Source organism: Erithacus rubecula (genome assembly GCF_903797595.1).
Source record: "Erithacus rubecula genome assembly, chromosome: 9".
Classification (NCBI taxonomy): Eukaryota; Metazoa; Chordata; class Aves; order Passeriformes; family Muscicapidae; genus Erithacus; species Erithacus rubecula.
This window is the reverse complement of record NC_136660.1, coordinates 6,768,878-7,334,631: the sequence shown is the minus strand read 5'-3', so window position 1 is coordinate 7,334,631 and position 565,754 is coordinate 6,768,878. Positions and strand designations below refer to the sequence as shown.

The 565,754-nt window shown below is 40.5% G+C and overlaps 6 protein-coding genes and 1 long non-coding RNA gene across 21 annotated transcripts; 3 read left to right on the top strand and 4 right to left on the bottom strand.

The window, feature by feature from the left end:
• Positions 1-8,742: 8,742 nt before the first annotated feature.
• Positions 8,743-19,204, bottom strand: LOC306805207. Its single transcript, XR_013775147.1, has 3 exons — positions 19,096-19,204; positions 18,592-18,643; positions 8,743-8,818 (listed from the first exon to the last, which is right to left on the bottom strand). It is a non-coding gene; the product is annotated as an uncharacterized lncRNA (long non-coding RNA).
• A 27,208-nt stretch (positions 19,205-46,412) lies between these two features.
• On the bottom strand, positions 46,413-107,292 carry CCSER2 (coiled-coil serine rich protein 2). 6 transcript variants are annotated; one of them, XM_079312018.1, is made up of 12 exons: positions 107,220-107,280; positions 106,539-106,723; positions 94,282-95,758; positions 93,165-93,367; positions 80,210-80,300; positions 77,114-77,276; positions 76,402-76,579; positions 70,957-71,040; positions 69,417-69,503; positions 67,869-67,967; positions 59,875-59,959; positions 46,413-51,661 (listed from the first exon to the last, which is right to left on the bottom strand). In XM_079312018.1, the coding sequence occupies exons 3-12, from the start codon at positions 95,717-95,719 to the stop codon at positions 51,567-51,569; spliced, it is 2,523 nt and encodes an 840-aa protein (XP_079168144.1). In that variant the 5' UTR covers positions 95,720-95,758; positions 106,539-106,723; positions 107,220-107,280; the 3' UTR covers positions 46,413-51,566. The 6 variants fall into 6 exon arrangements, with proteins under 6 accessions (XP_079168144.1, XP_079168140.1, XP_079168142.1 ...); XM_079312014.1 differs by lacking the exon at positions 59,875-59,959 and having other exon boundaries at positions 107,220-107,292; XM_079312016.1 differs by lacking the exon at positions 59,875-59,959 and having other exon boundaries at positions 93,165-93,364; positions 107,220-107,292.
• Positions 107,293-165,909: 58,617 nt separating this feature from the next.
• Positions 165,910-173,976, top strand: LOC306805414 (protein NDNF-like). 2 transcript variants are annotated; one of them, XM_079313152.1, is made up of 5 exons: positions 166,168-166,604; positions 167,892-167,960; positions 168,650-168,845; positions 170,528-170,652; positions 171,619-173,949. In XM_079313152.1, the coding sequence occupies exons 2-5, from the start codon at positions 167,933-167,935 to the stop codon at positions 172,968-172,970; spliced, it is 1,701 nt and encodes a 566-aa protein (XP_079169278.1). In that variant the 5' UTR covers positions 166,168-166,604; positions 167,892-167,932; the 3' UTR covers positions 172,971-173,949. The 2 variants fall into 2 exon arrangements, with proteins under 2 accessions (XP_079169279.1, XP_079169278.1); XM_079313153.1 differs by lacking the exon at positions 167,892-167,960 and having other exon boundaries at positions 165,910-166,604; positions 171,619-173,976.
• A 21,224-nt stretch (positions 173,977-195,200) lies between these two features.
• Positions 195,201-283,993, top strand: BICC1 (BicC family RNA binding protein 1). 2 transcript variants are annotated; one of them, XM_079313274.1, is made up of 21 exons: positions 195,201-195,655; positions 227,927-227,973; positions 239,675-239,744; positions 261,983-262,062; positions 263,213-263,371; positions 264,322-264,375; positions 265,182-265,376; positions 266,288-266,539; positions 267,727-267,858; positions 268,750-268,936; positions 270,298-270,456; positions 270,828-271,024; positions 271,315-271,456; positions 272,531-272,687; positions 273,819-273,981; positions 274,989-275,028; positions 275,687-275,841; positions 277,535-277,685; positions 279,292-279,452; positions 279,884-279,983; positions 281,114-283,993. In XM_079313274.1, exons 1-21 carry the CDS (start codon positions 195,220-195,222, stop codon positions 281,242-281,244), a joined length of 3,168 nt encoding a protein of 1,055 aa, XP_079169400.1. In that variant the 5' UTR covers positions 195,201-195,219; the 3' UTR covers positions 281,245-283,993. The 2 variants fall into 2 exon arrangements, with proteins under 2 accessions (XP_079169400.1, XP_079169399.1); XM_079313273.1 differs by having other exon boundaries at positions 273,816-273,981.
• A 7,331-nt stretch (positions 283,994-291,324) lies between these two features.
• Positions 291,325-419,070, top strand: PHYHIPL (phytanoyl-CoA 2-hydroxylase interacting protein like). Of its 5 annotated transcripts, XM_079312566.1 has the most exons (6): positions 291,325-291,383; positions 291,505-291,664; positions 408,169-408,365; positions 413,116-413,290; positions 414,217-414,334; positions 417,724-419,070. In XM_079312566.1, exons 2-6 carry the CDS (start codon positions 291,571-291,573, stop codon positions 418,256-418,258), a joined length of 1,119 nt encoding a protein of 372 aa, XP_079168692.1. In that variant the 5' UTR covers positions 291,325-291,383; positions 291,505-291,570; the 3' UTR covers positions 418,259-419,070. The 5 variants fall into 5 exon arrangements, with proteins under 5 accessions (XP_079168692.1, XP_079168693.1, XP_079168694.1 ...); XM_079312567.1 differs by lacking the exons at positions 291,325-291,383; positions 291,505-291,664 and adding an exon at positions 313,133-313,530; XM_079312568.1 differs by lacking the exons at positions 291,325-291,383; positions 291,505-291,664 and adding an exon at positions 380,250-380,291.
• On the bottom strand, positions 418,772-533,247 carry FAM13C (family with sequence similarity 13 member C). Its single transcript, XM_079312563.1, has 23 exons — positions 533,202-533,247; positions 532,631-532,753; positions 532,316-532,510; positions 530,629-530,803; positions 530,244-530,453; positions 528,387-528,570; positions 523,262-523,397; positions 501,157-501,203; positions 464,297-464,335; positions 459,479-459,535; positions 457,609-457,807; positions 452,990-453,111; positions 447,072-447,135; positions 441,430-441,580; positions 440,988-441,053; positions 436,102-436,312; positions 435,009-435,147; positions 433,602-433,683; positions 431,582-431,793; positions 424,405-424,500; positions 423,037-423,233; positions 421,494-421,595; positions 418,772-420,722 (listed from the first exon to the last, which is right to left on the bottom strand). The coding sequence occupies exons 3-23, from the start codon at positions 532,343-532,345 to the stop codon at positions 420,599-420,601; spliced, it is 2,643 nt and encodes an 880-aa protein (XP_079168689.1). The 5' UTR covers positions 532,346-532,510; positions 532,631-532,753; positions 533,202-533,247; the 3' UTR covers positions 418,772-420,598.
• A 9,268-nt stretch (positions 533,248-542,515) lies between these two features.
• SLC16A9 (solute carrier family 16 member 9) lies at positions 542,516-561,217 on the bottom strand. Of its 4 annotated transcripts, none has more exons than XM_079313118.1 (7): positions 561,055-561,217; positions 556,686-556,745; positions 555,035-555,257; positions 547,142-547,285; positions 546,265-546,360; positions 543,749-544,657; positions 542,516-543,426 (listed from the first exon to the last, which is right to left on the bottom strand). In XM_079313118.1, the coding sequence occupies exons 3-7, from the start codon at positions 555,228-555,230 to the stop codon at positions 543,248-543,250; spliced, it is 1,524 nt and encodes a 507-aa protein (XP_079169244.1). In that variant the 5' UTR covers positions 555,231-555,257; positions 556,686-556,745; positions 561,055-561,217; the 3' UTR covers positions 542,516-543,247. The 4 variants fall into 4 exon arrangements, with proteins under 4 accessions (XP_079169244.1, XP_079169243.1, XP_079169241.1 ...); XM_079313117.1 differs by lacking the exon at positions 561,055-561,217 and adding an exon at positions 560,816-560,959; XM_079313115.1 differs by lacking the exon at positions 561,055-561,217 and adding an exon at positions 559,961-560,218.
• Positions 561,218-565,754: the final 4,537 nt, after the last annotated feature.

Sequence of the window (565,754 nt, the reverse complement as noted above, 5' to 3'; positions counted from 1 at the left end):
CTCTGATCTCCTTGGGACTCAAAGAGCCAAAGTCACCACTAAAATCTTGGCAGAGACCAAGCTTTAATTCACCAGTAATGCAATCTGTTAGAATTACAGATAAACTGCTTAAGTGCTGGATACATTTATGCAAGTTGTATAGGAGAACTTGTCATTGATTTATCCTTTGCCAAACAGTTTAGCATTCTGGAACTAAACACAGACTTTCTGAAAGCTGCTGTCATTCCATTCAGCAACACAGCACCTGTGAGTGAGAGCAAATGCTACTTCTACAGGCATTCTTCCTTTCCCTGAAAGGGAAAGAAATGCAGATTATTGCTATGGTATGGAGAACTTTTACTATTTAGTTTTCCTTTATTTCTTGACTTCACAAAAGCATTCATTCATTGATTTTTTTTTTTTTAAAGTCAAAGCCATTGATGACGGGATAGCCCTTTACTGTGATATAAAGTGCTGTCTGCCATCCTCCAAAGGCACTGCTCCAAATTAAAACTTGATTAGACTCTCTAGGGTGACCTTGTGAAAAAGCAGGGATGTATTTACTTTCTCTGCCTTCCAAATCAACCTTGCTCAATTTAGAAGTAAAAATGTTTTTCCTAATTCCCAGCCTTGAAAATCTTTGAGTTTTCTGAGACTGAGTCTGTGAAGTCTTAGTAACAGTAAAGAAAAGGAAATGGTTAATGATTCTCAATGAAGACCATTAATAGCTAACAATCCTGGCAGCTGCCTTCAAGCAGACTCCAGCTGACTCATCCACAGCTGGGCTGAATCTGCAAGGCTGACAAATAAAAAAGCAACAAATGTTTATTTTCTTCACCAAAGAGTTAAGTCATAATTTACAACAGAGCCACTCTTCGGACCTGCTCTGCAAGAAAGTGCCCTATCTGCCCCTCAATGTCACACAGCAGCTGGCCAAAGGTTTTCTCTGCATTTTTGCTGAAATGACACCCATTATGGCAGATATATGTTAGCATGGACAGCAACTCAAGAACTCCCTGAGATGGGATTGGTTTTATTTTAATGCATTATCCCAAGCAGTTGGCTTCTGTCATGGCCAATGGATTTAACCCCCTGCACTTGAGGAAAATGTGAAATGCCCCTTGAGAGCAAAGGACTAACCTGCAGTCCCAGGAGCTCACCAGGGATTAGCAGGACTCAGGGTTCACCCACCTGGGAAGCCAGAGACAGAACAGGGCACTGGGTCACCAGTTAATCCCCTGCTGAGACAGGAGCAGAGGAAGTTGTCAAACCTGCTTTCCTGCCACTGAGGCTCAGTGCTTTGGCCATCACAAAGCTGACCCTAGAGAACCTGGCTGAGCCTGCTGAGCTGGAAGCACAGCACTGCCTGGACTGCACTCCCAGCCCTGCCAGCAATCACGAGCAGCACTTGCTGGACAGCTTGCAGCACCTGACTCAGCACTCACTGGACAAGGGCAGCAGCCACTGCCCAGAATAAAACATGCCCACATCACAGCCATTTTCTATCTGTACAGCAAGGGTCACAGGACTATCTTTTCCATGACACCACTTACCTCCTTTAGGCCCAACTTGCTCCTTGCATCAGGATACAAACTTCCCTTTGCAGTTCAGAGAGACATTAGAAAAGTCTGCTGCTGAGTGGAAATTAAAACTGCAGTAGATATTAAGCTGCAAAAAAGATGTTAATTCCAGGAGATAAATATGGCAATGCTTATTTTGCCACCTTCTACACAAGACTTGTTTAGGTATCCCTGACAAGATGCAGGTTTCCTGCTCACACTCAGACTCTTCTACCTTCAAATACAATCCCTGCCTGATCCCAACCTGGTGCTTGCATCAGGGGCCTAAGGTGGATTTGGAGACTGGCCTGCTCAAGAGGGAACACACTCTACATTTCCCTGTGTTGCGTAGGTGGAAAAATTTCCAACAAATCCACTCTTGTATTTTGTGAATGTCTGAAATGAATGGTCACATGGAATGCACCATATGGAGCAAAATAAGATATGCCAGCTCTATTTTCTCATTTTGGTATCTAGAGCAAGGTTCACACTAATCTTCTTGTGTGTTTGTATTAATGTAACTCAAAATCTGAACGACTGTAGAGAAGACAACCAATATAAACTAAACATAACATCACTGATTACTTTCATGGCATCCCTTTGAGCCCAGGTGCAAGTCAGAAGCAGATGTAGACATTAATTTTCTATTTATTTTCTACCCTATCTGCCCAACTTTATTCACCACCCTTGGGAAGCGTTCCTGCTGCCCTGGATTTACAATGCCAAAGGTAGCTCCTGTGAATAGGCTAACATCCCTGCAGATAAGGAAAGAAAGGAGTTCTCCTGGAGGGTAGTTCAGAGCAGGACCTCTAATCAGGCACTCAGAGCATCACTTCTGATAAAGATTTCCCACTGAGGAACCAGAGAGTGGAGAGAGGCTGGCTTGTTGGATCATGTCCCTTAAATCAAGCTATTTCAGTATCTTCTTATGGAACATTTCAGGATTTGAAGCTTTTCCCGATTTTTTATACTTGAATTCAATCAAACCCAGGGTATTTGCATTAAAAGCCCCTTTGAAAATAACTAGCTAGAAGTGCCAAATTGCCAGCCCAGTTTGAAGGTGGAGCATTTTTTAATGAGCAGGATGGAGCTGTCATGAGCAGAAGCAATGTGCAGAAGGGTACACCTTCAGTACCCTTCACAATGCCTGGCACATAAAGACCCCCCAAGGGGGAAAGGATTCATTTCAACACCCTTTGATATGGTACAATCTTTACTAAAAATGCTAAATAGCTTTAAACATGTATCAACTTGTACTGTCCTTTATTAGGAACTCGTAAGAAATATTTTGATTCCTTTTCCATCAATTTTCAACTGGTAATTAGCTTTACAGAGACTACAAGATACCTAATGTGTAATGCAACTTCTATTTCCACCCTGGAATGTATCAGAAAAAATGGGGAACTTAATGGCAGAAACTTCTTGTGACTCATGGTAGGTTTATGAGTTGTCAGAGTGAAGAATAAGTGCAGTAACCTAATGGGAAAATGTAACAGGCATTGTGTACGTGTCATAGTTCAGGTGCAGTTTCAGAGCTGAGAATATCCTTATCCAGCACAAGCAATTAAACACATGCTAAGCTTTAAGTACTCCCACAGGAACCCACAACATCTAAAAAGTAAGCAGCAATGATGAACAAAATTGTTACTCCTCACTCTGAAGGAATATTTATATAACAATGTCCTAACTGAGGCAAAAGAAGAATTTCATTGTGACTTTCTCACTGTTAAAATTATTTGCCTCAACTCTGAACTATTATTTTTAGTGTGTATCTCCATGAAAGAGAACAAAAGATGCCTTGTCTTCATTCTGAAGCCCATTTGCTCACATGTTGAAAACAACAGAGTTTCTGGAAAGGCAAGAAAGGATTACAAGAACCTCTAAATGGCCACAAAATGAGTGGTAAAAATATTTTGCACTTTCCCAACCATTTGAAAAATTCTGATTCTAAGTCACCTTAAGGTCCACTCACTGACACCCTTGGCTTTTTCTCATCTATCAGATATGCTGGGAAGCATCTGGGGTTTTTTTGTCAGCACAAGATCCTGTTCAGCTGTGGTTTGAAACAGCCACTGCCTTTTCCCACAGCCAAGTAAAGGACCAGGCATCTCTTTTGCTCTGTTGGGAGAGAGAGAGTTACTGGATGAAGTGCTGGTGAGATGGTGTGTGGATATCTCATTTAAATAGTGGCTGAGGGAAGAGCCCCATGATGGATGAGGTGATCAGTGGACTAGCTTCCCTAATAACTCACTAAACCCAAACAGCTCATGAATTTATTTTTCCTCAAGGGCTCAGAAAACCATGCAGAATTCTGTCTTTCAGTTGCTTAGAGAATGAACCACTGCAAGGGTGGATAGAGGGTGGAAAGTTTACCTTTCTCTCAGGTGTTTTCTGATCATAGGAAGTGTAGAGAACACCTGGGATCACAGAAAGGTTTCCAGTCTCCTTATGGGAGGTGATTGCAGGCAGCATTTGCATGCCCTGAGCAGGGCACTCACAGGTGGAGGCTGGGTGAGAACATCAGTCCCAGAGCATTCTCCAGTCTGCTGCCTGGGCCAGGCTGTGGCACAGTGTGCCCCTGGACAGCAGGGTCAGAATCTGCCACACAGCTCAGTCACAGCAGGTCTGAACCCTTCTGCTGTCCCCACCTGTCCAGGCAACCCCAAACTCCCTTTGAACTAAAAGGGACACCTGGCTGGTAACTTGCTTAAGATTTTGGCTTGCTAAGAATCACCCATACTGCTAACAAAAAAAAAAAAAAAGACACAGGACAACCATCTTAAAGATCCTCACATGTGCCAGACCTGTTGTTCAACTCCCACTACAGCAACATACATCTTGGGGTCATTCCCCCCTCCCTTTTATCATATTTTAATATGTATCAAATCTGTTAATTGGTGTCAAAGAAACAATGCAAACTAGCTGAAAGCAGCTTTTCTACCACTGATCACTGACAAGCTAATAGGCCTGACATTTCCTTCAGCACACTACTCCTTTGATTAATGCAGCTGCACAATTACTCTTTTTTTTTGAAAATTTGTGTAATACTCTCCCATGACAGGAATTGATTTACAAATATGAGACAAAGATGAAGAAGAGGTGGACTTTCAATATGGGAAAAAAGTTATAATGAGGTTCACAGTCACAGTTCAGTTATACTGAATCTTGGGCAGTTTATTACTGACTTAGGTAACAGCAAGGATCTCTTAAAAGGCAGAGAGGGGTCAGCAGCACTTCCCTGTGATGGGAACCTGTTGCTAAAAATTCTTGGAGAAGAATTCTCTTACGTGAGACTGCCAACACATTTTCAAAAGACTTGCACAAAACTAAAAGCCTTCTTTGGTATTTCAATCTAAATTACTGAAAATAAGTACCTCTTTGTTGTTTATCTTACTGTTCTTTGCTGAATCAAGCTGCCTCCAGCTGTCTATCTAAGCTCAGTGGCTGCTGCAGAATTTTGAGCTGAACAGATTCTCTTGTCTTCAGGCTTACATGCATGAAATGCAACAGTGACTTTACATTCAATGTGAACTTTGTATTTTCTAGCCTGACTGAATTTGCCATGTGAAACACCCAACCTGAGAGGTTCAGTCTGGATTTTTATATTCAGGTTTTCCTTGGCAGAAAGCCACCACCCTCTCTGCTTGTCAATATATCCCTTGTCCAAGATCATCAGTGGACAGAAAAGGGGAACATTTGGCTGGTTGTTGTTTCCAAAGTTTTCTAGAAGAGTCATGGTAAAATCAGTACCCTCTGATGACTCTGCTTGGGGTTCTTGAGGAAAATACCACACATGACCTTACAGAATGCTTGTGTCCATCTATCCTTCTGTTCTCACACCTTCCTTTCCTCTAAAATTTTCCTTACCAAATTACAAATATAAACACATTCAAAAAAAGGCAGCCACATACAAGAGAGTTTTCTTGACTATAAATTTTTAGCTGAATTCTTTTTGTCTTCCCCACATACTAAGAATGTGAAAGATGTAAAATCCACTCACTCCTTAACACACAGAAAGTCTGACCCCCACCAAGGATCAAGCATTGAAGCAGATTTGAGAAGACTGAAACCTTCAGCAAACCCATTGTTGGCTGAGCTGTGTCTGACAGGGGGATGGCCAAGCAACATTCCACATCTACAGACAGGGATATTCCCTTGAGAGAGGCAGATTCAAATCTCCTTTCACTGCAGTTCTAGAGGTTAAACCTCACAGGTGTCCACTGCCCACACCAGGTCCCTGTCACCAGGCTTCTCACTGCTCTACAGCATCTGACATTTCCCTTGGCTTCTGGAGATGCAGAGTTTCCTGGACACTAATGAATTTCCATGGAAGGTTTCAGTTTCAGTGAATCAGCTTTTCCTAATGAAAAATGACACTGGCAGAAATGTCTCTGCCAGCTCCCTCACACTGGATAACCTTCAGAAACTCAATTCTCCTCTGTGTTTTTCCATCTTGAAACAGGGCAATAATACCTTAATAATAACCTTTTTTTTATAACTTTCTCTTAATAATAACCTCATTTTTATAACTTTCTCTGAGATGTATGGACAAAAGCACTGCGTAAGAGCAAAGTATCATTATTTTTTATTATTCTAAGCATCACTGAGACAGTAAGGGAAAAGCAAAACACTGTGGTACTCACTGAGGTAACAAAATAAAGCCATTCCTCTGGCAACACTTTTTAAGTGTTACAGATCAGGCTGCTTTGGTTTTTTTTCTTTCCCTTTTGGTAGCTGTCTAAAGGGTTGATATGATTCTCCAATATCAAAACTGAAAAGAAAAAAAAGTTTCCCATATCTTAAAGTAAGGAGGCAAAGCAAACAGAAAAAGAAACAAACTATAAGCATAAAAACAGCCTCTGATGGTTTTGTCTCAAAGCAAGAATTTTTTTGTTGCCAGCATTTTCTTGAACACACAAAGAACCAGTCCTGAAAAACATCTCCATATTGCAAGAGCTATATCAAGAATTTTACACTTCAGGGATAAAACTCTTTGATATCTCAGAACACAACTTAAATTATTTTTTTTATATACTTTTATTGCTATAAAAGCAAATTAAGCACTTAGTATTCTTTCACTCATATAATCAGCAAAAAAATCATACAGAACAATGTTTTATGGAATAAATATCTGTATCAACAAAGTATCTACTTATTTAAATGCCATTCAGCAGAGATTACCACCCAAAATTATTTCTCACCACATTTCAGTGAGAATTTAAAATATTCATACAAGACACAGAAACATTCAAGACACGCAAAAATCCACTCTCTTCTGCAGAGAGCTTTGGAAAAATGTAACCCAGGTTGGTAGAGGACACTTCCTCTACACCAGTTCAAGCTCAACTCCCATCCTAAACAAGCAGAACAAACTGGGAGCTCTGAAGAAAAGCAGCAGGAAAAGTCATGGGAGTGTGGTGGTATCAAAACAGATCAACCAGCTGAGACTGATGTTGAGTGCAGACAAGCCCATTGGCTTGAGATACCCAAGCAAGCACAAAAACACCATCAAATCTCCAGAGAAAAGGCCTCCTTTGGATATTGCAACCTGGACTTCCTCTGGATCACCTTATATCAGTGCTTGAAATCTCCATTTCCTTGCTCTTCCACAGTCATCAGGCCTTTAGCATATGAACTCTCTCTCATTCTAAAACCTCTGCACACAGGTGCCAGAAAGGCCCCAAAGTCCTTTCAAAAGAGAATGGGTAGCTAAATATATCACAATACATTTTGTGAGGGCAAAGTTCCAGCCCACTGGCAATATAAACATAAAAAAGGAGGAAAGAACAGTTTATATTCACTGACATTCACAGGCTGCTGCAGCAGGTTTGATCCTGATCTTCCTCCTCCCCACAGTTCCACTATCTTTCAATTATCCAGGTACCAAAGTATAAAAACCCTTCTGTAATCAAGGAAACTACAAAAAAAAAAAACAAAAACAAAAAGCCTCCTTGATACTTTCATCTTCTTTCCCTATCTCTTCCATTTCCAGAGTATTTTTCAATCAAGAGGCAATATAGCATGATCATGAAAGTTATTACAGGCTCTTGAAAGACCCTCTTGGCTTTGGGAAGAGACTTTAAAATGTTAAATAATTTCTGTCAGCCTTCAAGTCATTAAAAACCTCAGGAAAATATTCAAACTGTGTGCCTGGGAGAGAGAATTATTTCTGTAATTGAAAGAACAGCAAAACACAAGTTCTTTAATAGGCATGGACTCTTGGGAGATTAAACAATCAGCTATCTTGTCAACTCAAAACGTACACTTGGGCTGCATTTTTTTGCACTTGTTGGTTTCAAGATGAAAACTTACTTCATAAAATACAATTAGAGCATTTTGCATAGGAAGTTCCAGATCCCTAAAAAAGAAAAAGTGCAGGAGTGGCGAGTCTTCACACAGAGATCAATCCATGGAGAGGAGAAATGGAAGGTAACCTTCCTGCCAGCCCATCATGAGCTTCCTACTACCCACAAACTGAATGCATCCAGCTGTGAGACCCTGTGAGCTGTTTTCACACCTCAGGCACAAAGCAGTTCATTTAAAGTGACTTTTCTGGTCTACCTGGCATGGCTCAGTGGCTGCTGTGCAAAAAGCCATGCATGGAAAGAGAGGTGTGCAAATGCAATGACCCTCCCAGCAGAAGGTATGATTGATCTGGGGTTTTGTTGGGTTTTTTGGGGTTGTGGTTTTTTTGTTGTGTGGTTTAAAATCTTGTTAAAGTTGGTTTATAGAGCCCTAAACAAATCACAAACCTTAACTAGTCTTTTCTAGATGTTTTTCTAGTAAATGTTCTCACTTTATTTGGTAAATTAGTGTAGCCTCAGTCTCTGATCAGGTATGCAGTCTGGGGTTTGCATTTATAAACAGTTTCCATTGGCATTAACTGGAGCCACAATTGCAGAATCAAACATTAAATACAACCTGTTTTTGCTGGTTTTGCTCATTCAGTGTTCATTGTCTGCAAGACTGTTCTTGCTTGATAGTGCTGATTCAGAGGATCAAAGCACTGCATCTTTATATATTATATATATATTTTATATTTATATTTATTATATATATTTTTTATATATTTATATATTATATATTTATATATATAATTTATTTATATATATATAATTAAATTTGAGGTTTGTCTAGTGCTACTGTTCCACAGAGCTGTTTATCCTGCAGTAAATCCCTGCAAGACAGACACACAAATATTAGAAAAGTTTGTAGGGTACAACTGTTGCTGAATAACCAAATGCACTGGGCTGGGAGGTTTGGTGCCTGTCTTCATTAACCTGCAAACACAGGGAGAGATTAGTTAGTGCAAAGAGACAAGCACAGCAGAAGTAATTAAAGCAAAGTGGCTCATGATGGACACTGCACAATGCTTTAGCAGAACTGCAGAAGAGCTCAGAACTCCTGTTTTACCCTACCTTTTGATATGAATACCATCACAAGGCCCAAATCTCTGCCCAAACACCCTGTAACACACTAAACTCCTACTGAAGTGAACCAAACAAGAGCTTTAGACACAGCTGGCACAGCCACTGCCACTCTGCCCATTTGGTTGATAAAGGACACTCACTCTGTGCTGCTTCTCCTTTATATCTTTAGACTACCAAGGCTACAGCAACCATCAACTGCATTTTGCAAAGACTAATGACAGAGATTATTCAGATTCTCACAGTGGCAAGTGTCAGCTCCAGACAGAATGAATCAGTAGCTTAATCCTTCATCTTGTCCTAGGGCTTTATAGCATCTATGACTCACAACATGGTGCTTGCAGAGCTCTTTCAGAATATTCAGGTCTCATGAGTGTATTTTAGATGTTGTGATACTGCTGGATGACTAATTCTCAGGATATTGACTTTCCTGCAAAGGGCCATGCTCAGCTGCACTGCTATAGTTGTCTTTCTCCCATCTAACAGTGAGATTCAAACCTCAGATGAGGATTGTAAGAAGGAAAAAAAGGAATCCTTGCCAACATCTCTTAGCACCAGTGCTGCTGAGAGCAGCCTTTTTTCTTTGAGAAGAGCAGCCATAACTTTGAGAGCACTGAGGGAATAGTGGTGCATTTTAAGATGCTCCCAATTCCATAGAATTGGTTTTAAGGCTGCTTTGAAAAGAAGGGAAAAGGTCTAAAAGAGAAGAGGTTATTTGAAAAGAGGGAAGGTAATAATAGAAAACCAGATAGAATCTAATGAGATCTAAAAATAGAAATTAGAAGATGAAGTAGCAATATAATACCTAAACTATTAGAAAATAATCTAAAGAGGATGGAAAAGAGGAATGTAACAAAGGAAAATTGGCAGAGATGGGCAATTCAGGGTTAGTAAAATATTCAGAAAAGCTCAATTTTTATTATCAGTTTGTGATAATAAAATGGAAGTGATCTAAAATGTAGAAATTAAGGTAAATACACATGCAAAACACTGACTGTCTGTCAAAACCCGTGCCAGGTGACAAACACATGCCAGGAGCAATCTACCTCTTGCTCACCAAGCACATGAGCCACCCTATCTCTGTGCTGCAGCAGCACATCACACTGTGATTCTGCCCCAGGCAGAAGCCTGACACAGACTAAGGCTCTATCAGGACCATTTCTGGAAATTCTTGCTGTGGAAAGTTACCAGGTGAGATCCTGGTGGGTTTTATCCTCTCCACAAGGCATCCATGGCACAGTCACAGACTGCACCTGTCCCTCAGCACTGCCTGTTCCCTGCCTGCCCTGTGCTTTCTCTGCTGCTCCAGGGCCAGGCTCTGATCCCAGAGCAGGAACTCTCACACTGACATGCAGAACCTGCTGTTTCTGGCTTGCCTCTCTTTTTCACATGGCTCCTGCCTCCATCTTTCCAGGCACAAGTGGCCTGACTCCATTTTTTGATATCCTGCCTGCACACCTCTGTGAGGTTCTCCTGAGCCATCTCTTCCCAGGATTTGCCTGCAGTTATTATTGCCTACATTCAAACCAAATTTCTGAATGCTGAGTGCTAGATCTGATGAGAAAAGTTTAATATTTTCAATGCTTTTCTGCACAAACTGAATTTTCCTTGTAAGCCCAAGCCCATTTCCCGAGTTTCACAATTGGAGGCTGCACACACTCTAGCAGAGCTGATAAGAACAGGTAGAATTATTTAGGATCCAGTGGCAAGTCTCTCCAGTTTTGGATCCTATTGCCCAGGTGAAAGTCCTAATCACAGGAGCTCTGACTGCTCTGCCTGTTCTCTTCTCCCAACACAAGCACACACTGCTGCAAACTGAATCAAACACCACAAATCCCCTCAAAGGAGCATGAAACCCAACCCACTCGGACCAGCACCACCAAAGATCCTGTCTGACAGCTAATCAACATTAGTTACCATAACTACACTATGAATTACCTAGTGAAGGGAAAAGATTCCCCAACTGCAAGTTACATTAAAACACCATAAATCCCCTATCAAAGTCATTATCTGAATCACTGATGCAGTCAAGTGCAAGAGGCATCTGATCTGTAAAAGGGATTTGTTAATCAAGCAGAATTTTAAATCTTTAGTGAAACAGCATCAGCAGGGGCAGCCTCTCAATTTAAATCCCAACACAGAGCAATCTCAGATATCAAATAAACATTTTACCAATAATTAGTTAAATTTGAAGAGGCAGGGATACTGAATGCAGAGAACCTTAACTGTTTTCCTGCCCTTCTATAGCACAGAGGGTTTTCAAATTTTATCTTTTTTTTCATTGCACTACAGTCAATCAAGTCATATAATAGTTTAATTTTGACAGAGCCCATGAATGTACAGTTCCCCTTCTCTCCCTCACTGGTCAAAGCAGTGCCAAATTTCACTGTAGAGCTTTCTGAGGCACTGAGATTCAGAGAGGAAAATATGCTCAGCTTAAAAAGATAAATGCTTGTCCAAAGCATTTCCTGCATTTCCTGCCCATAGTTTCCTCACCTATTCATTAAACTTATTACTCTTCTTTTATCAAAATAGAAATCCTGTCACAGCAAACACAATCCTACAGTCTACAGTTACCAGATGTGCAAGTATCAATATATTAAACATGGGTGTACAGAATGCAGAAACTCCAGCCAAGACACCAGGCTTTGTGTTTCTTTACACAGTCTTTCTCTGTAAAAACTGTGCTCTAGAAAAAAAGTGTGAATAAGAATGTGAACTGCCAACACCATGATTGATTTACAATTAATAGGGAAAATGAGAGGTTCTGTCTTTGCTTTTGATGGATTAAGCAAATAGGAAGAAATCTGTTGCAATCCTAGAGAAGGTGCAATCACAGGTAGCTTTCTTTACAGGTTCTTGCATCATAAAATATTTAAAAAACAAACAAATCAGAAAATTTTGCAGGTTTAGGAGTTTGATTAAAATGTAATGGAAAGCATCTTTTTAAAATACTTTCTTATTTTTCAGTTAGGATCCCTTCAATCAGGATGCTCCTACACTGAAGATAGATGAATTTTCCAGGAAGCTCTGCTGCCTTTCAGGTATTTGCTGATTTACCAGCACCAGAAGCAGGGAAATATTGCATCCATCCCCATGAACCCAATCATGGAAGTCTCTCCATTATCTCAAGTTAACCTGGGCTTAAAACTTAACCAAAGTCAGATATAATTCTGTGTAGAGCACAGAATTCTGTACCTGCCTCAAAACCCTGAAGAGAAGCATTTCAGCATCAGTTTTCATGCTTTCCAATTCAGGACTGCTGAAGTTACATAATATATTCACTTGGAAATTTTCAAAACTATTTTCAGCTTTGGATTGAAACATGTCAAACTTGTTTTTGTCCAATGGAAAAAAAATAAATTGAAAAGTATTTGTTCAAGTGGCTCCCCTTTCTCAGGGAACAGAAATTACCTGTGTGGCAAATGAAGGGGGTTCCAAGTTCCAAGTTCCAAGTTATAACTTCACCTTCACATCTTTCAAAGTGAGTTTAAAAAAAAGTATTTTATTGATGTAATCCATGAGATAACCCTCTGAGAAATCCAATATGCTATTGAAAGATTACTATTATTGAAGCTCCCAGCAGTTCAACTAGACACTTTTCAAAGTGGATCTTGAAATTTCTCGTCCTGCCCCTTTATTCTGTTAAGTGCCCATTGATTGAGACTTTGATGTGCATCAAGCACAAAGGGTTAATTGCTGTGCATCATTTTTGCTTAAAATAATTCCAGTGGAAAAGGCAGCTGTAGCAGCCTATTGTATACTTATTTTCAGGGAGTCTGAGCACATTTTCTGTGGAAACCATGGCAATTTGAATGTTCCTGGCAAACAAAGAAATAATTACCCTTGCAGTCATTGAAATCAACTATGTGCACATGATATAAAAAAGAAAAAAAACAACTAGGAATAAAGTGTCCATTTCAGCCTTGTTAGACTGCAGCAAATTACCCAAACTTAAGGTATAATCAATTTCAGCAACAAAACTTGACAACCTTTTCTCTCTCTCTCTCTTTTTTTTTCTTTTTTTTTTTTTTTTTTTTTTTTTTTTTTATTTTTGTTCTATTAATTCATTGCTGAAATACAGCTACAAATTCTGTGTAAAAGGTAAGGTCTGTTAAGTATCTACAGGCATTTTAAAAGCTGCTTCTCTTTTGTGTGTTCTGGGAGTCAAAGACAGGTTAAAAAAAAACACAAAAGGAAGCTAGAAAAATGGAGAAAAATTGAGGAAAACTGAAAGAGTAAAATCTTCAGGAAAAAGTTCTCTTCACACATAAAACTGGGTAGCTTGGAATGCATTCCTGCTTGTTCACAGAAACAAGAAACCCCCTGAAAGTGGGATCAATTCTAATGAAATTCCTAAATCCCACAGAGCAGCCCAGAGAAGGCAGGGACAGGCTGTCCCTGTGGTAGAACAAACGTTTGCAGAGTCTGGAAAGCAAAGATAATAACAATAGCAATAAATTATAGCCATTCTCAGCATTTCTTGAGCTTATTCCTTTGCTCTGCAAACTTAGAAATGCCAAAGACAAACGTTTAGCTCCTCATTATTTCATTTGCAGTGATTCCTCCAGCCAAACCACAAAATATAAACTGAGGAACTAGAGAACAGCTGTCTCACAGAAATGCCAACAAGCACAAGGAATTTGGGAAGCACCACTGAAAACTGATGGAAAACCAGGCTTCCCCACCACTGCAAAACCTCTGTTCAGCCACTACCTCTCTCTGAAGAGAATTTTCCCCAGCTGGCCCAGAAGACCTTTTTGGCTGAGGATAAAGAGCAACCATCCTGCCATGTTAGCAAAAACTCCCTGCTTAATTCTGACACACCCCAGAAACTGCTGCTGGTGCCCAGAGGATCAGGTGGCAGCGAGGGGCAAACACACCTTGCTCATACCCAAGGTCACTGCCACCTCTGGAGTTCAAACCCATGCACACAGGGCTTGGTGCACCAAGGAGAAAGGCTTGAAGAAATGATCAGGAAGGACAGAAATTATTTATTTTCTCAGGAGAAGTAATTGTGTGCAAATGATCTCCTTTGTACAATTAAACTCTTTTTTCTTAGCCTGCTAAGAAATGTAAAAGGATGGGCAGCCTAACAAAGTGGTTAGCAGGGGGAATGGGAAATAATACAGTTTATTGTATTTCAGATTAGCTGTGCTTTCACAAAGAGACTGTTCCAGCAGGCTGAACAAAACACCATTCTCTTGAGGGTTAGAAAGGAGAAATTACCTTTTCAGGTTTTAATTTTAAGTTTAAATTTATGAAACACTAATCCACGATCCATTAAAGATAGCATTTTGCCAGTATGGCCAGCAAAGCAGGAATGCTTACAAGCTTTCAGAAGTGTATATTTGAAAGGAGAAAAATCGTTTGGCTCAGCCTTTTCCATTGTTCCCACAGTCCTCTGTTTGGCAACACTTCAAAAAGGAATTGGCATAAGAAGCTGTACAATCTGTTCTCCTTAAACAAGCCAAAGATTTTGCTTTTTTCCTTCATCTTTGATATATAGGGACTTTTTGCAAAGGGAAGGGACAAAGCAGAAGACAGGGATCTTTGGGTTTTTTTCCTTTTTATTTTTTTTCATGGACATCCAGATATAACCATTGAACAGATCAAACACCCCTCACATCCAGCAGCCAGCCCAGCCTGTCTGATAGTGGAATATGGCACACTACATGTTCAGGGAAAATGTAGTGTTATTTCCCCCAAGCACCCCTTCACTCTCCAGAAAACTGCAGTTTAGAGATTTCTGGAGCCAGAAACAATGTCTTGATATTTCTAGATCCTCAGAGGAATTGTCCCATTGCTTTTCTGAACTCATGCAAACTTTCAGCATGCAGAACATTTTGCACACTGTGTAATCTAGGATTGCTTCTTATCAGTGCTGATTTCATCTGATATCCCTTAATTGTTCTGTTGGAGGAGGGAAAAAATGAACAAACTCCTCCCTCTTTCTGCCTCTCCATTATATTCCCTTTCAGCAACCTCTTTTCTACCCTAAGGCTCTTTCTCTCTGCCACTGATTGCTGAGGTTTCAGGACCTCCTTTACCTTCCTATATAACTTTTCCAGGTACCCCCAAAAGCCTGTTGAGCAGAGGGAACCAGGAGTATGCATAGGATTCTGGATGGGTTTGATTTGTTCTGTTCTTTCCACAATATATCTAACACATTATATATATTTTAGGAAAGGAATGAGAATTGAGCTAATATTTTCAGCACACCATCCATCAGGGTGCTAAAAATCTGATTCCTAATTGAAAGAAACAGCTCAGAATCCATCATTTTATATGTACATATGGGATTATTTTTCACTTATGTTTATCACTTTGCATTTATCTACACAAAGTTACATCTGCCATTTCTTTCACTCAATAACTTCAGCTCATATAAATTTCTGCATTTTTCACTTTGCCCTTTGTCATTAATATACTGACATTCTTAGGACTGTCAACAAACCTACCTTCTGTCTATTAATTTCACTCTCATAATTATTTTGACCATGATTATTTTGAAGATCATATGTTAATCAGCACTGACTCAAATACAAGCTTCTCCCTAAAACAACATTCTCCACTTGAAAACTGATCATCCATTTCTGTGTTCTTTCCAATTTTTTATTCATGCAATGGCAAGGACATGCAACTTATAGCAAATCAGTGGGCATCTTCATTCTTGAAGCTGCTTTAGTGAAGATAAATCTTTGATATTAAGGTAACCTGCATTACTAGGAATGCCCATATCCATTGGTTTTCCAGCTACTAAAAAAATAAAATTGGCAAGTCTGTGAGGCTTAACTGCCCTTTCCAGAAGGTGTGCTGTTTCTGCCTCCCATGGAGCTCATTTCTGCACAGTGGTCTCCTGCAGAGCCTGGTCAGTGGTTGTGGTCCCAGGGTCAGTGATTGATGTGCACTGACAGAGGTTCAGTAAATCATTAATATTTTCTTTTACTCTATAGCTTTGACCCAGCTCCAGTTTTGTGTACTAGACATTTATTAGCCATGACAAATCTTTGATCTTTAGTAACAGACCAAGGCAGAATAGCAGAATTTTAAAGGATCCAGTTGCCTTCCCTGTAGTAGTGGTGATGACATTTGTTCCTCTGTTTCCACAGAAACTGAGACAACAACAATAGTACATGCAAGCAACATCAAATACACTGTGGGTTCTATTTGGAAAATATCTGACAATGAGCACAATTCTGGACAATTTCACAGGAATAAGAGATTGAAAAAATATACTCCTTCTAGATTGGTATTTAATGTTAAAATTATGTATTTATCTAGAAATGTATATTTATAGTACACATCTAGAAAGTCTCTGTAATTTTATGACATGATTAAGCAGCCTCAGTTTCCTGGTACTTGTTTATCAGTCTTTGATGAAATACCTTTTAATGAATGTTGAAAGATGCTATTTTTCTCCTAACTACTGTAGTAGAATGGAAGTGGAATTGTGTAATTAGTTAATCCTATTTATTCTGCCATTAGTTTAAGAACAATGTACATTACCTCTCCCAAGCAGTACAACTCCAGTTAAAGATTAAATAAAATGAGAATTGTCCACTTCAAGGTGCAACAGAAAAAGCACAGAACAGATTGTCTGTGTCCCCATTTAATTATTGCTAAGATATTAAAATCAATACCTAACTCAGAATATTCATGTCAAGATATCAAAATTCAGAGAATTAGACAGAGATTTGTTTTTTTCTGGGGTGGAGTAGCAGTCAGAGGAGGAAGGCTTTGAAAAACTGATTATTGTTCTTTTCCTGAAATTCAACAGAGAACATCTGAAGTACAGTAAATTTCTCCAATTACCTTTAAATGCTATCTCCCTTTTATTTCCAATTCTGAATGCAATGTTTAAAATGAATGAGTCATCATTTTAATAGCACCAATTGAAAGATCCATATAAACTATTGCAGAAGAGCATTTGTGAAACAGATGCTGGAGGCCAATGGGCCACTGACCATGGTCTTATCTTGATGGCTTTTAGCTGAGGCTGAGGTTTCAGCAGATCTTATCAGGCTGAGCAAATCTCTAAACTGGACTTGAAAGAATATGTGATTTAGAAACACAATAATTCCATCAATTCCAACAACCCCACCTCTGTGCTTAAAGGTGTTCACCTCTAACTGAACTATATTAAGCCTTTTGCTTATTTTGCATACTTTTCTCTCCCCCTTTGCACAGGAATTTCTGCATTAGTATTCAGAGAAACCAGAGTTCTGTATTTGAGTGTTCCACTCTAGGAACACAATTTGTATCTTCCATTATTACCAGCACACTCAAACCCCTGTCTTTTTAAGAGAAATGCCCTAGTCAAAACAAAAATCTTGGTTTCCTGCAGAGATTATTAGGAGATATTCTTTGGTCTGTGCTGTGAGACAGGTCTGATCACACCCTTGCAGCCTTCCCTTCCACCCTCACATCTCCAGGAAATCACTGGAAAGCAGTTATTGTTTTAATCTCAAGTTTCCATAACCAGCTAAACTCACAGCAGCTGTTGTATTAGAATAAAGCCTTTCTTTAAATTCTTCCATTAATAAAATCTGCTAGAAACAAGAGGAAGAAAATCTGCATCTTGTGCAAGATTAAATTAGAAGTACCAAAACATCTTCAGCTCCTTTTGTTTTAGCAGAGCTGTAGAGAAAAATCTGTCAAATATCCATACCCTTAAAATGTATTTACTCAATGAGGAGCATGAACCCAGGAAAAAAATATTTTAAATGTCAAGATCAATTTTTTAATATAAGAGAAATAAATGTGTCCCAACCCTACCAGAAGCCACAGTTCTGGCAGGTGGTGGAACACTAATGGATCTTCTGGTGCCCATGTGTGCAATCAGCCTGAATTCCCAAGCTTTTAGCCATCCCTGCTCTCTGGCCAGGCTGGCTCATCCCACAGTGCCAGCCTCTGTTCCCCTGGAGCCCAGGGGTCTGCAGCAGCTGTAGCACTCGGATACTGTGCAGCCATCTGTGCAGCAACTGCTCATCTAAATCTCTTCAGAAGGCAGCACTGATGAGCCTTTTCACTTCTGCTCAGTAGGTGATAAGAGAGCATTTTACCCCAAGCTGTGGCCCAGATGTATTTGACACTAAATGCATTACTTCTGTTTTGTTTTCATTTTAGAAAGAAAATTAATAAACACTGCTATTTACAATGGACCAGCTCACTCATCTGCCATGGGATTTTCTCTGTGCCTCCTTCCAGTCACTTCTCAGCACTAAGCTACCACAGGGTCATTCATAAACCTTAAAAAAAATCTACTTTGCTCATTTTAAGAGTGAATTTTCTGTCTGCATAGGAAAGTGCCTGTACTGATCCCTGCCATCTCTTCTTCCCTATTCCCCTCTGTCCCTCCACACTTCCAAAGCTGACTTTAAGGTGCTGTCTGAAACATAGAGCTCTCACAGAAAGTCTCTACTTCACTAACAGGTATCTCTCTTCTCTCCTGATATTGCCTGAACAATTTTATTCTCATTTTCATGCTTATCTTCCTATTGCATGTAATTGTGTGTCTAAGTGGTTAATGTAAGTGTAGTAATAGCAATTGCCAGCCTCTCAAAGTTATTCCAGTGACACAGGTCAGTGACTCACCTCCACTGAGCCCATTGATAGGAACTTACCCTGTGAAGCTGGAGGAGAGCAAAGGTAAACCAGGCAGCACCAAAACAGGAGCTACAGAGAGCAGGAACAGCTGGGAAGGCTGACAAAGTGATTTTATATCAACACAAAGAGGAGATTGGTTACACTGTGAGACTTGGTGTCATAAAATATTTCATTCCTTCATGTTCACTTTACTCACTGCTCCTACTTAGAACCTCAGAGTTTGCTCTGCCTCTGGCTTTCCTTTCAATTGCAGAGTAGAAGGTGAGAAAGTAGAACACTGTCTGTGCAACTAGAGATAAACAGGGTGTCTACCTGAATACTTGGAATCTGCACTGTAAGCAACAGCAAAAGGATGCTATGCCTAATTTCAGATTTTCCTTATCTAGGAAGGCAACAGAGGCTCCAGAGGAATGGTTCAGAGGAGTTGGAAGTAAAACCAAGCAAACTGTGGTAGAGGAATATGAAGAATATCAAGTTTGTAGAGCTCAGTGGCATGTGAAAAACCTCCAGGGAGCATTTACCTGATTTACATGATGTTCACCAACAGCTCATGGCACTCGGGAACAGCTGCTGTGACAGCTCCAACAGCAGAGGTAATTCTCAGGGCAGAGAGGAGGAACCACAGGCCAGTGCACAGCCTGAAAGGGAGATGAGGTTAGAGCTCAGGCTGAGCACAGGTAGCCTCAGGAGCCTTTCTCTCCAAAATGCCAAGGAATTCCCTCTGTAGATGAATCCAAATGCCTTCTGACAAAACAACTGAGCAATTCCTTAACTTGTGCAGAAGATAGAGGACTCTCCTGCACACAAAAGCTCAAGAGGCAGGAGGTAAAATAGAACAGCATAACAAGTGTGTACACACTCAGAATGTGTCAGAGAAATTTCATTTCTTTTCCTCAGACTAAGGCTCAAGAGAAATAGTCAGAGCTGTTTGTAGACCCCAGGTAAAACTGATACCTGTGTGCAGGTTTATTGATCAGCACTTAGGTTCTCCTGCTTACCAGAGAATGTTTGAGTCTATTCCCTTTCCAGTAAATAATATCTAGAAAGGCATCATTATGTCATTCCACAATTCATAGAAATAAATACATTTTTCTCCTCTTGAAACCCTGTAAAGTCCCAACAACTAAGTAAACCTGATGTCAGAATTTACCCACAGATGTGGCAAAACCAGCTGGTCTCAAAGGCAGAACACCTTTAGGTGACAATCTGTTTCCAATTACTGTTCAGATTTAACAGACACACTTCTCCATTTCCTATGTAAGATGCCACAGGGGGGGAAAGAAAAAAGACATCTGTCTCCCACACTATTTAAATTTAGGAATTGGATGCCTGCCACATTTTCATTTGCACTAAGAGAGTAACAGCAAGATAAAATCTAGTGGGTTTGAGCAATTTTGGGAGATACAGTAGTAGGTAAGGAGATCTTTGGTCAGACAAGAGACTGGAAGCACAAGGAGGAATGTTTTTGAAGTGGAAGGTTTTGACATTCACTTCCCACTACTGAGAAGATACCGATTTAGGAAAGGCAGCTCTTAGATATCTGTTGGGACTACAGGGACACAGAGCAGCATAATAAGGTCAAGTGTGAGAATTTTTCTCCCTTCTGGCCTGATGAATGGGATCACAACCCTTATTTTGGGATAGGTTCAAGGTGCTAAAGCCCTAAGGTCCATACCTCAACACATAACCACAATTAAGCTCGAGAAAAAGTTCAGAGACATCACTCAGATGCTCCTATCCTGGCCCAAAGGACAAAGCTGAGCAAAATCTTCTGGGTAAGTAAAACTTAATGCTCTCTACATAACCCACACCTTTTGTCAAAACACACATTGCCATATTTTATCTGAGCTTGCACCCTCACCCAGAACACTGACTGTGAGAAAGCAGAAAAACACCCAAACAGCTTCCTTTGAAACCAAAAACCCTGAGCACAGCCACAATGGCCAAAGGACAGCCCAGATCAGAGCACAGCACCTTAATGTGCTTTCCTGGATAAACCCATGAAGGTGAGGGCAACATCACAGGCAAGACCAGAGTAAAGCCTGCCCCAGCCCACAGAGACACAAAGGTGAAACAGCTTCCCTCTCTCTGAGGCAGTGACACTGGGCTGTGCCTTGCTGCACTCAATGGAACGGCAGGAAACCTGCTGGAAGCTGCTCTGTCTGCCCTGACAAGTGATTTAAAGGCTCATCAGAAGGACTACTGCTGAGGTTTTGAATTGCCTCTTAGAAAGAAGTCAAGGAAGCTGTAATTTACAAAGATTCCAAAACTTGCCTGGTTGGGCTTTGTTTCATTGCTTTGGTGATTTGCTATTTTTTGTTTGTTTGGCTTCGGGTTGTTTGTTTCAAACCAGTAGGAATTTAGTTTAATTAGTTATTTCAGAATAATGCTTTGGGCATTTTTTAGAAATTTGATACTTGTGGCTGTGGTTTTTTTGTCTGTTTCTTTGATTTGGTTTATCTCTTGCCTCCAAAAAGAAAAGACAGCCATGCTTTATGCTTTACACAGCCTTATCTTGCAACCTAGCATTTATAGCATTTATATCCTAACCTTTTATACCAGCAACTGTTGAGTTATCTCTCTGCCCTTTTCTTGACTTCACTACATGCAGTGAGAACAGGGTGGATCCCAGAGGTATTATATGCTCAGTTAAAAAAATAAAAAAAATCACAATTTTAAATCTGCCACGGGTTCCATTTCACATCACATGCAATGATTTACACATTCATTATTTTTTGATTCAAAACTGCCTAAAGTGAATAATCCACTGATTTTCCTCCCCACCCACCACCAGGTAATTATGGTCTAATGGGTCTGATGCACAGAGGGTGGTGCTGAGCACACTGGCATTCTTCACAGCTTCCACGAGGTTAAATCCTGCCAGTTTAGCTCTTGGAGAACAGGATTACCACCTGAGGGCAGGGGGGAAGCTGTGCATTGGAGCAGCTGTGCCATCAACCAGCAGCTTTATTAAAGAACAGGGCTCAGGGAAGGCTCCAGTGCACCTCTGGCAGGACTCAGGCACTGCAGCTCCAGCTTGTCCCTGCTGGGGCTCAGAGCAGCATTTCATCTTCCATTTGATGTGCTCACAGCCCTCAGGTGCAAGACAGCAAAGTGACCAAACTCTGAGAAGTACAAATTCTTTGGTGGTATGACCTTGCTTGTCAGCTGAACTGCTCAGACAGATTGTCACTGCTTGATTCCAAATGCCACCTGAACGGGAAACAAATGGAAACAAACGGGATCCAGCAGTCCCAGTCCAGCAGTAAGATCTCATCTGTACATAAGGCTGGGTATGAAAGATAACTCAGGGGGGTTTTCCTTCCAGCCTGCACAGGAACTTTAATTAAGCATTGTTTTATTATTTTATGTTTTATTATTTCAGACATTACCTTGGGAAACTGCTAGATGGTGCTAGAATATATACATATGCAATACTATGATAATACAGGGTTTAAGCTGCAATTCTGTCCCTGGAATTAGCCTTGGATGCAACTGCCTACTGACTGCTTGTTGTGTGTAAACAGAGAGCTGTGTCCAGGATGGCAGAATCCTATTCTCATGCTTTGCAGGGGGTGAACATACAGAAACACTGAGCTGAACCCACATCAGGGCCCAGGTTGAGGAGATTGGCTCATCCCCTCTCTGCTCAGTGAGAAAGTTCAGGCACAATTCTGCACATTGAGCTCTATGGATTCTGTATTCCCAACAACAAGCCATCCTGCATAAAAAGAGCATCTTCCAGAGAACAGTGTGTTCTTTTTCAATGCAAATATTCTTGGAAAAGGAAAAAAAAAAAAAAAAAAAAAAAAAGGCAAAAGAAGGAAAAAAAGACAACTAAGCAAACAGAAAAAAAAATAAAAATATGTTCTTTGCATGTTTACAGCAAAGGAGAATTTGATCAAGACATCCAAATTGCAACTTGTGTTACCAGTCTAGCTAATATTATTGATTTTTGGGTGGTGTGCATGGGGAAGTTTAAGCACAATATGTTATAAATATATGGGATTACAAATGAGAGATGCAGTTAAAAAAAAGTATGATGACAGAGGAAGTGTCACTGGAGCAATTGGGTTTACACGGTACAGACTAGATCCATAATCTACTAGAATTTTCATAGGGAAAAAAAATACAGACATTTTGAAATGGCATTAATATACTTGATTCTTCACGTTAAGGGCTAAGCATGTGGACACTGAGGGAAAAGAGAGCCCCAAGCAGATCAAGACAAACTTTAATTACTGTTAATCTGCAGAGACATTCACATCAGAAATACCACCCTGGCATTTTCCTGTTTACCAGCTGCAGATCAAGCTCTGTAACATTTCATCTTTGTAAGCACTTGCCCTTTGAAAGCCTCTCCTTCCCTCAACAAACACCTCTCTCTGCTAGGAAGTTTCTCCTTCCTGGGAGGGGAATATCAGCTAACACCTAATTTTGTCAAGCTGCTGTATCCAATGGGTTCTAGTGTAAATTGATTTGTTTCCAGATTTTCATGTTTGTGTGATTCTCCTATATACAAGAGCTTTTCAGCAGAAAAGGCATTCTGCTGAAATCTTTCAGGATAAAAAGTGAAATAAGAACAGAAGTTATAAAGTGAATTCACTTCTCAGAAATCGTTGAGGAAGATTAATCAGCTTTCTCCTGGATAGTGAGCCTGTCATCACACATCTCATCTCTTAAACTCTTTCAGGTCCATTCCCACCTCCAGAGGAGTGCTAGAAATTCCAGTTATGCTTTTTGCTTTCCAAGAACAAAATTACATGGAACTGTTTTTGCTTGACTTTTCCTTTTCCAACATGTTATTTCTACATTTTTGAGGGAACCATGTATAATAATGATAAAAACACCTATTAAGACTTCTTTCCATAGGTCTTTCAACTCAAGATTTTTTTAGTAAGTCTGGGTGACATTTCCAAGAAAGTGAATTACTGGTATTCTGGCATGGAATTTATCAACTTCTTTTTGTACTTTCAGCATAAAGCATAAGAGAAAATTTTTACTTTCCTGGATGAAGAAAAAAGTCTTACTTGCCATTTTGCTATTTCATCTTGGCACCAAATTAAAAAAAAAAAAAAAAAAAAGGAGAGGGAGGAGAAAAAGCCTGTAGGATTAGCACAGCTAAAAATCATATTAACTTTATTGACTTTGTGACACTATTATTATCTACAAAACACCCATTAAGAAAGATTTTAATTATTTCTCCTCTGAAAAAAAAAAAAATTAAACCCCATTTGTTCAAACAAGCCAAATTGAGGATTCAAACAAAGCCTTCAAGCACATTTCCAGCTCCTGTACTTTGCCTGTAATTGTTTATGCTGCCATGCTGTACCCACCCACTCCAAGCAATCACTGTGTCCCACAGACACTTTTTAGAAAAAGGGCTGCACCTAGAGAGAGAGGGTTCTTTTAAACACAGAAGAGAGCACTGAAGTATAAATAAAACATCCAAACCTAGAGAACCACAGCCTTTAAATGGCCAACAGAACTTTCCAGACTATAAATGCCCAGGCCACATAGCTGATGAAATTAGCACTTGATTATCTGGTGTTCCAAATCAGCAGATGAGGTTCAGGTGGCAGGTGGAAGAAAATCAAGATCACTTGATGCTCATTAAATGAAGCAGCTGATTACCCAAACAGGTTTTATATGAGGTTAATTCAACATAAATGGCATTAATGACATTCACATGTCACTCATTTTGGTCAATTCTGCCCAAAGCTACCTCATTACCTCATCATTCCTTAAGCACTCCTCTTGCTCCCACACCTCTGCACACCCCATGGCTATGCTTTTATTCCAGGTAAACAAAAATAAAATTTAAAAATTCATTTTTCTACTGCAGAGTCTTTCTATTCCTCCTCACAGTTTCTCCTAGACAAAAACTTTAATATGGATTTAACAGCATTATTAGGCTGTAAACATTGTGCTCTGGCTCTGCTGGCTCAGAAGCCCCTGCCTTAGAGAGGACATTCCCAAAACAGCCCTCTCCAGCCCCATCAGGAGCTGGGAGATTCTGGCTTGCAGGCACAGAGAGCTGGCCATGTCCTGTGGGGCCAGGAGTCAGTGTTGAAATGGAGTGTCCTATCCAAAATTCTGCTCCAGCAGCTCTGGGCCTCACCAGAGGCTGGCCCAGCCCTGTGCAAAGCAGTCATTCCCTTGTTTCTACCAACACATCAGGAGTCCTGCTGATTCTGGATTCCTTCTCTTCCCCTATCCCACTCTCTTTTCCAGACCATGCACAGAAACTTGCTTTCTCAGGTCACCATCCTCTGAATGCCTCTCCACCTCCCCAGCACACACACTAGCAGAAATTCCTTTTCACTGGGCAATATGCACCTACAGCTCTTTCATCTGACAAAAGCTGAAACATCCAAATACCAAGTTTGGTGCTTTCTTGTTTTCTTGCAAGGAAACATCATGTATTTTTCCCCTCTGACAGCAGTAAAAGGATGAGGCAAGAAAGGATGTCATGTATTTTCACTAAAATTTTCTTACCCTAGTGCTTATGCCATAAATGTACTTACTGCCTTATCACTAAACTTTATCTTGCTGACAAAAGTTTCCATAACAGCTGTAGGATTCACAGTGGGAAGTGTATGGTCTGAATGCCAGCAGCTCCCAAAGAGCCACTGAAAGGCCAAATCATCTCCTTCATGTACTGACTCAGAAACAAAACCTGAGCTGCAGGAGGAATGCTCAAACAGTGGAGAAGCTCTGGGGTACCAGAGGATGGGAGAAGTGTGAGGGATACAGACTGAGAGACTGGAAAGCTGAAAGTGCTGCCAGTGACAAGGAACAATCTCCCTTGCAGAGGAGAGGGGCCACAGGGGCTCTGGGCTGCACCAAGGGGACAGGCCAGAGCCACCCCAGTTTCCCCCCAAAAAGCAGGAAAAGTGCCTGGAGGCACAGGAGCAGTGACCAGGGTAGCTGCAGAGAGCCCCAGGCCAGACATTCCCAATCCTTTGGGTGTCTGCAGCTCCAGCCCTTTATTTCTCTGGAAGGAGAAATAAAACAGCCACCACAGAAAAGCACCAACTCCCCAGAAACTTCCCCTGCCACACACAACCCCCCTCACCTCTCACTTGGGAGAGGGAAAAGGAGTCATCAGCACAGAAATTAATTTGACAGTAACCTTGAGAGAGTTTGGGGAATTCTGTGGCTTGCCTAATGGCTACAGAGGGACCTCTTGCACTGGGATTTCATATAATCTAACTGTTTGCTATTTAAACAAAAAATAATCTTTCAGAGCCTGCAACTACCTCAGACTGAGTCCCCTTGCAATTACAAAAGTGATTGTGTTTGAATAGCTGGCTTTCTCCTTCATTCCACTCTGGTGACTTCTAGAGGGAAATCATCCTCTGGACATCATGGGTAGATGCTCCAGGCATTATTGGATTGCCCAACCTCAGTATCTCAGCCTCACTGCTAGTAGTAGTCAGGGCAGAAGGGAATTGAAGTGTTGCAAAGAAGAGTAGTTGTTTAAACACCTTTGCCAATCCTTGTGCACACTGGAAAAGTCTCTCCCTATTAGCACTCATAACTAGGAGTCACTTAACCTTTGACTGTATAACACATTCAAATTCCATGATACACTGGATTGCCACCGTAGAAATAATTAAGGAAGACAGTGCAGGAAATAATAATTTACACTGGCATGTCTGCAATCCCAAGTTCTCATCATGTTCTACAACTGTAAATGAAAAATAGACGAGAGAGAATGGGCTATGTGATTAATGTTACAGTCCTGCCCAGTGTAAAATGTCATAGAGGGAGGGCAACACTGTTCAAAACTGACAGGAGAAGGGAGAGTGCCTGGGGTAACAGAATGCACCTCTCTCCTTGCTCAGTTTCATTTTAAAAAGGGATGGGGCTGTTTTAATTTCATGCAAGCTTGCAAAGTTGATGTCCTTATAAAAAGAGCAATTATACACACACTTTAAGCACGAAGCAGCACAATAATTAAATGAGTAATTACCTTCCCACTTTTAAGGTGTCTTGCAATTAAGCTTAATTAAACATTCTGTATTCTTCACTAATCTTATACAAACAGAAGAAGGTAAGAAGGGTGTGGCAAAGAAAGGACATTTGGCAGAAGGTTGAGCCTATTATTTTGCCCATAATAAAAAATAACACTGTGCAGTCAGCTCTAGGTTCTCATGTCATTGCCTTGTTCCTGGCCAGAACATGACCTGGTCTGAGCTTCAATATGAGCAATACACTGAGGCAATTCACACTGTTTAATTTTGGGTGGCATTCTTCTATAAAATGTTGCAAAATGCTCTTCAAAAGAAACAAGTCCAAGGGAAGGGAAATGCTGGCATTTTAGAGCAGAGGGGGTAGAGAATTCTGCACAGGAAAGCTGGTCCAAATGTAAGACAAAATCTTTAATGCACACATAAGTCAAGGTTTCTCTTTTCCCCAGCAGAGGAACTGTCATAGAGACACAGTAGAGGAAGGGCCAAGAAAAGACATGGGAATTTTGTTGACAAGGAGACAAGAGAGCTGTGGTGCAAGAACAATTGTGAACTTACACCTGTCCTGGTCTGAAATACAAATAAGCTTTGTAGAACCACAGCCCACATATTTCTGCTAACTATTTATTAATTCCCAGAAAGCTGTATCACTTCTACTGTCTTTGGCTGCGTATTATTATATCAAATGACAAAATTTAGACACAGAAATTCATTCTCTCAAGTAGCAAGGATTCTGTCTTCATTGCTCTCTGAGACAAAGGCAAAAACAGGCAGCAAAACAGGAACATCCAAAAGCAAAACTTGTCCTACACGCTGTAACTATAATGTTGAACTCCAGGTGTTCTCAGATTTTGGCCCACCCTCATTACCCACGTGTGTGCACACACCTCTCTGCTCCTTTTCTTTGCTACTGAGTCCTGGTTCCAAGTGCCACAGAAGAAATTGGAGCACACCACAGCAAAACATAGCTGGGAAAGTCAGTTTTGCCCTTTTCCACCTTCATTTCTTCCAGCATGCAGAGCAGTTCCACAGAGCTGAAACCTGCCATTAATACTGGCAGAGGGTCCTCCCAGCACAATGATGGGACAAAGACAGGATGCTTGAAGATAAGGTGTTATTGTTAAAATGATGGGGAAAAACCCTAATAACAATACTGAGCAGCTTTACAAAATGCTGAATGTGCCTGAATGTTGAGAAACTAGAAAATGGGTGAAAATCACCACAATACAAAACCACCCCTGCTGCAACACACTATTTATTTACCATTGTCTAATGACAAACTGCAGCTGTGGTTAAAATGTGTCAAGCAAAGTTTTATGTTTGGTTCTCATTCCAGCTCCCACATCAAGTAAAACATCAGAGGTTGGTAAAGTCTAAACCACAAATTGTCCAAAACACAGCAGTGTATCAGCCACCAAGAAGAAATTAACTCTGTTCTGTTCTGGATGAAAACAGGACAGAAGCATTTTTTTTCTGGAAGAAGATACTGCTTTTTATGCTTTGTAGGCCAAACCAAGTAAATGAACATGTTGAAAACATTGGGAGTGCAGCATTTAGGAAAGGCTGTTTAAGGCAGTCTATGTTAGTTGCAGACAAGCCTGGCAGCCCAGGCAGCACTGGTTTGGCTGCTTGGCTCCTGCTGCCAGCCCTGTGTGTCACCAGGGACGAGGACAGGGCTCCAGCTCCCTGGCTCCATGATTGATTTAGAAGCTGAGGATGCTGAACCCAGTGCCAGCTACCTCACAGCTGCAGGAAGCCTCCAGAGGACCCAGCCTCAGCTGTTTTACCAGACCTGAAAAGTTCCAAAGGATGTTTTATTTCCTGTCTGGGACATTATGTCATTTTGCTAATGGCCCAGCAGTCAACAGTTCTCTATAGCTAGCAATGATTGAGTGCTCTGTGATTTGAATGCAGAATCAGCAACATAGAAACCATATTAAAGTTATGGTTTCTGCCTTATGATCCATTGTCCCACTGTACCAGTATGTACAAAAAAAAGAAATTCCAGACCAGAACTTTTCCACAACAAATATACCCCTTTCCCCCCACTTTTATTTAGGCTGTGGTTTGGAATTAGTGATTTTCCCCCACCCCCACTGCTTGTTTTGTTTCCATATCTGTAGATTAGATTTGGTGATATCAAGTCCTGCTGCTTTCTGACACAGAGGCAGCACACCTCTTTCCACCCCAGAGAGTGAGACTCTCACCTGCTACTTGATAAACTTTGTTCAGAGGGGCAACCTCCCTGTTACCTTCACTGTGGGAACAGAGACAACAGTCATAAGAAACTAATTTCCCAGGAGGAGTGCTCAAGGCAGTACTGTGGGACAGCATGCCAGCTCAGCCACACCATCCTCTCTGCCTGACATGGCCAGGCTACTTCACCAGATCCAGGAAGTATGGGATTGCTTCTGTGACACAATTTTCTTTTTGCATGGTGTCCACGATGCTCCTGACATATTTTACAGCATGTCTACAAATAACAGAAACCTCCTGTCTCCTGGATTTACAGGGAGTGAGGCACAGGCAGCACAGGGCTGTGTTTAATGCTGGGGAAGTTGCCTCAGGGATGTGTTTAACTATGGAGGGGTGATTGCCTCTTGCTAGTAGGGGCTAAAAATATGGTGGCATTTGTTATTTGCTGGATTTCAAGGAGCACTGTGATTTATATCAGCTGAATTTGTAATATCACAGAAATCCTTATGGAATGAACAGCTGGAGCCTGCTCACACCAGACTCAGTATCAGCTCACTCTCCTCACTGGCTGTTCCCTCAGGATTGCTCAGAAGACACAAGCAGGCTTCATTAAAGATAACGTGATTTCTTTCAACAGGGCTTCACATTACTTCTCCAAAAGGCACAAGAACTCAAATTTAAAAACAATAAATATAGGGGGAAAAAGTACATGAGGAGTCTTGAGCAATCTAAGTGCAATCTCTCCCTCAATGCAAGGTGCTCTGAGGTCAGGTTATTCAGATGAGCTTGCCCTCAGGATAACCTATTTCAATATTTCACCACCCTCATGATCAATTTTTCTTCCTAATTAACTAATGAGAATTTCCCTTGCTGTAATTTGTCTCTATGTATCCTTTTCCCAAACACCTCCAGGAAGATGTTGGCTCTGTCCTCTGAATGCTCTCCCTGCCATCACATTGAAAAAGGGTCTTTTAATAGTTGAGCCCACAGCAAGGCAGCCTGAAAGAACCCTCAGTGCCACTTCCATCTTCACTGCCACTCCACCACCATCATCTTGTCTCTAATTGTTTCTTTTCCACTGCACATGCATGGTCCTGTTGTCTGCTCAGACAGCCTCAGGTCTAAGCAGTAGAGCCACAGCAATACATGACCTACCTCACCCTGCAAAAACATTGCAACCTCACAATTAAAAACTGCACTAAGCATTAAGTGAGAAAATAGATATGGATATGCTCTGCTGGAAACAGCCTCCCTGCCACTTGAACAAGTAGAAAAACAGAGTAATAAAGACCCCTTCTGGCTTCACTCCAGTGCAGCAACAAGATTGTTAGCTGTTCTCACAATCTTTGTTACTGCAACAATAAATATGGAACTGAAAATAAGAAAGAAAAAGAAATCCACTTGGCTCAGAGATGACTTTTTGGCAATCAATACATTCTGAATAGCCTACAAAACTGTGGTCTGTAAGAGACAGTCAAGTCTCACTGTCCATCTTCCTTTAAGCACTGATGTTTATAATGGTCCCTCATTTAACAGTGTTTGTTTCCATCTCTGCTGGAGCTCACCTCCTTTCTTTTTCCCCAAAAGAGAAGAAAAAGAGAACAGACTAAGGCAGCCTTTGACTACACACTTTCACTTACCAGGCAGTTCTTAACCTTGCCTCTCCAAAGTCTCCTCTAAGCAGATTTGCAAAGATCTGGGAGTACAGAAAATGGGGCAAAACCTGTAGAATTACTCAGAGACTTGCTAATAGAGCTTAGTAAGGAGAAAAAAAGTTTCACAGATCTCTTTTTTGTGTGGGGTTTTTTTTTTTTTTTTTCTTACACCTTGCCAGTTGGTATAGGGAAGAGTTATTTCTTTGCAAGTCAATGCAACTGGATCATGAACTTTCATTCTTCAAACCAAGCTCAGGATATTAGGACAGAAAAGCACAACCCCAAAAATATTTCAGAATAAAACCAAGGGAGAATTACCTTTTATAAACATGCATCCAGAACTCTTTTATTAGAGAAAATGTTGTTTCAGTGGAAAAAAAAAAAAAAAAGGACCCCTTACTCCAGAAGTGCTCACTGCTGAAACAGGGAGATAGAGGTGTCTAAAACAGTCAGCACTCTCAGTCCTAGCACAGGTTAAGATGAGCACTAAACCTTCAAGCAAAGCATGAGACAAGGCTTGTGAAGGCTGTTTCATCCCACCCAGAACCAGAGTGCTCTCTTGTTTTATATACTGCATTTCTAACTTCTCCAGAGTGCTTTCCTGTATAACATATTAGGCTGTAGGACAGAGTTTCCAACAGGCTGAGCATCGCTCCCTTCCACCCTGTGCCACATTGCACCTGAACCTTCAGCTCCACAAGCCCAGGTCTTCTGGGGCACTCCTTCCAATCCTCCAGACATAGCTCTGGGTGCAGATTTCTCATCTCTTTTGGCAGCACCTCCCACAGAGTGCCATTACCAAAGCTATGAAAGCAGTTTTAGTTTCCTGCACAGATCTCTCCAGCAAATCCGGAGCTGCCCTGCAGAGCTCCTCAGCAGCATCATCAGAATACAGCAGAAATCAGAAAGCCAGCCTCAGGCACAGAGCAGCCCCAAAAAGCTCCTCACAAAGCACAGGGGCCATGGCTGGACGTGTGTTAGACACCTACATGCCCATGCCAGCTAAAAGTGCTTCAAGGAAGGCACAACAAAGAAATGCTGGAGTCAGCTGAAGGTAAGGGAAAAGAATATTTTGAGAAGCTTCCAGCAAAAAGCTGTAGACAAGCAGAACTCCCTTGTGCCTCCTGTGGCTGCTGGGATGTAAAGTGACTGTTCTCCACCCTCTGAAGGAGCGTGGGCTCTGTGGACAATGAGTGCTCATTAACATCGATTCATTAACTTGGAATTAAGGACTGTTCATCACAGCAGCATAAATGCTACAGACTGGGAGATTTTGTGCATTAGGCAGCACTTTCACTGATCAGAAAGATGGGTTTAAACTGCAAACAGCTGTCCATGAAAGGATTGGCACAGGTGATAGACCAGCACATGGACCCCAGCCTCATGGAGCAAAACACATTCATTAGTGACAGAGTTCAGTTCACAACCACTTAAGATAGGAATCTAAAGGTGGCAAGTTTGGTGTATCACAGTGCTAACCACAGTTAAGATTTAAATTCAGGGGAATGGCCCAAAATGCTGTTAAGGGTTTTATTCAGTTGGCAGATTTTCACAATCTAAAACTAATTAGCAAGCCTGGGTCCCTGAGTATAATTTAGACAATTTAGTTTGCAGAAACAAAACTCGGGGAAAATAGGGAGCACTGGCTGAGGGCTGGCAAAACACCTCTGGAAAAGGGAAAGCAGATCCATGCCATTTCAGACATGGGTCTGACAATGCTGTCAGCCCTGAGACACAGTTCAGCCATGCCAACAGTGGCAGCAGCTAAAAGAACAGGAACAGGCACTCCCCAGACTGGAGAACAATCAATTTCTGCCAGAGTCAGTGCCTTGAACCAAATCCAGGACTAAAAGCAGAGGCAAATGGGAAGCATATGGAGAGGCTCACACAGAGTAAGGTACACCCAGCTGTTGCTCAGGGTGACACAGTGAGAGTGGCAGAGCTGTAAACCCTGTCCTCTTGTTTGGTTGGATGCTCAGCTCTGAGTCCCTCAAGGTGAATAGTAATTTCTTCTTGTGAATGAAAGAGCATATCATCAGCTTGTTAGGGGTGATTAATTGAACACTGAAAATTAACATTTCTCCTTTTGACCCTTTAACCTTGTTCAGTCATATTACTTTGACACAGTATTAAATCTCTATCTTATTTGTACCCACCATCAAGCTTGTAAAAGCTAAAGCCAGCAGTAATACATTTTTTCTTTTAAGAAATGTGCATGATTGAAAGGCTAAAGAAAGCTCCTATCTCCTGTCTTATCATTCTTTATAAAAGTTCTCTTTATGATTTCAAAATGGCAAGAAATATGCAATGAAAACCAGTGATAAAATGTCTGAAAATATCTGAAATACTGGTAGTAACTGAAGTGCTTCAGCATCCTCCTCCTTTAAATATCCCTATATATGACGGGATCTATCATCTTACTTTCACTGAATTCTGTGAAGTCCATGAACAGAACAAACTGTATACACATAAAAACAACACCAAATAAGATGGAATAAGATTCTAGCACTTATTTTCATTCCAGAACTGAGAATAATAACAAAATCAAACAAAGACTTCACTGGAAGTACCCAAGTATTCCAAAAAGAAAATCCAAAAGAAAATAGAGTAGCTTTTGGGGATAGGAATGTCACAGTGTCAAATCACCAGATTTGACCTGCCAATACAGATCTGACCACTGATGCTTCCTACACAAACTGAAAAGATCAGGAATATCAATCAGAGGGAGGATCCTTTAAACATTTACTAGCACTTTCCAGGCTGCTTTTATTGCCTTCCATTGATAAGTATACCTCACACAGGCTTGAATTAGTTATACTGCAATTAGGACGTCGAAAGCAGCATCTGAAATGAGCATCTATTAACTCTTTCAATAGTCTAATTAGGACTGCAAAACAAGGAATTCATCACAAGGCAATACACATTGCAGCTAGTTAACAGCAGTAACTGGCTAAAATTGAGATAACTTTACTACTTGTAAAAACCTTGGAGAGAAATTCCATAGGAAGAGTAGAATTAAAAGGCAATTCTTTAAAAAAAACACTTAGGAAATTAAAAAAACTTAAAGACATAAATTCTTCACTAAAGCCATCTGTCTTACTTGACCCTTTCACATAAATTCCTAGGGGATTTATTAAAGTGCTTCTGCAATCAAGTCAGTCCATGCTAACAAGGTGCAGATTTAGCCTGTAAATATTCTTTCCCTCGAAAAGTTGTTTTCCAGCTTATACCACAAAACAGCCTCTCTGCCGTTCATCCAGCAGCTGAGATCTCTCCAGTTCACCTCCTATTTGGTTAGAACACTTCCCAAATAGAAAACTCACTGAAAGCAAGTCCGTATTCAGTTGTTTTGGGCAGGTTGTACTTGCCAGGACAAGGCTGGTACTTTGAGCAGCACAAGGACTGGTAGCCCTGCACTGTATCAGTGTCACAGAGCTTGAGGAGGGGCTCACAGACAGGCATGTTGTGTAATAAACACTCACCACTGCTCCTGCTGCAGCAGGGACCAGCTCGGAGCACCACACGCCTGGCATTTAACTGCTCTGACCTCTCTGGTTTTCAAGCTCAGGATTTAACTGCTTGGCTCCATTAGGAACAGCAGGAAGTGAGCAGTTAAAACCCCTAAAAAGGCTTTGAAAGCTCCCTGCTGGATGTTGAGGTGTCTCTCTGCGGTTCAGCAGCTGGCAGGAGGGAGGGGCAGGCTGAGCAATGAGTTACTGCAGGAAAGGGGACAGGAGGAATACATGAGCTGAATTTGGCTGTTGTAAAGCCAGCAGCTCTAAAAAGACATTGAGGAAGAGTCTGGCAGCTCCCCCTTCACGCCTCATTACACAGAGCACTACTCTTCTGCAGGGCTTCCCAGATGTGGGAGCAGCTACTGAGGCTTCTGAGGCAGCAGTTTATTCTGCTCTTCCAGGGCTCTTTGCCCACTGCACCCTGCAGGTTGACACTGAGCCTGTGACACTGCCTAAGCACTGCCAGGGCAGGGTGGATCAGCATCTCTGGCAGGCAGTCAGCAGCTGGAAGGCTTGCAGTGCATGTCATGGCTAAGGGCATCCTAACAGCTGGGTCCCAGGGCCACTTAGAGCAGGAGGATGCCTTCCCATGTAACACTTCTGAAACCCCAGGGAGCTGACATGTCACTGCAGTGGGGCAGTTGTCTCAGTTACAGACAAGTCTGTCCACTCCCATGCAGTATCTACATTCCTCCTCCTACTGCCTTGGAGCCTGATTTGTGTCTGGCCAATACAGTTCAATTATTTTCTTAACCTATTTGTAAATCAATTCCCCTGATTGATGCAGACTTCTGGACGCTGGGCACAACGTTGTAAAATTTGTGTTGAAGTACAAATCCAGGTTGTTGTTGCAGCAGCAGGTTCCTGGAAAGATCATGGCAGACACCCCACCGTGGCTGCTCCTGCTGAGAGGGTTGGTTACTCACTTTTTCAAGGACTACTGAGGAGCCAGGAATGATTCCAAACACAGGAGCCATTTGAGCCTGCAAGCTATGGCTCCTACAAATGTGGAGAAGTTTTGGTTGTTTTTTTTTTTTTTTTTTTTTTTTGTACCTATTGCAAAAAGGGAAGAAAAACACCAAAATATGAAAATTTTCATGGTTATTTTGCAGCAGAAAAATTATTTGGAGTGGTTTTTTGCTGTGATTTCTAAAGACCCTTGGCTCTATTCAGGGTCACATGTACATACCCCTTTGAGAACACAAATGGATTTTATTTTAATTATTATTTTAGTAGCTTTTCTCATTGCTAAAGGAAATAGAAATGTGTTTAAATCAAGGATTCCCTCCCACAAACAAATATATTTTTGCATCACTAGAGTGGCAGTCCCAGAGGCTAGCAGGTAAAATGAAATGTCTGGGATAGTTAAAGTCCTTAATGAGTTCAGGTTTTTCCCCTGGCCAGACAGGGGGAGTATGCCAAGCCTCACTGGCTGTTCACAGGGCCAGGTACAGCTAGCTGTGACCCATGAAAGCTGTAAAAGAAAACCAGCTACTTGGCTGAGTAAATCTTCACCATGAGCACAGAGCTCAAATTGACAGGTTCCAGTTGATTTCCCGCCCCAGTCTCCATTAATTACAAGCTCTTTTAATTACTACATGCATGCAAGGGGTGGAAACAACAAGACTTAATTACCAAGCTCCCACCAAGAGTGACCCAGCTTGGCCACTGCAGCAGGAGCTCTCACAAATGCTGTTCAATGACAAGGCAGGTCTCCAGCTCAGCAGCATCATCTTCTGGCACTCAACCCAGGAATGCAGCTGCTGGTGGCAGCAGAGAGATCTTTCTGCCTTTTCCTCTTCCTGTTCAAGCAAGGGGTTGGCACAGCTGGTCACCCACACATCCCTGCTGATGGCAGGGAAAATCCCTGGGTAATGGGTAATGTCTATGTTGATTCTCTCTCCCCCACTTCTCAGACTTTCCTCTCCTAATTCCCCAAAAGGTAGGGCAGGGAGTTCAAATGTTCCAGGAGTGTGCTTTCCCCCCCTGAAACACACCCTGGCTGGTGTCTAGAGTGGACTTGGGCAAGACCTGAGCACTCTGGAAGCAGTTATACTGGCAAGGGGGCAGTCAGGAACCCACACATCCCCAGGCTCCAGCAATTTCACTATAGGAAACCATGCCCAGAGCACTGGCCCTGCTGGGTCCAGCTGTCCTGGCTCAAAACAACCTGTAAGTGTTAAATAGTGGAGGAGAGAGACCATCTAAGTCCACATCAAAAATAGCAAGGCATGCAGAAAACAGAAACAATGCAAATAATTTTATTGTCACCTTTACAGCATACACATGGACACCCTGCACTCTAACAGCCCCCAAATTAAGGGCAGGGAATAGTATGGATTGAAACAGGGCCCCAGCACTGCTCAGCCCCTCTGAACAGTCCAGCTACAGTTGTGTTGAGAAAACTCTGCTCTGCAAGGGTTCAAAGTGAGCTTTATGGGTCCCAAACTGCAGCATGATAAACAGCATGCACAGAAGCCACCACAGTCTATCAGGAAGGATATTAAGACCTTCTGGTAAAGAACTTCAGCAAACACTTAGTCAGCCTGAATTTATGACCTGATCCTTCAATTCTTGGCTCCAGAAGTGACTTGCCCTTGGCTACTTCATACAAGCTGTGCTCATTCCTGGAAAAGACAGGAACTCAGCTGAGCACCAGCTCAAAACTTTCAGTTGCTGCTTTACTTTACTGTTTTCTATTAATTCTTTCTTTAAAAAATGAAAAAAAACCAACAAACCAGTGTTAGCTTCCTGCATGAGCAAGGAGAAGAACCAGCAATAAAGGCTGATAAAAGAATAATTTGGAGCTGTGAACTCAAATCAATAAATAAATTTGAAATCTGTTCAGTCACCACCTCCCAGAGCTGACAAGAATTAAAAACCAATTAAAAAGTACACATCTGCCTCCAAATCAGTTAAATGGAAAGTGAAGGACAACTATAGGGCAATGATTGTCAAGAGAAAGGGATCTTCCTGGACCACCTTTTATGGCTGATCTTATAGCAACTAACTTATAAATAAAGTAACCCAACATCACTCTATTATAAACCAGCGGTTCCAGTTTTAGAAAGCAACAGACTCTCATTGATCAGCTCACAACAGTTTGCATTTGATTCATGAAACTGTGCCTCAGGCTGCCAAGAACAGAGCTGCTCCTTAATTAATAGTAATGAGCACCAGCTCAGAAGCCTCACACTTACTGGACCCCAAAGGGGCACCAGCTGAAGCAGGAATCTCAGTGGGCAGCTTTTATCCAGCCAGAAGCAGACCACAGAGATTAGTAAGAAACAGTGTTTACAAAAGATGCATTAATGATCTTTGATGTTCTTTCATAATGTCTCTAGCATTGCCAAAAATAACATCTTTTTGGGGTTTAGCAAAGCACCACAGCTCATGAACCTGCCTGAAAGTGGCTGCATCCTTAATTTGCACAGCCACAACTCGTTAATAAGCTATCAGAGAGCCTTGAGCAAGCTCATTGTACCTGAGAAATAAAATGCATTTGTTTTTCTGTGGCAGAACCTTCTGGAAAAAAGGAATAAACTGTGGCTATTCACGACCCATTAACACGATGCAAAAGCATCTACACACAAATACAGACAGCAAGTCCACTGAATGCTCACATTAGGCAGGAATCATTCCACTTTGGATGAGGATACCCAGCACCAGCTATTTGCACAGAGCAGATAACTTGCTTGCAGAATTAAATCCACCAAAGCACGAGTGGTGATGCCAGGGCAGAATTTTGTCCCCAGCTTCATCCTCAGGAATATAACAGCTAAACTGCAAGTCTACCACCGAGTCTGACATTCAGCAGCCTGTTTGGCTCAAAGTTCTGGCACTCAAAGAGGGGAAAGGAGCATCCTGTAGTCAGGGCACTCAGTCAGCTCCTTGAGAGCCCATAAGGTGCTGTTCAGCTGGCAGTGAAACAAATGGAAATGTCACCTGAATGACCGATGCTGTGCAAAGTGAACAGAAACTGAGCTGCCTTCCATGGAGCACCTGAGGCACCAAGACTAAAAAAGGTAAACAGTTTCCTTTTTTCAAACTGAGCAGCTATTATCTTCAATGCCCCTATTTAGAGGGGAAAAGTAACAGCCATTTCAAAGTGCCAAGAAACCCTCTATACCTTTCAAACCCCTCATGAATCACACCCACATACAGCAACACACATTGCTAATCCTTCCCATGGATCTGCTCCAGCACCAGGTGCTCCAGATACAACCTTTTAGCTAAAAACCTGTGCACAGAGCACTGTGCACCTCAAGACCACAGGGCTACAGCACCTCTTCCAGAAACTTCCCTAGCAGCTGGTTATTCACAGCCTTGTCTTCAGTGCAGTGCAGGGATTTTCCCCACTCTCCCATGCACATTGAGAATCCTGGCTCCTGCCCTGGGAGTGCCCTGTGTCACACATGTGAAATAGCCAAAGAGGGAGCTGGGGCCTGTCACCCACCAGTAGGATGCCTACCAATGGCAATTCCCCTTCCAGAAACCTCCAGAGATGTGGATCTTTGCACCAGAACAATTCCCCTTTGACCTTGCTGCAATGTGCAGCCCTCTTGGTCTAAACACTCCCAGATTCACAGAAATCCCAGGGCTACCTTCAGTAAAGCCACAGCCTCTGCAAAGCATCAGCCTCCAGTCCACAAAAAATGCCAGAGAAGCACAAAATTAAGAGAGGTCCTGGGCTGAAGGAGTGAGTTTCCTTAATCTCTGACACTGGTACTGCTGGCCATGCATCAAGATTCATCAGGTCAGTCATGACAATGGTCACTGTGGTCACCAGACCACATGGCAGGAAGGCACCCTAGTGTTGTGCAGCTAAAAAGCCAAACAAAACAAAAAAATAATCTAAGGAACCCCCAAAAAATCAACCACAGAGACCATGCCAGAATAAATGGTCAGTTCTGGGAATTGGCCTTGTTTGAGCCATGGCCATTAACTTCTAAAACAAAAGAAAAAGACAAGGCAGGGTGTGGTGCAGAGCTGTCAGCAGCTGGACCAGCTGCTCTGGGAGTAAGGGCTGTGCATTTCCATCAGATCTCACTCAGGTGCCCTGCCCTGGCAGCAGGCTCAGCTGCAGCCACTCAGAGCACAGGCAAGTGCCAAAGGTGTGCTGAGAAGTCAGCCATGCTTTAATGGAGCAAATTGAAGGAAGGAAATAGAGGTGGAATCCTTATCGAAGCTGCAGCTTCAGAGACTTATAAATTGCTTACTTAAAATGAATTCAGTGTGTGCTTCATTTTTGACAAAACCACCCAAACCCCAAAGCTGAGAACCCAAACCTCAAGGCTGAGAATTAATTATACCCACACCTTTGATAGCACAGAGGCTGACAATAGGACTTTGGACAGCAAGGAAACATCTCTGAGGAACAGACTAAGGACATTTCCTTGGCTCCACAAGTAAGAGGTTAATTCCCTGTCAGTCTGCACTCTGCTGTTGAAAGGTTTGTGTCCTCTGTAGTTAGGCAATGAAAAGACAAACTCAGTAATGCCCATGGCTCACTATGGAAGACAGGAACAAAGAAGTAGCTAACAATAATCAAATCACAAAGTACAAAGACCAAATGTAATCTACGACTGACAGGAACAGCAGGCAAGGTGACATGGAGATCAAAAGCTGGCCTGAGTAAATTAGCTGCAAATGGCTTTAAAACAGAGAGGAAGGGGAAAGATTCAGGATTATTTAAGTTACTGGGCTGATACACTTATAATTACAAATAAAAGGAATCCACATTTGTAAACAGCTAGAACACTGTGCAGAAGCATGACAGGTGAGAGTGTGGACATGTATGAAAACATCCCAGGGAAATAAAAAGAAAAAGGTGTGATTTGGTTTAGCTACTGTGCATTGTCATTGAGCTGGGACAGGGATAGTTATTAACTCAGCTGGTCTGCTATGGTCTGAAAATAAGTGCAGTCTCAGGTAAGTCTGCACTGGATCCTGCTGCCCTGTCCTTCCTCCAAGAGATTTCACAAGATTTGATGCTACAGCTTTCTCCCACACCTCCACTAATGCAGCATCCTCCTGCCCCTCAACAGCCACTGCCAGACTCTCTGCCCTGACATAAGGCAGCACCACCCTGCTGCCCTTCAGTGACACCAACAATAACTCACACTACAGTATCTCTAGAACAAAGGAGGAAAAGCCATCACTACTTAAAGGAATCCAACCAAACCCCCAAAAACTCCCTCTGCTGGATTCAGACTGAAAAAATGAATTATATTACAGAATGGTACAATGCACAACTGTCCTGAAAGGTGACACAGATCCAGCAGCAGCATTTTTGCTGAGTACCATGTTGTATTTCTACAGAGCTAACATAAATACAGCTTCGGTTGCTTACTGCTATAATTAACTTAAGTCATCACTGAAGTGTGATTTGCTTGCTATTGGTTAAAATAAAGATTCCATCTGAGAAGAGCAATGAGGAAAAATTTTGTGAATAAACACTATAAAGGAAAAATTGTATGTGAACATGGGGACAGGCTAATGTGGACTCAGTTTACCTGAAAGGTGAGAGGGATATTTTCATGCAGTTGCACTTCAGGGGCATTAAGAATCTTTTCCTTGTGTTCTGGAACAGAACTGCTAAAAAATAAAAAAGGCTGAGTCCAGGGTTCACAGGTCAAACAAACAGAAGACTCTCAATGAAAAGATCCAGATCTAATAAATAACTAATTTAATTCCCTGGGAAAATTGCTTGCTTATATCTATCTCAATTCAGATCAGTAATGCATAATCAGTAAGTTCCTCTAACCTTAGTTAATACTTGCTCTTAAAGAAATCTCTTCTTTAAATTAAATCTGATCACAACAGGCTTCATCTTTCATATTAATAAAATCCGAATAAAGTTTTGACTCCAAGCACAAGTGATGACTTCCATTGCTGAAGGTCTGAGGAGAAAGTGTTACCTACTGGATATGAAATTCAAGGAACCATATGAGCAAGTAATTATTTCTTTGTAAAGATGTAACAGAAATATGCTCAAGGAATCAGGCTCATTTAAAAAACAATGAAAACAGGACCCAATGGTGAGACTGATTTCTGCTTATGTGTTATGTGCAGAAAATCTTACACACAATTAAACAGGAAAGTAAATACACAGATGTTCTCCTTGAGTAATTTTTTAACAGTGACCACCAGCACAACAAATTGTGTTGGTGTAGTGAAACGATCATTTCTTCCCAGCAGGATTTGCTCTGCGGGCTTTGTACACTGAAAGAGCAGTCAAATATTTCCATCCAGGCTTGGAGCTGCCAACATGTTTGAGCATTTAGTCTTTATCTCCCCTCTCTCTCGTGGACTTCCCACCTGAGCACTCAGTGAGCTGAACGATAAATACAGCTGGCTGGAACAAGGCGAGTCTGTCACAGAGGCCAGGCAGGGAAAACAACTAATTTATCCCAGTTCAAATTGCACAGATTCTTCAGCGGAGTTTCCATGTCTGTTTACCTCCTCCACCCCTGCCGCTCGCTGAACAGCAGATGGGCAGCGCTCAGTTTGGGGCTGGCAAGCGGAGGGTGAGAGCCCTGCCCTGCCCTGCCCTGCCCTGCCCTGCCCTGCCCTGCCCTGTCCTGCCCTGCCCTGCCTTGCCCTGCCCTGCCCTGCCCTGCCTTGCCCTGCCCTGCCCTGCCCTGCCCTGCCCTGCCCTGCCCTGCCTTGCCCTGCCCTGCCCTGCCCTGTCCTGCCCTGCCCTGCCCTGCCCTGCCCTGTCCTGCCCTGCCTTGCCCTGTCCTGCCCTGCCCTGCCTTGCCCTGCCCTGCCCTGCCCTGCCTTGCCCTGCCCTGCCTTGCCCTGCCCTGCCCTGCCCGGGCACACCGGCACAGCCTGCCAAGGCTGCAAGGGGTGACAGCGGGGACAGGCTGCCACTCTCTGGGGGGCTCTTCAGGCGTGAGACCCCCTCAGAAAAGACATGCAGGTGCTTTGGGATTCAGCATTTCCTTCAAGTCGCCGGTGAGAAACTGCTCGAGACGACCTTCTGCTGTTTCAAGGCTGTTTATTTTATCTAATCCATAAAGTGTCCCAGCCAGGCTGACACAGGTCCGCTCTACAAGGCGCCCATGACAGAAGTGCCGTCTGGGAGGCAGAGCCATATCTTCTAGACTATGTCTTTAATATTTACAATTACTTCCCAATACCATACAGTCTCATTACAATGTCCAGTTCTTTCCCCATCCAATCTGTGGTTCCCAGGATGCAACCCCAACATGGATGACATGAAGGAGAAGGAGGAAAAAGCCCACCACACCCAAATTCCTCCATCTTGGCAAACAATCCAAAAACCTACTTATTCTACACCCTAACACTCTAATTTACATTTTACTTATCTTCAGGGCTTGCATCTCTTCCCTCGGTGTTGGTAGGAGCTAAATCCAGCCCCTGCGGCTCTTGGGCATCACTCGGGGGTCTCAGAGGGGTGTGCCAGCATCCCCGGAGGAGGCAGGGGGTACCCTGGACTCGCAGACAGGGCTCGCCTTGCTGCTCTTGTGTTCTTGCTGCTTGCCTTGCACTGCCCTCTGCTGTCACAGGAGCCCGCAGGAGCGAGCGCTGGAGCTGAGCAGAAAGGGAATGCACGGCAGTGTTTCCACGCGGGATTCTTCCCACACAAAGCATTTCCTCTTGCCCACTGTTATCCATCTGCCTGCTATGGAATTCTAATTAAAGTACTAATCCTAATTCTTGTAGTTTTCTTTTAGTACAGATCTGAGCGCTTTACCTAGAAAACGTCTACTATCAGATTTTGGGGCTTACCCTTCAGACACTGCCTAAAAAAATGTTTGCTAAGGTCTGGGAAACTGGTACTGAGCTTAGACCACTTAGCACAAGACAGAGACCCATGCTCCTACTTACCATAACAGCTGAAAATCCTTTCTATGACATTTATCATGTAGCTGAAAGTGCATTTCTAACACCCCTCCTCAAATTTGCTAGTTTATTCCTGCACTAGCACATGGCAGGATGGGACACAAGAAAACACCTTTAAAAAAGGATGCAGTGTTCTTCTGTGTCAGCAACATAAGAAGTGTAATACAGGCCTGTGAAGTAACCCCCATGACTTTTTTTTTTCCTTTAAAATAAATAAATTTCTATGAAATCAGACAATATTACTTGGCAGAATAATAAAGATAATCCCTCGTGAAAATGAACACCCTCAAAGCAGCTCAAAACAGTGTCATTAGAAGCACATTTTAAAGGAAATATGTATTTTTTATGCCTAAATACAAACTCCAGACATACAGCATTTTTTCAGTGCAATGTATGTCCCAGAAATGCCACACACAGAACTTCTAACAGCCATTAATATAATACACACAGATCTAACTAATTCCTTTGAGGCTGGGAATTGAATACTGGGATGAAAAGCACAGGAGCATGATTGGCAGAGAGCTTGGGCATCATTAGGCTTCCTGCATGGGAATACCAAATCTGCAACAGCTTATAAGCATATGGTTTAAACATCAGACTTTCTAGAAACATAAGCTCAGATGCTGGCAGATCAGCTCAGCCTGACAACCTTCTGCTGTGTCTTGCGGCAGCAACTGCTTCCCCACTCCTGCCTGATCCAGCAGCTCACACGAGGGGCTGTCCCCTGGGACTGGGGGCTGCTGCCTCACCCCTGGGGGACAGGAAAACACAGCAGCAACCCACAGAAACTACACAGCAGAGCTGCAAACCAGGGCTGCGCTCAGAGCTGCCTCCAGCAGTCTCAGTGACACAGAATCCCTTGGCCAAAGGTGAGTGGAATTAAAAAGGAAGGATCCCACAAACTCACAGTTCTATAAATGTGATGAACACCTAAGGGATCCTCCTGGAAGATGGGGTCACAAGTTCCTACCAGCCCATGAGACTGCTAGTGTGCTGTGTGGGATACAGATTTCCATGAGGACTTTCTTACAGAGCTCCAGAGAATTTGTTCGCTGTGCCGCATGTAACTCACGAAGAGAAACCATTCCCTCCCATTTACACCTCATGAATTCCTGCAAATAACTGCCATGGAACTCTTAAAATATGGAAATTCACTGCATCTAATAAGAGTCTCAACAAGGTCCACAAAACCTGAATGCAAGAAATTACTTAAGAATTTTTTAAAAGACTCCTGAGCAGACAAATGCAGGAAGAATAATAAAATGTTTGAGAAAATAAGGGTGGATCCATTTCCTAAGGGAATTTTTTCCTGCTGCCAGCATAGAATCTTGGAAGTGATGACTTTGCTAACACTGGTACAATTCTGATTTTATTTATGAGGAAAGTAAGGCAGAGAGATTAAAGGAAGCATGGGATAATTATTACAGTTTGTCAAATTGAGTAGCAATTAAAATGGAATTGTGGGAATAGCTGGACTTTTGTATTACTAAGCATTGAAATCTATCACACCAAATGATCCAAGTCTTCAAAGGCTCATAGGTTTATATGCACATGGTTCTGATATAGCTAAATTAGTATATTTGCCACCCCTAAACTGGCTCTGATGATAATGAGTGAATGCACAGGCTGCTTTTCAAGGGTGCCCTAACCATAGCACCCAAGATAATGATGCTTTTGGGTCTCTTCAAAATAAAATCTAAATAATTGTTTTGATTGGAGAGGTGCTAAGAACCACGTCAGAAGGTGAAGCTCCACTGAAACCTAAATGCTTGTCCCAAATTGCTGCATTTCTATGGAATTTCTGGAAAAAAAAAAAAAACCCAACAAAAATACAAAAAAAAAAAAAATTTCCAAACCCAAGTGAAGTAACTGTTGGAATGTCCCATGTGTACAACTGGTTTTAAACCTCTCATCTTGGACTATTTCAGGGACTTGCAGAGTAATGGGCTTTAAAAGCCAACCTGTGTCATGAAATGCTTTTTATAACTGAAGTGATTCTCGGAGCCTATGATGGAGGCAAGCATTTTAAACAGCTCAGAAATTTTCAGATTGTACTCTGCTTTGGAACAATCAAATTCAAAATCCTTTTTAAAACAAAGTTTCTGGTCAATTACTTCTGCCTTCAGCATCTTACTAAGAACTCATACTGCATTTTCAGTGAGGACTTGGAGCAAGCCTGTGGTGTCCTGGTTTGAAAAGACAGGTGTGTTCACATTGTATGAGACCCAAGGGCTCTCACTGTCTGTGGCTTCAGAGAAAGCTATTAGAAATCCTAACAGAAACCCACCCTTTTAGCTTTCAGATTGACTGAGTAGCACTAAATACCTAAGTAACTAATTTTTGGAGCTGAAGCATTATGTTTAGTGCCTTCTACTGCAAGCCCATTCTTGTTCAAAACAGCAGCTAATATCCATAATCCAGGGCAAGCAGCAACTGCACAAATCTGGTTGATGTTGCAAATAGTTTGATATTAACTTGTCTTGAGGTTCAGCTGTATTCAATCGTGCTCAGAAAACCCACTGACATTTCTGTCAAAGGGAAAGTGCCAGGGGTGTTCCTTCTCAGTTGCAAAAGAAATGTCTGAAATGTCTCACCCCCTCTCACCTTCTCTCCATGTGTAACATTCTGCCCAACAGCAATAAAGCAGCTCTGCTCCAGTCAGGAGACCCCTGCTCAGTTTGGACAGCAGCAGATTGCTCACCTCCACCTCTGGATGAGGAAGACAGGGAAGCTGTCAATCACAGCTTTTAGGGACACTATTTCCATAGTCATTGCATCAGCTGTTGAACACCTGATGATCACATTGGTAAGGATTAGACATCATGGCAACACAGTCTGGCCCACCAAGGAACTAGGGGGACTACAGTGCAGGAGGACTCATTCACACTTCCTTCCTTCCTGGGAAGGAAGTTCAAACCTTCCTGGTTTGAACTGTGCAGTTCTTTCCACCTCCAAAACCCATGCTAATTTTCAAAGGCTATCCTGAAGCTAACTTTAGGTTAAAGATTACAAGTGCCTGCCTGCAGTATATTTAAAATGCTCTCAACTTCAAACTACAGAATTTTCCTCCCTTTTTGATAATAATTTCAAACTTGAACTTCCATTACTGAAATAGGTCAGAGTAATTAATGGAGCAGATTTCCTTTCATCTGAAGAATAGCAAACCATGGGGAAAATACGGACAGACAATTACAACTTGTGTATTTGCATATTTGTACACGTTGTATTCATTTGGACATCTCTGGGGAAATAACTCTCTCAAACTATCTTACAATGATTTTAACTCATTAAATACATAAGACAACTAATAACTACTCTTCCTAACTGCACTATAGGTGCCATAACATACATTTAAGAACTAGCCATGTCAATCCATGTTCATCTACAAGCAATGCATTAAAATGTTTAGCTTTTCTATGTCTTTTTTCCTCTCCTTTTCTTTTTTCCTTTGATAACAGTCTCATGCTAAAAGCCTGCCATTTTCTGTTGCAGAAAGACAAGTCCAAGTAAAAAAATCCACTGTAAGCCTAAACCTAATCATCTTCTACCCCCAGATTTTCTGTCTACAGCTCTGTCTACATTTTGCACGACTCGAAAAAACACACAAGTCAAGAGAAAGAGATACTTATTAGAATTATGACTTTTATTTTTATTTAGAGCAACATTGAGGAAAGAATTTTTACATACAGTTTTTTTAACCAACTTTACAAGCAAATTCCAATATACAGTATTTACTCTGGCCTGGGTTATAAAAACCAAAAACAACGAAGCAGATAGTAAGGGTACCTCTTGTTTTAGCTAGTATTGAATTGAAGATTTTGCTACACAGGAATTATGTTGGTTTTATGATGGTGCTTTTACAATTAAGTAGGCAGTGAGCAGCTTTACCATAACAGTGACTGAATTTCCTTGATAGCACAGTTGTAAGATGACTATACTGAGCCCTACCACCAGGGTCACATTAAATCCACTCTGCTCAGAAAAAGCCTCTGTAACGAGATAAGGAACAGCTACAGAAACCCAATTCAAGAACTGATTTCCACTTGTAAGAAATGGAAAACTTCCATATTAAGAGGATTATGTGCTGTGCAAAACCAGAAACATTCTCCCCCACAACATGCAACCTAACCCAGTATGATACTTTAAAATGTGCACATGGCTGTGACATGCAAACAAAGGTAATCACGCAAATGGTATTCAGTTTTCAGGCATCCCTACAAAAAATCAGCATTTAGATCAAGGACAAAATGAACTGTACTGACCCATGATGCAGTCTAGTTGCTATGCCTACTCTCACTGCTACAAGATGGAAAGTTGAGGAACCCCTTTTTTTTTTTTTTCCAGAACTGTAGCAAAATTGTGTCGTTTTGGATTTTCAGGGCCTTCGTAATTATTTTGAGAAAGTTGGAGAGATAATATTGCACTTCTCTCAAAATGTATTCTGGGACCATGATTCTTTAAGAGCTATGCTAGTCCTAGGGAAAATTTGCCACTGGCTTTGATTGGCAGTAGGAAGTGCTAGCTTCAGGGAAGGGGAAGGTAATAATGATCTGGCTGTATCATCAGTGTTAGAATTCCACGGTTAAATTAAAGTCATTGCACAACAAAAACTCAGTACACTATATGAAGACTTTTAAACATGCTAGAGTGCATATCGATCCTGTGAAAGTGATGTGAAAATACCTTGGAAACAGCAACACTACAAGGGAAATTTGTTTCAAACAAAAGCCACACACAGCAGGAGGCATCTAGATCATTTTAGGCACAACTCCAGCAATAAAGCTCATTTAAAGTGCAATTCTGTTCTTTTCTTTTGTGTTTATTCACTTGTTAAAACACGTAATTGCCTCTGTACACACATACTGAACAGTAGTTTAATACTTTTGTGAATATTGCACAAAAGAATGAGAAATCAAAACCAAAAAAATGGCAAAAATCAGTTTTATAAACCTAAAAAAAAAAAAAAAAAAAACCAAAAAACCTGAAGATATCAAATAATTAAATGTACAGATTTTGGATAATCTGCACCAGTACTGATGATCTGCACCTTCCACAAGGTAGATATGATACCTGAAAATACTCACTTAATCCCATTTGACATGCACTCTCAGTGCCCTCTCATCCATCACTCCCCAAACCCCATCTTTCAGCCAGGTGAAGCTTCAAACCTCACTTCACCACTTCTCTGCCAGCTGCCCATCTCCTGACAGGCTTTGCCATACTCTGGACTTACTATACGTGCAACAGAGCCTTCCCTGGTAAAGTCTGAAGAGCCCAAACATGCAGTTGTCTTAGAGGGATGCAAGGTTAGCAGCTGAACACAAACACAAGCCAGGCTAGCATCTGTCTCATCCATGATCAAATCCTGCTGGCTCCAGCTCAGTGTCTCACTAACCTGTCAGAACAAAATGGGGAAATGCTATAAAAAAGGACTATAATCTACTTATGTTCCTTTAATACATATATACACACTCATATAAATATAACCTTTTCTTTTAGAAAGAAAAATTAGGAACTGTCTTTTTAATGAAAACCTTGCTCATCTTCATATTTTTTGCTTAATTTGCTTTGATCATCTCTTTAATTTTCAGTAAAGGTGCAGATATGAATAAAGGTATAGATATCTATACTTTTAAATGTAAACATAAAAGCTGAAACATCACTAAATCAGGATGGCCATACCTCCAGAATAAGAAGCAGAAGATGATGAATTTTTGTCAATAACATTAGGTGAAAACTGTATTTTTACACAAAATATACAACTAACAATAAAATCAGCTTCTCCTCAAGGAAAGTAAACTTAAAAAACACACCTTCCATAGAAATCTATATGGACCGGAAAATGAACCAGGAATCTGATCATTCCCTCAGCAGTCTTTAAACTCCTGAGAAACACAGTTAGCTGCCAGGAGCTAGTTTTGGGGAACATAAAAAGTGAGTTTTATTTTCTTATTGAAAGTAAATGCATACACTAAATACCACTAATTCTATACTTTCCATGGAAATAAATTATTACCAGAGCACAATTGTTACTGCAATCTCAAGTTGTGGTTTCTGATCCTATACCAACTATAACAATTAATAATCTTTATCTTGTTATGTCTTGCTTACATTGTCATCACCTCAGTTCACAGAAAGTCCTGCAGGTCCCTTATTTCAGACTGATATAACTCATTCAGACAAAGAATCTCCCCCTACCCATCTCCCCCCAAGCTTCTCATTTTTCCATTTCATCCTCAGTTAAATAAAATTATAGTGTAAGAAATCCAAAATAATTCTTGAATATTCATGATGTAACTCAAGTGAGATGATTATTTTTTCCTTCACTCAACTGAGGTAACCCCCAGTTAAAGGGCTTATATTATAGAAGCTGAATATTGAATTCATTTATGAAATGTCTACACCTACTCACTTTAATTCCCTCAAAGAAAATACTGCAATATGTCAATGTCCTACAGCCAGAGACTGGAACTAACTAACACTGTTGCATTTTACTGACATTATGTGCTCTTCAGGAACAGATTTTGAGCCAAGTAGTTGCAGCAGCCTTCTGCTGCTGATTTTAAAACCAACTTGAGAACAGAAAAAAAAAATACCCAACCAGTAACATCCAAGAGAGTCATGGGAAAGATGGGAAGAAGTGGAGATGAGACACAGCATCAAATTTGTGGAAAGCTTCACTGGACATGGGCACATGTAACTTGTATCATTGGTGTCATGGTCCCAGAGTGCACCAAGACTACTTTCAGAAAAAAGTACTTCTCCTAGAGAGCACAAAAACGTAGATTTTTTTTCTGCCTAATTTCCCCAAAAAGCTCCTTACCAGTTATCATGCACTTCTTCAGAAATTACAAAAAATCCCAAACAAAACAAAAACAAAAAAACCCAACAAAACAAAACAAAAAAAACAAACCCAAAATAACACATGTTCAAAAAACTCCTAAGAGTACCAGCTCTGGATTAGGACATAATAGGATTGCTCAAAGCAAATAAGTGGGGTTAATTTTTTTTCTTTCTAAAAAATAGTTGCATTTTTCATATAAGTTTTATTCTGTAAAATAGTTTCAAATTCTTACACATATGGCAAAGTTTGTGCAAAATTTCAAGTCAGGTACTTCAGAGCCTTCCAATATTAAACAGAAATCAATAAATACAAGCAGAACAATAAAAGTTTAAAATATTAATTAAAATGCATGTTGTGCAACCTCAACAAAGGTGCTCTGGACCCCTTATTCCCAGAGGCTCCCTACTTACCAATTCCTAAGAGCCTGCATTGGAAGATTTGGACAAACATCCTTAGCACTGCATTTTAAGAATCTACCCGGTAATGTGTCTATTCAACACAATAAAAACATACCACAATCATTTAACAAATCAGGATGTTTAAGCGAGAAGATTTGTTTCACCCTGTGAAATCTGCCTAATGTCTGTGAACAGTGAAAAAGGGATAAATAAAGAACAGAGCAACTTCAGGTTACAGCAAAACAAAACAACACAACCCACCCAACCCATCAGATTAAATAACATTAAATATGTCAGTCTTGAGAGAATGATAAATACAAGGATTTTTGCATAGGCCTCTGGAATACAGAGTCAGAATTATGGCCAATAAAACATCTGCTAGTCAGTCTAATTTTCTACCACTCTGACCTAACGAGTACTCAGAACCAAGAAGTTAAACAGAACAGCAATTTCATTGTCTAATAACTCAAACAGAGGTAAGAAATAATTTCTGCCATCCTGAAATAAACAGTGCAGCATTCTGGCATTTGTGGTCACCACAGACTTCAGTATTTGCTTAATTACTAGGATTGCAATACCATCTTTATTAAAGACCGACGTTAAAACAAAGCACTCTCAAGAGAAACTGCACAGCTCGTAACATCAGCCTCAGAACACAGCAGGATGGAGGATGCAAACCCTGAAGAAGATGCAATTTGGAGCAGTGACTCAGGCTTTGCAGGCTGCAGGTACAGCAGGCTCCAAGGCAGTCACAACACGGGAGGCGGGAGCTGGCGCGGCACAGTGCGGTGGGATGTGGGAACGGCCTCAGTGTGTCTTTGGTTTCGGGAGGCGGGAATGCCGACTGGAGGGCATGCTGTCCCCAGAATGCGAGCCAGCAGAGTGTGCCTGCACGTTTTCCTTTCTCTGGACTGGTGGCCTTGGGATGTTAGACTTTAGGGAGGTGTTCTGAGGCTCTGGAGGTACTGGTGTGGATTTCTGACTGCTCACTTGCTTAGATTTAACAAAGGACGCAGTTGGTGGGCGAAGCTTTGACACTTTCTGACTCTGTTTACCCTTTAGGTTATCCTGCCCAGATGGTGGCTGTGGCTGAGTCGAACTACTCAGTGGTAGAAGCTCTCGTTCCTTGGAAGCAGCAGAATGACCTGCAGATCGCATGGGAACGGCCATGGTAGGAGGCACTAAAGCAGTCGGGGGTTTCACGATTCTCGAAGTCTTTGGCTGAGAAGCCTGGTTTGTGAATGAGGGTTGACCTTTGACAGGTAATCCAGTCTGCACCTCTGGAGCATCAGCTCGTGTAGAGGCCTGAAAGTGGGAACGAGGTGGTAATGTACCTTTCTTATTACTCGGCACCTCTCCAGGATCTTCAGTGTTTTTGTTTTTCAAATTGTCCAAATATGGTGCATTTTCATCTTTCGTATTTAACTGTACGTTCATTAAAGAGTTTATGTCGTTCGGGCTATTTGGGTGAGAGACATTTGCAGCATTTGGATTCTGATGGTTTCCATTGTCATGCAGATCTGGTTTAGGATATTCACTGTGGGCCTCGATATGTGGAGTTTTTATTAGTTTTCCCTGGGCGAGGTCTGTGGAATTGGGAAGGCTGCTGGAAGGCTGTAGTACTTGAGGCTGTTAAAGAGAAAATAATACAAGAATATATTAGGCAGAGAAGACACCAGATACACTCAGAATCCAATGTGAGCTGACTGGATGCTTGATAAGGGCTGTATATCTGGGTTTTTAAATCAAAACTTTGACTTTGGCAAAACAGGATGGGTCATGGGACGCGCACAAATGGAACTTGTAACTGAAGTGGAAAAAAATATACCAGCACTGAAATAAACAACATAAAGACAAAAAAGAAACCGATGGGGTTAAAAAGGAAATGTGAAGAAGGCATGGTTGATGGTTTCACCCAAATCTGCAGGACAGCCCAAGAACTAACATCGGTGCAGATCAATTCCAATGAAGTGCTTAACTCAACGCTACAGCTGTGCCCAGCTTTAATTTCTGCTCACTGCATACTGACCTCAACCACCCCCCAACCCTTTTACTGCACAGGCAGGAAAGGAGTTGGATGGACCATGCAAACTTACAGGCCATCTCCTTGCCTTACTGAGGCCAGAAAAGCTGGTGCAAGTATGTGCTAATCAGGCCACTGACTAAGCTTAGGTAACTGTTTTATCTTGAACTGATTTTAAATGGGTTGACAAAGAAACAGAGTTCATGTGAAAGTAGAGACCACACTCTACCACACTGATAACCATGGAATAAAGAGAACTGTAGAAGATTTTACATTTTATCAGAAGATAGAATCTAATCAGACACGCATCAGACAAGAGAACTGCCAGTACTTCTTCTGGGTTATTTCTATTCTCTTTGCTCTGCCCTGTAAAGAGACTTAAAAGATTAATGGTGTACTAGCTTCACAATACATCCTAAACCAGCAACTTCAGTACAGATCTTGGAAGCAATACTAAAAATTCTGCAATTCCTAGCAAAACCCAAAATCAATCTTAACAGGTTTGGATTATTTTTCTCATTTTCTTTACAAAGGATAGGAACTGAACTCCTACCAACTAGTCATCACTCAGCCACTTAGATTCTAACCACCTGACAGGTTGTATACAGTATATATGTATACAGTGAACAGGCTTATTCTGTTTGCTAGTGAAACAGAGTAAATTTAAAAGAAGCAATGCTTGTGTTTTGGAGATTTGACTAGAAGTGTCATTTTAGTCACTCTCCTGAATTATTCACAAATTCTAAAGAGAAAACCCGTTATTATTCTGGTCTTTTTTAGCTCTTCTTTGAATCAGCAGGAAGAATGCAATGATAGCTGTGCATGCCAGATTCCTGTTATGCATTTAGGGCCACAGCCCATCTCAGGACTCTTTAGGCTTTTCATCTTTTCTTTGGCAGGATTACTACTGAAAATTGAATCCTCAAAACTTCTCATCAAGAAAAAAGATTTAATGGTTAATGAGAGGAAAATCAAGGTTTCTCAATCTATTTTTTATTTATGAGCAGTTTTCCCCTTTTGAATGTAACAGTTTCTCATAGGAAAGGCAAAATCCAGACCAATGAAATTATCTATCAGTGATAGACATGAAAGGCAAATATCCTGTGCAGTCAGAACATGATTATTTTGGAAAGAGGGACAAGATTAAGAAAAAGGCAAAGAAGCCTCCAAAATGATGACAAATGAATACCAAAACATTATTCCTTATGTGACCCAAAACTAGCTTAACTTTGTGAATCCTTCTTAATCATACAATCCTACAGGATGGAAATGCTAAACACAAATAATAATTCCATACACTGAGAGAGTTACAGTTTAAATAAAATTAGTCCTCTGGATATTTTTCCATTTCTCAGTGGTTATGTTTGGGTTACAGAAGTTATTAACCTTCCAGCCTAGGAGTTGACAGGCAGATGTTAGCCAAAATTATTTACTGATTTGAGATCTCACCTGCAAAAACAAAATTGCTAATAATGACTGCAAAAACTAAAGCAATATTTACCCGATTTCTATGCAAATACTACAACAAATAAATCTTATTTTCTAATCCCACTTGAAGTAAATAAAAACAACAAATAAACATTTATAGCCCACAGTATTGTGTCAAATGTGGAAAAATAATTATCAAAAATTTTTTCTCCCTCAGCTAGGAAGGGTTTCTAAGTGCTAGTCTTCAAAAACACAGATAAATATCTGATCAATAAAAATTAACTTAATATCAAATAATTCTAATAATACTAATCAATAAAATTTAAAAACTGGTAAATTACAGAAGAAACTAAATTTGTATGGAAAGTTGAGTTAAACACAAACACATCCAAGGTACAACAAAGTCATCAAGGTTTCAATAATGCTATTTTTAAGTCTTCTGACAAAGGTGAGGGAGTATTTGAGCTATTCTCCTTGGGCAATTTTGCACTTTACATATAAAAATAGCCAAATACACGTTTTCCTCATTATCCTTCATAATCTTAAAAGGTCTAAGCAGCTCATTACCCAGAAAGTTAGCAATACTAAGGTAGAAAATGGCTACATGCTCAGAATTATGAGGATACTAAAGCTCTGGTATCATCTTTGCCCAGTTGTTTTAAATAGTGTACTGCTTTCTAAGTGTGTATTTCTGCTCAAGATCTGTCCAATTATCACAATGACAGATGTTATTATCATCAAATTTCTATGTGCATTAACATTCAAAATAATACTAAAAGCAGCAAAATGCCACTTGGAAAATATGCACATAACAGTTCACAAGGTATCCAACACTGACAACTGCATTATTGTCACCCACAGCTCGTATCTTTGTACTAAATACAAGTTCTCCTTTTACAAAGAAAGTCTTTGAAATTCTGACCATGTTACTGGTAAAAACAATGAGCCAGCCAAAGGACTGAAGTACCTGGTGAATCCATCACATGAAGGAGAAAGAGATGAAGAAGCATTCTGCCTTTCAGGCATAGTATTTTATTTCATGTAAGTCCTAAATGAAGGGTTTCATCTGCATTGCTTTGAGTGCACTTCTGGCAATATTTCTGAGGTGGGACAGACCATGACTTGGAATAGACTGCCATGCTACCCAGACTTCTATTTATGTCCCACAATGAAAACACGCAGGCAGGCCAACACCTGCACTCCTTTGGGATGCTCCTAAAATGCAAAGTTGGATACAAACATTTCAAGTGCAATATAACTGAAGACAGTTCTCCTCAAACTCGAAGCACATAAAAAGTGATTTGTGCACATGCTTCTTTCTGCACAAAGAAACTGATTTTTCTGTACGGGCAATAGTTTCAAAGCCTTCCAAACACTGATGCACTAATCAAAATTACTCAATTCACTCCCTACTTCATTAACCTAGATTTTTCTATTATTTCTCTCAAGTAAAACTAGCTGCCATCTCATCCAGAGAAAGATGAAATCCACAGATGACAAGGATTACCACTATTGTACAGTTACCAAACTACTGAGGTTGTATTAGCTTTGGGTTGAAAAATTGAAACATCATTTGTATTGTTAAAGAAGTTAAATGGACTGTTAAAGAAGTTAAAAATGTGGTCATGATAGTGATACTCATTCATTAGCTGAAAATTCCCTCAGTCTTGCATTGGTTCTCTTGGTTCCCATCTCAATTCCTGTTATAATACCTCTGTAGATTGAAATAAAAGCATTTTCTCCCTGCAGGATCTTGAGGAAGGAGGGAAGCGATGCAATGGAAAATCTGGGAACTGCATGCACATCTCCCATAGACATGCATCATGCATAGGGCAAAGAAAAATCCCAACAGTGAGAATGCGTGAGGAGGAGATGGGAATAAATCTGAAGTTGTACTGTACCACGCTTTATCACAGAAGTAATGGACTAACTTCTCAACTCCTTGCCAATAGCATAATGGAAAGCAGAGACAAGAAAAAGACAAGGACAATGATGTCAGAGGACCAAGACAAAACAATGAGCAATTGCCATGACAGAACTGCAACTTCACCATTTTAATTGCAATTACCATGTCCCCCATTGGTTTTTAATCCTCCTTCAAGAAACAAAAGTAGCAACAGTATTTAATTAATGCAGTGCAAACACATTTATAGCACGACCTGCATGAATACCTTTGCTCTTACAACTTCAAGGTTTTTAGCAGTTATCTCTTACATTCCAAATACTGCAACTAAAATTTGTGTGCGTTATTACAACTGTATACAAGAAAAATTTTTGTATCCATTCATATTATGTTCAGTATCTAACCCTGAACAGCAAGGTCATTAAAAGCACAACATTCCACCCTTGGATCATATTGCCTTCATTTTTAATAACTCATCTTCCTAACAACTCACTCATGAGTTGGAAGAGATGACTGCCACAGGTTCTTTTTGGAAAGGGGTGGAAGGGAAGGGTCACAAACCCTGTTATGCAATTCTTTCATTTCCTCATCAATTCTGCCATCCTTCCTCTCACTGCCTTGGCACAGGGTAAGCTGTCATGTCATGTGCAGACACAGCCCTGCTGAAAGGCTGCATCAGAGACCTCTCATTTTCCACCTCTGGAAAGCTTCAATATTTCAGACCTTCAATCTGTGGCATTGGATAATACCTTCTTTTTGATCTTTTTTTTTTCTTTCCCTTTGATCTAGCTGTATTATATCCATATTTCAGCATTAAAACATAAGATTCTGCAGTATGGAGAATGACCTCAAATAATGACACAAAACAATTTTATTTTTTTTAAAGCATCATTCACCACAGCCATGAGGCTAATAAAATAATTAGTAATGTAGCAAAACATTTTTTTTTTCCTGCATAGTCTGTACAGAAACCCCAACTTGGAAAACTTTATTTTCTTCAAAGAAAAATTCATTCAAGTAACATATAACTACATTGAGGCAGATATTTAATCCACAAATGTAGATGTATATGTGCAGCAAGACTAAATCAAGGGGGTTTTTTGCAAACATAAATTTAGTTAGGTACAAGAGACACTTCTCTTGTAGTTGACTCTGCAAGTACTAAAGTTGGGAGGAAATGAGTTTTTCCTAAAAGACTATTCTTCATATAGCTGAACAATCTTGGAGCAAAAATAATTACATAAAAAAAGACAGTACTGTAATGATTCCAGGATGTTTTTAATAATTTGTCACAGAACTTTCCAGCTAATGCTCTGGAGCAATTTGGTTCTACTAACACAAACACTTTGTACACCCTACAAAGCTGTGTTGGTCCATAAAGCTTTGGAAACATTTCAGCACTGAGCAACATGTCTTTGTTTAAAAGAAAATGCATGAAAAAGAACAGCCTGGATCTGGTTTATAGTCACTGGGCATAGAGTAGCTTTCTTCCTGGTTAAAACAAGCTGTGTGTCACCTGCTAGAATTGCTTAGATTATCCCTATCTGTAATACTTGCACACAAAAAGTCTACATCTTCTGGAACTTACACAGTAAGTGGCAATGTAACAATGGCAATGCTTGAATAACAAATCAGTTTTGATCAGCATTTCAGTGTGGAGAAGAACTTCGGGTTAGGTAAGGAGTCCAGAGAAGGTGGTGCAATATTCTTGTACTACAACACAAACTCACAATTGCTTCCTTACCAATGTGTACTCTAAATGTTTGTTTCTAGAGCCGCATCATTAAAGCTCCAGAACACAAATTGAAAGGGTTTAACTGTATTAAACGAAGTTTGAGATGTCATCAAAATATGACCTATAACCAAATGAAAAATAAGATACCATTACACAGGAGTTTAGTTAAGACACGAGGGAATTACAGGAACAAAATTAAATAGTTTTGATTCCTAAAATGACAAAATTAATGTACTGTTATCAAAGCGTTCATGAAACACAAAGTGCTGAATTGTTTCCAAGGCTAGTGAAAAACCATGAAATTAATAAGTGTGGATATATTAAAAATTAATTGTCATTAAAAGTGTAAAACATATATCCAATGCTGAAGTGTATTGCAGTGCAGTGATATGCTAAAGCAAGTTCAGCAGCAGGTGTTCTGACATTGTTACTAGTGCTTACAGAGAATCATAAACCTACACTAGTGTAATATTACCTAGCAGGGATATATTTCGTGTCCTGTACAGCAGGAGGGAAATAATTTTTAGTTTTTTATACACTGTAATATGAATGGTTAACAGATTTACACCCTCATAATCTACAGTGCCTGTAAGTGATCTATGTATCCATCAGCTATCAACAGCACAGTGAAGAATCCTGCAGAATATGCAGAGATGATATTTTAGGTTCACGATCCAGAAGTTAAGAGAGAAGTGCTTGATTTCCAAGTCTATACAGAAAAACACAACCAGACAAAACCTGAGGCTATTTCATGTTACCATTGTACATCTTCTCTGTATTATTGCAAAAGAACACTGAAATTAATACTGCAGGCTGTCCTACACTCAGTGGTGATGCCCAAGTCACCATCTGCCTTAAAACCCCATATTTGTTATCATACCAGCTCAAAAACCTGAACACTGAAACCATTGAACCAAGTGGGAAAGAAGGATACTAGTGACCATTGCAGTAATATTCTACTTTATAGAACTGTGATAAATCACTGATTTTTTCAAGAATTTCATTTAAAGTGTCTACGAAACCTCATAAATTATACTTTATTCTCGGTATTGCTCTATAGAATAAACCCAAGGCTTAAAGAAAAAAGTTAGGAACACTCCACTAGTAGAAACTAACTTGCCTAAACAATACATTAGCTTTAGTTTCAGTTAACTAATTAGGGGCCCATTTTTATTTACTTCCTTTACTAGCAATTCATTGAATGCAATATATAAGATGCATACTAAAAACATCCAACCTACTTCAGTAATAAAAGTTTACTACAGGATCCCGAGTAAGAGGCCACCCTTGTTAGTGGAGAGATGAGGTGGAGGCTCAGAAAAATAGCAAGATCAGCAAGCAAAGTTTTCTTCTTCAGCTAAGCAGCCACTGTGAATAATGTGACACCAGAGGCTCACATGGCAGCTGGGACATCATCCTTCCATTCTGACTCTCTGGTCATGAAGCCTCAAAACCATAACATTTAAATGATCCTTGTCTGTTGCCAAGGATCTGATCTCCTTGTCTGTTGATAGGACAGTGAATCATCCAGGCTGGCCCATCCATTCACCAACAGAAGGCACAATCATCAGATTTTGGGGTTTTACATTCATTACACACACTGAGTCCCACATCAAACACCACAGAGAAATGAAGCACATCCCTTACTGCACAAAGAAAAGCCCATGAAACAGGCTGTGTGTTCCTGATGAGTTGTTTACATGAACACTGTCACAGAAACATCAAGAGAGTATCTGAAGCACAGTTTACAAAATATTAGATTTTGGTTTTTTTCTGGTGATTGATATAAGTAAGGATCATTGCAGTGAAATATATAAGTTTAGTTTTCCAAGGTACAGCTTACTCTTCAGATTTCCATTGGCCCTGGAAATCTTACTTTGTTTCCATAAGTTTACTTTTCCATTATTTCTTGTCCAAATACACTCTTGAGCTTTGCTATGCAAGCACTGTAATTTGCAAATTACAGTACATTTTAAAAATATAACTTTAGCATTATGAAGTAGTTATATTTCTTCAAACACTTATCTGTTCAAAATGAAATACCGAAGCACAAAATAAGACTTACCATTTTTCTATGTCTATGTAAGCATACAGTTTTAAAATCAGCAATTGTCTTTTGTTTTGCAGATCCAAGCCAAGTGAACAAATGCATTTTACATCAGCCCACATTGTAGCTAGCACATAAGGAACGTTAATAAATCATGCAAGTTGTGCAACAGCCACTTCAGTATAAGAGAAGCCTTTTTACAACAAATACCAGGAGAAGGGGGAAACAAATTAGTTTGAGGGAAGCCATTCTGCAAAGTTAAAACTTTTTGTGAGAGACAATGCAAGTGACACTTTCCCAGCAACACTTTTCTGCACGACCACGACGCGTTGACGTGAACAGACCCACAGGTGCGCGTGCGGACGCGTGAGCAAACAGAACACACACGGACAGGAGAGTGCATCACAGCCATGGAAAACAGGGAAATGCAGCAAGCAAGACTGATGTTAAGACAAGACTGGAAACAAGGGCCTACTCAGGTTTGCCTGAAGAACTGCTGAGGTCTATTGGCATTTAATAACTGTTATAAAGCTCAGAGTTGTAGCTGCTCGTAGGCTGGCCGAAGGAAGCGGTTTGTTAGGCACAGACTATCGTGTATGCCTGGAGATGTGCCTGAGAGGAGGAGACTACGAGATGAACAGTGCGTGCAAAGGGGAAGCTTCTACTGGAACACGGTGAGGGAGATGAGTGAGAGGTACAGACTCACTCTGTCTGCGGTGCGGTGGAACACTCCGAGGGATGCCCTGGAATGAGCCCTGCCAGGGAGAGAAGGAGGGAGCAGAATACCCACCCTGTGCAGAAAGAGAGAGGGGGAGAAGTATAATAAAAAAAGAGAACGGAAAAACAAGACACCAAAAAGCCACACCATTCTTTTTTGCCCCAGAAAGGTATCATTATATTTCCAGTTGCTCTACTTTGTAAATGTTCCATGCTACCAAAGCCCAGATGTCCTAAACTAGTCAGAAATCTTATAAACTACCTCCATTTTTGTTCAATATATAACACACTTCTGTCCAAGATAGTTTTGGGGGAAGTGTACAGAAACTGAGCTTTTCATGATTATAAACACATGAAAAAATTGTATTTATACAGCTTTCAAAAGTATTTTAGAAAATGCCTCACCAAGTAGTAGCTTGCTTAGTTCTAATCTACTGGAAAACCATTAAACTTTAGATTACAACATAAATTTCTAATGCATAGAAACAAATTTTCCAGCAAGTCCTGGTGCTTTAGAGGTCACTTTACTCCAATTTCATCACAATTATTTATTGTGGAAGAGGTGACACAGAACTGTTTTCCTTGCACTTTGCTCTTGGAGCATGAGTCTTCTGTGAAAGGATGAGGGAACTGTGCAGATCCATGCAGTGCAGGCTTTGCCTGTCAGAACTCTCAAAACACCACAAATGTGACAAAGTAATTTTCTTATTACTTTTCCTTTTTCCCCACATCCTTACCTTTGCAAATCCAAGCTGCAACTTCCCTCTTAAACAACACAATCTTGATTTCCTATTTCAGCAGAATAAGTTTACATATTTCCAATCCTTTTGCCAAGCTGAAAACTGCTTTTCTAAGTCCTGCAACACAGGTACTACAATAATGACTGTCCCACTGCCTCCTAACCACCTAACTGTGGCTACTCTGAGAGCCAGCAGGCTGAAGGAATCTGAACAGCATCCACATGACATAAAACAGGAACTCAGTTTGCCCCTTCTCTCCAGATTCTCTGCTGCAGACCATACTGCCACAGCTGGACAAATAAAGCATTTGACTTCCATGCTTCTTCTAAAACAATGTTAAACATCACATTACTTCCAGAAATAAATATTTCTGCTTTTATTTGTTTAGGAGAGTTTTAAACACCTTTCTGGTCCAGTTATCCTTACCTAATCAGATTTTAGCCAGGTTTCAGTACTGCTAGGATGAAACTTAACACATGCATTTAACCAAGCCTTAGAACCTGCTAGTCAGAAAACTTTTCATCTAGAACAGGAAATAAAGAAAAAAGCCTGACAAGACTCCTTCATTGTTCTTCAGAAGTTGAGACAAAATGAGTATTGCAGCAAAATCTGAGGGGAAAAATGAAACAAGTTCTTCAGTTTGATTATCTCTAGATGGAAGTATTGATTACCTAATGTGTTCTTACAGTCCTCCATCAATGGTCATTAAGGTCACAATTTTTAGACTGCTGCATGAATGTACTGGAACAGTACTAGCTTCATTCAAGCAATGTGACAAAATAATATAATGTGCTGAAGAGGTACATACATTAAATTGTACTGAGAACACAATGTATCAATCAGTGAGTGATGAGGAAGTTACCAAATGCTTTGGATTTTCATAGCAGGGTACAAAAGAACACATTTTACAGGTTTGTTGACATTTCATCCAAAATTATTTCAGGGTACTGGAACACTAAGACAAACTTTCCATTCTCTAAACATAACTGAATCTCCACACAGTAGAAAGCACATTATCACCAGGCACAAGTCTGATTTTGCAGAGACTCATCTGAGTTGGCAATGGACTTTTTCCAGACTTCCTTGAAATTTTTAACACATTAAGAGGGGAGGTAAAAATTTTATATCCTCTCCCTTGTACTCTTTGAAAAGAGAGATTAAGAGAAGCACAAGCCATCTGAGCTACATAATAGTTAAGATGCTATTGTAAAGGCAATGAAATATTTACATGGCTTGATACATTGCAGAAATTTTTTAAGCATCCATATTAGCACTTCAAAGCACAGCACTAAGTACAGCCTTCTCACTAATTCTTCATGCTACTTTAAAATTTCTCTGACTGGAGAGGTAAATGAAGAAAGTGCAAGTAACTTCCTTGCCTGCTGAACTGAACTGGTCTCCAGGCATATTTTGATCCCCTTCTCCCAAATGCTGCAGTTGACATTACTCCACATAGATCAGTTTCAAATAAATGCCAGGTTTCTTTTTTTGTAATTAATTAATAACTAAATAAAAATTTCCTAAAAATACCCAAAACAAGGGCTGTACATCAAGTAAGGTAATTAAAATCAACATCAATTGAAAAAATAAGGATCAGCAGATACAGCACTGGGAATGTATTAAGATGAGTGCTATGACTTAAACTGATTATAAAAATTACAAAGGATGTACCAATCCCATTGATATAGCATATAAGATTTAAGTATCTGCAAATATGCCTGGCTTACAAAAAGATTAATTTTCTTTTAATAGTAGTTATTGGACAAAACACCAGCAAATTTACCAAGCTTTCTCCTTTAAACATCAACTCATATTCATTTCCTATTACTTATATGTGCACTGAGTTTCCCAAGAAAACCTAAAGAGGAGGAAAAAAAAAACCCCACTAATAAACACATCTCCCCAGATGATGATGGTACATATTCAAAATACACAGAAAATGTGCATTTTCCTACTAAAAGTAAGAAAGAAAAACCTGAATCGCCACTTATTTATTAAATAAGCAAGGAATTCTAGAAGAGAAAGATGAGAACACAACTTACCTCAACTTCTATTAAAAAAAATCAAACCCAAACAAAAAATATCTGATGGGATTCTTCTGGGTTCTGAAGCAACTTTTTCCACTAAGACTTTAATGTTAGAGAGCAGTTTGAACAGTCCCTCCCCATAGCTATTATGTGCATCCAGCCATTACTCCTAAATCCCATTCCTCTTTTATTTTCCAGATACTGGATTTGTGAAATAGCAAAGGCATCCCCAAAGAGCACTGAATCAGAATTTTTTAACATGAGATTCAGGAGTGGAAAAACAGGAGGAGTTGAGATACAGCAGTCTACAAACCAGAAGGAAAAATGTTCTTCTGAGATCCTGATGAATTGTACTATTTATGTTGTACTAAATGCTTTATGAAGTTCTGACTGTAACTGCATTGGGAAAACCTGGTGGCTGTTTCTTCTTTTAAATGCTACTATGAAGACTAAAGCCAGAGTTTTTCATTGTTAGTTATGAGCAGACTTCAACCTTGGAATAAGAAATCACATGAACAAAAGCAATTGCTTCTGCCAGAAAAGGAGAAGCAAAATATTTTTAAGCTATTGCCACACAGTAATTTTAACCTAACAGCCATATATTCCAGTTCTTTTCCCAAGGATACTCCAACATGCAAAACTGCTACTGCTTTAAAGGTCTTTTCTGCTGCAGAAACAAGTATAGCAAAGACCCTTTTTTTTAAATTCATGCAACTGGAGCCTCTGAGCACTTCAATGAGGAGGTGATTTTTGCCACCTCTCACCAAGCACTGCCAGGTGTCTCATACACACTCAGAGCTCCACATCATGAACAAACCTAGAATGAGAAACTTCAACACAGAGGCAAACAAAATGTTTCTGCTGCACTCTTCTCTTACTGGCCTAGTATCCAGAAAGAGATTGTGAATTAGCAGTTCTGACATATAACAGTCTTTCTGAAAGTATTCACATGAAAAATATCACCAACCCAGTTTTATGTGCTAGTTTACACTAAACCAACAAGAAATGCTTGTGAAGGGTTCAAGGACCTCCCTTCCATGTCATGCACAGTCACAGCACAAGAGACAGGTGTACAATATGACCACCTGGTCCAGCTGTGGTTTTGTTTCACCAAGTACATGTATAAGAACATGAAGCAAACAGCAGAGCATTGGACAGGGAGAAAAACCAAGGCTGGATATGAAGATGAACACATACTGTGACTGGACCTCAAGAGCTGCAAGATTATATCAATGGTTGTGAAGCTGACACATACAGGATGTTTAAGGCAGAAGAAGACAGTAAAACCAGAAGGATAACAGTACACAAAGAAAGACAAAGGATTGCAAAGGTTCATTGCAACAACTGACATGAGAGGCTTTGGAATGACAAACTGGAACAAAATTCAAAAGTGGGGTGAAGAATATCTCAGTGCAAACGTAGAGAAAAGATAGAGCAAAGCGCAAAACCATGCATGCTCCCATGCAAACTGACAGGTTCAGTTGTCATACTGGCAGACAAGAATGGACTTGTACACACATTTAGGCAGCAAAGTTCATTCTCATCACTGTGAACTGTTACCAAGGGGAAATACCCAGCTTTTACTGTACACACTATCTTGCATAAGTGGAAGAGAAACCAGCAACTAAGAGGAACTGGTCCTCACAGGCCAGAATCTCCTGCAGGTATCATGGACCAAATTCAAGGCTTTGCAGTTTGTTTGCTTGTCATTTACTTTTTGGCATCAGCCAACATCCTTTCCAGCCCAAGAAATCAAATGATTTATCAACAGAAACTTGACTTCTAACCTCTTTATCCTCAAAGTCTTAAAAATGCCAGTATTTGTTATTAGAGAAACAATCCTGCAAAGGCTTCAAGTCAAGTGTGGCAATAGATGTTCACATTTTTCTTTCTTGTAAGTTGTCCGTTAACATTAATTTCTTCTAGTAATTTTATCTTCTTCCAGGGTTTGATTATTTTCTTCCATGATAGTAGAATCATAAGATATGGTAACTGGAATGATTTCTGTATCAGACACCTGTGACAGATCCTTTTAGAAATATCATGGTCTACCCTGCCAGCAAGTATTTGTACAAGCCTTTATCCCAAGGATGGCTAACCAAGAATAAAACACAAACAATAAGAAGTTACCTAAATTTTGAGCATCCTGACAGGACACTTACAAGAAATACCATGTCACAGACACAGCTGACAGGCAATAGGTAGCTACCTATCAATTTTTAAGAAGTCAAATTTCCCAAACATTTCTTTCCAGCCCCTAGTTTTATTATGTTAGCACTAAATTTCAAGGATTAAGTTAAAGTTACACGATTTCCACTAATGTACATATTTACCTTTAAATATGAAATAAACTAAAAGTACTTTGAAAAACTGTGTCCCTGGAGAGAACAACACCAGACAAGTTTATAGCCACATCAGAATGGGCCATTTTCTAGAAATATTTAATGACAAAGAAACTGTATGAACATGACTTTTAAAACTAGTATGTTTAATGATATCCTATTATTCTAGCATCTACTCTTTATGACACACTACATTAACAATGTTTGTTAGGCACATTTCAGTAAACATTTAAAGTATTCCTTGGAACACTAAATCACTGTGTTCCCAGACTGGTATTAATTCCTGAGGAATAAACACATTGTATCAGTTCTGATTTGTATAGAATATATAGAATTTATAAATAGTCACATTGATTTTTAAAATGTTGATACGTGAGGCACCTAATATCCACCATATTTTAAAATGATGGGCAGGTCAACACTAATAGGAAAAACCTTAAATAGTTAAAATTGAAAACTGTTAACAAACCTAAAGAAGCAAAATGCTAACATGCCTCAAAGAAGCCATTTTGTCATTGCCAAGACTTCAATTACACTTTGGCTTTAAAAAAAACCCAAAAAAACAATCTGTATTAAAAAAGCTAATTTACATAAAAACCCTGATAATTTCATACACAAATATTCGCAATATTTCATTATTTATACCAACATATAGGATCAATAAACATGATTTTTCTTAGTCTTTATACTTAGGTCAAGACCATTAAATTAAATTGAAGAGGATAAAGCAAAACAATTTGTTTAAGAGGTTTTTGGGATTTGAGTAGTGAGAATACTTTTCCTTGGGTGTCTCCTATTTATTGTACTCTTTCTCTCAAGAAAAAAAGATCTGACTGTGTCTCCTTTATATTGCATAAGACATTTTTTGTTACTAGGTTCCAGATCAAAACTTATTTTATACATTAACATGTCTATTAAGCCATGCAAGGAAGCATCCAAATGCATGTTAGCAGAGGAAGCATTAAACCAGAAAGCTGAGTTCTGACCATTAGAACTGAAATTTGACTGCACCAGTCAGACCATTGTTCTTGAAGAAATCCTGCTTTATGGAGTTCCTGTTTCTGTTGGCTGGCAGACAGCCTGTAACTTACAAATATCATGAAGACACTGAACCACCCCCCCCCCCCGCCAAAAAAGCCCAAAACATTCTGCCCAAAACTTCCCAGCTATCAAAAGATCCTGAAAAGCAGCATAGTTTCAAAATTTGCTAATACTCCATGAATTTTCCTAAGGCCTTCATCAATTTCATGAGAAACTTTGCCCATGGATAAAAATACCAAGATGTTTGGACTGGTGTGTGTAAAGATCATATGCCTAGAAATACATATCTGTATCATACACATACATCCACAGACCCAACCATGGACACAGCAAAGGTTCATTTAGCTCTTCTTAAAGATACTGTCCCTTAACCCAAACTTCCTCCTGACAAAAAAAATGTCTTTTTGATCAAAACTACAATATAACTTAAAAAAATATATTGGCCAACCTGACCCAAACCAGACAATTGTGCTGAGTGACTCCTTGTGCTTGAGACAGAAACTCACATTCCCCATCTTCTCCAAAATCTTTGTCTTATCAATAGACAGAAGTTGCACAAGCCAAAACTTAGCAACTAACTTTCCATGACTATTTATCTTGTCTCTGAAGCCATGTGATAAATGAGCTAGAGAAAAGGGAAGTTGGAAAAATAGCCACTAACCTTGCAACAGTTATCAGTGCACAAAAACATCCAATGAACAGCACACACACGAAATTAAATTGGGAAAAAGAAACAATGCAAGAGCTCAGAAGCTCCAAAGTAAAAGGAGAAGAAACAAATGGGATGAAACAAGATGTTCTATGTACATGTGGGAGCAGAAGCATCAAAGCAAACCAAAAGCTACTTAAAGTAATCTTTTGACAGCAGGTTCAGACAGAAAGGTGGTTGGAAAACACGGGTACAGTTGTTTGCCAGTAACTGGTGAACACACTAGTGCTATATATTTAAAAGAGAAATTTTAAAAGGATAGAAGGGGTGACTCATCTTTATTACAAGCTTACATAAAGTAACTTAAGGTAGGATAAAAGCAAAGAAACAAAAAAAAAAAAATCAAACCCATTTTTAGCCTTTTATTAAAATGTCCTAGGTTTTCTAGCTAGAGCAGTAGCTTCAGGATCCAAATGCTATTTGCTGATAACTAACAAAAGCTTTGTTTAGCAAAGGCAATTTCTGCTCATTATATAATATCAAATATGATGTTCCTCCCCCATCTCAAATATTCTATTGGTGTTCCATGAAGAATGTAAATTTTACATAGTGGAAACAAATGTGATCCATGCAACAATATATGGGAATGAAGATGGCTTTTGTCAAAGTGATTTTCACACAATTTTTTTTAAATATTCAAGTTATTAAAATGAATTATAATAAAAAATATTAAACAATATTTACTTCTGCTTTTACACTTATGCACTGAAACTCAGAATACCCTGCTTCTTTTCCTCAACAAATATGAAAGCATCAACAATGAAAATCTGACCAGGAAAAAACCTGAAGAGGTACCTTTCACTTTGAAGTCAGGATATAAGAAAATCTCTTAAGTATGACTAGACATACAGCTTGGATTTACTGTAACTTAAACACTGCAAATGGTGATTATTTAAAGAGAAGATTTCTAAAGTTTAATCATTTATTTTAAAATAAATGTTTGTAGTATTTGTTTACAGAACAGGCCTGCAAAAGAATGCAAGAGTTGCAGAGCAGGAAGCACGCTACTCACAGACAGCACAGAATCTCTTAAACAAGGCTGACTTGTGTGAGAGCCAGGGCTGTACAAGTGGGGAATTAAGGCAGAAAGAGGCACCCCAGCATGAAGGGCCCACTTTACTCACAGAACTCCTCCTCCAGGAGGTCTGCGTGAATTTATCGGCACACGTGCGCACTGCCCCTGCAGGTTTTTGACTCTCCTTCTGGCAGTTACATCTGGTGGCCTTGATCACCCCCAAGAAGAGAAAAAGAAACAAGAATTAGTTAGCCATTAACCAACTAAGCCTCTTGAAAAGTACAGTCAAGGCCCAGTGTTCAAACATGAAGCATGAGTTGACTGTAGAACACAATACGATTAAACTGTAGGAACCACTATTTGCAGTGCTGCACAACTGCTGCTTTTCTCACAGGATATTGAGAAGTAATCCAGAATAAATACTGACTTCTGGAGAGCTTTTCCACTTAAATTTCAGAAGCATCTGAAAGTTCTTCAAGTCATCTTTGTGTCATTACAAATGTAAGTTTTACCCATCTCTACAGCAGAATTCCTCTGCTGCACCAGTTACAGCTTACTCCAGCATTCGGGTACATGACTGAGCAGGCAATAAGAAACTTCCTTCAAGGAATTTTGGCTGATTGTTAAGAGTGAGATTAAGTGTACCCAAAACCCAACACTTATTGCAAAATGCTAGCAAACAAGGTAATTTGGTTTGGTATGCTGTGATCTGGGACTCTGCTGTAGAACAAACACCAAATCTTCATCTTTCAGTTTGGTTTTAGAAGGAATGTTCCTAAGCCAGAGAGGGAGAGGATGAAGATCACAGCTCAGTTTTACTGCACACACCTACAAAAGCACATGTTTAGCATTTTATTAGTGCACAATTACTGTCTCCACAATGATAAATACATATGGTGTGCACCTCTTGGCATCTCATCTACCCTGCCTGTAGGGTCTTGCTGTGGCTATTTCACAAGAATGGTCACAGCAGGTGAAATTACCAGAACCAAATGCAAAGACATACGTAGCAAATCCAAACTCACAATTAAGAGCAGAACGGTAAAAGGCATATGTGACTTTTGCCTGAGGCCTTGTGTCTCCCTGGACCTAATTTAGGATGAAGTGCCCTCTCAACTTGTTCTTAGCTGACAGATTTAATCTATTTAACTTGTTTTGTATGGTTTTCGAAAATAGCAATCAATCTCAGCTTTAAATTCCATGATGTAGCTCTTTATTAAGATAATGGACAGTATTGGAAAGGAGAGGGAGGAAAAAAAACCAGTAACAAAACCTTTAAGCAGAATGATAGGCCCAATCCTTCCCCATTTTTAAAATACTTTAAGTGTAGCCTCATCATTTCCTGTTATTTTTGAGCAGCTTCCAGAATTTTATCTAGGAGTTATTTTATTTTTCAAAATTATTTTGAAAATTGAATACTTTAAATTAAATACTTTAAACATCCTTGCTTAGTGCCACACATAATCATGACCACGTTAATGGAATTAAAGATCCCAAGAGCACAACTTTGAATCCAAACCTACATTTGTTACAGTGGGAGTGTAGGAAAAAAATAACTGTTTAAGCTCTCTTAAAGCCTTCATCAGAACTGCCTACTGAAGTTGGCACTCTGCATTGCACACCTGGGATTTTGCTAAACATTTTGGATTATACTTACAAGCTGCTGCTCTAATTGGTTGATTGTTTCATCCTTTTTCCTCAGTTCATCTTTAAGCTGCCTGATCTCATTCAGCAGATCATCCATCTGCAACAGAACAATGGTTTTCTATAAGGACTGCATGATCTAAAGCAACACCTGTTGGAGAGGATGAAATGGTGAAACCTTACAAATATGAATACATAAATTCTGAGAGCTAGGTTGAAATGAAAGCCACTTTTGAGACACCAAGCCTCAGTTACTAAATAACTAGAAGACAATAGGATAGCTGGCTGGAAGCAATCCCCTCTTGATGAAACAATGATTCCTGCTGGAAGCGGGTCCAAAGGTCAAGAGAAGTTCTTGTTAGAGTTGAAAGTATAACACACTATGGTAATACAAGGATTCTTGTAAGCTGTATGCATATGTTATAGATTTTGTATCTTCTATTAGATTGGCTAGTAAGAATTAGAATATTTAGCAGAGAAAAAGATTTATTGTATTGTAAATGGGAAATCGCTCTCTCTCCCTCTTCTCCTCTTACTCTCTAACTCTCTTCTCTTTTCTCGCTCTCTCTCTCCCTTTTCCCTTCTTTCTTATTACCTCTCACCCTCCTTTCTCCCCTCATTCCCTCCTGCCTCTCTCACCTCTCACCTTCCTCCTCCCTTACTCTCCTCTCCCTCCTCTCTTGCCCCCACTCTCTCTCTTTCTCCCCCCGTCTTGCTCTGAGCTGCTGGCCGCGGCTCTTAGCAAGATTTTCTATGCCCACGCCCTCACAATAAACTGCAACTGGAACAGAACAGCCTTTGTGGAGCCCCTGAGTTTGTCCTGGAAAAACCATCCACCGGGACACAGAGACCCCCAGACACACCTCTACAGGACATATGAGATCAGACATGCCTGGAGGGATGGCAGTGACACAGCACATGCTTTCCTCCTGCTCACAGAGAGGGGGGCTCAGGGCACACAGGCTAAAGAGTGAAGAAACCAGACTAAAAGTCCCTTTAAGTGGCCAAATTCACCTGACCCACTAAATTTCCAGGGAAAGTAAATCAGCTGCGTTTTTTGAAGCAGTAATTCACCTGTTGTGCAAACAAATAACATAATGTAGATGAACATGCCTAGTCAGCAAACACTACTACAGTCCTCTTTATCAGCAAAAGAAATTACTGAACTCAGAACAAGCATTAGATTTTAAGTGTTCTATAACTTCATGAAGTATTTATAGCCTTATTATATTTCCAGTAAGCACTGTTTCCTCCCCATAAATACAGAATTAGTGATCTTTATATAGTGATTTTACAGTAAGAGCCAAGCAATGCTACAGAAACCTTACCACCACAGAAAACACAATATTACAAGTCTGCAACTACAAAAGATGATCCCATCTGCAATACCTATTGTGATTTCTTCTGTCTTTAATACCCACTGTAAAACAATACACTTGCCACTGACTTTGTGAGTTCACCTTGCAGTACTTCAGTAAAACACAAGCTTTGGGTGTGTTTTCTAAACATAAAGAAGTTTGCATCTTTTATTCCTTAGAGTCAATGTCATTTACCTTAAAAGTTGATGCAGCTTCTTGTGGTTCTGGACTCGATGGAACTGAGAATGTGATGTCCTGGAGTGACACATTTTCATCATTCTACCAGGGAACAAAAACAAGAATACAAGTTTGAATTACTTGTTGGAACAGCAAATTTCCTTTTTCCCCCAATAGAAAATCCTCCCTTGCTGCAGCCTGTGTACAATACCCAAGTAAGTGCCATGCTACAGACATTTAAAATTAATTTCCATAACTTGACAGAACTTTACATCTCACAGGTTTTTGGCACTTTTTTCATTTGGTTGGGGTTTTTTGGGGGTGGTGGTTTTTTGGGTTTTTTTGATGTTTTTTTTGTTTTGTTTTGTTTCTTGGGCTTTTACATAGACTGGTAATTTTGAGAACAGTTTACACTGTCAAGCACTCAGCTGTATTCAGTTCTAAAGTAGCTGTTTGTCCCTTCCAGGCTCATGGCCAACAAGTTAAAGACTGATGAAGCAGCAATTTACACTCCACGTTAGGGACAAATTCTAACAGAGTGCTATGAAATAATTTGCACAATAATACCATAAAATCACAAACATTTCTAAATGCTACAGGAAAAGTGCAGCAATTAAAATCCTAGAATTACTTACAGTTTAACAAATTATTTTTTGCACATTTATATTGCATTTTATATTTATCTTGTATTTCCCAACTAACAAATTTCAGCAACATTTTATTTTAAGCAATGATTCAAACAAATACACTCAGAAGTGAAGCTACGGATGGTCACAGTTACAACTGTGAAAAAGTCATCATGGCAATGGGAAAAAATACAAAACAAGACAAATCATTTCATGCAAAAGTATCTTGCATAGCTTTGCAAAGCTCTGTAAGTCTAATATACCTTTTATAGCTATTAAAATGCAGGGAAGTGGAGCAATAAGATATTCCACAACAGCAGATTGAGACCTAATTGCAAAGAAGGTTAGTATGCCACACACTCCCTGGTGATTTAAATCAGTACTCCAGGCCTGTGCTACACCTGACTCATTCACCAGCAAAGCAGGGACAAAGGTCATTTGCAGCAATTCCCTCACCACTGTCATAATCATCTCAGTACACATGTAGAGAACAAAGCATAACTGGAAAAGAAACAGTTCTAACACTATCAGTGGGAACTCAAGCCCCCATTTGAACACGTGCTAGGATTAATCTACGAAATCTGTCTTGTGCTTTTTGTTTATTGCTCATTATATTGCTAAAATCAAACAGGGGAAATCAGCAAAATATCAGTCTTGTACAAAAAGAAGATATTAGAATTACTAAAAAGATGATAGAATTAGCAAAGAAAATGCACCTGCTTATATGCATATGCTATTTTTGGTAGGCTAGAAATAATACTAAGTAGTACACCAAAATATCATCAAATCTGGAAACTTGGAGAAAACAAATGCTTTAACTCTTTTGGTAAAGATACAATTAACTTTATAAAGGTATCACCAGATTACAATACGATCACATCACAATACGACAGGCAATATAAAAACTGCTCCCTCTAGGCTTTTTACAGTAGCAGAATACATTATTTATTTTGGTATAATCACTTATATAGAGCAGTGGCACGTTTATCTACCAAATTTTTACCAAGGTCTAGGTTTTGATTCCCGATTTCAAGCTTTATTAAGTACAAATCACCCATCTGAATAGGCTCCTTTGCTAATGGCATTTCTGTAATGATGCAAGCAGAAGTTAAGTGGCCATCAAGCAGAGGGTGCTATTCACCTGCTGCCTGCTTGGCATTCTGAGTGCAGTTTCATCCAGGCCACATCAATCTCAGTGCCCACTGTCAAACACTGTCAACAGCAACAGTCCAACAGTTAAATAATGGCTTAACCCTTTTTTTTTTTTTTTTTTTTATTTGCCAATTTGATTTGCTATTTTTTGTTCATCTCTTTTGCTTCTGTTTCTTTCAAGTACAATTAAGTCACTGAGGTGAACTATTTTGTGGCTAGTAAAAAATAATAACTGTAGGGGTAATTCATACAACTTAATGCATGACACAAAAACATCCTTTTATTTTGTAAGTCTGTTTCTTTCTCAACTTCAGGCTTCTCATAAAAAAAGATGAATCTCTCTTGTGGATCTCACCAGATGCAAAAAGAAAAGAACACAATGAATATGTATTTCAAAGGTACCCAAGTGAGTTACTGGTCCAGAACATCAGCAAAATGTACTGATGCATTTAACAACTTTGTACTACATGGTTCACATTTTCATTCACACCTCTTCATACAAATAGGCCATTATCTGATAAGTTACAGTGAAGATCTGTGCCTGAAAAATAGAATTTCATCTCCATTCAGGAAAGATGAGTTGAAATGAAACATTTTTTATAAAACCTGCCTCCCAGAGAAAAAAAAGAGCTTCACAGATCTCACAGTTCTATGAACTATTCATGTTTCAGTCCCCCCTACAAGAGCAGCAAGTGCTGATCTGAGGTAAGACAGAGTGGTTGCAGCCACTGCTGGGTTACCACAGAGGATGGTCAACCCTTGCCAAGATCAAAGGGCAACAGAAACAGAACAATCTTATTTAAAAATGTATTAACACATTAGCCTCCACCCAGAGCAGCAAGTTTATTAAATTAATTGAGGAGGAGGAAGAAATTGTTAAGATCAGAAGAAAACTTATTTCTTAATAAGCATGCAAATGAAGTACCTTAGTCAATGTTTAAGAGGCATCAACATTTACATGTCAATTATTACTAGAATTAGACATCCAAAGCATTTTCTTCTTACAATACAAAGTTAACACTCCAGTTAAGCATTAAAGAGAGAATGCTCTCCAGCAGTACACTCTCTGTAAACATGGCTGCATTTAGTACAAGAACAATCTACATTTTTCATTCCATATAGGTTAGTATAACATTACTGAGAAGTCAGAGAAGCTCATACACACACAGTGTCTCTCATTATGAGACTCCTATTGCTGATTTCACTGCTGAAGGCACAGGAAGATGGCAGTGAGTGAGGAGCAAGCAGTCAGCACATGTACTCCTGCCATTGTTATCCTGGCCACAGAGAGCTCAGCCAAGGCTCTGGGACTCAAGTAACTGTTTATTTTTCCAAGCTGAACTGGGAATGCAGCACCAACCCCACACTGCTGCAGCTATGTTGCCAGCAATACTCCAGCTAATTTATATCCAGTTATGTGAGCTCCAGTCACAGCAATGAATCTAGTACAGCACATTAAGTCTCCCCAGGAATCTGCTGGGTATACATTCATTACGTCCTGTCCTCCACACCAAGTCACACTACAGCTGATTAGATAATTGCATAAAACTGAATTTAATTACTAACTCTTCCTATTTTACTGTAACTGTTCCTCCGAGACCTCATGCCTAAGTCCTGACTACAGCTCTATTTCTACCTATCCAAATTAAATATTATTTCTGAATGTCACAACTGGAGAAAGGCAACACATACATTTAAATATGTAATACTGGTGGAGCTAACAGAACTTCTGCTTCCATAATACAACTGAAGTTTGAAAGCAATTGACTTTGTACCTTAATTTTTTAATATTTTGCAAGAAACTGCCTGTGTTCCAGTCCTAGTTTACAGTTCAGAATGGTGAATTTCAACTGTTTTCAAAACTATATTTTGCATCAAGAAGTAAAAAAGAATTGTGGTATTTTTACTCATTCCCATTAGTATGAAGCTCAATGTTTACTGTAAAGGCTTAACACTTGAATGCAATGAAAAAATATTTCATACAAGTTTTGCCCTAATTTTTTAGCAAATTAAGGTAATAAAGGTCTGAAGTTTCCCCATCTGTAGCATGCTAATTTATTTTTACATTAATATTCATGATCTTTGATTAAAAGGCTGGATTATACATGGGAGAGTAGAATAAATATTCAGAAGTCCAGTGACTAGTTGTGGAAGCGGTGAGTCAAAACAGGGTTGGTTTAGGCCAGGAAAATACAGCCAAGTATGCCTGACAAAGTTTGAAGGGAAGAATAACACCTGTTATTACTAAACTCACTGTTACAGGGAGGAAGGATCAGGCATTTGTCAAGACGAGCAAATTTCCAAACATTAACATATTAAGAGTACTTGCTTCATTCTGTGCATTTAAGTTCTTTTTAAAACGTTCATCTGAGCTACTTAAGCCAAGGTTTTTATTCTGCAACCTGGCTATTTATAAATTAGATCAGGATTTTACACATGATACTCTGCAGGGCCACACAGTACTCAGCTATAATGTGCAAGCCTTTACACCATGAACCACACACACAGATCATCCATCAAGTTGCCAAATTGTCTTTGTGTTAAAGGTATTAAAAGCCCTAGATAAAGGTTCCCTGCTACCTCTGTATTAATGCCTGGGGCTGTTGGGGGGCACAGTTTATGCAGCCCACCATTCAGATATTAGGTTCTAAATACACACTTTTCCCTTCTGACACTACATTAACCTTATTACAATTGTTTTTCCCCCTGACAAAATCAGGAATACATCTCAGCACAGGAAGCAAAAGCTCACATTTCTAAAAGGCACAATCACACTCTTGAATTAGCCCCAAGGCTAATTTGTGCTTCTTTTTTTTTTTTTTTTTTTGCTGTATTTTTAGTGCCTTACTTCTAAGGCACAAAGTTATTTTCATTACATTATCCTATTAGTAAAGAACAGCAATGAATCTGGTATCAAAAGACAACATCATACAAACACTTTTCAATGCTAATCTGTATATGCCTCCAAAGAAAGCCTCATGGACTGTTTTTTATTATGGTAACAAAGGAATTTTTGTAGCCATATTTTGAATGCCATACTTCTGCTGAGTCACTTAGCAGTTTATCAAGTCCCACAACTTGCCAAGTTTTGAGGTGCATTGAAAAAGCTCCTCAAAAGTTTATGATTATTTCATAATACATAAATTATTATGAAATTAGTTAAATTTGAACACTTCCAATAGAGATGACCCAGTAGGATTTGCTAAACTTCTTGTCAAATCACGCAGAAAAGAATGAGGAAAACAAAGTTTTAAGAAAAAGCTGTTAGCATTGACTTGCTGAATGCAAGTTTGACCAACGGGATCAATTCCAATACTTTTTAATTCTTTTAAACTCCCAGCTTTTTTGAATTTTATTGAAATTTAAAAAAAAGCTGGTTTTCACATCCACTTATTTTCTTTTTTAATTTGATATTTCCTCAGGGAAGCAATATTTAATATTGAATAAATATTAAAATTTTTAGCATTTAGCATGTTTTGTAGTCAGTAAAGTGCTGACAAGACAGAAAAGGTACTATTGGAAATGGCAATAAAAGGTACAGCCTCTGCAATTCAATGTATCCATGAACGCCAATATCCTCTGTAACCGTGTAATTCAATGTATCCCTGAATGCCAATATCCTAACCAGGCCAAGCAGGCACAGTCCCCAGCTGATTTCAGTGTTGTAGCCCCTGGCACAGCCCACCTGGTGCAGCAGCCTCTTGAGCCTGAGCAGCTGGGTTTTGACGGCGGTGCAGTCCTGCACCATGTGCCGCAGCGTCATCTCGTCCAGCATCACCGTGTTCTCCGCCAGCGCCCGCGAGCTGCTGCCTGCTCTGCAGCTCTCCAGGGCACCCACAGCTGCCTCCAGGTAGCCTGAACCCCTGAGCACAAATCCAAAGCAGAAAAACACAGAGATGCCGAGGTGCAGATGGACAGCATTTGGTAAAAAGGAAAGCGTTATGCAGTGTGGGCTATACTTACTGTGGCACACAGCAGAAAATAAATTAGTAAATCAGAAAATGTCAATGCTATTTCACTTAAATACAAAGTTTTCCTTGCCACTCCCAGGGACCTCGCTCAGACTATAAACTATAGTACCCTAAAACCAGTTAGTTCAGCAGAATTTCTATAAACTGTCATTCAACCCTTTAAGGATTAAAAGGTTGCACTTACTTTACCAACAAATTAAACTACAGAAAGCTGCATGTATCAACATGAGCAACAAGTACTTGGAATGAACACAGAAGCTAAGTTTTGAAAAGAAATTATGACCCTCAGTGGTACTTCCGCTCAGACATACAACCATTCTGAAAATGTTGTACTGGTACTTATTGTCACTTGAGACCTCTTAGTGCCAAAAAGGAATTGCTCACTGGTGCTTTAAATGTTTGTGAGGATATACAAAAGTGCTTTACCTGTTCAAATCATTTTTACCATGGATATAATGGTCAGCATGGCCAAGATGATAGTGCTCCTGTGTATTCCATCGCTGTTGTGGTGCTCTTTTCCAGAATCCCTCTTGATGTTGTCTCGCATTTCTGTCTTGTCTGTCATAGCGGCTCATATTTTCACATTCCTCTACACAGAGCATAATGTTAAAAAAAATTGTAAGACTTGCTCCTAGGACCTTGCAAATAAAATATTAACTATGTGCTGGTAACAGATGCAGTGTAAAGTCTGCAGGGTTTGTTTTGTTTTGTTTAACTGATTCAAAACAGAATGCATTTCAGAAGTGTTGAGCAGACTTCTGTAACAATGTCATATTTTTATTAAAATATAAACTTGATACAAGAGTAAGAGCAACCTGTAGCATAGCAGAAACTAAAGAATCCAGCTTTAACAGTATTTCCAGTTTAAACAGAAAATCATTTGGAGGAGGTTGAGATTATGGAAGAAAATAAATTTAAAAGTAACAATTTCCTGTCTTTTTTACTGATGGTACCTCCAGGCCTTTAGCAAGTTCTAAAAACACACAAACACAGAAAGACAACATCGCAAAAAAAGGTCAGCATTGCATTGCAAAAGAAAACAGTTTAGTTACTTAAAATACAGATATGCCTCCTCTCCTATTCACCTTGTTTGGTTTTCAGATTCAGAGAAACTCAATCTGTATTTACCTGGAAAACCAGCATGATTTAAAACAGGCAAAACAAATAATCTTTTTAAAGTACCAACTTCTGCAAAGCCACAGGAATTCCACAAACGTCTTAAGGGAACAAATGCTAAATTTGGCAACAGCCCGGAAACGACTGAGAGAAAGCCAAAACAACTCCTACCCAGGCAGTCAGAGCTGGCAAAACCAGCCCTAAAGTGCTCGTCTGCCACCCCACTGTGTGCCCCACTTACCCAGGGAGTCTCCCCGACATGGTGAGCCCTGGGCAGGAGCAGCTGCCCCGGCACACAGGGCTCCACGCAGGCCCTCCTTGCTGCTGGCTTCCCAGCCAGCGTCACCCTGTGATTTGCACTGCCCTCCCCACTCCCTGCGTGCCTGTGCAGCTACAACTGCTGCTATAAATAGTGGCCAAGCGGCATCCCAGGCTCCAAAGTGAAACCAGGAGAGTTTCTGAGGAGCTGGAAAGTCTTAAGAGCCTGACGTCAGTGAAGTCACACATAATTATGGAAAAAGGGCTGGGAAAAAGTGCTGTTAAACATCACTAGAACAAGTACTCATACCTGCAATTCAGTTTTTATCACCTAGCAAATAACCAAAAAATTGCATAATAAAATAAACTTATTCACCTTAGCTAACAGAAGATTTATTTTCCTTTAACAGCATCTTTCTATGGCTCATAACGCATGAAAATTAACAACAAAATAAGCCCTCAGTAAGTTTGCAAGCAATTAGGATTTTCAGCTGTGGAAAAGTAAATATTGAGACACTGAGAAAAGACAGGTGGAGATTAACAGAGAAGTTTTGCTCTTTCAAGTGGTCATATTTACATAAGTGAAAACCTGGAGGTAGCTTTTGAATTCTTCTTTCAGATCCTTTTTGCTGAAAATACAGAATTTTCAAGATAAGAAGCAGAGATACCCAGTTTATGCCAGATTAATTTTATAGGGAAATCCAACCTCTAAAAAAATGTCAAAAGTATGAGTAATTAGCTTTTAATGATTTTGTGGCAAACATTTACCTTTAAAACAGGCCCATCTAGCAGTTTTTAAATTAATAATTTGCAGTGGAATTACTGATGCAAATGCAGTGCATGTTTCATATAATCAAGGAAACTTAAGAGAAATTGATCTACCCTTTAAAATAATTTCTTAGTTTTTCCCCAACAGAATTAAATTAACCCTACTGAGAATATGCCTTAGGCTTGCATTGCTACCCATTCTGGAAAATTAATGGAGTGAAAAAAGTAAAAAACTCATACCTGCCAGGGTTGAAAAGCAGCACACTTGTAATGTTCTCAATCATTTCACACAAGCACTTTGAAAAACTCATTCTGAGTTTTACCAGTTTAAGCACTGCACTTCACACGTGCACAATGTTAAAATACAATGTGCCACCATCATGGTAGATGTTAAACTCTGCTTTATTTACTGTAAATTTGGCTTTGTATCTAACATATGTAAGAGTCTTCACTCAGATAACTCAGAGGTACTTGAAATTTCCCCAACTTCAGAAGCAGCTGAACAAAATAAGTAAAGCCCTCTTCCTTTCAGCACGTGTTTGCACTGGGTAGGGCCTGACAGTGCTCCACAGCTCTGTTCATTTGATAACAGACTGGCCTCCACTGAGCTTGGAGTTAAAACTAATACCCATATTCACATAACATTAATGTAACAGCTCATAATAATAACAATACTCATCAGTGCTATGAGAAGCTCAGGAATAAACAAAGCAAATGCCTCAAAGTTTTCCAGTCTGAGATTTGAGAAAGTGCAGCCCTAATTTCCTTTACCAAGCTCATTCTATTCTGAATTTGTTCTATTTCAGGGGTGTCTAGGTACCACTACTTTCTCTGTGAAAATTCTGTCAGCACCCTCACTAAAAGCAAGAGCACATAAAATACAACTTGAAATCACTTATCGTAAATTTTACACCTGCAATCCTGATATGTATGTGTATCTATTAGAAGATATTGTCATTTTGTAGAAGAAAACAATTAACTATCTCAAAGAATTACACTGTCATCCACCAAAACTAAAAAAAAAAAATACTATTCCAGCATTTTCAAATATAGCTGAAACATGAGACTGAAAGACTAACTTAAAACTTTGAAATGGATTCTATAGAAACAATTTTAACAAAAAAACAGTGTGAAACAAGATTGCACTTTTCAAGGCAGTACATTTCAATATGCAGAATTTTACAAATGTAAGAGTTATACTTGGGAAAAGAGAAATATCTCCCTTCCTGTATTTCACAAAATAAAGTTGTTACTTTAAAAAAACACCCCAATTTTGGAGTGCATTGACTTATTAAGTGAAGAGTTAGAAGAAAGCAACTCAAAAGTCTCCTAAGCCCATGAAGCAGTTTCACAGTGAGATTGCTTGGCTGCCTGGCTTACCTTTGTCACGAGGTGGGTCCTCTGGCAGGTCCACATCAAGCATGAGGTCATCATCTTCAAGATCACATGAATCAAGATTATTCAAGATATCCTGCAAGAAAGGAGAAGTGAGATACAGCTGGTTCCACGATACTTCACGTACCCTACAGTCACAAAAAGTTTTGTTACATTTTTATTGTGCATGCATCCAGTGTTGCCAGCAGCCTCCTCTCCTCAGTGGTGATGATCAGCCTTGAGACCACCTATACAACAACAATTTTCACACCTGCTGATATGACACAGTAACAGTGCTAGATGAAACAAAGATGGATTAAAACATTTTTCTGCCTGATGCCTATGGAATATTCTGAAGATTTTTTTGTTCATTAATATCCTTCTCCACAGTTGGAAGCATTTTGAAACTCAACTACTTTGTTTACTTTGAATTCAAAAACAGTTTTGTGGAGAGGTGATGTCAAATTCCTTTATTTCAACTCTCATATTATCATGAAATCATTGAACGGAAGTGAGGGAAACTTATGTTATCTTGACTTTTTGGGACAACAAAGCTTCAAACACGTTATTATGGGCACCAAACTGCTTTTGGCTTTCAGATTGTGGTTCATATAAATCTGCTCCTAAAGGGACTAACAAACCATCACATTGCATGGGTATGCTAATGGCAGAAGAAAAATGCTATGAAATGTTAGTGCTAAATGAATTATACATATTAAATATAGTCAGGTATATTAAAGAACCGCAATACTTTAATTTTTAAGCAAGCCCAGTCAGTTTTAAAAAGACAGAGAGTGATCTCTCTCTCTCAGGCACTTCACACTGGCCTCTTTCCTAATAGCAGAAAAACAGATTTTTCTTAGATTTATCAGCTACCCCTAAAGGTAGTGCCTGGCATCAATATTGAATAATTTACCAAATATTAAGTCAAGTAAGGGTTCCTTCTCATAGTAACATGATCATTAAATACTTAAATGAATACTGGCATTCAGGCTACAAACACAATGCACAATAATATTCCCTTGCAAAGCCACCCCTTTGCTGGCTATCCTTTGTCAGATTTGCTTTGTTGCAGATGCACAGGTGAAAAGGAAGAACATTAACAGGCATTTGTCTGAAATGTTGATCCAGCTGTTCTCCAGCAGCTTTCCTACAGCACTCACAAAGCACTACTGTATTTTATTATAAATGGTGACAAGAGCTATGTATATTTTAAGATTTTGGGGGAGATTTGGGCTGTGGCACAGAACATCAAACATTTTGCAAGAGGGAGAGTGTGAGATTAAAATAGTTAATATGCACTTTGGAAAATATGAGCAATATAAAGAAAGACAGAATAACTTGAGACAAAATCGCCTGTTTTTTTCATATTTCAAAGTCCTATCTGAATTGCTTTGTCCACAAATAGCATTCTAGCATTTACAGGGGATAAAAACAGGAAAAGCTACATAGCAAGGCATTGGGAATAATAAATCCAACTATGGAAAAGCTTCACAAAAAAATGGAAGTCATTTAAAGGAGACATGGATTTGATATTTAGGACAACAAAATACCTGCATAATTTTGCTACTATTGCTTCCATTTATTTATATTTTTCCAGGAACCAGGAGTTTTTAAACTAATGCATATTTTTTCAGACAATTCTGCAAAATACAGGCAATGCTTGAGAGGCAGTTTTGGTTTGCTAGTTGATAAATTATTTCTATGCCATGCTTTCATCTTCCAAATTAGTGTGAACATGCATTTTTTGAAAGAGCTTTAAGGAGCATGACTAATAAAAAGGAAAAAGTGGCCACAAACAAACAAAAGGAAAAGCTTTACCATTGTTGTGTAAATGCATTTAAAAATGCACAATATAAAAACATAATATGCTAAAATGCTTACTAATAAAGCTAGATAAGCCACCTTACTCTCTTTGAACCAGAACTTTGGAATCTAATGGTGTCACAGAAGGTCACTATTTGAGATTCCAAACATACTTTCCTGTCAACAACACATTTCATTATGCTTCCCTAATTACACATTCTTCACCACACTGAGGAAAGGAAACTCCATGCTACAAAAAACCCCCACAACTGCAAATACCAAGACTTTGTAATCACTGGGCCATGTGTGAATGCTCTTTGAGCATTTCCCCCTCTGAGCTACTTGGGAAACATAATATACAGATAGATGTCAGCAATGCCATCCTGAAATAGCTGTAAGATAAAGTACAAGTTTCATCAGCACATTAGTGTATTAAAAAATAAAGTTTAGATGCTTCCATTGTTGTTCTATCCACTGAATAATACTGAATAACTGCAGGTAATTACATGGGAATAACATAGTTTATAATGTGTGCCTAACAGCAATTAGCATCATTAAGTGATTCAGGGCAATGAACTCAAACAGAGCAGGATATAAAAAATTCTTTCAAAGTGCATCAGCTCCAACCCTACAGAGTATTACACGTTGCAGCAATTACAACAAGTTAAGAGAAAAAGAAGAATCCCATTCTATTTGTATAGGTGAAAAGAAGGGGTATGATTTTTACAAGGCTGATTCAGCACTAGATTTTCAAGCTGGTACAACCTAGGAAGAGATTGAGTTTGGGACTGTGAAATCCCAGGTTCAATCCCAGTGCTGTCCCCAAACTCTCTCTCCACAAAGCTTTTCCACTGGACACAGGCAGTGGTGCTTTGCTGGCTTCCTGCAACAGAACAGAGAAAGCATACAGGAGATGGATGATCTGTGAGTCCTGGTGTAAGAATTAACTCAAGCACCTCAATAGCAGGGAACCCCATATTGCATAAGGAGAAGGGAAAAGGCTAAAAGGGCAAGGCACACCACATGTGTGTCATACCACTTTCAGCAAGCTCACTTTAATGTTCTGCAAATCTCTTCTGGAGTGATTGTCCTCAGATGCTGTGTTTTACCATGCACACACCAACAGCTCACCCACAACAGCTTGGGATTTAACCCACTTTGTTGGAGGCATGAGCCCAGCACCTCTTTCTGGAGAGACATAACAACATCAAGACCACTTCTCTGAAGACTGGTGAAGTCTGTGCAGAAGAGCTGCTTTTGCTGAAGCAAAACTTCAAATTTCATTGTAAATAATATTCACTATAATGAGATGGAGTGCAAAATATTCTTTTCAAAATGTTCAGTTTCCAAAACTTCCTCATGCAACATGCATCATAAGCTCTTTCTTAAACTGAAGAGTACTATTTTTCAACCAATCTGAGTTCAATTTAGCTTAAGTTGGATTTAAGCAAGAGGCCTGATTCTCAGCTTTCCCACTTCTTGCACTAAGCATTGTAAGGTTATAATGCAACCAAAGTAAAGCATAAAGTGCCCAAAATAGAAGAACAGATAGATACTTGCATTTCCTCCCTACTGAACAAAAAAATGTTGACCAGTGAAAGTTTATAACACAATGTATTTCCAGTGCAATAAAAAAAAAAAAAATTAAATCAGGCATTGAGCTTAGCACCAAAAAGGCAAAGCCCTCAAACAATTAATTTTAGAGAGTGTTACCAAAATTGAGAAGAGTCTGAGCTCAAAGTACCAATGCCAGGTTAGGATATTTTGCAGGGAAAGCCATTGCTCTGAGGGAGTCAGGAACTGGTGGTGAGTATTAGCAACAACATTTTATCTGTCTCCATAACTCACAATCTCAGACCTCATTTGTTTGTTCCACATTTAGGAAGCAGACAGCTAAAAGAAAATAACTGTCTTTATTACTGATTTAGTGACTTAGGTCTTGCTTTTGATGAGGATGAAACAGTAGAAGGTAAGAGTGAGCAAAGGGAGAGAAAATCTGGCAAAAAAACCGAAGTGTAGCATATACAGAGTATCAGAGAAACTAACAAACCATCATTTCAGGTGCTTGAGGAATGAAGAAAAGGAAGTGGCTTTTAAAAACAAACACAAAACAGACTGGGTAAATCAGTCATCTGAAGGGCAGCTAAAGGATAACTGCCAAAGTCAAACACAAGTCAAAGCTGACAGGAGAAAAGAGGGAAACCTCCAGGGTCTTTTTCAATGCTATTTTCAGACTTTGACAACATCCAAGATAGAGATAAACAAAGAAATAGGAAATCTCCAAAAAGGCAACTTTATTTAGGAACTGAACAGAACTCTTAAGTGAAGGCAGAAAACACAGACAGGGGAAAAGCACATACTGTACTATAGGCCTGAAGAGAAAAAGCCACTGCAAATGAAGCCCTTAAAACAGAAAACCACCAGATAGAACTCTGCAGGTTATCAAAAACAGGAAGGGAAAGAAGTAACACTGTACAAGTCACATTAAAAATAATTAGGTCAAACAGACAAAGAAATATTTTGTAATTTTGCCCATGCTCTGTAGCTGAAGGTTGCTGGGACAACACATGTAACAAGAACTTGGTTTGGAAAATCCAAAACATTTGTGGTTTAACTGTTAAGTGAAACGGTCCCAAAAAAAATTTGCTCTTGAAAACACTTTTGTAGAGACACTTTATGTTCAACCTAGTTTTACTGAAGCTATAGAGGAATTCATTATTAGCTCAAGCTTTATAAAGCTTCTATACTTGCTGGTTTCTATTTTTTTTTTTAATACAAAATCAGGTGTCAGACTGAGTAAAAAATCCAAAATTCAATAACTCAACAAAATAAGAGAAAGAGGAAGACCAGAAATATCAGCCATTCTGTTAAGACTTCACCAATTCATAAACAACAGCACTTTCAAACATACGGCCCAAGCTACACCCACTGCCACAAACAGCATTCCTTGACTGCCATCTAGCCTCCAGCTATGAGGAAAGCTGAAAGGGAGAAGCACTGTAACCATCCTTCTATAAAATTCCAGCAAAATGTAAGAAGATTTTCTATTTTGGGTTGGGTTTTTTTAATAGGCTGGTGCTTTTAAATATAGAGTTTCCTGTTTACTTTTAAGCACAATCACAGAAAGCCGTGAGCATAAATAGCGACAGAGGAAGAGCAGGGGAGGAGGAAAAGCAGTTCTTCCTACTCACTGCTTCAGTTTGCACAAAAAGGCCACCAATACCAGATGTTCAGCATTGCTTTTACAGTTTATCTAACCAACAATGGAGCATTTTACCCTATTAAGCAATGTGTAATTCCTGCAGCTACTCTTAACAGGTAGAAATGATCATGAATGATTCTCACTCCACTGACTTGCACTTGTATTAAATGTACCATGTTCAGTCCAACGAAAATATAGATGCTTCAAATAATTCCCAGCTGAGAAAGGAACCAAACAATAACCTCAGAGGAGCAGCATGGGCAGTTGTTTCCTCTGTGCAAGAGTTTAATTCTACCCTAGCAAGACTTTGGAGTAACCTGAATATGACATGTTACGCAGCAGTAATGTGTTCTATTCTTACACAGCCAGCTTAATATACTTGTTTCTAAATAAAACCAAAACAATCCTCAAATACCTCTGAACTACTTTGGGGTGATTCTATTTTGACCAACCTCTACATAAGCTGCTAATAACACGGGAAGCATTCCCTCACACACTGCACTATTGGAAAAGTGTACTTATGCTACATTATTATCCTGATACATTTCCACTGCATGAGCCAAGAGCACAAAAGCTCAGAACCAGCTCACACATGGCTATGTAGTTACCAACTCACACAGAAAATGTCCTTTACAAGCCTAGGAAATAGACCAAGTGCTAACTTCTACCAGTGTTTGCCCTCATATTTCACCCAGCATCACAGCAGCCGCCACGCTCTCTCCCTCTCTCCACAACATAAATCCAAAGGTGTAATTAATGGATGCCATAAACAGAAGACACAAGTACAAGTGATGTTGCCTTCCTTGTTTTTTCCAGTCAAAACAACATGGGAAGATTTACTGTGTCAGTTCTGAAGGAAGCATCTCTCAAAGGCGTATAAGCTTTCCCATCCCAAAGGAAAAAAGGTAATTTGCCATAAAAGGTTGTTCACAAAATGTCATGCTTCAGACCAGTATCACAAGTTTGTGAACTTTAATACAGTCATATAATTTCCTAATAATGTTTGACAGCAGGGACATCTACATGGCACAGAACAGACAGCAGTGCCATCTCATCAAGTAATTCAGTTTCTCACCACCTCCCTTTGCTGTCATAGTTAAACTCTGAAGTTGAGGACTGGAGGAGAGGTGAGACAGTAGATGCTGGCTATTTTCACTTTAAAATCAGTCTCTCATCTACTAACATTTCCTTTCTCTGCCATGAGCAGAAAACTGCCCACCAGCAAACTCCACCCAAGGAATGGCTGAGGAGCTGACAGAACACACTGACATGAGTTTGTGCTCTTAGTTCTGTACTGACAAGCAACAATACAGACTGAATTTTTCATAGCAGTTGCAGTTTTCTACTAAAAGCTTAATGGTGTACACATTACCTGTGTAATACATATTACTAAAGTAATACTGTTACTTCAGTATGTTCACAAATATTATCTGTTCATAATGAAGATTTAAGGCACAAAGATGACATGACTTTTGAAACTCTGAAATCAGAACCAAGTAGTCTAGTGGTTTTCCAAGTATAAATTTTTAGGCATAGGCTTCTTAGAAATTAAGAAGATGAAAAACAAATGTCACAGATTTCTACACTTGTATTATTGGAAAAATGAAAACTGTGAAGTTAGAACAGTACAATTTAAGTAAATAAGAATAATTTTCAACCAATTCTGGAACATGTCATGAAGATATTGAGACAAAAGAGCCTGGAACTTGGACATGAATTGATGAGTTTAAATAGAAGTTACCAACTACAGCAACTTCCAAAAAGCAGCTTCCAATGAAAACAGCTTTCAAGGCTGACACGTGTATTAGATTCCAATCCCAGAATCATTATATATATATATATATCTGAGCAGGAAGTTTGACAACAGAAATGGCAGCTTCCCAGATAATGGATTTCCAATAAATCTTTCTACATCCCAAGTAAAAATTCACACACTGTTTGCCATTTTCTAGAATGCATCAGTAAAAACTCAAACCTCACAGAAGACTTCCTGTGCTACTGTGATATTTCTTGCCAAGAGATATCTTGCCCTAACCCAAAAGTCAGGTTTTCAGATAAAGGAGTGTGAAGGACCAACGAGTTATTTAATTTGTTACAGGACAGAATTTCTTTGGTGATGAAGGTAAATAATGAAAATTCTCTGAGCAGAAGCAGAAAACAGAACTCCATGCTACCATTCCACATTAGTGCTGCTATGTGCTCTCTATCCATAAAAGATGTTCCTCACTATGGGCATGGAGGAAACGTTGAAGGAGGGACAACACAAACTGAAGAGTGTCTGACTCTCTCTGGGTCTGCTCTCAGTCACTCCCAGGAGGTTCACAGACTTTGTACTGCAGATTATCCCACCCAGTGAGGAGTATCTGGCACTGAGGATTTCTATCACTGCCCATACACACCTCCAGGCCTGCATGAGGTGACTTCTCAAGTGCATTTACCTTGGTTTGTTTAATAGCCCCTGGGCAGATAAAATCACCTCCCCCTCCACTGGCACTACAGACACACACAGTGCCAGTCTCATTCCTCTGACACACTGAACAATCCTGGTATCCCCTCACACACCTACAGGGAGAGGTTGCCCTGTTTCCTCCTCCATGTTCCTGTTCTGTCACATGGCCAGATAAAACTTGGCAGCTGCAAGAAAGACTAAAATCTGAGATTTTACAGGCTTGGTAGGAAGCAAAAAGGCAACAGATACTTCAAAATTAAAATCACTCCAACACAAGTATATAGTAAGATTCCCTAAGAGTAGAATAATTATTTTCATTAAATAATTATACCACAAGAATAAAGTCTTCTCTCTCCAACCTCACACCCTCACAAGAGTATTGGGCATCAAATAGTTCATTGGTTCTCACTGTATCACATTCACTAGCAAAAAAACAAAAAAACCCCAACAAACCTCTACCACATACAAAATTGGAAGTGTGCATTTATTAATGCCATAATGAATTTCAGTCAAAAAGGCACTGACTGAGGTGAAATCATCCTTTGCTTTCAGTCACAGAACAAACTCAGATGCTTCTTAAAGTGCTCAACTAAAGTTCACAAAATACTTTTAGAAAGCATCATGGGAGCACAAAATGCAATTAATTCTCTTTATTAACCTCACCTTTTATATTCTAAGAAAGGAGGAAATGCAGTAAGTCAACACTGTTCATTTGAGTACAGCCTGTCAAGAAATACGTGCCTTTTAATGCTCTTCTCTGATTTGAGTAAGATCTTGATTGTTCTTTGCAAGATGAAAAAAAGAACTGAATTTCAACTGGCTCATTAGATGAAAGGCTTTTAATGAGAGCTTTTTGTAACTAGCTTGCACCTGAAAGACTAATTTCATTACCACTCTTTTAGAAAGTTACAGCAAAAAAAGAACAGTTTGTGTTGAGAAAGGATCACATACTTTTTACATTATCTTAAGCTCACTTACACTTTTATTCTGCGTTACTGCTGTAACCAAACATCACAAAGTTTAAAAAGCCCAGTTTCTCATAGAACAAGAATTAGTGTTTTGGCATTAACTTTCTGAGAAGAAAGTTGAACCAAAGACAGGAAGATGGGTAGAAGACAATACTGAGAACACTTCATTCTAAGGAAATAAATGTATTAGAACTACACACATTGTAAGTCTGAATTCACATTACTCATATGAGAAACCAAATTGTATCTAAACTTTACTATAGAGCCATTTTGAGAAGTGAATTATTTTAAAAATTAAGGTAATCAACACTAAATTACTTGTAAATAACTACTGAAAGAAGTTAATAACTGAACTAAGTAATTCTATTCTAGAAGGTTCATTTTCTCTAAGAAGTAGAGGATATTTCACTAAGTACCAATGCTTCAGGAACCAGAAAGCATTTTCCCATGTCTCAAAAACTAATTCAGAACTGCCCTTGCCCAAGTTACAGTCACAAAGGGGAAAAAATACAACAAGGAACAACAACAGAAATCTTACAAGATTTCAAAAATTGCCTGGAAGAAGAGAAAAAGTAACTTTCATACTCTGGCTAAAATTCGGCCATGTGTCAAACTGATTCATTCCAGTGAGATCCAGATTTCATCCCAAGAGCAATTAAATTCTCAGCAAAGCAGTTAAAACCCATCTGTCTATTCAAGCCAGATTTCAATTATTATCCATAATCCTATGCCCTTATAATTACATTGATGTTCACTCTGCACACACCCAAAAATACTGGCTTTATTTACTTCAGGAAAAATGAACACAGGGCAAAGATTCACATTGCCACTGGAGCCCACAGGAAAAAGAGGGCAGAGGACTCAATCTGACAGTACAGGGAACATTTTGAAAGTTTCCTGTCCAAACCTACTGGCCCAAATGCAATTGCTTTAAAAGAAACAAAAAAACCCCAAATTACATCACAAGAACTTTGTCTCTTGAGAATATTACAGAAAGGAACCAAATTTACTGGAATGTTTTCAGTTTAAGCTTTTATTTCTTGCAGACTTGGAGCACTAGAATATTGTAGCATCTTTAAAAACAAGCAGATACTGCAGAACAATCACAGCTGTACTACCTTATCCTTCTCAAAGTAATTAAGGACTTGCACCTGCCAAAAACATTCAAAGCTTCCCTCTGAACTAACACATATTAAAGCTTCTGATTCTCATGTGTTTACTTAATGTGCTGGAGCTGAGAAAACACCTCAAACCTTGCTACAACAAGAGAGGGCAAGCAAAGGAGCCATGAGACTCATGCCTGCTTACCTGTATGGCAAACAGTATTTTCAGGCAAAAATTAAGGAAAACAAAAATCTAGCAAGACTAAACTACAACCAGGAGTTGTACTGCTGAAAAGCTTTCTGCCATGAAGCAGTAAAGGCATAGTAACCAGTGACTAAAACTCAGGACAGGAGCAAATAGCACAGCTAAAATCAAGTAAGAGTGCCTATAGATAAATACTGCCCTTCCTGTTAATTTACAGAGCCATCAACTGCTCTGCCAAGCATCATTCTGCTCACACAGAACTGAACTTGGTGTGCAGCAGCAAAGACCAGCTGTTGAAAATACTATAGAGAGCACCAAAAAAATCAGTGCTTAGAAATCTGAAAGGAGTTCAGCACTTACAAAGTTATCCAAATGATCTGTTGACTCCAAAAGTGTAAATAGAGCAACAGGGATAGTGGAATTACTTATTTTGTTATGCAATTAGACAATAAAAATATTTTCATCCTTACAAAAACCACACATATTTCCTACCAAGCTCTAAGTCCCCCCATGAGATTATTTAGATTTGTATGACTCTTAAACCTCCAACACCAGATTACATATTCTCTTTGTAGCTGTTCCTTAGTAAAGTACAGTTAGACTGCACTAAAAGAGGCCAGATTTATTTTATTCTTCATCCCCATGTTTTTAAACCAAGATGCACTGAGAATAGCAAAGATATTGGCTTTTCTGCTCCCCAAAAAGGTACAATGAGGTTCAGAGGCCAACATGCTCCTGCTGTTGCCTTCCTATGCTGGTTCTCATTTCAGAAGCCCAGTTAAAATCTGCTTTGCAAAAGCTGTCCTTCCAAAGATGGTCCAAACACTCCTAAGATCACCCAATGGGGGCTGCACTGCCATCTATGGAAAAGCTTAGGAAAAGCATTTAGTATTTGTTGATACTAAGAAGGATACAGCTTAAAAGACTAACAAAACAACACCAAGATGGAAATGAGGAAGGAAAGGGCGAATTGAGCACTAAACATGACCAATAACTCAGCACATAGTTCCCTGAATTGTTACTCAGCCACATTGCTGCTACTCACCCCAGCCTGGTGCCACAGGAACTCCAGAACTACTGCTTTGGTGAGTGCCCTGGAAATACTAAATCCAAGGGGCAGGCAGGCTGGCATTAGCCCAAGCACTCTGAATTCTTAAATCTGACTCTCATCAATTGGATTTTGACACACAGTTATGAATTGCTTTTAACTCACCACATTAGAGGATAGAAACTGCATAATTTGATCACGTATCTGCCAGCAATCAAAACATCTGACGTGTTGACTAATCACAATAATTATTACAAATGCCTTCACTTTTTTGTCTTTATACTCCCTGCTTGCAGAGAAAAGGAAAAACATGGAACAAAAGCTTACAGGAACCTACTCAAGAGCATAATTTTTCAGTAAGAATGAAAAACTGCATCTGAAATTCTTCTTCATCTTCAGATTAGAAAAGATAATTTTTTAACATTTAGGCTAAAGAAGTCAAATATATCATAATTTCTACCAAAACCAACAAATACAGAAAAAAAAAATCCCATTACTAAAGGGCAATTCTACTTCAGAGCTACATTTTCCCCCTCAAAACCCAAGCTACTGAAAATGCATTTCTCTCTTGCAAAAATAAAATGTGCTATTGATGCTTTTCTCATTCAGCTAAAAGTCACAGTACAATAACCACTAAAATTCTGGAGAAGCACCAACAGCATAAAAAAATCAAAATGGCAGAAACAACACATGATCTTCTAGACCATGTCAAGAAGGCAAGCTTAAAAATCTTTCTCCACTTCCTCAAAAACTAGTAAATACATCCTTTCATTTTTAAGCCCTCCCTAAAAACTTTTTACTTTCAATAAACAAATAAATAATCCAAAAGAGTGAACAAGAATATCAAAGGCTTCTAATGTACCTCTGCTCCCCATGGCTTAAAACAGCTTCTGTCAATCAGCACATTGATTCAATAGCTACTCATACCCATTCACAAATTAATTCACAAGGGCTACATGTATCAAAACCTAGATATATACTCCAAAAGCACAGTAAAAGAAGTGTCTTCCTTTCATTTGCTACATTTCAGAATATGTATCAAAAGGTCTATATTTAAAACTTACCAAGGACAAAGTTTAAAAGCTTCCTTCTTTTCTTGGCCTGAGCATGCATGTGTCTGGGGACAAGGGTGTTTGTTTTTGCAGTGGCCTCCATGAAACCTGGGCTTTCCCTATAAACACCAATAAAGCTACAAAACTCATAATACAAAAATCTCCAACAGTTTTTCCAAGCTGGTCACAATTGCCACAAAAAGCTAATAAACACTGCTAAACTCTTTCAAGCACTAAATCCCAACATTACAATTAAAATGGACAGCAAACAAAACCACAAGAAACTAAAAATATTATCATGAATTCATATTTAGTTACCCACAAAGAATATAATTACATATTGGCCCAAGTCTGAAAGTGGTACCTACATTACTAAACTGGCAGTGATGACACAGTACCTAACATGCCTTAAATACATGAGGCACGACACATCAATTAAACCAAATTGTTTTTGTCAAATGAATTTTATTCAGGCCCACTAAAATTCTAAGGTTGGCTACCTGATCTCAGAGGAACAGCAACAACTCTCCATCCAATCTCCTCATATTTAATGATGCTTTTTGCAGACCAGTTTGAGTTTGGCAATAAGAAAAAGGTTGTGCTGCATATTTGTATTCCACTGGAGAGGTATGAAGAGCCCTGCTACAGTGAGCTACAGCCAGGTCTCTACCTCAAAGATGCTATGAGTGAATGAAGAGAAATCAAGTATCTGCTTCAGCTCACAAGGGCCCTATGAGCACACAGCACAGAAACAACAAATGCAAGAAACCACAGAGGCAATAGCTATTTTCTGCCTTTTTCACACTTATGTTTAAAGATTAATAGGAGGTATTAAACCTATCCTTTGCAGAAATCAAATTCTTTTACTCTTTGTGAGCACTGCTGTGAGACCATAAGGAAGGACCTGTTTTGTCCTGACTCTAGAATAAGGAAAGAAAAAAAAAAAGTGTGTGAACAGCCTGATTAAAGTCACCTGTCCTTAGGTGTTCCTAAACAAGAAGCTTCTCAAAGCAATCAACTACAAAGAGGAAACAACTATAATTTTTTTAAAAAGCACTAATATTTAAAAAACATAAGCAATAAACTCAACACACTATAACAATGCAAGTTATGAATATGGATACATACTATGCTGTTCATTTCTGAAGAGTCGTAGCTTCCACACGGATGGACACTTCCTATAGGTTCCAGCCCTTCTTCATCCCACATATATGTGCCATCAGAGCTGTCAGATGGAGAAAGCTCAAAGGAGGAGCCAGCTCTGTAATTCATCTCTGAAGAGATGACATTCTCAGTAGTGTGTTTTGTGCTTTCACTGTTGTCATCCACTGCTTAAAGAAAACAACATCAGTTAAGACTCCAAAAACAACCCACTACTCAAAAAATAAACATTAAAATGCCTGTTACTAGTGTGCTTTTAGAGGTGTACTACCATTGCTGGAGATGTACTGCAACAGAAATACCTGAAAGCTTTCTACAGTATTGTTCCCTCATCCCAGAAGAGGGAAATGCTCGGGCTGGTTTGGCAGCTACAGCCAAGGATTCTTCCAACCTACACCTTTGCTAACCTTTTATACTGCCCTAATTCACCCACCATGGAAGCTACTTTGTAGAAATCTGCATCTCTTTAACATATTAGAAGGTGGGTCCAAAAATACATCCTTTGGATCTAGTCTTTCAACTGCAACATCTCACAAACAATGCTTTTATCATGAGAAGCCCAAAGATCTGAAAATGTGGCTTTCAAAAGCATCTTCTCATGTCATCAACTAATTTTTTAAAAATTTCATATGCATCAGAAAAAACAAAAAAGATCCAGTAACAATCCTGTTTATAACTAAACTAATTCAATTACACATCCCACACTTATTTCCACTACTTAGAAGCAGCTACAGCTGTTCTCTGCCTACAGAGGTAGAGAAAGCACGAGGTGAAATTTTCTTAAAATATCATCAACCCAGAAAATGAATGGCAAAGCAAAGATATGAGGAATCCCACAACCACATCGCAAATGTGTTTAAAGGAGGTCACCTCCATTTTTATCACAAAGAGCTCTTCAAAATAATGCTTGGGGAAAAAACTGTAATGCAGAAAAGGCACAAGCAGACAAATATGCCAGCACAGAGCAGTTCCATTCTGAAACAATTTATAACCAATGGACAATTACATTAAATAACTTAATTACCATTACAGAATTTTGATATAGCACCTAAAATTTCAAACAGAACACAAAAAAGGTATTTACCAGACACATTTATATCAAGCCAGTCATCAGCATTACAGCAAGATCCTCCACCTTCCTTGAGAGACGTGAATGGCTCGATGGACGTTCTGCTCCCATGCTCTAATTCCTGAAGGCAGCTCTCCTTCTGCTGAACTTGGACAGGTCTGTTTGCCTCTTCTATATCTATGAAATCATCACTGAAGTCTTCACTCAAATCATTTTTCTCAGAGGATGACAAAGAAGATATAGATATTTCATCTCCATCATCGCTCATACACATCACTTTTGAGCCATGTTTTCCCAGGTTTTCCTGCAGGCCCTCACCAGGCTCTGTTCTCTGAGCCCTGCTCTCTAGAATACTGTTTTTATCGACGGCTCTGTTGATATTTGCTGAAATCTCCACGCTCTCCGCGATGCCCGTGTCCGCAGCCACACTTTTGCTGCCACCCACGAGGGAATTATTCCCAGCAAACCGCTGCCTGGTAGGCTTCAGCAGAGGAGGCCGGCTTAATCTGTATCCATAGGAAGGTGCTGACCCAGATCCATTTGACAGTGGGGGTTTCTTGGAACAAGGAGCTGACACAGCCGAGTACGGTCTGGTAAATCCATACTTCACCGGTTCATTTCCATTGGGTACATCCAACTGACACGCGTTTCTTGACAGCAGAGTAGACCTCTGAGACGTCCTGGCAGCGAGATTTTGACTGTGATAAGGCCTTGTAAGATCCACAGCTTTATTAAAGGAATGTGACCTGGTTAGGGATGCAGTGGGAAGGAAAGAATTCTGAATGGAATGTGAAAAACTTTGTGATCTTACCATTTTGTCACAGGAAAAAGCCTTGCTATTGTCTGTAGATTGTGCCAGGCTTTCTCCTGAACTTGTCCTTGCAGAACCAGAATTAGCTCTAGGTCTCTGCAAACCTACCACTGGCCGATTTCCATAAAATCCATTTAAATTTGATCTTGGAGCATTGAGTCCAGAGTATGTCCTTCCTGACAGGGTACCTTTGGTGAATTTAGCTGAACTAGAAAGTCCAGGTATAGACTTTGGGTTTAATTCCTCAGTAGGAGATACAAACATATTGGTTGGCTTTGCTGCTTTAGACACAACAGAAGCAGTACTGTTCAAACCCACCCTGAGCTCATCACTGCCCAATGCTCCTTGAGATTGAGGATACTTCTCAGAATCAATTAATTTTTCATTAGAGTTGCATTTGGCATTGGCCCCTCTCCCATTCTGATCGTTGAGCTGATATTTATTTGATTTTTTCCAGTTGAAAGCAAAGGAAGACATTCCAACAGTGCCATTGTGCTTGGTGAAATTTTTGCCCCCGTTACTCCCGGCTAAGGTCACGGCCGTCCCGTTGGGCGTAGGCTGCAGAACACTTCCTAAAGTTTTCGTTCCATATTTCGGTAGCCTGGAAACCAACGATGTCCTGGTTTGATTTTTTTCTTCCATGAGCTATTGGGTACATTGGTCCTTAAAAGGTGCTTGGATCTAAGAAAAAAAAAAAAAAAAAAATCAACATTAAATTTGAACTCGCCACATATTAAACACAGTTTTCTATACATTTGCAGCTATATGCATTCTAGATTTCTGTGCCTAAATCCACCATGCTGATAAAAAGTAACCCAGACACATTTTGGGAACTCCAGAGTTCCAGCAGTTATTTGGCAGTAATATGTTCTTCAGATCACAGCTCCCTCCCCCAACTTTCACTCCCTACATAAACCACCTTTCTTTGTTTTTATTTTGTAATCTACAAAATAAACTTGAGGAGATGTTGGATGATCTTGGTTGGCTTTTTTTCTTCATTTACCCATTTTCAGCAACAAACTGAACTTTTCAACTGTTCAATTGTGCTATAATTATTAAGTTATAAACTTAAGACTTAGTATTTTTTAAAAAGCCACAAATATGAAATAGCAAAAACCTGTGGTCAGCAACATAAACCTGCAAAAACTATAATGTAAAATCTAACTAAAAACTAACTTTTTAAAGATAGTTTTCAGTTTCCCCAACGCCTAAAATATAGGAAAAACCATTCATTGTGCATCTCACCACAACATTTTTTGTTCCCAGACTTTATAAATATCCCCAAATCAAGATTCACATTCCTAGTCATTGTTTCCTTTGTATGGAGGCTGTAGCCACATTTGGAAAATATTATTCATGAGCAAGACCTGAAGTACAGTGCAACAGTTGCGTAAGGTCAGTGTTAGTAAGTGAATTCAAAAGTTCTACCTATTCAAAGTACAGAAAATATCTTGTGCAACCACAGCAAGCATTACCCTAAAGTGAGTCACTCCCCAAGTTGCAAGACCTCACTAAGAAGCACCTAGTTTCTTGGTGATACAATCGAAGATAAAATCAAAGACAAAACTGAAGTGGCATTAAACTCATACAAACTGAAATACCCTTAGGATTTGTCAGAGAATAGGATGCCTCAGAGCAGTACTTCAGGAAGCAGATCTACATTATAAAGACAGAAAGAAAAGGTACTGCAGACAGTATTTAGGGGCTCCTAACTTGTGAAAACATCAGAATCCACATTCTGGAACTCCATTTCCATTTTGAAATACACAAATCCTGACTTTTCAAAGACTCAGTGAATTCTTGCACACCAGAGACACTGCCCTCACCCAGCTGTGCAAAGAAGGACACAGGGAATCCCCCTGGGACCAGCAGAACACTTCATTCACCACCTATGATACCTGCCTGCAGGTGAAGTGTCCAATGTCAGACTCCTTGCCTACAGTGCACCTGCACACCTTGCACAGGAAAATATCATCAGGCTTTAATAGCAACATCAAAGATCTTTATTTTGTGTCAACTACCTACAATAAAGTACACCATTTTATTAGTAACTCCATGAATAAAAAATGGCCTTTAACACGCTGATGAATTCATTCCCAGCAAGCATCACACTGCAGATCCCTCAGAAGATAACCTAACTCCAAAGAAAAGGCAAGTCTTGTGAAGAAATCTTCCAAATTGAAAAAGTTAAATTAGAAAGCTGCTAATTTAACTTGCATGCTTTATGGATAATTCCCTTTTCACATCTGTCTACCATCTCTTAGGTGACTGCAAAATTTAAATGAGGCTATTTAATTAGATTACTTTAATCTTCTACCAAGTGCTGCAAGTTAAACTTGAAAAGGAGACCTTTCAGTTCTCTAGGAAGGGTTCTTGCTCATTTATCCTTGATTAGGCAAAGACAACACATTATCTTCAAGAAAACCATACTAATAGCCTAGAACACTTAAGATAATTAAATTAAATTACAAACAAGACTTCCATGTATTTGATTAGCTACCTAACTGTAACTACTGTGCCACCTTCTCGAGTCCAGGTTTCATTTGTTTTACTGAAACACATCATCACCAAAAACACCAGTAAAACTTAGCATCATGTCTGGCAGCTGCTTCCCAGAAAATGGGGAATTTTCTTATTAAGTTCTCTAAAACTTCCTTAATTTTTACATATGTTTACTAGGGGAGATTGCACTAGCCTAACAATCAAACTCCCCTAACAAGCAGCATTGTACCTACCAGTTAAGAGTATGATTCCTGTATCCCAGTATCTGTATTAAGTTCAATACAATTTAAACTTTAGTTTGGTGTACTATAAAGAAATTCAAAGTATTTTTAGATTTAAGCAATCTATGGATTTTATAAAAACTGACATTTGGGCTAACAAGTTTTATATTCTTTGCCTTGGGAAATACATTATCTAGTGCACACAAGCCTAATCAGGAATTAAGCTAATTATAAAGAGCCTAGCTTTACATAATGATCCAGGGAAAAGGAGTCAAAATCCACAGACCCCCTCTGAAGTATAATCTGAATTAACTGAAAAGCTGTTACATCCTTACCTTCAAGGATATTCAAGATCCTGGTGATAAGCAAAAGGATATTCATTCTAGCCCTCCTTGGTACTTCCTCTCATTTGTACCTCAATAAAATCCTGCATTGTTAGTTTCAACCAGCAAGCACAACACTCACTCTAATTTCATTCAGTTTGCTTCAGCACCATCAGGAAGGCAGTCTCCTATACATCAGCTTCTCAGCAAAGTCCAGCTTTCCATCTGAGACTCTGCCCTACAGAAGAAGACAGCTTAAAGATTCATACATTTGAAAGCTTAAGCACCTTAAAATACTGCAATCCCTCTGATCCCTGCCACCAGGAAGACAACAGCATTTTCCAGTTCCAGATTCCTGAGTGGGACCGAATTCCCCTCCTATTGTCACAGCAGTGTGGAATACCCAGCTGAGGGATGAGACACATCTGACAGACTGGTGACAGGCCAGAGCAATTCCCCTCTGCAGATCTGCCATGCCTGCAGTTTCACATCTGTGCCTCATTCACAGAAATTTAAGTGCACGTGTCTTTCAATTCTGCACAGCTTATAAAATCATCTCTTACACCTCTGGGTTATTAAAAATGTATTAGATCAGTTATGTGAAAATATCTTATTTCCAGCAATGTAGGAAAGTATTGAGTGTCATCAGGGAAAAATGTGGGAGGTCCCTGCAACAGAAGCAGCAAAAGGTTTTCTTAGCACTCACTTAAGGGCATAGTGAGATGGGGAGCATGAATGCAAGTCAGTTTTCATCTTTAAGAGGACCACAGAAGCTTAACAGAATGGAAGAAACTGGCAAGAGAGCAGCTGGCAAACACCTGCTGTGAGCATGGCAAGCTCTGGGGAATTCAAGATCATGAATCCTGAGCAAATTGTGCATGCTGTATGAATTAAAATTAATCAGAATGCAATCAGAAATTCTGATGGCTTCAAGATTGAACTTTGAGTTTACAACTTTTTGTGTTGTTTATTCTGTAAAGAGTGGTTTCAGTTCAGTCAAAAGTGCCACCTTCATGCCAAGATCCAGTAAGATTTACAAGCTCAGCAGTAAAATCCTCCAAGCCTGCCTTCCTTCTCCTATCTTCTGTTTTTCCAAACACCTGTTCTTGAATCAATTCCCAAAGTTTTACAAAGGCAGCCATGAATTTTAGCCACTCTCCCTTTCTATGCCCAAACTGCAGTGGTTAACATCAGCTTCCCTGACATTCTGTCTTCTGAAGGTACCATAGTCATGAAGTATAGCAAGAAATTAAATTCCAAGATGGTGAGGGTTTATTGCTCTATTTCTCTGAAATCACCTTGTTTTTCTGTGTCCCAAGCTGTGAGATTCTCTTTTCAGATCTCAAGATATCTTAGATATACATCCTTTTCTGTTTTTCCTCCCTCATAATAACGAGGTTCTATCTACATTGATGGGTTGATCTATCAAACACTGATAAAACAGTTATCCAAGCTGCTCTTGTGTTCAATTTACTGTCAAAATACACTAGGTCAAAGAACACGAGCAGAACAGGATAATACATAAAGGGAGAAGGAAGCAAGAAATACATAATAAAGAGACTGGAGTTTCAGTATTTCTAACACTGAGCAATATCTTGAGTCAATACAGCAGAAAATGTGACATCCCTTGCCATCTCTAAAAGCATTCTTGCTATTCATCAGAATTCTTAATGTTTGATAAGGCAAGAGGACATGAGCATTTACTGGAGAAAAAGAAAAAGGGAAATGCAGTTCTATTTTGTAGAAGAAAGCTGCCACAATGCTTTCAGAATCAAAAACTCCCTCTGCATCCTTCAGGGCCACACTGACAATTCACTCTGACATTAATGCTGCTTACACAAAGCATCAGGCACCTACCTCAAGGAAGCAAAAAAGGGCTAAGTGTTATCTGCCCAGACAAGGATAGTTTGTAATTGTTGCCCACTTGTGCTTTTTGTATTAGTAAAACAGAAACTATACATTTTAAACTCAAAATTTCTACATCAAACCTAACCAAAACATTGAAACAAAACAGAGTATGAGTTATCATAAATTCCTTTAGATTTTATTGAAAAAAAAAAGTCATGCACATTTTAACTACAAGAGAAAATGTTGATAAAAACCTGTTTCCCAAACAAGTCAAGTTTCACTGATTTTTTTGTATTCTTACACAACTAACAAAATGGAAGGCAGTCAAGGTCCAGATGTTTACCCAGCTGCAGCAAGGAAAAGCTTCAGCACAAAGAAAAGAAGATGAAAGAGGATAACTGAGGGTACAGATAAATTACTCCCAGTAAAAGAGAATATCAGGGCATGTGAAAAAGAAGAAAGACTTGACATTTCAAATTCCTCTTTAGTGTTAATGCAGGTTATTATGGTTTGTTCATAAATGAGACATGAAGTGCAACACCAGTTACTCTTTCCTGCATTAGTGCTGACAGCCCAACTGCTGCCAGGGACAGAGGTCAGCTAGAAATTGGAATAAAGCATTGGAGATGCATGACTCTTCTCTAAACCTGCTATTCATCTGATGCATCCTCTTGGAGGAAGTCATCAATTCCTTTCTTCAGCAGCTCTTGCTAAACCTGGACAAGCAATGTCAAGCCTGTACCTGCAGACACAAACACCAGACAGCCCTTGCATGACCAACTCCAAAACACAAGACCCAGAGAACAGTGGCTTTCACTTGGATCCAAAGAACACCAGGCCCAGATGATAAAAGCACTGCATGAGGTGTGCTGACCCCAGGAACACTGCAAGAGGAGGGAGGGATATACTGCCAGGTATGAGAAACAATTAACATAATCATGACCAATACATCAGCCTCCAGAGCAGAAACAGCCCTGCTAGAAGGAATTAAATTATGTGGATTACTTCACTCGTTATGTTATGCAAGGAACAGCTTCCTGTGAACTGAACCAATCCAAGAGATTCAACCCCAGTAAGCAAGTCAATCTTCTTCACTGGGGTAGCTTAACAGCTCTTAAATAGCAAAAGATGGAGATACTTTCAACATATTTACTGGAGAAACAAAGAGCCTTCACTTGTTTCTCTCTTTGATAATACTTCAAATTGTTACCAAATTTGAAGAGATAACAAACAGAAAGGGGAATAACTTAAGTAAGAAAAGACAGTCACTGCCTGCCTGCCTCACAGATGCAATGCTCTGCAACCTAAAGACAAAGTCACACAGCTACAAAGAAGCCAAAACCTGTTAAACATTCACCAGTACCACCTCATGAGCCCGTCCAAAAACAAACCCAAACAAACACACTATGACTATAAAGCACATTTATATCTAGGTTGCTATTCTGTCTTAATACTTCCTTGCATTTAGCAAGATTTCAGTCCTGGAAGATAAGCCATAATTGTGTATATGCTTGTGCACAAGTACTTATATTTTGGAAAGACTCTCTTCTTTCCCATCAGAGTCTTTTCTCCAAAGTTTCTCAAACAGGTAAATTTTTGGCATTTTTACATGATGAATAAGTTAGCAGGTAATCAGAAATCTGCCTTTCAGAAGGGTTTTAAAGGTGGCATCACTGTTTACAAGGCAATCTGAATTTTATGCTGTGGCTAAGATTGACTAAAAAATCCCAAACATCAGCTGCAGTCTAGAATTAAAGCTTTCTACCAGAGAAATGTCAGATCCTGATCTCTCCTTAAAACATTTTGTGATTATGTCAGCATCAAAGCAGCTGACAGCAGAAACAGGCCCCTGCTTCTGCTGATGGTATTAGTCCTTCAGCAACAGCATTTCACATGGGTAATTTAATCTGTCTTGTAAGAACAAATCCAGAAAGATTGCATCTGTCTCAAAAGCAATGTCCTGATGCAAACCAATAGAAAGTACCTGCTGTTCTCCAGCAAACATTTCACTTAAAAACAGAGGAATAACCCCTTTTTCCTCAGCCATGTGGATCCACTTGTCTGAGGAAAATCCACTGTCACCAAATGATTCAAACACACTATTCCCATCTCTTAATTCTTCTAGGAAAGATTTACTTCACCATTGACTCAGTAACCAACAAAAAGAGATGATTACCAGTTAATGTTCTCTATTTCTTATATAGTAATACATGTTAGCTGGAGCAGGATTTTCTTGCTGATAAGAACAGGCAGGCTGAAAGCCAAGTGAAACTTGGTATAGAACTAATTATAACTAGAAATATCCCTTTTTAGAGTGTTATGTTGTCTATCCTACTCCTCTGGTCTGTTTACTCAACTGATGCATGTAAAAACACTGAGCTGTCTTGAGCTAGAAGCCTCTCACACTGGTACTAACATATTTTTCAATATATATTTTTAGATTACTAAATAATGACTAAGAACAGAAACAATACTTCCTGTCTGAACTGCTGCTGAACAGTTTATCTATGTGGGTATCTTAAGATTAAGAATTTCCATGGGTTTAAATCTTCAACGAGGCTGCCCTTTCAACCAAGTAAGTTGCTTTTCCCCCCCCCCTCCAGCCACATATATTCATTATTTTTCCTGCTGCCCAAGTAAGAATTACAGCTATAGGTTAAGCTGAATGGCAAGCAGAGATAATTGGAAGAGACTGTATGTAATTCATAGACTCACTGGTACTGGGATATCTTCAATAAGCCTGAAGAGGTTCACACATGATAATTAAGCAAGATTAGACAAGAAGCAGCAAAAGAAGATAGCAAAAATTAGTTCTGAGATTTTCTTTTCTACATATTGCCAATGCTACTTCAGCATAGTTGAGTTTTTCATAGAAGATTGTGATCTTGAGACAAGAACATGTCAGCACATTGCTGCATATCAAAAAAACATCATATTGTTAAGTCAGCTACTGCTGGATTAAAATATTAAAAATACTAGAAAAAGGACTGAAAAAGAAAATCCTTAATACTGCTATCATGAAAGACAGTGAATCCTGGATAAGCTGGAAATATTATATAAATAATGGTATTTCACTGTGTGTGGATCATGCCACTTCAATGCCCAGTTCAGTATAGCTCCACCAATCAATTTTATTTTAGAAGTGAGCAATACAAAACTCCCATTAACTGCTGTGGTTGCCTTAAAAATATACTAGGGAAGAGATGATCAGGGCAAACACAGAATGTGATTTCCTCAACTTTCAACTGTTCTCAATTCATAGAATTGCTTAAATCTGATGCAGTTTTTTTAGGAACTCTCCACAGATCTCTTGTCTGCTATTTTGTGTAACCTGTCCATGAGCCCCCAAACTTTTTGCATTCTTAACTGCCTTAAGCAAGGAGTTCCAGAACCCCAGTAACAAATCTTTCAAGGTTCTTTCATTGTCTTGCACAGATTCCCAAGGAAAACCACTAAAACTTCTTCTAAACTCCCTACGTTGTCAGAAGAAGCTACTGATACCTGCTCTCCTTGCTACCAAACACACCAGTTTGTTCCACATCTATGTACTTTCATGAAGCTACTGTATTATTTGAAGTTTGACTTCTCTTTAACATCCACTCTTGATCAAAAATACTGCAGCCACACACGGGTGTATTACAGCTTTCAGTTGAAACTTGCTTATTTGTAAACCACATCTTCAAAGTATCACTTTCTTGCTATTGAGTTTCATTTCTGGACTCAATACAGCTTCTGTCTACAATTCCACTGATTTAAATCAGTTCCCAGTCTCAAAACCAGACTCCCTGAAAATGTCTGAGTACCAAACAACTATGCAAGTTTGCCACAGCATAACAAACACCAACATGTTTTTGACAACAGACTGGCAGTCTCCAGTATTTTAATGTGTGTTTTGTGTTCTCCTACCAGCTTTCTGATACACCAACAGCTATACTGGAATGTACTTCTCAAGGTCAGTTTCTCACAATGTGGAAGACAGAGATATTTGTTATGTCCTCAGAAGTTTGAAACTGAAGGCAAGGAAAAGAATAAAAAAGAAAAAAAGAGAAACTGAGATGTAACTTCAGTTATAAGTCACAGTTTGTCACAGGATCAGTTTTAGTCATCTATGTAGTATTTTATTCACATTTACAGAAGGATGATATATATTGTTTGCACTGCTTAATCAGAATTTCAATGTAGTCATAGTAAAGCTAGACTTAACCCAAATGACCATTTCAGAAAGCTTTCATGACTAAAAGATTTACACAGAGAAGATTTCTGTTTTTAACTCTGTTTACTGATGGAGAAGGCTATGCAGGTTGACATATTGTGCTCCTCCCCTCAAGTCTTCTGCTACTGACAGCAGCAGCCAAGTTTCTTGCCAAGCCTTGCCAAGTTTCTACCTATGCAAGTTTGCCTTACTGAGATGAAGGTTACTCAAAAGCCACAGCATTTCTCAACTCATCAAAAATATATATAAGCATGGCTAAGGAATAATTTTAACATATAAGATCAGAAAAAAATGGCATTTAAGTAAAGCCAATCTTTAAAACAACTTACAAAATGAGAATGAATCGAACCCAAATCCACACTGTAGTGATAAACTCTGCCTCCATTTAAAAGACATTTTTGAATCTCCAGCTTAAAGTACTTGAGTCAAGAGAAGCTGGGACATTCAGTTCTCCCAGGATGCTTCCCTTGTGCTGTGTGTATCACAAGCCATCTGGGCTGATTAGCCTAAAAGCACAGAATTTCTTAGGCTTCAGGGAATAATTGCAGAAATTATTTGCAATTTAAAGATTATTCCTGATCCATAAATTGTTCCCTCATCAAAGTAAATCCCTATCAGCCATTTCCTCTGGCTAAGAAGCCAAGCCTTCTTGTAGTGAGGACACTGCCAGCATTTCTTCAATAAAGGCCATTAAGATGCACTCTGCAGAGCAGGACTTCAACTCAGCACAGACTAAGTGCTCATGAAAAACCCAACAATCTGCAGTGAAACAGGCATTTTAGCAAGAACTTGTGACACCAGTTCCCCATGTGACTAGGGATAAGCAAAAACCCCACCCTAAGGAGACTTTCTTCAATTCCTATAGGATATTGTCAGCAGAACTGCTGCAGTTGAATCCTCCATTTAGAACTGAGAATGACTACTGAGCAAAGTCCAGATCTCTGCAAATCCAGCTACTTTTGATTGAGGAGGAAACAACATTCTCAAAATATCTTCCAAAATGCACCTACTTGGTAGCAGTTTCAGAGTGAGCTGGGGTATGTGTCCAAGAGCTACAAAGAAATGCAAAGACCTTTCCTGACTAGCCAAACTCCAACTTTGGGAAAACTACTTAATGCTGTTGGGATTTTACTGTAACATACACATTGCAGGTATCCAGAGATTTACATAATCTGTTTTTATTGCTCCAATTGAAATACAATACAGGATTTTCAACCTAATTATCAAAAGCACCATTAGTATTTTGATCTCCTTAGCATCCCTGTTGGCATGGGACTTAACTATGCCTGAAAGCCTCTAATTAAGAAGATGGTGCTGCTGTTTACAGTGAATAGTGGCTAAAAGTGAACACCACAACCACTGTTAATTTATTTTATCATATTACTTTCTGTAATCTTGTATTCCTTCATCTCTTCTCCATTTTGAGAAATCCACACTTTCTAAAGATTCCAGGCAAACAATGTTCATCTCAAGATTGATGGCATCATGGCATTTTTTCCTAAAGAGCCTGTGCCAACATTTCCTACTAACTGGTTTATTCCAAATAACCAATCCCTCTTAAAGGATGATCAGGTCCAAAAGTAATGGATTTTACTCCAATGAGCTTTTACACGAGCAGTTCCATTAAACAGGATTACTCATTAGTATAACAATACATTAAATGAGATCATTATGTTAATTAAGGCTATTTCTACAGTTTCAACAGCTTTACAGTTAAAAGACAATACTGGGAAGTTCTTGGAACCCAAACATTGATATTTTTATAATGAAAAATACTATCCATGAGCAGAAGTTAAACCTCAACTTCAAAAACAACTCTTCTGCTCTAAGTTGTACATTGACATAGATCCTTAGTTGACATTTAGGTAGTTGGTTGCTGCTCATGTCCCATTTGTTAGGCCATCACCTCTTCAGCTTGGAGGCATTTAATTCAAAACGGGCCCATAGAATTTAGACATATGTGATTATTACATACATGAGAAAAAAAATCTTGCCAATTTCATTCATTATCAGCAAACAATGTAAATATTTACTGCCTAAGGCTAACCCAAAAGTTTTGTATATTTCTCCTGAAGACAGAAATGCAGTAAAATCTCGGTAAATATGTTTAGTGGCTCTCAATTACAAAAATGTAGCAAAATGAGAACTTAGACTCAACTTCATTTCACTTTTAACACCTTTGTAACAAAAAAATCTATTCTGCACCAAATCAAGGCTCAAAGCCCCATAGACACCGAGGACAAACCTGCTATAGACATGAAGTTCTAACCCTGCAAGATGCACTGACTCCCCTGAAAAGTGCTTTACATCTTTACACAACATACCAGACGGAGCACCAGATTGACAATCCTTACCTTAATTTGACGTCTGGCCTGGACACTAAGGCTCTGCTACAGGATAAAGTTCCCATGCAGTTTTGCTTTCTTAAACAGGAGATAAACAGCTCGACCTCCTCCAGCTCAAAGTTAAAGGCTGAGGGTGCCTACGTTTCATTGTGTGCCAAAGTACATTTGACAGAACGCGAAGGGAACAGCAGGCTCTGGGTGACGAAAGCAAAGTCTCAGTGTCATTAAAGTGAAATCACCGCAACGCACAGAACATCCCCTTGGGGAAAATGTCAGCAGATCGCTGCTAAAGTAGAAATGCCACCATTATAGTTCTTTTCCAACACTATTTGTTTTTTCTAAACAGCGGTCTTTGAGCACACACTGGGTGCTTTCGCTTCCTCCCTTTTCGGAGATTAAACCCTCGAGATCCCTCTGTGACCGGGGCTGGCAGCCGCAGGTGCGTCTCCCCGGCACCAATGACAGGCACCACGGCCGAGCCGGGCCCGCCGCGCCAGGCTGCCGAGCCCGTGACATTCACCGGCCCAGGGGACGCGCCGAGGGCCCCCGGCCCGCCCCGCCCGGCCTCCCGCCGCAGCATCCCCGGCCGAGCGCCGACCCCCGCCCGGCGCAGGAGGGCAGCGGCCGCTCCCCGCCGGCACAGAGCCCCCGACGAGGGGAGGGGGCGCGGCGCGGCCGCCCCGCACTCACCGCCGGACGGCGCGGCCGCTGTCGCCTCCCGGGGCAGGGCCGCTCCGCGCCCTCGGGTCCCGCCGGCCCGCCCGGCCCGCGCAGCGAGGGGCGGAGGGCGGGAACACGCAGCCGCGCCGCGCCCCGCGCCCGCCCTGACGTCAGCGCGCCCGCCCTGCCCATGGCGGCGGCGGCCGGGACGCCTCGCCGTGGGTCCCCGTGGCGCCCGTCACACCCACTGCCCCCTCCGCCGTGCCCGCCACCCGCCGGGCGGGCGAGGCCGCGGGTCGGCTGTGCCAGCCTGCGACACCAATCGTGGGGCAGAGCCAAGGGCAAATGCGAGTTGCTAAAAGCATTGCGGGAACGGCCCTGCGGGTGTGAGGCCCTGCGGGTGTCCGGCCCTGCGGCATGGAAGGGTGGAATCATAGCATCGTCAGGGGTGGAAGAAACCTTTAACATGCCCCAGTGCAGCCACCCACCCACTACTGCCACTGTAGCCCCTGAGCCAGCTCCCCATGACAAACACCTCCCGACGGTGGCCATACAACCTCTCTGTGCAAACTACTCCAATGCCCACCCACACAAACAGTGAAAAAATTGTCTTCTAGTATCTCATCTGAATCTCTCTTGTTTAAGGCCGTTTCCTCTCATCCTCTTTCTGCAGACACGGCAGAAGAGCCCGGCCCTACCTTAGTACACCCTGCTTTCAGCGAGTTAGTGATGATGTCCCACACCCTAGCCTCCTCAATATTAAACAACCCCAGCTCCCTCAGCTGCTGTTCACAAGACATGTTTTCTAAACCTTTCCCCTTTTCACCTTCTCACCCCTCTGTGGACACACTGCAGCCCGTCAGTGTCCTTTGCAAAGTGGGAGCCCAGAACTGAGGTCAGCCCGGAGGTGTGGCCCCAGCTGTGCCCCGCACAGGGATTGGGATGGGCCCTGCCTTGGTCCTGCTGCCCCCTTAAACAGAGCGCACCCGAAGGAGAAAGGTGCTGACCCAGCTATACAAAAATCCTGAAGGACGCTTGCAGCCAACCACGGAATTCTCCACGCAGGTGCTCACAGAATTAATGGAGATTATTTTCTGCCTGCGCTAGGAATTAGAAGGTACTGACAGAAGGTTTGGGAAGTTCCTTGCCAGTGAGGTGGATCACTGAGTCATTATTTACACCTCAATGCTCTGCCTTGGGGCTTGTGTTTCTGCATCTCTCCTGGTTTGGGGCCTTTGTGTTTGTGTTGTCACAGCATTTCACCATCTTATGTTGTTGCCCTTCAACATCAGGTATTCCAAGTTTCTTTTATCTCAAAAATTTCAATAGCCAATTTTTCTAAGCTTTTGCCTGCCTTCTTCGCCAGGCCTGTCAGAGGAAGGAAGCTGTGCAGTCGCCTCGGGCTATGTTTGTGTAGGAATAAAACCAACACCCTGGAACTGATAAGCCTTGTTCACCTCTTGACTGGAAGCTGGGTGTGCCCAGATGTCAGCCCAGGCACTGCAAGTGCCTCCTCACCTTTCTAGACACGGGGTATGAAGATGGATACATTTGCCCCACAGGCAACAGAAAGGCCTTTCTGAAAAAGAAGGAATGAGAACTGAAGCTTTTATGTGTTTGTTTTTGTTTGAGGGTTTTGGTTTTGGGTTGTTTTTTTTTTTTTGCTAAAATTTAAATGTACTGGTCACATTAATGCATTTATTCTTAGAACAATCTTAAGTATATGACTCTCCTGTGGTGCAGGAAGGGGGGAAAAAAAAGCAAGAGAGATTAAATCTCTTGCTCAAAGCTGAATAGATAGCAAAGCCAAGAAATGAACTCAGATTTCCTCAGTCAGGCATCAGTGCTTTAACCACACAATCATCCTTTCTTGCCAGTCATTCTCAGCTTCTGAGCATCAACTGCATTAGCATAGATTTGATTTTCCCTACTTTGTTCATCAAAACAGCTTCTCCATTCCCACTGAAATTTCTTCCTAATAACTTTCCTCTTCATTTCCCTCCGAAAAATTCAAGAAATTATATTAGAGACTCACCGGGAGAGTTATATTTCCCACTGCCTTTCTGCAGTGGTGCTGGCAGGTGTTTCTTCAAGGCCATTTCTTGAAGTCCTCTCTCTCAAAGCAATTGTGGAGCTCCCCTGATGCATCTCTCAGGCACAGAGGGGTGAGATCAAGGAATAGAGATCAGAGAACCAGGAACACTTGTAACCAGCACAAAGGAGGCACATACACTGTGTGTGCTGACCTGGAAGTGGTGGTATAACCACATTTTTTAACTCCAACTCATGCTTTTTATAATCTGGAAATTATTATGAAAGAAAGCTCTGAAAGAAAACTACATATGTAGAAGAAGCAAGCAACCTAGAGATATTTTTAGGACAGATTTGAGAACCTCCACTATCTGTTTAGGCATTTAACAGATTTTCATATGCTTATATAGGCTGAAGATCAAGACCCAGTCTTGAAGCAGAATTCAGAGTTTTTGAAAAAGGAAGTGTTACATACAAAACTCCAGCTTCTGCCTGCTTGCCTCAGAAGATGGTGTTAACCCTCCTACAGACAGACTGCAGACTGAGGTCTAGCTATGATCAACTGCAATATCTTTTTCCTCCCAGTTTATTATCAGATGTTTTCAGCTTGAGGTCTTCACCTTGAATTGATTTTCTATTAAATTGATTTAAATGGACATTATATTACACTGGGAGATGGACTAAAAGCTTGTTATTATCCCCTTTGCTCACTGACCTGGCAGTGTGCTGCCTCCAGAACCAGAGACACAGCCATGGGTGGCACCAACCACCCGAGAAGAGCTGGATGTGCAGTTAATGATATTCACACAAATATTCTCCCAGCCCTAAGAGTTCACAGGCCAGGGACTCCACTCTAGTGGAAAAGGAAAGAAGAATTTCTCAAATTTCTCAAAAATGACACTGAGTGAGTATGCTTGAGTTAAAATTATCCTCAAAGCAAGGAAAGTCTGCTTCCTGCATCATTTCATATAAATCATCTTTGTCATGATGTCCATAAAAATATCTTTGCTCCATAGCTCATATTCTGTGACTGCTGGAAACAAATCTGTTCATAATAATTTCACTTTTACTTTGTGTCCACTTTCTGTTACTGCATTCAAACACATTCTGCTTGTACTCAGATTTGATGTTGTCTGATAGGTGAGCTATATTTTCTTGGTTTGCATTCTTTCAAGTTCTAAAGGGTTAAGCACCCAGGTGACAGTGGGGTTTTTTCCCCCCACATATAAGTATTAATGTATTCATTGTGGGCATTTTACTTTTACAAAATCCTGCAGCATGGATTCTCACTAACTTGCTGACATCAGGGAAACAGTTGTTAAAATTAGAGACCATATGCTTCTTGGAGTCTAGGTGGACTTTTGATTGAATATGACAGTGCAGCAGTTGGATGGTTAGGAGTTGAAATCCTTCATTTAAATATGTCTCATGATTCTGTAAAATGTATTCATCAACAGGCATCAAAAATAAACGTTCAGCTGTCTTTATAATCTGTGTGTTTACAAATAATTTTATTTTTCATTAAGGAATACATCCCCTATATTTTCCATGTTTCCTTCTAATGCTAAGGAGTCACTGTCTCCAAAATTACCTATTTACTTTTCAACTTCTTGTACTTTTTAAACTATACAGGTAATTTCATTTTTGTACTACCTTAAAATATGTACTAAAATGGGTATTTCAAGTTTATGAACTTGTTTGCTGAGATAATAAGTAAAGCAATGGGCTAAAGTTACATAAAAAATTACTAAATGAGTGTTGTGTAAATACGTGTGTATATGTATTATTTCCATGTAGAGTGTCCACAAGTAATGAAACTTTGTACCATTCTGCAATAAGTAATTGTATAAGAATAAAAGAATTCAGTTTGGTGCAAGATGAGGTCTTTATAGTGATCAATGCATCTTCTTCCCTTTTTACTTAGGGGAAAACACAGATATGAGCTCAAACTCATTCTGCTGAAATACACTTTTATCTTGTCACATTTAAGGCTAAGTCCTTTGCTTTTCCTAGCTTTGAAAAATAATCCACATTAAGTAACTAAGATTTGATAAGTTTTCAGGCCTTAGTGCTATCTACCATTTTGTAAATAATATTTAGTTAATAGGGCAGTATTTAAATGAAGACCTGTTCATTGCAGTTTCAGCTGCTTTGTTATTTAAATCCTTGTCTCAGATGTCTACCTTGCAAGGACACTGTTGCTGTATTTAGGAGTTTGGTGAGCTTTCATACCATTCTTTCAGAAAAGTTTTTCTTGGTCAAACTCTTCTTCTGAACATTGCTGAAAGAATACTCAAATATCAGTCCAGGATGTGCATTTAAAACTCTGTGATGTGTTATTCTGTGGCCAGCCCTGCTGATGTCCAGAGATGCTCAGGATGGATCACACTGTCAGTTCATGCTGGGAAAAGCAGTGAATTTACACAGGCTTAAAAGGTTCTTATTTTTCAGTGGTGCTGGGGCAGAAGTACCTGGACCAGTTCAGTAAAATCTGCCATTGAAACTCACCTCAGGAATCTTTACACCTTGCTGCTGCTGTGTTCTTTCTTCTAAGGGCTTACTATGCATGATGTTTCAAAACACTACATTAGTCTAAATAATTTAGACCTACTTTGATCTAAATTATTTAAGAAACTAGTAAAACAATTTAAGAAGCCTAGTTAAAACTGCTTCTAAAATATAGTCTTTGTTTTCTGCACACTCTTCAGCAGCCACATTCCAGCCATCCACACATCCACACCACTCTTACAAACACAGAGAAGCATTTCTAGGTAGTCATTAAAATGATGTGGCACATTTTTAAAATTCAAGTGTGCTGCCTTTCATTTCTTCTTACAGAAGATACTGCTTCCCAGTGTCTGACTATTAAAACACATTAGTGTATGATGTATTTCATTTAAGTCTGATACAGTTTCTTCATTATTTTTCATTACAACTGAATTTGTATTCATGTAGGCTGAAAGGAATCCAAATGCCTAATGTTTTCATTATTCAGTGGGATTTTGGAGAATTCTGGAACATAAATAAAACTCCTTATTTCAGCTTGATGGAAATTACTTCAGCTATGGAAATTATTTCCTATTTTGTAATTAAATTTTTTTCTGAATCAGGACAGATGAATGGTTTTGTTGCATTTTGTAACTGAAAGGCTGACTGAATCTCAGGGCTCAAAATATAGCTTTTTACTAGTGGCATTGTTAAGGGACTTTATCTCGTGTGTTTGGGATTCTTCCTTTATCTGCAGTCATTCAGTTACACAACAGAAAAGACAACAGTCGTGTTTCTAATAATGGCCTTCAAATTTAAAAGAATGAGAAAAGCTAACTGTAATTCAATGAAATCTCAGTAGAAATCAGTAATAAAGATGAAAATTTATTTGCAGTTGTATGGCTTATCTTTGTGTAAACACTGTTACAAAGGAGCTTGCTTTAAATTAATGCTAATCCTGAACTGATTGATGTGGATAATTTGTGGGTTTGCTGATTTTGTTATTTAATAGCATTTTACATTTTACAATCCTTAAAATGTTTAATGAAGATGAAATGATAGGTTTTGTGTTTGTATAGGCACTGTCCTCCATTTTACAGCATCATTACAGTTTTTAATCCTGAGATTTGCAGAAATAGTAATCTACTTATAATCAGCACATAACACAGTGGATAATGGTCCAACAGAGCTGTACATATTAAGAAATATAAGAGGAAAGAAAGCCTCTAGGAGATGAACAGAGCAAGAGCATCATATTTATGTGTTGTCATTTGACTGCTCAAAGAGCAGCATTCCTGTTAACATGCATCCAGGGAGGAGACTCGTAGCTGGAAGTGAACTAAACATGATCTTTCTGGGTCTTGTTCAAAAAATATTTAGAAAAGACAAGAGACCTGGGTGGTGTGGTGACCAGAGCACTCAGCAGTGTGCACTGTTAAATGGGATATACAGAGAGCAGTTTGATTCTTGGCTAACTCAGTGTCACCCTCTCTTCTAGGGCTGCCAGTCATCTCACCAGCCCTAACAATACCTTGATTACATGATGTTCTCTCAAATATTTTTTTTAAATAAGATACCTGCATTATCTGCTCCTCTGTTTCACTGTAACATTTGCTAGTTTGCTACAGAGGTTTAAGGAGTGTCCAGAATTACCTTTATGAGCTATAATTTTGTTTCTTTAGATACTGTATTTACCATTGACAGATATTCTGTAATCAGTGAGACACTGCATAAGAATGATAGAGTGATATCACAGAATGGTTTGGATAGGAAGAGACCTTAAAGATCATCTCATTCCTGCCCCCTGCCATGGGCAGGAACACTTTCCACTAGACCAGGTTGTTTCCAGTGCCATCCAGCCTGGCCAAAAAAACTCCCAGGACTGGAGCATTCTCTGGGCAGCCTGTTCCAGTGCCTTACCACTCTCACAGTAAAAAAACTTCTTCCTTATGTCTAATCTAAACCTGCCCTCTTTCAGTTTAAGATTCCTAAAACAGACTTATAAATTAATCCCATCTTCCTTTCTTAGGGGAAATTCCCACTCGCCAATTAGGGAATTATATTAGAAAAATATTACATAAGATGCTTTTGCATTTTATAAAGAGGCAGTAATGATTAAAATATATGTCCTCTGATCCATTTAATTATCTACTTCTCATTGCAGATAGGTAAGAGAAGTCACAGGAAAGAAAAACAGATCCTGCACTGTTGCTGTACTTCACAGGGATTCTGGCCACAGCAGCCTGAAATGATGAGGCTGCAAATCCTCCAGAGGCAAAGTCACAGCCTGAGAGATGCAGATCATGTTCCACCTCCCTGAGCTTGGCTTCTCTCTCACCCCACTGAGGAGCCTCTGCTGCCCATGCAGCTCAGAGCAGTCCTTGCTGAGCAGCTGCTTTGTGAGCAGTCACACCCTGTGCAGGATTCCAGCTTACCAGAAACTGGCACAGGGAATACTTCCTGCCTGCTCAGATGGAACATGAACAGGTTTCAAGAGGATTCGTATATTTTTCAAGTCTTGAATCACAGCTGAATCAGACTGCAAAAAGGAATTGACTCTGAGTGACGTTGTTTCCATGAATACTACTTCAATAATGCTCGTTTTTTACATGCAATTAATTAGTTTCAATTAACTTTAGGAAAAATACAAGCAGACTGCTCCAGTAGCACACAGAGGTTTCAAAATACAGGTCAAGACTTTAAAAATAGTTTTATTCCATGTATATATTTGATCCTAATCTTTCTTGTCTGAACATGTCAAAGCATCAGAAGATAAAAAATGAAAGCTGAAATTCTATTACATTTGCAGTATTAAATGGCAACGAAAGCCAAAGATCAGATTAAAAGATGCAATTGCTTTTCCTCTGGGCACGTGGCAGTAACACGTGCACTGAGAAGTGAGCTGACCTTATCCCAAATCATGTGTGATCAAGCAGTAATTAACTGAGAAACAGTGTTTCAGAGCTCCACAGGAACATCAAGAACAGTAACACTATATGCCCAAAATCACAGTAGCTTGGGAAATCACTAGATGTTATCTCAAAAAATGTTTTATAAAAATTTTCTTCTTATTTGATGTTCACTTCATCCCTCCAGCTTTATTAACCCTGGTTACTCAGGGAAACAGTGCTTATATATGGACATGTAAACAAATAAAAATATATTTCTATAAAACATAATTTTTTACATATACCTTCACTTACATATATGTGTATAGGTATGTGTATACATACATCTCTGTGTGTACATATATAGAGATCTAAAAATATAAAAATTATTTTAAGTATTGAGAATTATCTGGAGAATGGTAGTAGATGTTTAGATGATTAATAAATACGGACCCTGTGCAGCTGGAGATGCAATTTACAGGATCATTAGTGGCTGTGGGATTGGAGAGCCCAGCTCGGCATGGGCCAGAGGATGTGCCCTCAGTCTGTCTCCAGGGTCCTTTGCAAACACTGAATCTTCTGGACACTGTTTTCAAAGTCTGACATAGTTCAGTTGCAGGGAGTAGCAAGTGCTTGCTTTCCTGTCAAGAAAGCTGGATCCTTACAAAGACAAAAAAGAAATCTTATTATTATACCTGCCTCTGATACATGGATTTCTGAAGGTGTTTATCCCAAGAGATTCTGACAGTTTCCTGAAATACTGGCACCAGAGAATCAATCACTACTCTGTCCAGGAAGGCACATAGAAAGGTTTTGCTGTGCTTTTAAATCAGGAGGTGTGGAAGGTGTTTTTCTCAGAGTTGATAATTTCTAACTGTAGATAGTGGCAAGTTGGAAAGATACCGAACTATTTTACAAATGTATGCAATAAATAATAATGTTTTCCATGGTTGTCACAAGGCTCAAGGACAAATTTTTAACAGCATGACTCTGGCATTTTAATGGCTGAAAATATGTTTTCAGTCTACACTGGGAAACAGAAAATGCTGATAGATGAAAAGTTACATGCAAAATCATGAGAAGAGCTGCTTCTCTTTCTTGCTATCAAGACAATTGTGAGAAATATTTTCACTCACAATCTTTTGAAATCAAGGAATTCCTGGTGTATGACAAACTGGAATGTACCCTCAGGCTTTGCTTTGACAGAGTTAGGGCTACTTCTAGCTAACTGTAAATAAAGTGAGGTGTAGAAAGATGCCAGGATCAAGCTGGCAAGCTCGTGGCAGAGACAGAACCAGAATCCACCATTCCTCCCTGTCAGATCCATGTATTTAGGACTGACCCATGAAGACTCTATATGGAACTACCCTGTACCAAACTGGTGCAGAGAAAGAAATTCAAACCTGATACACTGAGTATAAAAAAGTTTTAACAGGAACAGCTGTGAGTAAGCAGAAGCAGCATTTGTGGATATTTGCCTAAATCTTGATGGCTAAATCCAAGGTTCCAGAATTCACAGGGGTGCTCCCAGAAGGAGAGGCCTATTCAAAGAAGCTGGGGGTTATCTCCTCACTGAGAGGGCAGTTGAAGTGCAGAACTAACTCAGACTGTAGTGATGGACATATTGAAAGTATTAGTATATAAGCACATAGAAAATTAAAAGCCTACATAGAATTCCCAAATAAGTGGATAAACTTCTAGGGAATGGCTGGCTTTCTTCCATTTAATATCATTCTAAGCTGTTTATTTGATTGCAAGCATGTTTTATATGTCTGCTGGGGGGTTTTTATGCTACATTTTTATAATCCACTGCCATCCTTTTTCAAGATCAGGGTGGTACTCTGGCAACCTAACTCTAAGTTGCAGGAAAAAGTGAGGACAATTGTTTTAGAGAATGAAATCAGTAATATAATGACAGCTGCTGGGTTTGAGTACAGCATCTATGGGGGAAGAAGGATCTTGATGAAAGGGGAATGTTCTTCTGCATGATTCACTTACCACAGTGAGAATGGAATGACTTGAATTAAGGCTTCCCCAGTGCACACAGTGACACACATCATTGGATGTCTGGAGTATTTAATTTCTGCTAAGACTCATGATTATGCTGCTGTATGTGATACTCAGTCTTACACACCTTTGCATGGAACATTATCTTCTTTTCCTCATCAGAAAACAGTTTATGGGGAAAAAAAATCTCTTTTTTGGGCCAGAATGTCTAACCATAATTAGTTCAAGATGCATTGTGGTGTCCAGAAGGAAAAAGGGGTTTGGAGCCTTTTTTGCCTTATAAAAGAGATACCTTATTATTCTGTGAAAATCTGCCAAGATGACAACCCTCATTGATGGTGAAAATTCAGCAACTAAACTTCTACTGATTCCAAAATGTGTCACAGGAGAGAAATTAGATGGGAAGGAAAAAGGGTTTATGGTAATTTTCCTTAGGAAAGAATTCTTTACAGGTATAATCTCCTAAATAAGTAACTGCACCCTTCATCCTGGCAGAGCCAGTGTGACAGTGTGCACTTAAAGAGACTTATTTCAATAATAAGGAAATAGTAACCTGTGCTGCTGATGCACCTAAATCATGAGCAGTATTGCAGGCTCTAGCTAAGAAAAATGAGCCTTAGTTTTCCCTGGAGCTGTTTTTCTCCTATAGTCCCAGTGAAAGAATTTTGCTTTGGAAAGCATTGAAGCAAACTGCAGAGAGGAATATGAAGTTCATTTCTCTAGATGCAGATGGTCCAGAGTGCTCCAAAGGTGGGAGAAGACAGAGGAAAATAAGAGATTAGCAAGAAGGAGAATCAGAAAATTATAAAATGAGTTACAAAACAGTTTTTCAAACCAGAGGGAGAAAATGACCTTGTTAATAAGAGAACATCAGCTCACGTGAAATACTGAAGAGAGAAGTGAAAAACATAGTCCTGTCATTTTTCCCTGGAGTGGTGGAAGCCCCTACTTTGAACTTGCTCCATTTGCTTTTAATTCCTGATGCTACTATGAGGGCATCCCCTAATGAGAGATACACAAGGATATCAATGGGGAGACACAAGTGCAGTCTGTAAAATTTTACACCTGAGGCCAATTTCAAGTGCTTAACTAAACATACATTTGCATATTCAGTGAGTGAATTTAAATGAAAGCATGGGATAGAAACATGAACATCCTTGGATCTGCTCTGTAAATCAGTGTTTATGTGACTCTCCCTTTGTCACTGAATGAATAGATGCCACTGCATGAGTTCTGAAAGGGCACTGCAGTTCTAAATGCAGAAATGCTTACCTGGCAATGTTGGTATGTCAGTAACCAAGGTTATTGGCTTTTAAAAAAAAGCTCAATTGAGAATCTGCAGCTCTCTGACACTTCTTGTTCTGTCCTGCTCTTCCAGGTACAAACTGTAGATCCAATATCAGCTTGGATAATATTTTATTTCAAATATTTTATTTTCAATTAAAAAAAAAATATTTTATTCCAAACACGTATTTCCTGTAGGTGCGTGGTAGATGTGCAAGCATTTCCACACAATCTTTTGACTCCAGGACAATGAACATACAGAATTATTGCTTAAAATAATGTACCCTTAGGATTTTAATTAAGGGTATATTGGAAGACACAACCATTTTTCCTGCATCTCAACAGATCTTTATTTTAAAAAATATATACCTAATCTCTCACCACTGTTAGGGATCATGAAAATCACTGAGTTGTCTGCTTTATTCCCCAAGATGTTGCCCAAAATTATGTTTATTCCAGTTCACTATCATCAAGACTTGCTACAGGGGTCTACAGCTGATGACAAATGTCAGCTCTTACAGTAAAAGTTAATTTGGAAGAAAAACCCACAGATATGTTGATGGATCTTTTCAGATATTTCCATGATTAATAATTCAACAGAGAATGATTTGAGCTTCTTACAAATTTAGAAAGCTATGATGATAAATGCACCAGATTAAGAAACTGGAAAACCATAATTCTCTATTTCTACATGACTTTGAAACAGCTTTAAGGAATATATGTTCCACTGCCAGCATATCTCTCTTCAAAGCCAGGAAATCATCTTCAGAGGAAAAGATAGTTTGGAACCAATGTCTAATTAGTCTGTGGCCTTTTTGCCAAAATACGTAACATTCAACCTTAGGGAATGAAGAGCACATGGTCACAAGACTGAAATGCTGATAACCACTGAGAAAACCATCCTTCAGTGGCACTTTGATCTCTGAGGACTAGCCAAGGACTAAAACTTGCTCTGTTGCTCTTTTAATAGCCATCAGACCATATTGTCTGTCAGAAATAATACACTGCCTGCACTGAGATGTGACCCAGTTGGTGACAGAGAATTAAATCTCACTATGTTCCCTTTACAGCTCCTTTGAGATAAAGATCTTATTATCCATTACCTCTGTCTTTGTAGAGCATGTAATTTCATATGAAATTTACCATTTAAAGGCTAATAATATGTTTAAAGCTCTGTATTAGATGCTCTTTGGTCACTGCCAAGAGGGGAATGAAGCTGGGGCTGAAAGTTCATCAGTGTGGATAGTAAACAGCAAGAGTAAAACTAGATTGGTGACAGTGGGGCTTATATTTGCTCTGCAACACTGAGTTATGAAAAATAATATCCAGGAGTGAGAATACATTTCTGTATCAAAATGCAGACAACAGCAGGAGACTGTATTTTAAATAGCATAGTAAATTTTGTATTGTTTAGCTTCCAGATAAACTGGGGGGAAGGATTAGAAGGAAGGAATATACTGGAGACCTTCTGTCTACAAAGGTGTTTCTTTTCTTACTGAAGGAGCAAAAATCATCATTATGACACATCTGGCACTTCCTTGTTTGTACTTAAGAATAAAAACTAGATACATATTTTATGCTTATTTTTATCATTCATTTTCCTGTCTCCATTTTGTACATCTATTTATATCTGTAAGAATATACATCATATGTATGTATCTATATATATATATAATATATATCTATATGATAGCCTTGGCAGTTCTTAGGGGAATGAACTCAAGCACTCAGTCCCATTAGCTGCCAGGAGACTTGGCAAAGGGACACTGCTGAGCCATTTCAGGCATTGCTCTCAGATGCTTTTCAGACCAGCAGCTCATGGAAACACTGAGACAGAGTGTCTCATGGCTTGCTAATGCCTACTTTTTAAAAGAAAGAGCTGGGAGATGTAAAATACAGCAGAAAACAAAGAAAAGATTGTCCCAGATTGTGTTTGCTGGTGGACATGAGACTGTAATCTCAACATTCCTTATCTCTGCCTTTCCTACTCTGTGCACATCCCTGGGCCACACCCAATAGTGATGCAGTTCTGAGCAGGGTGTGGGGGAAGCAGGTGTGCTTCTCCAAATCCCAGGGATACTAAAGATGGCAGAGATGACAGCAAAATTCCTTCCATCCTCCCAGCCTTTCTCAACAGCCACTTCCCACACTTTTTAGACACTTTTTAATCACTTCAGAAAATGTAAGGAGCAGAATCACCCTCCCTCCCCCACCACCCCATTGCCCTGCCTGCCAGTTAGTTCTAATTGCCAGCACATCAATTATGGTGCATTAATTTCTGGTTCCTTTCCTCCCTTGTTTACCAGACATGATGTCAACCCAGTGCTTGGGTTGTACCAGTAGCTGTTTTTGTTTCTTGGCCTTCAGCAGGCACCCTGTCCACCCTCTGTCATAGACCATTGTTACAGGGAAACAGGACATTCTGTGAAATGTCTCTCACATAAAAATCCAGCTTACACTCTGGCTCTAGTGTGAGAGTGTCTCCTGTGAACTGGCCATCTTTATTTAAATGTTAAAGGAATGCCATTACAAAGTCAAATTAGTCTGCCCTCTGTAATAACATAAGAATAGGAAAAGCAATATGCTCTATGTTTACCCTGTCAACTCCTGAGTGCTCCTGGTACCAAGAGTATTTCCACAAGGGCAGGACTGGTTTTATTCACCCACTATGTTCAGCATGCTAAGTCATTCTTTTCACATTTTGCACTAATTAAAAAATAAACATGTAATATGACAAGTTGGGTTCAGAAATCTCTGAAGGACAGACCTGAATACAGCACATCAGCTGCTACTTTGTGCCCTCAGCTATGACTTATCCCTATTCTCTTAAATTACATTCGACTGGCTGATCAGTTCATAAAGTAAATGGACAGCTGCAGCAGAGAGCAGACATTTTAATAGCAGAGTGCTGTAGACATGGCTGCCTGCCAAAGAACACATTGTTAAAGCAAGCAGCATAAAATGAAAAATTAAGATATTGGCACCACGACCTGCTGGTAAGAACTGAGGGTCAGTAAAGGACATAGCTATAATCTAAAAGATTTCTTCCACTAGATTAAATTTAGGACAGGCAAAACATCCTTGCTTTGGAGAAGTGTTCTGCAGTGCTGGGAACTGAGGCAAGTCTCCAAACAAACATAGAAGCCCCTGTTGCTGTCCTGGCCACCTTGGCTTCTCTGCTTGGCAACTGGAAACTTGGTACAATCTCTCTTTATAGCACAGCTGTCACAGCTGGACATAACAGCACTCAGATCAGTTCTGAAATGTACATTCTCAGTAAGCAATACTTTGTTTTAAAATACGTGCTTCATTTAATACTCTGATTTGGCTACTGTTTATTCATTTGAAAAAAAAAAAATCAATGGTTGCTTGAAATTTCCTTTGGACTGAAACAGATGCAGAATAACAGCAGTGAGAGAAAAGAATGTATTCTGATTCTCCTTCCTTAGTGTCTGCCAGTGTTATCACCAGTTGACAAACACTGCATTAAAAAAATGGTTTGGAGAAATTCTCTAGTTAAATGGCTCAGTATTCATTATTCAGGAACTCCAAGCATGAGTGCACATCCCTTCCTCTGGGTGCATACATTGTGCTCCAGTCTTTGCTTACTTATCATCATGTGCTGTTAACAGAGTTGGGATTTTTTTATTGCTGTCCTATACAATGACTATGGTACAGCCTGTGATGTGTCTTTATTCCCCTCAGTAATTCTTCTGTCACTGTGACCTACTGCCTCTTCTTTGACTCTGATTTCTTTGCAGAAGTTGTGTTTTACCCCACAGACATGTTTAAATAGCTTCTCAGCATCTCTATGCCATCCCATTTATTTCTGTGCCTGAGAGTACTTTTTCCTTTGGAGCAAGTTGGACCTGAACAATTAAGCAAACACTAAAATTGAGATGATGAGACTCTTCAATAATGTCTTTTAGGACCTCTGGCAATATTACAGTATACATCAAAATATTTTTTTGCTTGTTTGTTTATATGGAATCTGTCTAGGAATATTCCCAGTGATCTCTGGAGAGCACAGAAAAGAACTGAAGTCTTCTTGACCTGTGGGTATTCACAATCAACAGGCAAAAGTATCTACAGATTTCATTGTTTGCAATCACTTAGCAAAACCAAAGGTATGAAATACAATCTATGTGCATGCCAGGAAATCTTGTCAGCTGAGTGCAGCGAGATTTTCCTCCACAATGCAGAACAGCTCAGAAATTTCTAAGGTGAATAATCAAGAGTGTCCTTCAGTGAATTTGTATAATAAAGCAGGAGCATTAGTAACACTTTCAATGATTTACAAGGAGTGCAGGAGCTGAGGCTGAGCATCCCCAGCACGGTATTCATTATTCATCCATGGAGCAGAGCTCAGCTCTCCCCGTGCTGCAGCGGGCAGGAAAGCAGCGTGTGATCATCCAGAGAGCCAGAGCCAGCCTGCCACGTGAGGTGGTGAGAGCAGGGAGGGGGAAAGGCAGCTCTGCTCAACCACACCATGCCAGACATGTCCAGAACGTGGGAGTTCTTGTGCCACATCCTCTGTGCTCACATGGGAGGGCTGGAGGTGTAGACCTCCCCTGGGAATTTTTTTCTTTCCTCTTCACCCCACCTAAATCCAGCACATTTACCTGTGGGTTCAGACCATCTCCTTACAATTGCTACACTTTAAGGTTAGGATTTTAATGTGAGGTGTTTTTCTGACCTTGTTCCAGATTATTTTTATAACCAGGAATGAATCACTGTTATGAATAATGGTGCTTTTGGATATTTTGGGTTAGGAAGATATTCAGAGGACCTGTCTTCTTTTCAGTGCCTTAATAGAAGGTGATGAAAACAGGAAAAAATAGCCTTTTTCATATTATACATTTTAACAGGAAAGCATGTGATGTTTATTTAAATTTTCTTATGCAAATCATCTCAAGAGGGTGTGAAATGAAAAGTTGTAGTTTCAGTCTCCTAGGCTTCCTCCATGAAAGTTTCAGCTTGGATAACCCAGTGTCTCCCACCCTAACCAAAAGCTGTTTTAAAATGCTGTTGTCTAACATACATAATCAGATATAGACGTTTTATAACTGCATCCATAGGGATTTTTTGGGTTAATCCACACTGGCCTTAATTGATTGTGACTGTCCATTTACTGTATTTTAGAACAGTCATACATGCTGGGTCAGTTTCTTGCTAGAAATTTGAACTACATTTGCATTATGCTAACACAGGATGAGGAAACAGCCTGGATTTAAGGAAGGGTTAAAATCTGGTATAGCAAAATCACCCTGCTTACACACAACCTGGCTGTCCTGGGCTGTACCACTCAGGACTACTACAAACACCCATACTAAGCTTCCTTCCACTTTAAGCAGCATTATTAAGAACACCTGAAAAAGTGGGACAACTGAGCAGCTTATAATCACTCTAGTGTGGAGGCTGATCTCTCCTGTCCTTACTCAGGATGCTCCTTCTGCAGGTCTCCACCAACACCTCTGGGTCAGCAGCAATTGAGGTCACTGGGGCACAGCCAGGCACAGGCACCTGATCCTGCTGCAGCCAGCACATCCACATCCACAGCCACATCCACATCCACAGGGACACCCACAAGGGCTCCCAGCTCAGCTTGTCCCCACGGATGCCCCAAGGACACAGAGATTCCCTCTGATGCTCAGCTATGTGACAGCAGGCAGATTTTCAAGCAGTGGGATCTCTGAACAGAAAGCACAGCTACCCACAGTTAAATAGGCTACAACAACACATTCCTTGCTGAACAGGGTGATTCTAATCAGGGGCTGAAGGTTGAAGGTGAATATGAATAATCTTCATCCCAATGGCTCCTACACAGCAGACTCCTATCAGCATTATTGCTGATAAAATTGAGCTATAAATATGAATGGCAGTTTTAAGGAGAAAAACTTAAAACACAGCTGTAAATTAGAGAAGCTGGAGTCAAATGTAACAGTAATGAGTGCAGTAAAAAAATGCCAGTTTGTTGCATCTACTAGAGATGAGAGTCTCAGAGTAATAAAAGTAATGTACATGCTAAGTATGATAAAGGTTAAAGTGACCCCAATGCTCATTTGTTTCAGTTCCTCTGTCTTCTGAAATCCTCTCTTAAATCTTAAGGCTTCAGTGACATCTGCTGTTGAAGACCTATTTAATTAATTAGTTGTAATTTAACAGATTTTCCTTCTAAGCGAATTCTTCTTCTATGGAGTTTCTACTATTCAACTATATTTGCAAAGATTCCTACCACAAAGTTTTAATCTGATCAAAAAACCTCTGAAACTGAGCTCTTTTGTTGTCTTTTTGTTCATCCCATGAGATGTTTAATCCCTCTTGCCTTTTTGAAAGAAAGAGAACTTTTTTCCATGCCTTGCTCCTCCCCTCCCACCCAATTTTAATACACGGAGATTGAATGAGCACACATTTAATTGTCAATAAAACTGCTCCAATGTGTTCAAATCTGTTGGTGGAACACCAAGATTAGGGTCAAAAAGCAGCCATGACAAGAGGAAACATGATCCTAAAGCTTTATAAACGAATGCTGCTGTGCTCTCACAGTAGCCTTTAAAGAGCAGAAAAGAGGAATTAATCTGTGGCTCCCTTTCATGTGTGACTTTAATGCTTCCAAGAGCAGAACAGAAAACCTTTAGTCCAAGCAGTTCAAGGAATGCTTAAAGTAAGGCTAAAAGTTCTGATGCTTCACCTCAAGGTAGAGACAGAATTGTTCAGAATTAAACTCCCTGCACTGCAGGTCACACCTCCAGGTAGGTGATATGGTGATTTCTATCCTGGATAAAAGGTGCTGTGACAACATAATACCCAAGAACAAAATATGGCCTAGCAGCATTCAGGATGCTGCTGTTTAGTTGCATTTTTTCTTGACATTCTTTGCCACATTAAAATTGATGGCTGTGATGCACTGGAGTTCAGGTCACAGAGTTGGGCTCCAGAATTTTGCATCCTGTTTCTGCTGTAAAATTTGCTGCACAAACTTGAGCGAGGCACAAGGTGAAACCTTCAGAAGCATGCAGCATTTCTGAGTGTTCACTTTAGACAGCAGATTTGTCTTGCAGAAGTGTCCCCAGAGCAGCAACAGCATGGAACATGGGAGTGGTTTGCAGCAGGAAGCCCTTCAGACAAATCTCCTGTCCACAGGATACACAGCAGTATTAATAATACTCAATCCTCTGTTTCACAGAGGTGGTGTGCTTGATACAGGAATTCCCCACTGTTTGGGCCCTGCTTGTTGGTGTTAAAATTGTTGCTTTGTTGCTATTGAGCTGTCAATAACACAAAGTGAAATGCGATGTAAAATCTGAGCTAACACAGCCCAAAGCAGAAAGGGATTTTTAACTTTTATTTCATCAAACATTCCACAGGTTAGAAGTGACACTTGAAGGAGTGAGACCAAGCAGCCAAGGGAAACCTGCTGCTGCCCCACCAGACTTTCTCCTCCACATCACTGTAAGCCAGGGGGGCTTTAACAGTTACTAAAAATAGGGTTGTATTATTTGTTTCTGATCGTTTTTAAACTGTGCCTGTGACTGAAACATCCTTTCTCTTGAGCATTTTGACCTTGGATACAGCTGTAGTAAACAGAACTAGTTGATTTTAATGGCTTTTTCCCTCACTGGAAGGTATCCAGATGGAACTTTAGCACCATTTGGAAATCCTGCACAGCTGCATAGGCAGAGCAGGGTCCAAGGGTGAGAAAAATAATTGACTGAGGAAGAGAGACCTCTCTACCAAAGAGGTAAGCATCAGCAATCCATACATTTAAACAACTGAACTAAGTGGGGTAGAGAATCTAAACTCCACTTTAGCTAATCCTTTTAGGGAAAAAATGATGCACAGTGTAGAATTATAAAGAAAAAATAAATAAAAGGGAAGAAAAAAAGAGAAGTCTCTGTCTTCCCAAATTGTTTTTACAATGTGCTTTAAAGCTGGCTATATTATGCCATATATTATTTCATGCAAAAGCTGTGTTTTTCATAAGACTTTTTGCCAATATTTATTAACTGAAAAAAACCCTACTTTAATATGGAAAATTTACTCCAAGGTTATTTCCCTATTTTTGGAATCAAAACCACACAAGTGTTGTACCAGTGTGAGGTGTCTCTTGCACAGAATAGGTAAATATTGCTCAGTTTATATTTTGGACCTTGTGCCTCCTTTAATTAAGTATTGATGGTATTTTTACTAATTTGTATTTGTTAGGTTGCTTAAGTAAAAAAAAAATACAAAAATTACAAACTTATATTTCAAAAAAAGATATTATTTCTTATTCTTTAATTATACATTTTTTCTTATTCTCAATTAAATATTATATTCTAATATATAAGATCTAAATAACAATATTCTATTAGCAATATTTAACATACTGCTAAGTCATGTGATACATTATCCAAGTCTTCCATAACGGATTTATTTTTCCACTTCAACAGAAGTGGGATATGGATAATAATATATACATCTTCTAAAACTGATAGCATATAGACCCCCCCCCCAAAAAAACATATTTCAGCTTATATTGCAATAGATTTTCATTATCAAATAATTTACAGTGAGTTTAAGTCAGACTTTTCAACACATGTTCTTCCTTAAATAACTTGCATTAGCAATTAAAGACTTCATCCATAAGTGGAATACTTAAACACAAAGTCTCTGATTATCACCAGGACCTCGACTGATAATTGCACATTTTCATAAAAGTGAAACATTCCAAGGTTGATTTGCAAAAGCCACTGCAAGACTGCAACACTTCCTTGTTTTCATTTTTTCAGGAGCCCCTGGGACTCCATCTGGGAGTACCCAGGGACAGTTCTTCATCACATCCCTGATTTCATGTCCCACAGCCAGGCACAAAGGAGCCCAGGCTGCTCTAGTCCTGGCTAAGAGCTCAGAGAGCAATAGGAAAGTCCTCTGAAATCTGGGAGGGGCTGAATACAGAGGTGGGTAAAACTTGAAATACCCTGTGTTTCTCAGGTGTGTTGTGAACCCTTGCTCTTATTTACTCAGCTGGTTTAAACGTTCCTATCCCCTTTATGCAACTGCTGTAGCTGATGTGAAAAGCCTCCATTCACTTTTCCATTCCCTTGCAGTTATGCCCCAAAGTTATCATCTCCTTTGAAATGGCTTAAACACTCTTTTTCAGTCCTTTGACTTGCAAAAATGACCAGAAATACGAGATCTGAGGGGGACCACCTATGTCAATACCTTTTCAAGCCCAAGACCACCCAAACCAATCCATGTCTGAGCAATGAAGTCTGGCATTTCCATATGAATTAACTGCTAGTTCTATTACTTGCAAGTGAATATGAAATAACACTTAGCTAAAGTTTCCAGCTAATGCATTTGTGATAATTCTGAGCTAAAATTTACCCAAACATTACAATGACCTAAATGAGAATTAAAATGATTGCCCTGCAGAAGCCTAGCTCACTCCCATTTGTGAAGTTTGAAACACCACAGTCCTAGAAAGATCCTTGAGCATCCTTTTTCAAAAGGCTGGAAGGAACAGATGGCTTTTGAACCCTGATGCTATTGGTGCTGTCGGCATGATGGAGCACTGTACCCTCATTTGTACTGATTGGGGTCAAATCAGCTCTAGCCTGTAATTTACCCTAGTCACTGAGTCCTTTTTTCTAATTAGAATATCTGTCATTACCTATTCCTACAGTAATGATAACCTACTGAACTCTAATGAATCAATCCTATCTGCCTTGCTGTGCATACCCTCAGCATTTCACTGCCCACAACCGAAAGAGTTCATCAGCAAAAGCCAGCAATCACAAGTGCTGCTCCTTGTGTTGGGATGTAGATGGAGCAGTTATCCTGGGTTCAGCTGTGATTTTCTGCAGGATTTTATTACTGGAGGGTTTGTAAGGTCATTCTCATGAGAACCTTTGACAGTCCACAAAGCTAAACACTCTGCTCCTCAGCTGAGAATTGATGGTTGTGTGTGAAGGAGGGAGGTGAAGGGCACCCAACAGCTGCAGTCCATCTAACCCTAAACTTTAAATCCCTTCAGTTCCTACATTACAGCTGAATTCTCCCAGCTTTGACACCTGGGGTAGATCAGAGGCATCTGAGCATCACCCCAACATGTAACAGATGTGATCCTGGCAGCTCTCATACAGGGATGTTCAGAGCCCTCACAGTGCAATTATGTCCTGGAACACCACTGGAATAGTTAATTTTATCCTTCCAAAGATGCCTTCCAGGCAGGAAAGCTGTGGAAGGCCCACGTGCCATGTGTTAAGCTCAAAAACAATTTGGAAACTGCTGCTTATTTAAAGAGGATTTAGCTACTGATTCCAGCTCATTCTGCTGTAGACAGGAACGTTTTGCAAGATAAAGAGGACAAGAGCAGTTAAATTACTAGCATTGTATCTGGTTTAAAAACAGTTTTCACAGGTCTACATTTTGGAGAAGAGCTGTATTTTTTTTTTTTTTTTGCTGTATTTCCTGCCTCCCCCCCTCCAATAATTGTGCATATTCAATATACTTTATCACCTTACATTTTTTCCCTTCATGCTTTTCTTCTTGCTTTCATGCACAACTTGCTCTTTTTTTCTGTGTTGAAAAAGGCTCATGAATTCACCAAATGGATTTAAAATTTCTAGAATTTTTTGTGCATTTGATACCTGCACTGACCTACAGTGAAGGAGGCTGCATTTTTCTGGAAGAGGTCTGCTCATCCCCATTGTTTTGCAATAGAATATGATCAGCAGCCACAACAGTTTTAGGGAATCTGGAGACCATAGCCATGTTCCTTGAATGCAAACCACTGGCCATGCACTTGCCTCCTGTAAGGATAGCAAAGAAGCACATGCACCATTCTAAATGATGCTTTTCATTTTTTCCCCCTTAGTAGTATTTTACTGTAAAGCTGTACAGCAGCTGTAGTGGAGCAGGGAGGCAACTTGAACTGGGAAAATGATTGATAGATTGAGAAATTTAGAAATAATCCTTATCCTTGACATTATCCATTAACTCAGCAAAAAATCCTTATCCATTGACTCTGAGAAGATCTCAGGTGTCTGAGTGAGTTTCAGCAGTACAGCAGAGCTGCACAGACATTGCTTACTTGTGCATATCAGCAGTGGCAGAAAAAATCTGCTTTGATCAGCTTCATCAGACCTTTATGGGAATATTCTCTTTCTTCATGAGGGTGTTCTGTGACACACAGCCTAGCTATGCTGGCAGGAAGGTTTGAAGTCTCAAGACTGGCTGCTCTGTGCTGGCCTGCAATTACACTGGTGGCTGAGAGGGAGGATTGATTAAATTGTTGCATCCTTTTGGCTAAAACGCAGTTGGGCTGATTTTATGTGCAGCTCAAGAGTGAAAAGAGATGCTTCTAGCTTTTCAAGTTCATCATAATTCACCCTAAACAAATCACCTCTATCATTTCCCAAGGGAAAGCCTTAGGAGCATTCAGCTTGACAGGTGAGACGTTTTCCAACCAACTCTGTACTGCTAGATCATGGCAAGAAACTAAAATTTAATTTCCAGGTCCAGATATTTGGTTCTGGATCATGAAGAACAAAAGGCCTGTTTCTGGATTTCTCCACTGGCAGTCAGTGATGTGCCAGTAAAACACAGATGCAGCAACAACCCCCAGGTATTTTGCCAGGATCAGACTGATGAACAGCTGGAATTTTGTAGTGACAGATTGCAAGTTCTCCAGAAGGGATGCACGAGGGATGCATTTTTATAGGGAGAGATGTTAGATAAGTGGTGTCCAACTGGCCTGAGTCTCTCCTGGGTCCCACTAGCCCAATGGCAGCAGGAGCACCAATGTCCCATTAGTACTGATTATGAAAAGAACAAGTTGCTTTCTAACAGCTTGATACACTAATTTTTTCTAATCTGGAGTCAGCAAAGGAATAGATGGCAACTACCAGCTCTGATACAACCTCAGGAGAGTTGGTGATGTCTGTTGGCTTCTTACAAAACTGCAGCAAGCAGCTAGAGCTCAGGAAGTATTTGTACAATGATCCAAGGCACAGGATATGACTCTTGGGCTGTCCTGTGCAGGGCCAAGAGTTGGACTTGATGGTCCTTGTGGCTTCCTTCAGCTCAGGATATTCTATGCTTCTCTGAACTGAACAGCAGGCTTTGCCTGAGACATGAAAAATACATTACACTTTTTCATTTCTTGGCTTCTCTGAGAATTTAAAATTCAAAAGCTGTGCTTAACTATTACTTATAAAAGAATCCAGTTCTATTAACTGTACTGTAAGGAAATACATTCATGTTCACAAAGTAATTATCATATGATTTAAAATAAAACTTGACCTATACTTAGCTAATCATATAATGGATATCTCATTTTACTTGTACATCATGTATTTTTACTTCTCAAACATCTGCATAAAATCGACATTTTATGTAGGGCTGAATTATTTTGCATATTGACAATTTGATGCCATAACTGGGGCAAATTCAGACAGAATTACCACACTATACTCTCTAAAACAAACAAGTCTAAAAACAAACCCAATTAAAAAAACCCAAGATCTGGGTTGACCAAAGCTGGAGATGAGGTGCCCACCAAAGCCCTTATTTGAAAAATATTTATGAGTTAATATTAATATATTAATATATCTCCATATCTTTTATTGCTATTATTACACATATTATTCTCCCTCGTTTATCAGTGATAACTCACCTGTGCTTATTACATTTCTGCTTCACCTTGACAGATGCATAGATACTAAATATTTTTGCATTACCTTAATAATGTGCAGCTTGTAATCACTAAACACTTTTCAGTCAATGGGGTGCTTGTCAGCAATGCCAGATAGCATGGAGTAAATCCAGTTCAGCCAGTCACTCTGGAGAAAAAGCTTCAGGTAGCTCCTGGCAAATATCCTGGCACCAGTGATGAAACAGGACAAATTCAGTGTGATCTGGAGATACAGATTCCATGACATACTGTTTCAAGCTGCCCAAGAAAAACTGGAACAGCTTTCAGGGTCTGTCTTCCTGGTAGAATGGCAGCATCAGGAATTGCTCCAATGTTTTGTCTAAAGCCACTGAGCTAACAGTTTTCAAAGGAGCCTATGAAAACAAAGCATAGTGGAACACACCTACAGACACTTGCTGAAATCCCTTGCAAAACCAAAGCTTTAGATAAATAAGATCAGGAAAGCTTTCCTGCAAAAGCAAGAAATCCTATCCCAGCTCTTGCCCCCCTAGTTTCCAGGTAGCTTGATACATAACCTCAGAAAGGGAGCACTATTAGAATAATGTGGAGCTGCAAATGTTCATAGTTACTTCCAGTAGGAGCTTGGACAAACATTTTGCAAGCAAACCCAAGGGCACATTTATACTGCACAGGCTTTTACCTCCCATCAGCTTCAGGAGTACTCCTTATGTTTCCCACAATGTCTGTTCCAGTAAGACTCTTTGTTTTTGCACTTTTCAATTACCATAATAGCATATTAAAGTGCATAACACAAACTTTTCTTTTTAGGCCTCTGTTTATGGAAGGTCTAAACTATTATTTACAGTAGTGTTTGCTTATGAATGCGAAAACAGAGTTTAAGTGCACCAAGTCAAGCTCTGCAGAGCTGCCTGTGTGTTGTTCACCACTGGTACATTCTGTCCTTAGCAGGCTGCTCCTCTTGTACCATCAAAAGAACAGGAAAAGCTTCTCCATGTGCTAAGGAGACAGCAGATACCAGAGTCACAAGGGTTAATGGAATGGGCCAGTGAATTGATTTGTCTGCAGTGACACAGCAGAACAATGCACCACAGGATGACACTGCAGAATGAGGGAGTTGCACCCCAAGGGATACAAGAGGAACTTTTCTGGTGTCTGAGCACTCTCTACAGCTATCTAAAATAGATTTTAATGTGCTTATGAGACAGAAATGGACCTGTGTAAGGGCATCCAGCAAATTCTGCATCAACAAAATGTTTGCCACAAAGAAGTTTAACTTGCAAATGCTACAGAATTTTCCTTATATTTAATACAAGGAGACAACAGCTGCAGGACATTGATAGAAAATTAATCAAAGTTCCCCCCATCCCAGTCTGTAGCAGCTCTACTGGCTGCAGGCTGGAATGCACTCAGCTCAAACACTGCCTGATCCAATTTCATAAACCAGTGTCTCTTTTTTTCTCTTTTGTCCCTTGTATGTAAACGCTTGAAAATTCGAGAAGCTACCTCAAATTGGATCAATGGGCTAATCTCTTGGGCTTTTGGCTCTTACCATCATCATAATTATGGCAGTAATAGCAATAATCAGAACAGTAATGACAGTCATTTCTGCAAAGCCTTTGCCCTGTGGCATCCTAAAATCTCTGTGGTCTCGAAAGGGAGCATGCACAAGGCTGGCTGCACAAAGGCAAGGACACAGCCATCTTCCAGGGGCCTGGCCAGCTGCAGGAGGGTCATTTATTTTTTTGTCTTAGTCATTTGTTATCAGTCTGGAAGCTTGTGAGCCAGCAGAGAAACTGGCTGCTTGAGCTAGAATCCTGACCCTAGCCACTCCAGAATATTACATGTGTTACTTTCTTCATCTGGATATGGGGGCTGTCCTTTCTGAGACATCATGTTCAGGAAGAACACAGTGATGCTGAAGTTCCCTCCTGACCATCCAAAGAAAGTGCAAGGAAGGCAGTTTCAGCCCAGCAGCCTCGGGAGCTGTGTGTATATTGAGTATATTGTTCCCCTGTGAAGGCACTCAGCCTCACAAAGGTCACTTCCCAAGGGCACCGTGCAGCTCTGGAGGAGAGCAGAGCATTACTGCTGCCTCACCCTGGGCTGCAAAGCACATTAAAGCTCCCTCTGTTTCCCCAAAGCACCCTTTATTTGTTTAAGCCTAGCTACATGCAGATGAGGAACACTTTGCAGGGTTAACTCTTCCAAGTGTATGACAGCTCATGGGAGCTGTTTGAAAATACCCAAACAACAAATCCAGCCTCAGCAAAAGGGGAGAGAAAATTTGAGGAGAAAAGGAAAAAAGTTTCAGCAGTTAGCACATGAACAGAGCACGCTGTGCATCTGCTCTTGAGTTACTGCAATGACATTTGTAGCTAAATTGCCAGATCTAAATGGTGATGCAGTAATTATAGTTTAGGAGCTTTTTCTATTTGGAATAGCCATTTTCTTTCTTTTATAACTGTCTCAAGCTGTACAATAGCCTGAAGTAGATAATTTAGCCCAGAAATGCTAAATGAACAGCATAGCCATTTTAAATAAGGTGAGTAAAAAGGTTTAATTTTAAAGTACCCTTGCCACATGCTCCTGTTGCTATGTCCATACCCAGTACGTAACCCAGTTCATAGGCCTGCTCATGGCACTACCTAAGGGTGGGAGATTAATACTTCCCACTGCATCCAAGCCCTTTTCTCTTGTATACAGGCAGTCTTTAATAACCATCCTGATCACAAACACCAGGAATCAGTGCAGGACATTTTTATGGGGTCCTGGTGGAGTGTGCAGGTTTTGGAGATTTCTGGATGAGTCACTTCTTTCTAGTTGAGTCACAAGCACCTCAAGGAGAGAAACCTTTGGCTCTGACAGATAAGCTGCATCTATACCTGGTGTTGTGATGGGGTTTATGTACAGAGGGATGCTAGGATGTATAAATCCTTGGCACTCAGAGATATTAGAGCACCAAAGAGCTCCTATAATCTGCATATCTTGAGCCAGAGACTGCACCTGCAGCATGGGGACACAGCCTGGGCTACACTTGCTGCACACTTCACTTTGAGGGTGGTTTTGCCCCTCAGGAGCTGGGGAAGCCCTGGGGTCAGGCCAGTTGGCCCCAGAGCAGCTCAGTGCCTGCCCAGTCCCTGCTCAATCCAGCCCTGTCCTGACACTGCTGAGGCCTGTAATTTATACCTGCTGCTCTACAGGCTTCCAGTCAATCCCCTTCAGGCCGGGTGATTAACCCCAATTCCTGTGCTGGAAGCAGAGCCAGGCACAGCTGCCCGTGTGCCCTTGTGCTGGCAGCCTGCAGAGCTGTGTGCAGCCCCTGCACAGGGACAGCAGCCAGGGCACATTCCACATCACCCCCAGGAAACCTGCTCACTGAGACCTGCTCACTCATGGGCTCCTCACTGCCTGGCTTCTTTCAGTCCTTCCTTCCAGCCCTGCAAATCAAAGCCCTACACAAACCTCCTGAAGTCAGTGGAAGACTCCCATTGAAGCAGTAACTTTGAAGGGTTTTTTTCTCATAGTCAATTTATATTTGAATTAACATTACAAATTTTCTGCTGTATTAATTTAATGATTTAAGTCCTTTTGTGCAGTTCAGTAATTAATTTCAGTTCTCAGTAAGGGCTTTCATTAAAGTATTTCTATTGTTGAAACCTTATTTCTACAAAAGAATGGGGTGTTCTCTGTAAAGATGTTTAAATGGTTCCTCAATTTTAGATAAAGTTACAGTGTGATTGCAATTACTCAGTCTATAATATTTAAGTTTTATGATGTTTCCAGGCCCATATCTAAAATTAAAATAAAGGCTGGCACCTTTCACAAGCTCATACAGGAACTGCTTTTTTGCTGGCTCTTTAGTAGCCAGATGTTTTGATTTGAATTCATATTGCACACAGATATCTATAACAAAATAATTTAGCAAGCTGGTATGGTCTTAATAATTTCACATTTTAAAATAAACAAAGTAAGGGTGACTGCCAACATTGTTTTTATTATTATATTGCCTCAGCAGCATGGGACTTAATTATTCTGTTGAGTTTTATAGATAATTGAAATATTTTCACCCCTTTTTTCTTACGTGCCTCTGAGGCACTGACCAGCAGTACAGCATTTTATGCACATGTACCAAAGGCTGTGAAAATCCAGCATATGAGATCCCAATTCTCCAGGCTCCACACAGGGAAAGGAGCAGGAAAAAGAGGTTGCCCTGTAAAACCTTCCTGCTTTGTAGTTGTTTTAACAAACCTGGTCCCAATCCAGATTCTGCACAGCCACTACAAACTGGAAGCAGCTTGGGCCCCTCAGCATCCACTCCTCCTCCTTAGGTGCTCTGAGGTGGTGAAGAACAGCAGCAGCTCAATGTGCTGCCTTCCACCCTCCCTCCTGCATCTTCCACCCTGCCTGCCCAAGGCCAGGCTCTCAGTGCCTTAATTGCAGCTCCAGGCTTTCTCTGTTCTCCCCACATCCCCTACTACCTTCTATCAGATCAAAGAGGGAAAAAAAAAGCATCAACTCTAACTCTGCCCTGTGGAACAGAGGAAAAGGGGCCCATTCCTAAGGGGCAGTGCACTCCCTCTCATGGGGCTGCTCCCACTGCTGGCTCTGCCCAAGCCCCCCCAGAGCCCAGGGCTGGATGGTGCTGTTGGGGAAGCAGTAAATGTGCTGTGGGGAGCTGTGTGAAGTGAAAGTGTCTCAGCATGAACTCCCTACCCTGAATGCAGAAAATATACTTTGACTTCTCCCTATGCAAATGGTGGTTGTTCTGTCCAGGCTCTGGAAAACTGAGATAAATCTTCCTGCTTACTATTTAACTTCCTGTGTTGCTTTTCAGAAGCAAGCAGGGTTGTGAGTTTTTTTCCTAGAGAAACAGTGGAACAGGTATTTATTCTGTAAGAACAAACATAATTTTTTTTGTCTATGTTTTGAGAAGGAATAAAAGAGCAGCAGTAAACAGCAAAGCTTCAGATTCAATAAGCTACTTAAAGCAGCTGTGCTGCTGCCTCCAGCCAGCAATGTGCTCATTTCAGCAGCTGCATGGCATAAACAGGAGCTGCTCCCTCTCCTCTCCCAGCTAAATCCAGGCCTATGGGGTTCAACCCTGTAAAAATGCTGTACAGTCCCTTCAAGAGAAAGGGTTGTTTCCTCCCTGAAATGCCTCTAGCCACATAAATAACACCTTAAATCACCAGAACTTGCATGGCTTCCTCTTCTGTACATCCTGAGAGTCACCAGGGTCTCTGCTGGGGGCTGGAAGAAGGAGCCTGACCTGCTCATCCCAGTGTGTGATCCCTCAGCAGGAGCTCTGGAACCAAAGAATGGCTGCAAGACAGAGCAGGGCTTTCTCAGAGAAACCTCACATCAACAGCACCAGATTTTGGGTCTGATGGAAAAGAACTGTGGCTTGATACTGCAGAAGCAACTAAAACTCCAGCATAAGTTATTTTAGAGTCTTAAGCATTACACCAACAAAATAAAATGTTACTTCTAACACTCACCTGTTGAAAGAAATAGGCAAAATATTCCAGCTGCAAAACAAAAAGTATCCAGAACAGTTTGCATTTCTTTATGCTAAATAAAATCTTTTTAGACATTAGAAAAACATTTTCTAAATGTAATTTACACTGTCATCTCCCATGTCTCCTATAAATTGCTTTCCAGTTTTTTGTTCAATGAGATAGTTACTGGATACCCAAATCTTGAATAGTTTCTGAGACTTTCCTAAGGAGGTGGACAGAAAAGAAATAAAATGTAGAAGTGACTATTGTGGAGTCATTTCAATTTCTGCCTAATGAGATGTTTAACAGCATGCACTGGGGTGGGGTTTTATGGCCTGTATGAACAGGGGTATTAAGTTCCACTTTAAGAGGACAGAATCTGCAGTGCACCTGACACCATATCCTTGGCACAGGAATAAGGTTACCCTAATAATACAAAAAATACTTTGTAAGATGTGGAATTTTACGTGAGAAAAATGAAAATATAGTTGGAGGAGCTTTCTTTCTCCTATCTGCTGAATTAATGATATTTCAGAATATTGAATAATGCCTTGCAATCAAAAGTTGATACATAAACTGTGAAAGCTTCTTTAAATAGCAAAATCCCAAGGGACTCTTCACACATTCTCTTCTCTTCTCTCTGTGTTGCAATTTATTGCTTTAAAATCTGATCATTTTTCAAATTGGAAAATCATAGCAAAAATCGAGGTTAGAAGTATTTCCAGATGGAGCCTTGTAATCAGCATCAACAGCTACTCTGAGCATTTTGGGTAATTATGTCACCCAAATACATGCAAAAAATATGAAAAATTGTGGGGGAGACACATTCTTAGCTGCCTTTACAGCACAGGGTGATTATCCAATTAGACTAAGAGATGCCTCTGGGCAAATCCCTGCCTGGATGCTCAAGACAGCCAGGCATTTTTAGAAACATTACTGATGGTCTGGAACTGTAATTTAGTTGAGAGGCTGCATGGATTGTAAGGCTGGGAATGGAGAGAACTCCCTGTCCAGCCAGGATGTGAAGGTAACCATTAAAGAAAAGGCTTTCCCAGTACAGAGAGCTGATGAAACGAGTTTCAGGGGATTTTAAAAGGATAGCAAGCTTTTTACCTTTAACCCTTTCAATTGAAGAGTTACTGACAGGGTAATTGAAGAGGCCCTGACAGCTGGCTAAATGGGTTTGTGTTCTCAGACCAGTGTTCATGGATGGAGCCTCTCCTCCAGACTCCAGGCACCACTGCAGGCACGGGCACCTGCTCAGAGCAGGAGCTCCTCCTGGGTGCACTGCAGTTAGGAGGTTTAGTTACTCTAATTACCAGTGCAAAGCCCTTTTAGAGACTAAAAAGTGTTTTGCATGGCAGAGATGCTCTGTAAACCTCACCACAGTAAGCAGCTCCTTGTGCTTTTCCTACACAAGCTCAGGATCTGAAATCACAACTGAGGGAAACTCACTGATTGCTGTCTTGGCCACCACTCTGATTCCAATGTGAGCAGCACGAGGCTGTTCCAGCTCCTCCTCAGACAGCAGACTAGCTGTAAAGTCTAGCCCAAACTGAAAAGCAAGCCTGGGGCAGCAGTATCAGTTACAGGGCTCTCTGTGATTATGTGGCACTGTACAACACAATTCCCCTCTCCTCCTGTGCTCCTGGCACATGAAAGCTTCCAGTGTTGGGAGCTGAACTTTGCTGACCTACCAGGCACACACCAGGGCCTCGGAGGGGTTTACAATGAATCTTTATTTTGTGTGTAGCTGTTACACTGCACACAAGGACAAACGGTGCAGCTGCCAGGATTTATGGCAGACTGCAAGCACAGCTTCGTGGTGCTGTGTCCTGAATGCACAGACACACCAGCAATTTCTGTCACACCAAAGAAGGAGTTGTTTTCACCAGCCTTATTAATTCTGAATAAATAATGATCATAATCACTCACTGAAAGCTTAGTTTATAGCTTAATTAACCTACAGCTGTTCCCAAGAATCAAAGGCAGACAAATAACTGTTGAAGTATTAAACAATAGCTACAGTTACTCTTTCAGAGCAATTACACAGAATTGAAGACACACAGCTTTTAGAGAGAATTGTGTGGCTTAAATGTTATAAGGCTTTGAAAAAATCTAGGAATTAGAAAAATCCATCTGATTTGCTTAGCATGCTGAGCATCCCAAAGCAGAAGTGAGCACTTAGTGCAAATAACTGAGGGAAAACAGAATTAAAAATTATTGAAATTCCTAAACTTCACTTAAAAATTTGAGTTGTATAGATATATCCAGACAAACCTCTGAAAGAAGCAAATAAAACTGGGAAATTCAAGAATTACTCAAGCAGTAAAAGGAGGTAATATCAGTAAGGATTATGTGACAGACTAATATATAATACAGCAGTACTATCAGGTGATACCTAAACATCTTCAAGGGACTCAAAGCCCCACCTCTGGAAGTGGGTTTGAGCACCAGCTTCATCTCAGAGTCACAACATGACATGGTGGTGCTGTTTTCTAAATCAAGCACTCCACTTTCACTTTCCACGTTGCTAATCACCTTTCAAACACAGTAGGGCTGTTCTATCCTTGGCAGTGGAGATAATCTTCTCAGCTCACACCTTGATGGAGTCTCTCCAGGGAGATTATGCTGCAAACAAACAAAGGTTTATAAGGTAAACTCCTCTAGTTTTTGTCTAGGTGCTCATTTCAGAAATAGCAGTGGGGTTCATTTTGTCCACTAATCTTGTGTTTTCTGTGAGTTAGAAGGAGATACAGCACAGAGAGAAAACCTGAAGCCTTTCTGTCTTCCAGAGGCCCATATCTAGGACAGAACAAGACAGGAGTGGCAAGGGAAAGCACAGGAGTGCAAACCCAATCAAACAGCACTGGTCATTGTGACAGGCAGCAATCCCAGCACACCACCAGCATTGTCTGACTCTTAGACCTCTCCATTTATACTTGAGACCCAGGACAGTTTGGAAAATATTCACATGGAAATTCATATAGATTTTTTTTCAGCAGAATTTTTGCTAATATTTGCTATGGAAAGCCCAGAGGTACTGAAATCAAACATAACATGAACTTTGCCATAGCCAAAGGGCTGGTGAAAGTTGTTGTGGGCCAGGCAGAAACAAACTTTGACATCTCACTGTCCAGGGGTCAGGGGCACTAGACTGCAAAATCAGCCAAAGGAGAGTCAATAACATCCCATGTGTTACAACAGAGCAGGGGGGAAGGCAGGAAACTCAAAGCAGACTCAAATCAAGACCAAGTCCTTGCCTCAGCCTGCCATGAGCATGCAGGAAGGTTAGCTAAAGATGGACAATGGTGCACTAGCAGAGATGTGAAGGAGTTGCAGTCTGAGCAGGAGGTTTAGTGCATGTGGAAAGGAAGGACTGGACCTTTTACAGCTTTCCCCCAAGGTCAGCTTGTGAAATAAAGGCTCTTTTTGTACATGAGGACATGTACAAGATATCCACACAGCAGACACCACCCTGAGTCACACCAGGATGTGGTGGTGTCCACAGCAGCCAGAAAGGAAAAGCTCAAAAGCTGTGCTAAGCGGGACACTGGAGGGTGCCAGCAGGACTGACCAAGGGAAGCCATCTCAGAAGAGAAGGGTGCAGGAGTCTACACATAAGTCAGAGGTTACCTGCAGCTTTGCAGGCAAGATATCCTGCAGCCAGACTGCAGAGTTGGAAAAAAATGGGATCAAAGCTCCTGTAATCTTGCCAGCAGCCTCTCAGACCATTCCAGAAAAACCTTCCAGCAGGCTTGGCTGAAGGGCACACAGAGGGCCAGACAGTGACAGGGTCACAGAGCACAAGGGGAGGAAGAGCATAGGGAGGGATGCTGAAAGCAGCTGACTGGCCCAGAAGGATGAAAAGGCTGTGCTTGATATAAGCTCTGTGGTGCTCAAGAAGCTTTGGTGCCATGGGGAGAATCACTAGAGAAAAAGCCAAGCCCCAGGAAAGGGACTCCAGAGAGCAGGGACAGACAGACAGACAGACAGCAGCTATATCACAGCACTAAAGAGGAGAGCAGGCAGAAATTGGAGAAGCAGGAAAAGATCATGGGAAGGTTTCTGAACATTCTTTCCCATTTTATTTTACCAGCTAGCAGACACATGCTTCACCTCGTCCAGGTCGAGTTTCAGCTTCCATTCCAACACCTCTTTCACACCCTCTCACTTTCTGAAACAAAATCCTTAAAGGCTGTAGCTTTCCAGTTGCATTGCAGCTTAGGGGGTGAAAGGTGCAGAGTGCTGAGACTCAGCAAAGGACTGTGGCTGTTCCTCCCCTCTGTGCTACATTTCTGAGGATGCCTCCACACAGCCATGATTTACCATGCTCCACAAGCTGCTGGCCAGTATTTGTTTGGCAATTAACATCCAGTAGGAAGTTGCTGTCACAAGTCAGATGAGAAGTGGGATTGGAACCTCACCTGGGATTTGACCCTCAGTGCTCCATTTCAATTCCATTTGATTTCAATCTTAAATTGCATTTTCCTGAGAAATACTTGGTTGCCACTTTTACTATTCATATCATTATACGCACAAAACAGGAAGACAAAAGGATAAACACATTTATATACGAAATATACTTTAAAAAATTCTAAGGCTAGATGAAAGAATTTCCCAGATGTAATACAAACCTGTATTACAATTCAAGCTGAAAAATGCCACCATTATTTCTTTTTAGCCTGTTTTTCTAACAATGTATCCTAAAAGCCCTATTTTTTTTCCTGGCAAATGTTATGTTTCACTTTTCCACATGTAGTTACTCCCAGATGGGAATACAGGGTTAGACTAGAGAAGTTAACAAAATGGCAATAACACATTAAAAAAAAGTAATGCAGATCACAACTTTGCAGTGAAATATTACAGCATGAACTTTTGTTTTGCAGAGGTGGCAGGGCAGGGGGAACTAAAACCCATGGAGATGTCACAGAATGAGCTGAAGCAGGGAGGCTGGTGGCCTGCATCCCTGTGTCCAGCCCCCAGTGTCACCAAGTTCCAGATGCCACCCAGGGGCTGCATCAGCTCTGGGGACACAGAGGGGACACACATGGTGCTGCTGGCACAGAGCATCCTCCCAGGGATGCTCCAGCATGTTCAGCAGCTGCAGTCTGCATTTCCTCCCAGCCAGGAGGAAGCTGCATGTTGGAACAGGGACTGACATGGTGAGGCCGTGCCTGGGGCTGCCAGAAATGGGCAGCAACCAGCAGGGAAAGGCAGAGCCTGACCTTGGCCCAAGCTTTTCCAAAAGTCTGGCTGGAATGAGGTAGGGTAGGGGGGTCTAATGCCCCTGCCAGTGCAGCAGAGGCAACATCTGGCAGAGAGAGATGGATTACACCAGCTCTGACATAAGAGGGAGTGAAGTGGCAGGAGGATAAAAATAGCAAGTGAAAATTCCATGTTAATCTTACAGGATAAACACTTCAGATTGGTGCTTTCAAGCACTAGCTCAAAATATGCATTCTTTAAAGTAAATTTTTTCCCCCAATGAAATCCCTTCATGATTGCTTGTATAGTTTCATTTTCACAAAAAGCCTTCTTATTATAATTTATTAATTTCTACAAAAGATGTCATGAAACAACACACACTGATAATGGAATACTGACTAAAACCAGCAGTCATTTACATGACTGGCAGTTTTTAAATTCAAGTCTTTTAATCATAACCAAAGCAAATTTGCATAGAAAGCCAATTTGAGGATATCAGCGTTTCTAATTGGGTTTTGTCTGTTAGAAGCCTCTCCATTACCAGAAGCACAGCTTTTATTCTAAGCTTTGAGCCCAGCCTGACAGCCTGAGAAAACTTTTTCCTTTATTAACCTTTCATTTAGTACCCTCTGCTGGCCAAAACAAGCACAGACAGGGAAGCCAAAACCCCAACCTCCAGCAAGGAAAAAGATGCTGGAAAACCATCAGTGACCTTCAGCAGGGATGGCCTCATCTGTCACAGGGGAGGAAGCTCACAGGCACACTCATCCCAAAGGAGAAAAATCAATACTAGGCTATGCAATGCATCTCCCACAGCTTAAGCTGATTTTTGCTATGCAGGAAGTGACACAGGAGCTCTCAGATGTACCATCAGCTCTGTTTGCTTGCCTAGCATTAGCTTTTGTTAAAAATAAAATTGCTGCTTAGTCACCTGGAAAGAATGGTGAAAGCCTGAGGCGTTCTTTCTCATATTTGTCTGCTCCTTCCTCCTCCTTCCCAAGGAGAAATGCACATGAATCACATGATAACCTCCTCATCTTCTCCCTTTCTACAGCAAAACCTTTTAAGTGAGAAAATTGTCAGTAGCTATTGTGTATGAAGATTTCTTGCCATGAGCTGTGCTCCCAGAGCAGGAGGCCAGAAGATGAGTGAGCAGGCAGGGAGCACCTCCCTGCCCCTGCAGGCTCTCCAGGCTTTGGATCAGGTGACAGGGACACCTCTCTCCACACTGACTGAGCAGACCCAATGGTTATCCCTAATCCAGCAGCCTTCAATGTATCACAAACCTATGATCAAGGTCAAGCCCAAGCTATTGCCCTCTATCCTAGACTTTGCCTGTCCCTTCAAACTGCCAGGAAAGCTGGCTTGACTCATGAGACAGTCACCAGCCAAGCAGAGCAAAACATTTATCAGGCTCAGCTCCTGATCCAGGGCTCCAGTGCAACCTCCCTGCTGGCCCTGGCAGCTGATGATGCAAAGTGTCTGCTTGCCCTTGAAATAACCATCCCTAACACAACTGGGTGAAGGTAAAAGCAGACCCCCTCCCCTGGCATTCTCTCTCCCATTTCTGGGAAAAGCTGTGCAGGCTCACAAAAAGCAGCCAAGCTGTTGGACAGTCATATCAAATAATGATAGACAAGCACAAGTCTGAAGTGAATATGTGCACTCCCAAGCTTGCCCCAGACCCGGGTGTGACACACAATCCAAACACTTTGGGGAAACTGTGCAATGATCCCAAAAAGCTCTGTCTGCTCTATGATATATGTAAGTTATTTTCATTTCTGAGGTTGTTGAGGGCCAAATGTGGCACCAGGTAAGAGTTCTCCATGCTATGGCACATATCCAGCCCCCTTTTCTGTCCTGCATATGTTTGTTACCTGCCACACAGTTTGCTGAGCAATGCACAGCAACATTCAAGCCTTTTCCTAAGCCTTTCATTAATCAGTTAACAACTCTTCAGTACCCATGGTTTAAATTGATTAATTCTTTCCTTTGGCATTATATAGCATTTTTTGGTTCTGTGTTTAATTTGCCATTGGAAAGCACTGAGATCTGAAAGCTCCTTGGAGTTCCTATCATGTCCATCTCAAACTCATTCCAGTTCCTTGCATATTGTACAACTTAACAAGGGTCTTAAGATTCTGAGGTATGTCATAGTTAATGCAGCTTTGTGACAAAATTTAACTAAAAAGCTTTTCATCATTTATCTTTTAACCTTTTTATTTTCATTATTCACTATTTCATTATTTTTCATCATTTTATCTTTTGATGGTCATTGCTTTAATCTGTAATAGCTTAGTACTTTGATAAGCTCTTGAAAGTGGATTTGACAACAGATTTTTTTTTAAAGATCACAAGCAAAGTATGCCTTTGTCCACTGTTTCAATGGTGTACTTGAAGTTCAGCAAATTAGAGGATCATAGTTTCCTTTGAAGTAGCCATTATTCAACCAAGGTTGTAGAGTCACAGAAAGAGCTGAGTTGGAAAGGACCTTCAAGGATCACCAAGTCCAACTCTCAGCCCTGCACAGGACAATGCCAGGTGCCCAAAGGAATTGTCCAAAAGGTTCTTGCTCTCTTGTCAGCCCTGGGGCTGTGAGCACTGCCCTAGGAGCTGTTCCAGTGCCCAAACACCCTCTGGGGAAAGAACCTTTTCTTGATATCCAACTTCAGCCTCCCCTGACACAACTTCAGGCCATTCCCCTGGGTCCTGTCCCTGTCACCACAGAGCAGAGATCAGTGCCTGCCCCTCCTCTCCCCCTCACCAGGGAGCTGTGACTGCACTGAGGTCTCTGCTCAGTCTCCTCCTCTCCAGCCTGAACAGACCAGGGACCTCAGTCACTCCTCACCTGGCTCCCCTCAAGGCCCTTCACCATTCTCATGGCTCCTTTGGACACTCTCTGATGGCTTTGTACCTTTCTTGTGCTGTTGTGCCCCAAGCTACCCCCAGCTCTTGAGGTGGGGCTGCCCCAGTGCAGAGCAGAGCAGGACAATCCCCTTGCTGTGCCTGATGCACCTCAGGATATGGTTCCAAAAACTATTCAACTACTTCAGGCAAAACAAATGGTGCTTGAGGTTAGATTTTCAGCTCTGAATCTTTATATCACTCTTGCTTTCTCACATTCTTAAAAATACAAAGATCATACCTGAACTGCTGCTGTTAGTGCTTGATTACCTAAGTTTATTCCTTTCCTTCCTTTTGGAGATACTACAGTGGAAAGTCCACACCTCAGAGCAGAAGAGAAACCACACATGCAGCCAGCAAGGGCTCAAAAACTTCATTATTGTCACCTTCCCCTGGCACAGCATGCTGAAGCACTTTTCCACTAAATCTTACGGTGAAAATCCCCTCCTATTAAATAACAAACACATAATTTCTATAAATTGGGCTGGCAGAAAGCTCTGTTTCCTTTTCCAGATGTGTTTCTCCCCTCTAAAATGCAATGCCATTCTTTTCCAGGTGTGTTACTTGAGGCCCAGGGGATGGGAACTCACCTCCTGTGGGTGAAATCTCTGCAGATCTCCCCTATGCTTCTCTCAGAAGAGCTCAAGTCTGGCACAAAGAGCTGCTGTGCTGAGTGCTCAGCAGGCAGCAGCACCTCCTGGAGCTCCAAGCTTGACAAAGTGCAGCAGCAGGGACCTTTCAGCAGCACCTTTACTCCCTAAAGCTTTACACAGCCACCCAGGGAGGTGCACAGTGCCAGGGGACTGGATTCTGGTTACAGCTGTTCCAACCCAAAAAGAGAAGTCAAAAGTCTCATGTTTAGCACCAATTACCTCCTATTTGGCCTTGTCAAGTCGAATTCAAGAACCCTAAGACCAACTGCTCTCTAATAGCAAAAGAACCAATATATTCTCAGCCAAATTTCCATGCTGTTAATCTATTTTATTACACAAATTCCAACCTAGAACAGAGGTGCTTTAAACTCTGATCTCTTCTATGCATTTCTGCAGATAAAAAGTGGGAACAAATGTTTTTTATCAAATATTTGAACCTAAGCAGGGGAGAAGCAGAAAAGGAGAGTAGAAGAAGGATGGAAAAAGAATCAAGGAAACACATGTAAAAAAAATACCAACTGAACCATATGAATGACATAAGAATAAGGTGATTTTCCCCCTCCCATCTCTTTCTCCTCTGTCACTTCCCTTCCAAACACCATTTCTGTTACTTTCTGCTTCATTCCTGGCACTGGTAACCCTAAGGATTCCTAAATTGAAAGCCAGGCCCTCAGAATTGCTTGACTGACCTGTGGATCATGGAGATGTTGAAAACAGCCCCAGTGCCTTGTGCCTGCAGAGTTCAACTCTTCACACAGAACATGTGCCCAGAAAAAGCTCAGAGTAACAGCTGGTACACCACACCCTGCTGGGGAGGAGAGAGAGCTCCTTGGTGCCCTCACAGGTCCTGACAGACCAGACCAAGGCCAGCTAGCCACACCACAGTGTTCTAGAGACTTTTGCATTTCAGCTCAGACCTTAAAAGACAGCCCTGCTTACCTATCCTAAATCCCTTACTCTGCTTTCTGACTTTGCAGTTATTAGGATTTGCTCAGATCATGTTTCTGTGCAACCATATGGAATTCTCTCTCTTTTTAATTTTTTTTTTTTTTAAACACAGAAGCTGTAAATAAAACTCATGAGAATTCCAAAGAAAGCCAGAGTTAGCAATCCTCTGGCTTTCTTTCCAAAGTAAGCTTACTTTAATTGATATTTAGCTCAGAGGCATGTTGCAAACACTCAGGGCATTGCAATGTTCCCACAATTCTTCAAAGAGAGCAAGTCTGTTATTTTCCTGTTACTTTCCACCCTCTGAGTCCTGTGACACAGATGGAAACAAGGAGGTTAACCTGGATGAATGGATCAGCTGTTTGGTAGATGGCTCAGAAACCTGATAGGAGGATTTCACATCAGCAACAAATCCCCAAAACCTTCTGTTATCAGGGGAATTGAATAAATAACCCTTGCTGGGACCTGTGGGTCGACCAAGCACACGCCTGGCATTTCAGTCTACAGGGTAGATTTGTTATACATACATTTAATTATCTCACAGCCAGAAGGCAACAAAATTACCTGGTTGATGAGCTATTTAAAACACCTAGGAGTTGATGGGCTCCCAGAAACCAGCCTTTCTAACTGCCAGCAGCACAAAGACAAACCACAGGGAACAAAAGAATTATTGAGTAGCCACAAAACAAAATGGTCATTAAACATGTGAAGAAGACCTTTAATTACTTGCAGCAGCTGTGGGAAACATTGCCAGTTGCATCTCTATCACAGATTTGAATTTTACAAGTCATCACTGGAAGGCTCTAGTCAATCTTGAATTTCTTTTGCAAAGCAGTTCAAAGAAAAGTTTAAATATGGAAACAAGTACTGTGTCTTTTCTATGGAAAGAAGAGAATATTTAGTTCTACCAGGTTCACGCTTCCACCAGATTATCTTTTAAAAACAAAGCTTTTAAAATACAGCTGCAATCATCAGGCTTGAGAAGTATTACAGAACACGGAACCACGCAAAGGGATTAACTCCTAATATCATCCAGCTGAACAGCATGAGCTCATCTGGGCTTAAACCTTCTGAATCCATTCCATTTGTAGGATCCAAGCTAAAACAATGAATCACAGCTAACAAGCAGGCAGTTTTTCTTTTAAATATTGAGAAGGTTGGAGAACTTCCCTTGCATCTCCATTAAGGAACACAGTTTTTACTGGAGAGGGCATATTTATTAATTCATGGCTGCTATGCTCCCATTAGTGCCAGGCAAGGGATTCATGTGGGATCTTCTGGTGCAGCACATCCCTTGGAGCTCCCAGATTGGCCATGAAGACACCACATTTCTCTCCAGCTCACCTGTGAGCAGGGAGCCAGGAGCACAGGGCTGGCAGGTGACATGCATGGCCATTCAGCACATGGATCTGGGGACACAGGTCCCTTCCTGGTCCCAGTGACACACAACTTCAGCAAATACCTTACAGCACCTGGTGGAGAATGAACCCCATCTCTTACTTGTACTTTGGCTTTTTTTTCAATAAATATACTGCTAAAGCTGAAATCCCCAAGGAGACCAGGCAGGTCTGCTCACAGCAGAGAAGGGGACAGCCATGAACCCCAAAGAGGGAAGAATTAATCTGTGTGGATGAGCTGCCAGGGAAGAGAGAGAGGAATACAGGAGGTAACAGGCAATGCCAATGGCTCAGGTATGAGTTTCCCCTGTGAATCTCTGACTAGAAAATCTGAGGAGTTAAAAAAGACCCAAACATTTCTCTTTACTCTGCCTGCAACCAAGCTGATCAAGTGAATTAAAAATAAAATCAGGACCGCAAGACTTAGAAGAGCTTTGTGTTTGGTAGAGAAACAGAATGATACCAGTGGAACATCTAAAAAGCTCTTTTCTATTCTCCTGTGACTGCTGCCCTGCACACTGCCTGTGCCTGCAAAGTCTCAGTCCCCCAAGGAGTGGATTTAAGTGAAAGCTTCACAGAAGTGAGACCCAGGATTCTAGTGAAGCTAGACCTGCCATACTCATTTCTGTGCATTGTGGGGCAGCCTTTGGGTATCCCATCCCCTGAAGGAGCTGCACTGCCACCCAACCAGAAGGGCACTGGGAAGACACTTCAAAATGCTTCCTACAGGAAGGGGTAACACAGGACTGCCCCAGCAAAATGGATCCCTCCCTGCTCCTTCCCAAAACCCCCCATTTACACATCTGAGAGCAACTCTCCCACACCCAAGTGCCCTCCAGCACTCTCTGCCCCTCCAAGCTCAGCAGTAAAGGCAAGCCCAGCCCCTGGTGCCCTGAGCTGCTGCTCAAACCCCTGGCCCCAGCCCTGGCTGCCCAAGTGCCTGTGCAAGAGCTGGGAGCACTGGGAAAGAGCAGGTACCTGCCTGAGCCCTCTGGTAGGTCCTGGTCCTAAGAAGCTTTTAGGAAATGGGCATCATGACAGTCACTGGGGAAAGGGATTTAGTGCTCAAGGCTAAGGGCAGACTTAGTGCACCATTTCATGGCTCTCAGGAGTGGAGAGACAGCTGGCTGCCAGGCTCTGAAGGAACGAGACTACAGGGCTTTCCTTTTAATCCCTTTTGCCCCTTCAACAGGCTGGGTCTAGAAAAACTAAGTGGCCAGTGCAGTGGGACACTGAGTGGAGGAAAGGCTGTCAGACAGACAGGATGCACCAGGGGCACCAAACCAGACACTGGAGCAAGTGTGGGGATAGGACTGTGCAGTCTGAACTGCCCTGGCAGCTCTCTGCTCACCTTTAGCTGAGAACTCACTGCTTACCAAAAAAAAAAGGCAGAGAGCCTTTCATCTCCAGTTTCTAAGCTCCCCCAGCACGTTCCACTTTTGCACATTGAGAAAGGCTGTAGGGGAAGGGCCAGGCAGGGCAGCCCCACTCCACATCCTCCTTTCAACTCTCTCTGTGGGAACACTGCTTTTTGGCAAAAATACCTAACCTTCCTTGATTATTTTTCTTGGCCCATTGTGAGTTATACTTTATGCATCCTGCCTGAACTTTGTTTGGAAATAAAGGCTCCCTGAGGAAGCACCATGGCATAGCTACATGTACAAATCCAGCCTGGGCCATCCAGGACAAATCCAGGCAAGTGATAACACTTGAAGCTAATTAATCATTTACATCACATCACATCTGACTTGCTGCAGAAGGCAACTGAAAGGAAGCAAAATGCCATGTGTGATGCACAGCATGGCACAGTAAATAAAACATTTCCTGCTTTAGCTGCTTGCTCCCACCTCCACACAGTGGCTCAGGCTGCAGCCAGGAGTCCATGCTCTCCACCCAGCACATTCATCCTCTTCTACCTTTCCTCTGCAGAATTCCTCAACAAAGGCTTCACAGGAGCTTCTTTCAAGCAATTATTTTAATTATAAACCACACTGAATAAGTATGCAATTTTTTACTGATTAAGTCAATTTGGTTGTTTGGGGTGTTTCATATAGCCCACATGACATTAGATCTCATGAGGGATGAATGTACAAAGACTTTTACTTGAGTATATCCATCCCTGTGGCATTGGAACTGCAGATATTCAAGTGTGACTAACATTTTCTGGTTAAAAGTGTTTTTCTAGATAGAACAACTACAAGCTTATAAAAGAAATCCTGGACTAGTCTGAACAAGCCTAAAAGGAAGAAGAAATTAACTTAAGAACCTGGTCCCTATTCAGAGAGTTATTACACTCACAGCTAATATGCGACAGTATTTTCCTCCCTTCCAAACAGTATTAATAGCTCCATGAAGGAACACTATCCCACTTCAAGAAAATTTCAAAGGCAAAACCCAAAATCTGTGTCCAGTTAAGAGCCAAGACTCTGGCCCTTCACTCCCAATTACAAAGTATATACCCAAAATAAGAAGCATACAATCACCAGAGAAAGGCAATTTAGGAACAAGATTCCCTAAACATAAAAGAGACTTGCTGAGCACTTATCAAGTAATTCAAATTCACCTCCAGGATCACTGCCTGCTGAGTTTGTGCACAGTTGCTGCAAATTACTTTCAGCTGAGGTAATTTGGGAAATTGGATATCAAATGTAACTGCTGCTTTGCTCTGACCATAGCAGTGCATCTGCTTGTGGAACTCCTCCTCACTGTTAGTTTTCCCTCCAATCCCACTGGAGATGGTGAGTGTCTAAGAGCAGGGGCTGGCCCCAGGCCTTTTGGGAAAACAGCCTGCCAAGGTCACTGCCCCTGTCTGCATCCTTTCTGCCTGTTATTTGTGTCCTGTGACAGCCTGACAGGAAACACTGGCACACAAAGGGCAAGCAGCAGACTCCAGAGCAGTTCTCACTGCCCACATGCTGTGTGTGCCAAGTTTTGGTGACAGAGGAAACAAGCAGCACTCACACACCTGCTGGGCTGGTTCACAAGGCATATACAAGGATGCTGATGAACAGAAAGACTTTCAGGAATTAGCTGTAAGGACAGATTCACAATAGGTGTCTCCAACTACTTCCAGACACGTTTTCCAGTCAGAGCTGAAAGGGAGCTCAGCACAGTTGTACTTGGGAGGGTTGATATATAATTTGATTTTAATTTTCTTGCTTTATTTAAAGAATTGTTTAATTCCTCTATTTTTCCTCAGCTATCAAACTGGGACCCAGCATTCTGCCGGATAGCATGCAGCCAGCAATAAGAAGGTGTGAATCCACAGAAGCACAATCCATTCCATCTTCACGTTCAAGGAGTCAGACCAAAAGTGAACTACAGCTGCTGAGATGTGTGTACAATGAGTACGTTATAGAGCCTCATCTTTCCAGGCTTCATGTCAACAGCTCTCCAAAGTGGCATGCAGAGCTCCTGGACAGTGCCTGCCTGGCTGCAAACACAAAGGATGCTGCTTTTGCAAACATGGTTCTGTTCCACTAGCATTCCTGGCAGCACTGAGACAAAGCAGAACAAATTTCACCTTGTGGAATACAGAAACCAAAACATCCAGACATGAGTACAAATGAGCCAGAGACCAGCTGTGCTGGTTTCAGGTGCTTGGGGGAGGGTTGGCTTCCCCTCAGGGAAAGCTCCACGAGGCCGGGGATGGAGGGGCTGTCCCGTCTCCCGGGGCTTCTCCTGTGAGCTGCTGGCACCAGAGAGCTGATTTGGTGATGGACAGCTTGGGAAACCAATGAAAAGTTATTTTGCTTTCACAAATCACAGTGGATCAAGTGCTGGGGGCTCGTTCGGCTTCCGGCCCCTGGAGGAAGGGGCAGGGTCTCTGCCCGGGGCCTGGCTCGGCACCGGCTCTGCGGGGACCCGGCTCAGCTCAGCAACATGTGCCAGAAGAGGCCTCCAGCTGACCGCACGGCTTCTTCATGATCTGGATACAATTTTAACTTCTTAATGCCTGAATAAGATTCTTGATCTCCTGAGCTCCCCTGAATGAGAAGAAATAAAGCATGGAGTCTATGGAAATCAGCAGAATGAAGATAAAGTTCCTGATGGGAAGAGATTGAAAAGATGCAACTGATGAGTAGCTGAAAACCTTTTTTGTGAGGCTATGAGGGGATTGTGACTACATTAAAATTTCTTTAAACTGTGAAATACGCTTGGGGAGTCTGGGTGCTTGATAAGAAGACTTTCTTACCTTGGGAAATTGAGCTCTCTGTTTTGGGACTGGAATATGAACAGAGACATTTGATAGAGAAGATGAAGAGGATTTTGTTTTTCAGCAGCCTGCCTTTAAAAGTAGTACCCCATGTGTGCATCGTAATCCATAACATGGCTCTGCAAGGACTGTGGGAATGAGAGGAAAATTCATGGTTCTGTAGGTCCTGGGTAGATGCAGACTGTGAAGATGAAGACACCCCCTGAGTCTAAAGCAGAAAAAGGAATTTTTCTCTCTTAAGTGAACTGAACTGATTATTTGGGTGGATAACTGACTGAAGTGTTCTCTGTATGTGGTTGGTAAGAAATGTGGAATGAAGGGAGGAGGGAATAATCTAGGAATTTGACTCTGAATTCTTTTCTTTTTTTTTGTGTTATTAATAAATTTCTTATTGTAACTTTTTTTTTTTTTTAAATTATTTTTTTAAGTTTTAAGCCTGTGTTGTCTTTACTCCTAAATCCTATCTCTAAAGGAAATTAAACAAATTAAACATTTAAAGTTGGCAAACCCTTTAGTCACACCGTGACACCAGCATTTCCACAACCAGGACTCTGAGCCTAAACAGAGCACCTGGGCATGGCAGGGGCTGAGGGTGAGCCCCCACTGAGGCTCATCAGAGCCATCAGTGCTCATTAGTGGGACTGGTAAGGACTAGCTTCCCTACAAAACTTAGCAGTTAGGTAACCAGCAGAGAGACAAGTGAACTCTCCAGAGACTGTGTGTGAGTTTCAGAGCAGCAGGGATAGAGAGAAAACAGCAAAACACACCAAGCTAACTCACTGACTTGTCCTTATCTCCTGGTGCAGTGTGATTGTTCTCTAGCTTAAAAATTAGGTGACTATAGTTGAAAGTTATTGATTGGCAGCTCTGCAGATAGATATCCTCTGTCCATCCCCAGAGCAGACACTGCAGAGAAAGACATGACCAATACCATGGCCTCAGATGCAGCAAGACCATGACCACCCTTCTCCTGGGCTGTGTGAGAAGTGTGCTTGCCTAAGTTTTACCAAATGCAATGAGACTGCTTAGCCCCACTGCTTAAAAACTACTTTCCAAACTGTTTATACAAGGTGTTCCTTTCAGATTCCCCAGGGTACTTCCATCCAGTTTGCAATAACCTCCTAGTCCCCTTTTCCTATGTGGCAGCAGGTTCTGCACAGCCTCTGACTGTGCTGATGGGGTATTTGTTGCTATCCTTATCAAAAGTACCAAAACCTGACTGTAGTGAGAGGTGTACAGGGAGCAGGACAGAAATACAGAGATCTCTCACTCAGAGAAGTGAAGAAGAAAGTGAATGAGAGGGAAGAATGAAGTATTGGGGACCCAAGGTCTGAATTTAAGGCTTGCAGTGCAATATGCACTCAGGCATGTCCAAAATAGATATCTGATTTGTGATCAAGTTGCTTGCCTCATGTCAGAAAAAAAAGATTGAATAGCTGAGGACCTGTTTGAAAACAGCACAGAAATTTAGGGCTTCAGTGGAGGTCAGGAAATTGAGGAACTATTTATTTATTTTTTTTTAGGCCACTGCCTGACTTCTGAGAAGCAGCAGTGTGGTGTAACAGTGAATCAATATAGAGAATAAATGATGAAAATCTAATGGACTCTCAACATCAAGCTGTGCTATACAAATCTGCCCACCAGTCCATCTCAGATAACACTGCATCTCAGATAACACTGATAAATGTCCTGAGACAAACTATAGGCAGCAGCAGATTAAGTGATTATCATTCATTTCAGAATGCATCAATCTACCTCTAAATGAAACTCTTAAGAAAGCAGTCTTGCCTCCTACTTAATCTTCTCTCTTCTGCAGAGCAGATCAGTGACTCAGCTTTTCCCAGCTGTGCCTCCTCACAGAAGAGCTCATTCACAGTGTCCCACCCTGCTCCAGGAGAGAAAGGACAAGAGGGCCATGGTGTGCCAGCAGACTTGACTCCAGTGTAGGAGGAGCTGCAGCCACACCCTTAAAGTCTCAAGACCAGCTCAGAGGCTCACAGGCAACCTGAGCTCTCATTCACATCTGCTCTGTGACACAAGTGATGTCACTAAATATGCAAGTTCTCCCCCTGTCTAAAGAATGGGTTTTTTTCCCCTCAGTGTAGTAAAGAGAATTCTTCCCAAGGGCTCTGTAGGTGGACACACAAGTATGAGGAATTCCTCCCCAAACTCCTTAGTACAGAATTAGATGTTACATGCTCTAAATTTTCATCACATGTGACTAATTAAATTTCCATTAATAAAGGTTTCCACTTTCCTCATACCTGTGACAGAGGAGAGAAGTCATGCTGGCTGGTATTTTGTCCTTTGGATAACAGCAGCTCTGCATGGAAGAAATATCTTCTTTCTAAAATACAGAGACACAGCAGGCGAGGCAAGAATACAGGCTAAAATCTTTTGAATGACAGGCTAGCGGGGAAAGTACCAAATTTGTCACCAAGTAGTACTGCCAGTGTTCAAAGAGCCTAAGTGCCTTTCTATTTTAGCTTAAAAAGCTGCTTTAGTTCAAAGAGTTTGCAGAGATTTCCCACACAGCGAGGGTCACCCCTCTGTCTCACAGGGACTTCTCATAAGGACTATCTCCATGTCTGCTGCAACTCTGAGAGAAGTTTCATGTCTCACATTGCCCCACCACCAGTATTCCCATCACCACACTGCATGTCTCGTTTTCACACAAAGAAGGTGCTTGTAAAGCTGTGCTGGGAGCTAAGGGAATGATCCTGCTGGAAGTGTTCACTTGGGAATGGCCCTGTCCATGGGAGAAGGGAAAGGGTTGTGCATGAACAAGCATGGCACAGAGTAAAAAAAGTCATTCAAGCTGACATGGCAAGTGATCTGATAACAGCTTTATTTGATGTTGCAGTTCTCTAAATGCATGTCAAATACAAAGGCAGGCTCCCCAGAAAAAACTGTGGGTCCTTTTAGTGGGCTCACCCTACAGAGGGCCCAAGGCCACCGAAGTTTGGGCCTTGTCCCAAAAACCCTTGTGCTGCTTCAGGCCAGTGTCACACCCAGGGCCTGTCTGTCAGTCAGTCAGATTCACCCCTGTCTGTCTGTCTGCAAACCCCATGGGGATGTGCAAAGTGTTAAAGACAGGTCTTATCCTGTCACCTCCTGCCAGAAGCAGCAGGGAAACCTGCTGTCTCAGGGCTCTCAAGGTCAAAGGCAGAGACCTAAGCCAGGCTGAAGAAACTGTATACACCACAATGCAATTAAGAGGGTGATATACCACCTCTCACATGCTGTCCATTACTGACAGACAGAAATAGAGGTATTGTCACCACACAGGGTGTCATCAATTGGCTTTTTAAAATATGCTTGATGGCAAAAATTTCAAGGGCAGCACAAACTGTCAGACTGCAGTCTAACCTCTCTATATAGAGTTCAGAAATTGGTATTTTAGTATAGGTAAAATATTAGCAGCTTCAGCTATGCTATGACTATTATAAGTTAATGGTGGAACTATTGCTATTATTTCCAGATGGTTATTCAGTCATTTTAATTTTTGGCACCTAGAACAGTTTGTGGTTTTGCCAGGGTTTGTAAGTATTTCTTAAATCTTCCTGACGTGGGGTTTAGTAAGAAGGTAAAAGTATTGTATTTCCTGCTGAACAGAAGGGGCAGACCAGAGACAAACACCAGCCCAGAATTATAAATTGCCTGAATAGTGGAGATAAAATTAGGAGTAGAAGAAAAATAAAATGAGATTAACCGAGTTGGGAACATGTAGAGAAAATAGGGAAATGGAAAAGTAAGAGGCAGGGCTCAAAGGAATGCAACCAAAGCACTTGCCTTCCCCTATTTTGGCCACCTAATATAATTTCATCCCAGTTTTCATAGCCTTTTGCCCATGGAAGGAGAAGCCTAAGGAAGGCATCTAGGAGAAAGTAGGCTCTCTCTCTTTTTATCAAATAAAACAGGATCAGCAAAAGAGATGAAAAGAGATTTTAATTAGACAGAAGACCTCTGTAACAGGACTTCAAAATCACCCGCAGTTTGAAGCCTTTGCATCTGTATATTTAAATACTGGTATACACTGCTATGCACTGCTGCTTGTGTAATAAAATGAGTGCACATCCCTCACAAGGGCTTGGACTACACCAGCTAAAAGATCCTGACAGAAACCGAGTTCTGAACCCCCAGCAGCTTGGTGGGAGTTTTTGACCCTATAGAGCACCTCCAGGAGAGAGTTTCATCCTCTACTTTCAAAGGAGGCTCTTGTGTCTTGCAAGCCACGTTTGACATTCAGCTTGTCCTACAAGGAAAGAGCAGATTCCAGTGTTTTTCCTGGCTGTTAATCTGGAAAGAATATGGACATGTTAGTGGAGTGCAGGCTGTTTGCTAGCAGGAACAGCTGGGGGGAGAAGTCAGAACTACTGAGCCACTCTTCATCCCCAGAAGGGTCTTTGCAGTCTTACAGTGAGGGAGTGAGAGGGAGCAGGTTTTTCACCGAGGTATCAAAGCAGTCTCTTTCCCTGAACAATAATATAATCTGCACCTGTGCTCTCTCTGCATACAAGTACTGACTTACCTCCCCCTCAGGCTTCCCAAATAATGAAGGTAGCTGCAGCCAACGTGGGAAAGGGTTTTTAGAAAAGTGGAAAATCTCAGGGAAATCTCTTATGTGGAAAGTTAGTAAGGTAGGATACTCTCAAGGCAGCTTGGAGAAATGGTCACACACATTTCATTTTCATAAGTGGAAAATATATTGTCAGACTGCCAGATTTCTCTGGCCCTTTTGTGAGTTAAGCAGCTACATAGAGATGATGGAAATGTGTGTGTTGTGGGGTTTTGTCTCAAAGATGAGAAGCTCACCTCTGGTTAGTCTGTGCTGTTTGTGGCACTAATAATTTTTTAATTGGCTTTTTAAAATGTGCAATTACCAGCACATTCCCAGCACCTTGCTAAGGCAGAATGGGCTCCCTGGGCCAAAGGCTCAGCCCCATAACCACTCACCCTGTGCATAACTTCCCTGGCAGGAGAAGCCTTGTTAATAATTCATGAGCAGCACTTGCAGATTGAGGCCCTGAGCACTTCTACTGTTGATGGGAAGAAAGGAAAATGGGGTCACTCTGTAAGGGTGTGACATTTATATTAACAAAACCCCAACAGCACCTTGAAAATACTTAGTTGGATTGTTCCCTAAGAGCACAATGGAGCTAAGCTGATCACCTGCTCCAAAGTTCAGAGAACTCATGTGTGGGCTTCTGAAAGCCAGGAACAAAGCCAGCTTGGCCCAAACAACAGCTCATTTGTCTTGAGCATTTAGACTGCTGACCCTCCCTAGCTGCCTGCTAGTTTTCCTGCCTTCATGTGGCTGCAGTGTGCATTCCCTGGCTTTGCTTCCATCCATGGCTGGATCAGATCAGCACGTTGGAGTGTGAAGGTGAATTTCATTTCCTTGTGGTCTTGCTCTTGAAAGATGATGGCAGAGAGACATTATCCCTTGAATGCATTTCACTGACAACCTACTTTGTATTCCCAAGTAGATATTTTGAGAAAATCTACTTTTATTTCCTCACCTTTCTCCTCCAACTCTCTTTTAGCATTTTTCTCTGAGCCAGGATGCATTATCAGATTTTTTTCTCCTCCATCAGATAAGTCAGGTGCATAAAGAAGTGAAAAAACATTTTTAATCGATTAGCAGAAGTCCCCTGCTGACAGCAGTGCAGTCCTTCAGCTAGCATGATAAAGGTGCTCATCAAAGACCATTATGAAGAAATTAATTCCTTTAGGAATTTACTGTCACTTCCCTGGCAATACTGCTGGGAGCAGTTTTGGTCAGAAATGTTTTTTCCCAGAGTGGACATTGACCACTGGTTTCCCAGCAGCTTCTAGTTCTACTTGTCTGATTCTTCCTCTATTCCCCTGTGAAAAAGGGATTTATTACCATAAATCAGAACTATAAATCTGGGATACCATATGTCCAAAAAGCTCACCCCAGAAGCCAGGTAAGAGGGGACACATTTTTATTCTTTGGCCTTTGTAATGCCAGGTTGTGGAAACAACAGAACAGATCACACAGCCATGCATGTTGTTCCAGCCAAGAGACCCTGACTGTCAAAATGCTGCCCCACCTGCCAGCCCCAGCCTTTGGAGGCAGTGACCTGGAGCTAAAATGGTGTGGCTGTTCCCACTCCCTCCTCTGCCTGACCTCCTGGCTCCCTGTTCACTCCCTCATCCCTTTGGCCCTCAGACAGCAGCCCCTCTCCACGTCTCAGGGAGTGCTACCCCTGCCATCTGGAGCAGCATTTTTGTTGTTCCAAGCCTAAATGAATTAGAAGAGAAGCAGGGAGCTGGTCCTGAGGAGAGGCATTTCCTGACCCCGCCTTATGACCCTGACTCCTCCCAGTACAATATCTGCTTGGAAAATTAAACACCTCCAGAAGCTCTGTTCCTTTTTCTCCTCCACAAGCTCAGGGATTGTCTGCTATTTACCCTGTGGACCAGCACATCTTGGAATGATGTCTTTTTCCTCCAGCTGACTTCCATGTTAGCTTCCACAGAGGAGCCCCTTCTATGACAGGAACATCCCACAACAGCCTGGTCCCAATCCTGTGCCTTCAGGGCAATGAAATCTGTTTTTTTCCCCATGTGGAAGGGCCAGACACAGCTCCCAACTCCCCTCTCACTCTGAGCTGTAACATAAAAATAAGATCCCAACAGCCTGAAGGAGAAATAGCACCAAAAAAACAATGGTCCTCCACATGAAAGAGGCAGGGAATGTCAAAAACAGGGAATGGGTTTGCTTCCTATGGCACATGATGAGCCATGCTTATGGATAACCTGTTTTATGGCTGGTGAAATCCAGCTAATCATTGCTCAAAGAAAATACAAATGAATGTCAATTGACACAATTGCTTACAGATGCCAACATTCTGGCAATATCACAATATTAGGTACCTTATTCTTAGTATCCATCCTAATATTAGACAGACATAAATTAGAATCAAGTTTGAACCTAGCCAAGAACAGTTCCATGTAGGGAAGGAACCAGGCACTAAATTAAATTCACAGATAGAGAAGGAAAGCTCAAGGATTTCTGGTGATCACTCCTCTTTGACAAGCTCATCTTCAAACCTTTGAGGAAACTTCTTCCTGAGATGGTTTGGCATTACATTGCCTGAACCCCTAAAAGAAAACTGGGCATGGGATCAAGAAGCTGAGGGTCTGCCAGTGCAGGACATTACTTATGGGAGAGGCTTCTCAAACAACTCTGTGCTGAGGCAGTCACAGAGCCACAGGATATCCTGAATTGCAAGGGACCCACAAGGATCACCAAATCCAACTCCTGAGTCCTATTTCAAGCAGCTTCCTGGAAAGCTGTGCACTCATAGGGAGCACTAACAAGGTGGTGAAAATTTAATTTCACACTGAAAGCTAAAGACAAGGCTCAGCAAGAAATGGCCAGAGCCCAAGTGGTAAGATAAATGAGGCCACTGTTAGGAATAAATCTGAAAAGCTGGACACCACCAGAACTAACCTAATGCCAGGAACAGTATTTTAGCACAGACTGAGTCTGACACACAAGTAGCTGTGTCAGCAGAGGGAGAGCACTGAATTAGTTCCCCCTGAGCCTTTGGCTGCACACACATCTCTGCCTCAGTGCAAACCCACTCCCAGGAAGCATCATGTGAAGGGTGAGGGCTCCCCAAAACCTCTGTGGTCCTGCCTTTGCAGGGCCATCACCTCCTGTCAGAGGAGCTTCCAGATACCCATCCATGAGAGCAGGAAATTGGCCGTGGGGACTGGGGGTCACCTGGGTGCAGCAGAGGCACAGAAAGAGCAATCTCTCTTACCCCTGCCCTGGACAGGTGTGTGTGCCACTGGAGCCATCTTAGTTTTGTCTCATGGAATGATTTGGTGGAGTCTTTGCATGAGGATGGAGATGAAGCCACACGGTTCTGGAGTCAGGACAGAGTCACATTTTCTTTCCAGACCGTGCTGGAACTCTAATGGATAACCTGCAATCTGCTGAATGTGAGGGTCAAACTTCTGCCATAGGAAAGAGGGAGCACAAGGAAAATACAAAAGAAATCCTTCTTCCACCAAAGGGCTGAGATGTGCTCAGAAACATAAATGTTAATGTTATGCCAGATCCTGCACAGAGGCAGAGAGATTCATTCCATTTCATTATGAAATGATACAAGCACTATAAAGTGTCAGCTTTCAAGTTCATAATTTATAAATTAAGCATAAATGACCTCCTCCCCAGCCACTCATTCATCCTTCCCCCATGAAAAATTAATGACTCTATAAAGTAGCTTGTAAATTTAAGGCAGTAATTTTTTTTTTTTTTTTTTTAAATCAACAGTGTGATTCTCACAGAGGCCCTGAAGCATTAGTTGGCTGCTGCCACTGCTGTTAATCACTGGTCTTAGGTGTGCTACTGTGCCACAGTCCTGCTAAGATTTCTGATGCAGACTAATATCAGGGCCCAGATAAAGCTCTCTGAGGTTTTTAGGCTGTCCTAGTAGAGCATTCCCTGTTTCCCACAGCCTGGCAGGCTGCTTCCTTCAGGAGGTGCTTGAGGACTTAACATCTTATTCAAGACATCAGAATAAGAGTTAGCAAGACAATTCTTAAAATAAAACAAAGTGGAAAATTTACCCTGGGCAAAACTTTTGGTGTATGTGAAGAGAAGCAAGCAGAACCAGACCAGTTAGATCCTTATTTCCACTATGAGGATTCCCTATGGGGCTTTTCTGCTATTTGGTGACATTTTAAGCTTCCCTTTGCACAAAAAGCTGTATTGGTAATTTTGCCAGGCCCTCTACAGCTTTGGGAGGACACCTGCCCCTTGATGTGTGCATCTACCAAACTCATGCAAAGATCAGAAAGGAACAGGTGACAATCAGGGAGGAAAAAGAGACAGGTAAGTGAGGAACAGATGGGGAAAGCACAGCACTCCAAGGTGTTGGAGTCATGGAGGGCCACAAGGAATGAGTGCAAAGAACAGGAAACAGACTGGCCTGGAGGTGCCCACGTGGGTGTCAAGGTGCTTTCCAGCTGAGGACATGGCTAAATTAAAAATTGTTTCACAGAAATAAACTCTTATTGCTAAGGTCTGTCATGAAATATCCATCTCTTTTAAACTGAACAGAAAAAAATCCACATGCTGGAATAAACAAGGCATAAAAAATCATGGAGAGTACATTTCCCCTCCTATAAACCTAAGTATGATCACATTCAGGGTTACTTCTCTGCAGTCTGATTATCATGAGCAGGAAGTTACTGTGATGATTTATGGCAAAAGTGGCAGATTTCATTCATCAAATTGCTACAATCAAATGTTGAAATCAGTACTATTCCTCTGGGGACAAGATGAAGAGACAAACATAATGACTTTATGCCACATGCAAAATATTTGTAATTGAGCAAAAAGCCTAATCTCACATGCTTAAAAATATATGACTAGGGCAGCAAATGTGATTGGATTTCTTATAATCTAATCATTTTCATCCATATGTGGCCCCCAATCTGTTTAGGATTGTTAAAATTCCTGGATATTGTAGTGCCTTCCCCAGAGAACGCTGGGAAGAGCTCCGGACAGCCTGGACCAGATGGGATGCCAGTGACTCCAGCCAGCAAAGGCAGAAAAGAGGGCAGTGGTTAACTCCTCCTCTGCCAGCCACCAGAGAGGAGGTTTGGACAGGGAGATTAATGCAGGCTGCTCTCCAATGCTGCAAAGGGCAGGTTTTAATTTAAAGCTCTCAGGAGCAAACTGGTGTATCCCATGGGAACAAAGAAAGCAAGGACCAATAACCACATCCTTCTGAAAAACTGTTCAGTGCTGTAGGTGGAATCTGGGGTTGTTTGCAAACTCCCCTGGCTGTGCATTGGAAGGAGGGCTCCCAGCAGCCCAAGAGGAAAGTGAAATGCTGTAAATGATACCAGTGCCTAGGAGATGAAAGGCCTCTTGGTCACACTGAAGGTGTTTTTAAAAATCTTATGGAGTTGAACAGGATCAGAGGCAATGAAAGATGCATGAAAATCAGCAAGCCCCTGCTTGTTTTAAGAGCAGTCTGGCTGCTCAGCCTTCCCTGCCCCTCTCTAACCTGACAATGAAAGGAGTGACCCAACACTTCACAACCTCCACCACAGGAAACACTTGGATGATCCTTGTCCACCAGCCTGGATTAGCTCTGTTGATACAAGTTTAATCCTTTGTTATATAAAACAAACAGCACAGTAGCTAAAATCTAAATACAGGATTACTCTATTAGAACAATGCACTGATTGCAGACAACACCATTCTGCCTGTGACTTTCTCTACAGAGATAACAAGTAGTTTTCAGCTGAACTGGAAACATCAACTCATTTTTCTATACCTGCCCAAACTGTTAGGCTGCTTTGATGACTTCTAGGGATTTCTGTAAGTGTTTTCTAAGGAATTATTTAACAGGACTTAGCCTAAAATCCTGGAAGCCTAGGGGCTATGGTAAAAGGAAAAGGAAATTAAAATAGCAGCTCAGGACTTTCAATATGTTTTCCTCTAATTCCTAGAGAAGCTGTCAGTGTAATACTGACTCCTAACTGAGAACTTGAAGACATTTCTGTTGTACTGAATGTACACTTGAGGAAGAACAAATTTACTCTAAAAATAAGGAATTTTCCCATAAATTGAATATACTAACCTCAGAATCAATCTCTCACATCCTGCAAAATCAGCTTTGTATAGGAGATATCCCCTACATCATATCTATCATTTCTTGACAGATTTATATAAGCAATTACAATCACTCTTGAAAATATGGAATATGAGATCAGTGGTGGTATTCAGATGTTAGTAATATTTATTTTGCTGATCACTAAAATACCCTTCAAGACACTGTTTAGTTTCAACAGCAACAAAAAAGATAATTTTCAAGTGCCAGCATCTTATCCTGGAGATACTGCTGAGGAAAAACTCAAGTAATGTTAGTGGATATTAACTATCACTGTATCAATCCCTGGAGAACTTTTCAACACAGACATGCCATAATGGGAACTACAGGTCCAAAGTGTAGATCTCTGGCTTTTTATCCTACAAACCTAGTATATACTGCCAGGACAACCCACCAGCCCCCTAAACAACCTATTCCTATATTCTCACCTGGGCAGAGGTTGCAGGAAAAGTTCAAATCTGCTTTTGACTTAGAAGCAATTCCCTGTCTCTCCTGCTTATTAATGCCTCTGAATAGGAACAGACTTAGGGCTTTTCTTATTTGACAGTCCTATTCATTGCCAGGATTTGACAAAACCTGGAAGAAATAAAAGCAGCTGCCCCACTAAAATGCCCTCAATAGGTTTTAAGTGCCAGACTTTTGCTTAGGATTGACTTTCACAGCTTCAAAGGAAAGTGTGATTTTTTCTGGAGCCCAGCTGTGTGTCTAGGATGATATTTTTGGAGCAATAATACTAACCAGGAATACATTAACTCATGAAGGACATACTGGCTCCAATAACTTATCAAGCAATGATCTGGACAACCTTTCCACTTGGGAGGGGATTTTAAGAGAAATTTGCATCCCCCTTTCCATAGCCATAAGTCAGATTCTTTTGCAAAAAGGAATAGCTTGCAAGTTGAAGCCATTGAAAATGCAGAACATGTTTGGATGCTCTAATTCCCCCCTTTAGACATCCATAGCTACTTCTGCTCGGGGCTAGGAAGGTCGTTTATACAGGAAGATTACTTCAAAAGGCATGCTAAACAGACAGGTAGCTAGGAGCCAAAGACTAACAATTCTATCTCAGCTGTTGATAGAACACATATGTGCATGTGTAAAAGACAGAAAGGGAGAACACTGCTCATCTCATAACAGAAAGATTAGATTTCTCTTTCCCCATGCATTTTTAATTTGCTACAGGGTTTCATGAAACAGAACTCCCTAGGCTGGGCTGGGGGCACAGGGAAGGTGTCTGTGCTTGGGAATTGCCAGAATTAACAGCCAGGGGCTGGTGCAGCTGGGTGATGGTTGGAAGACAGTGCAGCCCTGTTCCCACTCTCCCCTATCACAAGAGCAGGGAGGACTGGAGCTCTCCCTGCCTTTCCCTCAGACACAGTTTCCTGATGGAGGTGACTATGCTAGCTCAGAAAAGTGTTGCCAGGGCAGGGAAATTTTTAATCAGAAATACCCATGGTCCATTTCTTACCCTCTTTGCCAACTACAAAGCAGCGTGATGCAATTCTCAGCTGTGCTCTGTGGGGTGAGCCAGGGTGAGCCTCCAAGCATTCCTGTGCAAGGCATGCCATGAAACAGAACTCAATGCTGCAGGCAGGGCCTGCTGGGGGACAGTGTTGCCAAGACTGCAGGACACTCCTCTGGCCTGAAGAATCCCTCACCTGAATACAGAACTTTGGACTGCAGTTCCAGGAAATGAACATCTGAAGTGTCTTTGAGAGCTTCAATCTAAACCCTCAAGTCTGGCTTTTCGCTCCCATTTCAAAGCAACTCCTTTGTTTTAGCATTACTGATCTTTTAGCAGAGCCACTACATAACTGAGTATAAATCAAGTCTCTGTGTCAAAGGTGCTCCATCTCTCACGTTTATGGAAGGTGTGGATGGGCAGCAGGGCTGGAACAGATGTAGGATCTCTGAACAGCCCTCTTGAAGTCACCGACTCAGCTCTGAGGGGAGCAGAGACTGCTCATTACAGACTTTTTCTACTGAAAAGGCCATTGTACCAATTTTTTTTTTTTTTTTTGCCAAATCAAGGTCTGATTTATCCCTGTTGTAACTTCACTGAGTACAGTCAAGCTATACAAGTCATGAATGTAGCTCTCAACTTTCTCCATAGAGAATACTTTTTTCCCCTTTGATAGTGCTTCAGTGAACCTCTCTGAAAATTTACTAGCATAGATTCTGCTCCAGCAAAGCATGTAAGCAGACACACATGGGCAGTACGTGAGAAATTGTCCAGAGAGGAGCTGGATTATTTCCATACTTAAACCATCACCAGCCTTTTTCACCTGACATCCTTGCTCATGTTTTATTCAGTGGGAGACAGAGGGTTCCTTCAAGCATTCAGCTTCCAGCTCTAAAATGACGGCTAAATGAAAGACTTTCATTGCCTTGCCTGGAAGCTGAATTTTGCTGAGGGTAATGGTTTGTTTTGATGGCAGTGGGGAGGTTTGGAGGGGACAAGACAAAAATTTCATCCCTTCTACAACAAACATGTCCACTCTGTCCAGATTCAGGGATTTTACTGGACATGAGTGACATCTGCTTCTGAGATTTTCCCAGAGATATCCCTACTTAGCTCTGGTTGCTGGCCTACAATTCTCCCTGCTGACTTCTACCCATGAGTCCCTCCAAATTCCCAGCAAAAAAACAGACTGCAGTCCCTGAACTTATATTGTGACCAATATTTTTTTCTGTGAAAATAAACTTCATGTCCCATTTTCAGGGCATGTTTTTGATGCACCTCATCTGACCATTTCCCTCTTCTAGGCCTGCTCAGGGACCTTACTGGACTCTGCACCAACACTCCTTTCACCTCTTTCTCTTCCATTCAGCAAACAGTTTGGTCCTGGCTAGGTGCTTACATTTTCATTAGTTCCCAGATCTGTTACCCAGACTGGGAAATCCTGAGCTGGATTCTACACCAGATGATGGTTTGTCTGACAAACCCTGTTTACCATTTACCCTACTTTTGCCAGTTTTCTTGCATATGTCCAGCAGAGTCCCCTCATAGCTCCACAGTGCCAATATCCTGATCATACTATGCCTGTTTCAAGGCTCCCATATGCTGTCCCAGTTGCTCAGCAAAACTTTTCAGCAAACAAGTCACTAACACCTTAATTATTCCTGCCACCTTCTGCACTGTAAATATTTCTCTTGCATTGGTTGAGGAGCAAATTTACATTTTCAAAAGAATTTGCTATGCAAAATCTCTTGAAACCTCTTTCTGCTTCTCCCTCATCTGCCCCTCTTCTTAGCAAACTTTTAGTCTTGGGAAGGCTTAAACAATCTCGCTCTGAATCCAAGGAGACAATAATAAAGGGTTACTGCAAGTCACCCTTCAAACACTGGACAAGAGATTTTATTTAAAAATAGAGCCTCCCTGCAATATTCTGAGTTTTCCCCCTGTGAGGTGCCTGCCTGGAAGCTCATGCAGCTGCCTGGGGCTTGCCTTTCTGAGCAGGCATCCCCACAGGACCAATCCCAGGGCATCTTTCCTGACATCCCAGGCCAAGAAGTACAAGCAGCCTGTGAATCCTGGCCATATACTGCTCTCACTCAGCAGGAGTGGTTGAAAAGAACCATGGCTTTGCTACAACTGCTTTGTAGCCCCAACAAGCAAGTGCCTGGCTTGCTGTGAGCCATTTTCCAGGCACCCTTTTGCTGCCTCCTCCCTCAGCCACACTGCTTTCACATCAGAAATGCTCCCCCAGCCCAGACACTTTAGGAGTTTCTTTCTTTCACAGCCTCTTTAAGCCAAGAAAACTGCTCAGCTCTATTCAGTGGATTCCTGACAGCCTTCAAAGGACTGCTAACTCCAGTCTGCTTTAAAAATGCAGAGCATTCTTTCCCTCAGAGCTTTTTTGCCTTCCCTGCTTTAGGTCAGCACTTGTTGGGCCCATAAAGCACCACAGCAGAAACTCAGTACACCTGAAATTACCTGTAGTTTTTGCAGTGCAGAGGGCAGGGAGATCACACACTCCTTGGGAGAGCCACCAAGCTGCTAATGCAAAAGTAGTTTTCTGGAGGAGAACGGAGCACCCCTGGCTGGCTGGGATTAAGGGCTGACAAGGGTTAACAGTGTTTGCTCCTCTCTCCATTTCACCCCCTCCTCCTCACTGTGCATTTCAGGCACAGACCTGCTCCCCAGGCAGCCAGTGCTGGGATTAGGCTGCAGAGCAGGCTGGCTGACACAGGGAGCAGGAGCAGCGTCCTGGCTCCGCAGGCAGCGCTCCCAACTGCTGCACAGAGCTGGAGGAGCAGCACAGGGCTGGGACACTGCACAGCTGGGCAAGTTTAAACAGCCCTTGAAAACACCCAGCTGAACACAACACCAAAACCCTCTTGTGTTGGGGTTTTTTGGTTTTTTTTCCTTTTCTTGAAAGACTGCAAACATTTCAGTTGCTATGTCTGTTCGGCACCATATGGAAAAATCAGTCCTGTCCTGTAAAACTGGTTGCAGTTTTGATTTTCATCTGCCTACAGAGATCTGAAAAGTCTATGTTCTTTTATGCTTTTTTGGCAAAGAAAGCAAGTGGTCTGAGGATCATCTAGCCAGGAAAACAATAGGTAAGCACAGTATTTTTTGTGTAACATGTTTCCAACGGTCTGAGAATATATTGTTTGTGTAATTGAGTGAAAATAGCCTTTGGGATGATGCTCTCTTTGGGATAAGCTGATTATAGGTTTGTTGATCACTTGGTTTGTTTGTTTTCCTGGACAAGAAAAGCTGAGCTGCTGTGGTATCAGTGTGGTTTGCAAGACCTGTCATTTAAGTAGCAGAAAGACTTTTTTTAATCCTCTCCAAAGCACAGAGCAATGCAGATTCCACTGTCAAAGGTAAACAAAAATATTTGGGGTTCAAGTTTAAATCTGTAAGCTATAATTAGACTACAGGAATAACAAAGTGGCAAAGTGACTCAGTCATAGGGAAAAGCTCTGTTATAAGAGCATTAAAATTGAATTTATATGGAAATCTTAACTATTCTTTCAACTTGATCAGATAGTTTTTAAGCCTGCATTCAACCAGGTGCTAAAATAGTACAAAAAAGCAGAAAATAAACCAACTTTATTTGGATGTTGAGAGGGACATTCAGATGACCTGGTAACAATAATTTCATAATCGTCTCACTAATACTAAAGATGTACTTGACTATGGGAATCTCAGATTTTGTACATTAAAAACCTACTGATGTATTCAATGCTTTTCAATTCAATATTTAAATGTGTGTTTGAAATGGATTTTAAAAGGAAGGGCTCCTTCTATAAAGTCACTTTAACTGCACTGGACAGCGGGTGTGCTGAACTGGAGCTCTGACTGCCTAAAATCTTCCACACTTTTACAGGCACTTTGGGGAAAGAGCTGATCTCAGAAAGAAATAAAAATTACAAATAATTGGGTGCTTGTCTTGTATGTTTTCTTCTCTATCAGCCAATAATCAGATTTAACCATGATCTTTACTCCTTGCTGTTTTGTAAGATGCAATAGGCTACTTTTTCCTCAAAAAAGGGATCTTGCACACAGAGCTCCCTCTGCTTTCCAAATCCCTGAGCTACAGCTGGCACCTGGATTAAAGGTCTATGCCCTTTTTACTTTCATACTTTCTGAAACTGGATGTGGCAGACAAAGGAGTTGTAAGTTGCAATCAATAATTGCACATACAGTGTGCTGTCAAAATTTCCTCTCCTAACTGGAGTCTCCTCCTCTGTGTAGCTCTGGGCAATGCACACAGCAGTTTAAATAATGTCACTATTTGCTGGGGGCTGGTTTTGTACTTATCTTTCATAGATTCCAAGCTGACAATAAGGCCTTTTGAAAAAAGGGAGATAACTGTTTTTTCAAAAATCTCTTACCAGAGTCAATACAATATGGTTGTTACAGTTCCAGTGAGCAGCAAATGCTGAGACAGGCTGGAAGTGTTGCAGGTATGAGAATGATAAGCACTACAAAAATCTAAGAACAAGATTACTGCCCTACAGTGATAAAACCTTCTTCCAAATGAGATACACAGAGCTTAAAATCTAAGTATCAGTTTAGGGATTCTTGTCCAAGATTCCCCACCTTTGACCAAACAGTATCTTACACAGCTCTGGATAAGTTACAAGGATCCTCTTATCTACACATACCCACAGTCCCAGTGGACAAAATAAAACTCAATGACCTCTGACAGAACAGCAGAAGCAGGGTTTGGGACATAGTGACCTCCTGTGAGTTTTAAAGGGACAGTTCCAATACAAATAGCTCAGCCTTGAAATTTAGTAAGTCAACAACACAAACTAGAAAAAATATTTTAAATGCAATTTTCTACTCATTCTGACAGCAGTAAAAAGATTTTTTTAAATAACTGTCATGCTGTACTTGTGCTGCATTTGCTACATTTTTTCTCTAAACAAAAACTTCACAGCAGTTTCTGCAACTAAATTTTGCAGAGAGATCCTCTGAGGAATATTTCTGTGAACTTGAAACAATTCAGCAAAATGGAGACTTGCACTATTTGAATGCTTGGCTAGCTGGGACTATAACTAATGGCAGGAAAGGCACAGAAAGAGAGGGTCACATTACTTTCTCTCCTTTGACAGCCATTTCTGTTCCCTTTTGTCACCTCACTTTGCAGTACTGAAGATGTCCTGGTTCTGGCTTTATCTTCCTCTCCGTCTTCTTACGGCGACTTGTTTGTGCCATTCTATAAAAGCAGCCACCACCAGCTCCCAACAGAGCTTCAAGACCAATCTCTTCAATTTCTACCACTCCCTCATACTTGCAGATGGTAAGGAAACTACAATTCACCTGCTGAAGGATATACCCAAAAGGTAAGAGGAAACCAGCACATTACCAGGGTAGTGGTACACTACCTGTGTACCTGGGCTCTATCAGTGCACACTGAAATGCCAGAAAAATGCCCCACTCCTCAAGTGTCATTGCACTGCCCAGAATCGGGAATGAACCTCTGAGAAGAAGTTTAGATTCCTGTACACATTTCACCAGCTTTCTGCTGTGTTTGTCAGAGCAGCAGCAGAGCAGACACAGGATGGCTGGGTTACAGCAGCAAACAGCTGTGTCACAAACAGCCCAGCTTCAGGTCTGCAGAGACAGCAGCCATCCTACATTCATGGTGAAATAAGAATATTTTACCTAGGAAATTAACTATCCTAAAAATCAATAGAATATCTGCACAGGCATCTTATCAGAAAAATTTCTGCCACTGTCATACACACTAAAAGTATTTTTGCCAAATGGCACAACAACTTGCTAAGATCAAAAGTGTGGAAGCATGTGGAAATTCCCCATTCTTCGCCTTCCCAAAATATTTGCAAAGTCTTCTGCCATACCTAGATATGTAGGTGATCTAGATATTAATCAGGTAGGTGATCTAGATATTATGGCACTGCATCTGGGTAGCAAAGATCAACCTGTGTGTTTGGGAAGAGATGCACTTTGGACAGAGACCAGCAAATACAGATTTTAACATACATCTGAATGGTCATGGAGCAGAGGGTGAGCCAGATTGCTCAGTCTTCATGTGCATTGCACAGAAAAACTGGAACATGGCACATGTTACATAATGTGACCATGCTCACAAGCATAGAGCTAGGAGCTCTCCTAGTTAAAGGATGAGATGTACTGAAACCTCAAAGAAAAAGTAATTTTTCTATGCTGTAGCAGCATAACATTAAGACTGAAATTAGGAAGTAGTTTAGCATGATCAGGGAGGTTCTTTTGAACCCCAGTCATCCAAACAGCAAGACAAGAGATGACAAGTTTTGGCTGAGAGTAGAAGACTCAGGAATGTGAAACTGATTGCAGAGAAGCTTCACTCTGGCCCAGTAGCCATACCCTGAAAGTAAGCCAGACCTCCAGGTTGACAGGCTCTATCCATAATGACTAGGCTGGTCTCACTGGTGAACAACTAAAAAACCCGTGGATTGCCAACTGCCTTCATTTAAGTGCAGAGTGAAGCACCCAAATCCAAACATTTCTATGGCCAAGTCCAAACATTTTACAGTCTGTATAAAAACAACAAAAATAAAACAGAGCAAGACAGGAGGTTGGGCTTTTTCAATGTAGGAATCAAAACCTGACCAAAGAGACTGATGTCACTTTGTGGTGCTCATGCATAGCAGCCTCTGACACAAAGGCAATCAGGGCAGAACTGGCAACAGGTGGAGAAGGCAGTCAACTAAATCACATCCATCATCCAAAATAACCAGTTAAGGATGAAATACAATGTTCACCTGAAGTGTAGAAAAAAAACTTAGAGGGACAAACACTGCCTTAACTGAATGAATCTTTCAGCAAATACATGTGGATTAAAAAAAAAAAAAATACCCCACAGCCTGTTTTGTTCCCACAGCTGAAGTCTGCAGACATTCACCATCCCTTCATGTGGATGAACCTCAGAGCAGTGACTCACATCAGAATGGCTGATTACAAGGAGTTATGGGCAAACTTGAATTCCCTGACTCATTCCCCCTATTCCTGTTTTCATTTACAGGTACTGCTTTGCTTTGGAGGAGGGCAGGGTCCTTGCTCCTTTTTCAATAACAGTGACACCCTGCGATGTTCCCATCGAATGGAGCATACTTGTGTACAAGTCTCCACCAGGAAAAGCAACATCAGGTAAGGCCTTCAGTCTGCCTAAACAGAGGCAAAGAAAGCATGTCATTCATAGATAACTGTGTTAGAGGAAATTTCCCACAAGCCTAAACATTTTGTGGTTTCCTCCATTAAAATGCTGTGGACTGACCTGGTCTCCCTGGATGAAGTATGGAAACCCATCAGATCTTGCCCTCAACACAAATAAATTAAAGGTTAGATTTGAAAATGTCTACAACTGTAGGTCTTTCAGGTTGCACAAACAAACCAACATCATAAGCTCTTGGTATTGGGCCAAACTTCCCTCAGCTGCCTCAATTATTTTTCTGTGTCTTATGTCACTTGAGACAGCTATTAACTCCCTACATGAAGCAGAGAAGATTTAGCCATTTATTCTCACCACAACTACCACAGCAGTGGGTACTATACTGCCTTTACCCTAAAAGGCAATTACTTTCTCTTGCATGGTTTTTTAAAATCACTTTTTTCAAACAAAAAATCTAAAAGCTGCCATTAACAAGTCCTTACATGCCAAGCAGGTACACCTGACTGAGGAGTTCAAATTATACTCCTTTGAATTGATAAGTTTTCCTTCTTCATGAGACAATGGCCTAAAACTAATTCAAAGAAATAAAAACTATCATAGAAATAATGAGTCTCCTTAAAGTAAAGTATTCTAAGAGACAGCAAATAGAAGAAGAAAATTGTAGGGGCATCAGGCATGATCCAAGCCATGCTTTTGCAAGTTGTGGTTTCATAATTACAGTATTTATGAAAACATAATTCTACAGCTGCACTGCTAAAATAAAAGCTTCTCAAATTTTATTTTAATAAATTGCCAGTAGCAACATATTTTTACTAAAACGTATTTTTAGTTCTAATTGCAACTTTCAAGAAGAAAAGATAATGTTCCCTAACATTAGGGATGTGTGATGAGCTTTATTTCACATCTTTTAAAACAGAAGTTCCAAGTCTGCTTTTTACCTGTAGGTGACCATGTCACACAAGAGGTCTCCAAATCTCAGAAGGCTTCAAGCATAGCATCCACTATCTTCAACTACAAGGGAAATTCTGTGGAGACTTACATGGGAATGTCTTCCCATGCTGCCCTTTACCTGCTGGAGTTCTTGTCCACCGAGCGAGACACACACATCACCGTGTACTTGACAAGTGACACCACCTCGGGGCACCTCTATCCAGAGCTCCCGGCGGATCCGCGCGTCAGCGTGATCGGCGTCGGCTCCACTACGGCCACCCTGACCTGGAAACACAGCCCTTCTGTCTTGCAGCACAGGGAAAGCATCCAGTACTGTCTCCTAGTTAATGAAAAGCACAACTATAAGAGCTTGTGTGCTGCTGAGACAGCCATCAGATCCTCTGGAATGAAGCTGCCGCCCTCGCTGGCCCTGTCCCTCTCTCCATACCTCCTGGAGCCACAGCAGGTGATGATACTGTCCAACAGCGAACTGAGCATCATCAACAAAGTGAGCACTGGGGAAGTCAGGCAGGTGTGCATGGGCACCAAGAACACTTACACAGTGCCCAGTCTCAGCCCCAGCACTCAGTATTACTTTGATGTTTTTATTGTTAATCTCCTTACGAATGCTAGTGCCGCATACACGGGGACATTTGCCAGGACCCTGGAAGAACCTGAGCCCAAGGTGACAGAGCTGAAAGATGACAAAGTGATTCATGTAGTCTTGGATGGGAAAAAGCAGAAATTCTACAGTCTGCAGTACCAGGCGAGGCACAAGAAAATCCACTTCACCTTTCAGTTGTGTCGGGGCCAAATACGGGTTCACATAACAAGAAATGGCAAAACAGTGGCATCAGAGAATCTCTCTGGGCTGAGGTATTTCTCCCTGAAGGGAAAGCTGCTGGACACCTATTTGGTGCAGCTGAGGTCCACAGAGGAATTGAACTCTTCTGTGAAGGTACAGGCATCTCCCCACTTCCACAAGCCCTTATTCCCGCTTCTTCCAGAGAGCTTAAAAATCAAATCCTTCAGCAAACTGAGAACATGCAGGTCTGTGACCATTGCCTGGCTGGGGACACAAGAGGAGAGCAAGTACTGTGTGTACAGAAAAAGGATTGAAGAGGATCAGATCTGGAGGGAGCTGCAGAATGCAGACAGGTGCTCTGGGCCTGAATCTCGGCACAAATCAGAGAAGGTGCTGTGCAAGTACTTCTATGACATAAACCTCCAGCGAGCCGTCACCACAGAGACCATCAAAGGGCTGGAGGCAGGGACACTCTACTTGTTTGATGTTTACCTCTTTGGGCCATCTGGCATCCCTGTCAGATATCACAGCAAGGTTGTAAGGACCAGGAAAAAATGTTGAATGTTTTAAAGGGAAGTTTTTGAAGAGAGTGAATGAAGGTTATTATCAAAATCTACTCCAAGCCAAGTCAAAGCTCCTGCAGTTTGAACTGTGCTGACAAACAAAAAATTAAAGCCATAAGATTCTAAAGCAAAACACATCCCAGATGATGACACCTCTTTTCTCCTGTGTAAGGTGTGGTGCTTTTTTTTCTTTCCTTGTCTCATTCAAACATTAAAAACAGAGTTGTGAAACAAACTCATACACGTGGAAATAAAATAGCCCAAGAGTATCCATGAGATATGGATTGATTACCTAAATCACTTCTGAAATCCAGCACAGAAGTGATGGGGAAAAGCCTCACAAGAAGCACACGTCATTATTCAAGTCCCAGAGAGTTTTCCACTTTCTGTAACTCATGCAGCTAATGAGGCACTGAGAGACCCCACAAATCAGACTGCTCTCAAGAAACAGACTCCTCACTGCTTGAACAAAAAAGGAGACAAAAAGAAATTGAAAAAGCAGTGGAACTTATGTATAGATCCACACATTGAATAAAGCAGGCTGAACTACATCTTCCCCTATTACCTGCATGCTTGCTTGATGTCATTCCTACAGAGAAACTGTGCTTGGTTAGAAACAGACAAAATTCAGGCTAGAAACTGGCTCTGGATCCAGCTTTTCTAGGGAGTGTACAAATACTGCTACTGCCCACAGAGGAAAGCAGCAACTGAGGAATCTTGCCATGGAAAGATTTATCATCCATAGCCTCTGATATCAAGCCCATGTCTATGACTCTGAGACTCCTGACTGTAATATATTCATTCTTTGCATCCTCAAGCCAGCCTATATCAATGAATACATTACTTTGAGAAAAATCAAATGTGGTTTTCCTACAAAATATCATGGAGGGAAAATATTTGTAGTAAAAATTCTGACAAATGCATTTTGGTTGTCTTGTTTCCTTGATTGTCTTCAGTATATGACATGAGACAGGGTAAAAAAAATCCAAACCAAAACAAAAAACTTGCTGCTCCAAACATCCCTGAGCATCCTGTGCAGGGCACACTGTGACTGTTCAGCCCCAGGTGAGGGGCTCTGGCCTCCCCAGGGATCAGCTGCAGTATCTGGGCTTGGCTGGGCTCTGAATTCCTGCAGGCTCTGTTCTGGACTGAGCAGTGCAGCACAGGAGCCACGTGCTCTGCAGCCTCCTGCCCACACTCCACAGCCTTTTGGCTAATTGCAGGGGCTGGCAGCTGCTCTGCCTTCATTCCAAAGCAGGCCCTCGCTTCCTTTGTCTCCTGCCAAAAATAGTCTGAGCTCAGAGAGCAACAGAGGTCATCTCCACTTGGAAATCTCAATGTTTTCTGCCTTCCTTCTCAATTTCAGGCATTTACTTTGTGGATGGATTTCACTTAGCTGCCCTACAACTATCTGTAATAACAACCATAACTATATCAGAGGAAGAACAGGAAGATCTGTCTAGCTGCAGATACATTCTCAATTCCCTGCCCTCAGCGTGTCAGAGCATTAAGTCTTGCTTTTGCCCTCCATACAGAAATGCCACAAAAGTCCCTCAGAAGAAGATATATTGGCACAAGTAACCGTATTTCTACTAAAGCAGGTTTTTTACAACAGAACTGGCCTTGGGCTTCTCAGTAATATCTTGGTTTAGTGCTGTAGTCAAGAGGTGTGAGGAAGGAATAGAAGGAGAGCCTGAAAGAAAGCAGAGAGCTGAGCAGTCAAAGGTGGCACAGAAGCAAAGACTTGGTGTTGCACAAAGTTAGTCAACTGTCAGTCGACAGTCAAGAACCTGTAAGGAAAAAGTTTATATTTGGAGGACAGCAGCTATTTCAGAGGACTTTGAAAGGAACCAGGAGATTCTCCTCTTCCCAGATTCACCAGCACCTCTTTACTCCTCTCCCTGGCCATTGCCCTGTGCAGAGGACTGGCTGGGGCAGAGCCCAGTGGGAAGCTCTGAAGAGTACAACTTACTGTGCCTGCAGCCAGGCTGGAGCCCAGCAGGGCAGTGGCACTGGTGCTGCTGGGAGGGCTGATGCCAGTCCCTCTCTCAGGAGGAGCTTCCTCCCACTCACACCAGGCCCTCCATCAGCCAAGGCCCTTGCACTCAGGAGAGAGCTGGGCTGTAGAGAACATGCTGCTCTGTCAAAACCCATCACCTCTGACACGAGCAGAGCAGGTACCTGCCCTCCAGGTAGCAGCCCACTTTGCTCATGTGTGCAGCCAGCCATGCTCTGTAACAGAGCCCAGGAGCAGCAGGGAATATTCCTCTCCACTGATCTTTCCACTGTGATTGTGCCCATGTGCACCAGGCTGCAAACATGTATTCAATTCACTCATGCCCAGACCCTGCTCCTGAGGTGGCCCCCAGCTGCACTGGTTTAAGCTGGGTCTCAGTCCTGACTGCTGTCCTGAAAGTTTCAGAGGTTTATCCACAACAAAACCAAAGATGCTGCATTACATCCTTGGTGCTCTTCCCACCCCTACATAGGCAGCTGCTTGTGTGCAAAGCTCTCCATCTTCAGCACTCACAAGTCCTTTTCTTCCCAAGCTCTTTGGCATCTTTCCTTTCCCCTCTTTCCCATTTGACTAGTCCTGGCCTACTAGGCCATGTCTGACCATTAACATTTCCCAAGCCACGTCCTTTCTTGTCTTCATGCTTTCTGCAGTCCTTCCTGCTCAGTTTTTTAGAGGCTCAATGCCTTCAGTTCAGCCTGTCCTAAGCTGTCATCAGCTCTTCTCATGTGCTTCCCATCCCTGCTGAATCTGAGTCACATCAGAATTGCAGACAGATCTTTTCGTGGAGAACATTTTGGAGCAACGTTCTGGTCTTGTGGATCATTTAAATGAGTCATCAACATCATTATCAGACCAAAGTATTTTCCCTGGTGTTCAGTAGTGGGTCCCAGGTTTTTTTGTGTAATTCTAGCTAATGTATCTCTAGTCCTGTCACAGCTGAGATCCAAGGCCATGCATGTTCTTCCAGCATTCTTACAGAACTGCTCCCGCTGCTATGACACCCTCTGCACATGGGAAGTGAGAGTCAGGATACCAAAAGCACAGCAAGCAAATAAGAGAAAGCAGGTTAGCTCTGCATCCATTTACCCCGTGGTCTCAGCCTCACAAATTACAACTTGAATTGGCAAAATGGTATGTGAGACAGTGAAATGATACAACATGGGCTTAAGTTTGCCATTGTGTGTTTCTGTTAGCCAGAAACCAAAACAATGAGGGGCTCTTCAACATCACCTTTCAGTGCTTCATATACTGCAGAACTTTGAAATGTGACTCAAGTCAGTAACAATTGCCTGTTAAATTTATATACTTTGAAAGATACTGCTGTCTAAAAACAGTGTAGAGGTTTCAGACACCAGATTAATGGATTAATGGCATTCATGAGTTAATATTTGACTCATAGCAAAAATCATTTATATTGTCATTCCTTTCCTCTTTCCTGTATTTAACAGCTCATTTTTTTATTCCCTGTTACTTTGACTTTTCTAATAAATTTAGATACCCTTCTAAATAGACCTGGTAGTTTAATAAATTATTCTCTATCTACCCATATTCAGGGATGCATTCACAGCCTAAAAAAAAAAAAAACAAACAAACGAAAAAAAACCCCAAAAAGCTCAATTTCATCTTTGTATCTTGCACTTTCTTTTTCTGGCTGATGATTTTTCACTTGGAAGACTCCCTTCTAGCTTAAACAAAATGTCAAAATATTCTTCCTACTTTGGCCTGTGGTGCCAAGGCAAAATCCTACTTGTTATTTGCTTTGAAAGACACAGAGCTGAAATGTTGGTTTACAAGTACAGGCATCACCCCCATTTTGGGCTTCCTTGCTATTCCCTGTTGGGTTTTGTGGGTTAAGAATTTATGAGCCATGGACACTGCAGTTAAACATCGTGGCCACATGCAGCTTTGCACAAGGCATAAAATCTAATATTGAAAATAAAAGAGTATTAGCACTGACAGCAAGTACAGACCAGTGACCCCAAAATGCCAAAGGCTTTCAGGTGCTGCTGTTTGAGCAGCTGAAGCTCTCTGGCATTTAGAGACAAATGGATGGGCCGGCAGCTGATTAGTCATTCAGCAAAACAACCAACCCAGGCAAAACAAAATAGATGGGAATGAGCAAACGGTGTGGGGTTGCTTATCAGCGTTACCTCTTCTACCCGTTCAGGACTGAGAAATCGTGTAACAAAGCAGGCAGGTCAGTGTACTTCTCTTGCACATCAACAGGGATTTCCTGAACAAGTTTGTCAAGGAATATTAAGCAACAGGGCAGCACTGTAAAAAAGCAGATCATTTTACTAGAAGAGGCAAAGAGCGAGTGTGTCTCACTGCTGCAATGCATTCCTCTGCCCAGAAACGCGATGGATGAGCCCGGAGCATCCTGGGCTGCCAAGCGCCGCCGACAGGAGCTGCTGTGGCTCCAGCAGCAGGAGCGCATCCCGGGGGCAGCGGGAGCTGCTGTGGCTCCAGCAGCAGGAGCGCATCCCGGGGGCTGGAGCTGCTGTGGCTCCAGCAGCAGGAGCGCATCCCGGGGGCTGGAGCTGCTGTGGCTCCAGCAGCAGGAGCGCATCCCGGGGGCAGCGGGAGCTGCTGTGGCTCCAGCAGCAGGAGCGCATCCCGGGGGCTGGAGCTGCTGTGGCTCCAGCAGCAGGAGCGCATCCCGGGGGCAGCGGGAGCTGCTGTGGCTCCAGCAGCAGGAGCGCATCCCGGGGGGCTGGAGCTGCTGTGGCTCCAGCAGCAGGAGCGCATCCCGGGGGCAGCGGGAGCTGCTGTGGCTCCAGCAGCAGGAGCGCATCCCGGGGGCAGCGGGAGCTGCTGTGGCTCCAGCAGCAGGAGCTCATCCCGGGGGCAGCGGGAGCTGCTGTGGCTCCAGCAGCAGGAGCGCATCCCGGGGCTGGAGCTGCTGTGGCTCCAGCAGCAGGAGCTCATCCCGGGGCTGGAGCTGCTGTGGCTCCAGCAGCAGGAGCGCATCCCGGGGGCTGGAGCTGCTGTGGCTCCAGCAGCAGGAGCGCATCCCGGGGGCAGCGGGAGCTGCTGTGGCTCCAGCAGCGGGAGCGCATCCCGGGGGCAGCGGGAGCTGCTGTGGCTCCAGCAGCGGGAGCGCATCCCGGGGCTGGAGCTGCTGTGGATCCAGCAGCAGGAGCTCATCCCGGGGGCAGCGGGAGCTGCTGTGGATCCAGCAGCGGGAGCGCATCCCGGGGCTGGAGCTGCTGTGGCTCCAGCAGCGGGAGCGCATCCCGGGCGGCGGGAGCGCGTCCCCGGTGGCACACGGAGCGCCGCGCTGCCACCAGAACTGCCAACACTAGAGGGCACTCTCAGGCTGGAGAGCACAAAGCGTGCTTGATAAGGCTTATCAGGAACAAATATTTCAGCAAATTTCACGAGTCAAGCATCTTTCTGATAAGATTCTTAGGAGGAACAGATAGAAGAAAAATCCAAAGAGCTCACTTTTGTTTTTTTCTCCCCAGTCTTTTAATTCTTCCAAGCTTGAGGGATTTTTGCTAAAATAAAGTGTGTAAAACCTGACAGACAAGGAATAGTAAGAGATAGGCCCTTGCTAAAAGGACCAGAACAATCAATCACTAATGAGGCTAAAGCTTGTATAAAACAAAAATACTCGGGTACTGAGGGCAGTCACAGATTTCATGATGTCCAGCTGGGGGAGATCTTATTTCAGGCACATTGTGCTCAGCAAGTTCCTATCCCAGGCACCCCATCTCTTCTCCTGTAGTGCCCTTGTACTGAGGGAGATTCTCTGAGATATTACTTCCCTGACTCATCAACATTTAGAGACTTACCTCCCACCCAAGCTGAATGTCCCATCTAGACTCTGGAAACAGATTGTAATTTGTCAGGGCCTTGTTTGCTGGGAAATTTGGTCACTGATCTTGTAGCCCCTATAAAAGACTAAGGATTTGCTTAGAGGGGCCAAGAGACATCCCTAAAAAACCTGCAGACCCTGATCTATACTGCTTTTGCATTGAGGAAAAGTTGTCTGAAATTCTACTTCTCTACCTCAAGTTTACAAAAGCACATGGACAAGGCTGGCAGCAGAAGAGCCACAGATGCTGTTTCTTTTTGCAGATGTTGGCATCACTGACACTAGAGGGGCTTTGAGAAGGTGGCCCAGAAGCTCAGATCCAAAAAGATTGTTTCAGACTCCCATAGTAATTTGTTCTGAAGCAGAACTCACTAGGAAGGGAGACTTCCAGGAGCCAGTGTGAAAGCAGAAGAAAACCATTAAGAATCTGAATATAATGAGATAAAATCTAATTTTTTAGAAGCTTCTAAGGAAACAAAAGGCCAAACCTGGATCCTCATTTTGCATCCAGCTCCCATTTTTATAAGTTGACTTCTACAGTCATGAAGCCTTTTTGCCAGCACAGATTTCTCTGGAATGACATTCATTTTCAGAAGGGCTCTGCAGGAGCCTTGATAAGGGCTGCCAGTGGGATACATCAGTCCTGGCCCTTCCCACAACATTTTCCAGGCTCCAGCACCATGGTGGTAACTGATACCACCAATTTTTTCATTCTCTTTCCAGCAGCAAGAAGATTATATTTGATTGAGCTTCACTACTGATTAATTTCTGTCTCCAGGGTTCTCTGCCAGCATAAAAAAACCACTAAGCCCCTAGAATTCCTTTAGCCTGTGACTCTTAGGAGAACTCAGCATGCAGTGTGTTTTCTGCCCCCAGACTATGATCCTAAGGAAATACTCAGTCTGAGTCTCCTTTAGAGGCCTCTGAAAATAACCACATACAGCCCACTGTCAAGGTAATGTGCTGTTAGACCTGGATCTCACATCTGACATATCTGCTACATGAAAAACACCACAAAACCAAAACAGGGCCTCAAAGAAAATAGCCAAAATCTAGCTGTCCTACTTTTCATTTTCCTCTGGGACACATAGTTCAAAATCAGCTCAGCAACACCTGAAGATTTACCACCCAGCACAGCTGAGATGGTACTAGTGTTAAGAAAAACTTCAGTTTTAAAGATAGGAAATGCCAGTGCTGGGTCCCACACTTATGTGGAGGCAGGTGATGGTTTTAAAGAGATTAAATGCAGCTCCACTCTGAGCTTAGGGCATGATCTGTCTCACCCAAGGCTGCAAACACGACCAGAGAGTTAGAGCAGAGCTGTTGCTATTGACTGCAGTGCTGACAGGTGTTCATCTCCTGAGGCTTTACCCACCAAACCCCCTTAATCAGGGAGTTAATTCCTTCTTTCCTTTCTCCATTCCTGATACACAGAAAGTGATCCTAAGCATGAGCTACTTGGCTTAACAGTATCTCAGTGTCATGACTTGGGGCCAGGTTCATGATTTTCAAACATTTGGAGTTGACAGTTACTCATGACTGGGGCTTATGAGCTGCAGATCATGAGGGATCATGAAAGCAAGAACAGTTTGCTTACAATGACAAACAGGAAGAATCAAGATGTTTTCTGAACATGGTGGAAAGCTTTAACTTGAATTTTTTGGCCTTTTTTCCTCTAGAAGAATCCCAGCCAAAGAGGGAGCTAATATTAAGCTACTACAGTCAGTGACAAGTGCCTTTGAGGACAAGAGCCATCCACCCACAGAAAAGGATTCTTTTCTTTATCTACAACTCAAGGAAGGAAATTATTTTATTATTGGGTTGGCCTAAAAAAATAAAGAAAATACTTCTATTCAGGCAGTTGGTTTCATATGTGGGCCAAACCCTCTGGTTTTGTAACATGGTACAGTCCTCAAAGCCAGATTTTCAAAAACAGAATGCCAGTTTCTCAGCTCAGACTGAGAACCCACAAATTGGCTAGACCATCAGCAGTGCTTTTCAAATATTATCTCCTATTGGGACAAAATCTTTTCAAATCTGCCTGTAACTCAATGAAACCACAACAGTTACATCTGCAAACAATTTGGCTCACAATATTTTCCTCACTAGTCATACTTATGCAAAGGGAAAAAAATGCCACTTTTATAGTGACTACTTTATCCACGTTATTCACATGTACTAATGCACAATAGCAATAGCATTCTTTTCTAGAATACCCAGGAGAAAGCAGAAAGGTCTTTTATTTTATTCCTTTCTTGCTCCCTTTTATAGATTTCTACCTGGTTTCAAAGTGAAACCAGGACATGCTCCCAAAAGAGAATTTCCACAAAGAAGCAGTCAATTCTAACTCCAAAACACTATACGATACTATACTATACTATACTATACTATACTATACTATACTATACTATACTATACTATACTATACTATACTATACTATACTATACTATAGCTAAGCAGCAGACCAATTCACTTTGAAATGAAACTTCTCCAAAATCAATATCAGAACTTACACTCATGCAAATGATTTTTATTTGCAAGGGTGATTGTTCTTGAAGAAATGAGTCAACAGTGGAATTGAAAGGTGATTCAGAACTCTTAGTCTGGTGCTAGAAAGGATATTAGAGTAGAAGTCTGCAGCTCACATTGTGTTGGGCACAGACAGTTCTGACTAGAATAACTGACAATTACGTTATTCAATAGCCTTTTGATTCTCAGAAATTGGCAGGAAAACTAATATTTCAGCTATTTGGATAAAACTGTTCCTTGTCTCTAGCATATTGCTGTTTATTTGCCTTAACTCTATTAATTCCATCCTAACCAGGTATTCAGAAAATGTGTGATAGCAGAATTGATCAGCCAAAACATACCGAACATTCTTTTCCAGAGGATTGCAAAATAGTTCATTTAAGTGGTTCTTTTGCAACATCCTTTGGCTATGCTGTCCCTCCCACCAGCTTCTTATAAGAATTATAGAATTACATCTATTATTGCCCCACTACAGTTTCTTTCTCCACTGACTTGAGGTAAATTGTCACAGAGTATTCTAAGTTGGAAAAGACCCACAAGGATCCTCAAGTTCAGTCCTTAAGTGAATGGCCCATACAGAGATTGAGCACACAGCCTTGGCATCACTAGCAGCAGGCTCAAACCAACTGAGCTAAGTATTCACATGCATTTTTGCTTTATTTAGAACAGGAAGTTACTTTTTCTTTCCTAACAGAACAGTTCCCCACCCACTCCAAGAAAATAATGTAATAGCAAGGTCCCAGTGACACCCAAAGGTAAAGCTGTAAGTATGCTCACTTCCCACTGCTAGAGCCTATTTAAAGGTAGGCAAATGGAAATAAAAAGGTGGAAAGACCAAATCTTTAAAGGGAAACTAGAAAGCTACCTACAGCCTGTAGATAGGAAGGACCAGATCCACGTTTCTTTGGGCAGGTAAAGAGACTGGCTTTCTGCACCCTGCCTGCCCTGTGGGGTGTGCTCACTGCAGTCATCCACAACACTCAGGGGCTATGGGAAGGGGGAAATGAGGGGCACTGCTCACATCTAGCCTTACTGCATTTGCCACAGTCAGAGAGGTATCTCTCCATTTCCTGGAAACTGCAGCAGTGTGGCAAGAATACAGAAAAAAAAAAACAAACCCACAAAGCTATATCACAAATCTGAATGTTGTATTCCCAGTACAATAAGGGTGAACAGCATTTAGCTTTTAGAAAATTATGGGTTACTGTCAGAACATAGCTTTGATTTAAGTTCTAGTTGGTTTGGTTCAGGCTTGTGTCCAAACCTTTTTAAAAACAGTTGAGTTCGAAAATTTAAAAGAAGTACTATAGGGTTTACTGTAGTTTTTCCTTTAGCACTGAAATGTTTTGACTGGAAGCAATTAGGAAAAGGAGCCATTTTTTTATTACATGGATATTCAGGCCACAACACTGATCCCAATGGGCAGCAATAAATGTGGTGGGTGCCTATTGTTTATTCTCACTCCAGAGTAACTGGACAATTTTACCATTAGGTGGCACCAGAGAATATTTGAACATTATCAGGAAGGACTATCAGTACTAGTCGGGGATAGTCCTAAGCAGATGTAGCCATGTAATTAAATATAGTTCTCTTTGCTATGCCTAAGAGCTCTTTAATTACTAATACACAGTGATACACAGTTCATCAGAATGCAAGTTGCAGCTACAGCCATGATCTATTAGCAAGTGGTTTTTAATCATGCACGACAAGTATTTAACATGAAATTGCCATACAGCTGGATTTAACTGAGATGAACAGCTTTGTAAAGTTTTATTTGTCTTACTGAAAAGAAAAATATATTTCTGTCCAGACAATTCCAAATGTGGGCTGTTCAAAAAGACATTTCAAGAGTCCCTGTGCGTATCTGGTACAATTCCAGCAAGGTCTATGAATAATTTACCAGCTAATGAGCTCTTTTCTGTTTATGAAATAATACTCTTAAGAATAATAAGGCAGGACATAAGCAGTAGCCATATGTTTCTTCTCAAGTTCTAGCCAGACAAATGACCTGAAAATTGCTGTTGCAAGAACTTCTAAAGCATATGTCTAAGTACAGGGAATTTGTTAACTTCTTGTGTCAGATCCAAGAGTTTCTAATTATCAACAAAAGATGGCATACCAACCCAATTACTCCTGATATATTCCAGTCAAAGACAGATTCCAAGTAACCATAGCTGTGTGGGTGTATGTGGTTTGAAATAACAGGAATCACTGCAAATTTAGTGTAAATAGAAAAAGTAGACCCACAGATCACATCCAGACAAATGTGTCCCAGTGTGCTGAATGTACTTTCAACAGGAAACAGGAATTTTTAGGCATTCTACCAATGTTGATTTCGAGCCACCATAAACTATCAGAGGTACATTTACTTCCCAGCACTACAGAAAACTCCAGCAACAGCTTATTTCATTTGTCAGAGAGGAAAAGAAATGCATCTTTCTTACATAACAAAATAAAAATATGCTAAATAGTTGATAATTAAACAAATATTAATTGCAGATTGCTTTTTAAGACAACATCCTCATCCAGCTGGATAAACACCAGGACACTGGTACATGATGCATATTTCTGATATCTGACTAAGCAACTGAGTCCAGTGCCATTTTCTTACTCACAGGAATCCTTAGCCCCAAACCCCTGGACACAATGTGTTTTCAGACTGTGCCCCAACCATAGAATCTCCAGCCATTCTACTTGACAGCAAGATGGAAAGGCAATGATATATTCACAACAATGGACCAGAACTCATAAAACCTCTAAGGGAAAAACATGAGGAACCCATTTGTACATTAAACAATATTTCATGTTCATACTAAAATTTATTACATCATCTTAAGAGCCATATAAACTGTCAGGGATTATTCCCACTGTACTGGGTCAGTGTGTCAATCCAGGTCAACAACAGCATATTCTTCACTAAGTTAAGAATGTTTCTGGGTTAATTTTGTTTCAATCACACGTCTTACAAGGAAGACAAAGGTCTACAGGTCATTTCATGCTGCGTTTATGTTTGAATTCAGCATGTTGAAAGTCACTGCTTAGGTCCTTTATTATTCAGCTTCCAGCAGCTCTGACTGTTCAAGGTTTATGACGTGGGTGGTAATAAACACACACAGTGCCAATTACCCATGGACAAGCCAATGACTGGGATGCTTTCCTCGTGGTCAGCCACAGCCCTGCAGGCACTTCTCAGACCTAGCTCCTCTTGGGTTGAGTTGCTCAATCCAGAGCAGATTTCATTCACTACACTACAGACCTCTGGCTAGCTCCAGGGGGAATAAAGCTTGAGTAGAGGCTGCTGAAGAATCCCTAACAGACCACTGGCTGAGCAAAAAAACTGAAAGAAATCATTACACTGGTAAAGGAAGAGTAAAAAGCCCTGCAAAGCCTAAGAACTACCTCCTCTTCCTCAGGATTTTCAGCCAGACAAGTTGATCATGAGAGACTGGTCCATTCCAACAAAAGTAAGCGAATTCTATGGAAAATGATCTCCAAATACTTAGAACAGACTAAACATTAAAATAACTACATGGACAAAACATGTTTAAGAGTCTAGAAATACAATCTTTTCCTAATGGCTCATGTTTCACTTGCATGAAACTGAAAAAATCACCAATTTAACAAATCCTTCCTTTATTATACTGCCTTTAAGAGTAGTACCTGAGCTGTAAGTGTAAAAATAGGCATTAAAAAAAAAAAAACAACACAACCCTGATGTAATTAAAACAGCATAAGAAAGAAAACAAGAGGTGAAAAATCACATTCTGTACATGCCTAAATTTCTTTAACTACAGTAGAAATATCCCAAAAAGTCATTCTGAAATTTACTCTGTCAGTGCTATCTGAGTGTACATGACTGATGTATTTCTCCCAAACACGAGATTAAAACTGAACTGTTGTTCCTTATCATAGTAAATAATACCTGGCACTGTTCATAGGCATTTCCAATATTAACCCACCTGTAAACTAAAAAAAAACATTTTCTCATAGCTCAGGAATCACAGTGCCACGGCAGCTCATTTCTAAGACCCAGGAATGCAGCCTTTGAAAATTAACCTGGTCTGAGCACACGGAGGCTTTTCAATGATTAGTTATTGTTTTATCAGCTCCATGACAGAAAAAGAGAGTTTTCACCAGAATAGTAATGGCATCTAACTGGCAATGCCACCTCGAAACCAGAATAAATATTAGTCGACAACAGGTTTTCTTAAGTGTCCTTATACAACTTTTTCCTACTCAACTGTGGGAAAAGTATTCAAAAGCCTGTTGTCCCCAATTAAAACACCTACTTTTAAGTGGGCAACAATCCACCTTCCAAAACACTATTCCTCACTGCATGTTATGGTCCACTTGTCAAGCTTTGTCTCTTTCACGCTTGTGTATAACAGTCAAATACAAATTTTTATCTCCTTCTCATGCCGTATTGTTGGGGATCATGCTTTCCTTCTGAACTGCACTGTTTTACGTGCCACAGCTGGAAGTATCAGTGCTTTCCAGCAAGAGCTAAGCAGACACATGAATTCAGTCAACTAAGCCTATTGATTCTGGTGATTTTGTTTGTGCACATGAAGCCAGGTTTAAGCACCACAGTGAACAATGCCTGCCTTTATCATCTCACAGTGTGCACAGCCATCCAGCTATCTCAGTATCAAGGTATGCATACACAGTCTGTCAGCTTGAGCCACTTCAGAACAGTTCTGTCCATATTTTGTGGTGTTAGCCAAACAGGGATGCTCTGGTACCACAGGGTGTCTATCTCTAGGTATCTGAACCCTGCTCTCCCTCACCTCCTGAAGAACAGGACATTGCAGGTATGTCTCTTGACCATTACTCTGCAAGGAGGTACAAGAAGTCTGTTCTCTACATCAGTGTTCAGCACCACTACACTAGCTGTTCAATCACTGGGGGGGATTACCCGATGTACAGTATTTTCTGGGGGTTTTTTTGGTTTTTTTTAATATACAGTGATCACATACCTTTCAGCTTCTCTCACCTCAAGTCCTGTATGCCCTTTGCCACCCCAGCACTGTGCAGTTTGTGACGGAAAATGAGTTCAGGAAAGGTACAGATTAGTTAAGGGAGCATCATTTGCAACACAGCACCTGTACAGAGCCCCTTGGACTGCAATATTCTCAGTTACACCTCATAACTGAGAGTCCTCGCTGCTCTCACATCACTCTGCAAAAATCACAATGCTCTTCCCTAAGTCCAGCAGCTCATTCTCAGGCATGGTGGCTGTATGGAAGGGCACTGCTGTTGTAGCTAAAATCCCTGCTGCACCTGTTTGGATTGATTTAGTTCAATGGTGTCTCAGCCAGTGATTTTGTACTGGATTCAAAATATTTATTTTAAATATCCAGACAGAGTCAGATAAGACACACTCAGCCCATTTCAGCATAAAATGCAAAACATTCTTAGAGCAAAATGTGCAAAACTCCCACAACTATTTAAGTTAATAATTGAAAGGCCTTCCCCTAGGGTTAACCAAGTCAAGTTAGCTATTCATCTCATTTAAAGGGCATGTACTAGGACCAAAAAGGAAGACTGTTGGATGATTTTGCATTTCATCCATGCAGAGATGTGTGTTATGGCCACATAGAGAAATGCAATATGATTCCAGAAAAGTACAATATTGCTCCATACTTTGGCATTTGTGACAGAGTGCAGCAAGCCACATACCTTGAAGCCACCCAAGCCTCTCAGATTGCTATAGGTAACACCTGCATACCTGAAACTGCTCTGGTGACTGCTCCAGCTGAAACAGTATGGCATTCCCACAGAATGTAGACAAACTCTACATATAACAATGCATTTACAAAGCCACTTGCACTTCATGCCTCCTGTATAGACACCTTTATACCTTATACCTATAGGGACTGTGCCTGGTAGTCCCAGCCAGCTAATCCTCCAAACAATGCTTTAAAAAAGAAAATCTAATCCCAATGTTGTTCCCAGCTTTGCAGAAAGACTAAACCATAGGAGAAGGTAACACTCTCCCTGTACAATTGCTACAGTAGCTGGCCACCCTAAAGGTGATCATATTCTGAGTGAGATCCATTCAGGACTGTGTGCTGTCCTGTGCCCCCTAGCTCCATCCATCAGTTAACTACTTTTCCAGAAAAAGGTAAAAGAAAGGCTTTCAGGCAGCCCTGATATCTTGGCCAACTGGAGAGTGTGCTGAAGGCAACACCAATTATTCTAGAAAAGCACCATTAAAGTAATTGCTTAGCTTTGGAAATAAATGCTACAGTACAGCTTCAGTTTTTCACATAATTCTAAAATGCCATAGAATCTTCTGGAACCTCAGGCTTTTCTTTACCCTTTGTACTCATGCAGCAAGATAGAGAGCATTCCTATATGATTAGCTTTGCTAATAAATGCACTTAGAGGCACCCCGGTTTTTTTTTGGTTTTTTTTTTTTAAGGGCAGTATAAACATTTGCCCAAAACCAAACAAAGAATAGGATTTTTTTTTTTTACAGCAATTCTTTAAAAATTAGCATACTAGCATTTTGAGACACAAGTAATTATTAGGCAAACTGAAGCACATGCTTCATGGCATTATCAAAGACCATTCATTACACTGAGATCCCTGGATCAAATCTTTATCTGTTTCACAGGCAAGGTCCTTTACTCCAACACATCTGTGTGAAAACATCCAAGAGAAAAATATATTCCTACATGTCCACTAGAGTTCTTGGACATTTACAGCCACTAACCTGACAAAACACTATTACAGACTTGTTTTAGGAATGTTATTCAGTCATTTCAGTGCTTCCTGTCTCTGCCTCTGTGGGCTAGTAAACTTGACTTGAACAGTTTGGTTACATTAAACTAGCTTTCCTTGCCATTACTATGATATTTTTCTTTCTTGTGAGTACTGTGAGTCATTTCCTTAAATCTTTGCTGGTTTGGCTACAGTCTTCAGGATAGTAGGAACTGCCAATGCTCCTCTTCTACTCCTGGTTTTAATTGTGCTGTGTGCAAGAATCATTTCTCTGTTAGAGTAGATTTACCTCTTTAGCTGAAATAATGACACTTTTGCCTAATGCAAACCATTCAAGTTCAGTTGTTATCCTAACTTCTTCAAAGCCATACAAGGTTCCAGTCATTGAGGGTCTGAGCCCAACTCTTTCTGGCTATTCTGATAAAACCCCTGCAGAGAAGCAGTTGCTTCCCAAGCCTTTAGAAACACGGCCATACCATCCTATCCTTTCATGCCTTTGTTTAAACAGAATAAAAAGTAAGAAGTCTTTATTAGATAAAGTCTACTGATGCATTCTAATGGCTCAAATAGTCCTCTGTGTATTCCTAGGCTCAGAAAAAAACTACAAAAAAAAAAAAAAAAAAAAAAAAAAAAAAAAAAAAAAAAAACCAAAAAAAACCCCAAAAAACCCCACATCCAGGGAGCCCCTGTGGTAATAAGAGAGGACAGGGAACCACCTACCTGCAACACAGAGCCAACAGCCAACTAAGGCAGAGACAGAACACAAGGCTAAGAACCAGGGAAGCTCAAACCAGGAGCGAGAGCTCTGGGCCAAGATTAAATGAAGCTCCTGTGCCCATGGGTAGAGGGTGTGGGTGGGGCCCTAGGGGCTTCCTAGGGTTCAAAGATGAGTAGTTGTGAGAAATACAAACAACCATGTTCTAAGTGCTAAATATATCTAGGTGCTTCTTACAATATAGTGACTCACCAAGTGCAAACAATTTTATAGTAATGAAGTCACTTATTAAACTTTATGAAAGAAACAAAACAAAACAAGAAATCCTCAAATCCCATTTTCTGTTCCATTTCTGATAGATACCTCAAGGCTAATTTCAGCAGCTATTAGCCTTTACTACTGAAGGGGAAGTGCATTAATTACTTCAGCTGTTATATACAATATGAAAGCCCTGAATGACCTGAGGTTCCTGAAGGAACCTCTGCAGGGTAAAAGAGATTTTTTCTAAGTTGAGGGACTACTACAATAATTGAGTAAATCTTATCTGCTGAGACAAACAGAATAACACATTTTTTAAAATGCATAATTTTTAACTGCAGCATTTTAGCTATTTAGGACACTAAGAAGAATGTATACTACATCATACAACATTAAGAGCTAATAAAAATAGCCAGAATATTCCTAATAAAGAATGCTGACCCATTTGGACCCTGAATTCAGAAAACACTTTTACCTACCTGTAATTTTATTTCCATTAGTTCAGGAAGACAGAGAAAAATGGCTTCAGCATATGTTTTGTTTAAATCAAAGTATTAACTCCCCTCAATTTCAAACTTATATCAGAATTTAGTTAATATATCCTCTCCTTCAACAAAGCCACTTTCCCCTGTTTGACACTTCATGTGAGTGGAATGAAAAAAATATAAAGCACCTGAAAATCACCAGTGAAGATCACAGTGCAAAGAGGCAAGTTTCAAAACAGGAATATTTTTTCTTAATCCAGGAGAGGTTTTTTCCCAGTGGCTTCTAAAGAAAACAGAGAACCTTTCTTGTTCTTAATTAAGGAAATCATATGGTTATCAAGTTCAGGATTTAGGTTAGAAACAAACTTTTCCTTATTTATAGATATGTAATGCAGTTCCTTTGACAGCAATGTAGGATGTAACCTGCCATGACAAGGAGATTGCCAGTGCAGGATTATTGCTCTCATTCTTTATGGCTCTTTAGAGTGCCATATTCAATTCTAATTCATGGTCTTATTCATTAATTACTCTCCTTGCAAATAAACTAATATCAATTTTCTTTTTCTAATTGGTAATATTTAAGTCTCTGTTTTTAGTGATTTCTAATCAGATTTAGAATGGGAACTATGATTTTGCTTCTGAGAGCCAAAACAGACAGGTTTTGCTCTTGCCAGAAGGCACCTGTGCCATTTCCAAGAGTGAAAATTCCCGGACTTCTGAGCCTTGTACATTTGTTTCTAATTCTTCTAACATTTCAGAAAATACAAGGTTCACATAATCCATCTGTTGAAAAATCTTCCAGAGATTAAGATGTTTAAAACTGCGTAGCTCTAATAAATAACAGTGTATATATAAAGTTATTCTGCACATTGAATGTTACCAAATGTTAACACCTCATGTGTGATCAGTCAGACTTTTAAGCTGAGATCCACTGGTTTTCTGTCAGGTTCACCAAGACATTTTTATTTCCCTGCTCATTCTCACAACTATTAATGGCCCTCTCTAAAACCCTTTGGTGATGGGGGATGCACCAGAAAACAGAAAAAGATTAAATATTGTGACTGTCTGTAAAAAAGGCAGGAAAGGAACCAATAAATCTAGACTAGTCAGTTTAACTTCTTCTCCCAGAAATATTCTGGGTTAAAAAAAGTAATTGGAACAGGTAATTGGAATAGGTAACCTAATAACAAGAGCTATACACTGAAAATATAGCTATGGCAAGAATAAATCCTACAAGACAAATGTGCTACTGTAACAAACCAGGAATGTCTGCAGACAGGGGAGCAGCAGCAGAGGCCATAACTCAGGACTTCAGCAGAGTTTAAATCCTATTTCCTGTAGCATTCCCATAAAATACAGCAAAAGTTGTCAATGCATAAAAATGTGTAATAAGCATCCCCTCACAGGAATATTGTGACCATTAGGATGGAAGGATGTATCAAAATAGAGATATTCTATCCTGGGCTCATATCTGTTTGTGTTAGTGCAAATAGATGTCAAAAAACCAGGAACACAATGTTTAAGAAAAAACTGGATTAAATTCATTTGGGACAAGATCAGGAGACTATGCTGAGCAACAGTACTCAATATCAAAACATACCAAAGAACAATTTGCTGGTTGATGGTATTTTCAGAAAAGGACCTGGGAGTTACAGTTCATCAACACAAGCCAGTAATGCCATACAGACAGGATAAGCATAAAAATGAAAAATCAGGAGTACAGGTGGTAAAGCAGCTGGTAGGATCATGCAGTTCTGTCCAGCACTGGTCAGGCCTCAGCTGAACTCTCTCCAGTTCTGTGCTTTATTTCAAGAAGGATGCAGCTTACCATGTAGAGTGTTGCAGATCAACAAGAAATACAACCTCTGAATGAGAATGAGCTGAAAGACTTAGGAATATCTAGCTTAATGAAGGTAACAAAGATTAATCAATGCTTGATAAAAGTATTCATGAGCACCAAAGGCTGATAGAATGAAGAAATAATTCATTCAATGTGTCCATGGTGGACAGGACAAAAACTAATAGCTTTAAGTTACAGCAAGAATAATTCAAGTTACTTATTAAAGGGAGAAAATACTTCTTGATGGTAAGTGAAGCACAGGAATTTCCTGGATAGGTCATGAAGACCTCATCATTAGAAATTGTAAAGGAGTGAATAAACAAATATCTATCAGAAATGAACTCAACATAGTTAGGAGATGAATGAGATAACCTTTTTGTGATCTCTTTCAGTCTTTTTTTAATGGTTCCATGATTCTGTATGGCAAAAAAAAAAGTTTCAGAATCTCTTTGCCCTTTCTGTTAGAAAAAGAATTTATCTGGGGAATTTCTAAGGTGGAAAAGTTTTTGTAGCAGCTGTAGAAGATGTTTTATTTGTTTGTTGGTACACAGTAAAGTACACAGTACTTTAGAACACAATAGGCCACATTATATTATTCTGAGAAATATAAGTTAATGGGACTCATTTGGGGAATATGGCATAACATCATGAAAAACAAAATGTAATATGCTCTTACTTCTGTAAAATAGTGAATGCCATAAAACCTTTCAAAATACCACCAGCATTAATTTTCACCAGCAATAAACCTCCCAAATAAAAAATCCCAAATTTAGCACACATTCTAGAAAAGCATTTCTAGGTATTACAGATGATGAAAGAATCTGTGTGCCACCTTCTCTTCCCTCACCCTCACTCTGCAGCTGTCCAAATGGCCCTCTTTGCACCCACCTCAGGGAATTACAGAAAAGAGCACTTTGCTTTATTGTGGTGCTGTGAAGTACAGAAATTTGAGATCAAGAACAATAAATAAAGGCAAGCTCTGCAATATAGGCTGTGCTGTATTAACAGTATGTTACACTGTCTTACTCTTCCATTTATGTTTAACTCCCACCTCCTGGGTCCCTGAAGTGCAGACACACCCCAGCCATCAGCTCTGTGTCCTGGGAGCAGCCTCAAGCAGACTGGAACATCCACAGGTGCTCTCTGCAAGGTGACTCTCACTTCTCATCCCCAGGGCAAAAGGAAGACCCTCACCCTTCCCAGGAGAGATTCTGCTCTGCTCTCAGTCTGGGCACTTTGTGCAGTCCCAAACATGTGGGACTTACTACAGTAGATCCAGTTCGTGAAGTTTCTTTGAATTCCAGGATCTATTTCATCCCAATGAATGGGGACTCTGCACAGAGGCTGAGTGTGGCAATGAAACATTCTCCTATCCAGTTTGCTTTTTCTGGGATTTGCAGGTGTGTGTGTGTGTGTGTGTGTGTGAGGTGAGGGAAAGAGAACAGGATGAAAAAAGAAGGCAGAAAATGTAGCAAAATAGTCTTGGTGTACCAGAATGAGAAAGATCCTGTTATTCTTTTCTTTGATCAAGCTATTGGCCCAAGAAAAAATGGCCAATGTAAATTATATATGCCAAAGTCAACTTCAGCTGATGTTCTTTCTAGCCATTTGATTTTGTGTCTGCCAACTTTCACCCATTCCCCCAATTTTATCCACATGTAATATTATGTAACCATTAAAAATGTGTTTTTCTACTTAGTTCAAGTTTTCTGTGTAAAGGCATTTTATCCTTCCCCTGCAAGATACTAGGAAAATAAAATGTAATTTATTCAATTGAAATGGTTGAGTACTGAATTTAACTACCAATAATAATCCCTAATCACTGCATCCTTTTAAAAGCATTTAGATGGATTTAAATAGGAAATCAAAGAGTTTACTTCTTAATTTTTAATCTAAAAACACATTTAGAAAGGGTTATTTTCAGTGAATAAAAATTAAACTGTGGAAAAAATTATTTTTAAGAGGTCTTTGATTGATTATATTATTTTTATGGTTGCTGAAAAAAAAATACTTCTGGGTTCAACTAACTGATGAGAAATAAGGTTTCTGAAGCTGTATTGCAGGAATGGATAAAACACAAGGAAAGGGACCTCCTGGACTTCCCACACTGAGAATCTCTGACTGTAAATATCACTAATTTATGAGTGGAAAATACCCCAATAATTGTTTTGCTCAGAGGAGCTAAGCACCTATAGCTGATGTGGATTGTAACTTGTGTTGTCAACACTCATAACCTGTGAATATTTGGATTGTGCAACTCACAGGTCCTGGCATCTAGAAGACACAAAACTCCAGGTGTTGGTCTGGGGTGAGGCAGCACACCTGGCTGAATTTCAAGTTGTTTTGATAAGGACAATGTTCACTTTCCCATCTACCAAAAAAAAAAAAAAAATTAAAAAGTGCTTGATGCCTGTAAACTTCTCAGCTGGGAAGGAAAAGACTTTCAGTCTTTCCTGAGACTGCCCCACACAGCTGTAGTGAGATCATGCTACAAAAAAATATTAAGAGAAAGGAGATTGCACTATTTTAAAGACTTACATTCACAGTTTGTTCTGGTGGTTTTCACTTTAGACACTTTATTTCCTGGGGCCATGGGAAGTATCAGAGGACCTTGTGAGCAGTCATCCACAAAGGCTGATAATGCCTCACTCCATCAATGTAAGCACAACTGGAATCGTGGCTGTTGTAGAACTCATACTGTCATGGGACTAAGTGGGAAATATGTGAAGACTCAGTAACCCCAAAGTGGAACTCTGTAAAAATGAGTGCATGTTGAGACTGGGCATAGTGCAGGTCCCATCTACTTGGAGTAACAGCAAATCTTCTCACAAATGTTAGCATGGTCCTTCAAGCTGATGTTATCGAGGTGAGTTCACCATCACATCAGCTGTAATTTTTGTGCTGGCATCCAGTAACCTGGTTTGGCCACCATAAGCAGGGATGCTCCAGCTCTGGAACAGGCATCTACAGCACTGCAGTGTCAGGTACCTTGTGGGATTCCAGGCCCAGTGCTGCTGGGTCATCCTCTATCTTGCAGGCTGGAAAACAGCAGAAAACAGTGATTGATCAAAACAGAAAGCTTTTGTTGGAGTGTGTGGTATGCAGAATTCTTTGTGAGAAAGGATTTCTCTGATTCAGCAGAAACAAGTTAGACCCAAAGAGAATGGGAATGTCAGTGCTTCACTCCTTGTCCAGGTGGTTTGGACAGTCACACCTGGGTAGTGCTGGCCCTCCCTGGCGGTGTCGGGCTGCTGGAACAGCAAAATGCCACTGCTGCCACCAGGCCAGCACGGCAGCTCATGCTGGTATTCCCTCTACACCACTGCGTGCTTCTGGGCTCAAACTGTCTGCAAAGTGGTATGAACTGTGCCGGTGCACATCCAGCAGGGATCCCGGGTGTGGGTAAACCCAGAAGGAGCGGGATGTGTAACCCAGGCTCCGGTGGCGCAGCACAAGGCACTTCTCGCCACGGGCCCTCGTGCACCGTAAGGTCCGAGCGGGGAGCCAGGGCCCTCCCGGCGGGAGGGGATGTGCCAGCGACTGCAGGACACGCGGAGCCGCGGCCAGCTGGTCCCTCCGCCCACAGCGGCGCGATTCGGGATCGGCTCTGGGCACGGTGTACCTCGGGACCGACACCCGCCTGTCCTGTGTCGCCCGGCCCCGCACGGTCTCTGGATGCGGCGGGATCCCGGCTGACGGGGCACCGCAGCCGGCAGAGACCCCTGCCCAGCGCCCGGGGGCGGTGCCGCTGGGGGCGGCGGCATCTCCCCCGCCCTCCCCGCCCTCGGCCGGGGCCGCGGCGCTGCCCCCTCCCGCCGGGGATATCCCCGGCCCCTCCCCGGCGGGCGGCGGCCCAATGGAGGTGGGGATGCTGTGCGGGCTGCGGGCGGGCTGGGGGCGCCGCCGAGCCGCGGACGCCGGCGGGCCGGGGCCGCGCTCACTCGGCGGGGAGCCGCGGGCAGAGGCGGGCGGCGCCGGGGCTCGGTGCGGCGGCGGCTGGGATGCGCCGGCCGGGCGGCTGTGGGGGCAGATAGCGTCCCGCGGCGAGGCGGCCGAGTGGGGCCCGGGGCGGCGGCCGGCGGGCAGCGCCATGGCGGCGCAGCGCGACCCGCTGAGCGGGTACCTGCCCCAGCCGCTCTCCGACCCGGGCTCCAACAGCGAGCGCAGCGCCGACTCGCCCGCGCCCGGCTCCGAGGAGGACTCGGCCGGGCCGCCGCGGCCCCTGCACAGCCCCGAGTGGGGCGAGGAGCGATTCCGGGTGGACAGGAAGAAACTGGAGGCCATGCTCCAAGGTGAGGGCGGGAGCGGCGGCGGTGCCGGGGGGCGCGGGGCGGCGGCCGGGAGGGGCGAGGGGGACCCCGGCCCCCGCCGTGCCGTGTCCCGGCTCCGGGCGCCGCCGTGGCCTCGGGCCGGGCGGCTCCCTGCGCCCCGGAGCGGAGCCGAGCGCCCCGGCCCGTAGCCCGGGTGGCCGCCCAGACGCTGTGGGGGCCGGGCCGCTCGGTCCCGCGCCGCTGCGGCTCGCAGGGTCCCCGTCCCTCGGAGCTCTCTGTGGAAACGTGCCGTCCCGCTGGGGCAGGGCGGTGCGGGAGCGGGGCTTTCGAGGAACAGGCTGGCGGGCAGGGAGCCGCTGGAGCCGCCGTGCCGGCCGCAGGAGCGGGACGGCTCCGCAGAGCTGACAGCGGCCGCCGCTGCCCTGGAACCGGCTCGGCCCTTGGCTCCGCTCGCTGGGGCTTTTTGAAGTTTTTTTTCCTTTCCTTGAGGCTACGTATTTTATCCCAGTATGTTTTGAATTATCTACTCTCAGTGGAAGTTACGTAGCCAGCTCTTGAAAAACAGGAGTAGTAATTGCTGGTTTTGTTGCTAAAGAGCGCATGAGTAGGTCGGAACCAGCTGAGGATGCTGTGAGCGGGGTAATTGCCCCGGGCTGTTCCCGGCTGTCTGCTCCGAGCCGCCCGTGGGGACCGAGGTGGGTTTCAGGCCGTAGTGTCAAATCTCAGGGTGTGCCTGCATGAACAAGAGGAGACGGCGGTGTTTCGAGAGGGCGCTTTTTCCTTTGGAACTTCTGTTTTGTAAACATTTAATGTTACACTAGCACGGTAACTCACATATTTGTGTCCATTTTCAGAACAAACAAACCCTTGACAAATGTTTCACCTGGCGTGTCACATTTCAGTCACTCACTGGGAACTTTAGGTGCTCCCTGCCTGAGCATCCCCTGTCAGGACACCTGCTCCTTGCAGCGGTGGAAGGGAGGCTGTGGGAGCAAGCAGGGGAGCAGGAGCTGGTGAGTTGGGTTGGTCACTGAAGAGCTGCGGTTTGGCTTGCTGACTACAATGATTGGAATTTTTTTAAATTGAGATGCTCTCTCCTGGGGGTGAGTTAATCTTTAATCAGTTAATACTTCAGTGCTAGTAGAAAAATCTCATTATGTAATGCAGTAAAGAGAAAGGAATTTTGAGAAACAGAGCAGCAACAACTATTTATGAAGATGTGCTCGTTAGAAGTTCTGTAAGAAGATTGCCTTAACATTTTCCTCTAATAGCCAAATAAATTTCTATTATCTCATTCCTCACACAGTCCCTTCTTCCACTGCCTGAGGTAGTAAGCATAAAGGGGTAAACAAAGCTCCCAAGCAAAAAAAAAAATACTGTATAGGTTATATGACCCAGTAGTAGCCAGTGTCAAAATGTAAGATTTTCTTTCCTCATTTTTCAAATTTTATTTCTTACCTTTGTAAGAAGAATAAAGTAGTATAAAGTATATGAATGGTGGAGCATAGTGAGTAAATGCAAGCAGAATACTGTCTATTTTTTGATGTGAGGTTGCTGTATGCCCTGCCTAGAATACATGTTCTTCAGGTGATGGTTTGAGGAGGGTTTGTATCACATAGTTGTCCTTGTTGTGATGGAAAGCTTATGTTGTACTTGGAAATAAGTGGCTTTATATAAAAATCTCAAATGTCTGGCTTACTTTTAATGAAAAAGAGCTTATGAGGAAACAAGAAGTGAGAAAACTGAAGTGCTTGTTAAATATTATTGTCTTCTTCAGTGTCCTCTCAGTTTCCTCTGTGTGCTTTGTAGGTTTTTGTCTCCTCTCTTGACTAACAAGAGCCTCAAGCAGCTGTGTCAGAGAAAGCATCGTGGAGCCAGATCTGTAACTGGTACCCAGAAATTCAGTCAGTTATGCTGTTGATTACAAGCCAAACTTGATTTTATTTTTTTACTTCTCCCTCTGTCCCCACCTTTTGTGGTGATCTTTTGGGAATGGAAGCTTTGACTTGCCCTAGTAGGAAAGGGACAAAGAAAAAGAAACAGTGTGAACCATCTTCAGGGACAAACTTCTGTTAGATAATTTGTAGGGTTTTGTTTCTAATACCAAATCCTTCACTGGAAGTTCTTAAAATATGCAGAAGTTGCATTGTGGAGGAGAAACATGTCTTCAAGTGATGATGAGCAGATTTCTTATTTCCAAAAGTTAGTCAGTTTTTGCACTTTTTTAAAATTCAGGCTGGTGTAAATGCAGCTTTTTGTTCATATTAGATGCTTAAAGACTCCTCTTTTGCTTTTTACCAGCTACTAGATAGCTTGTTTAAATTCGGGAAAGTTACTTTTTAAATTATTAAAAAACTTAGAACATCTTCTAGTGAGCACCACACCTTTCATATATCGTGGAAGAGAGAAAATATATCATTCTTTAGTTCAGTTGTCTTTAAAGCCAAGTTTAAAAGAGCATCTGTTGAAGGAACTTAACAGGAAATGTTCTCATTCTTGCTTGGGGGTGTCTTGGTGGTGATTTTTTTTTAAATTTTTTTGCTCATCAACATCTGTTGTTTACTGTACTAATCGTGAAATGTAACAAAAACTGTCTGGGAGATAGAATATGCAGCAGCTCCATGTTCAACTCAGTGCTTCTGCTGCTTTTTGTATTGCTGAGTTTTATGTGTGCTGCTGCTGTGGTTATTTTCATCTTTCCCACAGTTGATAGTTTGTGAGCAGTTTCCTGAGAGCCAGGGCTGATCCCAGCAAGGCTCACCTGGGAACAGCAGACTCTGCAGATCATGGGACACCTCCCTGTGAGATACTGAGTAACTGCAGTAAGTGCTGGAGCAAGGACTCAGTATATTTCTTTTGAAAATGAGGAGGTGCAGAAATCAAAGCTGACTTGAGGTGTCAGAAAATTTTGATAGATTTGAGGATGCTTCTGCTACTTTTTTTTCTCCCCGCTTTTAAAAATAATTGTATTTGTATTTCCTGACTGGTTCTCTTTGGAATATCAGAAATTGCAAAGGTTGTGGTAAACCCCTTGCAAATAAGAATTCCTTGTGTCCATCTTCTTTGTATGACTGTTTTATTACTTACCTGTAGATGGCTGGAATCATGTCCCATAAACAAATCTCAGTCTTTGCAGTGGGGTGTAAACTCTTATGCCTCATGTCTTCATCAGTTTGCTGGTGAACAGATACTTCTAGAATAATTTTGTTTTTTCCTATTAGGCCAATATGAGTTAAACAGATCAGCTGTTCTTTTCAGCAGTGGCAGAAGATGGTATTTCCTAGTAGCCCAATTAATTACAGGTGCTCTGCACAAATTCTGGTAAATGCTCAGGTGACTTCATTTTGTGGGATGATTTATTTAGTGTCTGTTACCGTAGGAGCTGAGTATTATTGCAAAGATGCAGAACAGTAAACTTGGGAAAGCTGTCCAAAAAGTGCAATCTATCAGCTGATGTTGCAGCAATCAGTAGGCTTAGACAAGTTGGCCATGAACATTAAAAAAACCCAAACCAAGGAAAGCAACACTTTTTTTTTTTTTTTTTGCTTGTGTGGTGTGTCTCATTCTTGGTTACAAAATGTTATGTTAGTTTGAATTTTAATATTCCTTTTTCTTTGTCATATTCTTTAGCAGCTGTAGAGGTTTTTTTTGTGATACATGTGGTTTAAGCAGTCACAGTTAAATGCTTTGTGACTTTGTAATGCACTATCACACGATAGTAGTTTGCTAAAAAAACAAATCCATTCTGATTTTAATAAGAGTCTAAATCTAGCAATGGTGTGTGGGCCCATGTTATATATGGCTATTTCATTAAAGAACAAAACTGCTCATTAAAATTGTTTTTCTTCACTCTGTTTTGTATTTTTTTTATGCATCATCTTTCATTTTGAGGACTTCTCAGGGGAACTTTAATTAGACATCTAAAACTTTATGGGTGATGGGTTTTTTGTTCTGTTTTTTTATTGGTTTTGTTGGGATTTTTTTTTCCCCTTATGAAGTAATTCAGCATATACCTGACTATTTATTGATAAGGAAACACATGAAGCACAGACCTGCATACCCAGGAAACTCTGAAGAGCACTTAGCAGCACATGCACCCAATTTGCCCTTGAGCTCATCTTACAGAGCAGGCTGTGTTGCTACCAGGTGGGCACCTTGGAAAATAGCAGTGGGTTTGATACTGGCTGTATTGGTTATGTCACAGGTCAGCTGGAGTAGGCCAGAATTGTAGGAATCATGTCAATCATGTGTAGACTCCATAAAAATAATAGTGGATCACTGATTGCTTTCCAGGCAGTAAGGACACAAGTGCTGTAACAGATTGAGTATGAGCAGCCAGTGCAAGCAGCTCACTGAAGTGCCTTTGTGAAGCTCTGTCCTGCCATTGCAGCATTGAGTGAGCTCTCCCCTATCCTAATCCCTCTGTTTTGGTGCTCTTTGACCACCACAACAAGCTCTGTTTTTCTTAAGAGGGGGTGACATGAATACTTAGGTAACTTTTTTGTGCAGTTTAATCCAGGAGAAACTTACTGTAAATCAATTGTTAATTCCTTTGCCTAAAGGTCACCCTGAGACCATTGTCAGATCTTGATTGTACTTATGCAATGCCTCTTTCTGATGTCTGGTTGATAACCAGCTTTTGTTTGCTGATCCATCAGGTGAAACTTGTGTTTAAACAAGTATATTTTCCCTACTTAATGCATAACTGTTGGAAAGCTTGCTTCAGTACTTTTCATAGTCTTCTCCACTGGTTTATTTCATCTATAAATCAATATGTGTGGCAGGCAAAGTTAGGGGAAGTGGAGTGGGGGGGTGGAAGGAAAGCATTTATTGGAATGTTCTAAAGAAGACAGATATTCTAAGAAACCCAGGCTTCTGCTGAGGGCTACAAACAATGATTTTATTAGAAGCTGGACCCTGAAGATACGAATTTTGAGCAAGCTGGCTACTTAACAGGCAGTTGTAATGTTCCTGCGATGGTGTCTGTGCAGGGAGGGCAAATTTCATGTTTAATTTATTTTGGGGTTTTATGTTTAAGTGGCTAAGCAGGAACTACTGATATTCCCCTGGATTCTTTTGTGTGTTTGTGATGGTGGCAGAAATCTGTACAATTAAACTAAGTGTACTGTGGTCTTTCGAGTAATTGGTGTCCCTTGCTTGCAGCTGAAGTTAAAAATACTCAGAGTGCTGGTGATTTATACTCCTGTTTACAGTTCCCATGTCCCTCTTGGAGCTCCAAGGGTTGTGAACTATAGATATGTACTGAAATATCTTATGCTTTATTCTAGTAGATCCTAACCACAGTTGCTTTTCCTCGAGGAGGAAAATGTGGGGTTTTTCCTACCAAAATTGTGAGATATCTGTTGGTGGTTTTTATTATATTTTGTTCCTTGTAATGTGTCAGCATAACCTATACAAGGACATAGTTGTGGGGAAATTGGAACCTTCCTAATAGCGTTTACATTTGGTTTTTAGCTTATATGTAGCAGGAAAAAAGAATCCTAGTTCTTTGTCAGGTTTTCAAATCCCCGAAGTGCTGAATAGTCTATTTCTACAAAAAATAAATACATTAAATGAATTTGTGTGACTTGTAGTTCTTGCATTCCACTATTAACAATTGTAATAATACCACTTTCTCAAGTTTCAGTGTTCAAGTAGTACAACGGACCATCATGGTTTGGCATGAGCTGCTGAGTTAAGTATTGCTGGCTTGCACATTCCTGTTGGTTATATTGTAATCTTTACCTCCACTGGAAAATATGTCCTATTTTGAGTACTCATTTCAGGCTCTTGGCTTTATGCCTCTCAAACAATGAAACATGCTAGTTTTCTTTAATTTCAAACCTGTGTGTTGAAGAACTAATAGCTTTTAAAACATTTGTACAGTAGTGACCTTTGCTGTGGAGATTCTGTGATGACTTTCATGAACTTTGAGCTTAAAAACTCAAATGACTACATGAGTTCAGTTTACCTACAGAAAATATCTAATAAGCTATCTGAAGGAATGAGCACTTGAATTAAGGGTTTCTTCTTTAAGATGCTGCCTATTAATCAGTGTTAGTTTCTAAAATAAGCAATTAAAACCATGCTTTGAACATAGCTTTTGTTCAACATTTGTTTTCGTGTCCTGTCTCTGGCTACACAGTATGAGTGTGTTGCATGAGGCAAAGGAACTCTTCATGTTTCAGTGGCTTTTACAGCTGATTTATGTAAAGATGTCTGCAGTGATAGCCTCTTTACTGGAATAAATAGTTCCATGTTAAGGTTTTATTGATGTTTAGAAGGAACGCTCCTGAGTGAGAGTGATATCTCACTAGATAATACGGTCTGAGGAATCTGAGCAATCAGTGAGTTCTCTCATGTGTGAAAGCAGTTTTTGGATATTGGGTGGAAAAACTCTTTATGTCTCTGCAGAAGAAGATTGGTGTGATAGGGGATTGAAAACAAATACATAACTGTAAAGAGTGAGTGTCTGAATAAGTAATTTGCCTGGTAACATAATTTGTTTAAATTTTTCTACTGCAAGCCAGATTTCATGAAGAGGTTGATGGGCATGTAGCAGCACTGTTGTCCTGCTGTGCAGCTCTACTGAAGTAGACACCAGAGCATAGAAGGTGGGAAGGCAGGCATGTGCCTGCAGGACTGTGCTGGGAAACCCATATGTGTGGGGACATCCCTGAAGTGCCTGATGGTAGTGCATGGGTAGCAGGCAAGTGAAACTGAGGGCTGGGATTTCCCCGAGACTGGAGAGGTGTGATGGCAGCTCTGGGCACTGGAGTCCTTCAGTGCCAGGGTCTTTAGGGTGCACAGAGTGGGATGCTGAGGAGGAATGTTGCCCTTTTTATTGGGGGAGTGGCAGGATTGCAGGGAGCTCTGCCCACAAGCCATTTGAGAGTGCAGGGGCAGGAGTGCTGGGTATTTTACAGGTGGCTGCTGCAGAGCATCTGATTGGAAAGAAGCAGCAGATGAGAGGGAGGCTCCTGTTTGCACTTGATCCTCATGAAGGAGTTTAACCCTCTCTGTTCCCTGCTGGGGCAGGAGCTGGCAGGACACAAGCCATATAGGAGGTTTCTGGGATGCTTTTGTGACAAGCAGGTAATGGTTTGCTGGGATTTTGCCTTACTTGCAAGGAAAAATTAATCATGAATACAAACCATTCAGAGGGACCCTGGCAGGCTGAAGAAATGGCCCAAAGGAATTTCATGAAGTTAAGCAAAAGGGAGCATGAAGTGCTGCACCAGGGGAGAAAACTGTCCCAGTTTGGGGCCTGACATGCTGTGCAGCCCTGGTGGGACATGCCAGGAGGGCTAGGTCCAGCCCTGGTTTCTCCAGTGGCAAAGAGACATGAGCATTGTGGAACAAATCCAGTAAAGGCCACAACACTGCTGAGGGACTGGAGAGCTGACACAGGAGGGGGGGCTGAGACATCTGGGATTGTTTAGCTTTAATCCTGAGAAGGACAGGGAGTACCCTATGAATTGTGTGTGTCAGAGGATATAAGCAGATGGAGCCAGAGTCTTGTCTGTGGTGCCTAATGACAGGACAAGCAGAAAAAAAAAAGTCATTTTATGACTTGTCCTTTTTTTCTGGAAAGGAAATAATCCATAAAACCTGGAGACTTTCCAGTTTTTGCAGTGTTCAGTGCTGAAGTGAGGTCACTGCTATCTCTTTTGGACAGCAAAGGAATCAAAGGATTCTTAACTACAGTTTCCATTGTTGAGTTAAAATACTAAATCTGAGTTTGGACTGTAATATTAAAGCACAGTGTTTATTAATGTTAGGTATTGAGGATGACTAAAAGTATATTTTTAGGTAAATCCTTGATCAGATACCAATATTAAAAATAGCACTTTGCATCCTGAAGTTTTCTCAAGAGTTGATAAAATTGTGATTGAGTTAGGGGTCAGGTTCTTTTCCCCAGGGCATTGAAAATCATCTGCTGGGAAAACTGGTCTGTACACCCCACCTTTAGCAGTCCTGGTAGGATTTGGTGTGCTGACCCCCAGGAAGATCCCTGCAGTCCCCAGGAAGGCAAGATGATGGCTGTGTCAGGGTAGGTCTTGGCTCTCATGCACACGAGGGTGCAGGCTGTGCTGTTGGGGTGCTCTGGCCCATGGGAGGGTCCCTGCAGCCTGGCTGGGTGAGCTGGGACACGGATCTGCTGTGGCAGAGTGAGTGCTGCTGCTGTGATGCCTTCAGACAGCTTTTGAAATGATAGTCCCACAAGGATGCAGGTGTGGTCAGCTCTGTGTGCCTCTCACCTGCTGGAGGTTTTGAGGCTTTATCAGGGTTGGCTCCCTGGGATGGGATGGGATAATCTAATCTAACTGATGCTCAGTGGCCAAGCAGGGGAGCTGCCCGTGGACTGCAGTGGCTTTGCTTCTTCCAGTGGTGTAGTTCAAGGACACTGTGCTCTGGATCACACTGCATCCTCTTAAGATTTGTGTTGTTGCTGCTGGTATGTGAGCAAGCTGTGAAAACAGGAATTGGGAGTGCAGCTGGGATTGGAGCCTGGTCCTGTTATCTCTATTGCTTGGATTCCATTGTGTAAACCACAGGACTTGTTGCTCAATTTATCCTTCCTGGAAGTGTCTTCCTTGCACATGTGAGAACAAACAGGTGGTAACTTGTTCTTTAGATTTGAGTGAAGGGTTTTTTAAAAATATCTTTATAAGTGTATCACTTTTGGTGAGAAAGACAATAATAGATGATGCATTTAAAAGGCATGAGATTTCCAGTCATTCTGACTACCTCCCAAATGGCCAGCTTCCAGCATCTGTGTCTTCAATTTGGCATCTTGAGATCAACAGTTTATGAATGCTGTGGAGTAAAGCTCCTTTTTTATTACTTGGAGTTTTTTGTGTTTTTTTTAATTTTTTTTTTTTTTTTTAATGTCCCAGGTTCACATGTCCTAGAATTTTAAAGACTAGATTAGATTTTGGCCAGTTCCTTTAGGGGCTGTGAACTTCTGGGGTGCACTGGTCACTTGAGGAGATGCTTTCCAGGACACCCACACAATCTGCCATCTGAAGATGTTTTGAGGATGAAGTTAACCATTGATAAGTGATAGTTCTGTATGCAGCTAAATGTTTTAGCTGTTACCATTTCTAGAAGGGCTCAAATGCAGCCTGGTAGAAGTCTTACTGGAGTGGAAGGAATATTCTCTGGTTTGCTGCTTTGAGACTTTAAAAAAATTTCTTTTCTTTGCCCCATCTGATTTGGACTGCTGAGCCTTTTCCCAGAGGTAGGAAGCTGGTCAGTGTCACTGGTGCCAGTCACAAGGCAGCTGCATTCCCCATTCTGATGCAATTCCAGGGCTTGCCTGGCATGTAAATGTTGCAATAAAACTTGTGAAAAATACTGCTTATGTATAAAACTGGGTAAACTTGTATGGAGAAGGTTTTTCTCAGATATTAATGTATAAAACTAGTGAGTCTCCATTCCTCTTTTTGCTTTTTGGGAACATGTAGATGCAAGTGAGGCATGAGCCATCCATTTTCCATTTACTAAACTTCTCTGCAGGCCAGCCTGGGAGGCTTTGCAAAATCTTGGTTCCATTTTCCCCTAAAACTGTGTCATGTCTGTAGGAATGGTTTTCGAGGAAAAGTAATCAGCAATCATTGTGGTTATTGTCAGGCTTGTAGTATGTAGATGCTGAGGAATGTTTATTATATTGGGGGTTTATAGGTACTTCTTTTCACCTTCTCGCATAGAAAAGGTTTTCTGGTTTGTTTGTTTTCCTCTGTGCCTGCCCAATGTGTTAAGAAGCTATGGGTTGATGGGTTTTTTTACATCTTTCAGTCCTTCTCTACAGCTTTTTAGCTTGCAAAAATAACTTCTAATTGTAGGAGTTATAATGACACAGGATTTTGCTCTGGCTGCTAAAATATTACAGATGTTTTAAAAGCAAAAAACTGTAAATAATAGTGCCAAGACAAGAAAAAAATGAAGCCTCGTTCCAGATCATTCAAGTGAAGTATATCTTCGTGTTCAAATTATGTACTTAGAAAGATTGAGCTATGTGTTTTCTCACTTACTTGGCACAAAGTATGTGTAAAAGCTTGACTGATTGTCCATGCTAGTGATGAGATGGCAAGCAGAGCAAACCCAAAATGCCATTCTGCTGCTTGTGGAACAGCTCAGATCATGGGCTTCATCTGGTTAGACTTGGTTCTTACACTAGATTTCCTCGTAAGGAGAACTTGCAACATTTTTGTAATCAAGTTGAGCTTAATGATCACTAGTACAGCATACCTGAAAACTGGTATTAAGCCAAGTAAATCTGGTCTGAAAGAAGCAATGTAAAAGATAACTGGAGGGAGAAATTGGTCACACTAATGATTTATCCTGTCATTTTGAAGTGCTGCTTTTGTTTTCTGGAGCATGTGCATGTGTCTGTTCTTACCTCACAGAGTGGGTCAGGAAGGGGACATCTGGTCCTGCCCCCCTGTTCATCCTGGAGCACATGGCCCAGAACTGTGTCCAGCTGGGTCTGGAATATCTCTATTCCCTCTGGGCAGGCTGTCCCAGTGCTCAGTCACTGCACAGTGAGGAGGTTCTTCCTCGTGTGCAGGGGGAGTTTCCTGGGCATCAGCTTCTGCCTCCTGTCTCCGCTTCTACCTTGCTATATAAAGCTTTAAATTTTTTTATTGTTTTGATAGTCTAAGGTTCCATGGTGAGGTTACCATATATTCCAGTGTTTTAAATAGATTTTCACCTCTTCCTTTTTTGTTTGTAAAACATTTTTAAATTCTGCATACAGGTGGCGATTTCTTTTTTCACGTTTTAAGCAACTTTGGTTTGCGGAATGCATTACCACTCTGAATTAGTGGTTTAACCTTTAAGTGTGCCTTTTACCTTATTGCCAATCATTTTATGTGAATGGAGGGCTTTGATTATGTCTATTTTGATTGGCTCTGTTCTGTTCAGTCTGTGCCTGCAATAAATTTATGGCAGTTGAATATACAAGGTTGGTAACTCAAGACCAAGCATCTTGAGAGATGCAAAAAATGTAATCTTGTAATTCCAAAATAAATATTAAGTCCATTATAAGTGATGCAGTGAAGCATTTTTGTTTAGTTACATTGATGTCTTCTGAAGATATTCCCCATGACCTTTGTGGTGTGATTGTGTTGTATAAAATGGGATGCAGTGTAATTAAGCCAGGAGCTTTGTTGTGAGGGAGTTCATGTGCAGAACATTACACTGTGGTACAGAGCCATGATAAGTGAAAGATGAGCCATGTGCTGAACAGAAAGTAGTTTAAATCACCTGGTTTAAAACCATGTCTCTGTGTGTAATACTTACATTTAAATGGAAAAACACATTTATGTATTTATGTGTAATTGAAATAAAGAATACATTTACATGTCACCCATGCTGGGATATGGAAATCCTTTGTTTCATTGAAGGAATATGAGACTTGGTCTTCCTTTTTCTGGATGTGCAAGCACTTCCATGGGTGAGAAGTGCTATAGAGTGGTGAAATATTAAATTACATTAGATGGCCTTTGTTTATATGCAGCTGGAGCAGTTAAAATAGCATTGATTTAAAGAGTCTGGATGTGGAATACATTTTTAAAATACTGTTTTATATAGTGGAAAGGAATCCTGGTATGTCTTTAGTTTTTTAGTTAAACAAACACAAGTGCTGTTTTTCCTTAGTAAATTTGCTTCCGGAGTGTGTATAAAATAGTGGATAAGAGAATCTGTTTCTAATCTGTTCCATGTGCAGAAAAAGTGAATAAATTTGATCAAATCTTTGGTTCTTTATAAGCAATTCCTTTTTGACATACGAACATATTCTGCAGAATTTTCTTTTTTTCGTCTGTGTGGAAGTCATTACCATCATTAGAGTGCAGAATACATGGATTCTCAATATGTGTGAAATTTTTCAATGCACTAAACAATTGAACATGTAATGATGTTTACTGGGTTGCTTAGCAGCACTCAGGTTTTTTACTTTAAGTGGTCTTCAGTGACATCTTTAGATTGTTCAGAGACTTGGCAGAAATAAAAAGTCATTCTGGTGTTTGAGACATGAGGAATCGTTTAAGCTGTGGAAAAAAAAAAGAGTAGGGTATTGCAAAGTTTTGTGTATATTTAAACATTTACAAACCTTTATATTCTGTGTTCTTGTAAATGTTTGGGGGAAGTGAGTGCTAGAAGATTATTCTGCTGGATTTTAAGTGTAGTTTTAGGTATATATCACCTGAAAGATGCAGACTTCAACAGCAGATAAATTTTATCTGACTGAAGTTTTTTAAAATTGGTTTATATGTAATTGGAAGTCTATTTTCTGTGTTTATGGAGACAGCCGAGGGTTAATGGTGTTTTGACTTGAGAATATAATACAAATCAATTAAAATATAAAATGTTAACACTTTTTTCCTTAGAGGAAATCAGTTGCATATTTGCAGGAATCTTTTCATTGGGTGTCTCTCCTGTATCACTGCAGAGCTTCTGTTGGCACTGCCTTCCCTCCAGGCTTGAACAGCCAGCAGAGAGTTTGAGACTGGTTTTAATAATGTGTTAAAGAATTAAGTGCTGCAGCTTTGTGCTGCCTGAGGCTGCTTTTGGTGTCTCTCCTCCCTGCTCCTGCTTTCTGCATTGCGTGAGTTAAAGGAATGTTCCTCCTCCAAGTGGAGCAGTGGCTTGGGTCTGGCCCCTGCAGGACTGAGCGAGGCGTGGGAGCCGTGAGTGGCTGAGCTGAAGGAAAGATTTACACAACTGCCCCTGCAGGTTAGCCAGAGCACAGGGCTAGTGCAGGCCAGCAAAGCCAAGGTTTTCAGACGGATAGGAAATCTCAAAGTGGGAAATCGCGGGACCCAAGAGGCCAAGGGAGACGTGACTAAGAGGATTATTAAAGTCCAGTAGCTTTGGATGTGCACAGGAAGAATCTCCCCATATGTTGCACGGCAGCCAGGCACGCTGTCGGGAGAGGAGCTGCTCAGTGCTTCTGTTCAGCCTCTCTTCTGCTGTCTGTCTGTTTGTAGTGTTTTATGGGAGGAGAAGAGGAGGAACCACTCACCACTCCGTTCTGCCCCTTCCCAGAACAGAGCGTGATGGATGGAGATCACTCAGAGCACGTTTGGCATTTCTGCACCTGGCACCCAGACTTTGGGCTGCTCGTCCTCATGTGAGTGAGAGCAGGCCAGGGGCAGGCAGGGAGAGCTGGGAGCCTGCAGGGGCTGCATGGACACGGCCTTTTTCCATCCTGACTGCCCTTCCAGATGGAGTATGGATCACAGGTGAACATTACATTTGAGTGTAGGCTTTGGTCTAGATGCTTTGCTGTGTACCTTCCAGCTTGATGTGCTGGGTTCTTTCAGCTTGATGTGTGTCCCAAAACAGCCACTCTGGTTCATCAGGCCTGCTGCACTGGAATGGAGGCAGTGGCAGGGTGGTTGGAATATTTGCCATTTGGGTGCATTTTGCTTACTGCAATAAAGCAAAATCAGATGCCACGGTGCATGTTGACTTCCAGGTTAAAGATGTGAATTGGAGGACCATGGTGTGGAGCTGCTGGTCAGGTGTCAGTCAGCATGGATTTGCATTTTTCTGAAGAGCCACAACCATTAAAGAAATTTGCAATCTTCTGGGTAACAGTAGATACTTTAGGAGTGTAGTTTTGCATACAGCTGAGTAGCCACTTTTTAAGGGTTTGGTGTTGTGCTGTTTTACTCATCTTAATTACTTGCAAATGATTTAAAAATAATTGGGGAATACATGTATTCATAAATAGTGTGAAGGTAATGGTGAACTTATAGATGTAGCTTCTCATTCTGAAACACTTGAAAGTCCTTATTATTTAGCATTTTGAAGTAATTTAACCTTTGTTCTACCATTTTAATAATCAAAGGAGTAATAATGTATACTTAATAATGGCTGAGTAATTTTTATATCCTGTGGAAGGGTTTAACATCAAGACAAGTGACCACATTGTCCCTTGGTTCTCTACTCTAATTATAAAATGTAATTATCTTTGTAGTCTCTTGTGATTCCAAAGTGATGTAGTCTTCTCAAACATTCTGCTGTTTGGCTATATTTCTTTTAGTTCAGAAATACAAAGTCAATTTAACTTTTGAGGTAGTCCATGAGTTAAACCTTATAAAGAGAGAGTATCTCTACATTTTTAAGTAGCGTTGAAGAGGCTGTTTAAGAGGAAAACACCTTTTCTGGTAAGTTAAATAACTTTTAATTAATTTTTTCTAATGTACTCTAATGGAACTTGCTTATTCTTTTCTAAGTGGTGGTTACTGCTGCAGGTGGATCCCAGGTCAGTTCCTTTTGCCCAAATACAGACTGGTTTGGGATGTTTCTGGCAGGAGCTGGTTAATTACTGCAATATGGATTTTGAAGTGGACTGAACATCTAGGTAACAAGTGCTTGAACTGTCTCAGCTCCCTGGTGCTATTTCTTCAGCAATGGAAGAATAGTTTCCTTTTCTGGAGAAACTTCTCTGATCTGTGGTCAAGTGGGCTCAGTGTAGGCATCGAGAGCTGGTTAACATTTCACTGTGACAGCTTAGGCAACAGAAGTTTTTGTGGTTTTCTTTTCTACAGCAAAAGTTTTCTTCTAACACCTTAAATTTGTGATTATTTTTCATTAAAGTTACAGAAAAGATTTGTATCAATTTCTGCAAATTGGTTTTGCCATGGCTGTGGGTTTGTGGTAGCCAAGCAGTCTCATGGTTTCAGGGTAGCAGCTTAAAGAGCCGGAAAGTATTTTATGGTGCAATCCAGTTAAGCTGTAACAGAATACCCAAATTCAACCAAAATCAAAACAGAAGAAAAAAATGCAAACAGGAAACGTTGCTTTTTTTGGCAGTCTTAATAATAATGGCTGGTGAACTCCAGAAATGGAGTACACCCTCCAGACTTTCACCTCAGTTAATTCTAAAGGGTTTGGGGATTTTTGTTTGTTTGGGTTTTTGTTTGAATTTTTGTTTTTTGTTTTTGGTGGGTTTTTTTTGTTTGTTTGTTTGTTTTGTTTTTTTGTTTGTTTTTTTTTTTTTGTTTTTTATGCATGATTGACATAGGCAGAAACTTTCAAGTCTAGTGAGCTTCTTTGACTGTAACTTCTGGCTGTTACAATGTCCCTTCCATCCACAAGAGTAATTTATAAACTTAGGTGCTTGCACTTACAGAACAATCTACTGGTCTCTATACCACTAAATTAGTGCTAATTGTATGCAATGCCTCATTGTTTTTAGTAATGTGCCAAAAAAAAGCAAACAATAGCTACATTCTGTTTTAAAGGAACAGCTCAAATAGTTGAAATAGCACTGGCAAAAAACCAGCATGTAGGAAGAAGCATAAATTAATTGATAAAGTCATTGTTGGCACAGTAGGAAGCCCAGTACTGTTGTGTTTATCTCAAGAACAGTGTGAATTGTGAAGATTGGAGCTACATCTGATGGGTCTTACTTGTACTATTGCATCTATGCAATAAACTCTATATGCAGTTGATACTTCTGCATTATTTTTGAGCTCAAGATTAAGTGCTATTGATGGTATGAATTGTTAGAGTAAACAAGGTGCATGTATTTATAATTTTGGTTTTTTTTTTTTCAGAGTATCTGGATTTCAGTATCAGGAGGGGGTGGTTGAATCTTGGGCTTACATTTCTCTGAGTACATAGACTTTTTTCAACTGAAAAAAACAGGCTTGGTATAAAAATCACCCATGGTCTCTGCAAACTTAGGAACTTGGAAAATTCCTAGGGATTAATTGCAACTCTAGGAAGACCCAGTTAAATAAAGTCAATAGTAGGAGGCTTTGCTTAATGCTTATCATGTGTGGGTAGGGCTGTGTTTGCCATTTTTCTGCAGGAGGCATAATGCAGTTTATTCTGAGTGGGCGCTTGCTCTGTAGGGAGGATTTTTCTCACTGGAAATGCCCCTTTTCCCTGGTGGTGTTTGTGTGTGCTGGGTGACAGCAGAGCTGGGCATGACTTCAGTTCTCTTTTTACCTTTACTCAATGCATTTGTGATTTAAGATCCCTGACTCTACCAGTATAACTTGGTGTTTAACCTTCTGCTTCTTGCAGTGCAGTCTCCTGCTGTTTACTCTGCCTAAAGACTCCTGAAACATGAACTTTCCAAACATTCAGCAGAGGAACTAGAGCAGCAAGTCCTCAGCTTTTTCCCTTTCTGTTTGGTTTTAAAGCTAATCCATTTTAATTGCAGGAAGAATGTATTTTTTCTCTTGGCTGCTTTGCATTGCACAAAGCTGTAGTTCGCTGTGGAACATCTTGAAATCTATATAATTGTAATGGAAGAGGAATGTTTGGAATCTTTTGTAGACAATTTCTTTTTTTTTTTTTTTTTGAAGCAGAGCTTTCTGGATGGCAAGGAGCAAAGGCTGCCATAGCTTTTTTAACTTTTCTGTTCCTCAGTAGCAGGAATTTTCATATTTAAGGGCTCCATCATTTATCCTCTCCTTCCTTTCTCAGGAAAATAATTGTTGGGTTGGCAATTTTGAGTAAAATACTTAGCCTTAAATTTTCAGTTTTCAGCTGGTGGTACAGCTTTGTTTTTATTTTTCCCCTGAATGTCTTTATGGCTTACTCAGCATTATTCCAGGCTTTGCATAGTTCTTGCAAACCTGGGGGAATACAGACTTGACTTTTTCAATCCCGAGTTGCTCTGTGTGATTAAAAAAAGCTGAAATTAAGGTCAGAGGCTCACTATATTGAGAACAACACAGTTTAAGTGGTTGCTTTGTGTGTGGGGGGGTTTGTTAAATTATAAGAGGAAGAAGCATTAGACATTAATTTGGGTTTGTTATATATATATTATATGTTTACTCTAGTTTTTTTTAACTTGCAAGTTAACTTACAGAACTTCCAAGAAGTCTAAATCTCACCTAATATGTGAGATTTCTTTTCTGAGGGCTTAATAAAGCTTTAAGGAGGTAATGGAGGACTTGGAAAATGACAGTATTTTCTGTAATAGTGATACTTGCCTGCATGCATTGCATTTTGGTGTTGAAAAATGACATGACTTGAAATAGTCATCAGAGAGAAAGTGAGGCTGAGTTACAGCATGTTCACCTCTTATATAGACTGTGTGTTTTTGATTGGGGTGATTGTTACTGCTATTCTTAGTTCATCATCTACTCCTATTTATTGCATATTTTGGTAGAGAATGAAAACCTAAAGCTGTTTTTTTCAACATTTCTTGACAGGATCTGCTTAGGACTAGAAGAAGGCTTTCTTTGCATGCTTTATTTTTGTTTTTAAAATGAACTACTAGCTGGTGTTAACTGGAAACAGTAGCCAGAAGTGGGCACATAAGGGGTATTGACCAATCTGTGCTCCAGGGTGGTGATTGTTTTTCACTGAAATACAAAGCTAAGATCCCCTTGGCTGTCAAGTGGCAGCAGTGCCATTATATTTTTACTCTGCAGCAAAACTGAATGCTTGAGGCTTGGTTTATTGTTAATTCTGTTGAACATAAAACACTCACATGGTTCATTTTTGGTTGAAGAAACTATAGATGGCTATTGCACACACACATATAGTAATTTTATCGATGGGTAGCTTTCTTCTTTTGCAGAAAGCTGACCCCAGTCCATGCTTATTTATGTCTGGGAATGCTGACTATGAGCTACTTCCCCCTGCTCTCAAGTGGACTGTATTTCCTTAGGAAGGTTTGCAGTTCAAAGCCCCTTTGCCTGTTTGAGACAAAACTGTTGTTTAAAATCAGGCATTTGCACAGCGTTCTTGTTTTCCCATACAGCAGCATACAGATGTGGTTATTGTAAATTAAAAATCCCCCTGTTTGTATAACTGGATTGGAAGGACCTTATTGCAAGTGCCTGTTTGTGCTTTACATCATATGAGTCATGCACAGTTAGGGATTTCTCAGGAGCAAATGTGGCTCCATAAATAAATAAAGGAGCCCTTTTTCCTATACTGGCTGTCTTTATCATTCCTAGCTAGAATTATTCTCAAGAGCAATCTCTTCCAGTGTTCTCTGTGTAGGGCTCTTGGCTGTGCTTATTTTAAAGACTTTTGCATAATATTTTTCCTTTTGCCAGGGCTTCCTTGATACTTAAGTTGATGTTTTATGCCAGTTATTTTTTGGTCTTTTTGCAAAGAACCTCATTAATACTTCTTTACCTGTTTAGTAAAAGCTTGCTTTCCTGTGGTTTCCAGTCTAACTTATCTGCTACCATAGCAATCTAATCATTATCTAATTATCAGATGATACTTAAGGATTGTATTTTTGATACAAAAACTGGCTGTGGTTTTGGTTTTATTCACTCTGGAGTTTTGAGAGTGACATTATGCTCCTTGTTCATTAAATTGCTAAGTGTACCATGTCAGCTCAGCCTCAACAGATCTGGATGTGTGCATTAATTATGACAGTTAATTATGATTGCTCCAAAGGACACCAATTGCCAGGTAACAGGGCAAATAGCAAGGTTTGAAAGTAGACTTGAATTTTCTCTCTGGTTCACTGACATTCTTTCCAGATTACTCAGCTTTCCATGTCACTTGAAAAGTGAGTGTTTTGGCAAAAGCTTTATGAAAGCATGAAACACATGGGCAATATTTGTAAAAAATGGGGATATTTTGCAAGCGCAGTATGGTGAGAGATGTTAGACAATGCTCAGGCCATAGTGGTTTTTATGAATAGGTGGTAATATAATTGTGTTTGGTGATAAGCAATTGGTTTTGCATTTGTTGCTGGAAAAGGAGTTGATCCTTGACATATTACAGAAGAAAAAAATTGACAAACTTTTACAGAAAAGATCCAAATTGAGTAACACTGAGCAAAAATGGTACAACAGTCCTGAAAAAGCATTGCATTAAATCAGCTGCAATAACATCTTGCTATTAAAGCCTCTTTTTGTTTGCAAAAATATGATATTTCTTGAGCTAAAGCCCCCATGCAGGAACTGGAGGCAGAAGTGTGCCAAATATTAGTTCCTTACTTGTTATTGTTTGTTTTTCTAGATCTTGGCAGAAATTGCACATTCTTTGTTTTAATTTTTCACTTCCCTGCGCTTGACATTTTATATCCTTTAAGTTTACAAGTTTCTTTCCAGTTTATTTTGCAAGAATTTAAAGGGTTTTGTATTGTATCAGCTTTCTAAGCAGGACTTTCCTGAGTCTTGAACATAATAAAGGGGAGTTTAATTTCAGGAATAGTCAAGGTTTCTAGGTAAATGAGTTGTGTAACTCTGAATTGCAGTTGTTTAAAGCACAAAACAATGTTTTCTTGTTTACTTGTGGTCATTAATTTAGCTTAAGCATTTCCTGCACTGTATCACAAGGTTGTGTAAATGCAGCTTTGTAGAGTTTTCCTGACTTATATATTTCTTGTAAACAGCAGTTGTAGAAATAACTTTGAGTCCATAAAAATACAAATTAGATAGCAGGGGGCCAGATGTTAGTCTTTTAGATCACACACTACAGTCAGTGATTTGCTTGTGCTTGGAAAGAAAGGAATCTTAGGATTTGAGTAACATATTTTGTGTAGGCAACACAACTTCAACTCTCCACTTCCTGCCCAGTCCTTAAATGCCTCTCTCAGTTTCATAAAGTTTGAATAAAAGGTTGAGCAGCCCACAAAGGCTGGCTTTCAAGTCTTGGTGCCCACACTCCTCTAAGTGATGTTTATTTAGAGTTAGTCTGATGCCCACAGCAGTGTTGGGATAGGTTTGAGCAGTCCAGGCATCTACTGGGGGTTTCACCCCTCTGCAGGGTTGCTTCCTGAGTACTGAAATGTGCAAATGAAGATTTCTTTCTCCTCACAAGTGTAGCAGTTCAAAGGTGTTGCCAGGACTTTGCAGTCCCTTGGGAGTGTTTCAGCTATCCTGTGGCAGGACCTTGTCTTTAGGAGTGGAAATCACAAAGAATCCAGTGGTTAATGCAGCTGGATTTTTAAAGACTCATCTATTTAGAGACTTGGGGTGGAGGGATCATTGCATTTCTATACATCTCCCCTGTAGCCAGAAGACACAGATTGGAAACCAAGAAAAATTAACTTGAGCATTAATGTATATGAAATGTATATGTATAATGTATATGAAAGCACGGCCCAAAAATGCATACAAGGTTTGATGACTGAGCTATAACGTTGTTAACCTTTATTTCCCTAAGATGCTAGTTTATTTTTTTTAATGCTGCAACATTTGCATCCCTGGCTATTTTTGCTTACTTAAGATCTGCCTAAATTTGGGAGGAGTCCCCATGTGAAGAGGGCTAACAGCCTAGATCAGTGCTTTAAGGTGAAGGGGCAGTTAAAGCTTCTCCCCTGTGTGTAGCCTTTAGTGATGTGTGCTTCCAGCATGTCTGTGTTCAATTTCAGAAAGAGCTTTGGAACCTCTGAAGGACAAATCTCAATAGCATTGAGGTATTTGAATAAATATCACTGTATGTTCTGCCAGATAAGATTTTGGTTTGGGTTTATTTTAACCTTTAGGTGACTAACTTGTGGTCTCTTTGCTTTTACACTGTCATACACAGCCTGGGCTCAGTTTCTTAGTACTGGAGCCATCATGCATTCTTTGGAGAGTAAAGAACTTCACAGTGAAACAGTAATGAATCTGCCACTTTGCTGCTTGCTTGTGTAACTTGAAATTCCACTTGTAAATGCCACCTTACCCTTGGTTTGGCAAGAATGCTCAGGTTTTCTGAAAAAGTATATAATAGCAAACTAAATATCAGCATGGTTTATCCTCCATGATTTATCAGCTCCTCTTCTACTGTAGAGAAAATTGTTTTCTGTAGTTACTGATGAAAATTAATGAAAAATAGATGGTGGAAGAATGTTATCATTGTTTACCTGAATTTCACAAGGATTTTCTACCAAAATCTATGAAAAGCAAACTTTTCATAGAAGATTATTTACTTTGAAAAAATCAAAATAAAAAGACATGCTACCAGTAGAAGTGCAGAATTTCTTGTGGAGTTGTATCTTTTTGCCCAGAAGAGGCTCTCTCCTGGAGGCAGCTTAGGGCAGTGTTTTTCTGGGTATATACATCTGCTGTGTCTCAGTCCAGAACTGCTTATATCTGTCGTGCTTCCTCAGTGAAACAGCAGATAAGGATTTCCCAGGTGAAGTATCTCAGTTTAGGAGATTGAAACTAACTTGGTTTAATTTTTGATTAACACCTTAAAATCGGAGTGCTTTTGCTTGTTTTCAGGTCACCGTCCTCTATTTTGCAAAACAGTCTACAATTCTAGATTAAAAGCTAATAGATTATTCTTAACATACTATGCAGTCCACATCACCTAATGCTGGATAATTGGAGCTGGCATGGATACCAAGCTTCTGGCAAATTTTACCTCTGTAGTGTAAACCATTTAATCTTACTGCAGTCTCTAGAAATCCTAATTATACAGCTTGACATTCTGGATTTGCTGTGAATGTGTATGTTTTTATTTACATATGTGCACATAAGTGGAATAATTTAATGCTTTGGCAGCTGTATATAGCAGTTGTGTTTTTTAATGTGGGAGCTGTTCATAAGAAAAATTCATGTAGATGATGAAAATGTGGACATAAAACCAGCTGTGAAAATAAAACTTGTTCACCTTTACCCAGAAGGGTCTAGACTTCTGTTGTGCTTTGATCTTCTTACCTAAACAATTCCTTCATTTCCTTAGTTTCTTAAAAGCAGAAAGATCTTGGTGTTGTGAGTAAACTTGAGTTTGGCAAAGTAACTTATATCACTGTATTTTTGTGCTGATACATAATTTGGATTTCTTGCCTAGGAAGTGCATGGAAAAATGGGGGACAAGTTGTTGCACATTTTGTTGTGGTACACATCTCTAGTCTGGGTGGATGGTGAGTTTATTTCCTCTGCTTCCACCCTTTGGGGAGATTCATCCCACTCTCTCTTTAAAAGTCTGCTTTGCAATTTCCTCAGTGATATTACTGGAACAAATTGGTTTAATTCTTGGGTCAAACTGATGAGCTTGCCTTCTTCAAATGTTATGTTGATTATGAAGGTATCCAAGATAAACTGGCACCATTTTTTCCTGTCTTTAAAGCTATGAATTGAAACATACACTGTATTCCTGAAAATGGGGTTGTGTGTTTAAGTGTGATTTTTACCTTTATCTTCTTTTTTTTGTTTGTTTTTTAATTAACTGAATGCATCATTGCCTTACTCCAGTGCTTATGCCTGCACATACTTGAATTTGTCTTAAGCTTTTCTTCTTGGCTTTTTAAACTTTTTGTCCTTTGCTACTTAATGCTGGTTTATAGCTCAGTTATCCTTCTCATGAAGTGTTTAAGTGGGTTTACATTTTTCTATATGTAAATTTAAACTGATGTTTTTCATTTAGGGGAAGTAAAAGATACAAAAAAGATCCAATTTACTTTTTGCAAATACTCAAGGCAACAGCTGATGTCAAGTGGGCACTGCTTAGGTAGTACTGTCAGTAATCTAACATATTGCAAACTTGGTGTATAAGAGCGAATCAGTTTTACCCTGAACTGGAAATTGACTGTTCTAAACTTAACACCCTCTTCTAGAATTCCTCTATATTCCTATATCCTTTAGAACCTGGAATTAAAATATGACAAGAAGCCTGAAATGGATTTTTGTCTGGGGAAGAATTTGCATCTAAGGTGATCAGTATATTTTGATACTGATGAATGCAAAATAGAAGATGGCATGCATTCAAAATTCTCAGGGTAAGGGAAAAAGAGATGCCAAACAGCCTGGGGTGTGTGGATTTGCAAGTGTTACCAGCTGTAAGGACATGCAGAAATGGGAGAACAGACACACAGAAAAAGGTTAACAACTTGTGTTATTTAAAAAACTGAGGCTGTTGGGTTTTTTTTCTTCTGACAGAGATAGAAATTAAGAGTGTATGGGTTTTGGACAGAAAAGGGAAACTCTTTTGTTCTCCAAGTATTCCAATTTCATCCAAGAAGCTGGAGACTGTGGGGCTGGTTGAATTTTAGAAATGCAAAAGACTTTGTAGTTCCAAATAATGGGTTTTTTTTTTTTGTCCCTGTCAAATGTATTACAAAATCTTGTTCAGCATAATGGGTTGAGATACAGGCAGTGTCTCCTCACTGGTGGAAAAGGCCTTGGAGCTCAGTGTTTAACCTGCATTGCAACAGACTTAAACAGTTTCCTGTATAAAGCTTTGTCTTTGACTTAATCTTGGCTTCTCTCCTTTAACTCCACATCTGTGAATGACTCATAACAAGCAGGACTATCAGAAAAATATTGTGTACATTTTTATCCAAATCTGTAGGGTTTTTGTTTCTAATTTTTTTGCAGCCTTGCTACATTCTTCCCTCCCATGCAATGAATCATGCAGTATCTGTGCTCAAACCTGACAAGAAAAGTGGTTGTGCATTGAGGGAAAGTTGAATGCTAAACAAATAGAAAGAATATCCCCAGTCATCAATCTGCTGAGAGCAGAGCTTTTGTATTTGGCAGGTATCCTCTGTCAGCCCCCAGGGCACTTCTGATATTATGATTTTCTTTCCTCCTGTAAACAGTGAGCCCTGTTAAATGGATACTCTGGCTTGGAGGCAGAGCTGGATCTGTCAGGCACTGGCAGCAAGGGAGGTTCTGCCTCCTGAGGCACTCAAAGGCTCTTTTTTTTTTTTTTTTTTGAGCTGTCACATCCAGTGACTCAAGGCAGTCCCACTGCAGAGCTGTACATCTCTTATTTCTCCTGTGCATCCATGAATGCTTTGGCCCATTTCCAGATGTGTGGCAGCACAGGGGCAGCTCACTCAGCTGTTCTCTCCCAGAGTGTTTACAGTGGCCACACTGAAGGGAAGGGGCAAAGTGCTACACCCTGGGTCCTTGTCTTCTATATTTTTATTTTAAATACTTTCTTAGGCAGCCACAGCCCTGTATTTTGTGCAGGTTATGTTCATGGCAGTTCATGCACAAATAATAGTGAGGGGAATCAACTGAGACAGGCCAGGTGAAAGAAGGGCTGGAGTGGTTTCATCCTGTCACAGTGTTTTGGTCTCTTCCCTTGTGTTAGAGAGGAAGCCTAGAGTAGTGGACAAGTGAGTTGCTGGCTTAAATATTCATAATTTTTATTGCTATACAGAGATGTATTTTATAACCCCAGCATGGTATGTTGGTGAGATTTTCCTGCAGCTGCTAGAGCTGCCCATCTCCAGCTTTTTCCCCCAAAACTACCTCTCTTTGGGTAACAGGTCAAGGGAATTGATAACATCTAAGCTTGTGTTTGAAGTGGGAGGCTGCTCTTGCAGCCTTCATGGCTGGTTGCATGCTGCTGCTGTCAGTTTCTGACTACAATTTGCTTTGGAACAAATTAATACAACGTGATTTTTTTTTTTCTGCCCATCCTATCATTTTGGGTACAGAGTTCCAATTTCCTGGAAAATTGAAATGCTGAAAAGCCTGTTTGGGGGTAGGAGGGCAATTAACTCCTTGATTAAAATAATAGAAGCTAAACTACATCACATTTCCTTTATGCCTCTCAGTATAGGTGATCCTTTTTGGATGTGACTGATTCCGCTTTGCATCTCTCAGGGAGCTGCTTGGCAAAGAGTGAAGGAAGACTGAGATCAGATGCTTTATTTATATATATATAGGCAGAAAAAAATGCTTTATAAACATGAAAGTAATAGAATTGTTCTCTTCCTTTTTTTATTACTGTGCCCAGTATAATTTCAAAGATGTTCTTCTCACAACTGGGGGAGCTACAGTGCTTGAATGTATTTTTAGTAAGGTTTTAATCAGGTTTCACTCATGCTGATAGCAAAGGATCTAAACAAAGCTGTTTCAAAATTGACTTTTTGATAGGCTCACTTGTAAAAAGGGGATTATCAGTAGCACAGATAAACATTTTCTGTTGTAAGAGGATCTAAAAACAGGGTGTACGACTTGACTGTTATTTAGGTGTCAAAAAGCTGTCTTCATCCATTGATTAAAATGGAAGAAAAATGTAACTTGTAATTAAAAATCTGGCAATAATAGTGTAATTATTTGATGAAAAATCAGCAAGTCTGTCTTTCTTGCAATTCTGATCTTTCCCATAACCTGGTGGCTGGGCACACTGTTTGCACGGATATTCTCCTTCATGGTACCATCAAAGTGATTACAAACTTGAAATGGAAAACTTGTGTTTGTTTGAGACTCCTTATGCTTTCAGGAAATCCTAAGTGAAGTTGTGCTTTGTTTGGTTTTATTGTTGCCTTCAGTTGAATTTTATTAGTTAAGCAATTTCCAGAAAGCCCTCTGCAGATCCCAGAAAGCAGGGCCTTTGATTTATCCTGTCAGCCATGGGAATGAAGGCTTCAGTCAGGCTTTGAGAATTTGTTTGGAAGCATCAGCTGGCATATCTTCTGTAGGAAACAACAAGAGTCCTTGAGTGCATCTGAGGGAGGATGTAGGAGACTTCCAGGAATATTTTACCCAGTTAGATGATGGAGCATTTGTGACTCTAACAGTAAACAAGTGGCAGCTAGTAGAGTAATTTTAATCAGGTAATACAGTGTTGACAGCTACTCAGTTTCCCTGGCTTTTTTCTGGAATGGCTGGCAGGGAGCAAAGTAGTGACTTGATTATCTTCATTAAACTCCTCAGTCTCGTGCCATGCACTCTCTGTGCTCCACATCACACCAGGCAACGTTCTGTGGTGTGGGGATGAGCTGCACCCACGTGTGCCTTTGAAAGAAGAGATTTCCACCAGGGAGAAAGGGGCTCCCAAAGCAACCCCAGCTTCACAGCCTGCCTTCAAGCTGTGACTTGTCTCTAAAAATAAATAAACAAGCAGATTTATTGCTATGCAGAGTCTCGAGAGACAGCTTTTTCCCTAGGGATACATTTGTTTTGCAGAATTAGAAAAATCTGTTAGATAGCTAACATTTACAGTTATGTATTAATGATTTTTAGATAGAGTTTTATAGTTATGCAACTCTAAAAATATTGATGATGGAATGGACAAGGCAAGTTGCTTTCCATATAACCCAACTGTATTTTTTTTCCTTTCTTTCCCTTTTGTATTTGTTTTTCCCCTTATCTTTCAGTCGCCAAATCTGTCAGGTCCCTAGAAATACTATGAGGAAATATCTAGGAATATTTGGTGAAAATCAGTGTCTTTTTGGTCCTCAGAGAGTGTGTAGTTTTTTATGTTTTTTTTTTTTTTTCTTGCATTCTTTTCTTGCAGAGCTAGTGGAAGCAAGTGTAGTTTATTTTAAGCTTTCCCTTTTTCTCTGTGTTGCTGTTCCCTTTATTCGTCACAAATGATGGGTGGGTGAAACTTTGTGGATTTTGACTGTAGAGCTGGTTTAATCTTAATTTTAGTATCAATGATTTAATATTAATATAATAGGAGAATTTCAAAGTGTTTATTCTTATAAGTGAATATGACTAGTATTAAGGGGAGAATGAAGATGATGGTTATGCTGCCTGTCTGTGTCTACAGTCACATGCTGATGACACAGGCCTTGATCCAGGGAGCCTCCTCCAGCTGGCAGAGTCCCAAAAGAGCCTGTGGACCCTGGATGGCAGGGTGAAAGCACCTGGACTCAGCCTGCTTTGTTCCTAGCACTGGCTTGGTGTGTCAGATGCTGGAGCACAGCTGGCCTCTCTGTGGATAGCTCAGCAGTTGTGTGTTGAGTTCCTGCTAACTGGAGCAGATACAGTGGAACCCACCCAAAACGGTCCAGATATTTGACAGGCTACTTATTGTCATTTACTGAGCATGCTGAAATTCTTCCAGTTCTTCTTTGGCTCCTCTGACACAGGAAGAATGATCCCTTATAAACATTTTTAAGTTTCTATCGTGGATGGTTTTGTTTGGACTTTTAAAATTTATCTGACTTCTTAATAAAAGGTGGCACTTTCACCCTCAGTCTAAGAGTCCTTTTGTCACAAAATATGTAGATAGTGGATAGTTTCTCTGATATTCCAGGTACCATGTAGGTCCTGACTTTGTCCTTGCTTCTTGTCAGCATGGACATATGGACAGGTATTTTTTTTGCTTCTTTTCCTCATTTGGTGAATGTTCCAGTAATTTCTCAGGTATTTTGGAGCTTTTCTCCCTTTGCTCCGTCTCCTTTGCTGGTACCATCAGTTGATTCTGACCTGTCTATAGTGAGCATCCTCAAAACCTGAAGATTGCTCTGTATATAAGTTTGAGACGAATTGAATGTCTGATTTTCATTCATCAACTCTGGAAAACTCCTTGAAGCCACATAAGACTCTGAAATAGTGAGATTGCTATATGTAACAGGTTACTTTATGAAGTTTATTGTAATTGCTGAAGGCAAAAGAACACACAATCGTATTGAAAAGCCAGTTAACAGTCTCAAATATTTGCATTTTCATGCAGATTTCTTGCTTGCTTAAGCTTTGTTACTTCTTTTGGCAGACTATATTTTATTAGAGTTCTCTGTGACTTCTTAGTTCCTTAGCTGAAAACTGGAAGTGAGACTGGCTTTGCAATTACAAGAAAAATGGAAAATTGTTTTGTTTGGATATCAGCAAATTCAATTTAAGGTCAGATTTTTTTTTTTCTTTAACAATGTACGCTCTATCTTTTTATTCCTAAAGGCATATTTTCAGCAATTTGGCTTAACTCTGTGGTCATGGGGGTGGAATTCTTTATCTTGGCTTGATATAAGCCAGCTTTCAGAGGATGTGTGGGTTAGTGCCTGACTTGGTGCACAGGAAAACACAATCTCTTTGTCAGGTGGTTTCTGGTTCAATGAAAGAAGTTTTTGGTTGGATTTCTTTGTGTATGACAGCAAATTGGTAAAATTGAAGAAATAGCTCAGGCTTTCAATAAATAGCTGTTCATTCCATTTAAAAAGTTAGAAGTAAATAAAAACCAACACTGTTATGTAGCTAGCATGTTTCCATGGCACTTTGAGAAAAAACTCAAACCTAAATAATGTAAGGACACTCCTGGCATAAGCATTATGAAATCTTGAAAGGTAAAGGATAATTAAGCTTTTACCTTCAGGTATATTATTCTATAGCTTCTTGAAGTTATGTTTGTATTGATAAAGTGAAAATAATATGTCATGTTAAAGAATATTTTGATACAAGGAATGATTTTGTTTCATCATAGTTGAGAGCTGAAGAGCAGAACATGATTTTTGTTCTCTTAAAAATTTAGTCTTTCAGTACAGATAGAGGGAGAAATTTTGACACTAATCAATGTAAAGGCAAAGTCCCCAACTCAATCACACTCAGTTACTGAGTTTTTGATAACTTCAACAGTTGAGAAAATAAGACACAAAACTGATGTGTGAGGTCAGCAAAGTTATGGTAATTCAGTTAAAGACCTGATTTAATCAGTGTATCTTGGGTTCCCTTCCTGTAAAATATGACCTGTATTGTAATAACTTTTTTAATATCTGAAAAAACATTTGAAGTGAAAGCTCAAATTCATTTTTTCCATGTGAACCTAGAAATTACAATTGGGTCTTTTTATGATTTGGTGATTAAGTAGACAAATGGTGCACTTCATGGGTACCATAACAGTTAACACCTGTTTCAACTGTTCCATATTTGTATTGGATGGAACCTCAGCAATCCAATATGTCTTGAAAAGCAAAAATCTTAATATAAAATATTTCATGGTATGGAAGAAATTACAATAAACAGAGTATAGCTTAAAATATAAAATGCTTGTTATGCACATTTACATAAGTTTCATCTGTATTTCTGAAACCAATGTAGCCACCTTGTGTAAAAGTAATCCCAGTTTTTGTGAGGGTTGGTTAAGTAACTATTCAATACCATAAAGTAAATACTGTTTTCTAAGAAAACAGTATTTCCTGAGTTGGCAGAAATGAAACAATTTGTCAGTCAGAAGTCAGGTACAACTGGATTAATTAGCATTTGGTTTGTGATTTCTCTCAAACCTGCTTTGGGGACCACTAGCAGATGGATGGAGTGATCTCCTAAGGCATGTGCCAGGCAAAAATTTTATTATTGCTTCTTTATTATCAGTTGTTTGTTACTGGTATAGTATTTTGAAGTCATTAATTTCAGAAAATGTGAAACTTTGTCCATGAAAATCTGAAAGCTTATTTCAAATTTAGTAGAGATGAGCTCTATTGTGCCTTCCATGCAGCACAGGTACAGCACTGCCTTCCACAAAAGGTTTGTTGTCTTTGGAGTTTGGTAACTTTTTGGTAACTTCCTGCTTTTTGAATAAAGCTTGGTTTGAAAATCTAATTATTATTAAGATTGCAAAAATAATCTGCCAGAGTGCATTGTCAGATGTAGATATAGTCAGCTTCTTAATATGATATTTCAAAGCTGAAGCTTATTTTGAGGGTCAGGGTTAATACTCACAAGATTTGTTTAGAAAAGATGATCTTGGGATATGATGGCCTAAGAAATTTTTTTCCTAAACACGAATTCAAATTTGCTTTTATCTGAGTTTATCTGATTTGAGGAAAACCTCAGTGCCTTATTAAATGGCATCTGCATGTGGAGAACACTGTAAATGATTTGCATTTTAATGGCTTCTGCATGAATTTCATATCTCTGGAATGCTTCCCTTGCTGGTTTCCCTGCAAACGATGCTGGGTTTGTCTTGCTATAACAAAATCTATTTACCTTTTCAATTATAAAAGAAATTGATAAATTTGCCCCTGGTTTTGGTTTTTCCTGTTATTTTCGTAACTGCTAAAATTGCCTTTATCTAGTTTGGAGAGCAGAAAGACTTCAAGATAATTTCACATAAATCAAAAATGTTTCAGACATGTGTTGGGAGCTTTCTTAAACATAGGTACTTAGTTTAGGGGTAAACATACATGTGTTTGAAGGTAAACATTCAGTAATTGTGGGTAGCATCACAAAATTCCTAAACTACTGATAGAATTTAAATTTCTTTAACTGTAATTGCTCCTCATAAAAACCAGAGGAAATTCAGGAAGTAAAATGAAAGAATAAGTAGATAATTGGTACAAAAATTGTATCATTAGAGGAAAGAGGAAAAAGGGAGACAATAGCTGGAAAAAAAACTAACCTCAAAAGAAGCATAATACACTGATTCATGTAGTTTGTCTTCAAGTTTTTAGGCAATTTTTTTCTTTTATAGTGAAATATATCATTCTTAGTGTAACAAAATACTTCAAGCCACCATTTGGGGTGTCTTTTCTTTATTAATTCAATACATAATGGAGATGGTAATGACTAGACCACCTTATTATAGAAAAATGAGATATAATCAGAGGCATACATCTTCCTGGGTTAAGTAGTGCTGCATCTTGGACATTTGTCTTGAAGTGACAAAATTCCAACAGATTGCAGTATCTCTTAACATGTGAAGAGTCATTCTAAAGTACTTTCAACTTCAGTGTCTTTCCAAAAGCCACAATACAGTCTGCCCTGCCTTTTCACAGATATCTCAAGACCTGACAAATGGTGGGTTATCATAAAGCATCTTATGTGCTGAAAAGCACTAATGAAAGACCGTATCTTTATAGTAGGTTGTAAAAACTAAATCTACTAGTTACTAACCAAGATTTTTTCTAAAGTGCCATTTGCTCCAACTTTCCAATTGTCTCGACTGCTGTGGGTATTTTTCCTGTGAACCCATTTTGGCATGTTTTCATTCCCTCTTCTTTCCCATTTTGTCCGTGCTTGTTGGATTCTATCTGTTGTGCCATCAGTTGTTGGTGGGGCCAAGCTGTAAATCAGGTCACCAGATTTATTCATATTAAAAATAAACCTACAATAAAAAGCTTGGAATTTACTTTGTCAGCATTCTACTTAATGCCCTGCAGAGCATCACTGCTATTATCTTAAGCCATCTCTTGTTTGTATTCAGTTTGGAAACTATGCATTTGCAGCTGGAACAAAATCTGTCTATTCTCAAAGCTGCAGCTTCAGCCACACATCTGTCATGTTCTTGTCTCCAATTTATCTCATGTACCCTCTGATTAAAAGCATGTTGGTCCCATGTTCCACTTGAAATAGAGTGGTGTGTTCCTCACTTCCCAAAAGCATTTCCTATCTATTCCTGAGTTAATGGAAAACATGTCAAGCAATGTGCACCTATCACTGCTGCTTCAAGGAAGTTGTGTTTTCCTGCTTCTATCAGTAGCTTATAAATCTGGAAAACAAACCTTCCCCAGTTGTTTTCTCTGCTTCCAGAAAACCTTGCTCTGGTGAAATATGGGCCAGTTTGTTCTTCTCTTACAGGCACCTATGGGTTTTGAAGGTGGGGAAGGCTTTTCTTTCACAGACTTGTGGAACTGAGGAGTCTGGAATTGCTCTGCAGCAAGATGAATGCTTGACAGGCTTCATTTGCTGCCTCTGCTCTGACTGCACTGGAGTTGAATCATAACTTCTGAACTGCATTAGATAAAGCTTGCTGGTGTGTTCTTCTCTGTGGTATTTAACTGTTGTTTTTGAGATTTGAGAAGCTTATTTCAAATGTAGTGGCACTTCTTCCTCTGGGGTAGAAGTCATCGCATGCCTCCAGCCTGTATCTGCTCCCTTGCATTTGCTATCACATTGGAATAGCTGAGTTAACAGTTTCTTGAGAGTTTGGAATTGGCTATGTAATTGGAGAACTAAGTAGTTGCAACATAGCTTTGAAGCCAGGGTGATGGGGTGGGCTTGAGTGGTCTGTTTTGTACATGAGAAATACAAAAAAAAAAAAAAAAAGGATGGTGTAAGTTGCTTCAGTAATCCTGTAAGTAATCCTGTATCCAGGAAACTCTGTTCCACCCTTGGAGTTCTTTTTGAAGGCATCCCATTCTCCAGGGAAAAGATAACAATCCTCTTCATAATCAGTTTGAGCTACTGTGTTCTGAACTGGTTGCTAGTTCAGTTGGATTAACGGATAAAATACAACATAAACTCTGTGCAAACAGTTGTATCATTTTAAACGTGATAATTTGCATTAACTAAACTTGAAGTTGTGGATTTAAATACAAGTGGGAGATTATTCAGCAATCTCAAAACAACTATCTGGATTATGTGATACTTGATACAGCAAGTCTTAGGCTCTCCTAGCTTTCTTTTGATCCCACTGTTGGTAGAATTGCAGGGCAAAGTATGCAGTGTGACTAAATTGTAACACTTACACAACGTGTATTTTGTAGCTAAAATATGTATCAGTGTGTTAGAGCTCCAGTATGCAAATAGGAAGGGTTCGGATTCTGTCCTTGGCAAGTGACTTGTAAAAGGTTGATCTGGGTATTACTCACTTGTTGACAAACATTTATTGCAGAAAAAACAGCCAGAGTTCTTATTTTACAGTCGTGTGTACTCACTGAGAATTTCTATATGTAAGCCTGCAAATTTTCTCCTGTGTGTTTAGTAACCAGATCCCACTTTTGTTTTACAGCTGCTGCAGAGGGCAAAGGGAAAAGTGGGGAAGACTTTTTTCAGAAGGTAAGAAAGATATTTGTTATATAACAGCACCTGACTAGAGAAAAAAAAAAAGGCAACCAATTGCTATGCATGTGACCAACTACCTAAACTTCATGTGCAGTTTGCACTGTATTGATCAAATGTTTAAAAATTATTCTGTCATTTAAAGTGTCTTCTTGCTACCAGCCATACAAGGAATGAGATGAGTAACAGGTTCTTTGATGTATGCTTCTGTTATCCGTGCACAAAAACAAGTTTTTACAGTTTTACCCATTGTTTAACTAAAAATGTTAAAATGTGCATGGTGAACATTTGCTATGCTTCATTGTGGGGCTTAACCCAGAAGATGTTGTGAGGTGGTGATTTTTTTTGTGGATAAATGCTGCATCCTGTTATTAAAAACTGACTTGCAGCTTATTGTGATACTGTTGAAAGCATAAATATTTGGTTGAGAAATGCAATGGCCTTTTAAGAAAGAAATGCACAATCCACAAAATGATTCAACAATCTTTGTGGTTGAACAGAGGCATGGAAGGACTAGAAAAAGGAGTCCTGCAGCAAATAAACTACAAAGTGAAACATGGTCAAGAATAATGACTTGGAAATTATTTTTACAAAGCAGCACGGTATTGGTTTTTTTGTTTTGTTTTTTTTTTTGTCTTTTTGTTGTTTGTGTTTTTTTTTTTTTTTTTTTTAAGAATAGTGTGAAGAACATTATTTATGAGTTATGTTAATGAAAATTTGCATGCTGCAGGCTAATAAAAATGGTGAGCTGTTTTGTCTTTAGTACAGAGAAGACAGCATAAACCTTGCTGTATGCTGAACTGCCATGACACTCCTTTATGACTTGTTGTCCATTGAAGTAATTTGCTGTATTTTGCTATAATTTTAAGTAGTCATTTCTGAAAGGAAAATGTGAAAGGTGCTTTACCTTGCATGTTACTGTGGGATGCCCTGATAAAGGCTGGTGAGGAGGAGTATACATGCTGACAAAATGTTTGGATTTTCAAATTTCTGTTGCCCTTGACTGACAGTGAGAGTAATTTTTCAAATGTGCTGCTTGTGCTTAACTGTTAGTGTACACAGAGGAGAATGTGCCAATAGTGCCTCCTTAGGATTTTATCAAAATACTTTGAGGTTTTTTTACTTGCTGAAACAAAGCTAAGCCTATGCTTTATTCTACACATTATTCATTTTACCACGGTGTTTTCTCTCTTGGATAAATCTGCTTATAATTCTTAAAGATGGGGATAAAATACTTATTCTAGAGTGGCTTGTGTATTTGACATGTGTATTTGATTACTTGATTATTTACTGTATATATTATGTACCTTACAATTATTTAGTCACTAGTGTAATAGCAGAAATTACTGTGATGAATTTAATAGGAAAGCAAAATATTCTAAACTTCAAGTATATGCATGAGTGCACTCTTTATGCACACTGATGATACAGTGGCTATCTTGGCATTTAGATCTTGTCATACTTGTACATAACTATCTAGGCACAGAGTGAGTGCTGCAGTTTTAAAGCTGCTTCATTTTAAATGGCATTCATCTTATAATATCATCAACTCCTCAGTGTAGATTTCTGAAGTTTCTAAGCACATACACACAATACCACAGCTAATAAAACCAGATGGAAGCTATCTCCTTTGAGTTCTCTTTTGTTGGAAGAAATCTTTGGACAGTTGCTCATAGCTTACTCACTGTCTCTGTCTGTGCAATTTCCTTTAATCAGAGTTAACATTTTCCTGTCTCATGTGAAATGAATAAGGCAGAGTGGAGGCAAAATAAAGACTCATTTCATGTTTCAGGTTGGTGCAGTGAGGAAGAAAGTGGTTTGTGGCATTGGGGGCACATTGCAAACTAAGGCACCAGGACACTTCCACAAACTAGATATGAAGTTGAGGCTGCAGCAAAGGAATTTTTTAAAGCAATTCAAATAATGAGGCTTCAGGACATTATTGGCATGATTTTGAGTGGAATGGGGAGGGAGAAGTGAAAGGCCACATCTAGAACAAGAAGGCATTATTTGCATAACAAATACCACGTTTGGTGTATTCTGATGAACTACATTCAATGTCCAGAGGTCAGCTGTTGGCTGGAAGTGGTGTGTGAGGTGGAAGTAGTTTTCATGGGAATGTTGAAATGACAAAAGACAAGGCATAAATTCAAGTAGGTGATTTTGTATGTCAAGGCATGCAGACCAAGAGGGAGGAGAGAAAAAAGGCTGTGGCTGGGGGGTTGGCACAGACTCTGTGTGCCTTGTTAAGTTGCAGAGAGGTTTTTAAAGGAAGTCAATGCAAGGGTTTGGTGATAAGCATTCTTTTGCTGGTCTTTAAACATGTGAGAAAGCAGTATTACTTGGATTTTCATAGTCAAGCAGAATCTCAGTGGATTTGAACTGTTCCTGTCAGCTTCCAACTTCCAGAGTTTAATAACAATTTAAATGTCAAAGTGCATTATTCTTTTGAGCATTTTACCAGAAACAAGCACATGTAATGCAGTTGCTTGTGGAGTTACAGAATACGCCTCAATTCTTGGTGAAATTCAGGTCATATTTCTGCCCTGTCGTGGCTGTAAATATAGGTGAAGAAGTGCCCCTTCCTCTGGTCCTGAATTCAAGTGAAAAGTAGATAAATGTCTTTTGGTATTGTCATTTTTAAAAGTCTGAAGACTTTATCATACTTTTGTCTGATATTTGTAAGTTGAAGTACTGCTTCAGATGAGGGAAAAACTAAAATCATCTAGTGAGGATTTTTCAAAACCACTGGGAGCTACTAATAATTTAGCAGGAAATAAGTAAATAATGGCATAGTTTTCTCTGTAAAGCTCTTGGATCTGCAGTTCAGTGACAGGTAATCCTAAATAAACATGGATTGCTCTGCTGTTGTCTTACATACTGTTTATGTAAAACATCCTTGTGGTCCTTGCTCTCTAAATTGTTGTTCTAATTTATTCTGTGAAAGAAAATACATAATATGAGGTTATTACATGTCCTTGGTCCTAAGCCCATTTTCAGTTGATGGTGGATTTTTTCCACCCAGTCCTACAACATCTGGCTCATGCCTCATAGGAAACAAGGCCCTTTCCCCAGCAAAGCCAGGACATTGTTCCAGGGAACAGATAATTTGTGTAGCCCTGTAGAGATGCGTGGCACTCTTATATAAATGTAAGAAGGTGGTGATTCTCTGTCCTGAAGAGTTTATAATCCAAAACAGGTGGAGGTTGGCTGTGTGGACCAAGAGGAATTGCATGCATCATTTAGGTTTGCTTTTAGCTCTGTCAGCATCAAGTTGGTTTCTTCTTTTTAAACCCTTGGGAATCTTAGTGCTGATGCTAATCTTCCATTCTGAAACTTCTCAGGACAGGAGTGTATCTGTAGCCCTCTCAAGGGCCTGTGAGCAGTAGGTGATAGGTGAGGACTTTGGCTTCAGTGGAGTTTGGGTGGAGCTCTCAGGCTTCATGGGACTGCATGCAGAATGTAGTGACTGGAAGTGATGCACTCCTGGTGCTCTGCCCAGGGGCTGGACTCCAGGTCACATCCAAGCTCTTCATTTCAGTGTTACTCAGTGTGTGTGTGTGTGTTGTGGGCTTTGGGAGTATGCCTGGAGGGGCTTTTCTCAGCTCTGGCTTTCCTGGCTTTTAGAGCTTGTTTGCAGAGCTTGGTTTTGTGGGAAGCACCAAGTGCTACCAGTAACTTGTGTGTTTTACTGCTCCTGAGTGTTTGACATTCTTTTGTGTCTTGGGGTTTTTTTGTACCTTTTTTAAGCAAACAGAAGTGGTGTTTGTATGTTTTCTCCCAGTTGCAGATACTTAGGGGTTTTAAAGATGTCTCTGGATTATTTAGGCCAATAGTGTATTGAAGTGCTCATGTTTCTCTTGACTGCAAGCTCTGTTATTCCCTGAGAGAGACATAAGTGTGCTTGGAGTGGTGAAGCTGCAACTGGCCAAATGCTTCAAATGTACCACAATCTCTTCTGTTAATTATTAGAAGCTTAGGAGTGTAAAGGAAGACTAGTAGTTTCTTCTCATTTTCCTTCCTGTGCTTACCTGTAGCATGTTTAAACTGTAGCTTCTACTTTTATTAAATAATTAGCACAGTATAAGTTACTGAGGCCAGAAGCTACTTGTGGTGAAACCATCCTATAAAAACAGTCCAGGTATTTGGAAACAGTAGTAGCAAGAGAATAAAAAAGAAAACAAACAAACAAATGCCCAACCAATGCCAAAAAATAAACCCCCTGTGATTATTTGAAGATTTGAAAAATAGATATATCTAAATAAATTTAATTTTCTGTTTGCAGTAGATCACGCTGGAAGTGAATTAGTCTTACTTTTTAATCTATGAACTTGAAGCATATCTAGAGCTTGAAATGCAAGTGGCTTAGGGCATTTTCAGGCATTAATAGTATTAATCATTGACCTGGGACTAAGATGTCCCCAGCTAATCATTATCCATGTTCAGAAGTAACTTCTGAAGGGCTTTCTGTGTGTCTTCAGCCGTGACTATTCCTGAGCTGCCTATTTATAACTGTAGTTCCCCTAAGGCTGTATTTCCATTTCTGGTGGCAACCACTCAGATCTGTTTCTTGCTGTGTTATTTGTCTTGGTGGTGAGACCTTGTGAGCTGGTGGTGATCAGACTTTATCATGGGTCTTGTCTCTGTTTCAACCACAGGAGCAGTTTGGAGCTGCAGGAACTGGTTCCACACATTCCACTTTTTCTGGGTAGAAATCAGGATCTGCATTAGCATTAAAATAACCTCTTGATGTAGAGCTTGGCTCATAGCATATGACAAGGATATATTAAGGCCATACATTTCCAGAGTTGGCTTCAAGTGCCTGACTGGGGTGGGAATGCTGGAATCCAATTTACATTGAGCTTCCTCTCATTTAGCTTCCTGGGAAGAGGAAGCAACTGCTTGGAGAGGGCAGTGTAGATTAGAGGGCTGAAAGAATGTCACTGGAAGTTAACATTTGCAGTAAATCTTGGGATTGACATATTTGTCTCCATTTTGGCAAAACCCCACCCAGTGGAAAAGAGGCTATTTAGGTTGGATCAGTTACTCTAAAAAGGTAAATCAAGAATGCTTACTTAACTTTTTGCTTAGTTCAGGCAAAGCTGAGTGGTGGGAAGGCTTCATTTTTGTGGAAAATGGCATTCATCCCATCTGTAGTATAGTGACCATTCTGCTAAGGCAGTGGAGTAAATCCAAGGATTTTTAGTTTTTTTCGTTTAATCTCCAGTTTCTCCTGTGCTGCTTCTGATACAGTGGGCACTATCTTGAGATTTTACCTTTGATATAAAGTCTTAGTTGATGAAGTTCAACTTTAAGTATAGCAAAAAAGTGGCATAACACTGTGCAAGCTCTTTTGCATTGTAAAGCAATGGAGAAGGAGTGGTTTGTCATCATCGTCTAATTGAGGTGCTCAGTGCTTTTTATTCTGAGAGTTAAACCCTCCCTTAAAATAGAGAAGGGATTTCCTTATCAGAAATGTTTGTACTTTTACCTTGGGAAAGAAAATCAATAGAAAGGAGACAAGTAGGAGAATGATACAACTTGAATATACACTTGGTTTCTGGCTTCTAAGGAGGAAAATTGCTGATTTTGCTTTCAGAGAGGAGAGTTGGATATATACTGGTGTTTTGAACAGTTTTCTCTGGAGTTTCATTTTTCAGTGATACGTTCTTAGAATTTTTTTTTTTTTTTAATGCTGCACAAACAGATACTTCTATAGAAAAGGTTTTTTTTGTATGCTTAAATATTTTCTTTGGTTTTGGCTATGCTTTGTCATCTATTTAAAACAAAAGTGTTACCTGTGACCCTTGATTAGTATTTCCATTGAGGGTAAACAAAACATTTAAATCAACTGAAGGACTTCAGTGTTTCTCCATAGGTAAGGGCATTTGGTTGATTGATTTATGCTCTTACTTAACTTTATTTGCTGTATTTGTAAGTTAAATCCAAAGTTCTGTAAATTTTATTCTTGCAGGCGATTCACTTAATGCAGTTTTTGGATACAACAATACTGCAATATTTGCTTAAATGATACCCTTGTTTTAAAAATCATCTTAGCTCTTTTCAGGTAAAGTAGAGGTTAAAAAAATGTAATGTGTATGTGCATACATGCATGTGTTCTCACCCTTACTAGGCTAAAAATTCCTTACTGGAAATGGAAACAATAAAAATTCCAGCCAGTTCTGTATAGGCAGCTTTCCCAATTCCATCTTTAGTGATTTAGAGCTTTTATATACAGTCTGAAAGTTTGATTTATATAACTGATTCTTTTACTCTGCTGCTTTTATTGCTTTTATACTTAATATCTTTATTAGTGAAGATTTCAGTATTTAAGTTTTGATGCACATTGATCAAAACAATGAATAAATACATTGCCTATGATATTAACTTTGACCTCTAATTTTATCTTCAGGACCTCTTCATCCTGCTCATGCTTTCCTTAATTCTTGCTAAGGTCTTTAGGAAGAGCTCTGAATAGCTTGTGAAGGTGGTAAATTTGTTAGAATCAATGTGGGCTAGGATTAGCCCTTGACAACAAACAGCAAGTTTGCTCCTCTGGGAAACCTCAGTCTGCACAAAAGTGTTGGCAGTGAGAAGCTGTAGGGAAGAGTTTTGGTGTTTTGCTTAGCTTGACATGACACTGTGTAGCAGGATACAGGTGGGAAGCAGGCAAATTTTCCTTCTGTTCCCTTTTTCTATGTCAATCAGAAACACGTCAATGTTTTTGGATAGTTATTTTAGCATTTAATAAAAACTTGAAATAAAAATCAGTTTAACAGAGATGGACAAGTGAGTGAAGATCAATTTCCTGCAGTATTGAAGCAAATGACTTGCAGTAGAAGCGTGATCAAAAACATATGAGATTATTGATCCTTATCCATGCTGCTTATTCCAGAGGGTAATGTCTAAAATAATTTACATATTGCCTTTTCCAAGACAAGTAAAACTAGGGAAGAAGGACTAGCCAAGCTGTCACCTTTTCTGAAAATGTCTGAGTTTCTGCCAGCTGGACTAGAAAATGGGAAAATGAGGAGCCCTGCCCTTGGAGATGCCCAGGCACTCATGTCCTTTTGTGTGGGACAGCCCTGTTCTCCCATTGCTCCTTCCTGTACAGACAAACAAATGGAGCTTGATCCTTGTTCTCCCTGTGCATCATTTGGTTGTGTATTTTAAACAGATTACACTTGAATGTGTGCTGTCAGTACTGACACTCTGAAGTCACAACAAACTTAAAGCATTTTCTGTATTTTATAGTTTTAATGCTGGTTCTCTGCAGAGGAGATGGGGTTTTTTGTCACACAGGAGCATGTACTACAAACTCTGGACAGTGTAGTCTGGAATGTGGGGAGCCTGGGGCCATGTGCCATTGCTGCTTCTCAGGAACAGCCCCTCATCCTTACCTGCAAAATTTGTGCTTATGCTCTCTAACTTGGAATAGTAGCTGTGACAAACAGTGAATTCTTGATTGGAATTTCTTATGTAGATCACCTCAGGGGGAAGGAAATCACAACAGGTCTTGGGATGTGAATCTATTGCTGTACCCAGAAATGTTGCCCAGACTTCCACAAGAGCTGTGTGCTTGCACCAGGCTGTGGGCTAAGTTTTGTAATCTCTTTTTATATTCCTCAAATTTCCTCACCAAACCAGTAGTCTTTGATGCTGCCCCACTGATGTGCTCTGGCAATGCAAGTGCTTTCACTGCCCTCACCAGTTTTGGAGTTGGAATCACAATGGGTAACTTCACACAACCCTCTTTTCAGTCTTGTTCTTCCTTCTCATCCTTGTTCTTGCCTTGCTCTCTCCTCTAACAAAAAAAAAAAAACAAAAAAAAAAAAAAACCACCCAAAAATGAAAAGCAAGAAAACAAACAATGAACCATTAAACATAATAATTCTGATTCCAGCTACACCCATTGCTCTGTTCTTGCTGCCAAAAGTCATGTTCAGGGATTAGTCATCCTTTCAGATTATGTTGCATCACCTCTTATGCATTGCAAGAGGAAGAGCTAAAGATCACCCCAAGCAGAATTTCACTTGTCTGTTATGACTCTACTTCAGGCTTGTCCTATGGAAATACATTTTCCTTTAATTTTCATCTAAGTTGTATTCCATGATTCAAATAAACCATAAGAATAAACTTGTTTGTACAGCTGTAAATATATACAAACTGAGGGGATTAAGACAACTTTTCTGAAAGCTAAAGATGAAAGATGAACATTTTAAGTCTATGAAACCAAGTATTGAGAGACTAGGAATAACATCTTTATGGTGTAAAGTGAGATGGTCTCTGAATTACTTTCCCATGTGGAATTGAAGTCCAAACTGATTTAATTTTTTTCTCTTCCCCACTTGTGTGAAAAAAGAATCTCAGTAAAGTAGGGAAGGAATTCCTATTGGGAAACTGCTGAAATCCACTAGTAGATACGGATTCCTGACTGACCCGTTTTTCCTTTCACTGTGATTAATACCTGAGATTAATACCTGATTTGGGCCAAGATGCCCAAATCTCAAAGTGGGAAGGTCAGAAATAGGTATCTTAACAACACTAACTATAAACAATAATACTCTGATTTAATCTGCTTGCTTTAAATGAAGAAAGGTCTGCTATATATGTTGTTCTTGTTCATCTACTGTGTGTAAAATACTTCCTTTGAATTCTGAAATACTTGTGGGCTTTGGGGGAGTTTTGGTTGACTGGTTTTGTCTCATTCAGGACATTCCAGTTTTCATCCAAAATCAGCTAAACAAAAAATACAGCATAAGAAAAAGAATTTCTTACTGTCTTAATGTAAAAACTCCCTAAAGTGCTTAAGCTATAAACTTTTCAAGCTGGAATACAAGGAAGCCAAAAGCTTGTCTTCCAGCTGCCTTACATTGAGACTTTTTTTTTTTGAAGGCCCAATGATTTGTGACTAGGGCCAATTTTTTTCAGGGTCAGAGTACAGTCTGATTTGTTTTGTTGGTGTCTTCCAGTGTCTTGTCCTCTTCTGTTTTTTCTCCACTGAGAATAGCTTACATATTTTGGCTTGTAAACACTACAATTACACTTGGGGAAAGTGGGGGAAGGAAAGTTGTAGAAAGACAATTTCCTATGTTTTTCTTCATTTTGAGAAGAAGCATGAGGTTATTTACTTGGGGATTAAACCTTGCTGACAGATGTGCTTGATCCCTTGGGTCAGTTGATACCCCAAGGTGAGGAGAGCATTGATTAGGTCTCACTCTATCACTTACTTTATATGGAAATAAGCTGTGCAGAGATGCTGTTCTGCAGAGATCATGAACTCTGAGTCATCCCTAGGCTGAATTTCCTCTAAATGTTATGTAACTGAAGTTACAATTGGAACACATGTATTATAACTGGAGTACTTGTGAATTCTCTGGTTTTTTTCATGTGAGAGCAGAACCCCTGTTCTCATGGTACAACACTGAGTTTTCACTAATAAAGCTGTTCCATTGCAACATGCACTTGAGGTTGTCATGGAATGAGTCCAGATTTTTCAGGAAACAAAATAATCTTGGCACTTAAAAATGCCTGGGTTTGGATGGTAAAGCTGAAACAAAAAGTTGATGCAAGTGATCTACTCAGTCTTCAATATCATCTTTACTTTCAAGTTTAACTACTGCAATAAAAACTCAGTTCCAAGTTTTCCAGAGCTCTGTGACACTGCTGTTATAATGAATACAATTCATAAATAGCAACTTAAATACAGTGATGGTTTGAGAAGTAAGCAGTGTTTAATTTCTTTTTAAGTGTTCCCATGAAAACCCTGATTTATTGTAATCTTACAGCCTAGAGCTGAGAACCAGCACAGAGTGAGTATTTTGATACTTCAGTAAATGTACTTCATTTAAATGCATCCTGAATTTTTTTTTTTTTTTTTTTTTTTTGTCTCTCTAGGAGATAAATTTGTCTTTGTAGTGATCAAACTGAGTTGTCTTTTTTTGTCTAATGTGGCAATTTTTAGCATTGCAAAGAGCTTAAGGATAGTAGAAGGCCAGCTCTCAGTGGCTGGCAGTCAAACTGCTTTTTCTTTGAAGATCTCATATGCATCTTTCTCATATGTCCCCAGAATGTACAGCTGTGAAGTTGTGGGCTTTCCTTTTATTTGAATTTACCATAAGAAATGGGGAGGATTTAATTTCTATAAGACAGACGTCTCCAACCTTTATTGAGAGGATAAAGGACTGATGGGATGTAACACTTGCCTTGAATGACATGCAATCTTCTGTCTCCTCTCTTGTGGTTCCTTTCATGTTGGATCTTCTATAACTCAGTCCTGCACCATTCTTTGTTTTAGCATCTCCCTTTTCCTTTAGACTAGTGCCTTCCAATTTTCTGTGCATTTCACTGCCTGTTGCACAATTATAAAAAAAAATCCTGGGCCAAAGCGTTTTATCAGAGACAAGTGAATTATTTGAAATAGCTTTTTACACATCTGGATTGAAAAATAGTGAAAAGTGTATGTATGTTGCTGGTAGAATTTCACCCTCCTGGAAATGTTTTATTTCAGCTGTAACTTATTATTCAATAGTGCTGAAACCAAAAGTATAGTATAATGAAGTCTGACTGATGCTTTCAGTTTTTCCACATGGCATCCTAATCTGGAAGTTGTTGTGGTGTCCTTGGGTTTTGGATGTAGAAGATAACAATTAGGAACTGTTAGAGAAATCTGCCTTAATTCTGAATTATACTGCTATGAAAAACTTATTGGTATTGTAGCTGTTTTCTTAATGCATTAGTTTTCTTCTTGGAAGTGACTTTGCTAATTTTTTTGACATTTTAATTGTTTTCATTCCATCTTAAGTGTGATGAGAGGTATGAGCTCACCATACCTGTTTATAAGATCTTGGTATAAAGAAGTCTTTTAGTTTCAGACATACCCAGCATTTCTAGAAGCTGTATTTCCATTCATTTATCTAAGATCTTTGGTGTCAAGCAGTTCCTTCTCCTGTTTTACAACTAAATGGGTTGGTGAAGCACTGTAGCTCTGTGCCAGGATGAAATTTCAGTCTAATATGCCTGTAATAGGGCTGATGGAATTTTTACTGAGCCAAAGGCAGCAAGAGAATGAGAGTTGACACTGAGCTAAATGAGTGCATTTTTTCACAGTATAAGAGTGTGTGCATAGTTTTTCCCTGTTGGCTGGTTGGAGATGTACAGGTAGGTTACACACTGTCATAATAAATAAATGCTGTCAAATGTCTTCTCTGACCTGATAATCAAGAAGTAAAAATTCTGCAGTTTGGATAAGTTTATAATGAAAAGCTCTTTTGGGTCAAGGTGCAGCAAACCAATATATCTTGACTTAAGGAGACTCAAAAAGATTCAATTTAAATTTGATAGGTTTTACTTAAAAACCAGTTTAAGGTAACTGAATAAATATTTGTGTTGAATTGTAAAGATTTGAAATTCCCTCTGAAGTTCCCTGCTGTAACTATTAGTGGTCATTTGAACTTCATGGAAGCTGTTGAGCATCTTAGGAATGGGAATAGGAATTCTTTTAAATGATCAGAACTCAGCCACACTTAACAGACAAAAGTTCTCAGGAAAACCAGAGAAACAGTTAATGGCTTGTGCTGTTTAAAAGTAGTAATAATCAGCAATTTTAAGAATGGTAAACATTGTATTTTCAGACAATAAATGTATGCTTTTGAAGGAGAAAAACTTAATTTTTTGAAAATGCTTTCTATTTTAATAGATTATGGAAGAAACAAATACACAGATTGCTTGGCCATCAAAGTTGAAGATTGGAGCAAAATCAAAAAAAGGTATTTTATTTTGTTCTTATTATGGGGTGGAATTTGTTGTTAGCATAGTAAAACCACAGAATAAAGAATTGGATTTTTAGATCAGTGATGGTCACATGAAGTATTTTCAGCCTGCTGTTTCTTAGAGAACTTGCTTGTTGAAATTATCTTGGTTTTATATAGGTATTTTGTACACAAATCCATTATGAGGAGCTTGCAATTCTCTGAGTAGCTTATTTAACCAACATTGTTGTACTGTTGTATTAAGCATGTGTGCCTTCTGCTGTATGATTCTGTATCTAATCAGAGCAGTTTCTTTATTTTACAGCAGCCAAAGTCAGTGTTTCTGGTAACATTTTAGATGAGTGGGTGTTTTGTGGTGCTTTTTGTTTGTTTCTGTAGAGTACAAAGATGAGTGTTGGCCAAGCCCAGCAGAACAGTAAATATTCATTGTGTCCCTCTCAGGGACAGCCTGCATGTTTTTTTGGGTTCTTCTTGAGAAACCTAAATGGAGCTTTTTCTTATGAATTACCCGTATTATGTTTTAAATTATTTTGGAAGTCCAGCCTATTAGTGTGAACTAAATCTGGAGCATCTCTCTTTGAAGTAAATCTTCTTGTTCTGTTCTTAAGGATAGATAGCTGTGACTGATTGAAAGCAACATGTAATTTCTCTTCTGCATGAAAAAATGAAATTGGGAGTGATTTTTAACATTGCATGCATTTCTGTCCAGGCTAATACATATTTAAAAACCAATAAAGTGAACTTCAGATAATTTCTCTCTCTTATATATAGAATGTACAGGTGGAGGTGTGGGCTAATGTTAGTAAATGAATAAGATCCCTTGGCCAAGAAGAGAGGGATAAGAGAGGGGGTTTGTTGGGTTTATGCATTGGTACTCAGAGAGGCAGCTTTAAAGTAAATTAATTTAATCTCTTTACTAGTGATCTCAAGTAGAAGATGTGGTGAAGCTCTATGAGTACATGTAATGAATTTGAGTACAATGGGAAATAAAACAGCTAAGAGTTATGAGCTGATAAAACTAAAAACTGAGGAAAGGGAATACACATTACAGCTGAGCAAACTGAATGTATCTGCAGCGGGAATGATCATCGTGGAGAGTCTTCATGCCAAAGGAAAGTTTAGATAGTGATGAGCTGTAAACAAGACATTTTAGCAATATGCTATACTATTAAAAAAGTGTTTTAAATGCCTGTGGATTTCAGGGTGGCTCTGGAGTTAAGACTTGTACTCCCTGGCCAGCTCTGGTGTGCTAAGCTATGTGTATATACACCTAAGATAGTAAATTACAGCATGTGTACAAAGAACCCCTTAACCCTGAGGTTCCTATTTCTTGTGAAATAAAGTGTGGTTTATGTGTTCTGTTTACACTTAATACCAATTGTTTGCAATTCTGTAGCTTCCCATTTGCAGCTACAGCAGATGTTTATATAGGGGTAAATATTCCAAGTGTTTAACATACTCTTTGCTTCACTTAATGACATTTTGTGATTGAGAGGAGGGTCTGCAACAATTACCCAGCCAGCTCTCTGGGGACTTGAACTCAGAACATGCTCTCTGTGCCTGCCTGCTTGGCTGGGACTGAGTGCCTGAGTCATTCAGTGGGGAGCAGCAGCTCTGGATGGACCCTGCTTCACCCCAGCCCTGCTCTGCACCCAATCATCACCAGGATATACCAGATTTTTCTTGTATAGTTTTGCAGTATAATTTGCCTTTGGTTTCAGCAGTTTCACATCCTGTGTGTTGTGGCCTTGGGTCATTCACAGCTTTCCTCCCAATATAGGGGAAAAAGTCATTAGGAGAGCATTGCTTTTCTCTCTGTGATAATATTGGTCAGTCTGTCCTGAAGCACTTAGGGCTTAATGGTATCATTCCTCTCACTGCTGATGGCTGTTTAATTAGACTCTACTGATACTAAAAGTCAGTAGGGACAGGTAATGTTTTGTTCTGAGTTGAAACACAAAGGTATTTAAATTTACAGCCAAGGTATGCATAGTAAGCTTCAGCAAGGATATGAAGATTAAGTTCTGTATAAGATCCAGAATCTTTTTGTGATCTTTTAGAAAAAAAAAGTGCTATAGTGAAGCTGAAGCACCAAAAGTTAGATGACTTGTGAGCTTCTGTAACACTTCTTTTTTTGAGTGATATGGATCCTAATCTTGTATGGATTACAACTTTTAAATTGATTAATCCAAAATTCTGTATTTTAAGTATCATGATGGTAATTCATTAACTTACATTTGATAAATATTTTCTGATGTTTTTTTAATTGCGAAAGACTGTCTGAATTTGGCATAAGCAAATTTTTAAAATTTGCTAATTTAAATTTATTATTTAATATGAGTTTTTTTAAAACACCTAATCACAAAGCTAAATTAAAAAAAAAAAAAACAACTATTATCAGCTCTCAACAGTTTCATAAGGGAAAACCAGGAATTTCCTGGTTTTAATAAACACCAGATGCTGTAGCCTTATTCTAGTGATGAGGAGGGTTAAAATATTTTGAAGTAAATGTTTAGAAAACACACAAACAGATATAAATCTTCCAGAGCATCTTTAAAGCAAGTCATTTGTTTAGGTTGCCAAAGAGATCCCATAACATTAAGGGTTTAGGGAGGAAAGTGAATAATTTACAGTTCTTCATGACTGATTCCATCAGTAATGGAAGAACTGGCACTGGCACGGTTTGCTCTGCTTTGCACTGGTGCTGTAGAGCTCAGGGTGTATCAAAGCCTCATGTTCTCTGCTGGTCTGAGATCTTCTCTAGTCTGGTGAATTAAACACCAAATTGAGAGACAGTAACTTTTGCTCTCAACATGCTTCTTCACTCTGTTGCAGTTACTGCTCCTTTGGAATGCTGCTAATTGTCTTTTAAAAATTTGTTCATTGGTATGAAAGTATGAGTAGATTGCCAAATCCTCAATGGTCAGATGCTGTAGTTCTACAAGCACTTTCCAAACAGGCATAAGCTAATGGGATTTTCCCTCTCCCTTTCTGAAATACTGACCTGTCTTGTCATGTTGTCCAGCCCTTTCTGCTGTGCTGTCATTGGTGCTCGCATGGAGACTTAAAACTGGCCATAAATAATTTTTACTTTTGGAGAGTGGGAGTTCTTGTTCACTTGCTAGTTGTCTGAGCCCTAACTATATATGCTCATATGTTTGCCCATCTGTTTGTGTGGATCTGGAATGCTTAATCCTTGAAAGCAGGTGGATGTCATGTTACTCACCAGCAGTGCTTGTGGTTGGATATTGAAGGTGTTCTTTAGGAAATGGGATCTCCCTATATTCCTTACTCCTTTTGATTTCTAAAATCTCCCTCCCCATTCCCCTGTGTCTCTTTGTATTCCAGCAGCCATAAGGAGGTTATGGGACACGTGTGTGCTCAGAATGCAGCTTGAAATAGATTTTTGGGAGCAGCCACCTTAAGAATCCCTTCAGCTCTTGGAAACTTAGTAGCTCTAAGCAAAAAGATGATCAGAGAGTTGGAGCAGGGAATATTTTGGGAAGTTAAAAAAGGTGGTAAGGGGAAATGCAAGATAAATTGAACTTAAAGAGCAGGTAGAAATCTGGGGTCTATTCCACCATTCACTTTTGAAAAGGACTTCTCTTGCTCTTTTTTCTTCCTCCCGTATTTTCATTCCTCTTCTATTTTCTTTAGTCTCCAGCTCTTTTTGATCTGTATCATATCTTGAAGTTATCAATTTATTTATTTTCTTTCTCTCTTGAGCTATTCTTATTTTATTTTACCTTGTCTCTTATTTGCTGTTTCTGGCTTTGTGGCTTTTTGTTTTGCTTTTTATTTTTCTGTTTTTCCTCTCTTACCACTGCTCATCAGTAAAAATCTAGTCCATGTTCTGTTTATACTTTTTTAATTTAATTTTATTTTTCACTAAGAAAAAAGTAAAATCATCTTTTCTAATAACTTCAAAAAATTTAGACTAGTTTCTGTTATCAAAGCATTTCCTGCATGCTGTTTTTGATCAGCATATCTCCACACAAATACAGAGCATATCAAGTTCACATCTGAGAAGAATAGCAAGAAACATAGTGGTACTGAAGGCATTGAAAGGAAGGCAGCAGTACCTAGCATTGGGCACTGCTGGCATTCATTGCCTGGAAATTTGGTTTCACACTTCTTCATTCAACTTTGCCTTGCAAGCCAAATGCAGCTGTTTCCCTCTTTGCATCCTGAGCTGTGAATGTAATGTGCACAATGAAGTTAATAACTGCAATGCCACACTTGAGGCAAATAACCTCAGAGAGACTTCAGCCAAATTAGTAAAGCCTCACTCTTGTTTACTGGAATGGTGTTTAGGTACAAGGAAAGTACTTTGCCTGTTTCAAGAGGTGTTGTGATAAAAGCTAGAGCCTCCTCTTTTGTTAAAACAAATGTCACTGCATAGTGAACTCAAGGCCAAACTTGTGAGTTACTGCCTTAGATAGCTAGAGTAAGCTAAAATGTTTGTTGTTTCAGACCTTTAAATCAACTTGCAGTTGTTTCCCAGTACTGTGATAGAAGCTGAAGTTTATATTTTCAGATGAAACAAGGAGGGAGAGAACAAAGAACTGCAGTGTCAGGCTGTGCAACCTTAGGAAAGTGTGCAAATAAAATGCCAGGTTATTTCTTCCTTTGCCATAGGCTTTCTGTTAAACCTTAAATATAGTTATAGGCTTTTTAGATAATTTTTCTTTTCAAAAAATACCTAATTTTGTCAATTCAGTTTGAGAGGAGTGCGAACTGCTTTTAAAGCCAAACCTCTGGCAGTAAAACATCCCAGGAGTGGTTAATATATGAGTAGTTGAGAGTTGTTCCTGCCAGTTCAGTGTCCCATATGTGAGCACTTCATCATTTACACACATGCTCCATGGAGGGATTACATCACTGCTCAAAACACAAGCATATCATAAGTTATGCAATGCTGCTCTTGGTACTGCAATTGAGCTGAATCCCACAATTGTACAAAGGAGAGACTGCCATGCAGGAATTCTGCACTGCAAAAACACTGCAAAAGACCCACTTCAGATTAATGGATGTGAGTAGGATTTTGTCAATGCTTCTGTCCAAATCTAGTATTTTATTTTTATATATCTGTGTTAATGGAAGAGTTAATAGTCCTGCAGAGCATCATTATCTAGGAGTCCTGTGAACATCACTGTAACCTCTTGTAGCGTGCCTGGAAGTCTCTAGAGTTTCCTTCCCCCCAGGAAACACATAGCCAACCAAAAACCACAGCCCCAGAAACTCCACCAAACCAAAACACCCCTAAGCAAAGCAGAGGGCTCAATGAGGCAGATGTTGAGAAACTTTGAGTTGAGGGAAAAGTACTTGTGTGGTACCATGTGGATTTGGACCCTTGCTTCAGGAGATTCTCATTGCATTGATGATATTTTGTAGTAAATGCAAAGTTTAGTGGAATTAATAGAACTCTCTGCTTTCAGTTCTCTGGGATTCCTGAAATAGTCAAATTTATATTACATACTTAGTCTTTTTCTAAATACTAGGTGGCTTGATGTTCTTCAAATGCTGGCCTATCTGCAAAGTGCAGATAATTATAATCATCCCCAAAAAATTAGCCAAGTCCTAGATCAGTCAAAAAAGCATAAAAGCAACTAAAAATGCCCAATAATTTAGGCTATTAGCTTTTGTCTTATGTAACTCCTAAGCAGGTAATGCTGTGCTCTATGTGGTTGTGTGCATACCTTTACTGAAGGAGTGGTGAAGAAGTGGAAAATTGGAACAGGGAAGCAGTGGAGTTGCTGTCCTTGGAATCATTGAAAAAATGCCAAGCAGTTGTGGCTCTCACTGCTATGGCTTTTATTGACAAGGTGGTGTTCAGTCAAAGGTTGGACTTCATGGTCTTGGAGGTCTTTTCCAACCTTAAAGATCCTGTGGTTCTGTATAGAATAAGGACTGTTAGAATAACCTTATTTTTTAGATCTTTGGTGTTTTTATTTAAGCCTTTACATGCAATGTCACTCCTTAATATAGTTGCAGCCGTAGTAGAGGGTTTTAGTGGTTTCCTTAAACGACTTCTTTCTTCTGGGCCAAAGACATTAGTTAATTATTTTACTTTTTCACATTGCATATTTATTATGCTTGATTTTAACTTTGTTTAAAAGTTTTTTGGAATTAGCTGTTTTGTGGAAGAACTGCAGAAATTATAGATTGTGTATTTCAGAGATGGTTTAAGTTGCATGAAAACATTTTCTTACAGAAGCTACTTTTCTTAGTTCCAGTTGATTTGTTCTTAATTCTTTCAATATAGAAGTGAATCCTGCTGCTTTTCCAAAGACTATGCCCGTGTAAATTGGGGGGTAAAAGTACTCATGTTAAAGTCCTCCTATAATTTCATTCACTTTTAAAATTGCAATCTCTTCATTTGTAGCCATATATAACCTCTCAAAGTGAATTAGAATGTTGTGAATAATAGGAAACAACTTTGTGTGCAGGAATTGCTTGTCTTCCTGCCACTACTTATCTGAGTTGCTGATTTATCAATCTTAAGCGAAAACACTCTTTACTGTAAATTACTGCAGAAGGAATTGATATTTTGTGTTTCTGTAAATGCAGCAAGGCACTGAATTTTATTTTGCACCTGAGTCTTAAATGCTGAATCAGCCCCACCTGGGGAGGTCACACAACATCCCAGGACTACCAAGTGCTTCAGGCCTCTTAATGAGCCAAGGACTCTAACAGTGGTTTTTCATAGTTTGGGTCAACTCCTACTTTTGACCTACTTGCATATCTTTGTGTGCTGTTTCTAGTTACAATAATTGCAGCTTCTGCTGTTCTCACAAAAAAAAAAACTGAAGCGAAACCAAACCAGATTGAGTGAATGTGGGATATAATCAACTAATTTTCCTAACTTAAATTCAGTGCTATGAATAGCCACTTAATTGATTTAGAGCCTTAAGCTCCAATTAAAAAAAAAAAAAAGGGTTGGTAGAATTAGTCAGGCTCTTGAAGACTTGCAGTGATATGTGGAGTTTTTCTGACAAACTTGAGCTTTTCACCTACTAAGATGCTTTTGAAAATTGTGCCAACTGAAAAGCTGTATCCTAACTCTTGGTAGGAACTTAAAATGTATGGAGTGATGACTCTTCCTGTTCCATGGTCTGTAGCTAGGGATAAAGAGATGTAGAGTGATGCAGAGAAGAGAGCACCTAAACCTCTGAAGTGTCTCCATGCTTAAGCACTTATAAACAGAGGTAACTTTTGTGTTGGTCCATGGTCAAAATTTAATTTGTCTCAGTACTTATTTCAGTGTGCACATCAATGGAAGTGTTGGCTCAGCTTGCCCAAAGTCATCCTGCAGAGTCACTCTTACAGCACAGTAATGTCCTTTATCCCAGCTGGAGCTCTGCCACCCACTCACAGGCTGTGCTGCTCTGGGGTTTGGGCCCTGACAGAGCTGCTGGGTGCTTTCCCTTGCTCATGTTGATTCCCACCCTTAAAGACAAGGCAATAGTCTCCTGTCCATAACTGATGCAGTGAGGTGAGGGAGGTGGTGGGTTGATGGCTGCTCTGGGCACCTGTTTCCCTGGGAAAGGAGCTTTTCACCTGGTTGCACAGCAGGCAACAGAAAGGTGCTGCAAGAGGGGCTTTTGAACTCACTTTATGGGTCTTTCTCACCTGTAAATGGAAAGAGAATCCCAGTGCACCGTTTGAGACTTCTTCATGCAATAGCAGTAGCCTCAATGGTCACCAGACCCCAGGACAGCCTTATTCCATATGTTGTGAATAATGATAAAGGTACACTCACTTGTGCCTTTTCCAAGCACTTGGAAAGGCAAGACTGGTAACTACCTCTGCTAGAAACAAAATCAGGGGAGACATGATTGTTGTCACAGCAGACAAACAGTACAATTGTGTTCTCCCTCTGCTTGCTGCATGCTTCCAGCCTGTGCCCTGCCTCCATAGCTCCCTGCTAGGCAGCTCAGCCCTGCAGCCTGGCATGCCCTGCTGCCAGGCCCACTGGGTTATAGGGGCCAGTGCTCTTTTGTCAGCAGAATTTTTAGTGAAGCTGTTTAGTTTTAGTTCCCAAGGTGTAAAGATGTGGGTCTGACTTAATACCAGCTCCATAAAGGTTTTCTCAAAAATCTTGGCTTTTAAATTCCTTCTACTTGTTGGTGCCCATGACAACAGAACCACTGGTTTGGGTATTCTGTGTCAGCTCTCTGTGTATGCAGCAAAATTCCTTTGCAGCTCTTATTTGACCTCACTAAAAACAGGAATAAAGGTTCACCCTGTTATGCAATTGATCAGCTAAGAGCTGTGCATATAAGTGGATGTCTTTCAAAAAAAAGCTCATATCTTAAAAGTAGTTGCGATTCTGCAATGGAACTGGAAGTTTCTCATGCCAGAAGATAAAGGGTGCTCTGCAATGTTTCTTGAGAATGCTGGCAGTATTTGGGGAGGGATGTGTAAGATGGTTTCTTATCTATGCTGTTGCTTCATAAAATAAAATTTCAGTCAGATCTGGTACATGGTCTGGGAAACTACAAGTTTTTCTGTTCCTTAGAATGACATTAAACTTATTTTTGTGCTTGAACATGTTGCAAAAAAACTAATTCTATTTGTATTACTCTAATACTTTTTCCTTTAGAGAAGGGGTTGCTCATCCTCTTGAGTATTTTTCATGAGAGAAGATGAACTCTCATGTTTTTTGTTCTTTTATCACTACGTACTTTTTCCTGTATTTGGTTGGAGAAGTGTTAAAAAATGGCAAGTGTCATGTTTCATCTTTTAAGTGACATAGTCCTGTTTCCATGTGTTTCAATCCTCATAGTTGAGAAAGAGTAGAGGGATGTTGAGAGGTTCTTGCTGCCAAAATAATACATTACAGTCTGCAAATATCTGGCACTAATATGAATAACTGAGGGTGCTGATTTCAACACAAGTATGCATTAAGCATTGTTCAGTGAGTGGCAATGGTATATCAGATTAGTAAACAGGGTTTGAACTCTGGTTTTGAATTGGAACAAAAAATGACTTGAGCAGAGGAGGCCAGAACCCTCTGGTTCTCAAAAGCATAGAGTAACAAAGATGCCTGATGGAAATCTACTTTAGAGTCTTGTCACAGTATACAGGAAGAAAAAAACTCATATGCTTTTGAATATTACTTGTGAGAACACTACATTTTTATACTTTGAAGCAATTATACCTAATATTCTGATATTCTGTAGCTGACCAAGAAAATTAGCCTTTCCAGTTTCCTGATACAGTGTTTCTGTAACTGCCTTCCCCAAAGAGGCTTTCCTGGGCACCAGGGCATTTGCAGGTAGGGCTGGCTGCTGCATTCCCCTCTCCAACCCTGATCAAGGCCTAGAAACCTTCTGAAATTACAGTGTACATGAGTAGCATCCTATCCCTGTAAATTTGATGTATTAATAGTAATAGTCTGATATTTTTGTGTGCTTTGATTTTCAGAATTCTTTATACTGTGCATTCTAAATATAGACAGAGTCTGTGCCAAAGCTCAAACTTACAAAACCATCATTGATAGAAATTCTAGTCTCTTTAATGACTTCCTCTGGAAACTGTAATTTGAATCATATGATTTTTCTGAAGTAGCAGTAGGAGGTAAGATCTGAAAAATAGCTGTAATACGGTTTTCACAATTTAAAATTTTTCATCTGTACAAACTTAACCTTGTATAAAACTATGCTGGTCATGTAATTCCTTGATTATTTGACAAGACTAATATTGTCTGTAAAGCAAGTCAAATCTAAAGAGAACACAGTTCTGAGTATAGCTGAGTATATGTTCTGGTGACTTCTTTGGTCCAGATTTTTAATATTTTTTTAAAAAAAATGTGTTTTTATGGTACAGTCTTGTTGAGCACTCTGGTAGTTTTGGCTTTGGAATTGGTTTCATTTAGCTGGGAGACCAAAGCCATCTGGCAATGCTCACCAACCACGGCCAGTCTCAGAGGGCTGTTGGCAACATGTTCTCCCTGCATTAACTCTTGTGAAAGGGAAAGAAAAAACGAGCTCTTGTTAATGGGAACAAAGCTGTGGGAAAGGACAAAGTTGGGAATGGAGTGAGGAGAGACATGGAGAGGAAATGAGAGGCTGATGAGGAGACTGAAGCCAGTTGGAAGGAGGTAGGTGGGATGGCAGGAAATGTGAGGTTGGAGTGTAAGTCTTAAAGGAATTAGGGTTTTGAAAGAATAGAATAGAGAGTTAGTGACAAAGATGGCATAAAGATAATGGGAAAACAGATGGGAGGTGCAAAGGAGGAGGATGGCAAAAATGCATATTCCAAAAAGTGGAGGGGAGGATTACAGCCTTGTGTTCATAGGTGTCTGGCATGAATTTCCAATACAGATCCTTGTCTTAGAAATTAGGTCAGACACAATTCTGAGGTTCTTACTTAATGAATATCCTAGGGACAAGCTGGTAAAAGCTGCTGTATTGATGTGTATTTTCATTACTGTCCTAGACCAGTGATTCAGTGTCTAACATGTCACTATTCCCAGCTGATGTCTCTTTGCAGCTTCCATAAAGATGCAGTTTTGATGGTTACAATTTAAAATTGTTAAACACTTACCAGATGTCTTGTCTTGCATCAAAACATATGGATGACTTAAAATACCAGGAATGCAAAATATGAATTTCTAGTCCATGGCAGCTGAGGATATTGGCAATTTCTACTAAAAAAATCACAAAACATCATTAGAATGTGTGCAAGTAAACCAATTAAAGGATTAATTTTGAGTGCAGCTTTCATCCAGCTGATTACATTTGTGTCCAGTGCAATGTCAAATAATGTAAACTTGGTTTTGCAGTGCTGGAGGGCATTAGTAGCCAAGAAAGTAAGCTGCAAAAATACTGGGCTTCAGGAAAGTGTGAGCTGTTTTGTGGAATTGGCTTAAAATCCTCTAATGCCAAATGGCTCACACTGAGATTTCCATCAGTAAATTTGTTGCCATACATGTGCAAAATGCATTCCTGTGTAAAGTTCTCCTCTGCTGTTCCTACTGCTCTCAGTGCAGTGGGCATTAAAGCCCATGTTCAACTCTCCTGCCTCTGTCATGTGCAGGGTTACAAAGGTGAATTAACTGGCTCACAGATGCACATATGGTCTCATCAAAGAAATCTGAATTGTCAGATTGAATGTGTATCTGTGAGGGGAAGGAACACTGAAGGTGGCTATTGGGGTGCATAATTGTTTTTATTTTCTTCTTGTGGATTTGCTTACTGAAGGAGGCTGCAAGAGGGAACCCCTTAGGAATGCCATGACAATGCACAGAGATATATTTGGAAGGGTAGCAGATTTTGGATTCCATTAGTAAAGATGGAGTTAGTTCCAGAGTGGTAGGGTTGGGAAAAAAAAGTGAACTAAAAGAAACTACTATAGAGAAGGCCATTTATAGCATGAATTATTGGTGGAATGCCAGACAAAGATAAAGCTATGACAAAATAGGTTATGCTTTTAGTCAGATGACTCATTATATTGGAAATTGCTTCTTAGCAGTGTAAGCAACTTAGCAGCCCAAAAGAAGAAATTGTCAAGAAGTTAGAGACTCTTGGCCATTAGCTCTTTTTTCCTTGTCTTCCTAACATACATTAACAGACACAGATATTTTTTGCATATTTGCTGCTTCATCTTCTGTTATTTTTGCAACTAAGACTTTAACCCCAGTCATTGCCAGCAGCAGCTGAAAATGAACATCAGGTAACTTATACCTGAGTGGCTAAACTGCAGTTTCTAAACTTATGTCTTCAGGTGGTGCCCTTTGGTGTTCTGCTCTCATCTGCTGGCAGGAAAAAGATGTGAGCAAGAGCTGTGGGGAGAGGTGATGCTTTCTACCTCCTGATTCCTGATAATAATACGAATTTTTGTCTTGCTGACTTCTTTCAATTGCCAGTGCCTTAATCACCCTAATGATACAGCTTTGCTTTTTTTTTTGTTTTTTCTCTTTATTCTTTTATTTTTACTTTTGTTATAAGCAGGCTAAAGAGAGAGTGAGGTGTGTGAGGCCATAGCTGCTAAGTAAAATATTGACATAAACTTATGCCCAGAATTGCCATTCAGGCCTTAGACTGGCATGGTGGATTATGGGGAGTGCTAGGTCACACTTTGTGTGATTTCTCTCCAGCAGTTCTCTGGTTTTTAAGTCCAGTGTTTGCTGGCAATTTCTGAAGTAACTCTCATGCCTGGTATAATACACAAATGTTTGCAAAACTCCTTTGTTTTAATGCTAATTGAAATTTATCCAAGTAAAATCAGTTGAAAAAGTCAGTTATAAAATATTATGTAAATTTGTTATTGAAAAAATTATCAATTTTTAGGGCTTTTTTTTGCTGTATTTGAAGTAGAATTTGATTTTGTTACAGTTAATGGAAAACTTCTCTCACAAGTATTTAGACAGCTAAACTGGGGGGGGGGGGGGTATTCCTGGTTCAAATTGGTGGGAAATATGAAATATTTGTAGGAGATGGCTGAAAAGGGGCTGTAATTATATTTTTCTTTAGAGAAACAGTTACTGGAGAACTAACACATGGTTTTTTAAATTTTTTTTCTTCCAACTGTGGATATAGAACTTGAAACAATGATGATTTTCTTTGACTTTTCTCAGCATTTCAAATGAAACAACACTACCACAATTTTTCTGAGTGGACATACTCTCTGTCTGGACATAGTCTCAGGCTTCCTATGCCTCACTATCTTCTAGTCTAGTTTTTAATAACTTGCCAAGACTGGCAATGTTTGCATATTTTGCCATTTGAAATGTGTGCATGCAGATGAATTTTCCAGTTTTTCTTTGGCCAGTGGCCGCTCTCCTCAGGGTGAGATGTAAAAGTGAAAAAATTCTGCTGTTTTCAGTGTTTGTGATGTTTGGCTTGTGAATATTTTGAAGGGAAGAGTCTTTTTAGTTTAAATACTTCTCCAGGTATTCATTCTAACACTCAGTGCTAAGCTTCCTAATTAGCCCCTGTGGCAGCTGAAGGACTTCTTACCTCAGTGCAACTTTGTAAATGTCAATAATTTCTGTAATGTGTTGCTGAGGCAATCAGTCTGTAATTGACTTGGAGATTTAAAGTGAGTCTCTTGCTGACATTGTGTTTATTGTTTGGAGTGCCAGATTAATTACAGCATGTATTGTAGTTGCTGCATTGTGACCTCCATCTGCTTTTTATTAACTTTCTCTGTAAATGAGAAACTGTCAGTGCATACTGTTTCTTATATTCTGAAGAAAAATTCCCCCAAACCCCACAATTGTGTACTTTAAAAATTAAAGAACCTTTGTGTTTTAGATCACAAGTTTGTTTATTTCTTTTGTTTCTGGAGCAGCTGACTCAAGCATAGCTGACTCCTCCCTGTTTTGCAATAACTAGATGGACAGAAAGACCATCCCAGGCAGTCTGAAACTCGGAGTTCATGCTGGTTCTCTCAGATTTGAGCAGTTTGACACGCGCAGACCACAGCATCCCTTGTGCCAGCAGCTGGCAGCAAATCCCTCATTTACTGCAGTCACTTACCCAGCCTGCAGACTGCTGCCACTTCAGAGAGCAGCCCCAGCCATCAATTCTGTGTGTGGGGAAGGTGACAGGCCAGAGGGCTTTGACAGAAAGTCACATTTGCTTGAGCCTTTTATCTCGTTTGTGCTCAGACTGCCCGTGTTTCTGTGCTCGGGGTGGTCTGTGCCTGCAGCCATGGGAGCTTAAAGTCAAAATTTGTACTGGCTCAGAAGATAAAATGCTCACATTGGTGAATGTTTTAAGGAAACTCTAGGTAGCAAAGGAGCCAGCAGGTAGGCATTGTACTTTAACTACACTTACACAGGAGTGATCTGAACTTTGGTCATTGCTGTAAGAGTAGGAAGATTTTGGACTTGTCTGTTTTTGATCAGTGCTCGCTGTGTTTTCTGTGAAGAACAGTGATGTACTTGCACTTGGCCAGACAAGGGAGGGGTAAATACAAACACAGTTGTAATATGAAGGGAATTATCAACGAGCTTAACATCCAGTGAATGTGCTTGGCAGTAACTGCAGTAAAACTAAAATTTCAAGCCCTGGAATGTAGTAATATAAACTATTGCTGTAATTAAATTACTTGAGAGTACAAATTTGTCACGATCTTTCAGTGAAAATTGGAATTAGTTAATGTATTGGTTTTGGACTTCTAGGAGCTTTCAGCAAGCAGATACCTTGCAGTGTGTTCCTGCATTGCATTTGCATGTAGACAGGAGACTGAGTGTGTTCCACTCTGATGCCCATCTTTCTATTTAAACTCAATTGTTAGGATACAAAATGCAATTTATCAGAGTGACAGCTGAAATTCACATTGCAGAGATGCTCAATAGGTGATTAATTTCCCAGAGGTGAGTTTTGCTCTTAGTGTAGTACTGGGGAGAGACAGATGGACAGAAGTGATGCAGAGAAAATTAATCTGAGAACAGCTCAGGAATGATTTCTTGATTTGAAAGGCAGCACTGGACAGCTTTCACTTGTTTGGTGTTTTCATTTCTCAGTATATCTCAGAGAAATGACCCTCGCAGAGGAGCAGTGTGGGCAGTGTTTGCTTGCTCTAAGCCCCTCCCTGAAAAGAAAAGCAGTTTTTAAGTGACTATTCTTCAGGAGATTCTCTTCCCAAATCAGCTGCAAACTGCCTGTTATACTGGTGAATGAAAATTAGTATCTGTGAATAAGAATAACCTTTTCATGTAAGATATACATATTGCTCTATATATATTGCTCTATACATATTGCTCTAGACATATTGCCATGCTAAAAGCTAAGAAATGGTCGATTATTGCATGATTAAAATATGATTAGGTGTTCACATAACACTTGTAAAAGCATCTAGAAGGTTTTAATACTCAGAACCAATTTTCACCAGATGGATAATGTCGTTGTTGATTAGATGCATCCCAAGTGAGTTTAGAAGGAAGATGGAAACACTACTTTCCTTATCTCTCTATTTGCCTTTTTCTTCCTGGAGACTACAGCCTGCACAGTAGTGGCACATGGAAAAAGCCAATACATTGCCATGCTGGCTGGAAAAAGAAGTGTGCCTTGTGCTTCTGAAAAATAAGGAAAGAAATAGTCATGTTCAGTCAATGGCAGAAACTTGTTAATAAAAAAAGCAAGTTTTTAGTCAAATTTCATATGCTTAATATTAGCATAACTGTAAAATATATAGTGATCTTTCAATTTCAAGCCCAAGATAGAGAGGTGTGCTAATGATCTAAAACTAAGAAAATGTCTTCTTACACCTTCAAAAAAGAGTTCATAAACTTTTTCTTATTTTGTATCTATCTGTTGTAGGCAATGTAATTAGTGTCTGGTACATGGGAGGAAAAACTAGACAGTTAAAGTGTTCTGCTTGTACTGGAGTTCTTTTTTGTAGGAGCCTACTAAGCCCTTGAATCAGTTTTCCTGTCGACTCTAGGACTGGATTTTTACTGGGTTGTTATAATTTTCATCTAATTAATGTTGCTGTTTCTTCATGAATAGCTCTCAAGAAGGCAATCTAGATGTTTCTTTATTGAACTTGCCATTTTTCTCTTTTTTTAGAAAAAACAGAGCAAACAAAAAATGATACCTGTTTACCATGTTAATCAGAAATACAGTTGAAATAACTTCTGAAAATATAATAATCTGGAAAAGGAAAACTTTCCTGGGGAAAATTTCTTTCACAGAGTATGATACTAAAGCAGGGAAGGTAAAGTATTTGTAATGGTGATCAAAAATATTTTATGAGCTCCCTTTGGCTTTAGTCACCTGATGTCTGATGTCCTGTTGGGAGGCAGCTGTTTTTATCTTTTCAATGACATTTAATTCCATCCTGATTCCCAGAAGGACAGGTCTGTTTGTCCTGCTCATTCAGACCTGTACTAATCTTTGCTGCAGGCTTAGCTGGATCCTTTTGGTCCAGCCACAGAATTCATCCTTCCAGTGGCTGTGTCCAAACCAGCTGACACAGGGGGGTGCAGTCAGTCAGAGCCATCAGGCATTGGATGGGGGAGCACTGCAAGGAAGGCTGAGCCTGAGGCATGAATTTGAGCTCATGGGTCAAATGATGTTTTTTATTTAGAAAAATGCAGTCACAAGGACTTTTTTGAGAATGTGTGAGAAACTAAAATTATCTAATGGCTGATGCATCAGAATTGCAACCTTGATTATGAGGCTGTGTGCAGTGAAGATAGTGGTGTTTTTTCTGATAGTAATGTTGTGGCTGTTTTCTAGGCCCTCTATTAAGCTGGTCTTACAATACTATAGCTTTTTTTCTTCTCTTTGTTTCTTATTTTCTTTCCCAGGCATTGTGATTCTGTGTTTGTGCTTTGAGATACAATGCCAACAGATATTTAAGTCATGAACTGTGAATTTGTTGGGTCCCTGCTGAAAAAAATAACAGACTTTGTGTCCTGCTGAGAGACTGCCTTGCTTTGGGTGGCTGCTGGGGCTAAAGGCTGAAGAGCAGCTGCCCGAGAGGCAGCAGAAGGACTGCAAGGCCTTTTTGTGGCTGACTGTATTTGCAAAATGTCCCTATTGGCTCTTTTTAGAAGTAAAATAAGGAATTTCAGCTAGTCGTAGTGGTAACTGAAGTTGTTGAACTGTAATAGAGTGTCTTGGTGATTACAATTAATTCGTTCTCATTTCTTCTTTTCAGGTTTTCTTCTCCACCTTGGCCTTCCCCTTCTCCCTTGAAATCTGGTCACTTTTTTATTTAAGTTGCCATATGATCTGTTACCTCTTCCTTGTCTTCCCTCTTTGCTTATGCTTTAAGAGAAGTCTTTTCAGCTTCATTTCCTCTGTCAGTGGTCCGAAATCCAGTCATCAATAGTTTATTTCTCCAAACCTTATGTTGTACAGGTAATCTATTTTTTAAAGCTTACTGATGTTTCTAATTTTCTCTTAATTCTGGACATTCTGAACATGAATTTTCAGTGTTCTGTTGGAATATTTCAAAGCTGCTAGGAGATCTAAATGTGGGATTCAACTATGGTTCATGTACAAGTGCATCTCATTTCTTTGAATTTGTGAGCCTACATCAAACAGCTATTTCACTCTAAGAGCCATTTTAAGTAGCCTGTTGCAGATACTGACATTTTCTTTTGAGCTACACTGAAATCTTTGAAAAACAAGGTTCTTTGCTCTGCTCTACCAGATGCTGCTCTGCTTTTCTTTGTAAGGTTGGTGTGTACTCAGTCTCTGCTTTGTGAATATCTGTGTATGTATGAATTAAGTGTATTGCTGTAAATGGTGGGGAGGAGTGAGGAGGGGATTGATTTCTGGCTGCACATTAGGCAGTTGTTACAGGGCAGGGTTGAAAAGCAGTTCTCTGGTAGTTAATGCTCCTCAGGTGACAGTGTGACAGCAACCAAACTGTAACTAAGAGTGAAGGGCTGCATGTAAACTGCCTTTCCTGGGGAAATAGTGTTGCAGGAACAAAAGCATTTGCTTTTTTTCAGCTTCCTTCTCATGTCCTGAGTTGAGCAGAAATTCTCCTAAAGACAGTTTGGAGTGAGGTGCCAGTAATGGTGAGAGTTAAGAGTGAAGAAGTGCTGAGAAGACAAAGAGTCTTTCAAATGTGTGCACACATATAGGCAGGGGCTCTAGCTCTTCCCAGGAACATTTCATAATCAGTTGTTTGTCCACAACAGACAGATCCCCCAGAATGCCCAGAGCCTCGGGATATGTCTCCTCTGAAGACACTGTTAATTGCTCACAGCCCATGTTGAGTTTTATGATGGTCTGGTTAGGCTTTTGATCATGCCCAAGTTAGCTGGGTGAAATCTTGTTCAGAGAAAATGATGCTGCAGTCCGATTTCAGCTAAAAACAAGAAAAAGACAAGCCCCAAACAAAAAACCCCACGTGTTGTTGTTGAGTGATACCTCTGAGAATACCCAGGAGTCTGCAGTTGGAAATGGCTCATTGCTTTCTGCCTTAATACATGAGTAGCTTTTTCCTTCTGTGGTTTGGACACTGGCGGGAGGAGTGCCCTGAGTTGTATTAGAGGGAGGGTAAGAATTCTTTTAAGCTGGTGAGCCAACAGCACCGAGTACCCAAGTGATGGCTTTGCTTTATTATTCAGTCGCTCCTTTGCATGTGCCCTTACTCCTGAGCATTTGCTCCATGCTTCTAGCCTTAATATTGCTTTTCCATGGCAATAGTGTGAGTCTGATTCAAGTCTCTCTTGGCTATAACAGTCATATAATTTGGTGAGGGAATATCTGCTCCTAAAACTGTACATGCAGTATTTCCTGATTTATGAGCATTAAATAAATTGTTTCAGTTTAATTATCCTTTTTTTCACATTAATAGGAAGCCTTACTTGACCTTTTTGCATAATTCACTTGTTTTATAGGTCTGTGTTTCTTCATCTTGTAGGGTGATCAATGTATTTGCACTTTCAGATGAGAACGTACCAACTTCTATGTGTTAATTTGTTTGGTTTTTTTTTTTTTTTTTTCTTTTTAACTTCTCACATAGCTTAGTGTGTTTTTGTTGGTACTTTTGGGACAGACACTCTCATAACTTGTCCCTTAAAAATGCTGGGTCTCTTTTGTCTTTTTGTTTGAATGGCTCAAGCTCTGTAATACTCTCAGGCTATTCAGATCTTAATCAGCCACTCGTTAAGAATGACTGTCATCTGCCCTGGTGTTGCCCAGTTGTCTGGCTATTTTTAGAGTAGTGGTATTTTGGTATTTGTGTTACTTAACTTAAGTCTGTTCATCCTGTAAACAAGCTGGATGCATAGCTGTGAAGAGCTGCCCTGGACATTAAATGTAACACTTGAATTTCAGGAGAAGCCTACACAGTTAAATGGCTTCATTATTTGAAATATTTCTTGCCTGGCACAAGTTGGTGTAGTTGCATTTGCACTGGCACAAACATACTTTTGCTTGGAGGAATTTTATTTTGTTTACTGAAGTGTCACACACAATAGTAGCAATAAAGCTGGAGGCTTGCTGGTATAGCTGTGGACAAAGACTGGGGAGGTGAAACTCTGCCAAAGTGTGGAGTGAGGAATTTGAGGATAGGAGCAATAAAAGACCACTTGAAGGCAGAAGTCTGGCAAAATGAAGACTGTTGAGAAAAATTTCCAACAGTGTCTGTTGTGTAACTTCAGCTATGTAAATATTCCTCCATTCTTGGAAGGGGGAGGGAGGGAAAGGCCTGTTAAAATTAATTTTTTCTTTTCCATTCCTAGAGAAAAATATACTGCCTTTCAAAGTTGATGGAAAAGATGGATTACTATAGAATGGCATTTTTAATAGTTTGCAAGACACTAATCATATTGTTTCTTATGAGTTAAAGCCTTTTCCAGGGCCTTTAAATAAAAGTTTAAATAAACTCTAAATAAAGTGTTGAAGCCTTATATGCTTCTAGCACACAGATCTCTTCTGAAGCCTTTGTTCTGTGTTTGCAAATAGTTTGCAAAGCTTTGTTGTCTCATGACTTTATTTATGGTAGGCACCTGCTCTTTGTTCTCCCTCTCTAGTTTAATATAACAAGGGCTGGAGTGCTGGGTTGTGCTTTTCTGCACTGTCAGTAGAGACATACATGACGCTTGTTACAGTTTTGAGCCTGACAATTCTTTTCACACTTCTGAGAGTGCCATGTCTATTCTTGGGGACTTTGACAGTGCTGCCATTGCACCTGTAGGTATTTCAAATATTAAGTGTAGAGCTTTAGCCAACCAAGATTTTTTGTCTTGGTGCCTAAGACAAGGTAGGATTTTTTTTCTGAATTAAATATAGCTATTAATCCATGGAATCAGCTGCAAAGCAAACAAGCTATATTAAGAAATTTTGTTTCTGTAATACACAGAAAATCAGGTTATTGTGATCTAATTCTCTCAGAATTAACTGATTCCTGAAATTATCTGTTTGTTGATTGTTATTTGGGTACCTGTGAGTTTTTATACTTAATTTCAATGTGCGTTAAACTCACGCAAGGCCAGTTCAAACACTTCACCATCTTTTACTTACAAGTAACTCTTTTCAGACAAAAAGATGTTGTATTTAAATAGTGTTTCACTGAATGAAAGAGTGAACAAATCTCAAAGAATGAATTTGACTTACACTGACCTACTTCATATCCATTTCCAACCACTTGAGAAGAAGTCAAGTAAGGAGAGGGTACTTAAGACCGATTTTGAAAGATTTGGTAGCATATTTTAGAATTGTTACTGGCATCAGTGGATTGTTTTTTGCCTTGTAGGTTCTTCCTTGTTTTGTTTTGTTGTTTTTTTAACTCAGCAATTGAGCTTTTTTCATCTTAAAAGTTGAAGCAAACAAGTGTAGAAATACAGGATGTTTGGCTGAAGCTCTCAGAATCAATAGAAAGGCATCCAACTGAGAAGAAAAATGGAAAAAATGGATATTCTAAACTATTTTCACTCACCAGTAAGCAAATAATGTTCTGGAATTATTGTAATCTCCTTTGGTACTAATAGGATGCAGGGATTGATTTCAGGTAATTTTCCTACATATAATCAAATGTGTATCTAAATATAATGTTTGCAGATATGTGAAGATTGGCTCCACAGTGATGGTCTGGGCTTGTGTTTTTCCTGGTTGCATCTAAAGAGCACTTGGAGCACACACAGTGTGTTGGAATCTGCTTCTGGGAATTTCTGACTGCGACATCCACTTCAAATGTCATTCACAGCTTAAATGCATTAGAACCATATGGCTTCCTGTCAACTTAAGACTACTTTGTTGTGTTTTTGTTTGACTGCTCTATTGTGAAAGGCTGAAGTAGCAGATTTTTGAAGCTTCTGTAAATTCTGTATACGTACCATGTTTTTGTGACTACGGTTTTTCCATTTTAGAAATAGAATATATCTGTTTCTCAGAACTTAAAATGCTGCATTTTTATTGACTTTTATGAAACTTGGCAGCAAATCCTGTGTTCCTTCAGTGTTTCTGCATCCCCAGCTGAATGTGCTGAGAGCTTCTCAGTGGTAAAGACTAGAGGCTTATTTTTACTGTTGGAATGAAAAGAATATCCTGGCATGACTTAAGAGTTTCAATTTTCAATTGAATGGATCAGGTTTACAGCCTAAAGTTGTATTATTTCACATTTCTTTAGTGGGGAATTGGTTTCAATCATTGAGATGATGGGAAAGGCAGATATGTTGTGCTACAGCTGTTTTCTCTTGCCATTGAGAATATATTTATTTTTATATTCCCTAAGATATATGTATTTGTCTAGCATAATGAATTATATTAATTGAAGAGTCAGAAGAGGATTGAGGGTTTTTTTTTTTTTTAAGAAAAAAATTGTATCACAGGAGAAAAAGGCACTGCAAAAGGGCAGGGAACTCAACAAGGGAAGGAGGCATCACCTGCAATGTCATCCCCTTGTTTCTGACAATTAGAAATGTGGGTGGCAGTTGAGCATTTCTTTGTTTGTTGTAACTGAACTTGTATTTAATGTTTTGCTGGTAATTTTGCACTGTGGCACTTTGTGCTCCTGGACACCAGATGGTGCTGCTAAACTGGCTGATGTGTAATTTTCACACTTGGAGTAATTGTTACTTGATTTAGTTCCAAAATCAGGTCTGTACTCTCTGACCTGGTGCATATTATGGGATGTAGAACTGCACCTGCTAGCTCAGCCCAACACCTTGTGTTGTATCAGGGCAGAGGTCTGATAATTATCATGTAGAATCAATATTTTAGATATCACTGGTGGGCAAAACCCACCATCAGCTGGTGTTCCAGCTAATTTATGTACTTGAACTTCAGCAATTTGTTTTAATAAAGTGTCCTTTAAATTTCATTTGATAATTGCAATCAGAAAACTTTGGATGGAGACACCTTTAGTGCCAGGTTAAAACTGCAAAGGATATTTGTAGATACTAGTTAAATACAAGGAAGTGATGATGAAGGAGGGTTTTATTTTAATGGGCTGCCAAAAAGCTTTGAGCTTGTTACTTTTGGTTTGAGAAGGTATGGTGGCTTAGCTATGTAATTGCATTGCAGACAATGTTTATGATACTGTGATATATGTTTGGAATTTGATTTCTATTTATTTTAAGTTGATTCTCATGTTTTAATAAGTTTATCTGGTAATCCTAATTGTGGGGCTGAAGGGATAGAATAAGAAATTTTGATCTTCATCTGAATCCCAAAGGAATTGGGATACTACCACTGTACTGGTGGTACAGTTTATCACTGGATTATAAATAATGGGCTCAAATTTATTTTAGCAGTGAGAATTTTTTTATAGCTATTTTACTGTATTTTTTTACAAGTTTATTTCTTTTATAGATCCCCATATTAAAGTTTCTGGAAAAAAAGAAAACGTTAAAGAAGCAAAAGAGAAAATCATGTCTGTCTTGGACACAAAAGTAAGAAAACTTTCTTAGAATGACACCTTAGTCCCTAATTTTGTAGTGACATTGATCTCTTTAATGGACACATTTCAAGGGAAGGTATTTATGGACGCTCTGAAGCAAAGTCTCCAGTAAATGTCTTGCAGATGTTGATATTGGTGTATACCCACATATTTAAACATTTTGCAAGGAAAATACTTGCTTGAAGCAGCTTTTCCAGATCTGAAGTATATAGAAATAATATTTCCAGCCATATGGCTGGAAGCATAAGTGATTTGTTCATTGAATTGGGGTTTTACTTCAAAATCTAAAATACAGCTTCACTGCAAGCAATAGATTATGCAACCACTTCAGAGAACCTAAAATTTCGTTTCTGTTTGAAATTTGATTTTAGGAGCATTTGTGCCATTTTATATTTAACTGTTACTCTGTTCTCACGCTCTGAAACATGAGGAACAGAATTTCTAAAACATCTAGATTTTGGCCAGGGATCTTTTCTGTTCATCAGATATTATTTTCATTCAGCAGCAGCTCTTTTGGGGCAATGTGTAGCTGTATGGCACCTTCCATTTCTCTGAGCAGATTGCCAAAAGGAGCACTCAAGTAATAAGCACCACTTTTAGAAAAACTATTAACATTATGATGAGCTGTTAACAACAGAGCTTTTAAGAATAGCTGTAGTCAGTGTTTGTGTATTTTAAAAATTCATGTACAAAAAAAAATTATGGAAGGAAAAACACCACTACTTGGTCCCATGGCTTTGATTTGCAAAGTCTTCATAACATGATAATTTCAGATCAAACAAGGGCATGTGACTTCAACTGAAAGAACACAGAATTAAAAGAAATTAGAATAAATTACAAAACAACACTTAAGTGTCACAGTTGATGAAAGTTCAGGGGTATTTTAACAGCCTTAGTCATTTTTTGAAGATGCCTCTTTGGGGTATTTATCTCCATATTATTTCCTCACTAGAAAGAAAACAAGACCAAATTAACATCCAACCAATTCCTGTTAAAAATCATTCTTGAGTAGAAGTTAAGTAATAGAAACAATTCTTTGGAAATATGATTTTGATGTCATTTTTGAAGTTACATTACTTTTAAAAACTTAAGTGCTAAGGTTCTGCTATGATCAAGTCTGACTTTGGGTGCTTGGTTTCCAGAGCAATCGGGTAACCTTGAAGATGGATGTTTCACATACAGAACATTCTCATGTGATAGGTAAAGGTGGCAATAATATTAAAAAAGTGATGGAGGAAACGGGATGCCATATCCATTTTCCAGATTCAAATAGGAACAATCAAGCAGAGAAAAGCAACCAAGTAAGTGTTGTTTAATACTGAGCCCGTTTGTATTGTAATTCCTGAGAATATAAAACATTTCTTAATTTCTCTCACCATGGGTTTTTTGGGAATGGTGTGTTCATGTTCAGGGAAATAGACTTTTGGTGCTTACACTGTGTGGAAAGTACAGGGCTTCCTAAGTGAGAAATCTGTAAAAACAGATGGAAACCATTTGTGATGGCTCATGAATAATTTTAATTTTTGTAAGCTAAAATTACTTTGTGCATACAGAAGTCAGCAACTTAGTGTGAATGGTAGAGGAGTTGTATGAAAAAAAATCTGCTTTTGAATTTTTTTTTCCTTTTCAATACAATGACTTACTCAGCATACTGATTTTTTTTTTTTTTCCTCTCTTTTGGGGTGCTTTTTCCTTGTGGTGTAACTTAGTTGAAAACTAAACTTAGCAAATAGCCAGCAGAAATGAATGTCTTATTGTAAGAGTTCAACTTCATTAGAATAAGTCAGTGAGCCTGAATTGTACACCTTTTCTAGTGCTATTATTGATGGAATGTTTACTTTTAAGTCTCTCAGCCTTGTACTTAAAATTTCTACTTGTGCATCCTAATGGCAGCTAAGAAAAATGCAGTAATTTCAAAACATTCAAGAAAATGCACTGTTGTCTGAATATTAGCACTGAGCATATGTATACAGTAGTAATTCCATTATTTGACCTAAACAACTGTATTTTTGATGTATCCCGTTTTCCTATCTTAAATATATGTAACCTAAGATGCTGTAACAATTTTTAATATTGGCTGTAGTTCTCAGCTAGTGTTTAGAGAACAATTAGGATGTCAGCAGGTGTGAAAGGTGTTTTTTTTCCTTAGATTTTTTTTTTTTCTTCTAAGGAGAGCACAGCTATCTGAATAACTTTTCCATGCCTCACTTGAAAATATGATCCAATGTTTTTGATACTCTTGCTTTTCCAGGTGTCTATTGCAGGACAGCCAGCTGGAGTGGAGTCTGCAAGAGTCAGAATTCGGGTAATGCTCTAGATCAGTGGAGTGTCCCTTTGAAAACACCTGTCAGGGAAAAAAAAAAAAAGCATAGTTTTGAGAACCCTGGGGTTGTCTGCCCCTGTTTGATGACAGCAGAAATGTAGAAACAAATGTGAGCATCCATATGAGAAACATGCCAAGGGTATTATAACAGTGATTCACATTCTGGCCGAATTTTTAAGTGGCCCAAAGTGGGTCTTGAACACGAAGTCTACACTCAAAGCAAGATGTAAATTAATTCCATACTGTGCAGAGAATTGCATCTTAACTTACCCACCACAGATGGCCTGTGGAAACTCAGGCATCCTATGTGAATCTACGACTTGGGAAAGGCAATTTCTACTTCTCACATTTCAACTATTTTCATGTATAATTTGTGTAAATAATCCAATGTCATTCTCCACTTGTAGCTATTTTCTATCTTTTCCTTTTAGTTTCAACTCTTATGTGTATTTTGGCATGGGTAATGAAAAATCAAATAAATTACCAGAAACTTACTGCAATTCTTTAGCCAGACATGTCACCCAACCTTATTCCAAATGCTCCTGCTATTTTGTGCAAAAAATCCTATTTTTGTGCAAAAAATTATTTCTGCAAAAAATCCCCACTCTATTATCCCTGGAAAAAGAGGTGACTTTTTCCAAGTGTCAATATATTTTTATCCATGAACTCTGGGCAGAGTATGTTTTGCCAGCTAAATCATCACTGACCAGTACATTATGATTGAGGAATAAAATTGTTATCATGTGAGTATGGATCTGGTTTTCAGTATCTCTTCATTATTGCTGCAGGAGCTGCTTCCATTGGTACTCATGTTTGAATTGCCTATTGCTGGAATTCTCCAACCCATCCCAGATCCTAATTCTCCGACCATTCAGCACGTGTGTCAGACATACAACATTTCAGTTTCCTTCAAACAACGCTCTCGAATGTATGGTGCTACAGTCATTGTCAGAGGGTCACAAAACAACACTAGTGCTGTGAAGGTAATCTCTGCTCTTAAGAAGGTTTCTGAATGTCATATCTATAGTTTGTGTATCTAAGATGGTATATCTTGCCTCATCAGCTTATGTTAATGTATGATCACTTGTAAACCCTGAGGGTTTGAATTTTTTCCTGTACTTACACAGGTGAAGTGTAAAAATGCATAGAAAATAGTTTTAAGTTTAGGATTTAGCATTGTTGGATAATCCAGTGTTCACTCCTGCACGCTTGTTCAGGTTCTCAGCAATTCTGGAACATGTGCTGGTCTTACCCATCTTTTACTTAAAAAAAATGTAAATAAAAAGCACAAATACACCTCCCATCTTAAATTGTTCATGCTGAGCTCTTCCCAACATGCACACAAATATATAACCTTGAAAATTACCCAGTCAGTCAATAAAACTGATCTTGTGAATCCAGCGCTTGGATATGTGAATTTGGCAGCCAAGGCTATGAACTGCCAGGAGCCTGTTCATCTTAATAAAGTAAAAAAGTGTTCCTGTTAGGAACTGGCAGTATGAGAGATTGATATGGTTGCAGATGGGTGTATCTCAAGCCAGTAAGAACATCTGAGCCCACAGAGGCAATTTTTGCAAGTAGTGTACCTACCCAGATAAATCTCTGTTGACTTTCTGACTGCCTTTGTGGCCACAAAACATCTGTTGGGACCAGAGCATGTGGCATTGTCTTGCTGCCTGTTACAGAGTGGCAATTAAATGCTGCATTTGGTCATAAAATGGGAGTAGTGAGCAGAGTTTAGTGCATTTGTTATCTTCAACAAATCAATTGTGGTTTTAAACCCAACAGTGTTTTCTCTTCTCGCCTGTGGAGTGCATTGCAAGCAAGCAAGCAGTCCAAGATGTCCTTTTGTGTGTTTGTGAGTGTCTCACTGGTCTCTCCCATTTCCCCCCAGGAAGGAACAGCCATGCTGTTGGAGCACCTGGCTGGGAGCCTGGCCTCTGCAATCCCTGTGAGCACACAGCTCGACATCGCAGCGCAGCATCATCTCTTTATGATGGGTCGAAATGGCAGCAACATCAAACATATCATGCAGAGGACTGGTGCTCAGATCCACTTCCCTGACCCTAGTAACCCACAAAAAAAATCCACTGTCTACCTCCAGGGCACAATTGAGTCTGTCTGTCTTGCCAGGCAATATCTCATGGTAAATACTTTCAGTGAAACTTGTGTGAAAAAATTGCCAGATCATGGAAAATCTGCTTGCTCTGCATGTGTTTACAAGTCACATGTAAATTAGCCTTAGAGAGGAAGGATTGCCATTCACACTGCAAATAGATGATTCAGTTTTTGTCAGGGTTTTGTCAGTGTTTGTAGTTATTGAAAACATTTGTAATCTCTGGTAAGGGGACTTGAAAAATAACCTTGGTAATATAATTGCAATGTAAGTAATTTAAACTTACAGTAACAATATGCCTCTGAGTAGAGGCAGATTTCTGAAATATTCTGTGGGTGTTGGGTGACGGGCTGTGTTTTACTTTGCCAGCCTACCTTTTCTATGTTTGTCAGGTGAATAGGTTTATTTTGAGGGAAAATGTCAGGAATTCCTTAGTTTCCATGTAGGCACGTTTCCTACAAAATTGGAAAATAATTACTTATCTTGATGTCTTACATTCTTTATAGTACCACAACCACAATTCTATAAGGTCTTTTATATTTAAAATAGCTCTCGTAAATATCACTATTTATAGAGATTTTTGGTATCTTGTTCTTTAAACTTCCCAGGAGACTTTAGCCATTATTTTAGTACTAATGTATGTTATAGTTAAACATTATAACTATATATATGTTTTAAAATTTTTTGTCTTTGTGAATATTGAGGAACAAAATATGCGTGGACTGGTCCATTCAATTCTGGGAGTTTTTACTCTAAAGCTTTAATATTTCAAGTGTGTTACAGATGTTATCCATATCCCTAGAAAATATTTATATAGCTGATCTGGAATGGGGAAGAGAAAGGTAGAAGTTAAGACTTAGGCAACGGGTGAATTACAAGTGTGCTTCTTTATTTCAAGCAGTTTAATGGGAGACTTTTAGTATGGGTGTCCTGCCATCATTTCCTGACAAGACTGTTCTGACTGGAATGTCAAATATTCAGCAGATCATTTCACCCTTGTTCTACCATACTCTTTAGTCAGAGTCCCAGGACAGGAAGATACACCTCTATTCTCACATACAAGGAAATGCCTTTCCTTAAAATTTCATCCTTGCTATTTTCTCTGAAGTTACATCATGATGTGCAGATGAATGTCTATAGCTCATTTTATTGCTACCATTTTTGTGGGAAAATGGTTTGTTACAAGTGCTAGGAATATTTTGTGCCTTTTTTTTCAGGGTTGCCTTCCCCTTGTGCTCATGTTTGATATGAAGGAAGAAATTGAAGTAGAACCACAGTTTATAACACAGCTAATGGAGCAATTAGATGTATTCATAAGCATTAAGCCTAAGCCAAAACAACCAAGCAAGGTTTGTGCAAAGCTGATATTTTCCTTTTAGGCTTTCATGGCAAGTTGTTAGAGCTGATGAGTCGATGTGCATTCTTCCCTTCCAATTTAACAGATCATAAACTTGTGAAAGCCATATGTATTCTCTGCTTGAAATATCAGCTCTACTTTAGGGTGATTTGACTTTCATTAAATGATTAATAATAAAGAAATGAGCTTTTGTATAGAATGTGTTAATAAAGGCAGTGGGAGGTGTTTATTGTGAAACATTTAGGCCAGTATGGATAGGGGACTCTTAAAGTTACCTGTGTTGTACCAAATGCCAAAGCAGGCAAAAGTTTTAAAATTTTAATGATCATTCCATTGTGCCAGTATGTGAGCTTCCCTGTGTAGGAATATATAAAATTAATGCCAAATAATGGTCTGTAGCAGATGTACAAGAAGCAATGGGGCTTTGTAATTTAATTTTCCAGAAACTTATTACCTTATTCTCAGACAGCTATGAATTTAATACCTACATTTAATATGAACAACTGGGGTTTTGACCACTTCAAGGTATAAAGCTCAGGTAAAACAGAAGATAAGATATTAATTATTGATTCAGTTATCTAACTCTTCAAGTGCTTAACATTTAGTCTACCAAGTACCACCAAGGTACTGTAGTAATTAATTTTCTTAGAGAGGTCTTACATCATTCTCACTGCAAATCCTTATGAAATCCCTTATGAAAGTCTTATTCTTCTGAACTTCAGACTCTTGAATTTAAACAGTTGCTAATGGGTGTTAGCTCATGCTGTCTCACACTGCTGTGGTTGTCATAGCCGTGCAAGGGTGTGAAGAAGAATTATCTGTGTTATGAAGAAGTGTTACTCACTGATTTTCCTTTTTTTGTTGTTGTTTTCTTTCCCTCCAGTCTGTGATTGTAAAAAGCGTTGAACGAAATGCCTTAAATATGTACGAGGCACGGAAATGTCTCCTGGGACTTGAAAGCAGCGGAGTCACCATCGTATCAAATCCCTCCACTGTCTCATGCCCTGTTGGTCTGTCTTGTCCTGGCTTGGATATTTTGTCCTCAGCAGGACTAGGACTCACTGGGCTTGGTATGCATTCATTATGTTTAAACTTCCTTTAATATAGTTTTGTTTTAAACTTAATTCGCTTGTACTAGAAAAAGAGGACCAGATGTGTGTTTTGCATAAAAAATTGTGTTAAAGTGTTAGAGAATTACAAAAGCCTCTGACTTCTCAAGGGCTTGTTTTTATCAAACTTCTCCAAGGTGTTTTTAATTAGATGCAGGAGCCATCCCTGTAGAAAAATCTCTGGAAGTGAGGGAGGGAAATGCAGGTGAGGCAGGGCATGGGTTTTACAGGCTCTTTGGCTGTGTGATGTCTCAGACTGTCCTGAATTTGGGTGGGTACTTAAGCCTGGCAACAGTACTGGAAAAGTTAATATAGCAAACAGCACATTTCAGGGCAGTATCTCACTGTAATTGAGGGATCCACATGCTTCTAGTTTAGAACTTACCAGTAGGAAATTTAGGATAAAAATTAGATTAGTAAACGCCTTATCTTAATTTTATAGAAGCTGTTCATAGTCCAGACTGAAATTACCATTTTATTTTCAAGCTCTGCAAACATCTTTGTATCAGAAACATATAGATATGAAAAAACCAAGTAGTCCCAGAAGAATCTAGTGGCAAATCTTGACACAGGTCCTAGGAGCTCTGAGTTCTCATGTTAGCCAGCATTGTCCCTGATGACCTGCCATGCAGGAGTGCTGCATAGTTCCATCTCACACAGGAGAAAATGTTTGTGCCATTTGATTGTGACTTTTAATGCTGCTTCTGTGACCGTTCTTGTCACACTGTACTTCGTGAGTCTGGGATTTTTATCTTTTCAGTGTGTAGGGCTGAACTGCTTTGTGAATGCTTTTACACAAAGAGCTGGTTTGGGGAATGTTTCAGGAGTGATCCATACATTTGAGAGTTGACTTGCAGCCCGTATAGAAGGTGCAAAAAGAAATTGAATAGATGTTAGTGTGTGAGTAGTGGTTGATTCACAGAACCTTCTGAGAAAAAGGTTACTGTGTGAAATGAAAGAGAGATGGTGCAGTGCAGTTGCTTTCATATCTCTGTGATGCTGCTTTGAAACAGACCATCAGAGGCAGCAGAGGGGATACAAAGGGGCTGACAAGCAGCCAGTGCAGACTCTGGTGTAACAAGAGTTAGGGTCCAGTAGGAGGACATAAAAGATGTTCCAATACTTCTTGGATGTATGGATGCCCAGTTTAAGAACAAGAATCTGTAATGTGCACCAAAAGAACAGCAGGTTTAATGTAAAAATTAGTTTATGAAATACAGGCTGGTGCAAATTAGCAGGGGTTTTGTTTCTTTTCAGTTGTTACTTTTGTGAAAAATGTTTTCCTGTAAGTCTAAACTAAATACTCGCATAATTTTTTGCAGGCCTTTTAGGTCCAACAGCCTTGTCAGTCAACACCTCAACAGCTCCAAACTCTCTGTTGAATGCCCTTAATAGCTCTGTGAGCCCTTTGCAGAGTCCAAGTTCAGGCACGCCCAGTCCCACATTGTGGGCAACATCTCTTGCTAACACAAACACCACAGGTCAGTAGAAGTTTAATGTGAATTAAATGAACTGTGCAGCACCAAGTCATTAGAATTGCAGTTGACAAGTCAAGATTAATTAATTCTTTGTAACCTTAATTCCTGCACTTACCTTAGTACGGATGAATAGATATGCAAATTTAAGGTTATAACTTACTATATGACATGCTGTCTCAGGCAGTGTTTTCATCTGTTTTATGTAAAAAACAAAGTTAACCTACCCAGATGAAGCTTTATGGTTTTGGCATGCAATTCTATTGGAAACTTTTTTGTAATGTATCATAGCTACATAAAGATTTAGGTCAAGTTGTGTAATACCAGAGGAAGTTAAGTGAGACACTTAATTAGAACATAACCAAATTTTGTTACAGGTTTTTCTGCTATTCCACACCTAATGATACCATCTACTGCCCAAGCAACCTTAACTAGCATTCTGCTGTCTGGAGTGCCTCATTATGGTCAAAATGCTCCTTCTCCACCACCAGGCTTGACTCCTGTTGAAGTCCATGTTAATGGCATGCAGTCAGAAAGTAAAAAAGGTTCACCTTCTTTAAATGGTCATGTAAAGGTAAGTGATACTTGCTATACTGGAGAATCCAATTTCTTTGTATTAGGCCTCTACTTAGAAAAGTTGGAAGAGAAAACTAGATATATTAGATTTATAAAGTTTCTAAGTTTAAAAATACACACAGAGTTTTCAAATATTATTTAAAGATTGAGAAATAGGACATTCAAACATATTGTTCTGCTCTACCAGGAATGAATTTCTCATTCTCCTGCACATATAGAAAGGGGAAATTGTTTCAATATTTCTTTAAGCATAAGAATCACTTCAGTGATTTGTGACAATCTTTTCAGGCCTCGGCTATCAAGTATGCTGCACTGTCTGCCACATCACTGGGAGAAAACGTGTTGAGCACAAACCACAGTGATGGAGTAAGGCAAACAAGTGCTCATGGTGCCTCAGAACAAGTAGCTGCCAAGGCAAATAGTGAAGAAGGTGAGATTTTGATGTTGCATTCCTTTGTCTGGTACTGTTTGTACAGTCTGTGTACAGTTCATGATACAAAAATATCACAGTATTCTTTCTGCATTGGTTTTGCAACCATGTTAAAGGAAAATATTGCTGGATGTCCCAGATTCATTGTCAAGGAAAGTAAATAGAACCTGTAGAAACTGAGCTGTACTGTTGATAGAAACACCTTAAATCAACATAAATGTGCTTGCAACATTTTACTTATTCCCTAGGAGCAGAGGGAGATAACCTTGGAGGATTTTAGTATTTTTTTACAACACCTTAACTAAAATCTGCTGCTTTAAATGATGCTTTATTTTTGCTTTTTAACGAAAGGAGATAATGTCACCAAGAAGGTTTTTTTCAGAAAATTATGTAGATCTAACCTAGATGATGCTGTGAGACAATTTTGTGTGTTTTGCAGCAGCATTTCAGTTATGCTGCCTTTTAGAAGCTATGTACTTAACTCCCTCCATCATTTTTTGAGGGGAGGAAAAGCCAGCTCCACTTCAACTTGTGCAAATATGTGTAAAGGCCTTGTTTCCCTTGTCAGTACTGATCAAGGAGGTCATCACTTATTTAGGGCTGTGGTCATGTGAAATGCTAATTTGAATAAAAGGTACATTGCCAATTTAAGGTGATAAATATTTCTAAAAATATGTTCTAAAGCTATTTGAACATGAAGTGGGGGTAGTTGGCTATTCCAGTAGAAGTTACCTGAGCACCTAGCAAAGTCTATCGAAACTGGGTATAAAATCAGATTTCTTCAGAATACTTAGTCACTTTGAATTGTCAGTCTTCACATTTGTTATTAATATTAATTAAAATAAATATTTGAAGAAAGGAAATACTTCATGTAACTACTATATATGTGAATACTGGCACCTTTTTTTGTGCATTTGAACTTGCACATCTTGACTGCTTCATCTTGATCAAATAGCTATCCCTGAATACAGTCCTGTAAGGAGGAAGAGGTGGTTTTCTCCTAAGGATTTTCCCTCAGAAAGCTCCTAGAGCACATCAGGGTGGTTGTTTAACTCTCTTTTCTTGGCCTCATAGGTTGCAATGATGCTTTTGTAGAGGTGGGCATGCCTCGGAGTCCATCCCACTCAGCAAGCACCAGTGAGCTGAAGCAGATGATGAGCTCCTCCAAGCAGGCCTGTGCCAAGAGACAGACGGTGGAATTACTGCAGGGCACCAAAAATTCCCACTTACAGTAAGCTGAGCGTATAAACACAGATTACTGGGACTTCCACAACATAAAATTGCTTCACATTTTTGTGCACAGAAGGGATGGTTCAATCATAAGATACTCAGAGAACTGATTTAATTTGGCCTTGAGTTTTCCATCACATTAGGCATTCATATAGCCCCCCATTTGTCTGATAACTGCAGACTTTCAATGCTTTCTGTTCATCCTGTTTGGTTTTGGGTTTGAAAAATGTCTTTCCTCTTCTACAAAAGAATGGAGATCCTAGTTAGAGGAACTTTCATTACCTGTTTCTAAAGTATACACTTTTGCATTCTCCTCCTTTATTGCATGCTTAGAGAATAATTTCTGGTAGCTTTTTCCTTTTGTGTGTACCTGAGACTGTTTTCTTCTTGGAAAAGCTGTGTTCAGGACGTAGCAGTATGTTCTCAAACACTTGTCTTAGTGATGATTTTGGTTGGGTTGGCTCTTTAATGACCCAGCAGTGGGAAAGGTTTGAGTCATAATACATCTTGGCAACACAGGTTTGATTCTTGAGGCAGTGTTTTTGTCCAATGTACTCATGTTGTCACTGTTTGTTTGGGAACTGTTTATCACCACTCTATTGCTTCATTTATTTACACTATTAAGGCTATGACGTATTTCATTAATTCTGCTTTCACAGTTTAAAAATCGAAGGAATCAGTTTCTAAAACATGATCCTCTTTTGAAGTGAATTTATACTGTACTAGAGTAGGCTTAAAATGTGGCTGAGTTTAGGGAAAAAAATTGCACTAAGAGGTAATGTAGGCATATAAGACTGAAGCTGTGAAAGCAAATAGGACCTATGTCAACTTTCTTAGTCCCTGTTGTGCAATCTCTTTGTATCTTACAACTATGAACCTGTTAGAGCAGCTGCCCTCAGCAAGGCTAAAGGCGGTGTAGGTTTGCATGCAATAATTCCAGACAGCTCAAAACTGAATCTATAAGCTATACATATTGTTTGGTAGTGTGGGAAGGAGAAACACTTGCTTTCCTCCATGAGAGGAAGGTGCAGGAGAGCCGGGAGGTTTGGAGCTGTGCGGAAAGGCCGAGATGCTGCGCGCGGGTGCGGCGGGGCGGGGCACAGCCCGCTGACGGTGCCTTGTCCCCCAGCAGCGCGGAGCGGCTGCTCGCCGAGGCCGAGCTGGGCGCCCCCGAGAGCCCCCTGGCCGACAAGAAGGCGCCGGGCAGCGAGCGGGCGGCAGAGCGGGCGGCGGCCGCGCAGCACAACTCGGAGAGAGCGCGCCTGGCCCCGCAGCCCGCCTTCGTCAACATGCAGGTGGGTGTCCCTGCTGGGGCCAGGCTGCGCTCAGTCGTGCCGATTGCGGTGAAAATTGTGTGGCTGAATTTGTCTCCACAAGCATCGTTTGCCTGTTAGAAATCTTATATTTTCTCTTGGAGAGAATTATAGCTACAAAAAACACGTTACTACTTTTCATATGCAATGACAGCTTGGTCAATTACAGCCTACAAATATAAACTACTGCCATGTTACTGCAAATCTCCCCAAAGGGAAAGGAGACCCTTTAGACTGTCAGGAAGCAGTAACAGGGTTATTTTCAGAATAGATCTGTTGAAGTGTGCATATAACCAGACTGTATGGAGTAGTGGAACAAGAGAAAGGTGAGTGTTTTGCAACCCTTTTGCTTAGTTATTCCTTAAGCCTGAACTAGGCTAATACAGCATTTTTGTGGTTTTATATTTCCTAATTTGTAAGTCAGCAAAGGGTAGCTTGTTTGATCAAGGGTGTTTGAACTCCACATCTTCCATTGATGTAGGTAGAATATAAGCAAAAGTTCTTTAAATTCTCTCAAAACCTAAGATCTTTTTCTTTCACAAGATGAGTGCATGGAGGAGAACCAAATCTAAAGGATTATTGAAAACAGTTGTGGTGCCTAGATTTGCAAAGATATTTCTCAACAGTACAAAATAGGTAATATGTTTTAAATGCTCAGAACAGATAGTTAAGGAAGAGAAACTATGCTTGACAGATACCTTATTAAAAAAAATTGAAGAAAAAGTTGTAAGAAGTTTGTAAATACTGCTGCAGCCTCACACATGGAAATTAGATTGTTATTTAAAATCTTTATCTATGTTTGGGTGAACATTTTAAATAATTAGGGCACTAACTGGGCTACATGGAGTTATTGTGCAGTATTTCAGGGTTCTTCTAGATATATTCAGTGCTCACATTGAAAACCTTTGTTTTTGCAGAGATGAGTGAGTACTGGAGTGACATTTAGTTAGAATGGCAATTAAATTATCTTCTGCATGTTTAATTTTTAGGCATTTGACTACGAACAGAAGAAACTACTAGCAACCAAAGGTATGTGGATGAACAGTTGCTTCTGAAAAGTTTGTTAGCATGTAGATGAAATTATTTTCTGAAGCTTCAGTTTTTAATCTGATTTTTAATAAAATCTGAAAATGGTAGTAAAAAACTTGTGTATTAGGTTTATGTTCCAAAAAATATCTTAATACCGACATAGTGTAAAGTACAGTATAAGCAGCTTGCAGATAGGATGTGTAAGTACATCCACATGCAGATGATCAATATGGTTTTCAGAGGCCTCATTGCTGTAACACTTTTCTTTGCTTGAATACAAATTAAACTTTCAGGTTTTTGTCATATCAGCTAAATGGCCTCTTATTTTAGGGAGAAATTAAGTTGTAGAATTGGTAAAGGGCTTGACCATACCTTCGACCCTGTTATAAAATAAACCAAATTGCACATTCACCAAAATAAAAATGGAAGTTCCTCTCTTTGAAGCAGATACAATTATTTTGGCTTCCATGCAGTCCTGTGGGATTGAGCTATCTTCTGGCAGAGAGGATTGCTTTAAGGGAGGGTAGGATTCAAGCTGTGTACCAAGTGGAGGTGTTTAGGGTTTGCTGGGCTGTGGCTATTAGCAAACATCACTTCAGTATTATCCTCTCAGTACCTTTGCTAAGGCTGAGATTTACTGGTTTGTCTCTTTTTTCAGCTATGTTAAAGAAGCCAGTTGTAACAGAAGTGAGAACTCCAACAAATACATGGAGTGGTTTGGGGTTCTCTAAATCAATGCCTGCAGAAACTATCAAGGAGCTAAGAAGAGCAAATCATGTGTCGTACAAGCCTTCCATGACAACTACATATGAGGTATATAAAAGTATATGGTAATGGAAGTTTACTTTTAGTGAGTGATAGTTATTTCTCTTGAGAAATGTCTAACTTCTGTAAAAACAAAGTTTTGCAGATAACTGTTCTAAATATTTTTTTTTATGGTGAAAAATATTTCTTACACAAATATTAAGGCATATGGAATACATTCACCCCAACACACAGAACTATATCTGTTCCATAGATAAGTCACAGAGCATAGATGTCTGCTTCTTAAAATATATTTGTTTAAAGCAGCTTCTAACAACTTACAGGACCAAACACCTCAGAAGTTGCAAACAAGCAATAGGAAATTTGTAACCTAATGAGAACAGTGTGTGTATGACAGATAAACTATATAAAGTGTATCACTACATGGTGGAGGAGAACAGCAGAACAAGAATCTCATCTTTCCTTCTGTGGGCAGAACTGGAACAGCTGTTTCTGCTTGCAGTAGTCACTGGGCTCAGAATTTTCCCAGGCATAAGGCAGACAGTCCAGCAATTCTCTTTGGAGTCCTAGCATGGGAATCTTGCAGGGAATTTGTTCCTTTTTTCCTCAAAGGCATGCTGAATTTGCTTTTTAGTGTGCTTCCTTGCTGTAATTGTTCCCAGCTTCTGTGTAGACACCTTTTTCTGTTCTGCTTATATAAAATGTAAATGGTCTGTTTCTTGAAGAAGGGGACTTCCCATTTCTCTAGGATATACCTACCTGTCAATGCAAAAGAAATATTCAGTCAGGATAAAAATATGCCTCAGTGTTCTCCACTTGGAATATCAACTTTCTGAGCCATTCAACTACATGTAGTAGGCTTGGCTACACGTAATGCAGTAGTAACTAGGGGAAAGAAAAAGCTGCAACCGAAATCTGCAAATTTTTTTGGATGCTTTTCTATGTAGGTTGGTTGGGATGGGGTTTTTTCCCCAGGCCTTGATGTCTAAAATCTCTAAGTCTGTGATTCTAACCAAGAACATAGTGTTTTTTCAGGGATGTCTGTTTTCCTAAGTAGTGTAAAAGATTTCCTCCTAAGTGATGTTTTTCAACTGCAGTTTGATACAAATTTATAGAATTAAATTTTTAATTTCCACTATTTTTAGCTCATATAAGTATGTGATATCTATAACGTCGATTTCTTTTGGGTTCCCATGGAATACTGCTGCCTTGTGTTGCTGCATTCTGACCCACAGTGATGAGAGTTGATAAGTATTTCACAGGTATATGAAAATCTATTTAAAAAGATGCCAGACAAAGCAACTACAAATTCACAAGGCATTGCAGAATTGTTGTAATATTATGTGCAAGACTGTTGTGAAGTAGTGTGTTCTTAATCCACTTATCTTCTGTTATGTTCTCTTCCCTATGAAGGGATGCAGTCAATAGACTGCTTTGTCTAGAATTTGTGTGGGAATTGGTTACTGTGGAATGTTTTGGAAACAAACTTGGAAATACCGAGCAATTTGTTTTGAATCATGGTCTTTAAATAACTCCTGCTTAAAAACTGTAAACTGCATATGTTGTTTTAAGCACACCTGCTGTTTTCGTGTCCGGTTTGCGATTATTTGACTATTGATCAACTGCCAAAAGAATGTTTGTGAGCATTAAAAGCTGCTTTTTAAGTGAGCTGCTTCAAAGAAAACATCTGAGTCACAATGAAAGCTCTGTTTTCAGCCCAGATTTTCTGTGTGAGTTGCAGGGTTCCATGTCTCTCTCTCGGTCCAGCAGTCGGGAGCACCTGGGAAGTGGCAGTGAATCTGATAACTGGAGAGACCGGAACGGGCTTGGACCCACCACTCATGATTTTGTCTCCTCTATTGGCAGCCCCAAAAGGAAACAAAACAAATCAGGTTAATAAACTCTTACTATCTGATTCAACGAAAATAATCATACTGATACCGGTATTTATTTTGATATGAATGTATTCTGACTTCACTAGGGATGTAAATTACTGACACCTTGTAAATAGTTACTTCTTTAAAAAATTGAGAAGTGTAAGCTTGTGTAACGTAATAATACCAATAATGGTCCAAAAGGAAAACTTTTAAGGGTATTTTTTAGACACCAGAAATCCCTGCTGAAAACTCTTTGACATCATGGAGTGGCATTTTCAAGGTGCACTGAAATTAGACCTGTAAAAAGGCTTATTTCTAGACCACTCTCATTCTGCTCTGTGGCTGATGCAGCATCCTCCAGGGTTTTATTGGGCTTTTTGCTCACTGGTGAAGTCATAATCTGTGCTGAAACTGGATTTTTAAAGCATGATTCTCCTCATGGGGATAAAATTTACAAGAACATGTAGTGACAGGACAATAGGGAGTGTCTACAAAGTATGTTTAGGTCTGATATTTTGATAAAATTTTCCCTGTGAGGGTGATGAAGCTCTAGCACAGGGTGCCCAGAGAAGCTGTGGCTGCCCCTGGATCCCTGGAAGTGTCCAAGGCCGGGCTGAACAGAGCTCTGAGCAGTCTGGGATAGTGGAAGCACATGGCAGGGTCTTGGAATGAGAAGATCTTTCAGGTCCCTTCCAACCCAGGCAGTTCTATTAAAAAAAGCCTCTCCATGTGTTCAGCATGGTCTAGCATGATTTCAAATACTGTTTTCTGTGAATACAGGCTGTATGTTTTTCAATTACTTTTATAACATTGTTTGAAGTTAACTATAGAAAATTTTTAATTTGTAGAACTCTTTGAGATTTTATTTTTTTAGTAAGTTAATAAATGCCTTTCTGGAAGAGTGAAAAGTGGAGGCAGAGAATACTAAGTCCTTACTACCTATCTGCTTTATGGGGAAATAAAGACCATGGCTATTTGTACTTTTGTTGTTGCATTTTCTTTTAACAGTAAATAAACCTAAATCCCAAACTAAGAGTACACAGATAATAAAATTTAAACATGGTAAGAAAAGATAGTTCCAATTATAGAAAATATTTATGGTTTTAAAAAGCACATTAGTTGAGCTATGAATGGCTGTGCATTGTATTCTAAGAACTATAGTATTCAAGAACTAGAAATGACAAGCTTATTTGAAATCAATCTATTGATGTTTTCAACCTAACCAGACAAAAATGGAAATTCTAGGTTAGTTAAAGTAATTAAGAATTTAAAATGGTTTATATGTGTGTTAGAAGAAAATTAAAAACACAAATACGTTGGCAGTGAAAGACAGTGTTCTATGGCAGCTGTAGCTTTCCCAGAAAATAAAATGCGTGGATAAGGGATAAAAGAAGCAGTGATGAGTTGGCTGGACAAAAGTAGGTCTATAGAAAACAAACACTGCAACTTAACAAAAAAATTGCTTCATGCTGTTTATTCTCTCAGTCCACTGAGAGGCTATTTTTTTCTGAAAAATAAAGATTTAAATATTTGTAAATGCAATAATTTAGCTGTATATAATGCTGGTGAAAAACCATGTTCTTCTGTGATGTGTCTGAAAAGTGCACTTTTTCCCTTCCAGCTGAACACTATCTCAGTAGCAGTAACTACATGGACTGCATTTCCTCACTGACAGGAAGCAATGGCTGTAGCCTCAACAGTTTGTTTAAGGGATCTGATCTGCCTGAACTCTTCAGCAAGCTTGGTCTGGGCAAATACACAGATGTATTCCAGCAGCAAGAGGTTGGTGTTCAAGAGGCACCTTTGTGTTGGTAGGATGTTTTCCAGCAGTAGTTGTTCTGTCTCTTCACCAAAAGCCACTTAGAACTCACTTTGTGACAGAATTTTCATGAGCTGCTCTTTCAAAGCTGGAGCATTCATCTTACAATCATGGTAAATACTCAAAACCTCAAGACTCATAAATAAGATTAATTTATTTTCTCTGCTTTTCCAGAAATGGTTACTTTTTAATTTCTCCTCTGTCAGAAGTGTAGCAAATTGAGCCACTGTGTTGAAGTGGCCATTGAAAAGCCATGATGGCTGTCTACAAGAGTAACTGTAAAGTGGAGCAGGGGAAAAAAAAGGAAGCTATTCTGAACCACCTTTATTCCTTAATACTTTTGTGGAAAGACTTGTTTTGAAAATTTTTCCTTTTTTTTTATTTTTTATTCTAGATTGATCTGCAGACATTCCTCACTCTTACTGATCAAGATTTGAAAGAGCTGGGGATTACCACTTTTGGTGCCAGAAGAAAAATGCTGCTTGCAATCTCAGGTAAAAACACAGAATACCATTTATTGATTTTAAGCACTATTTGTATTCTTTCTCAAATTGCGTGTTTATAGCCAACAAAGGAAAAAGCCTTGGAAAGACTGAAAAGTAAGACTAGAGTCTACAGAGATAAGTAGCATTAGCTTGCCCCTCACCAGAGGTGCTTAAACCCAGGCTTTATAGAGCTTTCCCATTACCTAATAGCAGCTCACTTGCACTAGTTCTGTAAAGCTGGAGCTTGGTAGGAAGTTCATATCACACCAGATTGTGAAGTTTTATGCCCCAAAATCGTGGGTCCATGAATCTCTGGGATTACAGGCACTGCAGGGTCTGAAGATCACTTCATACCAAGTCACAACTGGCATTTTCAACCTTTTTTTTAGTCCTGTCCTCCATTTTATTGATCAATAGAGCAGTCATCCTACTGGGAAAAAGTGCCTATTTTTAAAAGACTTTGTAGATTTTTTGTTTTTTCATTTGTAAATGTACTTAGTTCAGTAGTGATCTTGAAAATCTGTATAATCACTCAGTGATTTGTATCTAGCACAGAGTTTGCTTACAAGAGCAGCAAAGTGAGGAAAAGAAAAATATTTTACATGATCTATTACTAATGTGAGATTAGGGTGCACATTTAGATGAGGCGAGCATCTGTTTTTTCTGGAAGTCCTTGTTAAAATACTGCTTCAGATTTATGTTTAAAATAAAGAATTGAGAAATGCTCACATTGGTAACGAGCTTTTCTGTCCATCTCAGTCGACACTGCATGATTGTGCCTCCAGGAAGACTGCAGTCTTTGAGTATTACAACAAAAACTTCTAAAGTTTCAGCTATGTCAATTTGATCTGAGTCAGTATTGCAAAAATTATCTACTTCACACTGTATTGGTGCCAAATAAGAATTGTCCCAAGTAGATACCTGTATCCCAAGGAGGCTCTGAGTTTTAATCTGATGCTCTTATTATCCTGTTGGACTGTTTGTTAGTTGAAGGAGTACTGCACAGATATTTTCAGTGCATACCATGTCTGTCTAAAATACTTCATTCATTTAAACAGAAGTTTTGCATTTGGTTGAAACCTAAACATTAAAATGAATTGCTGATGGGAGATTTCTGTGGGTGTGCTTGACCTCTCCAGAACTGAACAAAAACCGAAGAAAGCTCTTTGACCCGTCCAACATCCGTGCCTCGTTCCTGGAAGGTGGGGCCAGTGGGAGACTGCCGCGCCAGTATCACTCGGACATTGCCAGCGTCAGCGGGCGCTGGTAGCAGGGGCTGGGCTCAGACTGCAGCTGCAAAGATGGACATGGCAATCCTGTGGACAGCCTTCACTGCACACCACCCTCTGCACTTTGGGAGTTTGGGTATCAAGGACCAAAGCGTTTTGTCTGCACAATACTGTGCCAAAAAATCAGAGAGAACACATTTTGTCGGTTGTCTTTTGAAACACCAAATGTGGGTTATGTTTTACTCATGTAGATTGGACAGAATTTGCAATAATAATAATATAGGTTTCTTTGTTTAGTATTTTATTACCTATAACTATAATGTATGCACTGAATTTTTTTACTTTATTGAATGAAGGAAGAATGAAGATCTGGGATGCCAGAGAGCATAGATTTGGCTTTATCAAGATGGATTTTTCTGGTACTGCTTAAAATAATTATTGAGGTCTTTCTGCACTTTACATGTTCTGATTTCTTGTCCTGTGGAAATTTGTTTCGCTTTCATTTCCATATCAATTTTTATATTGGCACTAATCAAAATTTTCAGGTGTTCTTACATTGTCACATCTCACTATAATGGTACTAGAAACTGTTTTTTATGCATATTTTTGTTTTTCCTCTCTCTGTCTCCCAGGTAGTTATCTGTAGAGATTGTTCCAAAATCAAGTCACTTGGTAGTGGACCAGTCCTATTCTCCTATGAAGCAGTCTAATGCTGCCTGCAATAATACTCACTGTTACAAATGCAATGAAAGACCAAAATGGACCTTGCAATATTAACCCTTTGCAGTCAACATATTTAACTGCTGCCTTTATGCTAAAACTGTTTTTAATGGTTGTCTCAAAGCAAAGGGCTATTTTTAATACCCTGCCACTAAAGGACACTTATTTATATCAGACTTTTATTTTTAGATTCTATACACCTACAATACGTGACAGATTAAACTGATCTACTGCAGATTTATGGTAGAGACCAAAAGGCATTCATCAAACTAGAGCTCTGGGCTGTCAGTTTTATTAAACAGACAACTCATCTAATTTGACAAGACAGCACTGTTGCCATTTAATAAATGACACATACTACTTACATGACTATGCATGCAGCATTGAAGTGACCTACATAAAATAGGTGTAATAGCATCTGTTTTTTTCGATCTAGATTTGTATTTGTCAGCTGCAGAAGTGTTTGAAACTCCTGAGATGAACTATTTCTGAAACAAGTTATGTTCAACAGAAAGAGTCTTTGTTATAAGTGGCTAGAGCTAAATTTTGAATTCTTATACTGTGAAAGTCCGAAAGATTTGGCAATGTTATTCCTCTGTCTTTACAGATGTTGTGTTATGGGTTGATGAAGGGTTTCGGTGTAATGAAGGAATCCATAAAGTGCCTCTTTTTGCAATGCAATGTGTAGTTTCCAAGCATTAATTGAAAAGCATTCCCATGAGAAATATTGTGAATTACCTTACCTCTACTGTAATGTATTATTTATGTTCAGTGTACAAGCCTTTTGAGATGGACATAAACCACTGTCAAGTGTTCTTAACAGAAGGCATTAGAATAACATTTACAGTAGTTGGGGTTTATGCAAAAATGGGTGAGAGAGTTTTGACACTTTCCATGGGTAATTCTTTCTTTTAAGATGAGAATGCGAAATGTTGTATGTAGAAAATTGCACACACAAAGGGAATTTAAAGAGACTATTACTTGAGGGCATAAATCATGAAGCAATAATATAAAGTCTTGTGGTTAGATAAAAATTGCTGCTCAGTGCTCATTTCAGCCATATCTACTTAATGGTGTATAACTGGATGACTTCCACTGTAGATCAAGTAGCAGCTTCATCTGGTTTTAAAATGGTACTGCAGATGTGACTGGTTAAAACTATCTGGTGCTCACACAGTTGTTCACAGCAAGTTCCTGTGCTCGATCCAAGAGTCATATACACGTGTCTAGGAGAGATTTGTGTGTGTGTTGCACAGGTAAGAGCAACTTCATGGAAACCCTCTTGGGTTTAGAACTTCTCATTCTAAAGCAATTTACACTTGTGCTTTCTTCTAAGTATGAAGATAGTTCCATTCACATGGACTATTTATGTGCTTACAGATAAGCTGTTGTTTAAATGTTTGCATTTGCAAGCCCAGTGCTTGCAAATCAAATTCTGACTCATAATTTTATAAAATATTTTAAATGAACTAAATATTCGGTAACACTTTGTACAAATTTTTCTGCAACCCCTTCTTGCTTATTTTGCCTAAACTTAAAAGAATCCAAAAGCTTTGCACTCAGATTTATAGTCTTTTGTAGGTACGTGCTATGCATCCAGATGGTACTATACTCAGAAACAGCATTAAGTTGATGTGGTCTTTTGCTGAGCAGTGTTTGTTTCATCTACACCAAAGTGAAGAATTTCCCATGAACAACATTATTTTTAGTAGGGCTTCACATGGAAAAAAAAAACCAAAAAAAACCAAAAAAAAAAAACCCACACTGGAAGTAAAGAATTTTCACTTACTTTTGATTCCACAAAGGGAATATAACAGTAAAGTGGATCGTATTGTTAGTATTTCATTATGCACAAATATTTGACTTGCTACATAAAATGTTAGTTTTAAATCTGTGCCTTAACAGTGACCAGTTATCTGTAAATATAGAGCAGATACAGATTGTATTTTTGTGGGTTGTGTCCTTTTAGTGATTTTTTTAAAAAATGAAAGTTGAAATTAAAACCTTAAAAATGGAAATTTTCAAAGCTAATCAGTGTTGCATAAAATAAATTTATATAACTCCCTTGTATTCTGATTGGTTCATGAAGTATTTTTATATAGACACAGTTCCAGGGATGCTTGCTTGTTAATAAAATATAAGAAGCAGTATTTGATATAATGGCAACATGTTTCTTTCACATGTTAATGCTTCATGTGTTTTATTGTTCTTTTTATATCAAATGCCGTGTCTGTCTAGCATTTAAGAGAGAATGCTTTTTGGGGGTGCCTCTTCTTAATCTAGGAGGAGTTAAATTATTATTGAAGGTTCAATTCTTAGCAGGTTTTAATGGTTTGGCTCACAAGCTCTGTTCTTTCTTTGGTCTTCTCATTTTAATGGATCTTTTCATCAGATTAGTAGAGGGTTGTGTGTTTTTTCATGGTAATGATGTGCTGTCACTTCCAGTGAAGAAGTGAGCAGGAAGGGAGTTCTTTCTTCAGGCTGCTGGGACATGACCAGTTAGCCTGGCAAGAGGCACAGCTGTGGCTGCTGAGGTGATGTGCACACAACAGATATAGCCAGTCCTGTCTATTTGCTCCACAGCTGCTGGTACAAGTTCAGTATTGCTCTACCTCACTCAGTGCTCTCAGGCATCTTGTTATCCCTGCATAAAATGATCTCTGGTTTACAGACACAGCTCTCCAATGGCTGTTCCTGGCTCACTGACCTTGCAAAGCCCTAAGAGTTGTTTTTCTGAATACCTCCTCCTTAGAAGTGCAGGTGTGGGAACAAATCTGTGAAGGAAATAGATCAACAAACTCTTCTGCTGAGGATAGCTGAAGGGTGTGCTGCTGAGCACCAATTTACCAACAGGACTGCTCCCTGAGCAAACTGGGCATGTATCTCTCTGCTCCCAGGCAGTGGAACAAAACTGGTGATTTTCAGTCAGAACTAAAAGTTGCATTCTAAGAAATGATGACAATGCATGAGAGAAAATGGATAGAGTTTCCAAGCTCTGTAAAGATTAAAAGTGAGGCATCTCTCTTCATTGTTGATTCCCACTCCAATCTAACAGTTGCTGAAGGGCTCTTGTTTTTCCAAAGGCCTAGAAAACACAGTTACACGAGTTTTATGAGTGCTGTTTTAAGCTGATCATACAGGTGTGGTGGGCAGGGGTGTTCACAATCTCGTGCTCATACTGTAAAGTAAGCCAAGGACTATTTGATTCCAGGCAAGTCTGGACACTGTTGGAGCTACATTTTATCCTCAAAAAAACCAGATTCCTTTGCATCACAGGTACTTGAGCAGAAGGAAGGTTTGGCTTTATTTGAAGTTACTGTGAAATTTTTGAGGGTGTCAGAAGATGCAGAAACTGGGAAACTTGTAGAAAATTTGCAATATGCATGGTTGGTGTCTGTTGTGTTGTTGACAGCTGCTTTGAAAATGGTAAGCTGTAAGGATGTGTAAGTAGGTAGGGGGTGGTATTTTAGCATGGTTAAAGATAAAAGAGCCCTTGGTTTGAATAAGGTGTAGTTGTGAGTGTGGACTGTCTTATAATCTAAAAAGCACACAATAAACTTGTGCTTAGGTATAAAATCCCTTTATTTTGGGGGGGTTATGGTAACATCTGGAGCAGAAGTAACAAGAATCCAGAAATTTCAAAAGGCTTTTTGTTAGATTATGTTTGTATTAAGGAAATTTTGAGTTTTATCTTTGTTTCCTGTGCTACAGATGTACTTTTTTTTATAGTGTTTATAATTCTAATATTTTACATGCTTTCATGAATTAGTAAAGCAGACTTTAAAGTAGCAGAACAGTCATACTTGCCAATTTTGAATATTGACTATTAGCTATTAGGATCAGTTAAAGGCTAATAATTTTTTTCCTCTCACTTTGAAGAAAGTGTACTCTTAAAGAAACAGACTCAAACAATGTAGAAAGTGTTTGCATTAGAGCATCATCTAGTGTCAAATTTCCACACTCTCTTAAGGGGTAAGATTTGGGGAATATTTTCTCTGAGAAATGCAGAATGATTCCAGATGTTGATGAAAATATGTAGAAAGATGAATACATTGTGATGGAAATTACGGAGTCTGTGCCAAAACTGTGTTGCAACTTCATGGAAACTAACAAATGGAAAAAGCAGAACATAATATGAGGAAAAAAACCCCTAAAATAATTATATCATGAAACAAAAATTTGTCACTTCTAACAATGGGCGATTAATGTTTTAAGAAATAATGTTGCTACTAATTTTATAACCCTAGGACCATAAATTGATATGGATGTTGCTACATTTCTTTGCTGTGATAAAAATAATGGTTTGTCACCCATGAAGGACAGAAGAGTTGAAGAGGCCTGAAGTGCACATGGCAATAATTTATGGTCCCAAAACTAAAGCCATCCATGGGAACTGCAATTTCATGCTGTGTATATACAGTACAGAAGTGAAGAAGATGTGAGTATTTTTGAGATTGAGAACATAAGAAACCTTCTGTAGACAGTAAATCTTGTTGTATGTTGCACATGAATATACTAAGGGAAAACAAAATGGAACCCAAGGATAATTTCCTTTTGCTTTTAAGTGAGCCAAAATTCAGATAAAATATTCAAAACTCTTTCCTTTAGCAGTTTTTCCACCATGCATCTGAACAATGTTTTTGTTTCTCAAAAAGTATGCTGTTTTCATGCTGAAGCTCACCTCAGAGAGAAGTTGCCAATGCATAGTACCTTACTCTGAAATAGCTTGAATAAGCTCTGGGTGCTTAGCAGTGGCAGTTCAGTACTAAGAATGATGATTCTTCCAATACTACACAATCTCTTTATGTAGCCCAGCATCTAGAAATCAGTGCAAACAAAGCTGACATGGTGAAGTTGAATTGCTGACAGATTTGAATCATGCTTGGAAACTGGATGGGAGACAACAAGGTAAATAATTGCTGTGATCAAGAGATGTTTGGTGCAACTATATTAAAACTAGCTTTGTGCTAGCAGTGTTTCTCTTTGAACCAAATGGTGACAATAGCCAGCAAACTGGAATGCTGAAGGCATTTGTCGTGTAGGAAGGCTCATCCTGAACATGCCTCCAGCACTGGGTATCTTTCATCTTCACTGAAAGTGGTTGCAGATGCTCCACTGTTGACTCAGTGCTTTCTTTCCATTATGCTTTTGGACCCCAAATGCTAGGAAAAGCAAACTTTTTAATTTTGCATGCAGCTTGATGAGTTTTTTCTTGCACAAGCATAGGATTTTCTTCTTTTTCTAGGAGTGATTAGTGTGGACAGAATCACTAGAGTGGATGAGAGCTTTGAAAGATTTTTTTTTTAAGGGATGTAAGAGTCATGAATAGAGACTGGAAATAACACTTCTGGCACTGCTGCCTTCCCTGGCTGCTGCTGGTGTCTGCTCACCTCTCCAAAATCTTGGCTCAAGTTTCTGCTCTCTTCTGATCAGCCCTCAAACTTCTGGGAAGTTTGAGCATTTTACTTTTCAGGCAGACTAGTGTTTGGTTTTTGTGTTGGACTTTAGAACTGTGGCAGGGAGGATGCAGGTGCTGATGGTCATCTTTGGCCAGCGTGATAAAATAAATTTGTAAGCACTGCATAAACAGTACATTGTGGTTACAAGGCTGCAGTAGATGAGGGCATAATTTCTTCAGCTGGACAGTTGTTTGCAAAGACTAAGTAAAGGAAATGTTTGGTTGGCTCTTTTTTTTTTTTTCCCCAAACATTCATTATAAGGAGCATCCTTTTGCATGGTGTTCTTATTGCAGTTTAAAAATTATTTTGCCAAAGTGATTCCACAGGCCCTTGCCTTAACAAGTAATAAAAGCACAATTTATTCATAGAAAGATTCCTTAGGATCCATCCATTTTAACATTAATTATTAGAGTACAACAGCACATTTATTCTTTGCTTCCCACCTGCCTGTAATATTTCTCCTGAGGCCATTGCATCCATGTTCTTCATGTTATGTGTGGTTATTCTGTGCCCTGGCTCTGCTGCAGAGATGAGGTAATGAACCCCCCAAACAGAATTGCATCTGGTCTAATTCCTACTGCATCTTCTTGTTGTGTAAACATATCAGGAAGTAGGAAAGCATTTCTGGACTGAACAGATGTGTTGGTCTGCTGGAAGCTTTGAAACCTTGTATTTTCAAGTCCTCCTTAATCTTTGTGATGAATTTGTAAGCTTCAAGATGTTTTACATCTGGTTCTGTTTGTCAAATTCCTTTCAAATGTTCCTGTTTTTGTGATTATACCATCTGTGATAAAATGGGCATTAAATCAAATACTACATAAAGATGCATCGTCTGTTCAAAGCCATACTAGAAATGGAATATATTGTACTTCGTATCTTTGGTCTATTTTGGGTTTAAGTGAAGTTTTATAGACATTTCAGATTTTGTGTTTATACATAAAACCTCAGAATGTTATGACAAAGAATCACAGAGATTCTGTCCATTCCACCTCCCTTCCTGAAAGCAGATAAGTCAGTGTTTCATTTTAAAGCATTTTTTTATCTAATTAAGATTTTACAAGCTCACAAAATTTGGCAGAAAACAAGTCAAGATTTTTATGGTTCCTGAAGGCAAATCACTTTCTGATAAACACTCCAGTGTGTCTTCATGTGCTATGCAACATGGGAGGCATGCAGAAATGTCAAAAATATGTTGAAAGCTTTCTTCCTTGACCTCTCAACTCTTCACCAGGTCAACTTTTTCCTCTGACTTGAATCTGGTGCAATTGTTCTGTGTCTAAGCACAGAAAAGAAATCCATGGTAGAGCAATATTGCCTTCCTCAGTGCATGCTGTGACCTTGTCTGTTTCAAAAACAAGTTCTCCAGGCTTCTAGAGCTGATAGTATGCTGGATGAAATGTCTAGTTGCTACATGTTCACCTGCTGAGAAATGAGAGGCTTTGCACTCCGTGGTGAGCAGGCTTTTAATTTGTGTACCCAAGGGAACCAATTATTTCATGTGTTTCATGCTCAAGCATGGAAGGGCAACACACCCAAACAGTATAAATGTTCAGGTTTTTCTTTTCCCATAAAAGCTGTCTCTTGCTATGCTGCTTTGGTACAAGCAGAGTTCTTTCAGTTCCTGGTAAGTAAAGAGGACTTGTCCAAATTTGTCAAAACAAATGTTATGGTTTATCTCCTGGCAGCTACCCAAATCTCTATAAAACTGAGTTTTACTCCATGGGGACTCATAATTGAACCCAATAGTGGCATATGCTTTCTTAATGGTTTCTTTTCCTTTTGCAGCATTCACAACTCTCATTATGTAATAATCCTAATGAAGAACTGAACCACGACAATTTCTTATTATTTGGTGGTGTAATATTGCTATGTTATGAACAAGGTGAGGAGTTGGATGGTCAAAGGTTAGCATGAATAACTATTAAAAAAAACTGTGGATGATAGCCTCCCTATTTGACTTCAGGAAGAGTTGCTGCAAGAGGTCTTTAAGGAAGAGAAAATATTGCAAATTTTTGCTTCGCCATTGCTAAGTTGGAGTGGTAATGCTTAATGATTAGGAGAGGAAACAGGCTGTGTGCTGCACCTTTTAAGAATCATCACTGAATCACTGCTTTGAAGAGGGAGGTAATGTTTCATTAATGTTCTTAATATCTCTTCATTAAGTATTAAGCCTATATTATATAAATATGGGTTCGCTCATCTACTGAAAAAGTGTTCTAAAGGATTTCAATTAATGATGACAACAAAAATCCCCACTCTTCATTTTCAGTGATAGGCCAGTCCTCAGTGGGGTCTGGAATGGACAACTCTTCTAGGCAAAAAATCTAACCTTACTTTAAATGCAGATAAAGTCAGAATATGTTTCAATCCATTTCTGAATATTTGTCATATAGATCACTTGACATTATACCTCAGATTTCTCCAATGAGATACTTAGGTTGCAATCAAGTAATGCTTTGATTTCAGTCCCTGTAGGTTGGCTAGGTGGGGTTTCACTCCTTTTACTGGAGGGTTTTGGATCACCGTAAGCCTGTTCTCCACTGTTTCCATTATCTAGTTGGCTGGTTCATTTACCCTCTCACTATCCCCTTTTGCAGGGCTTCCAGGTAACCCATCACTGTCCCAGACCCAAGCTGGGTGTCTCACAGGATAGGGTTTATTGCTGGGATTTGGGTGTCTCAGGGGACACTGCTCACAGAGGGTTTATTGCTGGGATTTGGGTGTCTCAGGGGACACTGCTCACAAAGGGTTTATTGCCTGGATTTGGGTGTCTCAGGGGACACTGCTCACAGAAGTTTATTGCTGGGATTTGGGTGTCTCAGGGGACACTGCTCACAGAAGTTTATTGCTGGGATTTGGGTGTCTCAGGGGACACTGCTCACAGAAGTTTATTGCTGGGATTTGGGTGTCTCAGGGGACACTGCTCACAGAAGTTTATTGCTAAGATTTGGGTGTCTCAGGGGACACTGCTCACAAAGGGTTTATTGCTGGGATTGGGGTGTCTCAGGGGACACTGCTCAGAGGTTTATTGCTGGAGTTGGGGTGTCTCAGGGGACACTGCTCACAAAGGTTTATTGCCTGGATTTGGGTGTCTCAGGGGACACTGCTCACAAAGGGTTTATTGCTGGGATTTGGGTGTCTCAGGGGACACTGCTCACAGAGGTTTATTGCCGTGGTTGGTATGATGTAGCCAAGTTGTGATGGGCCAGCTCTGGCCAAATGTCAGGTGCCCACCTCACAGCAGGGCTGGGCCACATTGGGTGACAGCTGGAGGATGGAATTAAGAATGGAGATATCCCTTAAGCTTGTACTGTCACAGGAGAAACAGATTTCACCTGGGAAAAACTTACTTCATTTCTTGACAAAATACACTTGGGTGGTGGGGAAAAAACGGAAATGAACTCTGTTTCCACCCCTCAGCCTGCCTTTGCCCCTCACCCCCTGGTGCCCAGCAGCGTTTTCTTGCCTCAGCCCCTGAGGGCTCAGAGTGGGGCTGGAACCAGCCAGATCCCTCTGTGACCCACCTGAGGGCTCACAGTGGGGCTGGAACCAGCCAGATCCCTCTGTGACACACCTGAGGGCTCAGAGTGGGGCTGGAACCAGCCAGATCCATCCGTGACCCACCTGAGGGCTCAGAGTGGGGCTGGAACCAGCCAGATCCCTCTGTGACACACCTGAGGGTTCACAGTGGGGCTGGAACCAGCTGGAACCGGCCAGATCCATCCGTGACCCACCTGAGGGCTCACAGTGGGGCTGGAACCAGCCAGATCCATCCGTGAGCCCCCTGAGGCAGCGCCGCGCTCCCCTCACGCACACCCTGGCCCCACTGCTGCCCAGGGAGTGCTGTACCCCCAGTCCCACACTGGCCTGTGCAAGGTGTGCCTGGAAGAAGCTCTGGATAGCTCGGACACTGCCAGGGAGGGAGTTACCTTCACCAGAGAGAGGACGCCTGGGCTGCCTCTGCCCTCTCCCCTGCAGGCCAGGTAGCTGAGCGCACACAGGTGAGCATGGCCTGGCAGCCATTTGGGAGTCCAGGTGCCCCTGGAGGGGCTTCTGGGGAGCTCCCCGGGTTGGGGTCACGTTGGTGATGAGTTGCCCCCATCCCCTTCCTTCCCTGGGCAGGATGGGGTTCCTCAGCACCGTGGTTTGGGGTTGTGGACAGTGTGGGAAGCAGCTGCCTCCGTTGCTATGAGCTGCGGCCTGAGTCACCAGAAAAGGAGAGTGCTGGCCCTGGGGAGCAGAGCAAAGCAGGAGGAGCAGTGCTCTTGGAGCACCCACAAAGGTAAGTCCTCTCTTAAAATTGTGTAGAAGAAAGAGGCTGGTTATAAACCCATACATCATTAGGCACCATGGTCCCTCTGAGCTGTCTGTTGTATCCATGATGAGGTGTTTCATATCAGGGGTTTGGGTCTGCTCTTCTTCAGCAATAAGTTGTCTCGTGCTGGGTCATCCTGAAAGCCTTTAGTGTGTGACAAAGGGGCTGTAGAGGATATTTAGGTCACTGAATGCTTGACTTTCCTTGCTTTAAAATGCTTTTTGTAGCCAGGTGTACTTTGAATTGCGTATCTGGCCTCATCCAAAGCTTGAGTTGTCAGTGTGAGTGCAAGTTCATGAAATCCAAGACTACCCTGAGGAGGGTCCCCTGCACTGCCACATGCTCAGTCTCCAGCCCTGGGTGCTGCCTGGGCAGAGGCAGGGTGTGTTTGTGTAGTATATTATGTGGTTTGAAATTACATTCCAGTGCAATAACTTGTGTGATGAATTTAGGGCTTGGCTTTGAGAGAAAATCATGTGTTGTTCACACAGGTCAAAAGTCATCCAAATCATAGTTTAAAAAATGCTTTTTTAAGAAATAGGCTTGGGGTAGGCTATTGAATATTTTTTGTTACTTGGTAGCTGATAGATCTGACCTTGCATCCTTATCACTTAATCTGTGCTGATTTGTTATGTTCCCATGAATACAAAAGCAATCCAAAAAAAAGTCATGATTCAAATCGACACCACTTCAAAACGTCTGATAAAGGGATTGCTTTCTATTTAGTCACCGATATTTTTGTGAGGCGTGGGAGGAGAGGCAATAGCAGATGGCAGAAATTTCCAGCAACGTGCAGTGTGAGATGCAAGGCGAGCTGTCGCGGCTCCCCTGCTGTGGCAGCAGATGGAGGGATTGGCCGGGCAGAGGACGCGGCTTTTGCTCTCTGCCGGGCTGAGCCGGGCTGAGGGAAGCGTGATAAATGCCAAAGGAGGGGATGCCAGAAGCACCGCCAATATGTAGCAAAACTCCTAATGGTGCTTTGAGGTTTTCCTCTCTCTAGATCTTTTATGGCTTTTTCCAAGGCGAAGGAATCAGAATTGTGGCTTTCCCCCAACCCTGACCGCGTGCAAACACACACACACAGAGGTGGCATTTCTGCATTTTGTAAACCTCTGCAAAAATATTTAGAACCTTCACAGCCTGTATTTTTTGAGACAAACTTAAATAAAGGAGATCACCTCATTCAGTTGACTGCTGTCATCTGCACTTGCCATCAAGTGTTTAAAATAGTGCCTACTTATGCTAGAAAAGGAGCTCACTTTTTTCTGTTACAGCTCTAATTTTTCAGAGCTGGTTGAAAATTTTACCAACGTTTATGGGTTAGTTGTTATTTTACACCATGCGTTGTGTTTTCTTGCAACTTATTTTTATTAAACCCATCCAAAATATCGAGATTTTAACATTCTTTTTAAGTGATCTCTTAAGAAATTATAATTGAAATCGCCATTCCAATGCTCAGAGTAGCATGTGCAAATCTTTGTTTTTTAGATTTGTGTTGACTAGGTTGTTTATTTTAGGGACCTTAAAACTAGAGGACTTCCCATTTGCTGATATGGTTCAATATCATGCACATCCACTGTGCTGTTGGACTGCTCTGTGAGAGGCTAAAAAACTCCTGGAGGCACAGAGGAGTACCAGGATCTTATATTTAGGTCAGAAGCAATAAAAGAAAGCTTCCTGAGTGTTACTGATTAATCATTAAAGTGAAAGTTTTTTGTTTTTCTTCCTTAGCATGTAAAGCTACAGTATCTTAAAATTGTCCTTGGTGGGTTAGTACAACACACTTAGATCTAGCTGAAGCTTTGTCTGAGGACAGTGGGCTGTGAATTGCATTTTTCAATCTGTCACTGAGCTTTCAGGTAGCCAGGGGCAGTGTCTGGACTCGTCAGGGCTCATGAAGCAGCTGTATTTTATGAAAGTCTGGAAACCTGCTGGTAACAGCCTCACAAACAATATCCTTTGGCCAAAATGATAAAGTTCATTAGGTCAATGTAACTACACATACTAAAGAATTTTAAATGCACTTTTACAAGACTACATAAAAACATCACATGCCTATGGGCTCTACAGTAAAGACACAGGAAAATCATCTAGTCCTTATTAAACTTTCTTTCATCTCCTGAATTAGGTCAGTGTTGTTGAGCATTACTCTCTTACTTTTTAATCAAGGAGAAGTTAGTTTAGAAATTTCTATACTGAATAACTCTGCATTTTATATGGCTTGTGAAATTTCAGTAACAGCTGCTTCATTTTTTTTGTATTTGAGCACACGATTTCTGGAACTTTGGGAAGTCAGGTAAACGACTTGAGGATAGGGAACCAATGACTAATGTTTTATTTCTGTGAATGTTGTATTGTGTTCTAAATATCTGTAGCTCTGGTCATAGGGAGAAATCACAGTGAGTTGTTGTTGGTCTTCTGAATATATTTATTCCTGCTCTTCTCAGGAGTGAATAGTGCATCAAATGTTGTACTGGAGATGGGAGATTTCATCCATCTCCTGTTGTTTATACAAAAGCTTAGGGTAGATTAAGTATTGTGATAAAAGCTGATTTCAAGAGTTAATAAGGGGGGGGGGGGCTTTGTTTTTGTTAATATCTTAAACCACTGAAAGGTATTGTTTGCATCCATGTGTGAATGTGGGATTTTAATGCAGGCTTCTACAATGTAATAATTTTGGACTTGTTTTAATTTTAAAAAAATTAACAGACCATTCATCTTTAGAATACCTGAATTTGCAAAGAAGATCTTCCTGACAATACATGAGAAATGTATGTGTGCTCCCAAGCAATACAAAGAGGAGAGAGAAAACTTTTAAAACTGCAGTGTACTGCACAAGTATGCAATAATTTATTTAAATTAATTTTATTTTTAGTACATACAGCTGTATATTCTAAAAAAATTTAAAAAAACAATTTTGTAAAGCCCTGCTTGGTGAAAGTAGGCAGTGACATACCTGGCAATGGCTGGGGTAGGTCAAGGTCTAGCTGGTCCAAGACTGTGCTGTCAAGAGCCATGAATATCCCCTAGGATTTCCTCTTGGCTCCAGCAAATTACTCAGAGGTTTCCACACAACAGGATCAGCTTTCATTTTGATAGTTATGTTGAGAACATGGAAAAAAGATCTGCCATTTGATTTTCTGGATGTCTTTTTTTATTCTGAGTGCATGTGAGGTGAATGTAGTCAGGATTCCTGCCTGAGGCAGTCCAATGACCCTTTTTCAGGTGTCCATCCCTGTCTGCCTGTTTTACAGGCAGGGGCAAATTTGCTCTACTGCTGCAACCCTAATGATAGCTTTTTCAAACTGTTGCTTAGAGGGTCTTGGGGTCTATGGTCTGGGGGGCTTTTGTGGGGAGCTTTTTTCTTTTTATGTTAAAACATGTTAAGCCCATTTGTTGCCCCTAATATTGCCTGAGTAAAATACATGGGTGAATATGGTGGGTGGGGAGGCACTGTCATCCACATGGATCTGTGTTGTCCCTGCAGTAAAAAAGAGCTGAAACAAAGACTTTAGGGGCTCAGGCCATGCTCCTTCCTTGATGATACGGGCTGCAATATTCTATGCATGAGTGATGCTCTCTTGGTACAATACTGGCAAAATGATGGGGGTTTGGTGGGTTTTTTTTGTTTTTGTTTTTAAATAAGAGAAGTGTTGTTTTTGTTATTGAATATTACAAATTTCCTTTAAAGTTCTTGAATAAATCTCCAGAACTTCCCCTTCCCTACAAATGCCACTCTTGATTTACTGTTGACCCCTGTGAGATGAAGTCATCAAGAGAAAGTTCTTGTTTTCTCGTATCTTTTTTCCTACACAGCCTAGTTGCTTTATTAAATTCACCAGAGTGGACATGTGTTTTAAGTCTGATGACTTGTATTATGTTAGGAAATCCTCCCACAGCACAGACCTTTCTAAACATTGTTTGTTGACTTACGGGAACAAGATCGTTCCTGTTGCTGGGGCTGACATTTGTGTGTGGCAGCCACATGCTCTGAGAGACAGGGACAGCTTGATCCCTTTCCTGTTTGCAGAGTGATACGGACAACAACATAACAATGCTGTTGCCTGAGAGGGGTCTTTCCATGTTCAAGGCAGCTCTGAAGAGGCAGCACTTCTATTAAAAGAGGTGTTTGCAGCTGCCAGGCTCCTGAGAGCCTTGCACGCCAGCGTTTGGGGGTGGGAGGCACATCTGTATCCATCAGCCTGCCTGAAAGAATCGGGGCAGGAGCATCGGACTGCAAATCAGGCACCCGCTTCCTCTCACCCTAATCTGCATCCACCAAATGAGAAGGAAAAATCTTAGGCAGGGAGAGTATTTGGCATGTCCCCAAGGAACGCAATAATCCCAAATGTCGTGTGAGAGCACTTCACAATCACACACTGGCACTCGCTCCCGGCGCTTGCTGCCAGTTTCCCTCCCACACGCACTCAGTCTCGGAGGTGATCTGAGTCTGGATGCTGGACAGTTAATCAACTGCAGGAAAATTAGCGTTTTGGAGACGGTTCTTGTGGTGCTTGGTGTTTTATTAAACACAGCATGCTGCCACGTATTGCATACTTGCAGGACCCTGCTGGCTGCCTGCTCTGTTGGCTTTTGGTTTTGGCTGGGGTTTAGCATTTCTCCGTGTTGAATTTCTCCTGTTACCATTGCTGAGGGGATGATGGGCTGTGCCGTGCTGGTGAGGGCAGTTGAAGTCTGGCCCTGCCTGCTCTGGGTTTGCTCCAGGGCCGCAAACCCTCAACAGAGCAGCATCCTGTTGTCCCTTGGTACCTGTGGGCAGCTGAGAGGAAGGCTGGCCATGTGGAGGCCTTGTGAGGCTGTTGTGGGTCGAGGATGCTGGGGGGGTTACACCATCAGCTAAAGGTGCACAGATGTTTCTTATCATGCTGTCTGCGTGAATGGGAGGTCCTGAAGAGTTTTGCTAACAATGGCTGAATCTCTGCAGGTGTGGAGCTGACATGCCCTCCTGTGGCAGAGTCCATCCTTGAGGGATAAGGATCCCTGCATGGGGAAGGGTCCCAAAAAGGGCCTGACCTTGGTGGTAGATTCATTCCCTTGAGGGCAGAGCTGTGGACAAACACAAGTCAGCTGTGCAGAAGAGTGGAAAGGAGCTCTGCATGCCAATCTGGCACCTTAGGCTGTCTGCACCTGACAGCAGTCAGGACCCTGGTAACCTGGCTTAAAGCCAACCCATCCTTAAAAAAACTTTGGAGTCATTCTTTTGCTATGATGAAATACCTAAAAAAATATTTCCTCTGAGAAATAACTCCAATAAGATTCATGTGCAGTGTTTTGCCCTTTGCTGCCTAGATTTTGAGTAAAAGTAGTGGTGTCTCCTTCCACCAGGGGTGATTTAGGAAATGGTGTGTAAGTGATGTATGTAAATTCCACATCAGCAGCTATGGGCCTCTGGGATGTGTTGTTGTCCAACATAGGCCAATACAGGGACCCCTTACTCTGGTCCAGCTCACATGTTTTGCTCTGGAAAGGCTCAGTTTTCTCTATCCCACTGGCCAATACATGTGTACAGCTGTTGTAATTTTTCCCTTGAGCTTTAGCTTTGGTTGACTTTTATAATTTAAGTAACTGTATGGAAAGTGATAAAGAATAGAATGTGTGTCCTGTAATATGATGTCCAAAAGAGACTGCAAGTGATACACTCCAACTCTTATGGAGGATTTTTCATGTTGGCTTTGCTCAGATAGAAATCTCAATTTCTTTACCTTTTTCTAAGTAATTTAAATAGTCTTGTCTTTCAGCCATATGTCATTTGAAAAATGTACCAGTAATCTTGTTTGCTCATTTACAGCTTCTTACAGGGCTTGGCAGCTTCTGCCAGCCTTCCTTAACTCAGACTCTGATCTCTGTCTTGATAAAGCACCCACAAGCTTAGCACTGGAAATATATAATGGATTGAAATTGCTCTTGTGAAAGGGTTTTGTTTTTGTTGTTGGGTTTTTTGGGGTTTTTTTAAATGTGGAATGATTTTAGGAACGTAAGGAGAAAACATTCACATAGCATATAAAATCACTGACCTTCACCTTCAGAAGGGTTCATTCTGTGCACTCTGGGGAAGAACAGGAGAAGTTCCTGCCAGCCCAAAGAGCTGGTTTGACGTTGAGCAGTTGGGGCAGTGCATTGTGCTCTGGGGTTATGCTCACAGACCAGAAAAGGAAGCCATAGTTTGGAAAACAGCAGCCATGTAGCTGGAAGAGGAGTTCAGCATTAGTCTGGTCCAGAAACAACTGAGGTAAGGATTTAGAGGGGTAATTTCACAAAAGGAAATTGTTCTTCTCCTACCCGTCACACACAGGCACAGGCAGGGAGGGGTGGCCAGACAGAGGCAGAGGAGGGGGGGATGTTTTGTACTGACACGGCAACAACGTTGTCTGGAGAGCAGCAGAGACTTTGACACTGTTTCAAAATAAACAGCGGACTTTGGACACAGGAGAAAAAACAGCAGCTCCTCAAGATCACATTGAGCACTGCTGTCAGCAGAACTGCACTCTCACCACAGCAAGAGCAAAGCTTTACCCCATTTTCAATGAGAACTGTGGAGAGTAACTCTAGTTTCTGGCATTGGTTTTCTGGCCAGGCAAGAGGAACCTCTGGAGTTTGAATTATTGCCCATCTGGGTCTCTTTAGCCCCTAGAGGCCCCTTGCCTTTGCAGACAAAAGCATTGGGATGCTTTTGAGTAAGAGCAGCACATGACCTCTTGATCCTACCCTCTAGAAGAAAAACCACTATGAAGTCTATGGTTATTTCCACATCTAAGGAAAAAATGGGAAATATGAGTGGGAAAAAATTTAACTTTTTCTCACCAAGGAAACTGGTCCCAGTATGCATCTGGTCTTGTTAGGGAGCCAATTAAATTTTAAGTCCAATGTTTTGTTTTATTAGGATTTATTTTGTCTTAATGTTTGCCTTAGGTGCCTCTCTACAGTGCTATCAGTAAATCAGATTATTTTGCAGTCAGCTGAGAGATACAGGATCTTGAGAGTGTTCCTATAAGCTCAGCAGGGCTGCTCCTGCCTTGGTAGAATATTCTGTCATGCTGCCCCTTACCAGTGCTGGTCTGTGACAGCTTTCCTGGTGTTGGGTGCTGAGATTTGTTGATGCCAACATTTGTTGGCCTTTCTCAAAGCAGGGCCTCTTTCTGAGTCCACCTGCTGCTTTGCTTAGTGCAAAAATGTAAATTTTGCACTGTGGCTCCCTTGTGCTTGAGCTCTTCTCTATGCCCCTATTTTTCAGCAGATGAGGGCTGACCAGGATCTGTTAGACTATTGATTTTTTTTGTTGTTGTTTTTAAAATATTTTTCCATCACAAGGCTGCTTGCTTGGTATTGATTTCTGTCAGCATCACAAAGGGTGTGGAGGTGCTGTGTTTGTCCCAGTGGACAGCTGGGCCCCTGCCCTGCAAAGCTGCACATCTGTGTCCCACTCATGCCAGAGGGGAAAGCATGGGGGGAGAGGGCTGATGTGAGATGGGAAAGGAAGCACCCATTGAGGAGCTTATAAAAACATGCCCTTGAATTTATCAGCTGGACTCTCTTGACCTCTAACTGCAGAAGCTTGGTGTTTCCAGAATCTGAGAAAACCTTTACCATTTCTCAATCTGCTCCAAAAAATATAAGCTTCTGCCTCAATACTCGGTAGTGGCTGCATTTGTTTGGCACCTAAATAAATGCAAAGCCAAAGTGAATGGCACATCACAAAGCAGGTTGTTTTCAAAGACCCTGACCCCACAATCCTGGGAATGCCAAGGTCTGCTCTCCTTTGGATTGTTTTATCTCATCTAAAACTGCAGTCGCACTTTCAATATTTGTCTGCCTGAATAATTTCTAGTGGGGCCAGAACCCTTGCAGCTAAGACTGGTGCTCAGGCTACAGTGCTTGGGCTTCTGCTATCCACATTTGTGTTGGAGATAACCACAGCTTGGCAAAGAATTTGATCTACATCTGGATATGAAATTCAGTTTTTCAGTGCTGTTATTGCAGTCTATTGACATACATGGAGCACAACATCGATGAGGGATTTTGACTGACTCAGAGTGGAGAAAATCTCCAGTCCTCTGAGCTCTCTGTAATGTTCTCAACTCCAGTTGCATCCTAGGGCTATAAATGTAAGTCATGGTTCACTGATAGCCTGCAGGTTATGGCCCTTGCTGCTGCACTATTTGGCTTAGAGCAAGTGACAGAGGTGCAGGCAAGAGCTTTTGTGTTCCAAAGTTTTGGTCTTAGAATGAGATGTGGTGGAAAGCTAATATCAAAAGGAAAATACTTTCCCTGCTAATTTTCTCTCCTCCTTTCCTTATGCCCTTCCAGTGTGCCTTTCAAGCTGATATGTTGTGAAAGTACAGGGAAGAGTTTTGATTACAGGATATGGATGTTTTGTTAAAGCACAGAGGCTGCCAGGGACCACAGGGCTGTGGTTCACCTGTGGGAGGGGCAAATCCTCCAGTGCTCTTTAAATCATGTGGTGTGACAGATCTCCTACCAGCATTTACAGGTTAAAGAACGATTAAAATCTGGGGCCAATTCAAGCATTTATACATGTCCATTGAGCAAAAGTTAAATATGTTCTTAAATTCTTATTGCTAAAATTCAGGGTGTCCATATAATAAAAGGCAAATTACTACGTTCCAGGGAACATCCATGTGTATGAAAAGACCTCCATCTCATATTTTAAATCTGTCTCATATGACAGTTATAGCACTCTTTTCCCTGCCTACCTGATGGCCTTCTGACAAGGTGAAGTTACCTGAAAATAGATGAGATAAAGTCTTCAACTAGTGGATATAAGGATAGTTTGGGGTTAGGGTTTCTTTTTGTTGCTGTTGTGAAGCAGGAAATTTTTTAAAAGTCTATTTTGAGGAATTCTACTTAGGTGCAAAATTTGCTAGACAGTTTTCAAGCCATGTAGACACTTAATTCCCAGGAAGAAGTGGGATTTGTCTCCATAGTAATGAACTCACTATTTTAGAAGATGTTGGTGACAAGAGGGTTTTCTTATCCAAGCCTGCATCTTCATTGCTTTATCATAAAGAGGCAACAGAATAAAATTTAATGTGCATTTAATAAGTTATTTAATCTTTATTTTATATTTCATATTTTATGTTTTATATTAAATTTAATCAGTGCATTTAATAAGCTAATGAAGGTTTTATATTTAAAAAACTCCATCCAAACAAATCCAAAAAATTAAAATAAACCACCCTCAATAAATCCAAGAATTTAGGCTTGAGGTTTTTTCCTTCCCTTCATCTCACTTTGAGCTTCTTAGTATTCATTCCCAAAACTGTTTGGCTAGTATATGTTTGAAAAATGATGATTTGGCAAAACCGTTGACATGAAATTTCAGCAATTGACTATATTACTGCTATTTACAAAATTATTTTGAACTAACAGACATTGCAGAACTGTGAGTGGTGGATTGGGTTTTTTAGCTTTTTTTATGGAGACTTTTCAAACAGGCATGCATGCAAACATACATCGTTTTGAAACTTAAGTGAAACAAAACTTGGGAATTTGGGCACATAGAACGTTTTCTCTGCTGAAAATCTGTATCAAGTGTCATTTCATCAGCTGGGCATTGACCCTTACTAGGTAGATTTTTTCCTGAGAAGCAATATCATCAAGATACTTGTGTTTGCCTTTCAATCTGAGTCCCTTAGATAAGCAGCATCTTGGTTAATTGTGACTTCTTGTTTCTTGCACAACCATTTTAAAGATTTGGGGGCCTGTAAAGGTGCAGAAAGTTCTGACAAGTGTTTTTTCATCTATAGAATAAGGGTGTGAGGAACTTAAATCCAGTTGCACATACCTCAGTGGTGATTTTTGTGGAGCTGCACTTGCTGCAGGTGCATTTGCTGAGCTTTCCACCTTAGCCCTGAGCAGCAGCAGTAGCTCCTGAGGAGACAGGAATTTACCAGCTTATAAAGAAAATATGCTTTGGAGCCTCTGCAATGGATGTGGTAGCACAGTAACTGTGCCACTGGACATGAGCTGTGGTCCAGGACCGAGTGCAGACCCATTGCTGAGAGCAAGTGTGGTGGTGTTTGTGAAGTCTCAGAACAAATCTGAAGCCTTGAGGTTTCTGTGAATTGTGCACTGTGGTAATGTGTTAGTTTCACAGCTTCTGAAAACATTTACTGTTAACAATGAAAACATGTTCATCTTTGAGGCATACTTGCTGCTCTTCAGAAAATATGTCAAGGATGGAACAAATTCCCATGCTATCAGCCAGGACATTTGTTGTCATTCATAACAGAGCTGAGAGTGCAAAACACTGTGTTTCATCAGGATTTTGGTGCTGGTCTCTTTAGTGCATTTTGCTTCCCTTGAAATACTCTGAAAAATTGAAATTGTATGGGTCCTGCAAAAATGAAAAAGAAAATAACACGCAGAAAACCTGTTTGAATACTGTACAAATATTTTCATGCATAAAAAATTGTTTCTGATCTGGTTGTTATCCAGTTTTCCCCATATGTTGGACCTGGTACCACATTCCTGCATGCACTGGGAATTAATTATATCCCAGGGATAAGGAATAAGCTATTTACAGATGTCAATAACAATTGTTACTCAGTTCTTATAAAAACCCATTAGAAGTACATTGTTAATAAAAGTTTAGAACACTTTCACAGAATCACAGAATAATGAGGGTGGAAGAGACCTCTAAGATCATCAAATCCAACCTATGTCCTAACACCTCAACTCAGAGTCTAGACTATAGCACCAAGTGCCATGTCCAGCCTTTTCTTAAACACATCCATCCCACCTCTCTGGGAAGAGTGTTCCAGTACCTTATTATTCTTTTTTCCTAACATCCAGCCTATACCTTCCCTGACATAGCTTGAGGCTGTGTCCTCTGGTTCCGTCAGTTGCTGTCCGGTGGAAGAGACTGACCCCCACCTGTCTACAGCCTCCCTTCAGGAAGGCGTAGAGAGCAGTAAGGTCACCTCTAAGCCTCCTCTTCTCCAGGCTAAACAACCCCAGCTCCTTCAAACGTTCCCCATAAAGCTTCTGTTCCAAGCCCTTCACCAGCCTTGTTGTCCTCCTCTGGACACCTTCAAGCATCTCAACATCCTTCCTAAACTGAGGGCTCCAGAACTGGACACAGTACTCAAGACGTGGTCGCACCAGTGCTGAGTGCAGGGGAAGAATGACCTCCCTGGTTCTGCTGGCCACACAATTTCTAATGCAGGCCAGGATGCCATTGGCCTTCTTAGCCACCAAGGCACACCGCTGGCTCACATTCAGCTGGCTGTCAACCAGCAGCCCCAGGTCCCTTTCTACCTGTACACTATCCAGCCACACTGTCCCTAGCTTGTAACGTTGTAGGGGATTTTTATGGCCAAAATGTAGAACTCGGCACTTAGACTTATTAAATTTCATGCTGTTGGACTCTTCCCATCTATCTAACTGATCTAAGTCTCTCTGCAGAGCCCTTCTTCCTTCTAATAGATCATCTTAGTGTCATCTGCAAATTTGCTAATGAAGGACTCGATGCCCTCATCCATACAGTCTATAAAAATATTAAACAGAACTAGCCCCAGCACAAAGCCCTGAGGGACACCACTGGTGCCTGTCCCCAGCTGGATGTAGCACTGTTCACCAGCACTCTCTGGGCCATCCAGCCAGTTCCTAACCCATCAAAGAGTGGTCTTGTCCAAGCCACGAGCTGCCAGCTTCTCCAGGAGTATGCTGTGAGAGACAGTATCAAAGGCCTTGCTGAAGTCTAAATAGACAACATCCACAGCCTTTCCTGCATCCACCAGGCATGACACCTGGTCATAGATGAACACCAGGTTGGTCAGATATGACCTACCCTTCGTAAGCCCATGCTGACTGGGTCTGATACCCTGGCCATCCTGTAAGTGCTGTGTGATAGCACTCATTATGGACTGTTGCAATATCTTACCTGGCTGAGGTCAGGCTAACTGGTCTGTAGTTACCAGGATCCTCCTTCCTACCTTATTTGCAAATGGGTGTCACATTGGCCAGTTTCCAATCATCTGGAACCTCACCAGTGAGCCACAACTCATGATAAATGATAGAGAGCGGCTTCACAAGCTCCTCTGCCAGCTCCCTCATCACCCTGGGATGGATCCCATGTGTCCCATTGATTTATAAATATCCAAGCGTCCCAGCAGCTCTCTGACTGCCTCTTCTTGGATAACAAGAGGACCATTCTGCTCCCTGGCACCACTTACCAACCCCTGAGGACAGTGGTCTTGAGGACAAGCTGTCTTACCACTAAAGACTGAGGTGAAGAAGGCGTTAAGCATTTCCGCCTTTTCCTCGTCTTTAGTTACAAGGTTGCCCGCCTCATCCAATGAGGAACAGAGGTTGGTTATACCCTTCCTTTTACCATTAATATATTTGTAAAAACTCTTTTTATTATTTTTAACAGAAGTTGCCAAGTTAAGTTCAAACTGAGCTTTGGCCTCCCTAATTTTTTTTTTCTACATGCCCTTGCAGCTCCCTTAAATATTTCCTGAGAAATCAGTCCCTCCTTTAAAAAGATGATACATCTTTTTTTTTTATTTTTAAGTTCATTCAAAACCTCCTTGCTCATCCAGACTGGATGCTTGCCTCGTCGACACGTCTTTCAGCACACAGGGACAGTCTGTTCCTGTGCCCTCAGAAACTCTGCTTTGAAGCACATCCATTTCTCCTGGACTCCTTTGTTTCCAAGGGCTGTTTCCCAAGGAACTCTTTGAATAAGTGTCTTAAATAAGCCAAAGTCTGCTCTCTGGAAGTCCAACATAGAGATCTTACTGATATTCCTCCTTATTTCACCAATTATTGAGAATTCTATAATTTCATGGTCACTATGCCCCAAGTGTCCTCCAACCTCCACATCACCCACCAGTCCATCTCTATTTGTGAACAGGTCTGACACAGTCCCTACCCTGGTGGGCTCTCCCACTAGTTGTGATAAAATGCTACCTTCCACACACTCCAAAAACTTTCTAGACTGCCATTTTTCTGCTACATTAAGTTCCCAGCAGATGTCTGGTAGGTTGAAGTCGCCTACAAGAACAAGGGCTGATGATCCTGAAACATTGTTCAGTTGCTTAAAGAATAAGTTGTCCACCTCTTCATCCTGGTTGAGTGGACCATAGCAGACTCCCAGTATGATGTCAGCCTTGTTGGCCTTGCCCTTAATTCTTACCCATAGGGACTCAATTCATCATCATTAGTTTCAATACCTATGACATCCAAAACCTCCCTAAAATAAAGGGCCACCCCTCCACCTCTTCTCCATTTTCTGTCTCTTCTGAAGAGTTTGTAGCCATCCAGTGCAGTGCTCCAACTATGCGAGTCATCCCACCATGTTTCTGTGATGGTGACTCCATCATAGCTCTGCTGTTGCACCGTGGCCTCCAGCTCTTCCTGTTTGTTACCCATGCTGCATGCATTGGTATACAGGCACCTCAGCTGGGCCACTGATTTGTCCCCTAACACAGTCTTACCGCCCTTGGGCCTGCTTCCAGACAGGCCAGATGCATCCCCTTCCCCCTTCAGACCTAGTTTAAAGCCCTCTCAACAAGGTCTGCCAGTTTATGAGTAAAAACCTTCTGCCCTTAGCAGAGAGATGTATCCCATCCGGTTCCAGCAGAGCAGGTGCCATAAAAGTTGCCCCATGATCATAGAATCCAAAATTTTGCTGATGACACCAACCCTTGTGCCACTTGTTAATGATGTGAGTTCTCCTATTTCTTTCATCATTTCTCTCTGCCACCAAAGGGACTGAGCAGTACACTACCTGTGCACCTGTCCTATCAACTACTTGACCCAGTGCCCTAAACTCCCTTTTAATCGCTCTGACACTCCTCTTTTCAGTCTCATCACTGCCAGCCTGGAATATCAGCAGTCTATTTCCCTTTCACTTTTCCTGATACTTCTTAATCTTTCAACTTCCTCCCTAAGCTCAGCCACCAGCAAAAGGAGGTCATTCACCTGTTCACACCACAGGCAGGCCTCCTCCACTACACCCCCTGATGCCACCAATAAGCTCAAACACTCTGGGCAGGAATGGGTCTGTACAGATGCATCCTTTTTGGAGGGCTCCACTTGGTCACATACACTTACACCAACCACAGTTTTCGACCGTGTAGAAACCATTACTAGCAGAAACCTCAAATGCAAGTAGCCAGCAAAAAACACCAAAAAACAACAGAGGACACCGTACTAGCAAGAAAACTCACAACCCTGCCTGTGCAATCTGTGGTGTCCACCCCCAGCCCCTGTTTGCCCAGCCCCTGTTTGTCACACTCCCTTCTTATAATCAGCCACTCAGCAACAAAGGAAGTTCCACCCCTCGTTCTGGAATGGCTCACAAATGCCAAGGTTTAAAAGTTTCCATACAGGATTTAAACATTCAGAGAGACAAATGAAATTAATCCTGTCATCAAAGCCGAGATTGCCAAGGTACAATTCTCAGTAGAGGGAGTCAATTGCCACAGCATTGGTGACTGCCATGGCCCTGGTGTGGAGGGAGACAGGGAGGCTGTTGCTTTGCATTCCTCCTCCTTGCCGATGAGGCTGTTAGGGAAAACCCTCCCAGGAGGATGAACTTGGCTTTTGTGGTTGTCTCCTCACACAGCTGTGGGAATCTGTGAGGTTTTGCAGCCCAGTCAGCTGACATGCTGCCCTTTACACACCGGCTCTTTCCCTGAGATATGGAAACTGGCCCAAAGTCCTCAGTGGCTTTGGACTCTGTGAGGAGGGCACAGCACTGGTGTGGGAGGCAGAGGATTGCAGTGATCCAAACTGGTTGTTTACAGCAAAGTATTCATCTAGACAAGGGTAGAAAGTCCAATAGGCAACCCAATAAGGACTGCAGCTCCTACCGTGCTGCCAATATGCTGTGAATTAATGTCAAAGGCTTTGGAGCATAGGCTGGGAACACAAAATCCATCATCAAGAGCAGAATTGTATAACTTCTTCACCCAGGAGAAATCTTTGTTTAAAAAGTATGGTGAAGCCCTAAAGCTCAAATAGAGCTTAGGCCAGTATAAGCCTTTCTCATATCCATAGAAAATGCAGTTTAAAGTTGAGAGATGCAAACATATTCTTCATTTCTCATTTTTTTTGTTTCTGTATTTCCCCATTTTCTTCTAGCTATAGAATAAAATTCCAAAATTATGAAAATATATTTGCCGCTTTCTCCTTCTGCTGTGACTGCAAAGCAAGCATTCTGCAGCTTTGATAGGAAAACCTGTTTTCATGGACTTCCCAACCTGTACAGAGCTCAGGCACACACTCGACTGTAGTTCACTAATAAACCAGTCTCCAGATGTTTGGGGCTGGTACTAAAAGCTGAGTTCACCCATTTGTTCTCCAATTATTTGTCTTTTGGCTGCTGAGTGTTTTTGACAGACAGCTGAGTATTGGCAGCCTGAGAACTGACTGCGAGGCCAATGACAGCTGTGTGGGCTCAGACTCAGATCTGTTTGTCAGAGATATGTACGCATATGCTAGGAATGGTGTTGGGTCTTGCACACGTGAAATAGAAAATATCAGCAACATTAGCTGGTAACCATGGACACAGAAATTATTAAAATAAGGCAGCTTTAGCTGCCCACTTTCTGAGCTACTTGGCTATAGCATCCCCTGTGCACTGCAGAGTAATTTACTCTCTGGTGTCACAGCCAGAGAGCCAGATCGTCTTTGCTGTCACTGTTTTTGAAGACTGACAGAGTTCCAGTTAAATTCCCCTGTTTCCTAGACACCATAGTGCAGGCAGTGTCCAAAACTTTGCTTCATTAGCTCTGTCATCTTGAGGTCTTTCTCTCATTTTCAGCAGCTCCTGCTCCTTGGGAGCTGCACCATGTCTACTTGAAAATGGAAGCATCTCCCATCTTGGCTTTTCAGTTTCCTTATGCAGAGTCCCAAGGACCTGTGCTTGTTCTGTCAAAGCTCTAGTAGATGTAGTATGATCTAGTATGATTATATTTTTTTCCCCTGCAGCTCTGTGGTCTGCTTTGTATCAATTTAACTGCATTTCAGAGCAAGCCAACTTAATTAATGGTTTCCCTCAGGATCTCAAACAGCAGTGTATCAGATTTCTTACTGAAATCCATAAACATTAAATTATCTCCAATTCATTTCTTCAGTCCATAACTTTTCCAGTTTTTTAAAAAACTAGAATAAAGCTTGTTTGCCAATATTTTCATTTAATATTTAATGAACATATGCTGTTTTATTGTAAAGACGTGAGTCACCTTGACCTTGTTTTCTATTAGCATTTCATGCTCAGATCTGAAGTTGCCACATCATCTGTTGAAAAACCACTTTTCATGGGAGACTTTGGAAATTGTAATTCTGAATTTCCCAAGAACCAGTTTTTCTCCTCCCTTACAGACAGCCCTCTGTCAAGGATCCTACTGAGCAGGGAAGTGCGGCCCTTTGACTCCTTAAAAATAATTATTTATCACTGAAAAACATTTTGTGCCCATTTCCCTCTATGCTGTGTTTCTATGCCATCAGTTTTCTAGATCAGGAAGGCCTCACCTTCTCTTTTTAATTTTAAACTCTGCTATGAAGACATCCAAGTATTTGATTGTGTTTCCATTTCTGTCTGTGACAGTTGTGCTGCTGAGATGGAGGGGAGAGAGAAAGGCTGGTAGTGAGGGTCGTGTTGAGAGCTGCACCCTCGTGCTGGGGTGCTGTCACAGAGGCACTCAGGGTGTGACCAACTGCAGAGCCAAGGCTAGGCAGTCAAAGGGGATGCAGAGTTGAAGAGGTAGCACTAGAATGCAGGGTTTAGGCCTCCTAGGAAGTGGGACAGCATTTGGAATAACTGTTTGCCAGCAAGATGGGCTTCACCTCAGCCAAGCCTGGCTGGCTATAGTTATTCTGGTGGCATTATACTTCTCCAAGGCTTAGATGTGCTTCTTTTTCAAACTGGAACACCCATTGCACATTGAAGACTTCAGAAATTCTAAGTGACACACCACAAGAAGTTGAAATAATGAAAATCCAGCATTCCCAGGATTTAAAATGATAGAATATAAAAAATTTGTGAGGGAATCACAAATTCTATTACAAGTAAATAGCCTCTGTCAATCACAGCATATAAAGCCAGACAAGAAGCAAATACTGTACATGTAAACAAACAAGGGCATGAAAAGAAATGCCCAGTTTAAGTCAGAATATAGAAATACAAGTTACATCAAAAGCTCAGTAGAAGTTGAATGCTGTAGTAAAAAGACACAAATCATACAGGCACGGCAGCTCACATCATGAGAGGGTAAACTTCCTAAGTGTTTTTAGGATGGTGTCAAGAAAAAAACCACCTACTTCATATGTTGTCTTTGGATGTGTGAAGTTCCTGTAAGGACTTCAACACATGTTTGTGTAGGTAATAAGCTTTTGTAGGATAGATGATTTTGTATGGATTTTTTTTCATTTGGTTGATTTTTAAATGGGTTTATAAACAAAAATTGGAAAAGGGGAGGAACAAATGGTCAGTCTTCACAAGGGAATATGATCTCCATTGAGAATGCAGAGCAACCCACTGTTTAATGAACTCAGCTGTGTGGGAAAACAGGTGACTAGTAAGGGACAGCATTTGATAAAGGTGTCAAGTCACTTGGGACAGTTCAAGCAGATGTTACTCAGGATTATTCAAACTGCTAGGACTATGATTCTTAAAATTCTTAGCAGCTGTATAAGAAAAGGTCAAGGACTTTGTATTGATAAAAACTGACTTTTAAGTTCAATAGCAGTAGGAAACAGCTCCAGCCATGCTAAGCCAGGGATGAGGTCCAAATTAACTATTGCCTTTTTAGGAAGAAGTTGGTCATTATGAAAACTTGTTTGAAAATATCTGCCCAGTGATACTAATGAAGATATCCAATGACATTTTTCTTCCCTGAGATCTACCAGTTAGTTTTTTCCTTGTGAAATGCCTTTGTTTCAAATAAATTATCTTATTAATGCTATTGTGTAAAGTAAATGAAGTACATCTTCCAACCCCCAACTTAACCCTCTAGCATTTGGAAGTGTGTACGTTCCTATTTTAAAATTGGAATTGTGTTGGTTTGGCTTCAGCCTAGTTCTAATGTAAAAGTTTTGCTCTGAATTTTCTCAAAAGCTTTCTGTTGGTATTTTATTTTAATCTGCTTGTATATAATTTTCTTAGTTTAGAAACTTTCACTTTTTCTATGTCAGGGATTTATACAATTTAATTCAATGGAGATCCAGCACTGGTAAAAGTTTTATACAATTGAGGTGATCTTTAGTTTGCAAACTTGGTGGTATTTGTAGATTTTCTCAAAGGAATATATCACTTTGTTTTATACACACACAGGTTATCTACAGTACATATTCACAGCTGCTTCTGTTTGCTCAGTTTTGTCTTGACATTAATAAGCTTGCCTTCAGTTTGAGAATTACACCTGAAAGAGTTATTTAATAAAAGCAATAAATGAATTTCATAAAAGTTTAATTTTTGAAGGATTAGTTCTTTAAGAACTTTCATTCACTGATTGACTGCACAGGGTCTAAAATGAAGTTTTCTTAAATAATCAGTGGTATTAAAACCTCTTGACATCTCCCTTTTGACTTAAACCTTTTATTTATTTTTAAAAAAATTAGTTTTTGCAGTGTTGTAATATGGACATGAATATTTAAATTGTTTGGATTCCTGAACAGAGCAGAAGCAAGAAACTCTTCTGCAATAACATCCAACAAATTGAGAATTGTATAAGAAAATAATCAAACCATGGCAAATCTCCATCTTTGAAAGCCCACTGCAGTACAGAGGGAGCAGATTGTTTGCTTTATGAAATTTAATCACCAAAATGAACTTCAAAACAGCTTTTCATGATTGAACAAAGGGTCTATCTGCATATAGAAGGGCCCATATAAAAATGTTACACAACATGCAAGTTCTTCTTGCTGATCAGTTACTCATTCTGCTGATTTGTTTCCTACAAATTTGTTCACTCTCTTGACCACAAAGATGTATTTGCTATTCTGTGCTGAACTGATCTGTATTTTAAAAAGGTTTTAACCCTCAGAGGGTTTTTCATTGGAGCTGCTTTTCATTAATTTTTCCTGATAATATATGTAGAAGGATGGAAAGAAATAAGTAATTTATTGTTTTATTTGAACTAGTCACTTAGGACTAAGAAGATTATTTTTTTTTCCTCTGGAAGTGTAATAGCTGGCCTTTAAGAGAATTGGCTTATTGTTCTGACAAGATATTGAAGTTCATTTTTTATGAAAATATTTTTCAAAGCTTGACATTGTTAAATGAGAAAATATAAATTCTTTCATTCCTCATTATTATGTATGCTGCACCACTGAAATCATAAACAAGAATTTAAGTGGAAGAAAGATTCATGGCTGCTTCTCTATTCTTCTCCTCTTCTTCCCCCCATCATCCCCTCAAAGTCTGTTACAACTATGAATCCACTTATAAATAATACATTTTAAAAATTACTGTTTCTTGACTGCACTGGAGCTCTGGCGAAGTTTGACACCTAGAATACAAATGCAGCCTTATCACTGTACATTAATTGCTAATTCCTTAGAACTAAGCTGTGGAATGGTTGCAACTGTCACAAATATTTTATTTATTATTTTTTAAAATGGAGTTCCTTCCCTGAGTGAGAAATACATTGGTTCAGTTGAATTACAGACAGTTCCCAAGAAGGATAAGCTCTGTACCTTGCAGCAATTTTTCTTTCAATTAAGAAACTAATATATTGACCTATTTTTTCCATCCTCTGAAAATATCTCAGGAGTATCTTCCATTAAGTGAGAGCTAATCTGAGCTGATATCAACTCTCTCTTTCTCCATCACTTAGATGGGAAGATTAATGTAATGTAATGCCTTGCTCTCAGATAGGAATCAAGTCTGAAGATTTTAAATGGGATCGAATAGGAGAACTTTTACACTTTCATGCACTTTCCTCCAGCTCGGATATGACCAAAAATTGCTGTATCCAGGAAGCAGAGAAAGGAAAGAAAGTGCCTTTCCCCATACATTGATTGTATAAACAACAGAGGCTCTTGTAGGCGATGGATCTCTAACCCTTTTGGGAAGATCCCTCTTTTGCCAAGCCTGGAGAGGGATGCATTTCAGCAACCAAGATACTAATTTTAGCTTCTCTGAGAAAGGCTCATAATGAACACCTTTCTTTCTACCATTGGACTGCTGGTCTGCAGGATGAGCAGAGATGATCCTGGGGAATGGGGGTAAACATCACAGTAAGTATTTTATTTCCTGAATGCTCCTTCCCCCTGTACTAATAGAAACTTGATTCTCTGCTGTTACTGTGGCCTGTGATTTCTGACTCCATGGTCTGTAGTACACAGAAGTCTCACAAAGAGGGCGTGTGGTTTCTCTTTGTGCTTGGAAAGTACTTGAAGAATTGAGGCAACAGGCTAAGCATGAGTTTATCTGCCTGGAAACCTGCACAGCCCATCTCATATTGGGCTCCTACTCAACCTATCTTTTGTTTGTTTTATCTACTCAAGAGACCAACCCCACCATTTCATGGCGCCACACTTTCAAGCTGGCTGACCTGGGTATATTTTTTACTTGTGTGTAATATGTATGTATTAGTTTTGAGTAAGCTAATGCAATTGTGAGAATTTTCAGTTGTTGGGGTTTTTTAATATATTTTTATTGGCAGAGTCTGAAACCATTTGAAATGCAGCCATGTTGGCTTGTAGTCTGCAAGGAACAGGGGGAGGAATTGACGTCTGCCAAATGGAAAAGGATAAAACTGGTGTAATGATATGTTGCAATCATGCTGCAAAACCTACCACAGTAAATTACTGCTGTAACAACCTCCTTCCTGTTGCGAAAGGCTTTCTCGTGTCTTCTTGACATTTCAGTTCTCGAGAGAAAGTTGTCTCTGCACCCCCTAGCACTGACTGAATGATAAGCTTCTTTGAGGACAAGCTGAAAAGCAAACATGGCAACCAGGATGGTCAAGTGCCTGGTCTGGGGCTGGATGCTGCTGCCAGACACAAGCACCATCAGTCTGTAGTGGCTAACCCATGGTGTTAGCCACATAGGCAGGGCTTCATCCAGCAAGTTGTACAGTCTTTTCTTCCCTGCCTGCGCAGCTGGTGTCAGTGTCTGGAGGTCACACAAAGTTTTCATGGCATCACCTCCCGAACCCAGCCACTGGGATGCTCTCCCCTGTGCCTGTAGCCGTGGTTTGGCCAAGCTTGGTGGCCAAGGGGGAGTGTTGCTCTCTGATGTGGCCTGTGGGAAATAAGCTGCAGCTCCTGGTTCTGTCTGTCCCAGATGCATTTCCTCTCCACAGACATTGTGCTGTATTTGGCACACAGTTGTGTTTTGTTAACAGTAAATGAAGGAGCGAAAATGGAGAGAGCCAGAAAACTGAATTACTGTCCTGGTTTCAGAGCAATCCTCCGACAGGGAGGGAAGAAGGTGACAACCTCAGTATGGGAAAGTTTTCAGGCTGCTCTCTAAGTTGTTTATGTTCCGTGGAGAAAGTGGTTTGGGTCATCTGAATCCAAATTCATGTTTGAGAAAAAATTATTCATTGGCTGAGGGGAAGGAGGAAAGAGCCTCCTTCTTTAGGGGTAAGCAAAGAGAATCCTGGTGGTTTCAGAGATGTGAGGTGATGGCCCTTTGACAGCACTTTCTAGAAAAGCATCATACAAAACCTCATTTGCCAGTTAGCACTAAAACAAGAAAACATGGGAAGGAACTCATCAGAGCTGCCTTGTACTGGAAATGTACAAACCACCTGGTGTGATCCATGTTGTCAGACCAGTCACAGGGGGACATCTCTTCCCAAAGGTTTCACCTCCTGCTTGTGAGATAGATGGTGAGTATTGAGAATGATGGGAGTTATAGATAATCTGTAAGTCTCTAAAAGCCAAATGGAATAGAAACTCCCTTTTCTCAAGACACTTTCCAGCCTGGAAAATGATGTGGCTCCCAGCACCCTGTGCTTTGCTAGGTGCTGCTTTGACTGGTCTTAGATTTTTCACAGCATCTGAGCCTGCTGTGCTGTCTCCCTTGAATATGAATGCACTTATAATTTCTCTTCTCTGGTGTGTACACAATTATATTTGCTGAAATAAAGTCAAACCAAAAAACAACAGCCTTGCCCCACCCCAACTCCCATCATTACATTCCTGTACTTGAAGTTTGCACCAAATCCTTGTGCTCCCCAAGCTCCCAACCTCTGTTGCTTCCAATAATAATAAAACCTGAAAAGGCTTGTCTTGTCCTCTATATAGCTACAACAAAATTAGTGTAGATTTAGCTGTGTTATTCCCTTCAGCTGTCTGGCAGTATTCCCTTTCTTTCTCTCAAAATCCTCCCTGTGAGGAATGAGCACAGCTGATCATGGGGATAAGGATCAGCTCAGGGGAATGTGTGCTAGCCAGGGAAATTTTTTCCCTTTGATGCCCATTACTCCCCACCTCTGATGTCTCATGTGCATTTCACATTCTCCAAGCCCAAAATCATCTGAAGTCACAGGCCAGAAGCAGCTTCTCTCCCTGGGCTGTGCAGACCAGATCACCCCTAGGGGATTTTCCCTTGTTAATGTTGCCAGCAAAATATTTTGCATGGCTTGTTGAAGATTCTAACTATTTCCCAGCTATGCCCAGTTTGAACAGAAGGTTGTTAGGAAGAAATGCTGTCTGTTACATTGAAGTGAGTGGTCAAGAAAAGCCCCAAATAAAAGGTCTGAATATACAGGATCTATTTGGCCAATTTATTTCCTTCTCTTTTGCGATTTTTAGCTAGACTTTCTCTCTTAAAATGAAATCTGATCTTTATGGGAATATCTCATTCTCTACAAAGATATGATTTATTTCTTTTTGTTTTTTCATGAGCAGACCAAGCACTACATATAAACTGCATGGAGCAGATAAGTTGAAATATGTTTAAAAGTGGGCTTTTTTTACATAACAGAAGTGAGTCTATCTCAATTTTTCATGTGCTGGATCTTCTCTATGGAAAATCCATAAAACAAAATGGGAAATAAGAAACCATTTCTCTGCTGCTGATGTAAAATAACAGAGAGGAGGAAGTTTATGAATTACAATGGATCAAGCAAAAATACCTTCCTGACTACGCTTTCAAAAAAACAAAACAAAACAAAAAATGAACAAGTCAGCAGTCCTTCATAGCACTGGAATCAGTTTGGGCACAGATGCAGTCCAGTTTTGCCATCAAGGGAATTTGGTCGTATGGCTTGTGATACGAAATTGTCTTAGCCATATGAACCTTTAATCATTAATGTCACAGAGAAGTAATCTCCAATTGTTTTTGGGTAATTACACAAAGTGGTAAACAAAGGGGATGGAGTGTGGCTTGGGATTAGACTGGAAAGGGATGGCATGTTTCCAGAACATGATTTAGTTTCCTGCTCTGAGGACCGGGCACAGGGAAAAGGTGAGTGGCTGGAGGCAAACAGGAACCAGAGCTGGGGTCTCACTGTGTGAGGCTGTGCTATGAGGGAAGTATTTTGCTTCCCCAGTAGTTCCAAAAATCAGCATCTTTCCTACATTGAGGGAATGTGTTGGGAAGCACATGAGAGTGGCCTCTACCACCCTCTGTCTTCATGGTGGTTGGAGAAGTAAGAGAAGTGTCTGGGCAATGCTTCCTCCACAGCAGCACCTTTGACCTTTGGGGGTTGCTTTTGCTCTTGCCCCATCTTTCATTCCTCAAAAACCTCAGAGGGTTCCAGCTGGGAGTAAAGGAGGAGAGAAGGGGCAGTGGTGCCTGGCCTACTATCCTGCATTGCTTTAAATCCCTTCACAGTGAGGAGAATCAGGGCAATGAATGGCCCTTGTAAGCATGTAGTTCACAGGAGCTGAAAGGTGCCTCACCAAAGAGATTTAGTTTATTTCTGCAGGTTGCTCCAGTAGCACTGGCTGTCAGACTCTATACCTAGTAAATCAGAATTTAAGCTCTAGGAAAGTTTTGTTGTTGTCACAGTTCATGGCTTGTCGAAGTTTCCAAGGTAATTCTGATATCTTGTCAGACTAGTTTCCTGATTATTTTAAAATGCACTGAACTAAGTGTTGCATCCACCTAAGGAATACACTTCTTTATACATCCTTTAGAGCATACTTTGCTTGTTTACTTTGTCTGTTCTCTCAATTTTTGTTGTCTGAGATTTTTTTAAGAAAAATCCAGCCTGCTGTAGGGTTTATCTCTGTTTTTCTGCTGCCTTTTTTTTTTCTTTTTGTTTTTTTTTTTGGTTTTTTTTGCTGCTGGGAGGGACAAAGCTGTGGATGAATGATCATTCAGCTGGGTGATGTCTCTGTTAGATGCTACTCTTCCATCAGCTGTAGGAGAAGTGGCTTTTTTACTCTGCTGGACCACTAGATGGGGAAATTGCATTTGCATTTTTGGCTTGCAAAATGGATCCTGGCAACTGGGCTGAAGCTTTTGATGTACTGAAACATATCAAACCTGTTATCTGCAAGAGGTGTGTGGTGATGACTCAAGTCTTCTCCCCTCTCTTCAGCAACACCACTACATCTCTGCAGGGAGTCAGGGTCTGCTGGGCCATGCTGGGGCTCCAGGTGCTTTTGGGGAGGTAATTTGCAAAGCTGACCTTTAAAGATGTCCCCTCCTCTGAAAGGTTTCTGTGGAGTGGGGCCAGCAGGTGCCTGCCCCACTGCCAAGCTCTGCATGCATCCCACAGCTTCACATGGGAAACAGGGAGAGGGCATAAATATTTCAACAGATTTCTGAACAGGGAGCTCCTGAGGCCAGGAAGACATCTGAGCATCCAAGAGCTCATATCACGTTCAAGGCAGGAACAAGAAGCATGAGACAACTTGTGCTCAGGGCCTTCTCTTGCTTTCAGTGCTTTGCAGCTGCTAGACCACTGACTTTTGCATGATGAAAGCATTTCTGAAAAAGTGGCACCTGTATGGCAACACTGAGTCTGATAGTCCTGCAGGTTGGAGGCCGCTGGTTATGGGGCAGAGTAATTAATGGGAAAAACTTTGGTCAGCACAGTAGTGTTTAAAAGTTGGTTATTATAGGTCTTGCCTCAAATGTGATGCATATCAGTACTCAACCATTAGAATATTCTGATTTAAGTAAAAACTTCTAGGACAATGAGGTGGTTTGTATGAACCCTTTTTCTTGTAAGAGAAGACTGGTTGTAGTCCCTTGTGGATTATTCAAATCTGAAAGTCCATGTGCTGGTTTCACGTGGAAGGGGGGAGGGGTGGAGCCGCCTGAGGGAAAGCAGCACCAGGCTGGAAATAGGAGGGTGTCCCATCTCTGGGGGCTTCCCCTGTGAGCTACTGGGACAATCAGAGAGCTGATTTAGTGGTGGACAGCTTGGGAAACCAATTAAAAGTTATTTCACTTTCACAAATCACGTGGATAACGTAGTACCCCATGTGTGCATCATAACCCACAGCACGGCTCTGGAAGGACTGTGGCAATGGGAGGAGAGTCATAATCTGCAATATTTTCCCAGGCAGATGTAGATTGTGAAGGTGAAGACACCCCCCCTAAGCCTAAATCAAAAAAAGGAACTTTTCTCTCTAAGTGAATTGAAATGATTATTTAAGAAGATAACTGACTGAAGTGTTCTCTGTATGTTGTTAAGAAACATGGAATGAAGGGAGGGGGAGGAGGAAATAATCTAGAAATCTGAATTCTTTTTGTGTTATTAATAAATTTCTTCTTGTACCCTTTTAAGTTTTGAGCCCGCTTTGTATCTACTCCTAAATCCTATCTCTAAAGAAATTAAATATATGAAAATTGGCAAAACCAAGTCACACTGTGACAGTCCACAAGGTGATTGGTGACATGGTAATGCTACCTAAAGATGCAATTAAAAACAAAAATGGGCTGCAGGTTACAGGGATGACTTTCCTTGCTGCAGGGTAGGTGACAGGATTGCAGCACTGATTTGACTCAGTGCTACAGTAATTCAATAGCAACTTTCTTTATGTAGTGCTACTTACAGAGCAGATGTGCCTTCTGCTCAAACACGTAAAGTTTTTCAGACTTTCTACAGACAATATAACTTTGGAAAGCAGCTTTATTCCTCTAAAGGTGTTGCTGTACTATTTTGGGGAAGACATTTAAAGCAGTGCACCCACTGTTGTGTGAAAGCAGCTACAAAAGCATGCACCTCTGCCTGTGCAGGCAGGGAAATGAGCCATATTGTGAGAAGCTATTTTCACACTGCAATGGCTGCACTGCTGGCTTGGATGAAAGGTAGATAAACACCAATACCCCTTGCTTTGATCTCTTAGAGTAGTTTCTGATTTCTTTCTGTTGTGCTAGAGGGGAAATACTGTAGTATGATTGGAGGCACTGTTGGTGGTGGTGGAGGCAGCAGTGCAGGAGAGGGCTGGATCTCAAAAGCTTTTGCAACAGGCTGCAAAACTGAACACTGCTCTGGTATGTCAGGAAGCTAGATTGCTTCCAGTCATATCACAGTGATGGCACTGAAAAGCATTTTCTTACCTTTGAACTATCTTTCACACTTCGTGATCTGCACAGGGTGCTTTCTGCACTTTAATTTTTTCCAGTTAAGTGGAGGTTATTCTGTATCCTGAACTAGAAAGAGCCCTTTTGTACAGAGGTGGGTGACGTCTCTCAGATCCCCATCATGTCTGATGAAGCTGAGGTCCAAAGATACTGCATCAAAATTAGATTTTAAAAATTTATCTGAGGATTGGCACAGAGAAATCAAGGAGGTGAGACATAATCATAGTCCAGCATTCTCTGGGATTGAAATGGAAGTGTTGTTACAGCCTTAGCTTGTAGTTTATGCTCTTTGTCAAGAACCACTTGGGTGTCTATTATCTTTATCTATTCATAGGCTAGCACTGAGCTTTGCTTCCCACCACCCTTTTGCAACCAAGGATTAAAGGCAAAAGCTGGAGACCACATGCTCCCTGTACAGGATCCGTACCTCAGCAGGTTAGAGAGAATTGGACATCCTTTGGGTAATAGGCTCGCACAGGCTGGCTTTATGGACTGAATGCTGGAGAGGCACAAATACATGACTGACAGTTCCTTCAGTCCTTCAAGGGCTTCCCAGAGCTCTCTGAGCTCTGATTTTTAATGGAGGCCGGTCTGCTGCCACACACAGTTATTAGCAAATGCCTATCTAATGCTTTCTAAGCAACTCTAAAGGTAGGTGAAACAAATTATGAAAATGTATCACTTGCTCTTCTATTGGTTTAGTTCACTGCATTTCACAACACATTGCATCAAATCAGTTTCACTGTTTGCCTGCCTGGTCTGTCAGATTTTGGTTCTGTGGGGTTTTTATACATGCCTGGTGGAGGGAACCATAAGGATTGTAAAATCACAAAAAAAAATAGCTGGAATGCTGTAGTGTGGTGCCTGTAGCTATCTGGAAACTGAAAATAAATAGATTTGTAGTAAACTGAAATGTTCCTTCAAAACCCAAATTATATTTAATCTGCATGTGTGAATTTCTTGTCATCTTCAGTGTTTAGGCTGAAATTCCCAAGCCAGTTGGGAATGGTCCCCTGTCACTTTTGAGAGGTCTCTAATTGCAAATAATTAATTAAAGGGTAGATATATCTCATTTGATTTCTGGAATAATTTACCAAATTCTCACCTTTGCTTTCAAATTTCTTTACATCAAGAGAGTTTGCAATTTGCATATTCAATTAAAAATTATTTGCTTCCTTGACCTTTGATACACAGTGTGAACATCATTTGGCCACCCACTTTTTTATAGCCAATGTTATTAGCAAAAGGCTTTTAATTACTGAGGTATGGTTGAATTCCTGTGAACTAGCATTTACAAAGCTAAGTACCAAATATTGTGATGCTGCATATGACTGTTCCTAAGAACTGAGCCTCTACTGCTCTCAAACCTTTGCTATACACAATGTGCACCTGCACCTCCACAGCCTTTGCCTCATCAGGGTAAACACCATTGGAAAGCCAGTGTTTAGGCTGTGGGAAATGCCTGAGGTGCATTACCACCTGGAGTTAACAGTCCCATTCCAAACAGTTCTACAGAGTGATTGTATCCAGAAACAAGAGTGAGGAACCCAAGTGTAAACAGTCAGGTTGAGAGTATGTAATTTCACTACTAATTTTGGATGCAGGACTTGTGACTGTCCTTTCATAGTGAAAAGGAAGGGAAAGGGATGCCTCACCTGGGATAGCCCTTCTATGCTCCCTCCTTGCCAGGGCTGCTACATTGGGAGGACAGAAGCATCACTTCTTTTTTCTTTTCCCACTAAGAGCTGTACTGCTTGGTCTTGGACAGCTTTGTAGTGACAGAGGTAATACCTGTAGTTTCCTTCCAGCAGTAGGTAGTTAGAGCTCTTCCAATCCTCACTTTGGGGAAAATTACAGTTCAGCTACACAAGAGCAGCTCAAAGTCATAAACTTATTGGTACCCTGACAAAGCAATCCTTTCTGCCCTCTCTCTAATCGAGTCGGCCGTCTGCATGGGAAGCTGGTACAGAAAATGTCTAAATGAAGATCTAGAAATCCCAACTGGGGGTTTACATAAGCCTTTTGCTTTCTCTAGGCCCAGAGCTTAGATAAATAATAAATAAATCTCTCTGATAATGTGTCTATGCTGACCAGCTCCAGACAAATGCTCACTTGTTCTGATGTAAAATGTCCCAAGTGTCGTAGGCCAAAAATAAAACGTGTTGGTTTTTTCTCTCTTGCTCTCTTTTTTCTTCTTTTTTTTTCATCTTATTTCTGGCTTGGCCTTCAATTACATCAGTAATACACACAGCTGCAGGCTGAACAGGGATGCTCTATAATCTGGCCAATACGACAATGACATTGCATGGCACAATTCAGAGACAGTCAGATTTTCATGTCTCCCAAAATCTGCCGCCTCCTCGTGACTTTCCACCTGCATAATGACAAAGGGTGGGGCTTGGTGCACTTAGAAGGGAATGTGAATTTCCCATTTTGATTATTCCTTCAGGACTTTATACTTTCTTTCTCAGTTTACATGCTGGGCATCATAGGTAACCTAAATTCTTTCAAATCAGCTACTCATGGAATTTTCTGACAGATTTTTCTGTGTCCTGTGATTTCTTTGCTTTTGTGATCAGAGTAGTTGGACCTGCTTCCACCATGGCACACCCCAGGTTGAAGGGTGTAAAAGCAAGGCAGCTTGCACAGGTAGCTAAGCACACTGTGCTGCATCCTAACCCTGCTATTAAACTCAGAAATTTTAATGGAAGTTCAGTGTAAGGAGATTTGTAAACTGAGAACTTGTTCCACTTGATTCTTGCAGAGGGAGTACAAAGCTTCAGTGGTTTCCTTGCACAAAAGAATGTATTAATTATCTGTACCAAGTGTTTTGACATCATCAAAGGACCTGCACTTCTCAAATAGTTTGTCTTGCATCATCTGGGTGCCTAGTGAGCTGTGTTTGTAGAGATCTGAAGCTGGTCCAGGTGTGTGCTGGGCCCGACCCAGCAATTCCTGAGCTCTGTACAGGTTTCTTTCCACAGTGCTGCAGCCACTGCCTCTGTCTTCTGCAACCATGTCTGTCCATTCTCACTGAGCCTACAGTTGACTGCACAGCCTCCAATTGCATGAGGAAATACCTTCCATGCACACTTTGAGAAACAAAGGCAGGGAAACTGTACTTGAAAAAGTTGGATGGTAGGAGGGAGGGAGTGCTCACTAGTCATGTGTGCAATATGCACCCTTCAAACACGTGAGCTCCTGGCAAAGGCTGAAAGTCTAAGAGGAGAAAATAGATAGTGAGTGCTCAGCTCAAAGCTGGAGACCAGACAGGACTGCCTATTAAATTTTTTTTTTTTTAGTACTGTGGTCCTCCCCTGTGCTGTCCTTAAAGCCCATTTTGTAAAACCAGCTGTAAAGAGGCTGCATGATTTACTGCTCAGTTTACTACAAAACTGCACAATTCACTAAAAGAACTGAGGAGTAATGTCAAACTAAAAATGTAAATTAAGAGCTTGAAGGGAGGGTTACATGTCAGAACATCAGGGGACCATTTAATAATCACAAAAGCCATTTATTCCACATATAAAATACAATATGAAGAAAAATATTTTGCTTTGGCTTGCAAGAATTTGAGAGGTCTGAATCACTGGCACTGATCTCTTAGGTTGACTCTCAACATGGGCAAAAGAACAGTGATGGAGGCAGTAGCCTGGGGAGGTACAGGGCAGTGAGGAATTAATCTTGGCCTTCTTTTATAGGGGAAAAAAAAAGGCAGGTCACTGTTAGCTGATTCATTAAGGAAGCTGTGACACTCAGTATCTTGTCCTGTGCTTCTGTGGCTTAATAAGTACTGAGGGATGCACAACAGATAATAGTGATTGCTGTTTTAGATGTGTGTACCCATGGTTTGAGGAATTGAGGCTTTAAACCACACATTTGAGATTACACTTGGCATGAAAAAAATAAATGGGATGGCTATGGAAGGAAAGTGGGATTTTGGAGGATTGGAAGTTTCATGACATTTTTGGTAATGCTTGTGCTCCAACCAAGCAGTTGGTCTTGCAGCACTTCACAAAGTCAGTGTCACACATCAGCCTGTGAGACCATGCACGCCTGGCTGTGCTGCTGGCTGCCCCTTCCTGCCTGGAACCTGGGCTCTGCAGTGACACAGCTGGGCCTGTCACAGGAGGTGCAGAGCTGCACACCTGGGCTGAGGTGCTGCTGCTCACCTGGGGTCCAGCTCTGTGTGACTCTCATCCAGCCCTTTGATGTGCTGCTGCTTTAGGGAAGGAACTCCTGAAATGTTTTAGGGAGTGACACATTCCCACAGATGCAGGCAGCCACCCATTTGGTTTTGTAGTCTGCTGCTGCTCTTCTTCTGATCTTTCACTTTGTTTTCTTTCTCACTGCCTTTTTTCCCCCTGTTCTTCACTTGGGCAGGGAGCCTCCAGTTGCCTTCCAGCTCATGTGCAGCCCCTGTTGCTGTTGCCAGGAAGGAGTGATCACTCTTTGTCAGTGTGTAAGGCTTTTGCTGCTGCCACAGTCTTGCTGTGAGTCTGCACATATTGCAGTCACTCTTTCAACTGAAACCATTGCTTGGAGCCATAAAGAACTGTGTCTGATGGGGATGTGGTCAGCATTGGAAAAGGAAGCTACACTGTATGCTTTCACCCAGTCTTTAGAAAGAGAATCTTCTCTACAATCCTGGATGTGACACTTCCATGATCAAAACATGATAAATCCCAGTGTGGAGTATTGAAACAGTATTAGAAGGATTTTTCACCTTCCCACCTGCACCCTTAGAAAGTGTTAGCATGGTGAAGGAACTGAGGTTTTTTTTCTTATGGGGCAGGAAGGAGCTGGGACTGAAAAACTGCCACCTCCCCATCCCCTGCTTCCCACAGCCAGCAAAACGTCAAAGTACATTTCCTTTTGTGAGAGGACAGTACAGAGACTTCCTCAGGAGAAAATTTGTTCAGGGTGTGAAGTTTCATACTTTTTCTAACTGTCAATGACACTTTTCAACAGCAGCAATTATGTTACTAACCTGGCATTGACTTCTCTAAGTAAAGGCATTTGCTTCAAAGCAGTCCCTGTGCTCAGGGTGTGAGGAAAATGGAGTCCCAGTCTGGAAGGGAAATACAAGCTGTGGGTTAGTGCTTGTCTCATTCTCCAGTGAACATCTGAACAACTGCACAGATACAGAGCAGAAATAAACTTGGACAGCTCTGTTCACAAGGGTTGTAACAGCAGAAGGGGCACAAGGAGGACAGCACTGGACAGGGAATACACACACGCTGATAATGTATTCTTCAGGCTCCCTTATCTCACACATGGGAAAGCACAGCTCTATCTGTGGGCTGAGCTAGACCAGGAATATGCTGAAACCTCAGTGCAGCTCTATAGCGGATGTTCAGGTTCAACCTGCCTGAGCTTTTGCCAGACACTGACTCAAAACAGCTATTGAAATCCCTGCCAGTATCTCCTGGCAGCAGCTTGGGTAGAAGTGCAAAAGAAGAAAGAGTCTTGCTATAAAAGCAGCTTTTCTGTCTTGCTGATTAAGGGCAGCAGGTCCTGTTCTCCTTGACAGAGCCACAAGGTGCTGGATGTGCTGCTCTGCTGCTGCCAAGGAGCAGTTTGATAATTTCCTCCTGTCATCCTGAGTGAAAAACTCCCCATTCCTCTACAATGCAAAGCCATGAGCCCAAAGGGTCTCAGCAAATGGAGAATTTGGGCAATTCCTGAGAATTTCCTCACTGGGGAAAACAGTGCCATGGTCATTTAATAATAGATTACATGACCACTGACAAGTCTGGTTATTCCTTTATTCTGTCATTAGCATACAAGATATTTTGAAAAGATATTTTAAAAGCAAAACCAAAGTGGTTCCGGATGGAAAAGCTTTTGCATCCCTGATTGCATTACCTGGAGGCTGATAGTTGCTTGTGTCTCAGTCTGGGCTTTTCTGACTGTAAACAGAAATAGCTGTAATGAGATATTAAAGAGAAGGGAGCACTGAGAAGAGATTGAATGGTTTGAGATGAAGATAGCACTAAGCATTGTACAGAACAAGCCCAGCTTTGTTTTCTGTAAGGGAAGTGTGTTCAACTTCTCTTTCCACCCTCTCTTTCTTTCTGTAGTAAGACTGGTATTTCTCTTACTTGGATTAGCCTGTAGAAAATACCAAAATGAACCTTCAGCTTTTCTTGGAAATGGTTCATTTAAAGAGGCTTATGCAGAAGTACTGGGATAAATAGGCACCCTCTGAACAGAACCCAAAGAGATGCTTAACAGAAATCATGCCTTCTCCTAGAAAGTGTAAACCATGCTCCATTTAAAAACAAACATCCCCCAGCAGCAATATTTCTTGTTACTAATAACCACGCACATGGAGTGTCACTTGTATCAAACACTGTGTCCCCTTCTGTGTTTCACAGGTCTTGACAATCTGTATACACTGTAGCATGTGGGCACAAATCACAGTAAATCCCAGTTGAGGACAAACGAAACTCTTGGTGTTAGGGGGATTCCTTAATGAAAAATAAGAACTCCCTAAAAATCATAATGTTTTAGATGTGTTGGTGGCAGGAGTATGCCAATATCCCTGGACAATAATGAGTTTACTGGGCTGGCCATGGTCTGTGTGCTCTGTGCACACCAGGCAAGCGAGCAGCTCCTGGAGCATCTCCTCAGCCCATCAGTCCCACTCATGGGGTAGCTGTATTCACTATACTCAGAGACTTCCTGTCCCTGCATCACTCAGATCTGTGCTGGCTATACCATGGACAGGATGTGCAATGGATTTGAAAGCAGTTTTTCCTTGCTTTTATCTGGATAAACCCTGATTTCGTGGAGTTGTCTTTGGTATTTGTAAACCTGTATTGATGGCAGGAATTGCACTCCCTAGGATAATAGAAAGCTAGAGGGAGAGTAAAGAGAAAGGTTGTTTAGAGCATGAGTGTGATAGTTTTGGAATAGCAGACTGCTAATTATACCTCTCTCATCTATCTGAGAGGGTTTGTAATAAAAAACAAAAATAAGAGTCCTTTCATGCAGAATTAATTTTGCTATTCACAGTCCAGTGGGCATATCTTTTTAATGGAGTCAGATGCACCTACACTGGATGTGTTTACCTCTGAGTGTGTGTGTGTATATATATATATATATATATATTTTTTTTTTTTTTATACCAGTCTGCAATGAAACAATGTTAACCTCTGCAGGAAAGTTCTTAAGTCTTCAGTAGAGTTAAACTATAGTTAGAAACCAGATGAGGGCTGCTATTATGTTATGGGTAGTCTCTGCTACTAGCACAGAGCTTATGCAACCTGCTAAGGTGCAGCTAAGATTGCAAAGATGTCTTGGGTGCATGGACTGCAAGTCTGGCACAATCCAACTATGCTACAAGAAATAACCTAGCCAGCTAAACTAGGATTAAATCTATGGAAATGAGAAATTAATGATTTTCAAAACCCATATCGAGTTACCTTCAACTCCAGGCTTTGCAAACTTATTCAACCTTTTATCACTTGATGTTTTATTGACCTGGTTATTTTTACTGTTTCTTGCTAGCAGGTTTTTAGGTACTTATGTTGTCACTTGGTGGTATTGATATTTCAGGTAATTTGGGTCACTCACAGCTTGTCCACATCCTGTGGGTTATTCCCTTGCCTGCTTCTTGGGAGTTCACAAAATATCCCCAGGGATTATAAATAAATCTTTTTAGGGCAGTAGATTACAGAGTGATAAATTGCTGGAAAGATACACATCTGGGATAAACAACATGAGGTTCACTTCTCCCAGATGGTCTATGCTTCCTGACCAGGTAGAGTTTTGTCCCGGTCTTACAAAGTTTGACAAAGTTTGGACTAAATTCTTCTGTGTGTGTGAGAGAGGTGCTTTCTGTTATGGGATATTACCTCTTGTTGGAAATCCAGCTGAACATTAGGACTCGGTGCTTTGTGAAAAGCTCTGAGCCCCTGACCATGGCAGAGACTGTAGTAGGAGACCTTGGTGGCATTACCAATTTCCAAAAGCATGAGCACCGAGCCCAGTGGCCTCCAGTGGCAAGGGTGATGTGTGAGGCAGCTGCTCTGGGACTAGGGGGTGTCTCTGTTCCCCCAAAGCCCTTTCATGGGGCGGTGTAGGACAGGCTGCTGTATTGAGTGTGTGGGGAGGTCCTCCATGGGCTGCAGGTGGGTCTCTGCTCCACCATGGACCTCATGGGCTGCAGAGGCACAGCTGCCTCACCACAGCTGTACCATGAGCTGCAGGGCAGTCTGCTCTGGTGCCTGGAGCACCTCCTGCCCATCTCCTGCATTGACCTTTGTGTCTGCTGGGTTGTTTCTCTCACATATTCTCAGTCCTCTCTCTGACTGAAATTGATGTGCAGGACTTCTCCTCATTCTTAAATCTGTTATCCCAGTGGTGCTATCACCTTCATGGATGGACTCAGCCTTGACTCATGGAAGGTCTATCTTGGAAACATAAGCTCTGTTGAGCAGAACATTGGGAAACTTCTAGCAGCTTCTCACTGAAGCCAGCCTTTTAGCTCTCCCTGCTACTAAAACAAATAACTGATGCACATGGAGACAATCACACTGCCAGTAGAGAAAATTTTTATATCTTTATTTGTATATTAGAATATTAGTTCTAAATAAACATATTGTATGCATGGAATCATCAGTTTTATATAAACAGCTTTCATGTCAGCAGATTATAACTACTTCAGTTTGTGTGAAAGTTACTGTGCTCAAACTGAAATCAGCTACATTTAGAAGCCTGTACAAGACAGAAATGAAGACTGAACGATGTATTTGAAAATCTAGAGGAAGTTCAATTCCCCAGAAATCTGTCCAGAATACTCTATGTTACTATAACTGCCCTGCAGGAAATGCTGCAGGAATTCTGTTGCTCAGGGTGCCATCCCTGCACGAAGCATTGTGGTGACTCGTGGGCTCTGACTCAGCACTGCAGTGATGTGATGAAGTCTTCACCCTGATGAAATAGCCTGAGGGTTCCTGTGATACACATTTGTTATTGAAAAGCTGTATTAGCAAAGTTTTGTGCCCAGAAAGGTGAAGATGAGGGTAGGGAGAAATGGCTGGATCTAAGGTGACTGTGGCCATTTGGGAGCACAGTGGCTGCTGGACGCCTGGCCAGGGAGAGTGTTCACCACAGCCTGCATTCAGGAGTTTGTGTCAGTAACGGGATGGTACCATGTAAAAATTTAAGCTGTTCAGTGTTGTCCCAGTAACTGAAAACCCTACAGTGTATCAATGTCTTAGCCAAAGAGGTGTACTGCTTTTTTACCTGATAGCAGTGTGTATGAGCAGTGCATATGTCTAAACTGTGAGTTCCCAGTTCATTCCAATAGCCAAAAGCCTGGGCACAGCTCTGAGGGGGAGCGTTAGCCACACCTGTGTAGTGTGGCTGCACTTCAACCTTACGAGGTGCAAAATGCAGAGTGTCAGTGAAAAAAAACCAATACTGTCCAACTATGTGTCTTTGTAGAGCTGGGGTCAGGGAACGTGTCCCCTGCCCTCTATTTTCACTAAAACAGATGAATTTTAGAGTAGGTGATGACCTACAAAATGTGGAAAGTTTGCCTGCTACAGTTCCTGGGAGATTAGCAGAGGAGGGTGGATATGGGCTGTGAAGGAATAATGATTTTATTTTTAAACTTGTTAGCCATTTAGAGTTCCCAACCTCATTAAATCCATGCACTACAACTCAGTGGCCTTTGAATGAATGGATTAATTCTGTGTTATTTTATCACTTCCCTCCTGCAGCCTGCAGCTGTGCAGTCTAAAGTTATCTTGTTTTCTCATTTATAAGTGTTGTAAAGGAAACTCCCTGGAGATGACGCAGTGTGCTGAACACGAAAATCTCCATTGGGCTCCATTGCTGCAAACAATCGTCATAGCAGCTCCTCAACACTGTAGCCTGGTCACACTTCACAGGGGATGTATTAGCTGTAGGGGTCCCCTTTTTACTGCTTCATCCAGGGATCTCTGTGAAACACCTAGAGAGGTGCAGAGCATCAAAGTGGCAGTATTGATTTATGAGACAGGCTCATTTTTGTTCTGAGATGACTGTGAATTGCACCTTCTGGCAACAGTGTCAAAGCAGCTGCAGGTCCAGAAAATGCTGTGAAGAACCGGAATTTGTGCTCTTCACTGCTTTTATAGAGAAAATGCTGGATGTTGGGTTCTTTGTAAACAGAAATCTCTCATGCTGAGCACAGAATATCTCAGGCCACTTCAGCTCAGTGGGCACTAAAAGGGCTGTGGTAATGTGAGCTGTATTCTAATAAAAATTTCCTATCTACTTTGACAAAGCATCTGGAAATCCTTGCTGGCTTTCCTTTATTTCCTGTTGGATAATGAAAGTTTGATTTGATTTTCAGGTCAAGAGTTATTCAGATCAGTAGCTGATAATTCAGCATGTCCATGAAACATCCTTGACAGAAACAGAGTCTCTTCCCTGGAAGATGGGCATTGGGTAGTGGTAAAGAGGGTGAAATTCACTTTGTGGTGGCAGGATGGTAATAAGTTAGAGAGAAGCTCCCTTGAAGCCACTTTAGAATTTTGGAAGCTGAGCAGTAAATACAGCAGAATCAGTGGAGCCCTTTGTACCTGGTCAGTGTATACTGCATACTCTGACCTACCAAGGTGCCAGTTGTATATTTTGCTTTATCCAGAAGTTTTATCTCAGTTCAATCCTCTCTTCTATAAATCTGGGATAGCAACTCTCCCACTCAGCTTTTTTCTTCCTGTAGAATTTTTAATATTAATGATTTCCTAGTTGGAGACTTTAGACCTCTGTGCAAGATCCCCTGTGAAATGAGCACTCTGCCCTCAGCCTTGGAAGCAGAGCAGCCCACACAAGCAGGCAACTCACTCTGGTTTGTTTAGAGGACACTGGAGGCAGGAGAAATCTCAGAGATCCAGAAAGCTTGTCTTGGCTCCTGGTCTAAGGGACTTTCAGGGTGCATTATCTCCTCCCAGGAGGATCTCTGTGGACACACACACCTGCACAGTCACAGGGCAGGAGTTTTTTTTGCAGCCTCAGTGCTGAAATTTGAACACTCTGGGGCTGTCATGAGAGCAAGGATGAGCCACTTTCCTGCCAGCCCAGCCCAACCTCTGTCCCCTCCTGCCTAGCTGCTGGGCACATTGCATATTTTGTTTAGGTTGAGTGCCTCATATTGCCTTGTAGGATTCATTCCTCTTCACTTTGGCTAATACCACTTTGCTGCTAAGACTAAACCTGTCATCCTCCTACCTCTTGGCAGCTACAGGTCACTCCTGAGCAGGAGGACCCGTTGAGAAGGGGTGTCCCAGGAAGGTAGTACTCTCACTCTTGCTTTACAGGAGTAAACTGCAGCCTCAATCCAAATGTGTTGTAACATTGCTTAGATTGCTCCTTTCTTCTGTAGGCAATAAGTAAACTGCTCACCGATATTATTTTCTATTAACAAGTTTGAATAACTGCATCTTATGCTGGTCTGGGTTTCTTACCTAATAGCCTGAATCCATGTAAGTAAATGTGAAAAATAAATTAATTGCCAGTGCTCATGGGCTGTAACTCCAGGTCTAACTGTGTGGGCTGAGAAGCTGGTTGATAGATCTGCAGGAGGGAATTAAATTCAATGTCTCCTATAGCTGTTAATAGAATCAGGCTGAGGTGTTCACAAGGAGGGTGCATTTAGACAACAGCAGGGCTTGGTTTGCATCTGTACAGCCCTGGCTGAAAGCTGGAGCTGTGCCTGTGGAATCCCAAAGGCAAGCAGTGAATCAGCTCAGTCCGCCCCTTGCAGCTGCTCCTGTGTCAGTGTGTGTTCAAGCAGAGGCGCTCTCAGCCCGGGTCTGCTCTGGGTCAGAGACCTGGATCTGCTCGGTGCTACAGGGAACCAGTGCAGGATGGGCTGGGGGTGGTCACAGAAAGCCACAGCAGACCCACTTCTGCAAAGTCATGCACTCCTGAGACACAGAGCTGTCAGCCCCATTTAGGGTTATGCTGGCAGATTGGCTCTGTGATAGTGCATGAGCTCCTGTAGAAATGCTTCCCTGCCAGGGCAGAGAGAGCATCCATCTGTGCCAAAATTAGCCCAGAGAGAAGGGCCCTTAGTTCAGAACACCAGTGGGATGATCAAGTCCTTTGTTTTCAGGAAGGATATGTCTGTAATCTTATAATTAACATCTGGAAAATTATCTCCATCATTAGATGGAGTTTGTAGTGAGGACACAGATTTTTATAATCTGAAATTTGAGTATATTTAAACACATGTGGGTAAATTATAAACAGTTGTTAAATACAAGTATTTGTGGAAAGGCTTAATGCAGCAGCCATTAAAACCAATATTAGGTAATTGTACAAAAATCTGTTAGCATAGCAATAGCTTTCTGGTTTTATTTTGGCATTCTTCCTTAACCTGGAACACTAACCTTGATATTCACACATGTAAATAATGTTATATAGGACTTGGAGGGACCATCTGGAGAGTCTTCAGTGCAACCTTAAGGCAATCTACTTCCCCTCTGAGAAATATTTGTGTAATGTTAAAACCTCTTAAAACCTTACACAAAGATTGCCTCAACCACCAAAAAAGAAAATTGTATGTCAGGCCTTGGACTGTACTTATTTCAACTGAGACCTCACCAATGTTGAAGACAAAGGAGTAACAATCTGCCTTATTAACACAGGCCATGAAATCTGCCTTCTGCTCATTGGCATTGCTTTGCAAACTTCAGTTCAAGATGACTCCTAATACTTCTCTATGTATTACTGCTTGACTAGTCATCACTGATGTTGTACTGCATATTTGATTTTGTCTTCCTTCTTGTAGGGATTTGCATGTGATAAAACACTTTGAATCATGTCAGACAGGAAAGATATATATCAGAAGCAAATATGGCTTTGAAAGTCAATGCAGTTTCTAATGTACAGTGAGTTATCTGCTCCAGTAGCAGCAGAGAGATTTCATTTCCATCCAGGAGGCACTGTGTGTTTTGTTTCTAACAAATACAAATAACTGCAGTAGATTCATTTTCAGTGAGCCAGGAAGTAGCTGTGACCTGTTGTTCCCAGTATACACCTGAAGGTGGATGTATAAATTTCCTAGACTATAGAAAATTTGATGCATTTATTGGTGCTGTAATTTGGGGATTTATGGCATACAGGCAAAGCCCATGAGACAGGTTATATTCTGATTAGTGGTGTATTCCAATTGGTTGCATTTAGCTAAAGTAGTTTTCATTACTTGTTCTGATATAAGCTTCTATTAATACTAAAACTTGAGCCCAATGACATGTTCAGCTTTGTGACACAAACCAGGGGAGAGAAATTGCAGTGAACATGGAGTCATATTTTAAATGTGATTCAAAGATATTTTCAACTTGAAGAAACTACATGAGATAGCTTCATACTTGCTTGAATTTCTTGATATGTGATCTCCATGCATGGAGCTTTTGTTCTGGTTTTGGGTGCAAAAACACCCTGGTAATGTGCAGATGTGGGTGTTAACTTCAGCCTCAGACAGCTGCAGTGATAGTAAATAGGAATAGGATGGACCACAATAATTTATCAACAGTCTTGTTTTCAGTCTGCTGTTGCAGGCTGAAAAACCCCTTTGTGCAGCAGCATAATAACCAGCAGGCAGATGACTTTGACTCTCTTGCTCTCAGGGGCACATGAATAAGACCTAATGAAAATAGCTGGGAGACAAGAGTGAGAGCTGCCTCCTGCTGCCAGCAAAGCCTGGCCTTTCTGACACCCCACCCATCTGAAACAGGCCACATCTACAGCACAGCACACAGAGCCAATGACTGTAAACAACGGTGCTGGAGCACAATGTGGGCTGTATGCATGTTTATTCCAGATAAATTAATACAGGCCTGCTTCTTCACTGCAGCAGGGAAAGTAAAGCCATTCTTTGTCATTTTGCAACTGCCTGTTTTAAAAACAGCAGTTTTTAACCAAGGATGTTTGGAAATTAGTAGTGGTGATGAGAGGATCTCCTACAGTTTTATATTTCCTGGAAAAATGGAGGGTATCTAAATATGCCACTCATGAGAAATCCAAAGGGCTGTAGATAGAAGTAGATCCAGTCAAAATGGTGTCTTTATAGGCTCTAATAGAAATGTTTAATTCCCTGAAATATTTGCTTTTTTTGCTTAAAAAATGAGATGGTCTTTTTATCAATAGTTGAAACCTGCATTCAATATTAAGATATATAGACTGAAGAAATCCCTGCTTAGCAAAATAAAATACCTTTAAATTCTATGCTCAGTATCATAGCTAAATTCCAGCAGAATGCAACATAATCAATGGAAGATTTACCTGATAGCAGGCCACAAGCCACTAGCAAGAGTAGGCACAAAACTTGCAGTATAAATTATAAAATGTAAGTGCAAAAATAGTTCAGTTTTACAAAATACAGTTGTAGTAGAGGTGTGGTATGATGATAGCATATGCAAGAATTATCCTGGAAAAATATATGGTATTTTCATCACCCAGGCACATGAAAGAGGAAGTGAAACAAGATTAGTGACGAGGTAATGATGGACATGTGAGGAGTATCATTTGGGAGCAAACTAGAAGGCTTAATTTGTGCAACTTGGAAAGGGCAAGGGGAGCTGTGATCACTTTAAATTAGATGAATCAGAGAAAGAAACATCATGAAAAACTATTTTGGTTCAAATAAAAAGCCATCATGAAGAGATCTCAGCATAAGGTAGCCACAAATATAAAATGGAAATAAAATCACAATTTCTAGCCTTCACAAAAAAAAAAAAAAAAAAAAAAAGGATGGGCAAATATGAAATCTTAAAGTGTTTATCAACTGGAACAAAGGGCATAGTGGGACAAAACTCAATATCTGTTCTTTGCTAAGGAAAACTTGAAGATTTTTTGGATTTTAAAAATAGTAGGTGCAGCAGTTCTTGAAAGACATTGACAGTTGTTGGAGTAACATTCAGTACTTATTGAAGAATCTTTTGTGCTCAAGGGACCAATCTACTTAATGTTAATAGGTCTGCAATAGCAGAGCCTTTGATTGTGTCACGGTGTACACTGAATAACAGCCCTGCCAGTCTTTGAAATATGTGGGAAAACTTCCACTGGCTGTACTGGCAGCAGCCCTCCTCTGGGAATGAGGCAATCGAGCATCCATCCCTGTTGGTTTTGCAGCCTCAGCTGCGTTTGACAAAGTGTTCAGAGCAGCAAACATGGAAGGGCTGTGGCTGCTGTGGCAGAGCCTGGCAAAAAAATCCATAGTAAACGATCTGTTCAGCTGGTTTTCCTCCTGTTTATTGTGTATTATCTGTGATCAGATGGTTATAATGAATTAATACAGGCTTCAGAATTCCTTCATAAATGCTGTATGGTGAAAAATTCTAAGTCTGAAGCATTTTCCTTAACTTTGTCTTGACATTCATCCCAAGGATTTGAGCTGCATGTCCGTGTCCTGGTTAGGAAGACCAGAGGACTGGAAGTGATGCTGTAAGTTACAGCCTAAATGCAGAAGAGACAAACGTTGCAAGCATCAAGGTCCCCATTTCCAGGCTTTTGGGAGAGACTCCTATACCAAATTGAACTAAAGGTTGCCAAAGCTCAGTTGTGCACAGTTTGAAAAGCAATAGTAGTTATGCTAAGGTCAACTGAAAATAGCAGCTACACAAACAAGCATATGCTCTAGTTATCTTTTGATACTACTGTCTTTTATGCTACCATAAAAATTGACAGAGGCATTTAGTTTCATTAAATTAACAAAAAATTAATTTCATTAAATTAATATGTATTATCATTGCTTCTAGCAAATATTTCAAAATTGTGCTTCATTTACTTTGAGTATGATTTTATTATTCGTATATCAAGGGTTTTTTTAGGTTGAAGTGCCTTTCCATAACAAAGGAAAAGAAAAAAAAACACTTTAGCTTTCCATCTTCTAGTCATCTCCTAGAAATTAAATTAATGTATTCTGAATAGACACTTTGGAAGTATTCAAAGCAAATTTGTCAAATCATTATTTTCAGGTGCTAGGGACCAAGATACTAATTACTTTTCTTTTGCTATCAAAGCAAAGTATCTGAACATTGAGCAATGCATTCATAGACAGATTTTTCCCCACACCCCATAACTGAAGGAATATCCAACATAACTTGTGAAAAATGATTAGCATGCAGGGAGTCACCTCTCCCTGTGTTAGCACAGTGCTCAGAACTATTAGACACCTGAGCACTGCTATAGCAGACATGAGTAGCAATGGTGTGATAAGTAGCCCATTAAAATGACAGTTGATGCCATATGAATTATTTCCTTCTCATTTGTCACCAATCGCTGCAGGAACTTCTTTGTAAGGACATCTCCTCCAGAGATGTTGCCTGGCTGCGCGGCCCAGAGAGCAGGTTTGGGCTGCAGCGAGCACCTGGCAGCAGCAGCGCTGTGCAGCCAGCCCTTGCAGCTGGCGAGGGCCAGCGTGCCTCCCTTGAGTCATTTTCTGTCTCAGTGTCTTGGTGGCACTTCTGATTGCGATCTTAGGTCAGCCTGCTCCTGGTGCAGCTCATGTGTTTGTGTGTATGTAGCAAACACTACCCGGGAGCGGGAGAAAATGCTGTGTGATTTCCTGCTGGCCTCTGGGAGCAGCCCGCTGACGTGTGATATGTAAAAGCAAGAAAAAGATGGGGGTAGCTTGGTGTGTTTTACAGCCACCAGCCCTAGGCAGAGCTGAAGGCCTGTCTCTGTGCAGCTCTGCGCATCCCGCCCCGGGCTGAGCGCAGAGCCGGGGGCCGCCCCGGCTGCAGCCTCTGTGCCGGGCTCTGGGAGCTGCCGGGCTGCGGGCAGAGCCTGGGCAGCGCCGGGACAGCTCTGGGACAGCGCCGGGGCAGCGCTGGGGCAGCGCCGGGACAGTGCCGGGACAGCGCTGGGGCAGCGCCGGGACAGCGCTGGGGCAGCGCCGGGGCAGCTCCGAGGAGAGCGCCGGGACAGCGCCGGGACAGCGCTGGGGCAGCGCCGGGGCAGCTCCGAGGAGAGCGCCGGGACAGCGCCGGGACAGCGCTGGGGCAGCGCCGGGGCAGCTCCGAGGAGAGCGCCCTGCCCCAGCGCTCTGCCCCAGCGCTCTGCCGAGCGCACGGGAAGCTGCTCCAGCCCAGCGGCTCCTTCTCTCATCCGGGGCACGCTCCCAAAAGCCAGGCTGCTGAAAGTGTGATTAAAACTCTGCAGCACAGTAAGAGCTCCTGCTCGTGTCCCTCTGTGAGATGAGTGTCATGCTTCTTAGCAAACCAGTTAGGCTGGCACAGGTAGCAACTGGAGTAGGAACCATGGTGGGTGAGATACAGATCCCCTGTCTATGCATGGTCCTGGTGGAGTCTCCCCAAAAGTTTTGTACATTATGTTCCTGATTTGTGTAAAATTCGGAGATAAGAGACAAGCTGTAAGGAGAGCCTGAGTCTCCACAGCTGTTAGGATAGCTCTGGAAGGAGTGGGAGACCTTGCTCCAGTTGCTATTTGACCTCTTTTTGCAGAATACCCTAGCGTGCAGGGTTTGGCATGTTCTCTGCTGAATAATTGCCCAGTGCAGTGGGGCATTACCTCTACTCGCACCACCATTCCAGAGAGTCCCAGACAGCCCCATGCTTCTCAGCCAGTGCTTTGCAGGTGCAGGATACAGAGGCTGTGCAGCCTGGGAAGCCTCTGGATTGTAATTTATGTGCATAGATATATTTTAACTCAGGTAACTCGTACTTATCTATTGATTACAGCTCACAAGTACACATTTCCTCAGCCATAATGAAGCTATGGATGCTTGCTGCTTGATTTAAACTTTGAAAAAGCAATTGGCTCCAAAGCCTAAGCCTATATTTTGCTAAAATAAAGCACCTTTCCTGTCAGAGTTCTTCAAAAGTTCTAATTGTATAATTTGCCCAGAGCTACACAACATTAACCTTTTTTTTCCAGAAAGGAGGTGTATGTGAGCATCCAATGGAATTAGGTGATGGAAATATGTCTTATGGTAATAAAGAAAAACAATTAATGTCCTTCCTTGATGTAATGCATCAATTAAGAAATTTAAAGCAATATATGTATCAGGCTTTTGATCTAACAGGGGGTACCAGGAAAAATCCTACTGAGCCATGGTTCTGGAACTGTGACATTTTTTCAGAGTTAGCCACAGAAGAGAGAACTCAACTAAAAATAGAAGAAACAGAATATCAGCATTGCATGCCTGATAATTAAGAAATCAATATCAATACTCAATGGTATGCCAAGCTCAGCTGCTTCTGACATTTCTAGGACCTGAGACTCCAAACTTCTATGTAAACCTGGGTTTTTATTCATATCAGCATTATCGTTGTTGTCAAGGAGACAGTCGCTCATGTATTGTTGCCACACAGAGAATTTTAATCATCCCTTCTGCAGACAGAATTTCTGTGTTTAAAATAGCAAAGGTTCCTTTTCTCACTTACTTTGCATCTAGATATTGCAGTTAGACAAAAGTCCTGTGTCAGATCATGTGTGAAGAAGGGAAGTAATTTCAGAGAGAAAAGAGGCACCTATTATTAGTGTTCCCAAGACACACTTGTAAGACAAAAAAATTTATTTTTTTTTTCATTCTGAAGGCATTATGTGCCAATGCCCTTTATTTTTGTAGTTAGCTTTTCACATTTGCTTGGCTATTTTGTTACATTTTTATTACAGCTATTACCACCTATCACCAAAACAAATAAAAAACAAAAAACAAACAAAAAAAAACCAACAACCAGACAGGTAGTAAGACTTTTGAGTCTCTTGTTGAATTCAATAAAAATTGCCAAAGAGTAGAATGTCACAGAATTATGGAAACCCTGACCTCTGCTTGTTCTCCTTGTGGCCACTGGCAAATCAGCCAGATCCTGCCCCCAGCTCTGTCTGTAAAAACCATATATTACTTGTTTTGTGGGCACATTACAATGGTTGTTTAGCTAATATATCTGAAATGCTTTGAATGCAAAATGTGTTGGATGAGAGCCTGTTTCTTTTTCAGCTCTGCTTTCTGAGGTGACTGTAAACAGATATTGGGAGTGTTTTTTCAGAGCTATGCAGTTAGAACAAATAGCCAGTTTGTGTGCATTTACAGTTCAGGTTTACTTCTTTCATTTCCTGACCCAAGTTATTTGAGTAAGTTCTCTGGGAGTGTGACAAAGAAGGGAGATTTGAGAGTCTCACAGGAAAAGCTTGCCCAAAACATTTCAGGAAGCTGAGCTATACCTCGCTATCAGTGTCAATGTTTCTTTTTAGCATTGTTTTGTAAAGAAGGAATTGCAAGGATAAATTATTTATTTTTTCTTTCAGGGGTGAATCTGTAAAAAAAAATTTACTGCCTCAAAGCTATAAGTTGCATCATCTTAAGCTCATATACAATGTTGCTCTGTGGACCATACCAAAGAGAGAGGCTTGGCTGGTGTACTAAACTGGATCTTGTCCACTGAAATGTGCCATATATGCCAGTTCCCCATAGAATATAATCTTTTTTCCTTGTTCTCACTGTGTTTATCAGACTGTAAGATTTTTCTGATGTAGACTCCCTTTTTGCCTGTTTGGAGTTTAAGACTGTGAATCTTTTGCCCAGTAACCAGCGCTTATCTCTGCTCACCTACCTTCAATCTGACAAACTGGTGCCACAATTAATACCAGGATCCCTGTTATAATTTGCACAAGTATATGATGGATTTCTTCTTCCATTTCATGACCCAAGTCATTTGAGAAAATATGTATAAGGAGGCTTATGGGTTGAAACTATACAAATAAAATGAACTTTTTCTTTTAGGGAAGTGTTCAAATAGAAGGCAAGGAAAGATCTGAAAAGGAATGAAAGCTTAATGTTGCATTTCAGGTGAAGCAAAACACTTCAGGCCAGGAAGGTGTCAAAATCAAAGGAAAAATTTTCACTCTACTTCTTATTTTTCTATTTTGTCTTCTTCTTAGAAGTAAAATTTTCATGCTGTGGCACTGTGGCATAACTTTTGCAGAGTATCCATTTTGATTATCACCTCTGGGCAGGTTTGTGCCCAGGTTCCAGGAGTAATTTATTACTCAAGCAACAAAAGAAAAACCATGTTGCCTGCAAAATGCATAGCTTTTCTTATCTTAAGTGTAATTCATCTCACTGTAAGGTAAAACTTTCATGATTCTGAAACTAATAATATAGTCATCAAAATGTCTTCCGAAGTACATGAAGTGGCAAATGTCTCTGTAGATTTAATATAAACTGAGATTACTTTCAATAAAAAGCCACCAGAATTTTTCAAGCCTGTGGGGACCCACATACTGTGTAAAAGTGTAGGAAGTCAATAAAATTAACTTGGCAGCACCATTACTTTCCATTCCATTATAAAACCTGGTTTTGTTGATTAAGGAGGTCAATGAGGAATTCTGAAACCTCCAAACAATTGTAATTTTTGTCTTGGCTTTTTGTCTGAGTTGGTAACATTGGCAGATGAGGAAAAACTTCATCATGTAACTGTATTCTAAAGGGCAGCCTAAGCACTGAATTTCTCAGTCATGTTGAATCTTATCAGGCTAGATTCCCCCCCCCCCCTAATTACACTGGCATAAACAGCTGTAGTTTAATTAAATTAAGATGAATTGAATAATTACTGTGAGAAGAAAGCAGATCTCATTGAAGTCACAGTGCAATTTAATGTTTTAAAACCCAATCCAGTCCAGTCAGAAGTTATGCAAAGTGCTGAATGTCATGAGTTCTTGTAGAAGTTCAAAAGGCTTTACATTGGTGACAAATCCTCATTTGGAGCACATTAGTAACCTGCTAACTCAACTGTGCATTTTATGTGATGTTCTGTAAGCAATAGAGATGTGTGAATCTGTTTATAAATCATATTAATTTGCTCATCTAGCAACAGAATCTATTCTTAATTCTTCTGAGATGCACATTTGACCACACATTGCAACAAGAGATTTCAGGAACACTTAAGGCATAAAAGTGTGAAGATGGGACCTGACCCTTTGGGGTAGGCAGTTCTGGATACAGACCTATCCTCTCTATTCAGAGAGAGTTCTTGGAATAAGACACATCTTGGTGAAGGCCAGTACAGCATAGTGACAAACACACAGAAAATGTAATGCACAAAAATGCATCATCAGTCAAAAGGAAAAGGAGTGGCAGGCAAATCTGTAGGCTGCAGCTATAATCTTTAATGCAAAGTGCTTAAAATACATTAGTTCAGACTCACAGCCTCCTTGAGGAGTGAGGAAATATAGCCATGTCAGAGACAGTTCCTCCTTGTTTAGGAGAATACACTGGTGGCAAAGTGGGGACTAGGAGTTGGAAACCCCACACAAACAAAATGCTTGAGGATATTCATGGTAAAACAACATCAGTGATCTGATATTTTAAGAAATAAAATTAAAAAATTGAATATCATAGAGCATGTGAATGACTTTTTAACATTCTCTTGAGATGCCTTGAAGTGAATTTGGAAGGTGAATATGGTCCTTAATGGATCCATTGTACGCTGCCTTGCAGGCTCACCGGAGGCACTGACAAGAGCTGGTAGGTTGCTGAAGGTATCCTGGGGGCCATCCCAGTACACATGCAGCTATGGATGCTCCCCTAAGAATGCCTGTAAACAGGCACTATGTTCCCATCTCAGCTGTTCCAAGTGGCAGCAGGAACCAGGGCTGCTCTCACATGGCTGCTGCAAACCCTTGCTAGTGCTATACATACTGTACATGTAATCAGCTGCCATTCAAGTTTGCTCATAAGATGTCCCCTGTGGAAATAAACAGATAAATTATTTACTCTGCAGGCAAGATGATACTGAATACCATGGCAGCTAAATATTGTAGTTACACTAAGTTCCTGTGAATAGGACATAACTTATTCATAGTCAGAAAGTGCAAGAACTCTTTCACAAGCTAAATTTTTGTCAGTCATGATTATTTTCCATGTGTTCTGTACTATAGGAAGTCCTCTTTGAAAAGGGGACAGTAAATTATTTAGTGTGTGGGGAGGATGATCCTAAATGGTACAGCAGGGAAGCCATGTAGCTGCAGTGAATTCACATGAGTGTGATGTGCTGCTCACAGACCATCTCTTTAGCCTGCCTTCCATGCCAAACTGATGATCACCAACAGCCCACAAATGCTCTTCAGCTCGGAGACAGAGCTGTCTTTTGGAGAGCAGGCACAGGTTAGCCTTCTAAATCTGCAGCTCCTTCACATCTGCCCAAGAAGCAAGTTACTCTTGCCTGTGTAAGTCCTTATGGTGTCTCTTGGTAAGTGCTTTGCTTTTTAATTTGTTGTCATCTGGGGCCAGGCCCTGCTCCTGGTGGCCAGAGGCTTCATCACCTTTCTGCAAGGTGATTTACATGCTGCTGAGTGCTGGCTAAAGGACGTGATGCTCTCAGGGGTTGTTTTGAGGTGGAATTGAACCCTGCAGCTCATGTTCAGCACACTGTGTACATGGTATGGGCTGCCATAGACACTGTATAGGGTGGCATATCACTAACCAGAACTACTGTTTAAAAGGGGAGTGAGAAGAGGAAAATACCAACAATTCAGCAGATAGCATCTTGAATACTGAAGTGAGTGGACTCAACTGCTCATCCACTATAATGACAGAACATTCATTTTGAACACCTGACTCTCAAGCTGCAAAGGCTTGTTCTCGTGAAAATAATTTTCCCTTTGTTTTATATAGAAGTGTTTGAGGTTTCTATGAGAATTATTGTGGTTCTTGCACCATGTTTCAGGGCACCTGGAGCCTGGCTCAAGGAGGGAGCTCTCCTTGCTGCAGCCCCTAAACCTGTGCTTTTGTCTCTCATTATGGGAAGAATATTACATTTGTAAGAAATGAAACAAAGGAAATTCACTTTTCTTTTTCTCTCTATACCTCTTTTCATATTTCTTCAGATGCTTTCTCTGTTTTAAGAACTTCAGCATTTTCTGCCTTTAGTTCATAGTGGTGGTACTAATTTACTTGGGAGGCTCAGAGCTCCCATCTCTTATGGACAGATGCAAGAGGTGGCACAGTGAAGCTGAGCAACATAGGATGTGATTATTTCTGGTGACTGCACAAACCACCTTTCCCACTGTAGTGCTGCTGAGGAAAAGGACTTGTCATCCTTTTTATAATTTAATGTAGATAAAGCAGCATGAGAGTCAGTATAAATGCAAATGGGAGAACATTTACCTGCAGAGAGTTTAAATCTGCTTGTTCCCTTCATTCATGTAATCCCACATATAAATGTGTTTGTTGAAGATAAATTAGCTATCATAGTTAATTTATTCTGCATGCTTCTTATTAGCTATGTTAATTCCCTTAACTCATCCTAACACATTTCTCCTCTTTTCATCAATTCTGTTTTGATTTTCTCAGCACTGTTTAGGATAGGTTTTACAACATGACTGCTGTGTTAAAATACTTTCCAGAAACAGCCCTGTGCATACTATTACCTGTGTAGCTTTGCTGTCTTACAGCATGGAGCTTTTACAGTTTTTTTCATTTTAAGGACTCTCTCGAAAGCATAGCGTTTTTTTGTTTTGCCTCTTAATTTCTGGAAGTACCTGTGTGATTGTCACCTACTTTTATGTAATAAAAGCCTACACTGAGGCCCTGAGCCCACTCTCAAGGGATGGTGCAGGGCTTTCAGGATGCAGCAGGAAGACAGATGCCTTCCTGAATATTTGTAAGAAAAGGTGCCATTTCAAGAAGGTTAGAAGAGTATGTAAAACAACACTGGAGTCATTCAGTAAGTGCTAAGATAGCACCACACCCCATGCAGTATACTTAGGGAGATAGCATTCTTCTCCCACTTTGGAAGTTGTAAGGGGATTTTGCAAGTATGCTTGTTGTTCTGTTTTTGACTGAATGCTTTGCAGAAGAAGGTTTCCCCAGAAGATTTCTGGGGAGCTATGTGCTGCTCACTCACCCTTGGGGGTTCCTGTGTGTGTGCTGTGTGATGCCTCCCCCAAGTTTCGTCCATGCTTGGTTTACAGCACGACTCTGCACTCGAGAGCTCTGACTGCCTTCCCATGGGACTGAAAACCATTTTGGAAGTGATGCCTCTAAAGTCTTGCAGTGTGGAGTTGTTGGCAAAGTGCTGCACTGTCAAAATCTAATTGCTGTAACCAGTGAGAGCTAATCTGTGTCTCTCCCTGCAGATGACAAGGCTGCTGGCAATGTCACCCTGGCAACGCCACTCGTGGCTACCTGCTGAGGATGGCTGATGAGACCTTGCCAGGCAGCTCTTGCACAGCAGCAATGGGTTTGGCTCACTCAGACTACATTGGGCAGCTCAGTGAGAAACACAGAGAGGCAAGGAAATCCTGCTTTCCTCAAGACTGTCAGATCCTTGGGGACTAGGAAAGGAAAGGAGACCTAGTGATAACCTTTGCTTTTGCAAAGGGTGTTGTTTCTGAACTGCCACTCCTTTGGTAAAAGCTGTGACATTCAAAATGCCATAAAAAGTATTTTAGTTCTCAGACATTATAAAATTTCTAGAGATTTAGCTGGAAACCAAAATCATCCCCCATTGGGAAAAGGGCATTAAAGCACAGAAGGGGTCCAAGTTTCAGCTGGACACAGCTCTGTGGGGATGTGGTGACCCAGCACCTCACAGCAGTTTGGTAAGGGACCAATGCTAAATGCTCAGTCAGTGCCACCATAGCAGCAAGTGCAAGTTTCTCATGAATACTTAGACAGTCTGACCTTTATGAACTGTAGTTTAAGATTTTATAGCTATATTTCAGAGGCTTTGTTCTGCTTTTTTTTAGCCACATAGGTGTTTATTTCACATTTTTGCAAGTAGGACAGGAGGTTTCTGATGCCCTTTCCATGGGAAAAGAGGATTATTTCACACCCATGACCCATACAATGCACTTTTATTTATTCAGGTAAACATCCTTTTGGTCAGTTTGAGCCTCATGTAGTGTAAAGGTGTTAACCATGGTCGTTCCATGAAGGATATTAGACAGCCTTCTAGCACAGCAGAGCTTTTCAGCTCCTTCTCTAGAAACAGTTAAATGAATGCAGACTCTCAGCATCTGAATGGGACATCTGCATAGCTGCTATTTCAAAAGCATCTTCAGCTTCAGAGCAGAGATCACAGATGGCCCAGTGAGACACTTCAAGGCAAATCCACACTGTGGAGCAAAGCTCTTCTCCTCCTTCAGATCAGGAATCTGCCCCTCTTTCAAATCTGTTCTTACAATAAGCTAGAAAAAAAACAGTTAGGCTGTCAATTCATATTTGCAAAATATTTTCATGAGAAGAAAAACAACCCATGAAAACAAGCAAAGCCAATCAGCCCTGTGCCTGTCAGGTGCACGTGCTGCCTGGGTGAGCAGGACAGGTGAGGGGAAGACAGGGCTGGAGGTAAATTTTCACAGGTACTATGTCACCATCCTTAGCTGGCAGATACAGGTGCACATCCCTTGCCTCTTCCCTGTTCTGAACGTGTCCCTCTGAGATCTAAAATCCCTTGATGGGTTTAATTTAAAAAACTCTCTGCTGGCATTATCCCCAAATGCTTCTAATGAAATTATTTAAGCTTCTGTTTTGCAGGTTATTATCTGTCTGTGGAAATCTAGCTTGAGAGATAATTTTCCAACACTTCAGGCAAAACCTACTGGCTTGACTCTAATATGTATTTCTAAGGAAAGTGGGTGATATACTAACAGCTCTGGTCTATATAGTCCTTAATGTAAACACCCTCAAACAAACTTTGATACATAGGTTATAAATGACAAGTGCCATATTTTAATGAATTTACAAGGTAGAACTAAAGACTGTTTGGGTAAACTGGAAGTTGTTGCATTCATAAAAAAGCATGAGTAGATGAACAGATTTTTTAAAATGAGATCAAAAGTGATATATGCTATAAAGGCTTTCTAACTTCACCAAGGAAATACATTTTGATCCAGTAGTGACTTGCACATCCCTTCTTAAAAGGCTAGGCTATTACTCTAGTCAGACCTGCAGCAGCAACATATTTTTCGCATGGATATTGAGAAAAGTTGAATTTCAATAGTTAAATACTATATAGGACATAGCATTGATGATACCCTTACAATTATTTCTCAGAAAGTTAACAATAGCACAGTTTTTTAGCAATTGAATATTTATCTAGACAGGGGTATGCACAGGCCCTGGCAGAATAACTCTCTTCTGTCATTATATAAAAGAAAATAAATCTGTTGTGTGCTTTGATTCATGGGCAGAGTGGGAAAGTTTCAAAACAGGCACAAAGCATTGCAAAAATTTAAATTGAGGGAATTGCTTTGCAGGCTCCAGTTTTCATAAACAACACAATCTAGTGAGTTAGTGCAATTAGTAGTTGTGTGAGGATGTCCTCATCTTTAATGAATCTCTGATAGCTGCTGCTTCTCCACAAGGCCTCATTAAAGCCTTGCAGCTTGGAGCTAGGAAGATTGGCTTTTTGGGTTGGAGTCTTTGGGAGTCCTTGCCAGATGACCGGCTGCTCACACCCCAGTGAAACAAGCTGTCATTCACAGACAGAATTGACTAAACAGAGCAGTGGTGTACCACCAACACACTGTACAGACCTGCCAAAAGGGAACATAAGAGGACAGGAGCACAGTGATGTTTGGGGTCAAGGCATTTACCAGAAAATTGTCAAGAGACATGCAAAAAATGCTTTCTTTCCTTTGTTGGTGCAGAACAAATTATTTGTGCTACTAACACAGCTTTTTGTTGTTGTTGTTTTTACTGTAGTGTAATAGGAGGCTTTTACAGAAATTCTTTTTCTGCTGTCCATCAGGAACTAGCCTGAGAGCATGAGTTTGTTCCTATTCCTTGCAATCTGTGGTGACTTGTCATGCTTGCAGCTTGTGAAAGGAAATCAACCTTTTCTGGTCATGGTATTTCTTCAGACAGTGTAAGGGCTGGAGGAGGTGGGGATTCAAGACATCCTGCCTTAAGTTTGTCATGTCAGCTGAAAATGTCCAGTTCAGTTTGAAAAGTCATAGCTGAAAAATTTCTGCAAACAGCCAAGAATAACAACAGCCTTGAAAATCACCCATGTAGCTTGTTTTAAAGAGTGACTTTGGGCTGCAGAGAAGAGTAATATTTCAACTAATCACTGACTTCAAAAGGGAAATATGCTTCGAGTAGTGCCAAATACAGCACAGAAATTTCATCTCAATTTTTGATGGAAGCATATACTAAAAGAAAAAAACACCAAACCCCATGTTTATTTTACCTTATATCAAATTTAATCCCAATTTTTGAGAGCATATGTTAAAAAAAAACCAAACAAAACAACCCCATGATAATTTCGCCTTGTATTTTCTCTCTGACCAATACATAAAAAAGATTTGGGAAAGCTGAAGGGTTAAAAAATTAGATCATATATCTGTCTGCTCCAGCACATATTTTGCTGAATGCTGTTTCTTAAGACTCCGAATTTGTTGCTTTGGCATGAGTGCTTCACCTTTTTATTGAATTGAATTGTTGTTTTCCAGCTGAAATGCAGACAGCACAGCAGGGTGAAAAATACATAAGAACCTCTTTGCTGCAGCTTTATATGGCATACATGAGTAGAAAACTTGATTTACTTGTCCAGGCATGCTGTCATTTGTCAGTGTCCCTCCCTCAAGGTTCCCGGTGCGGGGCAAAGTGCTGATACAGAGATACAGGGTTTTCTGATCCAGTGTCTAGGCTACTTCCTCTGGTATTCCCAGGGCTTCTTTATTTGCCAATGAACTGTGCTCACACATATTTTAAGTAATATATTTTAATTTTTGCATCCTTTGGCAGTTTTTGATTTGAACCTTCTCCTGCAGGCAGCATCATTAATCTTGCATCAGGTGCTTATTCCTTTCTTGTCATGGCTCTCAATGAGTTTGGCAAGTCTGCAGTCACAGTCACTGGGCTGGTGTTCCCTCACAGCTTTTTCTGCTTCAGTGCAGATGCTGGTTCCTGTTCATTGTTAGCTATAATAAAATTATCTGTCTCCTGTAATGTTTTTATTATGGATGTTCAACTCTTTCTTTGCCTATTTGTTGCATTTTATTCTATCAGTTTAACCTTCTACTTTAATCCCATGACATGGCTTGATTACATCAGGTGCTCTGAAATGGTTTCCTGGTTGATGCAGTCTCCAGAAAAACAAGCTGTACACATCCTGGTTTGTGTGCACCCTACTTACCTGTCTTATTTGAAAAGCAGGCAATTCTCAGTGCATATTTTTTGTGCTTAAACACTAAGCTGCTTTCAAATACAAATCACCCTCAGTGCTCATCAGGCAGCACAGTCTCAAAGTGCACAATGATTTCTGCTCTCCAGGCTGAACAAGAACAGCTCACTCAGTCTGCCTTCATAGGATAGGTGCTCCAGCTTCCTGATTATCTTACTGCCCCCCTCTGGACCCACTCTAACAGTTCTTAACATCCTTCCTGTTCTGAGTATCCCAGAGCTGGATGCAGTGGTCCAGGTGTGGTCTCACAAGGGCAGAGTTGAGGGGTAGAATCCCCTCTCTCAATCTGCTAGCCCCTCTTCTGATGCAGCCCAGGACACATTTTGGTCCCCCTGGATTGTGATGCACACTGCTGTGTCTTGTATTCCCTCTCTCTTCAGTGCATGTTTATCAGGTCTCTCCATACACTTAGTGCCACTTGGCATTGAGAATGAAAGAAGGTAATTACAGGCAAAAAATTACATTCCTAATAGATCATGTTGTCTCCCTGATCTTACCTTCACACACTGCTCTGAGCCTCTTTCTACTTTTCTTATTAGCTTTTCCCTGGGATCATTGTTTCCTTTGTTAAGCTTCCAGAATAACCTGCTTGAAAACTCAGTTCTCTTGTGTTGTACGCAAAGCTGTACCAACACATTTATGTAATCTGTCAGCTGAAACCAGGAATAAAAATAGAAATAGTCATGCAATGTACTAGTCATTCATAAAAGGAACTATGCAGCTTTGCACGAAGGCATAGTAAAGAGAAGTTCCCTGATGGGCTCTGGCTTAGGAGTTTCCAGTGGCACTTCCCTCGTGCAAAGAGCCCTGAGTGCAGGTGAGGGGGCATGGCTGAAGAAGCCCAGCAGGTTGCTGTTCTGCCAGGGAGGGATACTGGGAGGGAGCTGCCCTCCCAGCTTAAGCTTGCGCAGGAAATTTTCTGTTTACCCTAAATGCATAAATAACCAGGAGACATAATTCTAGCTGCTACAATTGACACACATGTGGATTTCCTCCAGGAAAACAGTCAAATTCCACTGTAATCTAACATGACTTTCAAACTACCATAAGCAGTTTATCTTTTTCTTCTATGACAGTGTTTCTAAGTCATACGGATTTTGCAGATAGGATTTTAAGCCATGAAGAATAGAGCTATGTGCACTGAGGTTGCTGGAGCCATTTAATTTGCCAAGTTTATCAAAAGCCTTTGGTCTGCACAGAGTTCAGACATTATTTTGGGAAAATTAGGAATCTGGAAGGGGATGAATTTAAATGAGTTTTTTGATGATGCATGTGTTTGTTAATTGGGTATTATAGAGACTTTTGCTTGTATTAATTACATTGGTGAATGAGAACAGACTAGTTCTGATTCAAGTGCATTACTGCTGCAAAGCCCATCAGAAGATTCTGGTGAAGAACCTTTTGTGGATGATAAACAAAATGAGAGAACATGATACATAATTTTCTAAATTCTTTTTCAAAATATGGTGAAAAGATCAAGGTTTACAGGGGAAGGCTAATTTGACCTTTAAGCTTGTATGTCATAGTTCTTAGTCACCTAAAGTGGAGCATTACTAAAGTTCCTAATTCTAAAGTTCTACTTCAAAATTTCTTCCTCTTTAAACTCAGTAGCTGCAAATGGAATCTAATATATACAGAGTAAAAGGAGTTGCTTGGTGGGCCAGAAATTGGTGTTTACACAGAAGCTGATGATCATGTCCTGGTTACATAAGTAGTGGATAAGATCCAATGGAGAGAGAACCAGTCCCAAGCACTGTTGACTATGGTGACTGACCCCCAAGGTCTGCTTTATCAGAGTTGAACAAAAAAATGACAACTGTGACATGTGCACACAAAATGTCAAAGAAATCTCAAAGATCTCTAAGAGTTTTCTAGATGGACAAAAAGCCAGTACTCCTTGGCTATATGGAAATGTTCTGGCTAAAACATATTCTACTTATGAGAAAACAAAATAAGGAATTAGAAGCATAGAAAGTAAGAAGTGGGGGAAAACCAAGCATGCATTCAAAATTTTGAAATGCAAAAGAGCAGCAGAAGAAATCACCATCATTCTGTAAGAGCAGGGAATTTACATAATGACATTTCCAGAAAAATGAAATAGTTCTCATTTTGCATAGAAAAGCAAGAAAAATCTTAGGAAAATTATTTTTGACACAGAGAACTGAGGTCTAACAGTGTAATTCTTGTGGTAAGACAAAGTTGATTTCAACCTCCGGGTTAAGTTTGCTTTTTGACTGTGTGTATGTTTCAATCAACATTTCAAAATCAAGCGTGTAGAGTGCACAGGTTTGGTGGGAGGTGCAGTTTCTCCATAATCTGAGAGCAGGCATTAATTATGGGATAACACAGTGATTGGTAGAATACTAAATAACAGGAGGAGCAGAGTGTCAAAGTATCTGAGCCACTACTTCAACTGTTTGAGTGATCCAATGGAAGAATTAATCTTTAGGAACAAGGATTGACAGCTACAGCTATAGAAAAGAGTTCTGTGTCTATTGCTGAATATAACAGACAATTGAGACAATATTTCATATGCATACTACTACGTATTCAGTACTGGAAAAATGCCTAGATGGCTAAAGGAAGCATAATAAATACGAGAAAATGTGTGATAGGGTTTTGTATACTCTCGGTAAATTACTATTGGGGAAGAGAGTCTTATCACGGTTTTGAAAAAAGAACAAAAAAGAAAACAAAAGAACCCAGCAGTTAAGAGGCAAGCAGAGTGGGGTAAGAATTCCCACACTCACTTGAGGGCTAGAGATAATGCCTTCCAAGGAGAGATTTTTAAGGTGTTCAATCTATGCAGTACATCAGGAAGAGGCTTGAGGGGCAACTTGAGTACAGCATGTAAAAACTTTAATGGGTTCTAATGTGCTCTTGAATTTAGTGGAGAAAGGCATGAGGAAGATCATCAGCTGGAAGCTGCAGCCAGATGAGTGCCAATAGTAAGACAGGAATGTTTAACAGTAACAGTCACAACTGGATAAAAATATCCAAGAACATAACATATTCTGCTGAAGTATCAAGTTCCTTACTGGCTGGCTTTTAGCATAGCATGCATTCATCTGACAAAAAGTCACTGGATTTAGTTCTGGAGCTTTTTGTAATCAGGTCTGGCTACAATGTCTGCTTTTTTTTTTCCCATCTGGCTCTTTGTTTATATCCTTCTACTATAGATACACTCATATTGAGTAAAGAGCACCAGAAGCATCACTGGCTCTAATAATGAACTCCAGCACATTCATTATTTTATAATATGTTGAACTGACTGTAACATGGGTTTATTTTTATGTTTAAAAAAATAATTGTTAAGTTAGAAAAATTTAGATCTTCCTTTAAACATGCTTCTGACAAATTCCTTCTCCCTCTCCTAAAAGCTGTGGTAGAAATGAGGTGCCTTGTGTACTAAGGTTTTTTGGGTTTTTTAAGTACATTCAGAGCAAAAACAACAAATAGGATCTCAGGTGATGCATTGGAGAATCTCAGATAGCTCTTGATGCATCTGTGGGATATGGCAAAAAGTGTATCGATTCCAACATTTCCATTTTGCGAATTGTGTCTTCTGCAAAGCTCCTCATTTCCAGCCCCAAAGCCAGGTCACCCAAGTCATGTGCATGTTTGCAGAGCAGCTGCTCTGAGTTAGCAATACTGAGGGTTTTCCAATGTTTCTGTCCTGACCACAATAAACCATCCATTGCACTGCAGAAACTGGCAAGGCAGGCAATAATTCATGTTAATCGTGATAAATTTCTGTGTCAATGTTTTAAATTAAGTGGTCTCGAGCAACGTGCTACATCTTCCATGAGCCACACATGGTGTGCACAGACTGGGAGCTGCACCTTGCCTCAGGCTGGCAGCTCCAGGCTGGGGCTTGTGGGCTCTGCCCCTTCCCTGCCCTTGCTGATCTCTCAGAAACATCACAGCACAGCAGTGTGCAGCCTGCACATCACAGTAAATGCTAACTTTTGTTACATACACTGTGAAAAGAGAGTGTCTGCCACTGTGAACACACTGAAAAATCATTCAGCCTGAGCCAGCCAAGCTGAGTTGAAAGGCTCCATCTTATTGTCCTGGGTTAGTTCACTACAAAATGCCAAAGCACATCTGGGAATGTTGGGAGAGTTAGTCCACAGGCTGAAGTCCATCCAGAAATAGATTTTGTTTTTGCTTAAAAAACCTGAACTCTATTTTTATAAGCCAGCATGTATTAATTTACCAGCCATTGACCTTATCCAAATCTACCTCCAGAAGTGAACAGGAAAACAGTGTTCCTGGATAAATCAGTGTCAGAAATCTGTGTGCTTAAAGGCTGAAAAGGATCTCTTCTGAATAGACTTGGGGTATGTGCCTCAAACCTGCTGGGGTTTCATTGCGAGGTTCTGGTGCTAGAGGTCTGCCTGTCTGCACAGCACAGCACTAAATTTGTTAACATCAATTGAGGTATTTAAGTAAACACAAATGAGTGTAGAAATTTCTGAAGTTTGAAAATTAGGCCGAATCTTCCTGCTAATAAAATTAATTAGCTAGTGCAGTAAAGTACATGTTAAAACAACTGCAGACAGTAGACTAAATGTCTACAGAGGTTGCTGGAAAAATCTGGCAGTGTTGTATTGCTCTGCAGAACAGATATTCATGGCAAAACTGTAGCAAAGTGATATATTTAATCTGATTTATATGTACTTTTCTTCTTTTAAAAAAGGCAACCAAACTAGGAGTATGATTAGAATCAAAATAAATGCTAAAAGGGAAAATATTTATATGGGCTTCAAGTCAGAATTTTAGCTGTGAGGCCAAAATGAACACAGTCCAAGAGCTAGAAATTCTAATTGTATTCAGAACAATAGTTTTAAACAAAATAATCTGATCAATTTACTGTATAAAAGCCCCAGGGCCTATCAGTGCCAAAATTTTATGCTTGAAGAGACAGCATATTTTCAAAGTACAAAATAATGGGGAGTATTTCAAAAACATCCTAGTAGTGAAAATGAGGACACATAACTGTCCCTATGCAGGCAGAGGAAGGAACTCAGCAGTATTTATGAAGAATCAACCAGAGCTGAACTCCAGAAATCCAGAAGCTCTCTCTGTGCTGTGAGTGCACAAAAAGACTTCCTGAGTGCATTTGGTACCTCTTGCACACAATCAAGCCTTCATATGAAAGGTTTTGAGGACAAGGTAGAATTCTGTCATTGTTCCCATGTACAAGCTTTCTTTTTGTTGGACACAGCACTGGAAGGAGATGGCCCACTATGCAGGGAAGGGACAGAGCTGCAGCTGAAGCACAAACACCTAGAACAAGAAAGCAGGAAAACCAACTTTGTCACCAGAGAAGCTAAACATTGCTTTGAACCCAGTTGATCCTGAAAAGCTTTATGAACATCCCATAACCTATGGTGACAGGTGATTCCACTCCTTTTAATCTTCCCTTGATTTTTATTGTTATAATGAGCATAACACCTCTAGGGAGGGCTAAATTTTTAAGTTAAGCTGGTTAGAAACTCTCTGTTTTGGGACTTTCTCCAGCACATAAGCCAAAGCTTCTGCCATGGTGAGGGTGAAAAAGTAGACACTAGGCTCTTTCACCTTTAAGTGCTGCCTGAACAGCTTTACTGCCATCCTCTGCCTTCCCAGCTGCAAAGTAGTAGCTCCAGCTGAGCTCCTGCAGCTTGAAACACATTTCTGATATGTGTTTGTTTTAAGCTTCTCTTTAAACACTGCAGTGTTTCTTTCCTGGGTCATTTCTCAAGGACTTTGCTATCCCTGCTGATAGAAACTTTTTTTTTTTAATTGTAAAGTGGTGAAGAGAAAGGTTGAAAGTGAGTGAAATGACCAACGGTGGTTTCTGACCAAATTTTCAGAGCAGAAATTAAACCTATCCGTGGCTCAGGCTTCCTGTCCTGTGTCTGAATAATTACAAGCCAAAATTCACATGTTCCTGATGCAGAGACACAAACCACAAATAGCACCATTCAGGAGTTCTCTTACTGCCTGAGAAAAAACCTGCCACAATGCCCTCAGTGGTTTGGGGGTTTTTTACTAGTTCTGCTTCATGATAAAGGCCTTGTACATTGAAACTGACACATACTCTGAGATACTATTTGATCTGCATTTTTATTCTTGTAGACTATGGCAACATTTTCAGGCTGAGCAGTGATTTCTTGCCAGAAAAGCAGCCAAAGTTAGGTTTAAGCTTTCATGGCTTGTCTGTTCCTATTTTCCACCAGTTGCTTGAAACTGAAGCAAAACTGGTGACCACCCAACTTGAGTATTTCTAGGGTTGCTGTGCCTTTAAGAAATAATGCTAAGAGCACTTTATGTAAACCACAGTTTGGTAACTGCTTTTAATTTTTTCAACCACATGCATAAAACATTTTGACCTCACAATATTCTCTTACCAGCATCTGGCTTCTTCATACTGATTATTTCCTATTATGCTGGGTGGGAGGGGAAGAGGTCATAAACAGACATTTTACATACAGGGCTCAAAAGGCTGGGAGTCCCCTGGTAGCTTCAGCTCTAAATCTTTTCTTTAGGTCTGCTCAAACTCAGCAGGTAGTGCAGCTTCCTTGGTAGGTTATGCCCAGCATTGGTGCTCTGGGAATATACCATTCCACACAGTTCTTCAATAAACCATGTCCAGAGAGAAGTGATTCAGAAAAGTCTTATGGTCACCTGGGTTTTGGTGTACCTTTGAGTGGGCAGGAGGATTATACAGCACCAAGGACATGTCTGCCAGTCAATGTGGATTTGGGCCTTCCCTTCCCCACATTGAGTGCTTCCAGGAGCTACAGACCAACAGGCCCAACGTCTGCTACACACACAGTTCTCCTGCAGCAGTGAGATGTGTGCAGGTGAAAGCTCTGGGGATTTCTGTTCAAAATTTCAGTAGGTGCTGATGTGGCTGGGATACTCTCAGTGGCAGCAGAGTGGGCAGAGTGTGTGTGCCAGGACAATGTGCTGTGTGCTTGGGCTCCCCTGCCCCACCACCCAGAGCCTCCCAGGCACAGGGGTCAGCTCTTGGTGTGCTATAATCAAGAAGCTTCTATTCACTGGTAGCTGAATGATCCTGTTAGAACTGTATGTTAAGTATTTTTCAAACTCTTTGTGATAAGAGATGCTATATAAATGCAGCAGACTGGTGCTTCCTGTGCAGGTCTAATTCTTCACTCTCAGTGAGTTCTCTCACTCCAGTGAGAGCAGGGCAGGACAGTACTTCTGAGGAATGTGTTTTTTGTAATTCATAGTCCTTGTAGAATAGCACTGCTTTGACCTGCTCTGTTTGTGAAAAATAGTGTGTCTTACCTTTATTCATTTGCTCTGAAAATGCTTTTGCTTTACCTTAGCAGTGCATAATTTAAATTTTCCAAGAACTGCTGCCTTTATATTAATTATTGCCCTGGATGTGGACTTGGACCTGGATGGTTCCCTTCCAACTCACACGCCATGATTGTCCTTATATGGCAATTGGGAGTCAGATTTTCTTTCCACTTTCTTAGCTGTGTGTTTTGAATATCCTTTTGTCTGTATCCTGTCACAACACCACTACCAAGTTGAGGTTACATTTTACATCTGAATGCTTTCCTCAAACAACTAGGTCCTGTTATCCCTCCCAATTCCATGAATTACGAGAATGAACTTTATCAAGCACTATATATAATGATTCCCTTTTAAAGAGCAAAATGTTTTTTCTGGCTCTTGTTTGTGTAACTCCTGGTGACTGAAAGATCTGTAAAGTCCCTTCCTGCTGCAGGCTCACTCTCAGCAGGATGCTTTAGCAGTTTGGATTCATGTGAACAGATATGTGCTGTTTTCCAAGGCAAGCACCCATTTGTTAGAGAGAGCTGCTCGCTCTCCTCTCCACAGGAGCCCTTTCCCACTGACCTTTTGAACCACCAGAGCAAATCGAATTATGTAGCTCTATAAAATGGAAGCCAGCATTTGGCATGGGGAAGTGTTCCAGCTTCAGTGCAGTTGCCCAGGGAAGCAAAGCCAACAGAGCTCAACACATTGTCCTGGATGAGTAAAGAACAAGGGCCTGCTAAACAAGTTTTGTCTCTCAAGTTTGTATTATCTTCCTTATGTCATCTCTTAGGCAAGGCTGCAAAGGCAAGATGATGAATTTTTTGCAAGATTTTTCATGTTTGGCTGTGATTGATGTAATCCGTGCACTATCTGCTAATAGAGTTTCCAGGATAGGTGAGATAGTGGGAACCAGTGCCAGAAATAACAGCTCTAAGTTCAGAAAGGCCACATGTGCCTTTGAGTCTTGTGACAAAGGAATGTACCAGTTCTTGTAAATGGGACACCTCTACCCCTCCCTGCTTCCCAGGCTCCATAGCCACTGCCACTTCCCAGGCAAGTGGTGTGTGCTGCCCTGTGAGCCAAGCAGCTCCTCTAGATGCATCAGGCAACACATGGAGGCAGAGACAGCAGCCACAGAGAGGGGAGGGGGTCCTGGAGCAAAGGGCATTTGTGGGCTCTCAGGGTAGCTTTTCTGCTGCCCAGTCATCCAAGCAGCTGGTATGGCTGAGCAGAGGAGGACAGGAGCAGGGACTGGTACCCAGCCTACGACAGCAATTCTGTGGGGTTTAATATGGGCACACATTCATCCTGGCAGGTCAAGTTCAATGGAAACTGGAGGCACAGAAATAAAGTTTCCTTTAAAACTGCAAATAATAATTGAAGAAATTTATCAATCTTCTTTTGTTGAAACAAATTCTTAAAAATATTACCATGAAACTAACTTCTTTTTAGTGTGTGTTTCAGACCTATTACTTCCTTAAAATTGACTTAGAACGGACTAAATGGACTAAAATGGACATTTCCTCAGAAATGTTGCATGACTGGAGTTGCAGTTCAAAAAAGATCCTGACCAGAGGCATTTCCATGGCCAAGCTGAACTGTAAATTGTAAATATTTCTTAGCTGATCTTTGATGGATTTCTTTTCCAGTAACTCTGGAACACTGGAAGATTTTATTCCATATTATTGCTCAAATCCTGTTGCATTTCAAGTCTGTCTTCTTCAGAACGATGTCCTCAAGCTTGAGAGGATGATACTGATTTGAGCAGGCTCATCTAAAATGCCTTCATCTTTCACGCAAAGATGCTTACAAGCTTACACAACAGCAGTGAGTCACTCACATCGGATCATGGCTTTATTCACACAGCAAAAGCAAAACCGGTGTTCTCTGTCCCCAGCTTCAGCGCTGCTAGCATGCAAGAGATATATGATAGATGTACATTATGCCCTGGAAAAAATGAATCATTAGTGGCTGACAATGGTTTCTTAGTGGACAATCATGCTGTCATTCATCAGTTTTAACTTATTTTCCATGTTCCTTTTCCTTCTTTCCAAGCAGAAAGAAATGTGAATGATATTTCTGCACTTCAAGGAAAGGAGCAGGAATGGTCAAAGGTGCTAAAAGCTCCACTCATCTGTTAGAGACACTACAGCTGTCAGTTTGCTTTGCCCTTAATATTGTTAACCCTATTAAGAATGGCATATAATTTATATGGGTTTTAACAAGTGAGCATCAGCCTTTCTTGTAGACTTAGGACATGATTCAGCAAGTCCCTTTTGCATTTGCCTGGCAATAAGAATGCACTAATCTCACGGAAGTAACCTGTAATGGGTTGCTGAAGAGAGGCACCGGGGCTGGGTCAAACCTGTGAAATTAAACAGAGTTGATCTTAAGTAAAAGCAGCAGCTTTCACTGCAGCTGGGACCCATGTCTTTTGCATTTGGCTTTATAAATTTCAGCTACATAGCCAAGGTCAGCCTTGGTGTAGGTGGAGCTGGTCACTGGAGAGGATCCCAAGCTTAGGATGGAGTGAGGTGCCTTTCCTGCTTCTTGGACTGTAGAGGGAGCCTAGGCAGTTGTCAGACTAAATCACTCTAAATCGTGTGCATGCCTGTACATGGCCAGTGAGATGAATCTTACCTATTTCCTGACTCTAGTGATAAGTTCAGCTGTATAATCAGATCACATTGTTCAGGAAAAACAAGAAGAAACAGGCATATTAAGCAAAGGATATACAGCAGCACAGTATGTGGGCTTTTTGTTGTTGTTTAGAAAAAGCAACTCTTCATTTTCTAACTAATTATCAACAGCACAAGATAAATTAGCTTTTAATTTTAAATTATTTTTAAATATCTACAAATTAGACATCATGTTTAAATCAAGCGAGCAGCTATTTCATAAACCCCTGCAGAGCAGGGACTTTAAGATTTAATGCTTTTTCAGGGCTCTAACTTTGTGCTCAAATAATTATGTTTACATATTAAAAGCTGAAATTATGAAATAATTGTGCCCTATGCCAATATCATTGCCTAATAATCTTCCTGATATTACTCTGTTTTTGTACTGAATGACATTTGGATTTGCAGATCTGCTGCATTGACTGTAGACAAAAAACGCGTGTGCTAAAATTTGATACGCAAATCAATAAATCGTATGTCCCCTTAAATATAATGGAAGTAAAGGCTCACATTGATCTACATCAACTCTAATCAGAGTTGCCTGGTATTATCTTTGGAAAAAAAAAAAAAAAAAAGCAGAATAGCTGCTGATGAGTGAATTGTAGGCATCAGATGTTACATAGCTGGCTCTCCCTGAAGTAAGGCAGAGGAAGCAAAACAACTAGGGAGCCCCAGCACTTTATCAGCTTCTCTAAAATAGCATCTGTTTAAAAGTAGGGGTCTGCAATGTATTTTCTACAGCTCAAGTGTTCCTTGAAATTTTTGTCAGTAAGAAAAAGAAAAGAAAACCTAGAAAAGAAATCTGTCTCTGAGCTAAAGAAATACTGACATACATAGCCCATTGATTTAAGGCTTTGATTTTAGGGAAACTTGCCAAGTACACAATATCATGCTGCCAGCACATTCAGAGCAGAAGTAAAATTCTTCCCCAAATGCATTTATCTTCACTTCCCTATGACACACAATTTTTAAAATTAGGTATCTAAGTGCTTTGCACACTTCCATGCTCTGATTTGCTGAAAAGTGCTGCTGTTTCTGCCCATGAATGTTTCCTGTACCTGCTCTCTGCAGCCTTCCTTCAGTCCTCCCTGTGCTGGACAGTCCCAGTAAGTAAGGCACGCTCTGCCAGCTCAAAGCTTGTCAGCTTCCAAGATAACAAGAAAGGCAGAAAGTCAAAGTCCTCTTTGGCTTCCTTCAAAACTTGTAAATTTATACTTCATTTTTATTTTCTGATTTTGGGTTGAGTAGGTTGCGTATCCAGATTTGTTTGGATTGGGAGCACCTTATCATCAAAACTCACTTATTGACATGGTGTTGCTTTGCTCTTCACTGTAGGATTGTTTGATTGTCATCCCATGTTTTTGTACAATGTGTTTTCCAAAGGAATGTTGCCAAGAAGGCTGTAGAACAGAGAGGAGCCAGCTGTCAGTCTTGCAGGGCATGCAACACATGTGAGAAGTGTCTCTGGAGCTGGGGATGCAGGGCGAAGAGCCAGCCCTCTCTGTGGGCTCAGAGTGCCTACTTACCTGGGAAATTCTCCAGCTCCTGTATCCTGAAAATGCCTACATGCATGTCCTCCTCAACATGGCTATCTTGTACTTAGGTGAGGATAGGGAACACTGTCAAAGAATTAACAAAAGCCTGATGAGAAAAATAGGGGAGAAAGTGGTTGAGCAGCACTTTTTTCCTCTCTCCATTTACTCTTTTTCGTTAGGTAACAATGTTTACCTGTGGAAACGAGTGCTGCTTGGACCTCATAAATGAGCTGAGGTAGCAATGGACAGCCCTACATGCAGTTACATAGATTCCAGGGGCATCCCATCAAGAAATTTACCATCACTTCTTCTTGTGACTATTAGCATTCCTCAGAAATTGAATACTGCCCTCTTCCCCCAGACCAAACTTCTCCAAATTATGAAAACACATGATATTCTGAGTTGGAAGGGACCCAAAAGGATCACCAAGTCCAGCTCTAAAGTGAATGGCCTATAAAGGGATTGAACCCACAGCCTTGGCATTATTAGTGCCATGCTCTAACCTAAGATCTTTTCAAAGAACATGAAGCAAGTCTGTAAGAAGAGACTTGTGGATAGAAAGCAGGGGAATAACTGAGCAGGTCTGGCTACAAGTTCTGAACAACTACCTTTCCTTTTGAAGAAATCTACCAGAGCCAAGCATCTCTCTTGAGCATGCTACCCAACCCTGAAGAAGATTAAGCATTGCTTTCTTCTAGCTTTGGATGAGGCAGGTTGGTGCAATAAGCTTAGCCTCCCCTTGCTTCATATTTGTCTTCTCCTCAGGATTCTATCTCACTCCTCCCTTGCTGTAAGTTTAGAGAAGCAACAAATTTCTATCACATGTAGCACCCTCTCTGCTAAGGTTGTCTAAGGGCCTTACACTTTCTCCTACCCTGGTCTCTCACACAAATCCTTACTGTGTTAATCATTATGCAGTACCATGGCTTAGTGCAAAGTAAGTGCTGTGCTGAGTTAACTGTGGTGACACCAGTGCATCTTGTTCTTGTTGATTCCTGAGGAAGCTCTGATTTTATGGTGCCTGTTATCAAAGGATATCAGGTAGTCCTTTACATGCAACTTTTCCCAAGTTAAATCAGTACATTCTTTAAAACAGGAGCAAAAAGCCTCATTTCCTTGCCATACTTCAGCAAAACTTCTTTCCTGACAGGGTGCAGGACTATTGAAAACATTTGTAAGGATGGAAAAATGCATTGGTATATTTTATTGGCTTATTTGGAGCTTGAAATGGAGGAGCATGCAGAAAACTAGGACACCAGTGGCTCATGCTAGCGCCTGACATTGATGTAGGAAAACATTTTGGGATTTATTTTAGGAATGGACTATGTGAGTAGGTCTCTTCTCTGTCCATGAAAGTACAGCTGAGGAATTCTGTACTCTTCATTCTCTGCATCTTCAGATTTTGCTCATAATCCTCTAAAAATGTGGGGAAGTTGATTAAATAAAAGCTGCATTTTGGAAACAATATATCTTCTTTTCTTTATCAGAGAGATTTTTTTGTTCCATAACTTCAAATGTACCTGAAAACCCATGTTTTTGTATTGTCACTCAGTGTTTGTATTTACTATTGACTTCTTTTTTACACTGATTAAGGAGTACTGGATGCCCACAAAAGATTAAGAATCCATGTGGATAATTTGTCTAAGCTCAGATCTTGTATACAATTACAATCCTTCTGCAGTTTTGTCTGTGCTTTGAAATTCAAATTGTTAAGAGAAAAGCTCCTTAAGCAGATTGCAGCCAGTTAGATATTTTATTGTATATAAATTGTAAGTACATGATTACCAACAGATATGCATAATGTGAGTGTGTTTTGCTTTAGCAGAGTCATGTGTGGTTTGAGAAAAGTGTTCATTTCCAAACTAGCAGAAAGTTGCACGGGACCTCTCCCTGTGCTGCAGATAAGGCCTGTATTGTGGCCTTGTTCTTGAAAAACCACAGTTACAGAAACTGTGTTTCATCTCAAAGCCCTCAGAGAGCACACTGGAGTTAAGAGGTGGAATGCTACTGAAATTCAATAGGAACTGGGCATCTAATTCCCTCAGACTCCTCTGAAAGTCCCTGTCCTAATGTGGGGGAATAAACAGCTGCAAAACCAATTTTAACTTTACTTAGAAAAGCTTTTATGTATATCTAAATGTGAAGTATTCTTAAGGTCCTTCGTATCCCAACTCTCCCTTGTCATTCCGTGCTAAACTCATCCTCAGTTTTGTGGAGCAAGGTGCTGTGCTTTATAAACCATCATGGTTTAATATATAGAAAGGCACTCTTTTCTTTTTTTTCTTTTTTTTTTTTTTTTTTTTTTTTTTTTTTTTTTTCTCCCAGGATTGAAATTAACTTCTCTTGGACTTTGAATCACTTTTTTTTTTTTTCAAAAAAACCTACAGCTTAATGCAGACAGCAGGCTGGAAATGTCAGCTGTCTGGACCTGTTCAACAGTATAAAACTTCAGAATAAGTCCCAAGACAGAATGGTTACTGGCCAGAGTGTAGAACAGGTAATTAAAGATATTTAATAGGTACAATTAACAAATAGCTCTGTGGTTTATCACTTAGCTCTGCAGTTTATCACAAGAATATCACTTCCAGATATTCCTGACTGTATGTAAAATATTCATGCTAGCCCTGACTTTTTTTTTTTTTTTTGAGTATAATGTTTCATGGGAACAGTAAAATCTGTAGAAGCCAGAAGTCAAAGCTGAGTGTTATTTCCAAAATACCAATGATACACTGAGTGCTGTCATGGAAACCTTCCTTACAGACCCTTAGCCGTATAATGGGCCATCATCCCATGCTGTGCCATGGAACTATTCATCTGTCACCATACCAGAATATGTGGTCTGTAAGTTGAAGTCTCAATAAAAATACAGATAGCATCGTATGATGCTGCTTTTCATGGGCAAATGGCAAAGCCTGCTTTTCATGCCTGGATATCTGTCTATACATTGCAAAGAAGTGGGATCAGATGGGCTTTGTTTTCTGAGGAAAAGTGGAATTTCCTCTTTCCTCTGAAACCCATGTTAATATCAAAAGAAGATATTAATTTTTCCAATTACACAACAAAAGGGATTATATCCTGCCAGATTCATTTCCAAGCCACATATCTCAGAGAAAATCCAACTTCTTGAATAAGAGACTACAAAGCTCTGAAGACAGATAAGCTCTGAGAATGCAGGTCTCAGCTTCCTCTGGGTTTGGGATATTTAGGTGAGGGAGACAGTGCATTCAGACATGTCTCAGTATGGTTTTAGTTGCAGCTTCAGTTTCCAGGCAGACTGAAAAGACTGAATCTGAACATTTGGAATTTATTACAGGGAGGAAAGAGGTAAATCATTGATCTTCTCTTGGTTTGGATTCAGACTGTTCCCAGTAGCTGATTCCTACAATATGTAAGCGAAATTCTTTCTTTTCTGCCTTTCAGTGCCATTGGTTCAGTGCCTAAAGAGCATTGATGAATATTTTAACAGCTTGCACCAATTATAATGCATGTTAAACACAACCCCCAAACCCCTCAAAATTTGCATGATAGAAATATAGTCTTCATTATCAAACATGATCAAAGAAAAATAGATATATATACATATGTTTCTCTGTGCCCATATAGGCACTGGAATTAATCTCTGTCCTTGACAGGAACTGCATCTTCTCATTGCCAGGCAATGCTGCCAGTTATTGTAACCTAAAACTCTGCTAAGATTGTCCATAATTGTAGGTCTGTGTCATAATAAAAACTGAAGAGGATGCCAAAAATTGGCTTTCTCATGCAGCATGCTCACAGTCAAGTGCTAGAAATTTAGTCCTATAAAGTATCCAGTTTGGTGTGGGACTTTCCTAGGTGTCACTGTACAGAAAATAATGAGATAGGTTACACAAAAACAATGACCATACAAGATCCTAGCATGAATAAGGAGCTGCCACATTAGTATTCTGTGAGTTGGACTCCAGGGAATAATGAGCTAAGAGTAGGAGATAATGGCCTAGGGAAATCTTATAGAAGTTAATGGTACCTATAGTACTGTGGTATAACTAAGCTCTGTGGTCTTTTATAGAAATTGTTGCACAGGAGGAACAAGGAAGAAGGTGCCATCTGCATACTGTGGGCTAGTGGGGAGCACAACAAAGCCTACTTTTCACTTTTATTTTTCTTTTACTTTCTGACAATTCACTTGTAACTCTTCCTCTTCCCCTGTCTGACAATCTGGTTTTCAGGTAAATGAATGCTACTAAGTTGAGTGCCAAAGATGTGAGAGGATAGGTTTCCCTTGTGTTTCTATACAACTTGAAATAAATTAATCTTGAGAAAAAGGAAACTCTGAATGTACTTCCAGGCTAAACAGACATAGCTGCTCTGTTTTTACTCCCTGCTGTGGCAGCTATTCCTAAGCACAAACCATTTTTGATTACTCAGCTTGGAAGATCTCACTATGCTGACTGACCACTGATCCATATTCTCAGATTCTGTTTCAGTTATGTTTTGACAATGGCAAGAAAATCAGTTTTTAAAAAAATTGGAGTAACTTTTATGAGTTTTCCTTGATTTTGAAGGGTTTTTTCATTGTATCACAAAACAAGACTTGTTCTACCTGACTTAAAGCTCTACATGGGGTGTATTGGGAAAGAATGTTTCTTTCTCAGATCACAAACAGGAATTTCTGACTTTCTAGCCAATATTTAAATTACTCAGAAGTTCCAGTGATTTTTGGAAGAGGTCTTCTGCCTTCTGCTTGCATTTCCTCCCTTTTAATAGGAAATTTTGTTCCTGCATCCGAAAGTGAAGAAAAGCACACTTCATTAAGCCTGCAATTGTTTAGAATTCAGAAGTGTAGATTGATTAGCAAATACTCTACAATAGCTCTTATAGTGGAGAGCTTTAAATAAATGGGTTTTAAACTATTCTTACAGTTTCTAGTGCTTTTTATGCAGTCCAAACATGCTGTGTACACTATTCTTTGACTCTGCTGTGTTCCTGGAGGGGAATGAATTAGAATATTCTGAATGCCTTATGTAATGTATTTAGAGAACTTTTTTGTTTGTATCTTTGTCTGAATTTCTTGGACAGAATTAATTAATGGCAAAGTATAAAGGCCAACTTTGAAATCCTAGCTGACTTATACACTAGAGCTCAATTTGTATTCTACATCAAGAAAATGTTTGGATTTGAAAGAAGGACACCATTATCAAATAGATTTCTGTAGATGGCTCTGTTCTTCAGAGTGCCATCTCTTTTCCCCAGAGTTTTAACATTTGATTAACTCAAAAGGAAACTAATTTTTTGATCAGGGTACATATTTAATTTCTTATTAAAAATTAAATTCCGAGCAGGAAATAGTAACTGAATTTGGATAGGAAAAATTTAAAAGATTGCATTTATTTAAAACAATGTTAATTTCAGGTGAAAGGTAGAGAGAAAAAAAGTCTGTAGCCTGAAGACTTTTATAGTCCTGTGGAAATCTGATGGGGTAACAGCTTCTACGAAAGAGAAAGATTATTTTTCTTTTCATATTCATATTTAAACTGATAACTATATTTGTTTGTCCAATAGTATATTACTTCAGTAATATCTGAGGATTTGTTCCCTAGTGGGTATAAGTTTGTCTAGCTTCATTGAAGTCAGTGCAATAAAGATAATTTACAAGCATTTACAAAGAGTTTAATCAGTTGGTCTCTGCAGCATTAGGGAAGTCAGCAGCAAAATCCTGCTTTTGTCTTTGTGGAAAAGGGGTTATTCATGAAATGCCATGTTGTGATGCAGAAAAGAAAAGCAGCAGCTGAATGTTACAGTGTATGCCTCACCCCTCTGTCTGCTCTGGTGTGGGACAGGCAAACAGAAGATGGAGGTTCTGCTTGCCCATCCACGCTTTCCTAGATGTTCATTCTCCACTTTACCACATACTTCAAACAGGCAAGGGTTTCCTTGTGGGCAAAGTAGCTCTGCCCAGGTGATAGCAGAGAAATGAAAAAATACCACATCATCTGGGGCTGTAAGATGTACACTAGCTTCTGTTAGAGCTGCTGGAATTTCCCCAGAGTTCACTGTAGGAGCAATATGAGCTCCTGCTCTGTACATGGGGGGGCCCAGGGGGAGGTGGACACCCCATGTTTGTCACAGACTGGACCAGTGTCTGTCCAGTTAGGGCTGTAGGAGGCAGGAAGATCATCAAGGAAGGCCAGAGGGTTTCAAGTTTGTGCACTAAAATCAGAAAGCACAGTGGAATTTTTCCAGTCTAGAGATATTAAAGCTTGGAGAGGACTAACCTTGCTGATTTTTTCATGATCTATTTCTTGTGTTCTCAGGCTTGGAAATTTGTGTGGTCATGCAAATCCAGGCAAAGTCAGCATAATGGTCCAGTAGTTCATCTAAGTAGCTCATATATAGTGCCTAGCTAGTAGTGTACTAAGACTTCTAGGTAGATGAAAGACCTTATCTTTATGTTTTCCAGGATTATTCTCTCTGTCAAAGAGATATTAGACAGGATGGAGTAGAGTATTAATAACATGGTTTATGCTTTTAAATATTTATATTGTAGGGAAAGGGTTGGTTGAGATGGCATTTTCTGGTTTCAAAATAATTTTTCTCCTCACACTAGCAACTCTCTTTTTTCTTCTCAAAAATTATATATTTGCTGCCTCATTTATTTATCTCTGTGGTGCTTTGCCATGGTCTTGAGAAATGTTAAGTACTGGCCAGTCTGAGTCTTTAGAAACAGTGGAGCATTAGACATTTTTGTAGCATCAAGCTCTGAATGGGAATATTTATCGCATTAAAGCCGTACTGCCCTATTTCTCTGACACCAGTGAATTTCTACATTCCTACAAGAGACAGGGTATTAGGATAAGGACAGTAGCTGGTGTACAGAAAGCCCAGCTTCTCTGGCCTAATTGACACTGGGCAATCATGGATTTCCTCCAGAGCTGTTGAGAGTACTGTGGACAAGCCTGTGTTTATACTCCTGCAGTACAATGTGAGCAGTGGCACAGAAATGCTGCTGGGCTCCTGCCAAAGGGCCACACAAAGGCAGCCAGATCATCTCCCTGCAATGCAAATGCGGTGACAGTGGCAGCAGGGGAAGCCTGGCTGCACAGCCACCTCCTCCTCTCCCCTGCTCAGCCTCCCCGGTTCTGGTGCTGGGAGGTTACCAGCAGTGCTGGCTGCAAAGGGATTTTGGTAGGCACTGTCTTCAGAACTCAAAGCTCATGCCCATCTGCCCTTGGGATGGGAACAGCAATATCCCAGGACCCTCAGTGACCCTTCCCTTCAGGTGTCTTTGGAGTCTGGCAAGTGGCCAGAGTGGGCAGGACCATTCCCTCATGAGGCCCCAGTACAACTTTCAACAAAACCTCTCTTCTGTGTGTCAGAATGAGAGGACTGGCAGGAGCTGGGGGAGGAGCAGCAGCAGGGCAGTGTGGAGCCCTCAGTGACGGGAAGAGCCCCCAGAGAAGTTGCCATCTCCAGCGTGAGCCAAGGCAGCCCCCAGGCCGGGATCCCTGTGCATGAGGTACAGCACCCCTGGGGCAGAGACTGAGAGAGGGAGCAGAGGGGACCAGAAGAGAGATGAGCAACTGGGAGAGGAAGGGGCTAAAGAGAGCACAGAAACTGGGATGGGGGGCTTGGAAGAACCTGACCCACTGCCTGAAGGGAAAATAAGAAAATAAATGGGATGCTTAGATATGTGGAAACTAGGGAGTGGAAATGCGATGGGGAGCAGAAGGAGAATTCACTGTACAATTAATGGCTTGATGCAATCCTGAGTATGCAATGACTGAGGGAGTCGAGTGGGAATACCCATGTTATGAGGATGACTACAGTATGTATTTTTCTTCAGATATGTACTTTGCTTATTCTTTTTTGTCTGATTCCCACACATTTCCAGAATTTATCAACATACAATTAATTGTATTTTCTACATTGCTGATCTTCTCCTAAGCCATGAAGTCAGAAAACTTTCTAAAATCAATTTTCAAAATCAAATATATCTCTTCCTGAAATCATCAAATAAAGGATTCATTGCATCCCAGTCCATCAGGTTTCCCATCTGTTAAAAAGAATATGGCTGTTTCCATGTAATGAATACTTATGAAAACTTATTTTTGGAGGATGGGAGTACATATATGTGATTTGGAAATGACATATAAGAGATGATGCCCTCTTCTGAAGGGTTGCTTAGACATGCTTTTTATTATGTGTATTTAACAAAGATCAAATTGTTTGTTTTCTTGGACTTGAATGTCTTTGGATCACAGATGCTGAAGGATAAAGGTTTACTTGTTTGTTTGTTTATTTGTTTGCTATTTGTTTTCTGAGTGGAATTTTATAGATTTATTTATACATGTGCAAAATGCTCTATTCTACAGAGTGGAATGTAAGACTATTTATTTTGGCACCTATTTTAAGAAATAGGTGCTTTTACTTTGCAGCTAAGTGTTTTGTTTCAAGTTCCCTTCACATTCTAAACCCCACTAATGCAGTGATTGACTATAAAACAAAGAGTACTTGGCTTTATAAATTTCATAAATATAACCTTCTGTTTTCATGTATGGATCAGCATGCTTGGATTAACTGATTTTTTTTCCCTTCATTGTAATTCTTATTGGAAAGTTAGTAATGTATGGTATTAAGTTCTAGCTGTCTTTATTTTGATACAAGATTATTTACTGCTTGATTAAGAAACTTTTCCAAAATACCACTATCTCTGTCATAGCAGAGTACTCTCGATGCAAAATGCAGTTATAGAGTATTTCTATATTTCCCCACTGGTATTTCTCCCAAGCCTTGTCTGGCTTTTGGAAGGCAGGCTGAAGACAGCTGGCCAGCACAGCCATGGCTGCACTTTATCATGTTATTACCGAACACACAAACCATGCAACAGCATCCACAGGACAGAACTCCACCCAGGGACTGGCTACAAGCCAGGCCTAACTCACCAGGTAGGATCTGCTCGAAAAGAGTGATCCAAGCTGGGAGCAGCAGACACAGGGATGGATCTCAGCCTGCTCTGAGCAGTGTGTGAGTGCACACATCCCTGCTGTGCCGTGTCCTTGGGGAGCTGGGAGCGCCATGGGAGAGAGCAAGGCAGGAGATCATCCCTCAATTTCACTGCTGTGGTGCTGGTCTAGTGATGGCAGCATGAGACTGCTCTTTCACCTCTTTGGTAAATACAAATAAGACAGCAGCACAATACAGCCTTGCTCTTGAACTGGAAGAGAAGTAGTGACTTTGCAGAGTGCTCAGGTTCCCCACTCCTCTGTCTTTCTTGAGGAAGATCCAGACCCATCCCCATGACCTCTTCAATTCTCTTTGATTGGCTGACCCCATGCTGGCAGGAAAAAAATTCCACCTCTGCCTTAGTATTTCTTGGCCACCTGCTGCTAAAATCAGCCTGCTGATGTCTCACTTTCCAGAGCAACATTTCAGGATCTTCATTTCCATTAAGAAGGTGCTATTTTATGCTTGGGTTTTGCTATGAAGCAGTGTTGCTGTTTGATATTTCTCTACATTTATAAATTTCAAGTTTTTAGGCTTGAGACATAGGGGGGAGAAAGTATCTTCTCTTTTTGTGTGCTTATGCCAGTAACTGTGAATGTAAATAGCATCATTAATGAGGCTTGTTGAAAGTGTTTTATAAAGAAATGTGAGTCATTAGATTTTCAGTAAGAAAGTGTAAACGGCCCTTCTTATATTTGCATATGAAACTATAAAACTTAATTTCCTATCCATACAAGAGCATTTGTGTCCATCATAGTACCCAATGCACTTCAGTGTAAGGCATTTTGTCATTTTATTTGAAACAGCACTGTCATTTAATACTGTCTTTTTTCCTACACCACCTTACATTCCCAAATTCCTTCATAAAAGACAGTTTATGCTTATGCCAATGTAAAAATAAATGTATGGGTGATGTTCCGTGGGTTGAATCCTCATTTTGTTGGCTGGTTGGAGAGTGAATAGGCACCATTAAAACCAAGTGGAAAATTTTCTCTACCTGTATAGCCACTTGATATTACAAGTGGTTTGGTTGGACAGTTTGCTACATAGTTTTATATTTTGAGTATATATTTTGAGTATATATTTGAGTTTGCTTCAGTTCTGTCTGTTTTGCTTGCATCTATAAATCAAGTTTTTGAGATTGCACAGACAAAAATGTTTGAAAATCTCAGTGGGTTTAACTCTTCAGAATCATGATGTTTTGGTTGTTGATGTCATGATAAATTTTTACTGTAGAGGGCTTTCTTCTAAGGGAATGGGGCTGTGGAATTTATTCAGAATTAGTAGTTATGTAGGGATGACACTCAGAAGAGTTGTAGCAGTAGAGGACAGAGGCAGGGAAAGAAGGTTTTTGAAGAGGTGGAGAAAGGGTGGATGCACTCCTCACAGAAAAAAATGTCATAGCAAAATGAAAACAGAACATGACTAGAGGACAGAACCCTAACACCATGGTTTTTTTTCCCTGTTAAAAGAATGTAGTTAATAGTTGTGTAAGGGCTGTAGAAAATCCACAGGAGGAAGCCTCATGGCAAGAAATAGCTGTAGAAAAATACCCCAAAAATGTCTAGTGCCATTTTTATCAACATATCTTTTTTGCTGTGTAACTCCAATAGTTACAAATTCATGTGTAACAGAAACATTTTACTAAAATAATAATTTTAACGTTCTTCCTTCTAACATCAACAAAAGAAAGCTGGAAATAACTTAAATGCCTTTGTGAATGCACAAATGCATAATACAGAATCCAAGTCACATAGTAACAAAAATTGTCACGTGCATTGGACAACAGCAGGCCTGTGTATTTTTCCTTAAGGCTTGAATCAACTGAGAAAAAGTGTGCCATGTTGAGCATTACACTCTTTTTCTCCAGACAATTCAATGTGTGAATTATTTCATTATTATTTCAGTGCTTCCCTAGTATGCTGAATTTCAAAAATTTTACGTGTACAATATTTAAGCGCACATGACGGCGTGCTGAGATTTGTGGGGATTACACAGATACAGAGAATACTCAGCTTCTTCCTCCAAAAGGCTAGTCACATCTTCACATATGGGGAGATATTTATTGAGTGCAACGTTAACAGCTACCATATTGCTGTACTCCCACGCTGACACAAATGCTGGCAAAAGCTACTGTGCCAGCTGCCCACTTTACACACTCTAGTAGCACCTCTTCTCCCCTTCGAATCCATAAATTGCCATTATCATCCAATTAATGCTCAAACAGTGATTTTTTTTTTCTGCCTTGCATATTTCTCAGAACATAAAAGAAAATGGATATGCACAAGTCTGTAAAACCAGAACAAACCCAGCAGCTAAGACTTGTTTGATGCCAGAAAATACCCTGGAGTCTTCTGTGTGAATATTATTACAGAGAATCAAGGATTACTGTAGAGATTGAGGAGATTAAACCTTAATTTAAATGAGCACTTGTACACAGCAGACAACTATTCTTTCAGTTTCAGTGGACAGGTCTCCTGCAGCTGCCCAGGTCCTGCCCAAGGGGACGGGTTTCTTCAGTGGCTGCTGGAGGACCCATTGTTTAGGTCACTACAGAGACACACACTTACAGAAGGCTCCTCCAGGCATGAGGCTTCTTTGCAACATGATGAGGTGACTTCCATAATCAGCATTTGTACCTAAACTGCACACAACTTTTTTGCCCTTCTGTTTATGGACTGTGCTGCTGCAGCCCATGACAAAGCATGGGAACTGCATTTCTGTTTTGAGTGCACAGAACTGGAGGAGATGATAATTTCAGATAAATTTTCATCTTTATAAGTATTTATTTCAGATTTAAGATAGTCTCTGCCTGCTTGCCTCCAAAATATGCTGCAAGGGTGTATTCAAAACTTAAATTTGTGGTTTTACTACTAAGGATGTTGGCACAATTTTCTAATGGAGTTGTATTTCTCACATTTCAAAACCAAACAAATCAACCTAATTTGGCGCATACCATTTCTGTAATTGCACAATAATTTTTTCCTATTCCTAAGGGATTTTATGTTCCTTACACTTGTGATGAATAAGAAGCATGTAAAGATCATACTGTGGTTTACTAATAATGGAAATGTGAGGAAAATGACTTCAGCTTTTTATGTATTTCTTTTCAGAACTTAATGGTCATTTCAAATATTTTGAAATAGAAATACATAATACAAAAATATGTCTTAATCATGTATCAGCATCTTTCCAAAATGCCACCAGTACCATTCTTGCCTGGAATTTGGGTATAGAGTCAGGAGGGGTTCTTCTGGAGTGTCACTCTTTGAATGTTTTCAGAACTCCTGATATTGTAATCCACTGTTACCCAGTATTTTATTACTCTCAGTAGGACATTTACTGGAGAGATGAAACCTGAGTAGGCCACAATTAATTCTTTCAGAAGTTCCTGTTGGGTACTCATGGCTGCGTGGAACCATTTACTCTTAAGTGGAGCCTGGAGGATCTCTGTGTTGTGATGGTGTTTGCCAGCATTCCCTTCTGACCTAATCTGTGTTTTGGTGTCATGTTATTTTAGGGACATATTTTTTAGCTTAGAAGCAATGTCTAGAGCTAGACATCAACATGTACATCTCTTAAAGCAGAAGAGCTTCTACTGCTTAGATTCTCTTATAACTTCATTTCTTGAATTTATTCTGGGTTTGCTGCACTAAAAACGTTCCTGCAGATAATTGCCAAATTATTGGCTTATAGTTTCAGGGAAGATTATTTTTTAATTACTTGAAATGGTGCCATAACAGGTATAAAGCAGCAGTAGTAGTAGTAGTAGTAGTAGTAGTAGTAGTAGTAGTAGTAGTTGTTGTTGTTGTTGTTGCTGTTGTTGTTGTTGTTGTTGTGGTTGTTGTTATCATAATCATTATTATATTGTTGAAGTACAGTGCCATCAAATTCCAGATCTATTTTTAGAATGTTTTCCTGTGAAAATCCTTCTCTGCTTATCCACTGAGTGTATTTGAGCTGAATCTCTCTGTATCATCTCCTGTGTTGGAGTCAGTAAACTTCCTTTCTGCCATCACTCTGGGAAGAAAGAATATGATTTCTGTCTTAGGTGGCTTCATGAGAGATTCATCCTTACAGTTTGCCTTACCCTCTATTACTTGGAAATATTTAGGCATTTTATATAAATAAAGAATAATTACACTGTGTATGCTATGTTATTAGGTGAATGAATTAAAATGACAACTTGGCAAAAGGGGGTTGAGAGGAGAAGTGGAACTATGACTTCAATGCAAAAGGAAAAGCAAAAACTTTGCAGAACCGGAGGAAAAAAAATCTTCCTTCAGAATTCTAGTAAGCAGTATAAGTGACTTTTAAAATAATAGTGTATACTGGGGCATGTACATAGGAGCACAAGAAAGCTCATCTATCTGGTGACCACCAAATGACACTGATCTGCAGCTTATAAATAAGGTCTGCAGTTCATATGCATTCAGTGGTTTTTGCAACTAAGCTGCATTTGTGTCCAAGAGAAATGTTCAGATTACTGAATATCTCCCACCTAGGAGTGGAAGAAAAAAAGAGTGCACATTGTCAGCACAGGTCAAGAAATAAGGGAAACTCAGACTTGTGTGCCTGGATGCATTTCATCTTCTGAATCAAAGCATTGCCACCCTGCACAACCTTTTGAGAGATGTTGGTGCCTTAGGCTTAAGTACCTAATGTCACAGTGAATGAAGAGACCAGACAGCCAACTTGCTGCTTAGAAGGAAAACAACACAGCAACTGGAAGGAGGAGGAGAACTGGAAGAACCTTATGAAAATTGCAGAGATGATGTATAGAAAATTATTAATCAAAAATATAGATTTGAGCAAAAAACTTCTTGAAATTCCCCTGGCTCTGTGTTTCTCTGTGATAAGAGCAAAATAGTTTAAAAACATTGGCAGTTTTGGCTTTGGTCTTGTTTTTGCTATCATTGTCTGCCTCACAAAGAACACTTCTTTCAGAAATTCCAGTTAAGTACGTTACACTATGAGTCAGCTACCAGCTCTCCAGAGCTATCTTGAGGAGTCTGTCTAAAGAATGATGAACTTGGATGCCAGTGCAGCATCTGTGAGAGACACGAACAGATTCACTTGGTGGGCACAGCCCAGCAAAGCAGAAGACTCACTGTGCTGCTGTGTGCAGCACAGAGCTCAGGGGGGCTCATGCCATCAGCCACTGTGATCACAAGGCTGCTCTCATTCAGTAATAAACACAGGAAACTCTCATTTTCTTAACTGACTGGATCTAGAGACTATCAATGCCTCATTACTCTGTTTCCACCATGAAACAAGAACTTATAGATTTTCCCCTAGTCTGGGTTTTTTTTCTTCCTTACTTCTTTTTTGACATTCTACCAGAGCCATTCTGCAGGGCATAAGAGAAGATGGCTGCTTCTATGGTATTTGGATTTGTTATGTCGGTGTTTTGTCATTGTAAAGTCAATGTTAGGAGCTTTAGCAATTTTTTCTCGGAGTTCAGTCTTGATCTTATTGCCAAGGAAATGTATGTCAAGTAAGATTTTGCATTTTAAGGGAAAAATACAAACAGGAAAGAAAAAATGAAAGTTTTTGATAAAATATGCATGTTTAGGCTGTATTTTCCATTTGAGAAGCTCATCAGGTCCAGCAGGAAAAACATTTTAATATTGAACAATTTCAGCATTACAGCATTTAGAATAGGACAAAAAAATCCCTCTGAATAAGGCCTTTTGTTTATATCTAGTGAATCAACAAGGCAGAGGTGAAATTTCATTTGTTGCCTCTTTTAGGAATCCAGTCTTTACCAGTGCACTATTTCAAATCCTTCACTGAATAATCTGCATAATGATTGCACTGTCTATGAGTCTCATCACCTGCATATTTGTTCATTAGAATGTATATGAAAGACAGAGCTAAACTGAATTCATTTAAAAGTTTGAGCAAATGCTAGTGGAGCTGTTTCTCCAGTATTTTCTGAGCTCTCTTATGAACTGGAACAACTCTCAACCAAGAGCAATTAAAATCTTCCATCTCTTCTGAGTTCTGTTAATCTGTGAGTGCTCTATACCTTATGCTCAGAAGTAAAGACAGGGCAGATCCTCTACTGATCATGACCTTTTTTCTGTAGGCATGAAATTTCTCACATTACTGCAAACAACCTCCACCCGTGAACATTGTTCATCTCTTTGGCATTTTCAGGTCTCGCATGTGTTGGCTCTTTGCCCTTGTATCTGAGCACAGTGTTCTCAAAGCTTGCAGTATGACACAGGATACAGCAAAGAAAGATAAAGGGAACAGAGCACACAGTAATCGATAGCAATAGAAAAGGACAAAAGAGCCTCTCAGCATTTTCCACCCGTTCTGCTACTTTTACTTTTTTTCTATTCTCTTTATCTTGTTTTGTTTTTTACATTCCTCACTCTCCACCACCAAGATTTTAAACATTTTAAGTCAGTCCCTCTGTCTTTACTACAAGCATAAGTTATAAGGAATGAGCAAAAGGAGCTACAAGCAACAGACAGCAGGAGTTGCTGATGTAGCACATGAGGAGACCAAATGGAATATCATGGCTTGAAATCATAAATCAGCATACAAATAGTCTCAAAATGTGTATTTCACCATGAGATAGCTGGTTAGGAAGAACAACGTGTTTTTCTCTGACCTAAGCCTATTCTAGGAACAACCCATTCAGAGTCTCTTAGCTCCAGTTTTCTGAAACTTTTTGTACTGTTTTGTTCAGTTATTACTTAGATCAAAATTGACTTGCTTAGCTACCTCACATGTTATTGACTAAACATCTGATCAGCTAAGTACCATGTAGTAGATTAGCACACAAGATTCTATGGTGAGGTGCAGCTCTTATTAAAATTTCTTGTATATATGAGGGTGAACTTTATTTCTGTTGGCTTTTTATTAGCTTGGAATAGTCAGATTTTTAAGATGTTGAGGTCCAGATCCACTGTTTTGATGCTCCAATTCTGCACTTCATATGTTTTCTTTCTCAGTTCTTATGTAAGAAGATTACACAAGAGAAGGCTGTAATCTCCAAAATCATTTACCATATTAAACAGCAGCTACCACCAGTGGATCTTTATCAGCAGCCTGGAGCAGAACAGAGACACGTGGCTGTACATATGGAAGCTGGTCATTTACAGTACTCATCAATGTGTACTGCCAGTCATGGGCAGATGTCATCAACAGTCATTACACAGCTCTGAAAATAGAACCAAACTTGACCCGGACAGGTCCTCAAACAATTGATAAACTGCCTCTGAACAATGAAAATGTGTGGAGTCCATTCCCTCTACCAGCTTCTTGCTGCTCAGTGAACCTGCAGACCCAGTGCTAAGGCAGCATGGGGAGGGGACACTCAGACAGGATGCACATGGCACGAAGATGTCTCCAGACTCCTCAGAATTATAGTTTCTCTATATGTCCCTGAGCAGGGACAGGAGAGGAGCATCACTACCATGTCCTGGCTGGTGTCTGGAAATGGCAAGTTTTATTTGCCCATTGTGCTTTTTCCATTATTTTTCTTCTCCCCAAGAAACACTGGTAAGTTAAGACAGTGAGTAGAAGCAAGCATTTTGGGGAAGAGAAGGGCAAAGTGGCTTTAAGAGTGGGGATAGTCCTGTGCAGAGCCAGGAGCTGGACTTGATGATGCTTGTGGGTCCCTTCCACCTCAGCATTTTCTGTAACTCTGTGGGAGCACCTCTGCCCTGCATTTACTTCTCTATCTGTCCCAGGCACTGTGCTATGCCCTAGGAAGGGGAGGAACAGCATTAGGACGCAGAGGGGTTCCCGTGCTGCCACCTTGCAGCTTTCCCAGACTGTGTGAACTCTGCACAGAGAGCTAGTGCCATGGCCCTGACAGCATTCCCTCAATTGCTGTGCTGTGTGGAAGGGGCCATGGACCCACATTCACACACTTTACTAAACCTGGCTTCCTCTACTTAGCTCCCACGACAGCATAAAGAGATCAGGGGGGAGTTCCTTCCCCCACCCTTCCCTGCCCTCACCCAAGGCTTGAGAGGAACACTGGCTTCCCCTTTTCTTTGAGAAGTGCTGGCGAGCACAGACTGTTACAGCGTGCACACAGTCCTTGGCATCAGAAGTGGTCAGCTGCTCCCGTGCTCCTGTTTGCTTGCTGGCATGTGGCAGAGGGCACGAGAGAGGAAAGCAGTGCTGCATTTCTGAAATGAGCTACAGCAAATGCTGTGTGCCTGCAGCTCCAGCCAGCCTGCCAGGGCTTGTCTGCTCGTTAGTTAGCAGGTAGAACATTGCAAGTGACTTGTACTTAGTTGCTCCCCATGCCAGCTCCTCTGATCTCCAGCAGTCCTGGAAGACATGATTTAAGGCTGTAAGAAATGTGTTGCTCAGCCTTTGTGGAAGTGCACAGCCAGTGTTTGGGTGGTAATGTAACTTTGAAACACAAGAGTGTTTTTTAAAGGCTACCAATACTGCTACTACATGTAATGAGAACAAAAAATGATTTTTTAAGATGTCTCTGCCAGAATGAGAATCTGATTGTCAGAAATAGCCACCAGCCCTTCCCCAATGAAGTGGGAAGAGCATCCCTTTGCTTCTCCTTTACAGTCTCTAGAACAGTGTGTGCAGAGGAGCTTTTATGTTTGTCTGTGTCCCAAAACAAAGAGGACACCACAGCAAAATAATCTTTTGGTGACAAAAATGACTGAACCAAAATTTGTTATGAGCTATACAGTAGAACATGTTATGATGTATCTGTGCAGGGAGTGATCTCTTCATTTAGCAGAAGTTGCAGCAACAAATTTTTCTGACTATGGGTTTTATTTTTATGCTTTTCTAGGCTTTCCTTTTTTTGATTGTTCTTGAAGTTGTGACATGAGATCAGGAAAGCTTAAGAGCTTAAGTGACTTCTCAGAGTACCATCATTTCAAGATGAATAAGCATTCCTGAAGACAGCCTGTGGGAAGTGAATTGATGTAGTATTTGAATGTCCTGACTTTATAATTCATACAAAACTCTCTCTGCAGGAGTGTGCCCAGTGCTGAAAACTTTGCCTTAGGGTTCAGCTGGATCAAGCAGTAATAAGACTCCATCAGTAGTTGAGGGGGAGGAAGAGGGAAAAACAACTTTAAAGCAGTGAAAGATGCCCATGATCATTGTAATAGCAAAGCTTTTGCTCCCACAGTCTGTGGAAGCACCACATAATAGGCTGGAGAACTGACCCTGCCCTCAGTGCCTGCCTTGCAGCTGCATGTGGGATTGCAACCTCGGTTTGGGAACAGCTGGCTCAAGCAAAGGCAGCTGGCTGCTCTACTCAGCTGTGTTTTGAGATGAGGTCAGAGGGAGTTTGACAATATACAGAGTTCAGACCATCACCCCTCGAGAGGGTGGAGAAATCCAAAATGAGAAAATAGGGATAAGACTTACATATTCTCTCTAAAGCTAGTTGCATGATCTATTTCAGTCTGGATATATTTGTTGATAAAGTGTTTTTGCCAGCAAGATACAGGAAGGAGGTTTTACTTGAGGATGAATTCACCATTTGCATAATATTTCCATTTAGACAGTGCTGTCAGGCAGTCATTTTAATGAATGCTCAAACCCCCAAAATGACTGTAGTCTAACCCCACTGCTTGTTCCTGTTTCTTTATTGACACTCCTGGTAACTCCTGGTATTTGCAGCCAAACAGCTGCACTTTGGGAATGAGCATCTTTGTCCAGACTGACTGCAAGCTCATAATACTTGCTGACAGCAACTGCTCCCAAAAGGGCTGCATGGCACCACTTCCACTGCAGAAGCACTGCACCAAGACAGAACCAAGACACAGAGAGCTTGGGTCTCCCCACCTTAGCCATCATGCACATTTTTAAATAATTTTCTACAAGTGTTAATTATAAAGTAAATTTTGAACTTTCTGGTGAGAGGACTGGGGGACCAACCTCTTCTTGACAGCTGGGCTTCACAATTTTTGTCTTATTTGTCACTGAGCATCCCTCATGCCTCCTAAGCATGGGAGGAAGCCCTGAAGCTATTGTGGAATACTTTTCTGTCTTTTGTCTCTGAATTATTTGCTGCCACATTTTTGTCAGACATCACTACTCCTGTTTTAGGAGCGGGAAGGTTTGTTTTCAATTCAGGTAAAGACCAGTTGTGCATTTTCAGTGTTGTGATAGCTGTGTAATTAACTTCTGAGGGCATAAGACTTAGTGGTCAGTCTATAGATAGCCTATGGATCTGATAGCTGCTAATCTCATTAATCCTTGAATTTAACTTAATTTATACCTCATTTGTTTCACCTAGTTTATAGTGATATATTACTCAACTTCAAGAAAGAACAATAAAAAACTGGTAATGAAGCTCAGGCCTCAAACTGTCTGCAGAGAATGGAGGATTTGGCACTTGTTTCTGTTGCACTATTAGACAAATGAAAATAGTCATTGGTTAGTGATAAAATATTTCTATTTTAAATCTCCTTTGGCTCACTCTATGTCATGTCTTCCTTTACTCAATAGCTTTGCTTGATAAATTTTATGAATGCAAGCATATATGTAGTAATAAATTTCTAGAGATTTTAACATATGTGAATATTTGGCTCTCCTCCAAAAACACAGGATTCATTACTGCCTTAATACCAGGTCTGATTCATTCCTGGCAGGAGCAGTTTGGTGGTATACAGAAATTAAGGGGGAAGGTTGTCCTTAGTTTTTGTGAACTGTAGTTATATCACTGTAGGGGGGTGTAGAATTAAGCTGGTGCAATCTCTAAATTAATTTGATGGAGCTATGACATTAAAATATGTTTTTAAATGTAATGACTTTTAAAAATGCAAGAATTAAATTGCAGTAGTCTAGCCATTGTCCAGACAAAATAGTAGCACTAATCTAGATTGGGATTTATACAAAACTGTATAGCTCCACCTCATACCCTTACTTCTGTTAATGTGCTCAATATGGTATTGGAAAACTTTACTGTCACTTATGTGTACAAATTAATACTTCCACAGCATGACAGGCAATATGTTATAAAATTGATAAAATCCACACAGACAACTTTCTTCTCAACTGGCAGCTATGTAAGTAGCTTGCTAAGGACAAGAGATCAGAAAATTTATGTGGTGAGTTGACCCAGGCTGGATACCAGGTACCCACCAAAGCTTCTCTATCACTGCCCTTCTCAGCTGGGTAAGGGAAAGAAAATGTAATGAAAGGCTTGTGGGTCAAAATCAAGGCAGGAAGAGATAACTCAGCAATTACTGTCATGGGGAAAATGCTAGGGGAAATTAGCTTAATATATTACCAATCAAATCAGAGCAGGATAATGGGAAATAAAAACTAAATCTTCAAACACCTTCCTCCCACCTCTCACTTCTTCCCCACTCCTGATTTTCTCTACCTCCTCCCCAACCAGTGGCACAGGGGAATGGGGATTTGGAGTTTCTTTGGTTCATCACACATTTTCTCTGCTACCCCTTCCTTTTCAATGGAGGACTGCTCACACTCTTCCCCTACTTCAGCATGGGGTTCATCACACGGAAGACAGTCCCCCTCAAACATATCCAACATGAGTCCTTCCCACAGGCTGCAGGGGAGCCTCAGCTCCAGAGCTTGGAGCACCTCCTCCTCCTTCTTTTCCACTGACCTTGGTGTCTGCTGGGTTGTTTCTCTCACATGTTCTCATTTCTCTCTTCTGATTGCCCTTGCACAGTGTCTTTTCCCTCTTCTTATATCTGTTATCCGGATGTGGTACCACCAATGTGGATGGGCTTGGCCTTGGCCAGTGGTGGGTCCACCTTGGAGCTGGCTGGGCTTCATCAGGCCTGGGGGAAATTTCAGCAGCTTCTCCCTGTGGCAATCAATACTTTGCCACACAAACCAAGTAAAGTTTAATTTCATTGATTAGAATCAACTGCTTCAACACAGAAAGCTTTTTTTTTTTGCTACTTTCTACCTCATTTTCCCTTCTAATCCCAGAAATAACCAGGTGGATGTCATGTGATCAACCCCAAAAATGTGCAGTTGATGGCTAAATTGAATTTATGTGTACATGGATTAATCAGAAGCTGGCTTTCAGACAGATGGGAGTAGATGAGGTTAGACTGAAAACAGATAAAATAAGAACTGAGGGAATCAAGAAAAAAATACTGATATTAAAAAGAAAAATTAGATAAATAAGCCTAGTAAATTTGGTTTTAAAAACTAATGAAAGATATCAGGTTAGCAAGTAATATGGAAGAAATAGAGGAAATGAGAGAATGATGTGCATTTGATGTGAGTTCAGCAGGTCTCAGATAAGCAGTGATCGGATAAGTCTGAACACAGACCCATGTTCTGTCACAGAGGAGCCACTGTCTGACCTCTGTCATCAGGCAACTGCTGTGCCTGGATAAATGAACACTTGTTCTGCTTTGCAGGCAGCCCTGTCCCTATCAGCATGAGGAGATTAAGCCCTCTGAACCTTGGACAAGGAGCTGAGGAGCTTGTGTTAGCCCTGGGGAGTTTTGCCAAATTTGTTAGCTGTTCTCATTTCTCACTCCAGAATATAGTGCAGGTTATCAAAGATGGCTCTTGCAAACACACATTGGAACAATTCAAGGGGCATTCACAAAGACTAAATTTGGTCTCAGAAGGTTTTTCTCACACTGCTTCCTGTAGAATCAAGAGGAAGCATTTCCTCTGGAGCAACTCTGAGTACCTACAATGAACTCCCTTTGAGATACACTTGAGGATTTTTCTACTCTCCACTTGCTGCAGAAAGATCCTAAGGCAAATAAACTCCTTAGGCTAAAGATGGCCTTTGCAATTACCTTCCTGTGCAGCCTGGTTTAAGAAGCAGGAGCAGTGAATCAGTCACACTAAGAGATTTTGAGTCAGTTCTAGGATTTTCAAGGCTTACAGAATGCCACAACTCCTACACTGGCTTTAAACACTCCAGGGCACTGCGTATGTACAACTGGAAATCTGTAAGGATTGCTACCAATAAATAACATACTGTAGGACTGATATGTATTCAGAACACAAGTAACAGTGGGACATAACTCAGAGCAGAACATGGTTTAATTAAAATGCTTGTAAGGTGTTGTTAAATGGACATGCATTCCTAGAGAGCAAACCCATGGAAAGTTCAGCTCTTCATTGCTGTTTTTAATGTGAAACTGTTTCTTGTGAAATTTTGTGACATTTAAATTGTGAGTCACATACTGCTTCGGGTCTTTGCAGCAAGGTTCTGGTAGCAGAGAGGGGCCAGGGATGTCTAAAGGGGCAGCTTAAGAGAGCAGCTGCTGGAAGTTTCCCCCATGTACAATAGAGCCAAAGTCAGCTGACTCCAGGACAGACCCACAACTGGCCAAGGCCAAGCCAATCAGAAATTGCAGTAATGCCTCTGTGATAACATATTTAAGAAGAAAAAAAAAAAGGTATTGTGCAAAAGTAATTACAGCCAGGAAAGGGAGGACTGAGAATATGTGAGAGAAACACTGTGCAGACACCAAGGTCAGTGCAGAAGGAGGGGCAGCAGGTGCTCCAGGTGCCAGAGTGGATTCCCGTGCAGCCCGTGGTGCAGACCATGGCAGAGCACACTGACCCCCAGCAGCCCATGAATATCCATGAGGGAGAGGAGACCCAGCTGCAGCCAACAAAGGAGATCTGTGCCAGAGCAGTGGGATGCCCTAAAGAGCACTGTGAATCCGTGGCAAGCCCACGCTGGAGCAGGTTCCTGGGAGGAACTTGCAGACCTGCGGAGAGAGGAGCCCACGCTGGAGCAGGTTTGTTGGCATTGTGACCCCATGGAGGACCCATGCTGGGCTGTTCCTGGGGGCACCACATGGGAAGGGGCCCACTCTGGAGCAGTTCATGGAGAGCTGTAGCCCTTGGGAAGGACTCATGCTGGAGAAGTCTGTGAAGGACAGTCTCCTGTGATAGGACCCCAGGCTGGAATAGGGGAAGGACTCTTCTCCCTGAGCAGCAGCAGAAACAATCTCTGATAAACTGCCCATAACCCCCATTCCCTATCTCTCTGCACCACTATTTGGGGAGGAGATACAGCCCAAAAAAAGAGGGTGGGGTGGGGGAAGGTGTTTTTCAGATTTGTTTTACTTCTCATTGTCTTACTGTGATTTTGATTGGTAGTAAATTCAATTAGCTTCTCTAAGTCAATTTTATTTTGCCCATGACAGTTACTGCTGAGTGATCTCTTCCTGCCCTTATACCAATCCACAAGCTTTTCTGTGCATTTTCTATCCCATGTCCAGCTGAGACAAAGTAGCTTTGGTGAGCAAGTGGCATCCAGCCTGGGTCAATGCAAAACATATATATAAATAATCATAGATCTGAAAAGCAATATAAGAGCTTGTAGTAATAAGTCAAATGAGAGAAATTTAAGATTGATCTCACTACTCGTCTAGTCTCTGAGCTAAGGAATGTCTTGATGTTCCTACTCTCACTGATTTAACACAATCTTCCTGGTGTTTCCTTAGCAGTTAATTGACTGTGTTCATGGTAGCAGTGGGGGATGAGGCAATGGTATCTTTCCTGTGTTGCCACATCATCTCAGTCATAACAGATTGTGATGGTACAAAAGCAGTGACATCAGCCTAGATCCCATCTGTGCTTATGCAAAATGCTTATAGCTCTATAGTTATAAGAAAATGAGATCAGTAGATGACACTGAGGAACTAATCACTTAGACTTTCTTCATTAACTTTATTAATGAACTGTATATCCTTCTTGGCTGAAAAGTTTTGGTTATCCAGTGAAAGGTTGTAGTATTATGAGGAAAATTTCCGTCACAGGATCGGTTGAGAGAGTTTCAGAAAAGGCTTTGTGGAAAGAGGATGGGCAGTAGGGGGAACATGAGAGGATACTGTAATGAAAAGCCAGCAGAATAGTGTCTTGTTCCAATGAAAATGGGAAACACCAAAGAGATAATGGGTCACTGCAGTCTACTAAAATGGGTGAAACTAAAATATGAACTTTGCTAGAAACAGAAAACTGGAGGTTCACCAAAAAGGGGTTTTATATTCTAAGTTTAACATATAGGAGAGAAAGGGGGACAGCATGAGGATACACTGAAACAGCTGCCAAGAGCTTAAAAATAATATGAAAACACTGTCTTATAAGACTGTCTTGAAGGCACAATAACACAATGAAATATTAATTGTAATTAATTTGTAATAAGGAGATAAATTTTGAGACCAGTTCTTATTCTCCCTAAGAATAATGGACTGTTGCCATGAAGTTTATTGGGAAGCAGATTAAATAATGGCTTGCTTAAGAAATCATTGATGTAATTATGAGCTGCTGGGAAAAAGCAACTAAGAAGTACATAATGAAATATCATCACTTGAACAAATGCATCTGAGATGTCCCTTCAGATATTTAAAGGACTGATGGAACAGCTAGTTACTAAAAAACTCCACAGAGAATTGAGGAAGTATCAGGAGAATAATAAAGTGTCAGCATGTCAGAAGACTTTAAAAACTGAATTAAGAGTACCTATGGAAACTATTGTTCTATAGCATGGCTCCAAATTGAAACAAATACTAAAAAAGAGAGAACCTGAAAGGGGAAACATTTATGTGGAGGTGAACAGTGTATTGAGACCCTGATAGGACACAGGTGTACTGCAGTACACCTAACCAGGCTAATTATAATGTTTATCCCCCCCACATCTTTTAGGATGAAGCCAGAAGATTGGCAGAGGACAGAACAGCATTGAAATTTTTACAAAGGCATTTGATACTGTGCCACATACTATCTTAAGGAAATTGCTGAAACAAGTCAGCTGGGGCTAAAATTCACTTAAAGGTATCAAAACTGGCCACTGAACTGTAGACAGAAACTAAGTATGAATAGCAGTCAGCATTGTCAAGGATAAGCAGACAAAAGTATCCTTTAAAGGTCAAGATATGGTCCAATATCTGGAGGATAAGGCACTAATTAAATGTGAAAGTGGTTACAAAAATTGGAAGACTGATTAACAGCACAAAGGAGAGAGGTTCAGATTGTTCTCTAAGGTTACTCTGGATCTCATAGATGGAGGCTAAACTTAAAATGAAATTAATAAGTGACAATGCCAAGCATTAAACAGTATTTTGTGCCCATTGGAGAAAATTTTTTTTTTAAATTATTTTTTTTTGCATATGAAAGATTTTTTCTTTCTTAGAGGCTTATTTAGACTGTATAAAGCTAATCATAAAGCTGAAATTTAGAAAGCAGCACCATCAATAACATTAATAAAATTATAATTTTCTTGAAATCTTTCTTGGTCTGAGAGGAATATTCCTTTTAAATTGTTTATGTTGCTTAGATTAGGTTGAAATTTGCACACCCAGCCAGTACCATCAGAGGGCTCCATACTCTGAAGTTTTCCTTATGAATGAGGATGGTGTGGCAGTGGTGGGTGGTAAGGAATGAAGGGTTGGATAGCAGGGCATTTCTTGATTGTCTTGGATCAGACCAAGGACTTACCCAGGTTAGTACAGCTCCTTTAGCAGTAAATGAAAATGGATATTTACAGAAGATGAAGGGCATAACATTTTTCAGTAACTCTTCCCTGGACTCTTGGTTTTCAGCTTAGGGCTCAGTCACTCTCAGCATAGTCACTTGTGGTTTTAGGAATCTAAACAATTCCTTTTGTATGAACTTTTCCAGCCTTCCCTTGAATAAATTTCTAGCTGTCCTTTAGTCTTACAACTGTAACATCCATTGCAGAAAGTACCATCTCCTTTCATTTGTTCTGAAGCTATTGCTATTACCTGCAATTGACATCCTCTAATTCCTGTATTGGGAGACTTGGCAGACTCAAACTTTGGCTACCCCTGTCTATCTTATGTGGTTGTCTTGGCTGTCTTTTTCACTGACTGACTGTCTTTTTAGTTGTAGACTAGTTTTGCCTACACTGAAGTCATTTTTCCAAATTTGTGAGTAGGTTCCCTGGCGCCAGAAATCACAGGTTTGCCTCAGTACTGCATCTTTGATGTTTTAAAGTATGGTTTGTGACCTTGCAGGAGAAGCCTGAATGCATAAAGTGAATGCAATTGCTGAAATGAAGCCCTCTGAGCAGGGAAGGAGAGACATTTTGAGATGTATGAGCTACTGCATGCACCTCACTGGAGAGTTCCCAGAAGCTGTGGAGCTTCCCAGCATCTCAAACAACACCAAAGCAGAAAACAGCAGGCAGAGACATTTCCAGGAGAGCTGGAGCCTCACTGATGGACTTAGTGTTGGGGTGCCTGGCCATGGGTGTTAACCTTGCAGAAAGAGGGACAGAGACTCACTCTAGAGCCAAGAATAAACACTGCTGCTCTGCCTTGGACTTCCCTAGAGTATAAAAGGGGGAACTCTGCCATCATTCTCATTGTTTGAGGACTTGAGGAGGCTCTTGCCTTGTTATCTGAGAAAAAACAAAGAGGTTCCTGCTTAGATACTGTACCTAGTACCTAAATTGTCATACATCAATGTCTGTCTCAGCAAAGGCTTCAGTGTCACACTGCACACTAACTCTAGAGAGTTATACCTATCACTTAGGCATACCAACTTAAGGTTTTAAGTTTGGGGTAAGTTTTCTGTATTTCTGTCACCAGTCTGTGGATTTTACTTCAGTTCTATGGCATTTCAATAATATTTTGCAAACAATCTTTTTCAAGTGTGTGCCTTTGCACACTTGAAATAACTGGCATGTCCATTGAAAAGAGAGAATGAATGCAAAATTACAAAGAATTTATTTCCATGAAACTTCAGGGATTAGTTGCTAAATTTAGTCAGTGCATCTTTGAGGACTGACCCTCAATACTGATTTTCATCCTTCTTTTTATCTGTCCTTTAATATTTTGCTTTTCTCCTCAAAAGTGACATATTAATAGGAGGGAAAAAAATCCCAAAATGCTGTCTTTAATTCCTTCCTGGGTTTGTTTTCTTTTTTTTTTTCCTGAAAACCATGTCTGTAGTCTTTTTGCCTTCTTCTTGCACAGTCCACTGAGCAATAGCACAAGTCGATTTTTATTCCCAAGTGGGAAGGCAGAGCTGTAACTCTGAGTCTTGCTGAGGTCTGAGAAAGAGGGTTCTTTATATTCTTTTTTCTTTTATAATATTTTGCAGATAAAAATCTGCTACAATGAATTACAAAGGAGTTTTCAAATAGTGAGAATGGGGTTGCCCAGTTCTGTGCTGTGCTCTGCTGCTAATGCACAGCAGTTTTCCCAAAACAGGGTGCAACACAGGTGGGGCTAAACTTTGTAATCGTGGGGAGAAAAGGAGTACACAGGAATCCCTTTTCCCCTTGCTTTATGGCATGAATGAGGTTGTGCCTTTTAGGAAAGAAGCCACACAGCTCTCCAGCTTGCTGGCAGCCTCTCTGCCTTTCTGCTGTAGAGTGGGAGCTCTGCAGCAAGATCTTGCTGACCTACCTGGGTGACTGTGAATGCCAGGCTGAGGCAGGAGAGCTGAGATTATTGAACCTTGCCAGGCAAGAGCTGTGTGTCACAGCTTACATTTCCTCCTGTGTGCTCACACTAGAAAATGCTACTTCTCTTTCCTTGTGTGAGGTTCCTGTAATAACAGAGACGTTGTTGTTGAACTACAGAAGTTGGCAAGATTCTGTTTATCTAAATGTTGAAAGTCTGAGAGGTTATTGTTGCAGTAAATTTTTTGCAGGCTTTTGCAGTTCTAAACACATGACACTCTGCTGTCTCTAACATTGTGCTGCCATTGGCAGACTTTCCATTACATAATGTTGACCCATATTTGTGATATGTGACATTTTTTGCTAAACACTGTCAGGGATAATCTGTCACAGAATAAACTTTCTGATTATATGTTGAGACTCTGTCATCCTTTATCACAAACATAACTTGTGCCTCAGACAAGGATATTCCTTGTTAAGACAAGCAGAGTATAGTTCTCTCAGGTGAGAAAAAATGCCATGAGAGCATTGAGTGCTCTGAGAGTGAAATACCTAGGACTAAATTCATTGCCAAGTGATTGCATGGAATAACATCTGGGAGTAATTTGAGCTTTAAAAATTGTTGATCCCTTGCCCAGGTGATGGGAGTAGTGATAGGCTAAAGGAAGCACACAATCTGAAGTGTGACTCTGCAAAATACTTTCTCAGGCAGGTCTAGCTTTAGAAAAGCAGAGCTATGGAAAAGGTTTCTCTGCTCTACACTTATAATGAAGTTGGCTGGTATTTAGAGAGTTAATCAGTCTTTTCTTTTAAAAAAATAATTTAAAGGTGTGGGGAAAGAAATAGATATATCTTAGACATGGATTATTGCTACAAGGTAGCTGAGAAATGAGAGGCCTTTGAGGAATGGGAACACCCCAAAAGCTGTCTGCTTCCAAAGAGCTATGCAAAATCCATCCATTCTTAAAAACCTGAATTCAGTTGCATAGAATAAGAAGTAGAGGAGAAAAAGGTGTATAAAATAGAGGCAGAGAGAATAAATTGGGAATTCTCTCAGTATTCAAGAACAGTGTCTGTTTCAAATGGACTTTACATAATGTTATAGCAGAGAAGTAATAAGATTGTGTGAGGTGCTGAAGTGTCTGCCACATTGTGGAAGGGAATGAATGTGGAACATAAGGCTGAAGGACTAAATACACCATCTTCAGAGAAAGAAATTTTCCAGCCTTACGTAGGAGATGCCTGTGTGCTAAGAACAGTTGCAATATCAAGGAGAAAGGTTTTGCTTCAGTCCAGGGAATTAATGCTTGTCAGAGACAAAATTAAAACCCGATGAATGCAGTCTCACCCACTTTAATTTCTTCCCTTTCTGATTCTATATTTGTCCTCATTCTGTCTGTGCATTCATTCATATATTCCTCTCCCTTCCCACCTCCCCACTGACTCACACTCTCTGTCCTGTTACTTCCTTTTCATTTTCTCTTCCGTTAGGTTCCCTTCCCACTCATTCCATTTCTTCTCTGCCTGACCCCTCTGCACACATTTTCCATCACGATTAAAAACACCAGAGAAATAAAGAGCACAAAAAAGAAAAAAATGAACAAGAAAGAGTATGTGTGAGGCATGTGTGTGTAAAGAGTAGACAGTCCCAAGAAGGGTGCTCAGCATTGCTCCTTCTCCCCTGGATTTTTAGAGATTAGTGTCCCTGGAAACCATCATATAGAATGGAAGGATCCCAAAGTTCAGTGTTAGTGGAATGACAGACATACAACTGTGCATGGCGCTTGCTACTGTGCCAGATCAGTGAGGACTTGGAAGACACTGGGTGGTCCATGGACTGCAGAAAGATATTAGAGATTTCTTAGGGACTCTCTGAACTTGCTGTCATGCAATGGTGACCCAGAAATATCACAGCCTCAGTCTTGGTGGGAGCCTACATGCAATGAACTGCTGTGTCTAAATGCAACGGTTGTTGATGTCTCATGATCAATGGCTAAATGGGGCCAATTTTGGTTTGGTGAAACTGCAGACAAGTGCCAGGAATGCTTGTTTGAACGTGTGGTAGGAAATGGACTTAAACCACTTTGTCTGGAAACCGGGGATCCCATTCCAGCATGGTGAACTTGATCCCAAAGTCAGTGTGAGATCTGGAGAAAGCAGTGCACTCGTGCAGCCCCTAAGGCCCAGAGGCTGCTCCTTTGTCCAGCCTGCAGGCCTGTGGTGGGGAGGGAGCTGAGCTGTCACACTTGATGATGGTGCAGTGCTACACAAGTGTAATTTATTATTGTACTACTCTTTATTTTTTCTCCTTTTCTGGTCTTGTTCTTGTTCCTGAAGATGGGAACTGATAAATAAGCACTTTTCAAAAAGGCTTGATAGGAATGGCACCTCTACCATGTGGATTATTTCTCCTTCCCACAAAAAGAGCAGGTGGGGAGTGTGCAGGACAGATAGCCAGAAATGGCTCATTCCCACACCCTCTTTTGGAATCAATAACCTTCTGCCAGCTTTTCTAGGCTTATCAATCTAAAACCGGCTAATATTTCTTTCATAATCGAAGGATCAGAGTGGACGGCGGAGCCCTCGCAGGTGGGTGTGATTGCACCCAGCGGTCATGGTGGGCTGTGTGCTTAGCGTAGGGGAAGTGGCTGACGGTGACTTGGGGATGCTTCTGCCTCGGACGACTCTGTCGGGTTATGGAGTAACCTCGAAACAAACCACGCCGCGGAGGTGGGCAGCTGTGCTGGAGGCAGACCGGCTGGAACCCGCACCGTCCGCTTGCAGGGCCTGACTCGGAAAGGTCGGGCTCCCCGGGAGCTTCCCGCGGAGATGCGACCGCAGTTACATAAGGAGCGGAGGGGGAAGGGACGGTTCCGAGGCGGCGGCCGCGGCCCCTTTAAACGCGGATCCCGGGGCGCGCCGGGCGCCCGCCTCGCCGCTGCCCCCTCCCCGGCTCGCTGCGGCGACAAATCCGCTCCTCGCCCGCCTCCTCCGCCGAGCGCTCGCAGCCGAGCCGGGCGGCGCCGGGAAGCGCTGCCGCGCGGCTCTGCACCGGAGCCGGCCAGCCCCAGCCCCCGGCCAAGCACTGCAGGCAGCGGCGAGGGGCGCGATGGAGGCTCCGCGCCTGGCGCACACCATGGGCAGCCCCACGAGCCCCTGCGAGGAGGTGATCAAGAACCTCAGCCTGGAGGCGATTCAGCTCTGCGATAGGGACGGTAAGCCCGGGCTCGGCGCGGCTAATCCCTGCAGACGTAAAATGCTGCTGCCCTCATGGATCCTAATGCAAATTAATCCGCGCGTCGTATGGTCCTTTGTTATCCCCCATGAATTTGTAGGTGCAAGTGTTCCCCACCCTTCCCGCCGCTGCCGCCACCCTCCTGCCATTGAGAACAAAAGAAGAGAAGGTTGCACCTTGCTGGAGGGAAGGGAGGGAAAACCGCCGCTCCCTAAACCGTGCCTGGCGTTGCGGCGCGATTACCCCGGGCAAGCCTGATGCACAACCCTGCCCCTGCCAGGAATGGACGCTGGGGCTTGTTCTGGGAGAGGCGGCAACGAGCGCCAGAGCCCGAGCTGCGGAGAGTCCGGATCTAGGGATGGGGTAGCGGCCCTGGTGGGGTTTTGTTGCCCGCGGTTTGTATTACAGGGCAATTCCCGTGCTTCAGATAGACGGGCGGATGTGCCGGCTGGCGTGGGCAAGCGGCCAGACTTGTTGCCGGTCCCTCGTGAGAGCCGTGGGGCGGCGAGCGGGCCGAGGCTGGGGCTCGCAAGATGGGGCGCGGGGGAAGCGAGAGGGAGGCGGATCAGCACCGCGGACAGCAGCGCCCAGCCGCGCCTGCCGCGGGGGCCCGCAGTGCCCGGGGCACGGCGCCGGTCAGTCCGTCCGTCCGCCCGTCCGTCCGTCCGCTCCCCGGCACGCAGATGAAGTTTGGTTTCAGAGTAGCAGGTGCGGGTGTTAGAGGTTGTCTGTGTTGAAGCAAGCAGATAAATGTCAGGTAGTGACGAGGGACAGCCAAAACAAGTGTACGTGCTGGAAGCGGCGCTGACGGCTGACTGGGGGAGAAGAGACATGTCGTTTGTACACAACTGTGACTGACAAAAACTAAACAGACTCACTGGCTGTCAAACAATGAACTAATATTTTTTCGTAGACTGGCATATAATTCGTTCTCATATACCGGATAATTTCTATGTTGTCATTTCACATCGAATTATTAAAAATAAGTTCTCATTTTTGGATCCAAAATGTGCTTTGGGTATGGAATTTATGTTACCTAGTAAATGCACCAAGGAATGGGGATACTGTATCAGTGATGGGTACAGTTGAATTAATGAAATTATTTCCTTGTCGTGAGAGTATTTTTGGAGCATAACTGTTAAAGCTGATGTGAGTCAGACCAGTTTGTTCTGTTATTTTTTACAAATTGGGATTAAATACTTCACTTTTTTAACCTAGGCAGACTCTAACATTTAAAAATATTAAATTTTGTAAGCTCTTTATTTTTCTTGTAATATTTTTTTAAAAAATAATAAGACATTGAAAATTCTCAGTTATTATTTTTATCAGTATTATTTTTATAGCTACATTAGAAATTATTTTCTTTTTTCTTTTAATGTTGATACTAAGATGCATGCATTTCCATCCATTCATGCTTTACTCACTGCCACAAAAAACTGAACTATGTTTAGTGGAGATTACACTGGTTGTTGTTTTTCTTTTTTTGTTAAAACACTCTTTCGCATATATTCATTGTAATTAACTGTAGATATAATTAAAAATAGATAAATTATGCAATCTTTCATATCTGTGTACCCTAAGGAATTGTAGTGAAGTAGTCCATGTTAATCATGACAAATTCTATTTGGATCAATATACAGTAGTGAAGGACTGCTTGATTCCTATGGATTAACGTCACACAGACAAGCAAGTGGAAAAATGTAGTATTTTTCATTTCAACTCCTTTCTGTTTAGACTTCACTGGAAAACAACAACTTTCCAGTCAATGTGCCTTTTCCAACTAACATTCATCAAGCAAGCTGCCATCACCCAGGGCCGTTGCTTCCTCAATACATGGCTGAATTTCCAAAGGAGGTGCCTATATTGGGAATGGCAGAGAGACAACTCAGTGCCTCAGTTGGCACAGGGCTGCTCTTGAGCACACTCCAGTATTTCCTACAGGTGGCACTTATGCATCAAAAAGCTTGTTTTAATGGGAACAGAAAACCAGGAAGCAAAGGTTGAGGCATTAATCTTTGAGATAAGTGTACAAATGTGCATGCCATACATGGATCCCTGAGTGTGTACATGGGTACATTTGTATTATAAGTACTTGCAATTTATTTTAGAGTATCTTTGTTGAAGAGGGTGATGTTCTTAAGGTGATTGGCATCCCTGATATTCAACAAAGTCTTGTGATAAATTGCAATGTATTACATATAGTAAGCTATAAATATACTAGATTTTCACATTCTGAAAGTACCCTTGGTCTTTTAGCTGTAGTAACTGTAAAGACAGCCACTGAAATCATAACATTATACATCCAACTGTGACAAATTCTGCAATACACTTAGTTGGAATTGCAAGCACTTCTGCAGTAAAAACATAAGCAGTAATGGAAAATTTATATCGATAACAAAATATTTTTCTTGTTTTCTAAGATGAGAGGATTAATATTGAGATGTTTTGTATTCAGCAAACTGGGTTATACATTCTGTGGAGGTATATACAGGAGCTACAAATCTAGAAATTGGAGTAAGCAATTAATAATATTGTGACAGTTCATCTATTTTTGGATTTTTTTCTGTGTTTCTTTTAGTTGTTTTTGCAGGTGTTATAATCTCTTAATGAATTAAAGCAATTTAAAATCTTACAAATGTTAAATAAGAGATAATAAATGTATGCACTTTGGAATTTTTTTTTAGATGAAAACTCCTGATAAGATTTGATTCAAAGTCGATGCAACATTATAATGCCAGTTGTGAGCTGTTACAAAGGCATCTTGCATTATTTGCTCTTATTCTTTTACATGTGTCTAATAGCACAGCTCAGTCAGATGTACAGTTTAAGGTATAGCCCCTCAGAATTCTTTTGAACTCCCTCTGTGTATAGGAAAAAGTCTAGTATTTGTTCTTTTTCTTTGCCATATTTGAACATTGTAGCCATACTTCTTTAAGCTTCATCATGTAAGTTTCATCAATGCTGAACATTCTGGTGACCTTTTTATAAAATTTGTATTAGTCTTACCTGGGGATTAAACCTTGAGTAGATTAATGGATTTCTTTTGTGTCATGAGCACACCAATGCTATGGAAATATAGCTGTTTTCAGATAACCATAAATCTTGGAAAAAACCAAGCTTCGTAGAACGGTCTTGGATGTCAGCAGCTGAATTTCCTGAAGCTCCTCGGTGGCTGCGCTGTGCTCCCCCTACAGACGATGCTCTGTGCCTGTGGATCCCGCCAGCCGAGAGCTGCCCTTCCTTGGCATAGAGAGAAAGCAGAACACACCTCTCAAAACTACACCTGTCAAAATGCAGAAAGGAGAAGAGAAGAGAAACAAACCTTCAAAGACGATGCTGGAACTTGGGACACACAGATGAGGGAGTCAGGCAAGAAAACTGGCCCCGGAGGTGCTAACAGAGGTGGTGACTGGTCAAGGGCAGAGGAATAGGAAAGACTTGCAAGATGGGGATTAGGTTAAATGGGAATCGAACAAAACAACCCTGAAAGAGGATGGGAGAAGAAGATGAAGGAGCAAGGAAGGCAGTCGAAGTTCAGGCAGCATGATCAGGGAAGTAAAAGTGGGGGGCTAAAAAGTGAGGGCATGTTCACCCAGATTATATTAATTTGAAGAGTGAGGAAGTACAAGATGGGGGTTAATGGGCAGTTTGGACCACAGAGCTCAGGAGTAAATGACTGGAACTAGGGCTTGCTAAGCAGAGAGACTGAAACTGAAAGGACACCCTTAGGAATGAAGGACTTTTGAAGACTGTGACTGTGGAAGAAGGAAGCAGGACAGAAATTAAGAACAAGAAACAGGACAGAAGAGGCTGTGCTTTGGTGTGACTGCCAGAGAATGGTCAGTGTGTATCAGTGGGTGGCATCTTTCAAAGCCACACACACCTCCAGGATGATAAATCCTCCTTGCTCGTTTGCCAGCAGAGAAGGATACCATGAGCACCTAGAGTCAAGCAGAGACAGTAGAGGGTGCTGCTAACTTCTGTGAGAGTAGGACCTTTTAGAAAAGGCTTTGAAGAGAACATCAGCCACATTAAGTTTCATCTGCCTCAGTTTTCCATGTGAAAAATAGAAGCATATTGCTGCCTCCCCTCACAGCAATGTTTTCAAAATAAACTAATGAATGTTTGTTAATCTGACAGAGGCTATAGTAGCCTGGAAAACCCATGAGGTGCATGGAAAAACCCATGATGAAATTCATAATTTTGTCTTCAGAGAAGAATATGAATAATGTGTAGCAAATGAATCCTGGGACTACATGCTGAACAAAAGCAAATAGCTATTACAGGAAAAATAGTTCATTATGTGTGCACCATTCATTATGTATGCTGAATGAATCAGAATTTATGTGGAAAAATTAGTACGTAATCATGCAGTTAAAGGCTATATCATAATCTAAACAAACTGTCCAATTTAAGGTTATTCCAATCAGCTTTATTCTGGTATTTTCTAACTATTGATGGCTTAAACTATACAATCTTACTAACATGCTTTTAAACATTTTTTCTGCCTTCATATATTTGAAGATCATATTTAGGCATCAGGATCAGAGCTGGAACTGGTGTCTTGGCTAGTTTCAATCAATTTCATCACCTTCCAAACACTTGGCACCATCACAACTGTTTAGTCTACCAGGCTTGTATAAAAACATTACATCATATAAGCTAAGATGTCATTTCTGGTTTATGTAAACAGCTTGCATCTTTGGCTTTTCATGTTATTCGAGCATGTCTCATGCTTTCTAATTTATTTCAGGAGTTTATTATTATGCTGGATTTATTGAAGGATTCAGAAATATTTCCCTGGAGTTCATTAATTGGGATTTTCATTGCCATGTTGTGTACACATTCATCTTTCAAACAGAAGGGACAAAGTGGATGCAATCTTTGGATGCAATCTTCAAATCCCATTTTTGGCATTATGGAGCAATATCACTGCTATTTCTGAAATGTCATCATGTATGTCTGGCAGGTGGGAAAAAAATCAAATATATAGGTAAACTCCCACATGAGGGACAACTGCAAGATCCAAATTTCACAATAATTCTTAGTGTCCTGAATCTTTCTTGTTAAATAGTTGTTAGGTTTGGGTTATTTTTAAATTATGACACTTCTGAGCACAGTTCATATTTTCTGTATCCAGCATAATAGAGAAGTCCTTGTATTTGTGATATTTTAATGGGACACAAAATCCAGAGTTATGCTCATTGTTGGTTTGTTCCTCTCCCAGGCTGCAAATTTGGCAATTTAGATTATCTCTCTTTAAAATGAAAACCATACCACTTTTCTAGGGTTTGAGTGGTGGCATGGCCAACTAAGAAATATTTTTCTTCCATGAAATGATGTCTAAGCTGGCTGAACTTCAACATTGTGGTTTTTTATTTTCTTTGGGACAAATGATAATGCTGCTTCAGGTAGGAGTTAAAATCTAGTGCATCACATCTTGCTGCAAAAAAAAAAACCCTACTAATTACTGTTTTACATTTATTTACATTCTTGACAGAGACTAAGATTTCCCATATTCCTTATTGTTAGAACAGAAAAATACTTAATGGAGCCGAGCAACAACTTCATGAATGATCTTTAGAGTTGTGGAAGAGAAAATTTGCCTGTGTTTTCCACTTCAGCAAGTATTTCATTCTTATCATAAGTAATGATGTCACTAATTAGTGAAGCTTTGCTGGAAACTGGCTATTCAACATTCTGCTGTCAAGAAATGTGGTCACCCAAATTCTTCCTCTATATTAATGAATTTTTAGGGTTATTTTCCTTTTTTCTTCCTTGTCATCTTCTTTTAGAGCTTTATGATGCCCAAATCTGCATAACTGATTGTGAGCTATTTTGTCTGGCAATGACCAAGTTATATATTATTAGCTATTTATATTTTTCCTGCTATTCTGTTTCTGCCCCTTTTCATTCAATTATTCTTTCCTGTAACTCTACGAGATCCTTTAAAGGCTACTGAAATGCTTGATGTGTAATTATACTAAATTCACCTACAGAATCACTATTCTTTCCCAGTGCTGATATTGCTGAGTTGAAGCTCTAACATATAATACAGCTTTTTTAGTTAATTTCTAGTCAATTTTATACTTAAAACATTTTAATCGTCATTGTCTCCTGTGTATGTTCACTCTTTTTTTGTTTGTTTCAGATTAGAGATCCCAGATGCATTATTTTGTTTATTCTGTAACAGAATCTATTGTAGCACTTCCTGCTTAGGCTTCTAAGCCATCTTGTGCTTGCAGCTCCTTCTATTTAATGTTGCCTGCAATACAAAAATATGATCTCTCTTTAGATCGTTCAGAAAGACACAAAGCCTGGAACCAGCCACAGGCTCTATGGTAGCCCAGGGGACACGTGAGCTCCTTACTTGTTTTTCCATATGTCAGTCTCACCTCTGCCAGCCCTGGTTCAGCCCTGCAGATCAGTAGCTCCCAGTGAGTACAATGGCAGGAGGAATAATTTAGGGAAGAGAAATTCTAACCTCTCCAGCATCTGAGAAGCACTCTCCTAGAAGAAGAACCCAAGCCCACCCCTCATTTAAAATTTCAAATATCTTCTGCAAATCTCAAAAGCTAAGCTGTTTTTATTCAGGAAGAGTTAGCCATTACTATCTGATTCGTCTCTTTCATCTTAAATTAGTTTTTCTACTCTACTAGCAATTTTCTTCTCAGCCTACCAATTTGCTGGCTCTACCACCTCTTGTAAGAAGTGCTCTGAGCTCATGTTTCCAAATTCACGATTTGTGCTGTCATTCTGCCCGAATGATCAAGGTCAGAGTGCACCCAGAAGGCCAATTCAGCCTTTCCAACAGCTTTCCAGTGAGGCTCCTGGTCCCAGAGCCATAGCTTCTAGAACAGGCAGAGTATCCCTTCTGTCATGTAAGGTGTGTTGAGGAGAGACTCTATCATATTCTTATTTAGATTTCTCTAGGATTTCATCCAGTCAGACATTGTTGTGTTCTGTTGCCTCCAGACAACAAAACAAAGCCTTGATAAAGTCTGCCTTCCTGACCATGGTTTTTCATTCTGGGATTTCTCTGCCAGATTAGTTTTCCACTTTTTCCCCATAGAATCTAGAAGGATCTCCTCCTTTATCCATTGCTTGCAGTTTCCTTTTATTATTCATGGCTTCTAAACAGCAGGTTTGAAGGCTCTGCCTTTTCTGAATAAGGTAGTTTTCAGTCCCCTTTGTGCTGCTGAAGGTAGTGGTGATATCTTCCACCCTGACAGAGGAGGTAATCTTTAAAAGTTCTCCCAATCTGAGTTTTTCTAGACTGCTCATGACAGTAGGTACATCTTGTGTTCTGCCAGCAGGCATGACCTTTCGTGCTTTTTGTGACCTGAAGACTGAATTCTGGCTGAACACAGCCCACAGGCTTAAACAGTGTCTTCTGTTCTCTATTGACAGAATTTTAAAGCATTTTTCTTGCAGACCACTTTCTTCAAAAGTTTGTAAACACATCTGGAGAAATAGTATTAGCACTGCCAGAACAGTATATATGTATAAAATGTCACTGCTATAGAAAAATACAAACAAGGACAGTGTTTAGGCAGTTGGAATTAAAGCAAACTCTGCTCCAGGATCACTTTGTGTGATTTCCTCTCTAGGGTTTCTTCCACAGTGGAGCATTCTTTATTTGACCTTGAAATATTTTGCTTCAGCAGAGCAGATTTGGTTAGAATTCATTGTAGCATTTGTAACTGAATCAGTTTTCACAGTGGTGTTTGTAGTTGAGTCATTAGTCAGTTTTGTTTTATTGTTCTCAGAGTGTTCTTGTTTTATTTCTGCTTGAATGAACAAGGTGTTTTGCATGGATGTTTCCAAAAGCAATGATTAGCTGTACTGTTTTCATAACCTAACAAGTGTTTCTCTGAGTCTTGACAGGTGTAGCTGTGCCAAAAATGGAAGCCTTTAAACTAGTTTGGTGCTGTTCTTTCATTCCTGCAGTGACAGAAAGTATTATCAGGGCTGCACTCTTAGATCCAAGTGTGGATTGGAGTCTGGAGTTTATTTCCTCGATATTGGAGAAAGTCATTCCCAGCTGGCAGCTCTAGGAGAAGCACAGTTGAACGAATTGCCATATTAAGCTTTGTAAATCCAAGCACTCTTGTTATCAGAATTCTTTGGTTTGCAATGATCAGAAGCATCTCATAAATTTCTTTCCTGAGCTGTTCCATTGGCTTCACTAAGACTTTCTGTAAAAACCAATTTGCATTCATGATGTGGAATGATTAAGATCTTAAAAAAAGCTGTGTTTTCCTAGTCTTTGGTGTATGTGTTCTATCTTACTTCATGGAGATCGGTATCTTATTTGGAGTTTTTCTCTATAAATTGCAGTTTGTCTGGATTTAATCTGTTTTTTTTTAAGATAGATTGATGTATTGGTTGATATATTTAACTTGTGTTCATAATCTGCATTTAACTTTTGGCTAGAAATAACATTTTTTAATAATTATTCTGAGCATTTTTTGCTGTTCACTTCTATGTGTACTCATAGTTGAAAACATTTGGACTTCAAAACAAGCAGGATAAAAAGATGTTAAAAGCTCTTTCAGTCTTGGCCAGCTGTAAGTTCTAGTGTACAAATATCTGTGGAATGAGTCATGCTGTGCTGTTCTTTTAATGCAACTTATGTAAAGGGAAATTACATGTGAGTTTATATAAAGGAAGAGATAAAATTAAAAACAGGACATGCAGCAGATTGTTTTTTTTTTAAAGCTACTAAGTTCCACCTTCCATGTGATGACATAAGGTAATACTATTCACTTACACTTTCATGATGAACTTTTTACTGGTAAATTAGTATAAATGTTGAGTAGTAAGCATGTGATTCAGAGAATGAATGTTTCTGATCAACTTCTAGCCTTCATACTTACAGTGTAATTCCAAGACATATCTCAATTCACAGGAGCTGAAAATCCCCTCAGGCTGCTCACTGATTCCAGTAGATCACAGGGAAGTTATGTCTCTTGTGTGGAACATACTGGAATTTTAGGCAGTGTTACTTGCAGTCTGATGACACAGCTGCACCTTATTCTTCATGGAAGGACAGTTTTGGGCAGTAAGACTTCTCAAGCCATTTATTGTGGTTGTCTCAGCTCTGTCCATGTGTAAGGGTTGCTTTCTTTCCCCTGTAGATGGAAGCACCTGAAACTCTGGGTACCTCAAGAAATTGTTTCCTCTGTCAGTGAACAGCTCTGTGCCATGCTTTGGAACCCTGACACAAATAATATGTCACTTCTGTTCTTCTCTTTGTCACTGTTTAGGTAGCATGGAGTTCTTAAATCACACTTGATATCCAGGAATCTGAGTAGAGCAGCCTTTCTAGAGCGTGACAGTTTGATTTCAGGTTTTGTGACACATCAGGTAGCCAGGTGGCCCAGCATGACTTGTGTGGTAGGAACATATCTAGCACTCTGTGATTTCTCATAACTGGACAAATGCAGGGAAGACAAAACCACAATCTCCATGTATAGTGACTCTCCTTTTTCTACTTTGGTATATTCTGTAATGCTTAACTGGTTTCTGTGTTGTTTCTTTGAGCAGACCATCAGGGAACACCCTAGGCTTGCCTGGTGGGACTGTCAGCCCTAGTGCAAGTGTAGAGTGCTGGAGATGGAAGCCAGAGAAGGAAACTAACTCCTTCAGTGTATGTCAGTATGCTTATTAGATTAGCTCATATAGTAAGGAGTGGGAACTGGAAAGTATTCCTTGAGATGCTTTTATATGCTCTAAACCCTAAAGATAAAAAACTAATCTAAATATGAATTCTTTTTAAGTACCATACCCAAGGGGACTTGTTTGGCATTGTGAATTTGTAGAAGGTTGTGCAGCTATTCCTCTGTAGCTAATCAGTTTTTGTCTTGTCATGATCATGATTGATGCCATTGTTGCAGTCCAATGGCTGTTGATAGCCTGCATAATAAGACTACAGAAAAATTTGTAATGGGAAATATTGTAAGTATCCAACTGAGCTGCACTTTTTTAAAAAAATCAATTTCAGAGTTATTGAGGACCATGGATTTGAATCTGATGTTTTTAGAATTGTTGTAGGTTTCTTTTAACGTAAATGCATCAAAACTTTGCTTTGAGTTTTCTCCTCTTTATGAGACAATTTTCATTAGATAACCTATGGGAGAGTTCTGTCCTAAATGCCATCAGGACAGGAAGCTGATGAGCTACAGCTGAACCTTTTAATAAATATGCACGGTCAGTGTGCTGTACTGGTCTCAGTGAGGGGTGAATTCCAATGTGGTGATGACTCTGCTGAAAGATTTCTTTTGACTAGAATATTCATAACTGTGTAATCTTTATATTCTAGTAACAGTGAAAAGCTTGACCTCATTGTAGCCTTCCTCTTGATAAGAGTGTTTAGCAGGATCCTCTTGTTTCTGCATGCTTGCCTCCCTTAAAGAAACTGGCACCAACCTAAGTTATCTGTGAGCTCTCTGCTCTTGTCAGAAGTTCAAAAGTTAGGAACAGTCAACCAGTGGCAGATCTACATCTAAAGGCCTTGACAATGTTTAGTTTCCCCAGGAAACCAGCTAAAAATGAAACAAAATGGAACAACTCCTGCCAAAAAAATAATTAAAAAAAAAATTTTAAAAAGGACTCTCAAAACACCTATATCCTTTATTTGTCAGGGCCTGAGAGAAAGTCTGAAACAGGCATACAATTCTGAAATGTGCATACAATTTAAATGCAAAATTAAAACAGTACAAGTTACAAAGTAGAATTTCCTGAACTATTCTGAATATGTAATGCATTTCAGATCACAGCTTAGAAGCACAAACTGGTGTAAATCAGAGCCAAATCCCATTCCTTACAAGAGATGTGTGTGAAAAGCACACAGCAATTGCCAGTGAGCTGAAGTAAAGAAATGCTCATTCATGCTGCAGACTGTCAGGGTATCCAGAGAGTTACAAAAGCCCACTCATGCTGAGCACCCTACTTTCTCAAGGAATATGCTTAGTAAAACTGTTTTTCTTCCAGCCTTGAGTTCTCTCTGCTGCCCTTCAAGTGACGAGTTTTGCCTTTCTGTCTGGGCTTCCCTTTGTGGAAAGGAAATGGATTTTAAATTAAAAAATCATTTTGTGATCCAGGCACTTGCAGTTTCATGCAAGCTGGCAGGTCACATTAAAACTCACGTGAATACAAGGCTGTCTCATCTTGCTAGATTTGAACTCACATGACTTAACTTGAAGCAGAGAACATGTTTTTGGTTTAGATGAAGACACAGCTGCAAAAAATGGCACAAGTTGTTGCCAGCCAAAGAACAAAGTAAACAGATATAAATGAGATTCATAGTAATAAACTAAAATGGAAGTGTTTGTGTCTCTCCTTTGTTTAGTGACATGTGGAAGCACAAATCATGAAAGGTCACTCACTTTTCTAATACACAGTTAATATTAAAAGCAGTGGAAAACTAAGGGCAATGCTTTGCCTCAATTTCACTGTTAGATGAAGAGCACTGGAGCAATTAGGCTAGTGACCCAGAGCAGTGTAACTTGTATCAGAATCTCGCCCCAAGCAACTAGTCTGGGGTCATACAGTCAGTGCCTTCATCTATGAATCTGTTTTCCTTTGTTGTCAGTCCTGGAGACACAGGCAGTTCCACAGTCTCAGACACAGCTGTACATTTTATTCATCAAAAGAGACAAACCTCATGCCATTAAAAGCTTTGTATCCCTTCCTGCTCCAAAATCTGCCCCTTTAGGAATCAACAGGGTGGAAGTCTGCTGAAAAATTTTACCCCCAGTTTTCAGCAAAACAGCACTGGGATGTCATCCTTACAAAAATATACCACAAAATGGGCCTGAGTGCAGTATGAAGCATGATCAGAACTTCATACTGGATTGATAATAATAGTGATGTGATAACAAAGACTTCTGCTAAATGTGATAGATTGGTCTGGGAGAGATATTATAGTAGTTTCTGACATACTTGCTTTCCAAGTCTGGAATTCTATATAACTGGAGGCATGCATATACTCAAATTCTAGTTATATATGTAAGGGCTGAAAGGTTGATTTTAATTTTTAAATGTCATTTAAATTAAAAAAGATAGTGGTTTTGAGCCTCTTACACCCCTTGTTACGTTGTTTCCCTTTCAGCACCTGAGAAATGCACATTTTAATTAAATTGTGTTTTTCAAATGTTTCTTGTAGCCAACCCATGCTGAGAAGAGCCACTTACCACCCATGTACTGCTGCTTGCTATGCTGAACAAAATGGGAGCATTTAATTAGAGATAAATACTGTGGCAGCTTAATTTTTTTGGCCTGCAATAATGGCCCCTTTGATTTCCAGAAGACAGAATTGCCCTTGCCTGTCTCTGAGGGCAGAGCTGTGAAAACCAGCAGTTTGCCAGTGGGAGGCTTTCTTGGTTTTTTTGCCATTCTGCAACTCTCATTTCACAGAAGGTCACAGAGGAAACTTGTTTAGCTTTACATGACAAGGTATAGTAAGAAATGAAGCCATGTTTAGTAAAAGTATTCTGAGAACTTTAGAGAGAACCAGGTGTAAATTGTTTTGCATGCAGGACTCACTCAGGGGACAGGATGAGCAGTAAGGTGCTGGTGGATGGTGGTGACATTTGTATTCAGTCTCAGCTTATCTGGCCAATTTAGTTGGTTTGGCTTTGGTATTCATGGTTCATTAAAGGAGATCCCAGCACTTCTTAGCTCTCTGTCCAGGGATTTGGTCAGTCCTTACAGCATGGTAGGTCAAATGGATCTCAATAGATCTCCATATCTTAGATACAGGGGAGAGTAGATATAATAGCATGGATGGAAGTTTAATCTAACCTAAGTGATTTTTCAGTCTTACAGTTTTCGTGGTGCTTAGTGAAGAAATATGCACCTACATGATTATTTAGAACCTTTCAGCTGAAAATGAAAGTCCTCCTTTTTCATATTTTCTCTGTTTATTTTTAGCACAGTGAAAACTAAATTTTGTATGAAGCCCTGTGCATTTAGCTTAACATATTACTGTGTTAACACTCCTCAATTTGTAATAAAATTGCAAAAAGAAAAGAGGAAAAAATCAGTAATAACATCCCAACCTTGTGGGACACCAAGTACTTTATAAAGCCATAGAGACATCCAGTTTTCTTACAAATATTCTTCAAAAAATATCTAATAGGAGTAAGGGGAACTCTAAAAAAAAATTGTATTAACAGGGACTTGTATCTATTTCCATTTTTGTACTCAGTCTAGCAGTTTGGCTGCTATCAACATTTTGAAAATGTGGTTTCATTTTGAATGAGTAAGGTATAAATATTAAATGCTTCCAAGATATCCGGATATCAAATAAGAATTAAATCATAGTGAAAGGTCAGCCCTGCCAATTTAGCCATTGATTTGCAGTTGGGGTTTGTGTCATGCTTTGGGTTTGTGAAATTTGTGTACATAGCTGCACATCATGTTTGAGAAGTTCTTGAGTAACTCAGCTTAGATTCCATTGATTTTGGTAAGACTCTTCCAAATCATTAAGGTATTTCTGAAGATATCACTGTTACTTAATTTTTTTTTTTTCAAGTAAGGATAGTCAAAAAGCAAAGGAAGAATTGGGCTGATTTAGACTATTTGGCTGATAACAACAGAGGACAATGTATAGTGATATATCTGAATTTTCTGTATGGTAATAGCAAGAGAGGAAACAATTCTTTTGAGGAATTAGTTTAATGATGCAATTAAATGCACTATTTATTTTAAATTAATTACAGTTATTAAATAATTTATCTATAATTGCAGTTAGTGAGTTACAAATTTATCCACATTCAAGCTTAAATGGTCCTGAGATATTTGATCCTATCAGTGCTTTCAGAAAAAATGCTGTGGGGATAAATGATGTATCTGACACAGAAATTCAGAAAAATTATTCGTGAAAAGTTTATCCCTTTTAAAGAATCAGCCTAAAGAATATTTCTGTGTCAGTGACATGCAGATTTCTTTGCTAAGGAGTTCAGAAATTGGCTACGGTGTAAAACATAGTTTTTTTATCCCGATATTTTTTTCTTTTTTCTCTGGCAGAAATCTTGCAAATTGCTGTTGCATCATGACAATCAGTCACATTGACAAATGCAATTTAGGGAATTATTATAAAGGGTAACTCCAGTTAGCTCTTAGCTTCTGTGACCTCCCTCTCTAGTCTCTGAAGAGAAGTGGATTCCTCCAGGGCAAAGTTAAATGTGAGAGCTACCTGTAGGTACTCAGATTATCCCATCTAGGGAACTGCCTCTCTTCACTGAATGCAGAGTGAGCCTGAGGAGACCAAAGGTGATTTTTTTTGTCAGTATTTTTATCTTTCCTAGCATAGTAAACGTAGGTATAGGTATTTGTATATGTATTTTGTGTACATCATATGAAACTTGTACCTAAACATTGCAAATCATAGACATAAAATCTTTTGGATTAACAGATGCATATTTTGTATCAAGATTATTCCAGGTGTAATTCAAGATATCTATGGTCTTATTACAGGAGTGAATATTGTTGGCTCTTTTCTTGTTACTGCTTCTGCTGTCATATTTAAAAAATATTTGGGGTTTATCATTAATTTAGAAGAAATACATGTGGCCCGACAAACCTACTGCCAAGAATCTAATATCTATGCCAAAATTAATATTCCACAGAAATATTATAATGTGTCTGTTTAATTTCTGCTTACTAATTACAGCAACCTTCTCTGTAAAGATACACTTAATTTCCTATTGAACATAATGTTGCATTCATTGCCTGCTGAGAGAAGGAGCTGTGAACCAAAGTCCTTCAGGTCTGAATGGTCCCTGGCTGCTGTGCTGCACCTCTGGCCAGGAGAAATGGGAGAGCCTGCAGAGAGAGGCTTCACACCAGCAGGCATTGAGAACCAGCCCTGGACAGAGCAGGACCTGGGAGCTGCACATCCCTCAGTGGCAGCAGCAGGAGTGAGAGATGGGGCTGCTGCTGAGCTGAATCACGGCACCATTTGTAGAGTACATTCGTCCTCCACGTGAGAAGGAGAAAGAATCAAGTCCTTTGTAAGGGCCTGAGACAAATTTTTCAGCACAGAAACCAGGCAACTCAGAGCTTTGTTTATGTGGGCACTCTTTGGGGGGCATTCTCAGCTAAAGAAGATGTCTGTAATGAAGGCACATTTGTACTCGCAGAATTCAGTTGTGTTCTCTGTGGTTTGCCTGTGGAATATTCCTGCTGAAGTCAATGTCCTAGATTAGCAGGAAACAGATAAATTAAGCTGTTAAAACCAAGTAAGAAGAGAATCTGAATGTATATGTACGTTTCAAAAACACTGTAAATATAGCTACATGTGTTATAGTTGAGTAATGTTTATTTTTGAAACTATTTTTAAAAATATTGGACATGGTGCACATTTCTTACTAGAAAGCACTCAACAGTAGTATCAGACAATGGGGAGGAAATGAGGATAAGGTTTAGAGGAGTTTATCCCTCTAACAGGATTTCTAGGGTCAGGCATTCTCTCTTTATCTAATTTAGGAATTAGTTTTACAAGGATACTTATTTAGAAAATATTCTTAAATGTGCTTATATAAGTATAAAAATCTCTGTTGGGAGGTAGTTTACCAGGATTCTGGGGGAGAGGAGAGAGAGATACTTAAGAGTCAGAGACTCTTCACTCATTTTTTTGCACATGAAAAGAGGCACAAGCAAAACATAAACATTACTTCTGTGAATATGGATAAAAAATTGAACTTTGAAATAGAATAGCTATCCTAAAGAAGTGCACTTACATAGCGTACCAAATAACAGTCTTGATTTAAGAATTTTTTGAATGCTGTTGCATTTGTATTTCCTCTGTGTGATTTCACTGTCTCTTTTGAGCAAGGTGTTGCTATGAACATTGAAATATTGGTATTCAGGTTAATTATTTGCTTGCTGAGGACATATTGTCCTGGCTCTGTAAAACAATTCTATATAACCAGTAGTTGGACAGAGAGACATTCATTCCAGAGCACAGGGGGAAAGCATGAGATTGCATTTTTGCTTAGTTAAATTTAAAGTAGCAGCTAATATGTAATTTCCTGGCACTTCCTTGTCATTTTTGATGGTTCTACAGAATTAAGTTTTCTCCCTTCTATTGAATTTTTGAGGAAATTAAATACCTTCTCATTAAACTGGAGTATTCAGTCTCAATTACAGCACTTAAATATTGCCAGTCTGTATCAGATTACAATATTTTACCTATATAGATCTGATACATAATCTATCAGCTGAATTATCAAAACAAGAAAAGGTGAAAACTGTTGTATCTCAGAAGGTGTAAGGGTTTCTCTGTTCATGTTATGGGAGTTCCTGTTTGTAAATGAGTTGTTCTCAGTTGTTAGCATTCACATCTAATAAGGGGATTTCTTATGTCAGGGTACCTGTGTGCTCTTAAGACATTGATCCCCACTCATCAAATATTTCTACTTCAAAATACCATAGCTAATATTGCCCATTGCATTGAAAATGTTAACTTGAGAAAACCCCATTCTGATTTCTCCAGTGCATGCATTTTAAAATCTGAATAAGGCGAGATTTTTTTTTTAAATGCGGTTCATAGTATGACATTCTGTTTGGCCTTTAGTGTGTTTATTATGTGTGCTGCTGGTATCTATCTATCTATCTATCTAAACCTGATCTTTCAAGGTCTCAGAAATTACTTATCATCCTCATCTGCACATACTTTGATTTTTAGATCTCTTCTCAGAACGTATTAAGAATCTGGAATTAGCTTTAATTTTGTACTTTGTGAATACAGTCTCACCTTGCTTATTTCTGGCTCATGATCCTGAGTCACATCCCATCACATTTCTAGGTTTTCATGAAGCTGACACCTCACAGAAGTAACTGCAGGAGCTAATGTCTTGTGTGTATTCCCAGAGATATTACACCCAGCATTTGGTGCACTCTCTTCTGCATGACAGCAGCCCTGATGAGTGAAATTACATCAGTGTAGTGGAATATTGTGGTGACACAGAAGCAGCATCACCATGGTTCCACTACTTTCCTTCGAGTCACTGGTAGTGGGATATCACAAGGGCTTCCCCGTGCTTTTGTCTTTCCAAATTCATTCAGTGGCTTCTGGATGTCTCACCCACCATAAAAAATTGCGGCAACCTAGAGGCTGCTTTGATGTGCTTGTGCACAGACAGACATGGTTTGGGTGAACAGAACAATCACCACTGAATCCGGACTTTCTTTTTCGTAGCAAACTTTCAATCCTGGGGAAAAGGCCAGTGTTAGAGATGGAGGTTATTCAGGAGCTTGGCATATTAGGTGTGCTTAGTTTCTTTGTTGTCTTTGTACTTCTCCTAAAATATGTGTGTTTTATCACCTAGTTTTCTATCTAGCCACCACCCTACCCCTAACCCCAGCACCATGGGTTTCCAGATCACCAAGATGTAGGAGCAGCAATTTTGGGGCCCTGCCAGGATGGCCTTGGCATGCCTTTTCCAGCCCCACTTTTCCTGAAACTGTAGGCTCTTTGACTCTTTCAACCCTAACCCTAAAAATTACCTGGAGATCTTCTGCTTGACATTTACTTAAAGCAATTTATTCACTTTGAAAGCAAAGGAATTTAAAGGAATGGAAATGCAGATATCTGAAGATGTGTGCCAGATATTAACACCAAGAAACACACAGAAAATTATACCTATTTCCAGAAGCATTTTTGCTCTTTGCCACTGATGTTCTCAAAAATGTTTCTCTCTGTTACTTTTTGTCACTGGTCATTACTGCTTTGCACATGTCCTGAGGCTTAAACCATTTCGGTTGTTTGTAACACAGCTCAGCCCCTGGGTATGGAATACAGAAGCTCATTTTTAGACAAATAATTTGCACATTAAGGTGTTGTGGTTTTATGGCTTGGATGGTTTATGGAATGTCTGTTCAGGATGTTATACAGGGGTTCTCAGTCTGTCCAGCTCTGAGAGCCTCAGCAGCCACACTTCATCTTCTACTTAAACACAGAGCCTCGCTCTTGGAAGTGCCGATCATACGAACTCTTTTCACTGTACCTGCCAGAGCTTTCAGTCATCTTTCAAATACAAATTGCTTGCAAAAGAAAGCAGTGCCATTTTCTCCCTGCTGACTTTCTGAAATGTCATGTTGGGAAAAGCACTTACCACGTCTTTCATATGAAGAGAAAGCTTTCAGTAATGACTGATATTTCTGAGTCTGTTGCGGCCAGTGCAGCTGTTGAAAATGTCATTGTGTATGGCACAAATAAGGGGGCATTTTGAGCAAGACCGTGCACTAACTGATTTTGGTATTAGTTGAAAAAGAAGAAGAAAAAAAAGCAATAGAATTTTTGAAGAATAAACAACCTTTTGGATGTAAATGCATAAAATAAAACAAAAATAGAAAAGTAGTTTTATTAGGTCTTGAAGTCATCAGTAAAAATACATTATTCACAATACTAGCTGGTGATCTATGAGTTTTGCAGACTCTGATTGAATTTCATGTATCTATGAGCAGAATTTTGAACAATCATGCCAATAATAATGTTCCTGCATTGAAGTGCTAGAATAATTCTTTGGTGGAGTATGTTGAGAGGCTGAAATGTCCCTAATGTTTTCCAAATAAAATTTTAACTTTTATTACTGCCCAAACACCTCTGAGTTATGTTTTTTTTAACATTTTTACCAGTTATTATGAAAGTATAAATACTATATTTTTCTATAATTAGATGCGACTATGATACTTCTACAATGCATTGCCTTGCCTCCCTGCATGAAGTTCCCATCTTCCTCATCTGGCCAGAATTTGGGAGCTTCCCTTTCTTAAAGATACATTAGCTTTTTGTTTTCTCTTTTGGTTCTGTCTGTCCTTATCTATGGTCAGTTTTCTTTTTCTTTTTTTCTGTTCTGTTTCTTTACTTCTTCTCTTACATCATATAGATTTTTTTCCTTTTTCACGCAATACTTTTTCTTAGCTTTCTGGTTTTTTTTTCATTTGTTCACTTATGACTTGGGTCTTATGTAAATGCAAGAACACCTAACGTTTCTGAGTTCTAATGTTCACGGAATGCTGAACTATAAAACTGCCTTGGGAACTAAGGAGAGACCTAAATTTATAACCAGAGGTCAATGGTCATTTGCTCACCCCCCATATGTATTTAGAAAAGAACTTCCCAAGAAAACTGCTGCTGGGAAAACAAAAAGAATAAAGAATAGAAAATGAAGTTTATTTGTGTGTCCCTTTTGCTGTAGCTCATCAGTGTTAATTGCTTCATTTCAAAGGAGTTGCTGTTTTAAATATGTGTATACATATGTGCATCTACATCCACCAGCTATAAACCTTGCAGAGATTGGCTGTGCTTTGTGCTTGAAAAATGATATAAGGATATATCTGATTTCTGCTTGTGTCTATGTCACTGACAGGTAGTGCCATTATGTTAACTGTGGACATTGCTGGGTTCTTAACAGCATTGACAGCTTCAGATGGTTTGTCCTGCCAGCCTGCAAACACACACAGTGGTGATACCAGCCACTCTGCACACTCTGCCACTCTGTACACCATGTTATTAGTGCTTATTCACCCGAGGAATTTCATCCCTTTCCAGTGCTTTCCACCACTGACATCCAGACTTGCATAATTGTACCCCACTGGCTCCTGAGGGCTTCCTCTGAGCCTTAGTGAAACGCTGTTCAGGGATGTGCTTGTATTGGAGCACACAAAACAGTGATCAAACAGGTGCTTCACTGAATTAATTGTGCTTATTTTCTATGCAGGGAATAAATCACAAGATAGTGGGATTGCAGAGATGGAGGAGCTTCCAGTCCCACACAACATCAAAATAAGTAACATCACGTGTGATTCCTTCAAGATTTCTTGGGACATGGATTCTAAATCCAAGGATCGCATTACTCATTACTTCATCGATCTCAACAAGAAGGAAAACAAGAATTCCAACAAATTCAAACACAAGGTAATTTTTATTTTAAAATCAAGGCACAAATACTCTTTTTTGAACATATGAATCTCAATATTATTAACCTTTCAAAGCCAGGCCATGGGAAACAGGAATGAGATACCCAGCAAAGGTGGGTTTTGATTAATCTGATGGAATTTTGGTTTTCTCAAAGTACCTTCTCTGTCTCCAGCCTATGTGCATGTCCACATAAATACGTTTGTTTTACAAAGAACTGCACATTACCTTTGCTGTTTCATTTGAAAGTACTTTGGGACCTCTACAATGTAGTGTAAGACTGCTGTTTTATTCCTGACTAGTTCTTTATCATTATTTACAAAATGTGTGTATTCTTTGTCTGTCCTTGTTCAGTGACAGACTCCTGAGAGCAGCACATATCGTTTCAACAGAAGAGCCACAAATTCTAATGCACTTCAGGAAGGCTTCCAGCAATTTTAGTTTGCAGCATTCAGCTGAATGACCTGAATATTCATCTGGCCTCTTTCCTCAAGCCTCTGGTGCAGGAACATATTGAAGGCATTGCAGGATTTGTACTTATCAAATCCAGCAAAATTTGCTTTGACCTCAGAACAGTTGAAATACTAGAGAAACATTGAATGCAATAGAACATTCTTCAAATTTAAAAATAATGATGGCATTATCTAAAAGATAATGTTTGCCAAGGCAAAAATAACCCTCCAAACAAATGTAAGGGCTGTAATTATTTCAATACCTAAATAACTGTTGGCTTCTAAGCCTGTGGGATAAACAGAAAATATTCACCAGTTTCTCTGAGGCTCTTTGTTTTTTCATAAGATTTCTGTTAATGGCAGGTGTATAGTTTTCTTATTTGACCATTTTTGTTGTTTATTTTGGTTGGAAGTAACATATGCATTAAGAGTAACGCAAAATCACTTACTATTGCTTGAAATTGAGAATTTTACATGTTTGGCCAGAATGTTGCAGTTGCTAGGAGCCAGTATGTGAAGCATGACTAAACCTAATGTTATAATAGGTATGTATTGTGCCTCATTTTTAATTGTAGTAGCAAATAAAGTAGGGTACTTTTGCTTTTTTCTTACTCTTACTAATTTTGGACCGACAGCCTTTGAATTAAAATTCCCATTTTACACTGCAGGAACAAGGATACTCTCTAAAGTTGGATGGATTATTTCTAATTTCATTTATTTTAAATTCTACATATTTTTTCTTTCATGTGCAAACTGGTGTATACTTGGAACATTTGTTTTTGTGAAAAGTAGAGCTATCCTAGTACAGCAAACACCACGCACACTTCAGAATCTTTATCATAGTGATGAGATTAGACTTAAAATGGAGAGGGGGGAAAGGATATTGGTAGTATAATAAAGATATTAGATATATTTAGATATAATAAAGGTATTAGATTTATTTTGTGTTTCACAGCAATTCTGTTTTTAATGTGCAGTATTGTTTAATTCAAGGGACAAAGGTAATTGGTTTTGTAAGAATGGGAGACTATAATCTATCAACTAAAATTATTGACCTTTTGAATGTCTTGTTGGAATTAAGTAAAAATTGCTTGCTACTAATTTTGTTAGTGACTTGGTTAAGATTTTTTTTGTGTAATTTTTTTGATGGTTTTATTCTCAAACCTGAATGACAAAGACCCAGAGAGCAGAGAGAGTGAACAATAATAAAGCACAGACTTAATACTCCACCTCTGTGCCAGAGCACTTGGGTGTTTGCTTTCATGCTTCTTTACTACTAGGCAATTTTTAACACACTTTCTAGAATGAACTTTGGTTGATAATTGAAGGGCTCAGATTCCAAATGTGTCACCCAGGTGTGTTTCAAGACAAGCATCCTTCCTCCCTCTAAGGTTGGCCAGGGGAGTTTCCCAGCTGAAGCTCCTCAGGTGCAGCACTCCTGGCTGAATCCTCACAGCAGGGAACTGACTTTAGTCCCACCCATCTGCTGACTTCCTAACAAAGCTTTTGCATAAGGAGAGGGATAGCACTTCCCTTTCTCCTTGCAGAGTTTTTTTTTTCAGGAGAAAAGAGTGAGCCCTGCTGCCTAGATATACAAATGAGCGTTGGGATTTAGTCCTGGGAGTCATCCAGCACCCTGAAGACACCTGTGCAAGGAGAATTCATCCTTACTTACCTTAGAGGTAGTGTAAAGCACTACCAGTGCCAATCTCTGTCACAGGTGGTAACACAAAGGATCAGCTCATTTTCTACCTTGAACAGAATTAAGTTATCAGTTTGCTCAGATGGATGTAAGTTACTTGGAATATAGACTTAACCTGATAGATCCATGCTGTACCTCAGGAAAGGGATCAGTTTGTTTTCTTGTGTACCTGGGAGATCATCCATGAATGATTCATCCTTCCAGTTGGTACTGTTTCTGTTAGTAAATACATAAAGTATACTCAGCATATTTAGGGTACATAAAGTTTTATAATTTTTGACTATTGTCATCATCTCTCTGATGGAGAAGGTTTGTATGGTAGTGGTATGAAAAGACTAGAATTGTAAGATTTTTTCTTTCTTTCAATTCATTTTGCATACCTCCTCACTTTCTTAAAATATGGAAATATGATTACTCCCATATAATAAGAAAAATACTCAAGTATTTAGCAAAACTGTGACTAGAATCTAGATGTGCTGAGTTCCCACAATGTATCCTATGAGACTACCTGGCAAAGAGAAGGGTAATATGAACTGGCAAAAAGTTGAAGACTGAAAGCTGCCTTTTTTCCCAAAAATGAAAGTAGAGTGACTCACACCTTGCTCCTTAGTTATTCAAAGCTCCCAGGCTGTTCTTAGAAATTATTGCCATCTAGGTACCTTTAGAGTTGTCTGGTGGGTGCTGGTAGTGGAGCAGCCATCTGCCTCCCTAGAATCCTGGCTCTCCTTGAGCTGGCATAGTACCTGCTTTCACTGCTTTGGTGGCTCAGCCAGGAATGAGAGATGAAAAGGAGAATCCCCAGGGGAACCTCAATGAGAACATTTGAACATCTCCTCTGTATTATGGCCTTTAAAAAAAAAAGTGGTGTTTGCTTAGAAAGAAACAGCAGATTAGAGTTGTGAGAAGCATACATCTGCCCCTTCTCTCCAGCTGTGCAAGACATAATGTGTTTAATGTGGTAGTCTGCCCCTGTCTTTTTACCTTTCATTTTTTTGTAGTCACCTCCTTTTTTGGTTAAAGGAGGTTGCTGATGCACAGCTGGAAGGTAAAGTTTTGACACCTGGGGGCAACAAAGCTTTTAATGTTACATGAAAACTGACAAAATCATTGGGGCATAAAGATCTGACCCAGGTGGAAGCTGTTTTTACTATAACCCAAGAGGAGGTGACAGGAAGACCAATGATGTTAACTGTGCACCTGCTGACTGCATTAGCAGTAGCAGACTCAGTCCAATGGGATACCTTTTGAGGTGGTAGCTATAAATGTCATTTGGTGGTGTTTTGGGGGTTTTTTTGTAATTTTTCTCTATATATTATTAATTTTAGCATGCACAACTGTCTCCTTTTCAGATAAAGTTTTCACTCAACTATTATTTGATTTAAAGAAGAATTGGTAAAAGAGAAATTGCAACAACAAAATTTTACCCTGGATTATCACTCAATTACATCAATTCTTGTAATATCCCAAGCTGCCAATTTTACAGTTTCTTAATACAGAAACTAAAGATAATTTTTTGTTTATAGGAAAACAAAAGAAGAAAGATCCTTTTCCATAATAGAAGACAAGGCAAAAAAAAAATCCTTCAGGTCTTGCTTAGAGATCATGACCAGAAAATATTCTCCCTTTTATTCCTTTTTCTCCTTAAAGGACTACTATCTTAGCATTTATAGGAAGATGATTGTGGACTAGTATTTATAGGTGGACAGTTAAAGATGTAAATTAAAGTGCCCACTTTCCACATGGCAGCAGTCTTACTATTCTGGTATTACTGGTGATTATTCAATAATAAATATCTCTCATTCTATCACAGCTCCTCAGGTACACTACAGAGAATCATTTAACTCCATTGTGAGTCCTTCCCCTGCAGTTCTAGCATAAACTGTCCCATTCTTCAATTTTTTCTGTCCCTTGGTGGTCTGTACCAAAGTCTTTGGGGCCAGAGAAACCCAGTATTTCAACTACAACAAGAAGCTATTTTTCTTGGCTGCACCCTGGGCCTGTGATATACTGGAAGAGTAAAACAGAGGATCTGAAGGGGCAGTAGAGGGGAAATCAAGAGGTTCAGAGATAGGCACAAGCTCTTTGGCTTCTTCTGGCCATTTCTGTACAGAAGGGTATTTTGAAAGATGTGAACCAGCAGCACCTACTCTGCAATGTGTTTAATTGAAATTTAGTTTTGAAGGTAGCACCAGTGTAGCTGGAACTGATTGACAGCAGGAGGTATTTTGTTTGATTACACTGGCTGAAAGAAAACAATGATAGCACAAGAAGCTCTTGAATTAAGACACCTTTGTTCTCAGTAGCAAGTCTTTGTTTGCATAAGTAAGCACAAATGGCCCTAGTCTAAATTATGTATTTGGGTTATATATAATAGTATTACTCTACCATCACTTGGAACAAATAATTCACACATGCAAGTTGTCCCCGTGTCTCTTAGAACAGACCTTACACCACTGTCCTTTGCCACTGCTCCCTTTGGTGCACCAACAAACTGGAAAGTAGCTCGAGTTTGTCTCCACTGCAAGAGCAGTGAAGGAAAGGGTGGCAGAAGGGTTTGGTTTCACTGTGTGCCATTCAGCCCTTTTGTCTCTGCCAGGACGTCCCCACCAAGCTGGTGGCCAAGGCTGTGCCCCTGCCCATGACGGTGCGCGGGCACTGGTTCCTGAGCCCCCGCACGGAGTACACGGTGGCGGTGCAGACGGCCTCCAAGCAGCTCGACGGCGACTACGTCGTCTCCGAGTGGAGCGAAATCATCGAGTTTTGCACCGCAGGTAACACTGCTGGGGGATCTTCTGTCACAGCCTGGAGTCTGTTCATGCTGCCAGACTGTCACCTGCCAGTGCCAGCTCTGCTGGTAGCCTTAAATAGTCACCCCTGGAAGCTGGAGTTCTTTAGGCTTTGTATGTGCTGAGGTTTGGCACGTTAAGCAGAGGCAGCTGGACTGCCCTTTTCTTGTGCAATAGCTTAGCTGTCCCAAAGTGCTATGCCCAGCAGCACTGCTTGTCCCCGGCTAGGAAAGGGCTATAAGGTGCCTGTCACTGGCTACCAGTACCTGTGGGCAAAAAGTAGAATGGCAGGTCCCTGACATTAAGACATTCTGCTGCTGTGCTTTGTCTGTGCTCTGCAAAGCCTCAGCACCATCAACACTCCATCTCAAAGGTCCCTTTGGCCTGCTTTTTATTAATAAGATTTCCTTTGGATGTCCATGACCTCCTGTCATTTTGCACACCTGTGTGAAAGGTGAGGATTGAGGCAAGCTCAGTATGAATCCCATGATTGTTGAGAAGCCATTTAAGCTGGGTCCTAAGCAAGCCTTGTTAGTACTTGTTTGTAATTGGTTATTGGCTCACAACCAGTTATAGTGTAGCAAATAGTTTGTCAACTGATAAGAGCCAGAGAGGGCAGTCTCGAGCTCCAGCACTGTCCTGAATACAGGGAAACCAGCTCTAGCATAGGAACCCTGAGCTGGAAGCTGCTGTAGACTTGCAGAGCCTTTGTTAGGCAGGAGTAGGGAGAATCACAAATGCCTGCTCCTGCCATTTGATTTGCTTGTTGCCACTGATGAAAAGTAGGGCATGATGTGATGTATATTACCAAGATTATGTTCCTAGTTTTTAGTCCACATGTGTCTGTGGCTTTTGGAGAGTCTTGTGGTTTTTCCTGCCCTGTGTACTAGCAGTTTTTCTTTCCTTTCCAGATTATTCAAAAGTTCACCTAACACAGCTATTGGAAAAAGCTGAAGTGATTGCAGGCCGTATGCTTAAACTGTCTGTCTTTTATCGAAATCAGCACAAAGAATACTTTGATTATGTCAGGTAAGAAACTAAACATTCACGAAGTACTTTAGCAAGTTGAAGAGGTAATGAAAATAAGTAAATAGAGACAGCTGTGCTAAAGCTAGAGCAGAATGGCTGTATGCTTTATAGCCCGTTCAGAGGAAGGCAAAGAATAAAATACAGCTCATTTCTTGCACCTTGCTTAACTCAGCACTTCCATCAGGCACTAAGTCTGTCTTTTGAAGCAGAAACTGAGGTATTCATAGGGCCAAAGCATCTGTAATCATAATGGAGAGTTTAGTAGCCAAATATTTCCAATGTACTGAGAAATTAAGAGTGAGGTGACTGAGAGTAGGAGTGTACAAGTGTGCATAGGTGTTTGCATGCAAGAGTTTCATCTCAAATATTTGCTCTCCTTGTACAACCATCCCATTTCCATGCCCAAACACAGACTCTGCGATCTGAATGTTAGTTTATAGAGCATGTGGAGAGAATAGGGAATTATGTTTACACAGTGTTAATGCACCATGCATCAGTTGGAATGAAAAAACAGAACAGCTGGAGGTAGGTCCCTGTTCTGTTAGAGACCCAGTGTGCCCTCCACATGCAGTTGGAAGTGTGAGTATAAGAGAAAAGCAGACTTTTTGATAGTAGGAGTCAAAGCTGATGTGCTGCATGAGCAGGAGCAGCCACACAGGGCAACCTTCTTCTGTTAGAAGAACATGGATAAGAGGTAAGCAGTGTGTTAGAAGGCTGCAGCACTGACTGTGCTTCTTTAATATTCATTGGGAGATGGGGCTCCTGCTGGGCCACATAACTTCAGCTTAATGGGAATGTCACACTGGTACCTGCCTAGAATGGGAAGTTTTTAAAACAACTCAAGGCAATCCAGCTTCAAAGAACAAATTCCACCACATTTGAAAACATTCCTGCTTTGTAGTCGTGGGTATCTGATTTATTCCAAGAGTGTATTGGATATTGCAGAGCATGGGCTGGCTCTTCCCCTTCTGTGTTTTGGAAGGATTCTTTTATTGCACAAAGGGACAAAGCTGCAAAACTCAGTGGAGATAGAGAATAAATTGCAGTTGTTGAGGTTCTTTGAGATCCTCATAAACCACTGCTGCCATCCTGGGCTGGATACCACAGAAGGGAAATGTTTATGCCATTCTGATGCTTCAGCTATGTAACCATAGTGCATCTGTCTGAGTTCATTAGTGTTGAAAATTGCCACTGAGGTGCATTTATAGCTATGAGTTTGGCCTTGTTCTGCCAAATGTGACTCTAACTGTTTGCACTCTTATCTCTTCCCTTTCTTCCTGTTAAGTTCTTTCTTGGTTTGACACCAATAAAGATGAGTTTGTTTTCCCTCTGTTAGCGAGCTGGAGACAAAAAAACTGTTTTACCAGGCCAGTGGGAAGCTACAATACCAGAACTAGCTGATAGTCATCTCTTTTGATCAGAAATAGACTAATACAGTCACAAGAGCTAATCCTTTGCCAGTACAACCATCTGTTTATTCTGTTAAAAATCCTAACCACATGCTTCCTATTAGGGAAAATTCCTTGTCATCCCATGCCTGCCAGTGGCCTCTGGTGTCATCACATAGCCTGGAAAAGCTCTGGTATTGGTATACAGGCAACTGCTCCCGGTGCTAAAGCAGCAGCCCCTAAATGGAGGGTTTGAGGTGATAGCTCAGAAGGGGGGTTTGTGTCACTGCAGCTCACCTGGGCTGGGAGTGCCACAAAACAGCTCAGATCCCCCAGAAGGGTGACCTATAATTAGCCTAATTGGCCACTGGATGTCAGTATCTTGCCACAGAAATGAAACCTCCTTTCTCAGAATGAAGCCTGACTTTCCAGGTTGCAGGGATTTCAGGTGGATATTTAAGTTCATTCAACCCTTTTTTTTGTCTTTTTTTCCCTTCCCTTTCCTCTTCAGTCTTAAAATACTGATTCTACCTCCTATTTCAATCAATGTCTTATGAAATAGGGCTTGAGACTATAAATAGGGAGCATTTGAATGGCTCAGAAAACTTCTAAAATGTATTTTAGAGTAAAAGTAAGATGTACTGCTGAGGAGATTACAAATAATGGAAAAAAATAATCACAGCTGGAGATATTACTGAGTTGTTTTGTTTGAGCAGTTTTGTAATGTATACACTGAGTTTGTTTGCTTTGACTGCTACCTCCCACTTTAACAAAGCAAAACCTCCTCCCACACAGCACCATTTCACATGGACTTGTTGCAAGTTAAAAGCAGAGAGAGAACAGTCTTTCTTGGCTAGTTTCCTCTCTCCTAAAAGAAGGAAAGAAGGAAAACAGGAAAAAAAAAAACCAAAAACGTGAAAGCAAAGCAAGAGGGGAATATAAGAATCATAAGACTCTCCAGCCCTGCAGCCTCATGCATTTTTAATTTGTCATGTCAGTGAGTATAAAGACATTATTCTAAGGGTGCCTAGCAAATATGGTGTTTTTCAGGACTTAGAAAAGGGGATGGTTCCCTTTCAGGTATCATGTGGCTGCAGGTGCAGAGGGAGCCAAAGCTGCCACTGGAGCACTTCCAGAGCTTCCATACTGGGGACTGCCCTCCTATACATAATAGGTGCTAAGAAGGGTTAGAGGGGGAGTGTTCTCCTGAATTTAGCAACCTAGTGCTGCTGAGTGCAATTTAGGATTTGAGTTTTTAAAATTCACTTGTTCATTGTGCATTTCTTTTCACTTGAATGAAATTGAGCTAAGGAAAAAAAAAAAAAAAAACCTAAAAAAAAAGTTAGTCTTTTTTTTCCCCTTAGGACTAGTGACTGTAGAAGCTGGATGCCAACCAAAGTGGAAACTAACCAAATTGCCTAATTCTCTGTGCCCAGCTCTTCACTGATTGAAGTCAGCAGCAGACCAATTAGACTTGAAATGATCATTTGGGGACAAAAAATACTGGCAGACGGTACATTCTTTCCTATAACCTCTCTGAAAAGCATCCTTCAGAAATAACTTTCACTGGCAGTTTTCTACATGAGCTATATATTCTTGTGCTAAAAGTACATATTAACAAACAGTATATTCAGCATATGGAGACTAACTTGCAATATTCAATATGCATTTATTGTTAGAAATGTAGTGTAAGTCAGAACAAATCAGCTAATTGAAGATATTTGTAGTTTGGGGGCTTTTTTGTTTACGCTTTTTTTTGCCTGCTTATGATGCTCAGACAGCTGACAGAGAAGGCAGGAAATGCAGATTTTACCCTTGAGCAGGAATTATTCTAGCTCTTCCCAAGTCTGATGCCCTAAGACCACGATTCTAACCCCGGGTTTCAGTTTAACAGTTTTCCTTTGTGTCCCTTCAGTCCTGTTCCAAACAGGAATGTCCTAACTTTACACTTTTTTCTTTGCCATGTGTACAAAATAAACAATACCAGTGCTTCATTTGTAGAGAGCATCATGGGAATGCCATGCAGCCCTCTGTTAAGGATAACAGTGGCAGCCATGGCTCTCCGATCAGTGGGAAGTTGGAAGGCATCTTCTTTAGCTGCAACACTGAGTTTAACACTGGGAAGCCACCCCAAGATTCACCCTATGGAAGATACAGGTATGAGATTGCAGCTGAAAAACTCTTCAACCCAAATACTAACTTGTACTTTGGAGACTTCTACTGCATGTACACAGCCTACCACTACGTCATCCTGGTGATCGCCCCCGTGGGGTCACCGGGAGATGAGTTCTGTAAGCAGCGCCTTCCCCAGCTAAATATAAAAGATAACAAATTTCTGACCTGTGATGAAGAAGATGGGGTCATGGTTTACCATCATGCCCAGGATGTAATTTTGGAAGTAATTTACACTGATCCTGTGGATCTCTCCCTTGGCACAGTTGCAGAAATTACTGGTCACCAACTTATGAGCTTGTCTACTGCAAATGCAAAGAAAGATCCCAGCTGCAAGACCTGCAATATCAGTGTTGGACGTTAAAACTTCCCTCATTCCTTAGGAGCCTTCAAACCTCTGTTGCCCATTTCCATAGTCAGACAATTCTGTCAGAAGCATGCACATGCCGCTGTCACCAAAAGCAACTACCAGTCTTCAAAATCTCCAGTAGCCTTCTTAGGATTTCTTCTCTCCCTCCTTCCCTTCTGTTCCCCCGATGCTTTAAATGATTAGAAGTCCTGGATTTCTTTCTGGCAACCATTTATACCTAGATGCTGCAAAACTTGTTTTCTGTTTCTTGCCAAACATAACAAAATCCTATATAAACTGCTTTAGCAAAATAAAAATAACTGCTTATAAATGGTGTTTAAATATGCATTCATTTTAACTACTGAACAAGTACTGGGATAACTGAACAGCATGAAAGGTTGTAATTGCAGCATGATTTGAATTTCAGAGCCTAGAAATGTCAGCACTTCCAACGTGTTGTTTGATGGTGTTATTTATGTTATTTATATTAGCTAACTGAAAACAGAAACTGTGTCTCGACATAATAAATATAATAGAAAAATATTTTATTTGTACCATTGTATAAAATATTATACAATCATATAGAATATATAGATTACATTTTAATATCAATTGTATACATGTCATTAAATCATTTTCCCTTATCAAAGATGTAGTTTGTAAACTTCAAATAGCTCTGTATCTGTTCCTGTTGCTCTAGATGACTTTAATTAAAACAGATTTATGAAGACCATTTCTGATTCATAAAAGTTAAGTTATAAATTATTAAATCAGTACACTGAAACAACAAGTGGCTGCAAAATAAAAAGTTCCTTTTTTAGTGTTCATATTTTTTCTTCCATACTTGAAGATGTGTACATCTTCCAAATCATGCCATTACATACTAGGTAAATACAAACATGGTTGGTACATAATAGGCTTTATATAATCACAATCTTCTTACCAAGATAGAAAACAGGTTGCTTATACTATGTGGTCAGTACAAAATGACAGGTTAAAGTCAAACACTCAACATGACTCAACTGCTTCCAGTAACTTTTTTTTTTTTCCCTTTAAGTAATTCTTCCCTTCTTTCTGTCTGGGCTAGGAATTTCCCAGAATCCCTGCTTTTCATTTCTAGTACAAAACCTGCTGATAATCCTTCTATTACTAGTTCACTTTTCACACCAATGGCCTATCACAAACAATGACAATTCTCCTTAATATTACAAATTGTGGTGCTCTGAAAGTTAAGAAAGATGTGTAATTCCAAGGGAAAAATAATTTTTCATAACCTTATTTTCAGTAAACAAGAAATCTATCAGTCCTCATCAGATAACTGTGGCACTCACTTATATACCATGTACTTTATCTATCCAAAATATCTTAGCATAATGCAGTAATCTAGTCCTGCTTTTATATATCTATATGTGGCAATTTATAACACAAGAAGTACTTCAACATTTTACAAAGTGCATGCGTCTAAACGAGCTTTGGTAGTTAGAGAAGCGAATGTTCTAGCATCAGGCAAACCAAAGTGCAAAGTTATTAGAGAAATCAAAATTAGCATGTAGTTGATCTATTTACTGACTTTTAAATTCTGTGAGCCAGGTCCTGTGAACTAATGAAAAAGACAGCAGCCAGTACATTTGTTCCATCTTTTCTCAGCAGCCTGTAGCTGTTACACTTTGCCAAGCACTTTCTCTTATTCCTATAACACCACTAGTTCTATTTGGCAGTCATATTCTGGACTTCTCCTGGATAAGCAGCATCACTGCTCTACTCCCAGCCCTGGCACTGCTTCTTCCTATGCACCTTTCTTTGAAATCACTGGAATTGAATGGCAACTCTGTCTTGACAGCTAGAGTATCTTCTGAGTTTTTCCTTCACTCACTTTAATTCATTTCTTTTAATCTAGTGAATCAACACCCTAATAGCCAATATTACTAGTTAGTTATAACCTATGTTATTTCTGGAAACAAACGTGTGGCACGTTAGCATGTACTAAGATGTACTAAAAACCTGCAGAACATTTCCTCACCCTTTTAGAGCAGGTCAAACTGAGAATCTACATTACTTCAATGTCCTTTTAATTTCTTAACATTCTCACAGTGCACTTCAAGGCTTTTTTCAAAAGGAAAAAATATATACTATAGTCCACTCACCCGTGCTTAATATTCTTGCATATTGCTGTCCTCTCTCATCACAGTTATTACAATTGGTAAAGTGCATCAAAAATCTCAGTGTGTCAAATAATCGTGCAGCAGACCAAGACCTGTAAAATTACTTTCTCTTTTTGATTACTTGTTTGTTTGGATTTTTTTTCTTTTTTCTTTTTTTTTCCCTAGAGAACAATATTACAGCATTGCATTCACTTCAAATAGTTTTGGAAATATCATGCTTACTGATGAGAACCTCCAGAAGCCTGATTTTAGCTTTTGTGTGCTTGTATTCAGAGTATTCCTCAGCCATTGGCACCCGATCTTCTTTCTGAGGACTCCTATGAAAAGCAAATAAAAGTACCATCACTTTTTATGAGTAAGAGGAGAAACAGTCTTAAAAATTAATTCTGCAACAACTGGTGAGGATTGGGGTTTTTTTTACTAACTGTAAATGACTAAAGATAATTTGACAAGACCAAAAACTATTATACAGAAATAAAATTATATTTAAAATATTGAATTTTCATATACCAGACAGCATTCTTGACAGCTGTGAAAGCATAATTAGTTGATCCTCAAATATGCAGAGAAGTCATAATAGTGCTTTGAAAACTGCTACCAGCCACCACTTTTACGAGTGCCCATATACAACATGGTTTTCAACAAAAAGGTTTGCTAAATGAAGAGGAGGAAAAACAGTGGAAAATGGCCAGTATTTAATTCTGGGTTTAAAAACCAGTGGCTTCTGTCTTTAAAATCTGCCTGTTTGAAAATGGCACAATTTCCAAGTCTATTCTCTGCAGACTGACATCCTCAGAGATTTTTAGCAGCCTCCCTTCAGCTCAGAGAATATCCTGTGCTGAGGTGGGGTTCATACCCATTGCAGGCATGTCCTGGAAGATCCCAAATCCTGGCTTTCCTCACAGAAGGCCACATTTTGAAGGAATTAGGCAGAGAGATAGATGGACATCCCAGAGACCAGACATCTCCAGGGTATTCTCCAGCCCTTAGGTGCAGCCCCTTTGGCCTTCTCACCCCAGTGTCACCCTCAGAGAGAAAACCACCCCTGGCCAGGACCCAAAGGGGACAAGGAGAGGGCTCTGAGTTACCTTCCTGTCTGTTTGTAGAACTGCTCCTCAAACTCTCGAAGGGCTTTGCGAAGTCTCTTCTTATCAGCTCTTGTTTCTCTGAGATGTTCTAGCAGAACGGGCCTGTGAAACAAGAACATGAAACCCCCTTGAGCTTGGGAGGGTTGTAAAAGCCCTGGATCTGGGTAGCAGAGAGCTTCTGCTCTGGGACTTGGGCAGGCACTGACCAGAGCCCTCAGACATTCCATCATACTCCATACACAGGTGTACTCCTTCCCTTTTACTGGTATTCCAGCTGATAAAGGGAAGGCAGAGACTCTGGTCAACAGAGGAGAAGCATTCAGTACTCAGCCTTGCTACTGGTCTTAATTCCCTGTGGAATTAATGGAATTAATTGATGGAATTCCCTGTGGAATTACAGGGCTCAGTATCTCACAGGAGGAAGCACTGTAGCTGAGCTCAAGTCGACATCCAAGCCCTGCTCCTATTTGTAGCTGTTCCCAATCATTACTGTGATGCACTGGAAATGCTAGTGGTACCCAGAAGCATCATTTTTGGAGGTTGTGTTTTAGCTACTGTTTGGAGAATAAGGATTTTAAGCAGAGAGAGAATTTTGTTATGACATTTGTTCGTGGTAGTTTGTTGCTTTGGTTTTTTGGGGTTTTTTTGCATAAAGACAAAATGCACAGAAATATCTTACCAGCATTCACGAGCAAACTATTGTGAACACAGTTGAGTTACAAAGCAATCTAAGTAATTTTTATTTGATTTCTATAGTGTTAGTGTCTGGTTGGCTTCATTTATGCACCTCCAATCAAAACACAAAAGAAAGATGCCATCCCCTAAGGTGTGAGAATATATGTGCTCCTGGAAGGCACACTCTTCAACAAATTACCTTTCTCTTCCTGGAGACAAAAAGTTGGCACAAAGTTATTTGATTAAACAGCTCAAACCACCAGTATGCTGCCCAAACAATGAAAATCCTCTGCCTCCTCTCTCCATAAGAAAGGGGCTTGGAACATAAGCCTTATGGGGAATGGCTGAGGGAGATGGAATTGTCTAACCTAGAAAAAAGGAAAAAAACCTAGAAAAAAGGAGACTCAGGTGACCTTATCACTCTCTACTTCCTGAAAGATGGTTTTAGTCTGATGAGTGTTGGTCTCTTCAACCAGGCAGCAACCAACAGAAGCACAGGACACAGTCTCAAGCTAATATCCAGGTTGGATATTAGGAAGAAGATTTTTACAGAAAGAGTAATAAAGTATTGGAATGTTTTGCCTGGGGAAGTGGTGGAGCCATCATCCCTGGATCTATTTTAAAATAGACTGAATGTGGCACTGGTGCCATGGTTTAGTTGAGGTGTTAGGGTGTGGGCTGGACTTGATCTTGAAGGTCTCTTCCAACCTAGTTATGCTGTGATACTGTGAAAACACTGAATCACCCCTTTGGTACAGAATATACCTATGCAACAAGTATGGCTCATATTTCACTTACAGGCTCATATTTCACTTACAAAGTCTACAAGAAATGTTTTAAAACATTGGTGGGGGGGAAGAGAACTTACATTGTTGCCTCATGTAAATTGGACATAGACAAGGCTGTTTGCCTGTAAACTTTCTTTTCATCCAGAGGTGAAATTCGTGCAGGCTCACTCTCCTCCTGTGAGTAACACAGATGCTCTTCAACAGGGAAGCAAGACATTGGACCAGATGATAACTCATGGCTGCTTTGAGAATGGTCTTCATCTGAGTCTTCCTCCTCCTGCTTGGGAAATGCAAAACATTATCAAATGAACTGTTTAAATTAGAGTATTTACAGTAATAGGCTGACAACATAAAGAATGGATGTATTCATTGAAACACTACACATACTGAAAGGTTTACCAGGTCTACCTGAGGCTGTTCATGAAAAAACTCCTGGGGTCACTGGGTTACTGTGTATTGCCAGCCAGGAGTAAAAAGGACAGAAGCTGGCCCTGCTCCAAAGTATCTCCAGCCAGCAATTTATTTCTGTCTGCCCAAAAGCCCTTACATACAGCAAAGATTTAAATAACATTCTGTATTTATGTAAGCAGTGTAGCCTGGCTGGAACTTGTACTCCTCTTCATACACATCTCCTGTGTGTATATTATACACAGATGTTTTGACTGTAAAAAGACTTGGAGGGAGAGATTCCACAGTTTTATAGCTACTATATAGTATAGATAGACCAATATTGGTGTCTTGCTCACATTCCTCCATCCTCAGAAAAAAGCTGATGTATTGAAACTAAGGCTTAAACATAAGAACTCCATAGGGCAAAGCTCCTAAAAAGTAACACTTAGGGTGAATTTCAGTGAAAGTTTTCAAAGACATATAAAGTTACACTGCCATCAACAAGACAATAATAAATTTAAAAATTGATCTATTCTCAATCACTATTAGATTAGTATTTTTAGTAGATATGCTAATTAACTTCCAAGTAGCCAGATTCCACTGCCTTCACTCACTATGAGACCAGTACTGTTCCATTGCACTAATATATTATTAAAGTACTACAAATTGCTTACATGTGCTACATGATTAATAAAAGCATTGTTAATAAAATACAGAAGTTAGATATAGTGACAGCAAAGTCCTTCATGGAAAGAAAGAGGTTTCCTTCTGTGTTGCACGTTTGCCACAATGGAAAACTAATACCAGCCTTCTGTCCTACCCAGCCCACTAAAGTTCTTGCCTCAGAACCTCTTGCTGTACATTGGAACCTCTGCCATGCATAAAATTCAATTTTATGGAGCACTTGCTCTATTTTAATCACCAGCACCTTGTATTAACCAATGAGCAGGTTTTTTGGATATCAGTAGTTCTATTATTGCTAAATGGACATACAGGTATAAATCAAACACAGTATTTTGTGTGTTTCCTTGACAATGGATGAATTCTTTCCAACTTACAATTGTTGTGATCAAAGATGGAGTGGCCAGAAGTTTCTTGATAATTCTGTATCTGTCATAAAGAGGTTTCATGAGGCTCTTTTCTTGCTTAGTTACCTAAAGAGAAAGAAAAAAAAAAACCATAGCCTTCAAAAATTAAAAAATAAAAAGTAAATTTAAAAGATCCTCATTTTCTCCTGTAAAGCTGAGAAAGGTTTTAGAAGAGTATGAGCAAATGTGTATTTTGCTTCAATAGATATTCCATGGGAATTGTAACTTAATTTATGCAATTTCTAAAAAAGAAAAATGACAATCTATTTTCTAATGGAGAACCCAGTATGATTTCCTCACTTTCTTGAGCCACTCTGCCCAAGCAGAGGGTAAATTATTCTCTGTCTGAGGCTGCTGCTAGAGCAGTAGGAGCTGTGCCTTGCATTGCCAGTGTGTTGTCAGCAGCAGGAATGCCAGAGCCTGCCTGGGACAAGTCACTCATCAGCCCAGTGGGATGGAGAGCACCAAGAACACGGCTCTGCATCCTGCACGTGGAGCTGGCACTGTGCAGGATTGCTGCCTGCATTCCTCACCAGAGCTGCCTTCCACAGTGGGGATTGACTCTCTGTTCATTTGCTTTGTTCTAGGTCTTTCATGAGCACTTGGAGCATTGATTTGAAAGATAATATGATTTTAAATCATTTTAAATGCCTGATCCAGCCGCAAATATTCACAAATACAAAAATACACCTTACGGAAAGTAGCTGTGCACAAGATTGACTTACTGCACTAAGGGAAAAAAAAAAAAAAAAAAAAAGAAAAGAAAATTCCACAAAGAAAAAGACCCCAAAAACAACACAATCCCTTCCCCAGCCAACCGACCACCCACACCACACCCCCAGAGTAACATTTTCCTCACTGATAAATTGTTCAAACAGGGTCATTTGCTCCCTAGTCCACCATAAACCTCTGCTCATCAGCCCCGACATGTGTAAGCACTCATTGGCTGCACTTTCACTGATTTTTGGCACTGCAGAAATGCCCAGATACACCTGCTCAGATGAGTGAACACATATACAGCAGGTCTGAAAAGACAGAGTGGCTGATGGCACAAACAATATAGGTCTGAAAAGACAGAGTGGCTGATGGCACAAACAATAGCCCAGAGCTGCTCAAACAAATGCCGAGTCAGCAGGAGCAAGGGGGATGGTAGACAAACACAGGCTGGTGACACTGCACACATCTGCCTGATGGAGTGCTTAGGGACCACTTCTAGAGCCACCCTTCCCTCTGGAATGTCAGGGCTTGCTTATCCCAGCCCAGCCACTTCTCTTCCTCAGGCATCATGTTCCATTTGACTGCAACACATAAGAGCTCCAAGGGCTGGCAAACAAGCCAGAAGAGAAAATTGTTTTGCTTTAAACCTGGTCAGTCTCTGTCTGACCCTGTCAGGTAAGTCTGGATGAAGATGGTGCTGAGCCATACCAGACAGCAGCAGGGTGAGTGTCAGCTCCAGAACACTCCACTGTGTTCCAAGGCTGCTGTTACAGAGCTGCTTCAGCCCTGAGGAGAAACACCCTCTGAACCCTATGCTACAAATGTGCCCTGTTATTCTCTTTTCTATCTCTGAATCATGTATCTTTTACCTCTACATTGCACTAATTTCTCTTTTGTTTTCATTCTTAGGAAATATAATTTCTTCTTGCATACTCATTCCATCCCTCAGCTCTCATTCCAGGCCCAAAGAAGATGAAGAAAAATGAGGTCAGAATCAGATCATAATTTTAACAGCTGGCATATTTTTGGACAAACAGTGGTGCCACTTCTCTTTTCCCCCTACCACAACTACCACTAGCCAGAAAAAGACATTCACAATAATACAGATAGTTATATCAAAAAGAAATTCCTCAGCTGTGTAGACAAATTTTCAAATCATCATCTCATCAATTCTGGCACTTTTTTGTTTGCACCTACATTCAGCAATGAAATCCCTTGAATGGATTTTAGGTAATAGTTTAAGTCCTGCTGTGTAGTAAAGGCAAACACATACAACAGGTCATGTGATTTTGTAGTTTGTATCTCATATGGTGCCCTATATAAAACCTTCCTCAGCTGATAAGCATGCTAATCATAAATGATAGCAGAGCCAAATCTGCAATGAATATGTAATCTTCCAATTTAATCCTCAAATCTTGCATTTTCCAATCATGGAGAGATATAGAGCCACTTTTTATTTCACTTTAATTTCTAACATATAGACCAAATTCATCAGTATCAGGTAATAACATTCATACCTGAAAATTAGTTTGAAATAACTAAAATTATGTTAATTGTGTGAATTTAAATTTATCTAATTACATTTAATATACCAAAAATATTGGTTAGAGAAGTTAGGTAATTTTTAATTCACCTATCTTTCTATGGCATACTTACAGGTCGTCCATGAATACTCTCAAAATATAGTAGATATTTCTGAAGATTGATATTTTCCAAAGCCATTTGCTTTTTTGTCCTATTTAAAAAAGTTATTTATAAGACTGTAAGTCAGGATTTCATGACAAGGGTACATATCTGTTTAGTAATCTCTCCTTCCCTGATAAACATTAATAATTAACTCTACTTCTGTCTGTGCTGAGGTCAATGGGGATATGGCATTAACTTAGCAACAAAAGAGTCAAAAATTACACTACATATATATTAAGTATGTTCAGTTGTAAAAAATGAGAACAACCACCATTCTAGACAAAATAGACATTTGAAAAAAAAGCAGAGAAGGCATTCCTCAACTTTTTAGTTATTCTTCAAGAAAGAGAAATAGATTTGCCTTGGCTGGTAAGGGATGTAGAACAGCAAGACTTAGCAATGCAAACCCAACCTGTCCTAGTAAACAGCTTATTTCTGTTCAAAAATTGCAGTATGAATCACTGGTACCAAAAGAACGTTGATTTTCCAGTGTTGGTGAATAATAATTATTTGCACAGGTGTCTGCTGTGGGGAGCACACAATGTAACAGGTATTTGTCACCTCCCTTTCCCCAACAAGACCTGCTCCTGACACTTCCATATTTTCACCTGGGCACTCATGAAGTGAATGTCATTTCCCACAGCCTCTGCCAGATGACAGCAGAGCTGCTTGAGCTAGGGCAGAGTGTTCAGAGGTGTGGGGGTTATGAAGTAATGTGGAGAACCATGGAGTTGGGGGCACACACACACAGGGGGGCCTTCTGCAGAAAGCTGATGACAAGGGGGCTTTTAGTGACAACTTGGAGAAATACTTTTACTAATTAGACCCTACTTTTAAGAATATAGCAACCCTGAAGAAGTGACACTCTTCTAATATCAGAGCACCTTGTTATTAACTTCAACAAGAGCAAATCCTTTTTTCTTTGATGCTCAAATGCAAAAACAGTGCAGAGCCATTAATCAGAACTGCTAATCACATTTTCCTAAAAGGTCTGCGTAAGTTAATCACTCTAAAATCATCTGTCATTCATGTTAAAAGATGAGCTGCTAACTAAAATGCAGGAGTATTATAAATCAGTTAATTTGTTTATTTATTGCTAGTTCCACAATTAATACAAGGTTAATTCTTTTAAAAACTAATAAGCCTGGAGCAGCTGAGTGTTTAGGAAGAAATGGGGTGATAATTAATATTGATTTTACACAAGAGAGACAATCTCAAGCGGGCTTAGTATTTGAGTCTATTTCATTTGCTCATTTTATTAGCAATCTCAAGACAGGTTGGCATACAGCTGAGTTTGAAATAGCTGATAATTTTAAAATCAGAGAAGGCAGCTGAAGTCACAAAGTACTACAGAATTGCCTGAGACATCTTAGGACTGTAGGCTACATACAGCAGGGAGAGACTCAATGCTAATTAAATAGAAATACTACTTCATAGCCAGGGAGGATATGAACTGAAGTGGGTCGATGATGAGAAGACAGATATATAAAGGGAACCAGTCCAAGAAAAGCCTTGGGGGACAGGCTGCAAACATTCAAACAGAGGGCAAAAGTTATTTGTGACATATAAAGAAAGAAAAAGGGGGCTGTAGGCACACAGTTTATGTGATTGGGAATGGGGCTGCAGCTGAACCTCATCCCTAATGAGCTTCAGCTGTGTAGGACAGGTGGACAGTATTGAAGGGAAAGATATATGGAATATCATAGAAGGATAGAGAGGACACACAGGTGGAAGGCATGTAAGATGAATCATATAAAATGGTGTGCTAAAGAACAATAAAGTGATGCTGATACTTAAAGCCTTCTTCAGTGCCAGATGTATCTCCTCCATCAGGGGATTTCACCTAAAGATATGGAAGCAGTTTGTTTTTCATAACTTGGAACAGAGGCACCCAAAATGTTGCATACCATTATCTTCCTTACTAGCCTGTTCTATTCCCTGCATGCTTATGCCTTCAGGTTTGCTGTTGTTTTTCCAGACAGAAAACATGAACTCTGGGGACAGAAGGACAGACAGTCCCAGATCCTGTCAAAGGCAGTGCTTTGTTTCCATGCAGGCACAGAGTCAGGTTCCCAGGGCCTTAGTCTGCTGCCTGGGAATGTGTGGTGGCTCATTACAAAGCAGCATTTAATACAAAATTAGAAACAAAAACTATAAAGAAAGGCACCAAGTGCCACGGCAGTGCCATAGAGCAGTGCCAGTTCCCACCAGGGCAGCTCTGGCCTTGACAGAGGCAGCAGCCACAGCCACCCAGCACTCAGACTGCACTCCAGGTTGGAAGCTGGCTCTTGGATATGTTTCTGGGGGGATTTGGTGAAGCTTTTTGAGTAATATTATTCAAAGTGTGTTTATTTGCCTTTTATCTCTTCAACTCCTATATTCATGCTCTTAATCTTTATTTTTTTCTTAAAGCCTTTTACCTAAACCCAAGGTGAGCTATTACATAAATTACCATCTCCTCACATAAGGAATTAGTGACACAAACAATAGCAGGTGGCCACCCCTTTGTGGGGCAGTGAGCCATTCACAGGCCAACCCCAATTTTCTCTATGCCTTCTCTTTCAATAACTTTACTCACAGGCCTTTTGGCAGGAGGGGTGTTTTGTTCTGGAAACCACATTCTGCTGTTTCCTATTCAGATCTTGTTGTCTGTGTTCTTTAGACATACTGGGATTTTACTCTGCACCTTCCTAAGGACACACATGATCTCATTTGTATTTCAGCAGTGCTTTAGAGGTATTCCTCATTGAACTTCAGAGGAGAACTTGGCAGGCTTTCATGGAAACGCTATCTTTGGCCAAAACACCAAAAAAAGGGAAACATTTAGCTGCTATTTAGTTTACTATTAATCTAGGTCAGATCCTAGTGAAGGATCTAAATGTTATATAGAAAACAAAATGTTGCATATAAAATATATCTACAGTAACACCAAAGTTGTTTGTAGCTGAAATGGAGCCTTTGATCTTTGTTGTTGCCACAGACATCCTTGGTTCATTTCACATCATCAGTGCCACCCCATTCTCCCCCTAAAGTTCAGGGTGACTCATAATCAAAATCCAGTCTTTTTTAATGTTATGCTTAGGGAGCTACTAAAAGATATCATTTTGAAATAGATCTAATTGATTTCATGTTATTCCTGCTCGGGCCTCTGTTCCCCATCAGTTTTGGTAACTACTACCAAGCACCTTTGTTAAGAGACAGTTTTTAAAAGACAAGCCATCTCTGCAAGAAAACAAAAGGAAAACCAGTAAGTTTTTTAAAAATTGAAAATATTGGCATGTGCAAACATTTAACTTCCTTGTTTTTGAGAATATTTCAAGCCTGCACTGCTATTTCCTAAATTTAAAAGGTTCTCTTGGAAAATTAGAAGTCCAAAAGAAATTGAAAAATGAGTGGGACAGATACCCACAGCCAACTTACTTTTATACAAAAGTTCTTGGACTGGATTTCCTCACAGATATCTGTTTCGGTGTCATCTGATCTCACTTCATGAATAAAAATGTTAATGACTGAAAATATTGCCCTACAGTCTGCACTGTTAGGATTCTAGAGCTATGTACAGAATAACATGGTTTGGTTGCCTTTTTTTGTTTTCTGGTCATGAAACACTTTTTCCATTCAATTTTTCTTTATAAAAAAGTAGCATATAAAAAGAAACAATTAAAAAATCAGTCATGTATGCAGCACCCAGGGTCTGAGAAGCATGGCATTGTTATGCACAGTCCTGGTCTTTTTTATAGCAACTAGTTGTTTAAGAACCAAGAATAGAAACAAAACAAAAATTAAAAACTATCTTCTGGGTACTCTGTGCTACTGAAATCCACTCAGAATAATTTCTTAGTTCTCACAGAGTTTCACATTCAGTTCTTTACCCTCTCACCCCATCCCTCTTTTCATTCACCAGCCAAAGTCTAAATATTTCTGTCAAAATTTAGATTTTTAGGTGCCTTTGAGGGCAGAATTTATTGTCTTGCCTGGCTGTAATAGCATCAGGACAGCAATATCCTCTGACAGCAAAAACAGCCCCCCCCAGAAAAGGAGGGGTTTGAGTGGTACATATCATTTTAAAGAATCCTATATTGTGCCAAGAATGTGAAGGCAGAGCAAAATTTTAATGTATGTACTAGTTTTAAAACAAAAAACTGATTTCCCAGCCAAGCAATTATGTTCAACAGATTATTGTTCCTACATTTGTAAGAGTAATTGAGAGCATGGAAGAGAAGAGGCAGGATCAGCACAAAAATACAATGTCAGGAGAGCAAAGCAGTCTGGATGATTGTGCTGTCCCTGTCACCTCAGTGCATGCTACTGACTCTGCAGAGGCTTTCAGCATTTCTCATCTGAGAGGGGATCTTTACCCTCCAAATACATTCAGGAATGTTTTTAGTCACACAGTTTCAAGCTGCTTGTGGTGCCACTATCTTCAGTTCACCAGGATATGCAGTTCTGGGCACACAGCCTCAAGTCAGCAGGTTCTAGCAGTGCCTGGCAAAGTTTCACATGTGCACCTCTGAGCAAATAATGCTTAGCACTGCTTGAAAAAGCCTTATGCATCTCTGCTCCAGAGCAATTCCTGTCAGAAGAGTCACTTCCAGAAATTGCCCTCGAGCTCCCACCGCAGCAGAGAGAAAATGCACTGCAGTGCCAGCAGACAGAGGATGCACCCCTGGCACACCTGAGCCAGCCACACACCAGTATCTGCCTCAGGTGAGAGAGTTCTGGGGGAACAGCCATGCTTAAGTACCTTAATAGTCTCAGGAAGGTTGAAGTGTTGCCTTTTCTCCTTGAGTCGTCTCAGCACGCTGTCCATGGTTTCTTCCACTGAGAGAGCTGGTTCCATGCTGGTGGCCTCCTGTGTGCCAGCCTCTCTGGAGGTCCCACTGCCCTCATGGTGCTCAGTTCTTTGGGGTGCTGTGGAGCTACAGTTCTGCTCTTCTGACATTCTGAGTTTCAGCTCTGAAAGGCAAATTTCATGGCAAGTAAATAGATTAGAAGTATTTGCCAAGAAGTTTCCTCTGACACTACTAGGATAAAACAACCCAAAACTTTCCTATTTCTTGCATTCAATTATTATACCACAGGAACACAGGAAAATAATTCTGTTTCACTTTAATGTGTAACATCTTTTGCTTTCTGGAGCAATTTAAACTGTCCCTCTCCCCTCCAGAGGGCATCCTGCCGTGCCAGCCTGGCTGCTCAAATGGTCCTAGCAAAGAGAAGCAGACACTTTCTTAAATTACTTCCCTCTGCAGAAGAGCACCTGAGCACCCCAGCAGAAGACAGAAGCTTCCCAGTCAGCAATCTGCCTGGATGTGATAAAGCCTGTGACTCTATTAACTTGACACCAAGCCAAAGCCCCTGAAGCTCCAGGGACCTGCACAGAGCAACAAGAAAATTGAATTTAAAATCTGAATTAGCTCTCACAAAACCAGATTTTGTTCCAAGCATACGCTTGTCTGGTGAAAGACCTTGGGCAAGGTAGGAGACTGATGTCGCCCACTGTGTTAAATTTCTTGAAATCCATGCAGAAACAGTAGCATAATTTTTTTGTTGTGACAGTCTGAGGATATAGGTCAGCTTGTAGGGAAAGCCAGAAATTTTTAGTAAACCTATAGAGATAGAAAGGATAGACAAGGCTTGCTAACTTGAAGAAGGATCTACAAGCATTTGAGTGTTTTCCATTTCAATTGTACTTGGCATGTGAACCTCATGAATCTGGCTTTGCTTAAAAGTAGTGCCATTATTCAGGATAATAAAAATCAAGGGTTGTCACAGGACTGAGGCATTTGGGGTGTGAAGGTGAGGCTGATCAATGAAACCTAGACCCTCTGGATAGGAGAAGCAATGGTTGAGTCAGAGAGATAATTTTCAGAAAAGTAACTGTGTAGACTGGCCATTTCTTCTCATTTGCCCTTCCTGGATTTGCAACACAGAGTTCAAGGGCAAATAATAGCAATCATCATCATCATCATATGGTAATCATATAGGATAGTACTCAATGGAGAATTTTCCAGAACAAATTTACTGAAAGATGAGTTTCTAACTCTTCATTTGCCACAATCACTCTCTTTATATCTACATTATTGACTACATCCAGAACAGAGATGAAAGATAATACTACAATTTATTTAGCAGTGAGAGTCCATTTATAGCAGGGGGGGAAAAAAAGTATTTAGATAAATTATAAATAGCCTTAAAAAAAAAAATAAAATCAATTAGTCTTGGCTACAGACTCCCCAAGGGGAAGCACCTGATATACCCACAGATGTTAATGGAGTGGTATGCAGAACAACAAGGGCAAAACCTGACCCTCAAGCCCAAATTTATTATCAAGGAAAGATCTGGTTTTATAATCAAAATAAATAAAATGCTTAGAAACATATATCCTCAGTCCTAAAGAAGCATTTGCATCTACATTTGGGCTATTACAAGGAAACTTCTAATATCTGTGGTTTAGACAGTTATAAAAGTGTTCAGAATAGCATTGCCTTTTCCATGGATGTTTATGGTCATGAGGAGAGACTATGGCTTTTTCCCCTTCTCCTTTCTAGCTTGAAGGTTGAACTGGTTCACTTTAAACCCTGCTCTCAGGAATCAAGGCAAGTCATATCACATAATATCTTTCTTGCCATTGGGAGGCTTATTGCCACTCACTGTGAAAAATAAGCAAAGCAGTGAGGTTAGAAAACTGACTTTAAAATGTTCCAGGTACACTCCCACTTGCAAAAGCTTCAGTAGCAAAGGAGCACAACACTATTATTTACCTTTGAGCTGCTTCCGACCTTTGGCCAGAGCATTCATCCACTTCAGAACCTCAGGATTGGAAGTCTTGTCACCATGAGAAGGCTGAGCACAAAGGAAAATGTAAAGAATGTAAAGAAAGAGAAGGAACTGACAGCTAAAGGATCAAACAGACAAAATCCTCCTGGCCCCCAGTGTGCTACAAAATGTCCCTGGTTCCAGCTGCACTCTATCAGTGTCATGCAGAGTGTCTGGCTTGATCATGGCATTAATTTGTCATGGCTTATCTCTCCCCATTGTGACACAGTGCCACAAGGATCTGAGTGCTGTGTCTCTGATCCCAAAAAAAACACAGCAACAAACAGTTCGGTCTCTGACTAATTGGGTAAATAACCTTGGTGACTTCAAAAGGATTGATCAAATACCTAATTTTAGTCAAGTTCCTAAGTGATCTCCAGGACTGTAAGTGAAGCTCTCTGTCCCTTGCAGGAAAAAGCTCTTGCTTTAAGACAGAGATTCTCTTGGGAAATGGCATTTTCAAAATTTCAACTGACCTGTTTACTTAATCAAATGAAAAAATCCTGTGCAAGAGTGATTTCAAAAGAAACAGCAAAGGCTTTGTAGATCAGGAGTTATTTTGCACTTAGAAAATGCCTGCAAATTAAAATGAATTTACGCTGAATATTCAGAACTCAAATATTTAAACTTGCAAAACATTTTTGCAAAATTAAGCTTCTGAAATAATTTTTTTTCTGGCCATAGTGTGAGGGTTGTTTAGGTATGAAATTGTGCTCCTGGGAGCATATAATGGCCATAGAGCCAAACAAAGCTTTTGGCCATTAAAAGGATTAAAAGGTAATATATCATTTGCTTAATTTTAATAGTCAGAAAACGTTACAAACATCACTGTTTCATGTTGTACACCTCCTTAGCATCAGGCATGTTTTGATATTCTTATACTGCACAATTCCCAGCACAGGACTCACCACTGTCCTCAAACAACCCCCACAACTTTTATTTCTCTGATTTTTGCCATCAGCCTCTACTGAGCCTCAGGCTCTGGGGGTTTATAGGACTCTTTCTGAATGAGGAAATCTGCACAGCAGATCAAGGTACCAGGCAAATTACCTCTACAAAGTGAATAAGTAGCTTTTCATCTTTCGCACCATTTTGTTCCACAGGCCTATCAGCCACATTTCACTGATTCACACTTCTCAAAGATGGATATTTTGCAACAAAGGTAGTCCAAAGAAAATTTAGAGTCTCAGAACTACTGCTTACACTGAAAGATGCTGACAAGATATTAATTGAAGTTTTTTCTATTTCATTTTACCAGAAAGACCCTATCTCACATTGTTGCAAATAAGTTTAAATACACTGGGATCCTTGCCTCCCTCTTGGAGTATTTACCTTTTCAATTATTGCCTTACCAGGTATTTTTTTTCTTGCTCAAACTTTTCTTCATATTTCCTGATTTTTCTCTTGAGGCTCTGAAGGTGCTTGGTAAGTTGTGTTACTGTCTGTGGCTCTTTGCAGTCTTCACAGCTACACCTGGAAGAACTTCTTGGCCTGCAAAAGCCAAAAGCAGAGTTGTGGGATCTAAGACCTGGCTACAATGGACCATGCCTTGTTTTCAGGCACACTTAATGCTTAGCATTTCAGAATTCATGGCTATTCCATTCTTTCACTGGCAAGAGACACCTTAGTTTTACAAAGAAAGCATAAAATAGCTGCTTTTGCTTGAAAGTACCCCTAGGGTATTCTAATGGGTTCACCATCTGTCCTTCATTCTTTCTTCTTTTTTTAAATTGTGAGATTTCTGACTATATTTTTAAAAAAATAATCTAGTAGGCAAGACCGTGATCTAGTATTTACATTCAACACCCACAACTTTATTCACAAATCTTCCAAGTATAACAGGGGACTGTGATTTGTAAAAGTAAGCTCAGGGAGTTTTTCATTGCTCAAAATAAACATTATCATTTTGAAGACAGTTTAGTTTCTGATTATTTACAGTTGCAAATCAATAGAGCTGATTGTGATCCATATGCAGCTGAAGTAAATCTCTGTATATAAGCTTTTAAGAAAGTTAGATTTCTCTCCAAAACTCACAGCTTGGCTTCTGGAAATCACACACATGGACTGTTTGCATGCTCTAAGACATTGTCACCCCTCATCAAAGACTCAAGCTATGGTTCAATTACAGCTGAAGGGTTAGTATTTTACCTAGACAGCCATCTCTATCTTGTGTTCACTCATCATTCTAATGACTAACATTTAAAACTGTCCTTGCTAACTGTAATTAACAAAGACTTCAAAAATGTTGTACACTGTTATGACTGAGGAAACACTAGTTCCTATTTCTGGTATTGCAAATTATCCATGTCAAAATATGCCACAATACAAAAATTTGCTTTTTATGACATAGCAACAACTGGAAAAAAAACATGAAGGGTCAAAGGCTGCGAATTGCAAAAAAAAAAAGGCTTAAAAATACATAAGAATTAAAATAGATTTTCTTACATCATGAAAGGTTGAGCACTTGGTGGAGAAGGGGCAGACTCTGTGTCTAGATTAAATCTCTGGCTTTGGCTAAAGATAGAGCAGCGTGGTGACAAGAGAGGATTGTCTCCATCTGTGATGTGATACAGCAGTCGGCTGGTCCCTAGGGAGTGATGCTCCTGTGGGCTGCTCTCCATATCATTCTGCCAGTCCCTGTGGGCTGGCACAGGCTCTAGAAAGAAAGTATAAATTAGTGTGGACTGAGGATCACTCACATGGGGTTGAGCTACCTAAGTCAACAAAAATTTGTCCTTACAGAATTATTCCAAACATAAGTATTCAAAGTGAGCAGCAAACAGATCAGCAAAGTGTCACATGCAGGGTGGACACAGCACTGAGGATGAGAAAACAGAAGTACTGTGACTGGCTTCACACAAATCCTTTCTGAGTTCCACAGGAGGAGGTGGATGGCTGTATTTATAAACTATGAAGTAAAGATGGAGAGTTTCCCAGAATAGAAGCATTACTTGTATTTTCATAGATCTCTTTGCTTTTGAAAGCCATATTCCTGAAGAAGATTATAAGTGTCCACAATAAGTTTAATTTTGTGATTTATCATTTACTCCCATTGGTGAAGAGAAAGGAAGGTCAAAAATATAATATGTCTTGGTGCTAAGGACCTCCAGGACTGCTTGCAGCATCCCTCAGGATTTTATTCAGTAATAGTAACATACCCTTGGCTCAAAGAACATAAGATATGAAAACAGCAACCACCACCAAGAACATTCAATTTATTTACTCAAGGTCCAGGGCAGCTGCTGCTCCTTGGAGGAGTCATGCTTGTGGCACTGTGTTAACAATGTCCTGGACTGTAAATGCAAACCTCACCACAGGTGCCTTAAAAGGTAAAATTAGAAAAAGTAGGAATTTCTGAACCTCATCACACTGGTTCTGTTTATGGCACATCACAGGGCATACAGAGGTTCATCTTCACTGCACTCTGCCTGAGTACACTGAAGGGAGTATTCATTGAATCTTCTTCCTCAGCCTCAGTAGTTGAAATGGATGAGGATCATCTAACCTAATCAATATTTTTGCTATCAGATGACTGGTTTTAATGCAGTTAACACTTTCTATGGAGTAACTTCACAATCTCATAAAAGTTCTTGCCCAAAATTTATCTCTCTTGCTTTGCTAAAGCAAGGTTTGCTCTGACTCAGGTTCCCCAACAGCAGTTTTCACAGTACATTATATTTTAAACCAGCTACATTATTTTCTTTTTTTTTCCTAATCCCTTTCATTTATACTGTTTTTTAATTAATATCTATTATTTTGCATTTCCAGGCAGCATGTGTGCCAATTCTAGCCAAAATTATTTTTGCCATGTGTCATGCATTCTAATACATTTCACAGAATCTTTTTATTCAATGGAAGTCTAAAACTGCACAGAAAAACAACTATACATGGGTTTACTCACAGAAGAACTTGCAGGTTTAGGTAAGTTATTTTACCTTCACTTTCAATTTTCTGCTTTGCACATGGGACATCACTTTCCCATTATGAGTATTTTTTCAGGATTTGAATGGAACATTTGTAGTGCATTTTATTTGACCTCTTCCCAACAAATACCAAAACTGCAAATCCTTATTGCTGCACTGTAACAGTGGTGAAAAACCAGCTCTGAATGGCACCCTTCAAAAAAATCCCCATATTTCTCTAAAAAATGGTACTTACAATGGCTTAAATATAATTTTATTGGGCACTATCCAACTGCTTTTGCTTTAGAGACAACAAAAAATCCTATTGTATGTTGTATAATCACAGTTTAATCTGTCAAGCAAAAGTTACATATGACTTTTATATTTATAAGCTCATCTGCTCTTACCAGCATCACCAATTATAATTATGCTAAGCATTGTCACAATGAGACAACGTAGTTGATTATCAATTCTAACCTTGTAACCTTCCTCTAAGTATTTCATAGTCTGTAGGTCAAATTCAACTCTCCAAGATACACTAGAGCAACACCCAAATCTCCTGAACCTTGTATGAGATTCAAATCCTGCCACAGAGAGACCCCAGAAAGGCTCCTGGGAGAAGCAGGGGTGGAGCACTGACAACTTCTGGGGAATCATGGACACTGGCAACAGGCACTGACAATGGCTGGAACAATTGGTGTACTGCAAACAAGTGTTCTCTCTTTTTGGAAAGTACGCTTTCCTAATCCTGTAAGATTTCTAAAAATTAATACCTTTGGTTGGGTTTTGATCTGCTGTTGTTGCTGTGGTTTTGTTTGTTTTTTTTTTCCTGAAGAACAATATTGTCAGTGATAAGAACCTGGCTTTCCTTGCTTTAATTTCACCAGCTCTGAGCATCAAGAAACACATAATCACTGTGAAATAGGTTGACTAAGAACAGTTGCACAGTTTTTCATGTAAGGAATAAATAAAGGGAGACAACTTGTATAATTTATAATTTGGGAATGTTTCCCAAAGGCCAGGGCACTTTCATTTCCTTAGTCTTCTGACAGCAAGGTCTGCAAGGCTTGAACACTGGTGCAACTTTGCTATGGCCCAAAAAATGGTTCCATTTCAACTCTGTTAGAGTGCTTTAAATTATTACTGAATGGTCAGAAGTAGTTAGCAAGTAATTCAGACTGATTCATTTCAGTAGCACCACTACTAAAATAGTGGAACATCTCAGGGTGATGACAATTCTAAACAACCCCATTTTTAATTAACACTTAAGGCCATCATGCTGATTCCAGTTCTGTGTAGATCCCAAACAACTCACTAAACATTATCCTAAGAGTTGCCCATGAATTGACCAAACTTCTACTTGTCTTCATGTGTATTGTCTAATTTTAGCCTCTATTTTTGCCAAAATTGGGAATTAAAGCCACCCCTACCCAAGCCAGTGAGTTGCCCCTCAGCATCTATTCCATCCCATCTACTCCATGCAGCTTAGCACAGACAGGAGAACACCACAGGAATTAGAGCCAAATTCTAATGCTGATAATCTGCTGCAGGTGGTCTTCATATGACAAATCCTGTGGTACAAGCCTGCATTTATGCCTGTGGTATTCTTAAAGTAAAACAATAATACACAGAAATCTCTTGTATAGAAAAATAATGTTCAGATGTAGTGTGTCCTAAACACTAGAGGCATCTGCAAATGCCTCTATCAGAATTCTTAATTTAAAAGTCATTTAGAACTTCCTGTAGTTAGGTTCAGCTGCTCACTGCTTCAGGCACATATTTGATGTAATTTCGTACCCAAAAGTTACAGAAATTACACCCTACTTTTCTATAATTACTGCCTTATAAAACTAGCTTAGGTATCCCTCACAATTCTTAAGTCTCACTTTGGCAACTCTAATTCAGCTTTCACATATTCAAAACTAAACTGTAAATTGCTGGCTTTTCTCAGAGATAAGTTACTGTTCATCCCCTTAAAATTTGCACCCTGAAGCACTTTGTCATGTTACTAGACTGTTGTATCTTCATTCTCCATACATATGATGTACACTTTCCTAAAATTTGTTGAGATATGAATGAAAGGATCATGTTGAAAGTTTGATAACTAAAGATGGAACATACATGGCCCATCCTCTAGAAACTCTCTTCCCAGCCTGGTGTAAATCCCTGGACTTCCAGCCAAGGTGGAGCTCAAATAGCCAACAGTCCCATGTGACAGCTCAATGCATTAGAAGATTTCAGCAGTAATTTAAGAGACAGAATTAGGACCAGCCCTGCCTGTGCAAAATGGCAAGCTACTAAAAATGCCACAAACCACAAAGCAGATGTTAACAGGAATGAGGGCACATTAAAACCCATTAAATAGATAAGCTTTAACTAAAGCACGAGTTTGGGCTGCTGGCGTGGCAGAGCATGCTCTGAAACTGTGCAAGAGAAATGCTACATCATGCAACATTTCCCCATGTGGCTGCAGAGTGGAAATGGGAGTAGAGAGGGGAACGGAAGCACCAGTCTCTACCAGCATCAATAAAAATAAAATCTAATCAAAACAGCAAAAAATAATTAAGGGGAATGATTAGGAACCATCCTAACAATGAACTATGAAACTGTCAGAGCAAAATAATGCAGCAAACTACTGGAAAAGGAGGAGAACTCCACCCTGCCACAAAGGAAGGGAGTCAGTGCAGATTTTGGGTGAGCTGCAGAATGTCTTTTTCTGTGCAGCAAACAAATGAGCCCTGTCTCTGCTTCAGATCCCCAACAAGGTTAGCCTAAGTCCAGGCTCCATACCCATATCCAAGAGCTATTAATGTATTTGCTGGGCAGTACTAGAGCATCCTCGTTTTTTAAATAAAATCCAGGATATCTAGCATTTTTAGATTCCTTTATCTTTATAATAATTTGTCTTCTACATACATTGCTCCTTGATTTTTTCAATGCCAACCTCAAACTTAGGAGTTTTTAAAGTAGAACATTATCATTTGTGATTTGTTTTTGTTAATAACTTAACGTTATTTCTTGCTGAAAATGCTGAGCAAGCATCTCCTAAAATAAGTTTGTCTGTACCCAGATTTTTTTTTTCTGATATGAAACATCAATTGCAAAGGGATTACTGACCTACCTGCCTTAATTTGAACCGTACGTGGTGCACGACTTTGGTATTTGTGTATTCGTGTCACTCATCTGTGAGATGTATTAGTCATACTGCTTTTGACCTATTTTCCACGAGCAGTGACTCCTCTTCTATTGAGCATCATGAGTCTGCCAGCCCTCTGACTACAAGCCATGAATTGACAAAAACAGTGCTGAGCCTTAGGGCTATTTATTTCCCTATTGAGGGAAGAGGGAGAAATAACACACCACAGTTTGCCCAGCTGGGTAATAATAAAGGATCATGAATGATTAAAATCCACATGCTGTAAAACTCACCTTCGCTATCTCTCTGCTGATGCATTAAATTAAAATCAATAATAGGAGAAATGAAGTGATATTGCTCTGACAAAAAGAATGACAAAAATAGAATTACATGATATGGCAGGTGATCTCACACAATACAGACATAGGAAGTAAAGAGAGTAAATTTACTTGGGGAAAATAACAGATTAAAACTAAAAGTAAAAGAATTGGCATTCTTAAAACCTGTCTGAAAAGGAAAATTGCCTCTCAGAAAACCAGAGGCTTACAGCTGTTAATTTCCATTCTTTTGACAGGTATCACCCCTTTTTACATTACACAGCATTTGCAGGAGGAAATGGTGCTTTGCATTAGCTCTGCACTGTTTCCCAGAGGGCTGCAAGCCTGATTTTAAAGTGCAAGTCACAAGGCTTTTTTATAATTGCAAATGAGAGCAGGTCGTGGCACGCTGGCTTACCTCCACAGCTGGCCCCATCCGCTTGCACGCTGCTCTGCGCCGGAGAAGGGGCTGTGTCCTTGGGTGCCGGCAGCTGGGGAGCTTCCTCCTGCGCTGGCAGAAACGAGGAGCACAGATCAGTTTCCAGGGCTTGCAGCTTCAACAAAGAATTCTGCAGACAAAAGCAAAACATTGGTCTGGGTAGAGAACAACAGGGATCAGCAATTGCTCTTCAACTCCCGGAGCCCATCGGCAGCGCTGCAAAGGGTGTTCCGCTGCCAGCCCCGGGAACGGGGGGAGAGCAAACGAGCGCTATTCCACCCGTTTCTTGACTCCTGGGTATTTAAGTCCCAATTTACATGGATTATTCATGGCACGTGGGAAAGATGAGTTTGTCAGCAAAAGGCGATTTATTCCAGGAAGCCAAACTGAGATGGTGTCCCTCTTCTTGGGCTTGAAGCAATACATTAAGGAAGTATTTCATTCATTGGGCTGACATCACGATCTGATGACATTATGTCCCTCCCCATTTACCATTCATAAGAAATCAAATCTACCTCTCCAGCCTGGGAGTGCAGTACACAGCAGCGAACAAAGAGTTACTGAGAACATGCTCACTCATGGGATTCCTGGGAGAGAGATTTTTTTAATTGGCTGCTTTAGAGATACTTCACTATGTATATACAGCTTGTATGCGGGTTGCTGCCGGTTCTACACGGCAGGGGATCATTTGTGATCCGCTGCAAAGGTAAAATCAGCACTTCATTGTCACTGGCTGCAGGCAAACCGGTGGCAGGGACATCTGCCACATCCCTTCCAGCCCCTGTGCCATGCGTGCTCCAGCCCTGACTTGAATTTTTAATGCTGCATGCAGCACTGAGCTGCACACAAGCATCTCGCTGGGATGGAAATGCTGTGAAAGCCCTAATCACCATCTGACTGGGCAAAATGAGTCACTCCCCACACATTCAGCTCCCCCATCTCAAGGGAAATAGAGCTTAAAACATAAAACAAAACCACACAAGGCAGTCCTAATAACCACACAGCTGGCACACACAGAATGTACGTATAACAGTAAGTCACTCAAGTGATACATATTTATGAAAGGCATTTCCTGAGGAAAATAATCTGAGTTGCAAAGAAATAAAAATTCCTCAAATTTATTTCCCACTCTTTCCCCACTCTGTCAAATACCTGAAACCAAATTATTGATTTGAATTAATCAATCTAATGAAAAATGAATTGATTTATTGGCCTGATTTCTTTTGTATTGCAATATATCACCTATGTGAGTAGTTTAATACCTTTTTGATTATTTTTGTGTTAAGGCACCCCTTTTGTAAACCCAAAGAAAATTTCAGGTTAAAAAACCCAACAAAACTAGATTGTCTGAGAAGAGTGGGGAAGACCTTCTGCCTTTATCCTTTCATTTCTTTCCTAGAATTCAGGAAAATTATGGAAACCTTCTCACCCCTAAAAGCTTTCAGGTGGCAGTGCATTTCCTTCTCAAGGAAAGGTGCTGACTTGCATCATACTAATGTCACTGTTTTGGGAAGTCCTCATTTCCCATTGTCTCTCATCCCAACTAAAACCAAATAAATTATCACAGACAGGCTGAATTTTACAGTCATTAATGTCACCTAGCAAAAGATGACTATAGCAGTTACAAACGAGGGAGGGCTCTGATGCCAGCCTGAACCTTATCAGGAGAACAGCTGATGAAAATTAGAGAGAGATGACAAACCATAAGAAGGTGCCAATAAGGAAATTAATGTCTGACAAAAGGATTTAACCTTCATGGAGTGTTACTTCAAGCATTTGACAAGAAAAATCCCATTTCAAGAAAATACATTCACTTTGCACCACTACTGCTTGTGACACATTAATATTGATGGGAAGTTCAGTGTAAAGGCATTCTCACAGACTACATTGTTAAACATTGTACAGCAATGCTTATGCTGTAATGCACCAGCTGGTTTATAATCAGTTGTTCTAAATGATATTTTTCACCCATCTGGGGAAGGTGGGTGGATGGCAAATTTCTGGCCACTGCCAAAAACACTTCAGAAAAGAAATATAATAATAATAATAATAATAATAATAATAATAATAATAATAATAATAATAATAATAATAATAATAATAATAATAATAATAATAATAATATACCTTGCCTATTTTCATGAGTGTGCCCTTGACAGGGATTTGAGAAAAACACTAAGTAGCTTTGATTGCCTTGATGTTACCAGGGAGATGATGAATCTGGAGAGTCCCACCAAGCCCATGTTACTCCTCAACCACAGCAGAGTGTTATGGCCCTGCCACACTGCACTGTCCAGGAAAAGTCATCACAAATTTGCTGGAGACACAGCTTAGAGCAAAGGCCAAGCACAAAGGCCAGCACATCTGCTCTGGGAGAGAATCAGCCTGTGCACATGCTGCTCACAACTTTCCCATGAGAGAGAGAAACCTGTCCCCAGAGCCCACCTGGGCCACCTCTGCTCATGGCTGGTCAAAGAAGGTGCTCAACATGTTAGAAGCTGTGCAAACACACAGAGGGAAAAGTTAGGTCATCATCAATTTGAGAAAGCCCCTACATGGAAATCCAGTATAACTGAAGTAACTTAAGCAATAGCACTCTATATCATCTAAGATGTCAGTTCAAATTCTTCAGATTTGGTGCTCATTCCAGCTTCACTCTGGTGTCTAGCATGAGTGTTTCTGATGCAGTAATTTCTGATCCATACTAATGCAAATGAAAGGACATATTAATATCTCAAATGGATCCATAAATTGCCTTGGAGAAATAATCATATTGTTTTCTCTTAAGAAGAGTATCCTGAAAGTTTGAAAAAGAAGAAATTATAATTGTCTTGGACAAAGGCTTCTTATCACTTCATATGTCCTCTTAAAATGACTGGCAATTCAAAGATTTGAGCTAAGCCAATTCCACTAGAAAAAATAAATGATTGTACATGACTACAAATAATGGTAAAATTAAGATATTTATAGGAAGCTGGAGAAAGACAGGAAGAGAAACAGTGTGGTCCTTCTCACCCATTTGTTATTTTTGATAATACTTTAAGAAAACACAGTCTCTGAAGTGTCATAGCCTTGTCTGCTGGAGAAAGCACAGTACCAAAGGAACTGTCTGCCCCTCCCAGAGGAAGCTCAGCCTGTAGTAGAGACACCTTCTCTATAAACAACTAAGCCTGGACCATCACTCCTTCCAAGCAGTGATTATTGAAAATGAAGCAGGGAGGTCTTAGGACAAGGAATTACTGAGATAACAGACAATCCCTTACATCAAGAGATAAATGCCACATATTGTTAGCTCCCTCTGGAGAGCAGGACACTGAAAGCAAATTCTCCCAGTTCATCACCAAAATGCTGTGGCACTGAGAGGCAGTACCCTGACATGGCATGGGATCAGCACTGTGGGATGTGTTGGTCAGCATGCCCAGGAGCCCATAGCCTGACAGGAGACAATGTGACAAATGAGAGCCCCTGCCCTTAGAAAGGATTTCTTCTCCTGATAAAGCATTACTATTATCAGCACCCTTTGTTTCATTCTTGTGGACATCCAAAGGTTTGATAAATTTAAGAACTGAGGGAAAGGGAAAGGACCCAGGTGTGCCCAGCTCTGCCCAGACTCAGTCAGGAGAATGAGAGCAGGGATGAGGAGCAAAGCCCAGGCTTGGTGCTTTCTGCATAAACTGCTGTCACCCTGACCCACACACGGTGCTCCTGGATGGAAAGATTGCCTGCAGCCTGTCCCTGGGCCTGCTCCTGTGCCTCCCAGACTGGAAGGTAGCTATTCTATTATTTCCAGTTTATTGATGGATTTACTGGATTTAATAAATCAGCTGGGGCAGAGAAGGAGTGTAATCCAAGCTTTCAGCATTTAGTAGCCTTTGAAGTGCTTCATATTGGAAAGAAACTGAGCAAATTTCAACCTGTTCTGTTTTTTCACTCTAAGGAAACAAAAGTTTTTATATGCCACACTGGAACATCTTTTTAATCTGAGAGTTCAGGTTAAAATAAGAAAGGCACATTTTATGTGAACATAAATAAATCTCTGCTGTGTCCATTAAGGCAATATTTGTGCCTTGAGGCATATGACATTTTGAATTCAGAACTTCCTTTATGGGGGACAAACAAGCAACAGTAAGATGGAACAAGATATGCCCTGGGTCTGCATAATGCCACGGATGAGCAGTGAAGAGAGGCACCATTTTCTCTACTCCAGCATCAGAATTTATTTTCTTATGGCACAGGTTAGCAATAGACCTGAAACACAAAAAAACCCCTAAGATTTCACAAAAGAAAGCACCAGGTAACCCTTGCTCATTCCTCATTGGTTATTAACAATTTGGTCTAATTTCCAATCTAACCATTGGTTTTTATCTTTTACACTGACCTATTTATTACAATATTTTTTCTTAGCCTTTAAGGAATCCCTTGCATGGATTTTAAGCCGAAGCTTCAGTGGCTGTTTGCATTGGGGTTTCTCAAAAGAAACAATAGCTTCATGATTTCTCCCAGGGCCTGAGGTGGTTTGACAGAGGCTGAGTGTACTCCCTCCCCTTGGTCACTGAATGCTCCCTGCTCATCAGCAGTGAGATTTTCTACAGTGAGCTGCACAACAGTGACATAAAATGCAGAGGAAACAATTCACTGCAAGGAGAAGATTAAGTCTGAATTCCTTTTAAAGGACACATCTTGGTCTTCCCTTAATGAAAGTCAGGCATCTATTAATAGACATAGATGTTCTCTGGCACATTATGGAAAACAAAGCTTTCTTTTCTAGTTTTTCAGGCTCTCTTCTCCCAGTGCCTCTGTGCTGTGCCTACACAAAAACCCAGCTGCTCTCTGTGTAAGTCCCGTGTCCTCCGCTGTCCTTGCAGTGTGAGTGGGCTCTGTGCTGGGGTGCAGCTCCCCAGGTTTGGGGAGATGCTCTGTAGGGTTTCCAGCCTTGCATAACTGCAGAGCTTGGCTTTACCCCCCTGCCCCTCCCAGGATATTGCTGACTGCGAGGACCTCGCCCAGACTCATCCATTGTTCGACAGGATCACACAAACAGCTTTTTGTGCTTCACTCACACTGTGCTCCTGGCATAATCCCTGTGAGAGCAGCTTGTTTCAAGTGTTACTAGTGTTATTTGGCTTTCCTTGCTTGCCCTCTTCAGCTGTCCCCACCTTCCATCTTACAACCAGAGCACCTTTTAGTCTCCACTGCACTGTTCATAGTTTATTTATGCAGGATGTAGCAAGCTTGAGAATTCCTTATTTTTAAAGAAAACATATTTAACAGATGAACCATTTTGGGCTGTAATACGAGGAAAAAAACAAACATTCTTGAAAGATGTCACTTCACTCAGTCAATATTGAGTGTTTGATTATTTTCTTAGTGTAAAAAAAAAAGCAACGTAAAATTGGCTTTAAAAAATTTAAAATCTCTTGCTTCTATATTTTAAATCATTTTAGCAGTCTCACACCACACTTTTAAGCTTTTCTCCAAAAACACGACTACAATGATCCTTTGAAAAGCTAACCTAGGATTATTAAGCAATCGCATTATTCCAAGACCTCAAAATTAATAAAAAAACCAAAATATCTACTCAAAATCTATTACATTGTGTTTCAACTTTTGGTTGCACTTACCTCATTTAAGTTGTTTAATTGACCAGTTGTGTCTTTTGGTGAAATGCTCGTGTTCTGATCTATTCTACAAAACAAAATTTTAAAAGATCATTCAATAGATTGCATATCTGTGCTGCAAATATCTCAAACTTTTCATCATGTGCATATATAATTTATAAATTACAGAATAAATTTGTTTTATTTTAAAAATTGCATTTCTATGGAAGTAACCCAACACGATGCCCAGATTCCTTTGCACAAAATAATTCATGTTTTTCTGGGCTCAGAGTTATCCCAGCAAACAGCTGTAAAACCTCTAGAGACCTCAAACCAGAGCAGAGAGATGCAGAGATGATTGTTGTAGTTCTTCCTGGATTTTTGAGGCATTTAAGGACTGAAATGATGGCTGTGCCACTTCTCTTACCTAACCAGACACATCAGATAGCTACACCAGGGTGAACCACTGGGCTCCAAACAGGATCCAAGATGTGCAATTCCCACAGGAACAGAAATGAGTCATGAGAACAGCAAAAGGACTAATTTAATACCAAAGAGTGAAATATTTGTAGTTTGATTTAATAACACATAAGGAGGCAGCTGCAAGGCTACAAACAGCTGAAGAACTAATTCACTAATGGAGAAAAAATATTTAGGGTGATTTATGGCATTGAACTAGAGCTAGACATGAAGGATTAAAACAACATATGCCACATGTTTACGCTTCTGGTACTCATTTGGGTGACTCCTTTCAGGGTGTATAACAGAGGAAATGGGAACTCTCCTTAATAAAACAGAGACAAAACATTTTTTTTTTTTAAATATTAAAAAAAAATAGTAAAGGCTAGCAGCACTTCTTACAGGAACTGTACAAAGTTCCACACAATTCACAGCTGTATCACTCATGAGTCTTGCACTCTGGAGAGTAAAAGGTAAAAGGTTTACAGCAGCCATGAAGGTTACACCTCTCTCATTCAGGCTGATGTTCCTGCCAGCTGCTATAGGATGCCTTTAATCTTTCATTTTACTGTTGCTTTCACACTAGAAATACTGGAGCAAAATGCTCTTATTTATGCATTCTTTGGATTCTGGAGATACTGAAATCATTAAGGTGAGTAATTATTTTTTTGTGACGAGCATTGACATTTTCAGTCTCATGGGTGCTGAGCTGATCTTAATCTACACAGGGAATTTTGGGGTGTGTTTTTTTCATTTTCACCAAGATTAATTGCTCTGCTAGGCAAATGTAGGTTTTCTGATTGTCACCAGGCAACACAGGGCTTACAATTTAATAACTACAGTTTGGATCCTACTCTCATTAAAAGTCAATCACATAATATCCATTAACTTCAAAAGCAGCAGGAACAAGCCCTAATTTTCCATCTGTGCTGAGTACATTAAAATTATTTCAAGCCTTAGCTGAAATTTTGAATAATTGCAGGCACCCTTATTTTGTATAATTTACATCCTGAAAAATAATGAAAATTAAATTTTCTCTGTGGCTACTCCTCAAATACATGTCTCTCACCCTCCTTTATAGACTCTGGCTTTGGCAGAATTATCTTTTTCTCCATGACAGAGATGGCAAAGATGCAATAAGTAATATGTACATTGGATGCTTGTGGATACAACAGCAACAACAAAATCTGAATTCTAATTATCATAACAGACTTCAAGGGGAGATAAATTTGCATGAGCACTGTGCTCTTTGAAAAACAGACCAGAACATGTGAATTTTTGAACTATGCATAATATCACTTTTAAACCTGCATAAAATTCAAATAAAACCACATAATTTTAAAAGCTGGGGAAAATGTGTGAAGATAACCTAAGCAAATTCCCACCACATTTCTTCTGTGAAACTCAGAGCATTAGGTTTTGTGACTTGCAAATGTCACTCCAGTCCAACTGGAATCACCCAAACCCCATCCCCAGGCTATTTATGTATTTATGCACTACAATGCCACAGGTGTGAGGTGTCTTGGCATTGGGGATGCCAGGGTAAGTCCTGCCCATCAACCTCCCAATATTCTCTGGGATGCACTCCTTTTCCAGAGTCACCTTCAGTCTATCCTGGCCCAGCTCCCCTCCCCTGTGTCCAGTCCAGGAGCCAGTTCCACCCTTCCCACCACGAGGGTGACCCAGCAGGTTAACATCAATGGAAGTCTCAGTTCCCTGTCAGGATCTGACTCAGCCTGTCCACAGTTACAGCAGAGTTCACAGAATGGCAGAACACACAATCAGCATGTCTCAGCACCTGGAAAACAGAAGACTGAGACCCTCCCAGATGGCAAAAAAACCATTATGAAATCCAAACAATCTCAACATGGGGCTGCAGGTAGATGCTTCAGAAGCACACCCATGGCTCCTTAGAAACAATGCAGAACTGCAACAGACTTTGGGGTGAACATAAAGTGCACACCTGCAAAAAAAGAAAAATCCATCTGGAAGGGCCCAAGTGCACTCCCTGGGCAGTCCCTGAGTGCTGGAACAGGAGCTCAAGCAGAGGGCCAGTATAGCAGGGCCTGTCTCATTAGTCCCAGCCCTTATGTAACCCAGCCAGAACTTGTTATTCTACTAGGAGCAGCTTCATACTCAGCAGGCATGGTCCTTAGTGGCACTGCAGCAAGAGCTGTTTTTGTCTTCCTCCTCTATCCTTTCCCCATCCCCCCTTTTACTTTTTTTTCTTTAATTGCATTGCAACCCAAAAACTTGCTGAGAGACTTTTCCATGCCTTGGCACAAGAAGAACCACTGAAAACATAAACACTGGTACTTTAATACCAACATCTCTGAAGAAACTGCTCTTAGGAACCAGTCAATCATTTCCCAACTTTATCCCTGCTCACCTGGCTGCCTGTGCAGGTGAGGAAATGCAGCCCCTCAGGCTCTGTCTCAGCCATGCAGGTGTGCACAGGGACATCAGCACTTCTGCAACTTCCCTGCTGCCTCCCACCCATCTCTGAGGGTCAGCCCAGGGCTACCAGCATTTCCACTTCTGCAGAACAATCCTAGGTCTGACAGCAACCCCCACCCTGCAGCCTCTGCCAAAAACAGAGTTATAGAATCACAGAATAGGGACCAGTCCTGGGACCAGATAAGTCCTGTTAAATGAAACCACTTCATTCCCAATTTATTTGGGGAATGGTGAAGAGGGGGAACTTTCAGGAATTTTTCCTTTGGCAGAAAACTTCATCCCAAACTGTAGTTCTGAATTCCACACTGGCTTGACATGCAGCCTTTGCTGAAGCATTGACCTTCCCACTGCCACAGAGAGCTCTGTTTCAGCCTCTCCCTGTAACAGGCATCTGACACAAGCACCAGGCTCTGCCCAGGTAACTGCACACAGCCTGCAGCCCACTCCAGGTTTGCTGATTGCCTTTGAGAAGGCAAGTGACAGGAGCAGCTGTTTGTAATCACGTGTATTGTTCCATGCTGGCTTTTCTAGTCTCTGTTAAAAAAAAAAAAAAAAAAAAAAAAAAAAAAAGGCAATTCCTTTATTTGTTCCCAGGACCTGATTATAACTTTTATCTACCTTCTCTCAAGGTATAGATTATATTGCACTCATATCCAAAGCCAGCTACACATAATGACCAGAGCAATATTCAGTGCAATCACTGACAGTAGTATTAGAAATTCACCTTCTGGAAAAAAAAAAAAACATGTAAAGGTTTCCTTCCATACAGATGGTGTTTCATCTACTAAAGTGATGCTAATATTCAGAAATCATACATGACAAACACTACTTGAGATTGAAATCCTTGCTTCACAGGTCAGATACAATTTAGCCAAAAACAAGATACTATTCCCTTATTCTCTGGCTGCAAATCTCTTCAAGTCTACTCTTCCATTTCCCTCAAACCCCACAAAATTTTTCCTTTATTGTTTCAGTGGTTACCATAAAATGAAAATACCCTCTCAAAGAAACAATACACACTTCTAAGTCATAATTCTGTGGATTGTTGCTCTTACATGGCCTGGTTTGTTCTTCTCTGTCACACATTTGTTTATGAACATCCCTTGTTAGAATATCCTAAACTTAGATTTTTCTGCTTAATGGGAACTGCACTGAAAAGTCTTTTGTAGCTCAACGGTCTTTAATCCATATTTAGACAAATTTAAATGATCTGACAAGTTTTTAGCTGCCTCACACCAGAACAGATTTCTTATCTCTGTAGAGTTCAGAGGTATTTAGACTTTAATCCCAATGACACTAATGGCAGAGCCATAGCCCACCACAACAATTAAGTTAAAGCAGAAGTAGCAACAGGATACACTAGAAACAATCAACCTTGATCCATCATTTGAGACAGAAATAAATACTTATTCTCCTATGGTCCCCCTACATGTGATATATGGAGACAGGTGTATAGGGACACCCCTGCAGCAGTGTGTCCCTCTCCTCTCCTGAATAGTAATTCCTGTACCATTATTTAACAGATTTAGCCCTTGTGAATAGGAGGCTTTCCAAGGAGCTATGGTGGTGTTAAACAAGAATAAATAGCACAGTGGAAAATGGTTTAATACCAGACAGAATAAAAAGGCCAAACTGATGGACAGGGGAACTTTGCTGCAGTTGTTTTTTATTAATGCACACTTCAGTCTGGTTCCTATCTTTAAAGTCCATGAGTCTTTCATCACATTCCTTTCAAAAATAACCAGTTATTTTATTATCTACCCATTCACAAACATTCCACCAGCTGAGCCACTGGGTAGGTCTGTCTGATACCACACTCAGTAAGCTCCTCTTTACATGAAGTCCACGAGGTTCTTTCCTTGCATAAGGAATGGCAGAAAAAGAGAAGGCAGGATTCCTAATTAGAAACACTTCCTGAGATGCAGCATTTCAATTGCACATACAGGCATTGGAGGGCAAAAGCACTTTATTGTCCAAGCTAATTAAATGCTTTTTCATTCTGCTAAACCTTCCTTTGAGTGCACAAATTAAGGCCATTTACAATGTAGCCTCCTAAAAGCTGTGGAGAAGGCATCCAGCCCATGTCACATAAAGCACCAAAGTGCCATTGGATGGCAGCTATCACTGCTGTCCTGCTCCTGACTGCAAACAAACCTTGAGCCAGTGAGCTCTAGCTGTCAACCAGCTGTGCCCTGAGCCACTGAGCATCACTGGGATGTGCTGCTGCTGCTCAGACCCTCCAAAGGGAGCCAGAGACTGCCACAGAGCACCAAGGCTATCCTGCACATCAAGACAAAGAGCAGAGACCTGGCTCACCTGACAAAAAGTCTGTGCACAGAAAAGCAGAACCAATCCAGCACCTGAACATGGGAAATGCATAAAGCAGTGCCTCCAGATTTAGTAAGGATTAAATCTTATCCCTAGGACACACCTTCACTGGTCAGTTGGGTGATTTGAAACCCCATTTTTAGCCTTTTGCTAAAATGGATGGAAGTAGAAACTGTGACTTCCAATACTTACCAGAGCTGAGTCACTTCATCACCAGCTGAGTTACCTTCCACCAAGAGCTGGTTAATGCCAGACCTGAACACATGGTGCCCTTCCAGCTCCAGAACAAGCACAGTGGCCACAGCACCCAGAGTCTAAACTGTACATAAATACCCTTGCTCTAATCAGCTGGGAAGGTTCCCATTCCTATTCCTCAGAGAAAGAGATTCAATTCCCCAGTTCAGCATTGGGGAGAAAAGAAGCAGAGAAGTATTTTTGAAACTTGGCCAAGAGGAACTGAAGTTTCTAAACTAAGGATGTTCTTTCTGCTTCAGATATAAGGGATTTAAAGAATGATGAAATTTGCATTCTTATCTTTATCCCTTTTGCTTTCTCCAAAGAGTCCTAGATGTATAAATATAGAATGCACTGCCAACAAGAGCCAGGCATCTGAATGTTTTATGCAGAAGGCAGCAAATGAACTAGCCTTTCCTGCAGCTAATCAGAAGTGAAATGTGCTGTGTTATCCCAAGCCTTACCTTGGCTGGAATCTCACGACTGCTTCCTGGCATTTCAAAGCCACGTTCTGTGCATAGTTATTAGCTGAGGATCCCTCCTTCCCCTGCCACTCTGAGAGGCCTGGCAATGCACACTCCAGCTCCTGCACAAAGAGAAAAAAAAAAAGAAAGGCTGAATGCACCCTGTCAGTACCAATCCAATCTTAGCTAAATATTTTGCTTCAGGAAAAAATTGCTCCATGAGACCAGATGCTGGTTGAGAATCTTAGTTATATTTTGGTATTAATCTGGAAATAACTTGAGAACACAGAAGTTAAAAGGCTCTAAACAAAGTAGTATGGTATTTCACTGGAAAACAGCTTCTGAAACCAAAGCAGACTGTAAGTTTTTTGTTTATTACTTAAATAATAGATGTCAGCTTCAGAGATAAGAAGTTCCATACAAAGAATTAATTTGAAATTATTTACTCACACGTCAGTAAGATTTTATTACTTGAGCATCATCAAAAAAAAAAATCTGGCTGACAAGGCAGGTGCAGTTAACTTAAATAAGGTATGTAGAATTTAACTGTTTGCTTCTTTCCCTTTCCTAGCATATGTGTAGCTTTATGAATAAAGTATTACTCTGGGAGGAAGAAAAGGCAGTGAAGGGGAAAGTCACATCCCCCAGTCTGCTACATAGAAAATAAAAAAGGTAATTTAGTCCAAAAAAGGAGTAAAAGAACAGGAATGAGAAAACTATCCATTTAACTCCAATCTTTTGAAAACCAGTTGTAGGGCTGTGAAAAGATGTATTCAGCCCATCCTAATTTCCTTAGCTATGAAATGGGTTGTAGTATTTCCTTTGCATTGCAATGAAATAAGTTAATGAAGATACTTGAAAATGCAATAATCAAAGTGGGACTTTTTTCCTACCTCTTTATTAGCTTTTGTATTCCAATATTTTAATCTAATAGTGTACAAAATTAAAATGTGTTCTGCAAAGCAGCAGAACTCTTTTCCCTGCTAAAGCAATGTACCTGGCTTTGCTCCAGTTTCAAAGCTTGGTTGGATGCATGGAAATCAAAAGTTTGGATAGGACCCTTCAGATGGGAATCTACAAGGCAGAGAGAACACAGCAGCTCCAGGTGCTTTCAGCTGGATGGAGTAGAAAGCTGAGGACAAGAGCACATGCTGGGAGTACACCCTTGCTTGCAGGCTTGGTGCTTGAGGACTTGGGTGGCTTTTGCTTGTTTCTGGATTTTTTTTTTTTTCCTCTTTTTATATCTTTGTTACTGCCCATAAATCACGTAATTAGGGTGTTAACAAGTAGCACCAGGGAAATACCCTTGATGGAATCTGTTACTGAAGAGCAGTGAAATCCTGATGTGTCACAGGCATCTCCAGCAGAGCCCCATCTTCTACTGCATATTTGTTTCTTTCTCACTAGAGAGTGACTTCTACCATGAAGTTGCATCATAATAAACATAAACAGAGCGTACCCAGAAACTGAAGCAAAACTTGCAGACAGCCTGATGTGTTCTTGCAGCTGATGTGGCAACATCAACTCTGGCTTTTTGATTACTATGCACTTCAAATAACAATTTTAATGTCAAACTATTGGAAGCTCTTTGACATCCGAGCAATTTGCACACTTCATTTATACTCAAAATACAAAACTTAACTCAGCAATTTTCAGCATTCTCATCTCTAGGCACTGATTGTCAAGCTACCATTTCATTTTTATAGCCATTTACCGTGATAATCAGACTTTGAAACTGAACTTTTACTGTCTCTGCCTATTAGCCAGGAAGTTCAGTGTCATTTTGTAAATATTACCCAGTATCAACAGAGAATTTGAGGATGACTCACTCAAGAATCCATACTCATAACTGTGCACCAAAGGTGAGTGACAGGAGAAAGAACTGGGCAAGGAAAGCAGGCTTTCTATTCCTCCCCATCTGTTCTCACACCGACTCCCTGGAGTATGTTCTGGGCATATGCTTCCTCACCTCTTGAAGTCAAATAAATCCAAATTAATTTGATTTCCTATAGATGAGTGTTGCAGATGGCAGATGGAACCATGGGAAAGATGAAACCAAATAGCTGGAGCACAGCAGTGCAGTTGCATTCCAGCAGCCTCCTCTCTTCCCATACTCTGGAAAGGTTACAGCTGCCTCCAGAGCCAGCTCCTGCCCCCAGGGAAATAACTGCAGGCAATATGCAAAGTACAGCTTTACCCTGGTGACATTTTGTCATCTGCTAAGTGGTCAAGTGAAGTCACCTGATGCTGCTCTTTTATTACACTTGGGTTTTTTAATCATCAGTGTAAATCTAATAACCTTTTCTTCTTGAAGACCAAAGGCATATGACCACAGGGCTACACTTATGCCAAAAATATCAGAGGCACAGGAATCACACTTCAGCTGAGAGCTTTGTGAAGCTCCAAATCCACAAGCTGGCCATCTTTCCTCTACTTGGTCACAGCTGCCCATTCCCTCTCAGTGACTTTTCTACAATGGAAACTCCTTGGATTCTCACAACTGCAAAGGCACACAAAAATGGTTCCCATCCAAACAGACTTTAATCCTTCCAACACACACAGCAAACTTATTGATCTCCCAATAGCCTCTTCTAATTTTAAAAGGACAATTCTCTGTAAAAGCAACTCGTGGGCTTATAACACATAAGAGTGAATAGCAGAGTTCCTTGGCTTGTCAGAGCAACACCTTTAACAGAGATTGTGTCACTGCTCTGGTGTCACTGCTTCTGGTGCCATGGAGAAGTCAGGTTGGGGAAGTGAGCTGAAAAAGCACTCAGTCAATAACCTCAGGAAAACAAGGATGAACAGTTTAATCATGATGTGCAGTGCATCCTGCTTTTCCTTCATAAATGCATGTGCTCAGAAAGTGCTGTTTGTCATCTGCTTGGAAATGCATCCCTTACCCCATCCAGTGGCTTGGTGGCAAGGGGTTTCACCAAAGAAGGTTCATGCAGTTACAGAATTTCATCACTTCTGTCTTTTCTAATTCAAGCCCTTGAGTCATGTAAAAATTATCTGCCTGGCACTGTTTTTCCTTCCAGAGGCTACATACTTAAGTTGCACTGGTATTTTATGGCAGTCTAATTATGTACACAAAAAGTTTCCCTTGAAAGAATTTTGCCATTTCCATTTAACCCCTTAGGGCCATGTAAAATGCCACAGAGCAGCAAATCTATGCTGTGTTGGCTTTCATTGGGTGAGAGGTACAGGCAGGACACACACAGGGTGCTGGGAAGAGGCTGAAAAAGCAACAGATGAGCTATAAGACAGATCCTGCCCCATTTACTTCTTCATGACTTCTTCCTGATCTGCCTTCACCTGCTCTTCACAGGGCAAAATTCCCATCATTTTTCTGTTCTCTGATAAACATGCACACCTCATCTCCCTGCAGGTTAAATAATATTTCGTAGTAACACAGCAAAGTTGCAAAAACAACAACAACAACAACAAAAAAAAACATTAAAAAACCCTAACCAGTTATTGATTTATTTCTGGATTAGCTCCAGAAGAACAGGCAGGAAGCTTAGGGCAAGAGTTTGACATTGATATTCCAAAAGAAATTGTGATAATACCACTTGCCATTTGCTTTTAATTTTCATTCTGGGATTCAAAAGGACAGTCCTCACTTAGAAGGTAAGGCATTCTGTCTAAAATGATGAAATCCCATTCTAAACTTGGTCAAAAATAATTTCTAGCCTATGATAGGCTTGAAGCACTTCAGAAAGAGCTCTGAAGCCCACACACAAGAAGGAAGAAGAGACAAAAAATAGCCAAATACATTGTGCAGCAAAGAATAGATGGAAATACAGACATCTGTATTTGTGTATGCACAATTTTATGTAAACACTGACATCTGTATGTGCAGATGTTAGGCCTTGTGCTACTGCAGACCAACAAATCTACCAACATTAATCCTAACGGTCTTGGATATGAGAATATTTCCAGCTGAGGACTTTAGTCTGCACCAGAGCTCTACCCCTTACACTGCATATCCAACATGACTTGGGAAGAACAGAGGCATTTTCAGCAGCTGCTGAGAGGTGGAATTCTACAGTCAACAAAGTAAATGCATCTGCATAGAGAGCAGCAGATATTTCCTCATTTCTTGTCTTCCTTAAGACCATTTACAAAATTTACAGTTCTGCTCCCTCCAGCTCAGCCTAGGAACATGGTGGGGGTAGCCCTGCTACCACTATGCTACTGCACTGGTATGGACTTACTATTTAAATATGAGAAAGACAGAAATTAAGATGAAGGAAAACCATTAAGTCTCTCTATTTGCTGCCAAAATACGAGCATAAGAGATCCTTGATCTAATAAAACAGAAACTAATCAAGTGCTGCAGCTACCTAGTTTTTGTGTTTGGTGCAAGGAAACACAGAAAAACAAAGTAAAAATATTTGCACATATTCAGCTATGCTCTCCACTCACTTCTGAAAGCAGTTGCAGCACAACTCTCTCTGCAATTTCCCAGCTGAAAGAAACTGCTGTTACAGGAGAGTTGCAGACTGCAAGTCCCTGGAAATCAGGGTAGATTATTGTGGGGTGTCAAATCACACCATTAATTACCAGGGAGCCCTCTTAGCATTTCAAAAGTTTCTTAAAATTTAATTCTTTACCTGACTTTCCTCGTGGCTTTTTCCATTTTCTATCTTTGTAATGGGCTTAGGTTTCCTCAGCTTTAAGTTGCCCATTTCAGGCTTTAGAGTGCAGTCAATTACAAGCTGCTGCTTGTGCTGCTGAGTGTCGTGCAAAGGCAGCTGCCTTTCCTCTAAGACAGCAGAGTTGTCCGGGTAATTTTCTTTGTTATCATCGTCTCTGTAAGAAAATAAAATTGAAAAGCATCAGGCAGGATTTCAGACACCTGTCAAAACATTATGAAGGAAGAAGAGCAACAAGTCCTTAGCTATTTATGGCATATTGCTTTTACTAAGTTTAGTGATCTACATATCAGTAATGGATCTAAACTACTGTTAGCATTATTACACACTCAACTGTGGAGCTACTGGAATGTTAGCTTTAGAGGCACTCTTGGCCCTTCAGGCCTACAGTTCACATTTCCCAAATAAATCTGAAACTGTCCTTTTCATGCAGAAGACTTTTCTCACCCAATGATTCACAGTAAGCTATAACCTCACAAAAACATCATCACAGACAATAATTCATCTCTCCAATGCACTTCCCTTCTGACAGTCTCTGGCTTTGAGGGTCAAAAGGGCACACAAAGGGAAGGAGGGAGCCACTCAAAGTAAGGTCTGAACAGCCAGAGAAGTGTTTGGAGAAAGCATCCTCCTGGCACACCTGGTGCCTTGAACAGACACTTGTGGGTGCTTGATCTGGGACAGGCATTTTCAATCCCCACACAGACTACAATGTGCAAACTCTCCCCAAGGAGACTTTGCAAGTGTCATCCACCCCCAGCCACTCCAGCCTCAGCCTGGTCTCGTGCCTCCCACTGGGAGCATCTCTGGAAGATGTGGTGCTGCAGTGCAGAAGGCAAGGCTGCCTGAGGAGCTGCCAGCCTGAGCTGGGCAGCATTGCTGCTCCAAATCCCTGCCTGTAGCAAGGTTTCCAGGTGGGATTTCACATGTTAGCTTCAGCTGGTAGCATCCTGATGGTTATCTGGGAGATGACCTCTCTTCTGGTGTGAAACCTCCATAGCTGAGGGAGTCAAGGGCTAATGAATTAAATCCCCTGAGATTTTTCTTCTTTTTTTTTTTTTTTTTTTTTTTTTTTTTTTTCAGAAAGGGTAACTTGCTAGTTCAATGTTTTCTCCTACGGATTTTGAGCTGCCAAACTCACTCTCCATCTGTGGCCCATCAGCTTCCAGATGGAGGCTTGCAGGGTGCCTGTGGAGTTGAACACTATTGCTGCCCATGCCTTCTGCAAGTGTACTCCAAGGCACTTGTTATAGTCACAGCTTTATAGCCCATAGGCACACCAACAATGGGCACAAGTGTTGCTAATTTTAAGATATCCTATGATTTTAAAATCTTCTTGAAAGGTTAAATTGCATACCCTACTACCAGTATGTACTGACACGACCATGAGAGAGGCATGCCTCAAGAATACTTCAGTTAAATTGCAATTTGAAGAATTTTTTTTTTTCCAGACACACTCAGCAATGAGCATATCCTTGCACAGTTGCAAAACTCTGCTTTCTACTGCTTTGCACCAGCTGCTGTACAGTAAAATTCAGTGTATAAGCACCACAGCTGAGTGTGAATAACAGGAGTATGATGTGAAGTTAAGACTAGACACCATAATATATTTACTTACACAATAACAACAGCAATTAATATTCATATTGATCACACAAAATACACTTGATAAATATGTATTTCCCAGAAAACTAACAGCTTTTGCAAGTAATACCCCAGAAATTCTGCATTCCCTTGAGAATAAAGGTTTCTCTCTAATGGTTTAACAGAAACAGTCACAGCTTCATTTGCTGCCAATAGATTTCAGACAAAGTTTACAGGAGAGTACCTGGGGCTGGAACTGCCTGCTTGATCTTCATGCACAGAGTCTGAATACCCGTCACACCTTGAAAATGAATACAAGATAATTACTGATTTTCTGCCAGCTGCAGAAAATTAGCTTTTAATAGCATTAAAGTGCAGCTCAAACTATAAACACATTTCTTCCTCTCTTCATACTTTATTAGGGTCATTTAATGTCATAGCTGCTCCATGATAGTCCAAATCTCAGAGGAAGAAGAGGATTTGAGATGTTAAGTGTGCACAATTTGGCATATCATTTTCAGACAAATGGAAATAATTAGAAGGAATTCAGATGTTACCATAAAAAACACAGAAAAATTACAAGAAATTCTATATTCTAATTGCTTACAGTATATTTCCCATTAACCTCAAAAATAATTAGATACAGCCAAGGATGTTTTTCTATCAAACTACAAAAATATTAGCTATGATAGAGCAGTCACCCTTTGTGCAGCAGGAAAAAAAAAAAACAAGTAAATTATGACATGAGAGTTAGTCTCAAAAAGTGAACTAGCAGTACTTTTTAAGATGCCTGAACAACCACAATCAATCACTTTCTTTAAGTTACAAACAAAAGTATTGTCCTAAGGCTGCCTAAAGTCTGGATAAAAATGCTAAACCACAACCACTGAGAGCTGAACGTGACACTGTGGCTGCATGGCTGAACTTTGCAGGATGATTTAACCTGAAAAGCCCACGAGCAGTCTTTCTTCAAATAAACATGCATCCATAAGCATGCACTCCTAAAATATGCAAACACCGATCTTGGTATTGCTGGGGTAAAGTCAGAGCCCTCTCCTCACCCTCAGTTCATACTCACAGGACACAGACACTAAGGAGACCTGGATTCCTTGAAGTTTCCTGGCAGAGGAATCTCTTCATTATGGGGGAAGCAGCCTGTACTTTTGCTGACTTGTTAAATTTTGAGAAGAACTGCCCCACTTAGAAGAGAGTACACTAAGTGACACATTCATAGCTCTGCATTGCAATTTGATGGCAAGGGTTTTAATATATTCCTCTTCCCCACCAGTCTTCTGCTGGTGTCTATATCAAAAGTCAGACTGCAGCAGAAAATATTTAAAGGGCCACTCAAGTGTTTACACTTCCTGAATACATCAGCATGTGCATGAAAGCATTTGCTGCTCACAACTGGAGCAGAGAACTGCAGTGGCAGATAGCCCTAATCACACAATATCCCTGCAATGAGTGCAGCTTTCCCCACGAGGCAAAGTGGGATGATGGGTGGAAGACCTTTGATGTGCAAAATGGAAAAATATTCACTGTAGAAGTCTGGTCGCCTCTGGATGCCAGTCACAGCTTCCCCTCTGGGCTATACCTGACTGCCTCACAGCAAACAGCAAAGGGTGGGCACAGGACACACTGGGGGTTTGAGTGAGGAAGCCCAGTGTGAAAGGAGCCAGGAACCTGGCCATAGAACTAGAAGGAATATCTCAGAGGGACAAAACAACAGAAAGAAAATGCATTGTGAGGAGACAGTGCCAAACTCAGAGGTGGATGGGCAGAGTTCCCAGCACAGACACAGGAGAAGGAGGAGGTGCCACCGGGTGGGGTGTGCACCATGGGCCAAACCACAACCAGCAAAGTCCAGAATCCCCTAAAGGGACAAACTCTCCCTCCTGGGTGTGCCTCAGAGAGAGGAGGTGGGAGGAACCAGCTCTGCCACCTGTTTTGCTCTCCCCTCCTCTCCTCTCACTGGGCTGCTTCCACTCCTGAAAGTCTACTCTCTGGAGGGACAAGGGATGGCTGAGCACAAGCCCAGTGGCCAAGCCAAGCCCAGTTAAGGAGCACTTTCCTTAACCGGGAGAACTGAACTGGCTGTAAGGAGATGGTCTCAAGAGACAGAGGTCCTAACTCAGCATCCAGCAACAGACAGAAGTCATAAAACAAGACACAGCTTATAAACAATGTGTGACAAAATGTATTTAAGTAACTGGATGGCAATAGATAGGAAAGATAAGCAGGAATGAGTCAGATAATAAAATGACCATCATGAAATTTATAAGATCCTGAGGAGATTCAGAAGCAACATACTTTAAAATTTCCAACAGAAATTTTTGTCTGTGCAATAATAAATAACAAGAGCTCACTCACACAAGATAGTCCCTGAGGCTAGGACATAGCAAGACCTTTAAGAAGATGAATTTGTGATTTAAATCTAACATTAAGGCATGGAGGGTTTTTATATTGATTTCTTATAGAAATGAGTCTTCTGTGTTCATGCCACCTGTCTGCACATATCAAAACAAACATGCACACCTTCCTTTCCTCTCACCAGTAATTTGTAAGTCTTGTTGTCTACCTTCAGCTATATTTAATAGATAGAGTGACATTCAAGAGTTTGGTAAGTTTTTTGATAGTTTGTGGCCATGCAGCAGAGAGACTTTACACCAACCAAAAAACTGCATCAGCATCTTCCTCAGTCCTAAAGCACCAGAGAATATGCCACAACAACTTCAGGTCAGAAATCCAAATGGTTTAAGGCTGACATTAGGAAGCAGCTGTCTCTTAACAAAACCAGTGATGTGAATCCTCTCTCTTCAGTGCCCAATCCAGCTACTGACTGATGGATATCTCTTAAAAATAAGTACATCAATTTTTGATCTTAGGGCATGGGCTAGAGTCAGGTCAGAGATGGGATCCCAGCCTGGATGAGTGTTGCTCAGACTCTGGATAGTGTTGTCTCTGTGTTTCTTCCAGGGTCTTTGTGTTAATGTGACCAGATTCTTTAACTTTTTTCCATTTTCACCTTTCCACAGGAGCCATTTCAGAGCAGAGTGAAAGCTGCTCCCTTTTGTTGGCTTGACCTTCCAGATGCCCACGTGAACAGCTCCCAAACCAGGCTGTGCATGGCTTGCTGTGAGCTCTGCACCCCCAGGCACTGGCTTTATCAGGAGAAATGTTCCTGAAAGTGCTGTACCACTGCCTTTATACCATTCAAAAAGCCCTGGCTTTGCCTTTGTCACAAATAAAGACAGAGATTCTTAAATGAGGATGTTTAGATTTGCATGGCAATCTCTTTCTTTCTTCTGTCAAATAAAAGGAAATCTATTTTCATCTGTTTTCAGAATGGTCAACACAAACAACAAGTGCTGAAATTGGTAAGAATTGTGTACCCTCAGCAGCTCTCAAAAGCAGGTGGTTTCGAGACTTAGGGAGAAGATGAAAAAAGAGACTTAGGGAAGGCAGCTCTGGAAACCAAGTTTGTTCAATCAGACAATGCTTTTCAGACATCATTGCTCACTCACTTAGTTTTCTAAAAGCACTTTTCTACCCCTTTGTTTGGAAATATAAGATAAAATATGAAATCCCACAAACAAGAGCCAATAGCAGCTGAAATGAGGGAGAACCAATCGCTCTCCATCTCCCCAGGGGCAGGGTTGGCACCACATTTGCAGCTTTTATACCCTCCTGGCTTTAATATGAAGCCACAGAGAAAAGCCATCACCTTCAGGTCCCAGAAACCTCATAGGTGAGGCAGGCCTAGGAACTGCTCCAGAGGAATCTCTGCAGTGGAAACAGTGGATGTACTTAGGGACAGAGAAAAGGGGAGAAGACAAAAATAATGAAAAATATATTATCTCTAATCTGGCTATTTTTCTGTGCAGGGGGAGCTACCTGTAATCTTACAGACCACAATTCATCACTTAACTGGAACAGAGGAAATGAAAACAGACACACAAGCAAACAAAAAACCCTCCATTATTTATAAGCTTCAGTTCAATCTTTCCATATCTGCCCCAGTCACACAAAAAGTGTGGCTAAATTTAAATATTAAATAAAGGAAAGGAAATATAAGAAAATAAAGAAAAACAATATATGAGAGCAAAATTCTTTAGATCCTTTTGCAATATTACTTTTCTTGTAGAGGTTATGACAACACTTAGGGCTGGCTCAGATGATTACTTGGCCTGCTTTCAGAATGTCCCCTGTCCCCAAAACACTCAGCAAACAGCTCACTGTCCTGCTGGGATGTTTTAGATTATTAGCATTTTAGCACTTGAAAATTCACCTAACACACAAACAAATCCATACATAATTTTCCTCCTGAACAACAGTTTGGCTCCTTACTGCTGCAGAATCTTCCCCAAAAGCTTTTGAAACAATCAAAAGCATGCAAAATTAAAATGCACAGAACACCAATGTTGAAGTTGTTTAGACTAAAATGAGACAAAGACTGTTTCATTTGCAATAGTTCCTAGAGGGTTTGGCTAACTTTCTAATGTCCTCCCTTGTTCTGTTGTCTGTAAAATAAGAAAATTCAACATATACATCCTTATGATTCTGACATACACAAAAGGCCATCTAAGGAGTTAATGGAATTGATAACAAAGAAATGATGGTTTTGGTACTTGGCCTATCTAAATGATGTATAGGGATTCTTCAAAATATTTCATAATGATTTTTTTTCCTAACAGTGCTTGTGATAAGTACAGATCGTGTGTCCTTAGAAAACAGACATGCTTGTGTTTGACAGAAAAGAGCAACATTTTGACAGGAGGTTTATCCGACACTGAAAATCATGCACTTAAACACGTGTGATGTATAGCCAGCATATATTCTCCCCCCCCAAAAAAAGTATTTCACTGCTAAATAGTCACAGAGCATTTAAAAGCAGCTGTTTTATGCAATCCTTCCCATACAGTCAATAATATATTTAGATTACAGAAAACTCAATCAAAATATAGCTTGGGACTTCTCACATACCACTTACAAATATTCTGTATGGTAACTAAACTCATCATTCTTGTTTAAAAATAAGGACATCTTTAAAGTGCTCACTTACTCTGCTAAAGCTGTCGTGTTGAAGGACTTGTCCTGAATGCTGAAACAGAAACAAGAAAACATCAGATAAATCAGCAAGGCAGGCAGGCTCCCTGTTTCCTCCTCAGTTGTAGGAACACATGCACAAACATGGCATTGCGAGGCACGTCTCTGTGCTCGCTCTGCATGCACGGCTCTACCTTGGGCTGCTCTGCACATGCTCATAATCAAGGAAACACGGGCATCAGTCCTACAACACTCACAAAGCCCCGCCAGCAGTGCCCAGAATTCAGGCAGGGGTGCAGGTAGACTGTCAGGCTCGGATCACGATCTTTTATAGCTGTTAATAAAGGCTCGGGTTTACAAACAAGTATTTGGCATTCTGCCCTTCAAATGTTTGCTCTGTGTAATTGGCTCATCTAATGCACATTTGGGTTTTTTTTTTTATTTAAATAGGGTTGCCCTATTTAAAACCTGGAGGTTTTCTTGTTTAGTGGTCTTTTACATGCTCAGATCATGGGCAAACTCCAAGGGATTTTATGAAAAAAAACCAAAAAACTGGCAGAATGGACAGTTCAAGTAGGAAAAGGTTATTAAGCTAACAGCAAGCAGTAGATGAAACCATTCCTGTGAAAGGAATAGGCTGCTGTGCTCCTTCAACAAAATGTTTCTGACCTGATGTAATACATTCAGCTGGGTCAGCTCAGGATATTGCAAACTGCTGGGTTTGAGGCAGTAGTGGAATTCCCCCTCGAAAAATAACCCCTCAAATCCAGTGAATACACTCTTGGATCATCCTGAAATCTTACAGCATAAAAAAAAAAAAAAAAAAAAAAAAAAGAAAGAAAAAAAACCCACCAGCAAACAATCTCTCTGCTCCATAGCAGAGACGGGATTTGTTGTTGCTGTTGTTTGGGCTGGGGAGAGAAAGCGATGCAGACAACGCCTTGGGAGCGCTCGTGTTTGTGACAAAGGCATCTCCGAGACGGCAGCATCCAGCCGGGATGGAGCAGGGATGGCGAGAGGCGCCTCCTCCTCCTCCTCCCGCCGCCGCTCCCGCAGCAGCAGCCTGTGCCCTGCGTGCTGCTGACACGCATCTCCAGGAATCACAGCCCTGGCAGTCGCTTTCCTTCCACCAGCAGCACTAACAATGCGTCGCATCTTGCCCTGTCCCCACACCCCCAACTCACGCACTGCCTGCTCTGTTCTCTCTTTGTTCATATATACAATGCGGATAATGGCATTTCTGATTATATCATAATATCACAGCCAGTCTGCAGGGACCTCTGCCCTTCAGAGAGCAGTTTTGAGAGAGAAGGATGAACAGAAAAGCTAAATTTAATGGTTAGTAATTAAATCCTGCCTTAATACTGAAATTTCAATTTTTTTTCTCCTCCTGTTTCCAGTTCTATTGTACTGACCGTGCAAATATAAATATCTTTATTGCCATTCTATTTGCAGAACAGCAGCTGAACAAAGGTATTCTTCTAGATGTGGGAAATGAAAGCTTAATTTACATACTCAAAACATAGACTGTCATTAAAAATAAGTGATATTATTTTATTTTATTATTTATTTATTTTTAAGGAATATATTCCAGGATGCTCAAGTGAATGCTTGACTCTTGATTTTGGGTGGTTAGGCTGGGTTCACACCTAGCACTTCAAGTGTGTAATGGAGGAATCACTACATTTTATCACAAATCACACTGGTAAGAATCACAGCTTGGCTGGGGCAGACTTTAAAGGACTGGATACCTACCCCTGCCCCTACAAGAAAGGCAGCTCTTACAAGCATGACCTCTCCATTCAGGGGTGCATAAATCAAGGTTAAGTTCTCTGGTAATTCATTCCCTGTGCAAACACACTGTGGGGCTTTGATGCTATTAGTGGGAAGATAACACGACTGAAGATCAGTTTGTAAAACAGGGATGCTTTGGACTGAGGCCAAGTTTAAAGCATCATCCCTTTTCTGTTTGTCTGGACTTTGGTGCTGAGCAGCTAAATCTCCTTTAAGGGAAGCACTTTACATTGCAGCTCACTCACAAACTTCCACTGGTTTAAAGATAGCACTTGATCAGTGTAAATGGAGAGTCTCTTCCTGTAAGGTTGTGGAACCATTCAACAAAATGAAATTTCCTAGTAATAACAAATGCACATAAGCAAAGGCCAGCCAAACTCAGGAACCTGTTTCAGAGCAATGCCCTGGTCAGGTAAATGGAGCCACCCTGCTCCTGGGGGACACAAGAGAGGAACTACAATACACTCACGACAACTTTTCTTCTTTTACCAGATGTAAATAATTTGTCTTTAGGGGCAAACACTCATTTCAACAATGTTGGCTGGGGCCCTATTGGCTGAGCCCAGCTCCTTCCACCTGCATCCCATTGATGTGCTCGGGGTGAGGCCAGAGCAGGCAAAGGGATGAGAGCCAAAGGTGCTTGAACCTGCATTGCTGCTTCCTTCTAAGTCCCAGGCATGTAGAAAACCTGAAACTGCTGTTGCCACCCTATTTTCAGTAATGGCATGCGAGCCAATTAGGGCTGTAATGCTCTAAACACCACTCTTTAACACACTGCAATTCTCAGTGCCAGATATATTTCATCACCACTTTCAGATGACATGCCAGGCCTCTCATCATCCTGAAGTCTCAATGAAAACAAAGCTACACCTATGTGTGAAGTAAGGTCTGAACTTCCCCACTGAATAACAGATAAGCTTTCAAGGACTTTTTATTTTGAATTCATCAGAGTACGTATTTCTGAAATTCTGAAAATAAAGGCTTTTAAATCACTTTTTCCTTATTTCATCTGAACAGTTTCAGTGATTCATATTTTTGCAAATCTTATGTCTAGGAAAAGACACCTTCTCTGCAGAAAAGCTTCTCATTTTATACCCAGTTTTTTTCTTACCCTCTTTTGCCAAGTGTTGGTCTAGCCAACATAAACAACACATGAAAGTCCTTAGCTGACAACAAAAATATCAGAGATCCCCCAAAGCAAACATCTACATAAATTTTGGAGATACTAAGATTCAAAACTATGTTGCTGTTCACTTCTGGAAGTTTGACTAATATATTGCCTATTTATGGCTGACAAATAGATTGGCATAGAAATTCCATTCTTTATTTGGTTTGTATCATCAGGAGAATCACTGCTAGGTCAGGAAGAAGAATGAAACAGGAATCACAGCATCCAGCTTGGTTTTGTATGAAGCAGAGACACATATTCAAAATAAATTATAACTTCATAAGCTCAGAACAGCATTAGCTGGCAGTGAGTGCCTTGCAAAGGCAATGTAAGCCTGCAAAAGGAGAGAGAGGCAGTGAAAGTGGGCAGAAATGGTTCTGGCAGAACAGAGAGGATAACAATCAAAATGTTGTAAAAAGGAATGAGGAATAGTGAAGCTCAGTTGTCTAAAAAGCCACACACCCCCCACACCCACGTCCCTGAAGGCTTTGTAGATCTTTGGGTTTAGCTGCAGAACAGAACCTTTGCCTCAATTTCCTGAATTTGTTCATCTCATCAAATTACTGTTTTATTTTAAGGGCATTTCTGACTCAGAAAAATGATGAGGCCTTTCAAACCTAACTACAGAAAAAAATGAAGAATTTGTACTGGGAAATAAACTGTATTTTAAAAGGGAAATTACACATTTACAAAGAACTCTAAACTCTCTAAGGTTCTGGGAAAGTTAGTATTTTGCATGTAATATCTACTAAACTCAGTGCAAGCCTATAGGGTGTGATTTGCATTTATTGCCTGACTATTTTCTTTATTATTATTTGTTATTCCACAGAGTCCAAAGTGCCTGTGCTGGAATTGCTGCACAAAGGCAATAATATTTCTCAGTGCAGTCAGGCCATACAAAGGAGCTGCCCTGGGCACCATGGAGAGACTTGAGAGGCACAGTGTGACACACACACTGCAGGATGAGCAGCCCAGGGCAACACCCTCCAGCTTGGAGAAAGAAGTTACTCATGTTCCACTACCCAAATAAAGGGAAACTTGGAATGATCTCTCCATTACTGTCTCTCTGGACGAAGTCAATTCATCCCTGCCAGACCCGGCTGAGCTCAAAAACTCATATAAATATTGAGCAAATTTGTTTTTCTTGGAGCATGTGTGCCCCTGCCAAGGAACAATACCCTGAAGTGCTCCAGCAGTCCTTCACCTCTACCATCTGTGCCAACAAGGAGCTGCACTGAGTCCCACCTGTTTGCATGCACAGCATTTGCTGCCACGAACAGAACACATGCAGCCCCACTGCTCTGAGGAGCAGATTAAATTTGCTTCTTTGGCAGGTCACACTGCTACTTCTGAGGCCACACTTCTGATTTTTCTTTAGGCAGTAAAGCAGTAACTCATTTCTGACTTTAGCAAGTCTGTTGTCTTCCCACACACAGGATTTTCTTGAAGGCTAAGGGCAGGAATCTTTCTGCAGAAAAATGTTAGCACTGTGGATTGCTCCAGTGCCTTGCCCTTTCTTCAAAAGGGATCCTGCAGGATACTTTTGCTATTTTCCAATCTGTAAGGCTTAAACCAAGGAGCTGCCATGTGAGAGAGGAGTCACATGCTCTCTCCTGTAGTGATAAATACTGAGTGCTACACGCTGTGGCTCAAAATATTCATGTGTTCACCAACTTGCTTTCTCGATGAGCAGCCTGCCTTTTTATGGGCAACATTCTCCAAGGCTTTAGAAAACATCTCAGGAGAAATAAAACTAAAATACAGCCATTACATGTAGGTTGGTGAGCATTCCATCCAGCTTCTACATCTTTGATTTTCTCTGTGACCTAATTAGGACATCATCTGAGACAGGAGAACCTGGGGAAGCAGTGCTCAGTTGATCTTGCAGTGTGCCCAAAATGAACTGATGGCTCATGCAGGAAGAGACTCCAGCTGAGCGTAGGTGCAGACACAGTTGTCATAATCCAGTCCAGGGAAATTCCATAAGGTGCCTTTCTGTTGGATTGGGTAAAACTTTGTGCACCTGCACAGACCTTCAGGGAGTGAATATATATATTTTCTGAAGATATTTCAGTGTGAAATCAGATTGCACATAATTCCTGGCCCAATCTTTTTAAGCAGCAGGCCCATGAATCCCATATACACTCTCATAGTACATCCAAGTTTGTACTGAGGGGGGCACATCTGCCCTGTAGTTCAAAAGGCACAGATCCCTGCTCTGTTAAAAGGAAAAAATGTCATGGGGCTACACAATTTTGTGCAGACTGTAGACCACTACAGTCCCATAACTTGATTACATTTCTGCAGCTCAGGTGCACATACCTGAGCAAGCACCACTGATGGGAGAGCTGCCACCAGCACAGGGAATTTCTGGGGCAGGGAGCTCACACCAAGTTCTGCTGGAAGGCTACACCACTCCTGGTGCCTGCTTAAACAGCAGCAGCTGATTGCATACAGCCTCTGGTCTGAGGAAGAGTGCTAAGCTGGGAATAAGAACCATGCCTTTAATTTTGTTATTAAAGAACAAGTTGTTTCATGAAGTCCCATCAGCTCTGTTGAAAATCTCTGTAGAGATGCCCAAGAGTCATTATCCAGCACCCACAGGGCTACATAATAAGCCCAGCTGTACCAGCCTAAGTGGTGCTACTGACTGAGCTACTACTCAGCTCAGTGATCCTCTGCAGACAATTTAATACCATCACAGATAACAAAACTATTTCCTGCAGGTTTATACCAAAAGCAGGCTAGACACAGCACTAACTCATAATGACTTTTTCCTCTCAATATTGCAAGATGAGGAAAGATACACACACATCTTTAATTTTTATGTTTATGTTCATTCCAAACATCTATTAATGGAATCATATACCTGAAAGTCTTCAGTATTTGGGTTTTTCCACATCTGCCTGTACTAGTGCACTCACCTATGAGGTACTTTGCAGATCTTGCCCACTCTCTTCCCTGTAACTAGCAGACCAGTGCATACTACCTTTCATCACCTGTAGCTTTATCTTCCCAGCAGCAGAGAAGCCAGAATGATATAAAACAAAATCAATACCAATCTAGAAGGCATGTATCAAAACCAACCTAAAGCAATTGCTGTCTAATTTCAGTTTATTCACAGTGACATATGGAAGCACCTCTTTAATTATCATTGTCAAAGAGTTTCATTATCAGCAATTATGTGTTTTCAGAGGACACTTGGCCTTCCCCCCAAGCATTGCTGACACTCACTGATCAGTCCCACTGATATCTGAGGGACAGGCCAGGTAACATACAAACAGATTTGCCAGGAATCCTCCCTAAGCCTCTTTCTAGTTTACAAAACCTGTAATTGGGTATTTCTTCCCTCTGACCACCAGCAGAAAACACCCACAGGCTGCTCTCAGAGGGCTGGGCAGCTGTACCAGGGGGTCATGCAAAGCTGTGCTAATTCCACCACCCAAGGATGGTGCCCACAGTAGTTATAGCCCAGTAGGAATAATCCCTGTGACCACATGTGCCTGAATTTTGGGTATGAGGACAGACTCTCCAAGCCCCTGAATATTTTCTTTATTTTCTTTCTCAAGAGCTTACTTCCTATTTTTTGTAGGACTGCAGGAAAATCTAATAAAGACAGAATATGAACTATTAATGTATTAACTAACTCAGGATAGAAAATTTAAAACTACACCATTTATATGACACTTATGCCACTTAACAACTACTTTATGCATTTAGATCACATTCAGAGAACTCTGAATAATCATTACTGTTTGTGTGACACCAGGAATGCTGACTAAAGTACAGAAAGAAAATAGCAATAAATGCAGTCACAAAAGCATAACCTGTAACTTAAGTCTCCTAATAATAAATAACCAGAACTACTTTTCTTTTGGAAACAAAAGGAAACACAGACAGTAACACATATATGCTTAACAGTGGATTTAGATTTAATCTGCATTACTCTACATCCTTGAAATGTCTGAAAATGTAAAGATAACATTCCTTCGTACATCAAAAAGAGGGGAAAGCAAGGAGTCTTGATTTGCACACATCACATACAGCTGCACATGGGATCCCACAGAGAGCTTTTTAAGCCCATTCACAGCAGTCAGTATCTATACATATAAATCTTGTTACTCTTTTGCCAAATGGAGCTGCTATGGTCAGAGAAGAAGTTGATGTCATTAAGTCAAAATTGATGTAATGTGTCTATTTATATGGTTTTTTCTGAACTTGCTACATGGATCAATAAATATAAACCCAAGACAGCTCCAACTTCTCACAGGCCCCTCTGGAGCACATTCTGAGCCATGGGAACAAATCCTACAAAGAACTGCATTTGATCAACTTATTCCTGGCTGACAATTCAGACATAGTATTTCTTCCCAGCCATCTTAATCTCACAGAAAGGAAAAGCTGTCCACATGTCAGAAAAGAAAATAATGTGGTAGACAAAAGAAAAAAAAATGACATTGGGGAATATAATAGGAAGGCACAGGCAAAATCCAGAATACATCCAGCAAACATAAGCAAGCAGACCCAATGTAAAACACAGTTATGGGCAGCCAAGGGAGGTCTTCTGGGCATTAACTCATCCATTTTTGTGGGGGTTTATAAAGCTCCAGTTGCTCATTCTCATTTCTGCCATGAAAAGTGTGTGGTAACAAATCCTACATTTTTTTTCCAAGTTGTTTTCTGAATTACTATTCAGTAAATGTATAGTCAGTGACCTCTGAAACCTACTGATTCAGGCCATTACCTTTTCTATATCATGATCCATTGACATCAGAAACATCTCATCAGTTATACCATATTCCCCTGCCCTTGTATTTCACCAAAATGCTGTGCATAAACCACCAAATAGGAGCAGACACAGTCAGTGATCAATTCCTGCTCACCTTCCACCTTTCTGTTTTAATTTCTTCTTCTAGCAAGTAGTCCTTCTCTGTTTGGCTTCTATTTCTACCCAGGCTCAAGATCTGTAGCTGTGTCCTACCATGCACTATTTTAATATTTTTAACTTTCAATATATTTTTGGTTGCTTTGGTTTTGTTGGATTTGGTTTCGGGTTGGATTTTTTTTTTTTTTTCCCAGAAAGCAAAGTACTTTTTTTTTCTTTTATTCTGGGGGAAAGACAGAGGAAACTGTATTTCACCCAAATGTACATTCTCAGCACACTGTGTCTTGCAGCACAGTGAAACAGCCAGGACTAGTCACAACACTCTATAGAAACTAAATAATACAATCCTGTTACATGATATTGAACTTTGTGGCATAAAATCAGAACCCTGCAGAAAATATAAGAAAATGGCAGGTGTTATAAAGCATAAATGTCTCATACACAAACTTATTTTCTTATTACTTAGAAGGATTTTCTTTTGCATAGTGGTACTTGGGGGAGGAGATGAACCTGTGGCAGTCACTGGAACAAGGGCCTAATTTCTTTACAAAGTCAAGGAAATATCTGCACAACCACACACCATCTGTGCTCTTGCCTTTTTATTCTGCTCCATGTGTGTGTGTTTATCTTGTGGGCTGGCTTGGCTGCCTTGCTCAGGAGTGTCCTGAGATAGCACCAAGCCAAGCCTGTGTGCAGACATGTCCCATGCCAGGGACATCTCCTTTCCTTAGGGAGCAGAGCCTCTTGCCCCAGACACCAGGATCTGAGTCCTGCCATAGCCAGGCCACAGGTGATCTACCAACCAAGGCACCACAGAAAGGTTCTGACAGCAGCCAATTATCCTCATAGGGACAAGTTTAGTAGTTGTTCCCAGCTCCCACATGGAGATCTTCTTCCAAGGACCTGGACAAACCTCACTGAGCAAGACTTTGCAGAAGAGCTTTCTCCTTTTGGCTCAGAGCATCTCACAGGGGTCTCCACAATCAGCTCCAAGGTGCTGCAGCACAGAGAGCAGCACTCAGCCCCTGGGCTGTGCATTCTCTGTTCTCCTTTCCAGTGCACTATTTGTTTGAATATGTTTTCATCCCATGTTTGCAACAGCTTTTAAGGTTCAAAAAGAATCTGAAAGCAATAATTTTCTCTGGGAAGACCTTAGTAGCTTTACAACAGCTGCTGACACTGAACAAATGACCTCTTTCACATAAATTTGGTCCCAATGCAAACTACTTATGACTTGGATATTTCCTTTATGGATCTGCTGGAAGGGAGCAGAACCATGTGAGAAAAGAAATTTATGCAGAAAGCAGCTTTACCACTTTTTTATCTATTGCAAAAGGGCAGTGTAAATTACTTCTCCCTTTTGAAGCATGTAAATCCTTTGTTGTAAAGCACATTCTTAATGATACGATCACATTTTCTATCTCAAATTTTAAGTCCCCTGACCCTTTGATAAACTAGAGAAAATTGGTTTTGGTTTTACACTACTCAGAGAGTTGTAAATAAAAGAAAGACGTTTTCATCCTAATTTTAATAATATTTTCCATCTAGCAATTCTGCAGCATCAATCAGAAAGATACCAATCACAGAAAGAAGTTCTATTTCTAGGTGAGCTATCCATTTTTAGAGAGAAGTACAGTCTTTATAAAAATTCTCAGAAGCAGAGCCAGTGAAAAATAATAACCCATCCTTTAAAACACGATTGTAATACTATTTTTTTTAAGATTACAAGGAAGGGACAGCTTGCCTTTATATTAACAAAAATGCTGACAGTACTTATTTAAAAAGAGCAATGAATACTTTAGTCTAAATGTGGGCATATTCAGGAATATTCAGAATATTCAGAACTACAGTATCTTCCCTCTCTCTACTGAAACTTGTAGGCTACAGCCTACACTTTCTAACCCAAATCCAGGCTCTCAAACCCACATTTAAGCACCTACACAGTTTCAGACTAATTTTAGGAAGCCACCAAGCTGAAAACCCTTGGCCAATACATACACTGCTAATTCAGTGTCTGGGATGATGGTTGTAAAGGCTCTGGGATTATGCCTAACACTACAGCTATGTTGATGCATGCTCACTACAAATATAGAAAAAAATCCTCCAACACACCCAAACTCAGCTCCAACAGTTATTAAGGCACCAGCCCAGTTACCAACTCAGAGCATATTAGTTCTTCTCTCCCACCCCCTTCTTTTTCTGTTCCTCACAGATCTTCTCTGCTCTGAATAACTACCCCAAAGTTCTTGTCTCAGCCTCTGTGGGTGCAAAAGGGATAATGCCAACCCACTCCACCCTTCTAACCCCACAGAAGTGGGCTACCATGGGCTGGTAGAGAAGGCTCTTGCTTTTTTTCTCTCCCCTCAGCACAGCACTTGGCAGATTTCACATCACTTGTATCATGGGAACAACACTCAAGTGTTTTGAGAGAATGGTTCAAAAATTACTTTATAGACTGCCCAATGTGTGAATGTGTTCAGGCAGAGCAGGGAAAAGCCATTCTCCAGAGCAGTACAGTTCTTACCATAGAATTAATCATAGCTGCATGGAGAAAGAAGGAAAACCAGATAATCTATAGCCACCAAAAAGTAAGCATGACTCAATTGGAGTGACTCACAGTTCTGACTAACCTGCATAACAGCTCTTTTTAAAAAGAATCACTTCTGAAATAATTTGTGTGCCCTTCTTCAATTGCCTTGCACTGCACAGTTTTAAAGTGATTGCCAAAGCACAATCACGGTGCAGATCTAAGCAAACCACAACCATGTATAAATGTATCATAAAGCTTGAAATAAAACATGCAGCAAATAAGAGTCAGGCAGATGTATTTGTCTAGAACCTAGCAGATTATTTCTCAAACATAAGGCAAATCCAGCTGAAAGCCAGGCTGGGAGGATGGAGGGTTGAGTCATGCTGCTGCACCCAGCCTGCAGGTGCACTCCACTTGTGCCCCACCACATTCCTGCTCTGCACAGTGAATTTCCAGCAGAATAAAAAAGGAGCTGAGTCCTCTCCCTGAAGCAAATGCAGCTGGGATCAGGAACAACAATGCTTTTAAGGAGAACTTCAGGAGCAGTCACCTCCTGGCATAAAGAGGCTTGCATTTTTAAATCAATAGGGATATTGCAATAGAGATGGAAGTTAAGAGTTCATTCATTATTTGCCAGCTCTTCAATACAGGGTAAATATTCCTCCTTTTACACCATTAAAATGAATCCCAACTATTAAAAATGTTTATAAATAGTCAGCAAGCAGGCAGGAGAAAAGTAAACAAATGAAACCCATTCTCCAAGTGCATCATCAAGGATGGGTTTACTAATTTCACCAGTCACTACAGTGTCCTGTCAGCCTCTGCAGCAAGTGAGGCTCATATCCACTCAAAGAACCAGAACTAACTGAAAAGGCTGGGAAATCAGCTGAAGAGACATACCAAAATTGCCCTTTATATGGTGCTGTAATTCATCTGCTATTCTATTGTATCTCTTGGTGAGTCTGTAGAGGTACCACATTTCATCATTACACTTAACATCTAAAACTACACATGCAATAAATCATCCATGCAGCATTCCTCAAGAGTCACTAAGCAGCTTTATCTGACATTGTCACTAGTGGAAAAGAGGATTAATGGTCTTTGCTATTATTTATTACCCTTCCCTTGACTGTAGAAAATCCAGTTGTTTTCCCCAAGTTGTTGCTGAATGCCTTGACCCAAATCCCTACTTGCAGCCTTAGGTAGCAACAAACAAAAATGTTGCCATTTCAAGGGTTAGGCAGTAAATCAAACGCAGATTAAATTTAATCCATTCTAAAATAATTATTTGATTGATTCATGGACTGATTGACAGGTGCTGAGGACCAGACAAGTATCTCTTTCTGCTGTCTGGAAGAAAATTTCCGTGTCTTTTTTTTTTTCAGAAAATGTTTACTTATGTATGCTGATGAGCTCCTGATTTTCCACTGTCCTCGGCATCCTCACTCCCTTTCTTGTGCAGTGTATACTTTTAAACAGATCTGCAATTGTTCCACACTCAAAAGTATGATTAAGTGATTACAACTAATGCAGCAGTCATGTAATGAACCATTTAATCCACCTTCAGGAGTTTCATCTGATGCATCAAAGCTGCAGAGCTTCTGTATAAAACAAATATGCTAATGCACAGATATTCAAGATTTTCCCAAATACCTTTTGGTTCACAGCCAAATAAGGCTACAAAGCATTTCCCCAAGTTTACTTTTAATAGGTGGTCATTTAATTTCCTTGGAAAAATTAAGCTATTCCAAAACTGTATTATGCAATGCTGCAATCATTAATATTTCATTTGTTGGCAGAAGCCAGCTCAAATTTTCAAAATCCATTATGAATGTAGGGAATGATGCCTATAAAACAGTGAGTCACAACACTGCTGCCACTTGAAATAAGTAATCATCAACATTTTTCATAATGTCCTCTGATCTGTGCAAAAAATAACTTTTCGCTTAAATAGGAAAAGTTTGGTAAAACTGGAAGCACATGTTTCAGATATAATCTCCAAAAAAGGGACCTTTTCTGATACTGTTTAAATTTGTCTTAACAAAATGAAATATTTCTTATCAACAGCAATCTCTTTTCACAGCAACACAAAGTGGACAAGCAGAATAACACCAGGACATGCTCCCTCCCATTGTGGTGGAATTATAGACAGAACATTATGTACCTACATACAGAAGAATTATTATGAATTTCAGAGAAATAACGAGGAATTCCTGAAGATCATTGCCAGCTACCCAGACAGGCTTTCATTACCTGGCTGCATTGCTGCAGTCTGCAAACCTGCAAAGGAAAAGCACCAGCAGCTACCCTTGCTCTTAATTCTTGATCTCTGTGGTACAGAGAGTTACAGAGGAATTCAGCAGCAGCAGTGCAGTTCCCCTGCTCCCAAAGCACAGGCCTGGGATGTGTGCAGAACACCCAGCAGCACTCCTCCCCAGGCCTCCTCCATGCATTTCCCTGGAAGCTGCCATGTCATTCGTGTGTTAGATGGGGAGCTCCTCACCATGGACCTCCAAGGAGAGGGCAGAGCTGAATTAGCCTTCTGCAGCAGAAAGTTCTGCTGGGCTGTAGAGACACCCTATGTCTGCCCTACTATCTCCTACACCAGCACTGTATTTTCTTCTTCCACCTCATCTCCCACTTGCAAAGGTTCTGGTATCCTCAGGCTCTCAGGAGGACAAATCTTAGATGTTGTTACTTAAGGTGTCTCCTCTGAAATTAAAGATTTTAAGGAAATAACCTCAAACCTTCTCATATATGAGCAGACCACCCCATTCTTCCACAAGTCAGAAGGAGATGAGCAGGATGTCTGCTTCCAACCTACGACCATCGCCATAATTTAAAATGTTATTGTAATATTGATGTAGACAGCACCATCCATTTCTTGGTACAGAACAGCCATCTATGCCACCCTAGGAATCTGAAGAATCAGATAATTCCCATAAGTCAAACCCACCATCCAGACATCTGTGTTTCTATATAAGGTTCCACAGTGTGCAGTTTTCAGAATATAATTTTTGTTACTGTTAGGTCAACAAGACCTTGGAATTCACCCAGTTGAAGGATTAAAAACAACTACACAACTATGAGTGTCTGACAACTTGTCACTAAAACATCCATGGAAATCCATTTCAGATACCAGAACCTACATAACAAAATGCCTTCCATCTATTACTCACACAAACATTAATTATAACTATATCAACATCATTTGAATCCAACTTCCTATAGAGCTGCTTTGAACTGTTTCTAGTATGATTTTGCTAAATCCCTAGACGTTGAGTATGAGCTTGAATATTCTTTTCCAATTGCTATTCAAAATGAAATCAAAACTGGAAAGGACTGGAGTCATAAATGAAGGGATGAAAAAAAAGTGGTGCTGCTTTTTTAAAAATCAGTCTAAGAAAACTGAAGAGGACCAAAGAGGACCCTGCAGGGGGATGCTGATGCTCTCTGGTTTACTGATGCCAGGTCAGTAACCTGCTAAAGCCCTGCTTGTTCCACACACTATGAATGTTAACAAGCCTCTTGACTTGTGGAATCAGAACCAGGCAAAGGGCATGACAAAAATAAAGAGAGAAACAGCACTACTCTTACATCTGAAAAAAAAAAAAAAATAAAGTTAATGTATTGTTGAGTGTGACTAGAAATTAAACCCATTTAAATATCACAAAGAGCACAAGTACCTCAGGTCATGGTTGTCAAGAGAGCTGACAGAACCTGCATTGGTTAAGTGTGATGGGAAGAGGCACTGAAAGAAAACAGAGGAGAGGGGAATCAGTCTGGTGTTGAACTTGAAAAAGAGAAGACAAAGAAGTGAAAAGACAGAATATGGATAAGTTTCCTGTAAGCACAGAATGAATTAATTACGATAACAGAAACATTAGACCAGAATAAAAAGTACTGATAAGAACCAAGGTAATTTATCTTTCCAGTATTTATAAGACACAGAAATCCTTTTTTTTTTCCCTCCAAAATCTGAAATAAAGTCCTGCTAAGCAAACTGTTTAGATGAGACATCTTGTGAGTGACCCATTCTTACTGTGCAGTGTAAAGACACTGCCATGCTTAACATCTTTTCCAGCGATATCTAAAAATAGGCTGTCAGATCTATGAAAATTTGCAAATCTAATTATTCCAAGGCAGAGGTTTGGGCTGGTAAATACACTTGATTTGTTTTGCACTCCATTCAAAAAAATCAGGGATGTTACACCATCTTTTCATTGAATTGATGCTCAAGCACAAAAAGCCATCTGGAAATTCCAGCTATGGAGCCAAGCCCAGGGACTGATCCTTAACCCCAGCATCCCAAAGAGTGAGAACTCAAATCCCAGGAAATAGATACACAGACAGCAAAATATGCAAACAGGATAACACAATCTGTATTTCTCCTTTGTTTGTCTATACATCAAATTGCATTTCTGCATCTGCAAATAATCAGTTGGTTGTATAATTATGAATGCTATTCTTATAGTAATCAAATGATGATAAAACTAATGCAAATTCTATGAAAACCTGACATTTTTTGTGTGTATCTATTTTGATCTTCTGGTAGTTTGATAGTTCTCTAGGGTTGAGAACATTCTATGGAGTACAATTTATAACAACCACTGTGAGTCTGGAACAATTAGAAATAGTTACAACAGTGACTGATAAGAATTCAGATTAAAATTAGAATTACCGTAAAATTAAAAACTTTTTTTTGGTACCCATTTTCCTTTCTGGATGTGATTAAAACCAGCTTTACTTCAAAAAAACAAGTCATTTATTAACAGAACTGTATGAAGACTTTTTCATGTGCAACTACCTCAGATGGGTATTTACATCAGATGATGTGGTTTACATCAGCCACAGAGAGATTTTCATTTGAATTCAATCTCTCCTATTGCCAGCTCTAATTTGCAGATGTTGTAGGCTTTCAGTCTAAAACAGAAGCAGAAATTCTGGCAGGTTCAATGTTTGGAAAAAAATCATTTCTGCAATGATAGAGGCTAAACAGATAGGACAGATGGGAAGATGAAACTAGGGGACAGAAATAAATTATGCCTTGATGCTACCTGCTTAAGAGAAAAAACCTTGCATAAGTTTCTAATGCTAAACCAAAACCACACTTTCCAGAACTCCATCACTTAGTCATCAGTGACAAACTGGTGAAAAAAGAAGTGAAAAGTACCAACACAGTACCTATTTTTATCCAAAATAAAACATTTCCATTTGCAGATTTTTTAAAGAGAAAAATTACAAAACAGTCTATGCAAGGATTTACAAGGAAAAGGAAGATAAGAGATGCTTACTCTCTTCCTCTCTTTTCAGCCCCTCAACATCCTACCATTCCCATAATTCATGCACAAAATATAGCAGGAACCACAGTACAATCTGTCTGTCCTGAAGTGTGAATATGAACTTCAGCTGTTCAATTCCAAAGGATTTGCCCCAAACTCTGGGCTACAGAGATCCAACAATTCCTGACCTCTCCTGTTAAACTGCTCCAGTTTGTACCATAATTCAACACAAGGGAGGATAAGGGCTTTAGAGGCATATCTTGGTTTAGAGATACCCAACTGCCCTCATGGATCCCATTCCCCAAATCTAAACACCACAGAAATGCTTCAATAATCTTAGTAAAAAAAAATTACCTGGGGAGTGAGAGACTAATCTTTTCACCAAAATGCAATCTGCATAAAGTTGGAATTTTCAGTCAGCCTCTCACTGTTTTTACAAGGCACAGTGAAACTCAAAGACACACATTGCTGAACAGAAACAGCCAGGTCACCCTCTGGCCAGAGATGACCAAGAACTGAGAGAGTTGTTCAGGATCTCTGGTGCTGTTCTGCTTTCTTAAGGCACCCTGATATAAAAGTGTGTTCTATAAATGTGTTCATCACTCACGGGAGGGAAAGTCATGCCCTGAGCTCCTGTCCTAGTCTTACCATAGCACTGAAACAAAAGCATACTTCTTCTGGAGGATGAGGCAAAGGTGTGCCAAACTCTTTCCACAGCAACTTTGTCAGAAAAAGCAAAAAGCCCAGTGTCATTCAACAGAGATAGCACAAAGCAGCCAATGAACTCCCTCAGCAGGTCATTAAACAGATATTTATACAGCGATTTGCACGGAAATCCTAGATTATCATTTTCATTTGAGTGAAATTCTTTATTTAGATCAGTGACATGCAAAGTAGCAATAAGTCCAGGTTACCAGTGGAATTGTGTTCTTCTAGTCAGTCCATTGCATAGGCTGACAAGAGGATTTCACAAAAATAGCTATGAATATACATCTAGTTTTTCTAATATTCACCATTAAATGCATCAAAGATTCAGTACTGGCACCAGAACTCAGTGGCACTAAATTTAACATTCTTACTGCTTGCAGTAACTTTCCAGACCAATATCATTTTACAGGTAATTTTATAATATTCATTAGAATTCTAATGGAACTCAGTAGCATTGAATAATACTGTGTGCATAAAGATGCTTTAAGGTCAAATCCAGCATGCACCAATGAATAGAAAGGCCATAAGATGAGAACCAGCTCAGGATGGAAGTTTAGTTTGACTGATGAAGGTCAGAAGTGTTGGGGAATGGTTTATTCCCAAGGAGTTAAACAAATGAGATGTTCTTCCTACCTGGTATATCATATGTGTTTTCACTCAATATTTCACATGAGATGGATGAATCACATGTCTTGACCTTCCCCAACCACTACTGAAAACCTCATAACACTCTTATAAGCTACAAGCACTAAGGAGCACAAAACTGATTTGCTTATCAACAAATACAAATATTTTCAAGCGAATATTTGTTTAAAATAATGAAGCCATAAGCAGCATGGCCTGAAAACACTCCAAGTTACAGCAAGCTGTGCCCAACACACCCACAGTGGGCTGTGGGAGAGCAGCTGATGCTGCTCAGGCCCCAGGCTGTGCAGCTGTGTGCATGAAGAGCTGCATCCCACCTGCAATGCACATCTCACAGAGCCAGAGCAGGCTGCTCAGAGCCTGGACCCTCACTCCAGCATGCCCAGCACACTCCAGGCTGCCAGGTGCTGCAATGCAGACTTGTTCTGCCTGTCTAGATGTTCTGTGGGGAAATTGATTCAGTTTATTTATGACCACTACACTGTCAGAGCACCAGGAGCTGCTTTCTCAAGTCTAGTGATGGGCTCCATTAATTTTATTGAAACACAAACTTCACATTAGTGTTCTGATCTCCTATTTTGACCAAGCCACTAATTCTCAGAAAGAAAATTTCCATGAGGCACACATTATTTCCCTCTAGGATACTGCATATATTTTCTATTTCAAATTACAGAAAACCTCTATACATGCTAATGATATACCTGTAATACCTCTGTACAATATGCAGCCCCAGAGTCACTAAATTATTTATCATTATGTGCTTCAGAAGCAGAACTTGTTCATATTTCTTTAGGTAGTTGGAAGTACATTAGTTCTATTTAACCCATCCCATACACTAGCAGAGCTCATTTGGTTAATATTAAGCCAAAGAAGTAAGTCTTTTCTTTTGGTCCTCACATTCACATTTCAAATTAATCTAGGAGGTCGAAATCACCCTATTTTATTTTCAGTTCAGGCCTTACAAATAAGGACATCACAAGAGCTAAGGAACTATGATATGACAAAAGGCAATGTGTAGCTGAAGATCAAAGACAGAGAGACAAATTAGCTAACTGCTGGAGCAAATCCTGCAGGATGTTGCTCACTCTCCATCCCTGGTGGGGAGATCAGTTTAGACAAATGTCTGTAAAGAATGGTTTAAGTGGAATTTACCTTTCCTTCAGGCAGAATTACAGATTAGATGACCTCCTGAGGCTTCCTTCAGATGAGTGAGGAATCAGTTTACAAACACAGCAGCATTAATCACTGTCTCTGCAGCAGCCTTCCTGGCTCTTGTATCTCTCAGGATGATGCTCAGGAACTGCAGCTTCTATAGCAACACCACAGAGCTGCTTCACCTCCTTCCATGGGGCAAAGCACTGGCAATCAGTAACACTTCTGAGCCTCTCTACAACTTGTACATCTTCTTCAGCTGTATCTTACTGGGTAAGACAAAGTGTTCTTAAGCATTTCAAGCAACAGGCTTTCTAGTTGGCTGGCAAAACCTTCATACCTCATCTGGTGAGAGGGAAAAAGCAATGTACTTTCAGGGTTCAAAAAGTGGTGAGTTTGAAAGCTGCTAGAAGGGAATGAGGACTAAGGGAAGGCCTCCTGCACCTGCAGGTACCTGGCACTGCCCCAGGACCATCTGTGCAAAAACCTGTGGGAAGGAGACATTCATATATTCAATGTATTAATTTTTTTTTTTTCCTGCTCTGTTCTGCTTTGGGGCACTTACACTTCTCAAAATCCTGTCACCATGCAAGCTAAAATAATGCATTCTATTTTAAAGTTCCCTTAGTAGAAGCCAAAGGATGGTAATAGCTCCATGAAAGCCAGGCATTCATCTTTATCACCTCCTTACTGCCCAGTATCTCCAGGTCAGAAACAGGTTTTCAATTTCCCTTTTGGCACCCACAGCAGACCTGTTACAGGAACACACAGTTTTGTGCAAGCAAGAAATCCAGAGACACAGGCAGTGTCCTTATGGAGCAGGCAGACAGAAACTAATAGCAAAATCCCTGTGCACTTTGGGGGGAAATGGGAAAGTTTTAAAGCAATTTCTTATCCTGAAACTATTCATTCAGCTACACCTAAAATACAGTTTGAAACATAACAGGAACACCACAAGAAAAAGCATTTCCAGACTTATTGTTTTCCTCTTTTACCATATACCTCTAATAAATGACAGCTGATATACCAGAAAAATATCCCAATATATCTGGGGAAGTGAACAGGGAGCAATTCAGAGAGAACAAGACTGTACCTGCATTTTATTCTTTTGGCTTTCAAGTGAGTACTTGCCTGAAACATTTATGAACTGTCAGAACTGAGCAGCAGCATATAATTCCTTTGTGTTTGGAGAGTCTTGTCTCTGTCTGTAAGAGCTGATTAGCCCCAAATATTGGGGGAAGAAGACAACAGCACATCCTGCACTAAGGGAAGTCTTGCCATGCTTCAGAGTGGGCAACAGAGGTAAAAGCAGCAGCAGCTTTGTCAAAGCAACAGATGTAAAATGCATTCTGCAATTTATGTCTCATTATTATGAATATAAGAAAGGTTTTATTACTTTTCACATTTTCAAGGCTTATGTCAATTGATTCCCAAGAATTTCAAAGCTTCATACAAACTCTTTGAAAAAACTGGGGTTTTTTTAGCACAGATTTGGTTTTAACATCTGTGACCAGTATCATATCTTGACAACCATTATTACTGTAAATGCAATAAAAGGCAAAAATTGACTAGGAGTAATTTTTTAAGCATTACTTGAGATATCATTAATCTGAGGAAATATATAGAAAGTAGAATATGCACTTTTTAAAAGGAACATAGGTGGCATTCTAACAGAGAGTAATATAAATAAATTTTTTCAACAGCATGGAATAAAACAACTAAAAACATAATACCAAGTGTAAAACAGAATGCAAGTTCCTAAGACTGCAAGAAAATTACCAAAATTATTTCACTATTCTGGAAATTCATCAGAGTATATTTGATACCCGATTAAAAAACAAACAAACAAACAAACCCCCCAAACAATAGCAATAACAAAAAACCAAAATTCCCCTAAGATTCTTTTATCTATATGTACAGACATACATAAAGATATAGTTATGTTCCTTATATAAGGACACCTTACATAAGAACACCTTACAGATGTTCTCCCTGCCTTTTGATGTTCTTATTTTTACCCCCACTGATAAAGTAGAATTTCAGAGTTCTATTCTACTTACTTATTACCTAATTTTTCATTAAAAGGTACCATGATCACCAGTAGGACCTGTGCTACATCACTAAAGCTGGAATAAAATGTATTTCTCATTGAGTTTTGCATCACTGGAGCACATAAGTGAAATCAGGATAGAAAATTATTCAGCTGTTGAGTACCTTTAGGATCAAAGAGCTTCACAGCAGATGGAATAAAATTTATTAATTTAGCTCATAGATGAGCTAAATTTTCAAATCTGTTGATCTGTCTTTAAGATTTTGGATTCTAAATATGCAACATCTTTCAGTAGTACTTTGGAAAATGTTGAAAGAAGTCACCTTCTATAGTCCACCATGCACACCACAGTCCTAACACATCCTTAGAGCAAACATCCTCACAAAGTTGTTCTGTGTGAGCCAGTGTGTGCCAGGTGGCCAAGAAGGCCAAGGGCATCCTGGCTTGTGTCAGAAGCAGCGTGGCCAGCAGGATCAGGGAGAGCTGGGGCTGTTTGGCCTGGAGAAAAGGAGCCTCAGGGGGGACCTTAGGGCTCCCTACAGCTCCTTGGAAGGAGGGCATAACCAGGGGACTTCAGTCCCTTTTCTGAAGTAACAAGTGATAGGACAAGAGGAAAAACCTCCAGTTGCCCCAGGCGAGATTTGGATTGGATATTAGGAAGAATTTCTTCACAGAAAGGGTTTTCAAGCAGTGGCACAGGTTGCCCAGGGCAGTGGTGGGGCCACCATTCTGGAGGTATTTGAAAGATGTGCAGATGAGGTGCTTAGGGACATGGGTTGGTGGTGGACTTGGCAGCTCTGGGTAAATGGTTGGACTGGATGATCTTTAAAAGTCTTTTCCAACCTAAATTGTTCTGTGAGTGCATGAAGTTACCTCACAACAGACAGCACATTCTCAACAAAAAGAAATTATTTTAATAGACTTCATGTACCAAACAGAAGATCTCAAGAGATCACCAATGCTTTTTTCAGTACTTCAGAGCTTGGAAAGCTCTTCAAGCACAAGGCAATAATCTTCTATCCAGCTGCATTTGATAAAATGTCAGAAAATAATTGTACTGCTGATCAGAGAAGATAAATGCTATAGGGGGAGTAGTAGGGTCATCTCTATGGCACATCAATATTCATGATGAGTGGCAAAATAATCTGAGATTTTCTAAACAATAGGGACACATACCAAGGATGTCCTGTTGTCACCTAACTCAGATGTTAGGGTTTATGCTACACTTAATAACAAAGCAAAATAATGGAACTCCTAGAGTATCTCAGTTGTCTAAATCTACTTCAGAATTATGCAGATATTTATTTTGCACACTTTCAAGTTGCACCACAATGCCTCTCCTTAAAAATAGATGAAGAGAAGTATTTGAACTGCAGCAGTACTGTCTCTAATGGTTTGGTATTGGGTTTTTTTTTCCTCTTCTCATTGTTTAAAAAAAGAGTAAGTATTGACATCTTGAGACCTCTGCAGCTGTCCTGGAGTCATTAATCCCTGGCTGACATAATAAAATCAGGCTTTAATTATATTTCACTCATACCTTGTGACAGTCTTGCATGAACCCCCCATATTATTAATTCTTATATTTGTACCAGAGAACATGAAATATGACATCAGAAATAAATCACTTTCTTTTGTGGAGAAGAAAAACTACCGCTGTATTTAAAATGTGAAACACTCCAAAAAGTGTCTTATTCTCTATTAGTAATACCACGGAGAAAGTAAATTTTTTATCCTTTAAGTGGAAGCCAGAATAGTGACTGTCATACAATTACAGTCTCACCAATTCTACCATGAGACAAAACAATAAACACTCTTTAGAACAGCTCCCTCTGCCAAGCAAAACAAACCTTGCTAAATTATCTGAGAAATTTCTTCTTCCTTGCAGTTTCTAAAAACTGGCATTTTCTGAATTTGACCTTTACATATTCACATTCTGGCCCTTAATCAATTTCATTTAAATGTAAATACAGGAGTGCAAGTGTATGTACTAAATGTTTACAATAACTAGAGAAGCATTTGTGGCTACCAGCTTGTTTTTCTTGTGTTCTTTGTGCAAAAGGGCCACCTACAAATACAATTCCTACAGAAGTTGTGTCCTTCTATTTCCAGGGAAGAGACCCTCCCATGCCATCACTACAACTCTTGATTTTTCCATTAGTCCCCTGCACAGGCTGCTGTCTCTGAGAAATACACCTGGCAAGACACTGAAGTGTTCAGAAATCAATAGAAAAGAAGAATAAAATGACAAAAAGGAACTATCCCGACTTGAATTATTTGTTGTTCAGTTCCAGCACATGTGTTTCTCAATAAAAACCACGTGCTTTGATGGTATTTTAGTGCTAACAAAATTAGAAATTATGCATTATTTGAGGACAAGCCAGGACAAAAAGTGGACAGGTATACATTTTCCTTATCTTGTATTTATTATAGACCAATTGAGGGTTCTATTGCATCCAAAATATTAAAGAAACAATTTATAGTTTGTTAATTTTACAGCTTGTGAATTATGATTCAAGCAACTTATATCCACCTCATCTCAAGAAAGAGTAAGATTTACAGTGAAGTTAGTAGATTAAAAAAACACTGCTAACCCAAGGCAGTACTGAAAAATAGGTCAAGGAAATGAGTAAAGAAGAGTTCTTATGTCAGGATTCATAACTCAATTTGCCTCATGTTCAAAAAGAATCAAAGATTAACAACCATTCAGAAAAGTAATGTACAGATAAAAGATATGTATGAGTAATAGATTTTTTGGCAGACCTAGCTTTGACAGGATTCAAGTCTGTAAGTTTGGGTGGTTTTATTTATTTATTTTGGCTACAGTTTTTAATATATTTTAGCTCAATTCTTAGGTATTAATCTGCTTATTACATCCCACACACCATACTGAAATATACTACGATATTTCAATACATTTTGATTTTTTTTGGAAAAGTATACATAGCTACCTTCTCAGTCTTGTTTCTTTTGAGAATCTTTGTAGTTATTGCCATATTCAATAGTGTTGAAAAAAAAAAAAAAACTTCACATGGCAATGTTGAACACTCTCTTTAAAGAAAATCACACTACAAATTTTTCTTTTTATTTCTGTGGAATATCTCATGATAAGTGAGACAAATGTATCTGAGGCACCCCAACCCTTCAGCAAAGCAGCCCACAACTAACCATGGGTTTATGGATCCCTCTACACAGACTCATCTGAAGGTGCTGACACCCTCTGTGGCTTCAGCTTTGTATTTTCTATTGTTATTTACAGGCTGGGATGTCATTTTCATTTCTTGTCTTGGGCAATTCATAAGCTAAATTAAGTTTGCCTCTGTGTTTCCTTTTTAAGTAAGACAGAAATACAATAATTGATAGCATGTACTAAATATTCCTTGAAATTGCATTGGCAGGAAGTCAGAGAATAATGTGCATGGGTAAATCATTGCCACTCACAAGCCTGGCCCAGTGAGGGGCACTTATTTTCTGAGTGTGTGGCCTGATGATACTGAGATGATTCAAATTAATTCAGTGACCCTTTTGGTATCAAGTGTGATTTAATACCTCCAACTGATGGACACCTATATCAGACATTCCTGCCTCACTGTGTTATTACATGTCTGTTTTGTTTTTTTTTTAATGAGAACTTGTTTTATTGCCTTAGCTCTAGATATCACTTTAGAAACTTCAGAAGGTTGTGAACTCTTTGACCTTGGAACAGTACAGAAAGAGTCTTTGCTGAGGGACAGCCATGCTATGGAGAGATTATTTTTAGTTCTTAAGAAAACCAGACAAAATATTGCCTTAATCTGGATAGGAAACTGCCTAAAAATAGGCATATCAGAATCTTTCCATTTGCCCAGTCTGTTTCTGATACAAGTGACTTTCCCCAAGAGGAAACACACACCAAGCAGACCTCAGACTCTGAGAAGCAGGGAATATAACACCTCAAAACCTTGTCTCTAAAAATTTTATTTCCTGCATTTTCTGACTGGTGCAAAAGCCAAACAGCAGAAGTAACCCAGGATTCCTCCCCATTGCCTTGGACCTCTCTGAAGGGCAGTGGCCAGGCAGGGCAAGACATTGAGCCCAGCAGTGAAACATGCAGGGTTTGCCCCTCAGCACAGCTCAGGGGGGCCATGAGAAATAATGGCACACATCTGTTTCAGCAGGACAATTATTCACCCAAGGGTTCCTGGTGCACAGGTTTCTGAACTCCTTGAAGACAATGCAGAGAAAAGAGGAGACTGTTCAGATTTTGGCCACCTGGATCACACTTCCATCACTGATCCTGTAAGGGGTTGAACCAGTGCCTGAGGTGTGAACTTGCTATTGTTCCTCATGGAATTTGTATTTCAGCTAACCACAGCATTTTTAACAGCATTAGATGCTGCAGTAAAACATGGCTTGAACATCTAAACAATTTTTTAAGGCTTCAATAAAAGCTTAAGTATTATCTCCATCCTAACATACATAAAGCTGCAAATAAACTGAAGGTATTGACATATGCCTAAATGCCAGTATTTAACATAAGGAACAACAGTATAACAAATCCCAGAATTAAGCAGTTCTCAGAAATGTCAATGCCATTTCTCAAATTAGGCAAAAAAGACAATTAAACCATCTCCCTCCCTAATAAAACCTTTCCTTCCTAGTCAGAAGGAACATGAGAAACAATCTCTCTGACAAAGAAAAAGCTATTTTTATCCTGACCAGCAAGATACAATGACATTAAGAATGCCCAAAACAGGAGGTCCAAGATAGACACAGAAAGATAAAATCTAACCTTTGGATCTATGTCAGGATATGAAAGGAGACTTTAGAAAGAGACCAGAGCTCCTGTGCAGTGAAAAAGAAAGATTAATATAATTTTGAAATACCTAGCTATTAAACAACAAAATTGCCATCTGCTCAGGAGAAATTTAAGTTTCTTATTTGAAGGACAGAGAGAGAAAAGCAGCAGCCAGTGACCAGCCCAGGTGCCTGTGCTGACCAGGCAGGTAAGATGGACATTAGGGGTGTTCCAGTAGCATTTCTAATGACAAAATTCAGATGAAGCATCAAATGTCTCAAATGTTCACCCTAAAGTCAAGCAAAAATATCAACCTTCTCATAAAAATATGTTGATCTAGGTGTGGATATTTACTTTCAGATAAACATGAATATCTCAGACTGATGTCCAGGCTATAAAGAACTAATATATTTTGGCCAACTTAAAATTGAACTGGGAGAGACTTCTGCTAATAAAATAAACAACATATAAGTAATTAGCTTTTTCAAAAGCAAAGTTTACCATCCTCTGAAGTATTGTCGGAGTGCTGCTTTCAAATTTAACAGGAGGATTGTGGAGCAGAGCAAATGATGATACTGGTGCATGTTTGACTTTTCACAGAATTAATATGAAAATATTTGTAGACTGACAAAAGAAGTCAACTTTCAAGTTAAAACAAAAAAATGAACATAAGGGTTTACAATTTGGCTATTTCCAAGCATTTCTAGCATACCTCTCCTGGAAACTTGCAACCACATCTGCTGTGGTCACTGTTTCAACTCTATTACAGTGGGTAGATAAAGTTAATTTTAAACTGGTTAACACAACCACAGGCACTTCTTACTTTGCTGTAGTGAGGCCAGAGTTCAGAGCAGGCTCCTTTTTTCAGTGTTTAATCAGCTCCTAACTTGATTTTTATAACTTACATGAGTCTCCACAGCTTCACTAATCCTAAACTGTCCTTTTCTTTACATTTCACAGCAGTTCCAGTTACCAGATTGCAGTAGATAATAGAACAGAAACATTTAGAACAAAAAAAAATCTCCTGCAAATCAAGTCATTATATATTTATGGATTGTGTCCATAAGAAAAATGTGTTTCTGCTTTCAAGGTGTATTTTAAAATGAAGCTTGTTTTGTCATCAATCTGAGCAAACTTGTTGGAAAAAGACTGAAATGGACAGAAGAATCTAATTCAAAGAGGGAGAATGAAGTGTTAAGAAGCCCATATTTCCTTGGTGACCACTTCATAATAACTTCATTAACCTGCCTCACACCTTTCATCTGCACTGAAGGGAGACTAAACAAGTTGTCCAACCCATAGTAAATTGCAGGACAAGGTTACCTCCTCCCATCCTAGAGCTGTGTGCTTAGAGAACTCGTAAGTTTGATGCACCTCTGGCTCTTGCAACCCTTCCTTGACCTCATCTCAGCCCTGCAGAAGGTGCAAACTTGGCCCTTACCTGTCAGCCCAAAAATATCCACCAGTATCACTGCAAAACCACCCAGTGTTTTCCCCAGGGCTCTGTGACACCTGGGGCTGAGAGCTTTGGGTGGATATTATCCAGGAGCCCACCCACCGTGTTCCTGCACCATCTGCTTTCCCTTTTTTTTTTTAGAAGCCTGGTAAAATCTTCTGTGGTTTTCCTAGGTATTCAGATGTGACCAGACTGAGGGCTTAAAATATTTTCAAATAACATTGCAACAAATTATCCTATTTACCATTTTAATTATATACGGTTTCTTTAAAACTCTGTTGCCATCTCTCAGGGCAGTCCTTGCTTATCTGAACAAATAATTTGAAAAGAAACCCACAAGAAAAACCAGAAGCTGTGATGCAGACCATTCCCAAAAGACACTGTGGACTATGAAGGGATGCAGTTTTTGAACAGGTGAGAAAAATGGAAGCACCTTTTACACAAAATTGTAATTTTGAAAAAAAGTAGTAAACTTTCCACATCAAAGAATTAAGAAGAAATACCATATAGAGAATTCAAAACACAACTGGGGGAGAGAAAGACATTCTGGCTACTGCATTAAAAACCTCTGTCAATTTAATTCTCTTGGGGACAGGTGGTGAAGGAGTCATAGATTTGATTTTTTTAAGGGAGGAGCATTTTAAAAAGCAGTATTTTGACACATTGAGGATTTTACTGGAAAGAATTATCCATGCAAAAATATCTGCAGTACACAGTTCTAATAAGATTCTCTGTCACTAAATGTCACTAAACCTGCAAATGGTAAAGGATAAAAGCTGACAATTGTAAGGGCTTGACTAAAACTTTTTTCTCGGATTTTATTTTGTGAAGAAAGAATATATAGTCATAAGCCAGCAAAAATAAACCTATGGACTGAATTTCTGTGAGGATTTTGCCTTTCCTGTGACCACTTCACTACAGTCTCTAGAATAGCCAAGTCAGAAGCATAAGTAACAAACTTTTCAGAACTTTCTCTGAAGACATCTCAGGTTTTTCTAAACTGAATCTGAAGGTCAAGATTGCAATCTTGTATTTTCTGCTTCATAGAACTGCCAAGATAAAAAATACAAAATTCATTTGCACTCACAAAAGAATAAATTATCCACTTATCAGTCTTCTCAAAGATAAAAATATTTCTCAAAATCATCAAGCAACTTATATATCACAATTTATTTTAAACATCTTAGGAGCATGATTGAATGTTTGCCTGCATTCAATGCAATCGCTGTCTTTTCCTTTTAATATTTAGTCTCCTAGTTTCAGGCTACTAGATGTAGTGTTTTGCAGAGAAACAGTCAAAAGAAGTAGAAATAATAGAACAGAAAATAGAAATCACAACTAACAGCCATTTTAGCCAGCATCAGAGGTTACATGCAAAGTTGGCCAAGGTGAAGTTGCTCCACATGAATAACTCAGGAATATGCTATTTGTCTGGAAAACTACTGGACTTCAAACTAGGAAGAAGAACTCCCCTGCTGATATATCCAATTCAACATATTGCAATAAAACCGAAACAGAAATTCAGGAAGTTCACTTTCATGGCAGTAGTTTACTTAGTAACAAAAATTTTCTGAGCCTTCTCTGCAGAATAAAACTTTGTCCCCAAACCAGCTCAGTAGTAAAATAAAATGTTGCCCTGCTAATTAGAAAGGGCCTCCACAGCAATCCCCATTGGTCATACCAAAAGCTTTTAGACTTCATCATTTAATTACCCCCAGAAACATTTTATCACAAAAGTTCAGTACTGTAATACAGTGAAAAGCAATGCCAAATATTATTTTAGTTAGCCACCAAAATTATTACATTACTTCATAAACAGCCAAAAACTTAATTGAATTACTTAAGTGAAGTTAACCATAATTGAATCTGCAGATCACAAGAAAGCCAAAGCAAAACAGACAGCATTTCAACCTGATATGCTGAGGATTCAGGGAAATTGAAATATTAGAGAAAATTATTAATTATTTAATGAAATATAAGGCAAAATCAGAGGCTTTGCATATTTGTACAGCACTATATTGCTAGTATATTCAATTTCTCTATTGCTAGCTATTCACTTAGAGGTTTAGAACATATCATGAAATTTGGTAATTAATTTATTGGCCAAATAAACCTCGATTCAGCACTCTGAGAGAAATAACAGAAACAGCTTTCTGGCCATGTTCACCCTCTCTAGAAATGCCTTGAAATTTGTTGCAATAAATAGCTAGCATTCTCATCCTCCTGTGCAGATAGATTTTTGTGTCATTACTCTCAAGTACTGAACTACTCCAAAAGGTTTAAATGGAATTAAACATTTAGATGGCTTGTGGTATCAAAGAAATCATCAAGGAGGACCAGGGAACTTCTTTCCCATCCCACTGAATTTCTATTCTCAGTAATAAAGTGAGATTTGATCCAGAGATACATCACAGACCAGCAGTCTTGGAAAATAAGATTACCACTGTTTTTATGATGATTCATATCTCTAATTTCCGAATTCTCTTGACAGTCCTCCTGTGCCACAAACAGTTTTCATGTCACACTAGAAGAAAACCACAGATCTTAAGTGCCATTTCTGAGAAAGGAGTTTGTAAAATTTGTTGTCTGTTATTTCCCAGGCTAGGCAATTTTAAAAGATGTATCTGCAGGAGAGCAACAAAGTCAACAGGCAGCAGGTCTTCAATATTGCTCGGAATAACAAAATAAAATAAAAAACAAAACAATATAAAAACATATTTGAACATAAAACCAAAAATATTTAAACAAAAATATAAAAACTAAAATATCTCATATTGACAGCTCTCATTTTAGGAAAAAATCATTGCATACCATCTTTCCCATGCCGTTTGAGTCATGAAAAATGCAAAATGCTAAAGTTCGGGTAGAAAGCTAGAATGAAGTAGTTGAAAAGTTCTGCTCTCTAACTTTGTTTCAGCAGCAAATAAAATCAGTTTTGAGACACTTTCTTTCATCCCCTCCCTATGTGAAGAACGATTTGGCATTAACTCCCTCTGAAGCTGAGGAACAGCTCCCAAAGCAGAGCTGCATTCTGCAGCTGCTGATGCATAATGTGCTGCCATTAGCACCAGAATAACCCTGCTCCCTGGAGCCAGGGCTGCTCCACACACAGCCTGGAGCAATGGCACATGCACAAGGAGCTGGCTATTTATATATTCTGCATCTGCTTTAATTACACTATCACTGCAGCACACAACAGCAACACGCTTCATAAAGCCCTGACAAATTTTATGGTAATTGAAAAGCCCAATTAGCAATTCTCACAACATGGGCAGATTTTGTTTGATTCAGCAACAGTAAAAGAAATAAAAGAAAGAAAAATTTAGAAGAAAAAAAGGTTCAAAGGTATTTGAAGTTCCAGGGGAATCCAAATCTGTAATTTAATGTTTGAAATCTATTCGCCTCAACAAGGGCTCTGACTTGAGAATGTGCTTCCTGAACCCATTCTCTTGAATTTTTTCCCTCATTGGCATAATTAGCTTATGGTTTCTCTGAAGGAGAATTTTATCCCATAGGAGCCATCAAGAGCTAAGATAAAATGCAACTTTATCTTCACAAGTTGCATGCCATTATAAAAGATTTCTGAACAGAAGCACAATCAGCAGCTACACTTCGCAAAAATAACACTCAAATGAGACTTACCAATTAACTCCAGTTAGGAAAACCCCTGGGTTTATATTGATTTCATGTGATGTTAAAAAATCCACAAAAAGTTCACAGGGACTCTGAGCCAATGTTGAAACCATGACAACAAGAGCGGCAGAGCAATGAAGAGCCCCCAGGAAATGAGGACTAGAAATCCTTATTTCATTGACGATTAATTGTTCAAATAGATACAAGCCAAAACTCTAACAAAGTATAAGGTTAAATAACAACTTCATGGTAGCAGATAGGATGGAAATAGGATCTCATGTTAGCTTAGGCAATCATAAAACTAAAATTTACACTCTTAGGAAATTAGTGTGTGTAAATGATAGTACAGTGAACTGGACCCAGACCACCACATACAGGTTGTGAATTTTGTTATAGAAATGTGAGTGACCAAATCACCTGTTTCTGTATCATTCTTTTTGTATAAAAGGCTCTGGCTTCTGGCTGCCACAGGGTCCAGATAACCCCTGGGGACCTCGAGGCAGAATTCTGCCACAAGGTCTTAATGCAGGCAGTGCCCAACTATTAGGCAAATAGCTCTTTTGTGGGGTTCATCTTTGCTTGCAGACCTTAGCTAGCTAGGAATGAGGTCTTGGGATCAGAGCAGAGGTTCCAAAGATAGCTTTATTTCTTCTAAGGGTTCCACTAGCAAAATCCAAATATATAGCATAACAAGGAATATTTATAGGGGTTAGGAGGATTGAAATCTAACAAAAAAAACCTATAAGTTACAAACTGTCCAATTACTTTAAGATTCTAGGTGAGAAAAGACCAATCACTTAGCAAAGTTAGAGACCAACAGAAATTCTAAACCATAACAGGGGTTTCTGTAGGGGGGGTGAACATTTCTCTAACATTAGCCACCCTAAGAAAGGGTTTATTATCTCAAGGGAAGATGTCCCAGGGGTGCTTTTCAGGGCTAGATGTATCATCCACAAAAGGCTGTGCTTGCATCCTGAAATGAGTGATGCCTGGCACCCCATTCTGCAGAATGACTACAAAACCAAGTAGCTCAGTGTGTGGACTGGTTCTTGCACACTGGGTGAAAGGACTCTGCTTGAGGACAGCCACACCACATAATGCCTCCCTGTGGTGCTTTATACACCTTTCACCCCTAAAGTATCTACTGCCCAAGGTGATTCTACTGAGATCTAGATCAGATATAAATCTAGATCTAGATTCTACTGAGTTCCCAGTCAAGATACAACACCAGCTGGATGAGAGATGCAGCCCTGTTATTCCAGAGCTTAGGGAGATGAAACCTTGCTGCTTGATAGGAGAGACAGGCTCTAAGTATGAAGTAAAGCAAGCTCAGCCTTAACCTTTGGAGGAATCATGAATTTTCTAGCTCAAAATAATCCCTGGTGTAAACAGGACTGATTTCACTTTTTACATATATTACCAAAGCCCTTTAGTTACATAAATTCTATTTTCAGAAGATATTAATAGGAAAACAGTTTCTGTAATTCTATTTCTTCAGCTCCAGCCACACAGCTGATATGACTCATGATCCTCAAAGCATTTCAACTCTCAGGGATATATATTAGTGCCTGCCTCGTTCAATTTACCATGGCACTGTCTGCTGAGACACAGACACCTGCTTTATAGCTCTGAGAGAAATAAACTACTTGACAACAACTAAGGTAAAACTTTGCTTTGGCATAAAGTCTGGAAAACTGCTATTTCCTCAGTCTGTCATGCTCTCTGAAGAAAGGGTGGGATGTTAGCAAATTTTAATGGTTGCTGTTAAAGGAAAATGAGGGATATTATACTTGCAGATTAAAATCTGGTAACCTAAAACTCCTGTGGAGTTTTAAAGTCTCAAAGCTGAAAAAGAATCCACTGAGCTACAATTTACAATGATTTCCAACAACACTTTCTAAGGATTTTGCACATATCACTTGCTACTGGATTTAATTTTACTAGACTGGATGAAAACTATTCTCTTTTGTTTGGAAAATACTCAAAAGTTCTTTCCTTTCTAATTTATTTTTTCCAATTTCTATCCTTTCTAACAGTGGAAGTTAGAAATGAGTGCTTGACTTTTGGCACAATGTTTGCTTAGGAAATTTAGTTCCATAATTTCTGTCTGCATCCTCATTGAAACCACTTTAAAAATTCCCTGTGGCATCCCCTGTGTCAGTATCCAGCAGAGCTGAGCTGGCACTGGACAGTGGATCACATTCCCCACAATCATTCATCTGTCAGAAAAGATGTGACTGTGTCTGCTTTGCCTGGGTCTATCAGTCCTTCCATGCCCAAAACAATACCCAAATTACTGCACTTGCTTCCTTTTGACCAGCCTGACTGCATAAACAGAAAGAAATCCTGTTACAAACATTACTGTGGGAAAACCAAAACACAACAAAAACAAAGCCCCAAAACTTCAAAAGGTCAATGCAAGCAGTGGAGTAGCAGTTAACAGTGATGACAACAGGGCATTCTAAACAGATGTGAGGGAGCCAACAGATGTGTCACACTACATCCCCCATCACTCTGCAGGAAGGCAGAGCAGGCACACCATGGGGAACTAATATTAAGATGATAGAGTCAAGCTAGAGCAAAATAATATGGATGTATTGCACTTTAACCAGGTTTGCTTGGGTTAAAGGCATATCAAGCAGCAAAAAAAGCCTCTTGAAACCAAAGGAAAGAAAGCTTCATGTAGAATTTTACATGACTTCAGTTAACACCAAGGTAATCCCATGTGCACGAGTATGCATGTGGACTAACTCACAAAACACTGAATTTCTCTAACATTCTCACCTAGAAAATTTAAAAAGTGGTTTTGAGAGACTAATGTAAAGCCAAGAGCTTTTATTGATTAATAAGTCTTCATCATTTACCTCATTACCAAGAAAATCTGAAAACCAGATTTTTAATTTCCTATATTTTGTACACAAGAAGACAAAAAAAAATAGCAAAACCAAAATGAAACAAACCAGCAAAACCTTAAAAGTAGTCCCAATGTTCTGCAAGAAGCATGAGTATCTCAAGCTTACTGTGTAACCACAATTTCCAAACCTTGGTCAATCTTCCTAATTCAAAGACAAAAAAAAAAAAAAAAACTCAAACAAAAACCAGCAGTTTAAAATATAAAGTGTGAAGAGACAAAGTATCAGATCAGAGGAAATAATACCATGAAAAGCTTGAGCACACACTTGCCATTGCTAGTTATCTTTTGCTATCTTTGGTCTTCACTACTAATTGCCATCACCCCTGAGTATTTTATGGAACAAGTATCTGGTGAGCAAAGAAGGGAAGAGAAACATCAACCTTGTGATCCCTTCCTTCAAAATTCACTTAATCCATTTCAGACCTGTCTTAGTTTGTTAATCCCTAGGCAGTTTCTAGAAAAAAACACCCTTGATAGATGTGACAAGGTGTGTCCACTTTGTATCACTAATAATTTGTACTGTAAGGGCTCCTGTAACTCTGCACATCTCTTCCCAAAAGGCAACATGAGCAGGTAAATCTGATTGGATTTAATAATTAGCTTTTACATTAAAACATTAACTAAAACCAAAGCCCAACAGGATGGATCTGCCTTGATAGGTTTTTCCCAAAAGAAAAATATCCTGCAGCATTTCGAGATTCCTGTATATGCAAATAATCTGTCCCCCAAGACAGACAACTTTATTTGCCCTTAATAACTAACTTAATATAGGGATGAAAACTGTCTGCTAAGCACACTGTAGACATCTATCAAACACATTTCTGTATATATGATCCCTAAGCTGAGAGATTTTTATATGCCCTGAACTTAAACCTTCAAGAAACATAACAGAAAATCAGTTGACAGGGATCTTATGGCATCATACTGCCACATATTTACTTTAACAGGGTGTAACAGTAAATGGAAGACAGCTCTTGGTACACAAAATTAAAGTTATGGAAGCCTGCAACTTGCTCACCTACAGTGAGTTGTCCTCACTTTTCTACAATAAGAGGAATTTGATAAATGCTAAATTACTGGGACAGGTTTCAGTTCTGGAATATAAGAGCATATGACTGAAGTAACTGTAAAAGGGAAGCATCACCCTGTTTTCTCTGAAACTGCTTGTGTTACAAAAGCAGCAGCACAAAGGCATTCCCAATAACAAAGAACACATTCCATGTCAGGGATGTGAAAGAAGGTGCCTTGCTCTCAGTTCAGAATTAGCCATCAATTTGGGAAAGCTAAAGTAGACTTCCTGTTCTTTTCCAATCATGTACTCTTGAGAGCACCATTCTTTACTGAAATGTTTACTGACAAACTGGGCAGCAGTTCCTTGTGCTTAGACTTAAGGAAAAGGGGATTTTTTTTGGCAACCAAATACCAACATTTTGGTTCAGAATCAGGAGGCTTCACAGTACACTCAGCAGGCTTCTTGACTGCAATGCTTATTCCCATCACAGCAGACTGAGGCTACAGCTCCCTGTCTTACATACTTACTTCATGGGTTTTGGACTTTGTGCAGCACACATCTTCTGGGGAGCAGACTGTCACATATGAAAGCTGTTTTCAGAAGTGACCTTGGCATTGGATAATTTTTTTAGACCAGGAGTAGAGCTCAATATAAATAATGCCCCTGCTAGCTGGAGGTCAGCTCACTTTATTCAAGTGCTCCAATTCATGTTCTGACAATACCTCCAACTAAATGGCTAAGTGATTTGTTCATCCTGTTTTGCTAAAAATAAATTACTGTGCATTTTCACTTCAACAGAGTGAGAGTTACAGCTTTATTAACTGGCCTAAGGGCTGGTAGAATGAATATTTACCAACAGCATTTACTTAGTTTGGTTGAAATAAATACAAACAAGTGAGGAAATGCACATTGGCATTTAGCCCATTTGACAATACTTCTTAAACAGATAATAAAGCACTGCTTTCCCTGCTTTTTTTGCTGACCTTCACCAAACCTTGGCTGTAGAAGAATGCACACCCATGAACATTAAGTTCTCCAAGAAATATGAATCTAGATGTCTCAAGGATACAGAACTTAGGGTTCTGCAGAAATTGCAGTTAGTGAGATAAAATCATAGCAAAAGAATTTTCCAGACATATTTGAGAATGAAATAGTTGTTTTTATTCAAAGTGTATGGCACAAAAACCAGACAGAAAAATTGGCTTTAATTCCACTCTGTATCCAAGGGAATTTGACCTTAATCCCTGAGAAGAGTGCCCTAGCTCCAGCAGAATTCAAGCTGAGCTGTCACAGCCTCCCTGATGATACCCTCCAGCATTTATAAAAACATTTACACACACTTTTTTTATTATTATTTTTATTTCTCCTCTCACTGCAGCTACTGAAATTCAGTTGTTTTATAACCCAGATGGACATCCAAACCACTACTTATCAACACTATGACAGCAAGAAGTCAAATTCATTGCGACCATAAAAAAAAAAAACAATTGCCAGTTGTTTGACTATGATAAAAAATGTAGAAATAAGACACCCAGAATTTCTGTCTAAGATCCAGCAGTGACTGAGGAGCATGTGCTGGTCCTCCATCAGACCTCAGCAATCACTGTGATTAGATGTCCCTTCACAGAACAGATGACTGTTTCAACAAGTCTTGGTAATCTCTATAGTGATAGAGGCTTGACATTGGGAGGTACTGTCTGCTGGCAAATGGGAACAATGTTTTTTAAAGTCTTTTAAAATCTTCTCCCTTGACTTTTGACTTCTAAATGATGTGTTACACTCCCTCACTGCTCTGCTAGTATTTGATTAGCTTCTGGGAAACGCCAGCCTGTTTCTGCTTCAATGGCTTTGCTTAAAATCTTGAATTATCTTTCCTAGTTCTCTCAAAAAGCTATTTCCCACCTGATGTGGTTTATTAATCTGCTGCATTACTGGCAAAGCAAACAGAATATTAAGTGGGATACTTCAGCAGCATCTGGCAATACAAAGTATCTGGGAAATACATGAAATTATTCCAAACCATAACAGCTTTTCCTCAGGTGTTTTACTGGAGAATTCAAAAAGTTTGGTCTCTGAAAAAAACTCACAATATCTTAAAGATTGGAATGTGCACCATGATTTCCAGTGTCTTGGCTATTAGCTTAGTCCATGTATTTTTACTCCAAAGTGCAAATGGGATGGAAGACATTGCTGTGGTTCTAAGTTTTATGAGTAAAATATTCCTTTAAGAAATTCTTTTGCTAAGCTATATCCCCGTGGTCTGATAGTCTGCTGGATAAATGATGCAAGGAAATCTAGTCTTGGGGCACAACATAATGCTGTTTGCATAGAGAAATGCCAGTGTCATAAAAGCCAAGTCTTTCTGACAGAAACACAGCAAAAGATTTCAAGTTATTGATATATTTACTGGTTGTATCTCTGTCAACTGGTGCAACTCCACACCAGTGCAAATCCATTAAATGCTTCCTGATACCAGGCAGTTCCTCCTGGCCACTCAGATGACACCAACACGTGATCCATGATTATAGGGACTTACAGGCAAAATAAAACACTAGAGGAATACTGAGGAAAAAAAACTCCACACAAACAACCCATCCAGGAATCAACAATACATTTTTTTGGGAATTAGCTGGTGACAGTGGCCCACATTTACCTCTCTACAGCTGATACATATCAGCATTAAGACCTTGAGAAATTTCACTCTTTAGATTGCTCCTCCAGCAAATCACCAACAAAACAAGTGTAATTACAATTGGTTTACAGTAGTAAGTATACAGCATATACTTAGACTAGTATAGTATACACATTTTTCATGAGAAGTTTCATCAGAAGTTTCCATTAAGCAGTTAAAACAAAAGATGCTTTCATCCTACCTCAGCAGTGTGAGTCTGTCCCCTCCTGCATCCTCTGTGCTGCTTGCCTGTGTAGAGAGGAGAAACAGAATGTAGGAGGTTGGATTTCAATTCCAGACCAGTTTGGTCACTGCTCACTTATGCTTTCCCAGCTATTTTTGGGAGGATGCACAGCACTTCTGGCTCTTCTAAGCATTTTCAATGTTCTTATAGTCAAGACCTCAGCCCTGGTGAAGGAGCTGGGCATGCTAACAAAATCCTAATAGAAAATGCACTAGAGGTCATTCAGGAATCAAAGGCCATCCCCCAAATTCTGATGTCATCCTGGGTCACATCACAAGTGAACAAATAGTCTTGCAGGATCAAAGGTCACTGAAAGGTCAGAATGGGCTCTAAATGGTGCTGAAAGGTCAGAGGTCATCCAGAGCTCAAGGGTCACCTGTGTGGTCAGAGGTAACAGAAAATGTCAATCCATCATTTACAGGCATCCAAAGGGTCAGAGGTCATCAAAGATCATTAATTCCATGTATTCCAGAATTCCCTTCTGCTCAGGGTAGCCACAATTTTACACAATATCAGAGATTAATTGGTAAATATTATGGCAAATGGAAGATACAAATATAAAACAGGAAGAGCTTTCAGTTGAATACAGAAGATATTTATAAGAAACACCTAAGTAGACAAAGGAGAAGGATTTTTAGACTCTTCCCAAAGCAACTGGAGGGTTTATTATTTAAGATTAAGCTACAATCTCCCTTTGAAGGACCTCAGTGCTGCTATTTTAAATTTTAGAGATAATGGAGTTTTTGAATCAGACTGTGTGTTATCTGCACCCCAGACAGATAACCATGTAAAATGTCAACTGGAAAATCTGTTCTAGTTTTGATCCCTTTTCACTTTTTATCCTTTTGTTCCTTGTGATTTTTCCTGCCTCTACTAGAAAAATAGAAAATTCCAAATATTCACCAGATTTTAGTATAGACACAAAAGTGTTATCACAATTATATCTGTCATGCAGTTACCACATAGGAGTGAAAAAGCCCTACCCAATCAGAGCTGCCCAGGAGGAACTTGTCATGCACAAAAAGTGATCAAGTAATCTTGATCAAGCCCCAAGTAACCTTAGAACAATTATCATTGAAATGCAAAACTTCTGGTTTTATCCCAAGTCAGGGAAACACACTAGTTTAATTCCAAGAGTTTCAGTATACTAAGCAGGTTGGCAAGCACTGAACTGCCTTGTGAAATAAAGCAAGACCCAAATCTTGTACATACACAAAGCACTTAGTGCCTGCCAAGAGGAATTTCGTGCACAGTGCTGCACTACAGAATTTCCCTTCACTTACAAGCCTAATGCTGATTATCAAAGGAAGATAATGAGCTCAAGAGCTCTCAGATCAATGGGTTGGCTGTGAGAATGCCCACCTAGAATCCCAAGTCTCCTCATTTTCTTTCTTTGTTTTCCTGCCCTAATACACACACATAAATGCCAGTTACATTATACATTTCCTGACTGTAAATAAAAGATTGCAATTTCTTCATCCTGTTGCCCAAAAGTTCGACTTCTCACTTTCCAACATCACAGTGGGCTGGATTTACCAGCAAATACAGCTGTCTGAGCACTGCAGACACTGGGGAAAGGAAAATGCCTCCTCAGGAATTTCTGAGAGCTCTTCTGTCTTGGGTTATTCTAAAATCATAAACCCAGAAATATCCCCTGCCAACTCCAGTGAGTCAGTGCATTTCACCCCACCCCATTCAGCTGTCTTATTTTATTCTGGATTTGCTCCAATATTTTCTTAAACATCTGGGCATCTATCCTAGGCCTCCCTTTTCCCCTGCAGAGGCTGCAGCTCCCCCAGGTTAAAGAGTTAGCATAATTTTTTGTGCAAATTCCCTCTAGAAAGATCAGCTTTTAATAATTGCATGGTCTTCACTAGAACCTCTTTGACAAGAGGCACTGTTTTCTTCCTGAACTTTACAATAAACTCTCTGTGAAAGTGGCACAGTTATGAACACCCAGCACACACAGTATCATGGCTTTTGCCACTGCACCCTAAATACACATCACTGGTTTTTAATCTCACATGGATTTCTGCATAAGAACTGGGATTTCTCCAGGGATCTTTGCAGTTAGTGTAAGAAACTGCTGTAATTAACAGCTTACTCAAAATTTAAAAATACGTCCCTTGCAGCCAAGAATCTGGAGCCACAGAAATGAGCACATCTGCAAAATAATCATTTTGTATCTGATAAAGACTCAAAGATACAGTGGTTTTTCTTCTTTTCCATTTTGAAGTTCGGCTGTGGGCCTAAATGTTTTTATTTATTTCACTAATGGTTAATCCTCTGCAGGATGGTTCATAAGGTGTTGCATATTTCATTTGACCAAACTGCTCTCTGAATGGAGGGTAAAATGTGCTGAAGAAAAGTCATTTGTTTGAAAGCACTATTCTAAGTGAAAAACTGCAATAGAAAAAGGCAATTTCCATCAGCACAGTGCAAGGGCACCTACTTATACAAAAACACCAGCTTGCAGCCCCAAGATCATCTTGTTCAGTGGAAAGAGTATTTAAAGACAAAATAGTACTTTTTAAAAATGCATATCTTTATAACCTGAAATTTTCCCCATGGTGTTTTGGACATAACTCATTAAGATTGTTCTGCTAAATTTTGCACTGGCAAATATTTTGCTGGCTTCCAATTAAAAAAAATAATTATAAAACCACTACTGGGAGAGAATAGATAGCACCAAGTCTCAAAGAAAGGCTGCATACACTTCTGAATACAGTATCTCAAAATTCATAGCAAAATGAACTGCTGTAAGCACACCCATGTGATGATTTATTACAACATGACTTTTGAGAGATCACCTCCTACAGACAGAAAGCAGTGGGCTTCTTACAGGTACAGCAAATCTGAATCAATATCTACCTTTTTTTTTTTTTTTTTTCCAGCTAATTGACAGCTATCTTGGAACCTCCTAGAACCAGGAACTGGAATTTGCCTTCTAAAGAGGAACAGAGCTCAACAATACATGCATTAATTTTATTAATGCATCTCTGAGTATGTAACATACAAGAATCCCTAAAAACTTCAGTTTCACTTTTTAAATGGAGATTATATTGCAGTACCCAGTAGGACTGTTACAGATGTTTTGCTTTATTAAGTTCTTTGAAAGCTATTATTTTGTTTGATAATAATTTAGTAATCTGAGGTCATGAAACTTCAAGAAAGCACTAAATAAATTTACAATGGTAATAAATATCTTACTGTGCTGGTGAACCTGCAAGAAGTTTTGAGCTGAATTGTTTTAGCATGAAATAAAGCGAAGTAAAGGTGAACTACACCTTTACTACTCAACTATTTTATTTTAAGCAGGATGAAAAATTAGTGTGCAATTTGCTGTTGAGAGCACAACTTCTAAACAGAACTTAGGAGATTTGGAGCAGAGATATTAATGATTTTACCATTAAGGAATAAATTTAATGTTGAAAAACATAATTTTACCAAAGAATGATAGAAACAGATTAGTACAAATATATCTTTAAATTGAAGACATTTAAGTATTTACCATGACAATTAATTAAGCATTTAATCTCAAAATTTATTAATGGATCTTTTGTATAGAATATTAAAAATTGGTAGAGGCAGGAATGTGAGGTTTTGGCTGAGCCTTTTCTCTCATTCTATGGCCAGAACATATTAGTCCAGATTTTCTAGTACAGAAATTACCAGCAGACTGAGGTTACCTCAGTTGACAAATTTTAATAACCTATTGTTAATTTTAATTTTGTGGACAGTTTGTAAAAACTCCCATATGCCTAAATGTTTAAATGTTTATTCTTTTAACAGAAACAACTACTTCTAACTTGAAAAATTTCACTCAGAGAGCTGATAAAAACCAGGCAATCACTCACTGTGTTATCAGCTCTTGAAACTGATACTACTGTGAACTCAGCATTTCTCTACTGAGCTGTGTAATACAAACTAGACTCCCAAAAAAGGCTTTCCAATTACCCTGATTAAATGTGTCCACAGTAATTTTTCAGCTTGTTCTGTTTGCAGCATCTTGTTACCTTACTGCTCTGGCCTGGTTCCTCCCTGCCTGCCCCAGCTCAGACCTGCCCTGCAATGCCACTTTGGTGCTCAGAGCTGTCTTCAGAGGGGGGGCTTTGTCCAATAAAATCGATTAATTATATCACCCCAGCACCTTCAGCTCTTCACAGGCAGCTGTTGAGCAGCTTTCAAGTGTCTATTGCACAATAGCTTGAAAACAAAGCCTGTGCAGGGTAGAAGTGTTTGTCCTGCTCACTCACTGTTGGAGTCAGCCCCAAAGTCAGCTTTCCACCTCCCTCGAATTTCAGCTGACATGTGGCGTCAAAGCACACAATTGCTTTGGTACACTGCCTGCCAGACAAACATTTAAAAGTGACCCAGAAGTTCTAACTCTCCTCTTTCAGTCAGTCTCTTTTAAAAAGTTTTTCCTAACACCTCACCTCATGTCTGATTAGTCTTATTGTGCTCATTAGCACTGACATTTTGGGGGCAAGGAGCAGAAAGAGGATGCATTTCACTACTGATGTGGGGTTTGTGAGCCAGAAACGTGGACAACTGTGAGAGAGGAAGGACTGATTTGATTCTGAACATCATAAGCTAAAGCCTAATTTAGGAAGCCTGTAGCTAAACGAAACATTACCCCATTAGCAATAATTTAGTGTAGCCTAGTTTGAAAAAGAGCTATAGAAATGCTTTGGAAACAAATTTCATTGCTCAAAACTAAAAGACTACAAACACCAAAAGATACATGCCAAGTATTTGGGCATGGACATGGCACACAAAAGAGAGTCTGGACTGGGAGCACCTACCCCATAGATCTTTCAAGGTATTGTACCATCTGTCAATTCTCCACCTTTTCAGAAACTCTTAAACCATTTCTGGAAAAAAGATCTGGAGAAAATCCTCTCTGCTGTTCTTCATAAGCTGTGATTAATTACCAAAACCTGTGGGAGCCTGACATTGCTCTCCATGCAGGCAGGCACTGCTGCCAAAGCTCCCCCTTTAGAGAGAAGCAGTGTTAACCTGCTGGGCATTTAAAAACCACCCTCATCACCAGACTTCATCTCCACACCCACCTGCTGTTTCCTTGCACTATTTCCACGGCCAGACCTCCCCCAGGAGCCCAGGCAGAGGGGCAGTGCTGTGAGTGCAGTGCCAGAGCAGCAGCTTGCAGAGCGAGCTGCCAGCAGACTGACCACCAGCAGGGATGCCAGTCCTGCCCAGCACACCTGGGATAGGCTGGGGCTGCAAAACAGGGATAAGGCCAGCTCCTAGGAAAACTCTAAATTCAAATTATGCAGCAATAAGGACTGAGAGGGGCTTTTTATTTTCCTGCAAAAAGAAAAGTTACAACTGCCTGCACAACCCCTCCTGGAACACAAGCCATTGTTCAGCAGATAAGAGAAATCAGAACTGCATTCACAGCTATTTGTAACTATTTAAGTTAAATAACAGAGAGGGCAGAAGAGAGTCAGTCCCAAATGGTGGTATGTAGGGAAAACCATTCTGCTACATTAAAGATGTGCTTTTAATTAACTTCTCTCTGAATAATTATAATTAAAGATTTTACCACAGGTCTTCTTAGCATAATTACCTTCTATTTCCTTGCACAGTGCACATTCCCAGGAAATGGGAATCTAGATTATTTCTTAATTTAAATACTTCCTCAATTATTTTGAAAGTTATTGCCTTTTAATTGTTTTATTATTGTGATTTTCTGTGGGTTTTTTTCATCCTTCTCTGATTTTTACAATCTCCTGCAAGACCCCAGAAATATCTTTCATGTGGTCAGGTGCAATTGTGAACAGTTAAAAAATTATGGGTTGCATTTTATTGTGTTTGGATCCAGAAAAACAAGTTCATAAAGAGAGTTATAAATTTACTTTTGGACTGGGGAACAAATGGCTCATTTTTCTCACTGGTGCTGCACATATGGTATGAATCTTTTTCAGTTTTGTTCTGCGGATTGGTGTCTCCTTTCCTGTTGCTTTTGTATGAATGTCTCAGCAAATGGCCTTGCTGCACATCAGCTCTTGCCATGTGCACTGAATGCAAAAGATTGAGCAGCTATCCTGATTTATTTGAAGCCTAATTATGCAGATCAGTGCATTCAGTAGTGATTGCTTGGGTTCCTACAATATTTCCACTGATAATATAAAGACACACTGGAAACTGGCAATTGGAAAACAGGCCAAGGGAAACAGGCTCCTGCTTTCTCTGCACTGCACAGGTACTCTGGGTCATATTCCCCATCAGTCTGAGATTCTCACTGCAGCCTTTTATTGAAACAGAAAAACAGGTGACTGAAGACAGGATTTTGCCATGGAAGTGGGAGAATAATGCACAAAGGAGAAGGATTTAAGGCAGAGCCTCACCCTCTCTTGTTTCAGCTCCTGCCAGATCTGCAGCAGCTTTTAGCATGCAAGATTTCTGAAATTCTTCTTAACTGTGTCTTCCAGCACAAGGAAAACAAACAGCAATAACCCAAGAATAAACAGGACCATCCATCTTTTCCTTATTCTTATCTCTGATGATGCTATCTTCATAGTGAAATATTATCCAGCCAGAGGCAATCTTTGGAAAACAAAGACACCTTTGAAGCAGCACCCCTTGAGACAAAGCACTGGCATCAAATGGCATTTGTGCTGGTTAATGGGCAGAGTCTCTGGTGCTGATAGCACATCCAGAGAGCTAACAGTGTCCAGCCCAGCTAAGAAACATTGGCAAAGAGATTTGCCCACATTCCTACCCCTGTGTGCACCAGGGAAGTACCAGACAGACAGGTAGGGGAGGCTGTGGGTTCACCTGCACAGCACAGCATTGCAGATACTGACCTTCCAGGCACAAGTTTGAATTTAATCTTTAAATTCAATATTCATGTAAAAAAAAAAAAAAAAAAAAAAAAAAAAAAAAATTAAAGGCATTTAGAAGTTATGACTTTTTAAATCTAATGCCAGCTAATGCTTCTATTATACTGTCCATCACCCCCAAAAAGGCATTTTATATATGACCATCTACAACAATTCAGCTACCTCTGTAGCTATTGCAATAAAATTTTGATAGTAATTGATGCTAGTAATCCAACTATTGCTAAGTAAGTCACCATATGCCTTTCAGTTTTGTCTATGTTACGGAAATCAACAGAGAGAGAACTGAGGGGAAAAAAAATCTAATTCCATTCTGTCAGTGTTTTGACATAAAAAAAAGAAAAGAGAATTTTCCATAAGTCTCCATTTGGGACTCCAACTCCTCTTTTCTTTCATTAGAAAGAAAATTGAGTTTCTCAAAATCGAGTATCTGGCTGTAACTAGATAAAAATTCGCCCTTCTTTCAAATAAACGTTGAGATTTCTGTATGTGAGTTTTGAAAAAAGGCAGAAAACTTTTGTTTATTTAGACTCCTGTTCAGAATAAGACCTTGTTACTGTTGGCTCTTACCAAGAAAGCCTTGAGCATAGGCAGCTTTTGCCAAGAAACACTGAGATTCTTCCTTGTAGAGTAATTCCCAAGCTTTTGGCTGCTTGTTCCCACAGTGCTTCATTAGCAGCAGAACTTAATAAAATCGGTTGTTTATGTAAGGACAGATATTAATAGAGCCCACACATGTTTCCACTGCATGCCACACATAAAATGACCCATTGAGTTAACTCATAGGTGAAACCTTCTGCTAAGTGGCCACTGAGGTGAGCAGGGTTAAGACAGAAAACAGAATTTTCACTGGGGATTGATTCTTCAGGTGCAAATAAGGAGCACATAGATATAAATCACACTGAAATTAAGTACTAGGATTAGATTTCCAGAATTTTGAATGTTTAGCCCTACAAAGCCTGCCAGTGTCACCTCCCATCTTCCTCAGTATGCGTTAGAATAAATTTGTATTTAGTGCAGTAACTAAAACCAAAAAATAAAGTGATACCAACTCAAGAAAACTGCTGAACAAGCCTGTCCCTACCTGTGCATCCCATTCCCAGTGTTTCTCCTTGTTTCCAGTGGGAATATTTACCTGAGATGTGTATGAACCTCTTCAGCAGCACCCCTGCTCAATCAAAACCCAAATTTCACTCCAGGCTTTCTTATGCTGAGGAACAAGGCTGGGAGATGTACCCAAAGTAACGAGTCAGTTACCAGGTTAACCCTTCCACTCAGCAGCCTGGCCCAGATCTGTCTCCCTGTCTTCTGCCAGCTGCTTGCACTGCTCCTCTTCCCTGCTCCCAGAAGCAGCCAGGCTCCCAGACAAACACCCCAGAGCAGCAGGAGCAGCCTCACGTCTGGTCTGATGAAGAGGAGCACAAAGGCTGTGAGGAAGCAGCATCCCTACTCATTGCTCAGCTGTGGGTGATGCACAAAAACCAGCTGTGAGTCAGTTTTCTCCCACAGGATGGGGAAGGGAAGGAAGGATGAGCAACAGGTACCTGAAGAGAATGGTTTGGCAATGCAGAAGAAGCAAAGCACAAGTGTCTCCAGAACTGCATAAGCTGATGTGGCCCCAGGGCCACAAACATCCAGCCACCTGTACTCCAAAGACCTCATGTGCCTATAGAAAAGCCTAACACAACTAGGCATCAGCTGTGGAACATCCTAAAATTAATACAAACTACAGAGAGCAGACAAAATTATGGCTTGTGTGGAAACACTTTCACAATACACTGCACAGTGGAATAAAATAAGCTGCTATTGGCACATCTCAGACTTTTAATGAATCTTTTCTCTCTTTTGGGATTACTGGGAGCTGCATGTAATTGGTGTCAAGATGCACATGCTCACACATTGGGCTGATGGGCAAGGTCTTTTAGCTGAATGTCTGCAGAGACAGTGCAAGCTGTGCTTTCTGCAAAGGAACTGTGGTCACTGCCTGGAAAGAGCTCCTGGAGACAACTTGGAGACATGGCAGCTCTTTGGCTTCTCAAGGATGACAAGAAGCCAGCAAACAACACTTATTTCATATTCAAATCCAAATGAATCCTGTCCCAAAGCAAGTGTTTTTAGAATGTTTGAGGAAGATCTCCAGCACACACAGATTTTGAGAATATGTGTTGGCATTCCCTAAGGCAATCAAGGAAATGTAGATTGAGCAGAGCTGGCAGAAAAACCCAACTCTCCTCAACACGCAAGCTCACAGAGCAGACAAAAAGGAAAGCTGAGATGGGTTGGAAGAGATTTAAGTTCTGTGACAAAATGGGCACTGTGTTGTGGCAATAAGTGTAAAGTATGTAGCTAATGAAAAAAGGAGTCTGGGAAAAAAAACCAAAGAGAATGTGGGGGAGTGCTGGAAAAGCATCTTTACTATTTCAGATTAATCCTGACAATATTGTCCTAATTTCATCATTTCCCAATTCTTCTTTCTGGTTGAAAAAGCTAAAACTAGCACACAAACTCACAGAGAAATATTGGTGGTTAGGCTGAGGTCAGACAAGCTACCCTGCCTATTTGACCTAATTATAAATATTTTTATAAGGGACAACCAATACAAATAATTCAAGAAAAGTAGCACATACAGAGAATTACAAAAACAGTAAACAAGAACCACAGGGAAAACATAAGCAAAGGGGTCAGATTTTAAAGGATATTTGAAACATGTAAAAGTTACAGTGGATATATTTGAGCTGTCTTCAGAAGGCCAGTGTCTAAAAGCATAATTGACATGCATGAAGTGACATGGTGAAATCCTCACCTCACCCTGTTTCTCAACATCACTGCTTTTGTTCTTTCTCCAGTTGTGGGGTGCTTTCTATTGATGGCAAAAGCACATCTCTGAGCCTGCATTGATGCAAATACAGAAATTTCCTGAGTCCAAGAGCAGCAGTGCACAGGGGGTCACTGTCCTACTCTCCATCTCTTACCCACTAGATACAGCAGAGATAAGGCAGAGGGCTTAACAGAGGGACACATTTTCTCTCTTTTTGCACAAGGAAAGAACAGTGGGGATTGCTTTGTTAGTTATGAAGTTCTGGACTTAAATGCAATGAGCACAAAGTGATATTAATCACTGGCTCTGTGAGCTCACCCTCACTACAGGCAGAATGGCATCTATAAAAACACTGTACTTGCACTGACTGCATCATTGTGCTGAGAGCCAAGTGGGAGACCAAATCTCTCAGATTTTGTTTTCTTAGTTGAATGAGACACATTATCAGTCCAGTTCTGATAAGAAATTTCATCAAGAACATAATAAATAATTCCCAGAAATGCCTTATCAAACCTTGCATGCAGACATACTCCTTTCCTGAAATTATATTTCCCACCTAAAAGCAGGCCTGGCTGAACAACTGCCTTTGACCCACACTAATCAAGCAAAAATCATGTGGTAAAGAGCATTGAGTCAGCAAAAGCTTACCAGAGCTACTGAGGCAGCAGGCATGCACTTCAATGCTGCCTTCAGAGGTGAAGGAGAGGACTCAGAAAAACCTCAGGAGATAAGGTAGTTCAGGAATAATCTGACTTCTCCAAGGGGAAAAAAGCCCCAGTCCTTAAAACTAATGACTCTTCCAGTTACTTTGATGGTATCAAAGACTGGAAAACATCAAATATAGTGGCAGCAGAGAGAATCCATCCCTGTGGTATCACTACACGTTACAGAAGAATTTAACCAGCTGGTGAAAAAAACTTGAAAAGGGATGTGAAAACATGGTATTAAAAAACACATACATCATATTGAATCATTAATTCAGCTCATTCTGCAGCGTGCCTGTGTCTGCCAGTGCTGCAGTTAACAGAGAGTGCATGAAATTCAGAATGCAATTAAGTCTTGGGAGAAGCACAGTTGGAGGCTGTGGCAGTTTCTATGGCAACCTCAAAGGCTCAAGACTAGTAACAGGAGATTAACTTTAAAGGCAAGATAAGTACATAAATATAGCTCTCGTTTACCATTTTCTCTGCTTCCAAATGGACCATGTATTTTGAATTTAAACAATACAGAAATGCAGTCAGATGTCCTACTTGCTATTAACGAGGGCAAAAATAGCCTTTGAAAATACCCTGCTATAAAAATTCTGACAATTTCAGAATTGGGTAGTCATCTAAACTCCATTAATTAATTCAATCAAAATGGAAAGCACTGGGCTTGAATGCTGCCAAGAGATTAGAATGAGGCTTCAGGATAGAGAGAGAACATGACAGCCATAATGAGAATTTGCTGATGTCAACACACTGTACACTTATGAACAAATCCCCTTGACGTGTTTTTCTGGATTAAGCCTCAGATCAGGTTTTAAGTCTCCAAAAGCGCAAGGGTAAGATTAGGAAAAAAAATTTACACACTGTAAACCATTTTTCTTTCCTCCCTTCTTTTAGAATATTCTCTTCAGTAAGAAAGAATATATCAAAGAAACCTCATCCAATATTTTTCCTGGCACTTTAGAGCTTTTAATTCAAAAGTGCAGCCGTGACTGTAGTCACCTTTTGAAATCCTGCCCACCTTATTTACAAATAATTTTAAAAAGGTACATTAAAGAGAGGCCACCTCCCTAGTGCAGTCAGTTGCTCTGAACTTGTTTTACCTCATCATTTAAAAACAACTGGTCTATCTGTAACATATTGAGGAACATGGATGCATCCAGTGCAGGCAGAACACTACCAGAAGAACTGAAAGCAGTTACATTAGTAGTTTAAGTAGCACCCACATTAGCAAAGTAGCCAGTCCAGTGTGATTTACCCCTCTCCTGAGTAACACAGATCTCACACTGGCACCTCTGCACAGCTTCTGTTGAGCATCAGATTCCTGAAAGAAAAATAGCACCACCCCTACTACACTATTATATAGTGAATTAACCCAATGCATGGTGCTCCAAGGATTACTGTGGAATAACACAAGCCCCTTGGGCTGACAAGACCATGCCTTCAAACCCTCATGCAGTTCTACCTGCATGGTGAAAATGTCAAAAAGTCACCATTATATAATTCAAACATGCATTCCAGTTCCCTGAAGAGATTCCAGCCTGTCCATGCCAATATCTAAGCACCACCTAGAGTGGTGAGATTGGCATAGCAATATGCCAATGATCTTGGAGGTGTTTTCCAAACTTAATGCTTCTGTGATTCTATTCACAATGGAACTTGTCCTCTGCTTTTGCTTTGGTGGGAATATCCCTGTTGGACATGCAGAGCAGAAGAAAGCCAGAATCTCTTAGTTTTTGTCAAGAGAAGGCTTGGGGTGACCTAATTACAGCCATCCAGTATCTGAAGGGAGCCCACAAAAGAGATGGAGAGAAACTTTTTACAAGAGTATGTAGTGACAGGACAGAAGGGGGGACAGCTTCAAGCTGAAAGAGAACAGGTTTCTTAGGGCAAGAAAAACCAGAACAAAAACCCAAAACCAAAAGAAAACCCACTCTACAGTAAGACCTGCAGAACTAGCCTGGGATGTGTTGAAGAAAAAATTTTCACATACTTCTCTACAAGGAACAATATACATCACCTCCATCAGTATAAAACCTAATTTAGAGATAGGTGACTTCTCTTTGTTTCAATGTCATTTTAGACCAAGGAGCTATAGTTTATAAAGTGTGAAATGAGTTGGGGTTGTGAAAATTTCCTCCCATTGGTTTTAATTTAACAAGAAACAGGAAATAAAAATCTCTCTAAATAAAAAATAAGCTATATCCCTAAGGCCAAGTATTTGTTCTACTTCATCACATCAATGTTTTCAAAGAGGTATATTGTTGGAGTGTATAAAATAGAAGCCTCTCTGAGTCCCTCAGAGAGAGAAAAGAATGCAGGGATTGAATTAAAGCCTTTAGAGAAATTAAAATATATTAAACTGCACAGACACGAAGTGTAAGTTTTAATGCTAAATAAGAATATACTTAAGTGCCTTAAGAAAGTGAAATGACCTAAAGTCTAGTTTAAAGTTCAAGCCTAGTTAAAAGATCTGTAACTTGGCCCCAGACATAAAAAAAACACAGTAAGAACATTGCTGGCATTTCTAGATAGAACAGATAGAACCATTTATGTGAACAGATAGAACTACATGCATAAATTATGTCTGGGAGCTGACGCTACTTTGGTACTTTAGAATTAATATTCTAATAGGTGTAGAAAGAATGTTTTAGTTTCATGTTTTTAGCTCATTGGATGATTTATGAATAAAACCCCCAGTGTTGGGGTGAGAGACCACCACCACCCTCTCCACACAGAAGAAGAAATGCCAGGGAGCTGCTGCTCCTGCTTCTACTCAGGACTCTGCCAGAAAGCTTTAGCCCAGCCTTTGATGAAATTCTGCAATAAAGAACTTTACAGCAACCAACAACTGCTCTTGTCTCTTTGAAGACCCAGACCCATAAAAAACTTGACAGTATATAATACTCTGACTTTCAAGAAAAAGGATTTGTAGAGGAGGTGAAAGGGAATTAGAAAAATGGAATACCTAAAGACCTTGTTTCCAGAATTAATATTTTGTTCGAAGTAGAGAAGTTACAGCAGGGTGAGATGAGGACAGCACTCTACACTTCTTCATTGAATTATTTTCAAAGAATTAATTTTTCCTTCTGTTTTCCATTTTTTTTTCTCCCTTTCAGCTAATTGAAAAGCCACAATTGAAGAGTATGCAGGGACAGCAGCAACCCTTCAAGTCTGAAGTTCATTCTGGGGGAAAAAAAAAAAAAAAAGAAATCCAAGGCTATACAAAAAAATGAGAGAAGGAAGGGTCACATAATGTTGAATCCATTAAGTAGGAAGAAGTTGAAGAGATCCATCATTCTGCTCTGTTTTCTTAGGAGCTGACCTGTCCTGTAATTGAAGTTACCATATCTCACTTTGAAGAGTTTCTTTTCTCTTTGGGGAGTTGCTGTGGTAGTGCCAAGCTCCTCAGGAGACACATCTTAATAAGAATATTAAAAATGCTGCCCTCCTTAGCTGCACATAAAGGTCTTTGTATTTTTTTCTTTGATTTTCACTAAATATGAACTTCTCTATTTTAAAGTAATAAAGTAAGTTTTACTGGAGGAAAATGTAAAAATAATTTTGAAATGTTTGTCTCAGGTAATAGTTGTCAGCAAAGGGTTTAAAAACAGAAATCAGAGCAAAGTTTTGGAAGTTATTTGTGTGGGGGGTTTGGTTGTTCATTTTGTTGGGGTTTTGGTTTGTTGATTGGTTTGGGTTTTTCACTAAATCATGGTTTAGGAGATCCCTAAGCACACTCCTCAGGAGCAGCATATATGTGAGTTTTAAGCAAACAAATGAATTCATCTCCTTGTTTTGCTATATTTAAGAAAATTGACCTCATAAAGAATGACAATTGTGTGGATCTGGATTTGCTGTAGAAAAAAAGAAAAACTGGGAAAGAAGTCAACAGTGTTTGCTGCTGCTAATATTTAACTCCTGCTCCTGACAGATCCAGAAGGAGATTTTGGTGAAATACACAAATTACTGGGGAGAGAAAGGCTCAGCTCACTGGTTATCTATCACAGCAATTTGCAGGTCTATGAACAGCAGTTTTCACAAATTCTTTAGGCCTCTAACATAAATCAAGGTGTTGGTGGTTGCAAAGGTTAATTTAACAGATATAGCTGTTTACTACTCTGCAGCCCATCTAATACTGATTTTAAACATAGTTTATCTTTGCCTTCTCCCACCCTCCACCCCAACCTGCATTTTGGTTAAACTTGGAAGGCATCATGGAATTTAAATGATCAGCAAAATAGCCAGGAATCAAGACTAAACATTTATATCAAAGCAAGAGTTGGAAGAAAAGAAAAGAAAAGCAGTGGATCAGATATTTAACCAAGGAAATATTTTGTTCATCCATCATTTCTTACAATTATGTGGTAGATTGCTTCCTATACTTTCCTACAGAAAATATGCATAAGACAAACATATTTTTTTATAGCTACAGTATAGTTTTGAGTTACGGTGTGCTCCCTGTATCCAAATCCAGCTTAGTCTCTATTATTGCTGAGTGGTCCTCTTGTATTGACCAAGAAAAAGCTATCCATGGAATTCCCAGAGAATCTAGAAATAAAATTAGAGATCAAGGAACTGAAAAACACCAAAGGAGTAAAGAGCTCTAAATCACAATTTCTTCACTTGATCTCCACTACAACTCTATAAAAATACTAAAGACACTGCATAAATCACTAACAGACCAAAATATTTATTTTCTTTTATTTTCTTTAGAGTAATTTTTTCTCTTTAATATATTCCCACTTGTCTTAATGTCCTTCATGACGGGCAAAAGAAATCCTAAAGAAACAGATCTTTGGGCTTGTAAAGGACATCTTAGGATAACTTCTGCCCTCCTCTACTTGCAGTTTTCCCACTGCCATGCCTGCAGGGTTTGCACAGGGATCAGCCTTCCCCTGACCCAGCACCCAGCCCCTCTCCTGCCTGTGCTGGGCAGAGGTCCCAGCTCTGCCCATCTTGGCAAACCTCAGCCAGAAAGAGCAGAGCCCAGCTCAAAGCTGTAGAAGATCTGGCTCCCTGCTCTGCCCAGCTTCCCATGGGTAGGAACTACCCAAAAGCTGAGCTCCCGTGGCTGCTCTCACACCAGCCAGTGACTCCAGCAGCTCCCAGGCAAAGTTCCAGTTGCATACTGGAAGAAACAGTGGATCAAACCAGCAACCCCTCAAGCATTTCCTTGTTCTAGCAGCTTCCAGAAAAACTCAGTCCTCAACAGCATTCTTTGCAAAACCATCTCCAGGCACAGCTGACTATCCCAGCACTTGACAGAACAGCCTAAGGCCCACACTAGGATTCCCTCACCAGCCAGAATCCTTGTGAGCACATCTACAGTCCCCCAGGAATAGGGCAACCTCTAATTAAAGCAGATGGTCAGTGAAAATCCAAAGGTCAGGATTGAAGTTCCTGGCAGATCTTCAGCTTCAAGCATCCGTCTAAATTACCAGCAATAGAAGCTAACCCAACCCATGCATGCAAAGCCAACTGCAGTAATATTTCCTTAAATTAAAAATGGCCTTGGAATGCTTTTTTCACTTATTCCTCCCCAGTTCCTTTTCAGAATTTATTTTTTTTTAAGATGTATCATTAAATCAAAGCAACTTGGATGTAACTTTTCTAACCACAGACTTCAGGGCACATAGCACACAACTTCACAACTTCAAAATACATTTCCTTCTGTTTCTCTTATGTTTTGGCTCAACTGCACTTGTATTTTTACAGGCATATTTCATCTCTTTTCTTCTAGTAACAGAATAAAAAGGTACCCAGCATTTGATAGCTCTGGGAACTATATAGCAAAAATGCTGACTCATGAACATGCATTTCATGCATAAATTAAACCCTGCAGACTGCAGTCTACAGGAGACCAAATAAACTGGGAGAGAGGGAAACTGCATTAGGTTCTAACATGCTAATGTCCTCCCAAGAGTCAGCCAGCCTTTCTGCATGCAGGCTATAAGTGCTAGCCCTATTCTTCTCTCAATTGGTGGTGTTTAAGTGCTTAAGGATGTTTGCTTACTTGCCAGAGTAGGCGAAATAAACTAATTAAAGAGGAACAAAGCAGTCTAGGAACTGGCGGGTGTGGGAGAGGCAGCTGAGAAGAAACGGTGCTTTCAGAATGTGCCTATTAATTCACTGTTTCACAGCTCTATAAGTAACCACTTAAATGATCTACAATTAACTACTGTTAAAAAAAAAAAAAAAAAAAAAAAAAGAAAAACAACTTGGATTTTCTTATTTTCCCTATTTTTTTGACAGTGAATATTTTTCAGGCTTTTATTTTACTCTGCATTTCTTTCCTCCCTTTCTGAAAACATTTCTCATTGCAACCATAACCTTGCATGAAATGAAAAGCCACTAAGGACTTAAAATAATGTCTTTCATCTCCCCTACTTTTACAGCCAAAGATAAGTCAAAACCCTGAAATATTTGATGCTTATATATCATAAGCCTTTCAGTACCAATACATTTTATTTCCCAAGGGCTGGTTTTCCTATCAAAGACTTTTTTTTTTTTTGAGAAGCTTTTAATATCAGCAAACAAATCAAATTGCCCCTGTTCACGAAAGAAAAGGAACACAAAAGTGGTAAGATATTTTATTGGTAGTCCTGCTCAGGTAAGGAAGGTGACACAAGCATAAAGTAAAATAAAAAGGCTTGTATTTTATAATGGTTTGGAGGTGAATTCATACTCTTCCTTCATACCTCTCTGATATCAATTAATTATCTGAGGAAAGAACAGGCTGATTCTCCGATACACTACAAAAATAGAAATGTAATACCCAGTTTTAAGATAGGTTCTCAGAACACATTAAAAGGTTATGTTTAAAGAAAAGAACAGCTCTGGAGTGAGAGAGAACAATGCTGACACCACGTGGAAGAAAATGCTGCTGACTCCTTCCTTGACTGCTAACTTGAGATGCCTGAAAATCTTAGATTTGGGTCAGGTGTTAAATGTTTTAAGCATCAGAGGAAGACTACACAGATCCTCTGAAAGCAGATTTGTGTGTTATTCTAGTGGGTACACCAGCAGATTGATTATAATCCTCTTCCTTGTAGTATACCTGATATTTGTGAGCAAAGCAACTGGCTGCTGCTGCCATGAACACATCAGGTATTGCTCCACAAACTGCAGATAAACATCCTTAATCTGTAATCTATAGAGGTTCTGTAAGTCTGACCATGGTGGGAGCTTTTGATGTGCTGCCAGACTGAAAATGGTCATTCATATAGTAAGTAACAAAGGTGAGAGCCCGCTGCATTGGTTTCTGTGCCCATACTGCCTTCAAAACCATTTTCCAAGCCACAGAAGGCCAGTTACCAGTTTTAGAAAGACCTTCCCTTCTCACACACTCTTTATCCTTATGGAACAAGAGCCAGGGATCAGTGTAAGCAGCTGGTGGCACTGCCCCAGCTCTGCTCTCTACACTGACTGCAGTGAAGGCTCAGGGTTCCAGCCTGAGCTGCTCCCCTCCTCTGAGCTAGAGCTGCCTCTTACAGCAAAGCACAGCAGCAGTGTCCTCATTTGTCACGCAGTGCACACCCTCTCTTGCCAAGCTGCTCTCCTAGTGCAGCCCTACCCACAACAGAAATAACAAAAAAGCTTCTATGTACTGGAGAGGGGAAAGAGAGAAAAGTACACAAGTCAAGAGAAACCCCCAGCAATACTGGAGCAAACATTAAATCAGTGACATTTCCTCCACACCCTGCAGCTCCTCACAAAGGGAGAGCAGGCACACTTGTCCTTTCCAAGTTACAGATCTCCAGTACAAAGGCCAGGCTGCTGCAGATCACAGTCACAGCACAGAAAAGCACTATTCCTTCCACCCACAGGCAGCAAGGCTCTGGCACTGAACACCTAGAAGGAATAATGAGTACTCCAGCCACATCCATTTGAGCTGTTTCAAGTCAAACTTTCCCAGCCTACAGCAGTTTTCATCAAATCCTTATGCCTAGAGTCAGTAACATATTCTGCTTTTCCAGAAGAGAATAGATATATCTTTACAATTTATTGACCACAATGTTTGTGGGGGTACAGATCCTACCTAATCATAGAGATTGTTCTTCTGGTTTGGTCAATACTCAAATAGAAAATTAAAATGTAATGTTTAATGAGTCCAGATTTTAACAAATTTACAAAAATTAGGGAAAAAAGTTTTTCTGTGGAATGGAAAATAATTTTAAGAAGTCCTTCTATAATGTAACAACAATCCCTACAGACTCCTGGCAAGTCTGACAAGTCTCCTGGCACTTCTCAGGTTAATGCAGGGCTTGCTATGCTCACACCTAAAACATACCATGGTCTAACCTGGGAACTTCAGATAATGAGATGTCTGGTTAGTTGGTTATTCATTTGTTCTGGAAGGTTTCAGGTAATTCAACAAGAATTGTCATGGGATTAGCAAAGTAAAACATCAGTAAATTATTGCTGTCCACACTGAGAAGAACATTTGAGAGAACACAATTCTCTTTTATGACAAATTCCCATGCAAGTGAGGTACCACATTTTTTTTTTCCACAGAACAAAGTTAATGCTGAAACATCCATTTACTCTTTGAAAAAAGCCAAACCCATCAGATTAACAAAACTCTCCAGACCACAAAAGCCTTCCTAATAAAGCCATAATTCGACAGATAAAATATCCATGAAATATTTAGTTGCACTCTTCTGACCAGCTCCAAACCACACTACAGCTTCAGAATTTCATTCTGAGTTGTCTGTGATCAACCTGCAGGTTCAGGATACTATCCAGCTCCACTTTCCCATCCCCCTGGATCACTGCAAGCCCTTCATAATAGGGTTCTAGGACTGCAGAGAGCAGCCTTGCTGATATATAGTGAAGTGTGCATAAAAGCACAAAGCAAGAGAAGAGAACAAGAAATGAGACTCCTTTCCTCAGGTGCAGGCATTTCTCCTAACCAAATCTATGCTTTAATGGAGAGACAAGCAGTGGCTTGGAGGCACCCATAAAGTCATGCTCCTGTTTGTTTGCAAGACAAAGGTAGTGTGCATAAATCAAAAAGGATTTATCTATGACTTCTGTACAAAGAGGGGATACAGAAACACATTCTTGGACTAGATTAAAAAAAAAAAAAAATCCATATTCAACTTTTATCTGGAATGTAAGATTCAGAAATGACAAATTGCTATTAGCAAGGTTCAGTTCATAGTTAAATTACACTAGAGAAGTTGAGATAATCTTGCACACCTCCAACACAGCTATTGATATTCCTTAGGTTCAACACAGTTATCAAAAGAGGCCTCAGATCAAAACAAACAACATGGTGCCTAACCTCTTATTAAAGAATTATGTAATCCAAGCATGCAAATCAGTTTAGCACCAGTGCAGCTTTTGGGCTAGGACAGAAGCTTATACAGCAGCTTTAAATGCTGGTGAATGCTCAGGAGCTGTGGAGTAGAGGGGGGGATAAAATCAAGATTCATATAGAAGGTATTAAAATAACTCCACATACAGACCCAAAACCCCAGCCTGGTAGGATCTTGTAGCATTCTGACTCTATTTTAAGGGGGGAAAATATATGTAAAACATACAGGAATAAAGGACAAGTTAAAATGCATCATGGCTGGGATATAACTTTAAACTATAACTTTATTCTCTTTACATATAATTGCCTGTGAATTGCCATGTCCAGCCCAGGGTTATAGTTCTGAACCACCAAAAACCTGCAAATTCTTCTCCCAGTCTGTTAGTATGAATCAGCCAGCACACACAGTGTAAGTGGGATGGCTCCTGGCACTTTGAGACACTAAGAACTCTGCTCAGAAGAATTAATCTGCCCATTTCAGCCCACAAATAACAAAACAGAAGGTTAAGTCTTGTCAACTGTATGGCAGGCCTGCCAGATTGGTATGGCTTTTGGTTTGACAGAGTTCAGTTTCACTTAAAATGTTCAAGTAGAAATAAATTACAACCCAAGAACAAAATCAGAGGAATTAAGTAGTCCAACTGCAAGTATCTGTGTAAAAGCCAGTGAAAACAAGTTTCATTTCCAGGATGCAACAAGGGATCTGAGCCAGGTTTGCCATTTTACTTTTTGCTTGTTTTACTGGAAGAAAAACATGGACTTTTAATATGTTTATTTTGTAAACTCAACTTTGATGTTTCTAGTTTAGTGGACCTTGAGCAATTGTTATATTATGAAAGATGAAGGGTACCCATCCAATGTACTGGGTTTCCTGCCAAAAATTACAAAAACAAGATCAGCCTCAGAATACTGAATTCCCTTCTCACCCACAGATGAGATTTCTTTCATAAGCTTACCTCAGAGCAGGAGAGTGCCCCATGTCTATGCCTTGTCTAAGATTTTATTAAAGAACTTGAAAGGAGCTTTTCAGCAGAATTCTTTCCCACATCACCACAATTCCAGACAGACTGACATTTTGCAGAATTACAGGGAGTGAAGTTGGTTCTAAAACAAAAGCACTGCAAGTGGAAGTCAGGCCTCCTGGCTTCTCTAATACCTTTCCAGTTTCTTTTAGCTGCTGATGCTTCCTATAGCATTTGCAAACAGAAGCAGGACAGCTCATATTTTGATTTTGTGTGCTCATTTGAGTACTCATTCAGAAACTCCCAGAGGTGGTAGTGACATGGAATTTCTTTAGAGAGAAAGGGGACCTGGGAGATGGGTTCCAATATTGTCTTAGTGTGAAACAATCCTACCATTGCATTTTGTGATGTTGAAGCATTATTTTAGAAATATCAGTATATTTATATTTATATTATACTTTTATCAGTATAATCTGTTCTTTATACCTGTATCCATACAAGTTTTGTTTTCTAGGAAAGCCTCCAAGGAGCATTACATTCCTGGCATGTTTTGGGATATGCAATATGTTCTAAATACCAAAATTGACTTTATATTAGAAGTCTGCTAGTTTTCCTTAGCAGGGATACTTGGAGAACGAAGCCAGAAAATTAAGGAGTCATAAACACAAATATCATCATCCACATACATGCAGTGCTAATCTCTTTCACAGTCCATCACCTGACCTGGCACACTGCTGCCAGCCTCACCATGAACCACAGGGATCACTGTTCTGTCAAGGGGTTTGCCACAACATTTCCTTCAAGTCTTTTTCCAAAAATAAATTTTAAGTTAAACAGCAATTAAACAATGCATCACAAAGTGAAAACAAGATTTATATTGGCCCAAACCAGGATTCTATCATGTTTCTTCCATTACAAGGTTTTCAACAAAGAGGCAGAAAAGGAATCAAAGTGCTAACAATGTTTTAGAAAAAAAAAATGCCCAAGGAGAAACTGGAACACATACGGTGAGTGCTAAAATATAAGATGGTTTTCAAACCTTCTGATTTTGCTTTCCTGCTTCAACAATGTATAGAAAAACACACACACAAAATAAAGTGTTTCACTCAAGGACAAATACAGTGGCTTTGATCTAACAAAGCTTGGCATTAATATATTTAAAGTTGAACAGCTTGGGATTTTCTTCTTGACCTTCTGCTTTTGCACCTGCACGTTTTTCCAAATAAGCATTTTGACACTCATGTTTCCTCTCCAGCTTAGGTATATCAAGAATATTTACATTGCTACCTATAAGCTACTGTCATTAATTACACATTTGTATGCAAATCTATTTCCAGTTCTGGGTTTCAACCTAACAAAGCACTTTTGATTTCTTGCTGTAACTTTCTTACCTGAAGGCCATTTGCTTGTGTCTGTGAGAAACAAGGGTTCAGGTCAGCAAAAAGCATCTCCTGGTGCTGAAGCAGGTACAGCAGGAGGCCATTGTAAAGCCTTTGCTCTTCACAAGCCAAGGGACTGACAGGAATCCTAAAGGAAGAGCAGGTGGATTAACCTTAGGAGCTCTCAGATCAGGGGATGATCATGAGTAACACAGGGAGCCCTTCCAGTAGCCAAGATAATTCAGCAATTGCTGGGATGGTGACCACTGGTGGGTTCCCAACACTGGGACTTTGGGTGCCAGAGCCCCAGCTTTGCTGCAATGGCTCACAACACAATGAATCTTTGTGGCAGCACAGCAAAGTAGTTAGAGCCTGACAGTAACTCAGACATGAGGTTTGCAAAGCCAAGGATGAAAAGGACAGATAAAAAAGCAGTCTATCAATCTGCTATTACTCACTGGCATTGGGATGGAAATAGTGGGTTTGCTTTACCTTCATTTATGAAGGTGAGCTTTAATCACTAGAATGTCTTATTACCAGAACTATCTGGAAAAAAATGCACAGGTAACAAACTGCTTCAATGTATTAATTTATAAATCCATAGACATTAGACTTATCAGGAAGTAGAAATTCCAGATATTCCTGTTAACCATGTTGAGTTTGGGGTTTTTTTTTCTTTCTTGCTTGTTCTCACCATATTTTGGGGATTTTTTTATGAATAATAGTTGAATTTTTAATATCCCTGTCAAGTCAGAATAATTTAATTAAAATAATTTTTTATATAGGATTCCAATCTCAACTCCTGAAGGACTTGTGTGTTCCCCCACCAGCTGTCCAGTATAACACTTGCATAAATTCTGTGCCCTTAATGGACCTTCTCCAGCCATGCTGCACCAGCTTAGTTGCACCCAGCACAATATTAATATTTAAACAAGAAGTTCAGAGACTCTAGAGGCTAATGTGGAGCATGAATACACCAGTCTTCTGTTTGCCAAATGAGTATATTCATTATTCATTTGCAATTTTATGTAGAAATATACACGTTGGGCCCAGTCCAACTGCTTTCATTCGTGTTCCTCTTTTGTAAACTTACTGTTGTTTCTGTAAGGACTTGAGTTTGAGCTCCTTTTCAAAGCAGAAGGTTTAAGCAGAGTTATAGCCAGGTACAACACAGAGAGATTTACAGGATGAACCACTATGTCTTCAGCTCCTTCTTTAGGATTAGTTAACATTTCCTTTTCTTGGGTTCTCATTTTTCTTGGGACAGACTCAGTTTATCCATAATAAACAAGGCTGCTTGTAAAACCTGGTTGACTGAGCAATAGCCTTTGCTGCATACAGCAATCCTAAGAAATTATTCATCACTTACCCAAACATCAATACCCTCAGCTCACGGGCCAGACAAGCAATAATTTTAGTCCTTTGTCTTCTTTCTCAGCTTCTTTCTTTAGCTTAGACATCTGTTCCTGAATCCACATCTACCAGCTGTTAACTCCTTACCAGAAGGAGAACTACACAACCTATTCAGGAAGATAAATGGCTCTCAGACCATCACTAAGTCCTCCTTTCCTTTATTAGCAGCCTGTGTTTGTGTGCCCAGTTCTCATTTCATTCTGAAACAGATCTAAACTATAGACTGGGATGAGACAGCTGACTTCAAATATCAGTGTCTCATCAGCAGATATCAATGGGTGGCAACAGGTGTGCAGTCCAAATATAGAGAATACACTTTTAGTTTTCTCTTTCAGCCACCTTCCACAATGACTTTCAATTAATTTTGTGAAATAGTCACTTCCTGCCTCTTCAGATACTTCTGCCCCTATCAGAAGCTGCATTATTGGGGTGACAGTAAAGGGGAACCAGTTTCCCACATTGCTAAATCCAGGCATGTGATCCCAGGAAGAGCAGAGCTACTGAGGTGTATTCTGCACTCCCCTATAAAAGCCCCATAATCAGCTGTAGTACAAATCACAGGAGAGCACTCAATACAAATAAGAAACAAGTAAAACCTGACCATCAGGAATTAGCTACTGGTTTCTTGAGCGAGTCTAAAACTTTCAAAGTTGCTTTGCCACAAAGTGCAAGCTAAAAAGTCCACACAAGTCCCTTGCCTTGGCTTTGTCCAGGAGATCTGCCAAGGTTCCCTGCCTCCACAGGCTTGCTGCAAATTTACAGGAACAATGAGTCAAAGAGAGTAGAAGCAAACAGCTGGCTGGAGTCCTTCTGCACTCATGCAAGAATTGCTTACTGAGACCAGAACTAAAAATCTCTTAACCAAGATGAAGCATAACAAAGTATCCATGGAAATTTAAGCAACATCAGTCCAATCTCTTTCTTTTATCTCTGATAAAAGCATAGCAACACATTCTCCTAGGTGTTTACAGATACTAGGACATAACCAGGAGTTTTCCATTATATCCTCTAACTAGACTTTCAATATAATACCTGTACTAAGCCTTATAACTTTTGTGTTACGATAACCACAGCTACAAATCACAAAGTGTGTGCAGTTTAGGCTTATAATGTACAGAGTTTAATATTTTTCTTTTGTGTTCCTGAGGCCCATTAAGGTTCCACATTCTAGCTACTGAATATTCCTACTCAATCATTTCAGTGAAACTATAAGCATGACAGGTCTCCACAAATAAAAGTGCCAAAGGATTGAGATGGGTGATAATTATAGACAGAATTTACACTTGGATATAAATAGATAAGAAATTTAAAGCAAAAAGGCTCATAAACAATTTTGTCTAGTTGTTTAATGTCAAAGAAGGAAGAAGTAATTTTGGAAAAATGCAGATTCCAGGATACATGAAGAACAGTTTTAACACTGGCAATGAATTTGTGCCATATGTGGAGCTGCCATTACCTCCAGGAGGTTAATTGCAGCAATTGCATGGAACACACATTTCTGTAGATTAGATCTAGAATTGGGTTTTTTTCCATAACCTTCACATTTACACTGAACAACTATAGCAAGTATTACCCAACATGTCTCAATTTCCTACATTCTAGCTGCCAAATGTTTCATAATGTGCCAGATAATTGCACTAATTCTTGCTCTGAAAGACATAAAGAATATTTATGACATTCCCCTGTGTCAGCAGATATGATTTGACACAGCTGACTACCTTGAATTTTGCTGCTGTACAGGACAATATCAATGATTTATTCTGAATCATTGAAGGCCTCAGGTCACTCAGCAGGAAAAGGTACAGAGCAATCTCACTGACAGAGCCAGCTGCAAGGCTCTTCTCTCTGCCCAACTACAAAAAAGGTGATTTTTCATAAGCCTAGGAGGGGACTCTACAAGCACAGCACCAGTTAAATGTTTTACAAAGAAATCCTGAGCTCCAGATTTACTGGGCTGTCTCCCAGAACTGGAAAGATCAGGATGACTGCAGAAAGGTGAAGATAACATTTATAGGACAGACCTACTTCTATTTATGGCTGCTGCTGTCTTGGCAGGTCACTGGCAGGGAAACCCTAGCTGATTGCTTTCAAGGTTTCTCAGACAGGTCATTGCCACAAGTACCCAGTTTAGCAATGAATGTACTTTAAAATCAGGCAAAGGCACAGGTTCAGAAGTAGCTGGCCCATGTCCCAGAGGAGTGGGATATTTAAAAACTGAAGCAGTTCATCAATTAATAAGGGAACTTACTGGATATGTGCAGATACAGGAATTGGTGGGCACGCATTGGGATAATTTGGGAATGGAGATAAAATCTTCTTGCAAGTGTGTGCATACACAAAAGCCCCAGGTGAGAACAAATGTCACCTGATGGCAGAAGAGTGACAGTCAGGGAAGTGCTTTTTGAGTTAATGTGGGGGCAAGGGATAGACAATTAGTGAAGGCCTTTTAGCATCAGCCAACTCTTTTATGTATCACCACACAACTAATCCAAACACTGATAAATAAACCTCATCTCTCTCCACTCATTTACTATTTTTAGGATGCAGGTATTGAGGAACTTGGGGTCTGGTTACAAATCTGCTTTGTTGAATTGCTGAATATCCTCCATGGTGAGGTTTCTTCCCCAGAGGATAGAATGGCATAGCTCCAACCACACCACATCTAGTTAGATTCTGTTCCTTTCTATGCTTTTGTTAAAACTATAAACTTGTATCAGGTCCAAAGGTCAAATTCTGCCAGACCTGGTAATAAACCCACAGGGCAGGGAAACAGGGACCACCTATGAAACAGCAGAAAATTTAAAAGTACAGTTCCCCAAAACAAAGCCTGTCATTGATGCCAGGTACCAATTTTGCTGAATATATACTTTTAAAATGAACTTGGCTTGCCATGAAAAAAAAAAACAAAAAACCCACTCAACTGAATAACAAGGCTTTTTTACTTCATAGAAGATATTACCTACTAATATATATATATAGTAAAGTGTCATTGGCTTATAGTTCATATTAAGTTGGCATGGCTGTGACTCACTAAAACCAAGATTTACAAGTTATAAAAGGTATAAATATTTCAACATCCTCTAGTATCAACAATGAAAGGAAAAATCCTCCATTATCTGATCATACTGAGCTGTTCCTTCTTACAATCTTGACTTGCATGGCATTGTCCCACCCCCCTTTTTAGCTTCCAGTTTTGTGCCCACTCACCATCACCCTAAACATGCCTCCTCTAGCTCCAGCCAAGCACTCACTGCTTGCCAGCTCAGCTGGCTCTGCTTGGATCTCAACTTGAATTTTAGCAGCAAGGGCAGAATGAGTTGCTTCTCTTTCTTGATAAGAGGGATTCCTTTCTCTACAATCAAATGCTGTTACAAAGTCAAAGTGAGGGTGAGCTTTTCAGAATTGAATCCAACAACTAAGTAGCCTCCACAACCAGCACTTATCTTTGCTAAGAAAAGAGAAGCAGTTTTCATTAAACAGCTCTCTAGCCCCCAAGCCTCCTCATATGGTTTCTTACTTGAGACTTGCCCAGTCTGGTCAGTGCCCAACAGAATGAAATTGATCAGCCAGCTCAGAACCTGTCACATCTGCCCATAACACACCATATAAACACTGAACTTACAAATGCTCCACTGGCTACTGGACAGAGAGTTATGACAGAAAGCCTCCCTGTGAGGTGTGACCTTGTTGTGCAGTTTGAGGCAGCTGAATAGAGAGGACTCACTTGAACAGAGCTGGTCCAAACACGATGGCCAGGTTTTCCAGAGTCATGAAATTCACTGCACTGTAGGTTGCCACCTTTAACAGGAAAGCAGACAGGAACTGGAAAAGGTTTTGATGAGCCTTGGGCAGGCAGCTGAGCAACTGTCTCAGGTTCTCTATGCATTCTGTTGTGTTGATTTTGTTCTCTGGAAAAAAACCCACAAAATATCTGAACTTAGAACATAGATTCATTCCTCACATCAACACAATTTCATTATAGACATTAGACATAAGAAAGAAGGAAAGTTTAAAAATATGCTAGAACAAAGCATGGAATAAATACCTCCCAAACAAGGAATTTGCACACTAAATTTTGGCATGTTTTTCACTTATGAATATGTAAGAACCACAGATTTTCCAGATATTGATTTCTACACTCACTGTTTCTGATATTTTTCCTGTTATGGTAAAATCACCCAGCACTTGCTGCTTTCCTAATGAAATTGCAGGCAGGATTCATATACCTGGATTCCTCAAAGCTGCCTTGAAAGATGGTTCAGAGTTGTCAGCCTTGACTCTCCCAAGAGATTTTACATGTACTGCATGATTCTCATTAAGAGAAATGAGAAATTGTCCCCTTTCAGCCCCACATCATCCTCATTTCCTGACTAATTGGTAGATCTCAGACTCAAAACATCTTTGCTCTATAAATATGCAACTGCAGTTACACAAGAGATGCTTAAAATTCTAAATTGGGGATACTTAACATTTTCTTGGTTCTTGTTCTTCAAAGAAGGATAACAAGGCAGAAAATGGGCTCACAAACAACCCCATTTGATCAGCAGTTCTGTATCAGCAGGATAAAGTCTCCTGGTTACTAGAATTGAGATGACAGCAGTGCTCAATAATTGGCAGCTGATGCTCAGATTTGCCATAGATCACCAGGACACATCTGTGTAGCTTTGACGTTGTTTGTAAGCAAATCATGCCCTTGAGGGTAATTTTAGCCCTAAAAAACACATTCTGCACAGGCCAAGGCCCATGGTGCTCAACTGATTAATGAGAAATGGAAAAGGGGATGAAGAGAAAAAAAAAATTAAAAAAAATAACAGCAAGACTGATCAGGGTAGAAAAAAACAAGACACTTGTAAAAACCCCATAGGTCTTTCTGCATAGGCTTTCACAGTTCATGAAACTGCTTCCTTTCTCCTTTTTTTGTAAACTCCTACACAGGTCCTTTGAACAAAAGCAGCCTGCAAAGTAACTCACAAAACACACTTATTTGTATGCAAACACCTGAATTAGTTGCCAGTCAAAATCAGCAGACAGCCTGAGAACAGAGCTCAGACATTCCAGGTGAATGGGGAGCCAGGCAGGGGAGGCTGCTGGGGTGCTCATCCTGGCTTATAAGATTATAAGGGGACTGGTAAAATAAATACTGACTAAAAATGAAGCTCTAAATAAGAACAGTGATGTGCATAAAAACCTCCTTTACCAGAGAAGGTTAAATGAAAGAGACAGTGGCTATATAAAGACACAAGCAGCATTATGGTGGAAATTACATTAAAACTAAAAATATTATCTCAGTAACTAGAATGGTATACAATTTTAAAAAGAAACCATGCAGAAAAGGAGCTTTCTCAGAGAATACAGGATTGGATTGCAGGATTCATCACCACAGGAAGGAAGGGAATCCAAAAGACTTAATGACTTTTAAAAAGACTGTAGACAAGTTCATAGTTGCTTGGTCCCTCCAAAGAAATTAAACATCAATTTCAGGTTAAGGAAACACAAAATCTTGTTTATAGAAGGTACAATGAACACATTATCTGTCACTGTCAGAGAAAGAACAGAATCTTGGAAGTTGACCATTCTGTACCTTGGAAAGTTTTTAGCAAGCCAGAGCAAATATTGTCTGGAAAAACAGCCACTGGTAGTTCTTTCAGAAAGAGTTTCAGGAGACTGGCCACAGAATCAACATCTCCATCGTTAATAAGATCTACTTTTTCCCCTTGATTGTACTTCTGCCTCAATTCCTTGATTTTATTTGCTGACCCACCAATTCGAAATATTCCGACGCGCTCCAGACCTGTGTAAGAGATACAGAATAGTAAGCAGTGGTTGCTTTACCACATCTTTGTGGTAATGCTTTAAGAAAACACAATAATTTTAAATAAGGATTTTTCAGCATTTACAGCTGAAAAGTACAGCTTAAACAAAGAATATCAGTTTCCAAAAGCCAAGCAGGAAAAATATGAACATACCAAATACCTCCAGGTACTCCACCAACTGTGTCACAAGAGAAGGAACCCCACATTGCTTCACATCCTGTACAAGGCTTTCCAGTGGGACACCAAATGTGTTTCCTTCACTGCTGAGCTGTAGATCTGGTGAAACTTTATTTGCTGTGTGCCTAACTTGTATAGAAGAGAATGATTTCTGGGGAATAAAAACAGGCAAGTGATAAACAGTGACTGGCTTTTATTATTTTAGCCTCCAAAGATCTACAACTTCAGAAAAAATATTGTTTCCCTTGCAGCACCTTAGAACAGATTTTATTTCCATTGTATATTCTTAGAACACTAACATTCTCCTGTAGAACTGAGATAAGACCTGTGTTGGAGTAAACTACAGTGAAGGTCCCTCACCCCTGCCATGGGGAAAATGGGACCTTGTGTTGAGGCAGATGCTGCTCAGGACAGAGAGAGGCCACTACCCCTCAAAAGAGCCCCAAAAGTCAGGAAGAAGCTGACCCTGTGCTGGTGCACAGCCTCCCAACCCCATGAAATTTGTGATTTGGTACCTCATTCCTGAGATAAAAACCACAAGATTCATGAGGGAACCAGAAGCAGAATTCAGGTGGCAGCTACAAGCCTCAGAAGGGGTTCCTTTCTGCTCACCCGGTTATTCCCCATTTTTTACCCCAACAACTGATGCAAAAGCACAAGAAATCACAAACAACTTGTATTTTTCATCCTGTCTGGTGAAGGGAGCTTTTCTTTCATCCTCCCAGAGCGTGGCTGGGAAGTTTGTGGGCAGTGGTGGGGGGTGTCTGTCCCTGAGGGGCTCTGTGAGACAGGGGCTGCCAGCTCTGCACCCCGCAGGGCTCCCTGGGAGTGTTTGAACATATATATCTAAATATATGCTTAGATACATTTTATACATATATATATATAAAATATATAATTAAGAATAAGATCCTGGAGGAATATTTAAGCAAAGGGGAAATCCTGCCTGGCTCTCTGCAAGGAGTCCTGGCTGCCCTGCCCTCTATCCCACCTCCCCTGAGCCCCTTGCTTGTCTTACAGACAGGTGCCATTACCCACAGTAATTGCTGCATTTTATCCTTGTGCTCTTACCAGGCAATGAGATCAGAAGCCCAAACCAGGAATACTTAGATTTACCATTTCTGCACTAGGACTATTTAAACAGTATCTAAAGGAGGATTTTGAAATTTTTTTGTATCATTATTTCAACGCATTGTGAAACCAACTACTTCTTAAGTGTTTTTATTACTATGGTTTTTAGAAGGAAAAGGGAAAGATTTTCCTATGGTTTTGAGGCTGAACTGCCATAATGAGGCTGTTTTTCACACATGCCTGCAGCAAAGCCATGAGCTGGAGCTCCAGGACAGCCCTGCTGCCATGGCAAAAGCACACACAGCCCTCAAAACACCACAGCCCATTTTGCTCTTTCAGTGCACAGGAAAGCTTGGACTATGATGTTAGTGTTACAGCACGAATAGTTATCTAAAAGAAAAAAATATTAGCATGTACTAAATATATTTTACAGCATTTTTATATATAAGCTGCGAGGTGTTAAAAAAGCCTCTAAAATATCTGCACACCATTAGTCTAAATCCCTCCCTTTTCCCTTTTCAGACTGTCAGCCTTCTCAGAAAGGAGGAAGGGCGTGAGAAGGACCAAAGCAGGCAGATTTCAGTTCACTTACGCAGATGGAAAGGGAGGCGCCTGCCCCCATGCCAGACTGCAGCAGTGCCGGTATTTCAGCTGTGCTGCTCACCCTCACCTTCCCCTGCACAGAGCCCTGCAGCCTGGACAAAGCTGATTGCAGCCATCGGGCTGCTCCTCTGCAATTAACTTATCCTATTATGATTGCTAGCCCTCGTCTCAGTCAGCGGTTTCCCTCCAGGAAAGGTAGAAATTAGCTGCTAGTGAAAGTGGATTCCTTGCTGCTGTACTTCCCTTTGGAGCACCTTGCACAAGCTGAGGGCTGTGTTAGCACCAGGAGATGTTTCCATGGCACCTGCCACACACAATGCCACAGCTTGCCCAGCCATGCTGATCCCGGGCCTGATGTTTGCTCTCGAGTGGGTTTTCGCAGTGCAGGTTTGCAGATATTCATACTGCCTGCTGTCCCTCCTGCCTGCTACAGCAGCAAGGTAAATACTATGAGAAGGCTCTCTGTGTACACATTATAGCTACTTGTTTATGTAACACGTACACAATCATTTTGGCCAACACATGGCAAGATCCCATCCACTTTTTTTAAATACAAAGATGCAATTAAGCCAAACACCCTTTATAATTGTTTCAGATATAAAGCCTGCCCTGAAAAGTAAGAAATAATGTTGCAGTAAAAATCTAATTGGGGGGGGGGGATTTTAAACACAAACTTAGGTACACATGAAACAAAAGCAAAACATACAAAGCAGAAAGAGGTAGAGGTTCTGAGCCAGACCTCCTTGGCAGAGCACTAGAAAAAGCAGGAGCTACTTCAACACCACACCAGTGCAGCACAGATAGCAGAGATGGTTCCCTTTTCCTTAGCAGAAGGAATACCACTTAAAAGTAGTGCAGGATTTTTGCTCACTTACCTCTCCACAAGATCCCACAATGAGGTTTAAATACTACTGTGATTTAGAGTTTTCTTCATCTACCTACAGAGCTGGACATGGAAAAATCTACATGCACCTCATCACCCCACAGGCTCTGCCTGGCCTGTCTCTGCAGAGGAGCTCATCTGTGCCCATCAGCACAGCTGTGCCTGTTCAGCCTGTTAAAAACGCTGTGCCCATCACCCCACTGTGCTGTTCAGCCTGGCCTCATCTCTGCAGACAAATTGCACCTGTGCCCACCACAGCAGCTTTGGCTGCTCAGCCTGTTCAAGCTGCTGCACCCACAGGAGTTTCTGGGGCTGTGCCCCAACACTGCTAGAAGAGAGAAGAAAGTATGTTGGCCCTCCCAGAGCAGCAGTGTGAGTGCCCTCTTGCAGCAGCGTGGTGTTCTGTGCTCGTGGCTGAGAGGGGAACTTCGCTGTGACATCCTCTCCCTGCTGTGTTCAAACCCTCTGCCCTCCAGCCACCACGAGCAGTGTTTCCCCACCCTCACCTCTCATTGCTGTGTTTGCAAGGCAGCTGGAGCAGCTCCCCCACCTTTGCTGGGTCCCTTTGGGACAAACAAAAGCACCACGCACTCAGAGTCACCTTAGCTAACCACGCCTGTGAGCCTGCAGCAGCCTGCTCTCTGTAGAGAGACACATCACAAAAAGGCCTGTGCAAAAGCTACAAAATTAAAACAAAAAATGTTTTCAACTCTTTAACTCTTTGCTCCCTGCCCCACAGCACATAGTCATTTTCCATGTTCCTAGATGCCACAGGAGTCATCCTGCTGACACACCGCTCCCCCCTGCTTCAGCTGAACGTGTAAACCATAGGCAAATACCTTTCAAAGCAACAAATTCTCCACCTGAGCAGCAAACACAAATTTTATCTGTTGACTCATGCCAGGGCAAACAAGGCAGCAGCCACTGCAATCAACCTCTTGGTCTCGACTGCTCCTGTGAGTTCAATGCTGGAAGAATTTGCTTTGGGGTGCTGCCTGCAGGCTGCGGCAGGGCTCGGGGAGAGGCAGGCGCAGCTCCCTGAAGCAGCTAGAGGGCACACGAGGCTTGCGAGAGGTGGTCCTGAAACCCCTCTGCAGACGTGGCAAGGAGCCCCAGGCTTGGGCAGGCTTTCCTTTCCCAGCAGGGGCCGGAGGGAGGATTTCTCCTCGCATCGCGGGGTGTACAAAGAGCAGGAGGCTGTAGGTAGCACAAATTAAACATAAAACTGCTCGTGCTGTGTAGCTGAAATTCCAGCCCTTCCTCCACAACCTCTGGATCAAAGTCAGCCCCTGTGGGACTTCAGATGTATGAAAAGGATGTGTGGAGCTTTGAGAAGCCACCTGGATTTCAAGGGCTACGGCTGAATTAAAACCAAAGCTTTTGGTCTCCCAGCACTCTGCCAGCCAGGGGAGGGCTTGTGAGGAAAGGCAGTGCCTCAGCCTGGGTGTGAGAGGGGACAGCACCAGGGGCTGCCTTTGTACTCTCCCCACTGGGCTGTGGCCTCCAGCTGCTGAATGGGCTACTTGTGAGGGTTGTTGATGTTTCAAAAAGATAGAGAAAGGATAAACACGAAAGGAAAACAGAAAAGTTTAGGTTTACTCCTTAGAAAACCAGGTTTTTACAGCAGCATTTAGGAACAGCAGGATCCCTGTGAGAGAGGGCAGAGGTAAATCCATTGTCAGCAGCAGTACAAAACAATAGCGGCAAGAAAAATTATTAACTGAGACTTCATGGTTCATTGAAGTTTTCCTTCAAAGCAGCAAGCAGCCTGCTCTGCTAACTTGGTGATCTGTGTCTCAGCTTCAGGAGTCTCCAAGCATACAGCCAAGGATGAAAGAAAGCCCATGCTAGTGCACAAGAGCCAGGCAGGGAGTGGGATGGGGGTGGGCAGTCCTGCCAGGGCCCACATCCAGCTGGATAGGCTCTGGTGGCTCTGGATTAGAGGCAAACACCAGGGCAAGCAGCTCTGCTGATGCCAGCTGCAGGTCTTGAGAAAGCACCATCATACATCATACATCATACATCAGTTGCACCACCTCAGCCTTGAGAACCCTTGGGAGCTAAGCCCATAAAAGCATCCCTGAATTATCACGAGAAACAGTCAAGGCTGGTGCACACAGCTGAGATTCCGCCAGTCAAACCTGTATTACTGGCTTTCAAAGCAGGTTTTCATCTCACACGCTGCATTTGTGTATTTTATCCCAATTCATCACAAGCCACTCTAAACAGTAAACTTAGTAAATTCTGGAAATTTGCACATTTTATAGTATAAGGACCTGATAGATAAACTATAGTACTTCTCAAGCAAAAGGAAAAAATGGAAATAAGAACTACAACCAAGACAGAAGTAGACATGGAAAAATGCATCTCATATTAGGTAATTATTGGCAAGAAATGACACATCTCTCTCACTTGATTACTACAGTATCAATATAAGTTTTCCTACATTTTAGCTGGTAAAAGTCATAGCACAGACGTAAGGACTGGTTGCCACATATCCTTCATCACAGCAATCTGATTGCCAACCATGCCTGCTGGCCAAGTTAAATTATCAGCCAGGAAGTGTTGCTGTCCTGACAAGAAAGCAGCTTTCCCCCACTGCTTCTTGCATTGCTTTTTGCTGTGCCTATGGGAAGAGCACACAGGCCACACCACCTCCTGCCAGGCAAGCCCTTGTCAGCCCAGCAACATCCCCTCTAACTTGATTTCTGCTCACAGCTGCTCGGGGGTCTTCTGTGGAAGAGGATGCCCAAGGACAGAGACAGATGTGCCTGCAGAGCCAGTTCCAGACAGGCACAGGGCAGCTGCCCCTTCTGCATCAGCCAGGCACACACCAGTCCAGAGCTGTGCCTGAGCAGACATCCCCTGAGTCAAGGCAAGGCTCCTTCCTAGTGTAGACACAGCACCTGGCAGCTTGGAGCTGCTTCTTTCTATCTGAGCCCATCTCTGGCGAGGCATGTGTTGGTGTCCTGAGGTGGCTCAGCCGAGCCTGTTTCGAGGCAGCTGAATTACAGGCATGTGGAGAACTGCCCAATGAAACACTGTGAGGCAAATCCTCAGACTGCTTGCTGGACTTTTTTTTTTTTTGTCTTCCCAGCCCATTAAACCTTCTAGCATCATCTTTCTTTTAAAGGCTTTTGAAAAGCCTGCAGAAAGCTGCACAATTCCTTGGCAGTTTTGTGGAACTGAGAGTGACTTGCAGACAACAGATCAATAACTGTCAATATTCCTCTCTTTATGTGAAATATCATGAAGGTTGTTTTGGAGCCTGCCTCTCCTCTTCCTGTTTTGAATTTCATTTTCTTCCTCTAATCTCCACCTGGCACTTAAACCTCTTCATTTTCTTGATGCTGTTCCAGGGAAAACAAGTCAGCATTCAAAATGCAGTATTGCTTCATTATCTAAAGGCACTATCATGCTGTTGGTGCTAAAGAGCAGAACATCAGCAAAAATAGCCACAAGCGGAAAATTATTGTAATAAAGCAAGTAGAGCTCTTTTTCAGGCCCTACAAATTATTTTAAGTATGTATTTCTATTGTATTTCATTCTATATCATGCAATTGGCAGATTCCAGGTTTATTTCTCTAAGAAATAGAAAGATGAAAGGAAAAACACAAAGGAACACAAAGTTTTTGCAATAATGGCTTATTCCCTGTCTGCTCATTTTCAAAGGGAATTTGAAATGTTGGATTAGTTTCAGCAAAATTTGCAAGTACCAGGCCAGTTTTTGCATCCCAAATCATCCTCCCAGGAAGACAAACCTTCCATGAGGCTCCATCTACAAACTGCTGCTGGTTTCTGACAGCTTCCCACAGCTGAAGGGAAACTCAGCTCCCAGCTCCAGCTCCAGACTGCTCTTGGTATATCAATCTCTTGCTGAAGCAAGTATCTCTGGCACCACATGCTGCCATTTTTCATAAATAATACAGTTTCAACACAAAATTGCCTCTTTGAAGAGTGTAAAGAAGTAAGACAGGATTAGTAGCTGCCTTCTCTCTGTCCCTAGCTGCACAGCACCTGAGGTGGAGATTAAAAAAAAAAAAAGGAAAAAGAAGCAGTACGCTAAGTAGAGGCTTCAGCACCCTCTTGGACTATGGACACTGCCCTAGCCCATGAAAAAGACAGCCAAGGTAGAAGGTAGTTTTTCATTTGCATTTCTCCAATGGCATAGAACTGCTCCTTACTGGCTCAGTGCAAAAGAGTTGCTCCTATTATGTTCAATCAGCTCTGCTTTTGTGCAGTCTTGTGATACTACTTCTTGAACAAAATTAGAGAAAACTCATAACAAGACCTCAAAATGCAGACCTTCCCCCCAGAGGAGCTGAGATGGCAGCAGCATCTCCATCAAGCTTCCCAGTTTCAGATATGAAACTCTACTGGAAGTTATTCAGTCTGTCATATGAAAATTCAGGTCTCCTGTTTCTAAAGCAACCAGATAATGGTCTGCTCAGTGGGAATTTCTTCTTCCTATCTCTTTCTCCCATGAATCTTTTCAGTAACTAAAATTCATACACCCAGAAGAGTGACTTCTAAATAGTTTGATATCATGGATGTATCAGGGAGGCACCAGATAGTCTAACCTAGTCTCACAAATATATTTTTTGTTCCCTTCTTCTTCCCAGCACCTCCACATGACTCTGTTTAACTTGAAGCAAATGTTATTTAATTAAGCATTTTTCTGATCTCTTGCACAATCTCATACAAAGTCATTATTGTAATTCACAGAATCTGAGAAAGACCTGCCATATTATTTTAGTTATCCTAGTTTGAGGGGGTGGTCCCCTAAGTAAAGCAAAGCAGGGATACAGCCACTCCAACCCAGGGACATTTTAATTAAAAAGCAAAGTAATTTGATTCCAATGGATGACAGCGTGACCTAACCCAACCTGATATTCATGTCATATATCAAAATTTGCAGTTATAACCACAAAAGCTTACACAATTCAGATACAATCTGTAAATATAGAGTTGGTCAGAGCACTGGCCATTTACAAAACTGGAGGTGTAGGTATTCATCTTGTTACTCAGCTGCATCTAGTCTTTGCTGTTAATCACTGAAAACATGTTTACTTTCCAACATCAGCTGTGTGTGACATGGGAAAGGAGGGAAGAGGTTAGGCAGATGATTTTGCAGCCTGCAACCAGAGAAACAAGGGAGGAAAAGACATTAATTTGAATTAGGTGAAACTGAGTTTGCAAGTTAACTGTGACCAGGTAAGACTAAGGTTGGAGCCAAAGGCAGAGGAGAAGAGCATTTGCTGCAGTCACAGTGCACAGGGCCATGACTGCAAAGGCAGCTCACTCAGGAGCTGCCCTGACCTTCTTCCCAGCCATGCAGCACACTGTGCCAGCAGTCACACCTGAGCCCACAGCACAGAACCAGCCAGCTGACCTTGGCTACAATAAAACAAAAAAGCATTTTCAGAGTTTCTGTGAGTGCATTTACAGCAACACATCCAAGCAGTGCAGCTGGATGCCTTGAGCAAGCACTTTGACTGGCAGCAAACACAGCTTAAAGCTGTGGCCTGGAAAGCCACTGTGCCTAATCCCTGTACAGCAGCACGGGGGCTGAGTCAGGAATGGGTGCAGGGCTGCTCCCCTGGAGCCTCCTGAGGCACAGGGCAAACACCTCAGCATTCCATGGTACTCCTTGTTGCACACTAAGTGAGCAGAGTGGAGGGGACTCCGTGTTTGGCCTCACACTCCAGCCATGTGTTCCCCTCCCCTTCCCAAAACTACACCAAACACAGCAGAACACCTGCACCTGACACAGGAAACCAAAGAGGAGAAAGCACAGCAGGGAGACCCCAGAGCTGCAGGACCTGTCCTGTCTGAGCTCTTCCTTATCACACCTGCACAAGACACCCTTTCCTCAACAGAAGAAGCCTTGAGCATCTGCAGAGTAGAGAAATCTGCGTAGATACCAGTCAAATTTAATTCTCTTCATATAGCTCTGGCCAAGAACATCAGCAAGTTGCTTATTTCAGACATCTTGGCCTCTAGTTTCTGAAAACATGAAATGACACTAGTGCTAATAAAATCTGCTTGGACTGATGGGATTATTAAATACTAATGAAAAAAACCCAAGCAATTACTCCACACATTGAAGACACATGGTTAAAGCTGACCAACACAGTTGTGAGAAGCAATGGACACACTAAAGAAAACTAACATAAGATGCTGTCACAGTAAATGTGAGGATATATGAAACAAGGACATAAAGGAAAACAGTCAAGCCTTCCTCACAGAGCCATGAAAGTGACAACAACACAGGAGCAGCAGCTACTCTGAGAAACTTGAAATCACTATGTCATGGCAGAGAGTTTAAACTACAGGATCTTTAAAGGCCCCTTTCAACTAAAATAATTTTGTTATTTAGTTCCGGCAACAAACTCATTATGTGATACCGCACAGTTCAAGTTGAGCATGTGTGTATCAGCTCTATCTAAAATCCAACATTTGAAACAACAAATACCTTTATCCTCCCCCCCAAAAAAAATCTAAATGGATTTTGGTAATCAGGGAACATATTGACACATCTCTTGTATGAAGACTGACAAGTCTTTAACTTGGTGATTCAACTTAATTGAGTTGAAAAACATCACTGAAATGAGTCCTCAGAGTTTGAGAAATTCTGTTTCATAGAAAATCAACTTTTTCTACTTTCTCTGTCCTGTTCAACTGGATTTCTGTTTAATTTCCAATTTTGCCATTTTTAATATGGCTGGTATCATGCTCAGCCCAACATATTCACCATTTGTATATATGTGAAAAGCCCTCTTGAATGATCTGAAGTGAAATATCTCTCCACTAAAAAAATACCTCTCTGTCAGTTTAATGCTATGAAAACATCTCCATCAATTTTTATAGCTCTTACTCAGCACATTGTTCAATGTCAGTGCTGGATGCAGGAATCCAGGATCAGCATGATGTAGACAAATTAACAGCTGCCAAAGGAATGTAATCTCTTTCTGCAGCTAATGATAAAGCCCATCAATTCAGCAAGGCACAGAGTGAACTTTAAAACTAATAATATTTCACAGTTTCATTTGTTTTGTGTTTTGGCAACTATGATAAACTTTCATAGGATCAGCAAATAATAAGATAAATGTTCTATTCATGACTAAGTCCACAGTGACTGAATAATTTATGCAATAAACAATAAATTTTTCTTGTACAATAAAGAGTAATACTTTACCATCTCATTCTATCTGTTCCAGATGTTTTTTCAGGGATTATAAAACTCAAGACAATCCAGAATCCTACATAGCAGAACTGTTTAGCTACCTCTACCATCTCTACCTGCCACTCTGTCAATGCTGATGACCTACTTTTCAAGGAAATAAGGTACAGATTATCACATTGTACCTCTCCTGCCACATTCTAAAAAACATTTGAACCTATGGGCTCATGATTTGAATGCAACATGAAGACAGAAAGGCTCCCAGATAAAATGTAAGTTGTAGCATCTCTGAAAATACCTTCTTGGAAAGGAACCCTGTAAAACTAGAAAAGTAAAACTCAAAACAATAAAATCTTTGTCTTGTTTACCAATTAAAGACAAGATTAATAAAATCACAGTGCTCAGCTGGCTGGGGCAAGGAGTCCTAGCACATATTGCTAGCAGAGGCAAATAAAATTCTTCAGCAGTCAGGGCTCTTTCCTCACTGCTGGGTAGGGTTACATCAGGAAACTGTTACAGATCACTAGTCATATTTCCACACATATCAAGCTGCCTAATAACAGACTCCATTTCCATTGCAAGAGTGTGCTACCTACCCCCTAATCATTTGCATTAATTCCAGCTGCGTTTTTTCAGACCGACCTCTAATTTAACATCAGTTTCATATATAAAGAACTCAGAATGTACTGTTGACAGGGAGTGAGCTTTTAAAAGAAGAATCTGAAGCATACATGCCCTGATCATACCCAGGACATCCCCACAGTTTCTTTAGTATGTGGAAAACATGGTATTACTTTTATATATACTTGGTGAAGTATGACTACAGCTGCCATAACACCACAGAAAATGGGTTGAAATCCTTATCAGATATAGCCAAGACTACATTTTAGGACTGGAGTTGCATTTATGACTATCCAGAATTCTCAATATTCTTTCCACATGCACTGAATAAGCAATCCAGGAAGAAAACCCACACAGTAGCTACGCTTAGCTGACAAATGGAAAGGATAAAAAAAAAATTAAAGAGACAAACTGTATCTTTGTCATGTTCTAATACAAACAAATGAAATGAATCACAGAAAGGGGAAAGAAGGGAATGAGTGAATCCCAGAAAGTCAGCAAAAACAGTTTGAAGCCAAGCTGGATTTTCCTGCCTTGGACCAGATGAGGGAACATTACTTGCACGTACATAGGTCTGCCCCATTTAGTTGTTGCATCCCTCTTGCTTAATGAGATGTGCAAACACAGTAACTCTGTGCACAGCACTTTGATAATATAGGTTGCTTATTACATGCCTGGTTTTTGTCTTGAGAATTATTACTGAGCCAGAATCATTTTAGACACTTGAAGCCCATAGCAGTGCTGAGAACTTCTTGGGCATTTGCAGGCAGCCAGGATGTATGGAGCCCACCTCACCCAAGCCTTGCAACACACTCCACTAAATGCCAAACCTACAGCAAAAAGCCAAAGCACACAGGACGTGCCAACCATGGATAGATTCTGTCACTTCTACACAGGAGCAGCCAGACACAGCCTGGGCATGAGAGCAGCTCTGAAAGCCATTGCACAGGGCACACAGGGCAGTGCAGAGCCAGCTGAGTCACCCTGCCTTTGCTGGAGCACCTGCCTGGCTCAGGAAAGCTTCACCATCACACAGTGTTCCTCCACACATGCCAGCAAAACCCAACATGCACACAGGAGTAGCCTGCAGCTAGAGAGGCAAGAGGTTTCAAAGGCTCTCTCTTCACTCACTTGTTTGGTGTTCAAGTGTTGCAACTCTTTCCCCATCAGCTTTCTCTGAACCTCTTGTGTTAGCCCTCCCCCATGCTTTTTCTTGCTTTCTGTTACTGACTTTTCTTTTTGCTGTATCCATTCCAAAAAAAGGACAGCAGAGTCGACATTGCTGTCACAATTTCCCCTTTTTAATCAGGTTTACCTTGTTAATAGCCCTATTAAGCTTTCTGCAGCAGCTTCCATCTACTGAGCTGTGGTTGTGTAACAAGAGAGGCCCCCAGGACCACCAGACTATGGGTGCCTTGCTTAGAACCCCTCACCTGTGGGCTTCAGTGAGCATCTCTCCAACTTCAATATAAAGATCATGAACTTGCATAACCAACTCAGCATTTCCTTTCATGGTTTCAACAATCACATTTATTCCTTGGTTTTAAAAGGTTTTGGTTCAACAGTTTTATAAACAGGCCTCACAAAATGTGCAATATTTATAAACATGGTTGTTAGCCACAGTGGTAATAAGAATCTTTGCTTTCATCATAATGTTCACTTCAGTTATGCAACACAAGGCTGATTTTGTTTCCCCTCTTCTCTCTCCCACAATTGGCACTTAAATTGTAAATTGGAGAAACTATAAAAAGACAAAAACGTTAATCTAAGCATGATGTTAAAAGCACCTTGATACAGTATTACATTCTAATAAGGCATAATCTTGTTTTGTAAAGCCTAATTGTGCAACTTGGAGACCTATAGAAGGTGGAAGAAATGCCAGCCTTCTCATATAAAGAACAGGCCTTCATTTTTGCTTCAAAGTGTTCAACCCTCCATACCAACCCCCCTTAAAAAAAAGTACAGCTGATAATACAGCAGAACATCCCCTTTATGGGGTGAAAGGAAATTACAGTAGACAAAGGCTGAAAACACAGTGCAGAGTACACAAATAAGACTGTTTTTAAAAATAACATTAAAAAAAGAAATCAAAGAAGAAAAAGGAACTGAACAACAAGCAACAATGGAATTTTTCTAGTGGAAAGAGGATTTGTGGGCTTCATAAATAAGTGGAAAATTACTAAAACACTTTGCTGGATAATATAAAAAGGTGCAAAGCATTTTCCAGTTGTCACCTAAGTGTTAGATGCAACTTTGTAGGAGTAAGTATTTGGAGGCAGCTTGGAACTCTGATTGGTGCAGGCATTCCAGCAGGGCAGCGCTGCCAACAGCAGGAGAAATCCACCCAGCAGGACACAAAAGCCACTGAAATAGAAAGCAGTGTTGTACTCCTGCGTCCAGTCGTAAAACCAGCCTGAGGATGGGGATGAGAGAGAAGAGCATCAGTGAAATGTAACACAGCATTGAGAACATAGAGAAACACACATCAATTCAAAAACCACAAACAACAAAATAAGAAAAACAATTAATGCACAGAACCTAAAATACTGTTTGACCTTTTAGACATGAAATGTGTTTTTCATCAAAGCCAAATTAGAAACACAATCAGCCAAACAGCCTTTATTTTTTGTCACAGATTTTGATTTCATCTTGCCTATTATTATTAGACATGCAATAGCATTCTGTCTGGTTGTGGCAAGCTCATGTTCAGTTTACACTGTCCACCTTGACCTTACCTACAATTGGTGGTCCGAGGCTATTCCCAAGTCCAGCGAAGAACATCAATATCCCATAGGCATGAGTCAGTTTCTCAATCCCCACAGTCTTTGTTGTTACATATGGAAAAATTGACCAGTTCCCCGTCAGGAAACCCAAGACCCCAGAAAGCATTGCTAATGTAAGGTAACTTTTGGCAAATGGAATTGCAAACAAGGCCACTCCTGTCATTAATAAGGTAGTTACATAGAGATATAAAGTACTAACCCACTTAAAATCTGCCAGTATTCCTAAAATAAGTTTGCCAATAGTTGTCATAATGCCAATAATGGAAATAAGGGGCATATAATAGTCATCTTCACTAATGTTTGCACTTCTTGCTACATCTTCCATGAGCAAAGAAGGAGGAAATCCACCAATATCAAAGAGCAAGATGGCAACAAAGAGAGCTGAAAATACTTTGTTCTTGAAAAGAACCACGGTCTCCTTCCAGTAGGTCAAATAGAGCTGCCACTTCCTTTTGGCGAGTTGCTTGCAGAAGTTTGTCTGTTCTACAACTTTCTTTTTGTAAGTGTCTTTCTCATTTACATTTATTGAGCTCAATACATTCTTGTTCAAAATGATATCCTGTTTGCAATCAGGCACATTGTTCACACATTTTTCATCAATATAGCCCTTTTCAAGGATGCTAATGTTTTCTTCAATGGTCTTTTCCTTTCCATGGTAAACAAAATATTGATCTGGGACTTTGTCCACACACATTTTCTCTGGTTGAGGAGAACTGGATGATTCCAAAGGTCTCATTAGGCTGCCACATGCTAATATATTTAGAGACAGGGCACCAACTATTAGCAGACACCCATCCAGTCCATACAGCTCAATAAGCTCTCTTTGCAGTGCTGCATATATAAAGAGTCCAACACTTGAGCCTATAAAAGAAAAATAAGTTTGGTTTAAACTGAAGAACCAAGACCATTCTTCAACTCTAACAAAATTCCACAATTCAGCAGCTGTGAATACACTGCCACAGGAATGGTAATTCATTTGTGCTCCTCTTTCCCAAGTTTAATGAACTGGTAAATCATCATCCCTCCTGAAGTTACAGTTTATTGAGTAGCCACAAAAAAAAAAAAAAAAAAAAAAAAAAAAAAAAAAAAAAAAAATCCTCCCAAAATATCTGAACAATTTGTGACAAATAACACTAGCAGACACTTTATAGACAAGTAGGATCAATCCTATATCTGATTAAAAACATCAAAGAGCTATTAAGCCACCCTTCAGCCCTGCACTCATATACATGTGTCCCTTCAGGTATCATTTTGAGTTAGTACAGTTAGAATTTCCCACTCCAACATTTTGCCCTTCTTTCTTTTTGCTGTCCCTTTCCTCCTCCCAGGCAGGAACAGACCAGGAGTTCACCAAGGACCCTCCTAGAAGCAGCCCTTGACTGCCTGGTGTATAAGGAGCAGTGTTTGCCTGGGGGGAGTCTACTCCAAAGGCACTTTTGAAGCTCAACATGACTTATCATGCAATTGAGAAATTTGACCATTCAGGAGAAAGCACTGAAAAGTGAGAAATTACTGTGAGCACAAGATTTTAATGCAATCCCAGTAATATAAAGAAAAGGCTCTTGGCTGAAGTGAGCACATATCCATTTTAACTAGTGGATATCCTCTCACAAACACAGAACATTGGCTTTCAAGTCAATTTAATGACAAACTTTAAAATTATTTGCTGAAGACTGTCTCTAGGTTATATTCAAGACATTTGTATACGTTGGTGCTACACACAGGAAAAATCAATTACAAAATCCATATTTGTTTTGCCTTCCAGGTACCTAAATTAACCAGGGCAGAGTAAGATCAGGATTTAAGGCAATCTATCTGGAATCCAAAACAAAGCCACTGAAAATTATCCCAAGAAGTATTTCTGAAGACGCTCCTATTTACTCAGCTTGTGTGGATGTGGTATTAATATCTCACAGCACTGACTATACTGATCCTGTGTCTCCTCACTGACAGCTGCTTGAGAAAACAGGTCAGAGCAGACTCCCCATGGCACACAGAAAGCAAGGCATGGGACAACAGCCATTTCTACTCGCTCCATTAAAAAGTGTCAAGATACAGCTGATGTGAGGTAGTGATGATGCAGCATTTATATCCTGCATCTCCAATCTCTTTCTCACCTCTGATCCTGGGTAAGAACTAAGAGAAAAAAGAGGACTCTATAGAAGGCTTCCCCTCACTATCCATGGCATACAAGCCAAGCTACATGAATCTGCTTTCACTTCAGAGAATATCCTTTCTTCATCTATATTGATGACCCACAGCATAAGCCTGCAAATGTAGTTACATTTTTATCCAGAGCCTGAGTTTTTCTCTTCATTGTTACTGATATTTTTGATTTAAGAAAATAGTAACTTTCTTTAATTACAGTGAATAACTGAGAAAAACATAATATTCTGGTTTTATTGCCAGGGTAATGGTAGCTGTATCAGAGTTGAAAAGCTGGAGAGAATGGCCATTAGAAGTCTTACCTGTTGAAATCAGACCAAGTGCGAGGCCTCTTCGTTTGTCAAAATACTGGCACGTGATGGTAACTGTTGCAGTATACAAAAGGCCACATCCAAGACCTGGATAAAAGGAGTTAGATATAAAACACAGTACATCCTCTAGGAGATGAATGCCCCTTCGTAATCCCCCAGGTGATGCTGTGGGCACCTTTCAGCTCTGGCTCAGCACAGGGCGCAGGCTGCCCGTGCTGTCCCTGACGGTCCCTGGGTGCTGAGGCTGGCAGAGCAGGCTGGAGGAGCTCCGTGGCTGAGCTCTGTGCTGTGTGGAAGGGTGCAGGGCTCTGAGCCCAGGGCTGGCAGGGCTGTCTCCCGTGGCGCCGTGCCCGGCCGCAGCACAGCGCGGTGCGGGCGCCTGACACAGTCAACTCGATAAGCAGCACGGAGGGCAGGGCACCAGCTGCCAGGAGAGCAGCGCTTCCACGCCTCTAGCACAGCATGGCATGCTCACTGCAGCCCTGTGGAGAGCTGCATTGCTCCCTAATGATCTCGAATTTATCAAATTACAAGGAGAATGTGACAAAATTCCAGAAGAGATATTACTTCTTTAAGATTGGCATTTTGTGCTAGCAGAAGACCCATTTAATTCCAACCCTTAAGTATAACCTAGCTCCTCCGTCTCTAAGAATTGTGTCAGCAGAGGACAAACTGTTTTCAAACCCTCAGGAACACTTACATTGTTTTTATCTTCTACTATGTGGCAACAGTCTGCCCCTGCAACATCCCTCCCAGTCCAAAAGTAAAGTATTCCTTCATAAATCAAGTCCCAGACTACTACTTTCTCTGAAAATCAGTTTCCCATTTCATAAACCAAGACTCAAAATGAAGGGAAGGTGTTTCTTACCAACAACTATCCCATATGAAACATATAGGAAGTATATGTTGGGTGCAAAACTGCTCATCATGAGGCCCCCAGCCACCATGAAGCCACTGAAGATAGCTACTGGTCTTGCTCCAAAAGATGATACACATATACTGCAGACAGGACCTAGAGGGAAAAAATAGGGCAACCATTCCTAGTAAATACCAGCACCAGGAAGAACTTCTTAAAAAAAAAAAAAAAAAAAAAAAAAAAAAAAAAAAAAAAAAAATCAATCTGTGGAAATGTTTCTTATGATAACTATTTAAATGTACAATTATATTAGATAACAATTCAGACTACTCATTTTCGCTGGGTTCTCTAAAGCAGTCCATTATAAAAATATTCAAGGTCAGGCTCAAAAAACTTTTCTCAAGGAGAAACTGAACATCAAGGCTGTGAAAGGGTCCTCGTGATGGGAGGGAAAGAGCAAGTGAAACATTCCTTACATGTAGGAAGATACAAAACACACTGGACTGTAACACTGTCACCACACAGCTAAGGTGTACAAAGGTTCTGAGTCTTCTTGAGATGTGAAACAAGGTAGACCATCAGCCAAGCCTTAAGCAAGAAGCTATTTCTTGTCAGAGCAGAAAAACTGTGATTAATAGAAATGAACTGGAAAAACAGTAACCTGGGAGCAGAGTCACAGTAAGAATGCCACCTGGTACTTACACAGAGGGAATATCTGCTGGTATATCAAACCACAAACACCACTCTTCCCTGATTTTCGAGGGAGTTAAATACCCACTAGTCAGGTGTCCTGCCAAAGAATCCTTTACTACCTATCTCTACTTCTCCTGTAAAACCATAGAAAACAGAAGTCACTTCCTGGGAACAGATAGACCAACATTCAAGACCATGAGGGATTACTCCCCAATATTTCTTGGTCCTTAATTCTCTTAGTTCTTCAAAACAAGAACAAAGTGAGGCAGAATTCGCATCCCGCCTCTACTCAGCCAGTTCTCTCTCACAGAAATTGTAGAACAAACACTTATTTTCAGTTGTGTGACCTGGAATACACCTTTTAATCTTAAGTAGCATGCAAGCTTGGTGCCCTGCATAAATAATCAACCAGCAAGGGGCTTGGCTTGCAAAGAAAACTTATCTGAAACCCTGCAGTTCCAAACATTCATACATAAACCTAGATATTAGCCCCATTTCTAAACTCAGCAACTCTGAGATTAGAAGTTGGATACACAGATGAATTGCTGTTATTTAATACAAACAAACAAAACCACCTCACAACATCTGCACCTCATTTGAAGTGACACACATACACGCCACGGTCGATTCAATCTGCAAAAGCAGTAATTTTGGAGTCTGCCATTTGCCAAGGTTAGTGCTCCCTGACTCACATTCCTGGGATTGCCAGCAGATGGGAGGTGAGCCCAGAAAGGTGATACGAGGCAAACAGTTGGAGCCTGGGATGGTGCTTGCCTAGGTTTGTAGACAGGAGTGAGCAGCTGGGAATGCAGGCAAGGTTTTCCTGTGGTTGCCAGCCATGGGACAAGCAGTTCTGGCAGGCAGGAGCAGAGATTCGTCAGCAGGTGAAATGATCCTCAAAGACAAGGCAGGCCAGAACTTTTGCCCTACATTAGAGCCATCTGCCCAGGGAACATAAAAGGGGGTGAGTCTGAGTTGGGGCTTATCCAGGCAAAGAGTCACAGTTACAGAGGAATCAAGAAAATATTCCAGGAAAGAAAGGTTTAATTGGATTTTGGAAGCAAAGAAAAAGGAAGATCTAAGCATTTGCTGCTTCTCAAGAGTCAGCACACTGTAGGAATGAAAGCTGGCCAGTGTAACCTGGGCAGAGTAACATGCTGAGAACAAAAGCTGAGAGCATTAAATTGTTGCTGATTCTTAGAATTAATTACTAGAGTTGGCAAATTAAGATTGGTTTGTTTCCCAAAACCATGTGATTTAAAAATGAACAAAGGATTGACTCTGTATTGTATAAACAATTCTTCTACACTAAAAGAACAGAAGGTAGTGTTAACATAATTCAATTAGGCAGAGGAATTTGCACTCTTTCTATTCTTTATTTCTGACTACCTTGCTAAGACAAATAGCATTTCCCTTCCACCTGCATTTTGACACAGCAACTTTCAGAAGGTCTCTGTCCAGTCTGGTGTGGTGATGCTGGTACAGATATCACTGACCCCTACTAGAGCATCCAAGGTGAAACTGGACCCTCTGACCCCAAGCCAGAACAAGAGAGAGAGCTGGAAGATGTGGCTTCATAACCTGACAAGGACATGTCCACTGGAGTATGATCAAAACCACCCCTGACAAAGGCACAAGGAGATGCTCTTCCAGCTTATCCCACTCACAAAATCTAAACCCAAAGGAGAACAAAGAGTACAAAGAGATCTTTTTGCTCTAACATGGAAAACAACCTGCACAAAACTGCAGAGCCTGCTCCAGTAAGCTCAGTATTAATCTGCCATCTCACACAGCAAGACATCTGGCAGCTCAGCAACAGCCCTGTTTATAAGAAGGAGCACCAGTATAAGCATTAAAATAGTTATTATAAGTCTCTGGGTTGAGCAGAAAAACAGCTCCATCTTCCCCTTCACACTAGGCATGACTTCCACACTGCTAGAAAATGAGTCACAAAAGAAAATCCCCTTAACAGTCAGCGCCTTTGTCCTTTCCTGCCTCCTTGCACTGCTTCCTTTTCTCTGTTTCCCATAGCATTGGCTTTTTTTTTTCCACCAGGCACAGCACCTTCAGTTATTACCATGGGATTTGCACAGGAGTTGACTGCACACAAACTTGTTATTCTTTATAAATATTTGAAGCACAATGGGTTAAAGGCAGTAAATTCTAGTAAAAATCCAACTTTCACAGAGTGGGACTGAGACCTGCCCTGTGGATTTTGCTCAAAGTGGGCATTCTGAAGAATGCAGGAGCCTGGATATAGCCAATAGGAAACAGATCTTCAAGCAGCATAAGGTTTTTCATTAGCTGACTCTCACCACAATATGAACAGTATAAAAAAATCCCAGTGGCAATCCTCAATGGTAAGCATGAAAAATAGCTTTCAAGACAGCATTTTGTTTAGCTTGCCAGCAGCTCCAGGGGTTAGCACTGGAACCAGTACAATATTTGATGACATTGATAAATATTTACCTCTTTTACAGATAAAATCTCTAGGGCTTTTTCCTTTTCAAATGATGTATCTTTAAACCAAACTCAATCAAAAAAAGAGAGCAACACAGTTTATTGGAATGAAAGCTAACTCCAGGAAGAAAGACTCAGCACAGGAACAGACACACTGCTATTCTGCACACAACCTGTCATGGCTCGCAGTCAGCAACACAATTATCAGGGGAGCAGTCAACAAGATCCCCAGACTAAATGGGAAGCAGCAGGGAAAGAAAATTGCTTTTCACAGTAGTTCTTCATAAAGAGAGACCAAAGAGGAAGAATACCATGGAGGGATCATTGGTATTTTCATTAAGATTATTTTGAATTACTTTACCCTCAGTGAGACCTGGATGTGTCAGCGAGTCCTTCCTGAGTCATGAAAACAAGCCAGCAGCTGCACTCAGGAACTTAAACCTATATAAATGTGCTGACCACCTGACAAGTACAGAGTTGGTTTTTTTTATGGATATCAAGAGCTTGCACTTTCTTCCTTAATATTTTTACATTAAGTGAAAAAAAACTCTGCAAAATGACACTCCATCCACTCACTAATCTCAAGGGTCCTCCCTCCTTCACCTCATACACAAAACTCTTTTGCTAAACAAATTGTATTGGACAACTGAGTTCCTTTTCTTATCACCTACATTAATCTGACCCACCCTATCTGGGCATCTGTCTGAGCCTGTTGAAACTGTAGAGTAGAAAAAAACGGTCATGGACTGCACATAAAATCCACTGAACAGAATATAAGAATATTTTTTGTGCATTTAGAGCATTTCTAAAACATGGTTATAATAAATATAATATTCTCTAAATGCCTGTACTTTGGATGTGAATATAGATCAGAAAAAAAAAGTTTTACACTGGGCAGCAACCCACTCCCAACTGATTGGAAAGACAGTTCCCTCCTAAAAAAGGTTGTTATGTGAATAGGGCTTCTTTTCAGAGGAATCTTGGGGACACCCTCTCACTTACACAAGCTATTTACAGCTTGCATACTTTACATTAGGGGCTATGTCTGTGTGAGGCTTTTGTCCAAAAATACGTAGATGCTGAAAAGGCAGTTATAGAGTTGTAAAATTGTTGCTTGGAAACACAAAATTGAACCTTTAAACATCTAGCACTGAATGCCTCAGATCAGCAGAAACATCCCATCAAATTATCAAGGCATGCCTGTCAGGAGAGAACCCTCTCTTTGTTCTCTCTCCATCAATGAAGGGAAGTGGGAATGGAGACATTGCTGGTGTCTCCTCCTATGCCAAGGACTGTGAAGTCAACTCTTACTATAAACAGCTGTGATGCTGATCACAGGTGCCAAGGTCTTTGTTCTGCTTTTAAGAAGTGTAACATGGATCAAATTTCATTTCAGGCTCCAAATGGATGCAAAATTAAGAACACTTGGTGCAGAAGAAACACATGATGTTCTAGAATACATATAAATATCCTTCTCTGGCCTGTTTTAGCAAGGGTTTTTTAATTTCTTCCTGTCAAACAAGCCCTGGAACCATGTGCCACATCTGCCATAGCCTGACCAACATTGTAACACCTAATTTTGTGGAGAAGCTTTCACCTCTGCCTTCTACAATAACACTGATGCCTGTCTTTCACATTTCTTCCACTGCTTGGTAAGGTGTCATCACAGGAAGCCATAACCCAACCATCCTGTGAGGAAGAGGATCAGGACCAGCTCCCTGTCCATCCCCTTTCCAGCTGACGAGGTGAACATGCAGCCACTGGCCTTAGCAACACTGTCTGTGCTGAGCAAAAGGACAGAAATCGAACACCACGTGCCCAGGAAATGAATCCAAATAAACAAGGTGCTGTACTGGGTTTCTATGTCTCCAGTCTAAGTTTAGCTCTCACATAAGTCAGAAATAAACATTTTAGCAAGGATACCAATGCAGCAAATACGAAAGTGCTCACCAGCATCAGCTGCTTAAAAAAATGTTTCAGACTACATGAATAGAGGAAAGGGGACAAGACAAAGAACCTTTTTCTGTGCCAGATGCCATACATATCTTCTTGGGCTTGGTGAAATTACAGTAGAAATACAGCAGTCACTGGCCCTAACTTCCTCTGTTTACAGAAGCTGGTGAATGTGATTTCCACTGCTATCAACAAGAAAAGTCTTCCTAAGAAAATGGACACAGATGTATTTCCTGTCTGTGGTTGCTAATCTACTCTAATTGTCATTCCTATTCCAGTCTGGCCTCTACAGCTTCAAAAAAGTCATGTTAAGTTGAAGAAAGCTCACAGAAGAATTTTAATGGCTTTCCAGTAGAGCCTTAATTAAAAGTGTAGGAGTCTTTCCAAAAAGACTGTATCAAGTTACAAGTTTAAAGAAAATTTAGAAGTAATTTAATTACATTCTCTAGACATCCATCACACTAATCAAGGGTCACTTCAAAATATACCACTTAAGGTTATTCATCAGCTGAAAACTAAACAATTTGTATTATAAGACTGCATACTTTTAAGGAGGAAATTTAGTAGATTTGTCATAGAGTCAGATCCCAGAGGGTTGACAAACAGCAGGATCTTTCATTTCAGGTAAAAGCTGGGAACATAGAATTTGTTTTCAGTCAACTCTGGTAACATCAGTGTAATAAAAAGACCCTGCCTGTACTTTCTTTTGAAGGTGCAAAAGGTAAGAATGGCTATTGAGCTTCTGAATGCCAAACTCAAAGAATAAAATCACATGGACAAATAGCATTCCTCCTAACCTGTCAAACATTCATTTAATCACTCCATACCAAAATTAGTCACAAGAGCACCTTTGATTTGTATTATTCATCACAGTACTTTCCATTTTCTGCTGCCATGGTTTGACCTCAGCCACAACCAAGCCCACACAGTCCCTATCTCATTCCTCCACCAGCAGGAATGGGGAGATTCAGAAGGGTAAAACCTGGAAAACCCTTGGGTTGGCATAAAGGCAGTTTAATAGGGAAAGCAACACACACTTTGCATGCAGGCAAAGCAAACCAAGGAATTCATTCACTGTTTCAATGGCAGATAAGAGTTCAGATATCTCCAGGAGAGCAGGACCCCATCAAATGTGATGGTGATCTCAGAAGATCCCCCTCTTCCTCCTTCTCCACACAGTTCACATACTGAGCATGATGCCACATGGCATGGAACATTCCTTTGGCCAGCTGGGGTCACCTGTCCTGGGTATGTCTCCTCCCAGTTTCCTATGCACCCCCAGTTTCCCCACTAGCCTGGCAGCAGAACAGCAGGAAAGACCTCAGCTCTGTTACCCTGCTCACCAATTAGAAAAACATCTCTACATTATCAGCCCTGTATTCAGCACATATACCAAACACAGCCCCTGAGAATAAAATGAACTCCATCCCAGCCAAAACCAGCACAGCTACAAAGCACACTGCTGAGAATTGCTAACAGTAGTAAGACAGAGGGCACTAAAATCTGAAAACTAGCATGGTGTTGACATAAGGGAAAGGAGACTGAGGCTCTTAAGAGAAGCCAGAGACTTCTGGCCTCCTACAAGAGGTTGATCTCTTGAAATTTCCTTCTGCCTAGTTTTTCCTTCAGTAATTACCTTGTTTGTCTTTATTTTCCTCTCACTTCACCCTTTCACTCAAGTTTATTTAGGTCTTGATGAACTAATAGCAGGAGTAAATACTCATAACACAGAAAAATAAAAAAGCATGATGGAAGAGCAATCTACAGTCCTTTACCCACTTACACCCTGAGACTGAATATAGTTTTATTGTGGTTAGTGATCCACCTGTCTTTGCCCACTTCTCTTCTGCCTGTTGGTAAAAAACCCTAAAACAGGTGTGACACCAGTATTTGTTCAGTTCCAGCCCAAACAAAGCAGTGTTCTTTATTCAGGTCTGGATTGTTGTTGGAAGACCAGCTTTCTTTTGAGGAGAGCTTCCTCAGGACCCTGAGCTGTATTTGTCTATTAAGCCACATTATTGGTTTTGCCTGTGGCAGCTGCCCTGCTGACAAGCAATTTTTTCTAGATCTAGCAAATAGATAATAGCTCCCATTGTGAATCTTTCAAAAACAGAAGTTAGTGATATGACCCAGTAAATGCCTGTGACTGATATTAAAACAACAGCAACCTAGAAAATTTCAAGGTGGGGTTTTATTTCCCTAAAACTCTGCTGTTACTCTCCAAGTGACAATGTCTTACTAAAGGAAAGATTCCAGTAAAATTGCTTTATTTAATGCTACTGTTACCTATAATTTTCCAGCCTTCAAAGGCAGTTTTTTCTCAAATAGAGAATGCAAAGGAGCCCTCACTCACTCTCACTGGTAGGTTTACTGCTAGAGCTGAAAAATAAGTAAATGATTTATTGACTTGTTTTTCCATAAGGCTCTTGAATAATTTCAGACTAACACTTTGCTCTGATTCTAAGACAATAATATAAATGTTAGTCTTAGGGTCATTTTTTAAAAAAATGCATCAGCAAAATTACTGTTCAGCTCCCCAGTGTGTGGCTTTTCTAGCTTATTCAAATAAAATCATTTTGAATTTTCTAAAGAAAATATTTTTATTGCCCTTTTATCATTATATTGCTCTGGTTTATGCATAGTGAAAATATAAATGTATTCTTCTTACCCATCTTGACCTAAAACAAAAATGCAGCACCCTCATTTTCAGCTATCTTTGATACAATTCCAATAGCACACACAGATGAAAGCATCAGTTGGAAATGTTTCATTTAACATAGATACTGCTTCTGCACTTACTGGCAAGCAATCCAATTCCATTTGCTAGTGACCCAACCCAAGCAGTCTTGCCTTTCCCTTCTCCAAAAGCATCCAGCCACTCCAAATACAGGACTCCCACCGCCAGCGGTGATCCATAGCACAGGAACTGGGCGAAGAAGGAAACGACAACAATCACCCAGCCCCAGCCCCCATCGGGGGGCTTCTGAAATGCCATCTCGTCAGCTGGGGGCAGAGGCAGCACCTGTGCAAACAGAACCCAGACAGAGCAGAGTTAGAAACGTGCCTGACCAAGGGCTGCAAACACCAGGGAGTGTGCAGGGAAGAGCAGGCTCGGGCAGAGCCCGGCTTCAGCCATCCTTCAGGAACAGCTGCAGCACAGCACACAGCCAATGGAAACTGGAACTGCCACACTTGCCCCTCTGCTGTCTCACAGAAAGACACCACCCAAAGCATAATAAGTCAGAAATGCACCAGCACTGCAGGACAGAAAAGCATTTAATTTGCTGAGTGCTAAGCAGGCTTTGTGAAAACTTCAACAAGAGCCCCGTGGTCAACTGCTGTTAAAACCCTGAATGTCAAAAAAGGAGCAAAAAAATCTCTACTCAGTTCCCATCTCAGCATAGTGTTTTGCTAATTTTTTTAGGTGTTTGCCACCAGATAGTGCACTCTGGGAGGGGCAGACCAAGAGGAAGACTGATATTTTGGCAGTAGTAACAGTTAAGTACTCTGCTCTGTCAACAAAGAAATGTGTAGAGAGCTGCATCCAAAAATCACTTTGTATATATTAGTGAAGTGAGCTCTAAGAATGTGTACAGGTGTGGCTTATATGCCAAGACATGACAGCAGCAAACATGCACACAAAAATCTGCTATAACCTGTTAGAGTGTCTGCCCTCTGTGCCATTGGCACACACCAGCCTTCCCAAATTGGCAATCACCTCTTGGACTCCAGAAATGCCACCTTGCTCTATTGTATGGCACAATGCATCACCTGTGTATCTGTGACTTTAAATAACCCACCACCCTCACATCTTCTCAAGACAAGCATGTGAATGTAGGAATCAATATTTCAAAAATCTAGCAGATTTAGAGGTTTTTCAGGATACATTGTGTTGGAGACTCCCTGTGCACGCAACCAGCCTGCTCTCCCTCTCTACAGAGAGCAATCTGCCCAAGTGATGATCACAAAACACATGCCCTGCTCCTGGCTCTGCAGCTAACCTGATACATGATTCTCAACAATTTTATTTCCTTCACCCTGGAAGACAGAAAGAGATAAGATCTTACCCTGTTTTCTTCATGAAATATTCTCAAGGACCATCTCCACACTGCAGCTTGAACATTAAGACTGCTGCAGTAACAGCTCTGCTCTGGGAAACTCCCAAGAGGCAAAGCAGAAAAGTAAATGCATTGCACTGCCTTTTTGACTTAGGAACCCAGAGGAAATTGAAAAAAATTACTGCTGCATGAAAGCAATGGGGAAAAAAAGCAGACGATAACAGAATTCCCATTTGAGATCCTCACACCCTTTTCTTTAGCAATTTTTAAAGAATTTGCATAGAAAACTTAACAAAAACACTATAGTATAAAATTTTGAGGAATTGTATAGACATTAAAAAGGCCAGATCTAATTTACAGATGCACTTAAATGTTACCTTGAGGGTGGATACTCACAGGTGATGGCAAAAATCCGTCAGCTTCCTATAAATGTACCTTCATGTGACAACTATCTGCAGAAAAAGAACAAAGCGAGTTTTCAGCCAACATACCCCTGCAACAGTCAACATAACTATGAAAAAAATGGTGGCTTCACATGAAATTTCTTCCTTTTATAATCTTCCCAGTGAAACTTCAGAAACAAACAAGTTCTCTCAGTGGAGAACTACTGATCCTCTGCAATTAATTAACATCTGACAACAGCCTTGAGCCCTCAAACAACAAAAACATCGCTTGCTAATGTAAAATACATTTTGACAACCTGGGTCCTTTCGGAGTGATTTACAATTTTAATATACTGACTGCCCTTGAAGATACAACATTCCCAGTTATGAATGTTACAAAGTTACTTGTTTAAGCTTATAAACATAAGCTCTGACTTACTCCAATGCCTGGTGAGTGTCCCTTGATCCTGTGAGATGCAAGGGTGGCAGCTGGGACAGACAGAAGTCACAGGCACTTTTCTATAACAACACCTTTTATGCAAAATGGATCCCTATATTTCTACATTAAATATTTGAGTTATTTGAATGCAGTCCCCAAGAGCTGACCTATGCATCTCTCCATGAATTAAGTAATTATCACTTGGCTTGGCTTGTCCCTGCCTAGAGGAAAAAATAGTGGAAATAAGTAACAGCTTTAAAACCAGACAATGAGACAAAGCAAGGAAGTTTTCAGAAAAACTCTACAATAATGGAGGCAGACAGTGAATAGCCTCAGCTAATGTTTTTTTAAAAATAAACTTTAGAAAACAAACACATTTTAGCTGTTATATTGATTTTCATTATATCAATGCCCTAAAATCTGGCACAAAGACAACTCTTGAGTTCAGTTCTGCTGCTCTAAATGTTTGAGGGGAAGAAAGCAAGGACTGGGCAGGAGAGGAAAAAAGTTTTTGTAGTCTTAGGTCATGTAGTCTCTTCTAACAGAAAGACTAAAAACCTCTGGATTAGTTTGTCACCTGTTGCAATGTGGCACAGTATAATTGAATGTAACCAACTGCATCCTATTTACAGCAGTAGAAGTACTGACCTTCTACATCCTGACAACTCCTATTATACATCACAGATCTCTTTTGCATCTTTTAGCTAAAACCCAAAACTTTAGACATCAAAACCATCTCTATTCTCTGAATGTTCCAAACCATTTACAGTCCACAACTATCGAGCAAAAAGTAAAAAACAGCATCATTTCCTCCCCAGAAATCATCCTCAGAGGAATAATAGATCTATAAAATCCCAGAGTCTGTTTTTAATGATCTGGCTTTCCTTTCCCTTCTCCTCCCTTTCCTTCCCTTCCTGTTTTTGCAGGTTATTCCTTCACACTGCTCTTGCAGAGGTATATTCTAGCTCCCCTGAAGGCTCAAGGTCACAGGGAGCAGGGAGCTGCCAGACCTGCATGAGGAGCTTGCTCCCCAGAGCCCTCTGCTATGCCAGTTAACCATGTCCTGGACAGCCAAGCCACTGCAGGGGCCGTGGATATCAATCCACTCTCTATTGGCACATGATTTAATGCTTCTCTGAAAGTGGCAAGTTGTACTGTAATAGTTTGGTAGCAGGGAAAAGAGCTGACAGTGAGAACTGAACCTTCACCTGCATGGACATCAAATCTGTGCATCCACTTGGGAAGGATCCAAAGTGCCTTTTACTATTTTCTGTCTGAGTAGGAGGAGGACACAAACTGTAAAAATAAATGTGGACAGTAAAAATTAAGAAGCTGGAGCCTACACAGAAGGGAGTGTGGAGGCTCAATAATTTGGGGGTTTTTTCTCAGAACCAACCAGGAAGACTTGTATCATCCTGGTAACAGATAAACAACCGTTTAAGATCCAGGATTCAGATGGAAACAGCTTCACAAACCTTTCTGTTCACTAAGCCTAGAGATATTGTTTCAGACTCCAGGAAACCAAATTAAACTTAAAATACTGAAAAAGAGACATGAAGCATAAAGAATTGAACAGTAACTCGAAATTTGGTGAGAAAAAGCTTTTCAGTGAGTTGTACTCACTGTGAATAATAATCAGAGGAAGAGAGCTGCTTGATGAAAGCCTTTACCAACCACAACAAAAAGAAACCCTAGAGAACAAACTGAACAACAGTTTCAATGTGGAAAGAGAGAAGTGTCTGGCTGCAACTATTTGCTTTGCTCTGAGCACCATTATCACAATACTGAACTCCCTTCCTATAAATCTTAGAATTTGGCTTAAAGATGACAGATGAGCACAAAAAAGGAACATGAGTACCACTGAAACATTAGCCCTCAGCACAGCAACATGTATTAATCTGTGGCAAAGGGAATCTTGAGAAAGACAGTAGCAATGTGATTGTTTCCAGTTTGTTCTTTGTGCAGCTGGAGCCTGGGTAAGTGTGTTGCTTTCTGCGAGCAGCGCATGGCTGCAAAGAAAGCTGATGTCAGCAGAAACACTGTGTGATTAACACCGGGCTAGTCAAGTTTTGCAAGGCACTGCTACAAATCAAGACGGTACCAGCCAGAAGAGTAACATCCCTCATTTTAAGCTGAATCAGATTTCTTTTAAATTTCTTTTATGTTTCAGGCAAGCTCTTGCAATTATCATCTGAAATTTCTGCTTGGCCTTAGCTTACAAGTAACACCTAGAGCATGAGAACTGGTGCATTATAGCTGCTTTTAACATACTTATCATATCCAAACACCTGCACGTGTACTGACACAGCAGCATAAGCATTGTATTAATTCACTGAAAGATGCATCTGTACTTCCATGACTTTAACCTTCATGACTTCAGATTTTAACTGATGTTCTAACTACAGGAGCTGCCTGCATAACACTGAATATATATATTTCCCTTCTGGGTCTCAATATTTAGGTTTGCCTATTTCTCACATTTTGCTACTTGCCCTTCTGTCAGTTAAGCAAGAAAGTTGTCAATATCAATGTTTCCTTCTGATGGCTGACAGAAGTGTGAAATTTAAAACAAAACACAAAAACAAAACAACAACATAATAATGTTTTGCTATTGTGCAAAATTAGTTTACTCTAAGAAGCATCAGTGGGGCAGCATATAAGCCAGTTAGCTTTGTAAAATCTGTCAGCTCAGCAGAACCAGTCCTACCTGTTTCCAGAGCCTCACTGCTCCAGATCAGATGGAAAAACCCCCACGAAAGCACACCTTTAGTGCCTGCCGGACTAGCAAGCATCCATGTAGGCAGATGTGAGCCGGCACTGCTAAAAACCAGGCAACATGATTTACCAGAGATCTCCTCTGCAAAACGAGAGCACGATGCGCGCCGCCTTACGCATCACAACCTGCGAGGGCTCCCTTCGGCATGTTCCCTCAGTCCATCCGTGCCCCCTTGGCCAGGGTCTCCGAGAGGATGGATGGCCTCTTATAGCCCCCGGCTCGCCTCGCCTCTCCCCACGCCCTCGGGGGCCAGCCCACAGCCCCGCGTTACACATTGACGCCTTCCACCTCCAGGCCAGTTTCGACGCGAAGCGCTCATCCGCGCAGCGACGCGCGCCAGGAGGTGACCGGAGGTCGCCCTCGCCGTCCCGATGCCACACACGGTCGAGCCACAGTGCCCCACACCGGGGCAGCCGCAGCCGCCGAGATGCCACAGGGGTCCCGCAGTGGGCACACACCGAGGCTGGTGGGCTCCCGCAATGGGCACCCACCCGCGGCGACGGGCGCCCGCTGCCATGTGCCCGCGGCAGGTGCTTATGTCGCACACCGCCCAGTACCCACTGCATGCCAAGAGAGCGCACAGGAGGCACCACAGCCAGCACTGAGGGGTGGTCGTCGATGGGCACCGCAAGGGATGCGCTCGCCCCGGGTCGGCAGCACGATCCGCTCCTGCTGCTTTTCCCGAAGCCTCTCCCCGGAGACCGCGCAGAGCCATCCCGGGCCCCCGACTCGGTCCTGCCGCCCCCGCCCCAGCCCCCGGGGAGGGTCCCGCCGTAGAGCGGGGCCGGGCCGGGCCGAACCGGGGGGCAGGGGCCCTTGCGGGGGTTCGGCCGCCCGGCTCCCGCCGCCCCCGCCCCGCGCTCCCCTCGCCCGCACCCCTCGCCCCTGAATCGCGGCTCCCCCCGAGGGCCCTGGCCCCGTTACCTGCGGGCGGGCGGCCCGTGGGGCGGGGGCCCGGAGCCGCCCCCGGGGAGCCGGGGCAGCCCCGCATCGCGGCGCGGCGGGCGGGCCGCGGCCGGCACGAACCGGTTGTAACTCGGGCGGGGGAGGAGCTGCCGGGGGCCGCCGCCGCCGCCGCCTCCGCCCGCAGCCCCGGAGCGGGGGGGCTGCCCCGACCCCCCGCCCCTCCGGGCAGGCGGGGCGGCCGCTCGGCTCGGACTCACCTCCGCCGCGGAGCGCCGCCCTGCCCCGCTCCTGCTGCGCGGCCAGACCCGCGCCCCGCCGCCCCCATGCCCGGCTCTCGCCGGGGACGGGCGGACACGCGTCCCTGGCCGAGGGTCGTCCCCAGCCTGGGGCCGGGCGGCCGCAGCGATGCCGTGCGGGAGCCGCCCCCGTGCCCCGAGAGGCGGCGGGGAGCGGCGCTCGCCGCGGTGTCCCGCCGGGAGCCCCTGCCCGTCCCCAGCGCAGCCCCGCCGTTGCCAGCGAGGGCCCGGCCCGAGGCACGGTGACCCCCCGCCGCCGTCCCCCGCCCCCTGCACGGCGCCGAGGCAGCCGCAGGGCCGGGCTGCACCGGGCACACGCCGCGGAACCCGCGCGGGTGCCCGAGGCAGCGGAGCGGCCGCAGGTCGGGGATGGCGCTGACTCCCGCCGCCAGCGATGCCAAAAGGCCGCAAACTTGCGCTGCAGACGGCGATGCAGCAGCGCACATGCAGCACTGCCACACCAGCCTGCCAGCTCAGGGGAGAGACAGCTCACTCGTGTATCATCGCACCCACTGCCTTTAGAGGCCGTCTCGTCACGGCCCTGGCCCGTGCGCATGGCATGGCCAGCGCTGTCAGACATACGGCAAGGTAGTTGTCAAGTCGCCCAAGTTCAGCCACCTCCGATATTCACCCTCCAGACTGCAAAGGCTGTCACAGAAGCTGGCTGAACACTCGGCAAAGCATCAGCCTCTACCCCGGGTGTGTTCAGCGTGACAGCACTGCTGCTACCTCTACACAATTAGAGTTCATGTAACCACACACTGCAGGTGGAAATATAAACATTCCCAGAGTGCAGTGAAATTCTGAAATATTCCTAGACCTGAAATTCTGATGCAACCTCAGATGTTCACACCCTCTGCAGTTCCTACAGGAACATCACTCCCCTTTTCAGACCTGCAGTCCAGACTTGCTCCTTCATGCAATATTTACAAAGGTTTGTGAAGTTCAAATGTCTTTGATCCACACCTCACAGTGTTCATATAAATACCAAAATTAATGCTAGCTACTGGAAGGACTGACAGAAGAATGACATAAAGTCAAGCTTCACTCCTAAGACATCTCAGCTGGCATATGGCAGTGTTGTGTATCTCATGTCGAAAAGGGCAGCCAGCTGAAGGGGGCGGGGGGGTGAGGGGTGAAGGAAGGAGAACAGGGACTCCGAGAGCTCTAGAAATTTGTTCTAGGGAGGAGAACTGAAATAAACAGCATTTAAACTAGAGAGAAGGCAAAGGGGAAACATAATAGCATTCTTCAATAACTGGAAGAGGTTACTGTGAAGCAAAAGGAATGAACTGTTCTAATGGATATGCATTACACATGTAAAGGAGGTGAGTAGGCTTAAATTCCATCCCCAGGTAACCGCTATAGATATTCGGAAAAGCTGGGCTAGCTGGCTGCTTGCAGAGATTTCCCTGGGAAGCACAGCATTTTGGGAACACGTGCACTGGGGCTGCTCAAACAAATGACTGAAGACAGCTGCCCAAACAGTAAACAGACGCTGTTTACTTCGATTGCTTCTTGGGCTTCTGGACACAGGCTGAAATCGAAAGGGTAACTGAAATCTTTCCATAGCCACCCAACAGATGGCTGGGAAACAACAATTCTGAATTAACTGTCCAAGATGTGCTGTTTCCTACACTTCAATACAAAACCATTTTGCAATCAAGTGCACATAAAACTCCAGTTCTCATTACAGTGCTTAATACAGAAGCTTAAAAAACAATCTTATAGGCTAAAATTAAATAATTCACTCTAGCAAAATTGGTTATGAGCATCTGAAAAAATTAGTGTATTCACAAGTACACAATGGTTTGTACAGAAATGTCCAGAAGAGTTAAGGCACATCAGTGACAGGAATACATTGACACACATTGGATCCTTATGCAGAGGAAATAATCCCAGTCAGATGTAAACCAAACTGAGTTCAGGTCACAGGCAGCTTCGGACCTGAACAAGAAACCCTGCTTGAGAATAATTGTGCACTTTAAATGAATACATATTGAGCCTAATTGCTTTACTCTTACTTCTCTGGATGTACTGCTGATGACAAGTCCCCTGTTTTAATTAAACCAGTTCTTAATATGAACATGGCAGTCAAGTGCATACTATACTTCTGAGAGGCCAACCCTGCTGGTAAGATATAGAACTGGGAAAACAAGCCACAGAAGTACAAGGTTGGAGGCAACAGTCCCTATTCCATGTCTCCTTTGTCCTGGTTTCATAACAAGCAATGCAGCTCCGTTCAACTAGGTTTCTGCTCACTTGGCCTATAGTATTTTGGCAACTGCCCTTTGGCTTGGATTTCAGATCACTGGTTAATCTTCTAATTTCTTCCCTTCAGAAACCCTTTCTACATGGCCTTCCAAGAGCTGGTGAACTGTAAGTGTTGCAGCTGCACTGTTCATAACTACACTTTCATACCACACATCACCAGAATTTTTAAATCCTCACTTTAAAATAGAAAATGAAGTAAAACACTGAATAATTCCTGAAAGCCACTTTTCCCCTCAGCCTATGGGGTCTAGAAATCCAAAGAATAAAGGTACTTGCGTAGCATGACCAGGAATGAGAGCAGCACCGAGTTAAAATTTACCTGATTTTTGGTACACCATGGTTGCAGGATGTGGTGTTCTGGGTCACTCGCAGCTGTACCAGTGAACAGATGATCGAGGAATGCTCTTTACTTCACAGACAGTGCACTAGCAGCAGCTTCTGAAGGCACAGAGAGGAAAATTAGAGGATATACAAACAACCGTCTAGGAAGGGCTCCTTCCTAGCAAGGAATGTACCTGATGCTGAACACCCTAAATCTGATCAAAAACTTTATCAGCCTGGGTAAAGAGGCAGCAGGTTTGGGGAGTTTTTGTTGAGGTTTTTTTGTATGTCTGCTTGTTTGATTTTAAAGATGGCCAGATTCTGCAATAGAGGAAAATCTCAGAACATAACCGAATTATTTGATCAACTACTGTCCTTTAAACTGTGGTCCAGGCTGGTGAGCATCCTTTTGTATTTTGCAGTCCTTATACAATCAGAGTAGGAGCATCCTTTTGTATTTTGCAGTCCTTATGCAATCAGAGTAGGAGGAGAGAGTCCAGAACGAAAGGCCAAGGCTAATGTGTGCAAAGTCCATCTTAGGTGTTTTGTTAACTCGCTTGTGGAAAATGTCCATTAATGATTGAAGGGGGAAGAAGGTGATGAGAACAATCAGTAGTTTGACTGGAGTTTAATTTAAGCAGACATATTAAATATTGATGCACTCAGTCTAAAGGACACTCATTTATCTTCAGCAGCTGCAGAAGTCAACGCTTCAGAAGTTGTAAATTAACCCTTCATGTATGAGGTGAGAAGCATGAGGCTTGTCAAGTGCTATTTGACCACATTAAGCAGGGTCACTACATCCTCTCTCAGGTTTGTGTGAAAGGCAACAAGACTGTTTCAGATGCAAAGAACACAGATTTCCCAGGAGATGCTGGTAAAGTAGCACAAAGCTCTCTGGTACCATCACAATTGCACTGACAGGGAATATTGCCTACTTTGTCTGGGAAGATGCAGACATAGTGGCAGAACTGTCCCTCCCACAGTCACTGATAATATTAAATCCAAGTTTTCCACACTACCATCTTCTGCAGAGGTCCCATAACATGGGCAAGGCCTGAAGTCTGTGTTCAGATGAACTGTGTCCCCAGTCTAACAATGTCTGACAAGCTGGTCAGCTGCACACAAGAGAGATGGGGAGGAACTTTGTACAGGAGCATGTGGTGACAAGACAAGGGGTAATGACTTTAAACTGAAAGAGGGGAGGTGTATAAGAGATATTAGGAAAAAAGTCTTTTCTGTAAGGGTAGAGAGCTGGTACAGGTTGCTCTGGGAAGTTGTGGAAGCCTCACCACTGGAAGTGTTCAAGGCCAGTTTGGACAGAGCCCTGAGCAACCTGGTGTAATGGAAGGTGTCCCTGCCCATAGCAGGGGAGCTGGAACAAGATGATCTACAAGGTCCCTTCCAATCCAAACCACACTATGATTCAAATGTTACTTTGTAAATCAGTTTTTCATGTTAGTCTTTAAGTCTACCTAAGTACAAAACAAACATCACATGCAAAAGTTCTGCAAAGCTTGTAACAAAAGAAAAGCAGCAGTCATCTAGCTTTAAAAAACTGCAGTCTATAATTTCTTCTTTTTTTTATTTGTTTACTTTTACATGACTGAAGGGGTGAAGAGTTTTTTAGGTTCTTACACTACCCATTGCAGGTAATGAGGATATCACCAGTATTCCTCATGAGGATATTACCAAATGAGGGAAAAACTATCTAATGAAAGTAATTTAAACTTGCTTAGTATAATTCCAATGCTCTTGATACGCAACACCATCAACCATCAACCTATGCAGCTGCAAGGAGTGTTTTTTGAAGATGTCTGACGTTCAGTTTCATTGTAACAAACTGTGACAATTTTTATGTAACATAATCTTCTGAATCTGTTGCATATATTTGCATTCTCTAAACTGATAAAGGAACTGCTTGGGTTTAGCAAATAATGAAATTTTCCATATTTAGAACATTAGGGAAAATCACATTATTTTAAGACTATTTTCAAAATCACATGCACAATTAAAATACAAAAGAACACCATGTAATGACAAGTGCTGACAGCATAAATCACATC

Bases quoted from the DNA above. Each gene is read 5' to 3' on its own strand.
- CCSER2 (XM_079312014.1), bottom strand. From the start codon at position 95,719: ATGGAAGAAAAAAATCAAACCAGGACATCGTTGGTTTCCAGGCTACCG. The intron at 76,580-77,113 runs GTAAAGCACTTT...ATTTGTGCTCAG, and splicing joins GGTAAAAATGATTTGAACAG to GGGTTCAGGCTACCTGGAGG. The intron at 51,662-67,868 runs GTGAGTAAAGTG...TCTCTTTAACAG, and splicing joins CCTCCTGGAGGAGGAGTTCT to CCTCAAGTACTACAGCCTTC.
- LOC306805414 (XM_079313152.1), top strand. From the start codon at position 167,933: ATGCTGAGACAGGCTGGAAGTGTTGCAG. The intron at 167,961-168,649 runs GTATGAGAATGA...CTCACTTTGCAG, and splicing joins ACAGGCTGGAAGTGTTGCAG to TACTGAAGATGTCCTGGTTC. The intron at 170,653-171,618 runs GTAAGGCCTTCA...TTTTACCTGTAG, and splicing joins ACCAGGAAAAGCAACATCAG to GTGACCATGTCACACAAGAG.
- BICC1 (XM_079313273.1), top strand. From the start codon at position 195,220: ATGGAGGTGGGGATGCTGTGCGGGCTGCGGGCGGGCTGGGGGCGCCGC. The intron at 264,376-265,181 runs GTAATGCTCTAG...TTATTGCTGCAG, and splicing joins CTGCAAGAGTCAGAATTCGG to GAGCTGCTTCCATTGGTACT. The intron at 275,842-277,534 runs GTATATAAAAGT...TGTGAGTTGCAG, and splicing joins CCATGACAACTACATATGAG to GGTTCCATGTCTCTCTCTCG.
- PHYHIPL (XM_079312564.1), top strand. From the start codon at position 380,365: ATGGCAGAGCACACTGACCCCCAGCAGCCCATGAATATCCATGAGGGA. The intron at 413,291-414,216 runs GTAACACTGCTG...TTTCCTTTCCAG, and splicing joins CATCGAGTTTTGCACCGCAG to ATTATTCAAAAGTTCACCTA. The intron at 414,335-417,723 runs GTAAGAAACTAA...CTTCATTTGTAG, and splicing joins GAATACTTTGATTATGTCAG to AGAGCATCATGGGAATGCCA.
- FAM13C (XM_079312563.1), bottom strand. From the start codon at position 532,345: ATGGGGGCAGGCGCCTCCCTTTCCATCTGC. The intron at 530,454-530,628 runs GTATGTTCATAT...TCTCTTACACAG, and splicing joins GGAGTACCTGGAGGTATTTG to GTCTGGAGCGCGTCGGAATA. The intron at 441,054-441,429 runs GTAAGCCAGCGT...TCTTTTTGTCAG, and splicing joins GGATGGGGCCAGCTGTGGAG to AGCAATATCACTTCATTTCT.
- SLC16A9 (XM_079313118.1), bottom strand. From the start codon at position 555,230: ATGGCATTTCAGAAGCCCCCCGATGGGGGCTGGGGCTGGGTGATTGTT. The intron at 547,286-555,034 runs GTAAGTGCAGAA...TTTTCCCTCTAG, and splicing joins TGGAATTGGATTGCTTGCCA to GTCCTGTCTGCAGTATATGT. The intron at 546,361-547,141 runs GTAAGAAACACC...CCTTTTATCCAG, and splicing joins TTCATATGGGATAGTTGTTG to GTCTTGGATGTGGCCTTTTG.